This window comes from Hippoglossus hippoglossus, chromosome 13 (assembly GCF_009819705.1).
Source record: "Hippoglossus hippoglossus isolate fHipHip1 chromosome 13, fHipHip1.pri, whole genome shotgun sequence".
In the NCBI taxonomy this organism is placed as follows: Eukaryota; Metazoa; Chordata; class Actinopteri; order Pleuronectiformes; family Pleuronectidae; genus Hippoglossus; species Hippoglossus hippoglossus.
The window spans coordinates 15067724-15644439 of NC_047163.1; the positions used below are offsets into that span (position 1 = coordinate 15067724).

The following is a 576716-nucleotide window of genomic DNA, read 5'->3' on the forward strand; positions in this document are numbered from 1 at the left end:
GTGAAGTCGCTTAAATTAATAAATATCCTTTGGGATAATTGCAAGTCTCTAGCATGGTTTTTTAGGCGGTTGAGGGTAAACAAACAGTTGGAACCTGTGATATAGACTTTTTCGCCACCTACAGGCCAGGCATGCTCTCCTTGAGGATTTGTAGTAATTTGGCGTTCTCATCTGGACCGAAATATTTTGTAAAATGAAGGTGTGCTGACAGGGTATTAGAAAACACACTAGTTTAAGTGTTTGTAATTTAATGTTGAAGTGGCTCATGTTCACAGGTGGTCTGCAGAGAGTTTTCTTAATGTATCACGTTACCATTGTTGATATTTCCCAACACTATTTGGGAAGTGAAGTGAATCTACGATCCACTGCAAGAGTGTTTCTCCTACTGGGAACCTTGAGTGGTTTCGACAATAGAAGCCTGACGTGTGAGACTGCAGGATGCTTGTGTCTGTGCATGAGGAGTCAAGAGTTTTGATGATGCAAACAGGGAGCCATCGTCAGAAGTAGTAGGAAGAAACAATAGTCCTTGTGAATTTTTAAACGTGTAACATAAGTCATTAACAAGGGGTTCATTATGCCAACCCATGGTGTGTCTTTCTGTTGAAAATAAAACTATCAAAGTGAGAGGACTTTATAAACATGTTTTCTCTCCATCATGTCCTGGCCCCAGATGACACAGCAGTCGTGCTGCTAATACAAATGAACTCTCTTTTTATTCCTCTGTGTTGAAGAACTCGAAGCCCCCATGAACTAGCCAACAAATTGAATTGAATTTGAAGTTTGAAAATACTGTTGGCCCCCGTTTTAGTTTGAAAACTCCAGGTCGGAGTTGCAGCCCGGTAGCGAATCCAAAAACATTCTAAACACTCAGTATCAGTTCCACCTCATCGTTGCACAAAGAAAGGAAAATCCCTGCTTTTACTTTTTAACATTGCTGTTAGTTCGTAGTATTAACTTTAACTAAGAAATCAAGTGCAGAGTAACCAATCCACTCCCTGTTAACACCGGCACACAAATGCACAGTGTACGTGAATGGTCAAATGATATACATTATCAGGTGTGTTAGCATGAACGGGGACTATACACATTTGTGTATAACACATTGTGTTTCCCACTCCTCTGTCTTTCTCTGCATCTATTCCCTCCAATGTTTCTCTCCGTCTCTCTCTCTCTCTCCATTATAGACGCCAACTGGAAGAAAAACCAACAAACATTCATACAACTACACACACACACATCATCCCCAGCTCTTCCCTCGTGGGTGCACCCTCAGGTATTCTGTTATTCACACTGAACATTACGAGCCATTCTCCATGCATGGTAATAGAGACATCTATCCATGAAAATGAGACATCTGGAGCATCTGAGCGCTGAATTTCACTCTACACTGCATATACTGGGGTATTGTGTGCGGGGAAAGAGAATATATGCATATTTGAGAACAAGGGCACATGTCCATGCATTTGTGCCGGGCTACGTTAAGTGGAGAGGAAGACACTTGAGGGCTTACACAGTAGAATGAATGATTCATCCTTATCATGAGAAGACTCGTAACTAATTGAACTTCAGAGGAGAGAGTCTGTTGGAACTTTAACTTTTTAAAAATGTTTTTCAGGTAAAGATAAAGCAAAAGTAATTGCCGAGTGTAGCCTGTTCCCTAATACAACAGTCAACTACATTATTAGCTGTGCCTATACTGTATATTCTCTTTAATACAGACTATTGATGAAGAATGCTGCAGTTGAAGGAAAAACTTTCTTAGTCATATTAATGAATGGCTGAGTCTCTACGATTCCTCTTCTGAATCCATTTCAGGTGTTTCTTCTTCACCAGCGGGAGCTGCTCCTGCAGGAGGCGGGTCTTTTTCTTTTTTTCCCAGAAGTTACAGCTAAAGGAAATCCAAGATCTTTGTTTTAGACTTTTGATGAGATGTCCTCCAGACCTATCACAGAGGTCTGGCTATGGAAAATAACAGTATAACCGATACTATTATTTCATCACATCGGAAATATTGCAAATGAGATTTACTTAGTGAACCTGGACAGGAACCATTGAACTTTAGAAAATTATCTTTTCAGCAGAAATTTGCTCTTTCTCTACATTTATTTCCAAAGCCAGTGAAATCACACTTAGCCACTTAAAAAAAAAAGCAGTCAAACACCATTCCTCAGTAATAATGCTATACTTCATTAATTCCAACCAGGAACTTGTCTTGCCACGTTCCTCCCTACAGGGAGGTCAGAGCGAGGGGTCACAGCAGCGCACATGAAGATGGCAGGGATTTAGTGTTGCTCAAGGACACTTCAGAAACTCAGATGCTTTTTTGAGCAGCGACCCAGGTCTTCCATTGGAAATCCTGCTGCCTAAGACAAATTTGTAAGGCTTAATCACTGGCTTCAGAGTGGTGTGTGTGTGTGTGTGTGTGTGCGCACATTTGTTCTCTGGCCTGAATTAGTGTTGCAATATAATAATTATAATTTCACCTTACTCATACAGGCCTAGACACAGGAAGTGTAAAAAGTAAAAGCAAAGGCAGTGGTTAACCTGTCACCTGTGTTTTGAAAAGCCAAAAGGAGGATTAAAGGTGTTGAGCTTGGTAAAAGTCACTGGTAAATGCAAATGGAGATTGGTCAGACAAAAAATGCTTTGGCTGGACTTGGTGTGGAGGTGTGAACAGGAGCCTTGGGCCTGGTGCAAACCCACGGATCATCTGGTGGTGTAGAGTTGTAGAGGTCTAATGCAGGAGTAGTGCAGCATTTATAATAACTGGTAAAAAGATTTAATTTATACATTACATTACTTTACCCATTCACACAGCACCTCTATACGCAGCACTTTTGTCTATCACACTGTCTTCATAGCCATCGGGGCAATTTGGGGCTCTGTGTCTTGATGGGGATTTAACCACCAACCTTCTGGTTAATGGACAACCCTCTCTACCTCCTGAGCCCACATTCACCCACATATGAGAAAATGAGAGACACAGCTGTGCAGCAGCTTGTCCTGTTTTTATTTGAGGTCTGACTTATTTAACTTAATTCAAACCACTTTATTTATCCCTTCAGGGCAATTTAGTTTTGCAGTCTACCAATCAAAAAAACAAACAACAACTTGTGAGTAAGCAAGTTTTCAGTCCATGCACAGCCATAATTAAAGCTGGTTTTAGGCTTAGGTGACACAGTCGTAAAATTACGCAATTGATAAAACAGAAAGGTTAAAACAGAAAGATAAAAGTATTGGTTGTGGAATATTCATTAATACAGATCTAATAAAACGACGGCACATTTCAGGTAGAATCCTTGCGTGTTTGGACCGTGGAGGTAAACTGTGCTGGGAGCATAGCAGAGGGAGGTGACATCATAAAGGTACAAAAATCCTAACTGTTTAATATACAGTTGCTGAATATGGAGCTGTGTGAATTTCCCTATGGATTGAGCTTTTTGACATTTACACAGTATGTATATAAGTATTTATATAACACTCGCTTTGTATGCAATATGGGAAGAACAAAAATCCAGGAGAGGATTTGTGAAAGCACGGATACGTCTCCATATCTACTGTACATAAGCAGTATATTTATAATAATGGAAGTCATTTTACATTAATTTACAAATTAAGTAGTCAATCCTTCAGGAAAACAAAGGTCAGAAGCCCCTGCTCTCAACCTAAAGAGGTTCTGTTTTGTCGAAGGGGCCCTTAATCCCTCCAACATGATTAGTTTTGAGTGCTTGAGCTACTGTATGTATTTGTTCACATACTGTATGTTTGCATACGAATATGTTAATTTGTGCTCTGGTGCTTTGCACGGCTCTGTGAGACAACAGCATGTGCAGCGAACAAGAGCGAGGAATCAGTGAAGGTTGGTTAGTTAATGGAGGATGACCTGAGGACAGACCTATCATCGGGGAATACTCCGAGACAAACAAAGAGAGAAAGAAAAGAGAAGTCTGAGGACGGAGTGCGTGTCTCAGTAATATCTACAGCCTTGTAAAGAAACCAAGACATGCTGTTCAGTATGGAAAAAGCAAGGATACATTATGCAAACTCTCCTTTTCAGTGGTGCAACATTGTGTAAATGTCTGTGCATGTGCGTCTGTGGAAAAATGTGTGTGTGTGCGTGTCTCAAGGAGCAGCTCTGCGCGTCCTGGCGTATAGAAAGCAGCGGAAATCACAGCTTAAGTATGTATGGCTCCTCCTGTGGGAGCCCCTGTTTAATTTTGCATGCCTGCAGAGAGTGTCATAACACATTCACATCACACAGCTCAACAAGCTCATAGGGTCAGGCTGGAGAAGAAAACTGCTTCTGTGCGTCTGCCTGTTTCCCTGAATTCATGCACAGTTGCTCCATACATTAGCATGTGTGTGTGTGTGTGTGGCCATGTATTTGCTCTCATGCGTACATGTTTGCCTACTTGCTCATATGTATGTCTGTTTATGTTTATTCATGTACCAACACTTGTGCGTCTCCCTCGTAAAAGCCCGCCGTTACGTCGGCTAACATCATTTGCGCCGATCAGCCCACTTAACCTTAATTAGCACTTCATCTATACATCGTAAGGAGATAATAGAGAAACCAAACCAGACCTAACACATTTTAAAGGCTGTGTAAGTCCAAGCAAAAGCCCAAATCCACTTTCAATTTCCACTTTTAGTTTTGGAGAAACAGTTATTAGTCCCCGCTCTGAGATGTGAGAGCTTATTGATTTATTGTGACGCTGCAAAAGGCATCAATTGTAGCATACCAGCAATTATTGGAGCAAATCAGATGTTTACTTTGACCTTTGATGGAACAAGAAAGTATTAAGGTTTCAATATCGATTCCCAAAAAGCATGAAAGTAATGAAGAAAAACAACCTCAGTATCTTAAAAACATCAATTTTTGGACTTTGAAGGAAGAAAAAATCCATCAGTTTTGTATATTGTAATAATAAGAAAATAAGAAAAATCTTGCTAAGAAAACTCTTGTTAATGGGTCTAAAAGTGGGAGATTTCCACATAAATTCAAGTATTTCTATCCACTCGAGGATACAATTCATAAATAAACGCCACCTAAATTTTCTCATTTGATTTTTATGATCTATACATTATGTGCTCCCTTTGTTTTTGCTGCTTTTGGAAAGTGCTTAAAATTTTGATGTGGCACTGGACAGCCAGATGTCGATGAATAGATTCAACTCATTCAACTCATGTCTTTGTCTACACTCATGTATGTCAAGCTGTTCGGCAAAGATAAAGATTGTGCAAAGCCACACACACACACACACGTGCACATTTGAGGTCGCAAAGTCTACACACTTGGAGACAAAACACAGAGCAGTAGGATGCACACTGTAAGCACTTAGCACATCACTTTAACACTCCCACACAGGCTTTGTTTAATTCATTAACTCTTCCATGTGACATGACCATCTCTGCAACCACCACACACACGCACACACACACACACATATAGCACGTACATGCATTCACTCACAGGACGGAATGAGGCCAATCAACTCCAAAGGACTGCCAGACGATGATTAACATGTTTTATTCGCCACTCCCTTCAGCCCCCATTTTGCTCTCCCGATTTCTGACAGCCCTTTGCTCTTATTGTCATCCACACACATAGATAATGTGGGAAACAATGAGGTCTTCTCTTCTGTTCCCGTCCTGTCTCCCCTCCGATTGTCCGTGTGTTTGTGTCATGTTTTGTCGTGCCGGCAGCCTGTTCTCTAACTGGCTGTAAAAAAGTCCACGGGGGCTTCTAGCAGGTCTTGTTCTGATCCCCCCCCCCACTCTGTATCTCCAGCTCCATTGCCTCCCACTATTCCCTGCTCCCGCACAATGACAAGGTCGAGACCTGTGTTTGCTCGGCCCGAGAGCCACAGGGTGATGCACGTGTGCACAAACACACACACACACACACACACACAAACAAGTGCGAACAAAACACACACTCACGGACAGCGCACACTCCCTTGTAAACACTTTTTCACTCTGGAGTGTTTTCCCGAAGGAAAGAACTAATTTGCTCTTGCGGAGAGTTCAGAGGAGTCACGGTGGGTTTATTTGTCTGTCCATGGGTGTGTGTGTGTGTGTGTGTGTGTGTGTGTGTGTGTGTGTGTGTGTGTGTGTGTGTGCGTGCGCAGAGTTGACAGAATACAAATACTTGTTCAAAGTGGTGTGATTATTGCCCTTGACATGTTATAGGTGGTTTAGGGATTGGCAGCTTGACTCTTTATTTCTTTCTCCTCTCATTCTTATTCTGCACATGCTTTGCAGACTGTAATAACATTTCAGTCACATGTCAGTCTGCACAAGGCCCCAGGGATTAGTTTTAACATGCATTTGGGCCCAAACAAACATCACTCTATGTGCAAAGAAGAACCGGAAATAAATCAAATCAAATAAAAAAGAAGATTGATTATAAACTTCTTGGTTTCAGTGTGCTAGAGACGGACTAAGGTGAACTTTAGCCAATACCGTTCAGAGCGAGGGCAATTGGTCAGTTAGAAAGAGCCAATAGCAATGAGCATTACATTTAGTGGTTTGTTTAAGGTTCTATTGATTTCCTGTGTTGTAAAAGATGACTGTAAAACTGCAAAGTTCATTCTTTGGGCAAAAGACAAAAGGGTCCGTAACCCTGCGTTACCTTCTCGAAGACCCTGAGATCTCGAATGCTTAATTCTAAGTCATTTTCGGATTGATACAAGATCAATAACCCCTTCCCGTCACCTGTGAGGCCATTTGGATTAGCGTATACATTAATTATCCCCATCGAATCTTCTTCTACATCCACGAAAATCCCTCCCTCGAACTAAATATGTTGAGAGTCTTGAGCCTATATATGATGAATATCTTCTGCCCCTCCCATTCCCCCACAGGACCACTGACCCTGTGACTGAGGGGATGGCGCGGTATTATTTTAATCACAGCTATCATGTTGTATCAGTCTTGGAGACAACTTCACGGGAGACAAGAGAGGCTCTTAGGTGAAGAGGACGTGGAGAGGAAGGAAGCAAATGTGACAAGAGCTACGGCTGCAGCAAGACGTGCGCCGTTGAAATGAATCTCCCAGGTGCCAAATCCGCTAGACATATACTTGGTTGCACACAAACACGTTGCAAAGATAACATGCACAGACACACAATGACCCTGTCTGGGAGCCGTAGCTCTGCTTTTTTAGGGCAGGAGAGTCAATTAATCTCACATAAATGCGAAGAGAGAGCACTCATGTCACGCTTATTTCTGTGCAAACGCCTGATGTGTACATGAACGGAAATTAACAACAGCATTTCATATCCAATCAAACCACATTAGAGCGCGCCACACTGCTGCAGATTATTATAGTTATTACAAACAAACACACATGCATATAGCAACACGGAGATAGTCGCGCGAACACGTGCATCTTCAAAGCCTTCCCCGTCATTTCACAGGTCAGAGTGGATTATTTAGAATCACTTTGTCTCTCGTCATGGTGTACGAAACCTACATATCAGCACAAGCGGGATTTTTCACAAGCGTGAGGTTAGCTCTTCAAAAACACACACACACACACAGGCTTGGCTGGAAAAAACATACACACACAAGATATCTCAGAGGCATAAAGGCGCGTTATTAAATTAGATGGGGAAACATGCGCCCAGTGCCTCAAAGACAAGAGCCTTTCTCTTCTCACCTAATCCCAACAAAGGGATGCTTACGCCTTTGTTCTACACTCCCTCTCCTCTCAGTTCGGACAAGGAACGAGGGATCCAGGGAAGGGAGGAGTGCTTGCCAAGTCCAGGCAGCGAAGAAAAATCTCTCCCTTTCTTTGTTTGTTTGGTTTTCTGCGGAGTTAATCTCAGCGCTGCTGATTAGCGGGTGGTACAGTACGCGGCTGTCTTCTCTGAAAGAGAGGGAGAAAAAAAGGGGTGGTAAAAACAAAAAAAGGACTTCTTCCAATCTCCAACCATCTCCGGAGAGATAGGCCTACACACACAAGCACACTCGTGAACACACACATTTAGTGCCAGAAAGAATAGATAAAAACAAGAAAATGAACATCCACAGGATGAACAAAGTGTTCCACCTTCAGGATGTCCATCACCAGCAGAGGATTACTATTTCTAATCTGTTTACATGTTTCAACACCTCGATTATAAGGCTTAGTCAGCAGAAAACAACAGTTATGGAAACACGCTGTCTCGTGAAAAGGACAGCTCCAAACTTTTGCCGCAGGAATGTGTGAAAAAACATGTGAGTTGGATGAGATTTTCATTCATCACGGTGATACTTTTCAGAGTGTTGACGCTGAACAAAATGACAAAGAGCAGCAAAACCAGGAGGCGAGCTAGAAGTGGAAGAAGAGATGAGCAGGGGATTTTCAAGAATTAATGAAGGCTGGTAATAAACACTGTTTAAGACATGGGGGAAAACAAACCACCAGAATTGGAGTAAACTCCCTTACCCGTCCTCATCAATATTCATATATCAGACTCTCTTACAGAGTAGAAGAATTTAAATGGGACATGTTTGTTGGACATAGCTTTATTTAGCTAGGATGTCCTGTGTGTGACCTTGTAATCCAAAGCATTTAGCCAACAATCTGGATGCCAGTGCTGTCCATTGTTTCTCAGGCACTGGTTGGTGGACAGAGCAAGAATAAATAATCACTAAGCCATTGATTTGGATTCAGTGATGATTACTGTTACTTTTAGGACTCGCTAACCTGAGCCTTGTGGTAGCAGCGCTCAATGCTTCATGTTGATGCTTCACCCACATTCAAATTTAAGCTCATAACCTTTTCAAAAGTGAGATCGCAGTGTTGGGTGTGAATGCAATCTAATCTTAATTAATGATGTCATTCCAAATGGCCTTAAAATCATAACACAGATATAACGGAATAAAAATACATATATATGTATATGTACATAGTTCTGTTGCTGCTTTTTACATCAGTGCCAGCATTTGAACTCAGGTTTTCAGCTCTGCTTTGTGTTGCTTTTGAGAATGAAAATGTGCTTTACCAGACCTCTTTCATAGCTGACAAAGGTTGGTAATGGGTCATTCAACCGAAAGAATGACCCGCGCTCTTTTGTGTCTCTAACTGTGAAAAACGCACTTTTCCTTGAAGTGTTTACACTACATTTTGTCTTCCCTTCTTGTTGTCACCACCAAGCGGCATGCACAAGACTGAAGATTGCTCCGCAGCCTTGAACAAAATAAGATAAAGAGTGGAAATAGCACCATTCTATCTTATCTATGTTACCTATCTCATTGTGAAGAGCATCCAGTGTGCATGTGTGTGTGTGTGTGCGTCTATGTGGCCATGCACGATATACTCCAGAGTCAGCCAGGGTTACTGCTGCATGGTCCTCTTTACTGTCTGATAGGATCAAACGTCTCAAGGGGGAGCAGACATGGCTGCCTCTGATTGGTTACTGGCTCTAGAGGGTTCAGCTGTGGAGAAAACTACTTCGGCCCCAGTCTCACACATCCCATCCCTGCTGAGAGTGGTATCTGGAGGATCAAGAGTGTGAAAATAGCTCTGACTCGGTGCACACTTGTCCCTTCGTTATCTGTCGAGCAGACATCTGGCCTGGGAGCTGACGTCAGAGCGGTAAAATAAAAGCCTTGGAAGTTACAAACTCTCAGGGTATTTCTGCACAGTGCAACTCGAGGCAAGCCTTCATGTAATCTATTGCTTTGGTCTGCTATGTGCTTTTCATTTTCATTCTTCTGCTTTACTTGTATGACTCTTTGTTAAAGTCATCCAAGTATTATTTTTCGATCGTCTGTTTTGACTAAAATCAAAGGTCAGGCACATTGAACAAACTTCTGATCTCTCAATGATTTCTGTCTGCACCATAGGCTCTGTTCAGAGAGATCTGATTACAAGTGGACAGCTCTAAGTTTGTCTCTTCACACCTGGCATTAAAATACAACAGAATGTGTCTCCTGTGATCACTTGTGATCATAGATCATCATTGTCTTGCCCATAAAAAGCAGGAAGCAACCACCTGCGTGGTCTCTTCTGTGGTCCAGGAAATCTAGTGACTGTTTTAATAAAGCAATGCAGAGGTGATCAGTGTGCTACCTTTATTCTTCTTAAGCTTTAACTTTTCTCATTAAAATTCATGGTGATTTTGGCAATAAAGACTGACAGCATGACCCTATACTGTCTGGACACAGAGGTTGCTGCTGAAAAGTGAGTTTCATTTCTCGCTGGCACATAACGATGTGTGTTCATGCGCGACATGGTGATCTTTTCTGAGCTGTAGCCCATCAAATGTAATGATCATTTGTCATGCACAAAGGCCCAGAACAGCCCTGGAAGTAGCTGGAGAGCAAATCACAGGCAGACTACAAGATGCACTGCCCAGTTAGGTGAGCGAACACAGACACAAAAGAGACAGATGCACGTTCAGCTTCACATTTCAGTTATTTGCTAACATCAAACTTGGAGGGGAACCCTATGTAACTGGTGTACGTTGTTGGACCATTACGATGTCACGCTCGCTAGTTTACCATCCGAAGTCAGGTAAATCCGTTTCGATGTTTAGCCGGCAGGTTAGCCAAACGGTAGCCAGGCTCAGACCTCAACTCGTATTTACGACAGCGGATAATGCATCCAACCTGTAGGGGGAGCCAAAGTATAGCAGAGAGCAAATCTTACATCGTGTCACTTTAAAGAATTGAGTAGAGAATCATCCATGAATTAAGCCCCTTGCAAATCTGGTTTTGGTGTAGATGTATTCACGTAATCAAGGAGACATTTATCCAAGAGAACTACGCCATGACAGGAAGAACGCAGCCAGTCACCTGACTCCTCTTGCTGTCCTTTCACACTCACTTACGATTCAAAGAATTTACAGACGCTGACACAATAATGCACAGATTCAGACACAAACTACTCTCACACACACATCACACACTTGGAGCAGTATGAAGGCCTGCAGTCAGTTACACTTCAAAGGCCCAGTGCTTGATTGGGCCACCAGAGGTTTGGGGGTAACGACGGGACAAAGCGTCTCCGCAGAGAACGATCTGCTCACGCTCTCTGCTTCACTCATTACACTCACCATGTTTAGAGCAGTTTGAGGCTTCAGCAACAAATAACAAATATTAAAAACAATTTTTTGGAAATGTTATTAATTTAATCATGATTATTTCTCTCCCAGTTTCAGTACGTGATGTTCAGTTATAGACTTAAGGATTTAAGGGCAAAATGTTTATATAACATTCATAATCATGTTTCGATTAGTGTAGTGTAGTGTACTCCTGAACGTAGGAGCTGTTGTGTTTTCATTACCTGACAATGAGCCCTTTATATCTTCTAATGGACCCCACAATCCTACAAACCAAACATTGTCTCCAGAATAAAGAGGGCCTGTTGTTTTTTTTTACGTTAGCATTGCTTGGAAGGGAGTGGTGAGCTGAGGGGGTATTCAGTTTGTTGCAATATACAACTTCACTGCAAGATGCCACACAATCCTACACATTCCTTTTCAAAATTCTCCCTCTGAATTAGGATTCAGCCTCTAGGCTATTAGCTAACTCACTACAAAACTCACCTACATTACATTGAACCTGTTGCAGTCTTGTAAAAGCAGCCTCCTGAGCACACAAACTACCCCAATGATTATAAACTTGATTGAACCAACTCATCTACATCTTTTTAGCTGTATAAACGCTCTATGTCAGCCTTTTTTTTTAATCAGCATCCAAACGTCCCCACAAACGAGACACACTGGGGGTCGGTTATGGTTTTTCCATTTCTCTCGGAAAGTGTGACATCCCTTATCTACTTTGCTTGACAGTAACCATGATACTTGTCAGCGGTGACACATAACAGATGTGTGTCTGTGTGTGTGTGTGTTTATCTCACACAGACCGTGACCTGACAGACATTCAGCTAGAATGGACCACCCTAAAGGACACTATTCTTTTACATTATTTTCTTTCATCGCAGAAAAATGAATTGCTTCCTTGAGTTTATCTATCTTTTATGCTTCCAAGTTGCTTTTTTTCTGTTTATGAATCGCCTCACAGGCCGGATCAAATTGTCTTGTTGGCCGCATACGGCCCGAAGGTTCCACACCCCTGCTTTACTCACTGCTTTACTTGATGTCCTTCGAGGTGAAAAGGAGGTCAAAGAAATGTGAGTGAGCTAAACATTACTTGAGTCATTTTGATCTGGGACCTCATTAAAACAGTGATTAATCACCCACAGTCACCCTGGCCCCTCACTGTCATCAGGACTTTGTGTCAGCCTCTCCAAATGTCCATCTGATTTAATGAAAGGTAACGTTTGTGTGTGTGTGTGTGGACTCACTGATAAATTAGCGTGATGCCTCATGACTTCTTATGTCTGTTAGTGACAGATGTAGTGACACTCACATGACTGATCCGATTTGAGCACAGATAATTTTGGATGTATATCGTTAAGTAATAGATATATATATTTTTTTTTTAAACGGTCTGAAATTTAATTAGTAGTATTTGTTTCATACCGTATAAACTATGTGAATTCATATGAGCGTAAGTCGTTAGCTAAGGTTTGGTAGCAGGGCCACGCCTCAACCACACCTCTAATCACCTGTCAAGACTACTGTCCCCTATTTAACCCATCACACTCTGTTTGTCCAAGATTTCTTCACTCACCCTCATCCCTTCCTTCATCCATTCATCCTTCTACCTCATCCCTTCATCCTTCTACCTCATCCATTCATCCCTCTAACTCATCCCTTCATCCTTCTACCTCATCCCTTCCTTCATCCATTCATCCTTCTACCTCATCCATTCATCCTTCTACCTCATCCCTTCTGCTCATCCCGACCCACATCCCTTCTTATTCAGTTTGGTACATACATCTTGCATGTCTCTTTCTACTAGCTGGGAACCAACAAAAGGTTTGGGTGGAATGATGCCTGAGATGGAACGAGCAGTCTCCCTCCGCTTGGTCACCAGTGCATCCTCCCATACCAGCCACATCTTGACCTCAATCCCTCCCCTCTATGTCCATCCATTTTCAACATCCAATAAATTGATTTCCATTTAAACCCTCAAATTACAAATTGTTGTGGTGACCTAAATGTATATGATGTATAAGACTAGTGTTAATTATACTTACGTTGCATTTCCAAATATTTGATGTTTAAAGGTAAAATGCCAGAAGACATTAACTGAGAGTGAGAAAAGGTTTTTAAAAAACAGAGGTCAATTGACTGACCCTTTTTTCAATTCATATCTGCAGCAGAAATGGAACCAACACTGCTCCCTGCTAACATTGTTCATATACTATTGATTTCCAGTCAGGGGAAATTGTCAGTGCCAAGTGTGGAAACTGATCGAAAACATTAGCAGAAAACATTTTGGAAGAACATTTAATATGGATGCTCTGCCAGAAACTCCAATCCTGGCAGCAAACTAGTTTCTATTATTTATCCCAAGTCAAAATAGTTGCACATGAATGTAATTTGTAGCAGGAAATGTTGTGTCCACTGCTGCAGATACATTGGACTCTTCGTGATTGGTGTTTTGAAACTTGCATCTTGTCAGTTGGCTCATTGGTTTGGAACAAGCTGGGATAGTTTCTCCATTTGGGGAGAGGAGGAAAAAGATGAGGTTCTAATATGTAGCTGGTGAGGGGAAGAAAAGGCCAAGGCTGGATTTTACTGATGACACAATTCTCTCAACATGTGTAGAACCCAGGTCTCCTGAGGGTGAGGTTGCAAACATGCACACACCCAATCCTGAATTCGTTAAGGTGGTGCCAAATCTGTTGTGCATGTTTTGTTCATCTACACGACAAACATTTCAATTTACATTCTTGCTGTTGTTACCCAAATCCCGCTAACTTGAAATGTTTCGGAGGGTAATGTAAATGCAAACAGGCCAGATGCCACCGAGGTTATGAAGACAAATGAATTCATGGTTAGACTTTTAGAGACAGGTATTGGCCCTGAGTGGCCAATGAACGGAAACTCCTTGGTTAAGGCTGTGCCACACATCACTCACTGTCACTGCATGAAAGCACTTCCTGTACTGGCACTGAGGATACATACATACTGACATACTCACATTCATACAGATAGTTCCCACAGATTCCTTACGGATGGATTTTGTTTCCACATTGGCATTGTTGTAATTCATGTCTGTGACTAGTCAACTAGCAAAAAAAACATCATATCACTAAAGTAATTGATCAGCTTAGGTCTAACTGTCTAACTCTACAGTGGTTTTGTATCAGCACTTTGTAGAGGGTGATATAGTTTCAATTATAGAGACTTTTACTTCAGGTTTATTCCTCTCAATGTTGAGCTTAACTAACTGCAATGGCAAGGTAAAAACAAGCTACCATGAAAAAGACAAAAGACAAAAGTTGCAGTGTTGCTTTGGTTGGAGCCCAACCGCACGTCTGCATTAAGGGAGCAAACAACTGAAAGGGAAATTACAGAAAATTACAGGGAGTGTTCGAAAATCAATTTGTGTTGGGGGCCAAATGGGAAGAAACGTATACAGAAGCAGCGCAATCTAAAGAATAGAGAAGGTACAATGGGATGCTGCTGGAGAAGACATATTTTAGGCAGACAACATAATTAGAGCTGCAAGGCTAAAATGGCTGGTGGAATTTTCTTCAGCAAAAATCCGGCACAAAATGAGCTCCTCTATTGTGTGTTTACAGCAAAGTCATCCAAGCCTACTCATATTGAACCACTACACACACACACACACAAAAGAACATTTTACGCTTTGTTCTCAATGTTTGTGCGGGATGGGATTGTTTATTGATTCGTTGTTTCAATTATTTCATCCCACATAAAACATAAACAGGCAATGGTTGTGTTGGGGATTCACGTGTAGGGTAAAATGTCTTTTCTTCTATCTCATAATAGTTGCAAACAGTGTCTGTTTGTTTGGTTTGTGTGTGTGTTTGCTATACCCTACACCACTCATTTCCTCTTAGGACCCCACTGCCTCAGAGGCTCATATATGTTCTCTTTAAAGGGCCCACTTCCTCGCAACATTCATGATTAAGTATCCACTCTACCGCCCAACACTGCCGCAGATCTGCTTCCGCTTAATCTGACTTGCACAGTTCTCTATATACAGTGTATTCCCCGCAGGCAGAGGTTCATGTTCCCTCTCTCACCTACGTATGTAATCATCACAGGCATAAGTCAGCCGACGCATGTTCTTTTCACTGGTGTTATTTGTTGTTGTTATTAACTCCGCGAGAATTGTTCTAAATGACTGCGAGAGCTGATGCACCTGCACTGCTGTGTGTGCATTACAATGAGTGTACAACTGTGCCGATCTGCCTATATATAAGTGTGTGTGTGTGTGTGTGTGCCTGCCTCCTCGCCTGCATGGGTACTTGGGCTGTGAAGTTTTTAATGGGTCCAATATCTCCCTGCATGTTTATTAGCTAATTATGAAAAATGGTGAAACTATATTTCACCCGAAGCAACCCCCGACTGTCACAGTTTCGGCCGAGTCATATTCGCATACAAATACCAGAGTTCTGTTTTCTAATCTAAAAGTTAAGTTAAAAAATGATGCTCTGACTCCAGCAAACAATTTAAATTCAGCCCAGACTAGACCCAAAAGTATTTCTTGCCATTTATTTATTTCTTTATTTTTTAGTTTATAGTAGTTGCCTTCTCCTCTTTTCCTTCTCTCTCTTACAATCAGTCCGTTCAATTTACACTGCGATAGTCTGCAGGGTTGAAGCAGCCGAGCTGTCACAATGGATTTGTGTCCCCTAAACAAGATTAACTACTGCTATTTGTATCCCCATATCTGTGAAAGGGTAATCAACGCAGGTGGTTTGGCTTGCTAATTTTCACCATGGTAACCACTTACAAAAGCCCATCACAGCAAATAGCTTGGTTTTTGACAACACTTGTATTGAATGTGTGACTTGTGCACATGCGAGTGTGTGTCCCGTGTACCTGACTCAGATAACAATTTATCCAGAATAATTCCCCCCAGATTCGCTCCCCGAGCGAACGAGGGGACGAAGTCAGTGCTCATGTTTAGCAGAGTAATACCTGCAGTTTATAGATAGTATTTCCACTTCTTGGACTTCCTGCAGACAGGATTAGTGCAACAGTGGTATGAATATCATAGACTGTGCATAAAGATAGACAACGTCCCCAAAAAGTGTCAATGCATGTCAATAGCCTCCTCCGTCAGTCCATGCAACATGGACCAAAATAAATGTGTTCAGTAAAACCTTCTATAGCACTATCATTTTAGGTAGTTGTTATCACACTGGCATATGTCCAAGTGCTAATTGTTCAAGTAATTTTGTTTTTAATTTAAAATCAAATAAAGAATATTGGAGTTATGACACCAGTGAAGTGGAAATGTAGCCTTGAACGTAGCTCTGTCTGTGTGTGTGTGTGTGAGAGAGAGAGAGCTAGAAAAAACAACCTGATGGCATGTAGCTCCTGCTTTAAATGTAATTCATATAACATATTCATGATCTGAAAATGTTGCATCGTTGTGATTTTGTGTTCTTTCTGTCTTTTTTTACGTGAGTTCTCGTACGTCGTCTTCATGAGCAGATAATCAGTGAAATGTCTTGTGTGTGTGTGTGTGTGTGTGTGTGTGTGTGTGTGTGTGTGTGTGTGTGTGTGTGTGTGTGTGTGTGTGTGATGCAACCAGACTTTAAATCTGTGAGGATTTAAACCCCTTGTAAATTGGACCAATTTAAGTAAAGGTACACGTCTGGAGGAATTCAAACATTCATTACCCCTCTGAAGTGTTCGACATGGTACAAGTACAAGGTCTTTGAAACTTACTTAGGGTTTTAGAACTGAGTTATGGCATACAGACTGACAATGTCTCATACCGTCAACTACAAAAGACTTTCTAAAAGACTTCATGGTTTGGTTCATAGAACACACAACATGTCATGAACCTAGTATTAAACATATTTCATATAAAATGAAATAACGAAGATGACGCTTATTACACTGCAATACGTATATAAGTAAAAGGCCAATAAAGTTATCCTTGTTTATCGAGCCGCCTGGTCAACGAATGGGTAAAACTGATATTTTCAACTGCCAGCATCCAAGTGTGCAACCAGAAGTGTCACTTAAACGAATATTGAATCGTTATGGAGGACTTATAACAGAAGTCGTCTGTCTTTAGTCAAACGTTTATCGTATTCCATGAAGCTGACAAAATGTTGGATCCCAGCAGGAGGACAGGAGGGAGGACCGTCGTTTCTCCGTGCAGTTACTTTGAAAGAATGTAAATAGCACTGTGCTTCTCATGCAGTTACGTCTTTAAAATCATTAACTTACACTTTTATGTGTACATTCGTGTAACAGTGAGTGAATTTGACCACTAATTTCAAAGCCCTTGCAAGTAAACTGAATCATTTTTTAGACTGGGATGAAAAGTGGAAACTATTAGTACCATTAGTAACAGAGAGAGAGAGAGAGAGAGAGAGAGAGAGAGAGAGAGAGAGAGACTCCTATGGGTTTGCTCTCTGAAAACTCTCCATCTGATCAATGTGCCATCCACTGTGTGCTAAAAGCCCAGAATATGAGCTTGATTTTCTTTGATGTGGCTCCACTGCCGACATTTCCTTGAAAGGCTGTTTGCAGTTCATCCGTCTTTGACTTTGTGTCTCAATTGGTCAAGATAAATGTAGTCATTCCGAAATCCTTTTCTGGGAAGAGTATAGTTTGCTAGCGGATAAATTAGACGTCTCAATCTGCGGGAAATGGCTGTTTTTGTACCAAGATCTACCGAAACTCTGCTGTGGAGTTTGTCTGAACTCTGTGAGCGCTGGCGGCTATAAATGGTAAGATACACACTGCACACCTCTGAAAGCCACAGATTACTGCTTTCAGGCTTCATCTGATAGGTTTGTGAAATGGTATCATATTAATTGCAAATAACTGCGAGCTTTGAAAGTAATTTTTCAAACCTTACATGTTTAGGCTGGAATGTCAGGTGTCATTGGCTTTTCAGTAGGATTGTTGCCTTCTGTTTGTGTCGATGAGCCGCAGGTGAACAGATGTTTTACCCCATGAACGCTTTCATCACATACTGTACAAGCATGCATAGGCACACATACACGCTTTGTCCCGAAATACACAAGGAAATACAACCAAACACAATATTCACCAGCACACACAAATTGACGAGGATTATTAGTACACCCAGGGAAGATACGGTGAGAGTGAAGGTAGAAGATGGAAGGAGAGGTAGGAATACCATACATAAAGAAAAGGAACTGCACTTTGTTGAAAGAAATACATCTTTGTTTCAACTTTGCATCCTTCTGCCTACTGCCTACTGCCAACTTCCAATTATCCTATTCTATACAACCCTCCACCACTTGGAATTTTCTGTTTCTAACAAACTCCTCTGCTTTCTGTCTTCCTTCCCTTTTTTTTTACATCTTTGTTTTTAGATTTACATTTTTTTCTCTTCCAATCTTTGGCAATAAATAAACACATTTACACCAGCTGGCCAATTCAGTAAGCAAACAAACACAACAATATACAGTAACTGCAAGGGGGGTACTGAATGCTGGAATGGAAATGGCAATTGTGTGTTTGCTCACTAGGGAAACGTTGTTTCTCTAACCATTATTGTAAAGAATACAATCCAGACCAGGAAGAGTGCCCTGAGAAAGTGTCTGTTATAATTTGGTTATATCAGTTATATCAAACAGCAATGTAAGACTGAGCCCACTCGCTGAGTAAATTATATAATAGTGATCACATAGACATCCAGTAATTGTACGACACTATAATGGTAAATGGTATGTATTTAAATAGCGCTTTTGTAATCTTGATGACCACTAAAAGTGCTTTACAGCAGGGGTTTTTTTGCCATTTCCACACACATTCATTCAATTCATCTATGGGCAGCACCTTTTATATGAGAAAATTTGGGGTTCAATATCTTGCCCGAGGAGAGAGACCTTTTTCTTGTGTTTATTCAAGTCAACAATAGGAGCCATCAAGTTACAGTCCCAGCAACACCATGTTGCTCAAAAGCACTGAGTCATTAAATAAATGACCCTATGACCTCTATTGGGAAATTAGATTTCCATCATATTGCGCAGCGATTATAAATTGTATTCGGAAACTAAAAGAGCAGTCTTCAAACTACATCTGCAACTTTTCTCTCTTCTGCCTTATCTTGTGAGCTTTTTTTTTGTTTTTGAAAGGCAATGCCAGAGTCTCTCTTTTGGAAGGTCCCTTTCCTGTTTAGCATGCATGTCTTCCACTGAGAGACTCAACTGTGTCTATTTAATTCTGCAGCATGATGATGCAGTTTGAGTTGCTTTATTGTCTTTTCTTTATCCGTTAAACCCTGGATGCTGCTGCTACATATTTCCACCAGCAAAATGAACGCTTTCCTTAACAATGGTGATCCATTGTGCCAAATCAACGTGCGATAAAGGTCACAGACAGTTTCTCATTGACAGGTGTATGTTGCCTGGAAGCTAAGCTGCTTGTCTCATGGCTTCACCTCAACTGAACTGAGAGAGGGTTCGGTCTGTTGCTTCACAACCATTGTGAAGTCTTGTCCCAGCATACCCCCGTCACTCCGCTTTAATCATAGAACCAAGATATCTACAGTTAATCCTTTCTGGCCCTCCAGAGTTTACTTTGGTGCTCTGCTGCCTTAGTATTTCGATAATACATACAAGTAATGTCAAAGATAGCATGAGAAATTTAGTCTTCCTTGTAAAAACTGCAAAATCGGAGCTAAAAAAGACCACGTTGGAAAAACCAGTGAGCAATTAGTCATCATAGGTTTCTAGGCATTATTTTAGCGATAAGGAGAGGGAGTAGAAGAAGCTCCTTTAACTTGGCCACACCACACCGCCTCATATTTTTAGCTGTTTCCCTCCAACTGCGAAACTCCATCTGCATGTCTTCTTTTTATTTTCATTCAGCAGGATTTGGGATACGTAACAATGCAGAAAATAGAGCAATTGAAAACAGGAGCAGAAAGCAGAGGGGAGTGCAGAACAGACATTGTTTCTTCCCCTGCTTTTTGGGTTGCGTCACTCTGCTGAACTGCTCACGAAACACGGCTTTGATAGGAGCGAGAGTTACGGAGGTAGCGAGAGAGAAATTAGAAGAACCCGGCAAAATGGGACTCCTTTAAGTACACTTTTACACTTTTTAAAGCTCGTTACAGAAATCCATCCATCCACACCCAGCGGGGTTTTTTTTTCCACAGAGACTGTAGATTGATTACCTGATGAGAGACAGCGGGAGGAAAGAGCAATCCAATTAGGAAGAGTGAAGTGCCTCTAAAAACTCAACCCAGTGCCACAGCCAGTCAACTTTCAGAAGTCCAAATGACTTCCATGGCTGGTGGCAAGTGTTAGCAGAGGGAAATGAGACTGCTGATTTCTGTGTGATACAAATATGCTTTATAACAGGTGTGAGTTCATCTATTTATACAGGATCCAAAACAGGGAAGTGATGTATATCACCAATCTCTTATTGTGCTATCTCCATCAAAATATCACAGATTCTAGTCAAGGCTCTCTTGGCTTTAGAAGAAAGTATAAAGAACTAGAACCATTTATACAAAACTATTCAGAATCAAAGACACAAACAGTTACTTCTATTTCTGAGAGATGTATTCCCATCTTTCTTTTTAAAAGCAGGCCAGCAACTTTTGACTTGCATAAAAACAATAAATGCAATCAATAGAACAGAATAAAGATACGTTAGTTGTTGCACAGGGAAAATAAAGGACAAGTGATCAAAATGTGATTTTTGGGGGTTAAGTACTAATCTATGAAGTTAATTTTGAGTCATAAATTTAAATAGTTCACACCAAAATTGAAACTTTTGTTCAATAAAAAAATATAGTACCCAGCTTAAAAAATCGCCCTATGCACTTTAGGCCAAGATTCTATGGACAGGGTCAAGTGGTCAGAAACTTTCTTATCAGTGAAGACACAAGCACATGTGTACTTTTATCTTAGTGAGGACACTCATTGACATGATGCATATCCTAGCCCTTTACCCAAAGCTAAATGCCTAACCCATACCCTAACCTTAACCTAAACATAATCCTAACCTAACCCTTAAAGCAAGTATTAACCCTCAAACAGCCCCTTGAATGTGGGTCAGAAAGTGAGGACCGACCAAAGTATTCTCACTTTCCCAAAATGTCCTCACTCCGTAAGGTCTTGGCTCAAAACAGTCCTCACGAAGATAAATGTACAAGTACACACACACACACACAGGTAGGTGAGTTTTAAAGGGCTGACTAAGGAACATTCCAGGGAATGAGGTCAACTAACATGAATATCCTCCTTACAACAACAAAGTGCGCCAAAAATCCCCTGACCTTGAACTAAATTCTCGCTCCCGCCATCCATCTCTGTACTCTGGATGATTTGGCATGCGATTCCCCACTCTGATTAAAGCTTGTCAGGAGTGGCCACCACAAATTAACATGCACCCCTTCATTTATTTCTCCTTTCATCAGTAGTGAGGAGAGAGAGGAAGCTAAGGGCCTTGGGGAGAGCGGAGGGGGTGAGAGTGAAAGAGGCAAGAAAGAGCAGAGTGGGAAGGAGGGGTGTACGGAGCAAATAGAGAGAAAGCAGAGAGCTACCCGTGGCCTTAAGGGAAATTGAGAGATGGGGTTGGTGGTTGGAGGAGGTGTGAAAAGAAGATGCTGGCACGAGGAACAGGGAAAGATGATAAGAGCCACAGGGAGAAGGAGAATTGAGGCATAAGAGAGCTTGGGGGAGGGGATGTGGGGACTTTTGTTTGAAGCATACTTCACATCCACTTCATCCGCTTCTGAATTTTGATCAGAACTTGTTAGATGTCTGCAACTAGCCCCCTCCCTTCCCCTTCCCTTCCCCCTTGTTTGGCTCAACTCTCTTTTTCTCATTGTCATTTCTTTGCCAATGGATTGCTCCTTTGTTTCTGCTGTGTCACAATGGGACTGTTTTGAGCCCGAGAACAAAAAGTGAAAGAACGGGAGAGAGTGATCCAAAGAGAAATTTGACAGTGTTCGCCAGATAGAAAAAAAATAAGTAAGACAAAATGAGCTTAATGATATAATGTGAATACCAAGGTGAATATTGAACGCCGTGTCAAAAAGTGAATGTAACACGCCATAATATTTGTATATTATAAATCTTATAATATATTTTATATCATTTGTGCAGGGTGTACTTTATACAGTACAACCATAAAGGATTCGGCTAGGGTAATGGTTACTCTGGCAAATCAATAAAATGTATTCGGCCCAGAAAGACACCATTTAAACTCGGCAATGTAGTGAGGACTCCCCCCTTTCATGAAGTCTACTGAGGTCCTGTTCAGAACTGGTCTTACCATCTGTCTCTGGTTATCCGATTGCAAGTGGACAGCTCTGCGTACACAGTCCTCACGTGGCAACCAGTGTTCGGATCTCACTTTTCTGCTCTTTGTGCAAATGCACACAGCATGGGTCCCATCTGGTATCTGGTGGTTGTAAGAAAACAGATTCATTGTCATATTTTTTCATATATATTTTGTATACATGATATATGAAATATATTGTGTACACTGCACCCCTTGCTTTCTTTTAAATGTTTGTCCAGAATCTGAATTACCTTCTGTATATTTCTAATATACCTATTATAAAACTAGCAAAGCAAGGTAGGGGAGAAAGTTCTTTGAGGACTTGAGCCTCTAGATCAGTGGTTCCCAAATGGTGTGCCGCAGCACTCCGGTGTGCCACGAGGCAAGTCCAGGTGTGCCGTGGGATTTTGAGAGAAATGTACAATATTATTATTGCAATACTACTATACTACTACAGGGCTCCACAGTGCGTCCATTAAAGTCGGCGACTAAAATGTTTTCTTGGTTGCACCGGTGGGCCAAACATTAAGCTGGTCTGTTTCTGTATTTTAACACATTGTGACGCTTCCTCATCTCATCTCCTCTGCGGAGTTTCCAGTCACACACACAGGCCCCAGGCTGGCCCCGCCCCCACTCACACACTCTCTGACACACATGAAGCAGAGACGAGTGAGAAGAGGAGGTGAACGGGGCGATTTGTTTGTCGAACAGTGGAAACAAAAAGTGTGAATACAGTTTCCACTACAGACCAACGCTGTCAAATGATAAGCGCTGCTGCTTCAGGATCAGAGCAGAAGCAGCGGTTGGTTTGCACCCTGTCAGAGTCTCTGTCTGAGTGTCCTCCCTCCACACTCCTGCTGACCTGCGCTCACTTTACACTGTAACTATAAACACAGACACTCATCACAGGGTATTAGGACCTGAACAGTACTGACGTTTACCAAGTGTTTGTATGATCTGCTGGATAGTTTATGGGACACGTATTTAAACACACTGAAAATGTGACGAGCAGACACACACACCAATGCATATGGGAACTGTCAAGAAAAGGTATAATAGGTGCCAAAAGGCGCAGCGAACATTGTTTGGGTGCACTCACCTAAACAATGTGCTGTACCACCTAAATGAAAGGGTTTGGGCACTAGTGCGACCGATGTTAAAAGTAAGTCAGGTGCCCTGAAAGATTCGTTTTTTAATTTATTATATTAGTTATTTCATTCACTAATTTCTCAATACAGAGGTAAATTCTGTACCCTAAAAAAATCATTAAAAAAACCTTCGGAGACTGATTGACAGCCAGTGTGAAGGAGAGCAACTTAGAAAAAGAGAGAAAAGCGGGTAAAAATGGATGATAACAAGGGTTTTCCATGACTATGAATACAGGTGTGCCTCCGCTGGGCAGAAAAAGTTTCAATACCACTGCTCTAGATCAATCAGTCCTTCAGGATTCCTCCCTCTGGGGATATGTGGCACTCAACTCAGTTCTCAGTGGGGATTGGGTGTCTTTGTGTTGGAGACGATAGAAACAAGACAAATCACACAGAGATGAAGGTGCAGTACTTTGAGTCACAGAGCAAGAAAAGTTGAGTTCCAGTTCATGAGTAAATAAACCTCTTCCAACAAACTCCCCGTAGGTGTTACTTGACAAGACAAGTAATCTTGCTTCAGGACTGGACTCATGTGAACTGCTTGAAACTTTAGGACAAATGTATTGATTTGCAGGCCAGATTTTCCTGATCTTAGAAACAATAGTGATGTTTTTTTTCTGTCTTTGAGACATCAAGGCCATTTCACTTCAACAGTATTACCGGCTTTCATCCTGTGTCCCTTAGTCATGTTGTTCGATCCGTCATGTCATTGTAAAGTTTGAAAACATACCGCAGGCACTGGTATCTGAAACTCTCCCCCTCTTTGTTTCTTTCTCTCTTTTCTACTTTCTTATGATCCAAGGACATCCTGGAGTTGAGAAGCAAGTGGTAAGTAAAGCTGAGATAGTTACGTGATTAGTGTTCCGTGGCACAGAGAGTTTAAGTTTGACTAAAGCCACTCTTCCTCCTCTCTGTACTGCCTCCTCCGCTCCTGCTCTCCATCTCTCTCTCCCCATCTTTCCCAACAACTTGGCTGTCCCCTGGCTGAACCACTTCTGTTTAATATGAGTGCGTGTGTGAGAGTGAGAGAGTGAATGACTGTGTGTGAGAGTAGTGTGTGCGTACATGCTAAGCCATCAACTGATTCTCAGAGTGTAGCTGAGGCTACTGCTTAAACTCAGCAGCCTTACAAAGTTGCTTTACTTGAAACATCAGTGCACTGACTGGGAAATACCAGTGTCTATGCTTTTATTTATGTATTTTCTGGAAGAAAGTTTATGCTGAATGGTAAAAAAGATAATTTTATCAGCATGCCAAAAAGCAAGTAGGAGGCTATGTATTTCATATAGTGTCTGCAGCCTTCACTAATGAATATATATGCATAATTATTTGTTTCTTTATCTTTGCCTGTGTTTTTGCAGTAATGAGATCTTCTGTCAGAATATTTTTGAAATGTTTTCTGTTCAAGAAATCTGTAGCGTTAAACCAGCGATTGCAAGTTTTCAGCAGGTGGCACCAGCATTTTGACCACCATCACAGAAGCCATTCGGGCAGCCAGAGCTTTAGCTCATCCTTTTGGTTCTTCGGACTTATCAACAGCCTTTGATACAGTGAACTCTGACATCCTGTTTTCTATTCTCTCTGACATGGACGTCTCTAAGTGCTTTCATGGATTAAATCATCTCACCAGGACTTTCTTTTAAGATAACAAGGCCAAGACAAACATCCTTATCCCATTCCTTCTTTACAGGGGTGCCCCAAGGCTCAATGCTGGGACCCCTTGCAATATACACTACTTCCTTGGGTCCAGTTATGTACTTGTAAGCCTTCACATATCACTGCTATGCAGACAACAGACAGCTACACCTCTCATTCCCATCAGATGACCCTGCCGTCTTGGCTTGCTCCCAGACATATCCGCATGGATAACACCACTTATCGCTACTTATAGATCTCTAAGACTGAGCTCTAAGACCTCCTGACCAATAAATCTTTCTAGCACAATATCAATGTCAAAATTGCCTCTTGACTCTAAACCCAACCATGGTGACAAGATTCCGAGCTGCCAAGTTTGATGGCCAGCTATTCTTCTCAGACGTTTGGTCAAAATGTAGTTTTGAATGAGCTTTACAAATAAACTTGACTTAACTTGTCTGACCATGTCATCTGTCTCCCAGTAGTGCCGCTCTGCACTTTATAACATCATTAGGGCTTTTTGACATGGTACTCTCTTACCTTGACAACTACAGTACACTTGTAGTGGGCCTTCATTAATGCAGAGTGAAACCCTTACAGATGGTCCAGGATAAGGTGATGCATCTGGTCTTCAATCACCATTAAAGGGCACATGTCACTTGGCTGATCATCGACCCCTACTGGCGTCCTCTGGCAACCCAATTCAAATTCAGGTCACAAATGCCTGCATACAGAGAAATGTCTGGGTCTGCATCCATCTACTTGAAGTCAGCCATATCGGTCTTTGCTCCTTCTCAGCCACTGCCTACCTCCAAGAAATGTTGTTTGGCATTGTCATCACTGCACACAAGGCAATCACAGTCCAGACTGTTCTCGCTTGTTTCGCACTTGTGGGACACTAACAAATGCTATCAGAGCCGGGGCGACCCTCCGTATCTTCAAGAACCTATTGAAGACTCATCTCTTCTGAGAGCACCTCCTCTCCGAACAACTCTTCCAGCCTAACATGCCTAGCTGGAACTTAGTGTGCACTTCTCTACCTGATCTGAGACTTTCTCTTGTAATTACAGATATAACACTTAGTACTTACTTCAAGGTCCCCTGCTGTACTGAAGCGTTGCATCTCAAGTCTCTTTGAATAAAAACATCCGCTAAAAGAGAAAATGTTCATGTCGATGAAAGCTGATGAAATGAATAATGTGAGACGAGGGGTGTGGCCCTTTAAAGTCCATAATGACTCAGCTATCGAGTTGATGATGGGAAAGAATCAACAGCAACAACGGCAGCCTTCATTATAGGTAACACCTACACGTGTGTGGTGTCTGAAGACTATAATTGTCAAGAAGATTTAAAAATCAGAAATTAATTAATTTAATTTATGTAGCTTATATGTTACATATTTTCCTTTAGATGTAATTAAGCTTTGATAAAAAATATTTACAACCTGCTCTGCAGTTGCCACATGATCTCCGTTGAAAATACTGCAGCTGCGTCACTCTGTCCACTCATCTATAAATAAGACACAGGTTTTTAATAAGAATTGTCCTTCAATTAAAAGATGATTAAGTTTAATCAGAATTGCTAATAACTCCTGTGGACATTTTAAATTAACGTTTATCGCTGACAAAACTAAATACTAGTGAACTTGGAAATGTGATAATAGTTGCACGTGTTTTCCCCACATCTTCTATCGCTCTGATTTTGCAATCTTTCTCCGTAGCTCTCTTTGTTGACCAAGTGTAAACTGTGCTGTGATCTGAGGACAAACAAGATGATGCTCTGTTGCCAACAAATACATGCACGTCACTTTGTTTGGGCAAATCGGTGCGTGTAATGACCATCATGTTGACTGCATGTCCTCAAGTAGACACTTTTACAGCCTCTTACAGCCTCACTGTGTTACAATACACATACACAGCACAAAAACAGAGAAATGACACAGAGAAAGGATAAACATAAACTTGCTGGCTAGGTTATTTGTTGTGTAATGTAATCTCAGTCAGTGCTTCCTCATATTGACAAATCAATTTCCCCTCATTAAGTATTAAAGAGGTCACATGCACTCTTTCTGCAGAGGGGTTAACGTCCGGTCAATAAGCATTTATGTGTTCTTCGCTTCCATTGGATAGAATTTACAACATTATTAGAAACCTGAAATATTGATTACCACTGCCTTCGTAAACCCAGGGAGCTTCCACATGTTTAGTGGAGCACTTTGTCATTATTTTCAACATATTACTTTTTTGTTATTGCACTCATGTATCTTCTTTATAGGTTTAATATATTACAAATTGCCTGTAATTGATGCTTTACTTTTCATATCCCACATATTTAGTTAGTGAAATAACTTTTGGGGTTTTATCATTTTGACCACAGTAGCAGGCCATGGAGTATAACTGCTAAGATGTGTTTTTTGTTTCCTAAGGCTTTCAGGCACCAGATACCTTCTTTTTTTTAACTCCACTATCTGAGCATGCCCAAACCTTGGGTGCTATTGGCTCGTACCTCCAAGAAAAACTACTGTAACATCTCCAGGACTTTAGCACCTCAGAATCAAAATATCTGTAAGATGCTTCCTATCTCAATCAGGCTCAGAAAGACTTCCTGCATTTATTACTTGGAGACTATAGATTACTGTTATATATTGCTGGTGTTGTTAAAGAAAGAAACATGACCAGACAGAAATTAACTAAAAACCTAAAGTTTTGAGCATATTGCTCCTGTTTTGGTTTCTCTTCACTGACTTTCACTAAATCAAATTATTTATTTAGAAAAAAAATCAACTTTGGGGGAATGACCTGATAGCATATGGACGCATATTCTTTAAGCAGTTGGTCCAACCAGCTATTTACTGCTGACTATTCCCCTATTCTCGTATTTCCATTCCTTGTCTTCATGGTTCTATCTAATCAAGGCAAAAATAACATAAATATATACTTAAAGTACTGTGCTTTAACTCCTCTTTATGTTGTTGACATGCTTACTGAGTGCACCCTGGATCATCATTAAGCAAAGGTCTCCTCACTATACCTAGAATAAATAATAGATAGAGAGAATAAATGGCAGCTTTCAGTCAATATGACTCTGTGGAATTCTCTACCACAACCCATATCTTCTTTTACGAGCAAATTGAAAAACGTTTTTCTTATAAGCTTTTAGTTAGATCAAATGTGTGTTGTTAACAGACACAACTTTTATCTGTGTTATTATTATTGTAAGGGAATGGTGAGGTGGCAGTACTTGAAGGGAAACAAGGCGGGAGGAAATAGCAGGTCTGTTGGAGGAGACAGGAACCCAGAGACGAGTCTTTGCACAGTTAGTGTTTTTTAAATCGACCACGGAATAATTACAGGTAGAGGGGAAAGCTCACCCAGAAATGAAAATGAACTCATTATCTACTCCCCACTATGCCGATGGAGGGGCGGGTGAAGTGTCCAAAAAACACCTCAGGAGTTTCTGGTGCCACGTTTGCACATTGAACACAGTGTACATTTTGGCTAAAAACAAGGTGTAACTGACGCCATTTCAAGGCGAATTTTTTTATTGGATTTGGCTGCAACACTGTTTACCCCTGAAACTCCCTAAGTGTTTTGTGGACTCAAACACTTCACCCACCCCTCCATCGGCATAGTGGTAATTAGTTTTGGGTGAACTATCCCTTTAATTAATCTTTTTTTATTGCAACCACATGTGACTACACTGATGTAACTTGAATTGCGACAGGCCATTATCACAGCACACAATTTTGATGAGGTTAATGATGGTTCTGCCCAGTTCAAGTTTTCCCAAAGACATTTCAGTGTGACAGGGAGTCAGCATGAACTGTGCCGGGACCCTATAATAATAATTAATTTCATCATTTAAACATCTGTTTTTCCTACTGTGACATGTTGAAATGTCTGCTGTGAAAAGGTTCTATTACTTATTCCTCAACATTTGAATTAAATTGACAAGCGCCTTTATAGTTGCAATTTTTTTTTATGACATTATTAATTTGAAATTTGAGCGTTCAGCAATTGATTCAAAATGTAGCTGTAGTGTTTTGGTTGTGAGAGCTTTAGGTGTAAGTCAGGCGTCACCCACAGTCTGTTGGATCGCAGCAGACACCTCGGCAGAATGGCTGCAGGTTGTTTAAAGGTCTGCCTGTCTACTCTATGGAATACCTTTAACATTAAATGTGATTATCCAAACTACTTTTGCATTCGACGCGCTCCTCTCTGGGTGTACATAATACCTCTGGTGACAGTGATGGATTGTGTTTGTGATTGTGTTGGGATCTCACTCACAGATTTACAGAGATAGAATAAATTCTAAATCAGCTTTCAGTCACTATGGTCGTACTCTACGGAATTCTCCACCACCTGAGCTAAGGGCGGTACAACCCGATCTTATTTGAAAGCAAACATGAAGACATAAATCATTTGTGGAGGTTTTCAGTGAGATTGAAGGTAACAGATACAACTTTGATTATTATGAGTACAATATATTTTTGATTATTGACTGTTGCATTCCATGTGGAGTACCTCATGCCAAGTTGACACTTGGCAGTGGCTTTTCCACTTTCACCCTCACGCTTTTAATGTATTTAGCATTTTATGTATTGGATTCTGGATTGGATTTACACTCTATTTTACGTATTTTTTTCTTTTTCTTACTTTATATTTTTCTATTAAATTGCTGTTATTGATATGCTGACCTGTACTTCTTATCCAACACTTTTCATTGTAGCATTGACTCTGTGTTAACTTGCATACGACAAATACTCTTGGAGCCTTCAAATAATACCATCCTATAATTTTGCCCTTTTTTTTTGTAACTTCTCATGTCTTTTGTCATGTATGATTTTCGTCTATATTCTCTTTGCGTTAAATCTTGAAGCATATTGATTCTACACCTTTTGTATGATATGTTCTATATAAATAAAATTGACTTAACTTTAGTGATTATATGACCATTAATGTGCCGCAAAGGAAACACTTTTCCACAAAATAAATTGTATTTGTGACACTTGCATTTGACATGCTCCTCTCTGAGCTTTACCCAACACCTCTGGTGACAGTGATGGATTGTGTTTGTGATTATGTTGTGATCTCACTTCAACATTTACAAAGATAGCATCTTCCGTGTTTGTTTGCAAACGCGATTTGCGCTAAAAAAAAATATCAGCGCACCTACTTTATTCAAACACGGCTACGTTTTTTAGTTTCAGTAAACATTGGAACCGAAGCCTCAAATCAACGCAAAAATGACACATGAATTAATGTCAATATTCTGGGGGGTTAATTTAGTTTTTCAAATAAAACTTAAAATATACTCAATTTTATTTTGTCCTTACAATGACTAGAGGAATGAAACAGGTTTATGTGAGTTTTGAAATGATTTGTTTATTTTTCTTCTCAGAGCTCTGTTGTGACATATTTAATCTGATATTTGTTGTTTAAAGGTTTACCAAGTTGACAGATGCCCCCAGCGTGTTGTTATTTTTTGTTACATAAACATAAATAAATAAAACATATGTATAATAACTCCCCAAGGAGAATATAATGTGACGGCATTCACCCATGAATTGTAAGAGGATTAAGAACAATGGTCCAGTTTTGTGGATTCTCAAGGGGAATGAAAAACAATCACATCCGTTGGAACAAAGCACAGTGGAATGTATCAGACTGTAAAAGATGAGATTATATATCTACCTGCATGCAACTGCACACAACGCATGAACACACACACACATTGATGAACCACATGCACACTTTCAAAACTGTACACGTAAGCACTCAGACAGGAAATATCTCCTCTGAAATGATCTGTGGTTAAATGCCTCTTACACACATACACACAGCCAGATGGGTTTTTAGGTCATCGCTGTGCCTGCAGCAGAGCATGGAGAGTGATGTCATCGCAACCTGTTGGGATGATGACTCCCGGCATTCTTAAAAAAACCTGTTGACTGACCTTTACCGCCAATGTCCGCTGAACGGTGAAGTTCACAGACGGGATAACTCTGTGCATTCATTTGAAAGATGTACAACAATAAAAGATTCCAAAACAATAACATGTATTACAACGGATTTTAATCATCTGGACACAGACCAGAGTCAAAAGATGGATTTTGGAAATAATTATTAACAATTAAAAAAAATATGTATTTTCTCATCTGGATTGCCCCCTGGTGGTTGGCTGCAGTCAAGGTCAGAAAGGTTGCCTCCTCCATGTTATTGGATGGAACATGGACCAAAATAAAATGTCAAAATACAGATTGAATACATTCTAGTTTTAGTTATTTTAGTTAAGTTTTTATCACAAGTGCTTATTTTATTCAGTGTAGTCTCAACTACTTGTTTTGATGTTGTAAAACCAGGTTGAAATGCCATGACTGACAGCTGAGACTTACTTCGATTGGTTGGGAGCATGTGTCATTGGGGTCTTGATACCGTGGCTCTACGTCCAGATTACTACTGCACAGACTCTGGCAAACGACAAGATGACGACACTTGTACCCTGGATATTTTAAACTTGGCAGAATGGGAGGAATACCGTAGTCTGTGGTTTGTATTGATCAGGTCTACTGATAAACTGCTAGACCTGTCATGGTCCATACAAAACATAATATGTAGAGGTTCATTACAACTTATTACGTAAAATATATAATAATACATATTTACATTTATATTTACATCATAAATTATGAATTCTTGTTATATAGTTATATTTGAAACACTTTGATGTGATCATATAAACCGATTAGTCAGTGTAATGCTTTCTAAGTTGTACATTGTCTCATCATAATTCAAACTATGATGCAACAGTATCAGCTCTGTAAAGTTTTTCAGGCATTAAAAAAACATCTGAAAAACTACAAAATGCCAAAAGAAGTTTCAAGACGCTCCGGATTAAAGAGCTGAAGTGTCGGCCTGAGGCTGCAGCTTAATTATCATATGTGTCCTGCTGCCTTCATATGGCTGCAGGGATTCACTGACCTGAAGAAGCGTCTCACGCAGTGTAAAGCAGCTGTGGACAACAGATATGGTCTCAATCACTCCAAGTCCTTTACAGCTTCAACAACGTTAAACGTGTTTTTATGCTCACTTAAACACATCCGGAGTGTTTGATTAAATATAGGCTGCTCTCTTAAATCTCATGTGTTACTCCATCTGCGCATTAGCTGAAATAATTTTGAATTTAGTTGAGTGGCAGCAGAGTGGTTCTAAAACATCTATTCTCAGCACACAGGAGTGATGAGGGGGTCGATCCATAACCTGTGGGTTCTAACTTACAGAAACATTCCATGCAATAGGCTGTGCTAAAGTGGTTATAGACTTTCAACTATCGCTCTCTCCTCCCTCTCTCTCAATTAAATTTGAAGGTGATTTATTGAAATGGAAGTTTCATATACATATTTTCCACCATTGCTTCCTCTCATAATAGTTTCGAGGAGGGATCTATTTGTGGCCAGCGTGGACAGGAGGAACACTGACTGGGGTGAATTGTGCTTTCAATGTGCAGATAGTATGTGAATGTGATTGTTTTTTGAGGATAATGCTCATGAACTGTTTGTCCAATTTTATCTTCATCAGTGCATTGGCAGGTATTAGTCAGTAATCAGAAATGGGAGCATGTAATTAACATCATAGTGCAACTTTTCAGTCTTTTGTTGACATTCAATCGTTAAGTTTACAATAATGATATTCAATAGTACATCAAGCCTTTTCTCTTTAACCAATTTATCTCACTAAGTACTCACTTGGAATGTGTCTATAATGGTATATATAATGTACTATTGTGTTAGGACACAACGCAAAACTTAATTTGTTGACCATATTTAACATTATGATTTGGTTAAGACTTTAGAGACCTGTCACTATAAATAAAGTATAAACTAAGTATGGATTGTATTTACATTATTGGTTGTTATTAAATAATAATTGACATTAATTATGTTTGAAATAAAGAAATAATGTAGATGCTTTGATTGTTGCAGCCATCGGTACAAAATTAACACCATAGCTTTATCATCTATCAACTTTTAAATGATATTTACTTTTCTTCTTCCTCAATGTCCTGTTCTTACCTGTTAACCTGCTACTATCTCATGTTGGCATGGTAACAGAGCCGAGCATCTTTAGTGGTCAATCTTTTAATGGGGTTGACAAATAGTAATCAGCAGGATGGTGTGATCATTATATATTTAGGAAACTTCAAATATCAAAACAATAGAGTGGATGTAAATTAAAGGTAGTTGTGCAGAAAATGTTCCTGATTTCCCCCCTTCAAAAAAGAAAGCCTCTGTTCCTTCTTTGGCACATTTGCACCCTGCACCTCTCTATTTCATGATTTTAATGCCACACATAAATAACGTTTATTATCGTCTGTCCTTCAGTTGATGAGGGACTATTACATTAGAGCTGACTTGTCAGACTGGACTAAAAGCGGCTGATCTGGAGGTGAAATGACCTGCTTCACTCCTGGGAGGGGGCTGCACCCGCTGACCCCACCGAGTCTGAGAGAATGCAGGGAAGCATTCAGGCAGTGACCTTTGGCTCTTTACTGATTCCGTCCCATGTCACTTGAAACAAAGAATTGATTGCTCACAAATTGCATTTTTATTGCTCACGGGATAGAGATCAGAATGCAGAGTGGGAAAAGTATCAAGCAAGACAAAAGAGCTTTCATTGATCCTATTGACGCCTCTGTGCTAGTGGCAGCCTGTTGTAGCAGCTCCATGTGTCTTTGTCATTTTCAATTCTTTTATTTTGTAATGCAGTACCTGGTACTTGTCCTGTTCTAATAAGTTATTTTATGCTACTAGACATTACTCAACATCAAGATGCTTTAAAATGCTTTCACTACATTTTTATTAAACTCCTTTGTCCTCAGATCGCTTCCATTGACTGGAAGTCATGCCTGCTATACTCCATTGGACTTATCCACACATGCAAACAAGTGATCGCCTTACAGCAATCAACCACTACGGCCAGTGGAAAGCCCTCAATTCAAGAGGAGCTAAGTAGGAAACAGCAGGAGAGCAGAGCTGCTGTTGTGCAGAGAATGAGGAAAATAATATTTCATCCCTGCAGTCATTATGGGGAATGTAAGTTCCCTGGCAAATAAGATGGATGAACTGGGACCACTCGTGGTTCTCTGAGACGTGGCTACACAAACAGATACCTGACTCAGATGGGATGATCCTCAGATTCCACATGATTTGTACGGATAAGGATACCACCATGAGCAGTGACAAATCAAAACATGAGGATTTACGGTGCACAAACATCTGCAGCAACATCCTCTAGCGGTGATCCCTTTATTCTTAGTGGAAAATGTAATAGTTTCGGATCAAAAAAATGTCTTTGTAAAATAAGTTTCTTTTTTAAATCTCAATCTTCATGAAGTGAATGTATACCATCTTAAGTTTTTGAGTTACTGCATAGATTTTTCAGGGTTCTGTCATGTCTATGGTGGTTGCTATGGACGCCTATGTTGCTAGGTTGGCCTCTTTATCTTCCTGAACTTCTTGAAGACTCATAGAGCAACTCTTTTCCAAACACCTCAAACACCCAAACAAGATTGACTAGCACTTATTGTCCATCCATCCATCTATCTGCACTTGAGAGAAAAACAAACTGTTTACATTGTTTTACACCAGAAATCAAGGACAAGCGTTCGGTAAACAGCCTGGAAACAGGAATTACTTGTTTGGTCACAGATCTCCAAAGCTTATAGAGGCATGGAATAAAGCATCCAAGTGAGCAGAGTATAGTTAGTCACCAATACTTCATCCCACCCAGTGATTCATGTCACGATCATGAATCAATCTCCTGCAAACAACCTCAAAATTTCTGGTTTCTGATTGTTTCCAATCTCAGACCAAATTCTTCAGCAGCTAAATTTAAGATTTCAGCTCATAAAGATTTATTCTGCAGCCCGGAGCCTGACTGTAGACACACGTGCTTGCTCTCACAGAGAGATCCAAGGAGGCATGCACTATAAATCATGTGCTGAAATAAGAACACGAACAACCCCCCCAAACACCTACATGTGCACACGCGCACTCACACAGACCCGTGCACTCGCAGACCTCCCCCACGAGTATCCCCTGAGTTTAATTTTGGTGGGAGGTTTTGTGGACATTTATGGAAGGATCTATGCTGTAGGTGGCACCGAGGCAGGAGTGAGAGAAGAATACGAAAGAAAGAAAGAGGGAGGAGAGGGATTATTTCTGATGGAAAGATCGAGGTGCAGAAAAACAGAGGAGGTTGTTTGAAGAAGGAGGAAAGAGTTGGAGGGAGAGAGAAATGAAAACAGGGTGAATGGCATAGTGAGAATGAGAAGGCGAATGGTGGTAAATGCCGGCCCGTGCTGCTGAGATGCAGAGCGGGGCCGCAGCATAGGAGAGAGAGAGAGAGAGAGAGATAAGGAGATAGAGGGAGAGATGTGGGGGTGGAAGAGTGGTTGAGGAGAATTTTGCAGCCTCTGCATTGCAGGGCCAAGGTCAGAAATAAATAATAAAGTAAGTGAACAAAAGAGGGAAAGAGAATGAGTGAATGGAGGGATGCAGGAAAGTGAAGCTCAACCTCAGAAACGAGTGATTCTGACCAACAAGTAATGAGTTTTGACTAATCCATTGAACAGCACATTACATTTTACATATTAAAGATACAATCATCTTACCAGCAAATTTTAATTAAATGATGTTCCTCAGTGAAGGTGATACAGACAGAATCAGAAGTTAGATGTTTTCTATCCTTCAGCATATATTTCATACCTGAAGCTTTTCTGCCATCGGTGATGGATGCATATTATGTAATCATAAACCCTCAGGGAGCAATCCAATCAAAACAGATTAATAATGAGCTCATGAAGAGGTAATGAATTACACATTATAATCCATTAGGTGTCAATATTAAGTGGTAAATTAGTTTTTCAAAATAATTTAAGTTTTGCTTAGTTTTAATGTGTAAAATGTTTGGTATGTTTTGCAGATTCATGCAGATGGAAAAAAAAAACGTCTGTATAATTTTTTTTTTTACTTTTAACAGAGAACCCACATGGCGTAAAGCCATTAATCCTTATTCATTTAATAGGAAATATTTTAAACATTATTTTGACCATCTTGAGATGATTTACAGCCAAGTATTTGAGGTCACAAAAAAAGCTTTGTTCAGCATTTAATTCTTAGTAGAAAAGCTGTTGATGAGACACTGACAAAGGAAAAACACAGGAGCAGTTGATTTATGGTTCACATCGTCCATGAATAGCATTGTCACCGTTATACAATGTGACCTTTAGATGGTTCTGGGCTCTACTCTGTGTGTGTCACATTAATGTTAGAGGTTAAGATAAAACCTTTTTCAAGTTTTTTTGTATGTTTACCAAAAAAGTCATCACAGTCACTTGACTCTTCTGAACCTCTTACTGTCACTGTCCAAGGCGCTGAAGAGGATAATGACATCATATTATAGGTTAAAAGCCCAAATGAAAGTATTAGACTTAGAATTTAATACATTTTAGAATGAAATCCAGCTCAGAGTTGAAATAAATATGGCTCAACTCTGCATCAAGATGTATTTGCCTCTGATGTACCTTGTCCATTATTTATCTTAATGAGGCATCTAGTGAATCACATGAGTCATTCCCTTCTGAGGATACACATCACCATGCTACTCGGTCAGGGTCTCAGAAGCATTTGACCACAGGGGTCAGATTGAGGCCAGTTGTTTGTTCGCACAGGGCTTTAAATGAACTGTCAAACTACCACTTTTACCAGCTACATGCGTTCTAACCAAATATATCTTAAAAAGTAAATAGGACCCCTTCTTCACATGTAAAACAATATATATACCTACTTTAATTGTAGGTTTTAAGCTGCTTCCAGACATGCACTGAACTGAGCAGAGAATCTCTTGCTGCGTTGTTCATGTTTGAAAGGCAAACTCCAGAGAAAGTCTGGACCCAATTCTTTAAGTAAGCTGTGCAGGTCATGTCTGAACTGTACTAAATGATGCAGACAGACGGGCTTCAAACCCACAACCTTCCTGCCACCAAATCTGCTCCATAGCAGTGTGTGTGTCAAGGAGACACCTACTGTAGCAGTGTCAAACATAGAGACAGTTTTGGGTACTTCTGTCTGAATACTCAATTGATATTGTATTAATGACTATTGAAGACACATGTAATAAAATAGTAAAGACAACTGAGTATTCATGTAATAAAGTAGTAAAGACTACTGAGTATTCATGTAATAAAGTAGTAAAGACTACTGAGTATTCATGTAATAAAGTAGTAATGACTACTGAGTATTCATGTAATAAAGTAGTAAAGACTACTGAGTATTCATGTAATAAAGTAGTAATGACTACTGAGTACTCCTGCAATAAAGTAGTAAAGACTACTGAGTATTCATGTAATGAAGTAGTAATGAGGACCAAGTACTCTTGTAATAAAGTAGTAATGAGGACCAAGTACTCTTGTAATAAAGTAGTAGTGACTACTGAGTATTCATGTAATAAAGTAATAAAGACTACTGAGTATTCATGTAATGAAGTAGTAATGGCCTGTGAGTATTCTTATGTTGAAGGGTGTCACTGGTGTGATCCCATGGCAGCATGGTCTCTAGTTTCAACTCTTGTTCTTTTATTGCTTGTTCTCCCAGAAGAGTGGAGAGAACGGAGCTGAGCAGCTTGAAGCCGTTGCTTGCTCAGGATGTTTTTCGTTTGAAAAGGAGGCTTGAAAAGAAACACAATCACATGGAGGATGTTGTTACACAGCGAATCACCAGGGTAAACAGGAATGAGCTGCATTTAAATTAAACATCATAGCAAATTAATGAGGGGAATGTGCTGTGAATGCTGAGATGTCCACAGATTCATTAGGCTGAATTTTCTACCTCTTCTTCCACTCTGCTCTTCTTTCTCTCGATGGTTTCTTGTGTTTTTTCATCACTGCTGGAGATCGTCAGCTCAGGTACTCTGGAATCACGTCAGGAGATGGAAATGTGGAAACGTGGCACAGTCAGGTGGACAGCAACACAAGTTGATCAAAACATGAAGAAGAAGAAAAAACGCCTCCTAACCAAAGGATGGACAGAGACATTATGAATTTAAAATCAACAAATTTGTTGATTTTCAAAGTCAAGTAATGATCTAACATTGAATGACATAGTTCTTCTTACAAGTGAGTGTCAGGCACACTTTCACTCTTCTTGCTGGGTGAGTCTATTCATTTAGGCCATCGGAGCACCAGTATCTATTATGCACCACATGCAGAATATTATATATACTCTGTATACTTTTTGCTATTTTGGCGTCTAAAATTGAAGTAGGATTTCATATATCTAAGCATTTGGGGGCATTTTTAATATGTTAACTTCAGAACATGAAGCTGCTGTCTGCAGGTTTGTTGAAAACAGAGGAGAGACAGGAAGAGAATGTAACAATTTGAATAAGTGCAACTTCCAGGCCCCTTCTCACCTCACCTGCTGAGCTCAAACACCGTTGTTAACGCCCCTTCCTGCGCCACAGAGCACGGCTGTGGTGCAGGCACAGGATGGTAACCACAGCAACAAAAGAAGCCAGAAAAAACAACATGGAGACAGCCTGGGCTTTTCTCAGTGACATTTTCAGCAACTTTGCAATTCCAATAACATCAAGAGCTTTTTAATCGCCTGTAAAGCAGACATGTGGCTAACTAGTTGCTTTTATGTGTGTGTGTGTGTGTGTTTGTGTGTCATATGTGTCTGGCTGGTGTAATTGTTCAAACCTTTCAATGACATCCAGCTTTGACACTGTATTCACCTGTATTTAAATATTTGGAGGTTGGAAGCAGACAGTTCTTCTTCCTGCCTCTTCTTCCCCCACATGCTTTACTTCACCCATGTTAGCATCGCACCAGTGCCACCTTCTGTTTGCCTTTTACTTTCCATTTACGGCATCAGTTTCCATCTGTGTTCACCGTGTCTGACAGAATATGGAAGTAGTACATCGCACACACACACACACACGCAGACACACATTTCTCACGCCATCTCCATCCCTCGTTCTTTCAGTCTCATCCACTCTTCTCTTCTCCCGGTTAAGTATAAACACAAACTGCAAGCCCTCTCTGTGGCATCCATTTCTCCAGATGTGAGCTTAATGAGTCTGAACATGTCTTCAGCGGGTTATATGGTTTTTGTTTAATAACCCTCACTTACATTTACGAGCAGAATGCGGTATCAGGCTATAGGGTGTTGAAGTTATCTCTTTTGTCTTTTTTAACTTCTAAAGGTGCATTTTGAAAAAGGAACACCTTGACAAAGATTTACACCGACATCCTTGAGCCCTCGCACACATCTGCTTAAATTGAACATGTAAAGTGGACACACATCTTATACAGTAGAGATGTAAATAACACATAAACAAGCTGAAAAACAAGGTATAGGTTGCGAGATAAGTAAGTAAGATAAGCTGGAGTCATGGCTCGGAAAAAGAAGACACATGGGTTGGCAGAAGAGCAAGAAGAAGAATGGTTTGACTAGCAGGAGCAGTTCATTTAATGAATGGAGAAACTTATAAAAAGAAAAAAATGTCAGAGTCATGTTGAACCTCTGGGGTGTAGAGGGTATCTTTTTCTATTATGAATATGTCGAGAACGCATGCAAGCACACGTGCATGCCCACACACACACACAGACACAAGCACATACGCACACATTGGCCTGCAGATAGAAAACTCTATTAAAGGCCTTTATTAAACCATCAAAAGTCAGACTCCTCTCACAGTCATCTGACACTTAACGGAGTAAATTGATTCATCATATTTAAAGCACAAGAGTGACAGGTGTGGGTGACAGGTGGTTTTATCGACCTTCAGATAGGCGGGCGTGTGAAGGTGTGGGACAATGGGAAGAGAGAAAGAATTGGATCTTTTAAAGCGACGGCAGCTAAATGAAGCCATGGAGTGTGGTGCAGATGGAGAATGACTTCAGACACGAGGTAATTATTTCCTGGCTGGTGGAATGGAAGGAGCAAGGGCTCCTTCATTAACTGGCTGTTCATTACAGAGGGATAGAGGGATGCAAGCACGTACACACACACACACACACACAGACTTTCACAAGATGTATATGTATTCACAACTATTTAAATTCACCTCATCTTCTTTTTGGAATGCTGAGTACGTCTCACAGGCATGGAAAAATATGAGGGATATCATTTTCTGCCTGCAATGATGAAGATAAGATATATTTTGAGGTCCGAGTTCAGGTTATATAATCATGACAAATTAGAACAAGATAAGGATGAGTTGTTTTCTCGTTGTCTCCTTTCCTCCTCAACAACAACTTTATTTATGTAGCACTTAACACAACATTGTTGATCCAAACTGCTTAGCAACACAACAATAACAGTAAACATTTCACGGGGTGCAGACACTTGTGGGCCAGCACAGGTATATGTCATCATGTCGCTGTGTTTTCCTGCCGTACATAAACAACTAAGCTAACTTTAGCATTGAATTGGGCTAGCTCATAAATATATACACATTTTGACACCCATTACTCTGCCTACCGGGATCGTGTTAAACTTTTAAAGCAGTGTTATAGAGTTCGGGGAACTCAGAAACATAGATGATTATTTTTTCCTCCATCAAGTCTCTTCTGCCCGTTGCCTCAGACCACATCACATACAGCAGGTAACTCAGCAGCCACCAGGATCAATGTTGAACGCAGCGCTTGTTGACAATTTCAGGCGGTGCACCATGCCTGAGGGAAGGCCTCAGCCTGTTTCGGCGCCAATGCTTTTTGGCAGAGTTACCGCTGATCACGTGTGGGCGGCTTCACCTTAGCATAAAGACAGGAAGTATAGGATGAAACCTATCAGCACCTCTAAAAGCCACTGTTATAAAACAAGAAAATTCATTGTAGGTCATGGATGATGGTATTTCTCAACTGGGACCAGCCAAACAACCAGTGAAGACTCTTGGAAGTTACCAGTCCAACAACAACCGAACCCCTGTGAAAAACAGATTTTTATATTAACGCCTCAGTTTTTGAATGAATTGGTGACATCGATGGTTTATTGATTACATGTTGTGTCAGTCAGCTGTACATACTTGACAATATTGGGAGCACATCTCTCAGTAAATAATAACCTTCCAAGTACTCAGCCAAGCCATTGCATAAGTATTTGAAAAGGGTTTACATGACTCATGGGTCGTAGGAGGCCATGCTTTCATCTTTTCATCTCTCTGGCATCTTCGTCGCCTTGCTAACCCTCGAAAGGTTTGCAGGACTGTGTAATAGGAGGGTATCAGCATTCGAGATCTTCAACACATTTAGACGTTTGCGTAGAATCAGTGGGACTTAAAATTTCAGAAGGATAACGCCTACAAACAAGGTGAGAGAGTAATCTGAGTGATTTGAAGTGCGAGCCTCGCAGATAAGTGGGCACTCAGAGCGGAGCGGCATTAGAGTTTAAAAGGAGACTTGGTGCTTTAAGTTGAAAGGATGGAGAGTGAGCTGAAAAGGGGAGGGCGGGCGGGTGGCGGGGTGGGGTTAAGCAGCCTTGTTTATACCTCTCATAAAGGGCTTGTCAACTCTGTCAGCCCAGAGGAGAGAAACCAATTTGCAAGCTGACACCTTGTGACGTGTGTGCGCGCGTGTGTGCATGACAAATGCACAACCCGCACACCTGCAACTTCTCACCTTCGCACTTCCCGTATGCCACACACATGTGGCCGACACCTGCACATACACCAAGACAAGAAAACACACGGATACCTTGCACACCCACATAGATGGTGCCGACACTTTCTAAAACCCGCAGAAATATAGACTCAGTCACACACACACGCGCGCACACAAGCACATTTAGACAAACAAGTTATGAATTTGAATGCAGATGAGCGTTTTGGATGAAGGTTGCTGCAGGCTGTCCATTTAGGAGAGTCATCACCCTGTTTCCATCGGTGACACCTGGAGACACCGAAGTCACTTTTCATCTATCTCAGACACCTGAAGACAGGAAAGGAGAGGAGAGAGAGAGGGAGGGAGACATGGAAAAGAGAGCTTAGAAAGAAAGAAATAATCAGATACAAAAAGCTTTTAAAGTCTTATGCGTCTTACCTATTCATGTAGACATATTTGCAGGTGGGTTTCCATCTGTGTTGTGGTGTTTTTGTGCTGCCATTGTAGCATTGTCGGTCTTATTGTATGGAAATGCCAGGGGTGAAAGATCATCTCGTTATCACACCTACTGACAGCAATTTATTCAATGTGAGCGCTGGAATTTGTATTATAAGTGTGGGCTAGAGAGAGAAAGAGAGAATGAAAAAGATTATTTGTTTTAAGTTCTTCATTTCATTCCATTGCTCATTTGGCAGCTGTTACAAATGAAGCTTGACAGACTCCTCTACATTTTCTTTACTATGACACAAGGACTCATATCTCTGATGTTTTTGAATCTTATTACCATTGAATAAAAGCAAACTTTGAATTTTACTCATGCTTTTAATAATCTACAGATGAGACAGTTAATCTACACAGAATCACTGTCGTTTCTGCAAAAGTTAAAGATGATTGACTTGAGCTCAGGTACAACAATAAATAAAAGCATATATTCGTACCACTTCATATTTTCTGTTTAATAATGAATAATAACCATTTTGATATGAAACATCATTGAACACCACCATTTGCAGCCGTACTCCACAGTACATTACCACACAACCTGATGAAGTGATGCTGCAGTGCAAAGACAGAAACAGTCCCACATACAGTGGAGCCAACCTCAAATTAAATTAAAAAAAAGCTCCCGCATCAAACATCTCTTCATCAGAAGCAGTAAAGTATGTGAACCTTCCTCAAGCACGGTGTTAGTCAGCAGATAAGTGTTTTAAGAGCCTCTTCATTCTTTGACAAAATATCAGGAAAGGTGCCAGGGCGTGATGTGGGCGGCCAGGGGATCAGGGGACGAGGAGAAAACAAAACAGAAAACTTTTTTTTCAAAGTGATGGAATTCAAATGAGAGCCCAGACGAAGGTAAAAAGAAAAATCACTTCATCGTTAAGGGCATGGGGAGCCACTTAAGTCAAACCAGCGGCTTTGATCAGCACAGTTCCTGTCTTCGTCATTTCTGCTGGCACGCGGCGTAGAGAGCATGGAGATTCCCAGATGGCGGGAGATTGCAGAGACTATTGGTAAAGATGAGGCATTCTACAAGTAACTATAACTCTATTACTCTTCTTTGCCTTATCCTGCAGTGTGGTTGTGATTTTTCTATTTTTCTTCACCTAGCGTTTAGCGGAAGGCTGCAGCGAGGGATAACGCCTCATGTCACAACATCACAGCATATCAGAGGCTTAAATTGAGGACTGGGTTGTAGGTTTTAACTCGTGGTTTGAAGGTGCTGATCCCTCATTACTATAGGTTTTTATAAATGATATGAAGTGGATGTCAGCGGCACCTGAGAGCCTGATCAGAGTAGACCTGTGTGTGTGGGAGAGGGAGAGGGGGGGGTGTTTAGTGAGGTTAAAGATTAACTGTCTTAGCTGTCTTGATGAAGTGTGACTTTCGAAGGGCAGATGTGAGAAGGACCAGCCAGCAGGAAGTTGTAGTGTAGTCGAGAGCAGGAATTAAAGGAATTGCATGAATTGGTAAGGCAGGCTCTGATCTAGTGGAAGGTAGAAGCCATTCAGCACCGTCAATCTGTGACTGATGCATGAAAAGTATGAAGTGCTTTTCAAGGTTTATGGGCTTTTGGCAGATCGGGTTGGTGTTGCATTGTTTTGCCCGGCGGTGGAATACCCGGCTCTCCCTGCAGGAGCAGCTGTGTCTCTTCCAGGCTGAAAACTCAGGTGAGGCCAAAAAAAAAAAACGTGGAGTGTGGAAATGTCATCCTGGTCTGCTGAGAGCTTTTTTTCTGTATTTCTAGAACCAGCGCGTGTCAAAGGCCAGCGCGGTGAGTTACAGTTGAGTTGGTAAAAGAATTTGTGAGACATGATGAGAGAGCCAATGGACTTAGCGTGAAATGAGAGCAGAAAGGCTGGATGCAGCCTCCAAATCCTGATTCTGTGACCTCTGATATGATCTCGATTGGACTGCAGCTGACTGTAATGTAACCCCCCCCCACCCCCCCGACAGTCTGAAACCACGGTTCTCATTGCAGGTGGGAGAGAGGCGCTGACATAATTCAGGCATCTTGCAGTCTTATTCACAGGTGATAAGCGGCACTGTCACGGCGAACGAAGGTTAGAATCATTGCTGCAGTATTTCTGGCTTTATATCACACTGAGGGGTTAAAGAGGGGATATAAAGCACTGCTCTAAGTTTCCTGTTCATTTTTCCTTCCAACTATCTTCACTCACATGTGATCACAGGCTCTGAGTAAGAAATCAAAGGGCGAGACTGCAGTTAAATGTTCTCCTGTAGAGGAGGAGGAAACCATTGCACCTTATTCTGGGTTTTCAGAGCATGTTTAGCTTTAGACACATGGGAGGTGGGGGACCTGGCAGCTTCAATGATTTGGACGATCTCCCTAATGAGATGGTGGAGCTTTCCGGACCAGGACATGACTCAAATGGATAAAAAAGCCTTTTCAATTTCCCCATTTAGTCCTTCCCATCTGTGTTGATGGCAGTGGCGCCTTCCTTATTGCCTCAACATGTTTGTGAGATATCGTCTTGTTTCAAGTCTCAATGAAGTCATCACATTGGATATAAAAAGGGAAACTTTGAAATGGGACGCCCACAGTCATAGAGAAGGGCGCATTCACATCAAAGTCCTCTATGAACCGTTATTGTCTCTGCGGATGAAGCAGATTGACAGATAATGCATATCAGTAAACAGCCTTTAAGGCACACATAATATATCATTTTCTTTCTTTCTGTCTCTTTTCCTCTATATCTCTCAAAGACAAATACACACACACGCACAGACACACACACACACACTTGTATTTGTGTTTCCCTTTAAGCTTCAAAGAGGGACCTGGAGTGACAACAAGGACAGAAATTAGTCTGTAAAAGCATCAGAATGCTGTGTTATCCACCCGGATTACCACTCCTGCTGCTCCAGGGGCAAATGGATGTGTGTGTGTTTGTGCGTATGTGTGTACGTGTGCATGTGTGCATGTGTGTGTTTATGTGTACAAGAGTGTGTGGGCAAGGATGCATCCTCATGTGTACAGACACATTGTCTGCACTGAATTTTTGTACAGAAAGCTCGGAAGTAAACACAACCCTGTGTTTTAGTACAAAGTGAAGGATTTACAAGGAAACAGATACAAATCAAAATGGATTTTTTTTGAAAATTAATTTTCGCCCAAGGAAAGTTTGTTGCCGTTGAGCACATCAAAAAAAAATCTCATCCAGTAAACTTTTGAATCAAGGTGGGGGAAGTGACAGCAGTGAGAAAGCAACTTCTTCCAGTCTGAGAGAGCGAGAGAGAGAGAGAGAGAGAGGAGTATTATTTCAAAAAGGAAAATGGACTGTATTTACTTTGTGCTTTTCCAAACTTATCGACCACTCAAAGTTCTTTCCAGTACAAGTCTCCTTCCCCCGCTCACACACACAGTCATACAGCACTTCTATACACAGCGTTTGTTCTATCACACACCCGTACACGGTCGGCACAGCCATTGGGGGCAGTTTAGGGTTTAGTATCCTGCCCAAGGACACTTCAGAATGCAGACTGGAGGAGCCGGGGATCAAACCATAAACATTCTGGTCAGGGGATAACCGAGCCTGAGCCACTGCTGCCCAGTAAGTAATGTAAGAAACTGAAAAAGTAAGAAAGATTCAGACGGACACATTATTTTAGGATACAAGTAAGATTTTCCTTTTTTGAATACATGTCTCTTCTGTCTTTATTTGTTAATGACAGTCACATTATAATGATCAAATCCTTAATAGAGAAACCCTGTTTTACAGTGCTTTCCATTCTGTCCACAAGGGATGTGTAATGAGCAGTAAATGTACCGCATGTGTATTCATTTAATACTAATAATGGGTGAAGACAATTAAACATCCTTGACTGACACCGAAAGAGATCAATGATAGACATGTGATTGATGATGAGAACAATGAGACAAAACCTAATTAATATGATGGATGGTAGGGTGGGTGATTATGACAAATAAGGCCAGATAAAGAATTAGTTGTTGGGGGGGGGGGAGGGGGGTGGGACAGGGTTATGAAAGCATAGATGTTGGCGGGATGGGTGGATGAAGGAGAAGTGAAGGTGAAAGTTGGGTGGAGGTAGTAGAGACGGAGAGGAGACGTCGCAGTTATGGATATTACAATAATTCATTTCATTTTGTGTGTGGTGTACATGTGTGTTACTGTCTAGGAAAAAACATGTATCTCATGATCAGGTGGAGTACAACATTCTTAATGGCTGGAAAGAATATAGATAGTCAACATGCAACATTTCTTTTATTGAAATTTAATTACAATTGGTAATAAAATTTCAACAAGATCCATGTATTTATGCACTTGGAAATCTGTCCGTACATTTTTTATACCGCTTATCCTTTGAGGGTCGTGGGGACATTGGACGAGAGGCGGGACACACCCTGGACAGGTTGCCAGTGTATCACAGGTTCAACATACAGAGACAAACAACAATTCACACTCAAATACACACCTACGGACAATGTAGAGTCTCCAATCCACCTAATCCCAATCTGGATGTTTTGGTACTGTGGGAGGAAGCTGGGGTACCCGGAAGAAAACTAATGTAGACACGGGGAGAACATGGAAACTCAAAATGTCAAAAAACAAAACCAACAAAACCAACAAAAAAATCCTTTATCTGCCTCTTTGTGCAGAGACACGGCAAAATCCATGGATTTCTTTCCTGGCCCATGTTCCATCCTTCCACCAAGTTTCGTGGAAATCTGTAGTTTCTGTGGAGTCCGACTGATTAAACCAACCAACAAACCCACCAACAAACAAACAAGCCAACAGCCAGGGGTGGGGAACATAACTCTGGGGGTATATATAAGTCCTTCAATACACCCGGTGCAACATGAAAACTTGAAGAGATGTTCAAATTAAACATGTTTTAGCTCACATAAAGAACAGGAGAGTGCCTCACTGTTATGGTACCACACGATACTGTGGTCAGTGTGTGTGAGTGTTATTCTGAGAACAGGCTGTAGTTTGCCACAAACTACATAGAATAGGAAAGGGCGGTTATATTGAACCGATGGGGTCTTTCTTCACACACTCAGCCTTTACAGAGAAAAGTCAAGTGCCTCATCTGTTATTAAAGGCGCTTCACTCATCCTTTTTTAATGTGTAATTCCTTATTTATCCGTGTGAGGTTTGCTTCTCACAACACATATGTTGTATATCGCAGCGTGGCCGTATCTCATTCCAAATATGACCAGCGTGTTGCTCCGCTGGTCGACTGAACCTCAGCTCGGAGACGCCTCTGTAACCGCAAAGGCCGCTCACGTCTGATGATAACCCCCCCCTGCTACGCTGCTTTGTGTGTAGTGACTCGCTGCGAGAACCCAGCACCACTGCAGTGAAAACAGAAGTCGGAGTTAAAGCAAGGCCAGCAATAAGTTGTCTCATATCTCCGCTTCCTGTCCCGAGGTGCCCTCTGTCTACTTCACTCGCTTATTTTATTTTTCAGAGCCAGTCATCTTTCTCTGCCTCCTCCACGCTCTTTTTTCTGTTCAACTCATTTGGCAATGAGCACTGAAGCCCCCTCAGTGTGACAAACAATGCGTGTATGCATGCCCGTGCCGTATGGAGCGTGTTGTGACTAAACACATGTCCCCGCTCTCTCGCCAGGCCGTGAGCAATTCCTCATATTGTTGCACCGTGCGCAAAAGCTCCTGCGTCTGTGAGCAATCGTGGCCGTGGTGTAATCAGTCAGAATAAAGCCGACTCTGTGACTGCACCCCTCAACAACTTGTCATCTTCATTTTATCCACTTCTTGCTTTAATATTCATAAAAGAAACATTACGTCCACGTCTCCTTGTTGGGTGAATAAGATTTGTTTGTGTCAAGTGAGTGTGTGGCTCAGTGATCCATCCATTCAGCTGTCCTGGGGAGGAGAACATCATACACCATAATGGAATGGATCCCTCTGTTTGGGATCTCTTCATTCGGCCTGTGCTTTACCAAGTTTTCACAAGGCAGTATGAGGAAAAATGGTGTGTACTGCCCAAGGAAATGTAATGTAATGTAATGGTAAGTACAGAGGATGTTTTGACACCAGAAAAATAACGGATTAATGGATAATGTCAGTGTGGACGCTGGCTCTTACTCTTAAGGTTCATTCTGGTTTGACTTGGCAGAAGTAAACACTTGAGCCTTTTTTCCCTTCCTCTGCTGATCCTTCGCTCTGCTGCTTTCCCTCTCTTCTCTCCCGGTTCTCACACTACCTCCCTCCCGAGCCCAGATTTGTGTCTCTTCCCCTCCGGATAGTGTTCATTAGTATGATAAATCTCTGGGGCCCTCCTAAATATTCCACTCAGTTTCTAATGAGACACACACAGACACGAAATAAACACACCAAAAACAAATCTTGGGGCAATGGTGTAAAGCTCAAAGCTAGTTTGGGATAGGGTAGATAATGCAATCTCTCAACATCACCACAAGGCAGGGCCCCACAGATTTTGTACACAAAAGCCCACATTCTATGTGTGTAACAAGAACAATGTCAAAAAACAAGAACAGCGGATAACCATGGATAATACAACATACAAAGGACCTTGTTCTCTAATGTGCACACTACAGAATAGTGTATTCGCCCATCACGCTCATGGTTGCCGAACCCCTGCATGATGCTGAGATGCTTTTCACAGAGGTTACAGTAACATCCCCCCGTGTGCCCCTTTAACAGATTAGCCGATGTCAGACCATATGTCTCCACACAAATTCTCCCGCGGCTCCTACCCTGCTAAAAGCTCAGGCGAGTGAGTCATGTAGAGTTTGTCACCCTGTCATAACCAACTCCCCTTTGCAATGTACAATACCTGCTACGGCCCCATTACATTAAAGTGAATCCAGCTCCCAGACAAACTGTGTGGCAGCTCAAGGCCAGGGCCGTGGTGGCTTGAGGAAACGCTGGAGAGGCGAGCCTTGAGAAGAAAGCTAATATGCAGATGACCAAACTATCTACCTGTCTTTTATTTTAACTCTCCATATGAGTCACTAGACACGGGGGAAAAAAAGATGAATCCACTTCAAGTTTTATCCTTTGAAGGGCACCTGGTCTCATGGATGGTTTTATGCGGCCTCCAAGTGACCGTGAGTATTGCCTGTTATCCGAGAATATCTTAAGTGAGCGAAGGTAATGCCTGTCGGTGTGCGAGTTTCCTCTTCAGTGCCTCCTGCAGTCTGCGGGGAGACGCCTCTTCAGGGTCACCTCTTAATAAATAACTGAGCCAGAATATCTGTTTCTGTATCTCCTCCCTCGCTCCCCCACCTCTTGCCGTCCACCAATACTTACCTGCACATGGAGGATGACCCTAACCTGCCGCACACGTTCACACAAAATCTTAAAGGTACTCACTCTGCCAAAAAAATACGCCTAAACGCCCTTCCTGCCGACATACCCGGGGCTACCCAGGGACAGATTAGCTGTGACACAGTGTTGCCCTGCCACCTCTGACCTTCCAGAAAGTTCTGAAAGAGCAGGCCCCTCGCTCACCACTCAAATCCAATTATCCAACCAAGCAAGAGAGGGGGATGAAGGAGGGGATGGTAGCAAGGGAGGATGGGCAGAGAGGGAAAAAAAATTATACAGAGTTTGCCATTCTGTGGTTCTCCATCAAGCTTGCCCCATTTTGATCCCTCTTCCCCCTGCTGTTTACTCCCATTTGTTTCCTTTTACCGCCATTTACATCCCCCACCGCACCGTTATGCTATTTTTGTTCGACTGTATTCGTTTCATAATGCCTGCGGTAAAGGACAAGACAGAGGAGAAAAAAGATGCAGCGTGGCTGGGTGCAGTGAGCGCAGCAGAGCAATCTAATCCCCTTCATATTATTAGATACAAGCCACTGAAAGTTTCAAGGTAATCTGTGATTGCTGATGGTTCGCACCTAACAACAAAGGGGAAAAAACATCCTGTTGACTTTCTGTGAGCTTTAAAAACTTTCTGTTAACATTGCATTTTAATGAGTCATTGCTCCTGCAATCTCTAAAATCAGCCCTCTGAGGGTTAGAGGAATCTTTTATTTATCTTATCTTTGCACATCTGTATCGATTAACGAATCAGAGTTCAGGTCGCTTTCATCAAAAGGTGTGCAGCGATACTTTGATATACGCCTTGATGCCAGAGCCTCACATTTCCCCCCCACAGGCTCCAGAGAAGCCTGATAATCAGCGTGATCAGCAGTAAGATCAGCTCGCCTGGGATACAATATCAACTGCAATCCTGTTAATGCTGATGAAGGATCTACTGGTGCTACTTTGAAATTTATATGCAGCAGCTTAGCGAGGTAACACATCTGGATATTGGAGCAGTTGAAAAGTGAATGGGCCACAGGCTGCGCTCCACTGATACTGGGTGTGTGTGGATGCAAACACATTTGTAGGTCAGAGTCCTCAGGGTAAAAAGGTCGCAGGTGGGAGGAAGATAACAATGGAGCAAAAGAGCTGAGGGATTTTCCTCCCGTCTCCGTTTTCGCCGGCAGTACACACGTGAGTGAGTTAATGGACTGTATTTTGTATTGTGCTTTTCCAGTCACATTCATACAAGGCCTTCTATCTTTGTATCACACACCATCCATGGACCATCACCACAGCCGTCAGGGACAATCATCATCTTGCTCAAGGACACCAGACTTCTGAATAGTGAACAACCCACTATACCTCCTTAGCCATAGTCAGGTGTGTGGGTGAGTGATCTTTTGAAGTAATTTACTCATTTCCTCAAACTACAATTCTGTTGAATTTCATAACTGAACTATGACCAAGATGTCAACTTCATGTTGACTTGACACAAAGAAACAAACAATTAGATATTGTACTTTCATGGTCCAGCCAAAAGGTTTTTACCTATTTCCATTTATCTGCCACAGTGTTTATAGAAGCAGTGGCATCAATAGATGGGAGTAGTAGAGAAAATGTAACATGCCTTACTTTTCACTGCGCCTGTAAAAATAATAATACTGGGGGCTTAAGTCATTGTGACATGTGTTACACACCATCTTGGACCATCTTTTGGATATGCACGATTTTTAAAGCAACATTTGTACATCTGCTGTTGTTTTGATTGTTTCATTATTTAAAATGTAAATAGGCAAATTTGCCATCACTCACACACTGACACCTTGACACTCACACATTCATTTAAAGAATATGTAATAGTGATTATTGATTAAAGAAGCATGTAAGACAGCCATCAACCTTTTGTGACTTAGACTTTGTCCACTACAGATCAATTCATTCCTGCAGTGTGACATTGGCAATATATGTGATGAAAAACACACACCTGGGTGTTCAAGACTCCTATTCTATGCACAGTGACAACATTATGCAAGGCCACTATTGTAATTTCAGCCCAGCCCCTTATTTTCTTTCCAAAGTTTCACTCCGAAATGTTTCTTTCTTTTCCTTGTAAACTCGCCTTGTAAACTAATCCATCGCTCTGCTACCTGCCTGTCAAGGCTGTCAGTGTTTGTATGCACATAAGCAGACACAGGTCAGGAAACCTTGACAGGTTTTGTATCCGGAGGACATAATCTGACTTGAATTCCAATCAATTGCATGACTAGCTACATCGGCATGATTCCCTTCAGGACACACACGCACACACCCACACACACGCACACGTTCTAAAGATCAATTAATACTATTAAGGTTTTGAGTGCCTTTTCCATTTCTTTTGTTGAAATATGTGTTTTATTTGCATCCCTTCTAACTTCTTTCTTCTATTTCTTTGTGAGTTTTTTTCAGCCTCATTTTCATCCTCGGCTCTGCGCCGATCAATGTGAATATTGTAGCTTAAATGTGTCCTAACTGCTTTTGATGGCTAGCAAAGACGTGATGAACAGATAAAGTGGGAATTAAATCAGAGGACTTAAGGACAATGGCAGTTTTAAGTAACAAAAGTAAGGCTAGGTAAAAAATGACAGACTCAGAATGTGAACATCAATCATCCCAAGCACCGTAGTCGAGAATATAGATAAGATTTGAAGATAATTAATTTTGGCTTTTCAAAGAGGCAATGGCAGGGATGATAGATCAAAAGCCAGAAGAAGAACGTGTCAACTTGATTGTGAGATCTTGGTAATAAGCTCAATATGGACCGAAACTACAAAGAAGATGAAATGTGTACACGGAGCAGGATCCTGTTTGTTGAGCCGACTTTGTTGTTGAACACCACCTGACATTTATCATTCTCAAAATCAATATAAAAAGGATTTACAAAAACACCATCACCATATGGCATGAATGCAAAATCATGAAATCCACCACTTTCAAACAGCCGGCACCCAGGACAGTGTTATAAATGAGATTAAACTCCTCATAATCTAAATAATACAGTAAAAGAGGAACAAAGCTTGTCCCATTAGCTCATGTGTATAATTAGAGACTTGGGAGCCACAGCAGAGGGGAGACCATCCCCTCTCTTTCTCAGTAGAGGCTGAGTGATGAGATTGAGATGTGAGGTATGGGATTGCTTGTGACAACTCCTCGGAACAACACCTGCTACCTCGCTAACACGCTTAGCATAAAGTAATCAAACTTTTCTCATTATCTCAGCAATGCAAGCCAATTAGACATGATACATCAACAACTCTGCAATTATCTACAATTACAACTCATTAAGCTCTGATTTACTTATGTTTTAATTAGCTGGCACCGCACTTTGCGTTGCAGACAATGTCCTCGATCGCGCTGGTGTTGGTGGTTGCTGTCACCGCTGATGTGGTTTGTGGGATTGTTGCACTTGGCTGGGCATGGTGTACTCAAGAGGCCATCAATCACTTCTCCATTGCCTCACTGTTGACTCTCAACTCTCCAGTACACTCACTCATACACCAGCCTGACATTTTGAATGGCTGCGCAGGTTAAGTGTCTTTTGGTAAGATTTATCTACGATACTTTGGCCCAATCCCATTTCACCCGTTCTCCCTACCCCTACCCCTTGTTTTCGAGGTAATCTTGCCCCTTGAAACGGAGTCACAAGGGGTAGTGGTTTAAATCTTCCCCTACGAATTGGGACAGCCCTTCAAGAAGCCATTACATCATCAGTAGTCGTCGTGAAAACCTGTCACGTCATCAGTAGTCGTCGATGTAAACAGACGAGACAGTTTTGATGAGGATGTCATTGTAATAACATTGTTGAGCAGTAAAGTTTAGTAGCATCGCTGCTTTACGCGTGTTCAATCAAGTATCTATCAAAAATAGATCAAAGCTAGCATAAAGGCAGCATGCTAACGCTGGTGTGCTCGCTATCTTTTTCATTAAGGTTGTTGTGAAAAAAGTGATTAAGTAGGTAATGAAGTAATTTTTTCAATCCTTATTAATGGAGAAAATTCTACATTTGTGGATCTCTCTCCCAGCTTGCCGGTGATTCGCAAGGCATTCTGGGTACCCCTAGCTTTGAAGAGTGTCGAGGGCTATAAAGCCCTATGCCTTGGCCCTACTCCTCCGTCCCAACAGGTATTGGGACAGCCTACCCCTACACGTGAATGCACAAAATGAAGGGGAAGGGCTTAGGGGTAGAGCCAAGGGGTGAAATGGGATTGGGCCTTTATCTAGAGCACAGAAAAGGAGACTGATCTGTTTGTAGATAAACATGGGCTGGAAAAGCCTTATTTCCTGTTCATCCCACTCAGATTCACTGGCGTGTATTTCTGAAAATATATAATACATCCACAAAGGGAAATACAGCTTATTTTAATATATGTGGTATGTCTAATGCAGTAAATGGAGCACAGCATATCCCTACATCAGTGGTCAATGTGTCCTGGAAGCAAACCCATTATGTGGTGGATTTCCCTTTTCCAGGCATTTAGTATCTTTGCATGAATAAAGTAGTGACAGAAAGAGTTGAAGGCACAGAGGAGGGGTAAGAGATGGATTTAGAAAAGCTCTGTAATTGTTGGAGGGAGGGAATGGACTGGAGGAAGAGGCGAGAGAAGAGAATGGGAGTGACGCCACAGATTACCCTTTCACTGTTCCCCCGATCGAGGTCTGTGAACGAGTAATTTAGTTATTTCAGTTTAAGCTTCTTCTGATTTCTCCCCGGCAACATTTTAACCATTTCTAGTTTCAACTGTCTCTTCCCTTCATGACAGAAACAAACCAAACCAATTTTCTCCCTCTTGTTTTTGAAGAGGCAATCAGCAAAGTGTCCTTGGTGTGATTAGATTCCAAGCTGCTGTCTTCCTTCCCATCATTTACACATTTTCTCATGTTGTCTGTTTTTTTTTGCTTGTTTAAAAGGAAAGCACAACTAGGCTTCCTCCTAAACTCTGTGGAGACTCCTGCTGTGTTTACGGGTAAACCCACATGCAGAACAGGCTGTGTCCGTGTGTTGAATTGGAGGGGGGTGAGGGCTCCAGCAGGTGGACGTGCAGGGAAGAAGAGAAGATGAGGGTGGAGGAGCTGGCAGGTGAGAAAGGAGTTTGAGGGAAGCTGTAGCGCAGCAGGGGATGATGGCTGAGGTGCTGGCAGGCGAGGCAGGGGCTTGAGGGAGGCTTGAGGCCGATGGAGATGGGGGGTTTTGGGGATGGTGAGCTGAGCATTGAGCGCAGCAGGTGGAGATCCGAGCAGGCTGGCAGGTAAGCAGGGGGTGATCCTGAGGCACAAGGAAACAATGGTTAATTCAAGGAGACACAAGGGAAATGGCACTGACCATGTCAATTACCAAAAATGGAGAATCCTCCATAAATGCTCACCCGATATATGTTCATCCTTCTTCATTCCTCTGTGAGTTGTCTACCTTCCATCCAGTGTCTCTATCAGAAATCATATGACCATTTAGTGATCATGTCTGTTTATGAGTCCATTTACAGGACTGCCTTAAATACTTCGTCCCCTGGGGTGAGCTGGTAGCTGAGTGATTAGGGCTCCTGGCCCATTTCATTTGCCTCTTTGGTTTACCAGATAACCTGTTTCCTATCAACCAGTGCCCCTCTCATGGCACCAGTTGCTGTCGCCCCAGGTCGTGAGTGCAGCATCGGCATTTTAACATAAATTTGTACGAGTATGGCAAAATATTTCTCAAACAATAACATTCTAGCCATTTTCTGCTCTTTCTCTTTTTCGCTGGGGACAGCCTGTGGCTAGAGGCATTCGGTTTTGGGGTTTTCTGTCCATTCAATTATTGTGAACACAATATCTTAAGAAATGTCTTCAAATTTGATACAAACATTCAGTTGAATTAAAGGATGAACTGCTTATATTTTGGTGATCTATCGTCAAAGGTCACTGTGACCTCACAGAGCAAGTTTGTGAACACGATATATCAGAACACATTGAGATAATTTCTTCAGAATTGGTAAAAATGTTAATGAAGACTAATGGATGAACTGATAATAATTTGGTGGTCAAAAGTTAAAAGTCACTGTCGCCTCAAAAACATGTTTTGGGCCATTTGAGCAGGGTATCAGCAATTTGGGGAATTTGTTAAAATTTTGACCATTTGTCCGTTGGAATCAAAGATTAATTGATTAGATTTCAGTCGTCAAAAGTCAAGGTCATGCTTATGAGTCTGAAAAAAAATGCATGTAGACTGAAAATGTCCTGGTTGGCGGAGCCATACAACCACAGCACAGTAATTCTTGAGCTACAAAACATGTCTTACACTGTTGGGGTATTTATTTAGACACAGCTGTGCAGACTCTTTTTTTACTGAGGCCCTTTAAAGCTGTGCACATAAGGGTGGAGTTAAAGTAGGTACTAAACTTGAGATTGTGACGCAAACTTGGGCTGCTGTCTTTGAAACAACTTTGCTGTTGGTAACTTTACTGCTCTCTTCATGTTCTGCCTTGTTGATGTTCAACTGCAGACACCCTGGCAGTTTTTGAATTTGCATGTAACAATATTAGGACAATTAGCAAACATTAGAAGACTGAAGCTGTCCAGCCACAGTTAGTGGCATTCGATTACAGCTGCTCAGACTGACATGGCGCAGCAGGCCTGTGAAATTCCGATCGCTGTGATCCACTCTCATTTATTATTCAAATTTCAACCAAGGGTAAAAAACATTAAACCCAGGCTGCGATGCTGTTGCACACACATAAAACCGGGTCTGTATCTGCCTCACATTGGTCCGTTTTTTCTTTCTTCCTGCTCCATTTATTGCTTCACCCATCCTTTCCTCCTGCAAGTGAGGCATGAGCCGTTAGAATGATGAGTGGGACAGAGAGACAGGGATGAAACAATATAGAGACTACAAAGCTAGAGTTGACAGGGAGATGCACAGCAATTTTCTAGTTGAGACAAACACGTTGAGAATAGAACAGTATATCCTGCAATAGCTAATGAGACACCAAAGACAGAAAGTTGGAGGCTGAGGAGAGTTGATGATCTAAATTAATTGGCAACGGTACCCCTGTGGATATTTCAAAATGGCAAAAATAAGATTATCCTCAATTTATTCTCACCGAGGCTGAAAAAATGTCAAACATCTCATCTGTCAGCTCAGTGGGGGATTGGTGAAAGGCAAAATGGAGAAAATTACTTCTTATTAGGAATTAATATAGCAGAGGAGAGCTGGATATGGCAGCGAGTGACCCTGGACACTCCTGGTTTAAATAATTAGTCAAACACTCTCCTCACAGTAGAGAGGTGTGCTCAAACATTCACTTTGTGAGCTCCTGTGTGTGTAGTAGTTCCAGTTTAATAGTTTGATTATCTGGTTGGAGTAAAAGTGGTTGAGCGTGTGTGTGTGTGTGTGTCTGTCAGTTTGCTGTACATTCAGTATATGTGCAATTCAGATTTATCCATGTGCTCATAGCAGATGTGCTCAGTCTGCTTCCATTTCGTTTGTGTGTCTTTGTGCATGCAACAACCAACACAAATCTGAAATTGGCAGCAGAATATGCTGTAAGAGCTAATTAGGCGTGGAGCCGCTAGCATCCTAAAGTGAATAATCAGTAGGGAGGATGAATGGAAGAGACAAACAGGCTTGACGAGTGAGTACAGCCACCAATCCACGGTGGAGAGAATGAAGACGAAGATTTGTTGGACCTGCGTTTGATGGATTTAATTCCGGTTGATGGACTGATGGCTCAACTCAGAAGCATAATAAAGTCACGCTGCCTATGCTATTTGTTGGCTGAGGTCAGTGGAAGACTTACTGTGTCTGTTTCTGTTTAATGGTTCATTATTTTCTTCAGGGAAACGATTGCTCCAATGTCAAACTTCGTCTGATTTCTTTCTTTCTTTCCTCATGAATGAGTCACTCTGTAGTTGGGGTTTTTGCACCATAAAAGCAAGGTGAGTACTGCAAGGGGCCGTGCTTTTAGGAGCCTGGTGCTGTGTATGTGAGCAGAGTTCTGACAGAATGTGGATGTATTTTATTCACTAATGGTCATTTATATACGGACAATGTCACAGTTGTTGATGAGAGACAGAATTCCTAACAGCGGTGCAGCATCAAGGGCTGTGACTAATGATGAATGTCCTGTCTGGGTGAATTAGAGCCACGGACAGCGCCTCATACAATCTGCCTGGACGACTGCCCAGTGTGTGAGTGAGTGAAGGTGGAGAGACGAGGAGGAGAGAGGTGGGAACACTGCGGCACAGGGAAGGTTAAAAAGGTGGGGGTGAGAGATGTAGGGGGGGGGGGATGAGAACACATTCAGGAACGTCGAAGGATGAGCATCTAATGGAAAAATAAACATTGAGCGATTTGGTTATCATTCACTGGTTGTAATAAATAAAGCAAAGATTAAAAGAGCAATTCTAAATGCAAAAAAAAAAAAATCAATGAAATTACTCAGCGAAACAAAAGTTACAAATCATTAAGACAAAACTGAGCCAGAGCCAATTATGTGTCTACATTGCTGTAACTAAACTCAAGAAAATCAGTTCATTAAAGAATACAAAATTATCGACCATCCTGAAATTGGAGAAACGCGGGGAGATGTAGACACAGAAGTCATCAGTGGTTTCTGAACCAAACTAATGAGATTAACATTTCTTTAATCCACAAACCAAACTTTGCTTACTTCAAAAGTTTAAAACTACGAAAATATGTTTTCTTTAATGAGGTAACACTTTACTCTAACACAATATAATGCAGCTGTAAGCAAATATAATGTTAATAAAAAGCGGCTTGGATGTGTCTGTTTGGTTGACAAATACTGTAAATAAACACAATTCTCCTTATATGTTCTCACACCATAATATAGGTGATTATAAACACCTTTCAAAAATTATATGATGCTTATATTTAGATAGATTTTAGCGTGTCTATGTAGGGGAATAGTAATATATATCCACACACACACATATCTTCCCCCTTTCATTCTGCCTATAATACAACAATAGAATGCAGAGTTTTGAATATAAAGTAATAACTACTGTTGGCTACATTTTATTCAAGCAATTCCTCCAGAGAGAGAGAGAGAGAGAGGGGAGAAAAACAAAAACAAAAAAAAAGATACACAAACAGTGGACTATTAGATTTGAGGATCTCCTAACTTCGACCTTCTCTGTCACTCTCGTCTGTGGCAACAGAGGGATGAGTTTCCCAGTTTTTGACACATTTTGTGGAGTGTGACCAATTTATCACCCCATCTGTGCCCAAGCACACTTCTGTCAACATCTCAAGCAACAGATCAAAAATACAAATATACACACACTGAGCTCAGACACTGTGGAGTGTACAGTGCTTTTACACACATGCACACACTGAATGCACATTCATAAAGGCATTTGAATGTGGTGTTCAGTGGTGCTGTTAAAGTGCAGTTGAAATAGAGGATTTAGCATCTGCACTGTAAAGGCAAAATGTCAGTTCTTAGGTCCTGGTACGAGTAATATGTGAATTGTGGTCATAGGGTTAGGCATGAATTGGCCATGGTTAAGGTTAGGGATAGGCTTTTGGTTAGGCTATCCACAATGAATGGAAGTTAATGCAGTGTCCCTTATAAGGATATGTGTGTGGGTGTCTGTGTCCGAGAAGTTTACCACTGACAATCAGTCACACAAACCTGCTGATGTTGGTAAACCACTGAGTTGCAAAGGCTTAGGTACTTTTACTTTACAGTTTTTATTGTCCAGTGTGGTAACAAAACACCAAAACTGATGATGACAGATTCAAGACTCACAGTTTTGAGCTACCAAAGGCATTTACACAAACCAGAAACATTGTCTAAAGCAGCAGGAAGCTCCTGGTGTTGACCTTTGTAACAGAGAAGTGCCAAGATTACGTCACTCTTAAGTTATGCAATGTCTGCTTCTATAGCTTGAATATTACGGTGCAGTAGAGACATGTGCCAAAAGAAAATGCTACAGTTACAGGTGCCACCGTTGGCTCTGAAGCAGTAATGATGATTGTCTGAAAAAGAAAGACATAAAAAACATTACTACAACATCCAGATTGTCTTTAATAACTAAAATGTTTCTCTGGTGGAGCTTTTCAGTCTCTCAGGTTTGCCTAAATGAATGTTTTACTACATTTCAGTCAAATAACTTAATGATCTCACAGCATCTTACTGATAATGCTCTTTGTCTGTGTCCTTGGATAAAACATCAACAATACTAATTACATTTTTGACAGTTTTCCTCTTGAAACCGTTGTTTTATTGAGACTCAGTTTATTACTTGATATATTTTAAATAATCACCTTATATGTGACTTATTTAAATTTGTTCTAAAAAACATATTTTTCCATTAATTTTATTAAAATCTCACAAAGTGATCCATTTAGTTACAAAGCCAGATATAATGATCCTAATCATACCCAGAGTATATCAATGCATAACATGTGACTGATAGTTTAAAGAAGACATAATATGCTTTTTTTAGTATTTCTTGCCTCCAGTGTGTTATTTAGGTTATTTTTGTATATAAAAGGTTTGCAAAGTTAAAACACTGAAAGCTCCTCTCCCCTTCAGAAAATACTGCTCCTGAAGATCCTTAAACACCTCATCACTAGTCCAGCTGATACTTCTGGGGTATTGGGACGTCATGTTTTGCCCCTCTGTTGCATTGTGCACACCTAGTGGCAGACAGGAGCTAAAACATAGTGTTTTAGACAGAGGCTGAAAAGAGGAGCTGCAGCAATGGACAGCTGAGGAAAGTGATGTGTGTTCTGAACATTAGAGCATGCAAACCTTTTCAAATAATAACCCAAATTAAGATTATGAACCTCAACATAAGCATTGTATTTATCCTTTAAATAACCTGCAGTGTTATCGTGCAATAATTAAAAATACTAACATTTAAAGAAATTCACCCGAAGAGGTTCAAATGTGTGATTCAGTGCTACGCTGAAGAAAATGGGTCAAGCAATCATTTTGGTTTGGTTGTATAGAACTGATCCAGCGACAAATGTTCCTTTCACATCCTAATGACCTGATCCACATTTACATTTACATTACATTTCATTTAGCTGACGCGTTTATCCAAAGCGACTTACAATAAGTGCATTCAACCATGAGGGTACAAACCCAGAACAACAAGAATCAAGAAAGTACAATTTTCTTCAAGAAAGCCAAACTACAAAGTGCTATAGGTAAGTGCCATTTAAGTAATACAATATAATAATTTGTTATTTTTGTATTATTCCAGGTATAGTCGGAAGAGATGTGTTTATAGTTTTGCGGGGGAAGATGTATAGTCTTTCTGCTGTCCTGATGTCATTGGGGAGCTCGTTCCACCATTTAGGAGCCAGGACAGCAAACAGTCGTGATTTTGTTGAGTGTTTAGCTCGCAGTGAGAGAGCAGCAAACCGATTGGCCGATGCAGAGCGGAGTGAGAGGGCTTGGGTGTAAGGTTTGACCATGTCCCGGATGTAGACTGGACCCGATCCGTTCGCAGCACGGTACGCAAGTACTAATACTAATACTAATATCCACCCACAGTACAAGTGAGAAATACACTAAGACCTAACAGTGCAATGTTGGGTAGGCAATGCTTCGTACACTGGGGCCACATCAAGTCACTGATCATAAACTCATCATTTTGCTTGTGTGAATGTGCCAGATTTATCTCATTTGGAGACACTGTCAGGTGTCTGGTATTTGCTCATGTGAGGATATTCACGCTCAAAGAGGCATGAATAGATACAGTAGGGACTTTTTCAGCACTTCTTTTTAAAACTTGAACACTTTTTTTTTTCATAAGCTGTTTGGCATCGACGAGGCTCCTGGATTCCGGGATGAAGACACAGAAGATAGCAATAATAAACTTGCCTAGTGTGCGTGTGTGTGTGTGTGTCTGTCTGTGCGATGAGCTCAGCAGTTGTTGATTCAGCTAAATGTTTGATCCGAAGAACTCTCTTCAGACTCAATCATTAATGAGGCACTCACACACACATAAACACACACACGCACACACACACTCACAAACACACACTTACACACTCACAAACACACACTTACACACACATAAACACAAAAGCTGTGGAATCAGATGCCAAATTGCACCCCACTTCCCTGCCTGTCAATCATACCACAGAAAGGGTAACACCATCTTTTATAAAACGACCTGATGAGATGTCAAGGAGCAGACATGTCCACGTACACACACACTTCAGTCCACTCTCATGAAAGCCCCTTATGGTATAAAATATAGGGTCAAGCTATTAGAGTTCAACAGAGAGCCCTCTTGTTTCTAAAAGGACCTTGTTGGCCTCCTGCCTGTGACTCACCTCACAGCCAGTACTTCACTGTGAGTGGCCCACTGCTGCTCACTTCCCACAGCCTGCTCAGCAGGACACACAACAGCTGAGAAAGTGGAAAGCGCACATTTTAAGTTGGGCTTCATACAATGCTGCTTAGCAATGCATCCCACTGTGTAAAAACGATCGTGACAGTTTTACTCTTTCACCCTGATTGCATTCAAAATGTTGCACAGTGCTCATCCTTACAGTATAAACACTACCCAAGCACTTTGTTAGGGACAATAATGCAACTATCCCATAGGGGTGTAACTACATGTATCCGAACCGAAGATTTCCAGAATGGGCCTTTTGGTTCGGTACGCAGGTGTAAGAAAAGACAAGTGGAATCGTACAAAAGCCGTATGCCGGTATTGTGCAACTGCTATCGGATATGTAGCTGGTAGCACAAACGAACATGCATTACACTAACATTAGTGGGCCAAGGAAAAAGCGAGTTCTGTGCAAACCCAGCTCCTCGGGGCATTAGAGCAGCGGCTTGTAAATAATTCAGACTGTGTCAAAGCAATAATGACTGACATAGGTGTTCTTATAGCATCAGATATGCAACCGTTCTCTGTTGTTGAGAACGCAGGGTTCAAACACACGCTGAAAGTAATCGAGCCCCGTTACGAAGTTCACTCTCTTTCACAGCCCTTTAGAAAACCTCTGTCGCTGGAGTGAGAGTGTTCTCCACAGCGGAGACATTGTGAGTACCCGCAGGGCATCAAACCTTCTGCAAACAATGTGGACAAGTACAGTTTTCTGAAGAAAAAATAAAATAAATATATATATTTAATAATGTTAATTATAAATTACAGTAATGGTGCAGTTTAGATACAGTTAATTTTCTACATCCTGCACCTTAAAGGATATTTATTTTACTATTTTAAATTATTTATGAGTTTATTTTGTTATTTTACTTTTGTAAAAATTACTTAGGTAAGAAAGACACAGCCATGCTTAACCAGGATTGACTAAAAAGAAATAAAAAATGTTTAATGTTTTCTGTTCCTTGTATTACTGTACCGAAAACGTACCAAAGACTTACCGAACCATGACCTCAAAACCGGGGTACGTACCGAACCGTGATTTTTGTGTACTGTCACACCCCTGCTATCCAATCAATGCATAGAACAATGTAAATAGAGCTTCAGTTAATGTTAGCATTAAACATGATGACAATGTCCTGTTTGGTGGTGCCAGACTGCCTGGCTCAAGTGTTCCTGAAACTGCTGCACTCATCAGATTTTCAGACACAACAGTCTCTAGAGATTTTACTCCGATGGTATGAAAGAGAAACAAAAATGATCAAGGGAGGATCAGTTCTGCAGACAGAAACACTGTAATATTAAGAAACGTAGAATGGCAAGAGTGGTTGGAGCTGCCAGACAGGCTATAGTAACTCAGATAACCATTCTTCACAACAGTGGTGAGCTAATAAACCTTCCGGTGTTTGGGCTACAACAGCAGAAAATTACACAGAGATCCTGTCCGGTCAAACGAGAAAACAAGAACTCTGAGCCTGCAGTGGACACAGGTTCCCTGCAGGTGGTGGAACTATGTGGAAAATGTTTTCTTGGCACAATTTAGGCCCTTTCATATTAATTAGTGATGCTCTGAATGTTACAGCCTATCTGAATATTGTTGCTGGCCATGTGCATCCCTATGGCCACAATTTAGCAATAATGAACCATTTCACAAAGCAAATGGTGTCTCAAACTGGTTTTATGAACATGACAATGTGTTCAGTTTACTACAATGGCCCCTCCAGTTACCAGATCTGAATCCATTAGAGCATCTTTGGGGATCTCAAAGGGATGTTTTCATCATCATGTGGAATTCAGCACGTGAAGAATCAACTAAATTAAGAAGAGGATAAAGCAAACAACACCTGCAGGCTCCCATCCTGCTACTAAACAGGACCAACCCTGCTTAGATTCCAGGATTGAATGGGATAGGATGTGTGTTATCAGGGGAGAATGGTAGTGACGCATCATTTGGTTTAGGGAAAGAAGATTTGGCTACAATCTTTTTTAACTATTACCTCTCTGTAATGTGTTTTTGTTAAATTAAGCCTTTAGGGCATTAGGGCTTAAAGACTAAAATTACCAGAGAATGAAGCTAAGAAGCCTAGAAAATTGCTTGAAAAGTTCTGAAAATTACCTGAAAATGAATGAAAAATGACTGGACCAGGAAAATCACAATTTTTTTCCAAAAATACTGATGCAATTTTGGAATAGTACCAAAAGGAATGCTATAAAACGTTCAACGATAAAATTCTGATCCTGGAAAATTACTGGGAAATTATTGGGAAAAAAACTACAGTACAGTTTCAGTAAAATATTGAAAACATATTTAATAAATATAAAAAAATTATTCTGGAAAATTAACTGAAAAATGCCTGACACCTCTTGGAAAGACACTGGAAAGTATCATACAAATAACAAAAATACAAAAAAAACAAAAAAACAATATCGATAGAATACTCAAAAATACAGCAAAATTACTGTACAATTAAAATGATTACTACACTTACTAAACACACACATATACAGTGGAGGGGGGTTAGAGAGGGCATCATTAGGGCATGTGTGCTTACTTCGGAATTTATGTATTTATTTATGGGCTATATATCATCTGACCTTTTCTCCTCCTGATTTTATCCCTGTGTGTGTGCACAGGCTCCACTAACTTCTTACTTTCCTGTCAGATGCCTCTGTACAGACTTTTTGCAGCAGTGTGTAGGTCCCTTTTGTCCTCTTATGGATGAATGAGTATCAGCTCATAACATTCTGTCAAAGTCATCTCTCCGCACACAATGCAGTTCATTTTCTCCCCATAGTCCATATCAAAGAACTAATGAAATTACATAAGACAGTGGAAAGCGAACACTCCATTTAAGAGCAAAAGAAAAACCATTCCCCACTCAAAGATTACTCATTATTTCTTGTGTGTCAGTCAGTCTCTAGTCTGCCAGAGAAAGAATACTTTCTCCATAAAAAGAGAGTCCTGGGTCACAGAAGGAAGAAATGAGAGAAACAAAGAGGGAACTTTCTTGTGCCAGAGGTTTTGACAGTGCAATTTAATTTTGACTGATAAATGCTATTTTTTAGAAGTCTTAATCATTTTTTAACTTACTTCCATCTCCATAAATTTTGTTATCTCAAATGTCCTTTTTTTCTTTTTTCCATAAAACAATACAATGATAGATGCCTTCACATCCCAATCACTCCCGCTCTCCAGTCTTTCTCTCATTTTGTCCTACAGATTTGCTTATGCTCGTTTTGACATATCATATCAGAGGCAATACGATTTCATACAATCACATATTATATAATGTTCGCAATATTTTTTATTTCTGATTTGATCAAGTCAAAAGTCAATTTTGTTTATATAGCAGCAGATCATAACAGACGTTATCTCATGGCACTTTTCATTCAGCCATTATTAAAATCTAAATATAAAGCACGGAGCTGCAATATACTGAGCCACTTTATTCAGTTCATATTCTCGTCTATTTATACATTTGCAGATTTTCCCACAGTCAGAATTTAGTCAAACATTCCACAATGTAATCAGCACCGACAATTATGAATAGTTTTTTTTATTCAGAATTCCTCCTTCACTTTCCTGACACTTTTTAAACTTTTAGCTCTTCTGCTTTCTTAGTGTTTTATTTATGTGTTAACACAGCACAATGCTTCATGTGGGCTGATACTGATGGTAAAGAAACAAATAAAATAAAAAGGCTAATAATACTAAACGTGATCCGGCCAAGCCCAAGGGAGTTCAACCAGGCTGGGAGCAATCGTGTGAATACATTTATTCTGCTAAAGAATGTTGCACTAGTGTTCTGCTTGGACATTAGCCCTGGACACTGACCTCATTGGAAGCAGGCCTGGCAAAGAACGGTAGGAAACATTAAAGTATATCACATATACCATAATGACTGTCAACGAGAGGGAGAGACAAGCATCACAATATCACTTTCATCTCCGTCCCCATCTATTTTTATCCTCATCTTTATCATCGTCAGCATAATCAGCTGATGTCATTATTATCGCCGTTGCCAGCTCTGTCACCATGGTAACAAGTAGTTGCCAGGATGTAGAGATGCAGGGTGTCAGGCATCATGGCATGTTTTCTCAATCATCTCATGATGCCTCTAAAACACATTAGAATTTAATTTTATACCTAGACTCACTGATATTCATAGCCCTTAAACAATGTGATATAACTCTGAGCAATATTTACTATTTGAAGCATTTGTGATGTGATAATTCACAATGACCCTATTTGTACTTTCTTGATGCAGTGCACTGTGCATATATATGTACTTCAAAATACTAGCTTGCACTCATGGATGATGTCTAACTCAATGTACCACGTGCATGTTTTTGTGCAGGTGCAACCACATCTGAATCTACATTGTTGGTTAGCCAAAAAGAAAAAAGAAATGGGATAAACATTGTCAGGATGTTCTACACACTTAAACGACGGTGAAGCACGAATCTGGCAGCGGGAAGGGATAATGTCACTCTCGTCGAGTAGCCAAATTAACCAGAGTGGCAAATGGAAAAGTGTTCAGCCGGCCAGAAACCAAAGCGGGTTCCCATAATGACTGAGAGCTCATGAGGATATCAGCATGAAAAGTAGTTTTTCTAACGAGTGGGGAAACGTTCACGATCTCAATAAAGAAACCTGCATGTCAGCTCAGAGAGCAGAAATAGCTGTTCTCTCCAGTCATCTGGTCTCAGCTGTGGATTATATGAAGACTGTGGATGGTTTTACAGACTGCAGGAGTGAACACCAGTTTGAAGTTAACATGGCTCATACTGTCACTTAGGTTGTTTAATGATTTCATTGCTCTGTTCTAGAGCAATTTACAATCAGTGGTTGGTTATAATGCACATCTGATTTCCCCAAAACTATAAACATGTGCACCAAGTGTCTTCTCACGCGTTGATCACAGTGAAGCTCTCTGTGTTTACACTGCAATCTGTGATGGAAATCTGGAAATACAAGAGGCTGGAAACACCAAAGTTATCTACGTGTATTTTAATAGGAGCTTTCTGCAGAAAGGATCAACACAGAGAGTCACAAGGATCTCAGAGTGAAGATGCAGGACACTCAAATGCAAGGATCTTATATAGGAGGACTAAGGCTGTCTCTCAGAACCAGTTCAGACTGGTTCTGTAGGCGCAGGTTGAGAGAGGAATCTAAACACAGGGAACTGATTTACAAATGTTTCCTTTGGAGATAAGCAGACATACATTCAGTTATTTGGAGAGTAAATAAGTGATAAAAAGGGTCTGACAGTTTTCAGGTCAACACAGTTCAGACCATAAAACAGCTCAGGTCATAAAGTATTTGGACAGGTTGTATATGTATGTAGATACAAGTCATAAAAGTCTTTAGACAGGTCTGCAATAACTTACACTCAACTACAAAATAGTTTTCAACCACACTTAATTAATTTTTCCAATACAAATCGTACTGGGAATTTTTTGCATTAGCACATCTAGCACATATCTTGACATGCTAATGTTACACTTGCAATGACCGGAATGAGCTCTCATCTTGTGCATGAGGCTAAAAGCATGACAGTGAAAGCTTTTCTTTTTTTTAAGCTAACCCCTGCTGTCAGTTGATGGTTTTGGAAAAACACGGGTTGTTTCTCTACCTCTGGAGCTAACTCTGTGTATAATTTAGCATTATCCAAAGCTGCCTTTTGTCACTGGAGTGTGTTTTGCCAGCTGCCAGAGTTGTCTTTAGAAAGTTGAGCAATGGAAGTGTGTTGCATACGGTTTCATCTTCAGGGGTCTCCAGCTTTTTTGTTTGCAAAGTGAAAATGTCCATTATACGCTGTTATTACATTAGGGAAACCTGAGTTGTAACCCAAAGCTGCACAAATATCCTCAAATGTACACAGGAAACATACAAATAATGTTAAAAGAATAAGCATTTAACTGGATGTTTTTGAACTTTGGTAACAGGTTGGCACTGAAATGATGCTGACTTGGTGCCAGAGTCTCAGGTCAGTAGGGCTTATTCCTGTGCAGAAGCTGAATGCCCACTATATGTGTGTTTGTGAACGTGCACCAGAAACAGACGCTAAACAGTTCCTCTGGGCTGTCAAGGTTGAAAGCAATGAGGTAAAAAAAAACTTGACAAACACCTAACAGCAGTTTCAATAGCCGAGCAATCAAAACAGCTGGCTCAAACAGAGAGAGCAGAAGTATGACAGTTGTATGTTTGTGTGTGTGTGTGTGTGTGTGTGTGTGTGTGTGCGTGCCCACAGTGTGACGCAAAGCGGACTCTGGAATTTGTCATAGTTATTGCTTCAGTTCACTGCAAGAGCAGCAAGAAACTGAGCAGTGGAATCATTATTTTGACAGTTACAAACGCTCCTCAAGTGCACATACACACACAGACACACAGACACACACACACACACACACACACACCAACACACAAGCCCCAGAATATACACGAAGTAACATAGAATACTGCAGAATATGCCTCATGCATTTCCCACAGTAGCCATTAGAATAATTATTTCCAGTGCAGTATGTACACATAGAGTATATCCCACATACACACACAACAGCTGAGTTCACACACACACACACACACGCACACACACGCACACACAAATTCACATGCACCCAGAGGCCAGAGTTCCTAACCTTGTCACAGTCTGCTAGAGCAGCACATCGATCACTGTCTCCTGCGAAGACAATGAGGATGGGAAGGAGAGAGGAGGACAGGAGAATAAGACAGGGAGGATATTTGAGCTTTACAAATAACTGTAGAGACATACTGTATGTTTGACCTCCACCATGATCAGTAGGACCCCTCCTCTACAATATACTAATGTTTATGACAACATAGAATATGGACATTTTAGCTCCAGTATTGTCAGAGTGAGGGTGACACGGTGGTGCAGTGGGTAGCAGTGTTGCCTCACACCAAGAGGGTCAGGGTCATTTCTGTGTATACGATCTCCAGGTTCCAGCTTCCTCCCACAGTCCAAAGACATGCTGGGTTAGGTTAATTGAAGACTTATTGGTCGTAGGTGTGAATGAGAGAGCGACTGGTGGTTTGTCACTGTGTCAGCCCTGCGATACACTGGTGACCTGACCCAACATCATGGATGGATGGATGGATGGATTGTCAGACAGATTACGTTTATAGTTATGCAAGGTATAGTGTACTGTAGCACTGACCTAGATTTCCCAGTGATCTCTGGGTGGGAATGCAAGACTGGGGTGGCAGACACAGAAACAAACTTTTGGAGAGACAATGTTAAGTGACCAAAGGATGAAGGATGAAAACATTTTAACAATGATAGCGTGAGAAAGGACCCGAAATAGGAGAATACGGCAAAAGCAAATATAGACAGTAGAACCGAGAGAAAATGAAAATCTGTTGGGTTCAGTGGATTTATGTCTCTGAACTGGAGTATTTAAGAGGTCAAAAAGGAAAATGGACAGAGGGGGAGAACACATGGCCTTTAAAAGTGTGGGTGTTACCAAGCCTAAAATTTGAAGAAAATTGAGCTACTCTTTCCCTTAAATGGTGTTAAAACATGTGCACACTTTCACAGCTTTCCAGTTTCCACACACAGAGCGAACAAAGAGACCTATTTGTTCAAGTTTTTTGACACAGAAATTGGACTTTGAATTGGTCAGTGGGTATTGAGGAAATGTCAGCGAGCATGGAGAGTTTGTAAGGAAGGGAGGGTTAAAGAAGTAGAGTGAAAATAGAGGGAAAGGAAGTGGAGTCGGAGGAAGAAATCAAGTGGGTTCACAAGGTTTATTTGCTCGTAGTTTGAGGAAAAAAGCACGAGGGCACAGGTGGAGGAGAAGAATGAATAAAATAGTGAAAGAGGACAGATTGGTCATAAATACAGCAAAGGCAACTGGATGGAGAAAAGGCAAGTTGTTGGGTGCTTTAGAGGAGAATGAATTATTGGAAAAGAGATGCAAAGCGGATGTTGAAAAAGCTGCAAAGTGGCAAGAGAGTGAGAAGGAGTGAAAGGAACATGTCCCTGCAGGCATAGATGAACATGCCATCAAATTAGATTATCATTATCACACTCATTAAATTGTCATTATTAGCATCACAAATTGAGATGCCAGTTTACTTGTCTCCCTTATCTCCCGGTTCGACTACATTGTCTGCTGATCACGTTATTTCTGTAGGGAACTCAATTAGATGACCTCCTAGAAGTTGAAGCCCTTGAAGCTTCGAAGCTATTAGTGGCAAATTGTCTATTTGTAGACTCATCAATAGTTACTACAATAACTTGTGACAGCATGACAATGACTTGCAGAGGTGGAAAATGCGATAGAGTCAAGTGGGAGTAGCTCAGGAGTCGACGCAGATGACAGCGACAGAGAAGAGGGGACTTTAAGAAGCTCAGGAACCAAATGCCACAACCACAACAACACCAAACAACTTCCGACACCATACATTTGAATGATGGATGAACTGGACATATTGGACAGTGACTCCGAGGTACTTGATGCTAGAGAAGAAGAATTACAGAGCTCAGAGCAAAAAAGCCCCAAAAAATCATTAGATAGAGGAAACTGGTCTTGGCCAGAGCTCGACCCCCGAGAGCCTGCCGGAGCATTGAACTGAGAGTAACCAGCTTGGGCAAAGAACTGAGACTAACAGACTAGAGCAGCTACTGAGATAAATGCACTTCGGTGGAAAACTCAGGGACACCGTTTTAGGTGGAGGCTCAGGAGAGAGACAGAGAGGGCAGGATCAGGAGACTTTCCCGCCACAGAGTCACAGGTACAGTAAAAGCAAACACGAGGAAATCCCACACAGGGACGAAAGCCTTGTCCGCACTGACAAGATTATTTCGCAGAGGGGACATTTTCCTCTGTTTTGACCTCCCATCCACAAGCAAACAGTGTTTTCTTTTACAGTGGCACCTTAAGGGAAACCAGGAATAATGGGGTTTGGAGGAGGAGAGCCAGGGCAGCAATGAAGGGTGAGGTTACAGGATACCATTAGCCAGGTCACCACATGGAATGTGCGAAAATGAGTCAAAGCCAACTCTCGCTTGGGCATACCGCACACCACTTCGAAATATATATAAACGTCTTTAGAATCAATGAACACTTTATGTTCCTTCACAATGCAGGGTCTTCTGGATTCAGGTGACCTCTTGTCCCTTCCTAATTGGGCTGAGTTGCATTTTTAGATTGTAATTGACACTTATTGGCAAAATTTGCACCCAAAAGGACACATATGGGAGTTATTGTTACCAGGTAGAGACAGCAGGCTTACACTGGTGACAAGCAGGATCTGGCAAATGCTAATTAAACCTCCTATTAATGACATATCAGACAATACAAACTTATACTCCACAGTCAAACATTGCTCAAATTCACAGAATCTTAATTTGGGAAAGCTGAATGATTTACTGACACGATGAGTTATTCTATAGAGAATATTAATTCTGGAAGATCTTAAACGAAGGTGAATTTGAATGGGACCTTATTTTTATCTATATAAAAGGCAATGCAAACTAAAAACAGTTTTACTTATATTCCATTCCAAGTTCATTCATCTCAAAAGTTATTGAGGCGATTTCAGTTGTTTGTTACCTTTAAACAATTCTGATATTAGATCAGGTCATTTTTCCTTGGAAAATGGTTAGACAGTCAAAAAAGTGAAGAAAGTGAAGATGGATCTGCCTCTTTGACAGCATCCGCACCAAGATTTATTGGACTGTTTTTACACCGATGTCCAATCCATCCACCAGGTTACGTGGGTGTGTTCAGTAGTTTTTGTGTAATCCTCCTGACAAACAAACAAACTAGAAGGGCACTTGGAGAGTGCTTAAATTTGTCAAGGCTAACGCCTTATCTCGCTATTTTAAAGAAAGTGAAAAATAATTCATGGATCTGCATCCAAATGTCATGGGTTCATGCTTCTCCACCCCTCCACTAAATTTGTTTAGTAGTTTTTGAGTAATTCCGGGTAAATAACAAACAAACGCCAATGAAAACATACCTCTTTGTATGCATATAACTCATTGGATCTCATGCAAACCAAAACACAAAAGAGAACAGATTGTGCAGACATGTTAGGTAATAAAATGGCATTCAGCACTTTCCTAGATCTACAAACTCTTTGTTTCCTAGAAGTTGTTAATTCATCCAATACGTTACGTGCAGTGGGGAAGACAATGGACAGAGGAAAACAATCAGGGACTCCATCTGTCAGGAGCAGCATCTTCTCCACCTCCACTTACTGTCCTCCAACAGAAGCAAACATGCTAAGTACTCATGACAGCACTTATGCCCAGAAGGAGTGTTTTTCTCGTTCCACTGCTTTGACTGTATTGTAGATGAGGAGTTTGAGTCACTTCATATTATTAGTAAAGGAGTCCAGGGGGAGCGGCAGTGTAAAATGATCCCTCCCTCCCCACCGGCAGTGGAAGATTAGTTCCTACCCCCCGCCTGAGAAATGGGCCCGGGTTTAGCTCACTCTGCTGTTCTAAATCAATTATATTACCTGCTAAATCAGGCTCTTTACGCAACAACACACAGGTTTATTTGTCTCTAGCAATCTCTCCAGCTTTATTCCTTCCCTTTGCACCGTCTCTCGATGTGCTCCATGTGTCAGGTTTGCCATCGTTTTGCCTCTCCTCCTTCTTCTCTTCAGCTACCCACTCTTTCTCTCTGGCTGCTAACCAAAAGGCCAAGGTGTAGAGGCGTGGTGCTAGTGCCATCTTTTGACTGAACACAGGCTGTGATGGTGCCCAAGTCAGACGAGACCTTTCTCGACATCTCAAGAGCAAACACAAGAGGTTCATCACTCAAGATGCCTGCAACTGTATCATTTGTCCTCTTTTTTTCTTAGATTGACTAATCTTCAAAGAAACTGTTTAAGCAAACATTTCAGTCTTTTTTTTTTTACTTTACAGAAAACCAGAAGAAGAAAGAGATTCCAGCAGATGGGTGTCCATCCTCTACTTCTGTGTGTCATCTCTCTATTTGACTCTCCTCTCTCTTCCTCACTATTTCACTTTGTTTTTCTTTACTCATTCCTTCCGGGTTCCTTGTTTGCTCTGACGTAAAAAAGTCGCTTTTTGTTTTGTTGTGACATTGAATTTCTCCTCAGAAGACTCAGTGGTCTGCTCAGCTGCACATCAGTGGAGACAAGATACGTTACAAAAACATTTTCCCCTCACGGCAAAACTCATTGTGAGTCAACCTTGACGCGAAAAAAGAAGAATTTTCCACAAACTTTTAACCATAAACCTCCACAGACAGACGTGTGCACATACATACACACCCACTGTCTAAACAGAGGAGCAGAGTAATAGTAATAGTGCATTAAAGATGTTTGCATAAATTCTCCATTCATATTATGCCCACTAGTGCGGGTAATTGAGATTGTGTTGCGATGTGTGAGGTGGAATGCAACCACTGTTGTCCCTGTTTAGCTCAGTGATCTATATTCAGAGAAAATGCTGAGATGACTCTCATTTGCTTTAACGAATTCATACTAGAAAAGCTTGTGCGTACACACACACACACACCAAGAAAAACAAACATTAATTTGTTTTACTTTGCTTTCAAGGGTTTTGCATCCATTCATAGTCATTCCCAAAACCTCTGAGCTAAAGCTGAACCAACATTGTAAATCTCTCCCCAATATCTCGGATACAAACGTCGCCATTTTGATCATTTGGGGCTAGCGTCTGTGCTCTAGCGAATGATAGAGCAGCGAATCAAGGTCTTTCAGATAGACAAGCTCGATCAAACTTGAGTCAGACTCAGCTGTCAATTATCACGTTTCACCCCGTTTTCATTGCATCAAATAAATATGTAAAACCAAACTAACCAAGAAAACTTACACCAGTGTGATAAGAAGTACCTGAAATGACAGAAACCATCTTTGAGTAAAATGTATTGGAGTACTTTGAACTTTTATGTTTTTGTCAATGTCTTTTCCACTAACATGGAGGAGGCCGGATTTATGACCTATACTACAGCCAAGCACAAGGTGTCACATTTGGTTTCACTTAAGGTGATGAGCAGGCATGTTGTCCAGTATCATATACAGTCTATGGGAAAACCCTGTTTCTGAAATAGTAGCATATTGCTTCACCTTTTTAAAATGTCTATTTATCTCTCACAGTGTTCTTATTACAATAGCAGTAACTTTCTTACTCCAGGAAAAAGACAAACACACAACACATCATGTGGTGGCCCCCAAGTGCTTTTGCACAAAGACCTACATACAAGTTTAAGCAAAGAGGCCATTGTCAAACATTGAAGACTCTACAGTTGCTGCTGCTTCTTTCTCTATTAATCCTGTACAAATATTAGACAAAATAACAGGTTTATGTTAACTAGTGGTTGTTTTAAGCTAAATGCTAATGTCTGTGTACCAACATCCTTATGTTATCTCCTTCAGGAAGGACACGTGTAACCAGAACTTTTAAGAAGTTTTGCCACTAGGAAACCTAATTCTTTATTGTCTCTTCAAATAGTTAATCCAAGCTTTACGTGACATGATTGAGGATGTCACTGTACCTCTCTATATATTGTTCCTTGTTGCTCATGCATCCAGTCTCTTTGACTTTGGAGCCAAAGATGTGTCTTCCAAGACATTAGCAAGAGGGACTGTCCATGCCAGCCCTACATCATATTCATATTCACTGTCCAGTGCATCCTTGAACACTGAGTGCTTCAGGTGGTCATGTGCAGTGGAAAATGATGGGAGGAAGCCACACCTCCTCGCAGCTAAAGTGACGCTGCATCAATCCAAGAGATGCATCTGTCATCGCCATCACCCTTTGGCCGCTCAGTGTGATAAAGCGAGCTCTGCAGTCAGTCAGTCAACTTCGGACACAGTCCGCTGTCCATCGAAATGCTGCATTAATTTAGCATGATCCACTCACTCGAAAACCTTGGAAATGTCACCCCTCCCGAAAAATATTACATCTGTTGGCTTTCGTTCAGTTTCACTAATCCAGGTATGGATTGGCCTGTCCACTGCTGAAGTCATGTTGTCCAGAAGTAAATGGACGTCCATATTTTCACTCTCAGTGAGGACACAGGAAATGAGCCTTGCCTCTATAAATCTTTTCCTGGATGTTTCCAAAGCAGGAAGGTGAAGAGATGAATTACCGTTCATCAACAGAACCCCAATTCAGAACTTTTGAGGGTGACACATTTTTCTATTTCCAGATTTCAGTATATTTATCAAATGTGCAATGACAAGCACAATGTTCTCGGCACTTTCAAACTCAAAAGTCGACTTCTTGGATTTCAAAACAGACTCTTTGACACAAGGAGGGGTTCAGGTGGTGTATTAGTACGTGCGGTGGCCCTGAGAAGTCAACACAATGAAACTTCAGGGAAACACAAGCAGATTTTAAATCATCGTCATTAATTTGATAACAAAGGCTGTTTTGTCTATTTGGTTGTGAGTATATGCAGCACATGTGGTGTCAAATTTGATTCAATGTTTCTTTATATTTTGCTTATTTATCCCACGATGCCGGATCTCAATTTTGTACAGGATTAGATTCGGCTCTGTTACTGTCTTTTCTTCTGGCATTAAGGTAAATCTTACCTTTCTGTGTTCATACTGTTTATAAGGAATGGTGAGGTGGAATAAAAACACATTCCCACCTTGAACAGGCTGTGTAAAAGTAGCTTTTGTATCATCCTTGACTACATTTACATGGACACCAATGATATGACAACTGACCTTATTCTTAATAAGATATTACTTCATTCATGATGTTAACATGAGTTGCTAAGAGAGTTATCCAATTCATATTCCTGATTACATGCTTCAGAGCATAGTCCAATTATGATATTGATAATATATGAATATTTTTCCATCTTGTTTACTCACAAACCCAGTACAATCATTGTCAAGCAGTTGGTAACTCTCATATGTTGATGACACAAAATGCTGTGAAAGCTCCAATGGGACATTATACTGCGATTAAGACGTATAAATGTCCAAATAATGTCACTAAGGCAACGCAAGTTTATTTGTACAGCACATTTCAACAACAAGGCAATTGAAAGTGCTTAACATAAAATATAAAAGACATGATGACAAATTTTAGCATCAACATAAGACAAAAAAGATGAATTTAAAAAGAAATAACACAGAGAATGAAAGAAATATATGAATAAAATTAGGAAGAAAAGAATTAAAGTAACAGAGCAGTGTAAGATTTGAGTAATAATTTGACTATTGACCTTAACCAGAATACTCCAAATCTTAATTTGATTATTGCATATTCTAAGTATGACCTTATTTGAGTTAAGGTAATCAGAAAAAAGCTATTTATATGGCAGTGTCGTTTTCAGACTATTTTCTCAATCCGGTAAATGTCACTGTCCATGTAAAAGTATCTATTGTCAAATGCTTGTTTACCTGTATACCTATTTTTAATTAAAAGTTACACACAAATACATATGAACCCAAATACCTGTTGCATTAATAACATGATGGTACATTTCAGTTATTTTAGCTTAACATTATAAAGACTATCACAGCAGCCAGCCAACAACCTGTGAACCATTATAATGACTTATGGCGTCATGGTAAATTTATGGTGAAACAGTTTATTCAGTTGCCAGCAGCAACACAAACAGCACTCAATACAATGAAGAATACATGTTGTCAAGGCCATTTTGAAAAGTGTCTCCGTGAGGTATTAAAAAGAGTGAAATGTTACTCACAGTTTATTAGAGAATAAAGAGTCAAATTCACTCTAACCTCCGAATCCTTGTTTTGTCAAAGTGGGAGTAAGTGACAGTCATTCATTTCTGCAGGTGGGAAGACTTGTAATACCAGGTTTTTGTTCTAGCTCTGGTGATTGACTTGGTTTCCTTAATGGGTGGTCTGAGCCTGAAGACACACACACACACACACACACACACACACACACACACACCCACACACACAGAAGCAGAGATTAACCCTGTGTGTCAAGAGCGGAACAATCGATTTTGTCAACTCCCCAGTACTTCCCCATTCAGATCAACTTCACTGTCTGGGTCCATGGAGACATTAAACACTTGCAGGCTTCGCACATACTGTCACACAAAGGTAAACACACATACCTTAATGATGTAAACTATATAAGCACACAAACTGGTAAATGTCAACGCCCACTCCAGCACTTGGTCAGACATACATGACTGGGTTCCTGGTAATAATTGGTTTGCTGGGAAGGCTGTGGGTGTGTGAATCAATTACAGCTCGGAGCTGAGGGAACTGATTAAACTGCTTTTGTTTTTGTTCACTGGGAAGTTGCAGGGGAAAAAAGCTCCATCTTATGTATTTGTGTACGTCAAAGCTTGAATCGTTGTTCATAAATTCTCCTTTGCATCCATCCTACAATTCTTTTGGCAGTTAACTGCTCATTCCGGCCCCAGCTGGTTACAGCACTGACCAGCTGGACCGAAATTGGCAGCAGGCATCAGCATTAGCTTATAAATCCTGTTTCACCTTGGTTGGCAGCAAAATGCTGTAGATGGAGGCATTTCTTCATGACGTGTTATCCCTTGAAATATCTGTTAATAAATAGTGTGGCCCTTTCTGCTGCTCTCCAATGTTGTGCAGCCTAAAAATATCACCAATAACAGGAGCAACAGAGGGCAACTCCACTGGTTGCAAAACAAAAATCCATGAAATGACTCTACTTCTCAATCACTAGTTTTCCTCAACACAGTATGATGTTTATCAAGTAAACTGTCGACCCATTTAGAGTAAAATACACCATGTAGGTATGCACTGGGACATGGACACCATATGATTGACAGCTGGCACCATCCAATGGGTTCAAGTCCCAGGTGTCGATGAGAGTGTGTTGTCAGTGAGCTCTCAGTCAGGCTCACTGACTGCTCCTCTAATTATGGTTACTTCAGGGTTTCTAAAAACCAAGATGTCGATTGCCAACGTGTCAAGATTGAGGCTTCAAACGGCAGTTCACAAACCAGTGGGTGACGTCACTGGGGGTTTACACTTGCCTTGGTCTTTACAGACGGGATTTTAACCCCGCCCCTTTGGTCTGGCCTCCGAAATGGAACATGGGCTTTTGCTGACAATAATAATTGTAAAATCACAATATCATGTTATTAGTGTCACTGTGTCCATATAGTGAGGACATCGTCAATGTGATCTTTACTGACTACGCATTCTACATTTAGTCATACTCTGCAGTTGCATCAGTCATAGTCATCATTGCCCTCACTCTGCCCTCACATTGTTAACTTCATTAGTTTTGTTGTTGTTGTTACATCATGTCTGTTGTGTTTTACATAAACACGATGACTAAGTTTGTGGGTGTGTGTCTACAGACACTCAAGTCTCTTTTCAAGACTCCTGCCAGTGTTGTGCACAGAAACAAGATGATATTCACATGTTGGCACACCAGACACAACCCAGACTGAGGCCAAGTCTGGCAAAATTACCAAAGATTGTAGGATTTCTTGAAATACTTGTTTTATGTTACGCAATCAGAAAAACTGCTTTTGAACCATTTTAGTACAAAAAAAAAATCAGACAAAGATAATCTCTTCCCTGTAGTCAAATGGACGGTTAATGCAAAAAAGGCCTCTGCTTGACCCATATCTGAAGATGTATTAAGGAAACCAAGCCCTGATTTATGTTTGCTAGTGAACATCTGGAAAACAGAATTATTTTAATGCTCTGGCATTTTCTTTTTTTTAACACAGACAGTGAAATACAGTGAATGTGAGTATGACCTTTAATTATGTATCATGTAATGAATGACACAGCAAGTGAGTAAAAAACGGACAGGGACACAGATGTGGAACTTTAGCATGTTAAAAGTGAAGTGAATTCATAAGCATCACGTCATGGGTTTTCTCCACCTAGTTTTACCTATGGTTGGTTTTACAGATACAGTATGTCAAAAATATTCATCAGAATGTCTAAAAACTACTTGAACTATATATTTTGTTGACATGTTTCCAACCATGTTCAAAACCAGAGAAATCCCAAATCTTTTAATTACCTCATATCCGCTTTACCTGTGGCTTTGCTCATCTCTACGAACTTCCGGAACATACCACAGAAAGTATGACGACAGAAAAACACACCGCTAGCCAGTTAGCCTGTCAGTTGTTTTTTTTCCCTTCCACTGTTTGTAATGTTTGTAATGGTCCCACGCTGGTTTACGACATCGTCAAGCTAGGTCTTTTGTTATTATTTTGACCTCTAGGTAGTTTAACCAGTTTAGGCTAAACCGGGGCCCATGGTTCGAGGTGGTACCATCGTGGTCTCATCACATGTTGACCAACAGACTTCACGTCTTAACTGTCACTTACTGGTCATTTGCTTGCTGCTGCGTCATCCTGGAACTTGCTTTGAAGATTTTATTGCTGTTGTTTTCTCTGTTTTCTTTCCTCAAACTATTTCTGTTTTCATCACTCATCTGTTCTGAAATGCATATGCTCACATACACAGTATTTACGCACAAACGCAAGTGCACGCGCACTGATGACTGAACTGGGAACACGGAATTGGAACAGATCCGGAGGGGGCAAAGTTCCCCATTTTCTAACTGTCTGTTTTTAAATGTCGACAAAACAAAAACAACACAGACTCCGAGAAAACAGAACATGCGGAGTTGACATGAAAATATAGCTCTCCGCCAACAAATAGGATCGGTTTCATCTTTATCACCCAGTCATCGGGACACAAAAAAACTCCCCCCCCCCTGCAGACTGAGAGCTTGAGGATGGGGGCAATCAGAAGTAACCACAGAAAAAGTGTGCCACTTAATTGAGAGGAAGAACAATGCATCCTCTTTTAGGCCTCTCTCTGTTTCTTTGTTCTCCATCTCTCTGTCTTTCTTTATCACTCTCACTTGCGGGGGTGTATGTACAGACACAGGTGCTCTGTCATGCTCATCCTCTGCCCCGACCTAGTCTCTCTGCATTTGCCTCCATTTGTCTGCTTTCCTTCACCTCTCTCTCTCTCTCTCTCTCTCTCTCTCTCTGGGCCTCTGTTTCTTCCTCTCTTTCACTCCTGAACTACAAAACGGAGGCGACGTTCTCACAACCAATATCTTTTGTATTTCTTGATATAGGTTGGAGTGTGAATGTGGTTGTTTTTATGTGGATTGTGGCAAACATCGACTGAGGGACAGGGTATCCAGCATGTTTATATCATTAGACCTTCCAATGATAAAAACCAAGTGGTTGGGCCACACTGGATGCGTAGCGGCACATTTGCATTGCAGAACATCTTGTTTTTCATTGCGGAACTGGTCTGCTGGAGATTCAAGGTCTCGTCTAACAGTTTCAATGTCCATATCTGTCGAATATGTCACAAACTTAAAACGTCATGGACCTGTTTCAAAATAAAAGCACTCTGGCATTTCTGTTGACTGAATCCATTCCTTTGTTTTAACGAGGCTTTTATTGTTATATTTATTGTGAAATACATGCAGGACCGGAAAAGATGCACGGCCTCATACCATAGAGTCCTCGTATTTAGTTGAGTACAGGCCTACAGTACTTTTATTCTTAGCAATACAGTAGTCATACTTGAGATCTCATACTGAACAACAGATGCGTGCGAGACGCAGCAGATCTGTGAGGCAGTCGTCATGCGCTGCACACGCACCCAGTGTGGCCCAGGCATAAGGCCATGATATGGTATTGAAGAATTGATTAGTGTCGCTTCTTATAACTCGGTTTGCTTTATAACACTATTTGTGAGGATGTCTGTTTATATTTCAATGTGGTGTATCTGCACTCTTAGTGCTGGATCATTCATTGCGTAGTTGTTGTTTTTTTTTTTGTATTATACTTATGTCCTCGAATTTGAGTCACTTCCTGATATCTCGCAGGCGGATGTGTCTGGTTCTTTCATATTTCAGGTTAGTCATCCCGATGAAGGTCAGTGTGCAGCAACATATTTTTATCTCATACATTAGCCACACTAATAACGACTTCGTAATTTCTTTGTTTTTTGTATCAAAATCACCTCTGCACCGAACATATCTCTGAACAGACACTCTCTCTTTTTTTTTTACATATTTCCTTCTTCCTCAGCTCTCCTCTCACAGAGTCATGAACCGTGGAAAAGGCCTTTCTTTTTCGGAGGGGGATGTTTTTCTTACAGTGTTTATATTATATGTAGATTTCATTCTGCACTGGAGCTTCAACCTCGCCTACGCCTTTTAGCGTAGGCGAGGTTGAAGCACGTCAGGCTCAACTCCCCCATCACTCAGGTCACGTCCGCACACAAGGGTTAACAGTGCACGAGGTCAACGTCGGGCCACAAAGAGAGAGAGTGGTTGAGACAGTAGGATGTCAAACACGGAGAGGAGAGATGAAAGAAAGTGATAATACGTTATATGTGCCTCAGTGTCTTGTTTATTAACTTGAATCTTCCAGCCTCTTCCTCATTCAGTGTCAGTCCCAGGGCTCAACAATGAGTGATGTGCCCTTACCACTACTCTCTCTCTGTCACACACACACACACACATGCCTCTGCCTGCGCCTGATTCCATTAGTGCTCTTGGACCCCAGTCATTGTCCCTCCGCTGTCCTCTGAGGCAGCAGCCAAAATCACTGGAGGAGAGCAGCTACACAACACGTCTCAGACAGACTGTTAATCAGGCGGGGCTGCATGGAATTCTGTGGCCGGTTACCTCTCCGCTCCCTCGGCGAGTAATCACCTAACAGTGTTATGCTGATGTTGCACCGGGTCAGATGGAAAGAGAGCTGTTTGTCTCTGTGAAAGAGACGGAGAATGAGGAGAACAGAAAAAATGAGAGGGAGGGAAGGAAACGGGAGAAAGGAGAGGAGAGAAGATGATGATGATAATATGTATTTTTCACAAGCTCACATGCATCACTCATGTATCAGCTTTATTATATTAATGAATTTTGAATTTGCTGAATTTACAAAAGGGTCAGTTACTCATCTCTACATCAAACACACACACACACAGGTTTGCGTAGCTACCCTTGTTCAGACTTTGCATTGACTTCCATTCATTGTGGACAGACTAAACAAAACATTATTCCTATAACCTTCACCATGAGCAACACAAACACACGTCTATTTTATGAGGACTTGCTTTTTGTCTCCATAAGTAAGTCAAGTCCCTATAATGTGACTATGTAAAGAGATTTAGGTTCCCACAACTTGAGTAATACCTGGACCACACACACACACACACACACACACACACACACACACACACACACACACACACACACACACACGCTCACACACACTAACCTTAACCTTAACTACTCCTTGTATCCCTAACCCTCCTCCGAACCTTAAAGCACGTCTCCACTATAAAACTTAATCATTCATGTTATGGGAACTTAGTCCCCATAATGTGACCGTGTACTGTTAACAGTTTCAGGTCCCCACAACATTGGTAATATCCAGACCACAGTGCATATTGACGTGCTCCTGTGCTTTTAGTGCATCAGGCCATGAGAGATGAGGCGGCGGCAATTAATACCTCACTGACATTTTCTTTCGAGCTGTGGTGGAGGGAATAAGGGGAATGAATGCAATCCATCCGTGATCCCCACACCAAACCATTTCTGTGTGTGTGTGTGTGTGTGTGTGTGTTTGCATGTCCTAATTTCCCTCTGAGCTCTTAATGACATTTCATGTTTCATCTGTGTGTTACAAAAAGACTGTGCTTAGCAGGGGTGATTTAAAGTTCACTGTTTCAAAGTGGGAAATAACAGCATTCTTTTTTTTCCCCTCTCGCAGCAGTCTGAAGGAATAAAGCTGTGTGTTGTTCTGTAAAGTGGAGATGATAAATCAATCCTTATGAAATGTAGCGCTGAACTGTCAATATGGCGCCTGTTAGTGGGTGAGCAGAGAGGCCGAGCCAGGCTGCCCAGGCATCTGCTGCTCCGTCTCTGCTCGGTAAATAACATTTGAGATACCCATTCTGCCATAAACACACATTTTCTCATGAAGTTCACTGAAGCCGGTTCAGTAAAGTGACAGCTCTCGTTCTGCCGTGGTGTTCACTTGTCTATCTTGTGCGTCAGCCTGGTTTTCTCTCTTCTTTTTTTACCATTTCCCCCTCTTTGCTGTTGTTGTAGGAGGAGAAATCAATGCAGATTATTGTTGTTTGAGTTGAAAATAAGTTCAGCCATTCCCTCATTAAAAGAGACTTTGCTCTGAAAACAATTCCTCCTGTAACCTAACAAAATGTGCGCATCACCGGATTCAATCTGCATCAAATAGACAAACAGACTTGCTGCTGCTACAGTGTTAAAAGATGCACAACTATGATGGAACACTTCAAACCAGACTCGAGGGACCGAATCGCTTTTTAAAGGCACTTTGTGTAAACATTTTATGTGAGGACATTCAGTGGGGTCTAAAACACTGAGACCACTTTCCCACTCACTTAAATCAGGAAGTGGTCTCAATGGGAAATCTCAATGTTATACAGTAAACAGTGCAATTCTGTGTAATTCTGCACCATCTCCGAGGAGAAAAGTTTAAATGGTCACGTAATATCATTACTTATAGACTGTACATAGAGAGCTCCCCAAATCATCTCGATTGTCCCCTGGTGGCCGACTGCAGTACATGTCATAAATCCCGCCTTCCCCATGTTAGCAGATGGGATATGGACCAATCTAAGAAGCTAAAGTAAACGTTTAAAACATTTTTCTAACAAGTGTTTTTTGTGATTGAAGGTAGCACTTATGTACAAATGTCTGTTTAAGAGTTAACTTTTCTTGTGAGTTTGGTTTTAATTAGTTATTTGATTTGCTATATGAAAGGGGGGGCAGGGGGGGGTAACATCATGATTGACAGCTGAGACTGTCTTGGCGGGACCTCGATGCTGTGGCTCCACACCATTATCGTCACTGTGCAAACTCTGGCTCCTAAGGACTTCAGATCGCAAGGTTGCTGCACCGGTATCCAGGATATTATCTTCAACAAGAGGAAGAGGCATTTACAGAAACATTCTTGTGTGTCTATTTTCAGGAAATGAAAAAAAAACAACTGCATTTTTAAATAATTGAACCACAAGAGATTTAGCCATACGCGCCTGTTTACTTGACTTTTTTCAGTTGTTAAATTCAACAGACAGACGATATATGAAGAGGATATATGAAGAAGATATATAGAGTTTCCCATCCTACAGCAACGATATTTAATGTTTCACTAATGCAATCAGGTGCAGCAACAAATCACCAGGAGTACGAAGGTATTGAAGCAAAGCTGCGCTTGGTAAATAACTCTCTATTGACATCAGTGTGGTTAAAATGGGTCCAGTGGACATTAGCGGTTATATAACTACACATTGCCTACATTCAATGTGGATAAGACACCAAAAGAGTTTGAGGTTAACCAAAAGAAACAGAAACTTGGGATTTGTTTTTGAAGACTGCATCGAGAATATTTACAGGAGGACGCTCTGGGCTAATGGACTGGTGCTTATTCCTCTGAGAAGGAGGGGGAGAAAGAGAGAGAAATAAAATATATGGATGACGGTTGCAGTGACGGAAAAGAGAGAGATAGGGATGAATTGAGGGGTCACAGAGAAGAGGACTTATGGGACGGATAGAGGAGGAAAGAGGCTGCAGAGGAACGGATAGTGGTTTACTTGGCTACTACACATCTCACTGCGTCACCTCCACTCAATGTCACGCCCCTCTCCGTCTGACGAGATGCTAATGCACATGTCACCACGGAGACTTTTCCAACTCGGCCGTCCTCAGCATCCGCTCTCGGCGCTCCTCTCGCTCTGTCATTTCCATATCTCTGCCAACATGTCCCCGATCGCTCTCCTCCGCTCTTCAGCTGCTTCCCAACATACTTATCTGTCCCTCTCTCTAATCTAACTCCGTCCCTCCGTCACTCTCTGCCCACTGGCCTTCTCTCTCTCTCTCTCTCTCTCTCTCTCTCTCTCTCTCTCTCTCTCTCTCGCTCTCTCTCTCTCTCTCTCTCTCACACACACACCAACACGTAGAGTTTGTGGTCACTAGTTGACTAACAGGGGCCATTGGTGGCAGACAGGCTGTTACTCTATGTGTTTATATCTACGTCTGACGGGGTGTATTCACAGAGTCACACTGTTGCCATTTATAACACCACACTCACACCCCATATAGACTGTATATAAAGATGGACGACGCGTCTCCACGTCCTAACCAGAAATGGAGCCTAAATATCCGGAATATGAACGTGACCTTCTTGCTAATTTGGAGCCAGAGTCTGCGCAGTCTCCGCTGTCAGTCATGACGTTTCACCCCATTTTATAGCATCAAATAACTAATTGAAATAAAATTAACTGTAAAACTCAACACAAGTGTGATGAGAAGTACATAAAATGAAAGAAACCATCGTTAAGACCAATTTATTTGATGTGTACTTTGACTTTTTATTTTGGTCCACGTTCCATCCACTAACATGGAGGAGGCAGGGTTTGTGTCTTATACTACAGCCTGCCAACAGGTGGCGACCAAGATGCTTTGGCTTCACTTTTGGGGAGCTGTAATGTTGGCTCTCTTTATATACAGTCAATGTCAAACACAGTCATGTACATTATATACAATGTCTGTGTTCTCCTCCTTACCTTCTAGATTCCCTTAGGAGGGGATCATAATTATAATCCATTCACCCCCAGTGCTGGTGCTTCCCTGTGGGGAGTGATGAGGTCATAGCCTAGACGCCCATTCTTAAAGTTATACATATATAAAATATTCGGCATTCACTTAAAAATGCATTCTACCTGAGCGGGCTGGCTAAATAAGTGTTGTTATTTTTAACCAATGTTTGTAAATGGTGTTTATCAGCATAATGTGTGATGATAGAAGAAGCTCATTCTCTCACACACACACACACACACACACACACACACACAAGGACACTTAAACACCAAAAGCTTGTCTCCCCACACACAATAGCAAAAAGTACCCATTCACACAAACACAATCTCACGCTTCCTATGTCTCTTCATCCTGTTTTATGCGTCTCTCTCTCTCGCTCTCTCTCTCTCTCTCTCGCACTCTCTCTCTCTCTCTCTCTCTCTCTCTCTCTCTCTCTCTCTCTCTCTCTCCCGTGGCAGTTGGAAAAAAGAAGGAGGTGGTGCTTTAGTAAAAAGTACCTCACTGCCTGCACAAGATTTACCATCTCAACATTTCAACATTTGTGGACCATGACATTTAGCCGGAGACGCTAGAAGTCACACACGCTGTGGTGGCGGCCCTGAAACTCCGCACCCACCCACTGCCTCGCACATCCGACCACTGCCGCGGTACAACGGGGCCCTCTACAGGCCACGTGCGGAACAGCTCTCCGCAGCCGACACTGACGTCGGACTGAAGGCTGAATAACTCTTAAAGGCATTGCACTCAGTAACTGTCACTCTCTGTGTCTGTCAGGCAGCCTCTCGCTGTCTCACAGAGCCTCCCGCAGACACCCAGCCCAAAACACCCACACTGGTACACCGTCTCATTCACAAATACTGGAAACATGTATACAAATATAGATATGGTCTCCTCCTATGGATCCGTGAGTGAGTGTGGGGTCAGACATTAAATACCAAAGGTCGGACTTTGCAAATCAGTTGAGTTTTTTTTTTTTTTTTAGGTTTGTTTGTTGCACCAAATATAAATCAATGACTTATTAATTTGAAACAGACACACTTTCACACCAAAGTCAAAGTACTTGGGCCACATGATGATCAATAGCACTTATGTCAATATTAGGGAAGTTGTTTTCTCTCTCACCAATGGAAGAAGAGAGGGGGGGGATAAAAACAAGCTTTTTTCATTTGTCAGTGTTTGACTCTTTTTTTTATTCTGTAAAGCTGTTGTTCCCAGTCTGGGGGTTCCAAGAGGTTGAAAGCTTAACTTTGAAGGGTAGTAAAATTATAAATGGAATAGGAAAAACATTATTCAGTAATTTGTCTTTTTCTGGGTCTTTAAATATTACTCAAATGGCTCAATCTTAGAGGGGAAATTAGTCTCCGGTTGAGCCTCTCACAAGCAGCGTGGGACGAGTGAGTTTTTTTTTCAAGGCGTCACAAACCAGAAAAGGTTGAAACGTACTGCCATCATGGAAAGCAGTTCGCATTTACTTAAACTGCTGCCTTTGACAAATAATGGGGAAGATAAAGAGCCTATATTTATAACTCTGCACCAGAGAATAAGCTTTAAAGATGCTGCAGTGTCTCCAGACTTTAAACTGAAAACTGTAATAATATTCATTTTTCTGTGCCGTCAATTCAAAAGTGCAGCGATAGAAAAGAGAGGATTCTACAAAGGCATAAAAATATCACTAGTTTCTAGCATTTTGTTTTATTCAGCTCTCTCTGTCTATTGTGGGGTGTAATGAACGTCTTGGCCCCTGGTCCACAAGCAAAGAGCGTTTACGCTTGTTTTATGTGCAAATGTTCAAGAACAATGCAAGTAAAGTTTTCCAGGTTTGCCCCAACTTTTCAGAGTATTCTTGAGAGGTGTTTGATTAGTCTGCACTTGAATAGGAGACAGACAAAAGGCCATCATTGTGTTTTTTTCCCCATTGTTTTAATGAAACGCTCACTTTGAACTCAGAGGCATATGTTGATAACATAATTAGCGCACACTATTTGAATATGTTTGTGGAATTTATTACACCACATCTTTAGTCTGAGAAGATTTCCCTAGACTGTGTATGACATTTGCCTTTGTGGGTCCTTCTCCTCCGTTTTGATCTCTTCACCCTATTAAGAGGTTTCTTAATTTGAGTTTTTAGTAAACATACAAACAGTCTGAGTCTCTCTGCCTGGTTTGGTTGTTTGCTTCACGATGATGGAACGTATCAGTTATTTTAAATAAACCATGCGTGACGTGCACAAACTTCTTCTTCTGTGTACATTGTGGTTGTTTATTCATCTTTTTCCAGATGTAAAGCCATTGGATGATTATGTGCATGGTTTAAATGATGTTTTCAGTCTAATTGAATGCTCAGATCTTTTACAATCTTCGAGCCCATCGGCTATCGTCGCATGAAAAATTAGCCCCTGGGGGCAAGGGACAATATTTGGGCCTTCTGGTGTAGACAGTGGATATCTGGGCCAAGACTCGTTCACAGTTTACAGTCTGAACACTTTCATCTATCACCAGAGTTAAACGTTTCTCCACACAAAACAAAAACAGCGATACTTTTTTGTAGGTGTTTTAGATCCAGACGACATTTTGGCTCTATTAAAGACTACCTGCATATTAACGCGAGGATAAATTAAAACGCAGATAGTCAGTGAATTTTGGTCAATGTGTTTGTCCTCTTTTGCTCTCACACAGACTTTTTACCTGCGGGCAACCAAAACCTGCGCAAATGTGCTTGGTCAAACTAGAAACGGAAAGCAGAAGGCTTCCGGCCTAAATATCTTGTCTCTCGCCTAAAGATTCTGCAGATTTACATGCAGAATCTGTTTATAGAGATTAGCATCCTTGTTTACAAAAGGCTCTCCTTGAAAACCTTAAGTGCAAGTACAAAAGCAAAGAGGAGGCACAAAGGTTTTTTGGGAGGGAATTGGGGATTCTGTTCCTTCTACATCCTTATTTTTATTAGGCCAATTTTAATATACAAAATATGTAACAGGTACAAAACAAATCAACTTAATAGGCAAAATTAAGGAAAAAGGACAGAGTGTTGGTTTCTAACCACACATTCAGACCCAGTAACACAAACTGATTTACGCACAAAATGACAAGTCTGCTGTTGCAAACCGAAGCACGTGGCAACACACAGTTTGTCATCAATTATTGTAGGCATCTGTGTAGAGCCTATAACAGCAGTAAAAGCTGCTGACTTTTGTAGACACTTCCTCTCTGTGATCTTTAAGCTTGATGTTTTGCTGAAGTTATGCACTTAAAAAAGTGTGTGTGTGTGTGTGTGTGTGTGTTTGAGCTTGTATGCATGTCTATGTATGTTTGTTGTTCGACCACGTTACAAGGCCTTGCATCAGTTTTACGCCTTTGCAGTACTACAAAACAGAACGCTTGGATTCAACTCTCACTCCCGTATCTTTCCTGCCTTCAAAATATCGTTCTTTCAGCGTGTGTTGCCCCCACTGCTCTCCGTCTAAAGCACTTTCTCTCGCTCTTTTTTCTCATCTCCCCCCAAGTCCCACGCGTCTCTGCTTCAGTCCTTTTAAACTTTGCTCCACTGTTCTCGCAATACTAGTTTGATGCACTGACTCAAGGAATCACAATACCTGAGCTCAGCGATGTGATTCTGTTAAAACCGGGCACAAACGTTCCAGATGCCATTCACGGCAGCCTCAATGGATTAAAACCCACAACTCCTGTGTGTGACCGAACTTTCCTTTGTGCTGTGATGCTTCCAGTTGTTGACAAATTGAGTGATATCACCTATTTGTGATTATATCTAGTCTGTGACATAATGATCCTTTATAATAAAGAGTAGTTTCAAAAGCGCAAAAGATGCATTGAAAAGGAATTCCCCTTCAATAATTAGGCAAAAGACAAGACAGAGGCAGACGGAATTCAAATATGTGAACTATATATTATATAACCCATTTGCAATACAATCATGCAAGTCTTGTTAAAAATTGAATATCTCATAACAAAATACCGTCCGTCTTTCTGCTGTGCAGGAGCAAAGCGGGAACACCTTCTCTGCAGCTATACAGGCTCAGATGGGAGAGCCTGAGATCAAGGGGAGGAAACCACCACAGCTGAATCTGTTCTTTAGCGGCTCCAAATATTGCATGAGGAGGGTGAAAAAAGATCCAACCGAAGGAAAAAAAATCCTCTGAAGAAAGTCGTGCTTCAACAACCTCTTTATCTTTTTCAAAGTAGACTCAAAATCTGCCTTGTCATTTGACTGTAGTCATGAAGCAGCCGGATATGTCAAGCAGTGGTGGGATGTAATGAAGTACTTTTACTTTTTTTTCTGTACTATTTGAATGTATCTGTACATAAATAGATTTATTTTTGGATACTTTTCACTTTACTCCACTGTATATCAGCAGATATCTGTATTTTTTACTCCACTACATTTTTACAATGCATTGTGTCACATGTTCACATCGTTCTTTATATATTTAGAAATAATCAATTACAAGGTCGGGATCTCTGGGTCCCGACCTTGTAATTGATTATTTCTAAATATATAAAGAACAGGTTGCTATAAACCCCGCCTCCTTCAGTGAGAGCAAAGCCATACGACCGTTGCATTAGGGAATAGGCTACACTCGGCAAGTACATTACTTTTAATACTTTAAGTACATTCCAAAGCTAAGTTGTACTTTTACTTAAGTAAAATTTGCTCATGCCAACAGCGAACATATTCATGTACCTTAACACAAAAGACAGGATAAAAATACATTGGCTCGACTGAAGGTCATAGGTGTCGCTTTTAACAGGAACAAACAAACTATGTAACACAACTGCTATTAACTGAATCCTCATCTGTGATACAAGGACCAATATTTTGTTTGTTCTACCTTCTCCTTGTCATACTGATACAATGATAGAACCATGACTTCTTCCAGTGCACCAGCTCTGATGCAGATTCCACCAGTTAAAACCACAGTCCACTGCTCACTCAGCCCAACCGTGAGCTGCAATGAGACAGTACAATATTGAAAGGGTGAAGATGCTTTGAAAGAAAACCTGAACTTGAAGTGCAAACACCAGACCATGCATTTGCTGTGAACATATTCATTGTACATGTATGTGTTTGTGTTTGACTGTGCAGGCAAAAAAGAACGTGAGGCTGTTCTCACCATGAGGCTGTAACCTCAACTCCCCTTCTCCCGTGGTCCCTCCACGGCAAGTGCTTTTATTACCTATCAATATTTCAGGGAACTAATTTAAGCAGCTCTTGCTCCATTATGCAGTCTGGTCTAAGTGTTTAGGTTTTAACTCCGTGGAGAATGATCAGGTATGTTCTTAGTCTGCGACCGCGGTTGCATATGCAAAACTGGAGGCTCGGGGTTGCCAATTCTATCGTCATCCCTCTTTCTGGGGAATCCAGTGCTGCTCTAAGCCTGCCAGCAGCATGCATTATAGATCAATATGCAATACAGCATCGCCCACAGCCCAGTAAGGAAGTGCTGTGCTGTAATGGTTGTTATCTGTCTGCAGAGCGGCTGCCTGTTGAGACTGTAACCAACAGGTTCCAATAGTAAAAACTCACATTACTGCATAGTCGTTTCGAAAAAGAATACAGCACGATTTACTGTTGATGAAAAGCCTTTATTTGGCTTCTGTTTCTTGGTCGACAGAAAAATGATCAGAATGTGCATGTGAGTTTCTTCCCATACAGGAGCTTTTGGGTGAGTGTGTGCAGTTCTTTGCGAGTGTGTGAGGACACCAGAGTGCGCTTGTCTTGCTTTGACACCGTGTTTGTCTTTCCACTCCCTCTTCTGGAGATGCAGTTCCACGCGAGCCCTCCATTTGTCATGACCCTGCTGCAGAGGTTATCCTCCACCTTTAACACTTCTCCCACCTAAATCCCCGTCTGACATTTCTCTTCCATCCAAATCAGATCCGTGGCTTCGGCCTCCTCTCACCTGACCACCAGCTCCTGCAGTCTTCTTTGATTTCTATCAGCTTGCGTTCAGATGTAGGTCTGATCTTGTCGCTTTCCCTCTTTCCAGGACGGCGACCTTTCATTTATCTCCCTTAAGCAAGACGTTTCCCATCGGGAGATTTTCTTTTATTTGTCTTGATTTATCTCATTCTTTGACCTGTATTTGAAATTATTCTTGTTTGGATTCTTGGTCTTTCAAAGTCTCCTTCAACGTTTTGACATTTTATTTAGCCAAAGTTCACTAAAGTCTTTTATTTATTCTTTTACCGCTTTCTTTTGTCCATCCTCCCAGCTGAGTTTCCTAGCTGGCTGCTGATCTCCTCCCCGAGGGCTTCATTTGTTGAGATCAGTCCCTTATTTTTTGGCTTTAGTGGTTGTCTTAGTCTTTGCATGGCCGAGCTCTGATCTAGCCTTCGCCAAATTCCTGAAAGGTGCATGTAGTGTTAAACCAACAACAAAGCCCCATTTTAACACTGGATACACTTTTTTCTCCTTTATCTTAACACGGAAGGTTAAACCTGAGCTCACTTTTGACATCAGCTGGTCAGTGCTCCTTGCAGGCCTTCTCAACAATGCCCAACATGTTGTTACAGCCATTAACAAGTTGTTAACATTAACACTGTTGTCTGTCAACCATCTAAAGTATCAGTCTAAATCTTGAGACCGTTTCTGACCTGATTTTGGAGATGCACGTCTCATTCTAAAGTTGGTCCGAATTTCAGAATTGTTGTGCGTCATTTGTCGTGTATTGTGAGGGGGTAGCAAGGAGAGATCATAAGCAAACTTTGGATGAATTTCTTACAAATTTCACACTTCTGACATTTATGTCGACCGTCCTCAGGCTCTCACCAAGTTGAAGTATATTCATAAGTGGATTTGCCCAAACTCTTTTTTGTTTAGTCCTTTTGACAAATTTTTTACTTGCAGCGTTACTAGATTGGTAAGTAAACAGCTGTTAATGCTGTCATTAGCTACGTAGCAATTAGAAAACGTACAAATAGCCCTCTGAAAAGAGAGAGATGCAGAGAGAGAGGCAGAGAGAGGGAAAGAGAGAGAGGAATCAATACTTAACCCAGGGGCTGAACAGAAGGCCAGTCTGTTCTTCTTCTAAGTGAACAGCACAGCTCATGATGTTACACACATATCAAACCGTCAAGGGGAGTTTTGAGCTGAGTGAGTGTGTGTGTGTGTGTGTGTGTGTGTGTGTGTGCGTGTGCGTGTGCGTGTGCGTGTATGTGTGTGTGTGTGCGTGTGTGTGCGTGTGTGTGTGTGTGTGTTCGCTCTGTGATGCACCTGGTGGATGGACCAGGTGGCCATCCAGGTGTGTGGGCGGAAGCAAGACTTGGCAGACAGATACGATGGGCACAGTTTTCAAAGGGGACACACAGATACACAAACACACTTACATTACATGCACAGAATATCGCAGGTTGTTAATGAGGAGTGCAACTTCTCCCACCACTGTTTATCAGCAGGACCTTTAAAGGGTCATCGGAACCACAGAACTGTCATACTGTCTTACTTGTGTGAATCGGTGGACTTTTAAGAACCAAATCTAAGTACCCCAACACATTTCCTCACCATTGGTTGTGCACCATAGACTGTAAATAAAGATGGACGACGCATCTCCCAGACTTGGAATTATTCATTTTAATAACATGTGTCTGATGTATTTTTTTTCTCATCATCACCTGAGGATTGAGATAGGGAGATGAGTGGAGCTGTCCGAGCTGCGTGTGCAACTCCCCTTGTGATGCACATGCACAGCAAGGGCAGGTCTGTCTGTCGGCCTGCTGTATGCTTGTTGGGACAATGCATACAGTGAAGGTTGTATTGAGTTTATCAAGTTTATGCTGAACCCGGAGGATGGTAAAAACTTGACAAAGGAGCCTCAAACGTTGTGGGAAAAAGAAAGAGAGAGCGACAATAGAGCAAAGAATGCTGCACACATCTCTAGAGTATCGCAGGGACACAAAGGGTCACAATGGCTGTAGGGCACGCAATGATTCCCGTGGCATGTGGTACCCGACGTCTGCATTTCCTCCATTTTGATGTCATTCGGAACCAGAGTCTGCGCAGTAGCGATCTGATACACATGCTCGAACAACCGCGTGTCAGTCTCAGCTGTCAATCATGACATCTCACTGTGTTTTTATAACTTAATTGAAATCATATTTACACATGAAATGAACACTTGAAGAAACATTAGTGCGAAAAGAACTGGATTGACACAAAGCCCAAAATATCTCACCTTGTTAAATAAGATGAAATAAAAATTCCAGGTTTTGCCCTTTTTATCTTATCTTAGTCCGCTCCAAATTTCAAAGGGTTCTTCTTTGGATCGTGCCCCACCCCTCTGCAAAATATCATGGAAATCAGTTCAGTATTTATTTTTAGTAATCCTGCTGACAGACAGACAAACAAACAAACAAACGGCTCTGAAAACATAACCTCCTTGGTGGAGGTGAATATTGTCAGTCTTCTTTGAAATAAATATCTGTCATAATGCATTTATTTGTTCAATGAACACACACACACACCCACACACATTTTATAATGTGCTGATTTAGAAAATAATCATAATTTGAAAAGATAAAAAATAAGACTTGGTGACTGTGACTTCAACACTAACAAACGAAGGTGAATGTAAATACACACAGACTTACAGCACGTGTCTCTATGACAGATGAAAACACACACACACATACAGCACAGAGGGATCATACACTTCGCCCGGAGCAATGAAAGTACACGAAACACTTCTTCCCTCAGCATCTCCCCCCTCTCTCTCTCATGCGCTCAAAATATCTGCGAGGCTTCCTCTTCCACTATCAAACAATTGTTTGTTCTCATTATCATAACTCATTAATCCTGATCAGACTCAATCCCACTATCTTTTTCTCTGTCTATTTTCTCCCCTCTTTCTCGCTCCTTCGCACAAGCACTCACACACACACACACAAATACAAGCGTTTCTTCCTCTATTCATAATTCATAGGTTTTGATCAGACAGAATGTTTGATAAGGTTTAGAGTCGGCTTGCCCCGGCAGAGAGGGAGACAACAAAAATAAACAGTCATAAATAACACCCACTGGATGATGTAGGAGGCACAGTAAATGTAATGATACAGCTGAAGGGAGAGACACTGAATTTTCGAGTGAGTGAGACAATTGAATCGTGCATTGTGCTTCTGAAGGCCTTCGCTGCTCCAATTGCAGAGTGAGGTGGATTTTTTAAACTGTGAGAAAAGAAAATCTTAAGTTATGAGGGATGTATAAATACTTTAATGGATAGTGTTTAAAACAAATGTGTTGAGTAACACAGGGGGAATATATAAGCTAGATGGTCAAGTAATACAAGTTGACGTGAACCGGCTAAATGCAGGTCAGTCATAAAGAATGATGACAACAAAACCTGGACATCAATTCATCAAACAATCCTGAGGTAGTGATGGACAGCCCAAACCACACACACACACACACACACACACACACACACACACACACACACACACACACACACACAATTAGACTCATATTGTACTGTTACACAAATACACAGAGCGGTCAGGGGATTTATTGTAAAGCTAGCTTTTACATATGGAAATATTCTTCCTATAATATGAGACTGGGAGAGGGAGGCACGCTCAGACAGAGAGAGAGAGAGAGAGAGAGAGAGAGAGAGAGAGAGAGAGAGACATGCATGAGCGTGAGAAGGAGCGAGTCAGAGATTGATAGGAAAAGTAAATCCATCCCAGATATAAAGACTAATCCAAACTCAGTCTGATGGATAAGTTGTTAAATTGAGTAAACAAACTCACCCCTCTCTTCATAATGAGGTGCTGGGAACTGTTGTCATTCAAAATGGAATCCAAAACAAGTCAGTTTGGTTCAAATGGGGATAATGTTGGGTAAATATGTGCAACAGAGAAAGAGAGAAGAAAAATCCCAGAATGACAAGAAATCCCCCCAAGAAACAATGATCCCAACTCAATTTGGCAGACTTGTAGACATGTTGACAGCAAACACCAACTTTAAGTGTTTTTTTCGTTTGTTTTCATTCCAGATTAAGTACTAGGGGGAAATGTTAAGAATAGAAGGACAAAAGAAACTGAAGTGGCAGCGGACGGCAACAAGAGGGATGCCAATCACAAGACGGTGGTTATTGTTAGAGGGAGGTGTGATCATAGGTCTTTACCTGTAGAAAAACAGGATTCTGGTGGATCAACTCTGACGTCATACAGACCTGGTATTAACATCCGTCCTGGAGATCTGATCACAAGTGGCATTAGAATGCGTCCATTACTGTTTGTGAAGAACAAATGAGGTTGTTTTTTACCCAGACAGAGTTTACAGATGTGACGGTACAGGGGGGGGGGGGGGGCGGGAGGAGGGGCAGAATGAATGAGTGCGCTGTTGTGCTATGAATAAAGATTTTTACCAGTATAGAGATGTATCAGAGGTGCTCAGCGTTGACATCGTGGCCACAAACACATCAACATATGGGCACTGAAAAGCATTAAAATACGTTTTATTGTGAAACTGTAGCGGGTCAGAGACATCAGCTGAGTGGGGGGTCCTCTAAATATGGCCCATGGTCTTTTTCTCTGTCTAATTTCTCTCCTCTCTCTTGCTCTTTCACACACACACACACACACACATGAAGGGAGGCGCACACACACTTATATTTGAAGTATACAAACATTCCAGCTGAAAAAGTCTCATGCATCCAGTGTGAGTGAGGATCATTACTCTTGCCAAAGATCATCTGCCATATGGAAATCGGTTCCTTGAGAATAATATGAAAAAAGCTGTTTTGAAAAAACTGAGTGAGGGGAAAAAACGGTGTTTCTTATTTATTTATTTTCTTTCAAAACTGTTCTTTTCCCGACTGTGCTGGCGTTTGAACACAGGGGCACATTAGCAACAGAAAGCTGAGGAAAAATCTCTTGATTTTCACCGGGTGGCTTTCAGGCAAAGCTGAAAGGGAAGGGGACATGTGGCTGCGGCAGAGAGGAACATATGGCATCTGCTCTGGTGGAAAACCTTAATACGGGGAGAGCACTGGCACCCGTTGCCTCGCTAGCATTAACATGCTGTCAGAGTTGTTCTGGCAGAACAAAAAGTGGTGCACACTTGCCCAGCACTGTTCCCGAGATCATTGCAGTGTGTCCCTTCCCACTTGCCATCCATCCTGGACCATGTTATCAGCGGCGTTATGGAGAGGCGAGAACACACACACATGCTGGAGGAGCTGGGTTTATCAGATCTCCGGCCAAAGATCCAGTCATAAACACTGCTCTTGTTAACTTGCTGAGGAAGAGGAATGAAAAATGAAACGGACACTGGGAGTTTTCAGAGAGGGAAAGTGGGACCTGTGATATAAGCGTATGTAGGACAAATCACATTATATTAAAAGACTTGATATATACAGGAAAAATACATAGGGATAAGCCTATATAAAAATAAAAAAAACATAATTTAATATTCTGCTAAGAAAATGGGAAAAATTGTATGAGTGTGAAGCAGAATCAAAAGGAGCTAAGGATTTTCTACATTTGGTCATAGAATAAAAAATTACAGCACATCCTTAAAGGTTTAATGTGTCAGATTTAGGTGAAAGGGATCTATTGGTAGAATTTGTATAAAAAATAATCCTCATGATGTAATCATCTAAATTGTACATTTGTACATCTGAATTATTGTTTTCTTTACCCTAGAATGAGCCTTTTATATCTAAAAACTTAATATTTACATCAGGAGTGGGTCCTCTCTACGGAGGCCACAATGTTTTTAACAGTAGTCCACACTGGACAAACTAAACACCTTTCAGCTTTTATGATAACTGAAGGCTACCACAGGTTCTCTTTCATGTTCGGAAGGGGAGGGCGAGGTGAGGGGTATTCAGCTGCATCATTCAACTTCACCACTAGATGTCACTAAATTCTACTCACTGAACCTTTAACTACTGGCACTCAAGGGAGCGCTTATCTTCGCCAATTCTAAGGAGTTCCTTTGCAGGTTATGTCTGAAAACAGCTTTTGATTTACTGATCTATTTGAAAAACAATTACGTTTTACTCATGCAGATCACACATGCAATAAATGACCCACCCTTTAAAGAATGTTGGCGGGTAAATAATTTTGAGAAAGTCTTCAAATGATGCAGTTGATGGTCCTCTCTTTACTCCAGACTGTAGAGTTGACACAGCTGCTGTGTATACGTGACTTAAGAGGAGGGTTGGACCTCTCTGATATATTATACGTCACTGGGTCTGACCCGACCGCTAAACCAGCAGCTGGGTTACACAAACACAACCCAAGTCACTATAAATAACCCAGAAAAATGGCCCAACAGGTTCAACCCTGTGTTGGAATAGATTAAATAACCCTGTGATTTTCTGTGTATCCTCTGCCCTCAGATGTGGGGAAGTCAACCTCTCTGTTTAAATGAAAAGCTAAATGGATTTTCGATCCGGTTACTATGACTCCAGAGGGATTCACAGAGGAATGTGATCCACAGTATGTTGAGGTTTCCACGTAAACTATTACTTGTGTTTTGGGATTGTGGTTTGCTCTTATGGTCTCTTATCATTGCTGTCATTATCCTCATCATTATTGTTGCACTGCTGACATGATCTTTATCATTATATAAGTGTCTGTAAGTGATCTTTGAACAACAGGGAGAAAACAAGCAAGTATTAAAAAAGCTTGTTTGGAGCTGGTTAGAAAATGGCAGAGAATGATGAAGAGGATGCGGAACACTGAGCGCTGGTGAGAGGTATTTTTCTGTGAAATTTGGAAGATTGATGAAGGATGATGAGGTGTTTCACAGACTGTTGAAATACTAAAGACATGCGAAGGTAAGACTGCTGCTCTTTGACTACATCTTTGCTTCTCATTACGCATTTCTCAGGGTTTGAACGGAGCTGCGGGCTGATGGCAGGTTGTGTGTGTGTGTGTGTGTGTGTGTGTGTGTGTGTGTGTGTGTGTGTGTGTGTGTGTGTGTGTGTGTGTGTCTACATTTCCTTCTGAGCATTTGTGAGGTTATGACCACACCTGTCAGCATCTGTGCTTTCATCGTTGTGTGCACATCTGTCCGTGCATTTGTACATCTAAAATCTGTGTTAATGTTTCAGTATCAGACATGACTTAAGGCTGTTATTAACAAAGTTATTCAGCCAAACTCAAATCAAAAGATATCACCACCCAGATGATTACACCTTCTAACTGGTCTGCTCTGATTGGCCACCTGGCCCACTCTGTTGTGATAGGGTTAACACTTCCAACTTGTGTAGGAAATGTCGGCCTCGTCTCTTCGCTTAACCTGGCTTTATTTGAGGCATGCCAGACTAGCTGCTAGGTATGTATTATGCAAATGTGGTGCTATGTGATGTCACATGACATCATGATTCCCCAGAAGTATCGGCCCGACGAATGATGAGGCGTTTCAGGAGATTCAGGAGCCCAGATTTCTGTCTTTGCAGATCTTTAATATAGACAAACTAGAAAAAACGACCTGCAGTTGTACTCTTACATCAACCACTGCAGTGTCAGTTTACATCATTTTTTTTAGCAGACTCATATGAGGTCACATGACCTTTTAACTTGACCACTGAAATCTAATCAGTTAGCCTTTGAGTCCAAGTGACAACAGGTCAACATTTGAAGAAATTCTCTTGAGGCAGACTTGAGATATCCTGTTCAAAAGGCCCAAAACATGTTTTATGAGGCCATCATGACCCTGACCTATGACCACCTGCCTCCTCCATGTTAGTGGATAGGACATGGACCAAAGTTAACAAAAATGTAATGTTGGACTGTGCGATCTGCTTGATTTAACCTAATTGGTTAATCTGTGAGTCTAACTTAAACACTTGTGCCAAATTTGAATGGAATCTCATGAGGCGTTTTTAAGATTACACGTTCAAAACTCGAAAAACTGAAAACGCATAATATGCCTTCTTTGACAGCCAATTGCAGTATGAAATGTGGACAGGTCAGAATGGATTCAAAGCAGTCATAAGTGATATTGCTTGAGTTTAAAATCCATAGTGGTGTCAGAGTGATTGGTGTGAGCTGCTTGATCAGTTTGTGAATGTTGATTTGCTGAGGACCTTGTAACCCCCCCACAACAGCTGACTGATGCAGCTCCCCAGGAAAACAAATTGCATCTCTGCTCGTCATTATCATCTTAACTCTGCATCAGCTGTCAACAAAGGGCCACGGTATACGCATATGTGTTCACATACACACACGCTCATCATCTTCCGTCTCCTCGCCTAATCTCCAAACAAAGCTGGGAATGTTAGCCTCTAAACTCCTCTCACTTTGAATTTTGTTGGGGAAAAAATCCCCGGAGAAAAAAAAAGAAATAAAAGACGACGTCTGCAAAGAAAGAGATGAAGGAACGAGCACTGGCCAACTCCTGCTGAGAAGTCTTTGATAGATGTACAGTTTTTCAAAAGGGGAGTTTGGTTCATTCGCAGATTCTCTGCAGGGGCTGTGGGCATTGTTTGAGTGTCTCTTTGTGTGTAACTGTACGTGTTTGAATCTATTTTTTCATCACTTTATGTGTACAGAACAGATGCACACCAGGCCTGTGAGGGTCTTTCTTTGAATTCTGCCTATATTTTTGTGCGGGATAAGAGTTTTGTTTTTCCTCTTTTATTTGCTTATTTTGGGGTTGTCCTCATTATCTGAATGCTGGAGTCCTCATCTGTTTTGTATGCTTTAAAGAGCCATTAGATTACCTTGATGTTTTACAATACTGCAAATTAGGTTTACTGGAATCCGAGCATTAATAAGATTAAGCATCCCTTTGTGTTGTTAGGGGGGAAAAAGTAGTGTAGAAAATGTGCGATTGTCCGTTAAACTGACAAAGCTGGGGGAGTCCTTTTTACTGACTCTGCAAGAGAGAGCAGTGATTACATCCCTCTACTTTGTTGCAGGATTTAAAACGAATTGAGCAAACAGGGTGACCTCCATATTTGATTAGAACTGCAGCTATACCCTTTTCTACCCAGCAGAAGAGAAGAGATGAGAAGAGAACCAACACTTTTAATAAAGAAGCACCTGCATAATAGAAGTTTAAACAGGAGTAGTGAAAGACGCTACTGGGTTTTCACATGAGATAATACTTATTCTTTCACGTTCAGTCTCAGATGTGTTTTGATGTGAGGATGGTTTTATGTTGTAGATGGTGTGGTGAATATTTACCAATCCCCAAACACAGATCAAGTGAACCATGGTTGGGTTCGTTTGCAGAGCGAAAAACAATATTTGGATAGTTCAGACCTTTGGACCAATTGCACGAAGTTGACAGCATAACACAGTAGGAGAAAATATAGAAGAAGAAAAAGAGCAGAAGCGCCTCACATCATTGTTTGTAGTCTTCACCTCTGCCAATGTAATGTTTGATCGATGAGGACTTTTTGCTGGTAGTGATAAAATACCAATATCACTATGGCAACGAAATGAATGAAGTAAACCAGTTCATTCGTTTTCTCAATTCAAATGGAAAGACTTTTATTTTCCCTTTGCACTGTGATATAAGGTTTGAAAATGAATTCATTAGCATGTATAAGGAAATTTATAAGAAAATTTGTATCACTGATGTTTGTCCCTCACATGCACATGACAGTAGTCAAATTGATAACATTCTGACATCAGACACATGCCTGTCTACAAACCAATCAGTGTCCAGTATAGGTAGATTTAGCCAACAAATGGGACGATGTCAGGATGTACATTTATTATACAAAAGTCCTTAGTCCACTCTGAAATTTGACACCAAAACTCCCTGGATCAAATATAAACAATTTAACAAAGTCATGAATCTTGGTCTTGATTTTCAGGTGTGAAAAGACCCAAAATCAATATCTAAATTTAATGCAGGATACCTTAGCTTAGCTCTGTCTGCCTGAGATGTCAGAAGCTGCAGCCCACCCACTTCTTAGGTATCACCTTATTCTTTTATTAAGCCAGTTAAAACCCTTACAGTCAAATGTGACCAAACACCAAATGCAAATAACTTAATACCTAATGGAGCAAGTCTGTCTTTCCTGTCAAGTTACCTCGTTGCCACAGCAAATCCTGCTTGTTTAACAAGGTTTAGTTCTATTAATCTGTCACAGACGGAAAGTCACATGCATTTAAGCCTAGTGACGTCTCGGCACATAACAAGACCTGACATGAATAAACAGCCAGGATCATCTGGGCTCACTGTAAAGACATAGACGACATAAATTATAAGTAGTGTGACAGGCCCAGGTCTGATCACAAGGATGAAAAGCGCTTAAAATAAAGCTGACGAGACACAGGGAGGTCACGGCGACTATGAAGCATATAACAAAACAACATTGAAATCAAAATAATGCGAATAAGAATGATTTGACGTTGATTTAAAGTTGCTATGTGTGAGTTTCCTCTGCTGACAAATGTGTTTTCTTGCCAGGAGGTTGAAATACGCCCTCTGATCAGTGCTAAAGCTAAAGCTATTGTCGCCCCACACTGTAGACTGTATATAAAGTCCCGACTATCCAGAAATGAAGCCGAAATATCTCGGATACAAATGCTGCCATCTTGTGTAGTTGTAGCCAGAGTCTACGCAGTAGTGACACACGAGCTCCAGAGTGCGGCTCAGACGGCAATTTTCTGTCCAAACCTGACCAAGCTAGTGAGCCTGACCCGAACTCAACAGGCATTCTGTTCTTTGTTTGCAAAACCAATCCGAGTCCGATGTTTTCCACAAATACACTCACGTGTGCAGCAAAAAATCTAACAGCTAGCCCAGTCCAACATATATTTTTGTTCACTTTGGCCCACATCCTATCCATGAGCATGGAAGAGGCAGGATTTACTAACTATACTGCAGCAAGCCATCAGGTGGTGAACGAGACACTTTGGCTTCTCTTTTGGGGAGTCGTCAGGTCGTCTATTTTAATATACTGTCCGTGCCCCTCACCCACCACCACTCTGTATTTGCTGTGTCACTGCACTGTGGTGATGTTTTATTTCATGTTTAAAGGCCTCCAAAGCCTTGCCCCGGTAGGGAGGGGCCACAGCTCTACAGTTACCCCTGACATGAACTCAGGAACAGACAAAGTCAATAAATTAGTGGTATCCTCTGTAACGGAGAGTGGCAGCTGTACTTCTTGTCACCTTGAGAGATGAATAACACATCTCCTTGTTATCCCAATGAACATCTATACTTTTATGATTTCTATACCTCTGTCTTATCCCCTTTACCTCTGTTCTCATTTGTCTTTATATCTGTCTCTTGCACCGGCGCTCCCTTGTACACTTTGTCTGGCTCTAATGAATTCTTTCTTCTTGTACTTTTTGTAACTTTTTCCCCCCTCCCAACTGAATTTTCATTATTTAATTCCTCTATTTTTCTCTCTCTCTGTTGCTCTTCTTTTTCTTTGAGTTTTTGTCCTCACATCCTTTTGGTTATTTGAGGACATGGCACAGCATCATGTCTCAGGCCACTGGAGGACTTTTAGAAGTCAACAAGAGAGGGACTGTTGCACACACACACACACACACACACACACACACACACACACACACACACACACACACACACACACACACACACACACACACACACACCAGTGTTAAGTTCTCAAATCCCCCTCAAACAGCACCACTCCCACAAGGCGAGAAGCCTCAGAGAGAAAAGCAAAGAGTCAGAATGTTTTCTCTCCATCCTCCGTCTTCCTTTTCTTCCTCTTCTCTCACTGTAGCCTTCAGTAGCTCTGTGCAGTGCAGTACAAACATGAGTGATCAAAGAGTCTGTGGTGTCAGAAGCGAGGGACAAGACGAGTGTGGAAGACATGATGAGAGCGCGGGGGGGGGGGGGGGGGGGGGGGCAGGAGAACAGGGCTGTCAGTCACATATTCTATCAAACTTAGTGGAGCCTGTGTCCCAGTGGCGCGTCAGTGCACGTTTGAGTTTACCTGGAGGCTCATCAGCGAACTTTCCAACCACTTGATTCGTTGTCATTCCTTCCTCATTGATATATTCATGGATTTGTTCAATTTTTATTAGAAATAAATAACATCCTGTTTGTGCACGGCCTGCAGTGGCTGTCTATAAATAAATATATTACAAAATCAAAACAAAAACATGTCTTTTCTGTGTTAGTGTGGGCCTTTTCTGGTCAGACCTACAGTTGGGCTACCCCACCGAAAACGCACAGGGATTCTGTACTGGAGCTCGCTGCTCAATTGTGGAAAGCCCTGGTGATGTAAGATGTTGGGAGCATCAGAACTGTCACAGACTTTCCTTTTTTTGTCAAGAGGTTTCCTTTAAGACTGGCACATCTGCCAACCTCGGCCAGTCACTTGTCAGTCAGTCAGATTGATGGCAGCGAGTTAGGTGGATGGGGAGCGAGGGAGAAAAATACGTCGTAAATGAATGGAAATGACCTAGCTCACAGTCTTTGTAATGCCTTTCAATGGAACAAATCTTTGTTTGCGGTGGCTGTGGCCGAGGGGTAGAGCGGTCGTCCTCCAACCAGAAGGTCGGCAGATTGATACCAGTCTTTCCCATTTGTATGCTGAAGTGTCCTTGGGCAAGATACTGAACCCTGAATCGGCCCTAATAGTTATTAGAAGTTGCTATAAGATAAAAGCGTCAGCTAAATGATATGTAATGTAATTTAAGTTTAATGGCACTGATACGCTATTGTACTCATCTCTGAAACCCCAGAGACCCCAAACAAAACAAATCCAAGGGTTGTACATAAAGATGGACGACATGAAAGACTCCCAGAAGTGAAGCTAAAACATTCTCCTGATGGCTGCAGTGTAAATCATGAAACCCACTTCCTCCATGTTAGTGGATGGGACATGGACCAAACTGAAAAGGGAAAGTACACGTGAAATATGTTTTTTCCAAATGTTTTCTGTCATTGATGACCATGATGTACGTTCACATGTTCATGTTTCTGACGACATTGGTTTCATTTAGCTTTTTGATGATAAAAAGGGGATTGGTTGGATGGATGCATCAGCGGGACCTTTAATAATCCAGCTCCACTCCACCATCACTACCCCAAAAGACATCACATATGGGGATCATAGTTATGAAGAAAAAAGATGTGTATATCTTAGTTAAAATCCACCAGTGTTTCACACCTTATCTAAAGCTGTTGCTTTTTAGAATGGAGGCTTAAATACATGATGTCTGCCAAGCCTCTGTACAATTACAATAAACTCATTTGTTGGAACATGATCATAGTATCTTAGCCACACAATATCAGTGCCTCTCCTGTGGAGAGCTGGTTAGAGAGATATGCAGGCGAGAGGAGCCGCAGAGGAGGTGCATGTTTATCAGGAGTGTTGAGCTCAGCTTCTGCAGGTGAGGCTGTCAGTCAGAGGGCTAAAGGTTGGGCTGGTTACCGTGAGGAGAATTAACTGAAATACACTTGTAGCAGTATTTTAACCAGCCTCCGTCACGGGTTTGTTTTCAGCACATATATTTGAATATCCCTGTAATAGTGTCTCAAGTCATTTTAGGCATTTGTTTGTTTAAATATTTGCAAAAATGTGGGCCCATGTGTGAAAAAGTAAATAATTGTGATGACAATGACAATAATAACTAATAGTTTTTAGAGAAATAGTTACATTTTCTCCTTTCTTATTGTGAACAATAGGATGGACAGGTACATTAGGAATAAATCTGTGACAGCTCAAATAGCCAACCCTGCAAAAGCATTTTATTCTTGCTTTGAAACATAATGCGGATGCCTCCTACACTGAGGAAAACTTGGAGTTTGTTCAGGAAGGAGTAACAATGAAATAAATGATGGTGTTGCTGCGTCCACCGTGGAGTCACAGCACCCTCTTCTGGATCCATTGAGAAGTCAAGTTATTGTTCCCTTCATGCGGTTTTATGTTATCTCTGTTTGTGTGTGTGTGTGTGTGTGTGTGTGTGTGTGTGTGTGTGTGTGTGTGTGTGTGTGTGTGTGTGTGTGTGTGTGTGTGTGTGTGTGTGTGTGTGTGGCAATAATTTACAACAATACACAATTTTAGCAAACAATTGTTTTAATTCAGCACAATAAAATCACTTCCCTTCGAGTTTAAACTAGTAATGGATTCTAGATGATTTACTGTGCAGAGAGGTGGGTTTCACATTCAGCGATACAGTGTATCAGGACTTATCGCTCATACATTTAATTAGTCCCAGATAAGGTGCTGTATTGGCTGAAGGACTCTTCACTCCGTCTGTGGTTGGTTCAGTTGCGATGGTGGCCACACAAGTCATTTCCACATTTTAATTTTCATTCAAACAACCCAGAAACTGTAGATAATACCAGTGATACATGTGGGCATGGTTTGTGACACCTTTGTAGTACAGCTTGTGACATTTCAAAAAGACATGATGGGGTACTGGCAATAAATGTTGAAGGTTAATGTTCAATAATTCCATATAAATGTTATCTGTGCTGCCCTGTATGTCCAGGCAGGCCGTCAGGAGCAGAAAAGTGAAGGTTGCAGCTGGCTTCCATTATTGATACCTTGTAGTGTTTTTCATTGTTGACAAGTGAACACCCAAACATCCAATGGTCCCTTTTTTTCAACATTTTAAGAATTGACAAGGATCGACTGAAAGGTCAATTAAAAAGTTGACTGTCATGAAATATTAGATTCAGGTAGCAGTAGAGAATACACAGGGTTGTGTCCTTCAACATTTGAATAAAACTGCAGATCAGTGGACTTACCTGATTGGCAGTGGTTGATTAGCTTGGATAAACTGCTGATCTGATTACTGACTCACCTTATACAGCATACAGGGTCTGGAGATGCCCCTCTAACCTCGTGCTCTTCATTAACCTGCCCTTAAATTGAATTCTGTGACGTCATTATTAGAGGTTTAAGATGGTATGGAGGGTCTCATGGCTCACTGATAATTACCTTAAAGAGACAGTTCACCCAAATCTTGTTTTTTTCTATATAAGCCTTGAAAGAAATACTCAAACCACTGTAAGGACAAATAACCACAATTAGCTTTTTCGCAATGCTTTTATATGTGAAACTTGAAATGTACTTACTTTTGCACAGTTTATATCACCACTCTATCTGAGCCATGGTGAGTCTGTTACCTTAACAAACCTCTTACCTCTGATTGTCTGTATAAAAGTCAGTGACAGTCACTGGGATGCACTCTCGTACAATATCCCTGCTGCCTAGCAACAGAGGAGCCCTCTTCTCTCTGCTGAAAGACAGGGGAGACGGAGAGAAAAGAGAACCAAGTCCTGTGTTATTATATCGATCTGCTTTGCTCTAATGATTGCCAGTTAAGTTTTGATTTCAAATGTCAGTGGCTCAATTTTCATTTTCAGCAGTTAGGTTGGTGCTGTAGAGAACAAGGGCTGGGAAAGGCTCTCCACACTGAGAGGTGACATTCAGCGCCAGGGGGGCCGACACAGTCCTGAGAGATATCCAGCACCCTGGAGTGTGAGAGGGAGCGTCCTGCCAAACAGGATAAAAGAAACAGTTCTACTAAAGAGTGCAGTCCAGCATTCCACCATATCCTACAACATGTGCACTCTATACTCACTCAGACCTAAAATAACAAGATTGGTCTGATAATGTAGACACGGTATCATTTGTAAAAAAGTGTTTATTGTTTCTACTCTGGGGTGCACTGGTTCGCATTGTCACCTCACAGCAAGAAGGTCCCTGACTTAGATCTGGGGTCTTTCTGCGTCAATCATTCAATCAATTTTATTTGTATAGCCCATATTCCCAAATCACAATTTTTCTCATAGCTCGACAAGATGTGACATCCTCTGTCCTTAACCCTGAACAAGAATAAGTTAAAACTACCAAAAAAAACTATTAACCTAAGAGAGAGTCACATGGGAGGGATCCTGAGGTGCAATAGATGTCACATGTAGCAGAGAATGTCAGCAAAATAATAACATTTACAACATTGATTAGAAGAAACAGTATTTAACATAGTGGAAAGTTAAAAGTACTGGAAGAGTTATTGCCAGTAATGGTGGTATACGTGAGTAGGCATATTGTATATCTAAGCAATCTTGTTGTAATCATAATCCATGATCAGCTGCCACCACCATCACGATCCATAATGTGTGAAGTTTGCACACATTACCATAGAATGAGGCCTAAAATCTAGATCAGGAGCAAATTCTCTTCCATGGAGTCCGCCATGTTTCTACAGAAGCCCAGAGCAGTCAAAACAAAATTGGCAAGAGAAGAAAAGGGCTTTTAGGTTTTACCTCTTGGTAACCTATAGGTGGTCTTCAGAACCCATAGGTTCTCTATATATGATTGGAAGTGGAGGCTTTGGGTTGCAGTATGCACCCTCACCACTAGATGCCACTAACTCCTTCACACTGTTTGGATTACACCCTACTGCCATGTCCTTGTGTTTCCTGCCCTCTTTCATTCCCTTCCCTCTTGTGCGTTGTTTGTCCACGTTTGGTCTGTGTTTGTGTGCGTGCATTTCTAATTTCTTGTTTTCCCTCCAACTCACCTGCACAACTGAACCGCAGCTCTACAACCTGAAGCAGTATATAAGAACCAGGTCATGCCACCAGATCTTCAGATCCCCTCAGTGGGAAACACTCTGGATGCTTCTCTTTCTCCCAAATTGGAAGTTTGTTACTCTATAGACCTCATTTACTAACACCTGCTCCGTCCATTTGTAGGATCACCTGCCCCTCTGTAATACCTGCCACGCTCACTTCAATCTCTTTGTTTAGACACCTGCCTGCTCGACCACCAGCTTGACATGAACTCTAAACACACAGAGGGGGAATCAGTAGGGCAGCTGCTGATAATGATCAAACTACCCAGTGAAACACCCACACCCACACACACACACCCACACCCACACACACCCACCCACACACACACACACACACTATTATACTGCTGTGTGTTGGTGACAGCTTGTTAGCAGCTGATTCCCCATCTTGATGGATCATTACCCCCGAGCTGCACGATCATTGAGGTAATGTGAGAGGATAGAGATGATCTTTCCATTATTACTGTAAGAATCTCAGCACATAACAACTTCACAGTGAATATAATGTCAAAATAAAAATGGTCCAAGGCATGACGTCACTCAAGTGGCAGATCAGGATACTGAGGCTGAAAAAACAGAACATTATAACTCGCAGTCTTCTACAACGTTGAATAAGCAAATACAGACACTGGATGTTGTACTTTCACTGTGACTATGTGACTTTGTTTACATGGACACCAATATTCCGATATTAGCTCGATTAAGAAAAAAAGTCTGAATAAGACACGTAATTAAGACTTGTGTAGTATTCCAACCTAAGTCACATTATGTAGACATGTATACGTCTTGATCGCATTATAACATTCCTGTAGAAGTTTTTGAAGCATTTTGCGACATCGTCATAGAGCAGTTACCGACTGCTTGATGACACATGGCCTGGGTGTAGGAACAATGGGAAAACAAAAAGGACTTGTAGCTTTTGCAAAATTGGAAAGAGAACACCAAATATATATATATATATCAATCAATCAATCAATCAAATTTTATTTGTATAGTCCATATTCACAAATCACAATTTGTCTCATAGGGCTTTAACATGGTGTGACATCCTCTGCCCTTAACCCTCAACAAGAGTAAGGAAAAAATGCTAAAAAAAACTTTTAACAGGGTAAAAAGTACGTAGAAACCTCAGAGAGAGCCACATGTGAGGGATCCCTCTCCCAGGACGGACAGAAGTGCAATAGATGTCAAGTGTAAAGGAGAACATCATCAAGATAAAGGTTTTAGCAGCATTGATAAGGGTAAACATTTTGAAGCATAACTGAAGGTCAGTGAATTGGTGGATTATTGTCAGTAATGGTCAAGTATCTGAGGAGAAATACTATGTATCAAGCAGTCCTGCTGCAATCATAGTCTATGGTCAGCAGCCAGCAAGATCATGATCCACCATCAAGATCGGATGCCACTATAGTCCACAGTCATTGTCCACTGCCGCCATTAGGATCCATCATCAGCTGCCACCTCGGCCGTGGTCCACCACCATTGTCAGATGCCAACACGATAAAGGATCCGCCTTTATTATCACGATCAGCCAGCACGATACAGAATCCGTCATACTGGATCGACCATTACGATCTCTGATACGCGATCCACAGATCCTAATCCATGATGTGGCCACACAGCTGGAAAGAGAAGCTCTATCTATCTATCTATCTATCTATCTATCTATCTATCTATCTATCTATCTATCTATCTATCCATCTTTCTATCTATCTATCCATCCATATGAATGTACTGAATGCATGTTTAAGGTGTAAGTCACTGAATGACCCATAGCCCTGCTACAGGCCTGCCACTGCTGTTTTAGTAAATCTGAAAACCCTCTTTCTATGTGGATAGCAGCATCGTTATGCTAACCACATTCACACAAACCAGCCCAGTCTCCTCCTCTTCCTCCTCTTCTCTCCGAAAAGCTTAATGTCTTCAAACCACTCTCCTAACTCCCTCTTGCCTCATTGTGACTTTCCCTCTCTTCCTGTCTTGGCATGTTCTTTCATTTCCTGACGTCATCCCCTTATTCTGGAAGCAGAAATGTTCAGTCCAAAGGAATATCGAGTCTTCTCCTCTGGTCCCATCCGGTACCCCGTCACCCTGTACCCCATCTCATCAGCTCTGTGTTTATACTACACCATTGTTGGCATCTCCTCTTTGCAGAGGAGGGATGGAGAGACCATACCTGCTTGCCTCTTTCATTTCCCAGTATCCTCTCCTCCTCACTCCCACCCAGGAAGGGTGATGGAAGAATGCATAGAAGGAGGGGGTGTCTCTGTTTAATTTTTTGTTTGTCTGCACGGCAGCCTGGTTCTTCTCTGCAGGGTCTCCTCTCCAGTAGTGATATTCTATTATAGGAATATGTATGCCCATTTGGTGTTTCCCCCACTCATTTAGTGACTGGTTGATATTTGTGGGTTGTGTAACACATATTTCCAAAATCTTTCCTAGTTGTTTTGGGGACTTTGATGATGGCTATGCTACAAATATCTAAACTAATAATTCAACCATGGGAATATATTGGCAGATTTTAGTTTAGTGCAGATATTACTGGCTACGGTAGAGTAGAAGGGTCGGCTTAAGAAACAAAATGAGAAGAAGATTTTTTTTCATTTTGCAGGTCAAAATACCAAGAAAAAAGTCAAACAAACTCAGAGATTCTTTTCATTACATTTAGAATGAAGTTGAAATGTAAAGAACCTTGAAATAAAATAAGATGGTGCTAGTATAAATGACTTCCTCTTTTGATGGATTGGTGAAAGGAATTTCTTCTCAGTAGTACATAAACACAGTGTGGTAATCAGTATTAGATCTTTGAAGAGGTTTTGCTCAAATATTTCGACTTTATCATGTCAACAATTAAAATTAATTCACGATTAATATTAGATCTGTATTATTATTATTTGTCATCAGCTTTATTACTAGCCTCCTTCTTTTTATTCTTAAGTGTTGATATTTTTTTTTAATCTTCACAAATGTTTAGTCACAACTGGAATGTATATATATTTTTGCTTTGTTAATTAATGTCTTATTAAAGATTGGCAGATTATATAATAAAATTCTTCTCTCTGCTCATTTTCATTCAAGATTTGAGAGTTGGTGTAAACAAATTTGTTTGGTCGATGAATGAAATAAACTTATAAATATTGAATACAATATGAATATTATATATGTGTATATATATAAACTGCCATTGGAAATTATATACACACACACACATATATATATATATATATATATACCTTTCTTTTCTTTTAGTGCTGACTGTCCTGCCCTCCCTCCTCATCCATCACCACACTGACAACCATGAGATCAACCTCCAGACGGCTGAAGACACTGCCAGCCATGTTCTGCCTCTAAAACAAAAACACTGCCTTGTTTCAAAGCGTTTCTAACGCGCACATCTGGAGCACAGTCGCTGCTCTTTGCCTCCGCCCTCTTGTTTTCTCTACAGATCATTCTAAAGCCGTGTTTTGACTGAACCCAGGCGGAGGTAAGATGTCTTCCCCGGCGCAGGAGAGGAGCTCCGCCGCTCCGCTGCTCAGCGCTGTGCTGCTGCTCGTCTCGCTCTCCGGTAAGAAGCGCAACACCAGTCACACCGATCGATGCCCGGTTACACACATTGATGCACGGATCAACAGTTGGATAGGATGAGATCCCTCACACACACAACACATCACACACACACTCTGGGCCCTTCTCTGAGAGAGAGTGGATGTGAATGTGTGTCAGAGAGGGGGGGGGGGGGTGATAATGGGTGTGAGATGATGTCGGTTAATTGTTTCAGCACCCCCCCCCCCCCCCCCTTGATTCAAAGTCATTATGCCAACGTGATTTGTGATCCGTTGTGTTACTGGACTTGTTATTTTTCCTCCCATACACAGCCACCTGTGTTTAGCCTCTGACAGCAACACCAGTGGCCTGTTGTATCACAGCCTTCAAACAGGATTATGATGATGCTCTATGTGAAAAAAATAAACATTGGCTTATTAGTCCGTGTACAGCAGGTCCAGTAAGGATCTGTGACTCAGTGTGAGTGATGTGTAGAAACAGGCCCTGTGATAAGGTGCTAACAGGGAGAGACTCATATTTACAGGCCTTGTCACAAACCCGCATCTGTGTTCATGGGCAATATTAGCACATCAATGCAAGACGTAAGTGAGATGACCTGGCCCAGATGGGTTCATGAGCGATGAGGCCAATACGGAAGTACACAAAGCTGCAGTTCACTGGGTGGCCACTTGAGGCTGGCTCCAAGAAGGGGTCAATTCCCATTGACTCCCATGTTAAAAAGCCCGAGTTTAGAGCAGAATTAAACCTGTTTACAGCCTGGTTCAAAAAACGGTTTTAGTCTCAATCACGTTCTTCCTTCATGACAACTCTAAGGGGGGTGAATTTGTTTCTAACTCACTCGTTTAAATTATATAGAGGTTTGATATTATGAATAATTATCACTTGATGGACAGGTGACGTCACCGTTAGCTCGCGAGTCCAGCTCCTAGCCTGTTGCCTGCTCGGCTTCACCTGAGCTAACAGGCTAACAGGCTAACCCCCGTCACCGAGCAGGACCTGAGTCTGTGGAGAGGTTTCACTCACATATCGGATGAATAATACGGTTTGATGTTCGGCTTGTTCCCCGGACGGAGAAGTTAAAGACGTCTGCGCTCCCGTTTCTGTGGTAAGTAAAGTTTATTTTATGTACTGTATGTGTTAGTAGTGATGAGCAGGTATCGGTGTCTCTGTACCTGCCTTGTTAGTTTAGCTCCGCTAGCCTGCAGGCAAGATACCAGCAGTAATGGCGATGCTAACGGGACCGTACGGGAGTTATTGAACCGACATGAACCGGTCCACACAGCAGAGAGAAGCGTTATGAATCTTTTAAACTGAGACAGGAGACTCTGTGTGTTTAGAGAATAATAATATAAAGTTGTTTCACTCGCCAACCCATTTGACTTGACTACGTTACACAGATTATTATTCTGCAGAAACAGATTTACTGTGATCAACTGAAACGTGAGTATTTAAAGTCACATCTGCATTTTAAGAGCAGCTGTTTAAAGTAGCATTACGTCTCCTAAAGCTCTTTATTCAGAGTATTGATGTTGATGTGTTGCTGTGGATGTCCAACATGAGACACAACTGGACTCCAACCAGACTGAACACTGAGGGTCATCACTTCAACACTGACTCCAGGTACAGACCTGTTTTCATAATTTACAAACAATCAAAGCAAAGTATTGCACATAATACATTAAATTATAAATGCAATACTATTAATGTGGAAGAACTCCATACTGTACATTCATTGTCTTGGTAGTGCACTTTTTAATCCAAAACCATATTCAAATACATAGTTGAATATCCACAGAAAATAAGGATACAAACTTTGTTCATAAGTAACACTTCCTCTACAATAATGCCATACTTTTATGTTTCCTGTCATTTTATTAGGGACGGACGAGCCTGAAGGACACAGCTGTGCTGACCGTCTTCTGTCTCTTATGGCAAAGAAGAAAAATAAAACACTGGGTTTTTATCTAAAGTGTATCAAATCAGAAAGTAAAAGATAAACATTGTTCTGATAAGTGTTCATTTTTTTAACCAACCAACCAACCATAATGACTATAGAAATTAACTCTATTATCCATGACACTTAGCAATGACTCTAAACAGTTGTAGGCCATCTTTAGCTAAGGGAGGAAAACATGAAGTGTTGTGCAGATGAAGCTGGTGCAGGTCGTCCTCATGTTGACCAGCCTGAAGCTGCCGATCTCCACCATGTTGCTGCTGCAACATGGTGTCTCTCCACTTCTCTCAGTGTGAAAACATAATTATATAATAAATATGAGAACTGTTTACAACAGTGGTGTGTGGAGATTATAATCATATCTAAACTGTCTAATTCACTGTAAATTCCATAACAGGCTAAATAAACAAGGTGGCAATAGTAATGGTGGTTATACCAGCCTGTATCAGAACATTTGTGAAACATATAGTTACTATCACATGCAACTTACACATGTAGCGTATTGATATTAACTTACTAAAATTAAAATCAAGTCACAACCAAACACACAACTCTGTAGTAGTGTAGTTAATTTGCTTCAATCTGTTCATTACACGTGTTAAATAAACGGTAACTTTTATAACAATTAAATATTAAAAACCACTTGAGGCATGTAAGCATATGATTATGATAATAGATAAAGCAATAGGTTTTGTTGTTGTATAGTTTCAAGGTTACTTACCTCGAGTGAGTTCGTTGTACAGATCGCGACCATCCTGAAGCAACAACACTAGCCGCTAGCCGGTTAACAGCCGCGGATAGCATGTAGCCTAGCTCCTTAGCCTGAGCTAACCAGGTAACGTTGAACTCTGCGGGCGTGGCTCAGCTGTCAGTCTTCACTCGCGCTCCTCCTCTTTGCCCATTTATTGGTTAGCCAGGAACTAGGAGGAGTCAGCACCGGCAAGATGGCGCCGGGTGAACGCCTACTACTAGCCTCATTTTCACTCTTCAGAAACCACGGACGGGGGGGTGGGCCAAGACCATGTAGGGAGACTTCCAGTACCTTGTTACGACACAAAACCCAGGAAGCTCAATCGAGTCGCTCAAGCATGACGTTTCTGACTTAGAGGAACTATAACAAAACGCCCGAGTGTTTTTCCCCCAGAGTTTTTGGGTTGGTAGACATGCCAGATACCCACATTAACCTGTAGAAGCACTAACAAAGTGGAATTTGCATGCTATGTCCCCTTTAACATATGAAAAACAGGCTCCCACACTGTGTGACCCACATGTGATCAAACCCACAGCATCCCTCTACAAATTCAGAATGATCAAATGTGCCTTAAGGTAAAGTCGGTGCTCTCCATCACTAGCTTGTGAAACACAACTTCCTGCTGTAGCTGGAAACTTAAATTATCCTGTGAAGTCACCTCCAAATAGTTTCAAAAGTGCACTATAAAGTGTACAATCAGCTCCGCGCCCAGGAGACTACGTGCACCTTCTATACTGTATCTCACTCCGGCTTTCAAGTAATTTAACTCTGCAATATTCATTCTTTCAATATCATATATGTGCAATACTGTTACATTGTACATATTAAAATTTCTTATAGTTCCTTGTGTTTATATTGTGCCCTTGTACTTATTTATTACCTTTATTGAGAGTAGTGGGAAAAATAAAGGATTATCTTATCTTATCTTACCTTATATTATGTTATCTTACCTTATTTTATCTTAACACTCAGCTAATATGACATCTTTAATAAGGGAAGTTATTACGTCCTCGTGTCTTTTGCAGAGAATGATTAACACCTCTTTATTTCAACTTACTGGTCTTGTGCCTCTTCACTGCGTCTCATGCCCAAGCTGTGGCGAGGGTTATTAACCTGAGCAGGACACATGGCGTCAAGCACAGTCGTCATGCAGGGAGAGATCATTCAGTGGCTGAGCCAATAGTTCATTAGTCTGGGAGAGAAGAGTAGAGACAGAGGGGTGGGATCATTCCAAAGTCTGAATTTTTATGTAATTGATGTTTTTCATGCAATTTACACAAAAAGGAAATTGCTGAGGCCGGTTTTTAAAATCAAATTTTCATCCAATTTCATTGTCACTTTAAACCTGTTCCTTGAAGTGAGACTAAATGTTGAGTGCAGTGAGACTGTGAAGAAATACTTTGACCGGTTTGACACCATCCAACCTAATGGAGTTGGAGGAAATGGAGTTGAAGTTTGTCTTTGTCAATTTCAGTACAACAATGTTCACCCAGTATTTTTAGATGGTGTCGCCACCCGTTGCATTATGCCAACTGAAAACAGATACTGTTGCTGGGGAGCCTGTTGCTTGGTCATTCAGAAGAACACCAGTTCTATTCTAGGTTGAGGGGGGTCCAGCAGTGTAGTAATCGTACAGATTTTAATTTCTCATGCAGTTTCCCAGCAATATTCCTTCTGCCAATTGGTGTGTACTCAACCGCACAGCTGCAGTTACCACAGAGAGGCACTAGAGGGCAGCAGCACACAAACAGGAGGAGGCATGTACTGTAAATTCAGTGGCATGGACTTCGAACAGGTCAATGTACATTGTCTTATACCTTTGTACAGAAGCACCAAAATACCACAGGTCAGTCAAAATGTTATAATGTAATTGTAATTATGTTTGTGTTTTTATTAGGAAACAAATTAGATAGCTCGAACATATTTCTTTTAAAATGAATGGCAGTTGTCGGTGCTGTGGCTTAGTTGGTAAAGCGCCTGTCTAGTAAACAGGAGATCCTGGGTTCAAATCCCAGCAGTGCCTTTTCATTGTCTTCCAGCTGACTCATGTATAGGTCGTAAACCGCCTCCTCCAGGGTAGTGGATGGACCATTGACCAAAAATTACAAAGACGATTCATGTTATTTCAGGTAGTTCTTATCACAATGATACAGGTTTAATTTGGTATAAATTAGTTATTGGGGCCGCGATAGTTTATCTCCCTATCGCTACTGTCATTCTCGCTCCAAATGTACATAATGTCAACGATATTTTGGGTTTATTTCTGGATAGTGGGGAGAAGTGGAGACGTGTTGTCCAGCTTTATACAGTCTATGATCTCAAAATATTTTTTCTCATTATCATTGAATTACAACATGTCAATCACAAGTGAAATTTTATCTTGAAAATATTGATCCGAGCCCAAAATTTGACGTTCATATAAGTAAGGTAACATTGTTAAGACAGCCTCTCTGACCGTAGATCAACTGGTATTACAAGAAATGCTATATGCTAAGTACACAAACAAAAACAATTGTGATTTTCTATTGTGAGACCTGAAAAGGTAACATTAGTTCAATTAATGTCTTTTTCATTTTCAGATATCACAAAACTATTAATACTACCTGACAATAAACTTTTCAAGCACACAACTAATCTAAAGTAATTTTTCTGATGTGTTCAAAACTTAATCAGTCCAGATATCTGGCAAATTACAGAAATGTAGGAGAGCAACTGATGTTTCTTTATTTTTAGATGTTAATAGAACCAGGGTTTCTCTTACGATCAACTGAAACTGAACTGCTCGACACCTCAGCGTTTACTCTGCTGAAGAAGTTTAACACCGCCCCCCATCCAAAACCAGAGGCTGTAGTTTACCTTCAAGTCCATCTGTGTTTATTTGTGCATCTGCTATTGTCACCACTCAAAGCCTTTAAGTGCTTGAATGTTTACAATGCACTGTATCTTAAAGCAGTCAGACTTTGTGACTCTATTATAAGTAAATACATCTGTCAATAATGCATGAGAGTGGAAGGCCGTAGGGGTGATAAGGACAAGGAGCGGAAAGAACCTTTCAACTCTTACTCAGTCTGGTCAATATTCCCCTTTTGGTTTGGTATTTTCAATATTGATCATCAGTGAGATTTTAAAAGGAGTTTCAGCCTGTGCAGTTATTATGGCTGCAGTGAAATAAGGTCATGATACTGGATGATGCCTCTCTGTCTGTGCTACTGTGAAGTAGTGGTGTTCACTTTACACTTACTTTATAGCAGCAAAATGCGATGCTGCAGGCTCATTATCTTTTTCTATAACTATCTTTTCCCTTATCTCAGTTGTGTCACAAACATTTTGAACATCCTACATGATACCTGCAACTGCAGAATGAATCTCTGACAGACCTCATGCAGGGTGGATGTCTCCAAAGCAGGGGGCACTAATTAAGGAAACAAAATTCAGAATTGCACCAACAGAATATCCACTACAACCTGTGGCAGACTCTGGCCAGCTCGGATATCTGTCTCAGTCTGTAAATGGATCTTCTGCTAGGGGTGCTGTGGCTTAGTTGGTAAAGCGCCTGTCTAGTAAACAGGAGATCCTGGGTTCAAATCCCAGCAGTGCCTTTTCATTGTCTTTCAGCTGGCTCATGTAAAGGTCGTGATCCGCCTCCTCCATGTTAGTGGATCGAACATGGACCCAAAATTACAAAGACGATTCCTGTTATTTCAGGTAGTTCTTATCACAATGATACAGGTTTAATTTGGTATAAAGTAGTTATTGGGGCCGCGATAGTTTATCTCCCCATCCCTACCCTATCGGCAGACTCTGGCCAGCTCGGACATTTGTCTGTAAAATGATCTTCTTCCGTCGGTGCTGTGGCTTAGTTGGTAAAGCGCCTGTCTAGTAAACAGGAGATCCTGGGTTCAAATCCCAGCAGTGCCTTTTCTTTGACAGGAAATAGACTTTTAATTGTGTAACACAATATTATTTTCCATTTAAGGGACAAGATATTTTAACTAAGGTTTATATCGCAGCCAAAGACTATTTCAAGATAACAGAGATGACAGGGGGCACTAGAGCTAAACCCTACACAATCGCAATCAACTCTTCCTCTGCAGACCCTGACCACTACATGCAACATTCCTAAGATACCTGTAGATCAACTACTACCGCAAGACATGCTATATAAAAAAAATAGAGTATGCATCGAGATATTGATCTGATTACTGAAATAGAAACATTTTAGAAGCAATCTGAGATCATATCTGCTGTTACAGTCTTAACTCCTCGTGGCGCAATTATCATTAAGCTAAGATCGCCCTGGGGACATATATGTAATTTACAAGTGCTCCTTGTTAATGTGGGTTATACCGTAGAGGCATGCACTAAAGGAGGTGAAGGTCAGGGGAGAGAAGCAGCCACTGACTTTAGCTGATCACAGACATAGAATGATGCTGTACAGTTTCGTCAGTACCCTCCCTGTGGATGAACCTGCTGCATCCTGTTATACCGTATAAACCAGAGAAAAACACCTTCAGCACCAGAACAAGCAAGTGCTCCTACTATTAGGGATTTTACTGCTTAGTCTGTTTTGAAACATCCTCTAAATACTAAGCTGCATCCCTTTGTGCCCTTAATGCAGCTTTAAATCACTTTTAGAAGAGACCGTCACAAGATGGCGTCCGTGCTTTTGTCGAGTCAGCCTTCAGGGGATTCTCACTCTCAGAAGCTTCGTGCAAGCAAACCCACAGATGTCTCACTGGATTTGGACGTGTCAGTGGGGTAGCTTACACTGGGGAAATGTTACCGTGGTATGAAGAGAAGCTTCCCTGGACAATCGAAGAATTTGGAAACATCCTTCGTAGAAAGGATACCCTATAAATAATGTGTTATGGTGCCTTACATGAAGGGATTTCTTTGAATTTGGCGCTAACATTCACTCGGACTAAAAGATGAACTGATCAGCTTTTAGTGGTCAAAGGTCAAGGTGACTGAATTCATATGCTGACTGGAAGGGCATTCAAAGGACGCATACCTCCACCATGGTCAAACAGTCCCCCCTGGAAACCACACTTACATTCACCACATCTGGATTTTGATTTGGATCTACACCAAATTACCCAAACTCATTAATATCAGAACCCTAAACATGCCTGATTTTCTTCATCAACACCCATGAATTAGTCCCTGACAAATCAAAAAAAAAACGTCCTGTCTCAAATTCCAAATTTAATGGAAGTCTTTCCTTACCCATACCTTCCTTCCACTGAGTTTTGATTTAATCTGTTCTGTAGATTTTGTGCAATCCTGCTGAATATCAAACAAATGCAGATGAAAACACAATATACTTGGCGGAGGTGATTCTGATAAAAGGCCTTGTACAAAATTCCTACAAAAGTCTTCACTTTATATATAGATATGACAGGTGGATGTAAAAAAATTTAAAAGGCTTAGAACCATGGGCGGCAATTCAAGTTTAAATACAAGCTACAACATTGTATGTTTTGTTTAGTTTTTTAATTTCCATTCTTGTCAAAATATAAGCTGCACGTTCTTTCTTTCTACTTTCTTACACCTCAAAGATTTAACAAGTGGCTTCTTTTACCAATCACTGATTCCAGGCAGAAAGGCTTCATCCTCTTTACACCATTTCCACAAAAATGAAAACAGATATTTTTACTGCAATATACACTTCTGATGTGAATCGTACTTGAAATGTAATGAAACGGGGACCATGCAGAGTTGGAAAAGAGGAATGGAGGGAGCAGAGAGAAATTATGTAACAGACCTACTTTATTCCTGCATTGACCTTGTGAGAGGAGGGAACAATGGAGGGTAATGAGAGGGCGTAGAAGAGAGAAACGCTGGAGAGTGTTGTTGGGGAGGAACGGAAACTGTAATTTTGAGGGTAGTGGAAGGGTCAGATCGAAGAGGTGCTACGAAGGAGGCGTGAGAGGTGGCCAGAGATGGGAGAGGAAAAGAGGGAGGGGCAGAGAGAGGGAGGAGTGGCCCAAGGCTGCCTCACTGCAGTATTTCATCTGTTAGCAAGTCGTTGTCTCCCTCTGTCTCTGCATCCATCCCTAGGACTGCTGAGTCATCAGAAACACCAGCCTGTATCTGTCTATGACTTATAGTAACATATGCTGTGCTTGTGTGTGTGTGTGTGTGTGTGTGTGTGTGTGTGTGGGGGGGGGGGGGGGGGGGGGCAGACGGGGCTTGAATGTGACACACAGCTAACGCTGTGTGTGCAGGTAGGTCAGTTTGTGTGGGTGACATTGACACAGCACCGCTAGCATGCAATACACACCTTGTGGAGGATGTGCGTGTGTGTGGTGCAGAGAGGCAGGCATTCCTGTGGAGTGGTGCAGCAGCAGTGGGAAGGGAGCCAGAAACACCCGACTGCAGAGGAGAGAATGGTGCAGAGTCCCAACACGCACGCACGCACGCACGCACGCACACACACACAAGAGAGAACGAGAGAGGCAGAGCTTCTGTCTGGGGAGTGTGAGTCCATGCTGAGACATAAAATGCTCAGAGAAGAGGAGCAAACTTAAAGAAACTGAAGAATATATTAATCTAATTTCAAGTTACATTATACACAGGTTTGTGCATTTGACCTTTGGAATCCTTCCTAAAGGGGCTTCATTGCTCTTTCAATGTTCCAAATTCGAGGAATATGCGATGCTGCCAAACCTTCTGATAACCCAGTCAACTGCAGAGATTGTAATAACTTCTCAAAATTAATTAAACATAATCCTCCAATCAAGAAAAAAAATACTTTTAAAATGTGGATACCCACATTACACAAGTGACACCAACTAAATGCACTTAATTCAACTGTCAAAATTTCATTCCAACAAATGTTGTTTCCAAAAGTTATCATCTCCCCCATCGATGTTTCATTTAAATCAGTGATAACTATAATATTAAATTTGATTGCTGTCAGTCTCCTCTAATTGACTGTTTCTAAGACAGGATTTCAAAATGCCATAAGTAATACAACAAAGGAAATACGGAGTCACTATTCCCGACAAAGATTTAAACCTCCTTACAATGAAGGAGTGTAAAATATCAATACACCATGGCGTATGCTGTATGCAGGCAGTGTTCGTGCATTTTGGATGCGTAACTTTGAAGAGAGGGTTGATGGGAGGGGGTGGGATGTATTGGTTGCAGCATGCTCTTGCTAGTTTTTTAAGGATTACCAGCCCTCGCTTTAAGATCCAAGAAGATATAGGGACATTTTGTGTAAACTTGTGTGAAGGTGTGTTTTTGTTCTCTAGACCAGGGGTCTTCAACGTTTTTCAGGCCAAGGACCTCCAAACTGATGGCGCTATGGAGAGATATTCATGTTTTTATTTTAAACATGTGCAAGGTATAGGAGCTGCAGTGTGTGCATTGCTGACTGAAAGATAACATCTTCTGCCTCCATTTATCTGTTCGCTACAATATGTTGGATTCATGTTAATGTGTATTTAAAGACATTTAAATGTGTGGAAAAACATTTTTGGGAAAAAAGATTGTTTGGAAAAAAAAAAAATTGTCTAATCAACCAAAAATTTCGCGACCCCCCTGCAGTACCTCCGCGGACCCCCTGTTGAAGACCTCTGCTCTAGACTAAGGCATTGCTTGGAAAATGCAATCTGCAAATCCATCTATGACATATAGGCTGATACAGTAGATTTATATGGATTAAACACATGCTGTGAAACACCCCTTTCAATTTGGTGTTTCTCAGGAGACTTTCCTGGAATTCCTCCACATAGCAGGCACGTTGCTTGACTTACCAGTCACTTTGTGGGTCCACATTTAAAGCTGTGCTGCGACTTGAAAAAGTCACATCAAATGGCTTTCAGCCTGAAAGACAGCACTCTCTCAGCAGTTACTTGGAGAAACACGTCCTCACTACATATTGGCGAGTTGAAACTGCTGAGGAATTGCACTCTTCAGTTCTTCTCTTTAGGTTGTTTTGGAGTTTAGCAGAAAACACAAAGCCCTAAAATAATGCCCTTTTTGCATTTTCACATGAAATATTTCTTTGTACCGAAACTTGTGCGAATGAATTTCCTTTTTCATTATTTAGATTTACGTTCCTTATGAGATGTCTTAAACTATTATATTAATACATCCTATTTATCTGTTATTGATATGCATAATTTCAGTCAGCTTCAAATATTTCACAGTAAATCTAAGTCCTGGCAAACATCGATCCATGATCTATATTTATATCCATGATCTATGGATATATCTATGGATATTCTATGATCCATGATCTACTTATAGAGACAAACAACCATCCAGACTCACATTCACGCCTAAATTCACCAATTAGCCCTAACCCCAATCTGCATGTCTTTGGACTGTGGAAGGAATAGGGAGACACAGGCAGAACGTGCAAACTCCACAAAGGAAGGCTCCAGCCTAACTGGGATTCAAACCAAAAACCTTCTTGCTGTGACAGTGCTAACCACTGTACCACCGCCTGCAAGCATTTAACATGAAATTTTGTTTGAATCCCCTTGTTTTACCGCTCATGCATGTCACTGTTGTTGGTACTGGTGTTATTACCATTGTTGTTTTTGTTTTTCGTTATAGGTTGTGCAAGCATGGAAGTGCTCGTGCCCAGTTTCATAAATGCACTGAACGGAACAACAGTCAAAATCCCCTGCACGTTCACGTCCTGCTACAAGATGGATGTGAACACGTTTATCATGAACTGGACCTACCAAGAAACACTCAACGACACAAAGGAAATGGTAAAGTGGCTTGTATTTACATGTTTAATAAGCAGAATACTTCGGGCACCTATGTCCTAAATCTTTTAGCCAATTAAAAACTCTCTGCCTCTTTCTCCGTCCATAGTTTATGATTTTCTATAAGAGGAAAGGAATGGTGACTCTGAGGACAGACCGGTTCGGAGAGAGGGTCATGTTTGCTGGGAACCTGGATAAGAACGATCTGTCCATCAAACTGTCAGATATCCAGGTGGAGGATGTGGGGACTTACAACTGCTATGTGATGAATTCCCCAGACCGCACCCCGGGATATGGTCCCATACAACTTAATGTTGTCACTGAACGTAAGATACTGACCCTATACCTTCTCCATCCATTAATGATCTCTACCATTTATCCTATAAGGGTAAAAAAGGTGTGGTTAGAGCCAATCCCAGCTGACATTGGGCGAGAGGTGGGGTACTGGGGACTGGTCACTAGTGTATCACAGGGCTGACAGAAGGAGTTTTCAGACATGAACTATGGAGAATGTTTTGTCCCAATTTGCCGGAGATTTTCAAGAGTTTGCTTTTCACATATGAAGAACTAATCAGGAAATGGCCCACATTAGATGCATTGACAACAACAGGAAAGTTTCCGGAACATTCAGGCGAGAGGTGGCACCTGCGATGAACACGCAGGAGGCACGTACTGCGTTTTTGTTTACAGCACATTGACACTGCCAGCCCTTATCACCATAAGAACTTGTTGTCTTTCCAAAGTGACGTCTTTATCTGTGTTGTCTACTTGCATCTTTCCCCTTTTCCGTCCTGAGATATTTGTAGTCTCCAAGTTTAATGTCCACCATGTGTTATTCAGCACATTTTGCTCAGGCACTGGCAGGAAAAGTTCCGCTAAATGTCCGGAGCAAGTGACTCGCACATACAGCCAGTCCGGATAATTTCAGGAAAAGGTTTGGAGTTCTGTTCATGCTGAAAGCAGCGATACAGAACAAACATTTACACTACGGGCAAGTTGGAGTCTCCAATCAACTTAACCCCAATCTGCATGTCTTTGGACTGTGGGAGGAAGCTGAAGAAGACACAGGGTGAACAAGCAAACTCCACCCAAAACAACGCAACCCAACCTTCTGTTATTTTCTATAAATACTAGACGCTGCCTTGGAAATGCACTCTCAGGGCCATCACACGCTACTCAGCACTAAACCAAAATCTGGATGTGCAGTTTTGAGGGAGAGTGCCACTGAGAAAAACTTTGTATTAGTTTTCCATTTTAGCTGTACCCAAAATGGAGACAGGGCTTGTAGTGCAGGGAATCAAATAAGAAGGCTTCGAGTTTCTGTTTAAAGGTTTGCAAAAACAAAGAAACTTTGGTATCAAAAATGCCGCCAGCACAAATGTAAGCAAAACTCTGGATCATGGACAGAAAATACAAGGGCACACGACAGGAGCAGAACAGGAAAGGGAAAGTGATGGGGATCACTAAATTCGCAATGGGAGGCAGGGAAAACCCGGGCACATATTAAAAACGAGCAAACAGTCACTAAAGAAGCCACAAAGGCTTACTAACAGAGAGAAGCAAAATGGCCTGATTTAGATCCAGAATGGAAATAATAGGGGTCTTTGTGTCACAGCATTCAGTGGTCTACATTTTTGGGACACAAAGTCCCCTATTATTTCCATTCTGGATCTAAATCAGGCCATTTTGCTTCTCTCTGTTAGGGAATAGCCTTTGTGGCTCATGAATAATTCCCATAGTTGTGTGAAAATATGGCTCAAACCCTCAATTTGAGGTTTTCACCATTACTATAGGTATTTATACTGTTGCTGTTCATCACAAATAGATGCTACAAATGATTAAACATATATGGCCACATTTTGTGCAAGTATACGTTTTAACAACTTTTGTTTCAAATGTGACATAAATTAAGCAAAGTCGTGCGAAAGTTAACATCTATCTGTGCTCTGGAGTGCATGGATAAGTGTGTGTGTGTGTTTCCTGAAGTGTAAGGACCTACTGGTGCTGAGTCAGCTTTTTACTTATTAATGACCATCAAGAGGTTGAAGTCCCTCAGCATCTCGCTGGAACACTCGTCTTTATCCGTTGTCTACAACCCTCTCCTCTCCTCTCCTCAGTTCCCCCGCCGAGGGACTCCACCATTGCAGTAGCTATCGGGGCATCGGTGGGCGGAGCATTGGCTCTGCTGATCCTCTCCATGGTCGTGTTGAAATGCCTCCGTCGACACCAGAAACAGGAACTGATTTCGGAGGAAAAGATGGAGGAGGAGGTTAAACTGGACCCTGAGGGTGTTGCAGAGGAGGGAACCAAGTAAGAAATTTCACCTTGACGTCAACAAGACCAAGATCTAAAGTAGTGAATGATACGACACTTTTATTAAAGTGGAATGCATCAAACATTAAACCCATAAGGATGCAGCTGCTGTTGAACCGGCATCCGTCATTTTAGTTCTGGCAGATAACACCAGTAATAACCATGTAACTGCCATATTCCCCTGGTGGTTAGGATTTGCCTGCACTGTGTCGAAGGCAAACACATGTAACGTACCTTAACTTAAGTCCTTAGTAGTAGGAGGGGCCATAATGAAGAAAGAAAAATCTGAGATTTTGAGCATAAAGTGGCAATATTACAAGAATAAAGTCGTAAAAATTACAAGAATAAAGTTGCAATCTTACAAAAGTAAAGGAATAAAAAAAAACTTTTTTGGAAATAAGTGTTGAAGAAGATTTCTCATGAAGAAGACACAGAGGCAGAATTGTAGTGGAAAGGTCTGTTTATCCCTTACTGCAGCCAAGTTTGGTCAAAACAAGTTGCATAACAGCAGGTCATTTAGAGGTCGAGCTACACACGATATAAGCAGTAATTAGAATCGTTCCACTCCATCTGGATCCAAAATCTTGATGTCATTGCCTCTTGAGAAATTACGAAACCCCTTGAATAGTACGTAGATGTAAATAACAAGAATCACCCAGATGACCAAACATTTCCTCCTCCACAAAAGAGGCAATTTCTTCAGAATAGACACAATCTTTTCAAAGTCCTGATACTGTGGTAGATAATGTGGTGCTGATTATGTATTTTGTCATTTACCATAAACCCACACTAAATTATAACTTAACAAGATGCCCGACAGATGCTGATATTCCCCCTCAAAACATGACATGTGGCCTAAATTTACAACTTAATCATCGATTTATTTCCCTTTTAAGTCACTCTCCGACAACCTTATAGATAGAAAGCTAACCTGTTGTCATGCTGTTTGGCACCTCTTCTTGAACATTTACAGACAACCGTAGCCATGTCACCTGCTTGAACCCGCAGACTGTGGAGCTCTCATCCCCAACACGTCCTACGGTAAATACATATCCATGTCAACCAATCTAAAACTGACCAAAATACAACAAAGATCAATATCAAAGTTTCAGCCAAATTCAAACTGGGGAGACAGGGCATTGCTATATTTGCACATGGAACCAGAACCTGGATGAATTAATCACTAGACTGAAATGGAAATCCTCTGTCCTGAAAAAAAAAGAACTATGGATGTGCAGTGTCCTCAAACGTGGTCAAAATAAGTGTTACTCTAAATGTGAGCACATAGGTTCATGTTTTTTTCTATCTTTTGCCCTACATCTTGCCACCTGCTGGCTTTATCTAGACAGAGGTTTATTTATTGCTGCATCTACCAAGACATTTCCTAACAAACTTGTTTATCACCATTCTCTCTTTTTTTTCAGACCATCATCCTGAAGATCTATAGTAACCACTGCTTGAATCATTGTCTACTGATGCTCCCCTACCCCCTGCAGGGCTCCAGACTTACTTTTCTAACCTTGTCATTTAAGTGCACCAGCACATCCTTTAGGTGCACCCAAAATGTATCACTGTGCCCCTTGGCACCGCAATAATACACCTATTGTACCATTTCTTGACAGTTCCCATTTACACCGGTAATTTCTTAATTAGGGCTGGGGTTTGATTTGTTCAAATATCGATTCAGTTCAGGATATTTCACTGTACAATACCAATTTTGCCTAGATATGAAATCAATTCTCAGAGAACTAAAGCTGTAAACTGAACAAGGAAACCCCTAACTTGCTGCATTATTAAAAATATTAAGGTAGGCCTGTCACAATAACACATTTTGTTGGATGATTCTTTGTCCCAGAAATTATTTGAATATATGATATTATCATCATCTTGAAACCATTTTAAGCCACTGGTATAATGATCACTTAATTCTGAAGAATATTGAGTCTGACATTTGAATTCAATTTAAAAATAAATATTAATATTTAAAATATCCTAAATAAATAAAGAATAAACCACAGACAACCAAAACAATACATAAAATGGACTCTCTGGCTCTGTTAAAAAAAATTGCTCTTGATAAATATTAAACATTTGGCTCAGGATATATGTTACCTGCTCAGCAAACAGGAAGGGATGGTTATAATTTAGATGAGCTTTTAAGTTTCTATTGTATTGGGTTAGTGTTCCAGCGTTATACCTAGGACTTTGTTCATGTGTGGGTTCGATTTTTTGGGGGATTGTTTAAATGCGTGTCTCATAAACTCTCAAGTCAATCAAACAAACACAAAGTAAACGTCAGTGCGGTTCGGATCTTAATAACGTGTGATTAGTGTCGGTGTTTATTGTAAAAGTGTAAAGTGATCGCAGGTCAGCAGGAGTGTTGAGGGATCACATTCAGGTAGAGACTCTGACACGCTTCAAACCAACCGTTGCTTCTGCTGCAGCAGCGCTGATCAATTTGTATTAGTGGTCCGTCGCGGGAAACCCTGTATTCACACGTTTTGTCGCCACTGTTCGACATTTACTGCTTCACTCACCTCCTATTCGCCCTCATCTCTGCTTCTCTGTCTGTGTCTCAGTGTGTGAGTGAGTGAGTGGGGGCAGGGCCAGCCCGGGGCCTGTGTCTGTGAGTGTAAACTCTGCAGAGGAGATGAGATGAGGAGGCGACACGACTCGAACAAATACAGAGACACATCAGTTAAATGTCAGCGGTGTGACCAAGGACATTTGTTAGTCGCACTCTGGAGCCCTGCACTGCGTGAGCGAGCGAGTGAGTGAGTGAGTGACATTGAGAGAGAGAGAGTATATCTTTATGTCTGTGGGATGTGTTTCCTTGAAAAAGCCAGGGAACACTTTTCTCAACATAACCATTAAACATATTACTTTATTCATAGCTACAAGTCAATATCAATCACATTACAAGTGTCAAACATTTTAATGGCACACTATACGACAGGATGGGGCTGGGCGGTATCACCTACGCTTTATAGCATGGTATCAAAATACAATATTTTGAATATGGAGTGGTGTTAATATCACAACATACAACTTTACTCGCATGATTTTATGGGATGTTATTTCCAATTCAGTCTAGGGCTTTGGGACAAAAACAATTGATTCCCTGAAGTCTATCTTAAATTAATTAATAAATCCAAAAGTGGTTTGTGATGGAAGTTAAAAGCCTCTCACACAGCAGAGCAGATGAGCAGTGTGTGTGTGTGTGTGTGTGTGTGTGTGTGTGTGTGTGTGTGTGTGTGTGTGTGTGTGCGTGCGCGTGTGTGTGCGCGTGCATCTGTTGTGTGATGGGAAATTGTGCCGTATGCTCTTCTGTCTCACAGCAACTTTGGGATTTGGTTTTGGGTGAATTGTTTTAGGTTAACATATTGTGAATTCATTGCCTTAAAGCCATGTCTCTCAACTGTGCGTCTGGATACCATGTCTTAACATAGACAACAGAAGTAGTGCATGTGTGCATGTGCTGTGTCCTTCCACAGCTGAACTAAATGATGTCTACATGTCTCGAAGGTGTCAGCTTGTGTCTGAGCCAGAGAGCATTCTTAAACATTCCTGAAACGCGTCGAGGTTTTTCTAGCAAAAAACAGTCGCCCTGCATAGTGACTTGTCATAATAGAAACAGCACAGGTTCTGTTCATCAATTTAAAGCTGGCTCTGTTATAGACAAACGTCGTGACACACCCTCTCTCCAAAATCACTGCCTATTTAATATGCAGTGCAGATTTCGGAATAAGTCGCAGAAGTCAAAATTGCAAAAAATGTCCCAGATTCCCCCAATTCCCCCAATCAATATTCAGGACTTGAATTAGGAAAATAAACATTTAATTTGTATTTTGTTACTTTTTGGGGCTAAAATAAACTATGGAATATTTACAGTGTGTATTGAATAAATGAACATGGGCGTGGTTTCAGACAGAGCCAGTTTGACTGAGCCACCATGCACAACGACCAAGACCCTCAACCTGAAGCAGCTAAATATCATTCAGTCAGGATTCATTTGGATTGTTTCCCTACACCTTGTGCTTTTTCTACTGTGACACGTCACAAATGTCTGCTGTGGACAAAAGGGAGGTGGAGCAACATGTTTCCCAATAACCTCATGGTTCTGCCTTGGTCTTATATGTTCTTATTTAGTTTTTGTTGTTGTTTTTTTATTGTGTAAGAGCGGTATGCTTTCTGTCAGTGACACAAATGAACAACCGCACTGGTGAACATGTGACTGCCAATTTAAATACGAACACAAACAGCTTGCCCTAAACCTATTTTACAGGTTATACCATCCATCCCTATGGTGGGCCCTGGTCCATCCTGCCTGCAGCCTTGTATTAGGGTATTTAAGGATACAATAATTACAGTGTTTTTGACTGTAAGATTTCGCGATACATTGTACAACCATTTGCACGTTGTTTAGCCCCCTGGTTAATTCTTAAAAGAAAAATCAAAAGTAGAAAAACATTGCAGAAGTCTTTAGCAAAAGCACCTAAAAGGCGAAGAGAATTCAAATACATTTGTACAATACGCTGTGTGTTCATGCAAATTTGAAGCAGCGTTTACCACGAAGGTTTTGCTGGCAATATATTTCGTCGTATACATAACTGTGAATAGTATCTACTCTGTTTCTCAAACTGAAAAAAATATCATGTAGTAGACAGATGTATCATTGTATATAAACCACCTCTGATCGTGAGTTTGCCCTGAATAGTTGCTCTTGTATCACTTTAAATGTTAGTGGACACCAAACTAATGCTTGCACTGTGTTGCCTCTAAAAAGCACCTGTCGTTACATCAGGTATTTTAAATAAAGATGATTTAGGAAATATCACTTTTTTCTTGGAGTTTCTGCTTCTTCTCCTAACATCCATTTTTCTATTCCTGCTTATCCTGTTCGAGTTGGCAACGGGCTGGAGCCAATCCACAGCTCAGAAACAGACAACACCACTGTACGATCTGTCTGTCACAGGGCTGACAACCACCGTACAGCTGGCAACTGTTGTCTTTACACTGCAGAAGGAAAATCAAAAGAAGGCCCCAGCGTTCCCAAGCAGGGGCCCAGTCATGCAGGGTGTGGACTCAAACCCATCGTGTGCGTTAATGGAATGTGTCTTCCGCTGGTGTATGGCACACAAAATAAAACAATATGCTACGTAAGAGGACACGACGCATTAACCGGAATAACATTTCACAGAAATGCAAAATACAGCATAGGAACAGGAGTATAAATGTTAAATTAAGTAAAAGTTGACCTGTGGTAATTTAAAAAAGGGTAAATATTAAATTCTAAGTATAAAGTGCTGTGTGCAGCCTTCTCCCATCTTTCACCTCCCATAGTGTGTCATTTTAGTTTCACAAAAATGTCTCCAAGTGCATCACATGATCCCAACCATTGTTTCTTGACATTGCCATTGATATATTTGCTCTTTTTTTGCACACTGTATCAGTTCTGACTTTACACGTGCTGTATCTTTGACACTCACGACTCATATGTACAGTATATGAGCAGTAACCAGTCTCAAACCCATTAAACCGAGCTGTACTCTGCTCTCACACAGGGAGGACGACCTGGAGCCGCTCCACTGAGAATCAGTCAGAGGTGACTTTGGCAACGTAGCATGTGGAGTGTGTATTTTCAGCATTTACAGCCAAAAAGGATTCCTTTAGGTTCTGTGCTACCGCTCAGTCACATCAAAAACAACCAAACCAAATGCTGTTGCAGGGTGTGAATTGTTTTGGGAGATATGTGTAAAATAGGCCATTGTGCAGAATGTTAATTTGAGGCACAGAGTGTGAAAATAAAACGTCCCTCTCTATGTAAGAAATTATCTTTCAGGGCATTTTTTCAGCTTTTCCTGACGATTCAAGTCGGCCACTGGTCTCAATGAATCCTCAATTAATTCCACATTATTGACACATTTACCCCAATTAATTTATTCCTGCTTTTTTAATGGTGCAGGGTTCAGGATGTGCAATGAGATGAAGTGTCTCCATTACAGGTGATGGCTACATCACTGCTAACTGTTTAACATGTGTTTGTTATTACTTGAACACTTGAATTGTGGCAGTCATCCAAACAATATGTTATACGTAGGTCCCTCGTGTGAATTTTAAACTTGGACAAAAAAATGACTATGATCTACCTCTACTAACAATTTCAACATGTTGTAAATCACATCAGCACAGCTTCTTACATACGATGTTTTAAAATGCCTGTAAAAGTATTGTCTAAATTTCCAGGATTTCCAGGATGCATAGGAATCCTGAGGTTATTTGTAATATATGAAGAGTTGGAATTAAGCGTTTAGAAAAGTTTTCATCCTATATGCTTAAAATAATCATGGAAGTAACATGCATTGTTTAAAAAACTACAACAAAAAGGAACATTTAATTGCAGCTGGCAGAAAATGATGCCAGGAAAAGTAGTATGACATATTTCATTCACTTAAATTTACGTAAAATATTGACTAAGATTAGAAAATGAAATGAAAGTTTGCTGTGGATATGTTAAGCCTAATAAGCCACATAGTAATCATACACTTGGAGGAACAGGAAGACACAAAAGAGACCAGGTATAGTTGCAGTTCCATTGCATGCACAAACACATGCATGCACACACACATAGCCCACAGAGCTTGCAATGCAATGTTTTGACATTTTCCACACTTCAACAAATCATCACCAGGTTAAAAACTCCCTTCAAACGCATAACTTCAAATTACAAGGCTGCACAACAACACCTTATGAGGCTGCAAAACTGCGTGAGCTGCATGTTCTGCGTGAGTTCCCTTACACATCAGCTCTGATGTCTGGTACTTACAACTCACGCATACGTGCTGGTGTGTGAATCTGTTGGTGCTGCAGACCAGCTCTTAACTTTAGACAGGACTCACCTTTTTGACGGTCCCCGTTCCCCACTGAGAGAAGGATGGATGCACACTCAGAGCACAAACCGCGGGGATAGAAAAAAGGCAAAAAAGAGAGGACAGCCATGCAAACACAAGGACAGACAGTTGCAAGCATGCAACATTTTTAAAAAGGCAACAAAAAAAGAAGAACAGAGAAAATAGCACACATTGGGAAAGGGGCATAAAGGAAGAACAGATGAAAAGCATAGGTAGAGAGCGAGAGAGGCTCCACTCAGGATGTCCTCCACTCAGGATGCTTTCTAAAATCTGCTCACTCATCGGCTGGTGCAAAAAGAGGGAGAGGGCGAGAAAGGAGGGGAAGGAAAGGGGGAGGATGGAAGTGGGGGGGCTGGTAGAGCAGGTGGATGTGTAGGTTGAGAGGAAGGTTAATCAGAGTGGGAGTGAAAGTGGTGGGTGGGAGGAAGATGGAGGTATGAGATGAGGAGCGAGGTGGAAGGAAGGCGCTGCAGAATCTCTGAGTGTGGCTGTGTTCTGGACTGGTTCAGCTGTGTGGCTTCACTGCAGCATTTTCACTGCCGTGGCTGTCCCAGAAACAGATCCTCCACTCCCTCCCTCCCTCCATCCCTCCATCCCTCCATCCCTCCCTCCCTCTGCCTCTCCTCTCTCCTCCCTCCTTTGCCTCGTGTCGTCTCTCATCTCCTTGCTCCTGCTGTCCCTCCCCTCCCCTCCACCTCCTCTCCTCCTCCCCTGTCCACTCTAACCTCCACTGCCCATGCTTTTTTCCCCTTCCCTCTCAACCCTGCTGCTCCCCCACATTCTCCTCTCATCAGCGTAATGTCCCCTTTTGCTCCGCCTTCCTTTCACACACAGCATCCAAGGTCACCCTGTCCAGAGGCAGGTGTGTGTGTGCGCTCACATGTGGTGTTCATATGCATGTGTAGAATCCCTGTATGTTTGCATCTCAATCTCCACATCATCGCATATATGTGTGTATTTGCTTTTATTTTTTGATATTTATCTAAACATAACTTGCTGCATTAAGGTACTACATGTATCTCACTATCTGTCACTGCCCCCCACCACGTACTGACATATGGGTGTGTGTGTGTGACATGATGGATGATGGACCTCAAACCCACACACACAAATACACACACACACACACACACACACATTACCTTATATGGGGGAAATGGACAGAGATTACAAAAAAAAAAAAAACACAAATATACTTATTTGTCATTACAACAATTATTTTCTTTATATTATGTTATATTACATATCATATTTGATAAATATTGAATGCATCAAATGTATTTAAATTTTATTTTAATTCCAAGACGCACAATCAAACATAAATAATCGCTATATTGTAAGAAAAAAGATCACTCTGCTCATTAAGAAAACAGTACGATTACTGTATGGCTTGTAGAATACGCTGCAACCTACAATATGCCAAAACCCCAGGGAGGGTGAAGTGATGCCAAAAGATCACAGGTCTCCTTGTGATGCCACGTCCTCACAGAAATGAGTACTGCCAGTTCAGAGAGGGAATTAGGTGCAAAAAGAGAACGCATGAAAGAATACATGCGGAATGGTTTCTGCAGAGAATAGAATTAAGCATGTCCACTGTGTGTTGATCAAATGTCAGGTTACTCAACAACACCCAGTGACTCTTGCATCTATATTTAGCAGTAACCTCACTAAAGGTGAGCCGGGGAAGTAAAGGATGGAATATTCTGTAATGTAGTGGACTTGTCCTCTCACCCATTGGGTGAAATGAGAAGTTGTGTTGAATAGACAGAGAGGGACTTTGGACGTGACCTTGCGTGGCTCTGATATTTCCGATGACACTGTTAACGTGTCAGTTGATTGCTAAGGAAGCCATGAATCCTGTGGATGAGGTCAGGCTGCACATTCGGGGTTGTGGACTTTGGTGATCCTTCACTGCCACATGGGGCTGTGTTGAAGGCTGAGCTGAGATTGATGAGAGGTGTGCTGTAAATGTGTACTGTTGTGGCGGGGCCATATTTTGTAACACAGTGTGAAGGACACATCAATTTTACCTATGTGTCTTGCAAGCTAAATGTAAGGCGTGTAGGCTCGGATCAGTTTCTTGAGGGGAGTTTGTGACAGTTGTAAATCCAACTCACAGTTCAACACCATGTGTCTTCTTTGTATTCTATAGTGTAGACCTTTGCTCATTGTATAGTTTGTATGAACAGATGATGTAGGACAGGCTGAGCTCAAGTTGCCCTGTGCTCTGTTTGGCTTGCACCTACTAAGCCTGAGACAAAAGCCATTATTCAGGGGCTGTCATGTAGTGTCACATGAATTAACCATGTTGTGAGACACTATATGAAAAACAGCTAGGAAGCAGATACAGTTGTTGGACAATTGTTATACAAGAAAGTCTTATCCAGTCAAACATTCAACGGGTTCTTCGTTAGCATCCTATCACTGATTGTTTGGGCGATTAGTGGGCCTAAATTAGCCTAGAAATTGACAAAAATCTACAAATTGCCCTACCTCACAATAATAACTGAATTAAAAGAACATCCCTGGATCCACCCTTTGATCCAGATATGTTCCAAAATTGAATGGCTACTTCCCTTTGCCATCGCCTTAGCCTTCGTGAAAATCGGTTGAGTAGTTTTGCATAATCCTGCTTACTAAAGGCAAATTCAAGGTTTTCGGATTCGCAAGACCACCATGGTCTGCACTGACTGTACTGTGCATTCTCCAGGTACAATATATCGTGTCGCTGAACACTCTCCAGTCCAGTTGGGGGCGCACTCTTGGTTTTGTCACAAAGAAGAAGAACACGTAGAACATGGACGCTTGTTTTGAAGAGAGGCTGACGCAGACCCTCCTACCCTAGTATGAATGGAACCGTGCGCATGTATGTATGCACAAGTATGCAACTCTCAGTGGACATAGCGCGCTGAAAGGATGGTCAGCCCGTGACAAACAAACAACCCCACATGAAAATATAGTCTCCTTGGCAGAGGCAACAAACCCTGTAATAGGGTGACACAAGATATTGTATTACAAAACCATTTTCTGTACCAAATTCAGCAAGGCATGCTTTCCTTAAGACCAACCCATCCACATACACAGTCCAGAAAGAGAAGAGAGAGCATATGAGTCATTTGATAGAAGGCTTGACAGTGAGCAAGGTGTATTAGCCTCCCAACCCTGATGTGTATGAGAAGCATGAAACACGAGATGGAGGAAGGTGGAGACAGGAGTAAAGGCTGCAGTAAACAACCAGCCCGAGTCTGACTTGGAGACACTCATGAGTAAAGGCTGACTCAGCCCTACTGCACTGGGTGCATATGTGTTGGTGTGTGTGTATGTGGCAGCAGTGGACACACGCACACACATGCACACCCCTACCCCCCATCACCATTTCCCCTCCTCTCTCTCTCTCTCTCTCTCTCTATGTTACCCTCTACCTCTGCAGTACCTCTCTCGCTCATTCCTCCCTGCAGCTGACTGGGGAGACACACGCTCGCTGCTTTTCTGCCTGGCTGCTGGCTCTTCTCCAGCATCCTCCCCACCCCTCCGCCCTGTGCCTCTCGTGTGCTCTCCTCCTCCTCCTCCCCCTCTGGCCTATGTCTCCCCTTTTTGGAGTCGCTTGGCCAGCCTGCTTCCCTGGCCGTTGCCGCTGCTGCCATTGCTGCTGCTGCTTGAGCAGTGGAGCTGTCTGACACCACACTGCATGCTCTGCCTCGCCTCTTCGCTTTGCTGGATAATCACTGAGTCTGCAAGAGACTGCAACGGAGGACGGGAAGGGAGGGAGGCAGAGAGGGACAGAGAGAGCCTGCACTCTTCGTTCAGCTGCTGCATTCTCCAGCCTGCCTCTCCCGCTGCTTCCCTGCGCTGCTTGGAGCGCAGTGCTGGGGGTCAACTGGACGGGCTGAGAGCTCCTCGAAGGTCTTCATCCTCCTCTCTTTAGGGTTCCTCCCTCTGTTCATTCCGGGGGCAGGGTGCAGAAGAGAAGAGGGAGGGACTGGGAGCAGGACTTAAGACTCCTGCCTTCAGCTGCGCAGCTGTGTCCCACCTTGCTCCAGAGACACATGAGAGGAACACACGGGCATATTTGCATAGATTAGACACAGCTCAGGCTTTAGCAGACAGGAAGGAGTGGGGGACAGACTGACAAAGACACACATTATATAAATACAGAAGAACTGACAGACAGGGGGGTGTCATGGCGTCAATGGACAGCACCAGTGTGAGTGTCTCTGGTCGGCTGAGATCCGGGGATTTCCTTCACGCTGGCCTGGCAGTTGTGCTGCTGCTCGGTGAGTTCTACTTCTCTCTATGCCTTTAGCTGCCCGGCCATTCCTCACTCTTCCACCAGCACATTTCTGATCCTCTCTGAAAAAGCTTTTATTTGTGTTAGATAATCCCTGTGATTGTTCATACATTTCAACTTGTTTCCCTTCACACCCTCCTCGTTTGCTTGTGTTGTTCTGTGCCTGCCCGTCGGTCTTGTTCACCGCCATCACAATAAATCCATACCTCATAAAGTCCACACCTGAAGGCTAAAAAAAACAAACAGGAATGGTGATGTCACAGCTGGTGTTTACTTGTGGCTGAGGGCATGAAGGTCAATTACATCCAACCCTTCTCATCTGAACGTGGATACGTTCCATATCTGGCTGCTGGGCTGGAGGAATGATTTGTTAAATGACTCTTTATGGTCAAAGGAAAGATGATTAAGAGCCAAAATAATCAAATACAGTAAAAGTTGAGGTTCAAGAGTGTACACAAAAGTCTGCAGTCCACATATATACATGTTGTAGTATTACTGGCTGTGACGTAGTGGTGCATCGGTGGTCTGTGCTTTCACGCTCCCTGATCTTGTTGTGGCGCCGAATAGTGCCCCCACGTCAACATTTCCTCCTTGAGCTCAGCTGAGTCGCCACGCAGCACAGTTCTCAACAGCTGAGCTTTAAAGGCACTAATGCTAACATCAATGTGTGCATGTGAGGAACTCCGTCATTTTAGGACATTTTACTGATATAGAATTAAATTAGAAATAAAACTGGTTCCTGCTCTTTCTTTTCTTTTTCCCCCCACACAAATGGTGGAGCTGTGGTGTGTCAAATTTATTTTTTATATGATGTCCAACTGATAAATAAAAGATATGCATGTCCCACAAAAATTCAATTACTTTGATTAATATAAATAACAAGGTATTTAGCCTTTTCAAGAAAATCACTCATCACAGCATAATTTGTGAAAATAGCTTCTCTGAAATGAATTTGTCTGCAGCTTATCACACACTAAATACTTCTATAACTATCAGATGATTAAACATGTTTTGCTTTATGAATACAGGATGTGGGCATGAGTTCATATATAAATAAAATAGTTGCGAACAAGCAAAGTCCGTCACCATCTTGTCATTATTTGTGCCTTATCAAGGACAGACAAATCCATTGTGCTGAAAAGCCAGATTTGAAATGCCAGTTTATAAAATGTCCCACACACAAGTCTATGACGCGCTCTAGCTGACAAAAGCTTTTTATTTGATTTCGTATTCTCAGCATTGTGAGCTGTATTTACAGGAAACTCCTTAAGATATGGTCAACTCAGCACTTCTGTAGCCTAATGTATAATGTAAAACACCACGTTTGAGCCTGTCAGACTTCTTTTCTTCCGATTCTACAATATATGTACATTCCTCTTTACATGCAGTTACCCTGGATTACCTTGCAGATTTAAATGCAGAACAAGTCGATACAGTATATTGGTCCATATTCCAGATTTTAATATTTACTGTGTTTTACTCAGCAGATTTTTCCACACCACAATGCGTGATGTATTTTGAATATTGTGTGCCTTTAATATATGGGTTAGTAAACTGTGGAGTTGTCAATCTGTGATTTTAGTTGTGTCGTTGCCCCCTTGACGTAGTTGCTCTTAGTTAGTTCAGTGGGTCATCTTTTATTTTCTACTTCTGCTACAAGGTTTCTGATGCGTTGGATTCAACTGAGGCAAGTTACCACCATTTTATTCAAAAGAAAATATGACAAACACAAGATAAGGGTTAAACTAGGCCATGTTCCTGCAAAGTAATATAGGTTCATTTGCATTTGTCTTGCTGGTCAAATGGGGGCTTGAAGATATACGTAAACATAAAAAAAAACAGAGCTCTATAGTTCCATAAATTTGGATCCAAAAACGATCGAGGTGGGAACCTTACTGTCAATCAATTATAATGATTTATATTTATATTTGTATTGATTTCAAAAGACTTTTGACTGAAGTAATTCTGAAAATGATCGCGCATGTTAAGGCAGCAATCTTGTTGCATCAGTCGAACAACAACTTTATTTACATTGTACTAATTTATTGATATTGATTTATTGCCCTACTTGTTACTATACTACTAATCTTATGTTATACATGTAGAGATGCCTCTTGTGTTACAAACCCTCATCGTAAAACCTCAGAAAACAAAGATCTGTAATCCAAAGAGGTTAGAGACATCCCCGCACAGCACACACAGTCACTTCAACCCCGGCATTGTCCACTTCCATAAGCATCAATATCTGGTGCCACTTGTTAACATGTTATATTATGCAGCACCTTTTAAAAAGAGAATAAAAACAATCAACAGCAGACAAAGTAGGAGTTGTGGTTCAACAGGAAACGAGGCAAATAAGTGCAGAGCAGTCCAGTAACATGTTCATCAGTGGTCACTACGTACACATGGTAATTAAACCGTGTGTTGTTGCATGTTTGTGTGGCAAACCCATAACATGAGTGTCAATCCATGTGTGTACATACAGTGTAAACTGGACCCCACCCTCCACCCTCTGTTGATTGGGTTACTTAGCTGCTGCTGTAATTTTCTGCCCTTCTGTCACTCACTCACCTCGGAGCGGACATTACTCTTCCCTTACCTCCCCCTCTCCATCCCTCTGTTCGTCCCTATAGTGACCCCTTCCATCACTTCCCACACGCTGTACCTCCTCCATTACCCCTGCCCCCCCCCCCCCCCATTCATCTCCCTTCTCCCCTACCCATTCCATCACTTTTCTCTCCATCCCTCTCTCTCTATTTCTTCTTTTGCTCAAAGAGGTAATAGTGTCCTCGGTCAGTTCTCTATGGGTTCAACTCAAAAATACATTAACCCTTCTATCGCTGGCCTACTTTAAGGAAAAGAAATAAAGGAAAGAAAAAAAAACTCACCTTGAGAGTCAGCCAAGGACACGCACGCACACGCACACACACACACACACACACACACACACACACACACACACACACACACACACACACACACACACACACACAGTCAGTTGCCTTTCCTCCCATCAATGATTCAGATATTGATGTTTCCCAAATGGGACAAAGAGATATTTGATAGTGGAGCTAAAAATATCAGATATTCCAGCCTATTACTCATGTTCACATGCACACAAGCACATGCATACAACCACCCACATACAAAGACAACCACACTCACTCAACTAGCATGACACATTACTTGAGTCGGTGAATCCGTGGGCTTTGTCAGGACAAACTACAAAGGTGGGAGAGGAGTGGAGAAGAGGACGGGCGGAGAGCAAAATGGATTGTAGAGAGAAGAGGTGTAAAACAAGGGAGGTGTGAAATCTATTTCTAGACACGGGAGCTTGGCGCTGCTCTCAGATATGGAAAAGATCATCCTGCTCCCAGCGCACGTCAACCTTTCAGAGGGGAGATTCTCTCCTGTTTTACAGGCAGAAGATAATTCATCATTGTACTCAGAGTTCAAAAGGCAGTTAAAGGAGTCTAACCAGCAGCCAGCTATACAGAAACATGTCAACTCTCTAGTCTAGGCTATCAGACTCCACCACTGTCACAAAAAACACACAGTGGCTCCTCACATCTCTGCTGTGCTTATTTAGTTCCAGCGTCCCGGTGGACCAAGTTCTGAGAGCGAGCGAGCGAGAAGAAGACTGAGTTAAGAGAGAGAGAGAGAGAGAGAGAGAGAGAGAGAGAGAGAGAGAGAGAGAGAGAGTCCATTAAAGGAGAGCAAAACCAGAAACAGGAAAGAACAAGCAGAGCCCCGAGTGACCCGTGCTGCTACTGAAAGTAGAGGAGATAAGTCAGGATGACTACAGAGGAGAGGTAAAAATATCCGATTTGAGAAGAAGAGACGAGCAGGTGATACTAAGAGGACAGATGAGCAAAATCTGAAAACTGAACAGAGAAAAAAATACACTGATACACGTTTAATCATTTATCAACTTGACTTTTACGTGAAAAACTATTTTGGTGCGTTTATATGAGAAAAAAAACAGGATCAACAACACACGTATGTTCTCATTCAGTTGAGTGAGAATGAACGTTACTATAAATTATTTTCTATGGGGGTATGCACAAATCTTTCTTTTTTCTTGGACAGGGATTTGGAATTTGGTGACCAACTCAGTGACAGCTGCACTCACATATTTGAAATTACTAATTTGCATAGCCTACTGTGTTTTGGCGAGTCTGCATTTGAAACAAACATATTACTGTTGTAAACTGAGATTATGCAGAAGCAACTCACTGCTGTATATCATTCAGTTCAGCTCTACACGGCTAAGGACATATTTAGACAAAGAGAGACCAAGGAAAATACACTATTGACGCCATTTCTCCATCAGTTGCTTGCCTGTAAGTGGTCAAAGTATGTTTATTATCCTAACCTGGTCTTAATAAAGACTTTTATGTTGGCAGAACAACACAAGTCTGCTACACACTGCAGTAAATTGTGTATAACTACTTTTTGAAATAGCTTAGTGTGCTTGATCTCTGCTCCAACACACTTGACCATCTTGACCCTGGAAATGTTTTTATGCCTCCACACCAGCGACAGCTGGAGACAATATTTTCCTGAGCTAACTGAGTATGTTGGTAAATGGTCTGTAGTGATGTAGAGTCTTGATGAGCACTCAAAGCCCTTTACAGTCATGTTTTACCATTCACCCATTCACACACACATTCATACAGACGCATAGGCACACTCGTACGCCAGCGCTGTTTGCACCATGTCCAAGTGCAATGTGATCCTGAGCAGGTCACTGTGGACCAGAGCGTTTATAAATAGGCCCCAAGAGTGTGAGGGACACCAGATCAACAATCTGGGAATTACACCATCTGCACGGCAAGACCCAGATACCAATACAAGATGACGCTGCTTGTTTGGAAAGACTTACTCAGTGTTTCCTGCTTCACGTAGCATCACAGGACACCAGTAATACACTGTAAAGTGCTGGATTCATTTATTTTGTATTTGATCGAGGTGCATTTCTGTTGGTGTCTATGGGTAGCTTACATATAAATAGATCAGTTAGTGTTTGTCTTGTGCCAGACATTCTCAGTCAGCCAGTTACCTAAGTCTTAATGTCTGGTTTATAGGTCTGCGTAGAGAATGTATCAGATGTGTGAAATCAAGTAAAATACACCATATTGCAGGAAAATTCAATTATTGAGGTCAAACTATGAGTCCAGAGTCAAAACCTTGAATCACGTTAAGACCAGCAGGGGGCAGGTATTAATATTTATCACATTAAATTAGTAATTTATGACTTATCAGTTATGGTATATTCTAAATACAAATATTTGTTTTTTATAATATGATTTAATCCCCTCAAAATCCAGCGACGTTCTACTTTCGGCAACATGTTTTCCACATACTCCGTCTGCTTAACTCCTCTCCACAATCACTGGCTGGGTATAATCACTACGGCACCCTACGGGGAGACATGAGTGGGCCGTGGGGAGTCATCTGGTCAAATAGAGTTGAATAACTAAATCGAGTATACATTATATATTATATTTTGAACAGTATTTGTATTTTGATATTATAACTGCAGCAGCAGAACGACTTGATACTTTCCCAAAACCCGAAGCAAAATAAACTTAACTGGTGTCAGCAGCATCTATATCTCTGCTATAAAGTATTGGTAAATTGGATTTACACTGTTTCTGTGGCTGATGGTGTTACATTTTGGAAAATGCACTTGGTTTTAGATTCTCTTTGAACACATTGGAAATATATCCTGTTCCTTTCCCTTTTATTTTCTTCACCATGTCTGCTCTCTCTTGTTTCAGGGGTATGGAGTGTTAGTGGACTGGAGGTATCAACAGGTAAAGTGTCCACAATCGAAGCAATGAACGGCTCCACGGTTCTGCTGCCCTGCACATACTCCTCCTGCATCGGCATCAAAGACCTCTACTTCAACTGGCATTATAATGACAATGGAACCATGATCAAGGTAAAACCCGCAAACATGCACATGCACATGTTTGCAACATCGACTGTATGTAAAGATGGATGACACGTCTCCACCAAACAGAGTATATAACAGCTTAGAGTGTTGAAGTTCTGCTCCAACACACTGCTTCCTTAGTCCACTTCCTCTCACTATCCAGAAATCAAGCCTAAATAGCCTGGGATACGAACGCTGCCATGTTTTGCATTATAAGTCAGAGTCTATGCAGTAGCGATTAGGGGATGGAGCCACTATAGCGAGGTCCTGGCGATGACCACAGACGACCAATTCAACCCAGAAAATAATTGAACAAACATAACTGTGATAGGAACTACCTAAAATTGTACAAACCATCTTTGACTTTTTTATTTTGGTTCATGTCCCATCTGCTAACATGGAGGAGGTAGGGTATATGACCGACTCCACACCAGGGGGCGATCATGACGCTTTGGCTACACTTATTTAGTCCATCTTTATGTACACTCTATGGAAAAAACATACACACAAACACGATTGGAAAAATGGACATACTATGGATGTATTTTAGCAGACAACCAATCTACCTGTGTATGTGTATGTGTATGTGTGTGTGTGTGTGTGTGTGTGTGTGTGTGTGTGTGTGTGTGTGTGTGTGTGTGTGTGTGTGTGTGTGTGTGTGTGTGTGTGTGTGTGTGTGTGTGTGTGTGTGTGTGTGTGCGTGTGTGCGTGTAGCTGTGTGAAGCAGAGATCCCAATGGAAGGCGTGGAGCCCAGGGTCAGTGTGTACCATGAACGTGTGGACTTTGTCGGCTCCTCAAAGAGCAACAACATCTCCATCCTGCTGTGGAACATCACCTTTGAAGATCAAGGAGATTACATCTGTTTCGCCCGGAACCCGAAAGAGAAATACCGCAACCACAGCGCTATCTTCACTCTGATAGTGGTGGACCAAAGTATGTGACAGCTTTGTCTAACTCAACAACACTATAACAGTGTTTAGGCACTTAGAAAAAAGTTGTTCCTACAGCATGTGAACTTCCTCTGCATCGTTTACATCGTCTCCCTCTCCTCGTCTTTCTGCCTCTCAACTTCTCTCCCTCTTTTCAGTGAAGGAGGTTGACAACACTTTGACCGTCATCATCGTCTCTGTGCTGGGTGGAGTCATTGGCTTAGTTATCTTCATCATGGTGGTAAAGGGCTTGGTTGTTCACTTCCTGCTGAAGGATGATGAAAAAAAGTGAGTAAATCACAAATTATGGGCTAAATAAGAAACGTAATACATCATATATTTGATGTATTGATTGTTATATTAATTGAGACTTTTTACCAAATATACTTCTGCCAGTACTTATTGTATAAGCATCGTCATTTTTTCTAATACTTTTTTATTTTAAGAAATGTGATAATTTGAAGTCCTTGGCTGGGTTTCTATGTTAATCATTTTGTTACACTACTTGGACTGATGACAGTTAAAATTCAGCCAGAGGAAATATGGACAACAACTTTGTTATAACCTACGAAACCATCATTATAAATAACTATGAATAAAAAGAAAAACCCAAGTACAACTTAACATATAGAATTTTAATGGACACAATGTAAACATGACTGCATGTCTTTTCTGCATTGCTCATTCCACAAACTTGAATTATTCATATCTGCAAAACGTAAATGCAGATTTTTCTATGCCTGCCAATTTAATCGGCCAACCAATAAATCATTCAGGCTTCATCATTAACTTATAAAAGGACTAAAAAAGGTTTTAAAGCTGTTAAGGGCCACTATGGGAGTAGGTCTTAACCTTTGTTGACTCTGTCCCCTGCAGTAAAGAATGCCTGGTGAACTCAGGGAACGACAACACAGAAAATGGACTTTCAGGAGCCAAAGCCGACAACAAAGGGACACCAAAGGCATGAGCATAAAGCGACGTATGTCTGTATGTTTGTATATATGTTAGACAAATGTACATGCTCAGAGAACAGGCTGTTATCGGTGGACTGTTTTATCTTACTAGTGGCTATAACTAATAACAATATGTAAATGTTTATTTTAAATCATGCTTGAGATTTGGGGGGGTGTGAGATGTGCACAGGCCTGGATCACTCGCTCACTTATACGGCAGCCCAGTTGTTACACAGAGCCTCGGTTATCAAATGCTGCTCTGTGTCCTACTGAGCCTCACAGTGCTCTTCAGATCAGACTGAATTATTTCTGCTGCCAACTTTATATACATATGCTTCCTTGTATTCAAAGGATTTCTTAAAATAAAGATTTGTGTTACAAAAACGTAAAATAACTGCGATATCACTTTAGAGGAAGAATTTTGCACAAAGCAGATTCTAAATTGCCTTTTTTTGTTGTTGTTGCCTTTATTGATAACGTTTCTGGATTTCAGTGACCCCACTGAAATACAGTTAGTACTCTTAGTTGACAGTATCTTTGATTATCCATTTGGAATTCATGGTGTCAGTGTAATCCACAACTCTGAGTGAAATCAGGACCCAAACACACCCCCACAGTCAACTGAACAACAGCATAAAAAGGAAAAGAAAAGAAAAAACAAACAAACAGTTTTTCCCAACCCTCCCATGACACTGACGCATATTCACTTGTAAGCCGACACCAGATATTTTTTAAATAAACTTAAGCCAACATTGTTTGGTCATTATCAAATAAATGTATTCAAATTCAAACAAATAAATATACATATAGCTAGCTAGCATTAAACTAAACATTTATTTTCTGTCTATGAACCTATTTTTTAACAGCTAGTTTTACTGCCGGGTCCAGGTCCGTCACACTGCCAGGGTGTGCTTGGTTCATTGATGCTGAATCTGCAGATTTTGATTAACTCCTGGCTACAACTGGGCTTTCTGAAGTGACTAAAAGGATCCAGTCCTGCACTGGTTTTTATTGTTTCGCTTTAGATGAAACACAGGTGCCTGTTCTGCTTCTGCTCCCTCTGCTGGCGGGAGGTTAAAAACACAAAAAAATGTATAAAAAAAGACAAAAACAACCCTCATCAGAGACAATCCCTAGACCTGCCCAGCTCCCTATAGAAAGGAATGAACTTAATCATGCTGCTTCTGACTAATAACCAATGCATTTTTAGCATGTGTGCATTTTATATAACGTCATATAAGTATATGTTGTCTCGTACCACAGGACAGGAACATTTCTGTGCATCGCTGTATGGTCTCATTTAACCCTTCACATCAACTGAATGAAGCTGTGTAAATGCCAGACGAGCACCCTCCCCCCAAACACTGCTACAGCTATTCTCACCCCTTTAACCAGGTCAAGGTGATGACCCATCTTTTAGGGTCATGACCTGCAGGTATTTGTGGGAAAAGAAGGGTGACAGACAATTTAAACTTATTAAAACGTAAAAACTTGTTTAGGATCACTAAATTTGAATCACATATTTAAAAAAACTACAGAAGTTTAAGACGTTGGCACTTTGTTCAATGGCACATCAGCAGTATATACTGTGAGTGGGAAGGGCAACATGCGTACGCAGTTCTCCGGATACCAATTCACCTTTACATTTTCTCTATAGAAGAACCACAGACTGGCTTGGATAACCATAAATCAACACCCTTAAAATACAGTACACGTACATGCATTTGTGATTGTGCTGAAGCATCCAAACATGTCCACTGACACAGCGTCAATATTACAGGTAGCACAGCACTGGGACAGATCACTACAGAAGAATGTAACGACTCAGTCAGGGATGTTAAATATTGTCCAATGAGTATAGATATATTTTAATTCATTAGAAAAAGAATATCCAACGTGTTAGTGTTATTATAAAGTGAATCTGTGAATATTCTCAAAAGGCCAGAATATTTTATTTATGTTTTGTTCTGTACAACCTGTACAACCTGCCGATACTTTCACTGTTTCGAGTTCTGAGAGTTCAGATTAGACCACAACTACTTGCTGTGATTGTACCAACACACATACGACACTGAGGACTGTAAGTGTAGTATATACACATTTAAATTGTGGAAGATGCTCAAATTTAAGAACTTGTAATATTTAAGAGGTAATCACATTTTGTTTAAGTAACAACAAGGGTACTCAATAGAGTCCATTCCTCCGCCAAGGCCCAACATTCCTCTAAATTCACTAGATCCGCATTTGTTTTTTGTCTCTTTACCTAATCATGCACACTCATAAGTACATCAGTCCCCAAATCATGTCAGAGATCCATGAATTACACCCTGAGAAATCAATGAAAATGTTGGAAAACTATTCCTGGATCTGCTCCCTAATCCGAGCCATGATTCCATGGATTCTTTCTCTAACCCATACTACACCCTTCCACTAAATTTTGTGGTAATCCATCCAGGAGTTTTTTGCATAATCCTGTCAACTATCAAACAAAGGCAGACAGAAACATTACCTCCTATAGGTGGTAACTAAAGTGGCACTCAGTAGAGTGCATACCTCCGCCAAGGCCCAACAGTCCTCAGAAATTCAATCAAACCCCACCAAGCTAAATACACTTATAGATATCTGTCCACTAAATATGCCTGCCAGTTCAATAAATATGCCTCATTTTTTCATGAAGATTCTTGAATTTTTCCCCAGGAAAATGTTGAAAAGTGCCCTATCTTACAATGTTAAAAAAAGTGAAAATGTATTCCTGGATCTGCCCCCTGATCCTGATCCTGCACCAAACTTTAAAGGGTTCCTCCCTGACCCAAACCACATGCTTCCACTGAGTTTCATGGTAATGCATCCGGCATTTTTTTTTGCATAATCCTGCTAAATAACAAATGCAGATGAGAACATAACCTACTTGGCGGAGGTAAGGTAGCATGTGTAAAGTGTTAATGATGAATCTTCTCATCCGATGGGAAGTCAACATAACCGTAGTGCGAAGATGCTCATTGGAAACTAGAACCTCTCTTTGCGACCCTCAGTACGTGAGGTAGCTTCTGTGGAGCTGGCTGAGATGTGCCGTCACAGCCGCGTGCATAGCTCAAATAGCTATGACAGCTGAGAGCCACTCACAGACATCTGCTCACGTACTCACATACTAAAGAGACACTTTGATACCAGGGTGCGGTACACTGGCCTTGCATATAGACAATACGGCACTTTACCACTGATCAGAGTGGCTGCACAAAACAGGATATTATGGGAAAGACTTCAGTCTTCGTTCTTTATAAATTCACATTGAGTTATTCAGCTGACGACAGCATTGACTGTCTACATGTTGTCTCATTGGAACAGAGCTCTACGGCAAAGATTTGATCTTATTTTTCTAATCGCTCCCCCACTTCTGTTAGCCTGCTGCTCTCTGGCACTGCAGTGCATTTCCCTTCTTGCTTTCAATGGAAGCAAGAAGACGACAGACAGACCGATTATGCAATAAACAGTTTTAAGGCACTTTACAGATGTGTCTGGACCGGTTGCGATCGCAACTGCGTCTGTCCGAGCCACTGTTCATATGTAGCTTCACTCTACTAATGTATCTCAGTCAGACTAATGTATTGACATTAGGTTCATATATCTACATTAGACAGATTTAACTGCATTGGATCGATCTAGATTAGATCCCTTTTACACTTGGCATGAAATTCCCTGCGTAGATGGAATATCTTTCAAGACGAGCTCAGAGCTTCAGGCCACATTATGAAACCACCTCCGACCTCTCCCTTCGGTTGAGGAAAGCTCTGCAGCCGATTTCTGAAAACCCAAGTCTGCAATGTTGTGTTCATCCTAATCTGGAAAAAATGGTATGACCAGAGGTACGAAAAATCTTCATGAAAGTTGTATCTAGAGTGAATTCAGATATAGTGTGGTTTAACCAAACCTCATCACATTACAGCCTTTATACAGCGCTGTGTCGTAAGAATGGCCTGGCTGCATTCTGAGCTTGACCTTTCCAAAAAGAAAAAAATCAAGTAAGTTCCAACGAATTTGACATGACATGTAATTAGATCTCTTTCAAAATACAGATACCATGACAAACAACACATTTGGAGTATAAATGGGATCAAGGCTGATGTCCACAGACCCAAACTTGCTTCCTCATCCCACCATCTGTGTGCATATCCCTCTGTAAAGAGGGTCCATCGTGTTCCTGTGGGCAAACAACTACAACACTGTTGTTGTTTTCTCTTGATGTAACTTTTCTTCCTCCATACCTCGATCCTTGCTAAACAAATAGTCGGATTCATGTAGGGATTGTGATGCATTGCGTGTGTATTTGTGGCCACAGTTCTAGTGCTTGATTTGTTTTTCTGGGATCACTAACCAGATTTTCTGTTCTCTGGAGTGTAGCCCATTAACCCGGCCTCGCGGTTTCAGGAGATTTATTCTCTGCCGTTATGGATTTATTCATGTTCCTGACGAGAGTGAAAAACATCCACATCGATATTGGCCCAGTAAACTAGACACAGGCATGTGGGAAGACTGTAAGGATGATGGTCTGTTCCAATGAAGGCCAGGTACAGCATGTATGCGGCAAACAGGATAATAGGATTTCATGTATGAATGCAGACAGTGTAGATCTACTGTAGCTGTGGAGCTGCTGCTGTCATCACAACATGAAATTGTACTGGCTCATTTTCTCTCTATCACATTCTGACCTGTATGTATTTCTCCAAGAAACATCCTTACGTGGGTTGATGTCGGCTTAACAACTGCTTGCAGTGTTTGCTGCAGTACTGACTCTGCCCCGACTAGAGTAGGACGCTCCTCTGCAGTGGTGCAGTACACCACAGTCAGTACAACGTGACTGCCACCTGGTGGTACATGCCTAACACATCAGACAAGCTTGGGCAGAAGCTGATGAGACAAACAAACAGGCGCTTATTGCATTTCAATTCAGACCATGAACCAAAAAAAAAACTGTGTCAAGCAAAGCTAGAATTATAATTTCAGTGTTAAGATCATTCGTACAGCTGAGACAATTTATGAATATTAAATTTAATTGAACTGTTGCTAATTGCTTTACATAATGCTACTAGTTAGATTGCTAAAAAATATACATTACTTACATTATTGGGTGTTCTATCTACGTTTAATATGGGGGGACTCATCCTGTTCAAGTTTACACTAAATCTATTAGGAGAAGGATACATGACTCAATTTGTACAAACTTGGATTCTTTATCAAATTGCTCCCAGTTGACGGCTACATTGAGCATTAAAGTAGTTACAGATAGTCTCAGTGTTACCGACTGACCACTATGGTATTGCTCTTACTGCCAGGGCGGCTGAAACTCATACTGCCAGTCCAAGAGTCTCACGTCTGCTGTTGTTACGACACCATTTACACTGACACACAGTGACTCTATTTGTACACCACAAACACAGATAGTATTACGGTCTTCCACTCGTATCGACGGTACTCTCAGTGCTAAATCCTACGCGATATCGCTCTGGCACTACCGATGTATTTCTAGCGGCTGAAACTCACACTGCCAAGCCATGAGTCTGACGTCTGCTCTCCGCTTCCCACATTCCACTCGGATCAAAAGATCACACCACGGATCGAATGGTGGTTTAATGCAGCAAAGAAAATACATTGATTTTACTACAATCCCAATGCAAGGGGATGCTAGATACATGAGATGAATGTGAGCGCCATAGGTTCTTATTTACACAATCGTTTCCATTGTAGGAATTTTGAGATAGCAAACAAAATCATAAAAAGTAATTATTGTCAGCATATTGTGACATAGTGTGTGTCAATGTTTTATCACGTGTCTAGCAAACTGCCTTCCGTAACTCTTATAGACCACGGCTATAGCTAGAGATTTGAATTACAAGCACAGGCTGACACTCACTGCAGTCCTGCATTTTGAACTATTTCAACAATATTTTTGACACATTCTATCAATGTCCTAATTACAAACTTATATCTACACAGTGATCTAACTCCACTGACGCTACAGAAACAAAGACACTTTACAGTATGTCAAAATCTTGCAGCAAGTTCCACACACACAAACACGCTCACGGACAACAATTCTGCCACCCCAGGTTTCCTGAATCTACTTTTCTGTGATGTTCAGCTGTTTGTCTGTGTTTGTGACCATGTTGCTCATGCTCCCTTCATGACTATGCACCACAAACTCTTGTTAAAAAATACATCCTGAAAATAAAATGCTGATTGGAATTCCCGGAGTGTCGCTGTGTCGTTATTGAGGATGTTCCTTCAACCGTTTACTTTAACAGGTCATAAACAGTGCAGTAACTTAATCCATGATAGTTGTGAGTCTCTGTTTGTGTGTGTTATGGTGTATGTATAATGTGTTGGTGAACAGATAAAGAATATTACTGTAGGAAATACGCTACAGAGAAAGGAAAAGGACGATTGTTTTTTATTGATGATGCGATTTATGCCATAATGAGTCCTAATAGGGCAATAAACCTTTATTAAGATTGTATATTACACACAGCTTCTAAAGTCCAGACTAAAGTTATCCTGGTTTATCAATTGAATGGGATATAACTGAGTGTTCTTTGATTCCTGCAACAGCAACAAAAATCCACTGTGGTATAACAGTGCAAATATCTGAAATAAAAGCTTTTTTGCTGTGGTTTGTTTCGGCCATGTGCGAACCAAAATCCTAGTCACGCATCACTTACATCAAGCAAGATCTGCACCACTCTTTCCACATTCAACTGGAAAACCCCATATGTTGTTTGGAGGATGAGATCACATAGAAAAACAGCAAAATGATGAAGAGTAATGTGTTCTCCATTATCTCCAGACATCTCCATTTAATGCCAGAGAAGAAAGAAGTAACAGCTGCGCAAAACAGGAATAGCTTTTGTTCCAGTCGGCCTTCACCGTTTTCTTATTCAAAAACACAACAGCTTATCTATGTATAACTAAGGTGTCAAGTCGAAAGCTGATTTCCAAAATAAGACATCTCGTGCTACTATGATTGCATGTTGTATAAGGTAAAGCTTAGAGGAAATGACCAACATGCACAGGGACCGATTCTTACATCCTCTACCAGTAACGCACGTCTATTTTCTGAAACCACTCTCTGTAACACTGATTGAGTCTGCTTCTTAATTCTTAATCCTCTCCACTTGCCATGTCACTATCTGTCACACCATGTTCTGTCACCCATGGAAGGTGGCATACATGTGGATAATGAGTTAGATATGTGACCTTTATTGAATTTGCTTTAATGCTACTTATAAAAATAAAGAAAAAAAAGTTAGATAAATCCATTTATCAATGATGCCCACTGTCGGACTTAATGATGAGTCAAATCATCATTTAACATAAATACAAGACGAAGGAAGGCTCACATTTACTGTGTATTCAAAGTCAACTTTATTGTCAATTCTGCCATATGTACAGGACATAGACGAGATTGAAAAGCTGTTTCTCTCTGATCCCCAGTGTAAACGTATAGGTACACAGAACATATACTTACGCAAAAACAGAACATATAAGTATGCAACATAGTAAGTACTCAAAACATAGTACTCAGTACAACATAGAATACAGGCCTAAGGCACACGGTGGATAGGATGAGAGAGGTGCAAAACCTGAATGGTGCAAAAATGGATTTAGAATACAAAAATACATTCATGATTGTCACTGAATTACTGGTGAGCTTGCTGCACTGATGACTGCATGATTGCACTGATATCCCTGATTCCTACACTGAGGATCACGTGATTTTCATATTCTTGGTACTCGACACTTCCACCTTGTGGACGTTTCGCGGAAGTGCGCCACCTTTGCTTTCTGCACATGGAGTCTGCTCATTGTGTGTTGTTTATTGTCTGTTTACTGCAGTGCGAAAAACTAAATGCTGGTCTACACAGCCTGTGGTCCGGTGGTTTACACACTTTACGTGGTAATTTTGTTTTGTTGCACATACTATGGATTCACTTCTTTATATACATAATGAAACATAATGACAATAATGATATTGTCACTAAAAGATTCCACGATGAAAAGAGACTGATACACACAATGAGGTACATCTGTAGTTTCATTGTGGCAACATGTGAACGTTGAGGAAAAAACAAAACGGAAGTTCCCGCCCGGTTTCAAACCGAGGACCTTTCGATTGGGCGAACGTGATAATTACTACACTACGGGAACTGGTTGCCCCATGTCAAAGCATTTTGAATTTCCCCTTGGATCAACAACAGTTAGCTTCCGTATCTCCATTAAAGTACACTACAGTACACCATGGTACACTTCAGTTCAACAAAAGTATCATTACAATTATGTACAAATATGAACACGTCTTCACCGATTATGTGTGTGTACGTTTGTCGTCTTGATGTGTGGCTACGTTTAGAGAAGTGAGGATAATCAATAATATACAAAACAACAGTATAATACGCGTTTTTTATTTCTCCTCGAGGAGTTTCCCATTAAACGAAAACGTCTTTGATGCATAAAAATAGGGTTAGGGCCACAGAATGTTCTCCCTGAGGAAACTAAGAAGTAAACTCGAGGAAACACAGGCCTACCCCTGTACTCGTCGCTCTGCTGGTTCTCCTCCTCGTTCCTGGATGAAGAATAAACAGGTATGTTCCTGGTTCAATGCTAAACCTCATCATCATCATCTGTGTCTTGGATTGTTTTCACTCTTCACTGTTTTAACTCGTGAGCTGGTTTCACCAATTGGCTGCTACTGAATTGATTAATGACATGAGGATATTCACATGAAGCCCCTGTCTTCAAAACCCTTGACGCATGGTGGACTCAAAGATTAAATACACTCCACAACAGCAGAACTTTGACTTTAACATCTGCACACACAAAGGTGTAGCTTCTCGGATCAGGTGTGTTAGCGTTAAGGTGAAGAAGCTAGTTGAGGCAGCAGGGGCTGTAGCTCAAGTAGTGGCAGTGGCAGCTGTATAGTAATCTAGAGGTTGGAAAGTGTGCTGATCAATCCCACTTATTCATTATTGACTTGGATTTTCAATTGTAAATACTTTTTAATTGCTGCCATTTCTAATGTTTATCTTGGCAATCATGCCCATTGAAAGTGTGCAGAGGGAACTCCACTGATATCGTCGTATTTGAAAAGGGAGCTATAGGCCTGGTTAGAAGTATAATTCATCTGAAGCTGTTCACGTACAGTAAAAAATAAAGAAGAAATTAGTTAAAGTCAGATCGACTGCAGGTCTGCATCAGCTACTTTATGACATTGAATAAGATGTTCAGCCTCCTGATCTTTTACTTTGAAGGCAAGCCATTTCTTTTTCTGTCTCTGGATTTTCTCGATCAATTTTCATGGTACAAGTAGGATGAGGGAACAAGTTGTTTCGTGGTTGCGCTGAACTGTATTGTACGTCTTCATTTCAGTTTACCGCGTTTAGACAACACCCGCTATCGAACAATAAGCTCACACCCATCAACATTTATGTGCATACACCAAAGAATGAAATTAGCCAAACCATCCTAAAGTGACATTTTATATGCAGATGAATTATGCTTCATGCATCAGCTTACTGTAATTATCAGCTTACAATAATACCTGGAAAAGCAATTTGTAATTGTGTTGATAAAAAAATACACTTGCTGCACATGGTGTTTTGTTGACTCTATTTCCCTCTTCATTATCCTGAGCTAAACTGATTAAAGAGTTGCAGAGCTTTTTTATTTTGAAATGTTGTGAACTCGGGTCTGAAGATTGCGTCGATGGCTTAACAGACCTCTGAAATAGCCGACATGCAATTTGTCAAAAACTAGTAGTTCATAAAATCAGTCAAACACACATAGACACACACGTGAACAGTGATGAAGCAACTTCAGTTTTATTTTATGACAAAAATTAGACTGCAGATAAACCAGGTAGGATGATCACATGGTTTTCTAACTTCACTCTGCACAATCAACTGTTTATAAAATTGCTCTGCACACAAACAACACAAAAGTGACAGTATCATTGTAGAACTGTTTGAGGAGGACTCACTAATGACAAGGAATAATTCTGAAGTAGCTCCGGAGCATTAACACAGCCCGAGCTGTCAGCATATTCCAAGCATGCAGGTGTATAATGGGTACGGCACTAGCATGATACAATTCTTACACTTACAATAAATAAATACATGTGCATTATTTTCTGACAGTAAATAATTTTCTTTAATAGCTACTGAAGGGTGAACATATGGCCACGTCCCTGCCCACACCTCAGCTGACCATAAAAATACTGTCAACATAAAAATACAGATGTTGCCAATAACACTAATGGTGCAGCTCATGTCCAAAGTGTCCCAGGAGGCCGTATGATAATGTGACAGTGTGCATACTGGCGATGACTGATTTTGTCTTGGGTGTGCAGTCCCTATACAATATCATCTATTAGTTAAAGTGTTAGGCTCCCTTAATAATGCTAACAGGAATGAAAACTTTGGTGCTGGGGTTTTCTATTGACTATTTTGCTTTGTCTACATTTAAAATAAATACAGTGTCACTGGCGTCTGGAGAAAACGAGGCCCTCTGCTGCATTCCCTCTCCTGTGGACACTCTCCGTCTCGTCTTGTTGAGGTCAGGTAAGTAGGACTCACCCTGTGCATCGCAGATATCTCAGGAGACAGACGATGTTAAATATCATAGATCTTGTGGGAACCTCTCAATTCATAAAGTCACCGTCCATATTGTTCACACCGAGCCATTTATTGATTTTCTTTTTATCTTGTCTGTTTCAAGTTCAATCGAACAGTGTCCTAAGCACTCAGCCACCGTTGACTCGTTTTCTCTTAATATGTCCCGAGCATCCCATCCATCTGGGTTTTTTTAATTGCCCTGCAACCGGGAACCTGACGAGGATCCCACTGTCTGCTGTTACTGGAAACGGAGATAAATAAACTTGATCGACTGTCCCATTGATTACTTGTCACATCTCTCTGATACTGGTGCAAGGGGAGCATCAGTGGAAATTGATTGGGATGCGTTTGTATCTTTAGTCTACGTCTCGGGGTACACGCCCCTCTCATCAAGCACCCCTCAGAGATAAATATGTCTGTGGCCAACACCAGCCCTATCAATACTACTTCCACAAATTGTCTCAGGAGCGCATCGTAATCTGTCTCCCAGGCCGGGTACTGGGTCCAGAAGCTGTTGTTAAAATGCACTTTACTCCAGTAGGAACCAGAGCAGCTCATTAACCTGTCACATGTTACCTTGTGCTTTTGAATTCATTCACTTGATCCATACCAAGCCTTCAAATGATAAAACCCACTATTACTTAGACCTATTTTTTCTTATCTTTGCTGTTAGTCGAAATGTGGGGCTATACGATGTGGCTGCAGCATTTCCAAGAATATTTATAAATTATTCATTGTTATTTCAATCTGTTATTTTGCTTATATTTATTGCTAGACATCATATAATTATTTATTTTTAAAGGGAAGAAACCGATTCCTCACACTACATATTAAACACTACTGGATAGTACCCACTAGAGGTCGCAATAGTATAAGAAGTTTTAACAACGACGTCGACCATGTTTTCTCACCGCCTCTTCCTCATGTAGTAATATTTGGAACAAGCACTAATTCAGAGCCATATCGCATTTTGTGGTCACGGTGCTTCATGTTCGTGGTTCTTTATTGATTTTTGTTACTATATTATTTTGCAGGTTCAAATAACTGTTATAATCTGTTTGGTATTATAGCCATTGTGCGTCCTCCTGTTCAATCGCCAACAAATAACAGAAACATATATATTTTTAGAATGCTCACATTTTTTAGATGCAATTATTATTTTTTAAATTATCTTATTTTTTTTTATCGTAGTATTATTCAACCATATTTATGCTAAAGAACTAGCACTAGCATTGTTTATTGACAAAAATATCTTCTCTTGTTTGAAAATAAGTGTAAAATCGTTATTATGTGATGGTATAAAAAATTAAGGCATCATTGCATTGTATTAGTATAGTATAAATATGGGATAACACCACTTTAAAATAAACCAAAACACATTAATGCATGTAGACCTGTTTTTTTCTTGGGTTGTCTCAAGCTTTTATTGAAACATGATGGAGACGTTAGGTGGGTCAAATACATCTGTCTTTAATTTATTTGATATCTTTTGCCATCGCAGTGTCTTTTTCACTTTGCTCTTAAGGATTTTCCTTCACCTTGAAAATGACCAGGCTTTTAAAGCATGACTTTTATCCAACTTCCCCATGATGTCGCACTCATTTTCAATTCACAAAAATAAAACATACAAATAAAACAAATAATAAAAGTTAAAGGTGTGTGTTAAATCAAATTGGCTGTCATATATTATACCTCATCTTTTACTCTATAGCAATATCATTATCTTCTTCTTCTTTTTTTTTTATAATGGGAATAACAACACCTTGGCCCAGAGAGAATGAATTATTTTCTCCACCTAAGTATTTAATATTTTATTGCATTAGCTGGTGGAAGCTGCGTTTGATTGGGTCGATAATTCTCCACACAGGGGCAGCATGCACTGAGCCAAACACCTCGTTCTCACGCTGCACACATGTAACAACAATTTTTATAAAAGCAAGAAATCATTGCACTATTATATTCGCCGGGTCGGTGTAATAATGCACAGTAAAAAATCAAACACTCACTAAACACGTGCTCCTAACGTTACAGTCTGAAATGTAGCAGCTACAGGCCCATGGTATTCAAGGGCCAGGAAACAATGTGGGCCTCAAGTGATGAAATTTATATTTTCTATTAGTCATTTCATATATGTCTCTTTATGCCTATTATGGGCCACATTTTGTTATTATTAATAATGAGAAAATACGCGTTATATTTATTATTATATACATTTATAAAGTTTTAATTAAATACCTTATTTTTTGTTTTTAATAATTCGAAGACTACAAAGTCAATATTCCATTCATTTATTAGGTTTTTTGTTTCCAGGCTGCAGGTTCGCTTGGACAAAGCAGTGATAAATATCCCTGTTGATCACTTGATTGATTACCTTTCTTAAAGGTCACGCGGGCGCTGGTAATTTCCTTACGCCGGAGGCTCCCTTTTCACTTTTAGTCTGCGTCCGTGCGCAGCCCCAGTACGCACCGTGCTATTCCTTTAACCCCTTCACGGCTTCAGTCAAATCTACAACACATTCATTTAGTTGGAATGCAGATTATTAAAATACATGTGCGGTACAGAATGTGAGTCGTTCGTTAATAGCTGGTGTTTGTTTGCGAATTTGACCCTCAAGTGCAAAAGTGAGGCACTGTTGTTTTTTTAGTATATACCCACATCTGGGTCTCGAACCCAATTAATTTCTAATAATTACGCGGCACGGGGCTGCGGGGATGTGCGCGCCGCTCCGCCCTGCCACCGGGTTCAGCGTGTCATAATAAAATATGTAGAGGGTGGGGGGGTTGGGGGGGGTGGGGTGGGGGGGAAGAGAGAGAGGAGTGAGTTATTGTGGTGAATGAAAACTGTTTCCATTTAGTCTAATTGAGCGCGCCGCCCCAAGCTCTCTCTCTCTCTCTCTCTCTCTCTCTCTCTCTCTCTCTCTCTCTCTCTCTCTCTCTCTCCGTGTGTTCGTGCGCGCCACCCTCTCGGGCACGGCGCAGCTCATTTAATAGCAGCATTTATGTCATTACAGTGGAGGTAGGGTGAGGTACGAGCTATAATAAAGCGTCAGTATTAACCTCTCTTCACTCGAGACAGTTAAATGGGGAACATCAGCTCCGGGACGTCCCAAAGTTTAGTTTAGTTAAGTTTAGTTTAGGACGAAGTTGAAATAGGCCATAAAACTGGAAAATTTGAAATAGGCTATAAAATTCAGTGGAAAAAAATAAATTTGCCCTTTTACGCAATTGTGCGTAAAAGAGTTCGTTACAAGAGGTTATATTTTAATTTACCACTTTGCACTGAAACTGTCCTTTATTTTGAGATATGGTTGAAATCATTTCCATCAGAAATAATTGTCATCTGTATGTTTCCTTTTTGTGCACAACGCACAGGGCGTATCTGCGTTATTGAAACATTACACGATGACATGCTTCGCTTCTGGTCAGCGGTTCTACCTGTTTGTTTTCTTCTTGACATTGCATGATGTCACGACTTCAATCAGTTTCAACACACTTTGGAATCGATGGCTCGAGTTCACAAGCCATTAGAGAGTTCATCTGCAAGGTCAGGGTGACTTCATGCGGATCTAATTAATTGCCAATTACTTTAATTATACCCCGTCCCTATTTAAGGACGTATCAACAGACTGCACCTTTATGATTTCGTTTTCTTCATAAATGTTGCGATAGAATGAACTGTAAAAAAAAATCCAGATCTTCCGTTTCTGTATCTGACTGCTGCTCTACTTTGCTGATATGACTCAGTCTCTGAATATGCCTCTATAAAATGTTGATGTGATAACAGCAGACATGCAGTGGTTTTATTGACTTTTTGTGCCTTGGATGGCATTTATGAGTGTGGCCCCTTTTTCAGAAGAATCCAGCGTGAAGAAAAAAGAAATGTTGATGCAGACATTATTTCACCCACTGAGATGAAGGTTTTGGTCGAGTCCTTTTTTTCTTTCTTTCTTTCTTGTTTGATAGATCCTTCCTCCTTCCATGTGAAGTCAATTAAAACATTCTTATCGAGTCCTCAGCAATTACCAAGTGATGAAATTTACGCACTGCAACCGAGAAGTCTCAAACAGGCATTAATGCTATAAGCACTTAAACGTATTAATAATTGTCAGCACAGAAAGAGAAAGATGGAGAGAGAGAAATAGAGGGGGAGAAGAAAAAAAAAACGGGGCACTCTCATACTATAGCTGTCAGTCGGGTGCCCAAGAGAGAAAGAGGGAGGGAGGGAGGGAGGAAGGAAGGGAGGGGGGGGGGACGTTTTTCCTTCATTTTCTATGCAATGCTCTGCGTAATGGTGAAAATACAAATAAAATATGTAACATTTTTGGCATCGGTGTGATTTGTGTGAACGGTGATGAATTGGACCATTTAAGACAGAAAATGTGCGCAACAAGGAATGAGGGCTGTTATAATTAACGTCACCGGCGATGTGTGTAAAACATATCACATATGACAAAGTATTGCACTGAGGGATCGGTCTTTAACACTTTGTTTTATTTTTCAAGAAAATAATGAGCGTGCATCATTGTGGTTCACTTGATTTCAGATGCTAAGATATTTCTCTGCAGTTTCATTTATTTTACGAAACCTGCACTGGACGCGTCTCCATTGCAAAGTTCCCTCATGCGTCAAATCAACAAGAGCGCACGACCGAATCTGAGGCTGCACCATCGTTGATCTTTTTCTTCTTTTTTTTTTTTTTACAGTGCATGCTCCGCTTTCTCACTCTGATAGTTTGAAAAGTTGCAGCTAAAGGCAGATGCATCTCCTCGATCCGCACACGCAACGTCTCCAGGTTAAAACAGCACCAGTGATAAATCGTCCCCAAACTTTTTCTGGCACTTGCTGCCCGGCACATTTTTCAGGGGGGCTGTGCGCATGTGCGAAGGTGCCCGGGACTGACAATGCTGGAGAGATAGCGCGTTTGGTTTGGATTGAGAAACCCAGAGAAAAAAGGGGGAACCACAGAGAAAAAAAAAACAAAAAGGAGGAAAAAAGATCCGAGAAAAAATCCAAACAAACCCACGCCGAGAGACTGGGCAGCATGAGGTCCAAAGGCAGGGCACGGAAACTGGCCACGAGTAGGTGCAACATCCCTTTCTTTTTTTCCCCTTCTCCTTTTCAAACATGCCGTCTTAACATCTTACCTATCGCTGTTATCACCGCGTCTGCTTCTACTTTCTGTAACCGTTTCATTCTCCTCCAGGCAAATCCGCACTTTCACGCGCAAAGAGTGACAGAATGGTGATGTTGTCGCGAAAGGAGAAGTGAGTGGAGGAGTGTAAACTTTAAAGTTGAGCGGAGCGATGGAGGAACTTTTGTTGCGGGGCGTCCGCTCCTGTATATTGGAATCGCACGGTTGCATGTAGTGGGCGCTGTAGCTTAACGTAGTGGGTTAAAATCCCCGTGTCCTGTGCGTCGGCAGTTGCATCGTATTAGCTGCCCGGTGCTGCAGCGCGTGGTGCTGCTGGTCTCTTCAGTTTTTTTTTTTTGCCGGGGGAGCAAGTTGGATTTTTGAAATACAGAAAGAAAGAAATTTTAGAAAAACCGATTGATGGAGAGAAAAGGAGGATTTAGGCAGACGTGGTAAATGTTGCAGTGGAGGGGATCTTGTTTGTGAGGCATGCAGTTCGCTCCGAGCTCCCACGAATGCACCATGTGTGTCTGTAGTTAGATTTTATACCATTCTGGGAAAAAACAACCACAAATGCATATACTGTAATGTTTAAATTTATTTGTATGCTGCAGTGTTATATGTTGCTGCACGTGGTTTGTTTTTTTTGCAGGACGCAGCTCCTCGCTCTGTTTGCAAAAAAATATATATCATTCAGGATAAAACAATAACTTCAACTATCCAATTAGTTTTATCAAGTGAAGTGTAATATCGAAACACTCTCGTCATTAAATCGAGTTCATTATTTGGATCCACTATAATAAGTTATGCGAGATGATCGATAGAGCTGTTCATGCATTGATTTGCTGCAATAAATTATCAATAATTATATTGTGTTTTCTAAAGCTGCTCCAGTCTGCATGTTGTAGTTGTATTTTTCCTGTGATGGTTTGCATATATACATTTATCTGTTCTGTTGCCTTTCATTTGAATTTTGTCTAACACTAAAATGCACACTATATTAATCTGAAAAAAATTTGCAATTTTCTTTTTGAAAGAAATTATGCAGATATGTAAAAACAGAATAGCAACAATACAATGTAATGACCCAGGCCTGCAATATTTTAGTGTTTGGATAAAATGTTATTCAAAGCAGGTCAGGATTTTCACGAGTTTCAAAGACTTTCAGTTAGATCAGTGCTCAGTATTTACATTGTGCATGTAGTCCTGCATTTTATGCATTAAAAACAAAGACAAATAAAACAATATTTAAGAAAAACAGCAATGTGTGCAATAGCTGCAATGTAATGTCTGCACTTATTTGTGCAGTTGATGCCAGCAAGCAGCAGGTTATGGAGAAGTTGTTACATGTGTTTGAATTGGTTTGGCCTCACAGAGATATCCGAGCTATAATAAAGACGTATTGATGCAGTTTAATCAACATATAAAGTGAGTGCTTTAGTGTGATTCTATTGAATGTGGTAGAGACATGAACGTGCACGCGAAAACACACACGCACGCATCGTCATCATCATCATCATCATCATCATGAGGAAAGAAACCACTTGTTTTTCTTTCTGTCTGTGACTGTGAAACACAACACTTTGCCTCGGAATAAGACTTTTTATTACCGTGCACAGAAACGCACCCAGAGGAGAACAAGCAACAACTGCACCATTTTCTGCATATTTGACAACCATTAAAGTCCTTCTGTGAATATGGCAGCTAGAGCCTATTATTCGCTGTGTATTTAAAGATTATTATTCTCGGGATGGAGGGTCTCTACCTCTTGGGTCAGAATAGGGGGGGGGGGGGGTGTTGTGCGCCCCCCCCCCCCCCCCCCCGGAGGAGCGGGCTCGCCCTGGCCCCCAGCCAGGTCTGCACAGTGTCAACAGTGAATATTTAAATTCCCAGACCCCTCATATGGGCTCTGCTGGTAAATGTGTTCAGTGTGTGTCCGGAGAAGTCGTGTTAAAAACGGGCATGTGCGGGAGGGCCTCCTTGCAAAACGGTCGTGTGATTTCCCCCCCCCCCCCCCCCCCCCCCCCCCCAAAAAAGGAGAGAGGGTGCATGTAGACGAGGTGATGGAGAGGTGGTAAACGTGAGTGATTGATGGAGGCTGAGCTGATTAGTCCAGATGTAATGTGGTGCGGCCGCAGAACTCGCGTTTGCTTCCCCAACTAAGTTTAGCCGAGGCGCGCACATGCGGGCCGCACCCCGCGGTGAATGAGATGGAGGGAGAGGAGGTGGAGGAAGAGGAGAACTTGGACGAGTCAAACTCCAGCTCGGTGAACAGGCCCAATTAAAGAGCCACTTAGCATATTTGTGTCCCAATAAAAGCGCTTTGATTATAGTGTGTTCAGAGGGCTTTGATAAATTGTCAGGAGTCATCTCAATAGCGATTAATCTCGCACGAGCCACTGGGACTAATAACTGGGATTTACGCATCTATATGTGACATGTAAATCTGAAATTTGGGATAATTAAAGGAGAGGTTCCATGACACATATTTTGGAAGCTTAACAAGTGGCAGTAGCATTGAAATCACATGAGTGTGTGTCCACAGGCCTGCAGGGATACACACGTTCATCTGATACACATTTTGTCATGTCTCCAGAAATGTTGTCATAGATGCTTTACCTTTCAAATTGACGTCCCTGATTGGAAGGTGTTTGTGCATGTGTGCGCGTGCATGTGCGCGTATATGTGCGTGTGTGTGTGTGTGTGTGTGTGTGAGGCCTCCGGATCTCGCTGTCCGTCAGGGTCTCTCTCCTCCTCCTCTCCGCAGCCGAGGAGCGCGTCGTCCTCCTCACTTTGTGCAATGGGCCATGCATCCCGCGTTTGTCTGGCGGAGCTCATTAAAACGGTTAATAGATCGGCCCATTTAAAAGGTGAGAAGGAGCGGGCCGGCGCGAGGGAAGTGAAATAGAGACCCCCCCCCCCCCCCCCCCATTAAACAGCCCCTTGTTGTCCCGGAGCGGAGCTCTTTGCCTCCGCTGCGCTCGGTGCCAGAGCTCCGTGCGCAAATGCCCCAAATCTCCCTCAGTGCACAGGCGCATGGGGTCGAGAATCACTGGGGCCCACGACGGAGGTGACTCCTCTCTGTTCTGTTGGCTTATGTTAATGCTGCTTTGAGTTAGATTTTGAATGCAAATATAGAAAAAATATAGAGGCCCCTAATATATTTTTTCTTGCACTATAAGAGTGAAGTCTTAAATAGCAAACAAAAAAATCTATTGGTTTGATTGTTTATTGTTGGCTATCACCACTAGGGTAAATAAAGATTTTAGATTTAACATTTCAATGCAACATTCAATAACTTAATCCATTACTCCCCCCCCCCCCCCCTTTTTTTAGTTTGTGTGTTTGCTTTAGATGACAGATTGTGCATGAAATGCTCACTTAAACTTGAAGGAACGCCACTTGTACCGCTGACACAAATGCTTGTTGTGTAAAAGGTTTCTGTCAGTACCTTTTTTAGAGGAGTTACATTTTTCCACTTCAATGTCATGGCCGCGGAACAATTATAGGATCTGTCTGCAGAGGTTGTGGAAGTGAGCAAGCACACTTCCAAACATGCAGCGCAGCATTTCTGCTTGTTATAATGGGACGGCTGCTGAATGCTTGTCAAACCAGGTGTAAAGCATGTCACGGACACGTATGCACACAGAAGCACATGCAGCCTTTGTGGGTGTATTAACTGTGTTCCGAGGTACAAGCGTATGTCTGTGTGTGTCTGTATGTGTGTGTTGGTGGGTTTTGGGTGGCGGGGGCAGGTTCACTGTGACCCAGGCCCTCTCATCTATCAACGCCCCCATCTGTCTGACATGTCGTCCACTTTCCTCCTCTCTTTGGTGGGGAGAAGGGTTCTTCTCCCCCCCCCCCAAAAAAAAATGCCCCTTTTTCGGAAGGTCTCTGATGTTAATGAGTCGTCCAGGACTCGGTCTCAGGGCTGTAAACACAGAGCTGATGAGGTTAGTGGTTTGTTTATGCACTGTTGTCACCCACTTGAAGGATGGCCCCATGTCCCGAGCAACTGGGGAGCTTCCAGGCCCCGTCGAGGGTCCCCTCTCAGGCCCTGACACAGCAGCGGCCCTGCCCCAGGGGCTTCTCTCCCGTCTCCACTCCCCTCTTATCCAACTGCACTTCTCCATCTCAGCCCATCATTTATCCGAGGAATTTCATAATGCTCGAAAAAGCACACGCACAAGCATTATTTTTTGGAACGCTGCTCCGGTGGCAGGTACAGAAAAAGTGAGTCTCTATGTAATTGTGGTGTCACTGAGTGTTGCGCTGATGGGTGAGGCGATAGCGTGTTTGTGTGTTGCATGTGTGGGGTGGGGTGGAGGGGGTATGGTGCAGCGATCCAGACAGGGCAGTGTGGGAACACCAAGGGATGGATGGAGGCAGGGAGGGTGGGAGGTGGCTGTGCAGCAACATGTCAAGCCTGGGAACCGCTGTGTGTTTACCACAGGGAAACCGTACCAACACAGAACAATGAGTGCGCCGTACCCCTTCTAAATAAAAAAAAAGGCATTTCTGCTTTCTTCCCCCCCCCCTAAAGGTCATGGAGTTAGAGATAGGGAGTCCACACAAAAGCCTCCTGTCTGTCGGCAGTCTGGTCTGGCCCAGTGCGGTGCCAAGGCTGAGGTCATTATCAACAGAGCGGTCCCAAGCTAAGCATATTTTCATAGATTGTGCTTGTGTGTGTGAGTGTTTGCTGGAAAGGGAGGCGAGGCTGCGCATGTGCTCATGTGGCTGGGCCGAGTGTGGACGTGCGATTTTCAGAGCGTATTTCACAAAACAAAAGGCCCTCTGCGGAGCGTTCACATCCCCGGCATATGGCTGTCAAATTTGTGACGCGCTGCCATTTTCTCATCGCAAATTGGTCCGAGACAAATGACGTTTTTGCTGAGTTGAAAAGTTTACCCTCAACGTCAAACTGATTTGTGTCGTTATGATGTCTGAGAAGTTATAATGTCAACAGATTGCTGATGGTGCGGTTCGCCGGGGCTATTAATGGGCCGGTGCGAAGTTGGCGACTCCTTGGCGCGCTGTGAGAGGGGACGTCTGTTAGCTAATTAAAGAAACTCAATCATTTTATACTCCAATCAATTACCTGGTAGCAGGCGGTAGAAACAGGCCCGACACTCTGGCCTCATGTCTCACATCGGCTAACTACACTAAGTCACTTTACTACATTGTTTACTGCTTTTATGGGAACGAGGACTAAATAAGAGGCTTGATATGACTTCATGCTGACTGCCAATGTGCGTGTGTCCTACACTTCACACTAGACTGCAGATATAATGTCCGTTTTTCATGCAGTATGATCATTAACTTTTCAAATTCACCCCCCCCCCCACCAACAGAATGGCATTAAGTGGATTTATCACTTCCATCCCAGTTGTCCATATCTCAACGACCCTTCAGCCCCTTTTGGATAACACCAATGTTCCTTTGAATGAATGATGAATATCTTTGTTCTGGCAGGTTCGCTAGAGTCACGTGTGTTTGCTTGTGGACGTTGCTTTTTAATCTCTCTCCCGGAGGATTCAGAACAAGAACAGTGGGTTTTTTTTCTTTTCTTTTACTCTTACACACTGGAGGCACCACATAGCTATAAACAGGAATTACCCAACAATCGCTTTGTGAATGTGGTGATAACAGTCTGTTCCAGCACTGCTCGGGGATCTCCCTGGGCGGAGCAGGCTGGCCCATAGGGATGGAAGGAGTGAGTGAGTGAGGGAGGCATGGACATAAACGGGGGAGCAAAACAAGAACATCAGGTAATGCCCATAGCGGAAGAGGCCGGACAGAACAGGGCGTATATAGTCTGCGAGCATTTATGTTTTTATGTACTGCCAGTATTCCTGTACACCTTTTTTATCTCTGCTACAACAACCACATCCCACCTCCCACCCTGAAGCTCATCAAGTGGTGACCGCTTGAGGAGATGCGATCAAAGGTGGGGCTTTCCAGATGAAGTCCACCACATCCGCCTGATTGGATCTGATAGCAGCTGTCTTGCCCAGGTTGTAGTTACAATGGGAAACAAAACAGAGGTGAAAAGCCATGACAAGCTGTGAATTCATTATTGTAGGTAAGAGAGTCAAAGGGTCAGTAAAGCCAAACTAGCAAGGTCTACATATATTGCAGGTGGTATTTTATTGTGAAACATTTGCCCGCCGTTGACGCTCCGCTGATATGAGCATCGCACAGTTCTTGAGCTTTTTTGGGCCAGATAGAGATCTAGTTTTCCACCATTAGTGAGGCATGAATCATCAATGTTCACCTTACTGTCCCACTCCCAATCCCATGTCTGAGAAAAGGAAACATCCCGTCCCTGTCCTGCAGAGATCTGTTCTTGATGAATTCCCCTCTGTGCATGGTGTGGGCCCGTGTAAGCCGTGCACCTTCTGTGTGTGCACGTGTGTTGTTGGTCAGCCAGGGTCGCAGCAGAGGAAAGAATGTGGCTGTGGATAGGAATGCAGGGCTGATTAGCGCTGCTTACCTGTAAGTGAACTGGACGTGCCGGCGTGTGATGAGACCGAGGAAACGAGGGAACAATAGGACAGTAGAGATTCCTTTCCACGCCGCATTCCAGCGATCCTGCGGACAGGGCCCCCCGCTCAGAGCTTTGATGAACCCTTCTCGCAGCTTCCTGGGATTGTCGCTCCTCCACAAACACAAAAACATGAAGCGGTACGCGAGCGGGGCCAGGGAAGAGAGAGCACGGCCCTCCTCAGGATGTCCTGTTTTGATTAGCGTTAGCATCCTAAAAGCACCATAGAAATATTATTCTAACACGGAGAAGCGCTCAGTGGTGACACATCCACTTCTTTCCACTCTCTGACCCCGAGGGTCAGATACACTACAATGAGCCAGGAATCAAAGAGGTGCTCCTCACCCAGTTATATGACTGAGGAAATCATGTGAGGAAAACACGGTGATTAAACGATAGGGAGAGATTTCAAGGCCTGTCAACAGGTGGATGTTTTTGGGCCGATGCTTTTAGAAACTTTTCAAGAAACACCTGACAATTTCTGAAGTGATTATTCAAATTTTAAATAAATGGTGGCATCTTTAAAAATTGCAAGCGTGTTTTTAGTAGAGATGGAAAAGGTTTCTAGAAATGCCTGTCTATCCAAGAATGAGCAGATATTCCTCATCGAGAAGTGAGAATGAGAAGTGTGACTTTTAAGAGACAAAAATATTGAAGTGGCTCAAACACTGATGTAAATGATTATATGTTATAAATGTATTTAGTTCTTATTACCCTGTGAGATATTTTATTAAACTTAATTCCAGCGACTAACCTCTACTAACATACTAAGGCTTAACCCATACCCTAACCCAAGCTGTTATTCCCAAGTTATGTTAGACATTAAAATAACTTTTATTCTAAAGAAACGTGGTCGATATCAGTTGCTAGATTAACTGAGGGTAGTCTGAAAGTAAGTGCTGTAGCAGTGTATTTTAAGCAGCAGTGTCCTCTTTCCACAGCCCCACACTACATCTTTCCTGTCTCCTGTGGAATCAGAGAGCAGTGAAGCATTGCAGCATGGTTTGTTGTTCTGCTGTTGCTTGAGGGCTTTAGTTTGACAGGAGGGCACCACTTTGTTCACCTCAGTGTCCAGAAGGGACCCCTGGGGGCCTCTGGGCCTGGATGTCTCTGTCAGGGCTGTGGCAGGAGTGGGGCAATGGGGGCCCCCGCTGCTCAATGGGTCAGCGGACAAGCTAATCGATTTTATCTCCGTTTCACACACCACGCCAAACCCCTACTGGCCTGATATTCACATGTTCACTGTTCAGAGGATTATGCTCCTTCCGTCTTCTGTCTATCTTGTTTTTCTTTTTTTCTCTTTCAGTTTTTTCTTATTTCTCCCACCACATTTCTACTGCTTCTAATTTGTATTTCATTCGTTATGTTTTGTCTACAACCTCTCTTGCATTTTATCGCCCTCCCCCACTCTACCCCCACTTTTTTTTTTACTTTTGGAGGGAGCATTTTAAATTTAGCCTCCGTGCCCGTCTCCATGTTGGCGCTCCCCCTCGAGGGAGGCTGGTGGGCGGGCGGAGGAGCCCTTGTTTTCTCGGCCATTCCTCTGGATGAAGCGTTGGAACAAGGGAATGAAAGCTTTGGGAAAGGTCTGGAAACTTCCCATTCATCAGTGTAAGGAGATACTGCGCTGACAGTTAGCAGACGGCCGGCCAAGTACAACACGGGACAGCCGCGTGGGCCCGCAGCGCTCGGCTCAACAGACAGACAGAGCAAGACCAGACCAAACACCCCACTCATCTCTGCTCGAGGAAATAACATATGTTAGCATTTTAGGCATTTATTCTGATTCTCTTTGTCGGAGGGACTCAAGTGTGAACAGTAGAATAAGTGACTGATTATGGGGGCAATCATATCTAATATAGTAATAAAGAGGAGCAGGGGGCAACAATGTTTTAGTGCTGCAGACAAATAATGATCACATGCTGCCATTTAAGTAATGGAACAAACTGTGGTTAGGTTCAGTTTTTTTTCTGATTTGGCAAAATCAACAACTTTTTCTAGTTTGGGCCTAAAAAGGCATTGTAAGTTGTGTACTTACAAACCCTTTCACCATACACTTCCCATCAGCCACTGCAGCAAGACAGTTTGCATGCACGAATTCTGTAACCGCAACACACCTATGCTTGAATCTTTATCGATTCTGATACTCTGATACAAATGCGGACATGTACCTGTACAAAGGGTGAGCGGAGACGGGACAGAAGATTGGCTGGGCAGTGCATGGTGGGACATTGCAGGTGTGAGCCTGTGTCTCTCTGCCCAGCCATTAATCGCTGCCATCTGACAGTTCAATCTACGAGGGACGGAGCGGAGCAGCCGGCTGGTTACCAGGGCAGGTCATTACTGAGCATGGAGGCAGCCAATCGCATCAGCGATCAATGACAAAGGCAGCAGAGGAGAGGAGAGCAAAAAGTGAGGGAGAAGTGGAGAAAGGTGAGCGAGGCGATGGAGATGTAAGAATGAAGGGAGAGGAGAGGAGAGGTATGGCAGGATGAAGGCAGTTATGTTGCTGAAGGTCAGTTCTTGGTTGTGGAGTGGATGACAAACAGGCTGTCAGCCGCCAAGAAATGGAGATATTCATCCGATGCTGCACAACTTAAAATATGGGCCCCTCGCACGTGCACACACTTAAATGTGCACAGACACAGTCATTGCCATAGCAGCTTGATTGAGAATGCAGCAGGGGAATTTAGTGTGAGCCATTGTTTTATGAATTCCATATACAAGGTGTTGGCAGTCTGCGCTGCCCTTTTAGTGGTCGGTTTGGGCTGCGCTGTGGTAAAAGTAATGACTGACCGAATAAAAAAAAAAATTCAGTTCATGAAAACGCCACAACTCCCCTGTGGCTCCGCCTCCACTGCCCACCGCGTTACCACGGGAACAGCTGCCATGGCGAGGACCGTCCGGCAGTGTTTACCCAGCCCCAAGAAGTCAAACACAGCCCTCCCTCCGACAGAGGGAATTCCAAACGCTTTACGACATTTATCATATTTCATTACCCAGCGAATGTCATTTTCACCTTCTCACCCATGTTTTTCCTCAGACTCTCTCAAAGAAAAGAAAAAGAAATGATGACGATGGGATTAATTGACGTTGTGGGTGACAGTATTTGGCCAGGGCTCTGGTAAAACAACAGGGGGATCTTTCGTTTTCTCCCCAGAGGCCTAGAATAGCAGAACTGGTCGTTTATCCTGCACTATCTCTCAGCAGATCCACTGGCCCTCTCTCCCAGACACAGATTCTCTCACACACACACACGCACACGCACACGCACGCACACAAAACACACACACACACAGGCCATCCCGTGTAGACACCACTGAGTGATGATGAGTCATTATAGAGAGGATGCCCTTCGACCTCCTGCAGTCTTTATGGATCACTCTCTGGCAGAATCATATTCCCTAATGCCAAGTTGCTGTCCATCTGCCTGCCTGTCTGTCAGACGGTCAGGCCCCTAAGTCTCTCTCTTTCTCTTTCTCCCATACTCTCTCTCCCCTGAGTTTCACACACCAGTTCATCCCAGACATCTCCGTCTCTGTTTATTTTAATAACAAACAGGAAAAATATCTCCTTTTCCCATTACCAAATGTTTGAACGTGATAGTTTTCCTGTAGTCCGCGGTGAGAATAATGGGCGCAAGTGTTGATTTGTTCCAAGATCATTTTTAGATGAACTTGAGAACAGGCTTTCGAAAGTTGTCTGTTATCCAACGGTGCGGTATAGTTCAGATGAATTGCATGTATTCACCCTAACTTACCATGTACTGCAGTGTTGAGATTGGCATGCGCCATCACTTCAGTTGAATTCGCAGTAATCCAATCCACGTCTTTGCATGTAAGTGTTTTCTTCAACTCTATTTTCCTCGCTTGCATGCGATCATGGTAATTCATGCAGCGCAGCAAAGGGGAAGGCGGAGGAAAGGAGTCAGTTTGGATTTCTGCACGTCCTCTTCTCTTATTCGACGTTACTTTGTTAATCCAATACTACCACTATGCCAAAGGGTATTCTGTGCGGATCAGGCCGCTAATATGTTTGTTGTGGGCGCCAGCATTTGATCCTTCTCTCGACAAATGCAATTTGCTTGTCTTGATTTGATCAGCTACAGCAACATATTTCCGTGCAGGCGGGAGCATGTAAACCCTCCATACAAAAGGAGTTACAATGTCTTTTTTTGTGGGGGTTTTTTTGTGCATCTGCGAGAGAGGAAACTCTATTACAGGTGTCCTGGACCGCGGGGCCCTGCTGTCTCTGATGAAATGCTCTTTGGGTGTTAATGCAATTCTGATTTCGCCTAGTCTGGAGACAAGCCACCTCTGGGGTTTTAAAACTGGCTCTGAAAGGCAGAAAACAAAGTCTGGATCTGAACTGTGCAATTACAATGGTGGAAACTTTGAAGGGCACTTCCTGATGCAGCATAGTAATCTCCTTTGGGACACCAGAGAATGATGCTGTATAATTTTGGTGATGTTTTTGTGGAATAAGCTTTGTTATATGTATGCACAGAGCATGCGACTAAAGTGGCACTGTACACAGCCAGTGATATATGGTATGCCTTTGACATAGAATATACTGCAGGCAGGCTTTAGCTCTGGTGAGATGACAGCTGATGGAAAAAAAGGAAAACGTAGTTCTGAGGTAAGATACTTTACATTTACAGGTCTTTGTCTTTGAAATCATAACTACTTGAAACTTTTACAGTGGATGCTGCAAAAATTCACCAGTTACAAAACCATGCCTTCATCCCACAGCATACACCAGAGTTACTGTGCACGCAGAATAGGAGCAATATCAAACCAATGCTTTTCTCAAATGCAAAGCTGAGGTTATAACCAAAGTAATATCTGGGTCATAATGTGTATTAACTTTTGCTGTTAAATCACAGCAGTGAACGGCAGATGCCACAGCCACCAACTGTCGTCCATTTTCAACACCAGTCTGATGTAGAGCCCGATTATGATAATAAATAAAGTCTATGTAATAATATAAAAATCAATCAAATTGCACACACAGTTCCCTAAACATGCTTGATTTTTAAAACAATTTTTTATCAAGATCCAGGAATTTTTCTCTGGGAAATGTGTGAAAATGTCAAAAAGGTCCTATCTCAAAATGTTACGGAAATTAAAATTGAAGTCCTGGATTCACCCATTGATTCAGATCTGCAGGGAAATTTAACAGGTTCTTTCCATCCTGTAGTTTTTGTGTAACGCTGCTGACAAGCAAGATGAAGAAAACATAACCTCATTGGCGGAGGTAAAAACTATAAATTACGAATACACAGAACTTGAATAAAAAAAAACAAGCAACATTTTGAACAAAAAATGTAAATGCACATCTTTTCTGCATGGTTTATTGTTTAAAATAAAAGCTTTCATGTTGACAAATGCTAATATGTGAAAGGCTCATATCTGTCTTTTTATCAGCCAATGGATTAATAGGTCGGGCGCTCAGTATAACATCTATTTATTTCACGCCTAACATTAGACAATTGTGGTAATGGTTTTACCATTTGATAGTTCTAATGCACATTAAAGGGAAACCTCACCACAGCTGACCCCACATTTATATATCACTGAAAATACGACTGGCTCGCAAAACAAGTGACCCTTTTCAGCCCCTCAGGGTTCAGAGACATAGGCCCCATGCTACCTGTCACTCCGTCAGCCAGCCCAGGGCCCCACAGATCAAATACAGGTATGATTTATGTCCGCTGTCTCAGCCTTCACACTGCATGTTCTCCTGCACTGGAGCTGTTGGTCAAACCCAACTGCAGCAGTAATTTGTCTCCTTACATGTGTAGGAGGCGAAGGCCAAAGGTCAGTGAAATGAAAATGACCAGACCTGACTTAATTGTTGTATCTATTTGCAGTTTGCAGACAGGATGTCGGTCTGAAGGTCTATCTGTCTATTTGTCCATCTGTCTCGCTTCTCTCCCAGGCGCCATGTTTTGTGTCAGTGGGTCGAGACCCTCTGGCTGCAGTCGGCCATTATGGGCACTGATCTGATCCAGCAGGAGCACAGAGTTCACTGAGGGGGATCTCTTTTTGGCCAGATAGCATCACTTTCAGAACACACAGCCTAATTGAAAGGTTTTCTCTGGTTCCTCTGGACCTCTAATTGTGGTCCTGCAAATAAAGTTCCCTCAATAAAAAATTATTCGCTTCAGTTTGAATTATAATCAATATTTACCCATATTTTCCAAGTCTACCAAACCTACTTTTTCATCTATGACTTTTCAACACCATTATCCCTCCAATTTCCCTGCCAGCTTGGCACATGTGACAGGGTTAAGCCAGTAAATTGTGGAGAGAAATGCTTCCTGCGTGTAATTACATTTATCACATATAATTAGGAAGTTCTGCTCTGTCTACACGTGACGACCCTTGACCTTGAGTGGTGTTGCCAGACACCCAAACATGCGCGTCCAGAAGCTTCTCTGTGATGTGTCAGTTGTACCAGAATTTCAGATGAATCTGTCATAGTAAAACGCCATTTTATCCAGACGTACATTAGACTGGTCCCTTTGCCCGATTTTTATAACTTGACAAAGTTTTGGTCGGTTCATATTTGACCATTCACACCTGATTGGTGGACTATACAACGCAAAACGCCAAACCAACTTTATTGAAACTTTGTGTGGGGGTGGGACATGTGGCAGGAATGAATCCATAAAATATTTGCCACAGATCAAAGATAGTTGTGATAAGAAGTGATAAGGGGCCTGTTGGGCCTTGGCTTGGTTTTGTGCTCCAATGAGTATAAACAATGTCATATAGAACTGACTATATTTCTTAGCATTTTATAAGATTGTTATAAGGTTATAAGGATAAACAGGATTTTGTTTGAGAACTATTTTCTAAGTATCTTTACCATGGAGAAATGCTTCACTGCAGAAGAGGTTGTACATGCCTCTAGTTGTGTTACTATAGGTTTACTACAGTAACCCTTCAGTAAGTCTTAAGCTAACTTGGGCTCACACAGTGAAGCCCTCTCTATTTGTTGATTCTGTGTGAAATACAGCCGTACGGCTACACTCTGCTAAGTATTTAAGCCCTTCTCTAAATCTTGGTCTTTCTTTCTCCCTTTGTTTCCTTCCCTGCATCTTTCTCTCCTTCTGTCCATTGCTCTGTCATTTGTTCTTCCTTTTCCTTTGGCTTGTACCCTTTTTGTGTTATAATTCCCACCTATTATTTCTGTCCGGGGCCCTCATTAGTCATGTCCCTGTCAACCGCCAGCTGCAGACGTACACACACACACACACAGACGAAACCGCACAACCGCACACATTCTTGCACATGCACAGGTATGGAAGTCATCAAGGCAAGGTCAGAGGTCTGCCTCATTACCCAGCTCCAGTGAAAACTTGGTGTGTTTTATGCACTGGTATCAGAAAGCAGGAGGAGGGAAATGAGGGGAGGAAGAGGGGGGGGGGGTGACATGGGGAATAGAGAGAGCAAGATAATGAAGAGGACTGATGTGATTTTAGGAGAAGAGAGAAGGAGACATTTACGTGAAAAAACCCCTTTTCTGTCTTCGTATCACCTGTTGTACCGATCAGTGCAGCCACAAGAAGGCACATTCTTTGTTTAGGTGGAAGGTAGAATTGATTGATTGACACACACACACACACACACACACACACACACACACACACACACACACACACACACACACACACACACATAGTACATAGAATTGGAGCCTGCGTGGCATATGATACGCTGACATGTGACAGAAAGCAAACCAGGAGTATGTGTGCATGTTCAAGTTCAGAGAGGTCAGAGAGGTGTCTGTGTGTGTGTGTGTGTGTGTGTGTGCTAGAAGGAGTGTGGGGGGTGGGAGTGTCAGCTGGGACCAGTCAGGGGGACACTGGTGATGCAGACTGACGGGGGACATAAACACTCAGTCGTACGCTGAAGGGGCCCATTGTCTCAATCGCCGCCATGCCAGGCTCTCTGTGTAATGGAACGATCGCTCTCTGTATGTTTGTCTAATTGCCCAATCTGTCTCTCTGTCCCACCGCCTGTCTGTCTGTCTTCTGATATGTCTATCTCACTGTTTGACTGGGCCTTTTTGTCCCCCTCACACACTGCTTCATTTCTGCCCACACATGTGAGGCATGTCCGCTGGATGATCTGCCGGCTCCTGGGTCAATGTTTCTAGTTTTTTGTGCGGCAGCCAACCTGTGTTTTTCTGCTTCTCCTTGTCCAGTCAGTAATTCAACGTATAATGACACACTGCATGTCTCAGCACTTCTTAAATTAAAGGAGAATTCTGAAACGCACGAAAACAAAACACAACAATAGGCATTACACGTTAGCTTTTTCTGCTCCTCAGAATTGACAAAACTTTTGTGTTTTTATTACGAGCCTTGTTAGCGGCAGGTGGAACTGTTAGCAAGTCCGGTGGTACGGAGCATGCGAGGGAGTTATTAGCTGTGGGATTTGGGAGCCGCAGCTGAGAGCCCAGAAAGGAGGCAAAGGTGTGCGGAGGATATGAGATGTTTGGGGTCGAGGTGCAGGGACTGTGATGAGGTGTATGAGATTAATGGGAGTAAGAGAGGGGGGCAAGAATAAGGGGTGAGGTGCTGAGGACATGTCGAACGGTTGTTAGGGATTTGCATCTGTGTTTCTGTGTTTCTGTGTGTGTGCGTGTGTGCGTGTGTGTGTGTGTGTGTGTGTGTGTGTGTGTGTGTGTGTGTAAGTGTGTGTGTAAGAACGCACACACATTCGTACTGGCTGCACTAAAATTTTCCAGTCACGTTCTCACCTGGATTTCAGATCCTTAACCCGACGTCCTGCAAGATCAACTCAAAGCCAGACTGCTTTATTCATTCCCCAGTAAGATTTCCTTCAGCAGCAGAAACGTGTGTCAAACAAAGGAGAGGGACGCAGAGACAGAAAGTATTAGAACTTCTAGGTTCGCAAGTATGGAGGTGTTTAGAGGAGGCCAAAGTTCATCCATGTCTCTGGGCTGTTTTATGTGTCTGCTGCCACTCTCCATCTCAACGCCGAACGGCTTTCACCTTCTGTCTTCTCCCAGTTAAATACGTTTTTTAATAGAAAATTCGGCTAACCACACTTTATTAAAGTATGCATTTAAAAGTCTATATTTAAAGTATTTATTTAAAGCATGTAGGGCGTTGATAATTAACATTTTTAAGCAATTTTTAACAGGTTTAAAAGTGACCACATCCCTTGAAAAGTATATATATAGCCCCGTTTATGTTCTATACACTTTCAAATGCTTCCAGGTGCTTTTTCAGCAACACACACACACTTTTGCCCAAGCTCATTTTTCTTTCTCCTTCCTTCTTTCGTTTTCTTTTCTTCACACAGTCACCAGCTCGAGTTACTGGCACTGCCATGTTTAGAAACAGAGGCGCATACAGAGGGCTGAACTGTAGTAATAATCCAATTAGAATAATAAGTAGCCCTGTGATTGGCACTTCAGTCAAACACTGAAGGGGCTTTTACGGCCATGTCTCTTGAAGGACATGCTTCCGTATGCCGGCCTCCTGTTTGCACACATGAACACACACACACACACACTCACACAGATGTCTACTTCAGTGGCTTCTCTCTCTCTCTCTGTCCGTATAGTCTGCGCACAGTGTCTGTTTATTGTAGATGAGGTGTGGATGTTTATACACTCTGCGGAGCAAAGCAAACCAGTCCGAAGTGTGAGGTGATTCTCAAATAATCCTCCCCGTTCTCTGGCACATCCACACCGTGTCGTCCCTACTTGTGTTATTTGTTCATTTTGGCCCCATCAATTTACTCACTCCCGCAGAGAGAGAGATTCTAAATAGCTTACACATCTGGATTACCTGACTAATAGAATAAAGTTAGTATCTTGAAGGAATCTTGAACTTCATCTCTAAATTCACTAGTTGTCTCCTTTTTTCCTCCGGTTTAAATATGCATAATAAATTCAGAGCCAGTATAAAAGATGCAGTGAAATAGATATATGGTTTATATCTTTTTTTTTAAATGCATATGGAGCACTGACATATCGTTGACATATCTCACACAACCTCCCACTTTTAGAACGGCTCGGGCTCTGGAAGTAAATTTCACATTCATTTTCTCCATTAACTGTTCAGAAAATCTTTGAAAAAAAGTCTGGAAACGGGTCGACCAGCTACAAGTTGAATCGTGAGCATAAAACATTGGATTTTGAGCAAAAATACCACCAAAATAAATTGGAAAATGGAAAAAAGGTAAAGTTTCAAGACTGTACATAACTATTTTAAGAGTGAAGGAACCACGCATCCCATAAATCATTGCAAATGATGCCTCTCCAATGACTACTAGTGCTTCTTCTTGAATTTAACCTTGTAGTTATTTTCACTTCTTTGGACTTTCATCAAACATCTCTAAAAAACTGCAGCATGTTGGAAAAAGAAATGATGGTTATACATAATTAAACATAATGTTATGCTGAATGATCCCATCGACCATGGTATCAGCAAGATCCGCCTATCAGAGACGTCGCTATTACACCTGAGAATTGTGGGTAGGGTAGTACTTCTTGACACTGCAAATTAAAAGTTGAAATACAAACTTGTGGCTTTTACAGGAACATATATCATCGTTTCACAGTCACGTAGCTTGTGGTAAGTCTACCTTGTATGGTTACAGTATAATGGCTGAGAATCAAAAGCTTTATTCAGAAAATGCTTTCGCAACCACGCTGTTGAGGTCTATGATAATATCTATTCTTGTTTGTCACCACAATAAAGTATAATGATAATAAAATTTATACTTTTATTCGCATTTAAGTGACAATCAGTTGTTCTCAATTTCATAAAAGGTCTTTCAGCGCTTTGTGTCCTCACAGCACATCAGGGCCCAGGAGGTCACAGAGGCAACAGTGTATCATGAAATCAAAACAAATGATTTTGTGTAGATGTCTTTTCGCACCCTCGCTTCTTTTTTTTTTTTTCTTCCCTCCAGAAGCCTGCGTATTAGCGTTTGTATAAATACATCATAGAAACACACACAATGGCCAAGGAGGGATGGATGTCAGTGGTCAGAGCAGATAAGAATGACAAAGCTCTACACTAAGCCACGTCACCAGCAGGCCTCTCACCTGCCTGTCTGTCACACAGAGGCACTCAACCATCACCGACTGATTGTTTGTGCCCATGCATGTGTGTGTGTGTGTGTGTGTGATTGATGCGCTTTGCCTTCCGTCAACTTTACCCCCCTACCACCACCGTCCTCCCGCCTCGCTCTCTCTCTTTCTCTCTTGTCCCACCTCAGTCTGGACTGTCAGGGAAACGTGAGGCCTCGGGAGATAGCGGCGCTCTCTCCTGGCCGGCCCTCGGGCCGCTCTGTCTCTTTCTCTCTTCCCTGTGCCAGTCACCTACTGCTGTGGGAAAAGCAGAGGAGATGAGGCCTTAAAAAACAGATCATTGTCCGCCTTCTAGATTAAAGCCAGAGAATGTGAGCATTGTCCACTGAATGGCTAAACCTTCCTGCTGTCACTCAAACGCTGCTCTGAGCGCTACTTCATGTCTAAGAGGCTTATCTGCACTGAAAGGCCCCTAGCTGCTCTGGGGAGAGAGGACGTAATGAAGCGTGTTTTTTTTTCTCCCCTCTGTAGGGAGAAACCTGCTGCTGGGTGGTGTGTGGGTAGGGGTGATGGTGGTGGTGGGGGGGTGTTAGGGGATTCAGGGGGTGGATGTGGCCAGTGGGACAGCTGCAGCACCAGGCCCCTCTACCCCCCCCCAACCCAACCTCTTCCAATCCTTCTAACTGCCCCTCTCGAGAGAATTGTCATTTATCTAGTCTCACATGAGAGGGAGTGCTGTTTATATGCGGGGGCATACGGGCCCGAGCCCGGCGCAGGCAGGATAGGGGGGACGTGGGGACATTATGTGGGGACGTGCCGAGGGACCTGCCCGTTGTCCGCGCTCAGCCGTCTGTGGGGATGATCAGCAGGCCGCTGATGTGGTCCCCTCTTTGTGCTCCTCTGTTTGAAAAGGGGAAAGTTTAAGTGCTGCTCGCATTCAGGGCTGAGGGCCGGCAAGACAGGGAGGGTTAGCTAAGCTCCGAGGCCTGTGTGTGTGTGTGTGTGTGTGTGTGTGTGTGTGTGTGTGTGTGTGTGTGTGTGTGTGTGTGTGTGTGTGTGTGTGTGTGTGTGTGTGTGTGTGTGTGTGTGTGTGTGTGTGTGTGTGTGTGTGTGTGTGTGTGTGTGTGTTTACATTATCATAACCTGTATTAAGAAAAAACTCTACATTTCCTTTTCAGCATCATTTGAGTCATGTGGAGATTTATGGTTCTTCTCTGCTTATGTCATCACGTACTCATATCAGAATCACAATTATTGCCAAGCAGATTTTCACCTTTAAGGAATTTGCTTTGGGATTTAGGTCATAACAAACTTATTAAGTAGAGAAATAGAAGGAGAGATGGAACAAATCAAGGGGCAAGTGCTGTAGTTCAAGGTGAAAGATTAAGAGCAATAAGTAAGAAAACTATACAATACAAATTGAATATATACCTGTACAATACAGGATCACAGCTAGACTCCTGGCATACCCACTGAATAGATGTATGTTTGAATGAAATGATTTAAAAAGTGAAATCCCTTAAAAACGATAAAGCCCTCACATAATATTCTGAACCTTTATTTACATTCGTAACTAGTTCCTCACTCTCCTATAAGATTTTTCCTTTTTCTTGAGTGCTGTCTGAGTTAGAGACAAGATGACACAATGATTCACTTCATGAGCACAGGGATGATGCTCGCTCTCTCATCTTCTCATCAAACCACGAGCCGCGCATGCACTCTCCTAATGTGACCTCTGACCTGGGCATCTTGCGGGGTTAGCACTGCCTGCGCCTATTCTGCGCCGTGTCGGGAGGTCAAGTGGGCTGGAAAGCCTCATCATGGACCAGAGGGGTTGTCGGCCCGGACGAGGACGGGAGGGGGACGTTAAGTGGTGTGGCCCAGCTGTGATGGGTGGCCCAACGGTCCATTTAGAGTGTCAACCCCATGCTGGGAGATGGTACATCCCGACGAGCCGAGGGGGACTCCGTGGTACCAGCGTGCTCTTGACTCTGTCAAAATGTCAAAATATGAATGTCAAATTGTAGGAACATCACTTCTGCAGCATGTTCAGATGGAAGCTCCTGGCGTCCTGTGGAGCTCTGTCTTTCATTTGTGGCTTCAAGAGCTAAAGCAGAGGCAGAAAAACCAAGGTTTGAATTTAAAGAGCAGTTTCAGTCTGACTATGCTGCAGATGTCCCCTTAGTAAATAAAATGCAATCTGCCGTGTAACAGTAACAGTATTCAAATAACGTCCTTTATCTCACAAAATGCTTTTGTCCATCTCGAGAGGATGAAAAACGGATTCCTGAGAATCTGAATGTTAAATAGAAAATGATTCATGGGAATGATCGCTACATATCAATGATTCACATATTACAATGTGTCCATGCACCCAAGAGTGATAGGTGCCACATTGTGCGGGAGACGGAGAGTGGATTGGAAGGTTCTTTTTCAGTAAACATTTAAAAGAGTGGAGAAGTGAACAAAAGCGTTAAGAAGGAGCTGTTTTGTTGCCCCTTTTTTAACCTAAATAGGCGGTCTGTCCGACCGAGGCCTTGGCTTCAAAGTATTATCCCACACATGCAATTACCATTTCTATCAACTGGGGAGGAAGATTATGCTTTTTGGGTGTTCTTCTGCGTTTCTTCCAGTGGATTCACTTGGTGAATGTGACACGTTTTGTGTCTCCTACCCCCCATTGAATTTAAAAGTTCTCTATTCTCCGAGTGAGCTGAGGAGAGTCCTACACGCGGGCTGAATAGACACTAAATCTTTCAAGGTTAGGACTTAACCTTCTCCCACTCTAATTCATCTTCAAACTTTAGTCTGAAACCAATCAATATCAGATGATTGGTAAACAATGTGCAGTGTCTGATAGGCAGGTACCAAGGGCCCTCAATGGGATTGCAAATGCTTTGTGCGTCCCGAGTCGCTTTTGCTCTAAAGCACTGTCACAAAAAGTGAAATTACCATTCGCTTGGAATGATGCCATTCATCTTTGTCAGAGCGCCAAGCTCAGCACGCAAGCCGCTCCCCTCAAATTAATTCCTTGTTTTGCATCAGCTGAATTTGCCCAAATCCAGGAGGATGGCTCCGGCTGCACCTCGGCCGCCTTCTTTAATGTTGCAATTCCAGCTGATTTTTGCTGCGCGCGGGGCCCCATGCATTTTATTTGCTGCCTAATTCACAAAGAAAAGGAAATAGATATGAAAATAAGTTGAGGAAAACAAGATAAATCTGGTAGTGAAATTTCAGAGGCCGTGCATGTCCCAGCCAGGAGAGTTAGAGGAACATAATGCACACACATGGCTCCTGAGAGCCCAGTGTGATGCTATTTGTCATTTCATGTTGCAGGAGCTCCTGTACAAAGGTAATGTCCTCCCAGAGGCTCTTACCCATGTAATAAAAAAGGAAAACATCGTGGAATGAATGTCTGATTCATTTGCTGTCCTGCACAAGATATTCCACAACACGTCAGGACAGTTTAAGTGCAATTTAAAAAGACATTGCAAACAAATGTATTTATATATTCTACCTTTTTGACGTAAAACCCCAGAGTAAAGTGTGCAACGCTGCACAATTTGGAAAGAAAACACATTTAAAACATTTAGCATACAACTCTTTGATCAGATCTTAAAATAGTGGAATTCAATTTCTTTGAATGAGAGACCTACTTTTCCACTAGAGGGCTGTGACTTTGTTTGTTCTTTCTCTGCCCGCTCCACTGAAGTCGTTCCTGCCTGCGGGGTAACCCAGCCCTGCCATCGTGGGCCCTGCCAGCATTTTAGTGGTCGCTTCTTTGTTGTTCTCCCTCTCCAGCTCATGTACAGTCGATGTTATCCCAGTGTTGTTTCATGGTGCGGAGCCCACAGTGACAGCAATGATGAGATTTTAAAGAGCGGGTTTGTCCTCGTCCTTCACTGTCTTCTTCTCCCTGTCGGACTCAAATGCTAAAAATGGTTCCGAGGCTAATTTATGGTTTGTGGCAACTGCGACCGCTGATTTGTGAGCCCCTATGTTTGTGTTTATGGAACATGGCTTATTTTCCTCATCTTATCTGCCGGCAGATGGACAACATGGTTTGACAGGGTTTATTTAGATGTTTGCTTTTTCCGGCACAAAGTATGATGGAGTGCAATTACCAGGAATGGAGAATGAAGCCCTGGGGTCAAAGGCCTTTTCCTGTCTCCCTCCCTGGAATCAGACGACCAACGTCTCTGTACCCGATTCCACATGTAAGTTACACAGACTTATGTATGTAGAAGAGAAGAGAAGACTACTGGAGATAAGTGGGTCAGGCCTGAGAGACCGTTCTTCACCTCAGACACCTGCACCTCTCCACAGAGCCCCCATCAAGGGCCAACTTTGTCCCCCGGCTGCACCATTGTCAGCTGAAGGGCCCTCCAGACTTCACTCTGAATACCTCCCTGTGCTACCCCAAGTGGACTCAGCCCAGCTCTTCCGAGAGACAGACAAAACAGCGGATTCCAAAGCGCTGGCCCCTTGGCATTCCCCTGCCTCTGGGAGATAAAGCGGGGGAACATCGGCCTGATTCACTCCTCTACTCTTCATCCCTCTCCACAAAACTAAGAGATGAGGAAGAAGAGGAGAACAGGAGACTTGCGAGGACTAGCAGTGGGGTGGTCTTTGAGGTGGGGGGGGTCACTGAGTTATTAGTGAGCACTAGTGTAGTGCTGCCTTTCCCCTTTGGTCCTCTTCTCTGCGGTCCCTGATAAATGACTTCCACTGGGCTTACTGGGGAGTGTGGGTGGAGAGGGAAGTGGAGGAATTATTCCCTTCTGTCTGTCTGTCTGTCTGTCTGTCTGGACTATATTTAACCTGCCGCCTTGACAAGATGGATGTTTCCAAGGGACGGCTCCCCTCAGCATAAATGAAGCCATTATACTCTCCTCTCTTGTCCTCTCCGAAGCTTTTCATTAAAAACGTTGAAAGTCGGGCTGAAATAAAACCTGAGCACAAACGCAGACGTGCTGGGTCACCGCGGGCTCTGGTAGGACTGTTTACATTAGTGCTGCTAATTTTACTGCTTATTTTACCTGAGGCAAGTGAATATCTCACACTCATACACCCAGACTGATATAGGAGATGCTGGTTGGCCACAAAGCTTTTTCATACCAGTGCAGTGCCTGTTCTAAAACTGCCTGTTTGGGATGGGCTCATGATTTGGCCTGTGTTAATGCTCCATTCCTCCTCAAACAGTTCTACAATATACTGTTACTTTTATGTTGTTTGTGTGCAGAGCTTTTTACAACAGTTTTTTAACGGTCTGTAGTGCGGAGGGGGAAGTTTGTGTTCATCCTACCTGGTTTATCTGCAATGAAGATTTTATAGTCAAATGTTTTTCATAAAGTAAAACTGAATTTGCTTTGTAACTGTTCACGTGTGTGACTTTTATATAAGTTTAAATGGTTTACTAAACTTACTCAAGTTCAAAACTTTTCAAAATAAAAACTTCTGTAATTCAGCTCGATTAAAAAGCATTGCAGCAACAAAACAAACACTGTGAATATATTCATATTCACGACGATTTCGACCTGCGGTGTCACGCAGTTGCCGACCACTGTTTTATCTGAGGACGCAGAAGACGACACGCTCAACTCGGTCCACAGACTGACCACTAGCGCGATACCCCACCCCCACTGACTGATACTGAATGTATTGCGTGTCCAAATCACACTCAATTCTGCAACTCTTTACAATGGACATGTCAAGTGTGAAGCCGATTAGATGAATGGTTTGCGAGATATGCCCTCCACATACATACAGACAGAGGTTTGGTCGGTAGATTGCACAAGAAACAACACACTGCCACTTCTACATGCTCAAGCACAGACTCCATGCTTTATAGTGCTGGTGAGGCCGTGCCGGTGCAGGCCATACGCGGGGACTGGTGTGGAGGAGTTGGAAGTGATTAGGGAGAAATATGCCTGTCTCCCTGTAATGTCAGTAATAGGCAGGAGCACATCAAAGTCCGCGCCTGTCAAAATGATCCGGATCAAGCCGGCCCCCATCTGGAAGCCATAACTGACTTTTCACTCATTTAAACACTCTTAAAACACACTGAACAGACATGGAGCTCCCGTCTCTGCTCACCACTCACCACCACTCATATCAGCACCCTCTGCCCTCTGCATCCCCGCACATGTGTGTCTGTGTGTCATTACTCTCTCGCTGCCTGCATATTCTCCCGCCGCCTCTTTATGCTTTTCCACATTTAACGGCGGGCCCATATGTTTCACATTTGTGTATTAGGCTACTAATTTCTGATGATAAATGTTTTCAGTCACCCTTTCAGCCTCGTTATTGCAGACTACAGAGGATACAACATCCACGGAGCGCCCCTGAAATCCTGTTTTGCCAGTTAAACTGATCTCTACATATTAACTAATGGACACGCAGATTGTTTTTTTAAGGCAGCGTATACATCTGGTAAACCACGAAATCAAAGATAATATTATTGTCGGGAGGGGATTAAAAAATGCAATCAGGTGCAGGCCCATGTTTTTCTGCTTCAGCTTCAAGTCGAGATAAGTATCTTGTCAGCACGATAACCACGCAGCGCGTTCTGAGACAATGACAGAGAGTGCCTCCCTCTCACTCGCTCGCTCACACCGTGTTGACTGGACATATATTATCTTTCCAAACACAAGTCGGACACGACTCTAAGTGTATTTTAATTGGCTTCGAGCTGCCTTCCTAAAGCAAACAGCCCGTGGTGTAGCTGGTGGTGCGGTGCGCTCAGTAACTGACGTGTGGCCCGCAGTCGGGGTGGGGTTGATCGCCTGTCTGTCCACTCCACCGACAATCAGTGCAATACAGGACTCCATTGTTTTTGTGTGTGTGCCCATGTGTGAGTGTTTGTTTAATCGGACTGCATCTCTGTCTGGGTGAGACTTACGGGGAAAAACTTTGTGGGTGTTTCACATTTGAAGTAGCGCACACTTGCTACTGTTACACATTTTAACGCCTGGCAGATAGCATCTTGATTTAAATCGCAAGTGATTTAATACTAACAATTAAAGTAGGCATGTCAGCGGGCAGCCTGGGCCCCTGCTGCGGCCGGACAGGGAGTGGGCCCTCTCTCATATCTCCACCAGACAGGGAGACAGGAGGGCCTCTGGCTCCACCAACCACCGATGCTGCTAACGCACGCTACTTTTCATTCCCGACCTTCAGAGAAATAGTCTTCTTGCTTTCTTTTCTTCTGTTTTTTTTACCTTTTGTAAAAATACATCACCCATGGATCAGAAGTTCCCACTGACAAATGATGCAATATGTCTTTTGTTTTCTTTTAGTTTTAAACATTTATCCTAGCCCTCTGATTGGTTCAAAAGATCGACACAGGGGTACCCAGTTGCTGCCCGACCACTGTTGAACAATCATGTGTGTTGTTGATGTTGGCTGTGGAGTCAAAAACAGGACTTCTGTTGGATCCGTGAACTGGGAGCTGGTAGAAAATGTGTTTTGGAGAAAAGAAAGACATGGTGGCAAGCAGAAGAATAGAATAAAAAAAGTCTGAGCTCAGCATATGAAAAAAAAGCCCTAAAAATGATTCATTTTACAAGAACCAAGGATCTGACTCCTAACATGGCCAACCCCACTCTCATAAAATCTATAGACATCCATTATAAAACACCCAGGCCCTTATGAGATGCTTTGCTCGAGCCCAGCAACGGGGCCGACTGCCTCCAAATCCCTGCTGGAAGTGTTTGAAAAACAAAGCCAGTCTTTACTTCAACCTCATTAACTAGTTATAATAAACAAAACAATGTGTTTTTAATGGATGGCGAGTCCCGTCTCCCCTTCCAGTGCTGGTCCGGAGCGACTGGCCAGCGGTGGGTTTCCCAGGACCACAGCTTGCGGTGTCACGATGATGGATGAGCAAGGTTGGTGGGGGGGTGGGGGGGGTGCCTCTTACCCTTCTCCTCTGGGATGTCCCGTGGACTGACAGGCACATTGTGGCATGTGACCCGTGCTGACGTACTGCTCCGCCCACTGGCACAGCCACAGAGAGCCCCCCCTCTGGAAAATGCCCACTTTTCCACTTTCATATTGGCGTGTTTCGCTCGCCTCACAGGCAGATTCGGACACGGAGCAGTGCACGGAGGAGCGTGCGAGTGCATGAACACGAGCAGACACAATGTGACTGTGAAGGATTTAATTGTTCTCTGCTCAACAGTGAATGTAAAGTGTGTTGAAGGAGAATCCATATTATCCAATTTTTATGTATAACATTGCTTCACTAATGCTGCTTTCAGACATGCACTGAATGTTAATCTCCAGACATTATCAGGAGTTTCTCCTACCAGCCCCCTAGTTAAAGCTCCGCTTACTGTCTGAGTGAGACCATGTGAAAAAAACAGTAGGACATCCTCCGGAGGATTCAGTGGAGTCGAGTGTGCGATGACTGATGGCGTTTCGAAAGTGTGACAGATGCAAAACAAAAAGAATAGAAACATCTCTGGGTGAAAAAGCGGTGCCATACACGGAGAAGACACCGACGAAGATGTCAAGAGAGCTGTTGGTCCGACGCCGGTGTGTAACAATGTAAATATGTTACGTCCTGCCTCCGGCCTGCTGCGCCACCCCTCACCTGAGCGCTCCGGAGATCTGTGTGTTGTTGTGAACTCATCTAAGCAGAGAATATTCTCCTGCGTTGTTTGTGTGCGAGAGGCAAACGCTGGAGAAAATCAAGACCCTGTTCTGTGTTGAGTTCGCATCTGTAAACAGCATAAATTAGGTAGTGATGCCGGAAATTGTGCGGCATTTGATTAACTGAAAATAACACCCGTTTGAAAAGTTGAACTTCTTGCGATATTTACAAAGATAATGTTAAATATTTAGCAGCGCTGGTTTCATTGGTGTAGCCTTACAGCGTGAGGAGCCACCACCTGAGTACCTGAGGACCCCTGCTGGGCCTCAGCAGGGAGAGACATTAGCTTCCTGATGAGTAAACACCAACAGAAGCTCAGTAGCCACAACACACACACTCTCCTGATGTTGTTTTACAAGATTACAGTACCACACGTGTGTCTCTCTCTCTCTGCCTCTCTGTCCCTCTCTCCGTCTGACTCAGTCGAACACACTCCTCGCCACACAGAGCGCCTCTGGAATAAAACTCTCCAGGCTAGTGTAAAACAATCCAATAACAGCCAGCACCTCTCAAAATAAAACAATAGCTCAGCTCATGCTGGTGTTGTAAAACGGCTCAGCCTATTACATGCAAGTATGTGTAACTACACTGTAAATTTGCCCTTTGGGTAATAGCACATTTTTTCCTTCATTTGGTGATTTTGGGATTGGAGCAATCGTGATGCTTGTGAGTGTGTGCGTGCATATGCTTGTGTGTGCGTGCATATGCTTGTGTGTGCGTGTGTGTGCATGTATGTGTTTGTGTGTGTGTGTGTGTTCAAGGTTAGTTCAGGTGTGTGTGTGTATGTGAGTGTGCAAAGTGTTTTCCCACTTATTCTTGCATTGTGTTTTATGCACGTACATGCCTCTGTTTGCAGTTTGTTGTAGCTCAGCGTTGCCAAGTGAGCTACATCCTTTTGGAGTGTTCATATTGTTTTTTCCCAAGGGTAGTCCTGTCAAATGCTCCATTAGGCCAAAGGTCATTTGAATAGAAGGATAAGATATAAGACTCAGACAGACAGAACGTGAGGGTGTGAGCGACCATGACCCCTGCGACACCGCTCGACGTGTTTGTAAACAGGATGTCATTAACACTGGGAAATGGCCGGGCTCACAATGACTTTTGTCTCCCTCTGTGTGTGTGTGTGTGTGTGTGTGTGTTTGTGTTTGTGTGTGTGTGTGTGTGTGTGTGTTTTGTTTCTAGAGCGGGGCGAAGAGAGAAAGAGGGTGGGGAGAGGAGGGGGAGAGGTTGATAAAATTTCAAATAAAACACTTCACATACTTCCACTGATAAATCAGCGCCCTCACAGTTTTCTCAGAACTGCCCTCGCACTTTTTCTGTGCAAACAACATCCAGGTTAACTTTAGTCACATCAGATAAGCGGCGGCTAATGTGATGTACTAATACAGTGGTGAGATTGTGTGAAGCCGAGCTAAGTGCACTCAACTGTCAGCTCTTATTGTGGTGTCAGTCCTTCCTTCTAATTAGTGTCCTCAGCAGGCAGGAAGTGGGCCTAGGCTGGACTAATCTGTCAGTGAGGCCAGACCATCCTCGCCCCAGCGACTGTTTCCTTAGATAAACCCGGAGCCCTTTATCTAAAACACTTGCGACACTCGGGGGGATCTGGGAAGCCCCTAGCGATTCTGTTATTACTTATCGGATCTTAAATTTTTCCACATTTTATCCAGAACTGGACAAAATTGCATTGTCCTTTGTCGTTTTTGTTTATCTAAGAAGCAACAGCAATCACGAGGGATCTCTGAGTTTCTTTTGGATGTGCAGGAGCCTCTTCACGCAGTGCGTTCACATCGCCGCGGTGACAGGTGTTGATTGAGCATGAGAGGGAGGAAGTGGAGTGAAGGACACTTCCTGGCAGACAGTTTTATCAGCGAGGGAGCGGAGGGGTCAGAGAAAGGGTGGATGAGGTTATCGCACTCTGCTATAGTCATGTACTGTATGTGAGTGGTGCAGAGCTTTTGGAGGCCTGGCAGCGGCCCAGAGTTGCTGACCAAGGTAACTGTCTCTTTCATATAAACATTGTGTGAGTTATAGCCACATGCTGGGACTATCAAGTACATAAGATGTGTTCTTTTCTACTTTAGTTTATACTGTGCTGCCGCGGTTCAAAAGGTCGTGAAATAGGTGGAAGGGCTCTCTCCGGTATGTCCAAAAAGGACCTGAGGTTGTTTGTGTATTGTCTAAGGGCGCTGACACATCCTGGAGTGAGATATCTCACGCTTGTGCAGATTGCGAGGCCGTTTTTCTGTGACTAATGTGCAGAGAAAATGGCCGATTTTGAGAGGCGAGAGACGTATAGTTTAAGGACGTTTTTTTGGCTCGTTGTCGCACCGGTCACAAAACAAAGTCGAGTAACAGGCTCAGGAAAAGAGAAAGTGAGAGAAGAGGAAAGGCAGAGTGATGGGGGGTTGCTTTTCCTTCCCCGCTCCCTCATTTGCACCCTCCCTCCCTCCATTTTTCTCTCTCTCCTTCCCTCCTTTCCTCCGCTCACCACCAGCGGGGTCCAATTCCTCCACTTGAGCGCCCAGGGCCAGCAGTGGGCTGATTAGACCCGCACCCCCAGCCGCGCTGCGCTGAGGACTCTGCAGCGGGGCGACTTCAAATGCACCTCGCTCCTGCCACCCCAAATAAAACCTGACTGCTCCTAATGGACACATTTTAATCTCCCTGGGTTATTTGAAGATTTCTGCAGCCCACTGCTGGCCGCAGCAGAAACAAATTCCTCTCGCTTTGTTGATTAAACCGCAGCCTCTCCACCGTTGCTTATCGTCCAGCGACGAGCCAGCCGCTCTTTTTAATTAAAAGTGAGACACCACAAGTGTGCAATTAACAGCTGGTAATTATGGAGCTCTTCAGAAGTGCAACACTCCACCTTCATTTCAATTATATAATGGACAAGTGGCTGTTTGATCTCCAAATTAGTGAACTCTTGTAATATTTGTTTTGTGGCAGATTTGGAGGGTTAATAGTGGCCTATGGTGGCCTCCCTCCTCCGTGATTGATGTCGGAGCAGAAAGAGGGATATTAAAAACTGGAACAGTCCATCAGGAAATGCAAATCACACCTTCATGTTAATGAGCAGGCAGCGGGCCGGGCTGGCCAGCCGAGGCGTTTCATGTGGGAAAAACAAGCGCCCGCTCTGCCGCAAACTGATTAGTACATTTGAATTTGAAAGTTTAATTAAGTGCTTCTAATACGGATCATTTCGGAGAGTGACGCATAACATTAAATTGTTTGATACGCGATTTCGCCGCCGTTTGATTGCAAAGCGAGCACGGGTGAATTTGCAACGCGAGTGTGGAGGCATTGAGCGCCGTCCCAGAGGAGGCAGAAGCTGTGGACTTTAACTGATAACTGATGAAAATGTATTTAATGACCAATACACTCTTTGAGTGTATAAAGCGGAACACTTGTTCAGTTTTAATTACAATTGATTTCCATCTATGTACATGGCTGTGGCATTGTTAGTTTAGAGTTAGCGTTCCTCCACTCTTTGCAGTCCATCAATATGAAGAAAAAAAGTAGACCTTGATTGATTTTTTGGCTGCAGGAGTGCATGCAGCAGGTTAAAATGAGCCAGTTATTAATTGGCTGCAATGCTTTAATGTCTTTGGGGGATGCTTTCCATTCTGGCTCCTTATACTGGATTGTCGATGTATCAAGTGGCTCCAAAGAAGTTTAATCTTTGTGCTGTTGTGATTTGTAATTGCTTTATTTCCCTAGTCAATACAGTTCTTATGGAAAAAAAAGTTTTTTCTTCTTCTACAATGGAGGGTGCACTTGCATCACACTTAGCCACGTGCCTATTATTGCCTCTTTAGGATTTGATATTTGAAACTTTATACATCGTCATACATCATCATTCTGAAATTAAGTCGCACAGATCTGATGAGATGTCCGAGATAATCAAACGCTAGCTTTCAATCAATGAAGTTGTCAAATACAAAGAAATGCAGTTTCAGAAATATACAAACCATATTTAGACCGACCAATGATTATAATCCACTTGTAGAAATAATGTCAGATCAAATGCATCAGCACCAGAGGTCTCCTGATGATCTGTTTTACTTTAAGCACAACGTGTTCATGTTCAGGAAATCTGTCATTAATTCCGCAGACATGCCACTCCAAATATGTACAAAACAGGAAAACCGAAGGGAGAGAAAACGCATGAAGTCAACAGTCTCAAGTCACTCAAGCACTTTGGAATTTTGCATCGGTGAATATTGGCAGCTCATTGTGAAATAAACACCAACTATTTAAATTCAAACCAGGTCATTATGGACGGTTCTTAAACAACATGTCAGTCATTAGGGGAAGCCATGTGGCTCTGCTTAAAGACCCTGTTTGTTTGAATTAAGAAGAAGAAACAAGGGGGGGGGGGGATTTCTGTGATCCCTCTCATCGTTCTGAGTGACACTGAGCACTCCTTACAGGACCGCATTTCCCATCTACCCCACTGAGCACCGAGTAGGATCTGTGATATGCTTCGTATCGTGTGTGTGTGCGCGTGCGTGTGTGTGTGCACGTGTGTGCGATCTCTAATCTAATCTGAGTTGCTGTTACTGTCATGTTCCTTTCTGTCCCTCATTGTCCTTCGGCATTCCCACCTCAATCTCACTGTCATTTTGCAGTTGTCACTCTCAATTTGCGTCCAGCCGCTACACACACAGACACACACACACACACACTGGAATAAAAAAAAGCCTGCTGGTTTTCACTGTATCCTATACGAGAGATCAGTGTGAATAATGCTAAATAAAAGAACGATTTTAGATAAAGTGCGTTTGTCATCCGAAAAAGATTGTAAATGCATTAATTCATTAGTCTGCATAATTTTGCTCTTTCTCACCATTTCATGATATGCATTTCATATCATGAACTGTAATTGTAATGCAGTCTTGAATCACCAGGTTTTATCATTAAATGTAAAATACAAGCAGTTCTTGACAATGACCAACACGGTGTATGTCCAGACTTTCATGCCGAGTCGTGCAGTTCTGCAGAGGGAGGCAACAATCCCACATACAAGAGTGCAACCCCACTATATTGTCCAGTTAACCCACCCCCTAAAATAGAGGGAAATTGACATCCATAACAAATAACATAAACAGCTTCAGTGCTCCGAGGGGGATTTTGTTGCTTGGGGCGCGGGGCTTGAATGTTAGCCTTCCAACAATCATTAAACAAACATCCTCTCCGGGACCTCTCCGTGCCCGGGTCTATTCCACATGTCACACTGTGGTTTTGGAAAGTCTCCGCAGCCACGGACATTATTGTATGTAACAAGTTCTGTAACAAAGTTAAGGTGGAATTGGCCTGCTGCTGTGGTAGCGTTCGAGGCGAGCAGACCCCGAGAGTGGAAAAGCAACCCTCAGACAAAGTCCATTCATATCTGAGAGTATTAAATGGAAGATGTCAGGGTTGATAGTAGGTGGCCAGCTTGTCACAAATTCTCCTGCTTTCCAATAGTTAGTTGTTTTTCTTTCTTAAGCAAACACAGACATTGCTTCTGATTAAAATCAGCTTTTTAAAAGAGTATCAGCAGCTGCTCTCTTGAATCTTTATCAGGCAGCTTTTACAGAGTCTGTATTTGCTCATGAATTCAAACACGATAGGGGCGGTTTGTAAATCCATGTGGCCTATTGTGCATGAGACAAGGCCAAAATAGCAAAAATCAAGCGCACCTTTACGGCATCTGTTCAAGAGGCTGCTGAGAGGTGAGAGAAAAGATTAATTAAATGAAGTGAAGAAAGGGGATCCAACGCTTTTTAAAGGTCTAGAAGTTAATTTACAAAACGAAGCTTGTTAAAAGAGGTGGACAAAAGAAATGCACCATGATTGCACACTGGTGGGTTTTTTAATTGTCACATTCAGTGATTCCATATGTATCTCTCTCGCTGTGTGTGTGTGTGTGTGTGTGTGTGTGTGTGTGTGTGTGTGTGTGTGTGTGTGTGTGTGTGTGTGTGTGTGTGTGTGTGTGTGTGTGTGTGTGTGTGTGTGTGTGTGTGTGTGTGTGTGTGTGTGTGTGTGTGTCTAAGGGGCCCAAGTGATGAGTCTTGAGTTTGTCAGATGCCTCAACCCAGACTTGAGGGCCATTTGTCATTGGTGGGATTCATTACACGTGTCGCTCGCCCCCCTCAGCCGGGCGGTGTGATCACCACTGACCCCCTGTGACAACCACAGCACCTTCATTATGTCACCGCGGCCACCCTGTCACTACAGCAACTCTCTAACTGTCTGGGTGACACCCCTGGGTGGGACTTCAATCTCTCATCCTGAGGCCTGCTTGTCTCTGGGCTTGTCACTCCTTGTGTGTGTGTGTGAGTGTGTGAGTGTGCGAGTGTGTCTTTCAGGCATTTCTCTTTGGTTCCTGTTTTTTATTCTGTTCTCTATTTCATTTATTCCCTATTTCATACATTTACAATGCATTTCACAGTAAATCAATGTATAATCTCAAACACTTGCATAACTTTCTCAGTTCAGTTTAGTTTCCCGTGAATAACAGATTGTCTGGCTGAATTATTCTAATATATTCATCCACCTGGTTCCCTTAACAGGTACGGCCACTTTTCTATTCCAGCTTTTGCACCATCTCATCTGTTATCCCTTAAAAATAATGTCAGGCCAATAAACTGACCCTTAGATTAATGAAATCATTCCCCAGTAGGTGTTAGGTATAGTAGAAATATACATTTATTTGTTATCCGTTCCAGGGCAATATTATCATATTCCTCCTCCCAGTGGGATCATTTCAGATAACACACTGGACACTGTTTTACTATTAACTCTCCCCCTATATTGTAATCAGCAATTATTCAATTATGTCCCATTAGTTGGAGGGTGTTGCCAATGTCGCCGCCCTGGGCGTTTAGCCCCTGCTCTCTGTCAGGGGGAGACCCCAAGGGCCCCGCCGAACGCCTGTGATTAGTGTTGCATCTGCAGAGAGGTGACAGAATCCCTCTTCAAATATTTTGTCTTCATTTTACGGCTCTGAGATGCAATTATGGAGCAGCAGTTCATTACGGCAGCACGCCGCGCTTCATGTTTTATGCATGCCGCCTCATTTAGGGCCTTTATTAACGAGGCAGGTCTGACCAGGCTGCTTTACTGCAGGCTGCACTACGGCCACCTCCGCTTGTGTTTGTGTAGGTGTGTGTGTGTGAGTGTGTGTGTGTGTGCGCGTGCGTGTGTGTGTGTGTGTGCGCGTGTGTGTGTGTGTGTGTGTGTGTGTGCTGGCAATATGAGTACGCATGAACGAGAGGAGTGAGTGAGAATGAAAGCTAGATGGAAAATAAAAAAGAAAGAAAAATGTGATTGAGAGAAAACTGAATGAAGCAGGGAGTGTGTGTGGTCAGTGTAGTGGTCACTTCACCGCCGTGCCCCCTTTGTCCCAGCAGCCGGGCTCATAACGTGGCTCTTATATAGTGCGGAGACTGGCGCTGGGCCGGCTTGACTTTACGGCAGTAGATTGAAGAGGTGGGGGCAGCAGGGGTGACTAACTGCACCTCCCTCAGCAGAAGAAACTCCATCTGCATCCAACATTGAGACAGATGAGGCCAATTTGGCTCCTTAAATTTCTGGGCTGTGATGGATGTGGGCTGGCTGTGCACACTGAGAGGTTCGTAGAGAGGGTGCATGAGGGAGCGGGGGAGAGAGAGAGAGAGAGAGAGAGAGAGAGAGAGAGAGAGAGGGGAGACAGGTGAGAAAAGGGAGAGAGAGGGAGACATCCCATGTAAGGAAGAGAGAGAGCGAACCAGAGTGACGGAGACTCACCCCTGAGCGTGAGCGGTTTGAAATTATGACTTAAACAGATTCATTTATTATTGGCGTTGCTGCTTTACGTATTGATGTACAAAATAGATGCAGAAAGTTTGGACGAAATCATGACACAGTTGAAAAGTTTGGATCTGGACTTTAGTGCTGTGTGATAACTTGTGAGTGCACTAAACATATATGCTGGTCATATCATGTGTGATCTAACCCTACGTTTGGACAAATTAAGCTACAGGACTCATTTCGCCCGATGGCAGTAAACAGGGTGTCGACACTGACTTTCCAGCTTTCAACTGAGGCAGAGCTAAATCTAATGCGCCGTAGCCGGAAATTTGTGTAGCCAAAAATTGTCTTTGATGGAAACTTTTCAGTTGGGAACGCGGCCAACAGTACAACGCGCTCAATGCCCACCAGGCCTTTCTTTTCTGTCGTGCTCGATGTTTATTTAGTGCACAATGCAAACATGCGGGGACAAGGTTATTGATTCGCTGATATACAGTACGGCTTCCTGCATTTGATTTCAATCAGGTGCGCCTGATTATTCATGTCAAACACATGAATGTTTTCTGGGCTACATGACTTTGAAAATAACATTTTTTTATGTCGCAAACACACATCTCAAGTAGTCAGGTTTGTGTTTGCCTGCAGTTTTGCCCAGCTTTAACTGACTGATGGCCTTCCCGCTGCAGACCAGGGTCCCCATCTGTGCTGCAGATCCGCCTCCTTTGATAAGAACTACCATCCTCAGGCCTACATAAATATTTTATCAAGTATAATGGAAATTGTCAAATCAATCTAATTGTGTAATGCATTATGAAGACATCAAACTTAAACAAAGCACATATGCTATCATTTCTTTTAACGACCGGGCCAGGCTGGGCCGGGTTGAGCTGGCGGTTTGGTACCCAGGGGGCCCTCCACAGGGCTGATGGGTGGGGGGGGGGACTGGCAGCAACCACTCTGGATATATGTCTCTCTCTGCTCTGCCCAGACCTGCCTCGCTCACATTTCATCAAAGGAATCAATTTCTCAAATGTGCACAACTGTGAGCCATAATTATATTAGGGCCCAATGGCAGTTAGCCATGACATGAAAGAGGGCGAGAGAACAGAAGAGGGAGAGACTGCTCATCTATGCGTGTTTGTATTGACATGTATTGTTACAAGTTTAACTTTGCAAAAAACATTCGGTTTTACTTTTGTAGTTTTACTTCTTCTTTTTTTTTTTTTTTTGGGACGATAGTCAAATCTATTTTCCCGATTGATGTCTCACCTTTGAGCGGTACTGGTGTTTGTCGTTGCTGCCTGAAAAGATAGAGGAACAGGAAGGTGGATGGAAGGAATGGCACAGGTAACCAGAACAAACAAATCAAAACCCTTAGGATGTGTGACATGTCGGGGGGGTTGTTGGATCGGGATTTAATCGGAGGCAAAGACAGAAGAGATGATGGGATTGATGACCTTTCTCAGCACATTCTCTCCACACTTCACGTAATATATGAAAGCTGACAATTCAATACTTTCAAAGGTATGAGTAGCCTATATGCAGATGATACACACTCATGTTTCACTGAATCAAACATGTAATGCTACGACTAAGATTTTCCTTCTCAAAGGACGGACAGAATATTGAGAGGCTCACACAGACTCACACACAGTTGGTGTTCAGGATTACTACTTATCTCTTATTTTACCAGTGATCAAATCATTCTTGTGGTACCACTCTGATTTCACACATTTAAACTATTATTATCATATCACATCCGCTTCCATCTCTTAATCCCCCCTCTTCTTGCCCCTCTCATCTCCGATCCCCCTCTTTTTTCCCAACCCCTCCCCACTCTTTCCTCTCATCTTCTCTATCCCGGGGTCACTGTGTGATTCGGAGGGCCCTCCCTCCAAGCCCCCCTGGTTGATGTATAGCTTGTAGAAACAATGTGAGCGCCGGGTTGTTATTCTGTTTGCTTTGCAATTGACGGGTTTGAGTTAACGTCCGACTGGGATCCTATCTCATTAAGCCAAATGCGGGGCTAAAACAATCATAAAAATCGTTTGGCAACTGGCATCTCGCTACAACAACATACAGGCGGGAAATAAACTCTGCAAATTAGAGTCGGGGAGCGAGATGGAATCAGAGAGTGGGGCAGAGATGGAGGGAGGAGGCGGGAGGGAGAGAGAGTGAGAGAGAGAGACTGGCCCATATGCTTTATGTTGTTAGCGACTTAATGATATGAAGTGGTCGGGCTGATGTGGAGGCGTCCTCGTTGATGATATTGATTGTGGTTTTAGGATATAAATTGTGCGTTCATGTTTGTGTGTTGCACATCCATCTGTGTTCATCTGTGACGTCATTCATTTGTATTTCATTAAAAATAAATGCAGCTCGCTAATCTTTCATATTGATTATCACAATGAAAAGAAGTGGAAGCAGAATAGAAACAATGCAATTTGTCTTTTAATGCAAATGTATCGAGTGAATACAATTTTTCAATAATGTACTAAAGTGTGTGCGTGTGTCCCTCTCACAATCTGAATCAGTGCAAGTCCCCACTCACTCTATAACGTACTTATTTTTCTTCTTTTATGCAAACACACACATTCCCTTTCTCCCTCGAACACACCTCTCTCTCTCTCTCCCTCCGCGATATCTTCCCCTCCTCACCCTGTCCAAACATACATCTTTATCAAGCGGCTGTTGTCAGACAACATTAGATAATTAATAGGCCATTTGTCAGGCCTGTGAGAAACATGTTAAAATCCCCGAGCAGCTCCCCAGATAAATCCTGCCGCGCACACAGATGCCTTTGTTGTGTCAGCCTGCCATCGGAGCTGCAGATTTACCATTAAAGGACCCTCATTATTAATCACAACTAATGCTAATTAATTAGGTGTGAGTGTGTGTGAGTGTGTGTGTGTGTGTGTGAGAGGGAGAGAAAGGGACCGACTCTAAGTTTCAGTTTGTTGTGCAGTGTTAATTGGTACCTCGGCCCAGAGCCCTTAATGGAGTGTTTTCCATTTAAAATGGGGAGTAGTTGACTAAGAGGGGGGGTGAAAAAACATAGACAATGCTCTCATTAATTAAGGCTGTGTTAAGAGCTCGACTCGTGTTACCCTGTGGTCTCTGTGTGCTTTAACACTTTGTGCAATGAGGCCGCCTGTTTGTGAGCATATGCATGTGAATACAACTGCAAATATGGCTTTTTATACATACCTGCACTGGTGCCTGTTTTTATCTTTAATTCTAATGGGAGTTGATGCAATTTCTCAGCACTGCACATTTAAATCTAAGGACAAAGTGTTAGATATTCGAGGGTTCAATTAGCAACGGACAAATACTAAATATTAGAGCAGAAATATGTCTACATTTATACTTTTAAAATGATGTGATGGCTTTGTTAGCCAGGGTCATTTATCCATGACCTGAAGATAATTGTTACTGTGTCTGCTCTAATGGATGTTGCACAGTTTGAGAAAGACAAAATGAAAAAGACAACGACGTTGACAAACATGCAATTTTATGTGGGAATTTCACTGCTCACAATTTAATTCTTTTTGGTAGAAGAAACCAACATTTCGGGTTAAATTATGCATAATTGGCCAAATTCGCATCTATAGAGCCACCTAAGGCTATGGATGTTTGTAGTTTGTATCAGTCCCTTCCACAGCCAACCCAATGGACCCGTGCACCAAAAGACTCCCCAGAAGTGGCGCTAAGGCCTCCATTAAGCACAAAGACAGAGTTAATTAGGAAGCTTATTGCCTCTCCTGAGGGCTCGGGCCTCCAAACACTCGCCTATACACCCCTGCTGAGGGAATCTAAGGCACAAACTGATGCACTGTAATTAACATCGCTCGGCAAATCAACAGCAGCCATGTTCTGATTGGCAGCAGCATGTGAGAGTGTTAAAATTTAACCAAAATGAAAGATGATTATTTTTTATTTCCTCCTGAATGGAGTCACAATGAATTGTCTCTCCCAGATGTCTACGCCTATACGTCTCCCAGAGGGTGTTGTCATTTTTCAGTCAAACAACTAGACGACAACAACAACACACACACACACACACACACACACACACACACGCACACACACGTACACACATATTTTGAATTATCCAAACAATGCCTAAGTTGGAAGAGTGTAGTGGCCATGATAGAAAACATTTTTTAGAAAGCCGCTGGGAGAGCGCTTACCTCTGCCAAGGCTGATTGGCTACTTAACCACCATATTGCATATACACGTATTGCAATCAGATACCATGTTGACAGAAATTTACAATTACATATATTACACATGTTTGAAAGGTTCCTTACCTAAAAATACTTTTGACTCACAAAATCTGGATCCTGCACAACATTTCACCTGTTCATAGATATTAACACTCTACATCGGCCATTTTTTTCATTAAAAAAAAATCTTGATCTGTTTTAATTAATCTAATCAACTCGATAAGTGAATGGGTTCTTCCTTGTCCCATTCCCCCTCCTTCCTTCAAGTTTTAGAGGATCGGTTTGGTAGTAGTGTATAAACCCTCTAACAGACAGATAAACACCAATGACAAAATCACTACTGTGGTTCTGGTATTTTCAATGGATATCAACTGTTGGATATAACGTTTGTCGTTGGTCGGAACAGCACAAACACATACTCACGACTTCCTGCTGTGGAGATATAAATAGAAAGGTATGATGAACAGTGCACTTTCAGAATTGGGATGATGACTAATGGAGGGGATCATGTGTGATTATGTTTGACCCGTAATACAAGGGTATTACCACGCCTCCCTGTTCCATTCGTCCGTTATCACAGGCAACAAATGATGTCTAGAGATAAGCACGAGGGCCGCTCCTCGTGAGGTGAGGAGGTCATTTCCCTATTTCACCATGTGGGACCCCATCCGTCAGGTTTTCAGACCCCTCGATCTGATGAAGCGATCTGTGAATTGCGCCCGGGCTAAGTAGATGAATGATGTTCTTACTTTACACCTTACCGTGTTACAACCTGTCCAGCATCATACGCCATTATGCAGGAACATGAACATAAATAACACGTCAGTTCAGTCTTTGAAACGTAGTATTTTTAAATAGTACAAATGGTTCTTGGTTGTTTTTTGGACAATCATACTAATCTATGAACCACCACGACATAAAAAATCAAATACTTGAACTCAAATATGGCCAATCGTGAGTAAAAGGATTTAAATTTGATCTAAAATGTATTATCGCATAAAAATAGCAGGAAAGAAAAAAAAGGAACAATTTAGAAGAATTTAGGCAACCTGAATTGTAACATAAAAAATGATAAGGACAAAGTGTAAAATGGGGACAATGAGATAAGGATGGAGACATTGCACAGAAATGAGAGGGGCTGTGGTGGGGGGTTGGTTTGACTGTGTCCACAGGTAGGTTATTCCTCTCTGTAAACATATGTATCCATTTGTCCCGTGGGTGCGTCCCCATGGCGTTCGGTTGGCAGTGGCTGGGTCACACCTCCATTAGGGGCTTTGTCACAGTGATTAATAGCTCCTTCTATCATCTTTAATTCACTCCCTGATGATGGCGGCCCTGCTTGCTGCTCGGGGTAATCGTGTGATGTATGAGTCCGCCCAACACCTTGTGGCAGAGGTGAAAATCATTCCACCCATGCAGATAGCAGGCCTGGGAACAAATGTTTTCCCTCTTAATAAAAATTAATGAATTTGGCGTTAAGCGTGGGCTTTCGAATACATGGGACTTGATAAGTGTGTGTGCACGGCTCGGCCATGATGTATTTTCACATTATAATAACAGATTTTGATGAGGAGATAATATTGTTTTCCTTATTATTTTGCACTTAATCATTTGCGTTGTCTCTTCTTCTAGTTCTATCTTAGTCAAAATTGTGTTGTTCTTGTTTATTTTTTACATTTGCTTCCTCGTATTATCGTGAAATGCCATCTGTGTTATTAATGCAGTTTAAATCTTGATGCTGCTGCTCCCAGCTGGAGTTCCCCTCCTCGGCCCAGAAATCTTTTAGAGCTTTGATGAAGTAATGTCCATTGCTGAACAAACAAACAGGACTGTTTGCTTTGATAGGCTGAGGCACACCGAAATCCCCCCCCCCCCCCACACCCCCCACACACACACACACACGCACACACACACACACCACGATCCGATCATCTGTGTGCAGCGTCCCCACCGCCCCACATGTCTAAGCCGAGCTACGCTCTTTGACTTATCAATCATCTGCACATGAAAACCACAATTTTCAAAACGCTGAACGTAGCATATTTGCTTTCAGCTAACGTTTACCTTACAGAAACATATATGTTTATGAGCTGCACTGCTCTTGTTGAGTCCAGTGGACCGGGGGAATTTCTGGTCTAAATCAAATATAAACTTGGAGACCAGCGTGAGGGGGGAAATGTCAGAGGAGAAACGGCAACGGAGGGATACGGTTACCTTTAAAAGCTCTTGTCCCTCCACCATATGGCAAGCTTCACATCCAGGACTATAACTGGGTTACACAGTCTCTGTGCTGAAAATCATTACGTGGACTCCCAGAGCCACATTGGGTTTCATGCCCGGCCCGACTCAGCAGAGTTTCCCCCCTCGAACGCACGGGGCCCACACAGTGTGTGTGTCAAACACAATAGTTGCACAGACACTGTGATCAGGTATTGCTGCAGGGAGAGACTCTCAGAAATACTTAGGTTAGATCTGGTTCAATAAACACACACACAGTGTAGTGCAAAACACAGAAAACATAGATATCGGTAATAGACAGCTCAGTGTGTTCAAGCATGGGATTCTTTCCCCACAGCAAACACACAATTTGACGGAAATTATGATTCTTAAGTGGTAGAGGAAAACAGCTCATGTAGTGCTTATAGTGTAGCTGACAGTTTTGCATTCCTTTTCACCGGACATTGTGCTGTGACCTTGCCAAAGGGGAAGCTGCACATTCGAGGATATTTACATACAATGCCCTTGGCTTATCTTGTGCTTCAAGTAACGTCTCAAAAGTTTGCGACGGCTCGAGGGAGAGTGCACATTAAATAGTTCAGCGACTGTGTCCACGTCTTGAGTTAATCTCTCGGGTTAGTTTATGACCACCTGTGGCCAATCACGGTGACCGGTTCAGTCAATCAGAAGCACAGTTACTTCATGGCCAGTGAGCAAGACGTGTGTGTGTGTATCTTTGTGGATCAAAGGTTCCATGGCTGACAGCGCAGCGGTACAGTGTCACACAGGCAGCCCTTCAGGAATGTTAGTCAGTGCAGGGATGGGTTGTGGAGCCTCATTAGCGGAGACCCGTCTCCCCTTGGCCTGTCAGGCTGCGTTAGGCACAGCCCACCACAGATGCACGCTGGGGGAGCGGCGGTTTCCTGTGGATCATTTCCGGCTTTTAGCGTCCATCTGTCTCACCGTGTGACACCTGTTTGGCAGTCTATCATGTTAGCTGGCTTCTCCATTAGCTTCTTGTCTTTATTTGTCTGAAAGTTTGCTCGTGCGGTGACCTTTCGATTGTCTGTATATGAACTAACCAAGGCATTCATTTTCATTTCCGTTTCTTTGTCCGTCTGTTAGATTTCCATGAAATGTTGTCATCGGGTCATGACCCAAGCAGGAACCAATAAAGCAGTTATGGATAATCAGGCAGATTTTTTAAAAAGATATTTCTTCATTAAAATGTGTAAAAACAACTCAACCTTTCATTTTGTTGACTTGTGAACTTACATGAACCAAAATCTTTCGAAACAATGTTCAAACAGAGAAATCCCTAATCTTATTTAAGGCAACAGGATATTTCATTTTGGTCGCCTGAATTGCATCATATCCACTTTACCTGTGGCTTTGTCCGTCTCTACTATAATATTGACCTATAACGAAGGATAACACACTGTTAGCCAGTTAGTCAGTTGTTGTTTCCTTCAACTGTTGGTATTGATCAATTGTAATTGATCACAAAAATCTAATACATGAACTCATCCATGAACATGATTTGTCGCCTCAGCGAGATTTGAAATGGGGATGAAGGTGACAACTCCCCATGATCCCACGCTGCCTCAAGACATCATCTTCTTTGTTTTGGTTCAGACACCCAACATGGCGAGATAGGGTATTAGCGTTGGCGGTTGTAAATGCTCTCTCCTTGCACCTTTCTAGCTGCATTTCAGAGACAACATTTTTTTCAACCAATTCACCTTTGCTCTACATGTGCACCATGCCAACAGTAGGAATTATTCAATCCCTCTTCCACCATAAAGCCCCACCAGCCACGTGTGCCACTCTGAAGAAGCCCAGTGTGGGTTCAAGGGTCATACTTCTATGTCCTGTTTCACTCTATTCACAATTAACCCCAGAGTGCTTCCCTCTGTTTTCACTACAGTAGTGGAGAAAGAGTTCAGGAAAAGGAAATATAAAACAGTCAGAGCAGCACAATGCCGAGAAGACCATGCTCACCCACCTCAATCAGCAGCAGCTCAAACAAAACATGCCGTGTTGCTGCTGTAGGCTTGTTTTTTTTTTAACTCCAAAAGACTGTTTTTTGGCATTTATTTTAAATCTGATTTGAATTTAATTGTGTCTGTTGGGTGTTTCTCATGCCAGGAACAAATCCAGTGATTTGACATTAGAAACAAGTTCCGTCATGATCTCTGGCTCTTTACCGAGCTCAATCTAAACAGAATCGAGACTTTGTTACATATGACCCCGCTTTCTTCAAACCTGTAGGAACCTTCTGTCTTCTGCTGTTTATTTGAACGGATCAAGTTAATACATGCACGTGTATGTTTTACTCATTAGTCTTCCCTAGTTACAATAAACCTCTTGTTTTCTTTGGGGTTTCCATCCATTTATTATCTATAACTCTTATCCTCTAGTAGGAACTGGAGCAAATCCCAGCTGACACTAGGCAAGAAGCAGGAAACACCCTGGACAGGTTGTTCGTCGTATCAGAGACAACATCACTATTCCATCTCACATTTACACCTACCTCAATTTAGGATTTGAATCCCCAATCTGCATGTTTTTGGACTGTGGGAGGAAGCAGGAGTAGTTGAGAAAATCTAAATAGACAGACCATTCTAAGGCCTTTGCCAAGTTGGGATTCAAACTTGGAACCTTCTTGCTGAGAGGCAACAGTGCATCTGCATCACTGCATACTTACATTTTTTTGTCGGATACATAAATTGTTTTCTGCGTCAATTTGTGATAATCCAACAATGTCAAAGATGTTACTGAGCATCACCCTCACATAGAGACTCTTTCTGTGTCTTTCACAGGTGACGGCGATGATGAGTTTGCCCTATACTCGTCCGACCTCCTAGATGATGTGTGTGGCTCCGATGGCGATCCCACACCTTCCTCGGCCCTGGTGGAGGACCCAGTGTCCCCTCTGCTCTCTGATGATGAGTCTTCGCCTCAGGACCCCTTGTCATTCCAACACCCGAGCTTTTTATGCCAAGAAGATTTGACCATTCCCCTGGACTTTGAGCTGAGGGAGTCGGTGGTTCCAGGCGGAGGCCTGGGCATCTGGAGCCGCAGGAAGGTAAACGTCGGGGAGCGTCTTGGACCATACGAAGGAGAACACACGCCTTGTCTCCGAGACCCCACTCAAGGCTGGGAGGTAGGAACACGATAGATGAAGAGTTTGTGTGCTTGTTGTTAATGTTTTCTGAAATGATTGCTTCAGACTCAGTATACCTTCACAGAAGTTTATGTTTCTTTAAGTGTACTGCACTTGAATATCAATCAAAGATGTAATTTGTACAGTTGCTACCATATTATTCAATGGTTCGGGGATTTATTTTTTATGGCAGCTCGGGTAAAGAAATTTGCTCTACTTGTGACAGAGCAGTTTACACTTTGGTTCAAGTATAAACATGAAAATTGCAGTCACAATGTTTTTTTTCTGCACCAGTAGTAGTAGCACACGTTCTGACAAGGGGGGTTTTCCTTGGCGTACATACACTGTAGCATTCACATCAAGTCCTCTTTTTTATTTCCTCCCATGTCGTCATGTTCACATTTAGCCCAGTGACCACAAAGCTGTTGTTGTCGTCGGTTGCCCAGTGATGTAATGTTAGCTCAGTGCCACTGAAAGAAAGGCAGTCGAGGTTGTGCTCTTAACTCAATTAAAATGAAAAGCCATAAATCCCCTCTTCATCCTGGTTAGGGACCCAGTGCGGCCATTGGCAAATCACATATTGGTCAGGCGGCACAAAAAAATCGAAGGCAGGGTCACAGGACAAGGTCAAAGGTTAGATGTGGTCTCCGTCAGTGTCAGGCTGGTTGGGTTTTATAGAGCAGGAGGAAGGGCCTGGCATAGTATCAGCCTCATTTAGTCTCCCAAAATAGATCCTCTCTAATTTGGATGCGAAGATTTAGTACTTCATATCCAGACCTTTGTCCCTTTGTATGGCAGAACCAAGCTCTTGAAGAGTCGCTGACCATGCAGTTCACAGAGCGAAAAGTAACAGGTTTAAATAAAAAAAGACCATTCAAAACAGTGTTCACTCTCTTTCCCTGAGTCTCCCTAAGCCTTAAGTCCACTTTAATGCTGCACTTTTAAAGATGACTGGGAACGTGTTGGTAAAGTATCAACATTTTGGTCATATAAATAGTTTTGGATTTGGACTGGAGCTCGTTTGGTTTGCATCATAGAGCATTACTCCAGCCCGTCGGCTCTGAGTGGGTTTGGCTCAGGCCGAGTGAAAATAAATTTCTTTCTTTTTCACCCTGGACTACATTTCTCCAGGAAACGTCTCCCTCATTAACAAACTGCTGCTCGCGAGATGCAATATACGAATGTCTGTTAAATGGAAGTGAGAGAAAAACTCTTCATTTTGCCAGTTTTCATAACAGAGAGCCGTAATAAAATGTCTCTGTCTCTTCCAAAGAGATTTACAGCTAGTCCAACAAGCTCTCTTGGTTATTCTTTTTTTTCCTCCCAGGGTAAGAAATAAAGGATAAAGGGGGAAAAGGAGTTTTCATGAATTTTAATCTGGTGGTAATTAATGGGCAGCTTGAATAATAATATGGATTTAAAAAGCTGAGGAGCTGGGATGTAAGTGAGCGTGTGTGTGTGTTGGGGCAGGCGCGTTGGGAGGTGCGGGTGGTGGCAAGGGGGGGATCCAAGATGGGATCCTGGCGAGGCAGCACTGTATCACAATGTTTAATTACCATCCTGACAGCGAGCCATAACTCTTTCCATTAAGTAAATAAGTTGTAAAGAATTTATGATGAAATGCCACATTATTCAGAATGGATATTCAGTGATGACATCCCTCTGCATTAAATATGGTAAATGCCATTAAGCCCTCCTGACCCCACCCCCCTTCTCCCATGCCCACCCGTTTACCATCCCTCGCCCATCGCTCACACCCCCAGCCCCCGACTGCAAACCGTCAATATGCCAATAAGCCCGCGGAGGGTCTGTAAAAATAAAATTGATTTGGTAAATGTGAGTTAAGATAGATATGTTTGCTTTCATCATCAATTCTGTGCGGCGCAGCGAGGTGATGTCACCGACCGGGGGAACGATAAAGTGGTGCTCCCATCTGGAGCGTTTGATGGAGGGCCGTGAGCGGCTCAGGCCAGTGGTGACAGACTGGGGGAAGTTTGTCACCAGGGAGGCCACCGCTCCTCTGCACCATCACCATAAATTCGGGCGGCTTTATTCATAAAGGGGAAGAGTGACTTATGGCGTCCGTGATGTTTTATGAATAGAGGAATGGTGACTTATGGGAAAGATAGCTTTGGTAAATAAGAGGTAGGGAGGCAGCAGTGAGCGGCCTGTCAGGCTGAGACGCCCGCTAACACTGTCGTATGCAGACGTGAAGTGCTGACTGTGCCAGCAATCATATTCCCGCTGTGTGTGTGTGTTTAGTTTGGGTATGTGGAGAGAATGTGTTTGTGTGAAGGATTTGTTCATGAATGTAATTATTAACATCAGGTGTTTCAAACTCAAAACCAGTTTTGATAAGTTGTTTTTGAAACAGTTTTTACCTTCTCTGTTGAAATCCTCTGTCTGTAGTCAACGATAAATAAAATTGTCGGACCGATTGAAATGATTGGCTTGGGTACCTGTCCATCACTAACCGACCTGCCTGCCTGCTCGCACCCTGCCCCTGCTCTCTCTGCGCATGAGTCTTGAGCTGGAAAGACATAGAAATCTAAAGCAGAGACAATAGTCAGAAGTTGGTGAGCGAGTTACAGAAAAGTCGGCTTCTAGCAGTTGTCACTCAGTGCATGTTGATGTGTTCTGGGGGCGTAGCTTTGACGAGAGGGCTGAATGGATGTATCGGTTGAATATTTTAAAAGTGTAGCCTGCTCTTGCTATCTGGATTACCAACTCTAGCTTTGAGAAACTTTTTCATTCATATTTAAATGTTTGAAATAGAAGATTAATCAATATGTAATATAAAGAAATTTTTTTTATGAATCCAAATCATCTGAAATAACTGAATGGACAGTGAAGATGGTGAGGACCAGAACAAAGCTGATGATGGTCTGGAATTTAATTCATGTAACAGCTCAGGAAATGTTTAACAACACGAGGGAAAGTATGAAATATTTTACTCAAAATGTATTTGATCATTTCATGAACTGTGAAAAAATGATATTCGTAGTTTGGTGTGAAAGAATTAGGAGGATGTGTCCTGCAGTATCCTACAGTATATTTATTTCTCAAGGCTTTGCTTGAAACTACTTTTAATGCCTGGATGCCCTCCAGTCCACATTCTGCTGTCTCTCTCTCTGAGTCGTCAGGCGCATTGAAATTCAAACTCCATTTGTGTCTGTCCTCTTCTCAGCGGCAGCAACAATAAGACGGAGAGTTAGAGTCCGGGAGAGAGTTATCCAACACTCAATGAGCCTTTGGACTCGCCCAAACTCGCAGCCCCATGGGATTATGGGTCCTGGGCTTAGAAAGCTGGGTGCCTCCTGCTGTAGCGGCGATGGGCGGAGCAGGTTAGGGGTGCGGGAAGGGGTGGGATGGCGAGTGGGGCGGGACAGGGGCGCTTAGGGCCTTTGTGCACCTCTCGAGTGAGAGGCCGAGGTGGAGGTGGAGGCAATAGTGGTGGCGGTAGTGGTGATGGTGGGGAGGTGGTGAAGGAGATTAGCAGTGATGGTGAATAGGAGTAGAGGATTAGGTGGCTGGGCCGGGCCTTTCCTGGATCTGCCTGTCTCCTGAACCCTCCTGTTCATGAGAGGATGGGAGGATGGAGGGAAGAGAGGCAGATGCCTGACCTGGAGGAGTTCATCCTTTAAACTGTCAGCTGAAAACTTTTCATTTCTTAAGATCTAGTGATAAAAATGAATATGTTGGTGTGTTTATATTACTAAATATTATCTGATCAAAAACTTTTATGATTAACCTGTTGCTTATATAGAGCCTGTGTTTAGGATGTAGATGCATGATGGCTGATAAACAGCCGGAACAACAAAGAACATCCTCCAGGAAAGTTTTCAACCTGTCTGTTTGTGGTTGCTGCTTTCGCAGTTTGCACATGAACTCTAGGAAAGGTCAATTCTGGAATGAAGGTTTTGTGTGTTGCATGTGTGCGCACATACGCTCTTGTGCGTGCGAGGCAGAGTGTGAGAGTGTGGACGGAGGGCGTTTCGAGAGGGCGTTATTTTTTTGTGCACGGATAAGCTGCTGTCCTGAATGAATGCAGATGTCTCTGGCTGGCTGTCCGCCTGTCCCCTGTGCGCTGACGGCCTGTCACCTCTCTCTGTCACAGGGAGAAAGAGCCACTCTCAGTCCTGGCTAAAAGCCCCTTAATCCCCGAGCCCCCTACCACATCCCATCCACTGTCAGCGGAGATGGCCCTGCCCACAGCAGCGCTTAGAAAGGCAGGCGCTAGGGATGAACCTCTCTGTCACTCACACACCTCTCAATGGACACACATCTTCACGTTCTCACGGGCACGTACACATGCACATGTATCGTTTTTTGGGGAAATTCAAAGTGAAAAAAAGTCCCGCGGCTGCAGAGGCGAGGTGAATGGCGGATGTCAAACGCATTGTGCTGCAGGAACACAACGGCTGCGCTGACATCATTGTGGGACCTGCTTTCTCCTCTTGAGAAGAGCAGCGACCGGCCGCTGAGACACTGTGTGTAATAATGAAGGAACAGTTCACAGCATACTCTCGGGTCTCGTTGGCACTTAATGAATTGTAAAGAAGACAATAAGGACCATTAAAGTCTGTTGTGTGGGACCGGATAGTGCGAGGGGGGAAATGTGTCGCCGCGTAGACAGAGTGTTCTGAACAAGTGACTGTGTTTTTGTGTCTTACGAGAACTGTGCTGCCGAGGAAACATCTATCCTTTAATTATACCTTCTTTGATTGTGATTACAGCTATGCTCCTGAGCTCTTTGTGTAAGACTAGTAGTTTAGACAAGTAGAGTTGGAAAGACCTGAGGGTACGATAACTGCTGGGGGAGTTGGGGCTGAAAGTAGATATGGAGGTGGGGAAGATGGTTTTGCTGGATCTGAGCTAATACCAAGTTTTTCACCTGTCTTCAAAAGTGTAGCTTTCAAACCATGTTTCAGATGAGAGTCTGTTGCTACGGAGATTAGGAAGCTTGCAGTTTATGATCTCATTACTATGAAGTGTATACCTATAGAGGAATTTCATTCATATCAACCTAATCTTCACCTCATAATTTGTCTTAATGTTTATTGCAGAGTAGTCTGCACCATATGTAGCACAGGAGGCCGCATGTAAGGAATCCAATATTCATGCAGAAGACCCAGTTTGCATCCCATCAATAACCTATGAATTTGTTCTTTTTTAATCTCCACGATCTTGTCCGGAAATCCTTAATATTTGAGTTGCTTAACAATAACCATACCGCGTTTATTTGCCACATTAATCTAAATAATTTCATATTTTGCTCAAGTATAACACAGCAACCAGTCACAGTAGGTTTTTCGTAAAGACCCAAGCCTACCAAGTCTTAATCAACTCTGCCAAGGAGTTCATGTTTTTACCGTTGTCCATTTGTTTGTTGGTTTGGTTGTTTGTAAGCAAGATTTTGCATTACCCTAAAACTTGGTGAAAGGATGCAGGTCCAGGAAAAACCCATTGAATTTTGGTGCAGTTCCAGGAATGTTCTATCACTTTCTTTAGCATTGTGATATATGGCGTTTACTGACATTTTCACTGTTTTCTCAGGGAATAATTCATGGATCTTGATGAAAAAAAATCAAGATCCATGAATTATTCCCTGAGAAAACATATTTAGGGGACAGATTTCTATAAGTGTGAGCAATTTGGTGCAGCTTGATTGAATTTCAGTGGACTGTTGGGCCTTGGCCCAGATATGCGCTCTACTGAGTGCCATTCATTTTTTCAATTTTACAGTCATATGAAACGGTTTGACATTTTATATAGTTTTCCAAGCAATCAATTCATGCATTGATTGAATTTAATTGGCACCACTCGAGTGAAGACCATGTGACTTAAGGAGCTACTTCAACACCCCTGCATGGCCTCTTACCTCCTCCACATGGTGCAGAGTGTGTGCAGCCTCCCCTCCGTTAAAACAACCCCAGTAATTCCTTCAGCCGTGTTCGTCTGTGTCTGTCTTTGTCTCTCGTGGTGTCTGCGAGTGAGATGAGCTCTCCAGCCAGAGTAACTGAAGCTTGATTGTCTCGGACGGCAGTGATGTCCATTCAAAAACCAAGACAAAACAAGCTGGGGGTCCATCTCCCTGCCCCTGCAGTTGATTGGTAATCCCTTTCTTTGGGTTAATCTGTTGTTTGTTGGTGCTGGTTGAAGCCGGTGTGTGTCTGTTTGTGTGTGTTTGGGGTGGAGGGGGGTGTTATTGAAGTTTTAATCTAATCTGAGAGGAGCTAAAGTAGACGAAACACACTAATGTGGACAGTGTAATACTGAAAGTGTGAGAATCCATTCATTCCATGTGGAAGCTCTTCTTCATCAGTTAGAGAGAATGAAAAAAAAACTCAAAATTACAGATTTCCCTCTCATTCCTTAACTCTCACCCCTCCTCCACCTTCTCCTCCTCCTCCTCCTCCTCCTCCTCCCGCTTTCTCTGTCAGAGTTCCCAGCAGGGAGGGGAAGCTAGGTTAACTAACTGAACAAAGTCAGAGTGAATTGCAGTAGGACAAAGGCGGGCGCGAGTGGGGGCTATGCCAATCGGAAGGTGTAGCCGGCAGCACAATACCAGGTGAAGGAGGCTGTCGTCAGGGGTCCACCCGAGCAGGGCAAAGGTCACAGGCCTTATTAGATCTAAAGTGAATGGAAGGGACTTATTTAACGGGAAGAGGGAGGTCAGTAAAAAGGAGGGATGAGGAAGGAGTTCACCTGTTTGAAAAGCTCAGAGGGCGGCTGGTTTCTCCCCCTCATTATATCCAACCTGTCGGGAAGCAGACAAAAATCAGACCAGCTGATAGCTCACGGTGGGAGTCACAACACACACATAACACAGCCCTGAGCTGCAAAAGAAAAGGGGGAGGCTGATTTGATCGGAAACACACAGGGCAAACTCAATAACACAATGACAAACGTCTAGACATCCACAGATATAATAGACTTTATATGTAGGTGCATCGACTCGACGGCGCAATATAAATGCTACTGCCTTGTAACGCACATTTACATCATCCATCCTCGGCTGTTATGGCACTCTGAATGATCTGTGGTGGGGGCACACTGCTAAGACTGTTGGAGGAAGAACACTTCAAAGTCGCTGCCAAAGCCATAAGACATTTCTGCGTTAATGGATGATGTTCAGAGGAAAGTAAAAGGAGAAATGAGAATGGAGCATGGTATGTAGCAACGGTTACCCACTTGAATTTGGGTCACCACAAGAGTTAGACATTGATGTTGCCTTCCAAATATCCCAAAAGATATATTTTTAAAGGACATATATGTAAAACTCTGATTTAAGAATGCTAACCCAAACGAAATTTGAAAGGACGATGACCCGCGTGAAACCCGGTGAGCCAGCAACCGCACAACACTCTCCACCGAACACGAACACCGGTGACGGTATATCACTGTTTGACTGCTTCTCCAGGTGCCAACAAACTCAGTGTTCTGGTCGTTGAACGTGTAGTTTGTGTAAATACAAACGGTTGAGTTTGTCTACAGTTAAAACTCATGTCTGTAGTGGCTGATTCCAACTTTTTGCTATGAACAGGCAGGAATGAAGGCGGAGCCTCTGAGGAAGCAGTGAAACGAGGAGGTTTATTCGTTTTAAAATATCAACAGTCGTTCCCCAGAATCACTATCTGTACCTTTAATGTGATGATAGTAGTGAAGTGACATTGGAAGTGAGGGAATGTGCAAGAAGTATTGACTCCACCCATGTAAGGCATTCAAATCAAACGCACCTCATCAACTTTCTACAAGGCTCCCCAGGGTAGTGCTATTACACACACTACTCTTACTTATAGCTGCACACATACAGTTACCCACAAACGTGTGTAATACACCAACATAAAAAACCCTAAGTTTACACACACACACACACACACACACACACACACGTACACACACATGGGCAGACACACACAAGGTGGCCCCTGCACTCTGCAAAGATATAGGTGAAAATGAGGGGACCCCTAAACAGCGTACAGGAAACAGAGGTGATGAATTCCGTGTGCGGGGCCACAGAGCCAGGCTCATAGATACCTTATCTAGGGGGATTGATAGGGGAAAGGGCCTTCCCTTAAAACACACTACTGATTGTTTCCAAATGTCTTCCCAATGGGGAGGGTCAGGGAGAGGGAGAGACAGCGACTCGGGGGCAGAGCTTGCAAGACTTTTATTGGTCCAGTCCGGGGGAAACAGAGAGGGAACGGCAACTCTGTCCCGGCTTTCCTGCCCCAAGTTGCTGCTAGCGCTTAACTACCAGTCAGATCACATTACCCAGGCAGTAAATCTAAGTACCGGTTAACGCAAATAATCAAGAGCTAATACTGCACTACGAAACCACTTTCTCTGTGTCTGTGGTTGGAGCTGTGCAAACAGGCACAAGCCAAGGCCCTCTGTCCTCTTAGCCTCTGCCAGACTCTCCCTCAGTCTCTCATGGCTATTATAACCTACACACAGTCACAATCTCCATGGACTTATGTTTCCATGTATCCCTCGTGGAGTGTGTACCTCTGTGTGTGTGTGTGCGTGTGCGTGTGTGTGTAGTGTGTTTGTGTTCACTCGCATGTTTAAATCTCTCTCCTGTCACTGCAGTTCAAAGGGTAATGGGACAGTGCGGTCTAGTCTGAGAGCTTATTACTGGGTTAAGCGCTAAAAAACGCCGGCCCGGGCCACAGTCAGCACGGTAACACCGTACCCTTCTTCCAATTACTCCATATTGCTGCTCCAATTAGAGTGGAGCAGGTCCAAAACCAGAGCCGAGAGCTGCCAGGTTTAGAGAGAGAGAAAGCAGAGGCCCCGGGTGGCAGTAATGAGGTCTTAACCCCGACTTTGCTCTATTATGTCATAATGCTTTAATTCGAGCCATATGATAGGCTGCCGTGCACTCCTATGTTATTGGAAAGTCAATATTTGTGAGCTGGCCCTGTCTGCTCACCTCAGATGTGCCCTGGGAGTGAGTGCAAAAAGCCAAACATTTCTGAGGAGCAAATTATTGACAGAGGAGAAGGCCACACCAGGTTGTTCAGGGAGGGGATATGTTGTAGTCACTGCTTGCTCACACCACATATCTAATGAAAAGAGAAATAAATATGTGGTGTCTGCCTTGGGTGATCTACACAGCTCTATGTGGGATGGTGATAAACCATTGGCTGCATTATACCTCAACAGAATAGGTTATGTTTTCATTTTTTTTTTTTAAACTTAGTGGAAGGATGGGATGTGAGCCAACGGGGAACCCACTAAATCTTGGCTCGGATCAGAACAAAGGGCCTGATCCAGGAATTTTTGACATCACTTTCTTTACCATTTGATTTTTGGTCATTTTCCCAGGGAATAATTCATGGATCTTGATGGAAAAAAATCTGGTATATTTAGGGGACTGATTTGTATGCCTGTGTGAAATTTGGTGCAAATTGTCTGCTGGGCCTTGGCAGAGATATGCACTCTACTTAATGCTGTTCTAGATACTACTAGCAACAGTTTTTAAGTCATTTCTAAAAGGCATGTAAAATAACACGTATTTAAATAAAGTCACACTTCACAGCATCTAGGATATTCACTTATCCAGGGTGGAATATTATACAGCACATTTGTATGCCATTGAAGTACAATTCAGAGGTGTTTCATTTATTGTAAATGAGCATTTCATTTTTTTATGTTTTTATTTTATTTTAATTTCATCTCCACTAGGGGTCTTCTGACACTGTTCATTTACACCTTATATTACTTTGACTTTCACAAAGTGATTTTTAAGATTAGTATTCCCCATTGAAACATATGGTTTATAAAATATCATGCAATCTTGTAAATAATGCTAAACTACCCAACAGAAGTACCCATTTAGCTCCCCTTCAAATCCTGATTTTACCTTTATGTATCAGTAATCATAATCAATCATAATTTTGCTGGTAATATCTATTTACTGTTAGCATGGTGACATTTTTTTTCTTTCTTTTACTTTTAGATTTTACATCATAGTATAACTTTATTTGCTTAAAGTCTGAATATATATCCCCTGTTACATACATTAGCTCTATGTCCCACACACCGTAGAGCAGCTGCTCATCACGACATCACTTCACCACCAAACGCTGTTTTTTTTTTGTCCTGCTGTTGCACCGAGCATCAATTAACTAACAGTGTATTTGTTAATAGTTTGTACAGTGCTTGAAGGTCACATTTTAAACGAGTGCGGCTCTTGTATTTAATGGGGTTAATTACCATGGTAATAACCCAGGACCACATCCTGGTCAATAATTGTTTTGTAATTGGTTTCAGGTTGCACAATAAAAATACAGTCCATCAATTCCTGTCATTTCATAATTACAACAGGGGGCTGTTTAATCATATTCAGAATAAACATGCATTGCTTTTAAATAATGAGAAGCAAGTGGTAGATAATATCTCTTTAGAGAAGGGAAGTGTTTACTGTACCTACTCATACAACTCTATAAAAGTAATTTGTAACTTACAACTGTGTATAACAGCTACAAAACATAACAACTACTACTCTTCTGCAAGGGTTCTTGCAGTTTTGAGTTGATTCTGCACTACAGGCTGCATATGCTGCAAATCAGACTTAATTTGTGTTCTGCAGAGTTGGATTTCTTGTTTACACTCAGAGTGACTCCAGGAATGTTATTCTAACTGCATTACAGCAGCTTTTGCAGGGTATCTTTTTTCATACCCAGCATTGTCCATTGTTTGAAGACGTAAATTGGCCAATAAAAAGCCAATGCTTATTGGATATATTGGATTAGACATCCAGCGTACTGTACGCTCATGTGTTTTGCATTACACTTCTCTAAACTTGAGCGTGGGGCAAGGGATTGAGCTCTACACATGGCAGTCCCCCTTAAATCCAACAGATAAATGCAGCTCACTCATCCGAACACTGGTGAGGGGAAAACTGTAGATAGTGTTTCTCCTCCTGGGAGAGAGTGGAGGGGTGCAGGGGGATGAGAAAAGCAGTTAAAACATGGTTATGCACGGCGACCGGGTGGGGGGGGTAGTCCGTGCACAGATAGGATAGGCAAAAACCAGACAACTAGACTGGGTGAAAACAAGAGTGATAGATGAGGCAGAAGAAAAAGAGAGACACATAAAGGGGGAGAGAAGAGTGCAAGAGAGTGAGAAAATCAGTCAGAGTGAATGAAAGAGAGGCAGAATGAGCCGAGGAGGAGGAGGAGAGAGAACTCGATGTCCTGTCTCTGCTACGTGCCGAGGGAGACAGATTTCCCGGTGGAGTGTTCCCAAGTGTCCCCCTGCAGTCCATAATAGGATTTCCAGGCTACAGCAGGTAGTCTGTGAGGGAACTTTGTTCGCAGGCGCTCACAGATAAGGGTTAATGCAGCCCAAAGGTTCCTCCGCTAAACAGGGCGCTCTGGGAGTCTGTCGCTCCCTCCTCGTCGGCCTGCGTTGTCAGCACCAATCCGTCACAAAGGATTTCTTCCTGCAAAACTCAGTGGCCATTTCTGACATCTCTAACAAACTAATTGTTGTCTCCAGTGCTGGCAAGCCCTGTGAAGTCCTAACGAGTTAGCGTCTTCTGCACAGATGAGAAAAAGTCTCGCAAAATCAATTTACGCTTTGTCATCAGAGCCAAAATTGGCAGAGGAGGAGAGGAGAGGAGAGGAGAGGAGAGGAAAGGAAAGGAAAGGAAAGGAAAGGAAAGGAAAGGAAAGGAGAGGAGAGGATGCCAAGACGGACCATGCCAGAGTCTCTTAGAGCAGAGTTTGTGTCGTCCCTATTCTCTCCTCCAATTGTTCTCTTTACCCAGGCCGTTTTATGACCGCTTCCCTCCAAGCCACTTTATGACAGGCATTGTAATGTCTTTAGAGTTCGGAGCAGCCTCTGATTGGGCCATGCGGTGCTCCTCTCTGGCTCTGAGTGACAGTGGGACCGGGTCCAACCGCCACCCAGGACACAGAGCCATAAATCATCCTGCTGGCACCGGGCTCCACTTCCTGAACGACTACCAGTTCCTGCAGGGGACAAAAAGGGCTTTGTGGGCTTTAGGCAGCAAGAACCTCTCCTCTCTTTCAGGATTCTGAGGTTTTACGAGCGATGCTGAGAGAGATTGTGGGGAAAGAGAGAGAGAGAGCATACACACACACTCTCTTTCTCTTTTATTAAGTATGTTTAATAAGGCTATGACTAAGCTAGGCCTAATAGCTACTGAATGTGGACACCTGTTGAACAGCAGGCCCTGATCAGATCAGCCACTGTTTGTTTTCATCTGTCACTATGGAAACTTCCCATTGGCGTTACTTCACTGAGATAAAGTCATCAGCCCTCAGTTTCTGCAGGAGCCCAACTTGGCGATTTCATCACTGTTAATGTGAGGAATCAGACTGCCAGAGCTGCGGCGGCGGCCCACGCCAGAGGTGGCCTCCCTCCATCGCTCCCTCCCTCCTTTACATTCCTCATTTCCACCAGTCTCCGTCCTCCCTGTGTGTTTGGATGGCTCCACCTCACTGTCAGGCTGTGAGGGACGGCTGTTTTCCTTGCAGGCCAGATCAAGACAGGAGATTGGCCCCGGGGGGCCCGAGGATGTGAAGCTCCTGACACGTCCCGTAAATCTAGGGTGTCCCATCTCCACCGCTAGATCCGTGCGCAGCAATGAGAACGCCAATGAGGCGTGAGGATGAACATTCCTCTGGCCGTTCTCACACACGATAATACTTCGCTGCCCCTCTTTGCTGTCCACCTCAGCAAAAAAGACGTCTGTCTCTGTACCCCCTGGTGAAGTCCCCACAACCCTGAACCTTTAGGCATAAAGGTTTTTGCAGTAAGGCTGCTTGCTTACATGGCTTTGTGTTTTTGTTAAATGATGAATATGAAATGCTGTGTTATTCTAGAGTCCATGAGAGGCAGTTACAAACTGGTTATGTTGATATACTTAATTCCCATAATCCTCTGCCATGTCTGTCTGCAGTCCCACAGCATGGAGTTGGCAGAGCTCCGCGAACATAAGCAGACAAACTCGTATGCACACTCGTGCACACACACACCTTCTTACACACATCTAGGTGTCATGTAACTCTCATACATGGAGCTATGTGTGGGGCTTTCATGCATTCTAGACCTTTTTAACTCTTGTTGTATCAATGTAAAGTTTTACAAACTTACTGGGGCCTCTGCTATATCAACGTATTTCAAATGAGTACTTTCCACATGTCTCTGGTGAGAATTGTTTTTATTATCACCGTTATTTTATTTTCTTTGTTAAATGTTTCCACTCAATTTGCAGAACCCACAGACATAATCCATATGGACATATAAGGGGAAATTGAGGTGAAGGGTTAGACTGAAAAGTATACTGACCAAACAACAAGCAAACAGCAGACAGCCTGGGCCTAGGCCATGTGGCCCCCTTTCCCCCCTCACCCAGGCGGCCATGTTAGCCACGTTAGCCAGATTTTTCACCCAAATGGAAATGAAGCCTGTCACTTCCACGCAGCCTCCAACCGCTCTGTCTGTCCAATCCGTCACAGCGCGCCAGCGGCCGCACAAATAGGCCTGCCACTCTCACTGTCATCTGAGTAACGGATGTCCCATCGTTACCACAGGGTGCGAGCAGGCAGCACTCAGGTCCACTTTCACTCCTCCTCATTTTTCCTCCATCCTCCTCCCTCCTCTTCCTCTCCCTACCTCGTCCCGGTGATGAGCCTTTTGGACCTTTCGAGGAGTTCAAGGTGTGTGTGTGTTTGTGGGTGTGGGAGCACAGGCATGTGTATTTTTTTTCTGTGTGCAATGAATGCTTCCCCCAATCTCCCACCCTATGCCCCAATCTCCCATCAAGACTCAAAAGCAGTGGTATAATAGGAGCAGGGGTGGGGTGAAATAAATTGTGTCCTGGACTGGTAACCTAACAGCCATCATAAATAATGTAGACCTATTTGAAGGGGAAGATGGGGCATTAGAAGCTATTTACACTGCAGGAGCCGTGCTATCGATCAGCATGGGACGTCCCATAGATAAGAATGGGATGATGTCATGGTTATTTATGGTGATTCCCGATAGTAAGGCTACAAAAGGGATTCGAGGTGACAGCATCATCAGTTTTTTGGGGGGTCCAGGGGGAAAGGGGGCAGGGGGGGGGGTTTGATGCATTCGGTCATCAATGGAGAGATCAGCGGGGCGGTTGTGGGAGGCAGTGGGCGCATGCTTCTGACATACACACACATTCAAGCGTGGACCTACCGACATTCATGGACACAGACGACTCTACTCGCACACACAAACATTTAACATGCATGCAAACACCCACACGATGCAAAGATAAATGCCACTGGCGTGATCAGGGTCTATAAAGAGCGGTGAGAGGAGATGGCTGAGAGGAGAGACAGTACATCTCTGTCTCCCTGTTCCACATTCAGCAGCGTAACATATATATAAAGAGAGAGAGAGAGCAATAAAACACTGGTTCTCCTCTGGTGTTCTCTCCGAATTGAGCCAAAGGCCATATTCAATACGAGTCTGAGACAGAATTACCATTCAGGGATCACTGCTCGGGTCATATAAGTACATGAACCTCAGTTGTGTTAGATGAGAATTTAGGAACTGTGAGATATGGAGACTGGATAAGGTGCACCTTGGGATTTGTCATATATCCTGCAGAGGGAGGAGAAATAATGGGAGGACGTCTTGGAAAAGAACTCGGAGGTCCCTTAATTACAAATCCAGCTATTGGTCACCCATCGCCGACGTATCACGGTTAGTATTGTGACATGGGAATGTCTGAAGTAACATGAGACAATGAGAGCTGTTTTCAGACATGCACTTCAGCAAATCTCCACACAATGGGGATCAGACTTTGGCTCTCACGTATGAAGAACGCAGCAAGAGATTCTCCGGTCCGACGCGGTCACAACAAAAGAAAAAAACCCTCTCCGCACAGCATGCAGGACATAACGTATAACACCTATTTCTCATCAGGATATATTTGTATTCATTTTGTTTTGTTTTAAAGTTTTGTTCAGTCGTGTGTTCGAGACACAATCAATGTGCCCACTCGCTCCTCCGGAGAATATCCTGCTGTTTTCTTGGTTCACTCTGACATTTTAACAGTTCTTTAGCAATTCTTACAGTCTAGCTGGAGAAACATTTGCGTTCTTACATACAGCCACTCCCGATAACTTCAGGAGATTATTCAAAGTACAGTGCATGTCCACTGACAACAAATTATCTGCTCAAAAACTCTGGTCTATCAATTTTGAAGTATTCCAACACTCACTGTATCAGTGACAAGGAACGGTGGTCAAATCTAAAGTACATTTAACATGTAGATCCGTATGTGGGTCATGGAGCAGTGGGGTTGTAATGGAAATTTTCTCTGTTATTGTGTCAATGTAAGTAAACACATGTTGTGCAAGCCTAAAGTAATGCATGTATATTTCCATACAACAATAGAAAGCACCAATATTAACAAAATGTAGTATATTGTGGAATATTCTTTATCCTTCTATGAAAGATAGCATTTCTAAATAACCGCTGTCATTTCAGATATAATTCACAAGAACCAACCGTTTACACTGACCACATACAAACCCAACTGGACCAGCCATCGTGTACACACTTATGCTTTGAATGGTGCCATAAAAACAATGTCGTGCTGCAGCAAAGAGCCGCACAGAACACGTCAACAAACACTTTACTTCTTCCATAAGCTTTAAAAGATGGTCAAAGAGCGGGAGAGCGAGAATGGCAGGAGTACTAGAAAGCAAGACTCCCAGAGGTGAGGGAGGTGCGGCGGTGCGGTGGAAAGAGGAGAACGGGAGGGGAGTAAAAGTTGGCACGACTCCACAGTGTTTTTTGTCGCTGGCCCCTCGGAGCAGGAACATTATTGTGAATATTAGTTCAGAACTTCTGGCACCCATCCAGACACCGGCCTCTGCCTGTGCAGGGGGGGGGTTTAGCAGCAGGGTTCGAGCCCCATCGTACACACACACATCACTACTGCCATTAACCCCCCCCCCACACACACACATCTCCTCAGCACACGCAAGAACTAAAAAGGCTCCACAACAACAAGATGTGTGGAGCCGTAAGTCCTGCCCAGCCCTGATAACAAGTCCCAGCTTTTTAAAAAATAAGCAAACACATGTGGCCGTTTGATGTGCCCCCTTATCTCTGCGCAACTTTAAATCCTCAGAGTTTCTCCAGCGAGATCAAATTCAGTAATTAATCTTCCAGCTTTTTTTTATTGTGGAGCAAAAACTTTGGCTCAAACTCAAAAAGCTCACTGCTGCGTCCGTGCACCAGTGGAGTTTCCGGCAGTGCGTCTTTCACGCTGCTAATGAGAAAGTGGCGGAGAGGCCTGGGAAAAAAAAGTCTGCTGAACTCCATGAGGAGTGCTTCAGAAAGTTGTGCAGTTATTCTTGGATGAATGGTGAAAGTATGGTTACTTGTAGGTGTTTGTCTTCATTGGGCTGAACGCTCTTCAGGATTGTCTTCTTGACTCTTGGGCTTGAGGCTCAGATCAGACCATTTCCCATTATTTTTTAGTTTCACGAGACAGGTAGAGCTTACAAGGAAGGAAATGATCTTTGCTGCTTTTATTAATATAATTTATCATATTTTTCCAGTTTGTATGCTCTGTAATTCTTCTTAAACTCATGATTATGGTCATAAACTGTACATAAGAGGATAGCGCCTCAGGAGCCAGTAAGTTCAAAGCGGGGATGCCACTGGGCAGACTGATAGCTGCCTGGCACAGAGGTGAAACCGCACAAAGAGAGAAAAGCGTGGGGAGAGCACCTCCCAGTTCCAGGGAAGGAGGAGGGCGCATGCAGGGTCTATTGAAGGCGAACGAGGAGACACAATGCACAACAGGGTCAATGCTGGGTCAGCAAAGTCCATGAACTGCCGGGTACAAGTGATGGCAGGCAGGAGCGAGACGGCAGAGGACAGACAGGTGAGCTGTTAGCATTAGCCATTAGCTTTTTTCCCTTCTTTTAATGCCAGAAGAATGCGGTGCAGGAAGGTGCTCGTTCAAGGGCGGCGACATGCATGATTATAACCGCGCACAACAAAAACACTCTCCACATACGTGTGTGTGTGCATATGTGCTCGCGTACACGTGTGCACTTTAATGGAGTACTTTTTTTCAAAGGTTTTGTTAAAGGCTTTTTCGACAAAGCCATCACAAAGGTCATGTATCTATAAGTATCTCTTTGACCTTTCACCCTTGACCCCTCAGCCAGCCAAGACAACGAGGGGCTCAGAGAGGCGTTACCATGGATACAATACCAGTGGGTCAGTGAGGGGACACATGGGATATTTATACACTTAACTGTTGTGTGAATGTGCGTATACACCTGCATGCATGCATCAAAGGGTGCTTCCAGGTACAGTGCATGTGCTTTTTACTCCATTAACCAAAGTGTGCACCTAAGAGAGGATACATCGAGGTCCCCACTGAAGTTTAACTGTAAAAAAACAAGCACCCACCCCCCTCTATCTCCAAACAAGCCCGATGAGGATGAGTCGATGGGCTCCCAGGTCTCTATCTCAGCCTGCCTTGGGGGCCAAAGAGGAGGAGGGAGTCAGGGTTTTGTCCCTCGCTCCCCCCCGCTTTTGTTAGAGTACCCCTCGTAATAAATCTGGATCTGGTAAATAGCCCATGAATAAAGGGAGATTTTATCCTCAGTGGCACAGGGAAGATTTAGTGGGCAGAGGCAGCGTCGCCTCTCTTCTGAACAACTACAAAGTGGTCACTCAGCGAGCCTTAAGAGGCATAAAAAGCCTGCGGTAGTTCATTAAATCTCCAGCATGAAGATGGGACCGCTGTGGCCGTGATTTACGGCAGTCAGGTGCATATATCGGCGGTGGCACCCAGCCCCACCTCTCATTCTCTGTCTGTCCCAATGAGGAAATAACTAAGCATGCTGCGCTATTTATCGGCTGCATAGTTGGGAGACACACAGGGAGCGGGGGACAGGGACGCTGGGAGCGCCGGAGAGGAAGGGGTGGAGGGGGGGACGGATGGTGTTTTTCCAACTCTTGTTTCTTTTAATCCTGCTCTGAATAGGAGCAAGAAACGATACCTGTGTCTCTCACATCGATCAGAGACCATCTTGAGTGTGGTTCCAGGTGGATGTGTTTGACCTCATGAGGAGGCAGTGGAGGGCACGAAGGGTAAAGGAGGGGTCAGGGGTCAGTTTATGAGAGTTAAGCTGGGAACCCCCACTTAACCCCCCACACACACAAGTATTCTGAAATTCAGAGAATAAAGTAATAAAATATGTTAATACATTTTCTCAATTACAACTTTATTCTTGTTAAATTACAACATTATTTGCAAAATCTCAAGAACTGTTTTCATCCTGAGACGTGGAAATGGGAGTCTGGCTACTTTTCCTGCTCTGATGATTTTTAATGATCTAAAACAATTTATTTTAATAACTTTTAGTATTAAACATTTCTGGCAATGAAATACATTACCTTTATAAATGCTCTGTTGCATAATATATGAACAAGACACATAAATGTCTCCTGAAAACATTAGGTCCCTAACATATCACCTATTACAATAATATCCTACATTTCATGTTATGCTCACAAATCCCTGGCTCCTTCACTGACTTGACTTTGACCTTGCTGTAATCACTAAACCTTTAATATTCCCCAGATTAAATAACAAGTCACTCTCTCTCTCACCTTGAAGCTGAGCCACTTAACATGGAGGAACATTAAATATTTGTTTTCAGATTCTTCGTGCTTTCAGTCAGCGATAGGAGCTTCACTTACGCAGCGTTGGATTTGCCCTGTTCAAACATTCACGGCCCAATACAGAGTTCGGTGTGTGTCATCATAATCTCAGTCACAAAAGTTTTTTGATAAAGAAATGAGTGATGATTTTATTTGTGTGTGAACGTTTGCCAGTCGACGTTTACAGTAGTGACGTTGCTTTCACTCTGGTTTAACTCTCAGCCGTTGGAGATCTCGATAAAATACTTCCCGATAAATTTACTTACGTGTGAACTCCCAAGCAAACTTTTCCTGTGCACACTCTAGCCCTTCTCTGCGCTGATTCAGAAGGTCAAGTTCCCGCAGACAATCTGCAAATCTGTTAATCTCCTCACTGAAGGACAGCATAAGGGCAGATAAATGCCATTTACCACAGTACGACTCCCCAAATAGGATGATTTAGACTTGCATTAATCACATTCAGAAATGTCAAGTTTCCCTTTTCCTTTATAGAGTTCCTCTCTCGTTTCCCTTCTCCCTCTCTGTCATTCCTCTCCTCCTCTCCTCCCTTTACCCTTCATCCACCTCTCTTCCTCTCTGTGATGTCGGCATAAAGATGTAGGGCCCGATCAGTGGAAGCTGATGTCCTAATAGAGAAGTAATGAGAATAGATCTGCTGGCTGCCGGGCTGTCTGCGTGTCCCGGCCGCGCCGCTGTGTTCAACCACTTATGAAAGACACGAGGGGGGAGAGCGCGATGTGCTCTGGCCCTTAGCGCAAAGATAATATTCACTGTTTTATCCACCTCTGCCTGACAAATGACTGTCATTAATCAGCAGCCAGAAAGTCTGCCCTGTGTGTGTGTGTGTGTGTGTGTGTGTGTGTGTGTGTGTGTGTGTGTGTGTGTGTGTGTGTGTGTGTGTGTGTGTGTGTGTGTGTGTGTGTGTGTGTGTGTGTGTGTGTGTGTGTGTGTGTGTGTGTGTGTGCGTGCACAAAAAAATGGTCCCTGCTTGGTATTTGTGCAAGGAAGAAATGCAAATATCCACACACGTGAAGACATACACATCTTAAAGATCTTGCTGCGGAAGGACATTCACTTTTTTCTCTTTAAACCAAAAGTAACGGGCCTATGCAGGTATTTTAAACACAGGTAAACGATTTTGTGCATCAGAAAGAGACAAAGATTATAGTAATAAATAACATTTCAAAAAGGAGTGCAGACAAAAGCCAGATGTTAGTGAGCTTTTAAATCAGAGGGTTTTATTGCTCGATGGGGTTTTTACCTCAAAGAAATTTGTATTGCACGTTCAAGGTGTGTAATACAAGAGAACAAAACAAAATCCACGAAACGAGAGGGAAAATGGAAAAAATCAAGCATTTACAAAGAGGGATCGAAAGAAAGTGAAAGAGGCACAAGTGGGAGGATAAATAAATGTGGAGGTTAACAGGCACAAAGTGCCAGAGCGAGGGCCGGTTGTTGGCCCTCACACTAGATGAGGTGGCAGAAAGAGAGAGAGGGCCCGAGGAGGGCCTTTGTGTGAATGAATGCGTCTCACCCTCCAATGTTATGATGGTAAGTCATTAATCACAATCCTGACAAAATACACAGTGACCAAGAATCACACACTTGGCAGCCAAGCGTACACGCGCACACACACACACACACACACAAATATGCACGCGGGCACATTATATACAAGGACATATAAGCACCCAGTCTGAAGTCACACAAAATGTGTTTGCGTGTGTGTGCACATGTTAGTGTGCATGCTTGTATTGCTCTCTAATTCACCTCTCTTGCTTAGAGACATACTTCACATCTCCTGTGGACCACAGCAGCGATTCCTAGATAACAACTAGTATAACCATGAGACGGAGGAAAGACAAAGAGCTGCTGGAAAAAGGCCCAGCTTTGGGGGAAATGCACTTATTCTTATTTATTTTCCGTTTAGTTTTTATTAAATGTCGCAGATTTCTTTTTACGTAGCCGCCATGAAACATCTCACCTTTACAAAGTAACCAGCTTCATAAAAATGAAATTGCTGTAAGGGAGGTCTAAGTAGCTTGCTATATGATAGCACTTGGCAGCTGAGAGCTGAGAGCTGTTGGCCTACAGCGCTGGTATCCTACACAGAGGCTCCACTCTCTGAGTTGGCTCCTGGCCCTGGTCCTTCCCCCTGGCCTCAGTCTGGCCTTGGTCTGGGCCTGCTTGTCCCCGGCCCTGCCAAACCTCCACCGCACCCCCCCCACCCCTCCCAGGAGCATCACTGCATCTCTAATCTGCACCACTCTGCTTTTCCAAGTACACACTCCAGCTGCCCAACCGAATGCAGGGATGACCTGACAGGCACACTGCCCTGACTGTGAGCCGGGGCACCTCGCTGACACAAACACAACCTTCCTCCTCCAGTGATCGTCTGTTTGAGCCCCTCACTCATATTCATGTATTCCTCTGCATCTGCTGCTGTTTCTGTCTGAAGGTGTTGCACTCTTACGCACGCACACACACACACACACACACACACACACACACACACACACACACACACACACACACACACACACACACACACACACACACACACACATTCAGTCCAAAGTCGTTTGACACTGGAAGCCCTCTCATATGCAGCGATGCCAATAACTGAACAAATGACTTTATGTTGTGTTGCATGTTGTCATAGTGAACTCTCTTACACTCCTCATTTACAACTCTCTCAGACTATTTTTTTTCTTGCTGTCCCAGTAAATGAAGAGAACCCTTTCATTTGCTTTTTTCTCAGCTCAGGCAAAGGTCCCACCTTTCCCATATTTAATTTCTCCTCCTTTTTCTCTTCTCTCCAGAAACAAAATAATATCTAAATGATACAAAAATATTCCTTGTGTCTCATGTTTTTCAAGTTTGTTTCTTTCCATCCATCAACTGTACCCCTTTGAGGGTCGTGGAGGGAGCTAGATCCACCCGGGGGTACACCCTGGACAGGTCGCCATTCCATTACAGGGCCAGAATCAGTGACAAACAACCATTCACACTCATACATATCAAATCAGTGTCTCCAATCAACCAAACCCCAATCTTCATTTCTTTGGACTGTGGGAGGAAGCCAGAGAACCTGGAGAAAACCCACCCAGACACGGGGAGAGCATGCAAACTGCACACAGAAAGACTCTTTCACTGGTGTGTGGCAAACAAAAGCATGCAAGACAGTACATAAGAAGACAGGAGTAAAAATGGCAATTGCTGTGTGCACTTTAGCATTCTACAATTGTCATATCACTCAAATAAAATCGTAAAGTCCCTTTGACTTCATTTAACTGTAAACGTCTGCTGTACAGAGAATTCAGTCTATTTTTGTCCATCGTCTTTCTACATCCAGCTGTTTAAGATGTTTGCAGAAGTTGCTGATGAAGATCACAAGTTAATGAATGTGACAATTTGAATCCGTCTTTCACTTATACGTCTTTTGATACCTCTGTGAATGACATATGTTATGCCTGACCAAAAATGTGTTTCACAGATTGTTGACCTAGGTCTGGAGGCCTCTGCAGGAGTGCTTTAGATTAGATGTTTTATGTTTTGTGTTAAAAGTTGCATGTTCCTTATCATCCTCAGAACTCGGGGGAAGGTGGAAAGAATAAATGGTACAAGAAAAGCGAACAAAAACCATACTAACCACATGTATAAGTCACGAATTCCCTGACGTTTTGGTTGAGCAGAAGTCTAAGTCAGGTAGGCTTTAACAAATCCAACCATCTGGTCAGTCAGTTGTGTTAGAAGCACCATCTTCCGATTGTCCTGTGAGATCACAGAAGTAACAGTAGAAGCACAGAGTGGGTATAAGCCCCAGCTGAGATGTGCCCACCAGGGAGCAGCCTGCTGCTGGAGCAGCTGAGCTGTTTTAACTTCAGGAGACCGCTAAGTTACTGTGGTCACTCACAGGAGGGATCCTGGTCCCTGCTCAGAGAGAAGCAGGCCAGAATATACTGCAGAGGAAGCCATTCAGAAAGAGAGGAGGAAGAAAAGAGGTGAAGCAGAACATCAGAGAGAAATGAGAGCAGAGTTGTGAAAGGGATGTGGCTCTGTACAATAGCTGTTGTGCATGAGCAGTGTGAACCTTTGCATAATGCAGCTCACCCTACACTGAACCGCTCGTGGTGTTTTCCAGTGACCTGCTGCTTGTCTGGCTTGTTTCTCTGAGCCGTCTCTTCGTCTCCGTTCGCCAGGGCTCAGTATCTGTCACCAACTTTTTGTTCGTTAGCCCATGTTTGTGTCCGTCTTTTAGCCGTTGTCCCGAGAGAAATGTGCGGCCTCCACATATGAGAGCGTTTAACAAGGCTGTAGCCGTTGTGTTTAATAGTTCTGGTGATGATAATTGTGGGCTGAGCGATGGCTCGTAAAAGCCGCTGCAGTAAGAATGAATTTCAGGCCTGTAATTGCAGCTCGTTAGAATAATGCCAATCAGGAGCTTTGGCCCGCGGTTCCTGAGGGCCCTCATGGAGGCCCTCTGTAGCTCAGCAGCAGCGTCTATTAAACGAAAACGTACCATTGACACGATTTATCCAGCAGGATTTGATTCTGTCATGTGGACTTCATAAGAACCATTTTTTGAGGTTTTAGTAATATTTAGTATTATTTTCACTTGCTTGTTTTTATTTCCCACTTGTGAGCGGTTTCTCTGAATTCTCCTTTATACAGCCACTTAGCAAAATACCTCAATTTCTATCAAGTATTAAACCGTCAAAGAGAGGATTTTATATATTTGTTTGATTTACTTATACAGCTAAATAAAATACACATATTTATTTCACGCTGAGACAAAATGTGGCATTCTTTGATACATTTTTTTATATTCAAGATTGCTTCTCTGTTTATTGTCATATAAAATTTGCATTTGTTCTCCCATTGTTTTTACCCAGTGTGTCATGTTTTTAGAGCTTGAGTCAGAGCCAGGCTCAGTCAGGCCTGGAAGTGGGAGCTCTGATGTGGCCTCTGTCCCCTGCGCGGGGGTGCGCACACTGCCACACATGGCTAGTGTATAATTTAAGATTTCTGGTGAGCTAAATAGCACTCTAGCTCAATAGCCATCAATATGGCCGCTTGTAAAAATGTGTCTGGGACCAGTCGGGAGGCTGGCTGGCTTGTTAGGTGCTGGGAATGTTTGAGGCAGGTGGTGGAGGGCCAAGGCCAAGGTCCATATGGATCTGATCACTGAACAGTAGTGGCAGCTTATGGGGTTTTCTTGCTTTATTCCAGCACACGGTGTCTCTGTGGTTCCTTCAGTCTGCAGCTCTGTTTCTCTGCAAGTCTGGATGTGTCGTTTTGTCGGCCTTTTGTGTTATGTCTCACTGCATGTGTGTGTGTGTGTCTGTGTGTGTGTGTGTGTGTGTTGTACTTACTTTTCTCTCCTCCCTCTCTCCATGTTCTCATCTTATAATTTGAATCTTTATTTTTAGCTACTTTGCTTTTACATGTTATTTAATGTCTGCATCAAAATGTCATGTTGTCAGTTCCATTTGTGTCACACGGCCTTGATTAGTTGTTTTGCAGACTCGTGTTTAATGTTCGGCAGCACATCTGCAGCTTCTCCGGGCGGCATCTCGAGTGAAGAATGAAATCCCCGCGCGTTCCAGACCGCGCGACTTTTAATCACAATGTCATGTTTTCAAATGAACTAAATGAATCCCTTCTCCCCTCTTTGTCTCCAACCTCAAATATTTACTGTTGGCGTTGTCTGTTGGCGGCGGAGCGAGGGAGCGGGCGGGTGCGCTGTGCGCCGCAGTGTGCCTTGGCCAAACAGAAAAGCAGAAATGTGGGCCCGGCTCAATCCAGCCCTGAGGCCCCGTGTGTGCAGCCGAACTGCTTAATTGAGATCTCAACGTGACACTGAGCGCTTGTAAATTACAATGTGCTCGCCAGACAAGCTAGAGAGGCCTTCATCTCAGCAGCAGCCCCACAAACATATGGGACGCGTGTTTTTTGTGTGTGCGCGTCTTTGCCCTTGTCCATGTGTACAGTTGGCTGGTCTTACTTTTGTCAGGGCTCCTATTTGCTTCATTATTACCTCTGCATCTTTATTCCTTATTGTAAAAAGTCACTTACATTTTGTATTTATTTCCATCATGTTAGTTCCTGCCCTCTTTCCTTGACGACCAATTCGCTCTTTCCAGTCAAACTTCCCTCAGCGAAGTCATCCAATCACTACACCCATTTTCTTGTTCGGGCTCCTCCCCTTTCCCAGACTTTTGTTAACGCTCGCCACATGATTTAAAAGATAGCACGGCGTTGCAACTTTTTAATTACCTGGGCACATTACTTACAAGGTTACAGACATCAACAGGTGCTGTCTTTATATTGTTAAATGCCCTATTAGCAGCTGCGATAATATATTAGAAATATAATAAAAAAATAAATAAAAACAGAAAAATAATCGAGGTACAATTTGCTCAATAACACACAGATCGAGGATTATTTTTGCCAGTCTGGAAGTTACAGAGTTTTTGCAGTGTATCCAATGTCACATGTATTGTATGTGGTCATTGAATTAGCACACACACACACACATGCTTTCACACACATACAGGAGAAGCACACACAAACACTGACTCACACACATGGTTTCATACACAAGAGAAGCACACACTCACCCCACACACACATACACACATGCTTTCATGTTTGCTTTCACACTCATACAGGAGAAGTTCACACACACTCACACACACACATAAATGCATGTATACAGACTTGTCAGTCAAGCGGTGCGACTGTTTATATTTAGAAGTTGTAATGAGTGTGATGTCATTTCTCCATGCTCCTGAGAACAATCTGGCAATCTGGATACTGTCAATCACTCTGTGCCTGCAGGCCTTAGCAGACTGAGGTGAGTGTGTGTGTGTGTATGTAGAGGGGGGGGGGGGGGGGGGGGGGGTAAATTTGGAGAGAGTGTGTGTAGAGGTTCTGATGAGCAATTCTTTAACAAAGACCCAACATATGAGCTGCACATGGTGCCTTATTTGAGGAATGGACTCCATCATTCTCACCTCATTGCCGTACAGCGGCTGCACTCCCGCACACGCCTGAACACACACCAACACGTACCCACTCTCAGACACACACCCTCACACGTCCACACTGCACACAAGCAGAGGTCTGCCTGGTCATTCATGCACACAGATGCTGTACGCTTACAACACCCACATTCACCTATACCCACTAACACCCGCAGTGCCCCCCGTGCCTGGAAAAGGTGGGAATTTGTTTACTTTTAAAAAATGTATTGAAATGTGTGAAGGAGTCTGAATGCACGCGGTGTGAATTTCCTCTATGAGATTTATCAATTAATTCAATGTGGTAGGAAAGAGTAGGTAATAGGAGACGTTATTAATTTAGTCTGGCACCTAGAAACTTCGCACCTTTAGTTTGAAACACTCAAAGAACAGTTGCTGCTTATACTCACATACTTCCATACTCACCCTGGATATTGATAGTACGATAACATGCAGTGCGCTGTACCTGAATAACGGACACAACCAGGTCAAACATTTGAATGTAAAACAATAGAAACTGTGAGTATTTTCGAATTTGTGAAAGGAAAGAGTACAAGTTGTTGGCAATGAACGTGGCTTTGATTCCATGACACATGACACAGAGGGCACACACATGAAAGTTAATGTCCCTTTTTTTCGTCAAGTGAGCAAAACAACTTGTATTTTGGCAGGTGACCATTACCGTCACATGTCACAGTTGTCATCGCCAGTGTATGCACTTGCAGTGACACTACCCTGTGCCAGTGACTGTGTACTGCTTTGGGAGCATATACTTACTGAATTGTCCAATTTCAGGCACAGCAAGTGTCTCATGCAGGGCTCATTAGCATAATGTAAAAGTAATTACTGATGACTTTCCTAGAACTTGCTTTGCGGAGCTGGGGGTAGGACAGGAGGAGGAAGACGTGGAGCAGTGGAGCAGGCAAAGCGGGCAAGACAAGCAGGAGACTACAAAGTGACCAGCCAAGCGACCGCCACTGTGTCTGTGTCCTTGCTCTTTTTTGTCAAGTGCATGTTAATGTTTTAATGAAATGCAAAAGAGGAGGAGGGGAGGGGGGGGGGGCATCCATATAAACGGCTAATTAAAATAATGAGGAAGGAAAAAGAATGTAGTGCAGTGTCACTATTGATTAATTCATTCATAAAGAATGGGGCGGGCACAGCGGGCGTATCCCCGCCACTTCACAGCGTTCCCAGAACTGCTAGAAGAAAAGGGAGACAGGCGGGAAACTGAGGCAGACAGACAGGTACATTGTACGGTGCTCAACTGTAAATACTCACCTAATCACTGAGGCCACCAAACTCACAATGAATTGTGGGCAAATTGTGGAGACCAACAGGTCAAAGATCTGGCAGGACTCCAGACGTGGGTCTTAAGTCAAATTTAACAAAGCACCAACACACTGTTTAATTTTTTAACATATTCGTACCAATATAGAGTAAAAGCAATATTTTCATCATTTAAAGTTTCAACTGACAAAGTATTGTAATTGATAGTTCATGGTCACAAGAACATGAGGTCATTGTGACCTTGACCTTTGACCACCAAACTCTAATCAGTTCATCTTTGTGTCCAAGTAAACATATTATCTAAAATTTGAAGCAATCCCCTCAACGTATTCCTGAAATGTTGCGTTCACAAGACCAAAACCTTGATAAGTAATGTCACTGTGAACTTGACCTTTGACCTTCAACCAACAAACTAATGCCATGCATGAGTCAGAGTTAATGTTTACACCAAATTTGAAAGAGTTCCCTGAAGGTGTTTTTGAGACATCGCGTTCACAAGGCAAAAGAAAATTAGTTTATGTGGTCACAGCAACTGTAACCTTTGACTTTTGACCAACAAAATCGAATCAGTTCATCCTTTAACTTAATATTTGCCCCAAATTTGAAGAAATTTGACTGAAAACCAAAAAAAACATTGCCTCTGGCCACTGGCTGTTTCTGGTCCAGACGCATAAAAACTAAAGATAGTAACATGTGAAACACATATATATGACTTTCTTGTCACATATTTCTCACATGCTGCCTGGTGTGCACATCAAATATGTGGTGTGACCCATTCTTTTAAAGTGAAAACATTTCTATTGCCGCCCTCCACTTAAGGTGACTTTGGCTGTTGAACATCTGGGTGATGTTATCAGGTCATGTGTGTGTATCCTCGTTCTTTGATTCCTCCCGGAGACAGATTAGATTCTGGTTGCTCCCTCGGCGTTCCCTGTGTCACGTCCCCGCTCCGAACAATGTCAGACCTTACTTCCTTGTTTGGTTCTCAAACATGTGAACGCTGCTCATGTTTTCTGCCCGTATCGGTTCACTCTCGCTGTTATTTAATGCCTTTTCTCATGCTTCTCCAATAGCAGTTTGTCCACTGTTGTTTAGGTGCTACGTGGTTGTGTAATAAATGTGTAAAAGACAACGTTTTCACCTGTGTCTGAACTGTAGAGAAGAAGCCAGAAATTATGTTCAATCTCTAACACATATGGAGCCAGGTCTACTTTTTTTTAGGTTTCCAGTCTGACATGTTTCATATTTCCATTTCCTCCTCTGTGTGTGTCTCATTCCCTGAACCTCTCTTTGTGTGTCAGTGTGTGTGTGCAGGCAGCAGCGGGGCAGCTTGAGTGCAGACAGACGTTCGCAGCTCCCTGCAGAATCAAGGCCCATCAATCATGTTAACATGTTAATTAGTAGGATTTATTTTATTCAGCAGAAATAACAGTGAGGATCCCATTACCGAGACTGGCCTGAGGCTAAGTGTGTATGAATGTGTGTGTATGTGAAGGTGTAAATGTATGAGTTGGGGGGAGGTCCTCTGGGGAAGACCCCCTTCTCTTCCTGTGTAACACCCAATCTCTCTCAATGGCACACTGTGAGAAATAACGATAAAGCTGCAATCAATCAAAAAAGTGAATCAATTTTTTTAGAAAATCAAACATCATGTATGGTGTGATTTGTGTGGTCAGGACGCAAAACCCTACAGCACGTATCCGATACGTCAGGCTCGATTCAGTGATAGAAAGCAAACGGAAATGCAAATCGCCAGCTCCGTTTTATTGGGCAAACTTAACGTGTTAGCAACAACACTCTTATGTGGGAAGTGGAGGCCTGCCCAGATACAATTAATGATTTACACTCTGCTGCTCACTTTCACTGTGCAAATAAGATTAGGAAATAATACGTAGCGTTCGAGTTACCCCACCTGACAGTCTATGATAGGTTTCGTGTTGCAGGGAAACAAGAGGCATGGACTGTATTACAGCTGGGCTGCTTGTTCTCTGAGTCTATACAGAGGTGAGGGGGATGCCAATAAATGTCATATTATGTTGATATAAGGATAAGTACCTGCAGACATAGACATGCAGTGTGTGTGTGCGTGTGTGTGTTTTATGGTTATGGATAATCAACAAGGAGAGCTCATCGTCTTTTTTATGCTCACCTGTGTGCTGCTCATCAGTTTTTATTGAGCTAAATTATTAGGAGCAATGAAAAGCATCAGACGGGTGATGCATACCCTACACATGCACTGTTTATACAATATTTAGTCAATACTTTATATATTGTAATAACACCATTTCATAATGAGGTCATCGTGACGTCATATTAATCTAAATAAGGTCGAAATCGTGTCTCTAATCTTATTGGTTGCAAACGTTAACCGATTACTTTCCTATAGGACATAACTTTCTGATTCCATAGTGATGTCACAGTGATGTCATTCCTACCATATGATTATAAATAATTTGTCCATTTATATTTGCTTTAGTTCATGTCTATATCATATAATGCAGAATAATTTAAATATATATTTTTGCTGACTTTTCGTTTGACTTTTGTTGACAAAGGAGGAAGTACAGAGAAGCAGGTACATTTTTTGAAGCCGTGAGACAATGGAGAAGTACTTTCTACAAAAGGAGCAGAAACTCGATATCTGGGAAATTGTCCTAAATAGCGATTATTTTCAGTGCACTTCCTCTATCAGCCTTCTGACAATGCAACTCATCCACAATGAATGAACCACATGCAGTTTCACTCATTTCCTCTGTTTATAGGTCACATTTTATTCAGAATGTCCACAGCTGACTTCCAAACTGTTAAGTCTCTATGTGACACAACCTTTATTTACAGACTGGGTTCAGAGAAGTAATGAGGTTAAAGTCACGTCTTAACCGTGACTCATTATCCAGTTTTAAATTATCTTTAGTTCAGTTCTGCTTTAACGGATGAACAGGAAAGCTGAGAAGAGGCCATGCAATCACGGTGTGTTAAAACGTGTGACACAGCTGTTTAAAACACCTGGAGACCCCTTGAGAGTGGGATGTTCCCCCCCTTTTGGATATATGACTAGGTGCTTTTTTCAATCAGTGAGGCAGGGCGTGTGCCACTGACACATAAAAAGGAAGGTGAAAAGCAGGAGAAGGAAACAGGAGCCGGGAATCTGATCCACCTTGTCTTTATCTGGCTCAGTAAAACAACACCACGCTCCATAGCAATTCAGCCGGCTGTGGACATGCACGTGTGTGCTTCTGTGAGTTCCTTGTCTCTGTGTGTGTGTGTGTGTGTGTGTGTGTGTGTGTGTGTGTGTGTGTGTGTGTGTGTGTGTGTGTGTGTGTGTGTGTGTGTGTGTGTGTGTGTGTGTGTGCAAAGGTGTTTCCTCATATTTAAATGCACATATTTGTGCATTTACGGCCATGAAAGTGTTGCTATATAAACAGCTCTGCTTGTTACCATTTTTGTTTGCATGCCTAAGTATTTTTGTGTGTGTGTGTGTGTGAGGCTGTTTGATTGTTTCACCACCTGTGCCCGCCATGTCCACAGATTAGTGCCTCCCACCCTGACACTCAAATCAAACACAGCTCAAGTTTCTCAGCTGTCTTTTGTGTCGAGCGTGTTAAGCGATTTTTAAAGTGGCCCTATCCGGTTTCTCCTCCGGGCCAAGGGGGCAAACTTTCACTGCCTATCTCTAACTTTCTCCAATTTGTTTTATTTTTGGTCCCCCGTTTTTGGTCAATTCTATCCTCTCTTTTTCTTCTGATTTATTGCGAGCAATTAAAATCGTGAAATGGTGAAAGGAAGAAAGTGACATTTAAGAGCGAATTTAAATTAAAAGTTGCTTCATCGGGGGCCAGAAGCGATGCATTGGCCCATCTGCCGTCTGTCCCGTCCACTCCGCAGATGAGTGGGAAGCTCATATCTCACTCGTCGCTCAGCATTTTATAGGCATCCTATTTGCATAGCTGAGAACAGTGGAGGGAGAGGTGGGCTATGGGAGATGTGTATGCGGTGGCTAACGAAGTGGCCTGGAGAGTGCATGGATGGACACTTGCCAAGCAGCCCCCTCCTTGCACCCGGAGCTTACTCCCAGTCACTGTCACCCCCCCACCCCTCGCCACCCGCAGCACATCGATGAGTGCACCCACTCTAAAAGCTCACAAATTCTGCTCCCCGCGACAATGGTTAGGTCAGCCTAGATAAAGCACGTCCATTAGAGGCAATTGAGCCCGGGGACAGAGAGACAGAGACAGACCGGAGGGCAGAGAAGGAGGGGATGGAGTGAGGAGTGGGGTGTGAGGGGGGGGCTTTGATAAATACCAAAGGTGGCCATAACTCTTCTGGGAAATTTTTGCTTTTTTGTTTTTTTCTTAGAGGCCGATAAGTGTCTTTGAATCAAATGGGTTTTAATTAGCAGTTCCTAAGTGGCAAGTTCATTAGGAGGCTCATTAGCATATTACCCGGGTGTTTGGCTATTTGCATGAGGATGGTGGTGCTGCTCCCTGGGACTCGCTCTGTCTTCTCTGTGTTTTTGTGGGTGTGTGTGTATGTAAAGGAGGCAAAAAGGGAGAGATCGAAATAGGGATTGAATGAGAGTCAATTGAAAATTAAGAAATTGAGATCAAGAGACAATATGTTAGAAACTAGCTTCTCTACCTCTTCTTCCCTGTCTTTTATTCCTGTCCCCCATGGTTGTTCTGTTACAGTCCTTTTCTCCGCCTCTTTTTTCTTCTTCTATCTTTGTCATCCCTCCTCCCCAGTTTCCCTCTCTCCCTCACTTTAAGTGGTTAGCTTGTGGTTATGTGGTGATGGAAGTTGATGGCTGGCGGTCGGTGGCTGTTCTGCAGGGGCTTTGGAGGAATCCATCTGTGACCGAGTGCGTTGTGGTTTTTGGTCAGACGTTGCAGACCAGCCTGCTGCGGTGGCGTTACATAGTGATGTACTCAAGATGACAACGTGGGGGACAGGGGGTCGTCCTCCGACATCAGCCCAGATCCTGATGTCTAGCGTGATTCTGGTGTGGATGAAATTTCATGGAGAATAGAAGTTGCACTGGGCGAAATGACACATGACTTGTTTCTAATGCTTACAAGAAAAAAAGTTCAGTCAAAAGTTATTGAAAAATTGTCAAATTCCTTAAAATGTATCGATGAAGAATCTTCAGTTTGCTTTATAGATTGTATTCCTTCATTTCTTAGCTTATAGCTCAAGTCCATCAGTTTTTCTCTAGATTGTATCTACACCTGCTTAATAATATATTCCAAATGATGTGCAAAGTTAAGTTATCAAATAATAATAAAATGAACTAATCTTAAAGGGTACTAAGGAGAGCAGATACCTCCGCTTAGGTCCAACAGTCCCTCACTGAAACCATATTTAAATTCACCAGATCTGGATTTTTATTTGGATCTACATCAAATTGCACAAACTCATAAACATCAGGCCTCTCCATGTCCGATTTTTTCAGCAAGATCCTTTTTTGCAATGATAAAGAAATAGAAGAAAAAAAAAACATTCTTGGATCTGCACCAACATGTAATGGCTTCATACCTGGGTCTTACCCCACCCCTCCACAAAATTTGTTGGACATCAGTTGACTAATTTTTGAAAAATCCTATTAACAAACAAACAAATAAACAAAGACGGTGGTAATAAGAGTGAAAGTAAAACTCGTGTTGGATACTTTCCTTGCCTGCATTTTATCAGCCGTGTATTGATGGAGTTTCTTGGCCCGTTAGTGGTCATGTTTTCATTAAAATGAGCCTTGAGGTCAATGACCTCGCCTTGACAAAAGCTTTGACCTCATTCTCAGGCTAACGGCCAATAGTATTGACAGATGTATCAGCATGTGTCGATACGTTTAACGGAAACATTACAGTTCACCAACAGCGTAAGGAGACCGAACGCAATCCCACATGCAAATGTGAGACGCGCATTTGAAAGGACACTACATTCTTGCACAAACACACCCGCCCAACCTCTCCGTATCGCACTCCTGCACACGCACACGCACGCGCACACCCACACACACACACACACACACACACACACACACACACACACACACACACACACACACACACACACACAGAGTAAGATAAGTTGTACTGAAGGAATATATTTGCAGTGATTTGAATTGCGTATGTGAGTACTGTGAGAGATCAATAGCTCTATATGGAATGGCGGGGGATGTCAATGCCATAGCGACAAGGACTGAGTAATGAGCAAGGGGTCTAATGGCAAAGAGAAGGGAGGGGGGGGGGGCAGAGTATTACCTATACCTTGTCCCCTGCCTCCTTCCTTCTTTCTGTCCCAGCCTTCTTCCCCTCCTTGTGCCTTCCCTTTCCCTCCCTTCATACTGACATCACTCCCCCTCCCTGTGTGGTAATGTGTAATGTTCTAAAGTTGGCCAGGCCCGTCGCAGACTGCGGCCGATACAGACTGATTAGCTATAAATCTGGCTGCAGTGGCCAGTTACCTCATAGTGGGGTCAGACAGACAGAAGGACAGACATGAGAGGGAACTGAGCGAGCAAGAATATTTGTGTTAGTCTGTGTGTGTGTGGACACAGCAGAGGCGCATAGAACTGTCTGACTTACCCGGCCTTATTAATACAACGATGACTGATAACACTCACTTTGGGTCCATGTAGCTCCCAGTTTAAATATTAAGCCATAACCAAAAGCCAGGGTGGTGACCTGAGCTTTTCCAGGGATCTGCTGTCAAGCCTGTTTGAATGGGAAACACTTGATAAAATGCTCATAGTCCTTTTGACTAATCCCACAGGAATGTGTGTGTGTGTGTGTGTGGGTGTGTGTGTGTGTGTGTGTTCTCTCTCGCTTCTCTGTCACCTTCTCTCACAGAATCAGAACCATCAACATACTTAACTCAAGAATATTTCTCTAGGTTATACCAGTCCAACATGTATGTCATCTATAAGATTCAATAATAATCATAATTCAATTTTAAACATACTGCTCTTTCCATTTATCCATTTTCTCTGCACAAATTCACATTTATTCTTGTAGACATTGTACACACTTGTATATACAGTAGTTGGCTCACAAGAATATACAACTGTAAGGGCATTGCATATTGCAAGATACTTCCCATTGAACTATGGACATTTTTCACAGAATACCAGTGATGTGACTCACATGTAAAGATGTGGAAATGATCTTAGAGCTTTCAAATAATATAGATGTATGATTATGTGATTGAATCATTATATATGATTCAATCACTGCATTTTGATAAGTTAATCGTACCTCCCAAATTTTCCTCTGGATCAATAAAGTATCCATCCATCTATCTATCTATCTATCTATCTATCTATCTATCTATCAGTCTTAAGTTGAGTTTACTTTATATCTGCTTGTCAATTTCACTTAAAAAATGCAATAAAAGATATCTAAAAGTACTACTTACTTAATTTTGTCAAATGAAATGAACTTGTTATTTTGCTAAGATCTCGTTCACTCCAGGAACACAAGTCCAGTTTACTCATATGAACAAACAGTATTTTGTATCTGTTTTTGGAAAAGCAAGCACATAACTCACATCACATGAGTCGAATCAACTGGATCGTGACAAATAAGTGAAGAACACTAATGTAACACTAATGTTATGGTAAACCTTTTACTGTGTAAATGCATTGAACAAACAGAATTCCTCGAATTAACATTTGACAAGATGGAAACAGTCATCTTGAAGCTCTGATAACTTGCCACCAGTGCTTATTTTGATGACATTCTATAGATTAAGTGATTATTCAAACAACCGAAGAAAATGAATGGGCCGATTAATCAATAATCCTTTCCTCTGAACCACACTCACATTCATTACAATGCACGATTTTGAAATAGATCTTGATTGACATTACTTTGGACGGTGGGAGGAAAGTGGAGCACCCAGAGGGGGAAGCCCTGTGAAATTGGGGAGAGCGTCCAAACTCCACACAGAAAGGGCCAGTGTTCAAATTATGTGCAATTGTGGATTGACCCATATGGAAGATTTCCCTAAGTAGCTCCGCAAATTTGCAAGAGGGTTCAGGTACTTGCAGCCTATTTCAGCAACCTGTTGACAGTGGTGCTCCTGGCTCCTGGCTCCCGGCTCTTGGCTCCTAGCTCTTCATTTTAAACACATTAATAGATGTACTTTTTTGTTGACAGAAGGGAGGCGGTGATGAGGTCGGTGAACAGGCAGTTTGACCTTGGCACTCTGACTCTGACTCCTTGCTCCGGTGAGCCCAGAGAATAGCCCGAAGCGGCTCCCACAAACTGTTCACCACATGTCAGTCAGACGGCCCTGGACTCTGCATTCATCTGTGCTTTTATCACCATTTAAACTACTGCTGATTATTCTGAGAATATTTGGCCTGTCTGCATTTGTCTGCACATTGACGCCAGGTTTGAGTTTGCAGGCTCAGACAATCAGGTGGAAGAGGGATGTCTCCTCTCTATCTTACACTTTGATGGTAAAAGTTGTACAACTTCCTGTTAACACACACCTTCAAGCAATTAATCAGCATAAGCTGCTGATTAATTGTCTGACACTGTTCATAAACAGAACAAATCCCTATTCTAGCCGCTAGTACTTTTACTCCACTTGACCTTTTTTTAACTTTTAAGCTGAACCACTTTCAATTGAGAGCACACCAGACACTGAGTTAAAAAAAAAAAGAATAACGACACTTGGAGCAGCATGTGAACATTTCAAGTTCAAGTAGAATGGCTCTCAGTAGAGTGCATACCAAGGCCCAACAGTCTCCGTATGCAACCACATTTAAGTCCACCTTCGACTTTTTGATTCACACCATATTGCACACATTCATAGATATCAGTTCCCTAAATATATGGTTGATGGTAAAAGGAAAGTATTTCTAAAGCACTTATCAAGCAATCAAAACGCTGTAACAGTACAAGTCCCATTCAACAATTCATACAATATAGACTGGAGGAGCTGGGGATCGAACCATCTATCCTCTGGTTTGTGCACAGCTGCCCTTTTCATCAAGATTCATTCATAAGTATGAAAATGTCATAATAATAAAAATCCTGGATCGACACCTTTGTCTGGATCTGCACCAACATTTCGGTTATTGCCGGGCACATCCAGCCTGCATCCTTCGCCCAAATTTCATGGAAAAGGTAATAAAAAGGACAGAGAAGTGTACAGCTATTTATGTTTATTAGTATTTGCGGTGTAATTTTGTCCTACAATAACTACCAAATAATATGAAGCTTCATTACATTGTAAAGCCAATGCAATTGTAAGGCCAGACCAATATAAACTGTATCGATAGCTAACAGTTTAAAACCTTGTGGTGAAGTGACGATCCACGAGGAGCGGCTGTCTCAGGGAATCCAGTCTTGCACGAGTTGGGCTGGAAGCACGTCTGGACTGTGAGAGCATGTTGTTCCACTCAACACAGACGAGCCCCTCTTCACCCCGTGTGTCTCCGTGTCTGTTTCTTTTTCAAATTGCATTAATATTAACACATGATAATGAAGGTCCAGACACAGACAGAGGGGCCTTTTCTCTCTCTCACTCACACTCACTCTTTCCCCTCTGTACGTCTCTGTCTCTCTCTTCCTGTGACAATCTAAACCAGATGCGGGTCACGGAGTTAAGGAAGAGGGTGATGGTGGTAGTGATGTGTGTGTGTATGTGTGTGTGTGTGTGTGAGAGTGTGTGTCAGTGTGTCAATGTCCAGATATGCGTGTCTGTGCATGCGTGAGTTGGAGGGGATCAAAAGTCAGGACAGGAGGGGATGGAGGGAGGAGAGGAGGGGAGTTAGGGTCGGGACGTGCCTCGCCAGGAGTCAGTTGTCAGAGGTTGTGGGTGGGTGGGGGGGGCGTGTGTGTGTGTGGGGTAGGGGGGTGGGGGAGGGGGTACGGGTCATTAATTTGCTGTCCTTTGTTTTGTCAGTTTGTTTTCATGAGGCCCTGGTCGGGCCGAAAGTAAAAGCAGTCAGCCTGAAAATTGTCTGCCTGCTCTGCAGCATGTTCTCCCCTCAGGGCTGACCAAGCCACCCATGGGATGAAGGGGGGGGTGGGGTGCTGGGACAAGAGAGGAGGTGGAGAGGGTGATGGCGAGAGGGGGGGGGGGCACAGGGGTCGACCCCACTTCCCTCTCACACCAGCCACTTCGGCCAAGATTGATCACAGATTACGGATAGCAAATCCTGCCCCACTCCAGCGACTCGTCTGTCTCACCCTGCCGCTCATGTCTCTCCGCTTCGCTCTGCCTCCAGACGACGGGCGATCAGCCAGAGATAAGACCTCGACTCACCAATTAATATCAGGAAACGAGTGCAAGCAGTAAAGCGCTAATCAATGCACACTCATGAACAGGCAAAGTTCTGTTGCTCGTTCAGCCAAGGAAACCGTTTTTTATGTTGTCTTTGTATTGCAACGTCTAGATCTCACAGGGTTTTAGGACTTGTGCAAAATGACACGTTGATTTACGTGATACATTTTAACAATGGCTGCTGTAAGTTATTTTTTTTTCCAGACAGTGATGATACCAATTATAGCCGGTTAATAAATTTAAAGTGCTGAAAAGTGACTTACGTTCAAATAAAAGTTGCCATGATTGGTCATAATCACTGACCAACATCATGTATTAGAGTTTCTCCATTAGTAATGATTGTGCATATTTAGGTTAATACAGTTACAATTTTTTGATATAAATATACATAAGTTTTCGATCCATTCATCCATTATCTATTCCGCTTATCCTTTATAAGGGTTTGAGGGTTGGGGGGGAGCAAACCATCCAGACTCACAATTTAGAGTCTCTATTTCATCTAATGTTAGTCTGCAGTCTTTATTCTCTTGGAGGAAGCCTGAGTACTCGGAGACAACTCACAAAAACACAGGGATTACATGCAAACCCCGTACAGAGGTCCCGCAGCTGAACCGGGATTTGAACCTAGGACCTTCTTGCTGTGAAGCCTACCGCACCACCATGCTGCCCAACACAAGTTTTGCAAGTTTGAAATGAGACGTAACTAAAAAGCAATAACTTTCCTCCACAAACGTTTCCCTTCACATTGGCTTGAACACACAAGGCCAAAGATCAGATTAGCACCTTGGTGCCGCAGCAGTACCTACAAACCACATACTGCAACATACAGGATAATGGCTCATTAAAACCAACAACATAATCACTACATTTGAGAAAACATATGTGAAAAAGTAACACTGAAGTATGTGAGTCCTGAAGAAGACAGAAACAAAATAGGTTAAATATTGTTTAGGTGCAAAAAAAACTGTGTGTGTGTGTGTGTGTGTGTGTGTGTGTGTGTGTGTGTGTGTGTGTGTGTGTGTGTGTGTGTGTGTGTGTGTGTGTGTGTGTGTGTGTGTGTGTGTGTGTGTGTGTGTGTGAGCGCATGCCTGCTGCACACTGAACCAATAAAACTGAAAATCTGTGGAGTAAAACACTTTTCTTCTCTTGTTACACCCCCCATGGTTTTCTGCTGCGTGCTGGAATTCCCACCTCTGCACCCTGGGGTCCACCTACATTTCCCATAATGCATTGCTCGGGGGGTAGGGGGGGGGGGGGTTGAGGGGTGGAATCCCCTGACACTCTATCAGGGTAAAAATAGAGAGAAAAGTAGAAAGGAGAGGAGAGAGGTGAGGGGATAAAAGAGTGAATGTGGAGAGACAGAAGGAGATTTAGAAGGTGTTGGCACCGCTGCCACAGGGGGACTGAGGGTTTTGGGAAAGGTAGATTCAGCCGGGGCAGCTAGTGTGTGGGTGATGAGGATGGAGGCGGGGCAAGCCAAGGGCAGGCACAGACAGACACACACGCACACAAACACGTGTTCGCATACCATCCGCAAACCCACATTCGCCTCAGAATGAGTCAGCACCTACAGAACTGTGAAATTCACCTATGCATGATCTCTGTGTGGAGAGCGTGTGTTTGAAACGTGTCAAGGCTCAGGTTTGCAGGCCTTGTTTGATGCTAAAGAAGGTGTGTGTGTGTGTGTGTGTGTGTGTGTGTGTGTGTGTGTGTGTGTGTGTGTGTGTGTGTGTGTGTGTGTGTGTGTGTGTGTGTGTGTGTGTGTGTGTGTGTGTGTGTGTGTGTGTGTGTGTGTGTGTGGTTTGGGGAGGTTGCGGGTTCAAGTCTAGTAGATTGTGCATGGAGGATATTAGGAGAAAGAGGGGGAGGGTGCGGAGGGGCATATTTCACTGTGGCACCCCCCGCTGGGCGCTGTGTACCCACATTGTTATGAGCACACAGATCTTTTAGGCCTGTAAAAATACCAGTGCTGCGCTCAGCAGCGGCGCACAAAGGAGAAGCCCTCGCGCTTTGTTGCTCTCGCTCAAAAAACGCCAAGTGACATCAGCCTCCCTTCCTTCTCTGTCCCTCACACTCTACTTCGGTTTCCCTCCCTCCCCACACCTCTGTCCCCCCTGTCTCATCCTCTCTCTCTCTCTCTCTGCCTCTCTCGGTTTCTGTCTGTCTTTAAAGTGTGTGTAATGGTGTTGTAATTTCTCTGTCTGTCTGTGCTGCGGGAGGCCCAATGCAGCCAGATGACTGTGAGTCGACTAAAGTTTCACAACATGTAATTAGGGCCTAAGTAGCAAGGTCAGTGCTGCGTGGCCCTGCAGCCGGGCCCTCTCGCCCCCCCCCCCCCCGCCCTGTCCGGCTGAACTTATGTCTCTCTCCTCCTCTCCGAATTCTCCGTTTCCATTCACTTTTTAACTACATCTCTTTTTCCCCTCCCTTGCTCCTCCTCCTTCCCTCTGGCCGGCTGCATCCATACTTTAGTTTGAAAACAGCCTTTTCAGACTAAAAGGATCTCCACCACACAAATGTTTTGGCTCCGTTTCCATTTGAATCCTGGTCCATACTAACACACCTGTAATCATGTGACTGCTTAAAGATTTGTCCATGTTGCATTCTACAATCCAAGGCCAATGCCGGTTGTTTTCTTCCAAAATGGATGTGATAGGAACCTGACGAATGAGCTACGTTGAAAAGACCCAATCAGTAATTTGTTGTGAGTGTCTCAAAACGCAGCCCTGGAGTTCAAACTAAAAATGTTCTGCAGCATTTCCAAACTTCTCAGTTTTAGCGGCTCTTAAACTCGGCAGTAGTGTGGAAGCCAGACGTATCCGTAGCAGCGTTGATGTATTTTCAAATTAAAAGTTTAGATGTAGCCTATATGCCTCCTTTGTTGCATCTTTTTCTCCTCATACTTCCCCCTTTTTTTTTTACCTCTTTCTTCCTCTCCCCTCAAATTAGGCACCCCTCTCCAGCTGTTTCACATATCCACACCATCTTATTTAGATAAAGCCTGCCATCTTCCAAAGCAGAATGGGAATGATGTGACGGCCTCTTTATAGAAAACTTTTTAATTTAATTGTAGTTTCTTCTCTTATAAATGGTTAATTGAAATGCCAGAGGGTAGCCTGCTTCGAAAGTCAATAAAAAGTCCTCAGAATAGAAGTTTATAGGGGTTGTCTATGTACATAATTAAACCCTTCAGGCGCTTTAGAGAAGAAAAAAAAAAGAAAACTCTGTAAAATAAATGGTTACGCAAGACCGGCCTGCTGAGAGAGGGGATTGAGAGAGACAGAGGGAGACAGATAAAGAGAGAACGAGAGACGGAGGCTATTAGGACAGTGGAGCACACAAATCAGTGGCCCTACCGACACCTCGGGGATGCCTTCACGGTGGCTGACAAGAGCAATACTCCACAGCGCTCTGCCTCCCCGAAAAAACAACAAGGGAGGAAAGGAGAAAGAACCCATTGACATTTTTTAACCAAAAGGGTGAAGAAGAGAACTCAAAGAGGGGGCTCTTTCATGAGAAGTTGCTTTTGAATTCTCGTTAAAGTTGTTGGTTTAAGTCGGTCGGTTAGTTCATGTTTTACTAAGAAAGACTAGATCCGGACGACAGGAAGTGCAAAAAATATTCTCCTTAGCAATGCTGTCATATGATGTAGTGTGCGAGGTTCTGGATCTCTGAGGTTAATTGGTTGAAACGGTGTGCGCTACATAGGCAGTGGGGTGCAGAGACAGGTTTAGGGTTACACACACACACACACAACCAAAAATCACAACTTATAGTTTTACAGTTACAGCATACTACAGGGAACAAGAGAACCCGTTAAGACGCCGCTGGGCTGTCGGGCCGTCGCAGGGAGGTCCTGACGATCACGACATTGTTTGCATGTGCTCGCAACCCTATATTTCATTCCACATGGGTTTTTATGACTTCTTCGTGTGTCTCTTTTCATCCACCTCGTTCGTTTTACACCCGCACATCTGCGGTCGCACATCTGTACGTGTGCTCTCCCACACATCTGTTTGTGTGTGTGTGTGTGTGTGTGTGTGTGTGTGTGTGTGTGTGTGTGTGTGTGTGTGTGTGTGTGTGTGTGTGTGTGTGTGTGTGTGTGTGTGTGTGTGTGTGTGTGTGTGTGTGTGTGTGTGAGTCTTGTGTCTCGACTGCACCGGCCAGAGAGGTGGCTCGGCTTTTTCCTGACTGATGATAAATGGCAGCGCCAGGAGCAGATAACCCTTCAGGAGTTTTCGCTCCTGAGAACAGCGGTGGAGAACATTCTGAAACTCCCCGCTGACCTGACACACACACTGCAGCCTCTGTCCTGTTTGTTTTCTCTGCCTGGTTCTCTCTCTCTCTCTCTCTCTCTCTCTCTCTCTCTCTCTCTCTCTCTCTCTCTCTTTCTAGCATCTCCGCAATTGCTCCCTCTCCCCCTCTCTCTCCCTTCTCGCTCTCTCTCTGCTCTGGTCAGTGATAGAGGAAGGGCCCAGAGCGACCTGCTCACTGTGGGCAGCACACCGTTCTTGGCGCCAGCCAGTCGCAGGAGCCCCCCTTCGCTGGAGATTTGGAGGAGTGGAGGGGGGGGGGGGTGGTGGCTTCTGCTGCCTCTCTTTCGCCAGTGTCTTGTACACAGGGGAGAGGAAAAACCTAAAAAAAGAGGAGATGATCTGTTATCAGGTTGCTGTGGCGTGTGTTGTGCCAGAGGTCCTGTCGTCCGGCCGTACATTGGGGTCTTTGTTCATGGATGTGTGTGTGTGTGTGTGTGTGTGTGTGTGTGTGTGTGTGTGTGTGTGTGTGTGTGTGTGTGTGTGTGTGTGTGTGTGTGTGTGTGTGTGTGTGTGAGAGCCTGTGTGTGTGTGTGAGCCTGTGTGTGTGTGTGTGTGTGTGTGTGTGATTACAGCAGCAGATTGGTGTTTTTTTATTGGAAGCTGTGGGTGGATACATGCACAGTAGCCTAAAGCCGGAGACCAACAATGATCCCATCGCTTGTTAAATCAAATGCTTAAATACATCTATTGGGGAATGAGGACGAGTGTGGAGGGCTGCAGGCCTGGGGTATAAAGGGGGGTGTTGAGGTTGAGGAGGGGGAGATGGATGAGAGGAGGACGAAGAAGAGGAGGAAGAGGAGGGGAGGTGGGCTACTTTTACAGCCGGGCAGCAGCAGCAGGCTCTGTTTAATATGAAGTAAAGAACAGATCCAACTGCATCATTAACTCTCAATTACAGCCATGAGGCTAGCAGGCCGGGCTGAGCTGAGCAGGGCCCTGTGTAATCTGTGTGTGTGTAGGTGTGTGTAGGTGTGTGTAGGTGTGTGTGTGTGTGTGTGTGTGCGTGTGTGCATGTGTGCGTGTGTGTGCATGTGCGTGTGCGTGTATGGAGAACAAACTGCCTAGTTTGGTGTTAAATCTGAATACACAGACAGCAAGTATATTATATTCTGCTTTATGTGCATTTGTGCACAGTAAATATGTGCCATGTTTGTGTGTGTAAAAGGTTCAGTTCCTGTAAAATGCCTTTAAATACATTGCGCCATAATGTTTAATATTCCATTGACATGACAACTGTGTTTTTTGTATAAATTATCATCTAAAAACTCACTTTTTACTTGCAACACTTTCCGCGACACATAAGATGCACGACACGCTATACCTCAGAATTAACTGGAAAATGGAAGACTCAAAATTGCCACTAAGCCCTCCAGCTGCACAGCCGGGGCGACTGGCACAGGACAGAAGTCACAGGAAGTGCTGAGGAGACAATTGCAAAATCTATAAATCTGAGACAGTCTGAATAAAGTGGAAATGGATTTCCCACACGCAATAAAGGCAAACGCAAGTGCGGGGGGAAACACAGCTGTAGTCTGTTAGGATCATTTTGCTTAATTAAATGTTTCTATTAAAACAAAAAGCAGCTTATGTTTCCTCAGAAGGCCGTCATCTAAAAAAGCCGCGGCAGAAACACTCACACTTAACTACTCATTTCTCTCTCTCTCTCTCTATCGTTTTCTTCATTCTTTCCTTCCCCTGCTTTCCCTTTCTTGGAGATGAGTAAATGCAATAAAACTGGCTGATCCAAATGAGACCCATTGCATCATGGGAATGAGATATGTGCGTCTGTCTGTGTGGTTTTATATGGAGACTTTTTCCCACTTTGCAATAAACATATAGTGGCAGCAGGTTCACATAGAGGAGCTCTGAAAGGTTTCATTTAGCTTTTGAAAATGCATACTGACGGACAGGTATACATAGACAGACAAGCAGATGGATAAATAGACAAAATGACAGGAAACACATGTTGCTCATCGAGGGTATTTTTGGATTATCTTTGCATGCACTGTAAACTATCTATTATTCTGTCATGGGTATATGTATACACTACAAAGTGGATTTTAAGTCTTTCCTGAACCGTCCGCTCTCTGGGATGCCACAATGACAGTCTTGTTTTATTGGTTTTCTTTGAGGACATTCACATTCGGACTGGCTCCCTGTCAGTGTTTTGGGTTACACGGAGTTCTTCTTGGCACCCAAAAGAGAGGTTGGACCTGACTCACATTATGCTCTCCGCCGGCGTGCCAGGAAGGGTTACAACGCGGGCAGTTCTTGGCTTTGGCAGAGAGCAGCTTGGCTTGGCGCCGTTCAGATTGGCATTTCCATCAATACTGAATTTTAATGAATGGCAGCTACATGAGCCGTGCTCATCGGTGCTACAGTGATGATGACGATGATGATCTCCGAGCAGACGAAAAGCGTCCACAGAATAAACTTCTCACAGTTTGACTCAGAGACGAAGACGAGGAGGTGGAAGACGAGAACCTCTAACTAAAGTCTGCTTGACGAACACAACACACCAGTTTTTAAAGTTGCATCCCTCAAACCCATTGAACTACAAGTACAGCAGCTGCCATGACCATTATCATCCAGGGACAACAGACGCTCTCTCAGCACAATGACCAAAGTATTTAGTGTCTCATGTTTTCTCATTTTCACACTGTCCTTCAGAGCTTCTCTCTCCTTCCTCTATTGTAGTCCTCCCCTGTCCCATCCTCTCATCCTCCCACTGTGTTTGTGTGAAGAAGCTTGTCCCCCCGCTGGGCCAGGGTGCCGGGATGCCAGGCTGAAAGACCCCAGGGGAGAGCGCTTTTTGAACCCCTCTTGTCCCCCTGGTTTGATGCAGTGCATCTCTCTGTTGTTGGGTGTCTTTGTCGAGCACTCCAGGAGGTCCATTACTTCAGACCCCTCCAACGACAATCTTCATGCCTCCCACCCTCCTTAAAAATCCCCTCATCCTCTGAGCGCTGCTATACTGTCCTCATTGAGTGTCCCAAAGCATCTTCTGTCTGTGATCAGAGACAACTGGCATGCATCCTCGTTCTGTGTTCAGCCACATCAGAGCAAACACAAGACAGCGTGATCCCGTTGAAACAGAACATTAAAGTGAGCATCTTCAAAACGATTGAGCAACTGAAGTATTATGATAAAATCCCTGAAAAAACACCTCAGAATAAAATAATCTCAGATCGCTCCTTCAACCCTAACCCTAACCCTATAGGATCTGAGCTCTTACATAGACAGGATGCACAAGAAGAAATAACAAAAAACATACATACTCTGCATTACTTTGTTATTTGCCCCTCTAGCATTTCAAAATGACAGCATCGAATGTGGATTGATCCCACATCTATTCCAAAAAGGACATTCAGTCAGTAGTGAAAATGCCAGAGGCAGTGTGTGTGTGTAGTGTATGTGTGTGTGTGTGTGTAGGTTTCACAGGGATGGCGCAGGCCAAAGACCCTGGGCGGCAGGGGAGCGGTGAGCTGTGCGGAGCTTCTCCCAGGGTATTTACCGGGGGATCTGACTGTTTGGATTGGTGATTTAGGATGTTCTCCGGGTCACAGGGCATAATTATACACTGAGGCCGGGGTCAGCAGTGGATTGCCCTTCTGCCAGCTCTTCTCAGTTTACCAAAGACGCCAGGCCCCCACCACTATACCCTCTCAGTCACACCTCCCACAACCGACAGTACCACTGACTATCACAGACCATCCTTTTAATGTGCCAACCTCCTAAAGAAATGAACTCACTAAAGGATAGCCAATAATGTTAACAATTACATCTTTATATGCATACATTGTAATTTCAGGATTTAGTGTTGGTTTTCTAATGTCTAACAACAAGGCAGACTAGAATGACACTCAGTGGGAGCATTCCTCTGCCTGACAGACCCCTTACATTCAATCAAGCTGCATCAGATTGCACACACTTACAGATATCAGTTACCTAAATATGCCTTGTGTTTTTCATCAAGATCAATGCTTTATTTCCCGGGAAAAACCATCAACAAATACCTTATCTTGCAATGAAAAATTAAAAAAACATTCCTAGATCCGCCCATTTGTCTGCAATCATGCAAAACTTTGATAGGTTCTTTCTCTGCCCATGTCCTATGCCCCCACTAAGTTTTGTGAAAATCCATTCAGTTCTGTTGCACTTTATTTACATTTCTTAAATTAATTTGACTGCTTGCACGCAATGTCAAAGTGTGTCACAACAGAAATTACCTGATGAAAATTGTTTACCTCCCATTTCAGTCATGTACCATGGTTCTTTTTCTAAAGCCATGCCTCAGGAGTTGTGGGTCTTCCCCTGTGTGACCACTGACAGGCCTTTACGGTAAAGAGCTGGAGAAGCTGAAAGGACGTGTGTGTGCAAGAACACCCTGACTCCCCTGCCCTCTCCGTGTGAATACATTAATTCATTTACCACTTCGAGGTCGCCAAACCCAAATATTTGCCTCTGCACATATTTAATATTTATGATGACGAAAGCAAATATTGCCCGCTGGATTGAGTGACACAGAGAGGTCAAGCTCTGGACTTGGCCAAAGGGGGCAAGCAGAAATGTTATTGGTTTGTGCGGGTGCGAATGTGTGTGTGTGCTCTCCTGAGAGAGCCAGTCCACATCACAGGGGCAGTGCAGGCCGTAACACACGTGCAAATATGACACAGTTCAGCAAACAATTTACATGAATTTGTGTATTATGGATTCATGAGCTTAAATCTCCGCTCGTCTTCTAAGAAGGACAACTGTGTTTTTAGTCATGTGCCCGTTCCCAGGTGTATGTGTATTCACTTATACATCTGTGTGAGTCTTTGCACGCATGTACATGCTCTGCTTTTGAGTGTGCGCTTCCAGTGAGGTGATCCATTAGGGGGGACAGTTTTACGAGCCAGTCTCAGATCTGGATCAGCTCAGATGAGATCCTGTTTCCTTTGGACTGATCTCCTTCACCTCTGATTCCGGCTCAAGAGCTGCATGACTAAATGGTGAATGCCTAATCTCTTTTGAACTGCAACCCAATAGACGCAGCTTTAAATTGTAATATCAAGTTTTCTGACAAGCTCTACTTTCAGATTGAGTTTCATGTCGCTTTTGTGAATTTATAGCCCTTTGCTTCGGGGGAGAATCTGTGAGTCGAACAAGTTAGGAATAAAGACATCAGGTGCCTCTTATATTTGTCCGTACACAAAGGGTAAATATGAACACATATATGCATTTATGTGTCTTATCGACATGGATACACACAACAAGTCTGTTATTCTGCATCCCACCCACCATTCAAGCAACCTTGCCATGACCTCCAAGACTGAGAGGGTTTGAGGAAGCAAACTAAGATCTCTTAAACACACAGATCACCTCTTCACCTCCCTGCCCCTATCTCCCAACGTTTTCTGCCTTTTATCCTTTCTTTCATATGAGCTATCTTTCTCTTTGCCCTTCCTCCTTTCACCTCTGATAAGTTATTGTGCAAGTTTGTGGAATGTACACAGGCCAAGGATCTCGTTGAAGTGTCATTGTTCTGTTTGTTGAAAGGCACGTCGCCCTCTTTCTTCTGCTCCTTCGGATGTGAGAGAACGGGGGGAGAAAAGGCCTTCATGGCAGAGTGATAAAGAGTCTTTCAATGAAAGAGCCGCAAAAAAAGATGAGGGAAAAAAGGGAGAAAATCCTGAGACAATATTTGTCAGTGATTCACCTACAGTTCATGCCATCGAGGAGCGATATGGACTTAGTGACCTAGTCAAGGGGAAAGCAGGTGTGAGTGTGTGAAAGAGATAGAGTTTTTTTCAGTTGGCGATAATTCCAACACACTTACCTCTCTTGTGTGCAATTTAAGCGCAAATGCATGCAGCTTATACGACTAAAGCATAAAAGGAAAACAACGGCACACTTTCCACATGTCAGTGAGAGCAAGTTATTCACAAGGAGGAAACATCGTCCCAGCCAGGCAAATAAAGTCTCTCTGGAGCCGCTGTGACATCCCAGGGGACCAATAGCTAAGAATGATGGGGGAAGAGACAGCGTTTCACGACTCCAAGGCTTCTTCGCAGTAAAGCCATGTTGTTGTGTCGGTGAAAATGGATGGACAGATGAAGAAGTGAGTTGATGGATGAATGGATGGATGGATGGGTTGAGCTCAGGAGGAAGGCAGGCAGAACGTGAGAGAGGAGCAGGACAGTGGCAGAGGAAATTGTATACTCATCATGACATCCACCATTAACTGTGCTGCAAAACTGAGGTGTAACGAAATGAGGCGAGAGATACAAGAAAGATGAAATGACTCATATATTTGATGTTATTGTACATGGTTATGGTACATTCTTGTAGGGAATTTACTCAAACAAGTAGGTAACACAAAAACAAAGAACACTGCAGAAGCTCCACTGTTTTATGGGACAATTTTCCTCAATATTTAAAAAAAGATTTTTGCTTTTCGTGTGTCAAATCAAAATGGTGTAAAATGTGTTAATTTTTGTTCTTATGTTTGATTCCTAAATCCCAGCAGAATTTTTTTGTCATACTTGTTTTTCAAAAGAACATTCGTCTGAGATTTTGAAAGGGTCAAGAAATGTTCATTTATATGAATTAGAAAAATGAAAGGCTCTATGAATGAGCCTTGTGGAACTCCTTAGGAAATCGTTCTGTAGCCATGAGGAAGCGTGTTTCCCAATTTCACAAATGTTTGCCTCATATCCAAATAACCTTAACCATCTTTTTTTTTTTAAATGAGGGTATTCATCTATTTTTAAAAAAACTAATTGGTGAGAATGGAAAATATTTGAAGAAATTGATATATTAACACTTTCAAGTTTATTTCATTGTTGGACTTTCTATTTACACAGCGAACACTTTTCTGGCAGTTTCAAAATTAGATAAGGTCAAAAAATGAAAAGAAAATCATAATTACATAGCTGTAGCTTTTATCAACAAGGTATTTCTGTGTTGAGTAAATGAGGGAGGAAGATAAAAAGGCAGAGAACCTTCGGTACATAAGTGAGAAGTAACAAAGTACCAATGTGGTCCTATATATATTCCGTCTTGGTGTTCGTATTGTATTTCTATTGGTGGGAACAGAAGACAGTGATCTCCAAGGTACATTGAGAAGGCTCCAAACCCCATCGTGCTTTACGGATGAAGGCAGATGAAGTGCATGTCTTTGGACGTGTCTAGTTGGCAATTGTAAAAAGACAACTGGAGTTACTTTGTGAAAATAAGTAGAATAAAGTAATGGCTGTGAAAGGGATAGGGTCAAGGCCATGTCCATGGTAGTGCGGTGAAAGTAAGAGGCTGTGTGGGAATGACCTCACTGGGGCAGCTGGCAGCACTCCCTCACTTCTTTTGTCAACTCCAACCATTTGATGCCATTGAATCAGAGCAAGGCAGAGAGATTGAGAGAGCAAAGGCGAGTGCTAGTGTGAAGGTGCAGAGCAGCGTGATGCAATGTGAGATAGCAGCTGAGTGAGCGCTCTCTGTGTGTAAGTGAGTGTGTGTGTGTACTTGTACAAGCATGCAGTGTGTGGAGAAATGGCTAAATTTCCTCTAATCGCACCAGCAGGTCTATTATACCCTCAATCTCTCCATTATTAGCTCTCGCTCATCTCTCACCCTCATCCTCCTCATCATCACTCGATCCTTCAACCCTATTCTTTTATGTTGCCAGAAAGCAGAGGAGGAGGAGGTGACGGTGGTGGCGGTGTAGGGCGGGGGACTATAGGTGATGTTTTGAAGGCTTTGCAAGTTCCACACCTGTGGGTGTAAGGACAGTTTGTAACCTTATCTCCTATGCTTTGTGTGTCTGCTTTTTCTTTGGCGCTGGATATGAACAAATTGAGCATTGTGTTTAGGCAGGGGCCAGGAGGATTTCGAAGGAAGGAAGCCAGCGAGTCCAGGCTCTGCACAGCAGTAGCCTGAGACGGGAGATCAGGAGTGATTCCATGTGTAAGATTCCTTCCTTCTCACGGACAGTGCTAATGAAGTGTGTGCACCCTTTGTTAGACAGGCTCCTCACGCAGGGCCCGTTCTCTTACAGACACTCTAGACAAGACTCTCACAAACATCTTTTCAGCCTGTATTTTTTTTAACATCCGTAGGGGTAGAGCAAACAGATACTGCACTGAAAGTATGCCAGAAAGTTGAAGTAGGTTAAAATATGCGATTTAGGACGTATTGAAATAAGCTGTCTAATAGGTTTCACTGTAAAAACCAATCACCAACATTATTAAAATCTAATGTATCCATTAAAAAGTTGTTGCTTTTGTTGATAGATAATGCACAAAGAGACAGAAAGAAGGGATGAACCAAAGCTCAGGCCATGAATCACATCTGATCCTGTCATGGAGTATACTCGTGGCTTTTTTAACCTCTTACAACGACATGTTTCCAAATCTCCCAGTGTTGACGCAATTTCAGAATATACCTCCTAAGTGCAATTTCTTGTGTGCGTACAGCGGAGGGTTATGCCGGAGTCCATATCCACTGTCACGCTCTCTTGTCTCCGCTCTGTTGAATGCAGATGAGGGGGGAAATTAGCCAGTGTGGGAATATCAGAGGAGACAGATACCCGTGTCACCATGCATCCTAACAGAAAGACTCCTGTTTCCAATTATAGCCAGCTGTAAAGATAAAGCGGTGTGAGCAGCAAGACAATGGTAAAACCGCCCGTCTACGAAGTCCCGGTCTAGTGTTGAAGAGGGGGGGGTGAGTGGGGTGAGAGGAGGGAGCAAAGCTGGGAGGAGGTGATGAGCTGAGGAGTGAAGGAGGAGGCAGGATGATGGAAAGAGATGAGCCGGGGGAGTAAAGCAGTAAAGGAAGACAGTTAACAGGAGAGGAGGAATTCTGTCTGTATTTTTAGGCTTATCCTTTCTAAGGATGTTCACACACTGTCATGTGGGAAGATGTAGGGGCACAAACCACCATAAAATAAACACATGGGTCCAAATGAAAACTGAAAGTATTTATAATGTGCTGTGGCTATACTTCACTAGACAGAACTTGGGCAGATCAGGTCGATAAATCAGGCACTCCAGCTGTTGCTTTCTGTTTTCTTATTTCAAACGTTAACCTCCACTTCTATTATTACCACTGCCAAAGTCCTCATCCTGGTTCTCCCTGGGACTGGAGAAGCTACCGAGAAACTTCCAGGACCACAACTTGCGCTCCCTCGACCATTTTTACTCCTACTCCACACTCTATCTGTCTTGCTCACCCTAGCGTGACCCAAACATGCGGCCAGTGAATGCAATGTGTTTTCTGTGGACATACAGGGAAGGTATAGAGGCTCCAAACCAAACCTCAGCCATGCCAGGCCTTTGAGGGAAGGAGGGGCCCCTTTTTTGAGGAAGTCATCACAGAGTCCAAATAACAGGGCCGTCCCCGCCTGGGGCCCGCTGTCAGGCCAATGATCGATGGTCATAGTCTCAGATGCCTTCCCCAACTGGCCAGTGGTGAACAAAGAGGGGCAAATATAGAGACAGAGAAGGGGTCATCCCTGCCATGGAGGGTATGATACTCAGCCAGGGAGGAGGATGGAGGGAGGAAGAGAGCGAGGGAGGGAGGGAGGGAGGGAGGTAGTGTAAACCCCAGCATGTTGATTGCTAGTCTCTTCTTTGATTCAAAAAACAGACATGTCGTGCTGTTTTATTTCGTTTGTAACGTGTCCAGAAATTGTCAGCATTGAGGCAGCGCTACATTTTAGTGATTGCAGCTCCCGCAGCTGTGGCCACAGGAATGCAGCCTGCCTTCCTTGCCCTCTTCCTCTCCTCTCCTTCTTCCTGTCTATCTCTCATTCACGTCTTCTCTGGTTTCCTCACCTCTGTGCCTACCCCTCTTTCTCTCACTCTCTCTCTCTGCCCAGAGGCGATGACTCCGGCTCTTCTGGGAAATCTCTGATTAACACTGAGGCCTTTTTTTTCTTTTTTTACCAAGAAGGCCGTCTCTTTTCCCCCGTTTTCCGCTTAACTCCTCTTTCTAGCATTCAACACGCTCCTGATGTTTAGCCAACATCAGTCAGGCCTCTAGAGGAAGCTCTGCTTGGCTCAAGACAGAGAAAGACCCTGTGTTGTACCAAACCTGGGTGGTGATGTATGGTAACTCAAAAGACACAGTTTGTGAACAATCAATTAAATGAATGATGTGCCTTTGAAGTTTATGCTGCAAAAATAAAAATTTTGACCAAGCGATTTTTCTGATTCATTTTTTTTTACTTATTCAGGCAGATCCAGTAAGTTTTTTTTTTTTACCTGAGTGTTTTCATTGGCCAGCTCTAAAACCAACAAATGTGAATGGTCCTCTCTTAAAATCTGTGAATGGGCAAAAACAACCCAGGCTGCCAGTCTTGCTGTTATCTATTCCAAGCAACTGAGCTGAAAGCAGACAACTTATTTTAAAGGAGTTGCACAATAGTAATTTTCCCATAACTGCGCCAAGTACAACCTTGAACAACTACAGCCAATTCCAGATGTTTATAATAGGAAATCAACAGTGTTATCATTTGACCAAAGTATATATTTTTTCTTCTTTTCTCAGACAAATCATGAAGAGTGTGAACGAAATATAGTTTTAAGAGAAACTCAGGGTGATGTTTGTGGGTGAGTTCAGGCCAGGCCATGCTCGGCCCTGGAGTGGGAAGGTGGCCATTGTGAGAGCAGAGGAGCTGCACTGCCTTCAAGGCCCCTGACACACAAGCACTTATTGTTGTCTGCCCTCTCCATATAAGTCAAACTAAGCTGACTGAATGTACTTGACCCTTCACCCACTCCCTCTTTTCTCTCACACTCCTCCACTCTTCCTCTTATCCACTTCTCTCCTCCTCTGCGTGTGGTCTTGCTTTAACCACCTGTCTCCTTTACTGTCGGATTGTCCCATATCTCGACGGACATATAATTGAATCTGGTTTCTTGTACTTGAACCAGCTCAAGTGCGTTTCTCAGCCAAGAATCCAGAATTACTCTAGCTATTTTTTAGGCCTGTGAGATAGTTACCCAGGGCATCTTGACACTCCTCATCTTCATCATGAATACAACCCTCTCTCCCCAACACCTGGTGTTGGCCTATTACTGACCCAGGCTACTACTGGCCTCATCCTTTTGGAGAGGAGAGGAAGGGGCGCCAAGAACAAAAGCAGGAAAGAAAGGTTTGTAAGATTGGAAGAAATACACATAAATCACATATAAACCAATGAAAAGGGGGGAAATAAAACCTTGTATGAGACTGACACTATTTCAGAGAGTGTACATTTCATGGTCGCCTATTAATTGCGTCATATCCACTTTAAACGTGGTTCTGCCTGTCTGTAATATAACTTACGGGACAAACAACATATGAGGAAGGAAAAACACCCATTTAGCCAGTTAGCTGTTTCTTCTTCTCCCTGTTTGTATTGGTCACCAGTAATTGATCACGATTATTCATTACCATTTATAAGTAACATGAATAAAAGTTTAATACCTCAACCATGAACATGATTTGCATGTCGCATCAGGAAGAGTTTCATCTGCAATTGTGGTAGAGACAACAAGTCCCATGATCCCATGCTGCTTCACAATGCCATCACACCATAAGCCTTTGTTTTGATTGCGGTCGAAGTTACATATTGTACGTTTAAATAATTTCTTTGCTGTTTTATTATTAATTTCACTTCAGCTTAATTCAATTTCACATCAAACATTAAATTGAATAAATTGAATCCATTGAAATCAATCCCTAATTATTCTATTCTCCTTGGCTTAATTCAGCCAAACTTAATTGAGGTCGTAATTTAATTGAGTTCTGCCAGGAGGGATTAAAAACATACAACAAATCTACTGGCTATAGAACTCGTGCAGTCAAGCATCATGAAAATGGCATTTGATAAGCCCAAAGAGGGAGTCAGCTAAAAAAACAAATCACTCATCAGTGTAAAGTACATAATGATAAATGAATCAATCACTGGTTCTTTGACTCTTCAGTTTAGACACTCTGAAGTGGCACTGTAATAACTCTGGCTTTAATTGTTCTCTAGAGGGGTGACCAGGGCAGCAAATAATGGCAGCTGCTTTCCTCCCTGTGTGTCCGACAAAGATTTCAATCAGCTGTGCCCTGCTCATGCCAGCAACCGTACATACTGTTTCCCCCAAGCTCTGTTGTACTTGGTTCTTTTCTTACGTAGGGTTTGCTGCCAAGTCATGCTGTAGTACAGTCACTACAAAACAGATTCAGTGAAACTTAGCTGTAATTTCGCCAGGCAACAGATTTGACTTTTTCCTACCACAGATCGCACAGCATTGCTGCCATGCTGCTTTTAGACATTCTCTGAAGTCTGGACATATTCCTGAAATTTTCTGGAGGGGCTGTCCGTGAAAACGCAAATGATCAAGTCAGTTGCTCACAGACATTTGCTCTGTCAGAGTGAGCTCGTGTAAGAAGGACAATTGGATGGATCAGGATGAAAACATGGTGCCATACACATATATAGACAATGTTGATGAAAATGTCAACTTAAGATGGTGAGATTCAAGAGATCCTCCCTCGCCTGAATGTTCAGGAACATGTTCTGTTGTTGTGAACACGTCTGAATCGCACAATCTCCTGCTGCGATCTTCATATGTGAAAAGGCAAACTCCAGAAAAGGCCCGGAAAACTCTGCCCTGTCCCGTCCGGCTTCATTGTAGTATATTTATATAAGTGAGAAGCTGTGTGCGTATTTGGGCAAGTGTGTGTGTAATTGTGTAAAAACCTATCATGGTCTATCTGTGGAGTATGACTCTTATTGCAGTGGGTCATCTTCCACTCCGAGGGCCAGACAGCTAATTACCAGCCAGGAAATGAGTCTCTGTAGTGAGGATGATGTTTAGAGGAAATGACCACAGATGACCAACTGAAGAAGAGAAATGAGTGTGTGTGAGTGTGTACGTGTTTGTGATCCATGCTTGGCAAAATGGAAACTTCAGTGTGGAGCCTGCCCCCCCCCCCCCCCCCCCTTCTTAGAAATGTGATACTGCTGTCATGACTGAGTCTAAACTTCAAGTCTGAAGTGAGTCAGAGAAATATGTGATGCCCACATGAACAAAGAGGACAACTGAGAAAAGTTGAGTGAGTTGAGTGGCTGTGAGGGACGGCAGACCTCAGCTGCAATTTGTACTGTACTGCACCACTGGGACTTTAAGAAAAGACGTCTACTGTTGAACCAGTTCAGCAGCCAAAACTTCAAAATCAATGCTCAAGTGTTAAACTATTACATGCTGTACTTTACTTTCACTGAAAATCTAATATTGATGTCATACAGTGACACAGCTTACTAACATGTTTCTTGAAAACGTGTTAAGCATATTTGTCTTCCAATGTATTTTGAGGGCATTATCACACCTGAGAGTATGAACCAACCACAGTATTTAAATTCAGGTCTGACATTGTTATTTAGAGAGTGCACTAAAGACTTTTTTATGACATACGAACGTCCTCTTAACCTATGGGCTGCAGCTATCTATACTTGTTATTGATTGGTTTATAGACGGGCGTGCATCTGACATCAGCGTTTTGTCAATTCGGCGGATCGTAATCTGTCCGTTTGAATAGTGAAATTAATGAACCGGCCACTGTAATATCATTATGGTATTACTACCAGTATCGCCAAACTATGGTTCAGTTTGAGCCGGACAGAGACCAACTCTTTTTTTCAGACAAAATTTGGTCCATTGGTCCAGACCATGGGCTGAGGCACCTTTCACATCTGTTATTTTGGTTTGAACTAACCTGAAAAGTTCAAAGTGGAAACACCTCAGATAATGTTAGATTTTTCCGAAAGCACTTGCAAATCAGTTCCACTACACAAGCCACACAGTTGTTTTAGTCCTGTTGTTTTCCAGCTTTGTCAGTGCATTGTGTAGCAGGTTTGCAGGCGGGCAGCATTAGAGCTGAAGGAGTAATGCTGATCAGATGAGATATAGTAGGACTGTGCATGCATCAGTATGTGAGCATGTGTGTGTTATTCCTAATGTGAGGCCCATCATTTGGTCTGCTGCTTTAAAACAAAGGGGCTTTGGTCCAGTTTACTCCCATGGGGAGGCTACCTTTGGCCAGGAGAGAAGGCGAGGGAGAATGAAACCACGCAGCTTGTTGTGCTCTCCGCAGTCACTCCTCCACTACTTTATGGGAGGGTCAAGGTAGTTAACTAGTGGCAGGCGTTCAGATGGGTTCTGCTCTGACTTCAAACGGGGAACATTATGGCCGTGCGCGCTCACAGGATATTGCAATGTAAGGCCACTGAGCACGGCTGGGTTAGAGAGGGGAGGCTTTGTATCGAGGCCATTAGAGCCCTAAACCGGTACTAATGAAGCCGTTTCCTGTACAAACGGAGCTGCTCAGGGGAAACTGGCTCTAGCTTTTAATAAGGCCCTCTCCAATCCCAGTTAAGATGTTGGTACTTTTTTATCTGGGTACTGAGTGGGTTACCGCTGGTTCCAAGCAGAACCTCCCTTTGGAAAAGTTAATTACGCATGATTAATGGAGAGTTTTCCTTCCAATGATATCTGTGACAGCACAAAGCTGTCGTAAGGCTTGTCAGGCCCAATTCGAGCTGAATAAGTATTTATGTGATCGCATGTGATGGGCCTCCTCTCACCAGCACCAGCCCTCATCAATCAAGCCCTGCTGCTCGCAGTAGTGGGAAATTGGTCTATCAGCGCGGCTGCCTCTACCCCCCCCACACACACACACCCCACACCCCACACTGCTGCCACCACCGCCGCCACATCCCTCCCTCCCCATTCAATCAGGCCCGGGGCTACAATGCTTCTTTAGCTCTTACTTCTGACCAACGCAGGGGTCATGTGGGGGAAAGTGGGAGCCAGAGCTGAGCCCATCCATTACAGCTCTTGTTTCTCTCGGTGGCAGCCGGACGACGGGATTCTATTAAGAGCTCCGTCTATTCAGCACTGAGATTACACCAGGGCCCTCTCTCCGAGCACACCTCGCCGCCAACCCCCAAACCCTCACCAAAACCCTATACCCACCCTGGGGGCCTTATAGTCCCCCCCGCCCCCCCACCACCACCTCCGCCACCGCTGCAGCCACCGACAGCCCGCTGCAGCTCAGTCATGCGTCCCCCTCCCCTCCTCCCCCACCCTTTTTTTTTACACTTCCCAGTAGTAGTGTTGTTGTTTTTTTTCAGTAGCCAGAATGACAATAATCAGGGAGAGAAAGACAGAAAGAGAGAGTGAGACAGAAAGACAGAACAAGAAGCTTGGACAAGAATGAAAGCAGACACTCTAACCTGAACCTGTTCCTTGTTGGGCTGGGGACACACACACACACACACACACACACACACACACACACACACACACACTGACACACACTGTTCACCTGCCTGGGCAGCATTTGACTTGTAAGCACTGCCACACATACACACAGGCCTGCTGCAAACGAACACACACACACTCACACTCCAAACCCATATGCTCCCTCTCAAACAGAGGACATGGAGCTTCGGCACCTGGCTAAGAGACTGGGGGCCATCTCCACCACAGTATAAACACACTTAGATGGGTAACATCACAAACACGACTCCGCCGCAGTTACGTCGTAAACACCCCCGCCGACACCAGATCAAACCGCCACCCCTCCAAAGTTTAAGAAGCTCGTTTGTCTCCTGCCGGCCTGAAGAGACTCTTCATTTACTTGATATGTGTTAGCACTTGAGAGAGAGAAGGAGAGGGGAGTGCTGCTGGGGTCACGCCCCCTGCGTGGATGGATGGGGGTCTTCCTGTCAAGGAGAAGGAGAGAGACAGCTCTCCTGTCAAACAAACAGAAATTTAATACGTTGCCTTCTATCAGGACGTCCACAGTGTGTACATACTCGCTTTGGCTTGATTATGAATAACCCCCTCTGTGGTATAAACAAGTGGAGTGAAGGCATTCATCAGGGATAGAGAGGTAAGGGTGTGAAGACGGTGGAATGTTCTCTCCTCCGTTGAGAGACTGAGGAGAGGAGAGGAGACGAGGAAGGATGTAAAAGAGGATCTAGGAAGCCAAGAGTGTGATTAAAGAATAGAAAGCCAATAAGACAAGAGACAAAGCAATAACAGAAAGCAGAGGAAACAAAGAGAGGGCCTTGGCAGGGAGAGGGCACTCAGGGTGGGGCAGTGTGAGGTTTACTCTCGCAGCACTTCGCTTCATGGCCTGGAGTTGGCAGCCAGCGTGCGGGTTAACAGGATCGGAATGCTTCTACAGGGGCAGCATAATCAGCACCAACTTCCTCTGATTCAGAAACCGTAGGCCTTGTTCTCCGCCTCCTTTGTTTCGGCCGGGCTCCGCTGACAGCACGGAGGAAGCAGCCGTCTGACGGTCAGGGGAGATGTTGAATGCGTGTAAACACCGTATCCACGGAGGCAGAGAAAGAAACTGACAAACTTCGGTGCGGCTAATGCGTCTGTGCACCGATTGGCCGCCCGTGCCATCTGCGCGCATAGATGCACACACTTGTTTGTGTGTCTTGGCTGTGTTTTTTAAACCCACATTGCCGGCCTCTCCCAGTGAAAAACACGCAAGACGTGAGTAGAGGCGGTTGTGTGAGGGATACTCTGCTCATAAGCTCCATACTCCGTCAGGCCAGTCATCTCCAGCTGCCCGCATGAGACTTTTGTCTTTGTTAAATGTTGTGTGACAATGAGATTTTCCAAAGTGCCATCTAGATAAAGAAGTGGATTGAGAGAAAGAGGGGGAAAGAGAGGAGGGGGCGACTCCGATAAGAGCCGAGATGGTCTGGTCATAGTCCAGCAGCCCTTCATCACCGCTGCAGCCCCAGATATATCTCCCCTCTGTCTATGAAGCACTCACATGCACACCTTCATCACTTTGTCTCTCTCGCTCTCGCCTTCACAAACTAATACACACGCGCACAAACACACCTCTATTCCATCACTGCAGCTCTAGATCCTCAATCGATCCTCGCGTGCACCCCAGCCCCCAGCAGCAGACACCTGCAGGTGATTGATCCCCAAATCAGTCCCTCACAACCCCAGTGCAGTAAAAACCATAACAACCCATCATAAAAGCTGATTTATCTTCACCTAGCCCTGGGCCCCACTGTTAGAATATTAACCCAAAAGTGTATGACACCAGAATGATTGGTTTGGAATTGAATAAACCTGGGGAGTATTGACGCACATGTCTGATGGTTCATATCAAGTCTGAGTGCTGAAATGTGCCAAGTGAGATTGCATTATCTCAGAACACTGGTGCAGACACACACCCACGCATCAGAGAACTTTAGTTGTTTGCATCTGGTCTTGTATGTACAACGCTGCGTGCAGGAGATCTGTAGGATTCAATGTTGTCTTTGAAATACGTGTTGCTAGATTCATGATTGCTGCATGTACAAGCTCTTATTAAAAGTATACACATTTGGATTATTGTTTAAGTCACACAGGGATTTTTGTCTAATCTCTAATGTAATGCATAACAGCATCCTGCATTTTGAACATTGTATGTGATTTCTTATATCTTTGCAATGTTGCGATACAGTATCCTTAAATATATTTATGACAATGGCAAGATAAGATAAGATAAGATAATTGATCCAACGGCAGGTCAATTTATACATTACAGCAGCAGATAGTCAGAATGAGGAAGACAAGACAACATATAAAGGTATAAAAAAAGAATAAATGGGGCAATACAATAGAAAATATAATTAAATATATGTACATAAACCTTTCACTACAGATGAAAATATTTGGAGCGATATGCACTTGAGAAAAAAGTGCAGTGACACAGGATGATTGCAAGAAGATGTATAGTGTATTTATTTTTTAGTTTATGCCTGTATCAAGCATGCACAGCAAGTATGAGATATATATATATAAAACATATATGCAATATACATCACTAAATATAACTAAGAGTTTGAAATATTACGCAGCTCCTCTAGAGTCGTTAATGTTCAGTTTGAAATCAAACAAAAATACCATATGTCAATTTTTGAATTTTGTTTTCAGGGTGTTTATATGTTTGCATGTGTCGGTGCATTACTCCATGTGTGTGTTCCTGTAGGAAAACGGTGCCCAAGCCACATTTTAATGAGAGCGTTGGCCTGGATGCCAGAGGCATGGTGCACTGGCAGCGGCGGCAGCGTGTGCCCTGTACTCAGCGGTGCAACAAGCTTGCAGGTTAAATATAATCCCAGCCTAACTCAGGGGCCTCTTTGATGCTACTGAAAGCCAGTGAAGCCTTTAATGGGAGCCACTCTGTGTCCCTGTATGTTATGAGCAGGCCGCCTCGGCGTTCCTTCACTTCAGGTTTGCTGCAACTGATTTGTTGTTTTTCGAGTTAATTCTGACTTTAATCATGGCTACATACACTGAGCTGAGCAGGGTAACAAGTGTGTGTGTGTGTGTGTGTGTGCGTGTGTGTGTGTGTGTGTGTGTGTGTGTGTGTGTGTGTGTGTGTGTGTGTGTGTGTGTGTGTGTGTGTGTGTGTGTGTGTGTGTGTGTGCTCTCACAAATTGCTTATGCTTTGCACTTACTCAAGAACATTTTCTCACTTTCTCACATTGCAGTTTTGACCACTTGTAAATTTTGGCTAAGAAATACCCATTAGTCCCATTTGTCATGTTTCACTATGTTTTTCTCCCGCAGTACAACAACATGAGCCTTTCTTTTCTTTTCTTTGCAAAAAAAAAAGGGAAAATACCCAAAACTAGCAAGTATATGAAACGGTCTGTGTATCCATGAATTTCTCCACCTGCCCTGCTTTTAAAAATAATATATTTTTCACCAAATTAAGTAATCTCTCTGACAAATATGAACAGGTTTTCAGTTGTAAACGCTAATAGAGAGGTTGTATGAGAAATCTCGATTTCATTAGCTTCATTGAATCATTTTTATCTTGTTTCTAAAGTTGGCTTACACCCTACATTTCTCCAGTGCCCCCTGACTCCCTTTTCTTTTTAATCTCGTATGACATGTTGTAAGTACCAGCACTTCACTTAATCTCCAAGGACAGGTCAGAACAAGACAAGATAACTTGGCCTGTCTTGCAACCATACACCATTTCCTCCTGTCACTGAGCCCAACTAAAAGTATAGCCTATCGTCTGATATCCGCCAACATTAAAATATTAGCCTTGCAATTAGACACGGCGTATGAAAAGCAGATCATCGCGGCGCTGCAGCGAGAGCCCCGACTTTAAAACGTGAGACGAGAGCTCAATAAACGTAATGAATGTGTGACACTTGAACATCTGAAGTGCCGTGTTCAGTTCCACACGGCTTTTTACCTCTGGTACATAAAAAGGGTCTTTTAAAGATGATATCTATGAGCGTTTTAGAGCCAATTTGTTCACCCTGCGGCGACCGGCAACATACTCTAATTACCTCCACCCACCAACCCACTCACCCCCCCCCACCCCCTTCCTCTTTTACTTCACTGGACTGGAGTGGGACGGAGGGGCGGTGGGGGTTGTTTAAGTTTCCAGCCTGTCTCGTGCGCATAAGAGCCATGCGCCCGCTGAATTTATGCTCGGAAAACGTGACCTCTGACCCCCTGCGCGGCTTTATCGCACCCCGTAGCCCACATACAGTGTGGCCCTGTGTGCATGAGGCTAGGCGAAGGAAGTGTCTGTGATTACCACAGCCTGTGCTACTTTCTATACATCACCCCCACCCTTTTCGAAGACCCCCAACTGCAGCCACATTCCAGGTACTGCTCCTCAAGGAACAACAGCACACGTTTGGTTGCCAATCATCGTTAAACGGAAATTTGAAAGTTGCATTTCCCACAAGCTTCATCTTTGCATCCACGCCTTCCGCCGGGATGCTCAAAGCATTTTTTAACAGTAGCTTTGCTTTGCTTTGCTGCTCTTTATAATTGACTGAGCATGTCCTGTTGCAGTGCCTGGTCACGTCCCGACATTCCTGCTGTCAGTGTTGATTTTAGCACAAGCAACGATATATCTCATTCCCATCGAGGGGCCGCTAAACATCACATTTATTCTAGTTAAACATCCATGATACAGAGATGAGTGTATTTGCACCATTTAATCCAGCACTTCTGCATCTGCACTTCAGATTACAACGCTCACTGGGTGGATATTATTGTTTTTTTTTGGTTGATGTTTTTCATGGAATGGATATAATTCCAAATCCTTTCTCTATTTTCTCTTTCTCTTTATTGATCTGCAGCTATAGCTCCACAATATGCAGTATCCCTGTGTAAAAGGCCCCTGTCACTCCTGCTCTGAAGCTGCTAAATGAGATTAGATAGTTTATGTCTTCTCATAAATCCTCTCAAGCGAGCATCATGTCCTGTGATGTTCCGCCTTGTTCCAATATTGACACTTGTCTTCATAAACTTGACGGAAGGAATACAAATGCCCTCGTGGATACAAATGGGCTCCTTCACACCACGAGAAGAAAGCCCCCTATTGATAAGATAAAAAGTGTAATCTTTTAGGGTATGACTGAAATAAATGATATATGGAAATCTCTACGCAATGCTCTGGTTGAGCTGTCACTGCAGCTAGATGTGGAGAACAGACAAAACCGAACAAGCTGCTGCTCGGGGGCTTGTTCCTCCGCAGGCCGCAGAATTTGTCAAGAAATCATCCCTCTCTCTTTTTCTCTTTCTCCCTCTCTGTCGGAATGCCTGGCTGACCCCCGGCAAATGAAAATAATCCAAAGTAATTAGAAGTGAGCTGGTCTGGTCCTGAGAGCCCCCTGACGGCCGGGTAAACATGGCGGAGGAGGAGGGCCGGGAGGGGGCCCCGGCCCAGCAACTAGAGGCAGGAGGGAAGGAGGGAGGTGGTGGTGGGCTTGGGGGGGGGGGGGGGGGGGGGGGGGGGTCTGACCTTGTCCACATAAAGCAGTGATTTATGAAGTGCAGGGCACAGCAGCAGGGCTTCTGTCTTCTCCCGCAAAACCAAATTACTGAGGTGGAGATTAACACGCCGCGCTCACAACGGGCCTACTTCCAGAGCCGAGGAAATTTTTTATTTACATTTTTCCCCTTTCATTTCCTCTGGTCCTGTTTTAATGGTAATTGGGCTGTATGTGGACACACCATGTCTGTCCCCTGAATATATGTGGAACTCCAGGCCACACACTTATTGTATTGTATTGCGTCTAATCTTGGCTGAGGGGTTGTGGTAATTGAAGGAGAAGCAGAAGAAAAAAAGTTGCGCAAAACTGTAGGTTAACTGTTCTGTTTGAGCTGCAAATGAGCTTTTTACCACTTGATTGAATCGGCCCACATTAAAAGCACAAAAATTAAATGTGCATGCAGCAAGGGGGGCGCGTGTATACAGAGGCATGATGGAGACTTAATGCAGCTTTGCGCCGGTGTCAATGGGAGGTCTCGGCCGTGAATGGTGGAACTATTTCATGTGGATTTGGCTGCGATATTTTTCTTTCTCTCCTCTCTTTTTTTGGGTGCTTTTTTCTCTTTTTCTTTCCGCTCTCCTGGAGGATGTGCTGGAATGCACCACCACACAGGCCTGTGCGCCCTGTTTCCATGTGGCCCCCTCTCAGAGCTCTGCAGCGGGCACACGGCTCTGCAGCAGCTCGATGCATGGATGGAGTCAGTTTGCAACCCACTCGGGGATCCCCCCTCTTCTTCTTCTTCTTCTTCTTTTTCTTCTCCTCCTCCAGCATGCATGGTCTGATCTGACATTACATGCATGGTGCTAAAGGAAATCTTATTTTCTGTACCAGAAAAAAATTAATATTGCTGCAAAGTTATTCAAAGCTGAACCTCAGAACAAATGAGATGCTATTGATCATAAAAATTATTTGTGTATGAATCGTTTTGTGTGTGTATGTGTGTGTGTGTGTGTGTGACTGATCTCCTAAAAACAAACAAGAAAGCCTGCAAGCAAAATAAGCCACGGGCCCATTATAAGCAATTGAACCTCCTTTTAAAAAAATTTCACAGCACTTTAAAGCCTCGGCACTAAACATTATCCGGATGCTGTACGTTTTAAGAGCCATTTAAATAAGTATGAAATGCTGTGTGGTATATGATACAGTCGGAACTAACATACCCTGCAGCCTGCATGTGTTTGTCTTTGTAATTTGTTGATAAACAGCTTTTTCTCTCCAGCAGCATGTCAAAATCATTATGATAAAGGCGTGGTATAATTCACATTAAATAGATCTGTTTCATCTCACAACATCAGAACAGTGTTTATGGCAGATTGCTGGAATAAATAATAATAATAAAAAGAGCCATGCCTCCTCGAACATCATTCATTTATTAACAAATGAACAAAGTGTTTTAAATTCCCCTCCATCCAGCTTTTATAGCCGCTCACTTCAGGTGATTATATATTCAAAGCTCCCCCCCCCCCCCCCTGTGCAGCTGAATCCTTCATGGCACCGTCCAGCTAACCTGACACATTAATGTAGATGTTTGGTGCTGCAATTCACAGAGAAATTACAGACCCCCCCCCCCCATCCCAATATAGTAAGTCAGAAAGCTGAACAAGTCAGATTCACAGCTCAAAAGTGATCCACTTAGAAAGTTAGATTTGGCTATGGCTGCCAATTTTCTTAAATCTGAAACCTATGACCCTTAAAACTCACAAACCTGCTTGTGGGGATGAAAAATAGTGCAACTGCTTATTATAGCGTCATAAATAGACATATTCAAATAATCAAACTTTATTTCTTAGATGCACGCAGTTTTTCCTGAAATGCACAGATTATGTTTAGCGGTGTTCACTACATGACAAAAGCAAATGCAATCATGATTAACTGTGGTTTTTGTCAACTTAAATGTTCAACTATGAATTCAAATATTTTAGTTTAAAAAAAGTTTCATTTCAGTTGAGCCCGCCATCTCCTGGCAGGGGGAAATAACTGCAAGCATGTCTTCATATTAGTGGGCCATGCAGGCTCAGGGGGTCCCGCCACAGTTACCCCCAATTTACCCCCACGTGAAGCCACAAAACCCCTGCGTACTTATCCTCTTTTTTCAGACATTTTCTCCGTATTTAGAAGAGAGAAAAAAAAAGAAAGCAAGTAAAAAGAGCTCGAACCCCTCTCTCCTCTCTCCTTCTCTCTCTATCAGGGCCAGAGAAGCCATGGAGCAATCACTTTCCCAGATTACTTGTATTTAATACACAATGCATCATAAAACAAATCCCTCATCCTGACAGGAAGAAAATAGAACAGCTCATTCGACTTGAGCTTTCCCAATTTATGGCTAAATTAAAAAGGCTTCCAACAATGGACAAGTCGAAGGGAGGCAGGAAATCAATGACCGGGGCGGACCGGGGTCCCTCCTCGATTCTCAAGAAGCTGAGCGAGACGATGGGAATCGGTGGCGGGGTCCCTGCCATATTTACACGTAATTTTTTTTTCCTGTCCTTCCTGCACATTTGCGCCGCGATTTTTACCTAAAACAATGGACATTATCTGGGATGGAAGGTCAATGTCACATGAGCGAGGCGCGTTATCCATCATCATCTGCTCCCATCAGCCAAAGTCCTGTCCCCTCTCTGTGGCTTTATGAGCTGCCATAATACAGTCCTTCTGCGCACTGACGACCGGCACGTTTCTTTCTTATTCTTCATACCAGAACATCCAGGTTTAATCCGTGTTTCTTCACAGTTTCAGGCTCAGCTTTTAGCCCAGAAATGTAATTTAAACTGCACCAGATTCTGCTTTTCTTCGGGCCGCTGCAGGTGCACGCTCACAGGCCAGAGCTGAGAGGAAAGTAAAGATAAATAAAATCAAGACTGATGCAAACACCAACAAATTCAACATTTCCGTTTTTTTCATTTATTTTTATTTTTATGATCATTAAAAATAAAAAATCCTAGTTCGTTTATTGTAGATTTGGGGGAGGGGGTGCACGAGTATCATTTACCTTATTTTAACAACCTGCAGCATTTGTTGTGCGCGTCACAGATAAGCAGGTGATTAGGTCAGTGTTTCCAAAAATGTGGCTGAGGGACTCCTAAATGGTCCTTGTGGAGTTTCCTTGGGGTCTGCGGGAAACTCCCAAGTGTAGTTGTTACATGACACGAACACAATTAGAGAATACGGAGAATTTTCTATAATTAATATTAGATTTATTTATCGTCTCATTCTGTTCCTAAAATGCATCTCAGCTGCGCATCATTGGATCCTGATAACAAATACTAGAAAAGCGTTTTTTTATTTTTTTCAGTTGGGATGTTCAGGTTAATAATGTCATAAAACGGTCCGTGAACCCGCGCCGGCATGTTGTGTAAAAAGTTTTGGGAACACGTGGATAACGATTTGCCTTTGATGCTTGTGTCGGTTCATTAAAACGTGCCGCCTGTCTTTGTGCGTGTGTGAGTGTGTGTGAGTGTGTGTGTGTGTGTGCAGTTCATCCCTTCAGAAGCCCCATCCCGACCTCTCCCTGACCCCGCTCACCCTCTCCAACCCCGGACCCCTGTCACTTTAAAATTTACTGCGGAGAGGAGTCGCTTCCGACCCGGGGAGGACAGGGGAGCAAAGGACGGTCCCCGGTGCTCCTCAGAGTCGCCTCTCTCGGAGGGACGAACGTGCCTTATTATTATTATTATTATTATTATTATTATTATTATTATTATTATTATTATTATTCCTTTATACCGAGACAAAACATGACAGAGAAACATCACACAATCTGTCCGGGACGCGCAAAGTAGAGTGGGGGGGCGATACTTGAAATCTCCCCCCTCCCTCCCTCCCTGTCCTCCCCCACCACCGCCGCCCGAATCTGTCCGCTATCATCCGAGGAGAGAGAGGGGGGGTGGGGGTGGGGGGGGGAGGAAGAGAGGAAGAGAAAAGTTGAATGGCTACTAGAGGACACCTGGGTGCGTCAGGACAGGAGGGGTGACACGAGAGGAGCGGACGAGCCGAGCGAGGCGCAGCCACAATGAAAAGTTGGGAGCTGGGTGTTGATGCACCGGAGGGGATTTAGTTGCGACCCCGCGGATGTCTGCGTGACAGTGAGGGGGAAGATCGACCGAGTCTGCGGTGTCTCCGAGACAATACTGCGCGAGAGCGTGAGAGAGAGAGAGAGAGAGAGAGAGAGAGAGAGACGGGGGATCTACTTTTACGCACGGCGCGGTGTCCGAGGGACGGTGAAGCGTGCGCGCACCGGCGAGGAGTCGACTCGTCCCGCGGAGTGAGGACGCGAAGAGACACCGAAACAAAAACACAGCCACACGCTGGTGCTTTCTTTTTTTTTTTACTTTTTAAAAAACTGGAGAAGGAGCCATAGAAGAGACGATTTTTAGTTTTATTGTTTATCCTCCGCGTTTTTTTTGAATCACTTTTCCTCTCGGTGAACGACGCGCTTATTATCCCAGGAGGTTTTTAAGTGTGACACGCCGGTGCACAAGAGTTTCAACGGTAAGAGGAAACCACACGAAGAGGCTCCGTTTGTTTTATGAAGCGATTTGCACCGAGAGCAAATAACAAGACAAGTAAAGCTGCTGTTCTCTGTTCGTGTCTTTGTAAACTTAAGTTAATTTCATGAAAAGACCTGCAGCTCGTTTATTTGTATAGATCCAGTGTTCCTCTGCACAAAGGACTTTCTACAACCCAAATATTTATTCAGTGCCAGGTTATAGATGACACAGTGGTGATTCAGTTTTCTGCTTCCCAACATGATCGGCTGTGTCTCCCGTCTATTTCTTATCACTCGCGGTTTCCCTGCAGTTGATTTGTTTCCCTGTAAAGTTTACAGCTGCTGTGTGATGAATATGAACATGTTAAAAAAATGACGTCAAGCTGTTTACAATCCATCCAGAGAAATGTCGCGTAAATATTTCGTAAATCCACTGACCTCACGATTTGCATAATAATTCACTTCATTGTGTTTATTGTTGTTTTGCTCTTGACGTGTTTTCAATTGTGTTTTGGATCACAGCAATGCAACAGACTCATTCCTTTATTATTATTGTCTTTGTTATTATTTATAGCATTGATTATTATTGATGCTATTATTATTATTGTTGTTATCATTCTTATTTTAATTAGTATGAGTACTAGTAGAATTATTATTATTGTTAAGATCCTTCTAATTTGTATATCCCTTAGGCCCATAAGAACAGATATTATAGGTAGTTTTGAGAATTTATTCGTTAAATCTGCATTTTCAAAAACGAATTCAAACAAGCAACTATAAAATCTTTTAGCTGCACCTTTTTCTAAATTTTTTCGTTTTTTTTCGTTTATTAGTATGATAATACAATAATTATTAACCAGAGCTGATAGTGAACTTAAATTAGCTTTTATTTGTTGCATTCCATATATTTATTTCCAAACATATAAATACATTTGCTTTACAGGGGTTTTACCTTCTGATTTTGGTGCTGATTTATTATTGTCACTCAGAATCATGAAAAACACAATAAAATTTACATAGTTTTATTGCTGTAATGGAAATGACACAATTCATTGAAAGCTTATCCAGGTTTTTCTTTTTTTAAGTAAAAGATGCCCACATATTTATTGCACATTTTATTTAGTTTTCTTACATTTATTGTTATTATTTTGTGGTTTTAAGAGTTACAGTAATTTCCTTTATAAATTAATAATAATAAAATACATATATCTATATAGGCCTATACTGGAGATCATTTTTGCCAACAGTCTCTAATACACATGATTATTTTCTATATTATATAGCAATTACATTGCCTTTTTTCCCTCTATCCAAACCTGTGTGTGTGTGTGTGTGTGTGTGTGTGTGTGTGTGTGTGTGTGTGTGTGTGTGTGTGTGTGTGTGTGTGTGTGTGTGTGTGTGTGTGTGTGTGTTGCTGCATGCCACAGACCAACTCCTAACATTTGAGTCTTATTTCTCAGTGGGAGGTATGTGGTTAGTCAGTGTTTGGACACAGTAACCTGGACTGATACTGATCAAAGTCTGATCTCTCTCTCCCTCCCTCCTTCCATCTCTCTTCCTCCCTCTCTCTCCCTCTCTCTCTGCAGATCTTGGATGGTTCAGGCCATGTGAAATTTTGTGTGGATGCCAGCAAGCCAGATATCGGGAGCTGGCTGAAGCACATCCAGTTTGCCCCTGTGGCCACGCAGCACAACCTGACAGCGTGCCAGATAGATGATCAGGTACGTGGAGACACTTGCAGCGCGCCGCCTGGCAGACCAACAACTTCAGCGAACACACACGAGTCGAATATGATCTGAAGACACACATGTGGATGACTTGATGTCCCCTCATGGTGCCGTGTCCTCCTCTGAAGCTACACGCTGCTTTTATTCAAACACAGCTCCGGTGCCAGAAGGCTTCCCTGTATTTTCCGACGGCTGTCCCTGTCTGCGCGCTGCTGTGTTAAAAGGTGTTATTGTGATCTGAATCAGATTGTCCCATGAGCGGCTGGCCCACCCTGCCTTCACCTCACTTCACACACCCACACACCCACACACCCACAGCCCTCTCTGCGCTGCACCACCAGAGACTCCTCACTATCTGTGCGTGTGTTTTCCTTCTGTAATTGTGCGCTGGCTTCTGCCCGTGCAAGGACCACAGGGCAGGATCAGAGGAGGACCGCTCCACAACACTTCCCCAGTACCACTTGCGATATAAACTCTCAGATATGCCAGGAATGTCGCAGTGCCTTTTGCTGCTGCTCACCTGGTCTGTGCAGGGGAGGTGTGTGCTGAACGCACGTGTGGGCCCGTTCGCCCCAGTAATCCCAGCGCCAACAGTGGCTAAACTTTATTTGACACGTGTGTTCGAGCAAAGCGTGGCTTGACCCGAATGAAAAAACATAATCTGGGTTGCGTGTTTGTCGTCACTTCTCACTGGTGGTCTGCTTGAGTGTCACCCGATGAAATACAAGCAGAACAAAGTACACGTTTATTACAATAATCCAAATACAGTGGTGGCCTTTTGGAAATGCAATTACACTTTAAAAGTCAACTTCATTGTCAATTCTGCCACCTACCCAGTGTAAACATATAAGTACACAAGCTACGTATAAGTACACAACATATAAGTGAGCAGGCAAAAGGGCACAGGGTAGATTGGATATTTCCCAGATGATGATTTTGGTTTCGTTGGTCATGAAATACTTTTTACCCAACAAGTAAAAGTGAACAAATCTCCTGCTCCTCCTTCACACGTCTCTGTTCCTCTCACCTTCCCTGTGCTCTCTGTAAAGCACTGAAGGGAGCACATAGCCCACAATGGGAGGGGAGAAGAAAAGATGCTTCCCAGTAGTACTTACCCACTCTCGTTTAAAAAGAAAAAGAGACAATCAGGCAGAGGGAGCTTTCCCCCGAGCTGCCCTCTCCTCGAGGTGTGACTCGCTGTCAACACTGCGGTTCTGCTCGGGTGCCCGTGTAAGGCTCAGACAGGTCACGGACATGGCTATGATGAGGTGATTGTTAAGTATTACACACTGTCACAACACGGCACAATGTGGTGTCTTTAAGCCTTCCGGGCCGACATTGGTGTTTTTGAAAACACACTGTAGCGTCTCACAATGGCTGTCTGTAGGTGCAAAATGAATAGACCAAGTGGGGGTGGTCTTGTAAACCTGCTGTCAGTTTGCAGGGCGTCTGTGTGTGTGTGTGTGTGTGTGTGTGTGTGTGTGTGTGTGTGTGTGTGTGTGTGTGTGTGTGTGCGTGTGTGCGTGTGTGTGCCTGTGTACATGTTTATGTGCTCGGACTTGTTAGTGTGTGAAGTGTTTCATTATGTATTTGAAGTGTGTGTGTACACACCTGTAAGTGCCTGTGTTTCTACATGTATGCATGTGCGAAGTCTTGCATTTGTGTGTGTGTGTGTGTGTGTGTGTGTGTGTGTGTGTGTGTGTGTGTGTGTGTGTGTGTGTGTGTGTGTGTGTGTGTGTGTGTGTGTCTGTGTGTGTGCATTTAGTTTGGATGGTTAAAGTTAGGGTAAGAGGTTAGGGAATGTATTATGTCAGTAAGCGTGCTCACTAAGAGAGAAGTACAAACGTGTGTGTGTATAAATGCTGTAGGACTGTGTTTTTTGTTCACTGTGGTTCAGATGACTCCCCGAGCTGGAAATGTTTAAACACACAGTACCTGATTCCAACAGGTTTTTACTGCCACAGTGAAATTCTGAGTCGCAACCACACATTACACACTGGCCACACATATGTGCACCGTCACCAGCTTTCCACTGAGGGGCCTGACGGAGCAACCTCACACGATCTGCTAAATCTTCCCTCAGAACCAATTCTAAATCTCCTCACATAGTGTCATCCGGCCGAGATGATTTGTTGTGCGATTTATTACGAGAGGGCGCCGCACGACGGCCGCAATTTCCAGGTGTGTTGGTCATTATTTAGTCCTCGTTCCTCTCAAGCACCAATTTTAGGCCTGCCAGTGTGAGAGAGTAAAGCTGGCCTCTGTCCTCTTATTTCTGACCCAGTTCTGTTTATCATAAAACTTTATGAGCAATCTCTGGTAGGTGAGGGGTGGGGGGGGGGGAGAGAGAGGAATGAATGAGTGAGGAGAGAGGGAGGAAAAAAGGCCTGTTTTGTCTTGACTGGAGGAAATGTTGGGGATAAGACTTTGCTTTTCTCCTCTGGTTCTCCCTCTCAGTTTATTTTTTCTGCCAGATCTAGTAGATTGCATAGCGCAGTATAAAAGATCTATGTTTTGAAACCACCTGCAGAAATATTGTAGAAAAATTATAGATTATATTTGTTTCTCTGTGATGCCGACTTTCGCTGTAAATTCAGTATATTTAAGTGCATTTAAATTTGTTGGCTTGAGTTTAATGCCTTTTCTATTTTATTGCTTTATATATTGGACATTGCAGAGTGGACAGAAACAGGAAAGACTGGAGAGGAAGGAGATGGCAGGTGCTGCAGTTAGTGAAATCTGTAGTTAATTCAACGCGCTATAAATCGTGTTTAATTCATTCTTTTACAAATAGAAAACAGCTTTCTGAAGAGAATGGGATATTTTGCACATTTGGCTTTTAATTAGAAACTTGCATTTCTTAAAATGCAGGAAATAACAAGGAAACTTGGACAAGATCATTTGTAACAGTTAAATCTTTCATCTGTGGCCTGCAACCTGCTGCTTCGACACAGAGCTCCACTTCCCCTGATATCCTCATGTGATTGGATACACTACAGCCTGAGCATTGCTTTACATAGATTCCCTCCATGATCCCCTGTGCTTTTGTCGTTAAGATAATTACAGCAATTAGTGGTTTAAAAACCCTTTACTGCGCTGTGGACTCTACTGATTCAGTTGAAAGAAAAATGGATTAAAAGTGTAATTACCATCATCCAACGAGGCCCTGAAGAGCCTCTCATAAGACAGTGCAGAGGGATATGAGCGTTAATCTCATCCGCTCTATTGATTCTCACTCGCTGTTGAGTGGAATGAAGTGACGGAGGGGCAAATTAGCAAACCCCCCCCCCCCCCCCCCCCCCCCCCCCGACGGTCATTCGCTATGTAAACACACTGAAGGTGAAAGCGTGACGTGAACATAACTCACTGAGCTTATTCACGTTTCGGGAAAAGAATCTGGAATTCATGGTTTTGAAAAAAAGAGGTGGCTTGTATATAGATTGCAACAAAGTACATTTTCATATTTTTGGCTTGGAACGGTAAACATTGATGATTCATCCTTTATGAGATACCAGAACGTTTCTGCTTCTTCAAAAGGTCACTTTCCCACAGCTCAGTCCAACGTGAGCAGAACGACGTTGGCTTCTTCACACGTTCGTCCAGTTTGCTGGAACCAGCTGTGCATTGTGTGCTGCGGCTCTTCACTGCTATCGAGGATTCATTTAGATGCCAAGTGATGGGGACTGCCAAACGCACTGTACATGTTGCACGACCCTGTCAGCAGCAGGGAGGTCACAACACATGTGGACATGCAACGTCATGCAAACAGTGTTATTGGATTACTTGTCTAAGCCTTTTTGAAGCATATTGTTGTATCTAATGCTTTTTTTTAATGCTAGAAATGTGAAGCTATACTTTACGTTCTTTTCCAAGACATTGAGTTTTTGCTCCAAGGGCAGTGCCCAGATTCAAGAGTTCATCTTGGCAGGGCAGCGTCAGTGAATGGCATACCTGTCCAATGAGCTCTGTGTGAGCGAGGAGTCGGCCAACAGGGTGCGACCGGGGGAAAATGTGACTGTGTTTACTTTGCTAATGACTAATGGTGTCAAGGTAACAAAGCAGTACGATTGTGGCCTCTGATCCTCTCGTGGTTATAACCTTTGACAGAGTGTGTGTGTGTGTGTGAGTGAGTGAGTGAGTGAGTGAGTGAGTGAGGGAGATAAGTGGTCAAAACATGAAGTTATATAAAGTGAAATCATAATTTTGATGTTGCTTTTGGTTGCAGTGAGAATAAGTAATGACCTTTACGTTGTGGCAGCTGCCATCCACAGCTGGAACCAAGACGACCAGTATACAGAGTAACCTGCTATTTTAAGCCACTGTGTGTGTGTCTGTGTCTGTGTGTGTGTGTGTGTGTGTTTAGTTGTTGTTGGCATATCCATGACCTGCTTTAAGGAGGACCTCTTTATGATCAAGCAGAGTATGACTCGCTGTGTGTTTGTTTATCTATGTGTGTGTTTTCACTGTTTATCCATAGCGACCCCTCGTGGGAAGGGCTAGAGCTTTTTTGGGTAATTCCCGTCATATTTGTAATTACCCTCCCGTTTCTGGTCAGTCACTTACTCTATGCCAAAATACGTCTCCTCATGTAGACAGAGAAACAGAGCTACAGATGTTTATTGATCACTTAAAGAGAGCAATCAAAGGTCAAACTCAGGTTCTCGCTGATGCTCTTCTCCACTACTTCGACATATGTTTCTTAATTACCCCCCGTTATTTCTGAAACGTACAGAAATTATAGACTTATAGTTGCGTTCTACCTTGAACTCGTGCTCTTGTGTTTATGAACAAAGTGGTTTTGACAGCATCCATTAAGTTTTATGTTCCGAGGCCTCAGTCCACGCCCTGGTAGCTTTCCAAAGAGCCTCCCTCCTCCAGCCTCGGTATCAGTCTCTCCGAGCGGAATCCCTGCAGACGCTCGTGTCTGTTTGAGCCGCTGCCTGATTGTCTCTGAATCACAATATTTTTGTGGCCTTACAGAGGTGACAGACACAGGAAAGAGAATGTGTCTGTTTGCATATGTGTGCTTCATGAATGTTTGCTCATTTGTGTGTCTGCGGTGGAGACAGACGTAGGAGTTGGGTTTGTCAGTGACTAAAGCTGCTGTTAAGAACCTCACTGCTCAGTTCTCTTTATATTTATACTAATGCGATTGACACTTCTGTATCTGACCAGAACAAGAAAACAGCGAAGAGTTTAATGACTGCGACCCTTCTGTTGGTCCACAGAGACCTCCAAAGGCAGATTAAAAAGAAGAATATTTTTTAGGATTAAGTCAATTAGTTGTTAATAATTTACATGCAACATGTCTCTCCAGGTTTAGATGCGTTTATGCTTCCATCAAATCAGTTGCAGTGCATCCATTCATCCTCCGTTATTGATATCCAAGCGATCTGCCTTGGCCAGACTCTGCTTACTATTGACTTCTGCTCCCTTTACCCCAGTGACTCCCAAGTCTATGAAACTTCCTGTGCCTCAGTGAATCACAAAAAAATGATATATAATATATCATTTGCCAGAAGCTAGAACAATGTCACAGACATTTATAGAATAGTCGACAGAATACATCACGATCTTTTATTGTGACCGAGATATTTATCAAAACCCTCTGTGGAGCCACTGTGGCTCTAGTGGTCTAGCTGTGCTACGGCCAGGAATTCCCTTAATGAGCGGTGTACCTGCGACCCATGCCTTCCCAAAAGCCCCCAGGAAGGGTAGGGGGTGGGGGGGTCCCTTCCTATTGCATTTCTAATGAATTCCTCTGTCATCATTGTAACATCTATGTGGCAGAGGAAACTAATATGTTAAACTTCCAAAAGCATGCCAAAAATAACGCCATGTCTGATTGTTTCACAGAGAAAGGCTATTGTGTGTCCATGGGAAGTGCGCCGCAATCCCAGGGTCTTTCAGCTGATTCTTTAAAATGACTGACCCTGTCTGCATGCAGCCAAATATTTAGCAGCAGCGTGATTCCATAATCTGTATGCAATCTATTCTGGTTTTCTAATCTGTCTTTATGTAGAAATGCAGACTTTTTAACGTAGGAGCATTCCGTGGAGTTGTGCTGTATTTAATGAGCACATAGAAGTGATGTTAGTTCTTAAAATGATCTCACTGTGAGTTTCATCCATCATCGAAATACTCACTTAACGCAGTGCATTTTTTTCAACAGCTTGTTTATTTTTGCAGTTTATCACCATTCTTGCTCTCCACACATTTCTTGGCGGCTTCCTGACAACTACATGCATTATGGGAGAGTCCAGTTAGCGTGTGTGTGTGCTTGTGTGTGTGTGTATTCTACTTATAAGACGGTATATTTATTCTGCAGTATGGCTGTTCGCGCTTCCACTTTGTTTCCGTGTAGATGGATGTTTTACGTGATGATTAATTACAAGTTAATGAGCGTGGGGATTTTCACGTGTATGTTTTCTGTGCGTGTGTGTGTGTGTGTGTGTGTGTGTAGTTGTAGTGGTGCAAGTATAACAATCATACCCAACACAACTGTATAGTCAATTTGCATGTGTGTGTATTTTAATGGTACCAAGAGCTACCCAAAGTGACCTCCGCTGGTTTAGAGATTTGATTGCTAAGCCCACATTGCAAAAGACGAAAAACCCTACAACATCGAAGACAAATGGCAAAATGGCAAATTCTGCACATATTAAAATGTTGACCTCTACACTTTTGTTTGACCTTTAACTTTAAATCATAATCCCTGTGTGTGTGTGTGTGTGTTGCAGATCTTCTACAAAGTCACCAGAGAGATTTTCCCCGGTGAGGAGCTGCTACTTTTCATGAAGGCTGAAGAGTATTCATGTGATACCATGGCTCCTGATATTCACGGTACGCACCACACAAATACACATTTCTGTTCAAATCTAAAGCAACACATACTTCATTACACAGCTATTGTCCCCCCCTCCCTGTCACCTTGCAGAGGAGAGGCAGTACCGCTGTGAGGACTGTGACCAGCTCTTTGAGTCCCGCAACCAGCTGCTGGACCACCAGAAGCAGCCGTGTGGGATGCCCCCCTCCTCCTTCCTTAACCCAGGTTTGACTTCTTATTCTTTTGAAAAGAGGGACTATTTTCATGTCATTGTAAACAGTGGGTATAGTGAAGAGTGACAAGAAGGATGTTTAGAATCTGGCTGGGAGAACATGACACTAATGATGTAAGCCTCTGAAAAGGAGATCACAGTAATACACTGTGGAAAGAAGAGTAAAAAAACTGGCATTAAGAGCATTTAGATTTAAGTAAGTGTAGAGTGAAAGAAAACTGCATGTGAAAAACGTTAAAAACCAAAATATTGGTAGATGATTCCATTGAAACCATTACGACCACTGTGCTACACAGGTAATGCATTGATGTAAAACTCTGCATGTTGTAGCAGATTTACTGTATGATTCACACTCACAGCATGAGTGTGAATCATATTTACCTACATCATCTATGTAATGATATAGACAATTATTAAAGACAGCAAACATGCACCCAAACAGCTCATTCTTATATCATTTGCATTTTTAAGTTAACTTGCACCACCTGCAGGCTGCATGAATTTTGAAATACATCTGATACATAAGCTTAACCCAAAGAAAGATCCAGATTTCTTCTGCAGTATAGGGTATATATACGTTTAAAGAGTGGTCCTGCTTGGATTAACCTTTTTCTGATGAATCTAGGAGGGGACAGTGACCTGAATGCAGAGGAACCTCAAGACTTGCGACCGCTCCACCTGTCCCACGGTCTGCACGAGTGTAAGGAGTGTGACCAGGTCTTCCCTGATGCTCAGACGTGAGTGAGCAGCTGACGCGCTCAAATAATTTATTAATTTTGAGAGAAATTTTGCAACTTTCATTTCCAGATGCATGCGGAGAGCTGATAGGAAAGAAACTTCTCCATATACTGATAAATCCATATTTTCTGTCCCTTGCAGCCTTGAGGGCCACATTCTGTCCCACTCTGATGAGAGGGAGTATAAGTGTGACCAGTGCCCCAAGGCCTTCAACTGGAAATCAAACCTGATCCGACATCAGATGTCACATGACAGTGGCAAGCACTACGAATGTGAAAACTGCTCAAAGGTAAAGTGATGACTTTTGAAGGGGCTACGTTTTTTGTGTATTTGTCTACAGGTCTGTTTAGTTTGTATAGTAGGTGTGAATTATTTCTTAACGCTTTAAGAAGCAGATAATAACTCCGCCCGATGTCTGTGTGGTTCCTTCCCTCAGCAGGTGTTCACAGACCCCAGTAACCTGCAGAGGCACATCCGCTCGCAGCACGTCGGGGCTCGGGCCCACGCCTGCTCTGACTGTGGCAAGACGTTCGCTACGTCTTCTGGCCTCAAGCAGCATAAGCACATCCACAGCAGTGTCAAGCCCTTCATGTGTAAGTCACTAAGACCCTACCTATGTAAGTCTCCTCAGTACGTTATAACAATAATAATAACAATGATTGCTTGTGACGTGCCTTTAATAGAACACAATGTTATATTTTTTTGCAAAACTATATTGTCTATCCTTCCTCAGCTGACGTGTTGGTCATGTAATGCTCTGCAGGGATTACACGTGGTCGATAGAGTAGCTGTGTTTAGAGTGGCAGCACCATTTCTTTAGAGTCAAGAGTCACCCAGTTACATCTGCATCAGCACTCTCACACACTGCTGCTATGGGGATGGCAGCATTTAAACATTTGAATCAATCCCATTTGGTTTAACCTCACAGTGACCCAGCTTGACTGGCTGTTAATGCTGCAGCTAACACACACACACACACACACACACACACACACACACGCACACACACACACACACACACACACACACACACACACACACACACACACACACACACACACACACACACAATCCTCAGCTAACTCCTGCAAGACCCAAACACATTTTGACCTTTCACACTTTCAACACCTCAGACCACCGATCTCATCTCCTTCCCCTAAAGCATTATGACCTTCACCCTTTGCCCCTTTCGTTCTCTCCTTCCCCGACACTACACACCAGCACACACACATGCAAGCTCACACACAAAATACACGCACTCTCCAAACACACACGTACACACACACACATGTGTATGCATAGGTCGTAGTGACTGCATCTCCGCTGCAGACCTCTGACTCTCCTCTCCCGTTCCGCCACATCCACCATTCCTCACAAATAGCAACCACATGTACGGCCCTCTTCCCTGTGCTCCCTCTGAATAGGAGTCCATTTGCTGTAATCAGCAGAAAATATGCAGGTTCGAAAACAGCTAATGTGCTGTGTAAAAAAATAGAGACTACGACATGCCGGCTGCCTGGGAGAAACCATGTGTGTGTCTGAGATGTTTGTTTGTGCGAGTGCTCTTTAAGGGCACGAATGTGTGTACGTATGTTTTGAGACAGTATTACACTGTATGCATGCGTCATTCTGTTTGCATGTTAGTCTGCACGGTGTGTTTAATTTGTGTGAGTGTGTGTGTATCTCAGAACTTTCACCATTATAGAGGAGCTCCTGCTGGGTTATTAATTCAGACACTCAGCTAGCCGCTACATAGCCACCACTCCACTCCCAGGAATGTGTTTATAATATTTTCTTACAGTTTATTAACAGCTGATGAATGCACATGTGTCGTGAGTCAGGTCTCACACTCAGTGTGTTATGCAGTTGCGTTGTTGGTCTGTAAATGTCACAAGTACATGATTTATGGTGCAGGGCCTTTTTTTCTTGCAGTTTTTCCCTTCCCATTTGGCTGTACACACACACATAGAGAGAGAGAGAGAGAGAGAGAGAGAGAGAGAGAGAGAGAGAGAGAGAGCGATACAGCTACACCCTGCAACACACACTTTTAATTATTATTTGTATTCCGTTAGAATCATTATTTGTGTTGCCAAACTGTGATACAGTTTTTCAAAACCTAACTTGCCTAAGTTGCTTTGATCAGTGTAAAAGTACTAATATAATTCCTTCATCTGCTTTGCAAGACAGAAACTTCCTGAGAAGAAAATCAAAAGAATCCACCAAAAAAGAAAAGAAATAAGATGACATTAACTCCTGGCCCAAACTATCCTGTTTAGCTTTTCTCTGGGGTGTTTTATGTAAATCTGTTTCCACAATACTTTTCCCCTGCTCTTCCTGTCGATCTCCTTAAATTGCCTCTTGTGCACCTTGAGATTGGAAGGCATCCAAAGTATGCAGAGGTGTAATCACAGTGTGAGCCTAACCACTTCCTTATCCTCATACTGAAGATCTAATAACATTGTGAAGCAAAATCAATCATCCAGAGCGGCTTCTCGCTGCTTTCTGAAATAGTAGGTTTACGTCTATTTGAAATGTCTCATGTAGAGTTTCTGATCTGTAAAATATCCTATATTATAGAAGGGGGGCAAACAAAGACCCGTGGCCTTTTTCATTAACTATATTCTTGGCTTTTACAAGAGAAGCAATAGGAAAGGGCATGTGAAAACAATACTTGTGCAGATACCAGTGCTTCGCTATCACCCCTCTTTGTAAATTCAAACAAATCCTCATTTGGTTGTAGATCATTTTGACAGATTAATAATGGCGACAGATAACTTGAGGCCGGGTATTGTCACTGTACGTCTTCCAGGGTCAGACTGACATAGTGACGGAATACAGGGGTGGACTGTGGGAAGGTCACTTAGCTCAGGACAACAGGGACCTAGCTATGGGGACAAGGTGAGGGGGCTGAGGGGGTGACAGGAGTGGCCCGGAGGGGGAAGAGGGAAGAGGGGCAGTAGAGGACGTGAGACCTGTCCCTGGGAACCGGACTGCAGGATAGGATTCATTCAACTCCGCTTCCTTCACAAACTTAAAATAGAGCCATTGTACTTCATGCGGCCGAGAATGTGTGCGAGTGTGTGTGTATCTGTTTGTCTGCATGCCTGTGTGTGTGATTCAGTTTCTCTGTGTTATGTGAATATTTTGTGAATGTGCCTGCTTATGTGTGTGATTGTTTACTGACTCCCTGGGAGCGTCCCTGGGAGGACAATGGGCCTGGAGATGCCTGGGAATTCAGTTTGATGTGCAGGTGATGAGTGGCAGCAACTGACTCACACCATCAACCAAACAGATTCACTTACAATGCCAGGATCTGGACACACCTCTCCTCCTTATTGTGCTGGAAATCCATTGTCAGAGTATTGATGGGAACACAGGAATATCATTCATACTCTATTTCCTCTGCCTCAGCTTCAACCAGCCTGAATCATGTTAACAAGAGATGTCATATCATGTGATGTTATTGTGCTTTTGTGTCTGTTTTTTGTTGCATACCAATACGTTCTATGTCTGTCTCCGTCTCCCTGCAGGCGAGGTATGCCACAAGTCCTACACCCAGTTCTCTAACCTGTGCCGCCACAAACGCATGCATGCTGACTGTCGCACACAAATCAAGTGCAAGGACTGTGGGCAGATGTTCAGCACCACATCCTCCCTCAACAAGCATCGGCGCTTCTGTGAAGGAAAGAACCATTTCACTGCAGGGGGATTGTTTGCCCAGGGTATGTCACTCCCTGGCGCCCCTGGCTTGGACAAATCAGCTCTGGCGATGGGCCATGGCGGTGTTGGATTGGCTGATTACTTCGGGGCCAGTCGTCACCTTACCTTCCCTGCTGCCCCAGCATTTCCTTTTAGCTTCCCCGGTCTCTTCCCCTCTGGACTCTACCACCGGCCACAGCTCATTCCTGCCACCACCTCTTCTATCAGGCAACCAACACATGCATCTATTGTCGGGCCTGGTGTAGAGCTAAGTAAGAGTCCACTGCTGCCTCCGAGCCCTGGCTGTCAGGAGTCCCGAGAGCTCCTCAAAGCTCTCCGTAAGGATGGCAGTTCACCTGGCAGTCAGATGACGGCCTCAGAGCTCCATACTCAGAGCTCATCCTCCACAAAGCAGCGAATCAAACAGAGTGACCAGTCCGAGAGCAGCGACCTGGACGATGTCAGCACGCCCAGCGGAAGTGATCTGGAGAGCACATCAGGCTCCGAGCTGGAGAGTGACATGGACAGTGACAGGGAGAGGGGGGCTGCTCGAGAAAATGGAAAAGGCCCCAAAAGGAAGGCCAGTGAGGGAGGCCCCCAGAGCCCCAGCTTGACAGGCAGCAGTGCTGCCAAAGACTTTGCAGGCCCTTCCCTCATCCCACCCTCGCTGGACGAGCACACAGCTGTAACTGGGGCTGTGAATGACTCTATTAAGGCCATTGCCTCAATTGCTGAGAAGTACTTTGGCTCCACAGGGCTGGTTGGCCTGCAGGACAAGAAGGTTGGGACTCTGCCCTACCCCTCCATGTTCCCTCTGCCTTTCTTCCCAGCTTTCTCTCCTCCAGTTTACCCTTTCCCAGACAGGGACCTCAGACCTCCAGCCCTAAAGGTCGAGCCCCAGTCTCCGGCAGATGAAGGCAAGAAGGCCCAGAGCAAATCTTCATCCGAGTCACCATTTGACCTTACTACCAAGAGAAAGGAGGAAAAGTCAGCTCCATTCGCTCCCTCCAAACCAGAGGCCTCCAACTCTCGTGGTCAGGATCAGCCGCTGGACCTGAGTCTGGGGAGCAGGGGCCGCGGACGGAATCCAAGAGAGGAGGAGACAAAGAAGAGCCTCGGTTATAAAGAAGAGAAGGGAGCGGTGGAGATCCCAAAGGCAGACACCTCCTTACAGCATGCCAGGCCCACCCCATTCTTCATGGACCCCATCTACAGGTATTGTTATTCCCAGTAGCTTAATGTAAACTCCACAACAAACTACTGTTAACCATTTGTGCTATGAAAAAGCATGAAAAAGATAACATACTTTAAATGGTGTCATTTACTATCATATAATTGCCAACTGTAATATTTTGAACTACTGAATGTAAGTGTACATTGTGTATTTGCTGCTGTGCTTGCGATAATAACTGATAGAAATCTACTATTAGCAGGGTTGAGAAGAGGAGAATGAGCGATCCGTTTGAGACTCTGAAAGACAAGTACATGCGGCCAGCACCTGGCTTCCTCTTCCATCCACAGGTACGTTCTGATTGTAACATTGATTAAACAGACAGCAACAGACCTTATTTCAATGGGTATTTCTTGGTAAGTCGTGCCCATTCGAGTTCACAGTGGCTGTAAATTGATGATTTGTGTCATCTCACCTTGGCGACATCACTGTTATGACTGTTAGCTTTCTATAGCTGCAGATGTAACAACAGCCTGACAGTAAATCAGTCAATATATATTATCATTCTGTGGGTTTTATGGTCGTCCCGGACTGACCAAACTGGATTAATGAGTATTAGTATGTGGCTCCAGCCGTATCCAAGCTACTGCCTGCTAAGCCCATTGTTGGCTATCTGAAACAGATGTGGCAGAAAGAAAGGGCACCCTGTGACACGTCTTCCCATAACGTGTCTTTGATTACAATATGAAAAACGATATGCTCTTAAAGCAATGATTTCTGCCCCTGGGTTCTCTGTGCCAGTGTTTCCAGTGTGCGACTCCATAAATATATATATATGTATATGTGCGTGCGTGCATGTGGATGCGTGTGTCCATGACATGTTGCGTTGACATTCATTTGTTCAATCTTCCCCTGCGGGTGAGAACGGTCCATCGGAAAGTGAAAACACCACTTTCTCAGGCGTATGATTTTTTTTTCTTCTTTTCTGGACGTTTCAGGTCTGGTTTTTACAGGCTGTTTCATTTGTCTGATTTATGTCCCCTGTCCAGACTGCTGCATGGGCCCAGGCTGCAGCAGCCACATGGCCGTCCAACACGCCTTAATGAGGTGTCCTATCAGTAGAAACACTAACAGAGTGCTTAAGCCATCTTTATGACTTTATGATGTCTGGACACACAAATCATTCCCAGAAACACCAGACCTGGGTAAAAGGCCTAAACCAGACCAGGCGTGGGGCCCTTCTGTATACTTTTGAGGGGGTTTGTTTTCAGTCACCTGACTCACTTTTGAGCCATATATCAAATAAAAGAGGTTGCAAAGCTGTGGGGACTGGAACTTTTTTCAACCTTTGGTGATTCAGCTTTTTATTTCCTGGCAGGAAATTTTTACTGCTAACCAGTTCTGGCTTAGATTACATACTGGAATTGTATTTGTAGCTGGCTATAATGAGCTTATTGAACACCAGGAAGTGTTGGGAACTGTTAAAGCCTCCTATAATTCCAGCGCCATAACTTTACCAATCATTTCTCTTTCAAAGTTAATCACTTTGAGATCCATCATCCCCTCTATGTCCACATGTGTCCAATCAAAACCTGTTGATTCATGCGCCACTTCCTGGTTCTGACTGCTGTCTCTCTCCCTTCTGTTCCGCCTCCCTCAGTTTCGTTTGCCAGATCAGAGAACTTGGGTAAGTTCCTCCGTAACGTACAGTAGTGCTATGTGTCTGTGCCTCTGCCAAACAGACCCCATCCCCTAATTAATGCATGGGCTGCATAGCAGTTTACAACTGACATCACCCAGCAATGCATGGCTTCAGCCAATCACCACCACGCACTGGCTAGACTTGTGTCTGTTTCTGTGTCACTTTTAGGACATTTTCCTAAGTATTTGTGCGTTGCTTTTTGATCTGTTTACATCTCACATCTACATCAAGATGTATCCGCTGTCTGATTCACATGAAAGGGTTGAAGCGGGGATTTCCATTCAACTCGTCTGAATATGTGTTTGCTTGTTTGGGGACTAGTGGGCTCTCGCAAATGGGCATGGGCTGGATGAGTGGATGAGTGGTGGGGTGGAGGGTGGTGTTTAGGGGGGCTGCTTTACATCAGTGCAAGGGTAACAGTCTCTGTGGGACACATTTGTGTCAGAAGGGGGGGGGGGGGCTGGTTCCTCCCTCCAAACATCTGGTTCCCGATTAACATCAACAATTGAGAGCTGAGAATGCATCTCGCTAATTAAGGCCCTCACAGCATCACTGACATCTGAAGATAGCCAATCAACTGCTGGTCCCAGAGCGACGCTACAGCAACAAGCAAGTTCACAGAGGCTCACACACTGCCTGGGGGGGGGGGGTGGGGGGGGTGGGTCTGGAGGTTTGTGTATATGTGTGTGTGTGTGTGTGTGTGTGTGTGTGTGTGGGGGGGGGTCTCTTTTACAAAGTAGTGGGGGGGGATGTACGAAACCTTTGAAAAATCACTTTAGAGCTAAATGTGCAGCTGTTTATCCTCCTGTCGTTTAATTCCAACATTTCACACACATGGCATCGTCAGACAGTGGCCTAATGACACTGACTCACCATCCATAAAACCAGAGCAGTGGCAGAAGGGCTCTTTTTGAAGTGTGATCTGTGGCAGACTGTTACTTTACTTTCAATCACTAATACAGCTAATCCGTGGGATTGGACACGTGATCCATTTACCACTCCACATCAAAAGCGTTTGAGGGGTTTAGAGAAACTTCCCAAATACTTCCCGAAAATGTGACGTATAATAAAACATTGCAGAAAAAGTTAAAAGCATTATTTGGTTTCCGTAAACAATTTCTGACAATACAGCAGTGGGTTCAAAAATATTTCCAAACAGGAAAAATATGAATATATCACAATATATTATTGTTATGTACAAATCCTTGTTCTTCACCTAAAATTAACAATATAATAATAACAGCTAGAGGGCCACATGCCTCTGTCAGGGGGCCAACAGTCCCCTTATGAAACCACATTTAAATTCACTAGATCCACATTTTAATTCTGCAGGGTTAGGTTAAAATGAAATGTTGAAAACGGAAACATGGAACAGAAATCTTGGAAATTGGTTTCGTGGTTTTTGCTGAGACTTAAAAACAACATCCTTGGTGGAGGTATTTGCCAAAACCCTGTAACCATGTTAAGTAACAGTAATAATAATAATAACTCTATTTATACTGCACCTTTTAAAACATCCATAAGGAGGAAAAAATTTAAAGCTGGAATACAGATATCAAAGACAAGAAGAAAATTAATATAATTTTGTTCAATTCAAAGACAGCAAATGATATAATACAAAATGAAAAACATGACATCAAATAATACAACATCATTTAAAAGTAAAGGACAAACGAAACATAGGATACACTGAGGATGCATTCCATGACATAGAGGCATACAAATATCTCTAAATGTAAAGGATTCAGAGGTAAATGTTGACCAGAGGTGTGAGTTTAAACTCTTAATAGAGTGCAGCAGCACGAGTGGGCTGAGCTGGGATCAGAAATCCCCCAGTGGAGGGAATGGAGTCGTTTGAACTCTAAAAAAGTGTCTTATCAGACGGGCTCGATACTGTCGACAGCTTTAGGGGCCTTAATGTTCCCAAGAGTTATGGCTTCTCATTGACTAAGGCAGACAAACTGAGCATTCACTCCGGTGCCTGAAAAAGAGCCCAATGAAATACACAGAGCACATTCAAAAGAAATATGAAAGCAGTTCACCTCCCTCTTTCCCTGCAAACCCCTCGCCTATCTTTCAATCCAATCCCCTCCGTCTCTCTCTCTCTCTCTCTCTCTCTCTCTCTCTCTCTCCCCCTCACTCTGTTCTCCCTCCTCTCGCCTTTGATTCATGGCGTGCAGCATTGGCATATTCATAATCAAACGGACCTGACACTCCACATCCTCCCTCAGTGGGAACGTCGACGGCTGCGGCAGGAACTTTACACTCGGCCGTCACTCCTAATCAGCCACTCCCAACGCCAGGCCCCGCCGCCATCCATCAGCCCTCCTCTCCTCTCCCCAGACTCTCTTCTTTCTTTCTTTCTCCCTCTCTTTCTTTCTTTCTTTCTTTCACTCCCCTATCGTCTCGTCCTTCATCACTCTTCTTCTCTGATTCTCTTCCTCCTCTCTGTGCTTTTCCCCTCGGTGCGCTCCATCTTGGCGTGCAGCCTGAGAGTGACAGGGGGTGAAAGCAGGAGATGGAATGTCAGAGTCGGAGCAGGGCTCTGGTGGAGGACCCGAATCACCATTGATTTGCTGCCTTATTGAAATAAGAATAAGAAACAGGCTGAAAATTCAATACACGCAAAATAATGCAAATTTGTGTGGCCCCTTAAGAAAACGAAGGGGGTGAAACTCCTCTGTGTGTGTGTGTGTGTGTGTGTGTGTGTGTGTGTGTGTGTGTGTGTGTGAGATGGGCTGACAGGCCCCGCGGCCTACTGGGACCCCCTCGCCCCCGCCCCTCCCTCCAGTTCTCCCTTCACTCCCCCCCTCCAGCCCCCCGCTCCTCCCCCATCCCGCCCCTCTCAGCACAGCGATATCATTATTACCCATGTCTGGCCCTTGATCAGTAATGTCAACATCTTTCATATTGACGAATGTGCTGTCTGCCCACATTGTGCACAGAATGGTTTACAGCCCAGCAGTGGACATGAATCACTCCTCTATCCCACACACACACACACACAAACACACACACAGAAACACAGACATGTATCTGACAACACACACACACAGATACACACTAAGCACGTACAATCGCACGCGCGCGCACAAAATTCCCGTGCCTGCACACACTACACACACATGCATTACGAATACATTCTTCTCTTTCACACATATATTTTCTCTTTCACATACATCGATGGTAATTAATCAGCGACCACCATGCGGCACATAGTTTCTCATTCGTACACACACACACACATACGTGCGCAGACCAACTGACAAGTATACATATCTCCTCAGAGAGTATCGTGATGAAAGCAAACGTTCAGCTTCATTAGTAGATTGGCTGCGGTCCTTAATCCTATATGTGTGTGTATGTGTGTGTTTATGTGCCCACTGTACGTGTGTACATTAGAAACAAGAGTTGGATGAAGTACACGAATAAAGTTTTACACCTGCTTTCTAGACAACAGATGAATAGTGTGTTTTTTTGTTTTATATCAAAGTTATGAATCAGTGTCACACATGCTCACGTACACCGGGGATTCGACCTTGTGATGGATGAATCATTGATGAAAGTCACCGATACCTGTATCACTTCATTTCACCTGGTAGCGTGCCTGTAAACAAGGCTCGTCTTTCAAACCAAATTATACATCAAAGGTTTTAATTATATCTTCGATTTAATAGTCAATCAGAATCAAATGATAAGGTATCCACAGCAAATGTAAAATATATGGAAACATCCATCTCTAATGATATATTTTGCCTAAATTACATTTTCTGCATCCTGCAACCAGGAACCACCGCGAGTTTACATTGATATCCTCCAACATAACTGCATGGCACTGATAAAACTCTATTTAAAAATCAGCCTCTTTGCTTTGCATGACGGACTTTGCCATGAGCTTCGAGTGTGTTTTTAGCCACAGCACTAACCCGTCCCTCCGTCCTCCCTCTCCTGTTGTCTCCTCAGATGTCGGCCATCGAGAACATGGCAGAGAAGCTGGAGACGTTTGGCTCGTTGAAGCCGGAGTCTGGTGACCTGCTGCGCTCCGTCCCCTCCATGTTTGATTTCAGAGCTCCGCCCTCTGCACTCCCAGAAACGCTGCTGCGCAAGGGCAAGGAGCGCTACACGTGCAGGTAACTACCGCAAATGATTTGGTATATTTTGTTTTATTTTTATTTTCCGTATTGTAGAAATATTCATAGTGCTTTCATATGAATCCTCAAAGAGTGTTTTTGTGGCTATTTTGTTTTGTATGTGGACATTTGTTAGAGGACAAGTCATTGTCAGAATTGCTGTTTCTTTATTTTTTTTTATTATTGTAGATAATATAGTTTTTATATCACTATAGTAACACAGGTAAACCCTACTTACAAATCTTTATTTTTTTTTAGATATTGTGGGAAAATATTCCCGCGCTCTGCCAACCTGACCCGCCACCTCAGGACTCACACAGGAGAGCAACCATATAGGTAAGATTATTACTATACACATGCACACACACACACTCTCACACACACACACACACACACACACACACACACCCACACTTGGAGCCGTGTGTTATGTTGAATTGGTGTGTGGGTGTTTAGTTTTGGTTCTGGTGTCACTGAGCTGTTACAAGGAAGAAGACAGTCCAACATAAACATGTCAGCTGAGTATCATCCTCCTCTCATGCTTCTCTCCAGCGACGCGCCAAAGATCCTCCTCACTTCCAGGAACAGAAAAACACAACACAATACGATATAGGCACATTATCATATAGTCAAGTATCAGATTTGCGCAATAGCACAATAACTCCCTCCATGAAGAACCGCGTCTCTCTCCCCACAAATATGAAGCGAATGCAGCAAAACGCGCTTTTTACAAAACAAACTCTCGAGCAGACAGAAAGACACATTGAGGTTTTCCCAGGAAACACTTGTCTACAGTCAGAGCGGAGTTTAATAGCGTTTTCTTTATGCCGTAGAAAGCTTGGAATAATTATCCTACCGCCAAATAATTTTCCTGATGAAAGATGGTGTCCGTTGTCTGGGTGACAGGACGAAGGGAGGAGGGAGGGGGGGGGGGGGGGCTGGGCAGATGAGAGGGGAAGTGAGGAGGTTCGGAGAAAAATTGGGGAGACGATGGAGCGCGGGCAAACGTCCAGGCCCGGCAGCTTAGGTCATTTCTCTTGTGTGTATGAGGCCAGACTCATCTGCGAGCCCACTGGCTATTTGCTGCTCAAAGTGAGGCTTTCAGTCCAAATAAAAAAGATCACAAGCTTAAGCTCTTCAGAAATCACTACTAATAATAGTAATCATAATAATTGAGATTTTTTTGTCAAGGCAACCTTGCTAATTGTTAACAAAGTCCTCCCCCTCCGACGCTGCAGAGTTTTTCAGGTGCTGCTGAGGCAGAAGGAACAATGCAGCAGCACTTCAGTGTACATGTAAAAATTAATCTTGCACATTTACTACATTTGGATAATGAGTAAGCCCTGGCCAGCGCTGCTCGGCTTTGTAGTTACTAAGGTGGAGGAATGTTGGCCCAGAGCTCGGAGGAGGCCTGCTGACCACAGGGGAGAGAGAAACGCAGACGCAGGCCTCTGCTGCCCCAGCCTGATAGCCTGCACTCGGCACGCTGGCACGCCATTAAAGATCGCCGCTGTTTATTGTAATTCATTTTTTTTTTGTGGAGATAACCGGGGGGTTCCTGAGGGACAGCCAATCGAGCGAGCTAATTCCACAAGAAGAAAAGATGTAATCTTCTCGTATAATTTTGCATGAAGAAACTTGGCAAGGGGCTCTAATTTTGCAGGGTTAGGATCAAATCTGTTGCATGCTTATTTTGTGAGAGAAGAATGCAATTTTATTGCGCTGGCTGGAGATAAGAGACGGAGCTGTTTCACCTTAAACAAGCTCCTCCATCATGTCGGGGGCTGTGGGACTGCTGGGACTGTCTGTCTGTGTGTGTGTGTGTGTGTGTGTGTGTGTGTGTGTGTGTGTGTGCGTGTGTGCGTGTGTCTGTGTGTGTGTGTGTGTGTCCTACATAATGTATCTCATTATGTTTCCCACAGAAAAAAACAGCATTTCCTGGTTCATTGGGTAGCACAGCTGTACTTTCCCTGTTGCCGCTTGTGTATCTTTTTCAGTTTTTGTCATTTATTGGTTGTTTAAGTGAAATGTGTCCACTCTGTCCTGCAGGTGTAAATACTGTGACCGCTCCTTCAGCATCTCCTCCAACCTGCAGCGTCACATCCGCAACATCCACAACAAGGAGAAGCCCTTCAAGTGCCACCTGTGTGACCGCTGCTTCGGCCAGCAGACCAACCTGGACCGTCACCTCAAGAAGCACGAGAACGGCAACTTGTCAGGTGAGAAGAATTTTTTTTTGTATATAATAGAATAGAATAGAATAATAGATGATCAATTTTAAGTTTTCTCTGCTGTTTCAATTTTTCTTTGAAGTTTTTCTTTATTCCACACACAAGACAGATGGAGATATATACATAATCATAGTATAATCATAATCAGCAGTTGATAACACTTGTGTAAATAAGATAGAAAAGACACATAAAGAGAGGAGCTCAGGGCTCTGTCATTGCTGCTGCTATTGGTGTCCATCTTTTAACTTATCAATTAAAATTGATACCCCAAACTTTTTTTGATTTCTTTTTTTACACATTTGTAGATGTTCATTTTTTGAGGCAATCCCAGAATAAATTGGTAAAATATCCCATCATCACAAAGTCCTTTTTCATATTTTATCAGAGAAAACAAGAGCTGTTTTTCTACTTTTTGAGATTTACAAACACTTTGGCTGATTAATATAAATCATAATCAACTTTAGAATCACTTTTAGAAGCAGAACAAATAAATAATTAAAATCTGTCATGCAACTGCAGGAATTTTTTTTTTTTGAATGAGCAGCAGAGCTCATGGGATTGATAAGTGGCATCAGCCCGACTCTGAATCAGCAGAATGAGCAGTGACACTTGGCCAGTCGCCGACGGCAACAGTGCAACAGCACATCTGAGTGTGGATTGAGTCTGAAGAGACTTACAAGACAACAGACTGAAAGTATTAGCAGGAGACGCTTTCTTCCCACAGTTAAAATAATAGCAGCGTAGCCTCTTGAACTTACAGCACTTTGGCAGGTCTGTCATTACGAATGCATTTTGTGTGGCCAAATCTTAAACCCTTTAAATTGTTGTCAACGATCTCAAGTCTCCAAAGACACCAAATATTTCACGAAGAATTCAGAGGAAATGTGTTTAACGTGATGCATGGCTCGGTTATTCCCACTGATGTCATGGCTCCAGCATTACATCAGTGGGAAGAAATTGGATTTGAACATTTCTATCACTTCATTAAAGTGTTGTAAACAGCAGACGCAGACAATGCACCAGCACACAGTGTGAAGAGAGCGTGTTTCTATTTAAATATACAGACTGAGAAAAATGGTTTAACCTCACAGTTTCATTTTAGACGATGACAGAATCATTTAAAAATGTTTTACAGCAGCGAAATTAAATATCCAAACACCTTTAGAGATGAAACTGTAATACATTGTTTCTTCCTGCAGGCACTGCAATGTCGTCTCCTCAGTCTGAACTGGACAGCAGCAGCGCCATACTGGACGACAAAGAAGACTCGTATTTCAACGAAATAAGAAATTTTATCAGCAACACTGGGCAGAACCAGACGTCCCCGGACCCCTCAGAGGAAGGGTGAGCACATTGTTTGTTTCTGAGGATGACGAAGATGATTACAGACAAACGTTAGGGAACCAGGGCCTGATCCAGGGGCCGGGTCAGGGGGGTTACAGGCCCCAGTTGAAATCAGATTGGCCCTTGAAGTGCCCCTGTCCGGTCTTTTTTTTTTTTTTTTAAATGAACTAGTCACTTATTGACAATACTTATTTTTTCAACTTTTTTGAAATACACAATGTGCTTGGACAAGAATTTTTTTTTAAATTTCATAGTCTATGGTGTGTGGCTTTGAATCAAGCTATAGAGCTAACAGTAAACATGGAATTACTTAAATGTGCACCTTACTGAATCAGGAATGGTGCATAGATGTTGGACATGATTTGCCCCTCTGTGTAAATTCGGGCCAATTTATGGCCCTTGGTTTAGAAAAATTCGAGATCCGCCCCTGTAGCTCACTACTCTTCACAGCAGGTACAAATGGAACCAGATATACGCTAACTTTTATTTATCTGAAACTGTGCAGGACCTGATAGTCTGACCTACGTTAGTGCATACTGAACTCTTGCAGTAATTGTGGCTTCATTACCGCTGTTGGACTCCAAAGGCTTGAATAAGAATGAATAATGGGTCAGCTGCTATCAGCCCATTTTAGACGTGCGTTTTTTATACCACCCAGCCAGCTATCGTTCATAATCACATCATGTTCAGGGTCTGGAGTGGAGAGCAATCATCTGCGATGACATTTAACATAATCACCGGTTTTTGAAACGTGCAGGAGCTCTTTATATCAATTGCCTGTTTGGCCACACGTACGAACAGATATCTGCGCGCACGCAACTCTCCCTGCAGCGATATGCAAATAAATTCTTGGAGCTGCGATCGGGGGGCGGATAGCGGCTGAGAGGTCCGCTCAGGTCTCGGAGAGTTTGTTTTCACGTGCCTCGCGTTGGTGTGATCACAGGGGCAGATTGTGAGGCCAGATACGGATCTCACAGTCGCAGTGTGTGATTGTGCAGGAGGCCTGTGAGAGCAGGGCCGGGCGGGAAGAGTGTCAGAGGGCCAGGGGGAGGGGCAGGAGGACGGAGGAGGGAGGGGGGGTGCAGCACATCTGGAACCAACATGTCTGCCTACAGGAAGAGGGTAGAGGGGGTGGGGTCACAGGGTCGGCCCGTGTTTCCTTTCAAAGTGCTTCTCTCCTGACTGCTTCTGATAGATACTTTATCCTCAGCAAATTACCACGTTTGAAAGCGTAATTAGCGAATCTGTTTTCTTAATCACAGAGCTCTCTCTCACTCTCGCTCTAGTAGAGCTTGGTCCCTCTTCTCAGCGCCGCGAGCTCGACACAGCACGAGTACCGTCTGTACGGGGGGAGCTCTGTCGAAAGCACAATGTCATCAGCTGCCAATAAAGGCGGAAAGATGATGTCGATCCTAAAATCTGCAAAAACTCCCCCGTTCTAAAGTAACTCAAATGCATCCCTTTCAAACCCAGTGCAGGTATCCTGTTTATAAGTACCCTGTAATTATGTGGTGATGTACTTTTTTTTCTATCTGTCTACTTCTCCTCGTCCAGCTCTCGGTTCTCATCCCCGAATCCTTTGTGAGAGAAATGGCATTTTTGGGAGATGACGAAAGACGTCCCAGAGTGTAATTAGTGAATCAGTCTTAATGTGGTTCCAGATGATTTACCAAATGGTGGTTTCCTGTGGTGCTGAGACAGAGGGACAGATTAAGACTCAGGCAGTTTGGATAGCTGGCTCTCGCTCCCTCCACGGGGAAAGAGGAATGGGCCGGTTGGCATCGCTCTCATAACTCTCTCACCAAATGGGGCTGTCAGCTAAATATTTTGCCTATTAGATGAATACGAGATAGCAGAGAAAATAAACAGGGAGAGGGGCAGAGCACTCCAGTTAAGTACTGCAACGATCAGCCCGGTGCTGCCGTGGCCGAAGGGGCCCCCGAGCCTCGATGACAAACGGGATTCTGGCTCTGCTCTATCCCAGCTGCCATGTCTTGCTTCAGATTCATCTCCTTCTGCTGGTTATTCGATGCACGCCATTGTTTTTGTACTGAACATAGAGAAAACCCATTAGTTTAAGAAGCACCAGATTTCAATTCTTCATTTGTTTCAACATTTTTCTCTGTTTTCCTAAACATAGAGTATTTATAAAAACGTAGCAGTTTTAGTTATTAATGGAGATTCCACTGTAATTTTTTTAAATTCAATCAATCTGTATTGATCTAATCAATGTCTCTGGTCCGCAGGTTAAATGGCGGCCAATTTGAAGAGGAGAAGCCACTGATGGCCAGCCATGGGTCACGTGACCTGGAAGACGAGGAAGCAGAGGAGCTCGGTGCTGATGAAGAAGAAGGAGACGAGCCTAGCAACGCCTCTGGGAAACCGGAAGGGGAGGTGCTCCCGAGCAACCTCAGTGATGATGTCACACAAGAGGAAATGGACTTCACTGGGCCCAACGACTTGAACCTCAACTGCAAAACCTCTCCCAGGGGGTAAATTTCACACAGAGGCACACGATTAAAACATCATGTTATATATTGTGAATGATGACATGCTGTCAAAAAGCATCTTGAAAATGTTTCATTTGAGTTTTCTGCTTGCCCACCAGGTATGAGGATGAGGAGGAGCAGAGCAGCTACTCAGCCCTGGATCATATTCGCCACTTTTCAGACATGCGCAAGCTGGAGGAGAGTGAAGTGAGCGATGGTGACGGAGACGAGGACGATGGATCATTCGGCTCTCCTTCTCTGACTGAGGCAGTCAAACAGCCACTCTTTAGAAAATCTAAGTCTCAGGTAAGAGAGACACTGACAGTTCATGTGCATGTTTGCCTCATAGACTGTAAGTAAAGATGGACGACGCGTGTCCACTTCCTCCCACTATCCAAAAATGAAGCCAAAATACCAATATCAACATCTTGCACATTTGGAGCCAGAGTCTGCGCTTGGCTTCACTTTTGTGGAGCTGTCATGTCGTCCATCTTTATATACAGTTTATCCAGGGTTCACCTCCACAGTATAGATATATATTTGAATTAATGATAACATGATAATTAAACGTAATCCCTCTCACCCTCTCTCTCAGGCGTACGCCATGATGCTGTCTCTGGCTGAAAAGGACTCTCTCCACCCAGCCACCCACACCCCCGCCACCATGTGGCACAGTCTGGCACGGGCCGCCGCCGAGTCCAGCGCCATCCAGTCCCTCAGCCACGTATGATGACACCCCTCTGCGCTTTTCCCTTTCACCTTTCGACCCCTCAAAACCTGGCCGATGGCACTGGGAGCCCAATACAGTGGGGCTATCTGCGGGGGGGCCCCCATGATCATCCACAGAGTGACTGCTGAGCAGAACCACAGCCCATCTGACTGCTGAGCGGAGCGCCTCACACGACGCAGGGTTACTGTGCGTGCAGAACCCAGCCCCGTCCCAGCCCAAGAAAGACCCCCAACAGATAGAGAGCAAAAAAATGTGTCCGCCTGAGACCCTAAAAATTGATTTCTTGCATTAACACCAAACTGGATGTGGTGAAAATAATAATGCTAAAATAATAATAGCTGTATTTATTCTGCTGAATTTCTATGTTTTGCACAGCAAAGGCAGCTGGTGGACATGGAAGATGGATGTGCTGATGTATCATTGCTTAGACTCCATTCATTGGCCAGCACATACAGAGCGAGGAGAACATTTCACGCTGCGAGGGTGGGGTGGTTGTGTCTCTAAGACGGACGGCCTCAGCTACACTGTGCGTAAAAGAATAGGACCCCCTCTAATCTGGATAAAATATATATCACAAGAAATCCCTCTAAACCCGAGACATCCACAGTTGTTTCCCATAAATCCATGTACTTGATGTTAAAAATCAAAGGTTGTGATTACAGCGACCTCAGTTCAGATGGAAACCGCTCCATGTAAGGACAGCGCTAACATCGCTTTGATATCACTGAAGAGATGAAAAAAAGTAATTGTTCAACTGAAATCAGGCCAGTTTCCCGTCTGAGTTTCCATGGCTGCGTGTGTCCGTACAATCACAGCACTGTGTCTACCAACTGTTCTCCACTGCACTCCATCCCGCCCGCCTGCGCTATCTGTGAAAGGATTTAAATAGATTGTCTTTTTAGTGGAAGAGAAGAAAACACCTTTTTTTTGTTTTTACTGAGATAAGTAGCCAGTGCTGAAGTTAATTGTTGTTCTGTAAAAGGGCATATGTCTGTTTTATTTTGAAAAAAAATCCCTTGAATCCATCCTAGTCAGTCAACAATACCACTAAATAGCCTGAATGCTAGTCGTTAGCTACTCCATGCTTGTGTGTCTTTCATTTTTAGACAATCATGATTTTTGTTCTGTTTTGGGGTTTTGTTTGTTTCCTTGTTTTTATTTTGGGTGTCGTTGTTGTTATTTGCTGTTGTATGTTGAGAATTGTATTTATTTCTTGGCAAACTGTAGTTTGTTTACTGAATAGCACTGCTCTTAGCCCACAGGTGACGAGGACGTTTCCTCGCCGGGCTATCCCAGAGTTCCAAGGGGTTTGTAGATTACATTCGAGTGCCGGATAGTATTAAACATACGATTCACTCCTTATTCTTCTAATGAAACCGGTCGATGAATAGATATTACTTAGGTTTTTTTTTATTCTATGACAATTTAATGATTCAGTTGTAAAAAATGGAAAAAAACATAAAGAATGAATAATAAAAAAAAAATGAAGCCAGGTATAATTTCTTCATAAGCGCATGATTGGTCTTGGTAAGATCTGTATCTGACATTTTCTACGGTTGTCTGCAAGCTTGTGTGACGTTCGGTTCATGTTAATCCCTTGTGCCAAACTTATGATAAATAACAGATTACTTTTCATTTATTCTCCCGTTTTGAGGGACCAGTTTTTTTTGTTTGTTCGTTTGTTTTTGTCGTTGTTTTGTTTATAATCGATTTTAAAAAGTAATCAAGCAAGTTGAGGTACTTTGTTTTAATGCTTTCTACAATGTAACTGTTATGCATTTCAATTCAATACTGTGGGAGGAACAACTAAGAAATAAAGGACTACAATGTGGACTGACATGTCTTCCGGTTGTTTCTCATTAAACATCTTTTTACTCACTTCTTTGTCTCCCTTTATGCTCACACCCTCACCCTCCATAATAGTCCTTCTGGCTGCCCATCACTTGGGCCTGAACAGAGATTTATACAGAGAGACATGAGTCAGAAAACCACCTGGTGCTGTTTTCTGGCGCTCTCATGGCCTCCGAGTGTGAGGCAGAGCTTGAACTCTGGTCCGCTCCTTTTTTTTCCTCCAGGCTTTGGCTCACATAGAGCGAGGGGAGCATAGAAAAGGCTGGAGAGCGCCTGAATGTGGTAGTGGGAGCGCAGGCAGGAATGTGTCCTCTTTATTTGTGTCCGTTTGTGGGGCATGATGGATGAGGTGGGTAGATGTGATGACCTGGCTCATCGCTCAAACGCTCAATAAGAGTCCCATCCTGCAGCAGGCCTCCCCGTCCGGCGCCCCCCTCTGTCACATGCTGCCAGCCGACGTGGGCGGACATTGTGGCTGCGAGGGTTGGAGGTTCAGCGACTCCATTGTCCGGCAAGTGGGGGGTTGCAGAATTGGGCATGACAGTGAAGATGGCTGGCGCTGACACTCCACATTTACAGTGCTCTTGGCACCCTAATGGATGGGGTGTTTTCTTAGGGCCTGTTGTCGGCCCTCGGGGCTCCGTGGGGCGTCCAGCTTTGATGAGGTCACAGGGGGTCACGCAGTGCTGATGAGGTCAGCGTGGGTCGTCCAGCTTTGATGAGGTCAGTTGCGATGATGGTAGCGTTGGCGCAGGCCAGGACCATAATAGAGTGGCAGTGATAATGGCCCTTTGTATGAGTTTGGCCACCTGTACTATTGTGGACTAATTCAAGCCTTTAAGCCTCATCCGTTCTTTAAGATTTGTAACAATCTTTTTTAATATCTGCTCATTACAGTTATTGAACATGCATATGGTGAACATGCATATTTACAAGTGCAACATATTCGGAACAACATTTGCGTTAATTTCTCTTCTTCCGTATATGATTTGGCAAATGGACTTCACTCTCTTAAGTAGCTTTGATTTTGGTCTCCATTTACTCCTGTTGGAAATACCTGACTCTTTTTGAGCCAAATGTTGTCAAATACAGTTTGTCTGTAGTTTGTTGTTGAGCAGCTATTGAGTGTGGGTTGTCAATGCTTTTCTGCCAAAAACAGCTGCCTGCTACGGCCAAAAATGACGCTGTGAGAGCAGTGAGAGTGAACCAAAAGATTACATTTGAAGGCCGCTTTCATGAATCTGCCCCATGAATTCTTGTGAACAACATTTTAGATCGTGGACCGCGTTTTCCTTGTGTTTGGAATTGGGTGGTTTACACTCTGAGTTCTCAGATTCCTGTTTTATTTTGAAACTTCATTCATCATATGTCTCTTTTGCTTAACTTCCTGTCTTTGTCCTGTTTCCTGCCCTTGGGATCGGCTGCACCTGTCTGATGTGTTTCACCTGTGTTCAATCATCCCTTGTGTATATAGTCTCTGTGTTTCCCTTTGTCTTTGTCAGTTTTATTTTTATTTAAGGGTTAGGGTTAACTGTTGTTTTTTTTGTATTGATTGTCTGTTTTGTTTTGTTCTATTTATATTAAACTGTGGTTCATCAACCAAACTGTGGTGCCTGGGTCCTCTCAGGCGAAACCTTGACAGCCACAAATAATGACTTGAAAGACTGTAAAACTAGCTGAGTTGTGTGCAAATTTCCTTTTGTTTTGTTGCTTAAAACCACCCATCTCATAATGCACACAGTCATTTGATCATTTCTTTAACCAATATCATGACATTATCTCACCAGACAAACAAAATAAAAGTAAACAATTTAATGATAAGATAATATTAGAAATAAAAAGGTATAATGTAATAAAATATTAACTGAAAAACATAAAATCCCAAAGATGAAAAATGAACAATTAACAAACAGAAAAATATAGCATGTTGGAAAAAAATGTGCAACACATTGCAGTTTTAAAGTGGCTCCAATAAAAGTTTCCACACAGTTGAAAATACTCCTCCCCTTCCCCCCATCATGTAAGTAAGATTTTCCAGTGCAACACAACATGCCCTCTCCTTCATAAGTATTTATGACACATCTATTGTTCGAGCATATCCTCCTGACCTGAGTCCAGAGTCAGTTAAAGTTTGCAGTTTTTAACTATCAAAAAAAACTTTTGGGATGTTTACCTATTATGCACATTCTTGCTTGCACATGCACCTTCACTCCCACAAATGATCCATTGTTATTGTCAAATTATTGATAATTGATTTAACTGGTATTCCTAGTGAATGTCCCTGTTTCATCATATTGAAACAATGTATTTCTTGCCTGATATTCATTTGTAATTAAGCCAGGTATTGCGTGAGAGAGAGCACTAAAGCAACCATGGTTCAACTGTAAGTTAAATTATCTGTAACTGGAAGAAATAACGAGAACATTTTAATCACCTTGCGTTGCTGCAGAGCGATTATCCAGACGAAAAATTCTGCATCATTCTGCAGATGTAATAAAACTGTCAAAAATTTCAACTGTTCAACGAGCTTTTAACAAACAGGGATTATACCTCGACTACATCTGGGAACCAACTTGGCGGCGGGACTTTTGCCACTACCCCTCGCTGACCACTGCACCCCCGCTGCAGTTCAAATTGCCCATGTAATTACATCACCTACATAAAGAACTTCCCCCAGACAAAAAGTCCAAAGGCACTGGCTCTGGAAAGAACACCAAAATATTATGAATAGAGAGCAGTGTGTATAATGCCATTGTGTGTGGGCAGTGAAGTGGTGCGAGGAGGGCACCCGAGTGAGTTTGGCAGCTTAGCGCTTTTACTGCTGTGCATGCGTCGGTTTGATCAGCGTTGATTAGCGCATGCCAATGTCACCCATGTATCCTCTCACACTTAATCAACACGTTGGGACGAGTTATTGCCGTCATTAACCCACAGCGTCTCATAAAGGGCCTCAGTGTGTATTGAAGTGTGGCTGGCAGGGCCTAGTGTGTGAGGAGGTGCTGGATCCCCAAGCTGCCGTGTCCCCACTGTGTGTGTGTGTGTGTGTACGTGGTCGGGTGGGCACACCGTGGGCAGCACTCGGTGGGCCTTGGAGCCACTCAGCTAATGGTGCAGCTGGCACAGCCTCAGAATCCATCAGGCCTCATTACAGCTCCTGTTCAGCCACTGTCCGTTTCTCTTTTTTTCTTCTTTCCTCCCCTCCTTCTCTCTGTCCTCACCACAACCCTCCCTTCCTTTCCTCTGCCACTCGTCCACGCAGCCGGCCCTGTGTGGCATGTAACTGCCCCGCTCCCCTCGCTCGAACATACATCAAGCCCCCAGAGAGGGGGAGCTATCACAGCTGGCAGCTCTCACGCAGATTGACTTGGCACCCGTGCTGACTCAGACGCCAGGGGAAACATTTTCGGAGAGGGAGGCATGGATGGGTGTGGGAGTGTATGGCTTTCAAGGAGGGATGGGGAGGTGGAGGGGGGTGGTATGGAGGGGTACTTGCAAACAGCTGGCTCAAGTGTGTTGCTCTGTGTGTGTGTGTGTGTGTGTGTGTGTGTGTGTGTGTGTGTGTGTGTGTGTGTGTGTGTGTTTGGGTGGGGATATTCCACAAATCATAACATCAAGTTTTTGTTGTGTTTACAATAATGGTAGCACCTCCTCTGTCTGCATGTGTGTGTGCACCCTCATTTTTATTACCTCTTCCAGCATAATCATTGAAATTGTCAGGACCAGTAGACCTCATGGGGACCAAAGCCTTGGCTGTCTACAATGGCAGTCAATGCCCTAATAATAAGTCCTACTAATGGATGGCCAAGGTATTACTCATGTATATTACTCACATTATGGGGATTTGTCATTTTTATGGGGACCAAAAAGCAAATTTCCATAATGTAAATCAAAGAAATTTAAAGGTGAAGACATGGTTTAAGGTTGGGTTTAGGGTTAGGGTTAGGGTTAGGTTTGCATCTAGCCATGGCGCCCCAAATGAGTGCTCTGAGTGGCTTGGGCACAGGGGGACTGAATGTGTTAAAGACACTTAAAATGTTCCTTATTCAGGCCATAGTTGGTTAATTAAGATCCCACGACAGCGGGATGGGTCAGTGCTTATTATAATTGCTCCAAGCCTCCTTGATCTCTTTCCAGAGTCAATAGAGTCAATAGAGCCAAACGATATTGAGGAATGTTAATATAAACATTTATGAGTCATAGTTTAAAAAATATATATATCTATCAAAATAATGATAATGTAAATCATCACAATTGAAGGGGAAGAAATGTTTTGAGGTTAGAGTCAGGTTTAGGGTTAGGGTTGTCTCCAGGAAATCTATGTAAGTCGATGTAACGTCCTCTGAAGTCATGGAGATACGTGTGTGTGTGTGTGTGTGTGTGTGTGTGTGTGTGTGTGTGTGTGTGTGTGTGTGTGTGTGTGTGTGTGTGTGTGCGCGCAGCCATTCAGACTCTCTCTTCTTCTTCTTTTTCTTCTTTCTCTTGTCTTTCCTCCACGCCTGCCTTCTCTCCTAGAAAGCACCAGAGCTAAAGGTTTTTGCGGCCTCATTACACTGTTTGCTTTTCCCCCTGCAGGCTACAGCTCATTAGAGTTATTGATGGACACTCCAGTCTCAGTCCCAGGGAACAGACCGGGACAGAGCCGAGCAGCCGTACACATGGTTTTAATATGACGAGTCTAATCAGGACAGGCGTGGTGGCAGAAACATTTGAAGTCATCTCATTCTTTGCTCATGGAGTATAGATTAGAAAGCAGCTAATCAGGCCTTTAGCTCCATGTTAGAGGGGGTGGGTGTAGCAGTGTCGGGTTGTGACACTGTAACCTATAAATATAGGTCTCATTATCAGACAGTGGGAAATCTATGTACCTTTAACATAAGCCTGCGTAATTATCCCACTGGATCCTCACAGTTTCACTCTGTTTTCCATTATGAGCACCATCCAGTGGTGGAAACAGCAATGTACACCTACCTACAGCTTCACATTTAGACTTAGATTAACACTTCACAATTTGAATAAACATGAAATTTGTACTTTACTTTATAGACAAAGTTGCAAGATGTCAATCTGCTCAAAGACACATGCAACTTATTCAAAAAAAGCTGACACGTCTAAAACCAAAGATACCTTCAGATTGCAGAGTGTGGGAGAGTTCAACGATACAAATCTGTTTTTTTGCAGCCTCGACATTCAACATTTATTTTTCCAGGCAACAGCCAAACAAATGGTGCAGGACGGGTTGAAATGATTTCCCCCCTCGTTCCTTTATCTGAGCCGACAGCTTTGTCAGCCCGAGTTCAAAACGCCGCGGCCTTCTGGGAGATCTGGTTCAACACAGAGGGGCAGAAATTATCTCTGGGACGTGAAGTGAAGCCACGGCGGTGAAGCGATAGAATCTCCTTTGCAAAGAGTGGCGTATGCATAATTACAGCGAAAAAGTACCCGTGATGCGATCTTACCTTTTACGGGCTATTTCATCGCCAGTTTCCTGCCCCCCTTTCTCTCTCTTACTCACTCCTGATAAGCCAGCGTGCAGGCAGGACAACAGTAGGAAATTTCACTGCAAAAACGTTTAAGCACAAACTTTTTTGTGTGCAATTGTAATAAAACAAATGAAGCTTAGAGGTCATTTAAATGAGCCGATGAAGTCTGAAATTAATTATGCCTGAATAAGGGTTTTGTTTTTTCGAGCATCTGAGGGCGCTTTCACACCTTCCTCGTTTGTTCTGAACCCTCTGACTCTTCAGTTTGGTCCAAACCAAATTAACAGAAGATGTGGTCTCAGTGAGAATCAAACTGAACCATGGTTTGTTACACGTGAAAACGTTGAGAAAACATCAAATAATAGAAGAAGAAAAAGAAGTGGATGTGGCTCAGGGGATTGCTTGTTGTCTTTCAAATCCAACAGTATAATGTTTGAAGAAAGGAAGTTCATTTGGCGATCAGGAAAACCATAATGATATTTCACTTCACAGTTCAAGGAACTACAACGTTGGGTCAAGGTCAAGTATAGATACAGGTAATGATGAGAGAATGTACATATGTCCGACAAAAGTCTTAAATAAAAATATGAAACCAAAACTAACCAGATCAAACATAAACAATGTCGACAACACATGAGCCTTGGTTCAGACTTCAATTATAAGAAAACTGTGCAGCAGTGTTTTAAGTTTACATTGAAAAATTTGAAATAAATATTTTAGAGTTGCATTTACTGAAGATATTTGAGTTGACTTAATCAAATTTAACATGTAACATTTACGCCAAATATTTGAGCCCTGACATACGGAAACAGTGTACGAACCCCCCCAAAAATGTTGGACCCTTTGTGGCACTGCTCTTTGCCGTGGCACCCTTCGCTGTGTGTGGAGGGCAGATCCGGCAGTGCAGTGGCCACCCATGAGCGCCGGGGATGAATGGCCTCTCTGGGCCTGTTTGACTGGAAACAGGTGTGTGTCATCCGAAGATGAAGGCCCGGCCGATAAACATTATTGGAGAACATCTGCTGCCTGTCACAACACGGGGCGAGCCGGAGCGGTCCCCCATCCATCAGCCACACCGGTGAGTGGGTGGTGGCGGTGGTGGTGGTGGAGGGCTCCATCTCCATCCTTTTGCTGTCGGACCCGTTCACCCATCACTCACCTCGGTGGATGCTGGATACCGGGTGCATGTTTGGTCCAGGCACCTGCCTGCCTCTGCCGGACCACGGCCGCTTCTGGCCGATGGAAGACAAAATGCTCCAGCGCACATGAAAAATGTCTGAGGAATAGCACTCTCTCTTCCTCTGACACGACACACACACACACACACACACACACACACACACACACACACACACACACACACACCACTATTGTACCTCAGGTGCCTCTCACAACCCCCCCACCCTCTTTAGACTACTGTCAGGGAGGGATGGCCTTAATGCTTGACCCTTCTCGGGCTGATGAGCGATGCCTGGTAGTACCCACAAAAACACCCCCCCGACACATCCACTCACACAGGATCACATAGGTCTCTGTGACAGCTGGACCCTCTCTCCCCCTCTTTCTACCTCCGCACCTCACCGTGCCCTCTCAACCCACTACAGGATCACACAAATCAGCAGCACGCAAGGCTGCAGTCACAGCTCACTGGTCAAACAACAATAAAAACAGCAACATTTCGCAGTGTGTTTTTTGGTGTTTATTTGGTTCATGGCTCTTTGTAAAGATCATGGAAGAAAACAAAAAGACAACAGGATAATACAGTAAAAACGTAATTCATTAACTCAATCAAAATGGATCAATGTAGCACCACACACCATCAGAAAAACAAGCACATTCGGTTATCTCTGATAAATGACCTGAGATAAAATACACACAGTCTTTGTACACGTTTAACCCTCAAATCAAACACACATAATTGTTGATCGCAGTAGTGATATTGGACATGTAATCTTATCTTGTGTAAAAAAAAATGTCCACAAACTGCAGCAAAAGTGTTCACATATCAACTTTCAGACTTTTCTACAAAACTCCCAAACTCGGTATCAGCTGCTGATTCAGCAGACATGTGCAACAAGTGCAACTCCAATGCAGGATTTGCCTGCAGTATATTTCGCGACCAGCACACTGCACAACACTGAGAAATTCTACAATCAATGGCAATAAATGAAGTGTTCTTAATGCAGGTAAATGATGCATGATTATGTCATATACAGAATTAAGGAATTACATGTACGTTGATGATATTTTTGCAGACATCTGTAGGTAAGTGTACACACAATTAAATAAGCTAAGATGAGAGTTCATCCATTATTTTAAAACTGTCAGGTAGGTAGAATGAATCTCTTTAGAATAATCTGTAAACCAAGAAGCCAAAACTGTGACTTTTTTTAAGGAAATGATGCAGTTTGACAAAGATCACAGGGAGAATGTGTAAAAATTCAAATATTTGTATCAAGAAACACACAGACACTTTTTTTGTGAGTCACCATGATGAACGCAAACTACATAATAGTTTCCTGTTGGGGATTCACATAAATACAAATATCAGCATTTCAAATTGTGGATGGCACGGTGGAAAGGGGTTTGCAAGAAGGTTCTCAGTTCGAGTCCTCGTTCGACTGGGGTCTTTCTATGTGGCATTTGCATGTTCTCTCCGTGTTTACAGGGTTTTATCCAGGTACTCAGGTTTCCTCCCACAGTCCAAAGACATGTTTGATTTAAAAAAACGGAGATTTTGTTTGATTACTTCAATTAAACTCTTCCTCTAGTCAAACATGTTTTGCTTATTGACCTTGCACTTATTGCACACACCATCTTTGTGCAGAACAATGTACGTGCAGTTTCAGGGCCATGTTCATAATCTGCTGAAAGGGAAAGTTCCTCTGTGCTCACCTTTCAAGCTGACTTTAAAACATGAAGGTACAATCTGGTCAGGACTGGGTGATAAAACAATTTCAATAATTATCGCAATATACTTTCTATGAAAAGCAATACAACAGAGGTTGAAATCGATATATAGCTTGTGCATTGTGGAAAAACTGGGAGGAGGTATAACACCTCAGATTTGTAAAATGTTTTGCTGTTTATGAAGTTTTTGTGATTCTCTGCTCAAGAAGTTAAAAATCAGTCTTCAAAGTTAAAAGAAATAATAAAGAGACATTTATCATTTATTATCTTCAAATTTTTTGAGCCATATTGCTCAGAATTCTCAGCTAATCATGCTCCAATATGCAACATACAGAAGTGTGATATGGAAACTGCATAACAAATATACTGAGTATGGACATTTCAGTAAAAAAGGATATATCTACCGTGTGTACTTACACTTTTTAAATGAAGCATCTTTGCACACTTATAGATTCGGGGATTGTGGAGAAAGCGTAGTTGTACTTTTAATATACGTAACCAGGTAGCTGAACTCTACTGTGGAAAAAAAATATATCAAACATAAATTATTACTCAAACATTTTTATACATCTTAAAATATGTATGGAGATAATTTCTCCCATAAACCAAAATCCTCTGCTTGAACATTCATTGGACCACATGTTTGGAGCTCACATGCCTGCAGTCCCTGTATGTGCGGATCCTGGTGTTTTACTCCTCAGAATAAGTATATACATGACCCATATATTTCTAAATCCGTTTTAGCTGCTGTTAATCTTCACCCAAAATATGCTCGGCATTCTGCTGTACTAACCACCAAGTTTTTTTTATGAGCAGAGTTGTAGGGGATGTAAAGTCTCTCTGGTTACAAGAAAGTCTCGGATTCAGTCACGTGTCTCGTCCAAACGGCCCGAAGAAAGAAACTGAACTCTTAACAACTCATTAAACGTCAAACTGGAGAAAGTAACTTAAACGCTTTCATTCAGCAGATGTGATGCAGGTATTAGTGTGTATTGCTAAGGAGTCTGTGTAACCCTGGACTATAATCTTACACAGTTTGGGGTCAGTGTGGAGTTCCTGGTCCTCCGAGGGCCCTTCACATGTCAGGTTCACTGGTGGATTGGCTTGAGCGGCGTGCTCGGTGATGAGTGCGGTGCAGCGTGAGTATGATGTAGCGTCACTTTCTGACAGCTGTTTCACAAAAAAAACATCACCTTTACAGAGACAGGCTCCTTAAACGCTCCGCACAAGCCAAGTCCTGTCTGTGATTGTCCAGTCAGGAGTTTGCACCTTCTGCTACGGGTTATGTGATTCTGCTGCCCGTTCTTCTCTTTCTTTGGGACATGGAGACATTCAGCAGTCCTGAGGTTTGGTGCTGCAGTGCTGAAAGACGAAAAAAAAAAAAGGCAAGAAGACATCAGCACTATTTGAAAATCAAAAGCAAATGTTCTGGGGTTTGTGGAGGAGAAGTAACTGGTGCGTAGTCTCCCGTGTGCTCGGCTTTGAGGAGGTGAAACGAAGACAGCCTTGAGCCGGGCGCCACGCTGGGTGCAGATTAAAATAACTGTCAGGAGACAGGAGCGGCGATTGAGGGAGACAGGGTGACACACAGAGTGATGGGGCTCAGCCTCTCACACTTCATGACATAGTATTTCACTAAAGCTGGTTCAGCTTTACAGCCTGTGACCCTGCGTGTGTGTGTGTGTGTGTGTGTGTGTGTGTGTGTGTGTGTGTGTGTGTGTGTGTGTGTGTGTGTGTGTGTGTGTGTGTGTGTGTGTGTGTGTGTGCGTGTGTGTGTGTGTGTGTGTGTGTGTGAATGGCAACAGGAGCCGAGCAGTACCTTCCCTACATGTGGGGCCCAGCCAGGTGAGCGGACACAGACATCGGCCAGTCAGCCCATCACAGCGGGCCCTGTGGGAGCACTTGCACGGCAGGGAGCAGTCGGGGCCAAAATGCTCCCCACCACAGTCTGAGAGAGCGCAGAGGAGGGAGAGGTTGAATAAACACAACAGACACACACAGTTAAAGTGTATTAAAGTGCATCTTCTAAATGTCTGATCGTTTAATTCTAACATCTACTTGTTAACAGAAGTGCTCCCTTATGGTGACGTCTACCTTTTTCACATCTCCCTCCTGTCCTTCCTGGGGGACAGAGACACCGTCCTGTCGCCGGGTCACATGGGGCCTCACCAGCACAGTTGCATGACTCTGCACAGCTCAGTCCAAAGCTGCCGGCTTCACAGCCTAAAGACGAGAAACGCCAGGGTTGCCAGATGAACGATAATTATCGTATTTGTACGATAATTCTTCCCTCTGTACAATGTAAGATCAATAATGCCAACATTTCCATGATGTATGATAATTTGATCCTTTTGTGACACTTAGTATTATCAGTTGTAATCTGGATAATAAAATATGGATCCTGTTTGTATTCAGGCATCTCTTCTCACGTGACGTCTCTCCAGTCAATCATGCTTGAGCAGCCTCAGCTCATCTTGCGCTCACCCTGATTCGATATAGGTCAAACGTCTGCTCTCAGATTTCTTTCCTGCTCTTGGATTTTTTTGTGTGTGCAATAAGTGTGTTGAAATTCCCCAACCAAGAGAATGCCTGGTGGAGTGTTGACAAATAAAATTGGCAACTAGCAACCGCAACTAGCAACCGCAACTAGCTGTGCCTAACGTGTCACTACCTTTCTATAATCCTGAGTGATGTCATTGTTTTGTAGAAGGATTCATTAACTAACTGGACAAACGTCTTTTTTCCAAGAACGTTACATTTAGACCTTTAAAATGTGATGTGCAATAATAAACCATCACTTTTCTATACTTATGGACAATTAGAGGTGAAAATGCAAGACCACACACATGTGACTGCACAATCACATAAAAATAAATATACGAGCAAAAACAGACACACTTAAAAAACAGATTTCCTCACATTTGTAAGAGCATTTAGTGATAAAATAAAAGGTGCATTCACATTTCCTCAGACAGACACACACACACAGAGTCAGCTCTGTCTCTGGCTGCCTTACAGCTGCTCTGTAATGCTCAGCCATATCTCCTGCTGGGACTGAAGTGGCCATTTAGGCGCTCACACTGCGGCTGAGAGCCCAGCGAGCAGGCGGGAGGGCACAGGGATGTAACAGGAACGCATTAAGCAGGAAACACCTGTCTCTCATCAAATAACCAGCCTGCCTGCCCACCTACCTACCAACCTGTCTGTCTGTCTGCCAGAACACACACGCACACACACACACCTTTTCTTCTCTGGAATCTCTTATTCATTCATGCTCATATCTGCACATGCACAACTGTAGGATCCAAACGGTTGCTTGTTAATGAGTGCCGGCCTGTGATTGTGAGCATGACAGGGTTTCTGCTGTCATGATGTTGCTGGAGTGTAAGTATCTCAAAAACATAAAATATTGGAAATCCGATATCTATATGTCTTTATCAGTTTTTCTGCAGGGTTTTACAAAGTTTAAATTTCAATCATCTGAATTTGAGGCCTTTAAAAAGTCTTAAACATGTTAAAATATTGTGTACTTAAATAGACTTTAAATACTCTAAGGTAGTTCTTTAGTTTTGGCTGCATGCATAGCTTGTAATGTCTCTGTGTGCTGTAGTCATAGACCGCATATGAAAAGGTTTTAGTTCTTTCTTAATATTAGCAGATATACAGTAAGTTATTCTGGGACACTGACCTAGTTCTTGAATTTCCTTCATTATGGCATCGGTTATTTAAAAGTTACTGTTTCACAAAATCAAATTCATTCTTTTTAAAATTTTACATTTAATCCTCAGCCTATTGCATTGGCTAAAATGTAATGTTGTGTTTTTCTGGATGTTCATTTGTACTCACGTCTTTGGCATTGTGACCCATAGTAGCCTGGTGGACATGCACATCGGCCTGTTACGTGGTCACATGACTGACCCACTTTACAGTCACATGTTTGGGCACAGTTCACTCCGAAAAACCCTGAAGGGCATCCTGGGAGAAACAGGGGAAACAGAAAAACAGTTTATGGTTAAAAATGGCCAGAAAATCATGTTGTATTTCATTTCATAGTATTTCATAGACTATTAAACGTTTCACAAAGGCAGAAAAATCCTATCTATTTTAAAGTGTATGTGAGGCCAGAAGATGTGATGAATTGTTAGTTAAGGTTTACGTACTGTGTTGACAGGAGTGGCCGTAGTATCCGGCAGTACAGCTACAGGTGCCAGTAAAACGGTGGCACGTCCCATTGTTGGAACATGGACAGTCCTGTGCACAGTCAAGACCATATTTTCCCTGTGAACAGGCTGAACACACACACACACACACACACACACACACACACACACACACACACACACACACACACACACACACACACACACACACACACACACACACACGATCTGGACTGCATTAGAGGCACTAATGAAGAAACAGTGATCATAAACAACATGATTGGTCATAAATGGCAACATTTGTTAATACCACTAAAATCAAAGGAGGGTATAAAGATAATGGCAATTATTAGTATTTATTAGCTATAAAAAAAAAGGTCTGTTGATCTGTTAGTAAAACAAAGGCAGGACTGGCCCATAGTAACAGGAACAATATTGCAAAACAAGTTTTTCAATGGAAATCTGAAAAATGACTCAGGTTTATTGTTTGTTTTGAAGTTTTCGATTTCCCCATGAGCACAATAGGATTTTGTTTCGTTCTGATGTGTTCTGTTGTACCTGTGTCACAGCGTGGTCCAGTCCAGCCCAGTCCGCACCTGCATGACCCAGCGACAGGGTCACACAGACCCCCGTTCTGACAGCTGCATGTATTTCTGCACTGCGAGCCATAGCGCCCTCTGGGACATCCTGAAGAAACAGTCAGGAAACACCCAAAAACTTCAGGCCCTTTTGCATGTTCTTCTTTCACACACACAAAAATTGCACTAACCACATTGATGTTTATTTAAGCAATAGTTCATTAAAGAGATGGCAAAGTAGTCTAATTTGGCGCTGATATAAAAGAATAATCATGTTTCTCTGGGTAATTTAGATCAGGAACACAATAAGCAGACCGTCTTTGATTTCCCTGTTTATTTATTTGCTTCCTTGCCAGATCCATCGACACGGAAGACAGAGAACAAGCTACTTATAGGTTTCTGTAAACATTCAACAAGAGCAACTTAAGAGGTGGTATGTCCGAGTGAATGCAGGAGGAGAAAGAAGAGAACATTTGTTGACGAGCAGTGCTGGAAAGCCCCTCTCGCAATCCAGCTGAGTTGCTGATAAAGGGGGAGATTAAGAAAAACTCTGCCTCTGTTTCTCGCGAAAAAGAATCCCTGTGATCATCGGAGGCCTCGCACTGAGGAAATGGAGAATTTATTATGTAAATATACAGTGAGAGAGATGTTGAAAAACACGCCCGAATCTGTGCGGCGGCTTCTCAGTTTCTAGTTAGGTCGTCTATTTCTGAAGAACTCATTAGGGCCGATGGTTCTCACTGATGCATGTCAGCGGACCTGGTTACTCATTTTATGCTCATGAGAATGGTAAGAAAAAGAGATATACCAGATATCCATCTCAAAGCCAAACATTTGTTTACTGCATGATAGTCTTTAACTCTATGATAAAAAAGTAATATACTTAATACTTCTCTTTTACTCATTGGCTAATCCTTATCTTTTCTGCAAAAACATTGCCTCTGAAATTCTTCTCTAGTGAAATTGTATTAAAATAATTCACAGTGGAATAATACGCATGAGGTTTACTTAGATATTGTCATATACATAAGGACTATGTGTATTCACCTTGTTGGCAGGACTGTCCCATCCTGCCCGGGGCACAGATACACCTCCCTGTTACCGGGTGGCACTGCCCTCCTTCCCCACAGGAGCACGGCTTAGCACAGTCCTTCCCATAGTACCCATTCACACAACCTGCAGAGAAAATCACGCTTTAATTCATGCAAAACTACAAATCAACAAAGTTAAGGAGATGTCATAGGCCTTGCGGTTCACCTCGGCCGTGGTTGACCAGAATTCTCCAGTGTGGCAAAGATACCGTGATGATGATGATCATCCCTAAAACACCAGCTCCAAGCACGAATCATAAAGCTGGTGCAGTGGAGAACAAACAGGTGCCAGGATTCAAAACTTACTTGAGCTGCAGTCGGCTCCAATGAAGCCCGGAGGACAGTAGCAAGTTCCAGTCCTGAAGTCACAGCGACCGCCGTTGACGCAGCTGCATCTGGATTTACAGTTCGGCCCAAAGGTTCCTGCTCGACATCCTGAACACGAACCGTGATGACAAGAGGGACAAAGATGACGGAAGGTGACTGTTGTGTCGTTTTGTATCTGATCCAGCTTTACTATCGTGCCGAGTTTGCATAACAACCAGTTTGGATTTGTTTTTGATGGACTTTAGATGTAAAAATATGTAAACATTTTAATTGGTTAAAACTGTAACATCTTAAAACAATTGCAGATGAACAAAAGTTTTGAATGTTAGAATTACATGTAAATATTTAGTTCAATGGCAATCTACAAATTGGGTCAATGCGCCCACATTTTCCTCCAGACTCCCCGTTTAATTAAAGACAAAAAACCTCCATGTTAGTGGATGGGACATGGACCAAACTAAAAAGTCAAAGTAATTTTATTCTCAAAAAGAAGGAAGTGTAAATCCGTCATCCATCATTCTATACAGTTGATGATAAGCACAAGCCCAATATCAGTCGGTATACTTACGTAGCCCACAGTTTGCCCCGTAGTACCCAGGTAAGCAGCTACATTTTCCCGTCACAGGATGGCACTGCTCCTGATCACCTGAACACTGGCACAGCTGACTGCACATCTGGCCGAACATGCCAGCAGGACACGCTGCGAGAACACAGTCAGAAACATATCACAAACTCTAGGTGTTACGTAGAGGAACTTCAAAAGGATCCAAAATTCGTATAATGCACATCATTGCATTACAGCACATGGTTTTAATTATGACAGTTGACAGGACTTTCAGTAGTTAGTGGGAACAAATACAAATTCCACTTCACTTTCCTTCTCCAGATTCCTGTGTGAACACACTGGGACCTTCAGTACTGACTGGTAACCAAACAAAAAAAACACTTTCCCTGGTGCCCGGACCCAGATGGACGCATAGGGACATTCTTTCACACACTTTTTTTTCCCATACATGCGTATATACGCTCATCACAATAATGAATGGGGTCCGCAGACACTCGGTCATAGCGAACAAGATGAATCTGTGAACCGAACATGTTTTCGGGTGAGACCGCAGCACTCGGCTACTCAATCAGACAGCGGCAGGCAGCGCGGGGGACAGATAAGAAAGGACTCCAGACTAAAGAGGCAATTACGGCGCTGTCATTATGCATGTCTGCCTTCCAAAAGCCCTTATCCGCCGCGGAGGAGACAAAAACAATGCCTTCTGTTTTACTTGGCAACCGGTGTGTAACATTTATCAGATGTCTGGGGAGTGTGTGAGGAGAGGAAGGGAGCTGAGGCGGAGGGGAGGTGGCGGTGTAGACGGAGTGGTGAGGGGCTGAGTATAGTGAAGGCGCTCGTATACAGTTCTAAAGGGTATAGTCTAAATAATGAAACATTAGCATAAAGTCCTGTGACAGTGAGGCTTTAGTGCTGTGTGTAGAATACATTTCCTGGAATGTAATAAATGGTAATTTTCCCCTTGAGGACACGGTGGAAAAAAGGAAATTTTAATTAGTATTAGCAGAAGGATTCTTGGTGATCGCTTCCATCCCATGATGCCTTTTCTTCCTGATGGAAGTGGTGCATTGTGGGGGGGGAGTGTTTCTATCAAAAGGGAACGGATGTCGGCCAAATGGTTTTATATGCATGACAGTGATATTAGCCATGTGTCAGGGCTTCCTCCATGAACACTAACACATAAAAGACATGAGATACACAATTTTCACTGCAAGTATTTAAGATTCGAGAAGCTGCTTCTCACCTTACCATTAAAATACAAACTAAACCAGAGGGAAAAAATCATATATTTGTGTAACTCTCTCAGAGAGCTCAGACCTAAAGGCCACATTTAAATTCACGAGATATGGAATTGGATCTGCACCATATTGCTCCCATTTATAAATACCAGTCCCTTAAACACGACTGTTTTTTATTCCTATCTCACCTATCTAGTTAAAGCTAAAAAAATAAAATAAAATCAGAATCCACCCCCTCATCACCATTGCGGCTAAAATTGTATGGGTTCTTTCCTGACCCATACCGCATCCTTCCACAAAGTTTCATGATAATCCGTCCAGTAGTTTTCTTGCATAATCGTGCTAGTCGAATGCAGAACCTTGCTGGAGGTATTAAAGTTTTGTTTTACGATGGATGTATTATTCTTACTTTTCTCACAGCCAGTCCCTGTGAGTCCAGCTGGGCAGCCACAACTCCCAGTCTCATGGTGACAGGACACCCCAGCCGGGCACTGACACCGCCGGGCACAGGAAGCACCGAAGGACCCCGGCAGGCACGCTGAGGGGAGTCAAACAAATGCGGGGCACACAGTCAGTTTCCCCCTTGTTTAAAGCTGCTCCATTGTGAGCTTCATTCAATTGCAATTTCCTCAGTCCCACACACACACTCACGTTTGTCACACCTGGCTCCTCTCCAGCCTGGCTCGCACTCACAGCGGCCCGTCACATGGTGGCAACTCGTACCGTGGACGCAGTCGCACCGCTGCTCGCAGGCCTCTCCAAAGAATCCCTCTGAACAGGCTTCAGACGAAACACACGAGCATTGACGTACAGCAGGAAACATTAGAACCAGAAAACAAAGGTTTTCAACATGGCAGAAAAGAGTGTTTGTGCTCATTAGGACTAAATGCACAAAAAGTTTTGACACAACAAGTTTAATAAATTCAGGAGTACGTAAACCTTCTCTTAGGATTTGTTGTTGCTGCATAGAAATGCAGCAAATGTGTATGGTGAGAGAAAAGTTACACTTCTTCAAGGTTATATAGACACAAGCTGGAAACTACTGGATGGCATTTAAGCTATATATCTATCTCTTAATGGGATAGGTGAAAAACAGATAAGATAATACTGTATACTAATACTATACCGATAGATGCAGTCGATATAAATATAAATTCAGATTCCTATGAGGTCACAATTGACCTTGGACCTTTCATCACCCCAATCCAATCATTTAATCTGTAAATCTAGAGTGAGTGCCAAATTTGAAAGGATTCAACTGCAGCATTCTATGGTGAACATGACCTTTGACCTTCAAATTCTAATCACATCATCTTTGAGTCAAGTCAATGTTTATGCCAGATGTAATGAAATATGTGTGTTCCCGGTATATTACGATCACAAGGACGTGACCTTCGAAAACAAAAGTCAATTGCTTTCATCTTTGAGTCCAAGTGAATGTTTGAACCAAATTTGAAGTCATTCTTGAGATATGGTGTTCACAATGGGAATGGAATGGACGGACAAATGGACCTGAAAACATAATGCCTCCGGCCTCTGGCTCCCACCAGCACGGAGGCATAAAACTGCTAAATGAAAACGAATATGCTGTAATATGACAGTGCTGATGTAAAGCTCGGGAAGTCACCTGACTGACACAGCTCTCCTGTCCAGCCGGGCTGACACACACACTTTCCAGTGATCTTGTCACACCTCCCTCCGTTCGCACAACCACAGACCTGGATGCAGCTCGCTCCATAACGTCCTTCCTCACACTCTAGGAGAGAAGAGAAGGAACCCTCAGATTGAAGTTACACTCAAGAAATGATGTATTGCACAAACTCAAAACGTTTTTTAACAATGTCAAAATGTTTGATGAAGAGGAGTTTGGAATGGGCAGCATGGTGATGAAGTGTCTACCAGTTCTCAGTGGGTTCAAACCTATGGGCTGCCTGGGAATTTTTTTCTGTAGGGAATCAGACATTTCTCCTCATGTCCACTAGGGTTTCCTCCTGTTTTCTCCCCCCGATCCAAAGACATGCACGAGACTCGAAGTTATGTGGATGAGTGTGAATAGTTGTCTGGTGTAAAGCTCCTCTCACCTAAGGTCAGCTGTGATTGGCTCTGTCTTTCCCCATGACCCTGAAAGTTTAGCTTAAGGACAAATTGGAAGAAGGACTCACCTAACTCACAAGCGTCTCCAGTCCAGCCGGGTGGGCAGGAGCACTGGCCTGTCACGCTGTCACAAGGGCCCCCGTTTTGACACAGACACTGGCCAGAGCAGTGTTCCCCATATTGTCCTGCAGGACAGGCTGAAACACACACACTCACACACACACACACACACACACACACACACACACACACACACACACACACACACACACACACAAACACACAGTACAGACAGTTAATGAATGAAATCTAAATGAACACATATTGAAGAGATAAAAGAATGCACATTTTGAGTAGAGAAATTTATATACCAATAACAATTGATGATTCTAGCAAATATTGATAATGAAAATAATATATTATCCATGTCACTATCTTAGATTCCATGTTTTATATCAGAATCAGCTTTATTGGCCATGTATGCGAACACATACAAGGAATTTGACTTTTTGAATTTGGTTTTTTCCATTGCTCTCAACATGCATACACAGAAATAGACAAATAAACAAAAAACAAGGCCTACATCTGTTTGCTGTCATTATTTGTAGTGAATCCCTACTGTGAATAAAATATACAGGAAATATTCAAATTGTCTCATGAAGAGGAGCAGATCTCAACAGTGAAGGTTGATTTTTTTAACCAGTCTTTGTGTGTTTAGCTGTTCTAGAGACAGGTGCCTACACTGGATATTAAAGTTGACTTGAGAAGAAGCAGCCCTGCAATTAAAACATGTTTTCAAATGAGGGAGGTGGATTCACATGGACGAGCTGACTTCTGGACTTGTGATGAGGTAGTGCGTTTTAAGGACTATACAGGGGTGTGTGCAATAACATCTGTTTTTACATTTTCACGTACCAATTCCTCCAGTTCAGGTTCGATTTTAATTTAGCTTTTGTTTAGATGCTTTTTGATTTGCAGCTGTTTTCTTTCAATCATGTACTTTTGAACAGTATGAAAATCAATTACCGTGTTTGCGTCCATGACATTTTATCGAGAGGTGCAGAATGACCAAAAGAAAAACCCATTAAATTTAGGTGCGGATCAAGAATATATATTTTTTCACTTTAACATTACTAGAGAGGGCATTGTCTGACCTTTTCACTGATTTCCCAGGGAATAATTCATGTATCTTAATGAAAACAAAGCAGGTAACTTATATCCCTCAATGTGTGAGATTTGATGCAGCTTGACTGAATTGAAGGCAACTGTTGGGCCTTGATGGAGGTACTGTGCTCTACTGAGTCTAGTTTGAACAGTGTCAGTGATGCAGTTAAGAAACAGGTTGTTTTAAAGAGGCAACTCTGCATCACCTCTTCACAATAATGTCACAGAAAACTGATACAGACTTAATGTTCACTGTCATTTGCCAAAAAACATCTAGCATGTTAAAATGATCTCCTGATTTTCATCTAAATGAATGAAACCAAAAGGTTAATTTTGATGTAAAAATGTAAAATGACTAAGTTCCACCAGTAAAATCATTTAAAACTTTAAATATAAAATATATTTGACAGCTTCATTCATCGTCATTCTGTAGGTAAGTCATATATGTATGTGATATATCATTCTGTGAGACTGAGCGATGAGCTACTCACACAGTTGGCAGCTCCCGCCGGTCCACCCGGCCGTGCAGCTGCATCGCCCGGTGACGTGGTCACACCTGGCTCCGTTCTGACACTCACAGGTCTGACTGCACTGCTCTCCAAAGTGACCCCCCGGGCATTCTACCCACACACACACACACACACACACACACACACACACACACACACACACACACACACACACACACACACACACACACACACACACACACACACACACACACACACACATGAATACCTTCAAATGAGCTGCAGCTACATGCACTGGAAACGTACAAGGGGCGTGAGGGTTTTCAGCACCCATATTGTAAACGTACTGATGATCAAAGTCCCACAGTGACATTTGGAATCTAAGGAAGAGGAAAATGCGCTAATGACAGAGATGCATCATTAAGTCATGCTCTTAGCTTTGTGCTGACTCTGGTTCTGGTGTAGTTAGGACCACAAAATGACTGTGGCGAGAGGAAAAGTCTTGAATAAGACTGCAGAATGACAGGCTAAGAAGTTTAGTGGGCATTTCACTGGATTCATTAAAACAACGGCTTGAAATCCTCAAGAAACTTCAGTATGAGAACGACGATTGGTTCGCCGCTAAAAGTTGTATTCTTCCTCTACTATATTGTTGATCACTATAAACACGTGGGTGCATTTATCCAGAATAGACCTCAATTAAACCTCGTATGCCGGAGGGCACTCTCGTCCTCCTTCCTTTCTCCTCTCTCCGCCCTTACCCATCCCTAAAAAAGTCATTGGCAATGTCTCATTATAGAGATAATTGTTCACAAACACATCTTAGTCGTGTTTAAGGAGAGGATGTCGTGATGGGCTGCAGCGAGGGCCTCCCTCACACCCCGTTTTAATGATGTGGCTTCCATTACCCAGAATGCAGTGTGGTCCTGCCCAGCCGGCGGTGCATAGGCAGGCTCCTGTGATGTGGTGGCAGCGGGCACCGTTCCTGCACTCGCACATCTGGCCACAGTCAAGACCGTAAAAGCCGTCCGGGCACACTGTGGGCCGAGATAAAACATCCGACTGGTTAGAACTGGCAGCTTCACAAAAAAAAAAAAAAAAAAGGGGAGAGGAAAAGGTTTAGATGCCAACTTTTTTTTTTCTTATTTAGTTCCTTCTCTTCCCTCCGCCATCTCTGACTCTCTTCTCCTCCCGCTACTTTCCCTCTCTGTCTTACCACCTACTGAAAATACCAATATCAAATGGCAGCACCACGCTGCGGCTGTTCATTTGCAGAGCGTCTGCGTTCGTTAAGTGAGCTCATGTCCCACATATGCGGTGGATCTGGGCCACATCAAAGTCGACGGCGGCTCGGAGGCTGTTCCCCTTTCGGGGGTGGATGGGGCACAGAGAGCCGGTAATTAGAGCACCTGCTGAGTCCACAGGCCCCACCAATACATTGCAAAACAAAGCCAGGTTACTGTTCCCCGCTAACACACACACACTGTTACGGTATCGCCGCCGATGCAAAGAGATGCCAGTGTGAGAATCTGTTTCCCATTCTCAAGGAGAGATTGTTTAAGTGTGTGTAGAGTCAATTGACACTCAAGAGAGTTTGGTAAACACAGTGCCTCCTATCCACAAGAACCTGGCCAGAGGCTGAGGGATGAATGGGCCGCTCCAGCACTCACATGTAAATATTGTCTGTAAGCACGACTCTGCCAGAGCAGGAAAGAATGACTCTGTTTATTTCACGGCTTTTTTTTTTATGGCTCAATTTCTCACCCAGGAGATCATGGCCTAACTCGTGCATTATAGTTGTGTTTTGCAATAATGGGATGCAAAAGTGTACATTTACATCGTTACTGTACTTTTCATGTATGTGTTATTTATTTAAAGGTTCAGTGTGTAGAATTTAGTGACATCTAGTGGTGAAGTTGCATGTTGCAGCTGAATACCCCTCACCTCAGCCTCCCCTTCCAAACACGAAAGAGAACCTGTGGTAGCCTTCAGTTGTCATAAAAACTCAAAAGGTTTAATTTGTCCAGTTTGGACGACTGTAAAAAACATGGCGGCCTCCGTAGAGAGGACCCGCTCCCAATGTAAATATTAAGTATTTCAATATAAAGGGCCCATTCTAGGGTAAAGAAAACAACAATTTGTACAATTTAGATGAAACACACAAGTGATAAGATCACTAGGATTATTTTATATTCAGTTTCTACCAATAGATCCCTTTCACCTGAATCTTACACACTGATTTTCAGGTATATTTCACTTTTACTCCAATATGTATACAAGCAAATATCTGTACTGTTTACTCCTACATTTTTAAAATGCATTGCGTGGCATGTAGATATAGTTTTCAATAAATCAATACAAGAGGGGAATTGGTTCAATGACCCGATCAGAGAGGTCAGGTAACATTAGACCCCGCCTCCAGCAGCAGCATTAGGGCACGGTCACACATGTGCGTATATATCACTGGCGAACCTTCTCCTCCCGTTCTCTTTCTATTTGTGCGAGCTAGGAGGCAAATAAAACATTCACTTCCTGCATTGGGGCAAACTGCGGCGTTACATGGGGTTTAACTTTGGTGAACTTTGACCTGCAATATTTGCTTTGCATTCACAAATGTGTGACCGGGCCCTCACTGGCAAAGAAACACCCCAAATGGATTCAGAAGATGTCGCTTTCCGAGACTTTAATATGACAATGACAGTGTTTTCATCATCTGCAGCGTTTTTTATATATATGACAGAGTCTTCATTATTCTTATATTAAGCAAAATATACAGTGGGCACAGTTAATGATGTGATAGACGTCAGGGAACAGGTTACAATCTGCAAATACTTTTACTTTAAGTATGTGTAAAAGAAAGTACTTACTTTTTTACTCAAGTAGTAAAGGTAATATGGTACTTTTACTTGAGTCCATGTTTGTCTATTTGTTTGTACTTTTACTTAAATAGAATATAAGCCTGGTGATGGTTTCCCAATTATCTCAGTGTTGTTTTTTTAATTTAATTGACCACCTCTTCTATCTGTACAAGAAAAGCAGTGTCACTATGTCAAAAGATGAAAACCCAAATTGGGACTGCTACAGAGGCGGAGCCAGTGGGGGGGGGGGGGGGGGGGGGGGGGGGGGGGGGGGGGGGGGGGGGGGGGGGGGGGGGGGGGGGGCAGGGGGGCACTGGCTCCCACTGAAATCTGATTGGGCCCTGAAGTGCCCCTGTTATTTCAATGGTCTTAAAAAAACATAAGTCACCTACTAACAAAACTAACAATAAATATGACTTTTTAAAATATATTCAATGATGTGTGGCTTTGCTCAAAGCAATAGAGCCGACAGTTACTTAAATTACTTGTGCATCTCATTGAATCAGGAACAGTGTATGGACATATAATTGGCCCCTCTGTGAAAATTGTGACCCCTTCACGGCCCCTGATTTAGACAAATCCTCGATCCGTCACTGTACAGAAATGTGCTTTTAATGTGTTCTAAATGCCACAGCGCTGCACTCAGGGTGTTTCCCTCTTTGCAATCTATACATCATAGCTTCCTTCTCCTGCTCCAATTGATGATGCTGTCCCCACTTCTACTTTTTTTCTGCCTCAAGGCCTCAAACTGGGAAAAAAAAAACCGTATCTTTCCTCGCTCAGCAGTTACTGGCATGGCCATCGTCTTGTTCCCACGCTGACAGCATGACGTCTTCGCCTGCCTCTGTAGTGGTTAAGCTGCGACGTTATTAAAACTAGCCCACTGAGGATGCTGTCATCTTAGCCCAGCTGTACATTAGATCTGTAGTAACGCTTAGGCCCCAAAAAAGAAAACATGGGTTTATTGTCTGTTGTTTATTATTATGATAGCAGTTGCTGACACCATGGCAACAAGCTGTCGCTCTGATTAATCATGTATTTAGCGATGAAACAGAGGCTCAACACGTCTCTGATGTTAGAATATAAACATGAAACATCTCACAGGAGGGATGTTCCCTGTAATTGTGTCTTTACACCAAGCGCACTAATGAAATCAACATGTTAAAGCACTTTCCGTCTTTTTTTTTGGTGCTGCGGCAAACACACTCTACGTTAGATCTTCAGGGACGATCCTGACACATCCGAATTGCAAAGTTTATTATTTGTTTAAGCCAGCAGGGGGCGAAGGGTTTCCATATTAACCACAAAGCATCAATCTGTCATCTGATATTAGCACCGTGTCTGCTAGTGTTTGTAAATGTGGACTCTTCCCTCCAATTTTGTTTATAGGTAGGCACAGATGAGACGTTCCAACACACACACAAGCGCGTACACACACATGTTCACACACAGACATACATACACACATGCACAAACACCCCCCCCCCCCCCCCCCCACACACACACACACACACACACACACACACACACTGTGCCATCGTTGAAAGACTCTCCAGACTAAATGAGCTCTTTAAGACAGGAGGATTATTTCCAGATCTCTGGTTGTGTAAGAGCCACTGCTGTCAGCCCATAAAGCAGGACCACACAGCCGGAGAGCGCAGACCACAGAAACACAGCGGATAGAGAGAACACAGAATAGCACATCCTGGTGCTATTCAGGGCCTGCAATGAAAGAGGTCAACACAACAACAACAACAACAAAACAATAAGCCAGCTTCCTCGTCAATAACGCAGCTGTTGGATGACGGTCGAACCCCGGTTTTTGTTTTTTTTACTGCTGTTTTCATGCAAACATCAAAGTTGTGGATCAGAACTGCAGCAACAATCCAACGCTATTCGAACAAGAGGTCTGTTGTGCATGGACACATTTCGGCACAATAACGACTCGACGGAAATGTTCAGCATCAGCCGCAGCGAAACAAGGCTTTTTTTCACTATAGCAACGAGCTCTGCGAGTCCTGCAGTGGCGGTGATTTTCATGAGCGATGAGATATAAGCCAGAGTGGGGATGAAAATTGCCCACGTAGGAGCAAACATTGAAAAGTCATTTGAATTCTGCGAAAACAGATGAAGTGGAGAGATCTGGTCCTTCTCACGGCGCAGGCCTCTTCCTGACTTCTCCTGAAGGAAGAGGCCCCAGCAGAAGACTGAGAAACGGGACACCTCTGTTTGAGGGGGAAAGGCCTTCAGCAAAACAGAATCTGGTCGAACCGATAGCCAGTACTTCCACAGCAATGACCAATCAGAGTGACGTCTGCGTCTGAGGCCATTAGAGTGTTATGACTAGGGATGTGAAGCCCTGTTCTAGAGTGACACGGCCGTGATTTACGATGCCCCACGCGTTACAGAGGTGGTATGAATTTTCTGGGCCTGGTCGTACACTTCCAGTAAATCTTACACTTTGTAATAACAGGAGGCCACTCTGAGTCAAAAGACTATAATCAAGAACAAATCTATTATACTGTTAGGACTCTCTCACTGTTGCCGTGTCTCAGTGCTCAGGACAAATATCGTAATGATGAGAGGAATATTGGTGACATGAAGGGGTTTGCTATGTGGGGGCACATGAAAGGACTCTGCTTCCTGTGAAATACTGTTCATCTATCCCAGGACGACTATCACAATTTATATCTGGGGATTTGTGTGGTTTTTTAAATGTTTTTTGCCCGTGACGTTACACGGACAATCAGATGATTCATTGAATCTGTGTTAGGATTCAATCAAACTTGGGCAGATGAAGACAATCAGAAAAACATCCTGCAGTGCCCTCTAGTGTATCAAAACGATATTGTGTCGAGCAGCAGCGTTGCCTTGACTGGGAATGTGGTTAAATAAGTTAAGTTAAGTTCAGTATGGATAACTTAACACAAAAATATACTTATATAATAAACCGTTTTTTGTATTTTGTGACATCCAATGACATAATACCCTAAAACACTAAGTTCACTACCTGCAGCAAATCCTCCAAACTGACAACCTGGAATGTTCAATATTTTTTCTTAAAAAATGGCACTTAAGCACCAACTGATTATCAGAACACTTGCTTATAGTAAAAGATAGAAAGTATTTCAGCTCTGACAAAATGCAAAACTAAATGAAACTGTAAAAAAAATGCTCAAGTCATCTGAAGAATCATCAATGTTCATGTGAGGTTTCTCTCCTGAAACCCAAACTATCAAAACGCACCACTTCACTCCCTGAATAACACAACTGGGAGTTCTGCTCCAAAAATTAAATGTTTACAAATGGACAGACAGACAGACTGAGATACTGTATCCCTCTGCGTTATATGCCATATCTATCCATCCATCCATCTATCCATCCATTCATCCATCCATACCGCTTATCGCAGGAGGGCTGGAGCCAATCCCAGCTGATATTGGGTGTGACGGTGTGAACCCTGGACCGGTCGCCAGTGTATCGCAGGGCCAACATATAGAGACAAACAACCATTCACCGACCATTCTCACATTCACACCTACGATCCAGTTAACTAGCCTCTCTATGGACTGTGGGAGGAAGCTAGAGTACCTAGAGAAAACCCACACAGACACAGGGAGAACATGTAAACTCAACACAGAAAGACTCTGTCCTGGACCTGGAATTCAAACCAGAAACCTTTTTGCCGCACAGAAAATGTAAAATTAAATAGAAAATGCAGCAATGTCAAAGACTTCTTGCATTACATGAACAGCTTCTAATCATTGTTGTATATCGGGTTCATTTCATGTGAACTGCAGCTGTGGATTATTGAGAAATCCTTTAATCCAGTGCTAATGATAACAAGTAAATCCCTTAATATCCACACCCTGTAAACACAACTGTGTGGTGTCTTTCTGTTGCTTACTGGTATAAAGTTCTGAGTTGAGAGCCATTCCTCAGTTTGCCATCGATTGACAGAAAAACAAACATTTCTTAAAATCTAAAATATCAGAGGGCACCAATTCCCTATCTGGTTAACATAACTGTGAAGTTCCATACACAGATTACTATATCCCCCTCACTTTATATACTGGGTGGATTATTAGCAGAACTATACTTCCTACATTTGAGGTTTTTATAAATAAATAAAGGATGGCTTCACTTTTCTAAGAAATGATGCTGGCAGGAAAGCCAGTAACTCAAACAAAGGAAATCTTACTTTTTTCACAAGACGTGCCGGCGTATCCAGGAGAACATGTGCAGGCTCCACTCACATGGTCACAGTGGGCTCCATTGTGACACTGACACTGCTGAGTACAGCCCTGCCCATAACTGCCATTCACACACTCTGTGGACGACAGTGATGTGAACATTACAACACAGAAAACTTATGATGGACGGTTATCAAGATTATATTGTATCAGAATGATTTTTGTCTTGAATTTTTTAACCAAAGTGCAGCCTGTTAGAAACCATATATACAGTCTGTGGTGTTAAGCTGTGGTGCTAAATATCATGTTGTTCATCCCACTTATTAAGTACATCACAGTCCCAGGATCAACTGCAATATTTTCTAAAAGTAAACATAATATGATCTAATTAAAGATCCAGGGAATTACTTTCCGTGAACTCAAAGGATGCTATACCTGCAAACACCCGATGGTGGCAGCATTCATCAAAAATATATGGAAGAGGTCAACTTACTCTCTTCACAGTGGTCTCCGGTGAAGCCCGTCTCACACACACACTGACCGGTGACCGGGTCACAGCCCACAGATCTGTCCTGGCACTGACATCTAGTGGTGCACCCCTGGCCCCAGTAGCCAGACTCACAGGCTGTGAAAGTCAAAAAGTGTTGCAGTGGAAGTCATACACAACGTATGAATGATAGTTCAGTATATTTTAAGGGTAAGTGCAGTTCTCACGTGCTGCACAGTCGTGGCCTGTTTTGCCAGGAGGGCAGACGCAGTGTCCAGTGTGTGGGTCACAGCCGGCATCAGGGTGGCATGAACAGTGCATGAAGCAGCCGGCTCCATGGTAACCTGGAGGACACTCTGGACACAACAGACATCCACAGGACACACGCTTTAGTAACAAAGTGAAAGTAAAAAATATCTTCACAAAGCGGACACGGAAAATTAACATCTGGATCCATTCACTTATTCAAATAAAGTTAAATTAACATCTTTACTTGAAGCATACAGATGTGAATAATTGGCTAAAACTATAGACTATATATACAGATGGACAACATGTTTCAACTTCCTCCCACTATCCAGAAATGAAGCTAAAATATCCTGGATACAAACAGTGCACTTTAACACATTTGGAGCCAGAGTCTGCTCAGTTGCAATGTGGGGACGGAGCCGTAGTAGCGAGGACCCCTCGATACACATGCCCCATCAAGGCTCAGCTGTCAATCATGATGTTTCACCTTGGTTTAATAGCGTCAAATAACAATTGAACAGAGAACGACCTAAAACCATCTTTGAGAAAATCTCATGTGATGTGATCTTATTATTGGTCACCTGTCCGATTCCATTAAGAAGGAGGAGGCGGGACCTATGACCTATATTGTAGCCAGCCACCAGGTGCCAATCCAGACGCTTTGGCTTCCCTTTTGGGGAGCAGTCATGTCGTTCATCTTAACAAACAGTCTATGGTTAAAACTAAACCTAAAATGACAGAAATCCCATGCTTTTTGTCTCAAACCTCAGTAGAAACTCACTGTTCTGACAGAGGTCTCCTGTGAAGCCCGGCGAACAGTCACAGCCTCCAGTCTGCTTGTTGCAGGAGCCTCCGTTCTGACAGCCAGGACAAGACGACTGGCATTTTAACCCCCAGAATCCATCAGGGCAGTCTGGGGAGCATCAAGTGTCTTTCAGATTAACTGAGCAGTAATCCACTTATGTTAGTAACGTCGCTGTAAAGCCCTAAAGCTTCTTATACCTAAATAATTTGGGAGAGGAATGCTTTAAAAAGGTCTGTGAAAGGGGTAAAATGTGACACTGGGCAAGTGAGCTTTAAAGCAAAGGACAAGTTTCTGATTGGTTTGGTTAAGAGAAGGACAAGGGACACAAACACAATGGTGTCTTTGTGGCTAGAGATAAAACTGCAAGCTGGAAGTGAGTCAGTGAGTTCAAACTTTCCCTCAACACATTGCTTCCTCCTATAATCTGCAACACGATCAGGCTAAAATGACCCAAAGCTCTGGAGACGTATTATGCTTTTATAGTTATTCCCTTTGAGGCACATGGAGTTTTCTTTTTCATGTAAAAGGTCTACAAGGTTAGCCCAAAGTCAAAAGTAAGGCTTTCAGTTTTTATTTGAATTGTTAACATTTGAACTGTATTGACCTGTTTGACTTCAAAATAAACAAATCTAGAAGCACATCAGACCATCTGTGGTAGTTTGCTTCGTGATTCAGCAGAGGGCGCTCACTGTCACCTCCACATGCCTTTTGGACCAGTAAAGTAAGCCAGTAATGTTAAATTGAGGCACCATAGACTAGCAGAGCAATGTCAAATGCTCAACCTCGTCTGACTGCATGCACGTGGGGCGGGGGGGTTGCAGGTATGCAGTATATACTAATTGTGTCATGATAAACAAATTTAAAGGTGACAGGCCATGTCCTCTACATTTGCACACCTAGTGGATATTCTGACACACCCCCTAACAAAGTTAGGTAAATCCAGAGTGGAGGCCAATTTTTTCTACATGCGCTGGAACTGGTTGACCAATCACAACAGAGTGGCCAAAAGGAGCAGACTGGGCTTTATCAGGAGGGGGGAGGCCTTAAAGAGAGTTTCAGACAGAGGCTGAAAAGAGGAGCTGCAGCGTTGGACAGTGTGAGGAAAGTGATGTGTTTACTTAACAATCAAGCATTAGAACCTTTTCAAGTAATAACCCAAACTGAAATCATGATACTGAATATGAGCAGACTATTTTTCCTTTAAAGGACAATGAATTAAACATACCTTCCTGACAGGAGGGTCCTGTCTTCCCAGGGGGACAGATGCACTCTCCGGTTATGGGATCACAGAGCGTTCCTCCACAGTCACAAGTCAGATGACAGTTTTGTCCATAGCTCCCAGCTTTGCAAGCTGGTAACAATACACAATAAAAACATAGAATAAAAAAAGTGGAAAACACAACCGTCCAGTGTAAAACCAGAAAAACCACAAGACACGATTACACAATATTGCACAATGGGCTAAGGGAGAAAACTACAGTAGAGAAATGCTCACTCGTTTTCTGTTTATTTATTCAGCCTCTGCAGTAGTAACTCAAGTAAATCACCCCTGTCATGACCTGGCCACCAACTGAAGATCAGTAAAAGTCAGAACATTTGGAAGACTCCTGTTTTATATTTGGCATCGGCAAACTCTGCAAGCCTGGGCCTGGGCCGTGCATTAGCGCTGACACACTGTAACTCAGTCATGTTGTCTTAATCCACTCCACGGGGCACAAAGTCACATTTTATACCAGAGGCTCCCGAACAATATTCAGTATCACTTTAGATCAAAACACAGAGGGTTGAACTTTCCTTCAACCGGCAGAGCAAACAGCCGGAGGACGCCCTGCTGCTGAGGAATAACTCTTAATAACAGGAACACCTGCATTGACCAGGTGAACTTTTTTTATTTCAAGTACTAAATCCACTCAATCCATCAAAGGTAACAGAGAGTGAATAGAAGGAGAAAATAAAGGAGGATTTATTGGCGTTACGGTTGTGACAAAGGGGGAGAAATTGCAGGAACTCATCAATAACAATTTGTGTTGTCAGTTTATCAAAAACATCTACACAAGCATGAAGTTTGCAAACAAAAACCAGACATGCAGACACCTGTATGCACCAGTATGCAGGGTTATACTGTATGTATTCACAGTGGTGCTCTACTATATAACCACAAGAGAGCGCTGTGGAGTCAAGGTTGATGGAGGACTTCTTACTGTCCCTCAACACTGTGTCGGAAACATTTGAAAAGAAAAAGATGACCTATGGATGAACGCCAGATGAACATAAATTAGACCTAAAATAACTTGACTCTGCACTTCCCCTACACAGCACTTGTATAGTTTGATGCACACAATGTTATTTAAACTGCAATGCAGCAGCTTTTAGTCTCACCGAGCTGACATCTATCTCCATGAAGTCCCGCAGGACATCGCTGGCTGCACTCTCCGCTCCTGGGGTCACATGGTCCCCCACCTGGACAGTCACATGGCCGCTCACAGCCTGCACCGAAGAAGCCAGGATCGCATTCTACAATAAGGGAACGGAAACACACACACACACATAGAGAGCAAAAGAAGATTAATACAACATCGAATCTCAAACCAAACGTTTTGCAAAACCATGGAGAGTAGTCAGGCACTTGGGTTGTTCAAACCAGGGATGATTCTGAAATCTCTGTGGATGATCTCAAGCTGCTCCTCTATATATTAAATAGAGACCTATAGCCCTTGACTGCATTAAGCAGCATACCACCAGGTTTATTTCCCACCAGCCAAGGAGATTAACTAGGATCTTAATAAAGTTTGAAGCTGTGAAATGGTCATTACAGCAATATGTCTACATCAGTTTTGGGCTGAAAGGTGCATGTTAGGCAGTTGACCTGAAATTGTTTACTCTATTTAACTAGACCCAAATCTTAACCATTTCATTCCTGAGGCCTTGGATACTGATGAACACATTGGTGTCCTGGTTAAGTGTTCCTACCTTTCTCACACTGTGGGCCGTGGTGTGCAGCTTTACAGGAACAGCTCCCCGTTTTGGGGTCACAGCCAGAGGAATGTTCTTGAACACAGTCGCATTCCTTGGAACAGCCTGCGCCGTGCGTCCACCTGGGACAAGCTGAGGGGCGGATGGGATGGATCGGTTTGAAAGCGGAAAACAAAAGAAAAGCACAGTTAGGTCGATGTACAGTGGCGAATGGTGTCAATAGGTTCTCACACAAATGCTCATCAAACGGCACGACTGACATTGTTGCTGCATGAAAACGACTTCATATACGTTTCTTTACAGTCACGCAAAAACAATACATTTTTGCTTGTTGGAGTGAGTTCATTGAGAAAAAATGTTGAAATATCGGATTGCATTTATTAAAACAAACACACCCGACCACCGTGTTATCACAGCGCCAGACCTCTGCTAGTCTAAGTCATGTGACCGCAGACTCCTGTTTCACATGAACATCATGCACAATTACGGTGCATCATTCATCCCTACTATATCAGTATAATCACAAATCTAACTTGAGTGCGGGCCGGCTGCTTGTGCAAATGCTTTCCTGCAAAGTTTGAGCTGTAAAAATCATGATGGTGGCAGCTTGGTGGCCACTGTTGTTGGAGATTACAGCAACTACATCACATAAACAGACACGTTGAACAAATATACGTAGAGGGTAACGTAAGGCATTGGAAACTTAAACACTGCCATGTCCTCATTAAGTGCTTCAAACAATCACATTTTGCCAAGACTGTCTCTACTCAGCAACAAAAAGCTGAACTCCACTCCACCCTGTTCCTCTCCACATTGGCTTTATGTTAGATGCAGCTGCAGGCTCTGGTTACACCCTCTCCACCCTCTCTATGTCCCGCTGCAGGATGGAGCAGACAGCTGTGAGAATCTGATAATGTTCCTCGTGCACATTCCTCCGTCATTCGGTTTTTGGTCTTAGAAGGGTGAGCAGCCTCCACACTGAGACGATCGAGAGCAAAACAAAAATCAAGATGTCCATCCGGAGGCTCAGGAGCAGCCCTAAAATGCTGGGAGATGTCAATATGGTGACAGAGGAGCTGAAGAATCTTTATTACAAGAGGCTGCTGCCGATAGAGAAATATTACGCCTTCCATCACTTCCACACGCCGAGCTATGAGGACGCAGACTTTGACAGCAAGCCAATGGTGCTGGTGATGGGCCAGTACTCAACAGGAAAGACAACTTTCATCAGGTAAGATTGTGGCCTCCCATTCTTCAGCCATTAAAAATATGCAGATTCCTTGCACAAAGGATGATGACAGTGGTGCTCTACGTTGTGTGTGTCTTCAGGTATCTCATAGAACAAGATTTTCCTGGTAGCAGAGTTGGGCCAGAGCCGACCACTGACTGCTTCAGCGCCGTCATGTACGGAGACGTGGAGGGAATCATCCCTGGGAATGCCCTCACGGTGGACCCGAAGAAACCCTTCCGCAACCTTGGCCCTTTTGGAAATTCTTTTCTGAACAGGTGACTCAAAAAGACACAAAAGCAGAAAATGAAAAAGGGGGAGAATAAGAGGAGTTTATCTTATTTCTTCCAAAAGTCACCGATTAAACTTTTTTTCCCTTTCTGTTATTTACAAATATTTTTTCGATGCAGGTTTCAGTGTGTTCAGATGCCAAATCAGGTGCTTGAAAGCATCAGCATAATCGACACACCGGGGATATTAACTGCAGCTAAGAGAAAGCTGAGCCGAGGTGAGATACTTTGCTAATTTCCTTTTCAGTGGCAGAAGCTATTAGTGGGCCTTAATGTCCACGTATTCAAGTTTAAGACAGAGCTGGAAAGCATCGTTGTTGTCAGGGGGATTTAAATTCCTGAAAAGAGGAGTCATAGTAGATGCAATAAAATAACAGGATTTCAGTCCAACACATGAAGTCAGAAGCACAGCAGACAAAGGTAATGTGACATTATAGTTGGGAGGAGATGAGCAGCAAGTTAAGGAGCTGCCATTGCTTTGTTTTATGGGTGTGTTAATCTATGGGTGTAACTGAAATGCCTCGAAACCAGTGAGAGCCTGAGTCCCCCTTACAGTCAGTGTTGATGAAAACCCTGTGTTTTCTTGCTCCATCCCCAGGCTACGACTACCCGGCAGTGCTGCGCTGGTTTGCAGAGCGTGTGGATCGAATCATCCTGCTCTTCGACGCACACAAACTGGAGTTCTCCGACGAGCTCACCCGGGCCTTTGGGTCTCTGTGCGGCTACGAGGACAAGCTGCGCGTGGTGCTCAACAAGGCCGACAGGGTCGACTCGCAGCAGCTCATGCGAGTGTACGGCGCCCTCATGTGGTCACTGGGGAAAGTGTTTCAGACCCCGGAGATACTGCGGGTATACATAGGGTCGTTCTGGTCCGAGCCCAGGCAGACGTGCGACCACTACCAGCTGATAGAGCTGGAGGAGGAGGATCTTCTGACTGACATACGGAACCTGCCGCGGAATGCTGCAGTACGAAAGCTGAATGACCTGGTGAAGAGGGCACGCTTAGTACGGGTAAGAGATTGTGTCCATCGCAGTTAGCAAAAAAAGTTTTGGCTCCGATTTGGCCCACATCCCACATGCGGCCCACATGCCACGTCGAATGACGGCACTTGGAAGGTCCGCTCCTCTTTGCTTGCTTGGGCCACAAGTCAACCATAGCAATACCGCATCTCAAACAAGGTGCCAAAGGTGCACCCGAATTTGATTTGTGCTATTTGGGCCATATTCACCATTTAAAACACTTCACAACCAGATTACACCTCGCCTAGAGCAGCGCATGTTTGCCAAAAAAGGACAACATGTGTTTTGGGCTATTTTGTTCCACGTTTGCTATTTTACAAGTTGACTTCTTTAGGCCCACATCCATTTTGTACAGGCCACCAGAGGATCAGAAGTGTTGCATCATTGCCTGAAGTGGCCCACATCTGTATTCTATCTGGGATAAATATTAAAAAATCCAGCTGCAGATTTGATGATCTTGTGTCTCATTGGAGTTTTGCTCCCTTCCCAGGCTCATGCACATATTATCAGCTATCTAAAGCAGGAGATGCCGACCATTTTCTGCAAAGAAAGCAAGAAGCACAACCTGATTTATCAGCTTCCTGTGATTTTCAAAAAGATCCAGCAACAGCATCGGGTTCCAGCTGGTGACTTCCCCGACTGCACCAAGATGCAGGTCAAACACCACGTTTCAATTGCTATATTAATAACATATATGTTTTAACTTGAACTAAATATGTTCTGTGTGTCTTACATGTAACTGCGTTCATTTACAGGAGAAACTTATGGGTCATGATTTCTCAAAGTTCAAGACCCTGAAACCAAGTCTGATGGCCTCCCTGGATAAACTCCTGACCACCGACATAGCGAAGCTGGTGCCTTTACTTCAACAACAAGAAGTGAAGATGAAGAAATCCCTCCCCGGCATGTTGGACGGGGACTTTTTGGGAACGTTCCGGCCCGAGCATTACAGGAGAGATCCTTTCAAGGAGCTCCCCAGAGACGATGACGGCAGTGAGGCAGATTTCGACGAGTGGATCGTGGAGAAGTACAAGCCCAAGTACGATGAGATTTTCTACAACCTCAGTCCGAACGCGGGCAAACTGAGTGGCAGCAAAGTCAAACAGTGGATGACGACCACGCTTCTGCCGAACTCTGTGCTCGCTCACGTCTGGAGGCTGTCTGATGTGGATGGAGACGGCATGTTGGACAATGAGGAGTTCGCTTTAGCGGTCCACCTTATTGAGGGGAAACTGGAAGGCCACTGGCTGCCCAGAGAGCTGCCCTCTCACCTGGTGCCACCGTCAAAGCGCCTAAGTACAGCCAGCGAAGAAGAGTAAACATGACATCGAGAGGAAGTGGAAGACGGAGGACATGTCTCCATTATATGTAAAATATGTAAATCATTTTTCTAAATATAATCTAATCAGAGGATACGTTAATCAGCACGACACCAAAACATTAAGTTCATGTTTGATGGTTCTGATCACTGAAAACTTTTTTTCATCTCACATTTCACTTCGGAATTTTGCACAACATCAATACAGCAGTATTGATGTTGTGCATTCATTTAGGTTATATATATATATATATATATATATATATATATATTTACTCTTACATAATAATAATGTATCTATTTGTATTGCCATTAAACTTATAAAGATGATTAGCCAGCATTATTATTTATTGTTTGTGATAGCATCATCATCATCATCATCATCATCATCATCATCATCATGTCGGTACTCACGCAGGTGGCAGAAACGACCATATAACCCTGGAGAACACAGACAGGCTCCATACAGACGATGACAGTGTCCGTTGTTTGGGCAGTTACACTTTCTTCTACATTGCTCCCCGAAATAACCTCTTGGGCAACCTGTGAAAATGAATAATGACAGGAAACATAGTCATAGTTCTGGTAGGATGCCTGCTTCAGTAAAACAAGCTCCACTGGAATAAAACCACAGAATGACAGTTTAACAGAGTTTGGTAAAAGAAAATAAAAATAGACATGGGCTTAATTATATGACAGAGTATAAGGGCCTCTAAAAAGAGAAGAGAAATCTTAGATTTCGAGCTTAAAGTCACAATATTTCAAGTAAAACTCATACATTTATAAAAATAAAGTCATAATATTATAATAACAATGAAGTCATCAACCCTGTGTCATTATAAGGAATGAGGAGCATCTTCTTAAGTTATACTTTTCATATAGGTTTCACAAATACTTAATCTTTTGGCACATCAGCGCCATATTATGTCTCAGTCTCCTGATTTTCTGTTTCTGAAGAAAGAACCAAACAGACTTGGAAGAAGTTGCCTCTATTGCGGTGGAGGAAATGTTTGGTAGTGGTCGACTGTACATCTGCGTGCTATTCAAAGGGGTTTCGTAGTTTCTGCAGAAACAGTGAGATAGGTAATCAAGATGGAGTGGGAAGCACCACTTCTCCCTGCTGCTTATTTCCTAAAAATATATATATTTTTCTTTTTAAGTATTTATTTTTTGTAATATTAGGCCAATTACTTTTTTCTGATTAAATTGTGACTTCATATTCATAATATTCTTACTCTTAAACCAAAAAAAAAACGTAAATTCGAATTGTGTGTGTGTGTGTGTACGTGTGCATGTGTCTGCTTAAAGTGTGTGTCTATAGAGAAAAAAGTGTACAAACCATCCTCGCAGAGCAGGCCCTGTACCCCTGGGGGACACAAACACTTCCCAGTCACAGGGTCACACAGGCCTCCATTCTGACAACGGCACAGACTGTTGCAGGCCTGACCGTAGGTCCCCTGTGGACAAGCTGCAGAGAGCAAGAGGAGGTGGGATCATATGAGAAAAAAAGCACTGGCATATCAGAATCAATTGCTGGATCAAACTGTGGGAAATTCAAGGTCTAAGCACTGGTGGTAAGAAGTCAGTCAACACTTCCTCCTTATCCTGTCTCTCTCCATGTGCGTGCTCTCCTCACACTCCTAATCCCTGTGGCCTTGTTGCACATTATAACATGAACCATCTGGCTGTTGAAGACGTGTTACAATCCCTCACGTTAATGTGTGCTGAAATTCCATGTCACATAGCAGCTTTATGTCACTCCCTGGAAAGATAAGCCAGCTGTAATAATTTGTGGGGGTAACTGCATCATGCAACCGCAAATAGACAGAAAGTGAAAATAATGATGACTACAGAAATGTTTGGTCCTTGGACTTACATCAGTTTGATGAGAACTACCTAAAATTGAAAGTTACTTTGCATCTATTTAGACTTTTTAGTTTGGTCAACGTCCCATCATCTAACATGGAGAAGGTGGGGCTTATGACCTGCACTGCAGCCAGACATCAGGGGGTGGTTGAGACGCTTTGGCTTCCCTTTTAGGAAGAAGTTACAGAAAACTTTTTTAAGAGATTAACTTGGAAGCAGATTGTAGAAAGAGGGGCTACAACTTAACTTGCTGTATTGCCAGTACATGAACTTTCAGTGTAAACTAATTTCTTGTGTTTCTTGTGGCTATAACTTCATAAAATAAGGTGGTGAAGTGACATCAGTCAAATCGTGTGAGACAAAGTGGTAGAATATTTTATTTCATTTTTAATGGCCATTGAAGGTCCGAAGCTGTCGCCATGTTTTGAGCAGTTCACAGTTCTTTATAGATCGCTATGTTATTACTCTACAGTGGCAATTCCCATATCTGTGCTTCAGGCAGTAAAATTGGACATCTACTCCGCTCCACCTGAAACTGCTGCCCATGTCCAGACACTTCACCTTCAGGGTGTGCATCTGAATACCACCACCTGAGGTGCGTGTTTCTAAAAGTGACAGATTGCTTCTAACGGACTTCATCCCAAGTGGCTCTCCTCACATGATTACGAGCCTGACTCCTGTTCGGAGCAAAGACAGCCATTAATCATGGAGCCTGATGGGAACAATGGAGCTCTGCTTTAGTAGTGGACATCCTTGGCCTCAGGCATGTGCTCTCGCTGTGGGCCCTGCTCGGCCTCGCTCCAGTAGCAGACAGATTGATTCACCTGGTGCTCTTGTGTTCAGGAGCCCGTAAACAAGCCAGCCTCCCACGCAGAGGAGCAGACAGGTTTTGATACATGGCCCTGGATCGATGCACAGTGGGAGCACTCACATCTCCACAACTTCACCACATCATAGCTCAAATAGACCTAAAGAAGAGGTTATATTCTGTGGGGAAAACCAGCAATACTGTGTGTGTGTGTGGGGGGGGGACCTAAATTATTTATTTTGGCCTCCTATCCATGCATAAGTCTTAGCCAGTCATTTATTTTATACGTTCTAAAAAATGAAATATTGTTGTAAACTTTTACAGAAATAGTTTAGTAGTTTTTGTAAAAAGCACAAAGTGTTGCTTTTGCACATTGTTTTTCGTAAAAAACAAATAATAAAAAATCGTAGAAGGTAAAGATTTTGAGTTTTCAGAGCGAGCTGTATCAATCTTCACATCTAACCATTTGAGAGATAGTAAAAAAGTGTATTTCTCCTTAAATGAATGCAGTCAGCTTATTGTGACCCCTACTTGTGTTTTATTGTACAGCAACATCTAGTGGTCATGTGAGACAGCATCCGTCTTTTGTACAAATGCCCCAAAACGATATTTTTATATTCAAGTGGTAAAGCTTTCAATCGGCCGCAGTTATTATGAGGCAGGTGTTGCAACTGAGTCCATGTAAGAAGGAGGCCAGAGTGGAGGGTGGGAGTTAAACATGGGAGAGACTGCTGTTCATTACAGATCCAAACAAACAACCACCATTTTCTCATTTCAGCATGTTTTTTATATTAAACCAAGACAATGAACATCCTCTATCTGAAAACAAATCCAAACTATGACCTTTCCCTTAACCTGACCACAGAGTTATTTACTTTTTGATTTTTAAGAGTTTACATGTAGCACATCTCCCTAACCCTAACCCTTATGCAAGTAACACTGCTGTGCTTCAAATCTGAGGTTAGCGACAAATGACCAATGTGATCATTTAAGCTGGAGGATGTGTTGATTCCTTGAGGGAAATATATCTTAACCAACTGTAGCACTTGTCAAGAATCAGATAAACAAAGTTACACACACACAATGCACAGGAATGTAGAACGTCTTTGTATAAACAGGACTTACTCATGTTGCAGATGATCCCAGTCCATCCAGGTGAACACTGACACCTGTCTCTGTTTTCACTGCACTCTCCGTTCACACAGTCTTCACAGCTCGCACTGCAGTCATCCCCAAATGAGCCGTCTAGACACACTGAAAAAACATATGTATATATAATATGAAAACAATCAAATAACGTCCATCTGATTTCTCATCTTAGTCTCGTCACTTGCATGTTTTACTGCACCTATGTGGCTGTCCAGCCTGAGTTCTCCCCTGCGATCTCTCTGCATCTGTGATCCTTTTTCATTGTCTCCAGCATCACTACCATCATCATCATCATCGTCGTCATCACTGTGATAACGGGAGTGTAAGGCTGCTGTGTACTGCAGGAGCTGAGGAGCGTTGCGGAAGAGCAGATCTGGTAATCTGTGGACCTCCAGCTGCTCTTCATCTTCTTCCTCCTCGTCCTCCTCTTCTTCCAGTTCTCTGCCATACAGAGCTAAAGACACCCAGCACAAGGTTAGGGTCGGGATTAAGTCATATGAGACAAAGTGGGATTTCTTAATATGAAACATTTTATATTTATCTTAACTTATTAAGTTAAGATATGGCTTTTCTATCCAGGAATAACTACAGTCCAAACGTTACTCACAGATACAGGAGTGCTGGTCGTGATCCAAGCGGAAGCCGAGTCGACAAAAGCATTCGTATGTTCCCACGGTGTTGACGCAGTAGTGTTCGCAGCCTGAAGTTTCTGCCAGGCACTCATCAATGTCTGTCAGAGGAATTCACAAACATCATACCGCTGAAGAAATGACAGAGTAATAATAGCTCAGTTCAAGTGTAAGTGAGTCTCTGGTTGGTTTGATTTAAGTTTATCCAGGTTGCACACAACTGTTTTTTACTGGTGACGCATAAGTTCTTTAGAAGACAGGTTGAGCAGAGCTGCGTTCAGCCCAGATAAAATGTAATAAAATGTTTATTTAACAGTCCTTTGTGATCATAGACTGTATGTAAGGTGGATTTTTTGTCTCAGAGGGATTAAATATGCATTTAATACTTCAAAATATGCTCAATGTTACAGTTTCTAGTTTAAGCTGCTTTCAACATCTTCAATGATGTGACAGCATGCAGCTGCTTTCACATTGATAGAGGACATCGGGAATCCATTGTGTGCACTGCCTTTTTATTACAGCAGGGTTTTTATATATGTCGCTGCTGCTTGGGCAACACCTCTGACACACCCACCAAACAAGAGAAAACATAACTCGAAGTCGGTTGCACACCTTTTTTTGAGCAAACATGTCTTTCAAAATGTTTTGAGATTGAACGCACCCTGTTCAAGCTCAGGTCGGCCTTGTCATTTCTCTCCATCCAGATGAAGATATGACAGTTTCACTTCAGAGCATTTATTTGATCTAAATTCTTCCAGATGCAGATTATGATTTTTGCTGTGTTACTAATCTGGCAGTTGCTCTCGATTGTGCAAAATCTGCTCTGCAGTAAACAAATGTGTTTTTAGTTTTCTGCACTGAGACGGCTTGAAAAGGCTCAATATCGGAGTAATTAGGTTGTATATGCGCTTTGGGACTTTGTGTCCTGCGCAGCTGTGTCACAACATAGTAAACACTTACAAAAGCACCAGACCAGGCAATCTGCTAACAATCCAACGGCCTCTTACCATCGCAGCCGCAGCCGTCTGGGTTGAGTCTGTGGCCGGCTCTGCAGCTGCACTCGTAGCCGCCCGGGTAGTTCCTGCAGAAGTGACTACAGCACGACTCCCCACTGGCACACTCATCACTATCTGAGGACGGCACACAGTGGTACAGGGTTTCAGGAGACAGACGGACAAATAAAGAAACCAAAATAGAGTGAATATCAAAGAAGAGTGAAAGAAAAAACAATACATAAACAACGGTGGAGAAAACAAGACCCAGAGGAATAAGAAGATGAGAAATTCGTACCCACACACGTCTTCCTGTCTCGGTCCAGCTGGTAACCGTGGTTGCAGGAACAGAGCGGGCCGTTGGTGGTGTGCTCACAGTGATGAGAGCAACCTCCATTGTTCTTCTCACAACTGTTGACGATCTCCATCTCAATGCCTGGAGGACACACGACCACAACCATGACTACAGTGAGGACAATGTTGGGGGCATTTCAAGGACTATTTTGTTTGTCCCAGTCTTTTAACTGCTGGGTAAAGATGATCTAAAGAACTAAACTTAACCTTTCCAATTTCCTGGCAATGTAAATCATATATGTGCTGAATAAATATTTGTTACTTTCTAAGCTTATCTTTTATTGGTATTGTCTGCCAAACACCACTGTCATGAAATCTGAATTCAGAATTGATATTCTGTGTTTTATCAGGTGGGTTTTAATGAGGTCCGTATGTCTGAGAAAAGATAATTGAGTTACTGCTCCCTATCCATTTTGCATTGTATGTATATATATATATGTTTTTGTTGTATTCAGAAGATGAATAATATTTTGGATAAAAATGTTGAGGTTGAGAAAGGACATTGTCATTTGCCATTGGAATTTGTGGATTTGAATTTGCACTTACGGTAGCACTGTTTGCCATCAGCACCGAGTTCAAAACCTGGGTGACACACGCAGCTGAAAGAGCCCAACGTGTTGACACACCCATGGGAACACTTGGCACGGCCTGAGCTGCACTCGTCAATGTCTATAGGAGAAAATTAATACAAGGCATGAATGCACGTATTTACACAGCAGTTCTGGGACTTCAGAGAGAATAGGACCTGGGTTACTATGATTCATACAGACACAGAAACATGTACATTGACATTTCTGCCATAAACACACACACACACATACACACACAAATAGATTACACACATATCTTTTTCCTTGATATTGATTTCTCTTTCATGGATAGTTTGATTGTAAACCAGATGTACTGCATAAGAAAAATAACAAAGACTCATTAAGACTTCTTAATTATGAGCAGATTCAATTAAAGACATTTCATTGGAATGTTCCTTCTCCATTTTTTCCTCATTTCATTCTCTTCTTCCTCCTCTCTAACTCAAGCTGGTAATCCTCACTGAGTTTGTGATTGTGTTCTGTGTGTGTGTGTGTGTGTGTGTGTGTGTGTGTGTGTGTGTGTACGTGCATTTATCCACATGATCATAAATGAACTGATGGGAATGTGTGTGTGTGCAATTCCTCACCTTCGCAATTCTTGGCATCTCCATCCAGTGTAAAACCGCGTCGGCAGCTGCAGTGAACCCGGCCGTCCTCAAACAGACACAGCTGGGCGCAGCCTCCATTCCTCTCCTCACAGGGGTCCATCACTGACACAAACATAAACACACAATTACAAAACTTAAAGACAGGTCAACCCAGCAGGTGACACCGTGACCCTACTGGTTACCTCCTAAGAACAGTTTTCATTTTTGACACCAGACTGACATCTGAATTTGCCACATGCATCATTTTACAGGTTTTCCATACTTTGTCAATGGGTGAGAACTGGGGTTGTGATATTTGATCTGAAGATCCACTGCAGGAGGACAAATCTGAATTCCTTTTCTTGACTCTTTCCAAAGCTGCTTGTTACATTCTTTCCTTTTCCTACCTTGCACACTGTCAGTAACCACAAGCGTGCCGTGCGCTGTATTATGGTCCAATATACAACAGCAGAAGCCCCTAAAGAGTAATCTGCTGTCCTGCAGCTCCATACTTGTTTGATATATTCATGCGTCTGTTGGTAAAAATGACTTACATTCACAGTGTCTCCCATCCCTCTTCAGCTGGTAGTCCTTCCGACACTCACACTTGTAATGATTGCTCCCCATGTCCACACACTTGTGCTCACATCCGCCGTTCAACACTGAGCAAGAAGTCACAGCTTAAAGGCAAAACACACACACACACACAGAAAGTGTAAATAAAGACAAGCTGTACAGCTTTTAAAACCTGAACTCAGATATATTTGACATTGTTGTCAGCCTAAAACCGCTTTTTCACCTCCAACTCTGCCGCCGTGTAATTATTGAAAACCCCAGGGTAAAGACTGGAATGTGTAAAATGATTTTCGAGCTGGGTCCAGTGGGTACTGCTGGTTACTTCCTAATGACCTTTCCATCTCATTTCTCCTGTGATTTAATGATGTGCCAAATATGAATATCAGCCGTGTGTCTTGTGGGTGCTCTAAACATAGACACGATGACACAGATGGGCTGTAAAAGTGAGAGAGGGACTGGTTTTAAACCCTGATGACTTCTGCAGACACAATTAACTATCCCTTTAACTCCACTCCTATCCCTCCATCCCTACCTCCTTTACATCGAGTATTAAGACATTAAACCAAAAGGTAACAGAAGGCGAACGGATTATCAGCAAATAACAATTTGCTTCAGAACTTACTTATTTCATGGTGCTAAATATTTAGATCAATCCTAATGAAATAAATCTGAAATTTCCCACTTGACACTGGGGTTAATCAATGATGCTCAGCACTGCAACTCATTGGAGTTTTATCGTGCTAATCCACATTTGGGGATATTCTTCTGTATGTTCTCTCACAAAATACACAAGGTGTGAGTCAAGTCTCCTGAGGGCAAACAGGGACCAGATGTTCACTCCAGATGTGAGCAGGTCATTAGCAAATCTCAAATGCTCACCATCAAAGTTGGAAGTTGTGAAAATACACAAATAGCCTGTAATCTCAAAGGACTGTAGACTTGTAAAAAGGGGACATAGTGGATGTCCAATTTGTGAGTTGTATGCAGTGTTTAGCTAAAGCAATAAAATACAAAATAGTAAACATAAATATGTCTGATTTGATTACTGGTTATATTGAATAAATAGTTCAAGGAAACCAGCAGAGACTTCATGTTGAACACGCAAAAAAAACGCATGTTATGTCGAATTATGTTTCACAGTCAAGATGTGCTTCCCCAATTTTGTCTCCCATCCCGCAACCCCTCAGTGGTTAGCGTTAGGACAAGGTTGGCTTCAGGTTAAAGTAAAGGGAAACAGAATTCAACACAACAAAGAACATATCTCAAAATGAAACTAAACTTATTCCTCTATGTTACTGAGGGAATGTTGGAAATATCCTACAATATTACTGTGAGATATAATTGGAATATAAACTTACGGATGCAGGTCCGACCGTCAGAGTGCATGCGGAAGCCTTCGCTGCACTCACAGTGGTGAGAGCCCGGTGTGTTGACACACATCTGCTGGCATCCTCCATTGAGCTCCTCGCACTCATTTACATCTGAACAAACAGATATGTACAGTTTATTTAGTCAAAAAAGTGGTTTGTTCGTATGCCTGTCATGAATGTGGCATAATTAAAAACCCATATAAAAGGTGTCTTGCCCTTTTTGTGTTAAAAATTGGAGCATTGCTTTGGTCAATTCTGGGCAAAAAATGATTATATCAATAGAAGGTTCAAATGAGCTGGAGTTTCGAAACAAGAAATGTGTCACATCCTTTATAAAACAGTGTATTCAATTTTGAGTCGGCCTGATAAAAAATTCCCTCAAATAAAAGAAAATGAAAAACACATTTTAGTATTACAGATTTATAGAGCTGTAACTGAATGATTGCATTTGCTATCCTTGAGTGTGTGAGATTTGGTGCAGATTCATGTACAAGCCTCAGTATTTAATAGTGAAGGACAAAAGAAAATGCTAATATTGAAAAGTTTCTGTACATTCTATCCTTTTCTTCTTCTGGCAGCCAATGTGTCAGAGTGCCTTTGAATCCCCACTTGCTGCAGAAGCCCACTGAAACACAACACTGACCCTTTGCTCTGCAGACCTCTCTTGGGAATAATACACATGTTGGGTGTCTTCGTTGGAGAATGATGAATGGCTTATCACTCTCTCGTACAGTATGCGTGCATCGATTTGTTTTCTTACACAGGGGAGAGTTCCTCCGCAGAGGTATGTCTGTGCGTGTGTCAGACTGAAGCGCATGTTCCCGCAGAGACAGAGGCTATAGTTGAGAAGACACGCTACCTGGGGCAGCTAATTCAAGGGTAATCAGACTTTACTACACATCTGGACAACACATCACACGTCCTCCGGAGCTTCTTCTCTCCCAGGTGATGAGAGAAAGGCCGCGTGAGAGGACCAAATGAAGCAGTTTTCTTTTTTAAATTTTAAGAACATGTGGTTCGGTTTATTTCTGTGTGAAGCGCTACCATCGTTAAGGTCAAAGCTCTTCCCACGTAAAGTGCATATACTAGAAATCGTTTTCTGATAGTTTATGCATGTGTGTGTGTGTGTGTTCTTTCCCTGAACTCGAAAGTCTCTGGCAGACCCATGGGAACAGGCATCTTCAAAATGACCTCAAGACTATTTTTAATTCGTTTGTGTAGGAACTAAAGGGAGGGGAGGGACAAAGTTAAGGCCCTTCACCATAAAAATAATCCTTTTCATATCCTGCACATAGATTAGTGTGATCAGGTTAAAGGTCATTACCTTATCAGACTGAAACAGATATTCAGGTTTGTTTTTGGAAAGTTATGAACTTGGGTCCGAAGATTGTGTCGGCTGCTTAACAGACCTCTTAAATAGCCGAAATGCAATGTATGAAAAATTACACCAATTGAGTAAATCACTCACACTTATAAATAAACCACACACATGAGTGATAAAGCAAATTCAGTTTCATTTTATGAAAAACACTTACTATGAAATCTTCATTGCAGATGAACCAGGCAGGATGAGCACATGGACACATGTATTTTAAAAGCACTGCACACAACGTCCAGCACACAAACAATAAAAAGTGACGGTATAATTGTAGAACAGTTTGAGGAGGACTCAATAATGACAAGGAATAATTCTGAAGTAGCTCCGGAGCATTAACACGGGTTAAGCAAACATTCCAAACATGCAGGGTTAGAGCAGGCACCGTTTATTTAGATATCTCTGAATTTTTAAACAAATATTCACAACACAACCAGCTCTGAATAATGATAAACTCATGAGCGATCCTGTCATTATAGGCTATTTTCTACTTTAACACATTGGCAGCTGTGGTAGAGGAACCCTGGTATACAAAACAACAGACGCAAGGGGAGGTTTGTCAAGGTTAATATACTTATTGGGCTCCTCGCGTGAAAGGATTTCAGTGGGAGACACACAATGGCTGCTTTTTACCACAGGGTGAAGTGGTGTGTGTGTGGCAGCGGGGGTAGGAGGGGCGGCGGCGGTGTCGGAGGTCGAGGGCCATGAGCTCTGAATGGTATCGTGTGACACCGCCTGGCTCGGAGCGGAGCTGCTGAGCGAGCATCCCACAAGACAAAGCAGCAGATGAAACGTACGGGAGCGCAGCTTTGGTGGCGGAACAAAACAAACAGGTGGTCTTCCAAAGAAACGCAACAGGGGCTGAATTTACTCAACACCAAAGGAGGATCCGAGGCACTGGAGCAAATGTTTAAATGTGTGTAAATAGCACCATTGTGGCTGTCAGCTTAAGTGGTCTCACTCATCTTTCAGTTTCCAGGATGTGATGCTGGCTTTAAAAGTTCCTAAAACACCTTCTAAAAAGGTGTTTTCTGCCACAGTCTAAACCCACAGTTAACCGTCTTTCCCCATAAATACGACCACACGCACTATTCACACAAAACACTGTGAAATAAGAAGTTCACAGCTGTCGTTTGACTTCTGTAGAGGTGACGACTCAGACTTAAATTATCACAGAGTGACAGTATCCTGTCTTAAAGGCTAAAAGGTGAGGGGCGAGCATTTACACCTGTATCTTTCAGTAACAAATGGTGCTAAGTTTTCAACACTGACTCTGCATATTCACGTCAGATGAGACAGATGGACTGAGAAAGCATGAGGTCTGAGAAGGTTATTAAAAACCTGTGAGCTGCGTGTGTGTGTGTGTGTGTGTGTGTGTGTGTGTGTGTGTGTGTGTGTGTGTGTGTGTGTGTGTGTGTGTGTGTGTGTGTGTGTGTGTGTGTGTGTGTGTGTGTGTGGGTGTGTGTGTGTGTGTGGGTGTGTGTGTGTGTGTGTGTGTGTGTGTGTGGCTGGTTCAGCTCTTTACAGCCTGGAGTCTAGACAGTTAAGTCGGCCCTCAGTAGGTCAACCTTGGCTTTTTGGTTCAAATTGAATGACCTAAATATTTCTCTAACATCATGGAGGACATATGTATTAATATGTATCTAGAATGTAGATGGTAATCAATCAGAATCAGGGTTTATTGCCAATTAGGTTTACACATACAAGAAATTTGCTGTGGTGTGTTTGTGCAAGTATGAATATAAAATATATAAAAATAGGAAACAAATTTTAATATAAAAAGTGTATAAGCACCAGTGAAGAGATTATGCAATACGTGCACACTAATGTTATCAATCTTTTGGTAATATGTGTTTTAAATTTATCAGTTGTGCATCAGTGTGCTTTACAATTAGTAAATTAACTAAATGCAACTCTTTACTCATTAAACATTAGCAAATACTTTTTTAAGGTGATCAGGATTTGATTACATCCACTATAGCTTGAAATGTTGATATTGCCTTTGCTGGCATATTAGTCTGATATTCTTATCTAAACCAATCAGCCAATGAAAGCAACTAGTAATAGCCAATCAAAGGCAGGTTAGGGACAGGGACACGGACCCTAACCCTAACACGGACGACACGATAGCTCCCCAAAAGTGAAGCCAAAGTGTTTAGATTGCCTCCATGTTCGTGAGGAGATGCACGGTATTTTTGGTAGTTCTTATCACACTGTGGATTAACATCATGATTAACAGCAGAGAGTAATGGGAGCTTGCTACCATGACTCCATCCCCGGTCGCTAGGTGCAGACTCTGGCTCCAAATATGCACCATGGCAGCATTCTTATCTGTTTTTTTGGGGATTCATTTCTGGATAGTGGAAGGAAGTGGAGACACACCGTCCATATTTATATAAGGTCTATAGGGTAAACAATAATAAAGCTCAAACATACCAGAGAGCGCCCTCTAGGCATGTTATAGTATGCATTACATTAGGTATGTTGTGCTGGTTTGGAAAAACAACAGGCATCTTTAACATCAAGTAAATTCATTCACATTTTTGACTGAAAAATACTTGTCCATTCATAAAACAGTACAGGACGCCCCGGCCGGGCGGAGAGCCTGCTACCGTCTGTCTGTACACTAGCTACATCCAGATGTCCGTCTTACCGTGACATGTCTTGCCATCTGGCTCCAGTCTGCTGCCTTCGGGACACTTGCAGTAGTAGCTGCCGATAGTGTTGCAGCAGTAACCCTCACAGCCGTCTTCATCCACTTCACATTCGTTAACATCTGAAAGAAGAGGATAAAAAGGCCAGTTTTACTTACATACAGCAATACACGATATTCAAAACACTGCTGCTAAATCGATTGTGTGGACAGACAGGCTTTTGGCCCTTTCAGCTAAATTTTCTTCTCTTCTCTCTTTGCGGGGTTCCTTCCTGTTTTCTTTAGTTCTTTCCCTTATCATCAGAAACTTTTACAGTTTATTTTCCGTGTAGATCATGACCCTCCTGACTTTCTGCCACAGAAATACTTTGATGTTGCTAAACTAACAGGCAGTTGATAGTGAGTGTGTTGCCAATCTTTTAGGACCGGTGCACTCCCGGAGGCACGTAAACGAATCAGCAGAATCTTGTAATGATTTTTTTTCTCCCTTGGAACTTTCACCTGATTCAATTGATTAAACTGCTGCTATTGCCCCTGTGGTTCTAGTCCATGTGGCAGAGTCACAGCCGAACCTTTCACAAATGATACAGTGTCGGAAAAATGAGACTGTGAAAGATAAATGCATTGCACTTCAACGAACACCCCCTGTGAAGGAAGAAGGAAGGAAGAAGGCAACAGAGGAGAAAGGAAAAGTTATTTAGTGTTTTGTCCCCATCTGGTACAATATTTAATGGAAGCACTGAGCCGTTATAGTTTGTTTGTCTTTGAATAACAGGAAATTTCAGAAACACAACTTGGAAAACTAAACTGGAAAGACAGAAAGAGACAGAAGGCAGAGGGAGATGGGATTAAGTTTGTCAGCTTGTTTGTGTAGATTGAGAGCACATGACAACTCAAGGTCTGCCTTTAGAATCACAGTGTATCAAATGCCACTGCGTGCCTATGGCTTTTTTGCAATAGACAAGGATGTGCATCTGATCATTACCGAGCTTCTCATTAAAGTTTTTACAATTTGTTGAGGCTTTGTGGACACAATGTGTCCTTTTCCTTTAATCCCCTGGTGTTTAGGTATGCAAATGTTAATCTAAAGCATACACAGGTAAATGTAATGCCAATAATGAATAGTAAGTGTAGATGCACATGCACCCAAAGGCCCCTCTGGTAAAAAACCTGAAAACAATTTCTGGTTTAGATTTTAACATGTTAAATGAGCAGACTCAGAGCATTACAATCCCCCTGTCGGTCTATTCTTTGACTTTTCATGTAACGTCTACACTGAATTTTAAAGGTTTTTTGTCTGATCTGTAGGAAAATAAGTGTTGCTCAAAAGCATTTGATAATGTCTCTGTGTATATATGTGCACATGAATAAACCATGATAAACCAAACTATGTGATTATCTACTACTGCTTGATAATTGTACCAAACCCTGGCATTGAGTCAATTAGGAGAAAATTGTCCACCGCTGACTGTGTGAGAGGGATTATCGATTATCTACTCAGATCATTTTAATAGATGAGAAGTATAGTACAGTAGTTTAGAACAGTGATGCTAAAGTTATTACAACCATAATAATTCCCCACATATATTTTCCATGAAGACAGAGAGATACAGATGTATTTTTCTTATAGAGGATGAACAAAAGAAAGAAAAGCAACTGAAGTAACAGGACAAATGTTTCTCTCCTACAGTGGCAATTAAAGGGAAATTATACTATGTTTCCAGATCTATTGGTAGTGATTAGTAGAACTATGGTGGTTTGGCTTCTGCAGAATTCTACAGGACCTCAGAAACTAAGGATGGGTCGCCATATTTATTTGTTTCAGGCCACACCCACACTTGGTTTCTAAGGGCAGGCAGAGTTATCTGGGTCATCACACTTTGTTTCAGGGATTTTGCTTCAGGTTTAGCTTCTGGTCTTTCTCTTTCTTTGCTTTATTTGAAAAATGAGGAGTAATTGACAGGTTAGGATTGTGTCCATTCCTCCTAATGCTTTTTGTTTACTTCAGCAGAGGATAAATAACTGGCAGAGTGGTCTCCAGGTCTGCGTTGCCCTGATGTCTGGACTTTTACAAGCCATTACTAATGTAGAAGTTCAGCATTCAGCACATTCTCTTTCACTAGGGGGGGCTCTAAGAAACTATCACACACACACAGTTGCACACAGAGAAACAATCCTGTTCTGCATTTTTCATGAACTCATAGGGAGGTGACACGGGCCCTTAACCTCAGGACCCTGCCGCCTTACACATCCCCACTTTGATCCCACGGCTCCTGAGAGCCCTAATGAGCTCTCCATGTCAGCTCAGGGTCATTTACCATCACTGGCAAATGGCAACTAGACAGACAAAACAAATTTGAAGAAACATTCACTTCAGAACATCTGGATAACATGATGCTTAAAAGGCAGAAAGTCATACGTTACTCAAAGAAAGATATATTTGTTATCATGTCTTTTTATTTCAGACTAAACTTAAATTATGACCTGAACCTAAACTGTAACCTCAAATAAAACTGTTACTGTTACCTAAAGTACACACAGAAATCCATTTACAGATTTCTCATTTTGTGGTTTGGCCTTTCCTGAAAGTCATCAGTCACGCTCTGTGTCTCTGGTCTAACCAGACCATCATCAAGTGAACATCGTGCTAAACAAAAAAGAATGGAAAGAGCTGACTTGTTAGTACAAAGTCTTGTGCCAAACCTTCACCAAAAGGATATAAGATATAATCATTTTAGATACTCCAGGGCTTGTGCTATGAAGATACAAGGAAATATAAGTAGATTTATGCATTAACAATTGCCATAGTGGTTTGTCAGCAATCAGTGTGAGGGAGGTGAAGAGCATAGATTATAAAATGGATTTATACCACAGCAATCATCACATACATCACTCTGGTAGATTTTAAAAGAACATATCAGTAAAATATGCAGAACTACGGGGGTTTTACACAGCTGAATGAGTTTAGCTAGAAAGGTTTGCTTTGAAGAGAAAGCTTGGAAGACTCCACGTGGTAACTGCACATGACATGAGGACATGCAATGACATTTTCAGACCAAGGAAAAAATATTTCCTTGGCAAAAAGGGATGAAGAACGATTTCCAATTGTTTCCTGTTGCTAAATTAACCACTTTCTTCTAAGTTCTGTTAGCGTATCAACTAGGGTGAAGTAAGACTTAAACACAAAGGAATAACATTAGAGGAGATGTGTATACTTGTGTATAATTTTTTGGGGTGTTATATTTGACAAAGATGGTGGCAAGGACTAAAACCTTATTTTAAGAAACCTTTAAGTGAAGTCACCAACACTCAAACTGTTTTGTTTTTCTACCGTCAATGGTTTCTGCTTTTGTATCCTGAGCTTTGGACTACTTATCTCACTGTTGTACATGAGCGACATTTGTAGAGTAGAAAAGAAATCATAAATACTTCCAGATGGGGCACAGTGGTAAAGCTTCTCCGCATGCATAACAGCACCTCTCAGATGCTCACTGTGTACCATGACCTCGAGTGGTTAATTACTTTGGTAACACAGCACATCTCAACACACGCATGTACATGTAAACAAGCCCGCTCGCTATCTCTCAGAGCCCAGACGTAATCCGATTAGACTGTGACCTGCACAGCACCGGAGGATTTCATTCACGGAAACCGTCCTATTTTACTTTTCTGAGCAACGTTAACTCCTGGAGCATGTTGGCATTAAGATCTCTGCCTTGGTTCAGCTGTGGGGCATTTGGATGTATTACATGGGCCACCCGCAAGTTACACACATGAATACACACATGCATGCATGTATTTATATAAACGATTCCATCGACCTCACCAATGTCTTGAGGGGATCATTCATCTTCCAAGATAAAAAGGCCTCAATAGTCAAAATATGGCAGTTTCAAAACAAGTCCGTTGTTTTTTTTTCTCTCTAACAGCTTGACACCCTCTATAGCTGCTTTCAGTCATGCACTAAAGTCCGGAGGGGCTGTATGTGAGAACGTTAATTTACAAATCAGTTCATCCAGACATTTTCCGGAACTTCTCCTGTCCGCAAAATGTCTGAGTGAGCCAATGTGAGAATACAGCAGGAAAAATGTCCGGAAATTTCCCAGCGAGCGAATGGGCGTGTTGATGATGTTTTGAACAGAATACAAATATGTCAGGATGAAGAAGAGGAACCATACACGTAGAGGATGCAGACAAAGACGTCAAGTAGGAAAGACAACAAGATTCTGGAATGTTTTTGCGATAGGGAACAACGTCTGTGTCAATGTGCTGTAAACAAAAAACGCTGAGTGCTAGGCACCAAGGCACCACCTCTCATCTGAAACATTTTCCAGACATTTTCCTGTTTTTGTGAATGCACCTCCTGCTGACCCAATTTTCTGGAGTTCATGTCTTAAAACACGTCACGTGTCTTACACACTAAACACTCATCCTTATAGGTTTTTTGGGGGGAAAACTTCACATTATTCTGTTACGTCAACTATATATGTTCCATATATGATGATAACATGGAAACCTGACATGCTGTCAACCAGCATTGTTGAGGTATGCAAGCACATAGTTTATCAAAATGTAATATCGTGCTGTGACTCTCCCCTTTAGCTCCAAATCCCCTGATACCCAAACACCTGCAGCCTTTTGCTTGATGTTCTCCATGTGCACCAGCGCTGACTCCCTCATGTGGCCTGTGAGTCTCATACCTACAAATCTGCATCATCAATCTTCATTTCACTGATGGACTGACCCGATGGACCACATGTACCCCTTACCTCAACGCAGAGTCATTCTTTTATAAATCTTCTGGAAAACCAGAACCCTCCTGGTATATTGGACAATCCATAACTTTTTAACCCATTTTCTCCTACACCCACTTTATTTGCATTGTCTTATAATGTCTTACATGCCAATCTTGAAAACTATCATATGTTTTGAATGAATTACATGAGCTCATTGATAGCTCAGGAATGGAAAGTGTTGGTCTCCTCTTGGTTTATGAATAGGGGTGATAATGGTTTCCCATCAATAGAGAGAGGACAGCTGCTCGAGTGCTCTGATGTTCTCAGACATCAGCCACCGAGATCCAGTACCTGTTAATCTCATTAGGTGTTATTAACATTACTTGTCCTCCACAGAACAGTACTGCCCCTTTCCAGTCTCTCCAAGGACCAATGCTCTTCCTCTCTAGAAAAAAAGATGGAAGTACAAGGACATTACATAAATCAACATATGTCCAACTAAGTATCCAATCCGCTGATGTTAAAGATATTAGACAAAGAAAAGTCAAGATCAATAACTGAATCAGCAGACCTCAGTTGCATGGTGTATTTCTCAACTCTGTTCAATAGACGTGGAGGCTTTAGATCTTGGACCTCAGTGGTTGTAAGTGATACGCAGAGCTTGAGTGATTTACTGTTTCTTCCTCACTAGGTGGAATTTGAATCTCTGGCATAAGTCACTTGAATTTCCTACATTCTCCAAGTCCCCGTTCCCACATTTCTACTGTAACAAAACGACACAGAAAAGGAACGCAGCTTACCAAACTAACATTAACTTGTCTATTTCTATTATCGCAGCCTTCCACCCTCATAAACCATTCTTTCCATTGTTTTTCATTTAACCGAAAATGACACATGACCAAAAGTGGACAACACATTTGATATTGCAACATGAGGTCCACAAAGTTGGACAAAATAAAACTGTCAGGAACAGGAAACGTTCTTTCCTTGATTCTTCTGAACTTCAGAGGGATTGTTGCAGGAGAGCCAGATAATAAAGCTGTAAAAACACTGCTGCAATAACTCAACACAGAGATGTTACACCTGATGGTTTGATTGGTTCACATCCATCCAACGATTCATTCATTATTCTAATTTGGAAGATGTAATGTGAGGCAAAACAAACTTTTGTCTATTATGATTTTTTATTATTCATAGGCTCTGTATATTGCGGCAACTGCATTCCTTACTGTGATGTGCCTAATTACTGTTTTGTGCACAAGGCTCGATGTCACGTGTGATTGGTTTGGATCTAATCATCTAATCAACCACTGCTCTCGGTTCAGGGCCCCGTCACTCACGTCAATGTGAATGTGAATCAGCGTGGGAGAGGCACCATTATTTTTTGGGTCGGTCGGTCAAGCAGTTCACCACTTTGGTCCAGACTTTTTCAGCAACAGTAAGATAGATCATAACATACATTTTAGAGACATTCGGGATCCCAAGAGGATGAATCTAACTGAATTTGGTGATCTCCTGACTTCTCCTCTTGGGGATGTACAGTTCATATCAACCATGCTCATTCCTATATCTATCATTTAAACCAGTAACACCGGATACATATATTTGTACTGCATTTGTCTTGGGACAGTAAGTAACTGCTGATCACTTTATGCTTATAAATAGCAGAGCAAACAAAGGTGCATTGAGTGCTGATAGGGAAAACACAAGGTTCCATGAGACTGAGGTCAAAGGTAATTTATGGACAGCTGAGGAGCTTAAGGAACCTGTCACACAGAGGAAAGAGAGCTTCAACAATAAGCTCAGTAGGAAATAGAGCGGAGACAAAAGTGGGACTGTTTTCAAACTGTTGCACTGAATGAAATGGACAGAAAGAGACACCAATCAATCATGGCTTTTCAACTTGGAGGAAGAATGGAAGTCGTCATTCGGTCATCAATCAAGTACACGATGAAAGAGTAAAGAATCCCAGAGCTTGTGTTTGATGGTGCAGAGCCACATTTTGCGTGTTTTATTATATTCTAAGTGACGTAGGTGGGATCTAACACTGTGAGAAACTACCTGCATTTCTCTGTTTCTTCTCACTGCAGTGTCTATGTGAGGAACCATTTATCCTACATGTTTTGGATCCTATGGTCGCACGCTTTTACCAGCTCCCTCACTCCAGCAGCTCACATGGTTCCCATTTGTCCTCTCAACACAGAAATTATGCTCTGACATTATAAGGATTTTCAGAGACTGCCTTCAGCTCACTGTGCACATATTTTTCTTCTCTTTCTTGTTGTTGTGTTGCATGAATATAGTACAGCTAATCTGGGATTCTTAAACAACATATTCAAAAATAAAACACAAGTTAATTACAATATCTTCTTCATCTGGAGTAAAATAGCTGGAACACCTGCCCTGAAAGTCCTGTTTTAACTTTCTCTCCTATGTCTCCATTAAAGCCTCTGTCAAACTTGGTCCCTGTACATCTGGAAAAGCCATCCCTGTTTAGATCCCCAACAGATAGGACAGAAAATGTCTTGCACAGACAGGATGAAACGTGGCTGTGAATTTGTATTCCTTATGTTCAACCTGGCATCGCAAAGCAAAAGAAAAAAACAAAACGAAACAAGATTAGGTTTGATTTCACAGACATGAATTCAGCAGGATTTGTGTCTATAATGATTCTTCTGTAAAAACTGCCCGCGTCGTTCATCTTCATATACAGTCTGTGGGTAAGGACTGTATGTCTACATGACTCACATGGTTAGCTAACCATGTTAGCTAGTTCACATGGTTAGCTAGCTCAGCTATGATAGCTTTTTAAAAACAACAGAAGGATGACAATAAAACTACAAAGAGCTCATACAAAAATGTACTGTTGATGAATGTCTCTATTATCAGAAATCTTTAGTAAAGTGAAGAAGCTTCTACTTTGCCCATTAAAGGATCCCAACAGTGACCTCATGTTCTCGAACTTATTTACCCAAATCTAATACTAATACCATAGCCGACCCGAGTTCAAAGAGGAAGAACTGAGAATGCTCTGCTGCTACTGTAGGAGTCTCACAGTGAGTCTTGGGAACACATGGTCAATCACACAGACCATTAGCTCCGACCCATTCAGCATTAACCTGGTAAACAATGGTGCCTTAATGCATTTGGGGAGACCAGGGTCTGCTTGTTTAGTGTGTGAGAACTTCCCTGCCATATGGCAGCCATTAGGGCTCTAATGAGCTTCTTCCTCTGATAGCAATGCTTAGCATGAAGCACCGCTGCTTGTGTCCTCCTGTCAGCAGGCCAGCAGCCTGCAAGTCTGTCTTGGCACCAGGATTCCAAAATCCAAACCCATAATGGCAGACTTGAGAAATGAAAACAGGAAGAGGAGTTACACGGGGTAAATGACAAGCAAATAGTGCCATCTCAGTCTCACTGCTTTTTAGACCGACCTTTGTTTCTCTATGGGGAGAGTCACACAAAATGTCTACCGTTCAGATGCTTTGTTTTTATCCTTATTCATCCTGTCCTTTTGCACTTAGGATGTCTTCATCCTGACTGTGTGATGGATTCACTATTTGTCACGAGACTTCAATGTCGGTTATAAAACGATAACCCTGAACAGCTGTGGCTGAAGTTGCATGTGGACAAAATATGTTATTGCAATTCATCGCAGCCACCTGGCCTTTTTAAATCCTCACGGAGGAACAGTATAAAGTTATCTATGCAATTTCCAGTAGGAATGATGCTTATTCAAATCTGGTGAGAGGAAACATTTGACTAACTTTCTTTGCATTCAGTTTTCTCTTTCGAATTTTTTTAAGTAACTTTGGATGCTAGGGGTGTCTCAATCAAAACAATAGGAAAAGACCTACTTTGATGATGTTGTGAATCACCGTGGGACTATGGGAGCTATTGTCTTCAACTCCATTGTGGATAAAAAACCTTGAATTTATGAGTTCATGTATTATATATATAAATATCAAGTTTTATTCACGTTACGTGGAAAATGGCAATGAATAATCGTGATTCCATTACGAGTGACCAAAACAAGCCAAAGAGCCAAAGCCCCCGGGGCTGATATAACACAATAAAAGGTGATGAAAGAAACCTTAAATAAAAATTGGGGATTTCTCTGCGTTTGAACATTGTTGAAAAACATTTCTGATGACTTGTTAGTAAACAAGTCAACAAAATATATAACATAGGTCTGGTCGTTTCAGATTTTTTAAATTTAGCTTCAACGGCTTTACATTGACAAAAGAAATTTGTTTACCAGCTTAAAAAAGGAAATTGTGTTTGAAATTGTGTATAAATTGTGTTAATACTGTATGACTTTCACTTGAACAAACTTAATTATTTGTGTTTCAGTTTTAAGTATTCATATGACTATACACACTTATAACTTATCATATACAGGAATATCTTCAAAATACATTTATCTTAATGTTTTCACTCAAGGAATAAAAATACAGACGACTGGTGATTAAGTTCATATTATGCCAGAATAGAAAACCTTAAAGGGATCTGTTCAGGTCTGCAGGCTTACACTGTAAATCTAGTTTTCAGTGAACCTTTTCACTAACCTCAGATTCAAAAGAGCACAAGAGCAGCTGTAGCCAAAGCAAAGAGCAAGCTGTCAAAGGTAATCATGAGGTCTGCTCTGCAGCTCTTACTGAAAACAAAGAATGTCATGACACCCGCACCTCCAAACACTCAGCACCTTAGTGTCTAGCAACTAAAATTTGGTCGAATAAATCTTTGAAACTTGACCAAGACAAACAGTAAAAGTCTTGCCTTCATTACAACCACATGGTTCCCATCATATGTTAACTCCGTTGCACACTTCTGACACGGTTCAAGCCCTTTAATCTGTAAACTGGACATTTACATTGTAGGGTGCAGTATCCTGTATCACCAAGTAAAACCATGAGAGTGCGGTGCATAAATGAGATTATGTCCTCACCTCGTTTGTTGACTAAGACATAGCCTGGAAATAAAGCAGCCCTAAAAATTGGTCTTTTTCCCTCATAGCCAAAGAAATACGAGGGGAAATAGACGTTCAAGAGGTTCGTGTTACTCAGGAGCCAAAACAAAATGCTTTATAATTCACATGGAGTTTCACAGTGGACCTAAGTGCATGGTCAGACTGGGAGAGGATGAACTCAGAGTATGGTATGTTAGTTAGCAGAAGGGGGGAGGATTCACTCCAAACCTGTAAAAGACATCACTGTTCCCTGAGAAAAACCACAGCAGCTACCAGGACATGATTTTTTATACAACTCGTTTTTCACAAAGGAATCCGGCTTTACACCACCATTTTTTACCAAATTAAATCTAGCTCTAGATTTATTAACTTTCCTTCAGCTATATTTTTGTTGTAACCACACCTTGAAATTTTGACTCGACAGCATCTTTGAGCCTAATTACTTCCAGAAATCTGTAAGAAAATACAGTTTCTTTCCATTTTGAAAGACAAATTCTTTCACCGGCTCTGAGGACCAGCCATGCTAGTAAAATCCTTTTTTTCTATCCGACAGAAAGTCACAGGGATGTATGATATTACTGCCAAAGACATGTGGAAGAGAGGAGATCAATCTCTGGCTAAGGAAATCAGATCTATAATATAAAAGACCAAGTGAGGACAGAGTTTTCCCAAGATGCAAATGTTTCTGAGCCACATAAAAACCACATGCATGGTGTCTTCAAGTGGAATTCAGATAATCCAATTGAAAAGTTACAGCAGAAGAGAACAGTGCACAATGTGTAAAATCCCAATAGAGACATCAGAGGGTAACGCACAAGCTGAGCCCATGGTAGTATAAATAACAAGAACACCTTTCTGATATGAACACTGTTCCGTTTTAGTGACAAAAATGCAGATATAACACAAGAGACTGTGAGGAAGAAAGCCTGGTGGTTTTAAATCTGAAGCACTGTGTCAGCATTTCTATTTATTCACCTCCCTCCCTCTGAATATCAACAACCCTGTGGAAAGAAACCACATGTGGCTCTGACTCCTCACTGAATTTTAGTCTACTATAGTCTACTATAGACTTCAATACAGTCAGAGATTAGCTGCTGTTGTAATACAAATATTACATATAGAGAGCAAATATTTAATGGCATTTCACTGAGGGCTAATTTCAATATTTTACTTAACAATGCCAATCATACAGCAGTAATATGTGGACAGGAGTGGTAATATTTATTGCTATAATTACACAAAATCTGTAATCATGTCTAGGCCTCCATAGTCACCTCTCCTCTTTCTATTGTTGTACTCCATGGGAGAGGTATGTGACATTTTGGGTGTTCACATTTTATTCAAAGTTACAATGTAATATACTTACAAATTTCAGTAATTAGTGTAATTGTGGCTCCACTTTTGTACAAAACTGGCCGTTAGAATTATTGTTGTTTGGCTGGTTTTGTCAGGTACATTTTAATTTCATGTCGGCCCCCTTTCTATTGTTGTACTATATGAGAGGAGCTACACATTTACACAAAACTGACTGATTTAAACATACTCAAATTCAAGCTGAGAATTGGCACTTCAATGATACATCTATTATTTTATGTCAGATTGAATGTGCTGAATATAAAACATATAATGTCAAAACTGTCAAAATACTTATGGTAGGGAGTGGTTTACATGAACATACACCGAGAACGTTTGTTTAATTTAGTAGAGAGTTGGACCAGTCTTGTCCAGACATGAGTGTTTGAGGAGAGAACTGAGACTCTGGGAGACAGACCATGGTCTTTGGGGATTAAACCCGAGTGTCATATGAAAAACGATGATTACCATATGAGAAATCGGGATTTACATTGCTTTCTGCAAAGTGTCATAAAGGAAAGGACTGACAACAGTCCACAGCCCTTTTACTGGTAAACATAATTTCTTAAAGGTCCGACATCTGTGTATTTTTTATTATAAAGCAGATTTAGGTGTTATATAAATATTGTGAAAGTATCAAAACACTAACCTATTAGAAAACAATGCCTTAAAAAAAATAGCTGTCAAGGTGTTTGTATTTTGTGAGATGTCAAAGCTATTCCGTCACTACCCTGAATCATGCCCCCAACACGGCCCACCCAGACCAAGCGACTATTCTCATTTGTTTTAACTTTATTATCAACACAACACGAAGAGGTCATCCTGTTGCCGAGTTCACAAGCTGCAAGAAAAATGTCCACAGAAATGTTGCAAAGGTGTTAAATGTCAGGAGGCCAATAAATCATTGAACAGCCTTCCCCAGGATAAAACTATGATAAACTGATGCCTAAAGTTTTTTTTTGTCAAACTGGAGCATTTTATTTAGACTTAACTGTTTGTTCAGCTTTCCAGCACTGACTGACCATTACAATTCAGATTTACCAAACTACAGTAGATGCTGAACCCCGAATGGAAGTTGAACACACTAATTGGAAGTCGCTTTAGATAGAAGCGTCGGCTAAATGACATGTAATGTAATGTAATGTAATGTAAATGCTTCACTCAGACAACAGCCAGCCAATCAGAAGAGAGGCTCAGAGATGAGCTAGCTCTCCAGAGAGAAGTGTCAAAGAGGATATGTCAAATTACACTGTGATGGTTTTTGGTACATGAAATCACAAATATATCATATTTCTATGAAGATCAAAACTTCAAACAAACTATCACAAAATTGTAAAACACGGGCCCTTTAAACCAAATAAACTCTTAATGGTGTGAATGCATGAGCGTGTTCACTACTGGAATTTCCTCCTTTTTTCTTAAACGCGAGAAAATTCCTATTAACCGCTGACGTCATTAGCTGTCTTATTACATTGCTACAACCTCCAGTAGAACAGGATCCAGTCTCAGGCAGTGTCCATAATCACTCTGCTATAATGTGCTTTGAAAACAACCAGGCTTCTTTAGTGAGGACCAGATGGTTTCTGTCCTCACACTGTTATGTGCCTGCACACTCTTAATTTCAAGCAGACCCGTGCACCAATTCAACCAAAGCAAAGTCTAATCTGAGGCTTAATAGAGTGAGACAGAGTGGCATTCACAAGCCGGGGTAAATGTTACTATTACAGAGCAGGCTCCAGTGTCGAAGCACATGCTTGGGCTGTGTTCAGGCTGTTAATTACCTCAAAGTGTCAACACCAGAGCCTTAGTGTCAGTGGCTGACACACATTTCAATGGATGGTGCCTTGTGTCTCATATCAGAGATTGGAAGCAGGTGGCCGGCTGGCCCCCACACAACACAGTGTGAGTGGGCTCTACCACCGCAACTTGGCAGAAACACCAATGAGAGTAATGTACAAAAAGCCAGTTGCCGATGAGTGCTGAAAGGGGGTAGTAGCATGGGAAGGGACTCCTGCTTGAACTATTACCAGACCCGGATTGTTCTTTAAAGATTCCGATGGAAATTCCGTTTTCATCCCTGTTAACATGTCCATATGGTGTTTTTAATATGGTGCAAAACATGAGCAGTAATTTCCATCTTGGTACTGCAGTGACCCAATGACAGTCTCAAAAGGAATACAACCAGAAATAAGTTTTTTGCACTTTGGATTCCAAAAGGTGATGGGTTTTCTGAATGGATAAACACACAAGCTCAAAATGTTTTCATGATTTATTCTATGACATGAAATACATCAATACCCCCCTCAAAGATGTTACGTCTTTTAAAAGAGGTGGTTGTCAACTGGTGGCTAAATGGGACTGCTGAGGTTGTCAGAGACAATAAATGTCATCATGCCAAAGACAAAAACCAATGAACCAACTGGTCTGCCTTTGACACTTTGTGTTCATACTCATGTTCTTCCAAACTAGTATTATGAGGCTTCTCTAGAAGAGGTAAGTACATACACAAACTCATTTAATGTCTTCATTCAGTTCAGGTCAAGCCTATTGTACCTTCAAAAGAAAGGTAGGTATGTTTTAAAGCTGCAGTAGTTGAATTATAAACCACTAGGGGGCAGATAGGCCTTGTTCACACCTGGAATTAACATGTGCCCTGGGGGATCCAATCACACACGGACAAGTTGTTGTGAGTTGGTAACTTAACATGTGGCTCCAGTTAAAGTGCACCTCCACTTGTGTCTCGACAATAAACAGATTTGGAGCAAAAAACGCATTCACCTGGCCTCTGGTTACCATCAACCTGGCAATCGTAGCTGCAATAGCCACCAAAGTCCACCATTTTACCTTTGTTTTTGGTCTCCACCATCTCCTGAGGGAAGTATCTGGTTCTTTAGCTGCTAAATGCTCCACTATGTTCATCAGTAAGTTGCTACATCTCTGTGCATGCCATGTGGTGCTGAGCAGGTATAGTTTGACAGTTTTCCATTTTCTTTGGCTGGAAACAAGTCTGATGAGAGCAGGGAGAGTGAAACAAAACGGTGAAGTTGCAGACAACCACAACAATGAGCTAAAAGTCAAGTAATAATTCTTTGAGAATCTAACACAATGAACCACCTTCTTCACATCCAGGTAGTCACGTGTTCAGACAGAAAAAAAAAGACTAAAAAGCCAAATACTTTCACGCTACAATACAAGAGACATTATATGGGAAAGGGTAGGAACATACAGGAAACATATAATAAATCTGAAAATATCTTCATGACCAAACAGCAAACGTCAAGTTGCTTTAACATATTACTCCAAGATAAATCTACAGAGGTCAATTCCTGCTTCTCTGTTGTATCTGCTCTTTTTCCATCATACATGGATCACGACCAGGTTAGTGATAAATCTGTCATTGTGGAATGTAAACGCTCGCAACATAAATTCAATAGTGTACAGTGTTCCCTGGTGAAATCCTGGTGGCTCAGTGTGCAAATACAGTTATCCAGGTTTGTAGGTCTCTCTTGGTAATCGTGTCAAGCTGGAATGTGCCATACATGCCTCATGTGCGGAACAAATAGTTTCCTGACCTTGTTGATCACTCTGTCTATCAAGGAATAAATGAAGGTTTGGGGTCATTGCTTAGTTTACGGGTCAGGTGATGAAGCACATTTATGGAAGGTGGGTATCTGACTGATATAGTCAGTTAAAATGTAGAGCCATTCAAAAGACTTAGAAGTCATTAAAAACCTGGGATTATCTCTGATATTCAGCGAGGAAACGTTAAACATATCAAGAATACTGAACAGAGTTCTGTGCATTTGTTACAGCAGCAGCTCTTCTGGTTTATGGAGCCGAGGATTGTAGACAATGGCCACAGTTCAGTGAGTTGGGCCACACAGTCAGGACTCCACTCAACACACTGATAACAGGCTTTGTTTTTACACGAAAACCTCTTAATCGCTCGGAAATGGAGCCCAACAGAAATAATCAACCACTTGTGTCTGCAGAGGGCGCTGTTGCTAAGAGTTACATAGCATTGCTTTACTGTAATATTGTGGCTGATTGGTGCATATCCATGATCGCCTGTTTTGAAAGCTTCAGGAAATTGTTCAGAAAATTCTCTCACAACCATCTTCACTGATAAGTCTCACTTTCTCGCCTTCCCTCATGGTATACAAATAACAGCATGTTATTTCTCTCATATTTATTGTGATTTTTGCAAGTAACTTGGCTTTCAGTGTCATTATAGATATGTACTGCCTAACTTAAGAGCAGCCACAAGTTATTATGTTCTAATTTTGAGATGATGCCAGTGGCCTGAAATCTCTCATGTCACCAGGGATACTACCAAGGAGGATTTTCACATCAATGCTCCCTTCGTTTAATGAATGAGTTTTCAAGATTTTCTGAATGCTCCTAGTATTCCTTTAGCAGTTGGAGAACACATTTCCACAGTAGTAGAGACAGGGAAGCTTTCTTGTTACTACTACACTTTGTGGTACACTAAAGTCTTACTGTGAAAAGTATGCAGTATTATGTGTTATTGTTGGCAAATTTCCCTTAAACGTTTCTGGATTGACTTACAATTTTAGGTTAAATCAGTTTGAATTGAAGAAATATAGGGGGGGAAAGTAAGCTTTTATAGTTCCTATCACTTAGGTTGCAAGATTTTGCAAGGATTGTGGATATTTATCTTTTCAAAATAGTGTAGCTGTCAAAATATCCTTGATACATGCTAAAACCTTCACAACACAGAATTATTAGTGCAAATTATCAATGCCTATATTTGCCTCTGCATTTATCAAAGGTGCAGTTTTAGGAAACTGGCTGAAAACGGGAGGTTGGCTGTTTCCTCATATAATGACTCTGGCAGAAGAGCGAGGATAAATCTGTCTCGGGAGAAGAGCGAAGGAAAAACGTTTTGCAAAAAGAGCAAAATGTGAGTTCTCTGCGCTGAGGTGGAGCCAAGTACAGGATGTAAAAGAGTGAAAGCAAAAACCTGTAACTCTGATCAGATCTAATATCCTTATCCGCTCTCAATCTGTCACTGTGAGGTGTGAAATCCAAAGAGGCCATGTCAAAACAAACGGATAGCAGTGCTGCCTCTGACAAACAATGACGCTTTCCTGTGAAAAGTCTTAGCGAGAGCGAGGACTGTTTACAACCTGCAGTCGGCAGGTCCTTCCTCCTGGGAAAGTCAAGGAACCCAATGGGAAATCCTTTGCATTGTGTGTGTGTGTGTGTGTGTGTGTGTGTGAGAGTGTGTGTGTGTGTATGTGTTTGTATGTTAGCAAGCATGTGGGGGGTAGGAACCAAATAGTCTCAGTTCCCCATTTTATCTCTGCAGGAGTCTTCCAAAACACTAACCACTGTCTTCTTGTTTGCGGGTTAAAGTAGACTACAGGGGTTTGAACAGTAGAAGGAACGCACTGACAGAGACATGAGTAGGATCTGTGTATATACATGTCCCGTTTTGAAAGAGATCATCCTGAAGCATCAGTAATGTGATATAAAACTTATTTCGTAATGCAAAAGCAGAGCGAATATTGTGGGTCAAAGTTCACCAAAGTTGAACTCAATGCAACGCCAGGCTGTAATATGTCTCGCCGCAGGAAGCAAATGTTAAATTGGATAGTGTATAAATAGGTGTATTATTATTAATATTAGTGACTAGGAATCTGTTCTTTTTCTCTCTGTACCAAATGAAAGCCAAACTGCAGATATAACCTTATTAACATGCACTTCTTACAGAGTGAAGGCTCAGCTGGGTTAGCCACAGCACTCCAGGCTGTAGCCTTCAAAGCAAACCAATCCTCCCGGGGACTCTGACCACTTCTTCTGCCTTTAACTAGCCAGAGACCCCCGCAGAGCAGCCTCGCCCAATCAGAGCCGCAATACAGGCTCATTCTTGCTTTTACAAACTGAAAGCAGAAGGCCTAAACCGGGCCTATTAAAGCTTTAGAGGACATGTGTCAGTTCAATGACTAATAAAGCTGCGCTCAACTCTCGCTCCGTATCGTACATGAACTCCTGCAAAGTGAATGGAGCATGCAGGTTTGTAAACATTTTAATCGTGGTAAAATATGTAGATTTTGGTGGAGGAGTTAAGGGGAATTAAAACTCACCGTACTGGCATCTTGTCCCTTTGAAGCCCGGTGAACACTGACATATCTGGTCTTCAGTCTCTGAGCATCGGCCTCCATTGAAACATGTGTTGGCAGCACACACCCCTGCAGACATCACATATCATACTGTGCATACCATAACGCTGCTGATGATATAAAGATGTATGAAGCCTGTGTTTCCATATCTCCATCCAGTCAGTGGTTTGGCCTCCTCTCTTAAATGTAACTGACATTGTTCCAGTTCAATCATTATCCTAATTATCTAATTGGCTATATATATATATATATATCAGCTTCTTGGCAACATCAGAACTAGGCCTATGTGATCTATATGTGTAAAATACTCACTATGCAGACAGCCAATCTCTTCCCCCCTCTGAGTCCAACCTGGGCAGCACTTGTAGACTGTGTGGATGTCCATGCTGTACCTCTGCCTATATGCTGTGTAGTATGTTGTCCTGAGGAGGAGAGGTGATATTATTGTAGTCACATAATATCATTACCTGGCAGTTACATTATAGGTCAATACAAGAAAATAATCCAATGTGTCAACATAAGCCAATTTCAGACATAAACTCAACTGGGGCCGGACATTCTCCAGACTTTTCCTTTCACCAATGAGAGATTGAGACTGAGATTGTCCGAGTCGGGCGCGTTCACAACAACAGGAAAATGTTCGGATTATACAGGTGAGGGGTGAAGGCAGGATAAAACATATAAATTCCACTGTGGAGATGACGTGTTTTTGTTTACAGCACATCGACACCAGCGTGTCGTTTTTGTTCTCATCACCAAAAGCTCTCAAATCTCATTGTCTTTCAAAGTTGTCAACTTCTTCAGTGTCTTCCTCCAGTATGACAACTCTTATCCATCCAGAGACATTTCTATTCTCTTTTTTTTTTCTCAGTTTCTCAGTTTCACCTCCTGCTGTATTCTCACATCTCACATCAAATCTCTTATCAGTCAGAGGTCATCCTGACATTTTACTAGGGGGCTGGCAGGAAACACTTCAGACAATATCCACAAAAACGGACTTGGACATTTACATTCTCACGTACAGCCGCTTCAGATAATTTCAGGAGAATGTCAGTGCAGGTCTGAAAGCCTTATATCTAGCGAATCACAAAAGAAAGATATGTTGTTGTACTCAGATAATGCATTGTCAGTGGTATAGAACTATACATTTTATATCAGTGGTTTTAGCTTTATCACTACAAGGTTATGATCTCTGATTTCAGTGAGCAGATAAATAAAATAGGGATGTTCTCTTCCTTGATCCATCAGTCATTCACAAAGAGGCTGAGCTCCATTCATTCCAGTGGAGCTTATTAATGTCAAGGACAAATGCATTTGAACAAGGGAGACTCAATGTTGGAATTCCATCCATATGTGTAATATGTGTAATATCCATCACCACTCACTGCAGTGTTGCTCATGGATGATGATCCATAATAAACTGTTGGAATATGTTTGCTCTTACCTCCTCTCGTATCCCATACACCATCTGTGGTTGGTGCAGCCCTGTTTCCAAACCTTCACCATGCGGGTAAAAGCCTGGACACACGGCTGAGGGGCCCCCAGCATGGACATCTCCTGATCCGCACAAACATTTGGCCTGTGCGTGAAGAAATATAAAAAGAAAGAGCGAGGGAAAGTGATGGGCAGAGAAATAAAAAAATACTCTTGTATAATAAAAAATCACCAATAAATTGAGAAAAAAAACTTTGTACACTGTTATGACTTTCAAAACAAGCGTGTCAGTACCTAATTTGTCTTTACTATAAATAAGATTGAGTTGAGAGCTTCCAAATGTTCTACACATGTTCAGTTGTATGAACATCACCTCATCAAACACAGTGTTTGTCAGATAATTACACAGCTTCCTGTTTGGTGTAATGTGCTTGATTAAGATGCTGGGGGGGGGGGGGGGAAACAGTCCAAGGTTTTTGGACACTGCCCACAGCACCCAATAAACAACCAATGAAATCCTGTGGGAAATTAAGTCTGTGTTCTCCAGAACTGTTTGCATGTTCACGTGCATGTTCATTAAAGAGCCTGGAGGTTTGTCCTGCAGGTACATGAGTCAGTTATAAGTAGCCTGTGTCCATCTGTGTTGTGAGTGCAGGTAAACTGTCCAGAAGTGTGTCCTCCTCCACAAAACCATCTGGCTTTAATACACAGCAGCCTGAAGTTAATTAGAGGAAGTATTCGGCTCCTCCGCTGATGAAAACGACTTCTTCCATCCTGTCCAACACGCTCTATTTATATGTGGAAACCTCTGCTAGAGTAATAGGCTATTCATAAAAAAATACATTCCATTGGAAGCTATTAAGCAGAAGCATGTAACATCAGCGCTGCAAAATACACATTCAACCTAATGGGGGGCCTGAAAGAGCGACTCCTAGTGGGCGTTAGACAGAATAAAATGTAAAGTAGCTTAAATGTTACACAAAAAAGTAGAATCATTAGTTCAACTTGAGCTTTATGTGAATATTAGTTATTTTGAATACAGACTATGACAGGTTGCTTTTGTCTTATTTCAAAGCATGTAAAAGCAAGAAACTAAAACTTTCTCATTCACCACCTCAATACAATATTTTAAAGTGCAAATAAAAACGGTGGAAACCAAATTAAAACCCATTACTTACATGTCAGGTTGCAGCTGCAGAGATGATGCGACGTGCACGGTGCTGAGTGATATCACACACAGGATGATGGTATGTGGGAGCATGATTTCAGCCTGTTAGAGACGCGGGGAGAAGAGAAGTGCTCGGTCACAGTCGGTGCAGCCTCTGAGTCCAGCATCAGATGAAGCGCAGCATCCTGACGTTTACACGAGTTCCTCCTGCGACATGACTAAGTTCAGACTCTACGGTTGTGTTTGGAGGTTTCCAGAGATCCGGGCGTGATTTCCCTGAGCACCGGTGGAAGCAGACTTGTCTCATGTCAATCGCAGCCTTTGAATGGCTCCGTCTGAAACGCACCACCCACTATCACTGCGGGGGCCAGCTCCTGAAACCCCCGGCCACAGCAACCTGTGCTCGCACTACTCACATATTAACACAGGCAGCAAGAATAAACATGACGTGTGATAACATGTTAAATAGTAGGAGCCTGTTTGTCAAAAGTTTTCCTATAAATTTGTGGTATTGAAGAATTTAAAAAAGGAAAGGAAACCGAAATACATTTGCAGTTTGCATTATTGAAGTAACGGCAGGACTATGATTTTGTTGCATATGTTTTATTGTCAATGTTTATTAAAGTCTGTCTATCTTTATATCTATCAATCTATCTATCCATCCATCCATCCATCCATCCATCTATCTTTTTCAAATTGAGTATTAGTTTATTTCAACTTTTTGTTGTAAAACAAATAGAACACGTTATAATACATATATTATATATGCATTATAAGTCTTGTCAAATACATAAAATAAAAGTTTTAAAAATATATGATATACACTACACAAATGAAAAAACATAATTATGAAGAAGCATCCACATCTAGTATTTCTGCACTTTTCAATTTAGAAAAAACAACAAAATGTATACAGAGAAATTAGGTTTAACATTTGAAGCAAATTTAAAGCATTGTAAGTCACATAGAGTAGAGCAGTGACATACAGAGGAGATTTATATGTACAGAAATAAATTGAAGACAAAAAGTGCTGCTGCTTGAATCGCAACATCTAAGACATCAAAGGAATCATTCCTGGCTAAACACGCTGGAAAAGAGAAAGCTACACTCTAGCAAAGCCCTCGAACAACGTGCGATTATTCGCGAGAGCGAGGGTAGTTTACGCAAAGTAGCGGAAAATCTGTCCTGCTCCACTCTCGCTCTAAATGGGCGAGAGACCTTGACCCCCATTTATTTTTTCCCCCTCTGTTTTTGGTGATTTTCGAGCGAACCGTTTGGCGAATGTCTTAGAAGAGGGATAGCACACCATTCCCGACCGAGCCACACGTTTTGTATGTTTTGTGCGTGTACGAAGAAAACTGCGGGAGGAGTAGCAGGACGAAATTTTATACGGAAGACGAATAAGAAGTCAAATAATAAGTATACAGAATAGTAATATATGGCCAATGCATTGTATGCATAGGCACACATTGTAATGATAAAATGGAATGAAACTAATTAATTATACCAACGATAGATAAATAAATGACATTTCTGCTTTTAATTTCAGCGCTTGGTGCCAGTGACGTAACTTCCTCCAAAGCTTGGCTACTTCCTGTTTGGAGTCCGGGCAGAGGAAGAAGACGAAGAAGAAGAAGGAAGAGAGGAGCCTCCTCTCTCACATCAACACAAGGTGATGCTCGACAGATTCGTCGTCTGCGACACTCACACTTAACCAGGCCCCGCGGAGTATTTACACTGATCTTCAGTCTCTTAAGGAGCCGATAAATAAACTGCTACTCGGAGAGGTCGCTGTCCTCAGCAACAAGGTAAGAAACCGAAGCTAACGCGTTAGCTTGAAATGGCGCTAATGTGATGCGAAACCCAAAAGAACCAGAGATTTGGGGGTTTGTTAGATCACCTGACAGTCATTTAAACCACAGAGATGGTCAACAGTAGTTTGTTGATACTTATAACAATACCGATATTGGGTAATGTGGCGTCACAGTCTAAATTAACCTTAATATCAATCAATATCAATGTCCTCTAGTACGAGCACCAGGCTCACATCTGCTGTCATCAAGACTGATGCTAAGCTGGTGCCTGTAGCCTCATTTTGCTTTCATCCATCATGAGACACTACATTGGTGTCATATGATGTGTTTTCATTTTCTACCTCCTCCCTGAGGCTCATCAGCTGCATCAGTAATAATCATTTCCTGACTAGATCCTTGTTTTGTGTGTCAGGAGATTATCATAGCAGTTTATTAAGCTGGATCAGCAGATACGCAGCACAAAGCATCAGAATGAAACTATTAGAACACCTATTGTGATCATTTCCCGACAAATGTCAAACTCTGTGTTGCTGTGATTATTCCTCAGAGCCAAATGAACGGAGCAGCATTCCCTTCCCCCACGGCAGAGATGGCGGAGATGAACCGTATCCAGTATGAGCTGGACTACACAGAGGGGATCAGCCAGAGGATGCGCATCCCTGAGATGCTCAAAGTGGCCAACGAGGACCCTAATTTTGGATCCCAAGAGGTCCCCCGCAGCGTCTTAATGCAAGTCCCAGAGAGAATCGTGATTTCAGGTTGGTATACTATGATATCGGTATCAAATGATGTGTGGTTCAAAGTCCTTTTATTGCAAACAAGTCATTGGTGCCTGTCCGCTGGCTGTAATCTAGCTGTTATTTGGCTTAGTCACAGCTTAGTCACACTGGCAGATACTAGATAACCCTCTACCAGTGGCTCAGGAGTTTGTCCATCCTGCTCTTAGAGGCACATGACACGCATAAGTATTATGAATCATATTTAAGACTTGAAATGAAACAAAGACGCTCTAAAGGCTGCTTTCCAATCAGCTGTATCAGTCTGTCAACTCCAGTTTACTCTTTTACTTCTACCTCCACCAGGAGACAGTAGTGATTCCCAGTACTCCAGACCTAGAGATCTTGACCTTATCCAGTCAACACCACTTGAAGCCCTTTCACTGAAGACACCACCCAGAGTCCTCACCCTCAATGACCGACCCCTGGACTTCATGGAAGAGGAGCAGCGGGGAGCTCCGGACAATGAGGAGTTGGTAGGTGATAAAACAACAAAGTATTTCTCTATTAGTAAGAAACATAGCCTGGTTAAACCAGTTGTCAATTTTGCATCTAGTTGCGGCCCCAAGGACGAGTGCGACGAGAACGCTCAGCCAGTGAGAACACACCCGTCCGTCAGAACAGTCAGCCGATGAAAAATGAATCAGCGTGAGTATTGGCCTGGACATAGCACTATTACACCTGCGCTAGCTCCCTCTTATCTCCTTCATGCATGCACCAGCATGCTGCTTCTTTCTTTTGGTTTTGTGCTCTGTCCCTTTGTCTGTGTGACACAGCTGGTTGTTTGCTGTCACTAGTGTTGTAAGCTGCTTTGTTTTTCAGCAATTTTTCTGCTTTGAGTGTCAATGCAGCTGTTTTTGTCAATGACACTATTCCATTAGCTCATAATTTAAAAGTAGTCTCCTCACTTTTCATTTCATAGTATTCACATTTGTAATTGTTCTAAATAACTAGAATTTTCGGGCAAAAAGGGTCAATTTTGCTATTTAATGTATAAACACACAAGACCACACTTCCTTCTTAGAAATACTGGAGAACATGAAAAGAAACATTTTCAAGACAGAAGCTGTTCAGATGTCAATCACACCTGGAATAGTTTTGTTTATTTGAATGTTGTCCTACTCTTAGTCCTAGCTTTATTGTTTAGGTTGATATTTTAAAGATATCCAAGTGGGTCTTGGTTTTTGTCCTAATTAAGAATTATAGAATTCGGCTTTCCTTCCAACTTGACATTTTTAGCTGCAGATTTCAAATTTGTTTGTCGATGCCTTTAGTTCGTGTCCCCTCTTCCATTTCTGTTTTGTGTCCGCGTTGTATTTTATGTTAGTAAAGCTCTGTCAGTTGTGGGCAGGTTTGATCTCTTGCTGATGTTGCAACATTGATTTTAGTTCATTTCCCTCAGTTGCGATGTTTACAAAGTCAGTAAACAGTTTCTTAGGAAAGTTTCTTTTCCTTATTTCTCTTCCCCCCCTCCTTCCCTCCCCTCTTTCCTCTATTATTCCTCTTTTTCTTCCCTGTTTCCTCTGAATTGGCTGCTCTTAATGGTGGGCACTGAGCAGTGCGGCCCCGTCCCCCCCAGCCACTATCCACCCTTGTCCCCCTCTCACCGTGACCGAGGAAGAGCACAACCTGTACAGCACTAGCGGCGTATTATCTTTCCTCCAGTCCACCACACGTCGGGCCTACCAGCAGGTCCTGGAGGTCTTGGATGAGAACCCTCGCAGGTGACCTCCCAATAATCCGGTCATATTTTACTTTAAAGGGGGGTGTGGAATGGTCCTACCAGATATTAGAGGACAGTGCAGACTTTTATACGACAGACTCTTGAGCTCCCGATGTTTAGAGGGTTTCACGTGGTGTTTCTGTTATGTAGCTTGGCACTTAATCCTTTTACAAGTTTGGGAGTGTTTGTGTGAAAGCCTCAGGCATAATATGATCATTTTGAACAATTTCTAACTCTCAGTAACAATATTAATACAGCATCTATTATCACATGATCTGTAGATGTTTCCTCGTCACCAGCTTGTTTCAGTTTTGCCTGGACTTTTCGAACTCTTAAATTTAGATTCGTCATCAGAAATAACAAACAAAAAACTGGCCCATTTAACGCGAAATGGCACAGCCCACTTTTGCTTAAAGCTTTTAAAGTGCTCATGGGTCAGGATAAGTCAAAATAAATAAAACAGTGGAAAATAAACTAAGACAGTCTGTAGAACATAGGCGTTCATTTCCAAGCAAAAAGAACCTCAAAATGCTCACATACGCATTCCTCAGAGTTCTGCAGCTCAATGAACTTTTGACTGTTTGCCCTCCTGGGGCCTGGATAAGGTGAAAGCTGAAAGAAAACTCCTCACCATGTGTATTCACACCTTCTGGACAATTTCCATTATTAGCCTCTTATTTTGTAGGAGTTTGATTTCTTCAACTGGAAAGTGCTGTTAGAATTTTTGTAACCTTGAAAAGGATTACAAAACAAAAATTAGTCTGTTGATTTCCAGGATAACACAACGTTTGCATGAACGCGAAAGACGAGGCAGGTCGTTTCTTTGTGTGTGCAGCACTGTACCATGTGTGTTTCTCTACCTCTCTTATTTTTCCCTCTCCCAATCCTGTCTTTCCCGACCTTTTCAGCAAACCATCTCTGCGAGGGGGGTCAGCTTCAAGCTCCAACCCCCTGCATGAAACCAGGTAACCTCACCTGGCATCTTCAATCTGTTCCCTTCTCATCTGCCTCATCTTACACTCTCATTTCAAGATCAAACCCTGGTAGAAAAGCAGTCTATGAAAAATTTGTTGCGTGTGTAAATGTGCTTTTTAAGAAATACACTCTGCTGCGAATGGTTGAATCATGTTTATCTCAAATTATTTTCCCAAGGCTTGCACTATCATCTTATGAAGCTTCACTGGACGCAGGGCCTGATGATATGACTGTGGTTGATGCAACAACACTTCGACGTCAGGTTAGTTCATTAGAAATTCATTATCTCTGTGTGTGGGAGCTAATCACAAAACCCATCTGAATGATTTCTTTATCCTGATTAATCCTTAGCTCATCAAGTTAAACCGGAGACTCCAGCATCTGGAAGAGGAGAACAAGGAGCGAGCAAAGCGAGAGATGATCCTGTACTCGGTCTCCGTAGCTTTCTGGCTCGTCAACACTTGGGTGTGGCTGCGACGTTAGAGCCGCTCTGTGTTTCTGCAATCACCTTGACAAGAGAACGTACATATCCTTATTCTATGTGTCAAACTTTAGCTGCCCGCTGCACTCCGGCCCTGTGCGTCGAAGACCTTGACGCGTGTTCAAGGCCTTGTTGGGCACAGGGCTGATATTTTTGATTTTTGTTTATTTAATACATGTACAGTTTTATTTTTTTACTCTTGGCTTGTTCTTGTCTTTTCTGTTTTCATGTGCTTTGTTTTTATTAGAGATCTTACTTCTCAATGCTAAGCATGACTTGTTGTAAATAGTTGTTCATGTCACTCAGCTTTGGAGAGGAGTGATCCAGAGCTACGGCGTAGTTTACCAAAATAGGGAAGTGGAGCTTCAATGTGGAGGTGTAAAATGTTGAATATATTTAATGCGAGTGAGAGTCGTACGTGACTTGAACCTTAAATAAAGCCATATACATGATGTGCCGTCCTGTTCTTTTATTGAAGCATGAGATGCACATAATTATGATTCTGCAACTATGTGTCTCTCTCAGATTCGCAGGTTGTTATCTGAAGTGTAACCTCTTTCTTTTATGTTTTTTTGTTGAGTCTGACCAATGCATCCATTGGGCGATAATATTGGCTGATATGAGCCTTTCATGGGCTTATTGGTATCTGCTTTTAAGTTTGCTGTATGAAAACCTCTTTTGAACCAGAAAGGCACTCAGTAAGGCATACCTCAGCCACCACATTTATATTCACTTGATCCAGCTTTTTATTTGGATCTGCACCAAATTCTACACATTCATAAATATCAGTCCCTTGAACATGCCCGATTTCTTTTCATCGTGATTCATTAATTATTCAAATCACTGGAAAGGTTGACTAAACAAAAGATAAGAAAGTGCATTTATGTTTATTTGTTTTTACTTTGCATAAAAAATATCTTAAGTTCTAAATATTTGGTTTTATTTTATTTTTATGCAGTTCATAATAAGTTTATGGTTAAATTACACATATATATTATAAATATTTGATAACAATTTTGTTTTTCTTTAGACGCACTGACAACTGACAGGAAGTAATTTTAGCAAGTCTATATGTGTCCATTCATAATCTAGTTATTAACATTTGTGTTGTTTTACTAAGCTATAATTTGCCCCTCCGAAGTAAAACAAAGGAAAACTGACCAAATTAAGTACATTTTATTCTGTTGTCACACAGTTTTACAGTGAGATTCTGTAGTTTCAAACTTGAAAGTATCAGTCGAGCTCCTCAATCAGGCAGCGTGGTGGAGAGGAGGCTTGGTTTGTCTCTGACTTCCCCACCGCCTCAAATATCGGTAGCTCGAGGTCATCTTGATCCCCCGGATACCACAGTGATGAAGAATCTTCAGAGACTTCAGTGAATGTTGAACTTGCGTCTGGACTTATGGTGGTGATGCTCTCGCTCTGGTTTCCGCTCGGCTCATCCTCATCACTGCCTCCTGATATGACCTCTATCATCGGTTTGAACAGCTGCTGTGAGGAGAACGTTGCAGTGAAGTCTGCATCGTCCACGTCCTCCAGATCAGGCAGGTCGTCGATGTGTAGTGAGCGATGCAGTGGGAGGAGGATGGTTTCTAGCTGCTCTTCATCCTGAAGCTCTGTAACCAACGGACCTGGACCATGTGCTGGTGCAACTTCCTCTGCTCCAGGAGGAGCTGCCCTGACCAGAGGAGGCTGCTCCTTCTCTCCATTCTCTCTCATGTTTGCCTGCTGGACTACATGTGACTGGTTTTGTTGTTGTTTGTGATCATCTGCTTTCTCTGTCTCCAGCACAATCTCTGCAGCACCGTCTTGCTCTTGCTCTTCTTCCTCTTCTCTCAGCGGCTGCTTCATGTTTGATTTGTACTGATTATCTATCTCTAGTTGCTTGCTTTCCAATCCTTCACTTGTCTGATCTGCCTCTTCATGCTCACTTTCTGGTTTGTGTGTGTGTGTTGCTTGGCCCTGCAAGAACTCCTCATGTGCATCCAGGCTGTCCTGCACAAAGGCCTGGATCTTCATTTGAGATGAAGTCCAAATCTGGGGGTCGTTTTCCTCAGAAGGAGCGGTGGAAACCTCAGTCTCCCCTGAAATGAAACAAGACAGACACTTTTAATCATGTTAATCCACATTCAGACTATATCTGGAAAATTTGAGATGACTGTTTACCATTCTCCTGCAGCTCTCGCAGCCGCCGTCTCTCCTGAGCTTTCTCCCGAATCACCGCTATGCCATCCAAGCTGTCCTGAATCTTCCTCCTCTCTCGTGTTTCCCATAGCTCCCTCTCTTTGCGCTCCCCGTCCAGCCCTCCCGCCACCCATGCCACTGCACATGCCCTGTCTTTGGGAAACACTGGGCGATCGTCCAGGAAGGTGAGCTGCTTGAGGCGGATGATCACCATCTTCCTGTAGTTTGGGATTTTCCTCACCACCTCGTTCCCCATCAGATTCAACACTCGCAGCTCAGGCATGGCCTCGAGCACGTGGATGATCTCTGGGTCATTCAACAGGTTGTTAGACAGATCCAACACACTGATCGCCAAACACTGACTCAGGTGCTCCACGTCCAACACGGTCTCCAGCTTGTTGTGGGCGATCTGCAGAGTGGTGAGGCCTCGGAGGCCGGAGATGTTCTCTATTTTCTGGATGTAGTTGTTGGAGACGTTCAAGGTGCAGAGTTTCTTCAGGGTCTCAAGGTTCTCCAGTTTGAATAAGAGGTTCTGCTGAAGGAACAGGCAGCGCAGATCAGTCTGGGCGTCCAGGTTCTTGATGCGCCGGAGGCCGTTGCTCTCCAGCCAGAGACACTTGAGTCCTGTGTACTCCTCCAGGTTCTCGATGGTCGAGAAGCCTTTGAAATGCAGATACAGTGTGTCATTGAGGCGAGGCGTCGAGTAAAGTTTGTTCTGCTTGCAGTGATCCTTCAGGAACTTCTTAGTCATTTGCGGCCATGAATGTTTTGGTTCATTTTCCTTGTTCTCTTGACCTCCATCCTCCATCATGGCATCAACTCCTTTCTTAGAAGAAGTCAGTTCAGGATTTCCTCCCTCCGTTTGAGCTGCATCTTTATCTCCCGTCATTGTTTTTTAATTCAGCAAAAGAAACAGAAGTAATCTCTACTTTGTATTAATGTCAGTTTGTAAGTTGTCTATAAGATAAACTCCACCGATCATCCGCTCGTGTAGCTAAAGTTTGTGTTTGTTTCCATGGTGACGCTAGGACCGGTACGTCTGACAGGCCGGATGTTGTTCCCTCGTTGCCCATCGGACACTTTTAGCCGTTGCACTCCGCTGTCATTGAACCTACATGGCGTCAGTGTTCGTACTGCGTCGTGGTGCGCTGACATTAGGGACTCACTGTCAGCGTGTGTGCAGAAACGTGTCGTTGACACAGGTCCGTTTTTTGTCGAGTCTGACCGATATATAGATCGGGCGATAATATTGGCTGATATGAGCCTTTTTATGCAGTTATTTCTAATAAAGTTATGGCTAAATTAAATGTCTATATTATAAAGATTTGATAACAATTTTGTTTTTCTTTAGACGCACTGATAACTGACAGGAAGTAATTGTAGCTATTGTATATGTGTTCGTTCATAATGTAGTTATTAACATTTGTGTTGCTTTACTGTGACGGTATAAAGCTATAATTGGCACCTCAGAAGTAAAACACAAGAAAACTGACCAGATTAAGTGCATTTTATTTTGTTGTCACACAGTTTTACAGTGAGATTCTGTAGTTTCAAACTTGAAAGTATCAGTCGACCTCCTCAATCAGGCAGCGTGGTGGAGAGGAGGCTTGGTTTGTCTCTGACTTCCCCACCAGCTCAAATATCAGTGGCTCGAGGTCATCTTGATCCCCCGGATACCACAGTGATGAAGAATCTTCAGAGACTTCAGTGAATGTTGAACTTGCGTCTGGACTTATGGTGGTGATGCTCTCGCTCTGGTTTCCGCTCGGCTCATCCTCATCACTGCCTCCTGATATGACCTCTATCATCGGTTTGAACAGCTGCTGTGAGGAGAACGTTGCAGTGAAGTCTGCATCGTCCACGTCCTCCAGATCGGGCAGGTCGTCGATGTGTAGTGAGCGATGCAGTGGGAGGAGGATGGTTTCTAGCTGCTCTTCATCCTGAAGCTCTGTAACCAACGGACCTGGACCATGTGCTGGTGCAACTTCCTCTGCTCCAGGAGGAGCTGCCCTGACCAGAGGAGGCTGCTCCTTCTCTCCATTCTCTCTCATGTTTGTCTGCTGGACTACATGTGACTGGTTTTGTTGCTGTTTGTGATCATCTGCTTTCTCTGTCTCCAGCACAATCTCTGCAGCACCGTCTTGCTCTTGCTCTTCTTTCTCTTCTCTCAGCGGCTGCTTCATGTTTGATTTGTACTGATTATCTATCTCTAGTTGCTCGCTTTCCAATCCTTCACTTGTCTGATCTGCCTCTACATGCTCACTTTCTGGTTTGTGTGTGTGTGTTGCTTGGCCCTGCAAGAACTCCTCATGTGCATCCAGGCTGTCCTGCACAAAGGCCTGGATCTTCATTTGAGATGAAGTCCAAATCTGTGGGTCGTTTTCCTCAGAAGGAGCGGTGGAAACCTCAGTCTCCCCTGAAATGAAACAAGACAGACACTTTTAATCATCTTAATCCACATTCACACTATTTCTGGAAAATTTGAGATGACTGTTTACCATTCTCCTGCAGCTTTCGCAGCCGCTGCCTCTCCTGAGCTTTCTCCCGAATCATCGCTATGCCATCCAAGCTGTCCTGAATCTTCCTCCTCTCTCGTGTTTCCCATAGCTCCCTCTCTTTGCGCTCCCCGTCCAGCCCTCCCACCACCCATGCCACTGCACATGCCCTGTCTTTGGGAAACACTGGGCGATCATCAAGGAAGGTGAGCTGCTTGAGGCGGATGATCATAATCTTCCTGTAGTTTGGGATTTTCCTCACCACCTCGTTCCCCATCAGATTCAACACTCGCAGCTCAGGCATGGCCTCGAGCACGTGGATGATCTCTGGGTCATTCAACAGGTTGTGAGACAGATCCAACACACTGATCGCCAAACACTGACTCAGGTGCTCCACGTCCAACACGGTCTCCAGCTTGTTGTGGGCGATGTGCAGGGTGGTGAGGCCTCGGAGGCCGGAGATGTTCTCTATTTTCTGGATGTAGTTGTTGGAGACGTTCAAGGTGCAGAGTTTCTTCAGGTTCTCAAGGTTCTCCAGTTTGAATAAGAGGTTCTGCTGGAGAAAAAGGCAGCGCAGATCAGTCTGGGCATCCAGGTTCTTGATGCGCCGGAGGCCGTTGCTCTCCAGCCAGAGACACTTGAGTCCTGTGTACTCCTCCAGGTTCTCGATGGTCGAGAAGCCTTTGAAATGCAGATACAGTGTGTCATTGAGGCGAGGCGTCGAGTAAAGTTTGTTCTGCTTGCAGTGATCCTTCAGGAACTTCTTAGTCATCCGCGGCCATGACAGTATTTGTTCACTTTCCTTGTTCTCTTGACCTCCATCCTCCATCATGGCATCAGCTCCTTTATTAGCAAAAGTTAGTTCAGGATTTCCCCCCTCCATTTGAGCTGCCTCTTTCAGTAAGAGCAAGCTCAAATCGTTGCAGCAGAAGATTGTAGAGGCACTTCCGGTGTCAACAGAAACCGCCACTGATATGTAAAGGCGGCTGCCGTTGTTGCCACACTATTTGGAGGCAGTTGCCTTTGTTGCCAAACTGTTTCGAGGCTGCTGCCTTTGATGTCACACTGCTTCAAGGCAGCTGCGCTCAACGACAGTGTTTACTTTCTAATTGCATATAAACCATTTACAGTTTTACTATCATAAGTTGACTTTGGCCCAAATGATTTCCTTATGACGGGATCTTTTAGGCATTCTCCAAGGACTCGTATACACTAAAATCCATAAGAACATTTGAAATAGACTTATTGTTACTCCTTCAATTTCTAAATATTTTTTATGGGTTATGAACTTATATGGTGTAAAAGCATCAGTGCATATACTAGACAAATGACAAACGAAGCTGTGCAAAACAAACAGCTACTGACCTACTACTTTTTAACCATGTTTTATTCTCATGTCTTCAGTATTTATATGAATTGAGTTAACTGACAATGACTCCATGGACAGCAATAGTGATCCAGGCTGGCTTATCCTGTTAAAATAAAGTGCAATGTACTGATATTGAATCAAACTGTTATTTATACTTTCCTGGCTAACCAGTAATTTCAAGTACAACTTGAAAAACAAAAATAATGTTTTGCTTTTGATGACTGACAGACATTCAAAATGTGTAAATAATCGCCTTTTATTTTTTTATGTTTGAGTCTTTTGTACAAATGGAGATCAAAGTAACAAAATTAAAGTACTAAATTATAGCATTGTCTATTGTAATGACATATTGTGTCAGTGATGGTAAATGTTAATAATGGAACCTTATAAAGGGCCACAGAGCTGCAACAACAGACACAAACAGCAGGTTTTACATGTGTCACTGATAGCAAAGGTATTGTAGTAAGGACTGGGTTAAAGTGACTTTAATATTAAAAAATCTTTGAAGTTCACAAGGCACGGACATTATTTGGCTAATGATACATTAATAACAGCTTCTCACCATCATCATTTCAGACAGAGCAGTAAAGTCACAGCAAATTTGAGTCTTTTTATGTAACTCATTGAAAAGAAAGCAGTGTTCCAGTTTCAGTCATTAAGTATCATGTTCCACTGAACAAGACTACATAAATATACATATGGAAATACCAGTACAGATGCTAAAGCAGTGAAGTGTCCACTTGTCACATGTTGCACATTGTTGCAGTGCAAATTAATAATGGTGTCCCTCAAACGTTTTTGACATGTAATTTAGCCTACACATATCCAATAGTAATATCACTTAATTTTTAAATGCAATTCAAAAAACACAATTACTAATCAATATGAGGACACACACAATACTTAAGAGGAAAAAAGAACATCTTTACCTTGTTCTCCTTGATCTTTAGGGAAACCCAGTGTGGGTAGCCAAAGCGGTCGTCTATATTATGTGCTGACTAGTCAACTTCTTTTTCCATGGAGACTGGATTTCTTTAACTTTGAACAAAATATTATTATGTTATTTGTTACCTGTGTCACTGTGAGGAGTCTGAAGTGTGACACAGGCTGCACATCTTATAAATGATCAGTAGACAAAAATAAAAGAATTAACATGGCATGGATCCATAAAATGCTTAATACATTTTATTATTCAAATTTTTTCTGAAGAAAACCAATATATCTGGATATTTAGAACAGAAAATATTTATTTTTGAATTCGGCTGTATTAAAATACAGTACATACGAGCACAGAAAGTAGAAAGGAATAAAACAGATGTGAAGGGGTGACACCATAACTGTACGCAGCGTCTCAACCGTCCATGGCCCGGAACAATAACAAGTAAGTAAACGTTCACAAACTAGTCCAGATGTTCCTGAATACGTCACAAACAGCTGTGGCAACTGAGAGCTGCCTCAAATTGCGGCAACTGCCTCTACAAATCAGTGGCAGTTTCTGTTGCCACCGGAAGTGGCTGCCGATGCCACGATTTGAGTTTGCTGTCTCTCGGATTTCCTCGCTCCATTTGAGCTGCGTCTTTATCTCCCGTCGTTGTTTTTAAATTCTTCAGAAGAAACTGAAGTAATCTCTACTTTGTATTAATGTCAGTTTGTAAGTTGTCTATAAGATAAACTTCACCGATCATCCGCTCGTGTGGCTAACGCTTATGTTGGTTTCCATGGTGACGCTAGGACCGGTACGTCTGACAGGCCGGATGTTGTTCCTCGTTGCCCATCGGACCATTAGAGCCGTTGCACTCCGCCGTCAGGGAACAGACATGGCGTCAGGGTTCATACTGAGTCGTGGTGCGCTGACATTAGGGACTCACTGTCAGCGTGTGTGCAGAAACGTGTCGTTGACACAGGTCCGAGAGAAGAAGCGATGGATGAAGGCCCACACGTATCTCATGGCGAAGAAGCTGAAGCTGGAGGGGCCGCCGCCACCGAAGCCACGGTAACAATAACCGGAGAGTTCACCAGAGAGCGTTTCAAGGCCATTCATGGATTTGACATGTGTCAGGTTGTTTGTGTATAGGATCGATCTGCACAACATTATAGTTGCATTACACACGTTTTCTCCGCAGACTTGTTCAGCAGCACGTGAGTTGTTACTACGTCCACTGCTTTTATAGTGAAGCCAGGGGCGTCGTTAGCAATCATGGCGCCTTCACTCATGGGGAGGAAAAACCTGGGTCCCCCCCTCTACCCCTCAATTTTTTATTGAAGAGCTTTGCATCGATAACATTTCAGTCATAACATTTTTTCTTTTCCTTATTTCTTAAAATATATATATATAAATCATTGAGACCTGTCCAATATGTGTTGACCAATAAAAATGGCCAGTATGAGCCTTTTACAGATATATTGGTATCAGCATTCGTGTTTGGCTGTATGCACTGATATGAAAACTTTTATTTGAGTCTAAACAAGAGACGGCAACTGCAGCCGCAGATTTGTCTGTGGCACCATTTGAGCCCACCCCTGCTGGGATCATGGCACCTTTAGATAGGTGGGGGGGGGTGGGGGGGGGGAATTCGGGTCCCCCCTCTAGCCTGCAGTTTTGTCTTGAAGAGTTTTGAGTTGATTATCCTCGAAACACTTTATTTTGTTTTTGTTTCTTTATTTGCTTATTTATATATTTACTTTTCCCAAAAATGTGAAGAGTTAAGTTCTATATATTGGGTTGTATTTGTGTTTTAGTTTTTATGATATGATTAAACTGTAAAATATCAAACCTTCTTTGTAAGGGCTTGATGATGGCGTCATAGGAAACATTAAACCAACTTTTTAAATATTTACATATTGGACACTTTTTGCAGAAGAAGACCGTTGACTCCATGTCTGACTTTCTTTCAGCTCCCAACAGCCTCTGTGGGATTACCATGCCGAGGTTCAGGCTTTCAGCACCCGCCTCCATGAGAACTTCTCCCCGGAGCTACTGAAGACGGCATTCGTCAACCCATGTTACTTGCAGGCGGAGCAAGAGAGGAGACAGGGGTTGGGTGTGGACTCAGACACCATCGCTTTGGTTCTGAAAGATAACATTCAGCTGAGTGCAAAGGGGGTGAGCTTCACCCAGAGCCTTCTGACAGACTGGTGCAGGGCCAGCTTCCCGAGCCTGCCGAGCGAGGGGGTGGAGAGCATCGTCGGGCACCTCACCAGTTCAGCGGTTGTGACCTATGTCGCTAGAAATCTCGGCATTGAAGAGTTAACCATGAGCGCAGAATTCCCTGTTCCTGATGACGTGCTCCATTCGACGTTCATGGCCGTGATCGGTGCACTACAGGAGAGCAGTGGAGCCGAGCGAGCAGGATTCTTCCTCAGGGTAAGAGGCTTGGTGTACAGTATCACAAACACTCCACAGTAAAAACATTTGTCTTCTTTAACTCGCTCACCTTTTACCTTCTGTCCACTCTGTAGGATTTCATGGTGACTCAGCTGATAGGAAAGGACCTGTTTGATATGTGGAGAGTGGTTGACCCGATGGGACTATTGGTGGAGGAGCTTACAAAGAGGAATGTAGCTTTGCCAGAGCCTCGCCTCATCAGGTCGGCTGGAGCCAGCACTGTCCTGCCACTGTACTTTGTCGGCTTGTACAGGTATGTATGCTGCTGTGGAGGCCGTTACCCAAAGTATATTAGTAAATACAGTTTTTAAATAAAACATGTTGGTAATTAGTGCTGGCGTGTGTTAAAAATCAAGTTACATTACAAGTTGCGCTTTTGAGGTTTATTATCTGCCGATGTTACTGATTTTGTTTGTTTCTGCTCACCTGTGTATTCAGCGATAAGAAGCTTCTGGCTCAGGGTCCAGGAGAGACGCTTGTAGCAGCAGAAGAGGAAGCAGCTCGCGTGGCCCTCCGAAAACTCTACGGCTACAACGAGAACCGCAGACCCTTTGACTTCTCGCCTCAGCAGCAGCAGCATCAGCAGCCGTTAATTGAGTCTGTCAGCAGCAATTAATAAAGTCACAACTGTTGCGGGAAATCATTTAAAAGGATAAAGTCAAGCAGAAAATGTGGCTTGAATCTACTAAAGAAATCCTTTAAGATGCAGTATGTCTTGTTTGAGGAATCCAAACTCCTTTTGTGGATTCTGAGGAAGAAACAAAGGAAACAAGGTTTGCATCTAACTTGGTGAACATCAGTCCAACGGCGCACCACAATGATTCTGTTGGTTATTTAAACGTCAGTTCCTCCAGACAGAAAAACAAATGTCCAAAAAGGTGTGACTATGCTGTATGATCCAAATGAACTGCACAGTAATCTGAGCATTCTTGAATACATTGTACAACATAATCAAAACTTTACTCCACCGCCCTGGTTAGTAACCTATTGGTTCAGCTGTCCGTCACATAAAAAAGTCCTGATATCTGGTTGCCCTTGTAAATAATACAATTGCCATGGGTTTATTTGGTATTCTGTTATAATATGTTGCTCAATAAAAAGTATGTGTACATCAAAACCAATTGTGTATGTTTGGGTTGATTGTTTATATGCATCATTATAAGTTGTGTTATATTATTTCAAATCATAATTATGCTCTTACAGGGCAGTGAATGTGTGAACATACTGCAGATATCTACACATGTTTTAAGCAGAAGTCATCTGTTTAAATTTCCACTAACCTTAAAACACTTATTAGGGCCCGAGCACCTCCGGTGGGAGACCCTATTGTATTTCGAAGGATTTGTATTTCCCTTTTGGGGGTTTTTCAGGGCCTAGACATGCTCAAATTGTTACCAAAGTTTGCAGGGAATTCAAAAGCCCAAAAAGTAATTGTATGCTGGAGTAATTTGAAGTGGGCGTGGAAAAATGGCTCAACAGCGCCATCTAAGGAAAAGCCCCTCAGTTAGCTTTCACCGATCTTCACAAAAATCGTAGCCCAGGTGTATCATGACAAGACAAACAAAAATGGTCAGAGGTGCAATTGGAAAAAAAGCAACAGGAAGCCCGCCATTTTGACTTTAGTGGCCATATTGGCCATTTTCCACATTTTTACTTTGACGAACTTGTCGTAGGGCTTTCATCAGATCAACTTCATATTGAGATGAGTGTCATTTAAACAAGATGGAAATAAAAACTAACTCAAAGATCGATTTTTCATCACACGGTGTGACCGTGGCGTGGTGTCAAAGTTTGATTACACGCCATCAAAACATGAGGTTCTGTATCTCTGACATATTTGTTCCAATTGAGTTCCAAACTAGACATGTAAGACAAGAGTCCCAGCCTGATGACATCTACACAGAAATCTTGACTTAAAATCACAGCGCCACCTGCTGGCTACAGGAAGTGACATGTTTTTACTTTGATGAACTGCTCCTGGCTGCTTTACAATATACAGCTCAAAAGAGCTCAGTCAAGTCATTGGATCATGGTCAGAATTGTGACATTTCCTCAAACCGTGTAAACATTGAGGTGCGGCGAAGGTTCATCCTTCGCCAAAGGAGACGATGTTGTCATAACTCCAGTGTGCATTGTCCTATCACCGCCAAACTGATGTCTCATGATCAGAGACCAAGCCTGAACAGCTCTATGTGTCAATATTTCCACAGTGTCATAGCGCCACCTACTGATTCGCCATGAAACAGGAAGTACTTTGTAAATCCACTCTGCATTATCCAACCGGCTCCGAACTACTGACCTATGATCACAATCCTGACCTGAACACATCCATATATTAATATTAGTTCAGGGTCATAGCGCCACCTACGTTACGTTACTTTTCGTTACTTTTCGTTACTTTGTAACTTTTCGTTACTTTTAGTTACTTTGTAACTTTTCGTTACTTTTCGTTACTTTGTTACTTTTAGTTACTTTTTGTGACTTTCGTACTTTTAGTTACTTTTCGTTACTTTCGTTCCTTTTCGTTACTTTTGTTACTTTTCGTTACTTTCGTACTTTTAGTTACTGTCGGTACTTTTAGTTACTTTCGTACTTTGTTACTTTCGTACTTTTAGTTACTTTTTAGTTACTTTCGTACTTTTAGTTACTTTTTAGTTACTTTTGTACTTTTAGTTACTTTTTAGTTACTTTTGTACTTTTAGTTACTTTTGTACTTTTAGTTACTTTTTAGTTACTTTCGTACTTTTAGTTACTTTTTAGTTACTGTGGTGTATTTAGTTAACATGGATCATTTTGACACGTGTGTAAAACATAATGACAGGTTAAAAGCTAGCGGCGCCTGATTTCTGGACTCTCAGACTCCCTAAGTGTTATTACAATATGTTACTTGTTAGTTATCTCTTCCTGAGAATGCTCTTTGACCTGTTAGGTGGAGAGGTTCCCATCGTCAAGTAGGAAGCATGTTTCGAACTAGATGCCCCTATGTATGATGTCATTTTATCTCAAGTTTTGGGCGTAAACAAGTTCCCTATATGAATGCTTGTCCGGCACCGGCGACTCAGACTTCTGAATTGGCCGAGAACGTCTCCGGGTGTGCCGGTACCCGTCCTGACCTGTAACTTCTGTGTAATAAACCTTATTATACAAGCAAGAACGGTGTCCGCGGAGATTCCTTCATCATCATCTTCAACATCACTGCTGCTTAAATATACGACATTACTTTTGTAGTTTTAGTTACTTTTGTAGTTTTAGTTACTTTTGTAGTTTTAGTTACTTTTGTAGTTTTAGTTACTTTTTAGTTTTGTTTTATGGCATCAGCTGACTAAGACCAAACTTAAAGGAAAAAATGAACATTCGAAGATACATCAGTGGGATAAGAAATACCCAAAATTATGATCTTTGAGAAAAAAGAATTTTAACGTTTAATTTGACCTTTTAGTTTGGCCCATGTCCCATCCACTAACATGGAGGAGACAGTGTTTATCCCCTATTCTGCTGCTAGCCACCAGATGGCGGTTGAGATAATTTGGCTTCACTCTTGGAGAGCCGTCATGTCGTCCATGTTTATTTACAGTCTGTACTTTAGGCACAGTGGAATTCAGCATCATTAGTGATTAAAGCTGGAGCTGTCTGGTTTTATTCTGTGTTTCAGGAGAGAAGTGGCTGGGACCTGTGCCTCACAAGTCTGCTGCCAAGCTGTGAGATGGAAACTGTCTTCAAACATGTGCTCGAAGATTCTTGAATTCTATCTGTCTTTAATGATGCCTTTAAACTTAAAAATTCACATTTTGTAAGCGGTGCCTTTTTAAACCAATCAGCAGATTTCCAATAACCAATAAATAGTGTGAATGATGTAACACACCATTGTGCTGCTTAATATGTGACAGTTAAAAAAGGGTGACTTCTCCTGGTGTTCTTCTCGCTGTGACCCTTCAGGGGCTCCGTACGTGAATGGGTTGTGTGGCTGAACACACACAAGAAACAAAACTCCCCATAGGTATGAATGTTCGTGTGTGTTTGGTTTTCAGCTTGTCTGCCGGCCGGCCCCCTGGTCACTGTTATTTATTTTGCCCAGAGGTGACGGATCCGTCCACAGTCGTCAAAGTCGACCTCCAGGGGAGCACAAACATATCGTTTTTGCGGCAAGATTGCTTTTTTTGATTTGCACATTTTTGTTGCTATTCTCCAACACTATTAACACACAAGGATTTCTTATTATTTTATATTATATATTATAAATGGTTAACAATGCAGTATGAATAAAATATGTGTTGTAATATTACAAATTATGTCTTTAAAGGAGAATTTAAAATTGTTGACAAATATGAGCACTTAAAATAGCTTTACAACGGCATCATAGCTTGACATAAACCATTTATAAATTTTTCTTATAAAGGATAAATATGGTGAATAGAATTAAACTAATTAGGGCCCGAGCACCGACAGTGGGAGGCCCTATTGAAATTGTAAGGATTATTAGGGCCCGAGCACCGACGGTGGGAGGCCCTATTGAAATTGTAAGGATTATTCTTTTTTATTTTACTTTTTTTTTTTTTTTCAGGCAAATGAATTGGCTTTTTGAGGGCTTTAACATGCTCAAATCGTTACCAAAGTTTGCAAAAAATTAGAAAGTGGTGAAAATTTAAGTATTCTGGAGTAATTTTAAATTTTACGTTGTTACTTTTGTTTGTCCACGTTTTTACCCCTCTATTTTGAATGTAATAGTTTTAATAGATTAAAGTAGGCTTACCTTATGCTGCCACCAAATCAATCAATCAATCAATCAAATTGTATTTGTATAGCCCATATTCACAAATCACAATTTGTCTCATAGGGCTTTAACATGGTGTGACATCCTCTGCCCTTAACCCAGATGGCAGTCATAAACACCTCTTGACTCCATAAATAACTATGTTTCTCAACCATTGGGTTCAGACCCTCCAGAGGGTCACATGGTCAATCTGAGGGTCTGTGATATGAGACATTGAAACATATTTTCTGTGTTTGCAAATGAAGTATGAGGAGATGGTGTTAATTGGTAAATTTCAAGATATCTGATGTGTTACATTTAGGATCAAAATACTGTTTGTGTTTAGTGAAATGCAGTTTTGCATTGTGTTGTAGTGTTTTTCCATGTTGCTCTTTGTTGCTGCATATTGAAAAGCCAACTCACAGTGTGTGCTTGTCACCTGGAGTCAGAGCTTTCACTGTGGGCTCAAGTGTTTGTGGTAAGATTGATTAAAGAAATGCTTTATTAGTTGAATGGCAGATCTCTGTAAATGGCTATTTCAGTTGATCAGTTGAGTCGTCCTTGGCTTTGGCCCCAGCTGTTAAAAGGGACGGGCGATTCATTGCATTTCAATTACTGCTTCAAACGATTATGAAAACAAAGTAGTCAACATAAAACATTCTTTTATTTCCAGCAGGGGAATATCTTCCAACTCACTCTCCCTTCCCCCTCCTCCTTCTCCTCCTTCTCCTTCTTCTTTCTCTCCATTTGCTCTTTCTTTTCCTGCTTATTCTTCTCTTTCTTCTCCCTTTTCTTCAGTTCTTTGCTCTCCTTCTTCTCCTTCTCTCTCTCCAGTTGCTCTTTCTTTTCCTGCTTCTTCTTCTCTTTCTTCTCCTTTTTCTCCTTTTTGACCTTCACCTTGTCCGAGTCGGTCTCAAAGGTGAGTTCCTGAAAAGACAGAGACAACATAAGTGTCAACACTTTCTTCCTCAAAGTCTAAACATGAAACAAACTTACAATCCATATAATTCAAATCTAAAATGATCTGATTTAACGTACCTGAAGCTCAATGTTCTTCAGTATCAGGGCCTCATGCTCCTTTACAACTACGTTCTCAGCAGCCAGCTTCTTCAGTGCAGTGTTTTCTTTGGCCAGAGCTGAGTTTTCCGCAGTCAGCTGCCTCTCTAGATCACCTTTCACTGCAGCCAGAGCAGCGTTTTCTGCAGCCACGGCAATGTTTTCGGCAGCCTGCTTCTTGAGAGCTGTATTCTCTTTGGCCAGAGCTGAGTTTTCCGCAGTCAGCTGCCTCTCTAGATCACCTTTCACTGCAGCCAGAGCAGTGTTTTCTGCAGCCACAGCAGTGTTTTCGGCAGCCTGCTTCTTGAGAACTGTATTCTCTTTGGCCAGAGCTGAGTTTTCCGCAGTCAGCTGCCTCTCTAGATCACCTTTCACTGCAGCCAGAGCAGCGTTTTCTGCAGCCACAGCAGTGTTTTCGGCAGCCTGCTTCTTGAGAGCTGTATTCTCTTTGGCCAGAGCTGAGTTTTCCGCAGTCAGCTGCCTCTCTAGATCACTTTTCACTGCATCTTTTTCAGAGATGATGTGCTCCATCTTCTTGTCAAAGGAAAGCTCCATCGCCTTGACCTGGTTGCACTTGTCGCTCAGCTCCCTTTTCACCCTCTCGATCTGATCGTTTCTAGGACGAGAACTCAATTTGTAGATGTACTTTTCTTTGTCCTTCAACACCAGCTTCAACTCCTTGAGCTCGTCCTCCAACTCTGTCTGCATGGCTCTTCCAGAGTCAAAGGCCTGCCCCTGTTTGGCGGAATCAATCTGATCCTGCATGGCCTGTTTGTCCCTCTTCCACCTAGCATCATTTGTGGACATCATGCACTTCAGTGCCGCATTTTCCTGAGCTAGCTCCAGTCCCTCAAATTCCATTTGCTTGATCTCTCCATGGAGGAACTCAATCGTTTTTGTGGGAGATTCCACATGATGTACAACGGACTGAAAGACACAAACATACATATAACAGGTAAATACACAGTCCCATCATAAGTTTGGATACACAGAAAAAGACAAGAGGTCTTTCATCTTCATCTCTAATGATCCACACTGCTGAATGTAACTTTAACAGTTACATCACTTTCATCAATTCAGACGATTTCTCATCCATCCATTCATTATCTCTCTTAAAACATTGATCATCACATGAAATTGTTACGAGTTATTTTAAATGCAGTTTCTGCATTTCTCTTAAGTACAGTATCTCAACACTAAAGTGAAAGTGAATTATCCTAAACAGAAGCTGCATAATATCCACAGAGACTCATTTCATGGAAAGTATTGTAACACACAGACCGCAACTGTCAGTTCAGACTGAATGTCAGGTGACTGATGTGACGGGTTTATTGAAAATTCACAGACAAAACATGAAATAATGAAATAAAATGTAAGGTGGTCTGAATATGTGTAACACTAAAAGTGTCTCCTGATTAGAAAATCTTACCTCGTTTCTTAAGTTGTGTCCCTTCTTCATCTTGGCTGAACACAGGTACAGGGTAAGTGTTGTCGAGAAAAATGATCCGTTGTCTTCTAATAGTCTTGATGTTTCTTGGAGCTGTTGTCTTCTCCCTGTCTTGGACTGGTAGCACTGTTGAATATGAAGGGTCAGGTTGGAGCTGTTATCCTGTCGCCGTCTCAAACTCAACTGACAAATTTCTCCTCCAGAGTTCAATAAATAGGGTTTCATAGGTGACATCAAAGGAACAGTTGGCTATAATACAGGCCCTCATGCCTGTGTTCAATAGGGCCTCCCACTGTCTCCTACTGTTCGGTGCTCGGGCCCTAACTAGAAATAAGGCATGAGGGTTTCAAATGTGACATCAAAGGAACAGTTGGCTACATAAAAACAACATTGAATAAAATATCCGTAGGTCTTGAATTTCCTGCAAAGTTTCATGATCTTTTGAGCATGTCTAGTTAGGGCCCGAGCACCTCCGGTGGGAGGCCCTATTGTATTTCGAAGGATTTGTATTTCCCTTTTGGGGGTTTTTCAGGGCCTAGACATGCTCAAATTGTTACCAAAGTTTGCAGGGAATTGGAGGTTCTGTATCTCTGACATATTTGTTCCAATCGAGTTCCAAACTAGACATGTAAGACAAGAGTCCCAGCCTGATGACATCTACACAGAAATCTTGACTTAAAATCACAGCGCCACCTGCTGGCTACAGGAAGTGACATGTTTTTACTTTGATGAACTGCTCCTGGCTGCTTTACAATATACAGCTCAAAAGAGCTCAGTCAAGTCATTGGATCATGGTCAGAATTGTGACATTTCCTCAAACCGTGTAAACATTGAGGTGCGGCGAAGGTTCATCCTTCGCCAAAGGAGACGATGTTGTCATAACTCCAGTGTGCATTGTCCTATCACCGCCAAACTGATGTCTCATGATCAGAGACCAAGCCTGAACAGCTCTATGTGTCAATTTTACTTTTAGTTACTTTTTAGTTACTTTTGTACTTTTAGTTACTTTTTAGTTACTTTCGTACTTTTAGTTACTTTTTAGTTACTTTTGTACTTTTAGTTACTTTTGTACTTTTAGTTACGTCACGTCACTGTACGTTATGTTACGTTACGTTACGTTACGTCACGTCACGTCACGTCACGTCACGTCGCGTTGCGTTGCGTTACTTTACATTACTTTACGTTACTTTACATAACGTAACGTAACGTAACGTAACGTAACGTAACATAAAGTAACGTAACGTAACATGAAGTAACGTAACGTAACGTAACGTAAAGTAACGTAACGCAACGCGACGTGACATAACTAAAAGTACAAAAGTAACTAAAACTACAAAAGTAACTAAAAAGTAACTAAAAGTACAAAAGTAACGAAAAAGTAACTAAAAGTACGAAAGTAACAAAAAGCAACTAAAACTACAAAAGTAACTAAAAAGTAACTAAAAGTACAAAAGTAACTAAAAGTACGAAAGTAACGAAAAAGTAACTAAAAGTACAAAAGTAACGAAAAGTACGAAAGTCAGTAAAAAGTAACTAAAAGTACGAAAGTCACTAAAAAGTAACTAAAAGTACCAAAGTAACTAAAAAGTAACTAAAAGTACCAAAGTAACTAAAAAGTAACTAAAAGTACAAAAGTAACTAAAAAGTAACTAAAAGTACGAAAGTCACTAAAAAGTAACTAAAAGTACCAAAGTAACTAAAAAGTAACTAAAAGTACCAAAGTAACTAAAAAGTAACTAAAAGTACAAAAGTAACTAAAAAGTAACTAAAAGTACCAAAGTAACTAAAAGTACCAAAGTAACTAAAAAATAACTAAAAGTACGAAAGTAACTAAAAGTACAAAAGTAACTAAAAGTACCAAAGTAACTAAAAAGTAACTAAAAGTACCAAAGTAACTAAAAAGTAACTAAAAGTACCAAAGTAACTAAAAGTACAAAAGTAACTAAAAAGTAACTAAAAGTACAAAAGTAACTAAAAAGTAACTAAAAGTACGAAAGTAACTAAAAAGTAACTAAAAGTACAAAAGTAACTAAAAGTACGAAAGTAACTAAAAAGTAACTAAAAGTACAAAAGTAACTAAAAAGTACGAACGTAACTAAAAAGTAACTAAAAGTACAAAAGTAACTAAAAAGTAACTAAAAGTACCTACAAGTACGACAGTAACTAAAAGTACCGAAAGTAACTAAAAGTACGAAAGTAACGAAAAGGAACGAAAGTAACGAAAAGGAACGAAAGTAACGAAAAGTAACTAAAAGTACGAAAGTAACGAAAAGTAACTAAAAGTAACAAAGTAACGAAAAGTTACAAAGTAACTAAAAGTAACCAAAAGTTACAAAGTAACGACAAGTAACGAAAAGTACAAAAGTAACTAAAAGGGAAACGTAACGTAACGTAATGTAATGTAACGTAACTAAAAGTTACTTGACTTGACAGTATTTTAACAAAGACACAAGTTGAAAATATGTGTTTTGAGTTAATTGTATTTTTTGACAGCCGTTCCAAAGGCTCTGACTTGTTTCAAATTAAATTGCCTCAAAACATGGACAACATTTAAATAAGTAGTCAAAAATGTCCAAATAGAATCTTCTTTTAACTGTTTCCCACAATCAAATACTGATGACTCTAATACATCAATGTATCAAAGATGAGGCAGTAGAATATATGTCCTTACAAATTCTACTAATATCATCATATCATACCTATTATCTAATAGCAACAAGTAAAGTCAATTTTTGTGATGTAGTTGTTGGGATGAGACAGAAGATATGATACATAAACATGTATTTATGATATATAGAGTGCTGGACTGGCTGTAGACACCGGGGCAGTAGAAGAGAGCCGTCATGACATACTGCCGAGGACAGATGCTGCAAAGCACCAAACTGATCCCATACAGAGAGGTCAGCACGAACACCAAGAGGGTCAGCAGGAAACTGCGGTGGTTTGCCTGTCCGACACAGCTGTTTATCCTGCAACACCTCAACACAAACACACAAACACACAAACACAACACAGACCCACAAGACAAAGATCTGTGAGACCCAAGCTGACCTGGATATGTTGGCTCCATATACCTGCTGTATTTAAAATAACTCAGTAGATGTAGTATTTGAAGTTTACATTTGAAAGACTATTGAATATTTCCTGGTCAGACTATCATGTGGGTTATTCTAGTTTGGTGGTAATAGATTCAGTATACTCACAGTATATCATGGTTGGTTCTGGAGTTTCTATCTATATAGTAAATGTGAATAATAAACAGGAAGATTAACATCATATATACATTTTATTCTTTTGTCTTTGAGGTTGTAAGTCTATTGCAGACAATGAAACAATTCAGAAACTGTGCATGAGGTATAAAGAGATTTATAAAACTGACGTCATCATCTTTAATGTTCTTGGCAGTGTGCAGTTCAGGAAAGTGTCTGATAAAGCTCACAAACAAATAGACACCCTGTCTTCCTGGTTGGCCTGAGACAGATCCCAGTTTACCAGTTTTCTAGTTCAAGTTTACATTTCAAGACATTTTTGCTGGGAGCAGTTTCCATTTAAAAATCAATCTTTGGATGCAAAGAGTTTTTCACTTGAGCCCCCGCTCCCCAAAATGTCTGTACACGGCCCTGAGGAAACCAGTGGGTACAGTAGGAGTCTTTGCTTAAGACATGAACGTTGTTGTGTAATTACAGGGCAGTTATCTAATCTGTCATAATTCAATATTCACTTTCATGATGTGGTGTGAATGTACAATTCAAAGAAGTATGAAGATGTTATAATATCAAATCCAACCCACCAGACACAGTGGTGGTCCAGACGCTGGACGCAGGATCGACAGTGTCCGGCCCGCGGGGGTCGCATTGTTTTGCACACAGAGCATCTGCTCCACTTTTCTGTCAGGGCAGGAGGAGAGGAGGAGGAGGCCGCTGATTGGATGGATCCATTAAGATGTGTAGAGTCCTTGTTAACCTCCTCACTCTGGCTGTGATAGGAGGTGGTGTGAAACCCTGGGCCTCTCTTGGTGTGAATGAGAGATCCGATGGTGAGGATCATCCCAGCAGTCACAGTGCACAGCTGCAGATGGCTGACGTCCCCACGCGGTAGAATCTCTGTGATGAAGAGGTAATACATGTAGGCCAGAGAGAACAGCGCCAGAGTGAGGAAGAAGAGGGTGCGTCTCCTCTTGCGGTGCGTGGCGTAGTAGTACCAGAGGACCAGGCTGGGCAGAGCTGTCAGGATGATGATGCCCAGCAGGTGGTGCAGCGCTGCGGCCCGGAGCAGCAGAGGCAGCAGCACCAGGGCCGGGATCATGGAGATCTCCAGGTTGTCAATCAGGGCCCCGAGAACAGGAGAGTGACATCCGCTGTGAGGGGGTTTGTGTCTCAGCCACCTGCAGCGCACACATTCAGGCAGAGTTACAAACACTTGAAAATAAAAAAACTTAATTAGGAATGATGCTAATACACTTTCATTGATCAAACTAATAAGATGATATGAGAAAAAATCACATGTTGTTTTCTTATTAGAAGGGTCAGACCCTGTAATTTTAATATTGTGCTTTGGTGTGATGTCACACGTGTTTGGTTTTAAATATACTGTAAAAAGATAAATAAATTGATAAATTAAATTACCTCAAAGGATATTTTAGCTGAGCTTGTTCACAAAAAATCTCCCATGTGCAATGTTTCCTGTGGTGCTGTAAACTGACATGCTGCAACTGATGCTGTCACTCATCTGTCATAATCACCATGCATGGTTATTTCCATGGTTTTATTCGAACAAATACTTTTTTTTAGCTTTTGGAACAATTATGGCAAAAATATGATATTGAGAATTGCATCTAAATTGTATTTGATGTCTGTAAATCACCATGTGACCCTTTTGTGTCTCATTAAAGGTCATACTTCTTCTAACCTGTTAAAGGCCTCGTCCAGATCTTCACAGTCACAGCAGCATCCGTACTGGTAGATATCACACTCGCAGCAGCACATGGGATCATCTGGCTCCGGAGGCTTTAACTTCTCCCATTTCATTATGGCTTCCTGAAGTTCACAGGGCAACTTCGTTCTCTGGAGCGATGCACAAATGAACTACACCATTAAAACAAACTATTAGTGCAGGGAACATATCTATGGAAATGTACTGACAGAATCTATAACACAAAAACACACACACACGATCTATAACTTTGAAAAAAGCACATATATACATACATATCAACATATATATATATAGGAGCAATTATCGTAATTATAGAGGGTTTACTTTACATCTGAATTGGCAGCAATATTTCATCTATCTTACTGTCTATAATGATATAAAACCACTTATCAATTAAAAGCAACTAATTAGGGCCCGAGCACCGAACGGTGGGAGGCCCTATTGATCGCTCTCTCCACTAACCGCAACAGGCTTCAAAATGCCTGTGCTCGGGCCCGTTAGTGCTACAACGTAGCCCTAGTTTTAGATATTATTAAATTAAAATGCTCAGACACACTAAACCCCAGAGCACCCCACCCATCCCATTGACAGTGATAATCCGCACGGTGGCGCTGGTGAACTAAAGACGAGTGGTGGACTGTCAGAACAACCAAAGAGGATTCGTCTTTTTGGAAAGAAGATGGTTCACGCCCCTTTCTGCTCTTTTACACACGACTCCACGTACAAAACGCCTCACGCGGTCTTTATTCACAGACACGTTTTCAATATACTGCAGTAATCGATAATTACAGTTAAAGTAACGTACGAAATTAGCAATCGCATGAATATAGATCAAAATCCGCTGTCGACACCTATTAAAATGCGCAGGATGAAATAAATTTACGGAATTTGAGCAACGTTATTGTCGGCCACAACATTTTAATAATGTATGTAATGCATGGTTAACACAACATATTTATCTTATAATGTGTTTGCTGTAAACATCCGGGGGGGGAGGATTTTAATGCAAAATATCCTATTTCTGGCTCTCGCCCAAAAAGAAGCGGCGCAGTCTGCATAACGGGATTTGAGCGAAGGCGGAAGTAGGGGGCGGTAACTCTCTAGTTCCGTTAGCGGCCGTTGATACCAACGCCTCCTTGTTCGAGGAGACTCGAGGCCGCCGCGACCACGGAGCGACCTGCGCGACCCCCGGTCCCCCCGTCTGCAGCAGCCCAACCCGGCCACCGGCAGCAAGCACAGCCCTTTGTTGTAGTCGGAGCTCCCCCGCTGTCTCCCCGCGGCTTTTACTCAACCGTGCTGTGTGTAGAGTCCTCACCATGGCGGCGAGCGCGAAGAGAAAACAGGAGGAGAAACACCTGAAGATGCTGCGAGAGATGACGAGTTTGCCCCCCAACAGAAAGTGCTTCGACTGCGACCAGCGCGGCCCGACCTACGCCAACATGACCGTGGGCTCCTTCGTGTGCACCTCCTGCTCCGGCATCCTGTGAGTATTAAGTCGCCGGGTGACCTTAGCTCAGTCGTGGCGCACACGGTTTTTAAACGATGCAGCGGCCACGCAGGGTGACGATGTGAACCAGTTAGCCCGAGCAGCGCTAGCTAAACGTAGAGACGGTGGTTCCCAGTGTCAGTGGGAGCGGAGCCGCCGTGACATTGTCTCGCTGGGGCTCCGGTGTTGGGCGGGGTGCGCTCCAGTGCCAGAGCTCTGGCCACAGCATGCTAGCAAAGCAGCCGGGGTGCTAGCTGACTCCAGCTTCTAATGCTAACCAGGGAACTTATCTGACTCATGACAGCCAGGTCTGTGGATCTGCCAGGAGCCAAGTGCACCACGAGTTTCTGGCAACGTTTGCAAGTAACAAGTAGTAACCTGGTTGTCTGACAGCTGGTTCTGGTTAATAGGGCTGGCTGACAAAATGGCCAAATGTATTCAGATATATAAAGTACCATACCAGTCGAAATGGATTATTATCATGATGAATGACAACGTTTCAAGGTGGATCTTTTTGCTCCTGACTGAAGATTGTGGTTTTAAACTGTCGTGAACAGAGAATGACAAACACTTTATAAACTGCAAAACATTTGACCAATCTGATGTAGATCCATTATGTGAAATACGTCTTCACTGGGCCTGCACAATGAATCAATTTATGTTGTCCCTTTAGTTATATGGCTTTTGATGGAAATTATACTGCAATAACTATTGATATTGTTTAAGCGCCCAGCCCTACTCCCAATAAATCATTTATTCTCTCATTTAATGAGACAGGGCTTCAATTTGTTTAGTCTTCCTCAGACCTTTTCTGGAATTGATCAGATCCATCAGCCAACACATAAAGCTGATGTCATTTGAAAAATAAGATCACTACTACATCTTTTTCTTTCTATTACTTAGTTAAGTAGCACATCTTTCCAATTTTATTTTCTTAACAATAAATACTAATTATTTTTGGATTTGCTGTGTTCTAATTATTGATATTGCCCAGCCCTATTATATGTCCAACATCCATGCACAATTACTGAAGTAATTCCATGTTCCCTGTTTAGCTTTATAACTTCGAGCAAAGCCACACATCATTGAATATATTTGACAAATTGTTCCTTGTTCAAGCAAATAATGTAGTTAAAAAAGTTAGAAAAATAAACATTCTTCATATTTATTGTTAGTTTTGTTAGTAAGTGACTTATATATATATATATATATATGCAGTTAATTGACCAAATAAAATTTCAAACCGGCCCTGCCCCTGGATCTGCCCCTGGTTGTGTTTTAATATTATATTCCGTTTAATATAGAAGTTATTATATGTAATAGAACCTTAAGAAATCTATTTGGTTTCAATAACAATCTGTTTTGCAAAATGTTACATGGTGGTACTTAGGCTTGTGAAAGTCGCATCATTTTGTGATTGGACTGATAAATGCATTGTCTGTTTTCATGCCATCATCAGTTGCATTTAGTCCAGTCATCTACTGTAAGTGTTGCACTTAAAAAAAATACCAGAATTGCTTTCTCTCTTTTCTCTACAGATTCTCTCATATCAGTAGTTTACCTCAAACAGCGACTCATACCCAAAACCTACCCACTGCATTGATGTTTCCAGTGTAGCTGGGGGTTTGACTTTAGATCGGGTTTGCCTGACTTAAATCTTTGCTCTGCAGTTGTGTAACCAAGCATCTGTAGCTTGGGATTTGGGATTAGTGAAGCATTCCGTTTGTTCTTAATAAGTATTCCACCTCAATTCAGCTGTCAAATGTGGCACTTTAAAAAAGGTCACTGTTGATATATGTGAGTTTAGCTCAGATGTAGAGAGATTTCCAGCCTGTTGTAATACAATAATGACAATTATTTGCATCAAAAAAATATTCCATGACAGACTGACATGGTGGAAATGTTTGTGTTATATTATCCATATTTCATAACTACTTTCCCCCTAAAGACATTTTGGAATTATTCTGCTTTCTCTTCTAACTGCTTTGACATAATGTCTCACCTGTTTGTTCATCAGTCTCGAGAAGGCATTTAATGCATATGCTTTCATTCCTAGATCACGGTTACAGACATGGCATCATAGGTGTGGTGTTTTAAAAATAACATAGAATAAAAAAAAATAGTTTATCTTGTTTGTGTAAACATATCAAAATATCTTTGCTTATCACACGCCTTTGTAATCGAAAACATTCAAGTGGTGGTTGGCTATTAGCAGGTAACTTGATAAGCTGCTCATCTGCCCATCCTGTCCTGGTCATCCTGCCAGTAGCCTGCACTGGAGCCTCTTAATGCTTTATGGAAATCACCCTGCCATTCTCTGTTTGAGAAATCATAATTCTAATGATTTTGCACAGTCAGCAATTCCCTATAGATGACTTTAGTTTTATTAGTCGACACAGGAACAATGTCTGCTTTGACACATTTGAAAACCCCCTGTCCCTCAGACTTTACCTAACTTCCAGACCTTGTTTGACTTGGGCTTGAGACCTTAATCTGTGCAAACAGTTGTAGCTCTGTCATATTTGAAGGTTTTTTTTTACTATAGAGCTGAAAAGAATGAGATTAGTTGTGTGCTTGCTGATGGGCAGAGCTTGGCCTCCATTTCACTTCACCATTGGGTCTGTAGGGGGTCCACTGTGAATTTCCCATCTGCTCACCCTGGGGTGTTGAAGTCTGTAATGTGAGTTAATTGACTTCTTTTATAGCTCAAGATCACCATTCCTCCTGTGTTCTCGTCTTCTGTAGATCTCACACCCTTTTTTTATTTAGACAAAACATGTTTAGGGGAGGGGGGTGTTAGTAAAACAATCTTCCGAGCAGAGGAGTGTGGGTTTGACAGGATTGGTGTCTGTGAGATGTATGCAGGAAGCCTTAGTTTGTAGGCTCAGGAAGTGGTATGTCCTTGCTGTGCTGCTACATCAGCAGCATGTGATTTTTTGGTTTTAATATGTGCAACAGGAAGTGGCAGAGAGTTCATTGTCTGCCGCTCACTTTCCTTTCGATTCTCGAGACGCATAGATGACGGCACTGTGAGAGAGCACAGGTAGAGATTCATGCTCAGACATGATGAATAGTTCCGACTGTTTTAGGAACAAGGCAGTGTTGATTTATTTTTTAATATCCAAAGAAAGCAATGCAAAACCCCTTAACACTGATATCCATCCTTGTAAACATTTCATTTGTCATGAAATATTTTGTTAGTGATTCAAACAATGTCTTTTGAATCTTACAAGTATTTTCTTTTATTTATAGAATTTGCATTTGGTGCAGTAACATTGTTTGGGGGTGATAAGCAGGGGCACAATCACTTATTCTCAGAACACACTTCTCACCCTATATGGTTGTTGAAAGGGTGGAGTTGGAATCTGCTATGTAAACACATTCCTTATGAAGGTGGAGACCTTCCCAGGAGGTATACCACTTACAATGTCTGTTTTTCTGGAGAACTGCCCATGGCAGGAAGTAACCCCACTTGGCCTATCTGCTCCTGAGTAAGCAGGGCTGCAACAGAGGTTGAAGGCCATGGCAGAGATCATGACTGACACCAAATGTTCACAACAATAATAATCAATGGCAAGTTAGCAGACATGACTTGAACTTTGTCTTTGACATTTGACGTCTTAAAAAGGTGTCATCAGTTTAACATTTTATGGGTGGCAAATTACGGATGCTGTCACTAGGTGTAAATGCTGATTAGATAGTGAACCATGAAAAATTATGAATAGAGAAGGTGTAAAAGATCTTTTTTTAAGTAACTAAGAGCAGCAAAGTGAAGCCTGGTATGTAGCCTCTCTTTTCTTTTGAGGTTTGTCATTGCCAGTTTCTCTCGCCCTGGAGCTTAGCTGGTCTGATATAAACTAGTGAGTAGGTCATAATTATTTTATTGTGCAATATGTGATTATGTTCTTTGATGCACTATGCTATCTAGTAGAAAGGATATAAAAGTTGACTTAGCTAAGTTAAACAATGGTTTGATTAAATTGCTAATCTCTTGCGTTCAATCACTTGTCAACAAACCTCCAAAAAAGATAAATACGGAACATTTAAAAGTTGATCATAAAATAGACTATTGAAAAAAATATCACACCCCGGCTCCTGGGTGTCGGCGTCGCCTTTCTGTTTGTAACCTCTGACTTACAGAAAAACACTGACCTCAAGCTGACACCTTTTAATAACCACACACACACACACACACACACAATTTCCCCTGCTTGAGGGCTGATATAAGTCTGCTAGAAAGAAAGAAAGAGACAGAGAGTGAAACTGTTTTGATCATTTTGAGCTCTCGCGATCGTATTTCTCACTGTTATTAGAATTTGTACAAATGCAATAATCTAACAATTTAATCTGTTGTAGTATAACACTCACCCTGACTAGTGCTGAATACTATTACACTGTATATCTACTTTGTCCAGCAGAAATAAGTGTGGGTCTGTAGGGCTATAACATTGTGTTGCTAGGCTCATTACCAGACTGGAATCCAGAGCATGGGAATGGCCGGACAGTTATATTGTGTGTCACAGTCACTGGATATAAAAAGACCCAGAATATATCCAGTTTCTGGATAAGTTGAGAAAGACTTTGAACTAAACAAGACAGGAATACATTGTGTATTTGATGCACAGTACAGTAAACTACAGTATCTGTCTACAGTAATTGGACAACTGGTTAGAGATACTACCATCATATTTTAGGCCTTAGGGGCCATGGGACTTTCACCATGTCTGACCTAGTTTCATCTTTATGAGACTAGGATCTGATCTGCCTTCCTCAGGGCACTGAACAACACATTAAAGCACAAATACACTCAGACTTACTCACACATTCTGTCTTCTGATTTTCGGTAGATGTTTGTGTTTTGCGTTAATTAATAGTAACTTAAACTGCTATTTTTTTGTCTACATTGATTTGGCAATGAAGCCACTTCAATTTCCATGTCAGATCCTTCAAATGTTGAAAAGAGTTTCATTAAGAGGGTTTCTTTTTGGTTTGTGTCATTTCTTTGCCCTCATCTGTCCTCTCAAATTGACACCACCATGACATAACCGTGGCCACATCATCATAAAGACATTACCCCAGAAATAGCCCCAGTAGATCCCATGGAGCTACTCCATATTAAGTATTTTAAGTAGACACATCTTTGGGTGTTAATTGACATAGATACCTGGATGTTAACATCCAGGTATCTATGCTCCTGTCCGAGCTAATTATTAAAAGTAGAGTTTGTACAGTCGGCTGATTAGCGGATGTGTAAAGAATGGGTGGAGAGAAGAACAAGTTTGTGTAAGGGGTGACAGCAGTGAATAATTTAGCAGTGTTGGCTAGTATTTCACTTTAGACTCCTCCTATGTGTATAACATTGTGTTTGTAATTGTGACACTGTCGATCTAATTCCCCGGAGAACTGTATGACCCCCTTACAAAAATGAGCAACTAAATATTGAATGGTATCAGCTGTAAGCAAATATTAGTTTATAAATTCAACTTAATCTATGTTAATACAGCATTTACTTTATTTGTGTTAAATAATTTGTCCACCAAATACTGTAGAATCTAATAAGGTTACATATCCCCAAATGATAAGTTATGCTAGGCAGAGTAAGTACCTAACCCCAATTAGTATTCCCATTAAATTAATCTTTGTAAGTTCTGTGTTCTGTCTGTTTGTAGACGAGTAACATTTTAAGTCAGCGCTAGGCCACTGATTGATATCAGCCGATTTTTGTTTTAAATAGTTTCATTGGTGGTCTCTGTAAAGGCCGAGTTCAGAATAACCATTCAGATAACACAATGGAGCAACTGTACTGTGGACCAGTTACCTTTCGGGGATCAGTGAAGTATTTCTGAAAATAAGATTGGTAGTTGGTATCGACTTAGACTGCTTCCAGCGTTCAGTTTGTGGCCCCAAAAATCCTAATCAGAACACATTTAATTTTTGAGGAAATGTGTTACCTTTTAACAAATTCAGGACCAAAGTTCTTTAACCTGTAAGCCCACTCAAGCCTCAGGAAAATGCAAGTGAGACATAACAGGTTGTGTGAGGAAAAACAGGCATTTAAGAGTAGGGAAAGAGCAGCTGCTGCTCAGACATCTTGGCAAAAAAGTTGAATAGTTTAGAAAAAAGTTTTCTAAAAGAGAAAAGTTTGGAGAAACAGTGGATTTCTTGATTTCCAGCTGTATCCTCCTTGTTCCATAAAAGAACAGGGAGGATAAGAGAAAAGTTATTAAGAATGTGTCAATAACACCTAGTCTGCAATCATTTAGACATACAGCAGCTCATTTGAAATGAAAATAAGTTCAACCGTTGTTTATATGGCAGGAGTAAATATTGGAGCAGTTGCTGTTATATTAAGATGTTAGTACGAGTAATTATTTCTCAGCCAATTAGAGCTGAATGATAGACTTGTGTTATCATGTGATTAACATTTTGGAATTCAAGAACAATTTGAGGTTTATAAGGCCTATGTTAGAGATTTATCATCTACTTTCTTTTAACCTTACATGTAAACAGGTGGAATGTTTCATTGGACTGTGAGTGCTCCTCAAATGCTCCTCGGTACACTTCAATACTGTGGATAAAAATAAGAATGAATTCAGTTCATTTAGATATCCTTTCTGCTTGTTGGTCAGATTCTCATGAACATTTCCTGATAGTATGTGAGGGTCCATATTATGTAAATGTTGCTTTGGAGGGTGTACACCAGGCTCTGTGCAGACGTTCGCACATCCACTATTGTACAAGTCTGTCTGTCATCTATATTGGATGAGAGAATATTTATACAGCTTTCCATTTCATTAATGGTTTCCTTATTCAAAGAACAATACTGCTATGCCAGCCTACTCTCAGTCACTGATGTGCTGCTCAGTTGGGATGGCGGCTGCCTACTTCAAATTACCATTTTACAGCCCTATAGTGTTTTTCCACAGGTTGAAAATTTACTTGTGGAAGTGGCTGGTGTGCTGTGTGAACAATTTACACGTAGAGACCAGTAGCCTTTTACCCTAAGGCTACTGTTGGACTCTATTATCTAGCTGCTGTGCACTAGTGTTACTTTTAGTGGTCCACTTAAATGTAATACATTTTATGTAGTGATTTAATCCAAGCTAAGCAAGCGTTTGACCACCTTCTTTGTATGTGGATGAAAGAATCATCTCCAGATATAGGCTTTCTTCATTAAAACATGAAAGTGCTTGTTTAATAATGAAAAATGTAACTTTTGATTGGTGCCATGTATATGACGTTCCTTACATAATCTCGTTCAAAAATCAGAATCTTCGATAACATAAGTAGTAAAACCAAATATAACATAATTTTATGTAAATCCAAGGAACTGCTGTAAAATGCTTCAACATACTTATAGCAGGAAGCATCTGCATTTTCACATGTGTACAACAAATCTGGTTTCTGGTACAAAGTGGACTGTTTCTTCCTCCTCGCCATGAACCCTTCTTGTTGAAAGTTTCCAGCAGCGTAGAGTTTGATATCACTGTAACTGTCGCATGCCACTGTCAGAGAAACATACCGGCATTGACCAAACGAAATCAGGGTTAATATAGTAAACATCCAGAATTCCAAATATGATTCTTGTTTTAAACTGTATGGCAATAAGTTGTCTTTTCATCATTCTCATGGCTGCTGTGCTCAGCCGTTACACTCTGGTAGCTGTAAAAGCAGTGTGCGTGCATTCTAAATGCTGATTGGTCACCCTAGCAGACAAAATAGGTGGCGACCTTGAAGCCAGGACAACATTAGTTTTCACTTTGCTGGTGGGTCCAGGAAAAATACTCAGGCCTGGAGCTTAATATAACAGCCTAATGATGGCTCTTTTCAACTACTACAGTTGGGAGGTATTTTTAATTTGAGCTGTGACCTGCTCAGGAAAATGAGCAGAGCTTGTGTGAGCTAATGGGTGTTACTCCATAATGGAAGTTTCTATATTAAGGGAGATCGCTCAGTCTTTTACTGCGCTGACAACTTCAGTTCTGTCATTGACAGTTAGGAGAAAGTTTCACCCAATTCCTTTGTTCTGCTCAATTTTTTCACCAACATTTCTCTCTGTCACTATTTGTCTAATAGTGTTATTATTTGCTATTTGTTATTTCCATCTGCACTGCTGTCTCCCTCTCCCCAGCAAGTCAGATTGTTGCTAATTAAATGGCCCCATCCTGAGAGGGGGCATCTTGTCTATGTCCAGATGAGGTTTTATGTACAGTGTCTTCAGATTAAATTGACCCCTGTTTTCATGTCTTCACCTACAGACGAGGACTGAATCCACCCCACAGAGTCAAGTCCATCTCTATGACAACCTTCACGCAACAGGAAATCGAGTTCCTACAGAAACATGGGAATGAGGTAACAACTTTCTGCCCTGTCACTTTCCTTCTGCTTTGGCAGGTGTTCTTTACAGGCTGTTTGTCAACTTCTGACTTCCGTTTTATCGTCAATGTTTTATCATACATTTACATTTGCTATTTTAACTATATGAAACTCCTCCTTCCTTTAAATCTGGACATACAGTTTTACAGTACAGTGCGCTTAACTGTACAGTTTTGCCATTCTCACACACACACACACACACACACACACACACACACATCCGTACAGCCAGTTGTTTTTAAATGTCCGATGCAATGTTATCCGTTTGTGTGTAAGGTTTGTAGAAATCTTTTTTGTTCTCTTGTGTAATTATATGGACGTCTTTGAGACAAATTTGAGAAGAGATTCTGACAATAAAATCTAATCTAATCTAGTGCATTTATGTGCAGCATCTTTTGTAACACACATCACCCATACGCTGTCGGCACAGCCATCAGGGGAAATTTGGGTTCAGTTTCTCGTGTAAAAGCATTTATTTCAAGGCTGTTTTATTAATTGCACCGCCCAACACAAAACACAAAAGCACGGCTAGTGAAGAACGCTGAACAAGACCCAGCTCTCAAGAGTTGGTGAAAAACAAATCAGCCCTGAAAGCCCATTTAGTTTTGTGGCCAGATAGAGGACATCACTGGGATGATTACATATTTCTGTGTCTATTGAATGTGGAGATTCAGTGGAGTTGTGAGTCTGCGGGTGCAGTGACCCAATTACACCTTGACACAGGTATTTCATGAACTGTATTGAAACTTGTCTTGAAAAGTACCTCCCTGCCTTTTAAATTATATAGCTCTCACTTATCCATCAAAACCACACAGAGTAACAGCATGTATTTGTTGCACAGAAGTGCATCATCATTCAAAAGCCATTTCTGGTAAAGGGGGTATGAAATAGAGCAATGCCACCTGGGAAGCACAGTCTATTAAAAGCTGTAGCAAAGTGGCAGTGCAGGCAGACATGCAGGAGACTCAAGGTTGGAGCTGATGCATACATCCTCAAGGTTGCTTGACTGTTGAGGAATTTTGGAGAATAGTGCTTGTCTAATTCCTAACATACTCCCTTCTCTCTCCAAACAGCACCCAAGGTCAGGTTATAGATAAAGGGCCAACCAACAGTAAATTGTAGTGTCTACGCTTAGGGACTTTCATATCTAACCCAGATGCGCCAGACAGAGAGGCACCAACTTCCACTCTTTTGCATATTTCACCAGTGGCAAGACGTAAGGACACAATGTGATTTAGGAATGCATACTTTAGCCTTAACTATCCAATAGGATGTGAATACCTACATGTAACATAGAGAGTGACAGCAATTCTAGCCATTCATGGATGTGCAATTGAAAAGCTTGATGCAAGTAGAGGGAGATATATGGGGATGCTTTGGGAGACATCTTCAGAATTGGTGGTGACAATTGCTCATGTTACTCTGTTAGCGTTTGTATATTGTTTCACCTTCTGGTCTCCTTGGTGCATCAAGTCTACATTCAAATCTTCTGCATAAGACATCAGCTGCTGCCCGAGTTCTCCTTTCACCAGCTTCCAGAAAACTTCCATAACAAACACTACTGTTTTCTCTCGACTGAGAGCACTCAATTCTAGATTCTAGTGAGCATAACATCTAGTAACAGTGATCTTGAAAGTAGCCTGTGAGTATGTTCATGTGAACCAAAGCCATCTGAGAATAATCAGCAGCAGAAGCATATGAACAATAAAAGAGCCATGCTGGCTCTTGCAGCACAATCACTTCATCTACAAAGCAGCAGCCTATACTGAGTGCACACATGCATGAAACATGTAAAGCTCTCTTTACTGGATTAGGCAAATACTTTAGGAATGCTATCCAAAACCTAAGGCCAAGGTGAGACAGATTTTGTTTTACACTGAGCCAGTGTAACAAGAAAGTCAGGCACCATTAAAATATGGCAAAACACTATATCAATCAATCAATCATTCACATTTTATTTGTATAGAACTTTTCGTACCAAGCATGTGACACAATGTGCTTTGTAGAATAAAAGCAATTTAAGAAAGTGAAAATGATAAAATAATAACATACTAAGGGAGATCAGGATAAGATAAAGAGAAATACTAGAAGTGAGTAAGGAGCTGTGTGTGCTACAAAAATGCTGTACCTAAAGTCACATGTTCTGTTGCTCTGTGTGTTCCAGGTATGTAAACAGATCTGGCTCGGCATTTTTGATGACAGAATCTCCTCAGTACCAGACTTCAGAGAACCACAGAAAGTCAAGGAGTTCCTTCAAGACAAATACGAGAAGAAGCGATGGTAAGTGTCTGTTTTACAAGCTGGCAATGAAAAGACACAAAGAATCCCCCAACAATGTGCACTGTGGAGACATGTAGGTTTTCTTTGTGTTTGTCTTCTCCGAGCCTTGGAATGTCTCTCAAGCAGCTCATAGCAGTTTCCCTCAAGCAAGCAACCAGATACCCTTCTTTAAATGCACACAATGTAGGTCAACACAGTCGAGCTGGTGTATGTACAAGATGTAGTTGCTCCATGACGTTATAGGTTTAATTTTTATTCAGATGAGGTTTAGCATAGTTCCAAGTGGTGCATAGTAACTGTTGAGTAACATAGCTAACGAGAGCAGTTATTTTAAACAAATAGAAGTAATGAAAGACTGAACCGACAAGTGCCTGTCAAGTTATAGTTGGTCATTAACAGTAAATATTGATTTAGTTAGACTGTTGGTTTATGCAGTTTCACTGTTTCCACAAAAGACTGAGACGTATCGCAGAAGATGTTCTTTTTCTGGGTATTCAGGTAATCGTTCAGGCTATGTACCATATAGTTAATCATTAGTTTAATCCACCTATTAGTTTAGGTAGTAGTGCTTTTTCATCTTAGTGGTTTGCCTCTTAGTTCTGTCTAAAATGAGAGCAATGAGCAGTGCATGTCTCAACATGTCTCCATTTACTGCAGACAGGCATTCTCACTCACAAAGGCCTCTCTTCTCTAACACAAAAACACACAAATAGACACACCAGTCATTTTTCTGTACCATGTGATAACTGTTAGTTTAAAGGACTCATGGTTCCTCCTCAGGATATGAATCGCATTTGCTTTCAAATAAACATTTCCTGTTTGGATTTGCATAGTGATTGTTATTCAAATGCAAATTATGTGCCATTATTTTGAAAACCCTTGATTATGTCAGTTTATCTTAAATATTATCTCATTAACCCAAAGTATATTTTAGGAGAATTGAAATCAATTATTCTTTTCTGTATATTAATCATATTTTTTTTTCTATTTTGATGGTGTATTTCTTATAAGGTTTGATGCCATGATAACTGTTTTCCAGGTACGTATCTGCTGAACAAGCCAAAGTAGTGGCATCAGTCCATGCTTCCATCTCTGGCTCGTCAAACAGCAGCACCAGCAGCACTCCAGAGGTTAGACCACTCAAATCCCTGCTTGGGGAGTCGGCCCCCTCCCTACACCTCAACAAGAACACCCCACCAAATCAGGTGAGATTTATGTTGTGCACACACACACAAATCAGGTGAGATTTATGTTGTGCACACACACACACATGCACACACGCTGAATCTGTAATTATCCCCCAGACATTTTTGCTCATCCTGCAAGGGCTACTAGGGTTCAACATATTACTTTAACAATATTTAAAGGTACTAAATTAGAATTCGCTTGTTGAACATCTTATGCGAGCTGTAGAAGAAAACTAAAACATCAGCAATATATAATTTGCAAGATATATTACACGCTCTATCTCAGCAATAAATTTCCATTTATAGCTTAAATGCTATTACAAAAATTCTGTTCCACTTTGTGTTTTGGCATCACACCAATGTTGGTTGGTAGTTTAGATGTTACCACTTTGGGTAGTGAACTCAGCAGACGGCTAAATGACTGTCTCACACTCAGAAAGTGCACAGTGACTGACTTGTCTGCTGAATAAATAAATCCCTTGTCTTTGATACTTCTAACAAGAACGAAGCTGAGATTCCAGGAATTGTGTATTCTGTATTGGTACAATTGACCCTCCATCATATTTGATACTGCACACATGTACCATTCTATATAATCATTGTGTAAATAGTAATTTACACATGGTGCCAGATCAATAGTGTGAAAATATTTATTATATTTGTGTTATATTTTGACAAACTGAAAAAGAATGATGGTAGCCTGCTAAACCCATGAGCACAACGCATCATTCCTCATGTTGTTATTATTACTCTGTCAGCTCTTCTCTCTCTCTCTCTTCCTTCCTCCTCTTCTTCCATTTACATTTTAATGTCAGACTACAGCACTTGCAGTTTTATTATGCTCTCCTCACCAATCCTGGAAGTATCACATCTTTATCCATGGTACTGTCGAGGGGAAAATAAAAGTACCGTCACATTTTCAGACGTTTGGTATCAAGTTGACATTGGGTTTTGTGACATCCCTAGTAAGGGTTTATATCAGTCATTCAATCTAGAATATTTTTATAATACTGTCAGTTAATGCACATTTAGGTATGAATCACGCAGTGGAATTCTTTCCAAACCAATTTCCAAACCAGTGATAGATTGCAGCTTTTCTTATAAATGCTTACTATAGACCGCCAGATACATATTACCTGTTAGTCTCCTTTTCAAAAGGCCTCTGTCTTGTCTTGTTTAGTTTTCAGGTAAACGCTGTTCATTAACATTCTCACCAACACATACCTGCACTTTCTCTAACCTGTCTCTTGTCTCCACCAGTCTCCAGTGGTGAGCCGTGGACAAATCCATCAGCAGCAGTTCCATGACAAGAAGTTTGACCTCCTCAGTGACTTGGGTGGAGACATCTTCGCTGCCCCGCCTAACATGAACGCAGGCGCCAGCTCCAGTTTTGCCAACTTTGCACATTTCAACAGCCACACAAGTAAGGAACAGACCAACTGCTTCACTGTACAACAAAACAAAAGAGTCATTATATGTCAATCGAAAGGCAGTGAAGCATTGAAACAGGAAAGTCTACAAGGACCAAAACCGAAAGGGCGATCCCGTAAAATCAATCAATTTGATCTGAATCATAATAAAACGTTTATTTGTCCGTAGGCATTTGGAGAACATTAGCAGATAATGTGACTGCTACACTTCGACCATTACTGTTGCAGCCATTTAAAATGTCTCAGGTGCTTAAAGAGACGGTCACATCCTAAATGATGCTGTATTATATTCAACAGCTCTTATAGATTGTGGCTGTATCTGTTGAACGTCGTACCCACAAAACAGCAAAACATCTCCGTATGTGTAAAGGATAATACCTGACAAGTTGAACATTCCAGAATTGTAATGGATTACGCAGGAGCATCCCCCCACTGTAATTCATTACAGCAGTGGAATGTACATATTTGTTAGATATTCTCCTGCTTATACAAAGGCCACTTGTAAACAAAATGCTAAATGTGATCAAACTAAAAATATCCATCATCAATTTACATATTTAACCAGTTAACTGTAATCTCATTTCAGCATTTTAAAAACCAAATAGTCCCCCAGAACTTTTTTAGGCAACCTTTAGTGTGGTATGAATGGGTTTATCAGACTCAGCCAAGAGTTTTACAGACCTGGCAAAGTGGGAAAGATAAATTGAATTGATTGCTATCAATCTCAAGAGCAGAGAGCAGTGATGCGATCTGCTACATGACATTATTGAATCTGTCTGTGGAGATAACGAGCGCTCTGTCTTTTCCCTTTCACTGTCACTAACACACCCACTCACTGCACCCTCATGGTCTCTCTCTCATTCCCTCACTTCCACCTGTGAGAAATGGAGCTTGTAAGTTGGAATACCAACTTCACTGTTAAGTCTTCTTTTCTCTTTAATTTGTATGCAAATATGATACACATTTGAAATTACATTAAAATGGTTGTCAATGGGAAGCCTATTTCCCTTCATTGGTGCTTGTTGGTTGTTCCACTAATACCTCTAACTGAAGCTTAGCTGTGGCGGTCTCTACGTACAGTTACATATTGGCGCTTCAATTTAGAATCGCAAATAAACTCCTCTGTCATTGGTGCCCTCGCATACCATCTGGTTACTGAAAGTTTATCCATACTTCCAGCCACTCAGACTCTAGAATCTTTAGTGGCCATGGTATAAGGAAGCGCATCAGAGGTGCTATGGACAGACACATCTCCATGGTTACTAATGTCTTTAACATTGGGCTGTTAGTGTTTTCTTGCCATGGAGAAAAATGTCATTACCCCCTCAAAGAGCCATCAACTTAATGTAGCAACCTAAGTGGCATGCACACATCTCCACATCGCAAACATTAGCACAGATGAATGATTTGTGTATATTGCGTGTGCTCAACAAGGAGTCCATACAGTATCTCATGGGAGAGGATGAATGTCGGCCCATCCTGCCTGTGTTTAAAGCTGTTGTGCATATTATTGTTATGTTAAACCACTCCATGATTACATCTCACATTAAGCACCTAATCCATCGTATTTGCTTTAGCAATCTGTTATCCATGCATTTGCCTGTCATTTTTATGTATTCATTCTATTGTTGTCTCATCCATTGTTATCCTCTCATTGTCTTTTGTTGCTCTTGTCTGAACCTCATCCTGACACCACCTCCAGCAGCACAAAATGCCAACGCAAATGCCGACTTTGCAAATTTTGATGCATTTGGGAGCACTTCTGCGACATCAGGTGGTTTCCCCTCCGCACCCCAAGCCCCATTCCAACCCTCAAATACAGGTAGTTCTCCTCACTGGACAAGCACACACATCCAAATCCATCTTGCATATATATTACATTTGTATGCACAGGCATTGAGAACATTTACATCCTCTGTCAATACAGCACATTGTCAGTAAAGTTTTTTGTCAAGTCATCGATGTTTTGTGTGTTTTAACTGCTGTAGGTATTTTCTCTGCTTTACACACATTCAATATCCATTCTTTCAATGTATAATATAAAAGACCTGTCTGCACCAGTTTTACAACCAGCGGTGCAACTTTACTTCATAGATTTTCTTACGGTAAAGAAAGAGCCTTTGACGGAAACGGAACAAATGACAATATGTTTACATTGCATGTGCCTGAGGCGTAGAGCATAACAATGTGCTTTAGAGTTCCTCTTATCGTATCATATCTCTCTTTCGACCTACTTTAAAAGTCTAATTTGTCTCTGATAGGTTGACACAAGTTACCCACTTTTGAATAATCAACAACAAACTCATCCTTGAAAATGAAAGGGATGGTTGTACACTACAACAGTGGACACTGACCACACTAAAGCATTCAGACTTATCTCTTGAATATGCAGTATAATATATAAATGATATATTTATTGGATACAAGTGACCAAGTATATAACGATCAATGTGCAGCTATTAGGTAGACAGTTATATATATTTAGTTAGTTATATATTAGACATTATGGTCTAAAAATATATCATGAAGGAGTAATGTTGTACTTATCATCATGCTGTTATACTACACACATCATGAGTATTTCCTCACCAGTAACAGTTCCTTCCTGCCCTTAACGGAGCACCTTTCCTTCTCATGGGTGGCCCAGTGGTGCAGTGTTTGGTGCTGACCTCTCATAGCCGAACCCCAGTTTACCCGGGGCCTTTATAAGTGGAGGTGTGGCTTTTTTCTTGGTACTCTCTCTTTGCTTCGTCCTACAGTCCAAAGACCATTGTGAGAGGTAGTTTGTCTACCCACCCCATGACCCTCAAATAATAAGCACTATCTGTAATGGAGGGATGGACTTTGCCTTCTATATTCTCACACAAAAACAGTGACTCATATCAAACACCTAAGCCTCCACCTACTAGTCTCTGGAAAATGCTGTGTACTACTGCGCCCTCTGCTGGAGGTCTATATAGGTAGCCTTCTCATTGTGGATCTCCACAGTGATCTCTTCAGCATGCCCACTGCCTGATAGATAAATCTCCCCTCTCTATTGTGGCTTTGGTCGGATAATCCCCTTCTCACAGACACTGACTAATTATCTGGCCTCAGCTGTTCATTCTGTCTCATGTGCGTTTTCATCCTTTGCTTCTGCACCACTGGATTTGCTTTGGCTTTCATGCTTTAATTTTTTTCTTCCTCCTATGGTTTGTCTGATGTCTTTTCTTTGTTTCTCCGCCCTGTCTAACGTTGCTCATTGCCCCATTTCTCCATCCCACCCTCCCCTCTTTGATTTTCGGCTGCCAGCATTCACTGTGCTCTCATCCAGCCGCAGTATGGGTGAGTTTGCCACTGCTCTGCCTCTCCAGGGTGCACACAGTAAGTCTCTCTCTGGGCTTGTTCCCCTAGCAGCTTCCCCTCTTCCCACCACCTCGAATGTGTCTTCTGATGCTCTTCTCTAGATGTAATGTGTGTCGCAGCATGTTAGTCTTTTTGTGTCTGCATCACAGTTGACAATCTCGCTGGTTAATAACAGGAGTAATAAGCTCTGACGGTTGCTGCCATACGTTGTGAAAAAGATCAGTTACTTCAAAAAAGCACAGATACATAGATGTTAATTTCAAGGTTTTGACTTTACTAAAACCATCATTAGGAGTTGGTAACATGAGGAAACAACAGTCAACAGCAGGTGTACCTGATTTTCTCAGGCTGCTAATGGTAAAAACTTCTTTATTTGCCTCTTAAATAAATATCTATTCACTCGTAGGATTTTCCACTGTTTTTAACTATCCTTGTTCTTAAAGTTTTTATCATTAGAACATATAGACTTTGTCTGAACAGGTTTGTTTTATCCTGAGCTAAATGTTGCTACACAGCAAATATTGCATGGAATGAACCACTGGTTCAGATTGAACTGGCCGTTTTAATTTTCTTACTAAAACCTACCTATTTTCCCCTTTATCTCTGCTTTACGATCACATAGACCAATCTGTGTTGACTCTGTTTTACCTCAGTATCCAAAGTCTTTTAATGGTCTCTTAAACAATTAATATTAATGAGGTACATTCATATTATTATTATTAGTCCCTGATTTCACATGATTGTTGAACATAAGTATATATGTGAAACAAATTGAAACTACAGTGGAAAAGCTCTCAGTATTTCTTGAATAGGCTGGGGATTTCTTTACACCTTTTGATTAATGTGTGATATTTTTGTTTGCCAACAATCTTGGGTCTGGTTGAAAGTAATGTCTACTCATTACAGAGTTCAGTTAATCTTACAGGGTGACAGACTAACAATTTAATTGTTTATCAAGTTGTTGTTCGGGTCTTATTTAATACATTTTGTTTGGTTTTGTCTGTGACTGCCTTGATCCACAGTATGGCGCTGAACTGAGGTGTAACTGAGCCGGTGCTGCTCTGTACATCAACTGACTCTTACACAAATAAATGATAATTTCATACATTTCTCAGGTTCATAGGCTCATGGAGAGCCAGCATAGCACAGTGTGGAATAAGTCATTTAGAAGTTTGTTGCTATCTATCCAATAGATGATGAAAGTATCTCAGCCCGAGTCGGACTCGCCCCAACTTAACCCTCCATGCAGCTTCCTCTGTCCTTTTCCACCATGTTAATGCTGTCACTCAAAACCAACAATCAAGGTCCCCCTTATGACTCTTGAATCTCTCTCTTTCATACAGGTAGTGCTTCAGGGGGACTAGCAAATGCCAATTTTGCTAAATTTGACAACTTCCACAATTCGTGTAGTGCTGACTTTGGAGCCTTCAGTTCCTCTTCCCAGAGTAACTCAACAGGAGCTGGCAAAGCTGCTGTACAGAGTACTAGCGTCCCTGCTGATAGATACGCAGTCCTGGCTGACCTGGATAACGTGTTTAGCTCTGCCATAACAGAGCAAGGTAAACTTCTCCTGCCTAGCCTGTTTCATAGATCTCATTTGTAGCGGTAGAAGTTGACTAATAAAGGAAGTTGACACAACTAAAAACAGTATGTAATCAAGTGTATATCGATTTAAATCCCTCTCAGTCTTCTTCTACAGGCGAAGTCTCTTATCAAACAGGGCTGATTTACATTTTCAAGCAAAAATCTTATTCTGTGTCGCCTAATGTCTGGCTTGGCCAAGGCTTGGTTGTATTCTGGGATGGCCAAACCATTTAGTTTTTTTCTAAATGTATCTCATGGCCTCAGTGTTATGCAACCAGCCTGTATCAAAGCACATGCACACGTGGAACTAGCTTCTTGTTCTAGGAATGACTCATGAATTGGTTTCATTGGACATTTTTTATGCCACTGGCTCTCAAGCATCTGTGAATTGTTCTGGGCTGCTACTAGTTTATTTTGTTTCTGGTCTAGAAAATGCAAATTTTCTAATGATTGAACATTTATTCCCCATTGTTTTTTTAATAGGTTGAAAATGGCAGCTATCCCTGGACCTTTTTGTTTGTGTGTTTTTAAAATTGGAATTTTCTTCCTGGATTAGTTAAGCTGTCATAGACTGAACCAATCTCTGCTATTTGTTTGCTTGGTTTGCAGGGGGTATCCCGATAGTGGCAAGCTCAACCACAGCAGCTGGAGTGGGGGGTTTTCCTCAGAAGCAGCCAGCGGTGCCAACAGGGGGGGATCGCTATGCTGCTCTCGCTGAGCTTGATACTGTCTTTGGTTCCCCAGTCCCTACCACCAGTGTTTACAACACCACCACTGCACATGGGTGAGATTACGCAAAGCACACACACACACACACACACACACACCTCAGCAAAAAATTCCAGTAATTGATGAATTAAAAGTTGATGCTTCTTATTCAAACAGTTTAGTTTATTTAGGCGTGCAGTATCTCTTTGAGACCAAATTTTTTAAAACATAAGCTTATAATAGCTGATAGACGTGAACCAATGGGCTGAAATACAGTTTACATAATGTCAGGGAATTTGTGCATCTTTTATTTTGCATGCAGGATTGTCATTATCTGTGTGAGAGTGAAAACTCTCAAGGTTCATCTTTCCCCAATGTCACAGACAGGATGGCAACTCCTAACACTAGAAAACATCCAGAAAACACTACCTTCTGTGAAAAAACACTTTAGTCAGACATGATAAAAATCACAACATCCCTGACACATACAGTCACAGCTGTATTTTCTGGCAAAGTTACTTCTATCCAAAGCACCATGCCATGCAGACGTACAGTGCAAACATTATCTGTCATATAGCATTATGGAGGTTCTATGATCTTCTCTTCTTGCTGGCTTCTCTGATGACTCCATGTGTTGATGTTGTTTCACTGCAGGAGTGTGTTTGGCTCAGAGACTGGGGTGTCAACAGCACAAGCACAGCAGGCCCTGCCTGGCATGGCTCATGGTTTCGGCGGTGAGTGAACCTTCAGGCTCTTTTCTGTTTTCTTATTTTGCTCCCTAACGGAAATCAGTAATGATGCAGAACTTCTAAATGGTGAGTTACAGTGAGTCATAGGTAATTCCAGCTTGATTTGGCTTTAGGTGTTTTGCAATTTACAGCATTTAAACCTTTGGACCATCCTGGTTGAGATATCAAGACTAGTTTGCAGATGTGATCAGAGAATGTGGCAGAAAGTTCTCATCATGTCAGACATCGATAGGCTTTACTTCCTCTTTCGGGAATTATTGTTTTGTTTTATAGTCAATCTACCTCACACGTCATTACAGCTGTTTCTGGGCATTTTATCATCTCACTGCTTTGGATTTAAGACATGGCACCCTTTCTGATTCAGTGTTTTTGGCTTTACTATACAGAGCTCATGGTGTTAACTGATCTGTTTCATATTCTGTACTCATGTTTGGTGACTCAATGCCTCTCTCCAGCACATCCTTCAACTAATCCGTTCGTAGCTGCTGGAGTGGCCCCTGCGGGACCTCCCACCAACCCGTTCCAGAGCAACGGCAGAGTGGCTCATGTGGCGGCAGCAGCAGGTGTGTATGCTTGTGTGAATGTGTCAGCCATGTGAACACCCGATCAAATAAGTTAGTTCAAGAGTGCAGATTAATATTATTTAATTTTAAAAGACACTGCAGGTATGGTACATTATGATACAATATTTGTGTTATTTGTTTGATTTCCTTTCACACCAAAACTGGCAACTGGGTTTCTATGATGCTGAATATTCCTGAGACATCAGTGTCAAATACAAGTAAAAGAGGAAAATTATTAAATCTGGATATTTCAGAAAAGCTCTGACGAACTGCTGTGCACAAGAAGGATAAAAGAAGTAGTCAAGTGTAGAAATTAAGATTCCATTGTTTTTGATTGCTCTTGCCATGCTGGACAGGCTTGATGAGGGTTCTTCATGGGCAGGGTTACCCCCCCACCTTTGGTAGGTTCCCCTGTGCTCTCTGTCACTTTGCTCTCCTTCACATCACTCTGGAAGTGCCTTTCTTTTTTCCAGGAAAATGTTGGGAGAGGTAAGCCTAGTGTCATGATACCATAGAAGAGAATGGGTTATGTTGAGCCTGAGTTTAAAATACAAAGTATGAGGAAATCCTCTTAGCACCTTGTAGGCCTTAGTCTGTTGAACAAAACAGTTTATTAAATCAGACTCTACTCACTAAGCAAAATATTAATACACAATACAATATGTTACTCCCCTTGAAGGATTTAAAATAATACTCTAAGAAGTGTACAGAAGGACATGAATTCACCTTTGGTTTTGAGCACTATGCTCTGCTTTCTTAAAAAGTAAATAGAAGTATTGATTGCTCATCTTACATCTCATTGATTATGGCTTCCTCAACATTTTCCTCTTAGCAGTTGGAAAAAAAAGTATTGTCTCCCTTTTTGGAGATTATTGAAACTAACTTTGCTTTCAAATGTACATACATTTATTTAATTATTCGGTAGGATGTCAGCCACCGGTGCTACACTACACGTGTGGCAGCTTCATGTCGGACTTTATAGCTTCTCTGCAGACAACCAAATTAAGAAGTTGCATGTGTTTAAACTGTAAGAAAATATTATTTTATGTTTTTATGATGGAATCGTACTATGCATGACAGAGTCACATGTGCAGTGGACCAACCCACTGAAAATTTGTATATTTCTGCTCCCTAATTTTTTGTTGTAGTTTTTGTTTTGTTTTTTCTACATTGATGACTGCTCTGTAATCCCCAGTTCATCATCTCACTCATTTAAGTTTACAACAATACTACAGTATATTGCTTTCTAACAAACTGCAGATATCAGTAGCCTCTCAGTATTTAAATAAGTTTATTTTACTGCTGATATGTGCCAGCTCCTGTATAATCTAACATATTTCAAGTGTGTGTGTGTGTGTGTGGGCTATATTGTGTGTGGGCTATATTGTGTGTTTCAAAAACTTCTACACCACTTTTTATGTTGTAGAGTCTTTTGTCATCATCATTCACTTGATTTCTTGCTGTGTTACAGCAGCATTCGGCACAGGCTCCATGAGTATGCCTTCTGGATTTGGGAATAATGCAGGCTTCAACCTGCCCACCAGCTTTAGTGGAACTTTCCAGCAACAATTTCCTGGGCAGGCTCCCTTCCCTCAGCCTCCTGCATATCCCCAACAACCCAACGGTGTGTATGCCTCAGTGGAGAACATATAATTTAGACTTATCAGCATCAGTAAGTAAACTGCATCTGACTTAGTAGTTGTTGCACTTAAATGTCTTTTAAAAGTAGTCCTACTTGTATTGTTGGTGATGTACAGTAATTGATTTTCGGGTTGTGTGTTTTATTGTACGTTCTAAATGACGATGTACGTGTCTTTCAGGTGGAGGATATCATCCAGCCTTTGGCCAGGCCAAGCCTGTTGGGACTCCTTTCGGCCAGGCTATGGCTGGACCTATGGTCTCAAGCAACCCTTTCCTGGTTAGTAAGGAGCTTCAGGGCATGATATCCTGTATGAGATTAAAATTAATGTTTGATAGAGATAAAGTCCTCAACCTATTCCTCTTTTATACCACTGACTACATTGCCACAGTTTCAGTTCCAAAAGTTTTTGCTTGTCACGTTTCATTAATGGATACTGGATTTATTCTGTCCTCCTCAACCCTTTTCCTCTGACGGTTTGTTTGTATGTCCCTGTTTCCTTCCAGGGCGCGGCTCCACCTGCACAGTATCCAACAGGAGGCTCCTCTACAAATCCCTTCTTATAGCGATCCATTCAATCAGCTGCACTACAGGGTCAACAACTGGCGCGCTTGCACCTATTGCACTGTTTTGTTTCACAAGTAGCTTTAAAAACACAATGTTTGTAAGGATTCGTATTTTCTATCGCAGTTTGTCCCTGATGGAATGAAACGACAGACGGTCGTGCCGCCACCGTCTACGGCTACAACACAAAGTGATGGTGTGTGCAGAGGGAGAGGTTGATCCCCTCGTCTCTATTTAACCTGTGAACTGGCCTGGCCTCCACTGAGCCACAATGTATAATCAAACTGGCTGAAAAACTAAGTTATTGCATTCAATATATTCCATTGGTTATGCTGCATTTCTGTACATATTGTTTTCTTTTAAGAAATTAGCTCTTTTTGCATATCAGTATTTGTATCTAACACAAGATTTGTGAAGACAGAGCTGTTGCTTGGAAAAGCTGATGGGTACTGCCGGTTACCGTCATTTGTAAAGAGCCTGTCTATTCGCACAGGATCCTTTTAAGGTAAACTGTTCTCACTTATGAAAAAAAGAATGCATATTCTGTTGTTGAGATAAGGGGGGAAGAAAGAGTGAATGTTGCATCACGGATGAGTAGGAGACTTATTTCTCTGCCATCTCCTGCCCTGCTGACCCAGGTCATAATACTGTTGTGAACCACATCCACGTGTGAGTAATGAACTGAAAACCACTTACGTTGGGTATGAGCGGATTTTAAGTTAATATGTAAATATATACAGTATATATATATTAAAATGAATTTTAAGTAAGAAGAAATGACCAAACCATTCATTTATATGGATGTACGGAAATCTTGTATATTTGTTTTGTATAAAGAAAAGATCTATATTCCCGGTGTTGCAGTCAGTAATTTGAAGCCTTTCTTTTCTTCTTGTTTTAAACTGACATGTGGTCACAGTGGGGACCTGGAGTGATTATCACAGCCTGCAGGTAAACCTCCTGCGTTCAGAGCCTGTGTTCGATGGAGTCTGGAGGTTCGTTTTTGTCAGGAGGCGTTGTCTCTGTTTGGTTTCTCTGTGCTGTCCAAACGGTAAACAGTCCACGAAGGGAAAAAACGACAGCGATGAGGGAGAAGTAGCTGGCGTATATGGTGAACTGCAAAAGAGAACATGATTTAAAAGTAATATGTACACGTGTAAACTACAGAAGCATATTGCAATCACTTGAGAAAAAATCTCTGCACCATTTTCAGAATGATTTTTTTCTTCATGAAAACGTCCGAAATACAGCAGTTTTTTTTCCCCTCAAGTGAATGCAATACACTGCATCTTCTCATCAGACCACTCACCTGTGGAATGATGGCCAGGCCCAGCCCTCCACTGTCGACCACCACAGCAGTGATGATGGTCTGCAGAGCCAGTGATCCAAAGTTGTTCATCCCAAACACCAGCGCATATCTTTCCATCGTCAGGTCGGCTGCTATCTGGTACCTGAGGGACATATTGTGCTTTTTTTCTCTTTTCTTCAACCATGGGGGTAAAATATAAAACAAAATTTCTTTCTTACATGGCTATTGTTATCAGCAGCATGTACATGCACTTGAAAATGATGTAACCCACGTAGCAGACCCATATGTTGCCGATGAAGGTCATGAGGAAAAGTGCAGCTGCCCCGAGTCCAGAGAATCCGCCCAGTGTGAGCTCTCCCCACTTCTCCCATCGCACCTCAGTGAAGCCAACACTGTAGGCTGCACCTGCACCTGCAGAACACATTGGTGTTGGATCATTGTAGAAGAAATTAGTGAAATAGACGCAGGGAGCATGGATGTGATATCTCACCAAAAGTAACTTCCCTTTTGCAAACAAATATAGTACAGTTTTGATATGGCTTAGTAGAAGCAAAAACGCTAAGGTTCTCTCTTCTGGAACCCTGTAGTTAATGTTTCTTACTCAGCAGGCTGGACACGGCCTCCACTCCTCCATTATAGATGCTGAAGTTCTGGCTAGGCTGCACATGATCCCACAGCACCTGCGGGGTACATTGTGGATGTGTGTCAGGCGGTGGATTTCTTGCATTTGAACATTTCCAACCCTAGAATATCCTTTGCTTAATCTCCAGTATACAATTCAAACAGGGAGGATTGGCACAATTTAATCTGCTGCAGCCTGACTTGGTGACTTGTGATTGGTCCAATGGTTGTATGTCACATTTCCATGATGGTATGGCCATTTTCATTTCACTTTCTCTCGTTTATGTCGGCTTCTTGACTGACCTGTACATAGTTGGTAGTCTGGTTATAACCACATGTGGCCATCGCCCACCACACAGACCAGTAGAGCAGCTGTCTGGAGGAGTAGCATTGCCTGAAATCCCTCCACAGCTGGAGGAGAACTTGGCCGCAGCTCTGTGAACCTACTGACTCCTTCAAGTCCTCATCTTTAGGCCCTTCTTCTTCCTTAGCCCTGATAGTATCTTCCACCGATTCTATGCTCTTGTCCATCTTTTCCTCTTTAATTTCCTCCAGGGATTTCATTGATGTACTTGCATGTTCTGCTACATCTGTTGTTCCATCTCCATTGCTCTTTGTGTTCTGTCTGCGGTGAAAGAACATGCTCTGCCGTGGCATAGGCAGGAGGCAGGACACAAGGAGAGCGATGGCGGTGAGCACCAGGGTCAACACCATGATGTTGTTGTTGGACATTAGGTGGAAGCTGACGAGCAGCTGACCCAGGACAGAGCCCACCGTGTAGCCCAGGAGCTGCACGCTGCGGCAGTAAGAGGTGGCTTTCCGGTATCTCTTCTGATCCACCACACTGAAACAAACCACATTTAACATGTCAGGTCTACACCAACACTCCAACATTTACTTATTCACCCTTGAGTACGCGACCTGTAGATGTAGGAGAAATAGGCCACGTCACAGGCTGTCACCAAACTGTAGAAGAACTCCATGGCCTGCAGGGCGGGAACACTTCGAGTCCACAGCAGCATAGCTGTGGTGATGAAGAGCATCACACACTGGAACACCACCACAGGCTTGTACCGCAACCAGTCGGTCAGCAAGAACACCGGCACCAGCACAGCCAGGTAGGAGTACGTCCACACCGGTAAAATCTGATTATTCACCTGACAGAGAAACACCAGGGTGAGAGTGATGAGTGTAAAAGTATTGTATGTAAGATGGGAACTTCATTGCTTCATAGCTCGGTTTTATAATCATGACTGGATTTTAACCACCACTTATTAACTGGTATTAACATTATATTACACCCTTAACTCTGACTTTTGTAGCACTACAACATATAAACATATTTGTGAGTATGAAATATTTGGCATTGCAGGGTTTTCATACCTCCTCTGTTGTCAGGTTCTTGTCGGGCCCTGTCATGTATAAGATGATGAAAGGTTCCATCGGCTTAACTGTGCTGAAGAACCCATAGATGCACAGCAGAGTGGTGGGGTACCTCCACTCCGACCTCCACCTCTTCACTGCCTCCATCCTCTGCCTGTTTTCCTTCTGCTTCAGGCGAGGTGCTGTGATCCTCGAGTGCGACTCTCTCCGTCTTTGCCTCCTTGTAGGAAGCGCCTGAGGTTGTCTCGAGTGTTGAGCTTAGTTTGTCAATCAACAACCAAAGAGTCAAAGAGCAACACAACCTTGGTGACGGTCCAGCTCCAGCCAAGATACATGTGTTGCAAAGAGGTAAACATTATCAGGGCATTATCTTCAATTAACTATTAATAATGTCAGCTTTACTGTGCTTTATGAGCTCCTCGATAGTAGAGATAATATGAAAAACTAATTAGTTCAACACTCGACTTTTGTATGGTGCCATTTTTGAGGCGATATGATAGTTTTGCACACGTTAGAGAACACTGATGAAAAACTGCAGAAATCCTCAATGTTTTTATTTCAGCCATGCCAAGGATCCATATACAGTACATCTTATCTATCTACCTGCAACTGTTGATGGTGACCACCAGGTGGCACTCTGTCCTCACATTTTAGTGTTCGTCATCCAGAGGGAAATTGAAGCTGTATACATTCATAATTAAGTAATTAATTCAGCATGAGTTCATCTCACTGTCAAATATCCACGCTTTTCCCAAAACAGAATAGAAGTAAGACATGCATAGAAGTGTACAAACAGTGTTCAGCCACAGTGCAACTTCATCAACAGCAATGATGGTCTGCAGTGAGAGGGCTGCCAAACATGAGGTCAGATATAATCTAAAACTTAAAGGACAAAGAGGGTATGAGAGTTTACAATATGACTTGTCAATGACTGACAGATAATAAAGATAATCCAAAATAAAGAGTTGAGATTATCTGTTGATTAGTCAATTGATAAGAAAATAATCAGAAAATAATCAAATAGTATAAAAATGCCAAATAGCTTCTTAAATTAGTATTTTCTAGTTTTTCACTGTTTGGAATGAGCAATGCATGTGTCACTTTCAGATATTTTACTATGTTGTATGGACAAATTGATTACGTAATGTAAAGATTAAAGGGAAAATACCTGGCAGATTATATGTTGTTGCAACTCTAAACCATTTTTTTGTGTGAAGGATGTTTCGCAGAAGGATCTTCTTATTTAGGCATTCATGCTTTAATTGATATAGGACAACGTAAGCTTGAAATATGGAGAGAGAGAGTGGAGACATGCAGCAAAGGGCCGGGTCGGACATGAACCTGCAGCCGCTGCAGGAGGAATCCAGCTTCCGTAAACCCACAAACTCACCTGGTAGAGAGATGTGTTTCAGTCTCTTCATCTTCAGAGAGGAGCTCCTTAAAAAGCTCCAGTCAAACTGCAGATAAAAAATTTGGAATACTACAATGAATTTAGGATGTAATGGCAATGAGAAGTATATAGCAGGATTTGAATATGATATAACCAGCATAGCATGCACAGACCCAGCTGGTGAGCGCCATCAGAAAGACAGCCCCTGCCCCTTCAGCTGAGAACATCGACCCAGGTCACCTTCATGCGGGCCCCAGACGGCTGCTGCAGCATCTGGCCCAGTCGAAAAGAAAAGTGAAGTGATTAATCATTAGTCATTCCTGTGGACATCATCCCTGCCTGTGTTTTCTTGTTTTGATTCATTCATTCGTTAATCATAACGACAACATTTCTTTCCTTGACGTTGGTATAAAGGGTGAAATAACCTCTAAACAAACCCTTTTTTTTTTTAGAGGTTATACCGTCATGCAGCCGCATGCCTGTGCTGGCCTCCACATCAGCCATTTATGATGAACCACTTTCACCCGACTCCTGGAATCTGCAATAATCAGAAGACCCATTACCTTCTGACTCTATCTCCTTAATTGAAGCAATTACTCTTCTTCTTCTTCCTGTGCTGAGCCGGGCTGAACGTAAGCCAACATGGTGCCGCTACTCCTCTTCAAAATCGATACACATTTTCCATTTAAGCAGGTATCCTATATAACCCAGGATGGCATGGTTGTTTTTTTTTAATGGAAGTTTTTATAGGTCTGTGCCTTTCTCTTTCTGTTAATTGAACTCCTGTTTCAAGGTCTCAGTGTGGTGAAAGTCAGGGATCTCCTGCTTCTATCAAACTGTCTGTTCGACTGTGAGATTAGTGTTCAAAAGCAACTTCAATAAACTTCAACATTTTGTGTATTCTGCATTAATGCTAATAATTTGGATGATAATATTGTAAATACATGGTGATACTGAATCAGACTAAAACAGTCCAGGACCAGTGAACAACCAGTCTTATTCCTGTAAGAGCTTGCAGTGGCCATGCCTCTGTTGTAGATGGTTGAACATCGTCCCACATCAGCTGGATGGAGTTGAGGGTGGTCACATATCCAGCCAAAACCCAATACAATGATATATTGGTATATGCCTGCATGGTCATTATGAAAAAGATTATGATTGTATAGGAACATATTATGAAATTGTTTATTTGCTACAGTAAAATGTAAAATACAATCGTATGTGACAAAATATGCTAAATGTGTTTTCAGATCTGAAGTCCAAGTGTCGCCTAAATCTGTAAAATGAAAAATACCTGGAAGAGAGTGAATCTCTAAGTAGATGGCTCACAGTGGCCACAGCTCCCCTGATGTGCCAGCCAGGGCGGCTGCCATGCTCCATTTTCTTTTTCCCTGAGCCAGCTCCTTCCGCAGACCTGTGTACTCCCGGCGGTCCCTCCTGCTGGGACTGAGAGTGCACAGCTGCACAGCTGCAGCCTTCCTCCCCTTGAAGATCATCCTCCTCCGGGGCTCGGACATCCAGGAGGAGACGAGAAAAGCCAGGCTCACAATCCCCAGAGTGAAATAGCACTGATCACACGTTGTCAGCGCTTATTAGCATTTTTACTTGTTATCCAGGCAAGAGTAATTCACTGTGGAAAAAAAGGCAGAGGTACAATATGCATCTAATATTTCCTATATTATGTATTGTTCACACTTGGATGCCCTAGTCCTGCAAGGGGGAGAAGCACCTGGCCAGTGCCGGCTCCAAATGTACAGCACATTATATTGAGCCAGCAGGGCACTGCTTGTATCCAATGGGAACTGTAGGAAAAGTAGACCAACTCTGTGGAGGTCTCTACTTTAAAGTTGACCTGTTGATGGGACAAAACTGTTTGAGAGAGATCACAGACGATACGATGAAGTCCCCCTGTACCAGTAATGTATAGAATAATACTCTATCTTTACAACTTCTGCTTGTGTAATATGCAGCAGTGCAGCAGCACCACATTGTGCATTTGAACAGCAGGATTGAAGTCTTTTGCATTTCATAAAATACCTTTTTGTTTTTTAATTAACTTGCAGCAACACTTGCATTTCTGAGTAATGAGTCCTGCAGCTTTGACTGCTCTGACTAAAACTTAATGTGGCATCAGAAACACTGTTGCTATTTGACTGTTTCTAATAAGATTGATCAGAGTTTCATAATGAGGGGCTGGCACCTCTGTTGTTTTCAGACATGAGGTTTGGAAAATGTTTGGAAAATTGGTTCCAGACATTTCAGTCAGTCTGGAGGACGATGAGGATAAGGACTCCCAAGTAGAAGTAGATCCTTATAGGGAATGTTTCCTACAGGGGACAACCAGCATAAAGTGTGAATCTACAGTAGTTTCTGTCTGGTGTCCATATCATCGTCACTCCTAAAGAGCTTCAGATATGAGATCTCAATAAAAGATCATTGATGAATACAGGCTGTAGTCTGTAAGTAGATGGAAGTCAGGATGTGGGTCTGTCATCCTGACCTCTTCTCCAGAGATTGTCCTGTGTGGTTCAATTGCATATGTTAGAGGAGGAAGAGCTCTGTGGTTATTAAAAAACCCAGAGTGACAGGTCAACGGGGAGATGATGAGCCAGACGTCTTCAGTTTTGATGTCTTTGCTTTTTTAATTTCCTACAGCACAGCCTCAGTCCAGTCTGAGTACCTGGATTATCCCCTTTCTGCGTTGAGCTTTCATGAAGCCATCAGTACTAATCAGTAGCTGGAATTTGCAGACACAATCTTTATGATCTGCACGTGTCTGAGTCACAGTTTATGAGCCGCAGACTTTGACCTGGTATAGGAAACATAGGGCATAGTTGAAATGGGATGAAATGAGACTGTTTGGCTATCAGCACAAGACTTTGGTCTGTGATCGATGGAATCAGACAGGACACAAAGACAATTTAACAGAGAGAAATGAAACCTTCTGCTGCTCGGCAGGAATATTTGCGTTCAGCCTGAGAATAAAGACATGAGTACGTAGTGTGGAGTGAAACAATGATATGGAAGAGCAGTAACAGATACAAAGCAGTGATGCAACATTTATTGTTTAATTCTAAAAACAATCCGATTAAAACAAGTTGTGAGGGAGTTTGGATTCAAAGTGTTGCCTGAACTCTTCCAATACATTAAGCCACTGCTCCATGAAAGATTTATACAGAAAAATACTGTTTCTTACTTACCCGGACAAAAAGTAAAAATAAACTAACTATAGCTACTACAAAAAATAAATAAAACAAAATACTAAAGCTTAGAGCATAACAATACATCACCTTGTGTAATGTCCCTAAGAAAAGTACTATGTAAATAACAAATATTTGTATTATTATTTAATTTTATTGTTATTGAACAATTTTCAAATACACAAACAATATGGATCATTACTCAGATCCAAATACTGTATTGCAAGTAAAGGGCATGTGTAGCCGTGTTTATAAATGAGTGGGAGAGACTTAACAGACATGATATTACAATATCTTATGATGTAAGACAGTAGAAATTAATTCTAAATAAAATAAAAATAATATTTAAATAAACAGTTGAAAGGGTTAGGACTCTTACACTACATTACTTTATAGTGTATTTTTCTTTTTCATGAGTTTCAGTGCTTTGATGAAAAGAGAAATTCAACATATAATTAAAGTCTTCGTAATTGTCCCTGACGAGTCCTCACATAATAATGTTCTTTAGGCAGAAGTTATAAAATGGGTGAAACCGTTCACGATTCACTGCGCATGCGTGGTGGGTGCACGCGGGTGAGAGCAGCGGCTGTGTCGCCATGGCAACTCTTTGTTGATGAAGGTGAAGCCGCTTCAACAAAAGACGAAATGAAGCTCAAGCGGTTTCTTCTGCGGTATTTCCCTCCAGGTAACGAACACACGTCTGGACGTTACTTTGTCCTGTTTGTTAGGTAGTTAGTTGTTGTTGTTGTGAATATAATGAGAAAAGTTTTAAACTTTGACAACAACTAGCTTTAGCATAACGTTAGCTTCTCTAATGTTGGTAACCGGACTCGTTAGCATCGTTTACCTCTGTTAAAGCTGCATTCAAACATGTTTACAGCTGCTTCTATCTGGATAGAACAGTCATGACTTAGACACACACTCAACTCTCTGTCTCTAGTGATAGTCAAGGTTTATATTTATGAAAGTTTAACTTTACTGTTAACCAGATAATCACATTTGTGGCTCAGGAAGTGTTTGGAGTTTAATCAGGCTTCACATTCAGACTACTAGCAAAACGATTATTTCCGATGTGTGTATGTGCGCAGTCACATGTCTAGTACTCTTGTTGTATGAACTATAATATATTATATCCTTGTTAATTATTACTGTAATATTAAGATGATTTGCTGATGAAGAAATGAAAAAAATGAAGAAATGATCTTATGGCTAATTTCTTCCCAGTTCAAAGATGTTAAATATGTTTATTTAAGGAAACACTACAGCTCATTAAAGTTTTCCATAGAGTTCCACCACACCAGCAGCCTTTAACTCTGCTTCTCTCCATGATCAGGTATAATCCTTGAATATGAGAAAGGAGGAGATTTGAGGACCAAATCGATCGACCTGCTGGATTTGACTCCAGAGTACGTGAATGTTTGTGATAACAACACTGTGGCTAACGTAACCATCTCGTAAACAGCTGTCATTTTATTACTGAACTAGTTTGACATATTTTTAAAAACGTGTATGTGATCAGTTTCATGATGTAGCTGATTTTAAACACTTAAATCAGCTGACGCGCTTTACAACCTGCTGTATGGGTGAAGTTAAACTGTAAGTTGAACTAGTTGTAACACACATGTACAGTAGTCCCTTGGCTCCTTGATGTGATTGTGACATTTTTATTTAGGACTTGTTGAAATTACAATCCTCATAAATTCAATCAAGCTGCACAAAATTTCACACACTCATAGATATCAGTCTCCTAAATACACTAGATTTTTTTTTTCATCAAGATCCCTTGAATCTCTCCAGTAGTTTATTTTAATATAATCTTGTTTACAAATAAACAAATAATAAATTACAACAATTACAATAATAACAAACAACAAACGGATGAAACCTTTAGTCCCTCACCATAAGAAGAGAAGCTTGTACTTTACATTTCTACATTTTAGACTTTCTAAAACCACCATTTGTATGATTATGATTATTATTGCATGTATTTTTCGTGATTAGCAGCCCATAGCAGCCCATAGAAGTGGAATAATATGTAATGCTTGCATTTCCCCACCACTCAGGACAAACCCAGATGAGCTGGTGGCAGAGATCAGACGGTCAGAGGCTCTGATCACAGAGTCCCGGGCTGATCAGGTCAAAGAGCTGATCCTTCGACTGCAGCAGAAGCAGGGTCAGCAGGGCCACCACAGGTTCTGCTTCTTCAAGGTCAGTGGACTCATCACTGTCCCATAAACAAATCAACACACTGACCTGTCATCTCAGTTTTCAGGTTATTCCTTTAATTTGTCACCTGTCTGCTGTTTACTGAGTAAAGAAACAGGTTGACAATGCCCCATCCATAGGGCGCAATGGGTTCCTGAATGTTTTTAGCACATCTAGATTTCATATCATTGATTGTCTAAATGTTAGACTCTAAAATGAATGTGGTTTATATGTTTGACTCAGTTCCACATAGGGATTTGAATTTTTTGTGCATGATGACATCTTAATCAATATCAGCTAATCCCAGCAGTATATTAGCTTCCTGATTTTTTGCTCTTTATTCCTGCTTGTTTTATCTGTTGATATTTAGTTGTTTGAGTTATGGAATCAGCAGTCACTTCTCCAAAGACGCACTAGAGAGCAGCAGTGGTTAGGTTACATAGTCTTACAGTTGGCAACAAGCAGGATGCTGAAGACGTGTGTGGTTTAGTGCATTATGGAATAAATAGCACAACTGCTTGTGGGAGCGGTCCTCACATTAATACATTGAATGCAGATTAATAATATGTATGCATGGATATTATGTGGTTAAATCAGAAATTTAAAAATGCTTCCTTGGAGGTTATATATCAAATCTTTCCGTGGTCTCTTTTTTGCAGGAACTCAAGGCACACATACTGCCACTGACAAATGTAGCCTTTGACAAATCAGGATCAAGGTACGTTTATCAAACACACAAAGTCCTGACACAATGCACTTTGCTCCTTTTCAAGATTCAAGCCTCTCTGTCACTGTGCAGGTTTATAACTGGGAGCTATGACAGGACGTGCAGGGTTTGGGACACGGCCTCAGGCACAGAGCTGCACACACTCCAGGGTCACAGAAACGTGGTGTACGCAATTGCTTTCAACAACCCCTATGGGTAATGAACGGTTTCTGCAAAACTTCCATAGTATCTGCATTTCTCTCTGTTGATGTATTTATACATTCAGTAAACGTGCCGTTGTGACATCTTTTAATTTACAGCTTCTTTCCTCTTTATTGAACTTAGAGATAAGATCGCCACCGGCTCCTTTGATAAAACCTGCAAACTGTGGTGTTCTGAGACGGGCAAATGTTTTCACACCTTCCGCGGACACATGGCTGAGATAGTACGTATATAACAGTCTGCTATATTTGAAAATTATTCAAATACTGTTTATTTATAGTCAGTCATTACTCCTGCACACGGACAGAAGTACTGCACAATTTCACACTGCAGGACCGAGCGCCTTCGGTTGAGCCTGCGGCGCCAACTGAGCATTTAAACTGCATCGATAAACATTTTTATGTAATGTTTAGCACTTGGATAATATATGGTCTCTCTGCCAAATACTGTTTGGGTTTGTAGCAGGATCCAACACTATTAAGTGTAAAAGAGAGTTGTGTGTTGCGTAGGTGTGCCTGGCATTCAACCCCCAGAGTACACTGGTGGCCACAGGCAGCATGGATGCCACTGCCAAGCTGTGGGATGTGGAGACTGGGGAGGAGGTGGCCACTCTGACTGTGAGTTGTTCTTTTTTCACTTACTATATCCAAACGCTGCTCTCCCTCTCTTCTCTGCTATCAACGCTCACATCTATTAATTAATAATGCACTCATTAAATTTTCATCAACGTCTTAGGGTAATTACTGCTGACGTGAGTGTTGCAGCTCCTGCTGATGGCCAGCATCTTCTACTCCCTCATACAGAACAAACACCCATGGCCTGATGGAGGATGTTTTTAATAAGGCCCTAAAAACCCACTCCGATGGGAGTAGGGATTCTTCTTCATGTGCAGACTGCACGTGGGTCCGTGGTGTGACTGGTTGGGCGGCGGGATCTGTTTCTCTTTGCACCTCCGTCTTTTAGCACTTCACACCATGAAGAATCAATCATACTGACAGCAGTCAATGGCGCGCAGAATCCTATTTATTTATTCCTAGTCCTGATAAACTCTGTATAATGAAGAGACTGTGGCTTAGACAGCAGAGGGTGTTGCCTGTGAACTAGTAGGATGGTAGTTTGATTCCCTGGCTCGTCCACTCTACAAGGGTCCTTGGGTGAGATACTGAACCCATATTGCCCCTCATAGCCCCTGAATGATGTGCGATAGAAAAAGTGCTGCATACACATACGCTGCATGAATGTGTGCGTGACTTGTACCGTAAAACCCTTTGAATGGTCAAAAAGACTGGAAAAGTTACATAAATTCAGTTAATTTACCATATACTGATTAATATGTTCATCCATTCGTCCGCCCGTCTGTAATCATTTCACTTTCAGAGCACAAATCTACAACAACAATTTTGAAACTTAACATTTAGTGATGTTGGTGATGCCTTTTTTTTTTTTACTTTGGTTTTCAGAAATATTACGACTTTAGCACCAAATGATCTGCTCCTCTATGGCTGTTGGGGAGATATGTCATGTCCTGATGATGCATTTTTTTTTAATGAATACAATTACCTTTCCTTGTTGTGATGTGTATTTTCACACGTAACGGGAGACGGACGAAGAGAGGAAGTGAGACGATGAGGAATAACGCTCTTCCTTTGATTCCATCCAGGGTCACACTGCAGAGGTCCTCTCTTTGTGCTTTGACACGGTGGGAAATCAACTCGTCACCGGCTCCTTTGACCACACAGTCGCCATATGGGACGTGACTTCAGGAAGGTGAGGCGTCATCCATGTGAATCTGTGTGTGGCCTGTTCGTACATGTCACCATTTACACACCGTACAACACGTGCATGACGCCTATAGATTCTGCATACGAGTGCACAACTGACTTGATGCTGCTCTCTGTTCCCTCTCAGACGCGTCCACACATTGATTGGTCACAGTGGAGAAATCAGCAATGTTCAGTTTAACTGGGACTGCTCCCTCATAGTTACAGGCTCCATGGACAAAACCTGCAAGGTCAGCAATTTCTTTCATCTGTTCATTTATGTGATAGGGACAATGCTCATTAATCAAGAAATGAAATACTGTGAATGAGCCAGAGTTAGCTGTATAAGCACACTTCCCTTTTATGTCCCTACAGCCAGTTTCTTTAAAAGGCAACCTGAAATAAAATAAAATTACATTTCTTACATAAATGCTAATATCTACGGATAATTCATGTGTATTATATATATATATATACTATTCAAACTAACTGTACAACAAACCCATGATTAAAACACTACAACTACAAGCAAATAGCCCATTATTCAAAATCAAACAATACAAAGAAACAACTAAAAACCTGCACCTGTGTTTTTGGCTCATTGAATATTTTGACAAAAGCTCTTTACAGCCCAAAATAAACATTTATTTCCCACTGAAATAGTCTCATAGTAATGTTCATATAATTAGCATTATAAACTACTGCCATAGATTAGTGTTTGATGTGGCTGAGTCTTCTTCTCATTCATATTCACTCTCCTCCACTCCACATCTCTCGCAGCCTCCCGTCTCTGAGGCCTCCATCATTTAAAGGGGAAAAATGCAATCCTAATTCCTTAATTATGCTAAGATGAGTCATGCTCACAAGAACGAATTATCCACCTCGCTGCATTCCTCCCGGGGAGATGGTTTAAATAAAGCCACCCGAGATAACTTACAGCTACACGCGAGCATGTTTCACGAGACTATCGATGTGTATGTTCACATGTCTCTGTGTGTGTTTGTGTGTTACAGTTTTGTCGTAATGTGTTATATGTATACTATGAATATGTGTTTGCAGTTGTGGGAAGCAGGCAGTGGCCAGTGTGTGGCCACCCTGGTTGGACATAAAGAAGAGGTGCTGGACGTGTGTTTTGATTTGAGGGGTCACCTCATCGCTACTGCCTCTGCTGATGGTGAGATGGAACATTTAGTTAAAATTTTTAAACCTTTTACTCTCTCTGTGTTTTCATCACATGCCTGAGGTTTAGTTTAAATATTTTTCTAAAGCCATAAATCCTCCAGATGACAATATTCTGGTTCCCTGCGTTAAAACCCACATTTTAAGATGTTAAAGTACAGTGTATAGACTTTAAACTACCTTGTCTGTCCCTGTCTCTGTCAGGTACAGCGCGGGTGTTTAGTGCGATCACACATCAGTGTCTCGTGACTCTAGAGGGCCATGACGGAGAGATCTCCAAGGTAAACCACTGCCTCCAGAATAGCTATTTATCCACATCCCGTGAAAATATTATTTCACCAAACATACCAGCACCAAATGTTGCATCCATTCAAACACTTGTAATCACACATCCCCAAAGAGATGTTTTAACCTAGAGTGACAAGCAAAGGCAACTTTATTTGTACAGCACATGATCACACACAGAGGTCATTCAATGGGCTTTAAAGAGACAAAAGATATTTGAAAATATTTAAGAATATTTTAAGGACATTCTGAAAATATAGAAACACTTTAAAACCATAAATGAATACAACTAAATTGCAGGATTTAGTGATTAAGTGAAAATACAGTAATGTTTTACTTCTTAATATCCATTGGGAGCTGGTTCTAGCAGTGGGCATCATAGCGGCTAAACTTCACCCTGTTTTGTTTTAATAGGCTCCTGCTGATCTGAGAGACTCTTAGGTCCATAAACATCAAACATTTCAGAAATATAGTATTTCTGGAGTACTATGAGTAATATGCTGTTTTCTGAGTTTAAGTTAGTTCTATAGCAGCAGCATTCTGAATCAGTCGTTGCTGGATGTGTGTGTTTGTCCAGAAGTTAGACAAACACATCCTCTGGCATCAGTGAGGTCAGAATGGGAGAGATTTGACCCTTCTGCTGTTTGCCAGGTTTCTTTGTCTGCCTGAGTGAGTGCTTCCTGAAAGGTTGTGGCTCCTGAGGTGTTGAGGAGCTGCCTCTGTGTCCTGTACCACATCACACACACACAGGCCGGCAGTAAGAAATAACCTGGATGGAGGATGATTCCAGAACATTATGACACTAATATCTCTCAAACAGGACAGCCCCCCTTCTCCCCTCCAGGCTTCTTAGCTATCATCATGTTTTTTGTTTTTTATTTTTAATTGGTCCTTCCTCTCTTTTAGCGTCTTGCCCTTTAACTGCCCTGTTTTTCATTACGTCTCAGTCGCTCTTCTTCTTCTTTCACCTCGTGGCCTCCTCCTGTTTTAAATTCTGGAAATATAATTGCTGCATTTTTCAAGGAATGGCTGATTCTAAAGACTTTTGTGGATTCTGGTATTTGATGACAGGAATTCACCAGACCTTTTGTTTTTTTAAATGCTTTATCCCTGCAAGTGACAGGAATCCTTCCAATGTTGATGCTCCATTAGCTTGATGAGCACATTTACAATTAGTTTTTGTACAAAAATTGTTACCAATAGACCAAACCTACCCTGTTGCATAAACAGATTTCAACCTTTTATCTTACCACAAAACTGGGATAAATATCTTGCCATATTCCTAAACTTAAATTAAAAAGGTTTTGCAAACTATCTTTTGAGGTCAATGTTACATAGGCTTCAAACATTATTTTGTATCTGAGTTTTCCTTCCTATAACCTGTAGTATTCTTTTGACAGTGTTTCTCCAACACATTTACAGAGTTTATAATTGTGTCACTGCTCTCTCAGAGCATCAGTTTGCATCTTTTGAAAGCGTGTGAGTCACATGATGTTTGGCAGCGTTGCCCCGCAGCTCTGATCTGACACTCTGAAGCTGATGGTCTGAAAAGAAGATCCTTGAGGCGGGGGCCTTTGCTGCTAACTTATCGTTTGCTCTCTGTAGAGGTGCAGTCCAATCACATGTTGTGTACTGGCTTATTTGGGATTGACATATTTTGGTTATTTGGGATGAATAATTTTTTAGATTTCAACTTTCAAACACAGTTTCAACCTTTCAAAGGCTTTTCCGTCAGTGTCAGAATATGGCATGCTATTTATGGCAGATGAAAGTAGAAACCCTCTTCTCTAGAGCTGCTTGTTGTTGCTCTTACACAGTGTTCATCAACAACACATTCAAAAACCAGCCAGTTTGAACATGTCTGCAGGCAACTTTGAGGAAGCATCACTTGGTAATTTTAGAATTGTGGAAACCCACATTTAGGAAATTAGTTTGGACATGTAGTGAACTGAAATAAGGGCCCAGCGTTAATGTTGTTTGTTTGTATCGTTGATGCTTTTCTCCTCCAACCATTTCTTTTTCTCTCCCTTCCTCTCAGCTTCCACTCATCTAGTCTCTCTTCGCTCTTCCATCTTTGTCAGCTTCTGCCCCAGTCAGTTCCCACTTGCCTGGGGGAGATGCTCCTTGGTGCTTGGTTTGGAGTTATGATAAAAACATACTTTACTTTCATGGACATCTAGAGCCGGCGCCATTTAATCATCCCTTCCTTCAGCTCACACTGTGGGGATATGAGACCATTCAGGGGGACAATAAGCCCCGGCTCTAACACAATCAGCTTCGGGCAGGATCTTCATAATACTCTGCTGGAAAAAAAAATTCTTACTATGCAGTGCTGCTGCTTCCTTAATCCTCCTTAAGCATTTAAAGTTGAATGACCTCGGTGGAGTCATGCTGCTGACGTGATGAAAAAGTGATGAACTTCCCCCCTACCTTTTGTCATTTAAAATATTTCTGGCACAATCTTGTTACTCAGCACCCTGTCATGCTCGCTCCTTCGCTCGTGTAGCACACTTCCGAATCAAACTGTCTCTCCTGACTCTGACACCGTCTTGGCAGATCTGGTTCAGCCCGCAGGGCAGCAGGGTCCTAACTGCCAGCTCCGACAAGACAGCTCGTCTGTGGGACGTTCAGTCTGGGGTCTGTCTTCAAGTCCTGGAGGGGCACACCGACGAGATCTTTTCCTGTGTCTTCAACTACGAGGGCGACACCATCATTACAGGTATACACTCTCATCACACACACACCCACACACACACACACATGCACCCGCTTTATGTGACAGTCCCACATCCTCATCTGACATCTACAGTGCAGCCACAAGCAGTGAATACACTTCTCACCAGCCCTCATCCTTGTTTTTATACTTATTTTTTTTTACATTTTATTATATTTCTCCCTCTACTCTCAATTTTACTTGAACCCTGATGTCTTTTTCTGTGAAGTCAAATTCTTGTGTACATTTTACATTTGGCGAACAAAGCAATTCTGATTCAGATTTTTGATTGTGTCCTTCTGTGCAACCACCTGTTTGTGTCTGTGCTGTCCTGCAGGCAGTAAGGATAACACATGCCGGATCTGGTACTGATCTGTCCCTTCACCCACCGGAGGCTCAGACGGACATATACACTAACACAGCTTGAGCTCGTCCTAAACTGCACGACCCACTGTGAATTCTTTTTTAATTGTGCATTAGCAACTGAAACATCTGCAGCAATGAGGAGGTACAATAACAGCCTTGTTTACAGCATCTGTGTGAGGTGAGAAATGTTATTTCAAATCACATAATTGTCTCGCTAATGTTCCTGCAGTACTGAGTCTGTGTGTGTGATGCTTCACTGGTTCCCTGACTGTACTAACCTGATCTCAGATCTCAGTTTCTATATTTGAATATACAGAATCTGCAGGCGAGGGACACAATTTTGGGGCTGAAAGTCCTCTGGTTTTGGTTTCTAGTTTGACCAATCATGTGTGAGCAATTGTATGTGTATGTTTGTAGAGCAAAAGAGGCCAAAACACATTGACAGAAATGCATCGGCTATTGGCTTTTTAATTTATCTGCACTCATACTGTATGCAGATCGTTGTTAAAAGAGATTATCCCAAATGTCGTCTGGACCTAAAAAACCTACCAAAAGTACGAGTATTTGTGTTTTGTGTGGTAAAAATTCCACTCGTGGGATAAAAGCAACTAGTATTTGACTGTAAACACTGAACAGCTAACAGAGTCTTGGCCCAAATATCAGATGTCTACACCATAGCCCCCAAAATATTGGTCATTGACCCCAGAGGCTAATTCCTCATCAGACGATAGCCAATAGGTGCCAGGATTGGTGCCGACCTGACCAGCAGTTCAAGCTTTTCATTGACTGTGGCTTTACCAGTATGGTAACTTCACTCATGAAATATCATCTCAAGGACATTGAATCCTTCAACATCTTTTGAACAGCGTTTGGAATCCAGCTAAGTGGAGAATCTATGCAAAGTGGATCCAGACTCAGTTGTCTGAAATATTGTTATTGTTCAATACAACATGTTTCAGCATGAAAAGCTTTAGATTTCACTGTAGTAATAAATGGGCACTAAAGAATATGCTTTGTATATGTTTCACCTTCATGAACCCATTCTCAGCCAATAGAAGTGATCTGTTTTTGTTCCCACTGCCTTGTATTTCTCTGTGACTTGTACTAAGCAGTAATTTCAGGGAGCACAACACAATGATTAATGTTCTCAGTAGCTTCCTAGTTGGATTTCAACTGTAACCAAAAAAATCAGTAGAGCACAAACCTCCTCCCAGGCCCAGCATCAACAAATTACACACACTGATAAATATCAGTTCCTGAAATGTGAAAGAGTTTTTTCATCAAGATCCATTAATTAGTCTGTGGGAAGTCTGTTTTCTTTTAGTGTCGCACTGCATCTGTGAGAACTTGGCAATACAATGTGATACTGATACTGATACTGACCAGTGTTCATTGCCTTTCTGCTGAATGTTTAGTGAGAATCGAGGCGGCTTGTATTTCACATCACAGAAATTTATTGATGTCAAAAGATAAATACATTCAGTTCTACCGTGACAGAGTTTACAGCTGAATCATGTGCTTCTTTTTTGTTCCTGTTGCTGATGTAACACTAGAGTACCACTAAGTAGAGAAAGAAACAGACTAAGTTCACATACAAATTAGACATTACAAACCTCACTCTGTCTGTCGGACATAGTGAAAGCTAAAGAGAGCAGTCCACCACTCCAAGGTGCAGCAGTTCCAAATCTACAATATGTACAGTGCAGCTATCCAAAATAATCAGTTCTCAAGCAACGTGAACAAGATAACACACTCAGAACTGAACTCCAAGGTCACAACAGAGGTGGGATGTTGGCCGATGAACACAACAAAGACATGAAGATTTTGCTCATGTAAAGCAAATGTGCTATCAGAGGAAAGTGGGCTTATAACAGCCTCTTTTACTTTTTGAAATAAAAAGGTTCGAGCATGTGGAGCTGTGGGGAGAACTGAACCTGATTTTCCTATTTTCTATTGGTACTCTGCTTCACTTGTGTTCATTCAGAATAAATAAATAAACACTTAATTTGGTCGTTAGAATCTGTAAATATATTTTATATATATAGAATCTCGAGCAGTTAAAACCTGCCGACTATAATCTCTTGAAGGACACTTCATTCCCCAGAGGAACCTCCAACCTGTCGTTTACCTATAGTAAAGGCAGACTGGTCCATTCACGGCTGTGGACAGACAGAGAAAAATAAAAAAAATCCATGGAAAGAGTGAGTAGTGTGAAATTCTCAAGTATGCTGTTCGCGTTGTGCTTTCAGCTCGCAGCAGGCGGCGCGTACGCGTGTGGCGACACAGGGTCGGGCAACAGACAGGAAGTGTGAGTGTGCATTTGTGAGTTTTTTTTGCAGTAACGGGTGAAGCTCGTCTGGTCTACACGGTCTCCAGAAGCCAATCAAAAAGGCTGGACAGAGACCTGCCCTCCTCTTCCTCTTTCTCGTGCAGTTGACAGAAGCGAACCACGGCACTGAACAGGTCTGCGACCCGCCACGCCTTCTGACACATGAGGTGGACCACCCTCTGGAACTGAGAGAACACATGATGAATAATACATTTCAATATTTTCCACTGAAAAAAGCAATATATGATTGTTAAAATTGTACCTATAAGGCAGTAATCAAATTATATATCATTTAAAGTGAATTGAAAATGGAATAGTCTGTTACACAAGAGGTTATATAGTGTAACAATTCATCTGGAGCAATACTGTATCAAAGAATATCAACAAGATGGGAGGTTAAGGAAATGGCCAGCAACAGAGGATAATAATTAGAGCCCAACTGATCCGGATTTCTGGGGATTTCTGGGGGTTCGTCCAGATACTGATATCATGGAGTAAAAAATGTCAATCGATCAGTATCAGGAATCAGTTTCAGTTCAATTGATCAGTATCCATCTGTGTGTGTGTGTGTGTGTAAATAGAATTGTCAGTGATTCAGTCGGCCGTTATCAAACTCAAAATGTAAATGAAGTTTAATGTTTACAGTTTAAACATAAACTTTATTATGAATAAATATAAATAAAAAGGAAACACAAACACAACCTAATTTATATAACTTTTTTTCCTAAAACATAAATTAACATCTGTTAAACCTGTAAAATGAAAGTCTTCATATCGGCAGACATGAATATACCAATGATACAGATATATTTGTGAATGGTCATATGGGCCTGATTTTTATTAGCCGACCGCTCAATCTGTCAGGCTGTAATAACCAAGTAATGTGAATAACTACCAGTCCAAGTGTATGTTTTTAATTTGACTTGCTCTGTTTACCTTTGCAACTCTCTTCTCTTTGGACTTGATGAAGTAGAGCGCAGGAAGGCCGAGCTCAGAGGCAGCGATCCACTGCAGGGCCACCCTCAGCTCAGAGTCCAGGCCCTCCAGCTCGAGGTCACAGTTTACCACCAACATCTCCCTGAGGTTTCCACCGCCGCCGGCCCCCCTCGCTGATCCGCCCTCTGTAAGATCACAGGTGACATGCTGTAGTAGGAGGGTAACCCTGCACAACACACCTTGAACTTTAACCACGTCGTTCTCCCCATCACAAGTCCACCTGCCGAATCTACAGCTTCATAAATATCCTGAGCTCGGTGCTGCTTTGAGATCATCGTCGGCGTGTAAGTCATGAAACAAAGATGAAGTGTGTGCTGAGACACTTTTGGAACTTTGGGCCCTTTTCAATTATTGACGAACATCCTCAACTCGGAGAGAAGAATCGACTGTTTTCGAGCGTATACTGTACGTTTGATGGATAATCGCACGGGCTCAGCACAAGCTCGTACCTCCAGTCCCTCAAGAGTTTTTGATTTGTAGAGACGTTACAGCTGAGATGATAAATAAATAACAAGCTGAAAACATTGAGATGACATGAGAATCCATCACTCACCAAATACATTCTCCCTGGTTCCTGCCACACGGCCTTTCTCCGTCTCCTCGCTGTGGAGGAAAAACAAATCCAACTGAAAGTTATAATACAACAAAATCCCACTTTTTTATTTCAACATTTTGAGACATACACTAATTCCCTGTTTGGTGGAGAGTTACTGTGGACAAGGCATTTGATACAGGCTTTCCACAGGGTCAAATGTAGGTTTCTTTTTTAATCAGGTTTTTCACTTTCTGTCCCATCCACTAACATGGAGGAAATAGGGTTTATGACATATACTACTGGTTTTAAGGAGGGATGTTAAAGAAACAAAATATCAAAAAACGCTCTCAACGTTAAAGAGATCCCCAAAAAAATTTAACCTGGATCTGCCCCTTTGTCTTTATCCATCATAAACTTTAACAAGTTCTTCCTTGGACTATGTTCCAAAATCAGTTCAGTAGTTTCTGCGTATTCCTGCTAACAAACAGACTACGCCTTGGCGGAGGTTATTATCCATAAACTAATGTCATGTGCATGTGTTATTCCAGCAGCCTCTCATAGTCACGTCACCTGATTGCTCTGCTCTGGGAGATTACGTGAGAACAAGCAATATACTTTGTCGTATTAAATAATATATAGTTTATTGGGGGGGGTGACACATTAGTGAAGCTGTTCCAGCACATGAATGTGACAGTTACCTGATCACTGTGCTCTGAGAGGGCACATCAGAAAAAGTATCCAGGTCTGCCAGGCCTAGGCTGGATGCGCTGCTGGTCCCGGTCCTGTAAACCAATAAAAAAAACAAAAAAAAAAACAAGGGATGGCGTCGTCATGTTCTCTCATGACACCCGACACAATCGCTGAGTTGTGAAGAGAACAATAACCAGGCGCAGCGATGCAGGTCATGTTGTTCGTTAGCTGGCGATTTACATTTAAATAGCAGCTGCAGCAGAATCGGACGCTCGAGGAAGGAGAGCTGATGATTTTCTTTTGTCTGAATATGGCGATGAGCAGAGCTGGAGGCAGTTTGTGGGGGGGGGGGGGGTGGGCAGGCAGGGCGAGCAGCCAGACCCTCGTTTGTGTCACAACATGGATCAGGGATGAGGTGGAGTTTCAGTAAGCAGGTAGATGGAGAGTTTGCGAGGAGCATCAAGTGTTATAATGGTGGTGCAGACGAATAACTTCACAGCTGATTAAGCAACAAGTATTTTATATCATTGCAACACTGAACACATGGAGTCCTCCAGCCTCCGCATTCCTCTTAAATCTACACCTTTCCAAATGAATTAATTTAAACATTTAACCTTATTTAGTATTAGTAATAATATTTTGTCCATTCAGACTTTATATGAAGCGGTCTCCACTTCCTTCCACTATCCAGAAATGAAGCCAAAATGTGAAGTAATTTGAAGTCTTTGCAGTAGCGATTGAGGTATGAAGTATTGAGGTCCCACGTGACCAATCGTGAGACTGTCTCAGCTGTCTCATTTTTATAGCATCAAATAACTAATTTAAACCAATTTTACTGGAGAAAAAAATTAGCATTTGAACAAACATCAGCTTGATAAGAACTACCTAAAATGACAGAAAACATGTTTTAGAAAGATTTCATTTTTTAACTTGTTTTTAGATTTTTTTTTGTTTGGTCCATGTCCAATCCACCAACATGAAGAAGATAGGTTTTATGACCTATACTGCAGCCAGACACCAGGGGGCAACCATCACTATTAACGAGCTGTCATGTCATCTTTCTTTGCACACACTCAATGGGTCCGTTATCATGGTACCTGTTTTTTAAGGCAGAGAGAAAGCAGGGCGTCCTCTACGATTATTTCAAATAGTGAACACAAAGCAGTGACTCCACACTATTTGGGAAAGGTTGCTTGAAACAATGAGAACTAGATGAAGCAGAAAATGGTGGCAGCAAACTAGAGGGTATTTGATGTGCGCGATCATGGCCCCTTTCCACTGCAGCCCACTACTGCAGGTAGTGGTGCATGGAGTACGGGCAGAGTGTGGCCCTGTATGTGAGCTATGGAGAGAGGGACCTACGGAGTGACATCTCTGCCTGAGCAGGCGTGGATATTTGCAGCAGCTGGGAGTAAATTGGCACAAAAGAGCACAAGTCTCAGCAATGAGGGGGGTGAGGGTGGGGGGTGGCAGCGTTTGGAGCAGTATCAAGGAGCAACGGTTACTGACCCCTCGCTCAGCTGGATAAAACTACTCGTCTCCTCGTGGGGGTCATCCTCTGGGGTTATATGGGACCAGCTCCCCATGCTCTCTTCACTGCTAGCACTCATTGAACGCTTGTCCCTCTTCACTACTGCAGACACCGCCGCAGCTGGCCTGTCCCTCTCACTGCTGGGGAGAGCAAACCGCAAGATGGTGGGAGTGACCCATCGACGAGATGTGCACAACATCTGCTGATATGTGTGGTTCACATTGGATGTGTTTTTTCTCCTTGTTTTCAATTTGAGTTCAAACTAAAATACAGTATCAAAGTTTTAAAGTATTGTGACAGTCAGTGATCTAACAATGACACAAACGAAAAGCATTTGAAATTTCAAATAACTGCACTACATAAAAAGAAAGCAATTTTCATTTCAATATTTGTTATGCATCAGTAAAACTCCATTCCCCAGAGGCACTGCTGGATTTTCTTTTTCTTTTTCTTCAGGAAACTGATTAATTTAATTCACAATCAGATGATTGAAGGCTGCCATCCTCGACAATTCCAGAGGGAAATCAGGTTTTATTGACTCGTTGAGTGATTGAGTTCCACTCTTACACAAGGAACAAATAGATGCACGCCACTTGTTTCAGGATTAAATGTCACTGTCTAGCTCAAACGTAAGTTTGGTTTGAATATCACATGTAAACTGACTTTGTCTAATAATGCAATACCAGAAGGATAAAACACAAATAACAAGTTAATCGACTTTATATAAACTGTTATACAGCTCAAGCAAACACTAATACAACACCCATAGTCCTTGTCTTAGTAGTGTCAGCACAATCTAGAAAGAAATAAGTGTCTGCTGGTGTTAGTGTGTTAGCCAAGGGTGATTGCATCTTGTACTGATCAAGGAGAGCTCAACAGCCCCACAGTGGATAAAACATCGAGCCACTAAAAGCTTTCTACACACAGTACATCACCCAGACAGACAGTGTGAGTCACAGCCTAGCCAAGTTTCTCAAGCCTCACACACTGCTAAAATAGATTAGTTTTCTCCAAAAATAGATCTGTGTGCCTGCCACTCTCTGATCTACCCTTAAAATAGCTCGGACAGTTGTGGGGCCAGGAATTTATTTGTTTAGTGGTGATTTTCTTTTAAGTTTAATGATTTATCCTAAAATAACCGTGTGATTCTTAATTTCTTGTCATAATCATCTATACTTGCTCTGATCAATCAGGATGATCTACAGGATGCTGGCCAATACAAATTCTTTGATTTTGGTCTGACTCTGACACAGGACTGTGAGCAGTGTAATACCTGCCGCTGATGGCTGCAGCTCTCTCCGTATGCTTGGCAGTAGACTGGTCTGGTGGGGTTTCCTGACGTCGAAGCCTTTCAGGGTTTGAAAGAGCCTCCTCTTGCCTATGATCTCCCTCAATGTGGATCAGTGGCACATCTCTGGGGCCCCTCATGCGGGTTGCGCTGATGTCACTAGCCCCGGATCCTACTCCAGTACCAGCTTGGTCCTGGCTGGACCTACTCCGACTACAACTGAGATGAGATTGTTTGAACCCCCTTCTTCTTTCACCAACAGGCATATATGGCTGTTGGTGCGACCCAGACGTGCTCCCAGCTGCATCTTGCTGGCCTACGAGTGCAGACTTGCCAATATCCACTATGTCAGCTGCCAGGCGATTGGCAAACTCCTGCACGTGGGGCTGGGAGTCAACTGAAGCCTCCAGCTCAATACTGTCTTCTGGATCAGCAATGATCTTGTTCTTTCTCATCAAGGACTCAATCGAGCTCGACCAGGTCTCATGAATCAGCATATCAGTAATCTGGTCAGTCTTACCCCTTTGATAGAGGCAAGAGTCTGACTTACACAGTCCCATGGCTGACACAGAGTTGGCGGGGTAGGTATTCAGCGTGTCTCCATGCATGTTGCGGGCAAATCCATCAAAAGAGTTTGCTTTAATGGGTGAGTTGACAGTCAGCCGTGAGTCTGAGGAGCGCCGGTCTGGGACAGATGATTGTCGTATGCAGAACGGTGTCCTAACAGAAGGGGGAAACAGGCTGTTGCTCCATTCTTTAGTCTTGGCAATGCCATACTCTCTGTTCTCCTTATCCATGTCCCGAAGCATAAACCTGTAGAACTCCTCTGTGATGCTCTCTGTGCTCGACTGTTTGGACAGACAGGATGAGGCCCTGATATTAAGGTGACCATTTTTCTTTGATGCAGCCTGTTGCACAGCTGCAGACAGAATGCTGCTGGCATTTTTCCCTGCGTAGTAGTCCAACAGAAGGTCAAAGCCCCTGCCCTCAGTCTCCATCTGGTTTACCATGAACCGTGAGAACTCATCTGTGATACTCTCACAGCTGGACTGCTTAGAGATTGAGCTACCACGACTCAAGTTCTGACCTAAACGACTGCCAGGCCCGAGTGTGTTGGGTGTGCCTGAGGGATCTGCGTCTTCTTCTGGTATACTCTCATAACTAGATGCCTTCCCACGGCTCCACCTTTCACACTGCAGCCTGCTGCGTGGCTGGCCTGTTTTGGAAGTATCTACCACATTAAGCTCAGGGCAGTTCATGATCCTAGCTGTGACTTCTGAGGCAAAGAGGGCAAATGGGTCCTGTGGTTCATCGAGGTTGACTGACTCGTCCACCACTCGGTTCACAAGCCGCTCCATTAGTTCTGGCTGCTCCTCTGTTTTTCTTTTGATCTCACTGAGGCGTGGTGCCCGGTGTTTCTTGGAAGCGGCATTGCTGCTCTGACCCTCTTTCCTCCTGAGCACTGTGCGACAAGCAGGAATCAAGTAGGCTTCTGGCCCTTCAGGAGACGACCCTTTTAATGCACAGAACCAGGGTTGTTTGCCATTGGAGTTCTCCAGGCAGATAGCCGCTAGTTCTGTGGCCATAGACACCACTGTAGCAGCCAAATCATCAGCATAGCAGGTAATAGGTGTCCTGGATTCTGAGTCCATTCTGAAGGACAGTAGAGAACTGCAAGAGTTGAGGGAGGACTGTGGGGTGAGGGAGGCCTGTCTGCTATCCCTTCCTGTGACCAGTCGTCCCCTCCTCTCTGTGTTGTAAACTGGGATTTCACTCAAAGGTTCTCTTATGGCACCGCTGCCCGGCTGGTAGTCATGGGCAGGCAAGGAGGCGGATTTAAACAGACTTTGTCTGCACAATGACTGTTGCTCTTTGTTGTTTGTTGTGGAGGACAATGCATCCGATTCCTCAGACAAATATTTTTCCTTTAGCCCAGAAACCATGGTAAGCTTGTCTGTGCAGTGCAGTGTGCCACTGTGGTTGTCGCTATTAGTGGATTGGTTATGGTGAGCTAAGCACTGTAATTGACTTAACACATCCTTGTTCTCCTTCGTAGTTGCAGACTCCCTAACACATGTATCACACTCTTGTGTCTCAAATGATCCTTGGTTGCTTTGAGAGATGTGACTGATTTTCTTCTGCGTCAGGCAAAGGATATCAAACAGCAAGTTGTTGACACTGTCCTGCAGACAAACCTGGAGGCTTGGTGCATCTTTTCCAGTCCCCTCCAGCTCTTTCTTTTTCTTTGCTTTCTCTATTGCATGCTTAAATAGGCTGTCTGCAACTTCATTTATTAAGTCATCCACCTCCCTTTCATCCATGCAGGATTTTTGTGGACAAGTAATGCCGTCTACTATCTTGTTATGTGTAGCTTCCAGCAAGTGAGCTACACTTTTGTATCCTTGTGGCTGAGTCAGCACCTCCGCAGCTTCCCTGTGCAGGACCTCAGCAATGTTAGCGCGAAACGCTTCAACACTGGTACCCCCTGCCACACTGCAGTGCAATGTGAAGGCTGCAGTGGCCTCGGCGACAGACATCAGACCCCGGGATGCTGTGAAGATTTCAGTGGAATCTGCATCAGAATCGCAGCCCTCCCCTGACTCCTCTGCTATCTCCACAGCTGCTACAGCGCCAGCTACCTGAGCCATGCCACACATGGCTGAGGAGACAGAGTAGTCACCTTTCTTCTCTGGGTCCTGCAGCGCCTCCTCTGTGTTTTCTTCCGAAGCAGTGTGCATGGCGAGCTGTTCTGTCAACTGTGGGGTAGTAATGGTGCCAATGACACTGGCAGCACAGGCCAAAGCCAGCTCGACATGTTTTGAGGCGTGTCCTCCATTGTGGTGTGGAATATGAACCTGTGTCTCATTTTCTGTCGTCTCTCTGGCTTTAGCTGTGATATCCTGGTTGGGCGCATGGGACACCTGTGTCTCTGGCCATTCTGCAGACCCATCAGAATTGTCTGGGCTTTGAACTATAACAATCTTGGGGAGTTCAAAAGAGCAGGTGCGTTGTTGGGAAGGCTCTTTCGCCTTTGAAGGACCAGTGAAGTTGGACAGCTGACTTGCAAGAGACACACTGACAGCCGCCTCAGAGACAAAGGAGGTTTCATCTTGAGAGAGGCGTATGAAGGCATCTTGCAATACTGACTCGGCCAGATTGGTGGCGTAGTGACCAGCTGATTCCTTGGCATGGAGACAAGTTGCAAGTTGATGCCCTTCCCTTTTCCCCTCAGTATCCTCCTTGCCCTGGTGACGGGCCAGCTGTCCCCTCTGACATGCAAGTCTGACACAGTGTTTCTGTGCAACCTCCACCAAGCTCTCTGCCAGATCACCACTCTCGGGCTCTGTGAAAAGTAAAGCGGGAAACAGAAAGAGACAGGGAGTGAAAAATGTCTGCTCTGATTAAAAGGTAGCTCCATTAGTTCCCAGTGTGTCACAGCAGGAGCAGGATAATAACCTGTTTTACCCTTCACTGAGCTGGGTTATGTCTCTTTTGTCGGATTCAATTTCCACTTGGACAAAATTTCAGATTATTATTTGGCATTTCATCACTGGGGTAAAACCATGGCAATAGATACAGTATATGCTGCACTTTTCTCATGTTAAACAGCTGAGAAATAAACCACAGGATGACAATACAGGATTATTCGTTTATTAAACTTGATGTTTCCTCCATAAAACAAAACATAACAATAAAAGTGTTCACAAATTGAATAGTGAGATCTAGTTTGATGTGTGAACAGTGTCAGAATAGCTGACATATTCGTGAATAGTGTCAAGGTGGATTTTTTACTGTATTTTTTTACGATGCAATTGAAGTACTTTGCCATCCTGAGAATTTTAAGTATCAGGGAAAGACAAAATCACTACCACTGTTATTACCATTTGAAAGACTAAGACAAAACAGTAAATATGTGTCACTACACCCTCCATACACAGTAGTGTAATTGTCTAAATATGAGCATTACATTGACTCTGAGCAGTGTTGACTGTGTTGCATTTTATGTTTGACTCTGGCCTTCACATGTTAACATTACAGCTATAGGGACTGAAAATAATTCTATCCACATAGGTGGAGGCACTCGATGGACTTGGACAAGCTTTTAACATTGACTTAAAAAGCCTGATTAAACTTCTAATTTAATGGTTTCCCTTGTCTTTTAGTTGCTGTAGAAAGATGCCATCACATCAAAATAAATGATGGTGCAGTCGCTTCACGCTGCACAGTATGTGTTCAAAATTGAATCAGAGATTTTGAATGGACAGGATGCTGACTCAAGCTGTCAGTTATGCAAAAGTATCACAGGAATCCTGTGAGGCTTTTCAGGATGATGTATACGTGATGTGCAGATGTAGGATTCAATCTTTGGTATTAAATATTCAACCCCTGTGTTGTTTCACACTGGGTTACACAAACTGTAGAAAAAAATCTAAAAGTAAACATAATTAATTCAGCTATATGACAGTTTAAAGCAATGCAAAACTACGTGCATAAATCTCAGCATTTTTCTTTGGAATAATCACACTTCACAATATTCATACAGATTAATTTACATTACTTTTTGTTAATACGAATACATGGCTGGATCTTAAAATGTATCCAACAAAACAGTAAGAATCATGTGTCACATCTGTAATTTTCTTTTCATTTAAGCTCAGTAGTTCAAGAGAAAATAGTCAAAGTACAGTACGTTAAAATGCAGAAACCCATTTGAGATTTCCTGCCAACAAGATCTCTACAGTGGAGGTAATGAGGCTCACCATTTCTGAAGCCATCATCCTCGCTGTCATCTCCCAGGTGTTCTGAAGCGGTCGTGAAGTCTTCCTCTATGGACGAGATGGAGCGATTGGTGTCGTCGTCAACCCGCTGCCCTGCCGCTCGGCCGTGCTGGTGCTGCCGCTCTTTTCCCCACTGCAAACCGATCAGGAACTTGTTGATCTCGAAGATGATGCCTCCGGGTTTGGTGCATCGTCTCTGCCCCGAACACTGAACCAGGCACACGCCCGTGCTTCTCTGCTGCCGGCCCTGAATGAAACATGTACACAGAGACTTATATTTCTTGCATGCAAACACCAAGAGACATAAATACAAACACACATCATATTTCTATAATGTTCTTCCTTCACACATGAACACCTTTAGTTAGTTTATGCAGCTGAGATTCTCTATATATATTAATATATGATTGACTCACTGGACTTGCTCATGCAAGTTTAATTGTCTGTGCAGGCTCCTCAGGCTGTGTATTGATTTAAAAAGTTGTTTTACACAGAGATGTTTTTACTGACCTTCAAGTGAGAGGGTAAGTGGCTGGAATGTAAAGATAAATTCCAATAAAATTATAAAGAGATTTGTTAGCTGTAATAATTATAAGTGATAGTTCTTGTTCATGCAAATGTTGGTTTTCTGTGTAACATGAGGTTCTATGCTACAGAATCAGAGATGTTTTTATTGGAGTGAAAATGGAGAGAATGAGTATAGATAAAATGAATGCACATTCGTCTGTGCCAAGCACAAAAGAGTCAGATCTAATCACACTAGATTTCTGCGCAAGAGTAAGGAACAGCTTGCACACTCTGCCCTGCACTGCGGGACAGTTAATTCAAAAGGCTGAAAACTGGTTGCAAGGATCCAAAGACGTCACTGCGGACTCACCTGAGAGGGGGGGTGTGGGTGTGTTTGGCAGGCGTCTGAAGCTTCTAGGCCGCCAAACAGTAGAATCTCATTTTCCTTCGGCTGGTGGACAGTAAGTAATTCAATGAGCTTTGGCAGATCTGGGGACACGGATGCCAGTTTCTGTAGGAGACATGACGAGCACAGAGACAATGCAAGAATGAAACAGCAAAGAAAATCTTCAAAATTGAACATAATGTTCTCTGTGCTTCCAACTCAAAGACAGACGCCTTCCTGCGAGAACTCTTGAACTATGTGGAATGATAATTGATCGCACACTGCTGCCACCAGCAGCTGCATAAACTGGGCTGCGAAATCTGCATATTATCTAAAACTAATCAACCCTCTAATTCTGGGTAATGATCCTGAATCCATGGCAACTGAGCCAATGTTTATATGTGAAATACGATCAACTCCTACGAGATGAAAAGAGGGCGGAAAAGCAGGAGGGGGAAAAAATAAATGGATGAGGAATTAGCTCACCTTCATGTTTTTGTCATCACGACAGTCCGTTTTCTGAGGGTCGAGATTTACAAAACAGATCTGAGAGAGAAAGAGAAAGACTGCATTATAGTGATGGGCAGATCATACCACAAAAGCTGAGGGAGAGTAGAATAAAAAGTGCCACTTCTTTGTCACAAATCCTACAAATGAGACCGAGTGGTAGCTTTCCTCCACATGACTCACTGTTTAAAAGCCAGCAGCTGTCTGTCGCTTCTCAATAACCACTGTAAGTCAATGTCTCTCATTTCTCAGAACAATTTCCTGTTTGTCAGCGGCTGCCAACAGCAGGTGTAAACCAGCAATGAGTTTTCTTTCCGTCTACTTCTCTTTTTCCACCTTTCCTTTGCCTTTCTCTCTCTGCCCCTGTCACACTCTGCGCGCCCTCGCTCCTGCCTGCAGGTGTATTGGTCTGTGATGGAGCCTTTGTGTCAGTGCTGGGAGTCTGGGACTATCCGACGGCTGCAGTTGGATTCCGCAGCACACATCCTCTGATCTGAGTTGGCGTTGCCAGAGAGAGGCCTGCACGGCTAAAAGGATAAAGCGCGGCACCGACAGCGATTGAGGGGGAGGGGCTTAGTTCCAGCCCGAGCGGCCATAATCACCATGTGTCTTGCGTGCAGATGTTCTCTGATGTGCTTTGGTGTGACGTGACAGTTTTGTGTCTCAGTCACGAAGATACACTTTTCTATATTTAAATCTATATAGGTCTAACATCTAAATGCTTCCATGCTTGTCATCGCTAATCAAACCTCATTGTAATGTGAGTCACCGAGGCAGACGAGTCTCTTCAATACAAAACATGCACAAGTATCCTGCTGTCTCTCTGTCTCTTTTACCTCTTGACATCTCCATATTCGCTCTACCTGGTGCTATCATCCCCCTTCCTCTCCTCTGCAAAAATATATATATAGTTTCAAATAATCACATCATGACACGTATCACCATTAGAGACAATTTCCCTCAAACCACCTGAGCTGCACTCGGTTCATCCTGCCAGGCTTATTACTACACAGCCTCAGAGGTTATGTGAGATAGCATGTTTTTCATCTATCTCTTTTTCCCCCCCTGTCTTTGTTGTATTCAACGAGGTCTATTTCCAGAAATTCATGTCGAGGTATGCACGCCGCAATAGATCCAGCGTCAAGGTCTATGCATATTCTTTACTATACATATTCCCCCTTTTAAAATCACGTCATGTCTGTTTTCAGCAGCAGCTGCAGATTGGAAAGTGAAGCAAACTGCTGCTGCAATATATAGGTCGATACGCCCATGAGTTTCTGTAATTCTGCAGTACTTGGCATACACCAATACCCTTCCTTCAAAATACAGTCTGGGGTTTTCTTCATCAGAATAAAAGCTATGATTAAAAAAGAACAATAGCGGGGAAAAACAAAAAACGCCTGCAAAGCTTGATGAGCCCGAAATGTCCTTCATTTGAGGCAGTAATGCGGCACTGTCAGAACAAACCAATTTGCCCCCCACCTCCAATCTGGTATCCTCCAGTCAAACACAATATTTTCCAAACTATCACATTTAATGCGATGAAAATTGCTGCTTGAAAATGGAGCCATACAAGTAACAAAATGTGAAGTCAATGTCAGCTGACAATGACAGAATATTTGAAAAGGTTTTCCTGTGTCACCCGGATCAAACCAAGCGTGTGCCTGTGCGTGCGTTTGTGTGCGTGAGTGTGACTGAGCATGTATTCGTGCGTGTGTGTTTTTCCTCCCCTGCCCTTCATTGACTGCATATGTCACCTGTAACATCTGAATACCAAGAGGCTTCCTCCTTTGTTGCCTCTGCCTCAAAATAACACAAACACTTTGCTCATTTGCTTGTCTGTTGTTCAGATCGGTTTAGTGAATGTGTCACGAGGGCCTTTTTGTCAGAAAAGCTGTTAAATGTCAATGACACACACGTGGGACCATTTACTGAAAACAAAGACAATGGCCTGGCCATTTTTTTGAAGGCTTTTAAATTCTACTGCTATTTATTCGACGGTGAACGTACATGCAAGTCTTTTTTTTTGTTCTATGAATGTAGACTGTATATAAAGATGGATGACACATCTTCACTTCCAGAGTCTGTGCAGAAGAGATCTGGGACTGACCGAAGGATCATGGTCCTTCCATTACATGATATGAACTACACAAAATGAAAGAATGATTTTATTTAACATGTACTTTGACTTTTTAGTTTGGTCCATGTCCCATGCACTAATATGGAGGAGGCAGGGTTTATAACGTATACTGTAGCCAGCCACGAGGGGGCAATTGAGACAATATGGCTTCACTTTTGGGGATCAGTCATGCTTCATATACAGTCTGGGATGTACAGTGGCTACAGGGCACTTCATTTCTGTCTATACCACAACATGAGAATAGGAGATATGAAACCTTTGCTTAAGAGAACCTCAGCAGTATCCACCAAACTCTAAATCATTCCAACAAAGTGGCCAGATTATCTTCCTCCTGCCAACTCCTCGCTTTCAGATAACACATAGTTTGAGAAAAAAGCGAGGTGAGTGATTCATGATTTTGACCTTGAGAGGGGTTGAAGCAATTTAACCCCATCAGACGGCGAGAGCCGAGAGGCAGTGGTTCTAACTTTGGGACACAGACAATCATTTAGTCATCTCTGTGTCCATGTGTCAGATTAGCCCGAGGTAACACTCTGAGTCTATCACTTTTTCACAGACACACAAGACAAAAGACAAAAGAATGCGTCGGCCTGTCTCTGAAGGACTGACCGCGTAAACATCGGTGGAGGCATAAAAAGACAGCGGGAGGAAAAAGACAGAAAGGGTGAAAGTAATAGCTTGATACGGGGCTAAATTGATATCGTTAAAACAAAGTGATACACTCAAGGGCTTGGGAAGTGCTCCAGATGAGAGAGACGGGCAGTCATAACACTGTTAGGAGAACAAGTGATGACTGTAAGTTTAAGGGCAACAAAAACTTGATGGTTAAATCTCCCCTAACTGAGATTTTTGGCCACTAAAAACAATACGTAAACACAATACTGACCAACTTACATATTATAATGGTTTAATTTGATCTAGCAACCATTATTTTTACATATTCAGAAGATACACAGCATAAGAGCATTCACTTGAAGTTGTGTATCTGACCATTTTAATAATCAAATCTCAAATCTTTATTTGCCATTATATTATATTGTGTCCAAACCACAGCTGTGGCAGATGTTTTGGTGTCTCTCCGAGCGTCCTCGCATCACTAGGTGCTCACCTCATGTAAATCCACGGCTGCGCTCAGTGTTGGCCCAGCCAGAAGCTCAGGGTGACCACCTGCGCTGATGGAGCGCTACGACCAAACTGGACAGCAGAGATGGTGATCAGAAAACAGCCTCAGAGGCGGCTGACGGCAACAAGGCACGTTTTAGTTTTCACCTTCAGACAAATGGGAACGCTTGTAACATAATGGTCATCTTAGTGTTTCTTTTTCAAAGGTAAAACCATGTATGTCACTCTTAGGGCTCTATCTTACACCCAAAGCAATGCGGCACCAGGCCAGAGGTGGGAAGTAACGAAGTACAAATACTATTTTTCAGGTATCCATACTTTACTTGAGTATTTATTTTCCTGAAGACTTTTTACTTTTACTCCCTACATTTGAACACAAATATCTGTACTTTCTTCTCCTTGCATTCTCAAAACTGGCTCGTTACTTGTTTCAACCTCCACGGATGACAACACAACGTAAAAGACAACACAGAGAGGGAAAGTCAACCGCGGAGAGAAGGCGTTGAGTGAGTTTACAGTTTGCGATACAGAGAAAAATACCAGCAGCGAAGACACAATTCAATTTTGTCATTTTCCCGTCCAGTGCACACACTTTTTAAACAGCAAGTGCACCGAGCCCCCCCGTGGATGTGTTGGTCTTAAAATGAAGTGTGGTTAGGGGCATTGTTGAATCTTTGCTATCTTAAGACAGTGAAAAGCAAATGTACGATTAACCCACAAATATATGGTCTTAAGTAAGTGTCAGTATTTCATTCCAGTCAGTATTACAATTGTTATTTTAAGTAGTAGTAATATGCACCTACATAGAACTCCTCTGCAGTTTCCTCTGCAGAGAAACGTTCTCTCCTCCCTGGTAAATCTCTCACTACAACAGCAACTCACCAAGATGCAATCACACCTGTCTTTGTAAGGGAATGGGAGATGACACTCTCATTAGTTTATTTATTAAGTCCAATGCTTTTGAATTATGCACCTCAGCAAGAAACCTTTTTTCCCCCACAGTTAAATTAGCAAAAGTGGATTTGGACCAGTGGCTTTCTAAATCAGGGGCCATGATCTACACAGAGGGACTAAGTATATGTCCTACATCCATTCCTGATTCAGTAAGGTGCACATTTAAGTCATTCATTGTTTAAAAAGCCAAACATTGAATATATTTGAAAATATGCAAGACCGCCAAAGGGAACAGAACAGAGTGGGCATCAATGACAACAGAAATGACACTGAATAAATCAAACACAGTATGAAAAAAGGGTGGAGCCGGGGTGGAGGTGGGTTGCAAAGGCCAGAAGAGGACGCAGCAGGGGTCAGCCGGCTGAAGCAGCTTGAATAAGGTGCCATGTTTGAGCTCTGCCAATGAATGCATGGAAGGGAGTCAGTTGAGCCATCAGCTGATGTGGGCTGGCTTTGAGATCAGCTGCTGTAGCTGAGCTGAGCTGGACTTGGTGGCCTGTCTGAACTAACGCTATCAATCCTTGACCTTGAAAACAACTTAATCTCAATTCAAGATCAATTTACTAACTTCAGCCGTCTACTTTAACCAGCGTACGAGGTTTGCCCTGTGGCCATAACAATACAGTGGTTCTGCTGCCACATACGAGCTCAGTAGTGGTTTCTTTCTGAAACGGACAGATTCAGCTACAGTGTGTTATTACTTGAGGTACAGTGTGCGTGTGTGTGTGTCTGAGGCAATAACAATGGAGACTCGTGCTAACACACACTCACACACACACACACACACACACACACACACAGGGTTCAATTGTCCCGATTTATTTATGCATTAAATCGTATTTGGCGGTGGACATAAAAAAACTGTCAGCCAGGCATTTTTCTTTCGTTCCTCCACACACACACACACACACACACACACACACACACACACACACACACACACACACACACACACACACACACACACACACACACACACACACACACACACACACAACCTTTAAAACACAGCTTAAACAGATACTTATCCACAATTTCAATACAATACTATGTGTAGAGACGTGTCAGCATAAGAAAGCATTACAAACATTCAGTGTCTTTGTCCATCAAAGCTTCACTCCTCCTCAGAATGTCGTCCCTCTCCCTCACTATGATCCTCCCACACACAGCTGCTGCTCTCACTCCTTCTGTCTCCCTTTTTTCCTTAACACTGGCTTTTTTTGTGGTAGCTCTTTTTCATGATTCGAAGGACAGAACTCTTTAAAATTTACTCCCTCGGTTTATTGTTCACTCAGTTTGTGTTTCTTTGCATAAGCAACAATAAAATGTGGATCGCTTTGGTTTTTGCTGCAAGATGAAAGAAATCGGAGGAGGACAGAGACAGTGTACAGGCTTCTACCGATCATACAATCATAGTTAATTCCTTTGCCCCCGCATTAGCACCGTCATTGTCTGTGAGTGTCCTAAATTAACAAATCCGATAAGTTGCCGTTTCCCACACCCCTGTGAAGCCGCTGCTGCATGAAAAATGTCTCTGCCACAATCCCTGAACTCGACATAGCTCTCTGAGTTTTGACTCATCTCAGCAGCTGACAACTTTAATTACACCCCGTTTTAAGTTGAATCTGATTCACATGAAGTTTAGGAGGGAAACAAGAGTCGGGCTCAGTGACTCTGCCATGTTCAACCCACAAGATCCACAGTTCTGGTGCAGGGACCAGACAGGCACGCTGAGCTCACACACTGGTGGCTATAAACGGCCTTATTACGTGGTCATTAATTTAAGTGCGTGCTGATAAAATGTGTAACACGATGAAACCCCACATGCTGCACATTCAGGCTGACAGAGCTGCTTTTTTTATCGGCCATTTTGCTTCAAGTATTTTAGTAGTAAAAGAAAAAATATGGTTGAACGTACCATCCCTGAATACAGATGTGAAAACGCTGTGCACTTAATCAACTGTGCCTTTCTACAGCTTAAAGAAATATGCAGTATTGTGAGTGCAGAATATCAAACGCACACACACTTTTACTCACATTTAGCGTTTTGGCTGCGAGTTGCTCAGCTTGCAGCCTTGGGCTAAGACGTACATCAATAAGCTTGATGCTGTCCTGGTTCTTCTCAAGACATGAAAAATATGGATATGTAATGGGAACTCTTGAAAACAGCGGATGTGTAATGTCTCTGGGGAGTGTCACATTCACCAGAGAATCATACCTGTATCAGTAAATATGGACAGAAACATGTTAAAATGCTCATACAAGAGAACAGAAACACTCTAAAGGGCTGCTAATGGCAGGTTGCGTGTGGAGGCTCAGTGGATGCTGAGATGCTTCTGTCGTCTGTGAAATGCATACATTTGAATGCGATGTTGTCACATTTGGTGAGGGGCTAAGTTGTGTTTTCATCAAAAAAACATTTCACAGGTTTTTATAAGTTTCACAGTAGGAATAATCTTAAGGTTTTTCCAGAAAAAGAGAGCAAATGAGATAAGATGTTTTAGTTTGGAAATGAACTAAACTCTAATTCGACTTTGAGTAAGTAAATGATGAGTACCGTCACTCTATTAAGAAATCTACTGATGCAGGTACCATGCTATAGTGTTCAGTAAAACCTTCCATTATCTATACCACTTCTCCTTTCAAGGGTCATGACGGGGGGCTAGAGCCAAACCTATACTGACTATAGAGCGAGAGGCGGAGTACACGTCAAATAGGTCGCCAGTGTATTGCAGGAGCAACACAAGGCATTTTCAGGCATGAATTCTGGGTGCGTTCTAAACAACACAGACATCGTTCAGGTTAGGTCACATGGTTTTGTTTACAGCACATCAACATTGGCATTGGCCCTTATCACCAAAAGCTCTCTTGACGCCTTTGTTGGTGTCTTCTATGTGAGTGGCTCTGCTTTTGCATCCTGAAGTAATTGTATTCTTTTTGTTTTTGTTTTGTTTTTCATCTTTGTATCCATCACATGTTAGAAAAGTCATCAATACATCCATTCGCTCGCGGTGAATCCTACAGACAATCTGCTGTTTTCTCACTTATCCAGAGATTTTAGGAGGGGGCTGGCAGGAGAAACTCCAGAGAATGTTCAGAGTTCAGGGCATGTCTGAAACAAAACACCCACACTCACAACTACGTTCAATTTAGAGTCTTTAATTAACTTAACCCCAATCTGCATTTCTTTGGGCTGTGGTAGAAAGTTGGAAAGAAAACCCACGCAAACAGGAGGTGGAAATGCAAACTCAAAACTGGGATTACAAATTTTGTCCAGAGGCTTTTGATGATAGATAATCGGCCTCAACTTTTAAGAAAAGAAAACGCTGCAGCAAAGACTGCTCATTGTCATTATGTCAGGTGGAGAAGTAAAAGGGGTAAAGGAGAGGTTTACTTTTTGGAGAGAGGAGAGGATTTGTCTTCCTGCTGTAAGTCAGCGCTCCTGTCACGGCTGATGGCATATTTATTCTGTTTCCCCTCTTTCTGGGAAGTGTTTGAATCCGGTGATGAATGGATCGCTGTCCTCCAGGGACTGCAGGTTCAATGCAGGGTGGCAGAAAGCAGAGAGGAATGGAAGGGACACTGGAGGCTGACTTATACTTCACTGGAAAGGTCTGGTGAAAAAAAACTAAAAACATTTCCCGCAGTTGAAATATATGGGTTTATTTTCTTGCAGAAATAACTTAGATAATTTTTTTATTCTGACCCATAGACTGTATATGAAGATGAACAACCAGGGGCGGTGCCAGGGGGGCACTGGCCCCAGCTGAAATCTGATTGGCCCCTGAAGTGCCCCTGTCCCGTCACTAGTCTTTTTTGATACAGCAAAAATAAAAAGTCTCAGCTGTCAATCCTGATGTTTCACCCTGTTTTTATAGCATCAAATAACTAATTAAAACCAACTTACAGGTAATAATAATACTGATAAGAACTATTTAAAATAACGGAGACCATATTTGAGGGTTTTAGTCCATGTCCCATCCACGAACATGGAGGAGGTGGGACTTGTGACTCATACTCGAGACACTTTGGCTTCACTTTTGGGGAGCTGTCATCCTTCACATGCATGTATTAGTTTCCCCTCTTTTTTGTTCTTTATTCTTCATTTTCAATGCACAAAAGATAAATGAATACATGAATAAAGGGAAAAAACTAAATGGTAATCAGATGCAGAGATTAGGTAACTATTTATTTACCTTGAAAAAAATACAAGGTGCCATCCTGCTGCGGAAAAACACTCACCCTGTGAAATCTCTCAAGGGTGTGAGGAAATTCAGTCTGACTGTCACCGCGACATGACACTTCTGTGACCTCATGCATTAAAACATGAGTGAGTGATCAAAGGGGACAACACGATGCAGCCAGAGGTGGATGATGGAGCGAAACTCAGAAAAAACCAACCACTTTTTATATCTTTTTAGTTTTTTGGCCTTCATGCAGTGAGTATTCGGGACTATTATTGTATACAATACAAGGATGTTTTAACTCAGTTCTAAGAGAACTCAATCCAATGTGCTAATTTCGGTTCATTTGGATGAAAGACAATCTATAAATAGTCAGTTTCTTATGAAATCAGCGGTTTTTAACTTTTTGCCAAACCCTAATAATTTGATTAAGTTCTACAACTGCTTTGATTGGTTCATCAAAAGTCAACAGATTGAAAATTTCATATTGCTCTCTTCATGAGCGAGTAACCACTGTTTCCTGTGTGATTTTGTGATCGTCATTTTCACATGCTCTTTTTGCCTTCTCTTGTTTTCCTCTCTCTACTCATCTTTTCACCTACCCGTACAGTTCAGACCAGGACAGAAGAAATAATTCTTTCGCCCAGCGTCATCAGTCGTAATCGAAGATTGATTGGCTGTGTAAACCACGGAAAAGCCGAGCGGAGAAGAACAATTTGTCACGTCCAAGTCCAAGAGCGATGCTGCGGGAGGACGGGCTGCGTCTGCAGGCACTCACATTAAATTTCCCCCCTGATTCATAGAGAACAGGCCCAAATTGTCTTGTTTAAACAAAAATTATGAAAACGTTTTTTATTTTACATGCCTAATCCCAAAATCAGACAGGAGCTTGGGACATGAACGGCACAGGGGATGTCTTTGTTTTATGAGTAACTACTCGTCAGAAACAGAATTTCCAGTGAAGAAGGATGAAATGTAAAATCTTTGAAGGTATAATGCATAAATCTAGTGTATGGGAGTCTGTGTTTGGTCAGTAGGCAGCTGGGCTGATGTACAGACTGTTTGCCCTCCAGAATCCCACTAAACTTTAATGACCGAGAACTGTACTTGAACAAAACCATGAGGAGCTGTATCCAAAAAGGAAATCTCTGAAAATCTCCTGCAGAGAAGTCACACACAGTTGTTCTTCATGTCCAAGATAATACAGCTGGTGTCTGGGGGTTTCGGGAACATTTAATTCAGCATGTGGCTGCTCACACTTATGAGGTGCGAGGTGAGCGTGTGAGATTTGATGCTCTTTGCTAAAACATCAATGTTGTTACCTTGGTAATGATAATCAAATATTTGAGGCATGTTTTAGAAAAAAACCTATTTGTGTTATTTTGTAAAGGACAAAGCAGCTTCACTAGGAATCACATTTTTAAAAAAGTAACTGTAGTAATGATTTTGTGGTGAGGACAAACTGCAGGAACTTCAAAAGGCTTGAAAACCCTGTTTCGTGTTTTGTTATTTGTAATTCTTGATGGTGGCGGCTGATTGTGGATAATGATTACAACTAGATTGCTTGGATATACAATATGTCTACTTACACACATACTACTATTATTGGCAATACCTCTATTAATAAATCACTAAGTGTCATTACTGCTCCCTTCATCTCTCTCAGACTTTTTAGTTTGGACAAATCCTTTAAACATTGACGTACCTCGCCATTTATGTCAGACGCTGTCTTTTCTCATGAATGTTGTAAATGTTATCTGGTGCTCTGCTACACACAACGCATATTGCACTTCTGTCCGTCCTGAAAGAGGGATCCCTGACATGCGGCTCCCTCTGAGTTTTTCCTCACTCTTGTAGCGAGTTAAGTGCAGACGATGACGTACCTTGTTAAGCCCTATTAGGTAAAATGTAATTTGTGAGCACAGAATATACAAATAAAATTTGTTTTGCTCTATTAAGGTTGTCCTGCTATTAAGTCTGTGCTATGGCTTGGAGGAACTATAAGTAGCACTAAAACAAGACTCTGAAGTCTAAAGCCTATTTCACACTAAACAATTTTTATCCTGATTCAAGTGATTAACAATTTTTGGGAGTTGCAAACAGCCGATCGCATTGTGTGAACTCCTCGTATACATGATTTGAGAGTTTGCACCCAGATTTATGCATATTGCTTTTATGCGATGCAATAAAGAAATTAATTTATTAGTAGGCTAGGTTTGAGTATGAAGACATGTGGTGATGCTCAATTGGTTTGTTGACATTTCTTGTCTTCTGGTTTTTGTCGCTTCTGTCCAAGTTTGGATTGAATAAGTTTGAGTAAGAGACACCGGCATCTGCCCTTATCCCAACAAACTCTCTCGACATCTTCCGTCAGTGTCTTCTACATGTGTGACACTTTTTTCACCCTGACATATTTGTTCTGCACTTCAGTATCTCTGTGTTGGAAAGATTTTCTTAAGGACGACACATAGGCTAGAAATGTGAGATTGGTAATCAAACACAGAGTCAAGGATCTGATCAGCGAAGTGTAGGTCGGGGCTCAGAGACAGACGGACAAACCAAAGAAATGGCAAAGAGGAAGGAACAGAGATTTTTTACAGTGAAAGGTGAGAAAACTGACTTCACCCCCTGAGGAAATGATATTCAGACTTATTATCAGGCCATCGCTGAGGTGCGGGTGAGAAAGTCATTCTTATTGAGAGATGACATTTCAGATGATGCTATTACAGAGAAGCGATTATGCATTTCAGACTGGTTCTTTAATGAGGTCAAACAACAACAGGGACTCTGAGCCAAAATGTCATCTTCGATAAAAAAATAAACACACCACATGAACCACTCCTTTTGTAAATCTGTCCTCATACATTCGCCTGTTACTCCTCTTCACAAACAACGAATACAAGTAAAGCCCCGAAAGCAATTCATGCTTAACTTGCTTTTTAGGATGAACGAGTGACCGAAGGTGACACATCAGAATTGGTTGACAGAGAGGATAAAGCATGTTTGTCCTCTGCAGCTAAAAGCCTCTTTCTCTCTTCATCTCTCTTTCTCTCTGTTGACATATTTTATAAATCCCCACATCCACAGTGACCAGAGTACCCTCTAAATGTCAAAGTCTATAAAAAATGTTTTAGAGAACTACGACGGAGTAATTTGTGTTGACAATAATCACCTTTATTCTAAACTCCAATGTCACTTTTCATGTTTGTCTGTTTTATTGCGGTGTCATTTGACACATATTGCCTCAAAATCACCAACCAGTGGCCCCTGATGCCAAACATGACAGCATGTTAAATTGATGCTGCAGGCCTGGATGGAGTTTTGGTGTAATGGTGTAAATGTGCCACAGTTAAAAACTATATATCATATAGTGACTTAATAGTTAAAGAAATGAGTTTATTGCCGAAAGCTCAGTACTTAAATCATAAAATCGAATGAGTCTGCCTCTCTATGTCAGCTCAAATAACCATTATAAATGTCATCATGATCTAACCCAGCATGCACTGAACAGAAGGTGTGGAGAGTCTGAGAACTGCTCATTAATACCATTATGTACCGGGTTAAACTTAGTGTTTATGTTTTATCAGCAGCTGTTTTAAACTTTATATGCACAGAGTTCTCATTCCGAACATCCAGACTTAGCTAATAAATAGGCCAAACTATAGTACACTGACTAATGTGCATAGGCTGCTGTATAATGGTTGATGTATTTTCAAATGTGTGCTGCTGATTGTGATTAATTCGCTCAGTGTTAGTCACTGTGATAATGAAGCAGAGGATGGTGATTACAGTGATTAAAACACTGTAGATACAGTTTAAGAGTCAGATTACAACAAACACTTTTACATTAAGTAATTTGATCAAGGATTGAAGAGCTTTAAATAAGTGAATGTTGAGAGGAAGCACAGCGAGACACACTAGCTCTAGGTACAGTGCATAACTGTATACTGATAAATGTGATTAAAATATGTCTACTAAACAAATGTGAACAGTTTTGTAGTATTCCCATCGTCAGGCAAACCTAATGGCATTAACTTAATGTCACCTGAGTTGAGTTGGCATGTCAGGACTGATGTTGTCATTCTGAGAGTCCAGAGGCAGGTAGAAGATGTTTGTCTAGCAAGAGTGAGGTTCTCCTAATCTAAGGAGAAAGTCAAACTATACGGAAATCCTTGATATGCTGTGGTATAGTAGAGATGAAATATAAAGAACCCTCTGTTACAATCTTTTCATTTTGTCATAAAATGAACACAACAGATGCATCTATAAAGAAATCCATTTATCTGTCCATATATTATCCAAACTGCTTATACGTTCGAGGGTCGAAGGGGTGGGGGGGTTCGAGCCCAACCATTCACTCTCTCATTCTCACCAACAAACAAACCTAAGCTCAATCTGTCTTGGGACTGTGGGAGGAAGCAGGAATACCCAGTGAAATCCCACGCAGATACAGGGAGAACATGCAAACTCCACACAGAAAGACCCCAGCCAAACTGGGAACCTTTTTGTTGTGAGGCAACAGTTATTACACCCGCACCGCAACCCCCCCCAGGTGTGGTTCTGCTGATCCAAGGAGAGAGCCAAACTACTGAAATCCCAGAGTTTGTGTGTTACAACAGAGACGAACAATGAAAATCCTTCTGTTTTCAGTCGCATGTCAGGTGTGATAAAATTAACGCAACAGAGATGCATCTATAAACCCATCCATACATTTTCTAAACCACTTGTGCTTTTGGAGCCAATCCAGGTGATATTGGGCGAGAGGTACACTCTCTCGCCCAATATCAGGACAGATCACCAGTATCTCAGGACTCACATATGGAGACAAACAACCTTTCGCTCTCTCGTTCACACCAACGGGCAATTTGAGAGTTTCCTAACCTGCATGTCTTTGGACTGTGGAACCCACACAGACACGGGAAGAACATGCAAATTCCACACAGAAATGCCCAACCTGAGTTCAAGCCCAGAACCTTCTCGCTGTGAAGCGCTAATGCTAACCACTGGACCGCCGTGCCACCCTATATATAGCGCCATCTTCCTAATAATAGTCTATTTACCAAGGTGCTGCTGAGATTTCAATGAGCTTCTTTTCTGCAGAATGTAATTGTGTAGTTTACAACATCCGCGCAAAGAAAATCTTTGGGTGTATTTTGAGCAGCAACATTGTTATGAGACCTTGGTTGTCATTAGCAGATGGAAAAATGAATGTTCTTTTCCAACCTTTATTCAAGAATGGAAAACACCAGCCTAATCCAGTGTTCCTTCACAGAAATGGCTACGATGCAGATGAATGCAAGTGCAAAAGCATTGACTTACAACAGGAGAAATATCTTTGGTTATACATTTGTCATTTGTGAATAGTCATAATTTTCCCCTTCCAACAGGCACACAAAGCCCATGAGCAAGGCACACACACTCTACATCACTGCAGCAGAACAGGAAGTTAAACTAGCAGGATTGTGATCTGCTGTTATGTCGCTCTTTAAACACAAACAGCCCCGATCGAGCTGTGATTTGGCCATCTGGGATGTTCAGGTGAATTTATGTGTAACAACAACTCTGCTCGCACAAGCTGTTACTGTTTATGAAGTGAAATTGATATATTATTCAATATACTATAAAAAATATTAGTATAGAAAAACTACAGAAGAAGTAGAATAAGTATTTCTCCATTTTTAGAGAAGTGGTAGAAGAAAGTAATATCATAGTAATGTGACCGCAGACTTAACATTGAACTTAATCCAGTCTATTTTACCAACACATTCTCTCAACACAATAAAAGACACATTAAACCTTATGAGCAAAACATGGCAGCTCAATAGGAAGAGGCGCCAACAACCTGCTGCAACACAAAACATTATTTACTTCCTGTCAACAAACCACTCAGGTGAAGCAACTGAAGGGCACAGAGTGAAGAGTGTGTGGTTTTCAGAAGTTATCTCACATCATTTCCGATACCTGACTGTCGTCTGGTGCCACCAACACACCTCCTGCACCTTCAAGACCCGACACTGGAGACGACCATCTCTGTGTCTTTGTTGCTGGAAGTTTGTGCATGTTTCATCACCCGCGGCGCGGCTATACTCACCATGGTGCAGCTTCCCTCGGCGTCATCGTCCAGCAGGCCCAGTCTACACAGAGTCTTCTCGTTCCTCAGCCAGTAGTCGGACGAGTCCAGCACGCTGTTACTGCACAACACCTGCAGCACAAACACACACACACAGATATATAAACACAGATCAGGTGGAGTAGTGCTGAAGTCACACCACACAGGGACACACATGGAGCACACACTGACCACACACACACACACACACACACACACACTGACCACACACACACACACACACACACGTTATCTGAGTCACCTATTCACTTTCATCTGCCTGCAGCCTCTGTGCCTCCCCCTTTGGTTGATGGGATCAATTGACCTTTCTCCAGAACCTTTACTTCAGGATAAGTGTCCAAGACACAAGATCAATAATGTGTCAGCTAACCAGACACGGCACATAATACACACACACACACACACACACACACACACACACACACACACACACACACACACACACACACACACACACACACACACACACACACACACACACACACACACACACACACACACACACACACACACACCTCCTCCTCCTCCTCCTCCTCCCTGGAGAGATGCTGTAATGGAGCCTTTTGTAGGAAAGCTGCAGCTACAGAGATGCTGCTGTCAATGACAAGCAAGTGTGTTTTTTTGGCTTAATTAATTTGTCACTATTGACTCTTCGACTTTAATAATCCCACAGCTACAAAGCCAGAGTATTTACCAGGATGGATCCCAACATTCCCTTTGATGCTTATCTCAATTACAGGATTTGGCCATATGGTTTATTTATTTTTATCAATACATGAGACATTCGTTTGTGCTGCTGTAGGCTGAATATTAAAAATAGTCCTTATGTAATTACTTTAAATATGACGGATATAACGTGTGCACTGTCCTCTCATCTCAGTGTTTATTTTTAGTGACAAATCACTCCCCCCCTCATGCTTGCAACCTCAGGACAGGGCCATCTGCGTGGGCCCTTGTCCAGGTAAAGGTGACGTAGACTCAGCTGATCTCGCCGTGAGCGATCGTAGCAAAAGGCTGCCGCCACAGGACAGCCGAACCCGATGCTCAATTATAACAAAGTCGTCACCTCGTGTCTCTACAGGACGCTGTGGAGTGGAGGTCGGTTGAGATCATGGGCGGATGGCTAAATAGGAAGCACACACCAGTGAGTCCAAATGCACAAACACACACGTATAGTAAAGGACACCCACACACACACACACAAACAGACTCACACACACTTTGAAAGGAAATTCAATCTAGCCTCCACCTCAGCCCACTGATCTGTACCATTTCCCCTCCTGTCTCTGTGGCACCTGGAGATGATAAATCTACTGGGCTCACCCGAGGGCCGTGGCTTTTCCCCTTATTACAGAACCCCTGGGTGTCACTGGCACCCCGGAGGAGGAAATGAAAGTCACTCGCACTGCTGGAAATTCAAAGTGATGAGGGGTCGGATATGACGGACAAGTGCACATGCACATACATACAGTACATACATGCACAGACAGAGGGACACATGTGGGTAGATGCACACACAAGCACCCAGCTCTGTTTTTCTTACCTTCTTGCAGGCGCTGATGGACGAGGCCACGGTGCTGTCTGCGCTGCCTCCCTCCACCTCGACAGACTCAGAGCCTTCAAACATGGCTGACGACTGGAAGTTACTGCAAGGCAGAAAAGGGCACGGAGTCGACTTTGTCAGAGCAAGTTCTTGTCAAATGCTCAACACTTCCCTTTTTAAGAAGTCTGTGATCAGCGAGAATGGGTTGTATCTCCACTCTGACTGGAGCAGCCCTGTTACATGTCACGTTTGTTCTCACTGTACAGCATGTGGCCGTATCAGCATGTGAATTAACCAGACAGTCCTAGTCAGAGAAGGGTATTATTTCAATATTCTGAGCTAAATATAAAATTCTTTCACCTCTGTCATTCAGAGACTATAAAGTCAGAGAAAGGACAGCTTCTAATACTCCGATTTGAAATGTAACAGTTCATGGCCAAGCAAAGTGATATTTACTTTTATTTATTGAAGAGTTCAGGTGTGGATCTTTGGCTGCAAAGATGTTTAATCACATTATTATTTACGGGAAGCCATTTATAGGTCATACGTTGCTTCAGTGTGAAGTCTTCTCTCTCTGCAGGAAATTGCACAAACACGCTCATGAAACCGACTCTCCCTGACATGAAGCCAAAGCTGCATGTTGGCCCCATCAGAGAACTGCAGCTTTTTGCTGGAGTGAGTTCAAGAGATCCTGTGTGACAAAATAAACTAATATCTTAGCATTAAATTGTCGAAAAATAAAGCACCACCTTGCCAAATCATGCAATTTGACTTTGACAGTAATGGCGGCAGAGGATTAGAGCGCAGGACATACAGGGACGAAACATGTGACCTTCATTTGATGCACAACATTGCAACGATGAGATGGGAATGTCTGCATTGAGCCTAAAAGGCAAAGTAGCAAACTCAAACAACCAAAGGAAGGCTTCTCTTTCCACCATGCATGCTTTCACTGAGATAAGCCAAATCGAAGCTTATCTTGGAATGGCATTAATGAGGATCAATTTGGAAAATAAAGAGGCTGGGGATGCATATTTAAATAGGAGCAGTTGTGTTTTTTTTTCCTGTTTTACACATATTTCAAAGCAAATTAAAGGTAGTCCATGTTGACAGCCCCTGAGGGATCACACTATCTATTTGCAGTTAATAAATATGCCTGATGTAAACAAACCCAGGGAAAGTGAGTTTGCGGTGAAATGCTACTGGAGAGAATTGGATGTGATGCGGTTTAAATGGGGAGCTGCATGAGGCACACACATCAAAACACCCATGCAACACGCGCGCGCGCGCACACACACACACACACACCGATTCTGCAGCGAATGTTGGAGGCATGCAGAAAATTGGAAGCTCCGAACTCTGTAAAAAAATGAAAAGGCAACACTGTAAAAGATGAATAGAAAACCTGGTGGGTTCATGCACATGATGAGAGGTTTTCTATTTAAATTTGAAGATAGAGCTGTCACGCACGACCCCTTTTCTTATCCGTGCGCTTATAACGACCTTTGCATCACGACACAGTGGATGACTGACAGGTTGCTGCGCTCCCGTGCGCCCTGAGGTACAAACCTGACCCAAGGACACAATTAACCCCAGAAACATCTGTATTTCAAGGACGATCGACCGCTGTAGTTCACCATGGACGCTTGTGTGGATAAGGATTTCGCCAAAGGATACATTTGTGAACAAAGGTGCAACTTTTGTGCCAGAGCCTTGATAACTGCTTTGGAAACGCGTTCAATCGGGCCAAATAATCAGCGTGGAAAGTTTGGCTCTTGAAAGATGCAGAACTTTCATTTGTGAAAATCAGGACTTGATCCTATTAAATAATGTCCGATCATCTGTATGTGACTGCTGTCCACTCGTTTCCATCAGTCAGCCCATGCAGGCTGAAATAGACTGTCTGTTGTTTACCGCACAAACAATGAGCGCTTTTTTCCACCCTGATCACAAACTGAAACAGTTTGTACAGTCACACAAAAACCACTACGCTTTGAGTCAATGCAACATAAAAGATGCGCTGCACTGCCACCTTACACTTAGGCTGCTTCATCCCAAAGCTGCTTTAATAAAACATCTCAAATTCTACATTTTAAAGGCTGCAACAAATATCACATCAGATTGAATAGTGAGCGCGGATATTAAAGTGACACCATAGATGCAACACAACACTATAAAGTAGATTTTTACTGCTGAATAAATTCAGAGCCAACAGGGATTATATGTTGATTTCGTTCTGAAATATGCGACAATGCACATCGGCATTTTCTTTCTATACCAGGGAAATAAGCAGTCTCTTACCTCGGTGTCTTCAGAAGGCACTTTGCGCCCGCCATGCTGTCAACAATTTAAAAAAGGTAAATTGTCCTCAGCCGGTGCGGTTATTCCCGGTGTGGGGGCAGGGGCTCAGGTACAGCCACGCGTAATTGTTCCGGGACGCTCTCCGCGGTCCAGATGCGCCTCCCCGAACCAGCGCTGAAGGAATTCCAGACTGGACTGCTTCAACCAGACTGAAGGAGGACTGGTGGAGTGAGCCTGAGGAATCAGCAGCAGCAGCAGACCACTGTCTGCCCTGCGCGTCTGTCAGCCAAGTGCGCTGAGTGCAGGCGCAGGATCAAGCCCGCATGGATCAAACGTAATGAGCTGCACGACGCAGGCAAGGGCATGGATATGGACAGTGCGCGCGCATTTTGACGCACACTAGTGTGTACAAACAGTGGCACGCGCACAAGTGCGTAGTTGTTTTTCTATCAATGCGCCTCATATACCAACTCCATTTAACCACTTACACTCCAGGGGCCGTTAGTTAAGATGTGACTGAGGGGATAATAAACGTATTGATCACTGAAGAATGCTGAGACAGCAATATAGCTCTGACAGTATAACAGCCCCAGTAGTGAAGTGGGGGATGAACATAGGCTTAATAATTTAGAAAAATAAAGATGTATAGATTGAGATAAATCCAAGCTTGGATGTAACAAACACCTGCCATCATGTCTAACTTTCACCTGCATGTGAATTTCACTCCTATTGTTTCCTCTGTTCAGGCAGGTGCTGCACCTCCTTTCACAGGACTGTAAGTCAGTGCAATAAATTATATGGTTGACCCGCCTTTTGCTCCTTTACCCTCAAAGAGCTCACAGAATCATCCATCAACACATCTCAAGCGCTTCTTTACCAGCGAAGCAGAAGCAGACCTGTCCATGTATTATTATATTATTAAGATCAAGTTTTAGAGGATTATGTTAGACTCTGTCATGGAGCTGTCTATCTACTTAGGCTGTGTCTACTTATTCTTGACATTGATTGGTTTGTAGATGGATGTGAGTCTGACCTCTGTGTTGTTTGAATAGAGTAAATTAATGAACTGGTTCATTATATTAGTTTCATTACCTCAGCAATATCATCATGGTATTAGTGCCAGCATCACCAGCTTTGGGTGCAGTACTTGATTAGTTTGAATGCACCAAATTAACTTCCTTTTCATTAAAACACTATTTTGTCGGAGGCAAACATTGGAAGCAATCCCACAAGTCGCTTCCACATCTTCTTCCTCTATTGTTTAATGCTGTCTCAACTTCCTGTAATTGGTCAGAATGTCAGAATGATTCAAAAAATGTTTTCACACTACAAACAAATCGAACCGTGTTTCAGTTTGATCCGGATTAAGACCACCACTTTTGGTCTACCTAAATTTTGGTCTGTTGGTCCATATCCTAGTCTCAGGCACCTTTTACACCTGTTATCCCCCCCCCCAAAGGCCTTTGATAGTTAGAATCTTAAGGTCAGTGAATGAAAAACTTTCACAAATAACCTATCAAAAAATTCTGTTCTTTGATACCCTAAAAACAAAAGCTCCCTTCCTTTCAATGACAAAACTGAACTCTGATGACCAAAGCAGAAGATGAGGAATACAAAAAACACACACAAACACAACTCCCCCACCCTCTTCCTTACTCCCAATTGCCACTTGAGATATCCCATCTCCCTCATCTTAAGCAGTAAGTGAACCGATACAGAGAGCAATATCTACAATCTCTGTATCTGATGGTGACACTAAAGAATTCCCTCCTTGGTCCATTAAGAAAGTCACGAAAAACTAAAATAAATTCAAGAAGAAGTCGTGACCTGCAGTTCTCCATCATCCCACTGAGACTGTCGGGGGGGAGAAGTGAACTGGTGGGCAGAGAATGAGGGATGTGGTGGATATTCAGGAGAAGAAAGCAGGGGTCCTGATGAGATCTGTTTGTGTGGCCGTGAGCGTGCATGAGAGACAGACAGATTATGGACAGATTATGTTTTTGTGCACGGGGGCTAAAGTGGAGCTATCACTTCACTCGTCTAAAAGGATCATTTCTGCCAAAGGGAATGCTTATTTTCAGTGTGCACTTTATCTCAAAGAAAATAGATTTTTACATGCTGTTATCAGCAGCCATGTGATTTCTCCCCCTCGAGATGCCATTTGCTTTCAGTCGGCTCCTAACAATATCAAAACCCAACGTCTGTGATGGCAATCTCTGTGTAGCATTGCAGCCCTCAGAGGACCCATGTTTAAAAACAAACAAAACACTTGCTAGGGCTCACCACCCTGTTCCAAATCATATATATTTGAGTAAAACATTCACAAGATTCTCATTGAGTGTAATAAACTTCAGCAAGTTTCAACCAAATCAAAATGTTATGCTTCTCCGCTCTTTTTCCAGTTGAGTATTTTTCTGAAAACGATTACAATGAGGTGTTAAGAAAGACTAATTAAGCTGTCTTCCTGCAAATGACTCCAAAGTCACCAGCTAATTATTTTTTATCCAATCACAACCTGACACACGTGCAGTGACACACTTAATAAAAAAAATGCTCTCTCTTTCTGTTCACTTGTGCACGTCTTCTGAAAGCTTACGGAAATGGAAAACCCAGACTAAACGGAGACGTACCATCAGAATCTGGAGGGGGGGGCAGTGTAGCCAATAGTCCATCGAGATCAAAACAGGACATGAAGACAATATTTCAACGACGGTGGAACCTTTTTAAGAGACAGTTTTGTTAATTTGTAGGAAACTACCAACACCCATTCGATCTTTCCTGTGGTATGAATTAGCATTTTAAAATAGAAGACTGTCTGACAACAATTAGCTTGATGTGCTGAGCTGTGACAGGAGGCAAACTTTCTCTCATCAGCATCTTGAGAAGAGAAAAACGTGCATCGTTATAATTTGTAAAATTAATATCTCTGCTTGATGATGAGAGACATTTATCAGCATCTTTGAGAGGTGCCACTTAGGGCAAGAATTGATACTTTTATTAAAGAGTTTGGAAAACACGTTGTGCAAACTAGCTCAAATTAAGCCTATGAGGTAGTTTTTCTTGTTTCAGTTTGAATCACTTGCTGCATTTACACTTCATATGTGCACTCCTTTTTGAACATATGATCTAAGCAATGACATCGAATCCACTGGCCTCTCATTTGCACCTCATGTTAATAAGCGTTCACTCCGTTTGACTTGTGGTCAATTCTCAATGTGTTAATTAGCTACACAGGGCATATGGCATGTCACAGGTCAAGGGAAGTGATGTCAAGGTATCTGTGAAGGTTCTAAGTCATCCAGGTCACGGTATCTTCAGGAGTGGTACATGGGTTTTCAAAGACCTGCATGTTTGACATAGTGACTCTCAACATAGGTAAATGGCCACAGAGGTTAAAAACCTGAAACATATTACTAGTTTGTTAGAATTGGAGAAGCCTCTTGGATGAAATGTCTGCAAGAAACAGAAGCAGGTCCATTTGACTATATGTATACACACTTGTCCAACTCCTGAAGACAATGTCAAGGACGGGCGCCACTCATTTTTAAATCCTTTTTTGTGGAGAAAGAGTCACTAGATATGACTAGCCAACTAATTTTGAAGCGCTAGCAGGAAGATCTTTTTTTCTTATACATGGTCATACTGTATACATTTAATTACATTCACCTGAGATCTGAGCTTGGCCCAATTCAGGAGCTGCATTCTTCAGAGGACAAAACCGTTTGACAGATGAGACTACAAAGGCTGAATCGAAATGAGACGGTTGGACTTTGAACTGGGGGCCTGTCATGTGTTGCAGAACAGCACAGTAGAGCTCAACTTCACATGTGGCAATGGAAGCACCAGTTATCATGTTAAAACAAACACTAAGCACTGAGGCTAGCCAATCAAATCAAGTTAATGCAAAAGAAAAGACAAAGGCAGCTGGTGTACCTAGTGTGTGTTCATGTGGTTGTGGATATTATATCCATCGACATCACTTTAGCACTTTAGCCGGCTGTGTTTTGTATCCTAAGCATGAAACTGTGATTGCTGTCATTATGATGATCCCGCTGGCACCAAGCATCGGACACGCCCACGGTCAAGCGTTTACACAAAGCATATGTGTGAGTCCATTGTTATCATTGCATCAATAGCTACGTTGAGCAACTGTATTTACTGCAGCTCAGCCACATCACAGATAGCTCGTTAGCTCTGTTGCTGGTGTACAATGAAACCTGGGATGGGTTTGTCCGAAAACAGATCCAATCATTGGATCCTTTGTTGCTCGGGAATGAAAGGGGTTCATTTTTCAGTCCTATTTAAAAGAGCTGTTGAAATAAGACAGCAAAGTTGTGCCGTATTGGCGCAGTCTGTCTTCAAATGCACGGCTAGAATTACCCCCAAAATGACTTGGCAATGTGATCACATTTTGATGACAACGTTTTATGAGAACAATCAAAATTTTATTTTTCAAGTTACATTTAAATTGTGAACGCCAGTTCTAAATGACTATCTTATGTCACCAGACGTGAATGACAGTCATACAAAGGAGTTCCCTCCATACTAGTGACTTCTTCTTCTTGCCTTTGTTTGTGATACAAAGTGAACGTCTCCTCACAGCTCTGTATGGTTTTCATGCATGTAGCATTCAGACTCAGCATGCAGGATGCTGATGGTTTTGAAGATTCCAACAGTGAATCATTCCGGATAAAGATCGCAGGGCTTCAAGCTGGTTTGAAACAGTTTTTAACAGTCGCATAGCAACAGTGGATGACTTTTTGTGATTTTCAAAGGAGCCAATAGACTGATAATAAACAATCAGTAACAGCAAACCACGAGAAAATCACACACTTTGGCGCATGAAGATGTTAGAAACCCCAAAAACCAACAGTAGTCAAACTACACTGATGTTAAGTCTGACACACACACACACACACACACACACACACACACACACACACACCCACACACACACACACACACACACACACACACACAGACACACACACACACACACACACACACACACACACACACACACACACATATTATTAAATAGGATGTGCTCTTATCCTCCTTTGACTCCTTTTGTGATTCCCCCTTTAACTCTTCCCTTACTTTCTTTTCCTTATCTTTCCCTCTTCCTCTGTCTTCTCTGCCTCCTCTTCTTTTTCATCATCCTCTCTCTCCCCCTCCACACATCCTAATCCCAAGGCTTTTCTGGAGGGGGGAGCGGGCGAACTAATCCACTGCACACTTTTAAAAATGAAAGATGGAAGGAGAACTAAAGTGGAGATGAAAGCGTAGACTGACTGCTCTCATCAGCAGAGCAGACATCTGATGGAGCTGCGAGTGAAAAAACAAATTGAGAGAGAATCTGCTAGAGAACAGACTCTCAGTCAAAAACTCAGTGACAGTGGGACTATTTTTAATTTAAGACAGAATCAAGTCACATGACGAGAAGAAGAAAGTGAGGGAGAGGAGAAGATGCGATGTTGAATGTGAGTGGTCGTGAAGTGAAAAGGTATTTATAGAACATCAGGAGGCCAAAGGGTTCAGGCTTGCACTTGGGGGGGCGTGTGAGTTCACAGCGGAGCTTCAGTCAGTAAATAAGCAAAGGTCTTATCAAAATGAAAATATGTCGGCGAGCTCGGAACCAGCATTTGATTCCACCTGCAGATACTGTGCTCAGTTCATGAAGCCCGGCTTTGGTGTCTATCACTGCAGTTCAGATACAGTAGTCGTCTCTGAAAATATAAACAGACCTGCTGTATATCTGACCCATGTCTGGTTGTGTTGTCAGTATGTACAGTACTCTTATAGAACTATGAGACCAATACTTAAATAAGGCTGCATTTTAGAACTTAACAAACTGTAGAAAATATAACTAAATTTACTGTTGAACATTAAATATTTAAAGATAATTGTGTTCATACCACAGTGTTTGGATTTGCCCATGCTCCAAACCCCGACAGTATCCTCTGAAACAAGCCAGACAAGGTCAAATTCTCCAAACTGAGGTTTCAAAGTTTTTCAACAAAATCTGAAAAGTTTTGTGCTTGAGGATAAAAATGACAGAGTATTAACTTATGAAACAGTGAAGTCAATCCTGTCTTCTGGCTGGCATTAGGTGAAGGTATCAACGGGGCTGATGATAAGCCACAATTGGTTTCAGTCAGAAGGAGCAGCGGGGGAAAAAGTCCCGTAATCACTCCACTCATTTCTATTTAATATGAATGAAATACATTCGATTTAAATTTTAAGTGAAACCAAACTGAGTGATATTAAAAAAAGTAGGACTTGTTATAATATTTAAGATTTGAATTAATTCAATCTCTGATTTTTGTTTCAGTGTTGAAAATTGACACCCAAGTTCATGGCTGCTACTACTGATGTGCTTGGAAGAAGTTAAGGGTAGACATGATATATTAGGTTATCAGTAAAATTACCGATAGACAACACTGGCATCAACTGATTGAAAACAGAGGATGGTTGTCAGCATAACATATTTGAAAATTAGTTTTCATTCAGTTTTCTTACAAAATCCTTCAGTTGTTTTCTTGTCATAACTCTTTCTCTCTCCTTTTCTTTTACTTCATCAAACTATTGCAACAGAAACAGCCCTGACCCTTGCAATTCCGCATCTATCTGTTTGTAGTTACTTAATGTAAATGTGATTATATATATTATATATGTGTGTGTGTGTGTGTGTGTGTGTGTGTGTGTGTGTGTGTGTGTGTGTGTGTGGCTGTGTGTGTGGCTGTGTGTGTGTGTGTGTGCGTGCGTGTGTGCAATTGCTAATTCAATGAAATGGTCACGATGTCATATTATATTTTTGTGATTATTTTTCAACATGACTCGTAAAGAATTAAAATGGAGGTTTGGGGGTTTCACAAACCCTTTGTTTCTAAAATGTTAAGAGTGGAGCACAGGGCTTAGTAATAAGGACATAGAATGATCATGATACATTGATGGTTTGAGGATACGACAGCGGAGCTGGAGAAATAAGGATTGTATAGGAAGGATTAATAAATGGCTGTGGAAAGATGCAGCGTGTCAGGAGAGGTGATGATAGCAGCACGAGCTGTACTGTACTACAGTAGGAGCTGGTGGTGGTGACAGATTGTGTTTCCTGTCTGCTGCTGGGAGGATGCCTGCAGGTTTAGGCCAGAAGCCGCCAGTGGCCTTGTTCGAGCCAAGTCAGTGACAAACCTGCTGGGGAATGATACTATGAGATGTATTTAATGCAGAGAATATCACGTATGTGGAAAAACTCCTTGAGATGACCTTGATGTGGGATTAGTGGAGACATTATCTGAATTCAGTAGTATTGCAAAAGATGACACACTCCTTGTGGTTTTATAACAGGTACTCTGCTGCAAAAGCACAGTAGAGTCGGTCAAGACTTTACTTTCAGATCACTAAGCAGCAAAAGTCATTGAAAAGCTGAGCAGCAGCAGGTTGAATTGATTTCTTAAAGACTGGGTATAATCTCTCCCTCTCTATCTCGATCTCTCTCCCTCTATAATCCCGGCTCCACTCTTCCTCCTCTTTCACCTATTCTGAATGTAAAGCCCTGTTTCATTCTCTGTGTCCATCACGTTGGTCCAACTTGGCAGCTGATTATCATCTGTCCACCCTAATCTTCCCCACATGGCAGTGAAATGGCCTGAGTGACCATTTAATTTAGCAGGAAGAAAAACAAAGAAATGCACACATATAATTAAGACATGCTAGTAGATGTGTGCAATGTGTGACATATCGGCCCCAATTTGGCTTAAATATCATCTGCCAGTCGTGTGATTGGAGGTTAATAGGAGTGAGAATCCCATAATTAGGAGCTGATATGCAACTTTAAACACAGCTAAAAACGTTTAAAGATTGTATGATTGATTATAAATTAACCGTTTGATCATAAAAAGACATTACTCTTTGTATTTTTTTCTGACTGAAGTGAATTAAGGCAAAAAAAATGAAGGCAACAATTTGAATGGAACTTTGAGAGGAGTTGAGTAGAATGGAAATATATAAAGAAGGTAGAAAATCTTTAATAATGTAATTTTACCATATTACCACGCCTTTTTTATTTAAATTAATTTGGTTCAACTTATTTTTGTAGAGGGAACAATTCAATACAAAGGCATTGTGGGATTTACTCAAATAATGGTTGGAACCAATAATGGAGTTGGAACTACTGTAAAAGATCCATTTCATGATTGTTGCCTTCATTTTTGAAGTGTTAAAAAAAGTCTATTTAACCTGCAATGGATGTTAATAAATGAATGTTTCCTAAAACAAATGTATTCAATAATGTGATAATTATTTTATTATCTTTCAAATTATATAAATAATAGTGCAGTAATAATATCCTCCTTGGCTGTTCCTAACTCTCCCTATTTCCATTTTACTTTTAGAAAATATGAATACATGTCGACTAGGCATGAATGTGCTGTTACACTATAGTTGTTTCCTAAAAACCCTACACAACTGAAGAGTGACATTGTTGCTGTTCATTATATGTTCCACCTTTATCTCAAAAAATCTAGTTCAACCCACAAAGAGCAGACTGAAAAAGATTGAATCAACACTTCTCTGTCTCAGTGTAAAAAACTGAAAACAAGTTAGAAAGCCCCTGATTTTTTTGTCCCTTTTTAATCAGTCAGCGTCAGGAGGTCAATGAGGGTGTAAACTGGCACCGGTCATTGTTGGTCAGACTTTGCTGTGAGGCACATGCGTCAGCAGCAGTTGGCTGAACGGATACAAACAAAAGAGGAAACACTGCCAACACTAAAATAAATCTAAATTGACTCACAATCACACTTTACATGGAGAACAATTGGACTACCAGGTGCTTTGACTCCACAATTCAATTATTGGTTCTCACTGACAAGAGACGCAGTGAAGGTCAAGGACGTGGCCGAGCACGATGAGCGCGGAGGATTACTGAAAAGCCACAGGGCTCTCTTTAAAAGCTTAACTGTGTCTGCGTCTGTGGGCAGCGTTTGTCTAATTAAGAGAGTATTAAACGTCAGCAGCTAAACATTAAATGTGGCACTGATGGAGATAATTACTGTGAAGCACAAGATCACTGTGAACTAACATTATGAGAAGCAAAAGTCGTAGTGATCCTATTGTCTGTGTTACACAGTATCTCAAACATCACCGATTGTGCAGCACACATTTAGCCACTCATCACAACCCAAATTTGTGGTTGGTGCTAATCTTAAGGCCTTTGCACATCAACTGCGACATGGAATAACTGCATGAAATAGATAATTCAGAGGTGAACTTCAATGCACTTGACTCACATCACATGAAAACACACTTGTGGAAAAGAAGGAACCAACGTCAAACGATAATGATTTGGTGCTTTTACTTAATAAAAACAATAAATAATAAATACCAGGATACACCCAAGAACTTGAGCTAGGTGAGTTTCACTCTTTGGTTCGGGAGCTTAAACTGTATCACAGTCGCTTCAGGACATATATTTCATATCAGTCAGTTTGGAGAACGACTGAAACATCTGGCAGCAACATATAAGTATTTTCCTCAGTATTTAATTTGAGAAAGGTCCAGTTTGTTAGTAAACAGTTCCAGCTGTGCGCATTAGGGGAAATGTGTGTCAAATGAAAGTGTACATCACATATTATGACCTTATCGACAACACACATTATGATTTGTTCAATGTGCAAATGACAGAAGTGAAACCTTGGAAAAACTTACTTGATCCGAAAAATGTAAATTGCAATCTCCCACAGATTCCTTCGCTGAAGTGAAAAGTTGCATTGACTGGATACAGGTTTGAAAAATATTATTAACATGCAAATTAATCAGGCAAAATGAATCATGTCTGGTGTGCAAAGGCCTCAAGATTGTGAACATTATACCTATTTGAAATCTGCTGGTTAGCATTGTAAGAATTTCAGCATGCTGGTGTTAACATTATGATCAAACCACCACTAGACCATGCAGACGTACAGCCTAAACTCATGTTTACACTTTAACTCTTACCTCAGATACAAACATGAAGCAGATCAGTGTGAATTATTCTCAAGGTGTTTTTATGTCTATCAAACATCTCAACACTTCTCACTGTGTAAAATATATAAATAATATAATCCAAATTCTGTTGACTGATGCTGATATCCTTGGCACTGATGTTAAATTGCAGTTCAATTTCTCAGTAAAAATAGCTCCAGAACGCGATGCTGTTCAGCTGCCGACTTTTGTTAGTGGAGGTAATTAGGTGAAATTAAAAACTCAAACCTGGTGAAAACAGAGGTTGGCAGAATACAAATTTGGTGAGGGAATTAAAAGAAGAATCAGACACAGGACAAATGATTTGTGGGTAAAGTTAATGTTGTGGCGAAGGTGAGAGCAAGAACCACACAAGGCGACCCATTCACTGACCCATCTCAAAGGACAATGGCTAGTTTTCCACGTTCGCACACACACACACACACACACACACACACACACACACACACACACACACACACACACACACACACACACACACACACACACACACACACAAACAAAAACGTCAACATGAGTGTGCACACAAGACTGAAATCTGATCAGCCGTTCTCAGGTTAGGAAATGACCTCCAGCAGATCAATATAACAGACTCATACCTCATTTCTAAAGCCCACTCAATTACCTGGGGTCCGAGAAAAAATAAAAGGACACAGAAATCCACCTTCAGACGTCGGTGGAAACGGTGATCCATTATTCAGTGTAACCTATCAAATCCATGATCAATTAAGACCACAGCGAGTGGGAGCTGCTGCGTTGCTGCAGCCTTTAGTGCGGAACAACTGGCTGTGAGTAAATTACGATTAGTCCGACAGAGGCGTTAGCGGTAAAGATTTCCACACTTTAAAACATTCATGAAGAAATGGAAAAGCTATGAATGGCGCGGGAAGGGCACAAACAGAAATCAATTCTCGCTCCTTGTCAGGCTAAATTTAGCCCTGCCTTACACCCCGCCCCCACCAGCCCTGCTTTATCAGTATCATTTATTAAAATCTGTGACAGTGTTGGACATGGCGGCTGCAGGGGAAAAAAAGAAAAAGCCTTTTTGGCTGCTCAGGAGGCATGAAATCACCTGGTGAGAGTGAGGATAACACAGATGAATAAACTCTGAGTGGGAATATTAATCTCAGGGAAACATCTGTCCTTAGAAAGGGAGAACGTGAAAGCTGCTGCTGACTCATTCTCTCTCTCTCCCCCTCCTCAGTTCTTCATCACACATCCACCTCAGCTCTATTTGTTTTTGCCCCATTCTTTTCCCTTTTGTTGCAATCTCATATGGTTTGGTAATGTGTTTTTCTTATTTCCATAAACACCTGCTAGGTATACAATATTCTTCATCCCTGCCACAGATTTAGGGTGAGAGAAAATCTCGGAGACCTTTTAGCAAATTATTATTATTATTATTATTATTATTATTATTATTATTATTATTATTATTATTATTATTATTATTATTATTATTATGATAACACTCCTTCTGCTTTGTTTGTGAAGTCATAACTTGAAAACCAAAGTAGTCATCCATCAGAATTCGCCTGTTTCACACTCCCGCAACGATTTCTTTCGCAGACGAACAATGTGTCAGATCTTCTGTGGCTAAAAATGGCTGCCTTAAGCAGAGGAGGAAATAACTAGGATGAAAAAGCCTCATCCGACATGGAGTAATTCTGAGTGTCATTATTTTGTCTGTCATATAATTGCCTTTAACTCAGATTATTTAAAACAGAGGTACAACACACACACACACACACACACACACACACACACACACACACACACACACACACACACACACACACACACACACACACACACACACACACACACACACACACACACACACTGTGTGACTTCAGAGGACATTACATTGACTTACATTGATTACCTTAGTTTACCAAACCCTAACCTCAACCTAACCTTAAAACGTGTGTTCACCTTAAGGTCTAATGATTTTTTGTTATGGGGATTGGCTTTTTGTCTCCATAAGGAAGACAAGTCCCTGTTTCATGATTGTGTGAATAGATTTAGGTCCCTACGACATGACTCATATGGACCAGACACACAAACTATTTTGCAAATTGTTTGTGGATTACAGATTGAAAGTTTGAACCTAACTTTTGGATTAGTTACTCACTCTTTAACAGATGGACACCATAGGTCAGGTATCACTAACAGGTAGACTGCAGTCTGGATCAGGACCCAGAGGCCGATGCCAAATTTGGATAGAGCGTTTCTATTTTAACCAGCGCAGCTTTTCTAGACTTTATGGCACTGGTTTAGTGGTCAAGACAAATTGCATTTGTTGTAAATCCTCTCCTGCGATGCCACTCCGTCAATCAACTCTGTGCTTTCAGATGACCATTCAGACCCAGATGAGACAAAGGAGAATAGATGTGATAAGTGGTGAGAGAAAAATATCTTCACATGGCGGAAGAGACAGCAGAAACAGATTTTTTTTACAAAAAGAAAAGGTGAAACTGCATTTACACTTTTTTTAAATCTAGCACTTTAAGATGCATTTTTTTTCTTAAGTACTTAAAATATGAAAACTTTCAATAGATATTGTTGGAACATGATAGCAGTCTTTGATTTGACATGGAAATGTTCTCTATCTCGACCTCTGCTTTTTATGGAATACCCCTGTTATTGGTATTTGAATCTAATGTAAAAAAGAAATCATGAATAAAAGTTGAAGCCTTCTCGACACCCTCATGTTTACTGCTTGTTGCAGTGACATATTTCATACTACATTATAGTCCAAATGACCTTCATGTTTATGAACAAGCACCATACAAGTTCCATATATACATGGATGTCAAATATATTATGCAACCAGAGGATCATGTTGAATGAATAATTCATGTGGACCAAAGCTTGATGGGCCCTGGCACACATTAGGGATTATAGATAATGTCATGCTGTGTTCAAGGGGCAAGAATTTACACTATGGCCGCAGCTCTACATGATCATATTTTCAGTGATATTTGATTTGCACCATGCAAAGACATTTTAATAGACTCCAGCCTCACATAATCCAACCTTGTCTTCTAAAAATGCATTTATATACTAAATTGCAGCTGCAGCTACATTTGGGAAACATTAAAACCACCAATATATGAATATAAATATTTTTTTTAAAAGATATGAGTGAAGTTAAAATATTTTAGATTTGAGTTCATTGGATTACTGACAAACCGTATAAAATTCGATGGGATCATTTTTCATGATGTGTGAAACAGTCCGTGTTTGCTGAAGAGACACTTTAGTCTCCTGAGTGACTGATGCTCTCTCTATTATCAGCCTGTGTTCAGCCAAAACAGTCTGTGTTTCAGCCCAGTGGAGGGACTGCAAACATACTGAATGAAAACACTAACAGCACACACTGTTGTTTAGAAAGGATGACCCTCCTCCACCTCTCCTCTGCTCTCCCTGCTTCCCTCTCCTCCTCGCCCCGAGGCAGCTGAGTGCTCCTAATCAGCAATCATTGGAAAGGTCATGAATGAGATGCCTGTGGAAGAGGCTGCTGGCTGTAAGCTAACAGTTTGTCTCCGTCAACTGGTGCACTGAGCTGGCACTTCCTCAGCTATAGTTTAAATAAATTGGCTTGAGACTCCCCTCACTGTACTGGTACTGTTTTTTCTTCTCCTTGTGTCATGACCGCTTTTGAAACGTTTCCAATAAATGTTAGGGGGGGGGGGGGACCATTTGTCTAATTCTTTCATCATAACAGGTCTTCACATCATAATTAATATCCAATTTAATGAGATCTTTTCCTTGAAGACATGCTGACATGTCACAGAGGGAAAAGCAGAGCCGTAAATACTAAAATGAAAGAGGGCTGAATCCCATTTAGCTGCCTGCGTTTCAGGGTTCTGGTATCATTCATGCTGCTTCACTGTCACACTGTCATGTCTTACTGGGACATATTAACAGAATGAAGCCACTGTGATTTTTTTATATTATGACAAGTCAACATGTCTGATGGAAGAAAATCTAACAAACCTGTGTCTCACATATTGTGAATTTTCAATGGTACTATCTAAACAAGTTGGCCAAACAAGGTCCACATGTTACCGCTTAAAAGAATGGGATTCTCTTGAAGGACTGGTTGAACTATTCAGGAAACATATTTATTCATCTATGAGTTAAAAGAAATGACAGATGACCGCTGCTAAATATGGAAGCTTAGCTTAGCGCGAAGAGTGGAAACAAGAGGGAAGCAGCACCTGGATATCTTCAAACCACAGACTGTATAGCTGTTTTCAGACATTACCTGTGGGTAAAGTCCGGAGAACTGGGTCCGGACTTTACCTCCACATCATTCAGGCGAGAGGGGGAGCAGCCTTTTTCACCCGGAGATATTTTTTATATTTTTGCATCTCTCTCATGTTGGATCCTTATAAACCCCCCCTACACTCCCTCACTGTGATTTCAGGGGGGGATCCCCTGCTGTGTTCTCACATTGAATTCTCCCGACTTTCTGCTGACTAAGGGGCCAGGTGGAGAAAGTCTGCAGATAATCGGGAGGCTCTCACTCGGACATAAGCGCTCACAAATGTATGTCCTCCAGAGAAAGTGCAGAGAATCTTTGGAGTTCAGTGCATGTCTGAAAGCAGCTTATGTAAAAAATGTACAACCTGATGACTCCCCATAAGTGAAGCCAAAGCATTTCAATCGCCCCCTAGTGGATGGATGCAGTATATGTCGTAAACCCTCCATTTTACTGAATGAGACATGGAACAAAAAATGTAAAATCTCCAAATGCACAAGATAGCAGCGTTCGTATCCATATTATTTTGGCTTCATTTCTGGACAGTGGGAGGAAGTCAAGACACGTTGTCAATCTTTATATACAATGTATGGTTGTGTTATATCTTGTTTCTTTCATTTCTATAAAAATAAAAATAACTGCTGCTTGACTGCCAGTTTATATTCATGTCTGCCTTACACAGACCGGAGAGTAGTATCAAACTTCTTGTCTAACTCTTCAGCTCCAATGAAGCTGCTCCATTTGTTGGATCACTCTCAAACCTTTACACAATTATCAGACTTTGTTGACGCTGCATTTTTCAGAATGCTCTACACTTGTAAAATCAAACATCCATAATAAGTGCTGAATGGTCTCAGAGCCAGTCAGAGAGATGCTGGGACAGATGGCTGAAGGCAGATTTACTCAGGCGTCGCACTGTCTACAACCAAAACTCTGTCTCCTTTGGTACCGATACAGTGTCCATCTGTCCCTACAACCACACAGCATCTGCTGGAGCATTCTGGGATGTGTGAGTTTTTTTGTGGGGTCATTCCCATTCACCTTAATGGAAAAAATTGTCTCTCTCGATTTTGGACACAACTGCATATCCTATATAGGTTTATGTGGTGAATCCCCATGTAAGTTTTCATTCAGAGTTTCCTTACACTATGTGAAGTATACCAGGCTTTGTGAATACATGTGCATATATTCCTTCCTGCTCTCCTTGTTAAAAGCCTTATGCTATCACTAGTGGGGCCTAACATGCAGATACATTTTACCCCAAATGTCAATCTCTAGTCAGTGACAGCAAACCTATTTTTACTATACTATTAAATAACAACAACACAATAATATATTTTGCTCAACCCCAAACACAGCATCTCATTCCCCTCTCATACACTCTAAGCTGCCAGTAGTTTGTAAGAAAAATACTGGCAGCCACCAATGTTACACACACTCTGCCTCTAATGACCCTCAGTCTTCTCATCGTATCAGCTTCTCATTATCCCTGCTCTTCCATGTGGGAAGCCTGGTCTGCCTCTCATCACACAGTCCTTTATGTGCTACTGTGACGCAGGTTTTCCCATATACGTAACACTGTGCAAATGGTATAGATCTCTATTCAGAATTTCACTCTCCTTTCAGTAAAATGCAGTATTGTGATCTAACACAGTTCGTTTAGACGGTGCAACATTGGTGTTGAGATCAACATTTTCTTTTAGGCCTAATGTGTTATATGTAAAATCAAAGCATTTTACTATATACAATATTATCTTGACCGTCAGTGGATGAAGAGAAAGGTCCTCTGGCATCTAGTGGGTGAGTCCAGGATGCAGGGATTAAAAGCACCTTTGAAGTTAAACTTTTGGTTGTATTGGTAAGGATTGGTAGGTATAGGTAAGATCACTCATTATTTCTGTAGTGACACAATGGACGCCTTTAACTGAGGACACTTGATAACCCAAAGATTTGCCACCCCTCACTTGGCCGAGTCTATGCAGTATCCATTTCTTGGAAAACTTTAAAGGGTTAGTATTTCTGTCCTTCTCATTTTGAACAGTGGATGTCATCAGTAATTGAATCCAACACGTTACATCATGTGGGCCTGTCAGGGAAACATCGCAGAAATGGGGAATCCAAATCTTGCCACCACTCGCTTGACCAACCCACAGAGTCTAGGCAGTATCTCTTTCGGAGGTGTACGTTTAGGGAGATTAACATCTAATCCTACATCAAAAAACAAGGAATGTAAGCCTGCATGCGTTGGCCAACTGGATGACTTTGCATTGGATTGTGGGAAAAGGTTAAACTTCTTTTGTAAGACATCCCGGGATCACCCTACACTGGCAAACCAAGATGGCTGTGTCCATGCAAGCTGAAGTCAGTCTGATCATAGCCAGAGTGCAGTCTCAAATCTTTGTAAAACAAAACCAAAATATAATGATATTAAGGTATAACGTCCTTTGCCATAAAAAGGATCAAGCAGCAGTGTCTATAATGTACTATTTCTGATTTCCCACTTACAGAGACTGGTAAATGTAGAAATGCTTACCCTCGTCACATAAACTGGCGTAAGAGACCCTTTCACGGGTTTCTGTGCCAGTCAATTAGACTGTTTGCCCAGCCTGGTTCTCCATCAGATAAGCTGATTTCAAGCCTTTTGCTTTTACAATTTCACTCTGGTGACCATTGCTTCTCTCAAACAAGTGCCCACAGGCAATTTGTTACAGTGTACTGCAAGGGAGGACTCTGACATGAGGGCAGTTGTCACCGCCACTCCATTGACCTGACAAGACCCTTGGTAATACAAAATGAAATACAATCTCAACATAACTTCCTTCACCCACCCTGTGAAAATGTTGCCAACTCCTGTTTTGTGCCCTGCAAGACTCTGCATCATGTCATTTCTACAGACAAACAAATCACAATCTGATCAGCAGTTTCCTGGACCCTGGTGGCTATGGAGAGGTGTGATGTTGGCACAACACTCATAACTGAGCCTTTCTCACCTCCAACCATCGGCTTGAAAGGTCAAAGCAACTCTTTTGGTCCGTCTCCTAAAAATCTGTTATTTTCCATCAAAGAAGAAACACATTTTAAAGTAGGGAAGACATGAGAGCAGGTACACAGCTTGTAAAACTAAGAATCAAAAGAAAACTACCAAGTGTCAACATTGACACACACTATCAACATCTACCTTGCACTGATCCTTTATCTGGAGATAAATGCAGAATGCATCCCTTTCATATACTCGGAGAAAAGTGTGAGAGTCAAGAGTGGAGATGGAGATAGTACATTGAAGGAGAGCAACAAAGAAGCCAGAAAAAGCCAGAGCCATCAAAGCCATTAGGGTTGGAAGGCACAGGGCTATTAGGATGGTTCTGCTTAACGGTGAGCTTATTCAGCCGTAAAGAGAAAGAGAGAAGGGCTGGGAAAAGAGGCTGGGAGAAAATCACTGCAAGTTTACACCCCATGTTACAGACCCCATCTTCTCTCTGATTAGTGTACTTCAGAAGAAGCCCTCTGAGCACTGATTATATGTTGACAACATCTGCGCACCAAGCAATAACTATAGCCCAGCCAACCATACATGCATGAGGAGCACTTGATTTGAGGCTATTTTGTGTTTCCGACAAGGTAAAGCAAGCACACTGCTTTTAATACAGGTAGCCAACTCTTACAGATCCAAGAACACCAACCAAGTGTGTCATGCAATATTGGATCATTGTGGAGTGCAACTTTATTTTGTTCACTTGAGTTTGTGATATGAATGTGCTCAAAGATTGTTTGGCAAATGCTGAACTCAGGATTTCAAAGTGCATATATGCAAAAGGAGTGCTGATGTTCGTAAATGTGTACACCAGACAGATACTCATGTTTTACTCTGGGAATATTACCTTGTGCTGTCTTATCAACAGTTTAACGTCCCTTAAAAAAACAGGCTAGAAATAAAAGGCAGTTACTCAGAAAATGCAAATTAATGGTTCAAATTTTTAAAGACCAGTGCATCACAGCTCAGTGAAATGGTTACCTTACTGCCATTATCTTTATGTATAATGTCTTGTTATATCTGAATTCAATGTGTATTTGTAGCCATGCTAACGCCATGCTCTAGGGTAATGTTGGTCTGTTGGTCAGTCCACTATTGGTGCAAACAATATCTTAGCAACTATTGGATGGATCATAAACTTGGCAGAGAGATATTCCCCTTAAGATGAATTATAGATGATCTCAGCTTTTTGTCTAGTGCTATATAAACTTAAGCAAACTTGCATTGTAATTGTGAGCATGCTAACATGATGACATTAGCTTTTATCTCAAACCCTTGCTGAACCAACATCCTTAACTACTAACATGGTTAGCATGTGTCTACACTCCTACACTTCTGTGGTACAGTATTGAGCTTTAGGTCAACCATCTTTTCAAGCACTCAGAGCGGAACACAGAATCACATAAAAGATTCTTATAAATCAGCATTCATAATCTATTACTGCAGGTTTTTGTGCTCTTGTTAGTGTGCTCAACACATGTCCACACTTTAAATGACCAGTGACAACTGAACCTTATTCAAGCAGCTGCTCACTTGTACATATCCAAGTTGTTCTTCTCTCAGAGTACATGTTGACCTACAATTATTTCCCGCCCTACTTCAATCTGTCTCAGGTCGTTCAACCAGATAATCTCAGAGAATCCTAAAGGGATAGGATAGTGAAACACTTTACCCACCCCTCCATCGGCATAGTGGTGAGTTTAATTCTTTGGTGAACTATCCCTTTAAGCAGGTGTTTCTGATGCCCTTTGCAGCACACTAAAGTGTGATTCCAACATCTGCATGATGCTGCTTCATGCTGACATTTGCTCATATTTCCAAGGGTTTTACAGGTCAAGTTTATCTCAAGATTGACATAGGACCAACTTGAGTAATCTGTCTTTCCATGGATGTATTAAATACTGAACGACAGTCGATTCATGTGTAAGCTGTTCATCCCAATGCTCAGTGACAAATGTTATATTCCTCTCTTCTTTACCAGACTTGCACACATTATAGTCTTTTGTAACTTTTTCCTTTGCAACTGCTGGCTTAAATGAATGACACAAAAACCTGAAAAAATGGACATTGCTATTTCCCATGAAAGTGAAAACAAATTACCAACAGCAGCACAACCAACAGCCCATAATTTCAACCTCAGCTGCTGCCAATGTTAAGCAACCAACAACAAAACATTCCTTCCTGCTTCCTCGCCTTCCCTCTAATATAACATAAAACACACAATTCTCCCACTCATTTCAGCATCTGTCCCATTTATTTTTCTTAGTGACTCGGGTGCTGTGGCACCTGTTATGTAGCCTGTTCTGCTGTTGCTGATGATGAGGTGTCTCTCAGAGGCCTGTGCTCTCTCAGCAGCATGGCATCCATTAGTGCTTTATGACCAGCTCACTGCCTGAGCAGTCCCAGGGCATGCACAAGTGCTTGGCTTTTCATTTATCTCACTTTCTTTACCCAACCTGAGTCCCTGGAGGACACAAGCTCACACCCTGATGATAAATTAAGCATTGTAATCACCCCCAGATTGGAGACAGATGTTAATGGGGTGGAGAAATATAGAGGGCCCCCATGTGGAGGGGATGGAAAGTACTCTAGTAAAACAGAGGGGTGCTATTTTAAAATGAGTAGCTTAGGGCAAGGGAGCCTCCAATATCCAGGCTGTATAGCACGGAAATCGAATCCAGCTCATTAGACATTTTATACAAAAGAAGCAACTCAGCAGTATAAAAAAAGTATTATGACAGCAATTTTTTTTCTGGGATAAAATACAATAAAATAGCATAGTTAGTAAACTAACATCCTATTCAATGTGAACACTTTAGGCTGTATGCCTGTCAGGCCCTGTTACTGACACAATTAAAACCATCCAACTAGCAGGTTTCATGAGTGGGATCTTATGAGGGAGGAATTGTTGTCTGTGAAAGCTTTGTATGGAACTAGCAAAGAGAATATTTTTAGGAAAGTTGTTTTGCTAAAACCAGCTGTAAGTACAATCATCATCATCAATACCATCTGACATCAGATGTTTCATCAGAGCAAGGCAGCCATTAGAGGTCAGGGTGATATGTGTTCAATAATTAGGTATATGGCTTGCAATGAATATGAAAAAAAGACCTAGCAGGAATGTCGAATCAAATCCACTTCACAATCTGGTTTGACCAAGATTGATGCTGGATTTCGCTATTGGTCAATCTCTTGGTTTAATTGTTTGCTCCTCCAAACAAAATGACTACTGTATAAGGTATTTTTTTAATCAAGAAGAAGAAAGTAAGTAATCACTGGCAGTAATCAGTTTACTTTGGCTGAGTCCCTTGTAATGACCCATGGCTCTTAGTTTTGACAAATAAAAGCCCGGCTGCTGGTCCCTGTATAAACTAGGTCACAAAATTGTTTGCAGATGCCATGAAAGCACCAATGATTTCTGTCACTCAAGAAAATCAACTCCTCTTTCCTGGTCAGTCAACTCTGCAGACTCGTTAAGCCTGAAGTATCTAGCATAAGTATTTATTTATATTTTCTGTGTTTACTTCTTTCCTTTTTAACATTCAGTGTGACATGTAATGAATATAAAGCGTACAAAGTGCTAAATAAATCATTATCACTCCACCACCTCTCTTGACAACAGGGCACAGAGTGAGTTGGAGGCAGGGGCAGAAAGCAGTGACAGCAAGTGATGACAGTGATAAATTGTGATGCAGAACATCTTCTCAGAGCAGCAGTGTGGAGATCGAATAGGAAACATTTTAGTCAAAGTCCAGCGTATGACTGGTATAAACAGGGGAGCATCATCTATTGGAAAAAGTGTTAACTCAATGTTATACCATTCGCAGGTTAACCATTCTAGGCAATGCTCACTTTCACGTTGTGAATCTACACCTTCAAGTTACTGCTTTTTATTTCAAAAGCAGTTAGACTTGACTTTTTAGGGAGCAACTTTTGGAAATTGTCCAATCCATTGTTATCATTTTCAAAGGCATAAACCACTAAAAGATCGAAGTTTTCCACTAATTTTCTGACCTGTAGTTTACATAACTCCAAAGAAGGAGTGCATCCATATGCCATCGCAGCAATACAAACATGGAAGCATGAAGAGATGTCCACTCAAGTTTTAATAACAACGAGAGGTCATTATTTATTAGTATTAACCCTGTCTATTTGTTGGTTTATTAGTTGGGTTGTTGGTTGGTGGGTTTGATTTCAGCAGCATTACACAGAAAGTACAGAGTGGATTTGGCAGAGGTACTATGTGTTCTGCTGAGTGCCAGTTAGAGCTGGACTCGCAAAAGGTGAGATGATATGAGTGACACATTTTGTAGCTCTTTCCTAATCTGGAATGATAACACAATCTTTTGCGGAAGCTCCATGAGGAAACTTGGTCAATATACAGACAACAGAAAAAAATCATTGGTCTTACAGCTCAGTGAAGGTCTGCAGCGCAGTGAACAGCGACGGCAGCATCTTCAGTCTGATTCTCCGTCCTAATTTATCTGCCCAGGTTTTTCTACCTGAAACACATAAAGACAGGTGAGTGGTTAAATCACACACACACACACAAACACACAAAAACACATAAACACACACACACACCCGCCTACACACAAAGTAGTTCACACATGCAGCATATAGAGTGATAATGACATAATAGGATCCTGCTAAGTGTTGCTGATGCGGATAGTAGAATAGAACTTTATTTTATTTTATTTGACTGTTTATTATGAATACTGAATATTTTCCATAGACAAGTACAACTGAACAGAACTGAATTAGAGTGACATCCTGTATAAACAGAAGCTATTTACACTATAAGATGCAATTAGCCTTCAGGTGCAGCTAAAGATTTAGAAGGCACATGACAGAAATCCTGTGGTTGACGAGAACCCTAAAGCTTCTTTCCCACTGGTCATGTAAACCCTCTAACTCCTGCAAACATCTGGGTTTTGTCTGCAATGGGAATGGATACAATTGGCATCAACTCCCAGGGTCAAATGACTCTGCAGTATACACAGGTTTTTATCAGCTCCAGCTCTGAACAATGCTCCAGCATTGTTGCTGCATCTTTTACAGCGATATGACGATGCATTGAACATCTGGCCGTTGTTGCATAAATAGCCAAGAATGTGTCTGTGCTTATTGGGAACAATGTGCAACAGTTAACTTTTTTTTCTTAGTGTAGTCCCAAATGCTTCCGACGCCTTGGTTTCCAATGCATTCGTGATGTCGAACATGACACACTGGGGGGAAATAGAAAGGTAAGCTCGTCTATTGGCAATGGGAAAGGAGTCAGTGGTCTTATTTTAGCAGGTTTAAGAAAAATCAGCATAAAACTGTAAATTTAGGTGTAGAAAAGGTATAATGTTCCTGCTGTCTATAACTTGAATATGTGCTTTAGTTCCTGTAGAGTTGTTGCTCCTCACCACACTGGAAAATCAAAATATGTTTTTTTGTTTCCTGACACTCTCAATGATGCTCCATATCATTGTTATATTGATTGCCTGAAATATTCAGTCAGAGACGTTCTAAGCACATTCAATATTTAACTTAAAACTGCACCCAATCTCTCGGAAGGACTTCTCCTACAACTACATGTAGAAAGAATATACTTTATATTACCATCTATTTTGTTGAATATGGTTTTTATACAGTATATATCAGCATGAACCATAGCCCAGATATCTACTGTAGTTTTTGCTGCATGAAATGTGACAGAAATACTTTTAATGTGAGAAATAAAGTGATGATTCTGCTGGTTTTAGTCTTGAGCTGTCACAGTGGGTTTATTTGTACTGTAAGTTAATGCCATTGAGATGAATAGTAAAAGGTTTTGAACATATGAGAGTCACAGTGTGCATAAAAAAGCGAATATGGTTAACAATTTCATTCACTACTGCACGTACTTGTGTTATTTATTCTGGCCTGGAGTTGATGTTGTAAACGCCTTTGGCAATGTTGCCAAGTCTGAGTGTAAAGCAAAGAGGCTCTTAGACATTATAGAAACTGCTCAATATCAGCAATCCCACTAAAACCTCTAATGCATTAAAAACACCTATACAAGCTATAGCATAATACCTTACAGTCAAGTGGACATGTGGCATATTTAAACTCCGATAATAAGGGTAGTTTGAAGTTTAAGTTGAAATAAAACTACACCTAACTATAGGTGAATAGATAAACTTCTCTCTCACACTTTGTTAGTGTGTTTGCAGAGGGTATAGGTGCACGGCTCGGTTGTCACCGTGCTATGATGAGGTCATGGAGAATGGTCATGAGGTTGCTGCACATACTAATTACATTATTTGGACATTTTAATGAGGTCAGAGCCCACAATGATGAAGTCATTTCACTTGTGTTGATGCTTAAGTTAATTTCATACATGCACCTTAATTGCTTCCTGTAACACAACAAGGACACATCCTCTTGATGATTGCTGGAGATGGATGCAAACTTGATTAATTCTCATTAATGCGTCTTATGCAATTGCAAAGTGTATTAGCATATAACACACGTCAGGGTTTCAATAGAGTCAGAAAACATCTGTTCAGTCAATTACAATGAGTGAAGAGGAAGGAGAGGTTTAGACAAACAGTCATTAGTTCGTGCTCCACTGTTTTTATGTACCTATGAGACAAGGGGCTGAGGCAGGATTAGCAGTTATTGAGGTAGCTTCAGGTTCATCTTCTGAGTATCAAAGCTTGTTCCCCTCTTAACGGGATAAATCCCCATGGTAACCTACGCTGCACCCCTAATCTGCTCTGGAGAAAGTTAATTTACTGATAACAGATCACAGCCCAACTATTGACCCATCAGATCACTGGAAAACTAGAGTCATCGATCAACAGGATTCCGACAAGGACAATCTTTGTCACTTCCTTATAAACCCTTTTAAAGGTTCAGTGTGTAAGATTTAGATAAAAGGGATCTATTGGCAGAAATTGAAAATGTAATAATCCTAGTGATGTTGAGACTGGTGTGTTTCATCTAATTTGTACAAATGGTGGTTTTCTTTGCCCTAGAATTGAAAGAACCTGTGGTAGACAGGTTCTTTCATAACTGAAAGGGGAGGGTGAGGTGAGGGGTATTTAGCAGTAACATGCAACGTCACTAAAGTCTACACACTGAACCTTTAAGAACAATTAGTATTTTTATAAATCAATGGAATAATTTTGCTGCTCCAGATTTTTATTTATCACCTTACTGTGAACTTTTTTCCCCCTGTTAGGATCCTGTGAAACTTCTTGATAACACTGATAACAGTTGAACCTTAAGTTACCTCGCTAATCCTGCAACGCAGCACCGGCTCCCTGTCCTGGGGACACCATTGTTTGTTTATTGTTTCTTACCAACATGATCATTCTCTAATCTTCTAACAAGTGGTAATTATTGATGATGAATCAATCAAATGTTATTTGTACAGCTCATATTCACAAATTGCAATGTGCCTCATAGGGTTTAATAAGGTGTGACATCCTCAACTATGAGCCCCCTTAACCTTAAAGAAGTACAAATGTAAATCAAGAGAATGTTTTTCTGGCGTAACTATTTATTTATCTCCAACCATCATCATTAGCATTAACTGTGTATATAAGTCCTCTGGTGTTTACTAGTGATTTGAAATGATGTTGAGGGCACAGACAAATGATGATGTCCTGTTAATTGGGGAAATAGACCAGAACACAGCATGCTGTGTCTAACGTCCTGGGGAGCCTTTAGAAAAGACTACATCTGACAGTATATAATGTGGTTTAATTTAAAGGTTACAGTATATGTTGAATTTATTATCTTATGTTATATAATCTCATCGTCATCTTTCCACCTCACTGGTGTAGAAAGTGAAATACACAGAGCAGTATGTGCATTACATGAAACCAGGCTGAACACAACAAAGTCAGTCCTAGCAGTTGAAAAGTGCATAGTGTAGGATGCGTTTTATTTTGGATTAAAAGCACCTTGTTGTGACTCCTCTCAAATGTCTAAATCAGATTATAAACCGTGCAAAACATGCACATCCCTAGGGCACTCCAAGGGCACAGCTCTTGGTTTATTCAGTGTCCACTGAACTGTGCTAGTTTAATTGAATTTTTCTTGGTAGGTTATAAATAAACATCACTAAAGCACTATATGAACTGATGATTCCTGTTTTGAAAAAGAATGCTCTAAGTTTTAAGATCTTTTTCATTCTTAGAGATGAGTTTTAACGTTGTATATTTGGGACATAATCAGTTTCCATGAACATACACAATAATTCATAAACACAATACAAAATGTATCGAAAAAGAAGCTCAACGAGACACTTCAAAGCTTTGAACATTCAGAAACATACATGTTACAAGAGTCTACTATTGAAAACACACTGCTTTCTTTCTTCTTGTTTCTTTAAAGATTGTTTGCAACTTGACAATACTGGGTGATGGCTTGACAACTCATCTATATGGTCTCAGCAGCCTCCAACACACATCTCAGCGTCAACAGACAAGACAATCGGCCCATATGCAGACAGACAGACGTAGTGATTGCTATTCCCATGCACAGCAACAAAGAAAGTAATTGTGTACCTGTGTTTAGTCTATTGATCGCTGGGGGACATTTTTCATATTAAAGCGTCTTGCACCCAGAACGATGAGGCCCCTACTGAATGTGGCCCCAGGGTGATTTTCACTGAGTCGCCTACAGCAGTGAAAAATGTTTATTAAATGTTACGCAGGCCGATGTTGGTACAGTAGCATTGTGATACCTCTTTATAATCTACTTACTCTGAACTCCATCTTGACCAACAAATAAAGAGTAAGAAACAGACAGAAATATGAAGCAGTTTGATCCTGATGTCTTATTGATTTGAAAGATTAAATCTCATCAACTCTCATCCTGACATCACCTGGTTGACTGCAGCCTTTCCTCTTCTATTGATGGAAAGAAAGAGACAGGCTCCTAACAAACTACAAAAGATTCAAAGCTGTAGAGCAGACACACGCGCACACACACACATACACAAAGCAAGAGAGAGAGGGACTCTCTTATGAGGGATGTACGAGGTCCCAAGGCACAGGGTTTGGGGTAATTTGTAATGCTTCTTGTAAGGGTGGAGATAAACATCGGGGGGAAAGTAGACTCGCTTTGATGGATCCACTTTGATCTTAACCAGTGTCCACAAGCACTTAATAGGTTTGTGGAGGAAGATAGAGAAATGTTCAAAACAGAAAAAAACACATTTCAAGATAATCTCATTACCCTCGCCCTCTCTCTTCCTTTCCCTCCCCATCAATTTGATCCATCATATCAGATCCACGCTGGAAGGTCATTTCGCGTTGAGACAGGCTGATTAAACAAGCAGCCCAACAGATACAGTGAGGGACAGTGAGTCCGTCTCTCTGAAGGCATCGTTAGAGGCAGAAAGGCCGACATGGTTAAATGATGTAATGTTCGCAGCTTCCATTTAATATGACTGACAGCTTTAGTTTAGCATCATTGGGTCAGTAGCTCTGTCATTATGTGATCTGTGAACAATGTTTTTGTTATTTTTTGTGTCTTTTTTTTTAAATATGCAGTTAAAAGCCTAGGGAACAACATTCTTAACTGAAGGAAACAAATCAGTGGTACCTTATTGAGCCGAGAGTGTTGGACAAATTCCTTGCTGAATAGGCCTGCAGTATAATTTTGTTTTCTGAATAACTTCCAGCACTTCTATGGAGCTAGATTCTTACGAAAACTGTTTTTTAATGGTGTTTTTTATTTGCAAACCATGCTGTGTTTGCAAGTGAATTTGTAAAACATTAATCCACCACAAATCACTTTCATCTGAAGCCATCTCCCACAATATTGATGCATGTTCTTTTTCACGTTGGGTTTTCACACATCACAGCTGTGACAAGCTCAATGTGTGGCAGGTGTTATATTGCAGTGGATATCTGCACCACACTGAGAAAAAATAAAATGTGAATAACACTTAACATTTGCTTTTACATGCTTGAAGAACTAAATGGACAAGTTAATCCAAAGTTAATAGTAAATGTTCATTATTATTTAATGTTTTGCTGTTGATCACTTATTATTACTGTTGATATTTAAGAGGTGAATAGAGCAGTACTAAAAAACTAGGTGATGCTTCTGTCAGGCCTGCAGAGTAAGAAGCGCAGGGGTTTAGGTTTTCATTAAGTGCAATAAAATCAGGATGGCAGCTCAGAGTTACTGAATCAGCCACTCAGCCCTTCTGGCAGTGTCTGTGCTAGTTGGACTTCAGTGTGGCACCAGGTCTCTCTTCATTACCTGTCAGCAAACTGCTCTAACTGACGGAAACAAGGAGAGACAGGGGAAGAGGAGAAAATGGGAAATGTTCCGGCATGTGTTTGTTCAAGTACCTGATACTGACAGTATGAAGATGATGCTCCCCTTCTCTCTGTGTAACCTCTGTTGATCAAATTCTCCATCTTGTTAAGGTTTGATACCCTTCATCCTGCCTCCTTTCTTCTCCTTGCAGACATATCCATATGCAGCTCCATCTGGGGGCTGTCTCACTTGTTCGTGTTTCACTTCACATTCACGTGTGGCTGCTTTTCTTTTACTGGTTTGTACTCAGAACACAACTGTGCATCTCTACACACAGACAGAGCCGCTGTTTGAATATCTTTAATCAAATCACAGCACCACTTGAACCAGCGTTCACGGTTTTAATCAGTTATTTTTTCTGGCTGATTAATACTGATGCCTCTTTAATCTCAGCATGTGTGCACTCTAACCCTAACCCCTTAACTTTTACCCTAACCCACAACACCCTTACCCTAACCCATAACACCCTTACCCTTAACATCCTTACCTTAACCATGATGCTAACACCCTGGACCTAACACTGCACACCCAACCCCTTTACCTCTGTCCGTCCATCAGTTGATTTGTTTCCTTTGTCAGCAGGATAATGTTAAGACTACAGAACAGATTGGGCCAAGACATGGGCCAAGAAAGAACCCATTACATTTTTGGCCTGGTTTTAGATAAAGGGGCAGACTGAGTTTAAGGGGACTGCTGGGCCGTGGCGGAGTTATGCGCTCCACTGTGTGCTATTATATTTAATTACTGTGCTTTAATCATCTGAGCCCTCAACTGCTATTCAACAAATAAACTACTGATCCTTAGTTGTATTCATTTTTCGCAGAAAGGAAAATAACCTGGAATTCTGTTGATTTTCTTTTTAATTTCACATGAGCAATTAAGCTTAAATTAAAAAGTGATGCATAACTTATCCCATTGTTTTACCTTTACCAAAAATTAATGTAAATACAATTGAGGTTTGGTACAAAGGTCATACTCACCTTTACTCACAAATACCCTCGTTTTGATCCCTTATGGGTTCATAAAAATGTATCTTCTGCAAAAAAAATTATATTTTAGATGCACAGAAGCAGTGAAACCACCCTTATCGATCCTATAAAATATGTCTTAGATCTTTGAATATGATGTCTCTTGATATTTTGTTGTTTTTCCTTGACTTCTTTCTCTTTTTATTTGTTTTCATCGCTGTATTCTTCCTACATGTCCCGTCTCTAGCACAATGTCAGCTGGGATCGCCTCAAGCTCCCCCCTAACCCTAACCCTCAAAAGGATAGGCAACATAGCTAACAGATTCATGGAAGAATGGATGAATGGATGGATGGATGGATGGATGGATGGATGGATGGATGGACAGACGGACGGACGGCCTGTATGAATTTGATCTCAGTGCGTTAATGCTCATTTTCTCTGAATAAACCAACAATAAACAATAAATTATAAATATCTATAATTCATGCTCAGGTCAGGTCATGCTTCAAGCTGTCTGCAACTAACCTGCTCAGCAGGATTATCTGTGGGGCACAAGCTAAAATCAGCTCTGTATTTTCTCAGGTTGTCAGTAAGGGACAAAGCGGCTCCCGGATGGAGGGACGGAGCGAGGAGGGGAGGTGAGGTGGTGACAAGCAAATGACTCATCAAGAGGAATAACCTGCACAGGGAGCCTTGGAGCCTGTCGGTTTGAAAGAAAATATCAGTGTGTGTGTCTCGTCATAGTTCAGTGTGCATCAGTGTGAGTGACAGAGCAGCAGAGAGAGAGATGTTAGTTCTGCACAAAGCTGCTTGTTGTTGCCCGGGAGTACTGAGCACTGTTTCGCCCTTATGTTTAGATAATGGCTCATTATTTGCTCGAAGGTGCAGAGCTACTGTTGGAGTCTCATCGGTGAGAGTCACTGCCTGCTGACAGACTGGATCCACGTTGCTGCTGCTGAACTCAAATACAGAATGCAAACTAAGAGAGAGAGCACCGGCTTCCCACCAGTAGACAACAAACAGAAAGTATTCTTCAGCCTCACAAATTGCTTTTATAGCTATAGTTCAGTCAGACAACTCACGTTCCAACGTTTATTGCAGCAGTAGAACATGTTTAGTGTTTGGCGTCTAGGCTCCAACTTAATCACTGATTACACAGGAATGATGGGAGTGATGAGGAAATACTTGTAACCCCCCATTGGAGCCTACAGGTGGATGCTGGGGTGGTGGAGGGGCTGAAGCAACTGGTAGCAATACTGCAGCAGCAGTGCGAGCAAAGGGGATGATGGGAAATGTCTCTCTGCTTAAATAGACCAACTGATAAGGTGGGTGTGTATTACAGATTGTTGTGGAGAGTGAGGTATGTCACATGATGTATGTCACATGATTGGAGCAGCGCAGCTCGAGTTAGCTGCCTGAACTAGCTCGCAGGCGTGTGCAAAAATATGTACAATAACATAAACATGAGTAAAAATCTGATTATGCGGTGGAAAAAACAAAATAAGGCAAAAATCGAACATGAAAAGTCAGCTCTGGTCTGTGAATCCATCTTTGGTGTTAGCGAACAGCTACAGTAAGCCTCCAAAAGCTAGAAGAAGAGGAGGACGAAAAATTATACTGGAGGGATGGAAAGGTAGAGGGCAGGGACAGATGCACTGACATTTCCCACCAATTACCATGGTCCACAGAGTGCATGCTTGCTCTGCCCACAGACGCTGCTGCTCCTAGCTGGCGTGTGCATCGATGTGGAATATGGACAGGCTGCAAATGGGCACATGTTTCCAGAAAAACTTAAGGCAACAAGACCTAGACCAAGTTTTGAAGAAATGGATGCACCAAATTGCATGATCACTTTGTTCTGCATTAATATAGCAATGTGTCAACACTTTGCATGACCACACCTCATTTAAAGACAAACAAGCCCAGATGGGCTCAAGTGTATTTGCTATTTGAACAATGTGGGCGCTGAATGGCAAAATTAAAACTGCATTAGGCCAGAAATAATCATAGACTGTAAATAAAGATGGATGACACGTCTCCAGGAATTGAGCCGATCAGTCATTGCCAAACATCAGTGTGATAATAACTACCTTAAATGATCATCTTTGAGAAAATTGTATTTGACGCATACTTTTAAATTGGGTCCTTATCCCATCCACTAACAAGGAGGAGGCAGGGCTTAGGGAGTCATCCGCTTTATACAGTCAATACAACACAGGTTCAATACAGGTTCTTATAGCACCAATATATAGTTAGCGTTTGGAGGATAATATAAGTGAAACATAGTTAGAATCACAGAACTGGTTCTTGCTTTGATAGTCGCTTTCTTTGTTGAATTTTCTCTCAAACCGAGGTTGCTCCTTACCGCTGCTTATCATTTCATTACCCCCCCCCCTCTCTCTTTCCTTCTTCATCCAATCCCTCTTCTTTCCTCCCCCCCTGCTGTATATATACTGCATATTTGATAACCGTGGTGTGTTTGATTTCACATGCCCAGCCCGCCTGTCTGGTACTTAATTGAATAGAGAGATTTCTTAAACGGCCACTGATATTGTGTCTGCCTTGAAGGATTTATCTGTTTAGTTTCAGCTTTAATGAGTAAAAAATACTCCTAGAATGTTTTTGTTTCTTTTGCCTTTTTGTTTTACATAGTAACAATGCTGCGTGCTCTTTTCACTTCCAATAGCAGCTTGTTTGAATGTGGATCATGTCAGTGTTGAAGAGAAAATTTGAGAGAATGAAAATAGAGAATATATATTAGACACAATGTAGACTAGTTAATTATAACTGCAATTAATTTTAATCATCAATCAGTTTGTCAGTTGCGTAACAAATAGATCAATAAACAAGTGCAGGTTTCATTTCTTGCAAGGGCAAAAGCAGTTAAATGGCTGAATGCTTGTTGGAGGGCAATGCAAGTGCACATTTGTTTTTGATTACCAAACAACGTAAATGCTGTAATTTGACACTGAGGACAAATTAATTGTCTCTGTGACAACTGAATTAACTCAGGCCTCATCTCATTCTCAGTTATGGTCCAATTTTTGCAGTATATGATCCTCTGATACCACTGAATAGCACAGACATATTTATATTTGCACTGAGAGATCAAATATATTACTCTCTCTTTCGCCTTTATATTACATAAGTGTGAGCCTCCTCTAAGCCAAGTTTGTAGGGAAAAGTGACTTTTATTCCTCTGCTTCTTTTCTATTATATCACCACTGCATGTCCCTTACATTTTCCAGATTCCAGATTGTGGATCCCTCTGGCACATTATCACCCAGGGTCCACTCCTCCACAAAAGACTGAGACCCACTGTTTTAAAGAACGACCAAAAGCAGCCACCGAACTGCTGCATCATCTATTCAGACTGCTGGTTCTACCTTGTGTCTGACACAGTTATGTCGTCCTCTGTATCGGGGGCAAATGCTAACTGAATGACAAATGATGCCTTCAGCCCTCAGACAAAGGACCAAACACAGGGTTTGTGTGAGTCAGTTTTTTTCTGTGTTGCTCTGCTTCTTCTGTATCTCCTCTCCCACTCGTGTTTCACTCCCGGCCCACTCTCTCAGTGGGGAGGAGGGAAAAACGCTGCTTAGCTAACGCTCCTGCTGGCTCGGCGTTAGCGTTAGTGTCAATTCTTACTTGTGACTGCAAGTCAACTAACAAACAGTTGTTATGAAAGAGGCAAGCAGATCTCAGCACATCGCCGGCTCGCAGTGGGATGGCTGGAGGATTTGACACAGCGTAACTCAACAGTTGGTCTGGAAAAGACGCCGATGCTTCAGGATTTATAATAACTACTTTACTCTTGTGCACAGAGCCACTTGTGACCAGTAAGTTTCTTTGGAGATGATGTGTATAAATCAGGTAGGAGAGATGGCTTTCCTCTTTGTTAAGTGCCCTCGCCCCAGTTTCTGCAGCTTGACACAAGTCAAATGTGTCTGACACAAGCTTAAGAAAACCATCACCTCATAATAACTTTGTCTTGTCAGTGAAGAAGAGGAACAGTTAACAAAAACAGTTTTGTTTACATACCACATTAACACACTTGCTTGTGCATATATTTAGGATTTAGCAAAGGAAAACATTTTCCTATCTCATGAAACATTTGCTTATACTTGTTTGCCTTGGGGTGCTTTATTCCTTATTTTCAACCGCTTCCAGCGCGTGTAGGAAATGCTCTCACTTTACCTGGCTTTGTCAGGGGGCTATGCAAGACTAGCCACTAGTCATGCATTATGCAAATGTCGGGCATCGTCACATGTCATCACACTGATGCAGAAATATCGGCTGGATTTCTGACGAGAGATTTCAGGAGCAGTGTTTTCTGTGGGTGAGAGGAGCTCCTTCTATCACGGGTTTATGTGTACAAAAAACACACGAGAGGAAAGGGAATAACTGAAAAAGCATAAATGTCTCCTTTAAATAACAGAAATAATCAAAAAAACATTTTACCCATACAATTTTCTTGTATCTCTTTGTGAAGGAATAATAGATGTGAAAATGGTCATTGTTCCCCCAAAAGTCTAAATGAACTTCTAGTTTTTTTTATTTCATTATTATTATCATTAAATGTGCTCTTTGAGAAAAAAGTGAGTGTACAAATGTTACAGTGACAATAGAAGTGTATGAAAGGGAAATTACCCACACGTAAAATAGGAATATGTGAGAGACCCAGAATAGAGTATGCCCTGTAGAGCTCATAAATGGCTGCACATTGTGCAAAAATCCCACTTCCTTTTTTAATGCTAGTAGCCTAATGTGCCGGGAGGTCTAAATATTATTCTAAAGGTCAGAGCCCTACTGAGTAGGTAAATGCACATGTGTGTCATTAAAGGACACACTGGTGTGAAGGGTGCCAGTCTCAGAGGGGAGAGGGAAGGTGATTGACAGTCACCTTTGAGCAGTAGAAGTGACTCAGATAAAGCATTTGTACAGACATAGAGACATACAGTGGATACACGGTGTAAAGGGAAATGTTTAAAGTTGAAATAAAGAAACTAATCACACACAGAACCTGCAATGTGAATATTTTTGACTGATAAATATACTGTTAAAGTATTACAATACTGACGGCCAAGTTAGGGCTGTGTGATGTGGTGAAATATACACAGATGACAGAAAAACATCAACTTTTTCTTTCATAGGCTTTATTTTCTAAGATTTTCTTTTTTTTTTTACTTAACATTTTTCTAAAATTCTGTTTTTCTTTTGTTTATGAGTGTAAACTTAATGAGGTACATAATACATATATGTGAAAGTTAGAATGCTCATATGTGAAAGTGGAATAAAATATCAGGACCAGCACAGCCCCTCATAGTCACTTACATCATTCACAATACACTTGAAACGAGACAGTACAGCCGTTGCCTGATGATTCCACATCATGGTGATTTGTGGTGTACAACATATTAAGTTGTTTTTTTTAACCCTATTTTTCACAAAAAACAACCTAATGTCTCAACTAGAATCAGTCAAGCACATACTGTATCTCCACCAAGGCCCAACATTCAATCAAGCTGCACACTCATAGTTTTTCAGTCCTTTAAATATGCCCGATTTCATCAAGAACCATGAATTATTCTCTGGGAAATCTGGGAAATTTTAGAAAAAATGCCCAGTCTCACAATTTTGAAAGAAAGCAAACAGAAATCCACCCTCTGATCCAAAGCCATATGAGTTTACATCATGAGTTCTTCCCTGACCCACACCACATCCTGCCTCCTAGTTTCATGGGAATTCATCCAGTAGTTTTGCGTAATATTTCTACATAACAAACAAACTATGCAGATGTAAACATAACCACCTGGGCAGATGTAATTATACATGGCTGTTACTGATCTGTGCAAAGCAGAGTAGAAATGACACTTTACACTGAACACTTCACGTTGGCTAAGTGAATGATGGCACATCTGTTCATTGAGCCACAGTTTGACTGGGATGATGCCGCTGACAGAGATGTGAACGGCTCATCACTGAAACAAAAACTGATCTGTTTTTCTCACTTGAAGGGTGAGATGTGTGGACACCAATCTGATGATCGAGGGGGGAGTGCAGGGGGGGGGCTTCCATTTCTTACGTTTGAAAAGATTAAATCTTACACCTAGGGCCCTTTCCCTTCTATCTTGTTTGTTCTAGACCTTTGGACATTTTTTATAGAGTCTTAACCAAAGTAGCAGGTGTGAGAGATGCCTCTGTCTGCACCAACAGACCCAAATTTACTCCGACAAGATGTGGTGGCCTTGATCCGCTTCCAGTGGCAACCAAATTGACGAAATGAACCTGTACTTTAATTGTCTCCATTCAAATGGAAAGATTACGACCCACCACATTGACATCACACTGACATTTGGACTTAATGCTGTGTTTCATATATCTTAAATATTCTAAATCCACCATAACTCTGGAAACTCAGTTGACCCTGTCAGAGAGCATTTACGTCTGTGTCAATCTTTCTGAGTCACCTCATTTGACAAGACACTTGTATGCAAGCACACGTGCGTTTGCTACGTCACACACACACGTTTTCTTGTTTTAGAAGATATGGTCTAATGGTTTTATGGTTTTGTGTGTGTTTGTGTGTGTGTGAGTGTCCCTCTGTCTGATGTGGGCTGTCAGGTGCGACCATGCAGTGCCCAGTGGGAGACGATTGAGGTGACTCAGAAGGACACTGTAGACTTGTTTCTACCTCTGGAAAATGGAAGGGTGTGGATGAGGGAGAGCTTGAGAGACAAATGATTGAAATGGTACGTGTGTGTGTGTGTGTGTGTGTGTGTGTGTGTGTGTGTGTGTGTGTGTGTGTGTGTGTGTGTGTGTGTGTGTGTGTGTGTGTGTGTGTTTATGTAGAACCGGAGGGCCGCCACCCCCACACTCAAAGAGTTCCTCTAGTCATTGAGCTGCTGCATCCACACTAATACAAAGTAACTGACACTGTTTGAATCTACTGACAGAAGTACAGGTACCGTTTGACCCTCTGTGTTTCAGCCTCTGAATGGTTAAACTGTAATGTGTGAATGTGTTTGGCAGCAGCTATCAAGATGCTTTGTAGTTGTGTGAAACTGTACGCGTGTGTGTTTCTGTGTGCAGCAGTGGGTCTATTTTTAGCCCAACCTGATGATGTATTTATGTGCCTGTCATGGGGCTGGAGCCGTACAGGTTTGTCAGGCACTTAGTGATGAACAAAGCCTCAGCACAATGTTCCAATCAGGGGAGGAATCAACAAAACAAAACGATTGAGGGGCATTTCTCTACGTCGATGCGTCATGAGTTTAATGGGTGTTTTTCAGCTTTTCCGTGTCCATCTGACAGAACACACACATTCTTACTTTAATCAGTGTGACCAGACACAATAGATAGATCTAACAAATGCATCTGTCTATACCAGCTATATGACAGAGAGGAGAGGAGAGGAGAGGAGAGGAGAGGAGAGCTCTCTTATCTTTTTACAAAAATGAACGTTATATTTGATTATTTTTGTTATGGATGCCTCATATCCAGATCAACTCACAAAACTATCAGTAAAGTATATTAACAAGAACAGTTCTGAAACTTCAATATCGTTCAGTATCTTTCCAGCAAAAACTCTCATTTGATAGGAATGTGAAAGGAAACACATCTATTAATTCAACTATAATTTCAAGGTCCATCTTGATACCGAGACACTCAGTAATCCACATGCACTTAGCGTTCCACCTCCTGGAGGCGAGCCCTACAATGAGCTAGGGCCCCTGTTCCACATGAAAGCTAATAACTGGTACATTCCAACATAAAGATTTTTACATATAATTATTTTTAGTCAACAGGATTGAAAAACCAGGTCAGAAATGTGTAATAATAGCAATTTGTCATTGTGAAAAAATGTCATAACATTTATGGAAATGAACACGATTGACAACAATATTTAATAACCGTGGTGATGCAAGTTCATTCTGTCAAAATGTGAGGTTCAGAATGAAGAGTTGAAAGAAATGCGTGAAAGCTGCTGGCTGTAATTTATACTTTTGTTCATTAAATGTCAATACATGTACTTCAATAAAAGTGTTTTCTTCAAAATCTTAAGACAGACATTTACCCTTCTAATTACTGTGCACATATGAACGTAAATACTAGGTCTGAGGATCCCTTCTGGTTACAGGAGATACAAACCTCCTGACAGGGTTTGGTCTGCGAGTGCATTAAGAGAGGAATTACACAAGTGCCAAAAAAAAAAGTCAAAAAAAACAATACATTTCTGTGACACTACACTACATTAAGGTAATTGAGTGTCCATTCTAAACATGACTGTTTGGAATGGGCCAGTTGCTTGGACCCAGAGCCATTTACCTGTTGATTCAATGTTTGATGAATCTTGAATCGATCGGCAGAACCATGAACTGGAGAATCTGTATTTTTGATTTTTGAAACTCACCGCAAAATGATCGACCTGAAGTCACAGAGTGATCAAATGCTGCCTTGTTGAAACTGGATAATGAGCACAAATCGTATATGCATATCGAATTTGGACAGATAGCAAACAGATAAAAAAATGTATTTTGGGGATATAACCACTGTTCCCTGAAGGAAGGACACCAATGGTTTGCCCTTTTCCAGCCTGTCTTGTTCTCAGTGTACAGCAGCTGTTTAGAAGAGCCCCAGCAGGTCTGAGCCTCCAAACCTGCCACGAGTCATCAGTGTTTCATCCATGACAGCAATGATCTGAATAATGAGTCAGGGAACTGAGTCTATAACCTTTTGTCTTATCTTTTAGTAATTGTTCAGTGAACGTTTTAAAACATTTCTCTTTATTTGAGCCTTTAACTAGATCTTTCACTTGCTCGCACTCACTTTCTTTCTTTTCTGTTTCTATGCAATTTTTTTTAATTTAATTTATTTAAATTTTTTCTTTCCTTTTCTTTTAAATGTTATTTTTTTTAAATGTTCTTATCTTAAGCTGCATTTCTTGTATGAAAGGTGCTTTAGAAATAAAAGTTAATGATCATATTATTATCTTGTATTGCGATATAAAACATTTGATTTGATCGCTCTTTCAACGAACAAAATCTTTAAGATCATTAGAAGCAGCTTTTATTCATTTATTCCGTGTAATCTTTTTATACAGCGAGTCATCATTTTAAACAGCGACAAATGCTAATCTAATCACACGAACATTGACTCCCAATTTTTCTTTCATTCATTCACACCTGTCACCATCCATCCTGTCGATCTCCTTCTCCTCCCTCCCTCCTTTTTGTTTTAGCCTTCCAATGGCCTCGCTGCATTATTAACATCACGGGGCTATTTTCAGGCACCCTGAATTACGTACATACAGTTTCTAAACGAGCCTGTCGAGCGACCGTGTTTGGTTGCTTGACTGATCCCTTGCATGTGTGTTCGGGGTTCTCCCCGCACGTTCTGTCTCTGGGCAGACGTGTGAGGCTGGATGCGTGAATAAATAGTGATGGAGAGGAAGTTGATTTAAGAGTACTCTTTATGTACAGTATGTAAATATCTGTAAGTGTGTGTGTGTGTGTGTGTGTGTGTGTGTATGTGTGTATTATTTAGCCTAATGCCATGTGTTCCAGTAATACAGTAGAGATCAATTGTCTCAGTGTCCATTAGTGAAGCGTTCTGACCCTGTGGGAAAAGCATGGAACCGGATGCCTGCACTACAGCAGCCTGGCATAACGTGCGCTCTCATCCATTTAATCCCTGTCTGCCCTTTTGTCTCTCTCCCTCTCTCCCACTGTTTCAGTCTTTCCTCACCTTTTTACAATCTACATCACGATACATCCTCTTCCAAGATTAGCTTCCCTCAGTCACACTGATGAAATGACTCCACAGCTTTGAACTTATACATGAATACAGTACAATACACAATGAATGAGCAGAGTATAAGGTCTTGGCAGTATTCACAAAGCATGAACCACATCATTGGGTGATCTGCTGTGGCAGTGAGGCTGACAAACTGACACTGTGACACAGGGAAGCTGAAGTGGGCTTTTTTTCAAACATCACAGGACAAATGTATCTTGGATCACGCTTGTTGTTGTTTAGTACCAATAGTGCACAAATAAGAAAATCTAAATCTTGATTATTAGTATTACTCTCCAATTTTTGGCTGGACCAAAACTGTCCATGACTGTGAGTGATGAAGATACAGCATTGGTCTGCAGGCTGAGAGTTTACCCATTGGCGATTGCTCTATAGAAATGAATTGGCGAGAATAGCTTCATAAGTTGTCATCAGGCTGGTGTGTAAAGGCAGTGTTGTCAACTTAGCACTTTTGTCGCTACATTTAAAAAAAACTCTAGATATAGAGGTGAGTACGTTTTTAAGTTTTTCTCAGATTTATCGTTTTGCATGTGAATATTACAATAAACAGCACAACTGTTGAAACTACGCAGAATGAAAAAAGCAATGCAATGTTATGAATATAATGATCATATCATATTCTTGTGACATTTTGCAGGTTTCTGAGCTATAGCTACTATGGCCTCAATCTCGCACATTGACCATACATGGTCCAATCCTATACTAGGTTTTGACCTTGTGCTGTTTATGAAATAATACTTTTGATTTGCTTGTATCTCGGGAAAAAAAACAAAGTTGTCATCATCATCCTGTTCTGTGTCATCTTCAGTGTCCTTCGTGTTCATGTGTTGCCTTCATGTTGTTTCCTGTCCTCATCCGTCACACCCTAGTTATGTCTTTATATGCTGCTGGAAGAGTTCATTCTAATCATCAGATAAGTGTTGTCTAAGTGAGTAAACGTTATTTTTTTTTAACATCTGGGCTTGAAGGGGAAAAGTTTGATTCATAACTCACAAACCCATAGTAAAACTTGCAAGTATACACAGCACTTTACTCTCAACATACTTTAATGATAAAGTCAATTGTTTAATTTCCATCTGAATCATTCACAAATTTTAGATTGAAAAATTATTTTGGACTTGATGTAGAAATCTCTACACAGACTTCAGTCAACTTGTGCTGCATTTGCCAACATCTGGACATTTCAAGATTCTCGAGCTTAAATGAGGTGAACACGACGACCACTTCACATATAATCATGGTGCATTAAATTGGGTGAGTGATAAAGAGGAGAGACGTCCTGTAAGAATGTGTCTCGATAACGACTGACTGTAGGTAAGAGAGACGCAAAGAGACAGGAAACAACAGATGGCGTTCTTTGTTTGTGTGCAAAAAGCAGCCCACTGCTGACTAACAGGTCAAACGGATCCACACTAATCTATAATATAACATCACGTAAAAACCCTGGTGAGGAAAGAGGAGAATAAAAATGATTAGATTTGTCTCCATCTAATCATTTTTATGCTCTCCTGTGACTGGAGCTGGTCCAACTCAACTGCTTCAGCTGTCCCTCCACCAAAAACTAAATAATGCCACTGTACTAAATGCTGTGTGTTTATTTTGATCTCACATGATGTTGAACTGCTATCCCAGGTGATATAGCAGACACATGTTACCAAACGTGACTGTTGTCCTCATTATGAACAGTCCCTTTCTGAAGAAGAAGCCAACATGTTTTTTTTTTACTTCTGTTTGGCTGCCAGAGGAAAAATAAACAGGATGGCTCCAACTCAACGTCATGAAAAAATAAACTAAATAAAAAAAAAAAACCTCCTCAGTGTAATTTCAAAAGGCTCGACTCCCTTCTTCTGTGTCCTCCTCAAAGAGATTAATTGATTACATACTGTAGATTTGGCTCATTAGCGGACGACTTGCCCACACATGAGGTTTAACGAGCTCGGCGGCGGGGGAGCGCTGCCAAGAGCTCGTTATAGTTTGTCGAGGCCTGTGTTAATTGCTCCATCACGCTGTTTGTCCAGTTTCAGTGGTGACGTGCTGATTCATTGACTCTGCCAGGTATCACACCAGACGCTGCCTCTGTGGTTTAGCCCTCTCTCGCCCTCTCTCACTCTCTCTCACTCTCTCTCTCTATCCATATTCATGAACGACACATAGGCATTTATGAATACATCTGCATATATGGGTGTTATGACACACATGAATGCATCCTCAGAGCCGTAAACGTTTTTGTTGTTTTTTTGCGGTCAACCATGGAGCTGCAAATTAAAGAGGAGGGATTGTAGAAGAAAATTTCTACTGGGTAGAAAAACTGTAAGAAGCCAAGTTAAGTAATATTCAAGCCAAAACAGACAGTAACTATGTCACATGCAAACATCTACCAATGCATGACAAGTTAATATGTAATTTATGGTTTACCCAACTTGTGGGTGTGTTAATGCTGAACACAGTGAATACAGAGCCGTTAAGGAGACCTGGCTAAAAAAAAAGCAGAGAAAAACAATCATCCAGTGGCAGAGAGCCCAGGCCTGGCTCACCATCGACATATAATCAATAGGATTTTTTAAGCAATGGGGATCTATCTTTCAAATCTCAGCAGGGGCTGTTGGGAGGTCTTAAGTTTTAAAACAGATTCATATTTTGAGCAACTGATTTTCTTTAGAAAAACTGCCGTGGTTACAACGATTGAACCCATCCATTTTCTGGGTGTCTTTCTGTCCTCCCCCGTTCTCTCTCCACGTTTCAAACTAACTGTTCTGACAGTGAAGGTGAAATGCAAAACAAAAAAAACATTGGGAGTTTGGGGCGTTTGTCTCGGCAGAGGTAGGCTCTCGAGGCACCCGTCTATTTATTCTTCTTATGGCAATTTAGTACTGAATGTCAAATTTCCTTAAAATAAATTATATTTGATAAAAAAGCATGTACCCAATCGTACCCAATGTTTTTTGACATTTTCAGATATGGTCATGACATGAAAACCATGATAAAACGTGCCAGTTATGTAATGTTGCTGGTGTAATGTCGATATGACTCAACAGCTATTTTCAGTGGCTATTTTTGCTGAAAAACATGTCACAGATGTGTATGTCACACAGGCTGTGTGGCTGCTCAAAGCTGTTAATGAGGATGCTACAATGAAAAGCAAGAGGTTCAGCGGCCATCATGCACAGGTCACGTAAGCGGTGTGGCACAGGCCCGAGGCCGCAGCTCTTTTTATAGCATGTTTTGACTTGTATGAAAGTCACAGGTAATATAATAACATTAGCACTGACTCTCTTCCAACAAGTCGGACAAAGAAGCAGCTAAATGGATCAACACCTGTGTTTTTCTGCTATCATGTCAAAATGTCTGCTGGAAAATGTAAAACCTGAGGTAACAAGAGTCCAAAAGGTTTTCATGTTTTGTGATGAACTAAAAGGTTTGAACTGTCATTCAAAGCTGTGGACAACTTGGGATTTGAGACACTGATGCACATGCCCATTCTTTAAAAAAAAACAGGCATATTGTGTTTTAAATGGTGCAAAGAGATACGTTCATGAAGTTAATGTTGTCCACGGAACATTTTAATATTGGAGCGATAGTGTAGTATTCAAATTGTGGGTTATGATTGTCTGTTAAAAAGATTGTAATGTGATTTTTAGTGGCCAGATCGTCCACCCTATGTTAGTGGAGATTTAAAGTCAGGACTCTGTCAGAACTCTGTTTGATTGGATCTATTGACCTTGTTAAGTATCAATAAAGTCAAGTTTATTTTTCTTTAACATATCTTCAATAATCGCAAGATTACACATGCCTAAGGAATCATGACATCATGAGCCTTTATTTTAGTTCCTGATAAGCTTGGCTTTCACTGCACACGTCTGTGCAACATCAGGCACAACATTTAGCAGAAAACATTACCTCTTGATATATGGCACATCACCACTGAAGGGGAAAGTGCTTCTGTTATGTCCTGCAGCAATCAGTATATTTTACCAGGTAGCGAGAGCAGCGAATACAGCAATACTACCTGGAAACACTAGGGGGAAAAGACTATTCCTCCGTGTAACACAGTGCTGTAGGGATGCAGGATTAAGCACATTCAAACTGTGACTTTTATTCATTCCTCTCTGCAGTCTCATTTGTAAATAACTCCCACATTTGCATTAGCAGAGAGATCTGATGAATCAAAGCAAGAGCAGCTAATTTGTGCCCAAAGCTGCATCAACAACTGACAAAATCCCACATGAGGAATTGAGAACAGGCAGGACTAACACTGTGAGAGGAGCTGCTTTGGACAAACAACAATGTTTTTCAACCTTTCTTTAATCTGTAACTACGTAGCTTGCTGTTACACCACACTGCGAGATCACAAACTAGGCCTTAATATACTACATCCCTCCGGAAATTGTTGTGAAGGACTACAAATTAGGGGGAAATTAAATCATAAAAGTGTAAATACTTCCCAAAGTAAAGCTTATGGGAGTGGAAGAGTGTGTGTGTGTGTGTGTGTGTGTGTGTGTGTGTGTGTGTGTGTGTGTGTGTGTGTGTGTGTGTGTGTACGTACGTGTGTACGTGTGTACGTGTGTGTGTGTGTTTGCGCTGCAGGAGGAAAAGAGAAAACACTGGGGAGGAAGAGAGTGGAATTAAGGCTTCAGAAATGTTACATCCCTTATTTCATACACATCACTGGGACACAACCACACAAGGGCACGCATGCATGCACGCACCCACGCACACACACACACACACACACACACACACACACACACACACACACACACACACACACACACACACACACACACAGAGTCACAGTGATAAACAGTCTTAAATCTATAGCAAGGTTATTTTTATACATAAAAACAAAAACAGACATAGCAGATGTCTCGTTGGTTCGCCTTGAGGCTGGGGCTGCTTCGGCAGTGAGGCAGGCCAGCAAACACTAGGAACACAAGCAACTGAAATCATGATGAGCTAAGTTTGTGGAGTGTGGTTCAACCACAGGTTATCATGAACAAAATTTGTCAGACTGATTTATCAGTAAAATGACAAATATTGGCTCTTCACAGAGAAATTGTGACTAAAAGATTTTATGTTTGCAGTTATGAAAACTTACATTTTACTGATTAAACAATGCAGAAAAGGTGTGTATTCATGTTTACATTTCACAGAAAAGAAATATGTTAATGTTATCCTGCTTTAAAGGGTATAATGTTAAAATTCATTTCCATGGCACATCAACTCTGAATAAATGTACTCATTCAAATGTGATGTAACACTGAAGTGATGACAAGATTAGCCATAACTCACATAGGGCATACTTCACAAATCCTAGCTTTTATACTTCAGTTACTTTTGTAACTTGCATTGAGCCAGCTCCAAAGATACAATACTGATAGTGAGAATAAATGTTCTGACTTGAACCAACTGAAAACATAAAAGACATAGAATAATGTGTATATATATTGCATGTGATGTCTCCTAGGTACAAGCATAAAACCATACAAGTTACACACACACACACACACACACAGTGGAGCATACAGTTTTTTGACTGAAAATGAAATAGACTGGTCTTGTGTAAGGTCCTTCCATTTGAACCTACACAACATTTTTTTATTTAATTTGTCCTCCAGTCATAAAGTGTCTTGGCATTGGCACTACAAAGACGGTCAGAGCACAGAGCATGTCGGCTGCTCTCTGAAAATTGGTGTGATCCTCTTATAACCAGCTTCTCGCTACACAAGCCCCCTGCACCTAATTATATTTTGGACATAGCTCTGGTAATGTGCGTTTGATAGTGCACAGCACACTGCACCTCGGTCTCGCTGCTAAAGCTATAAATTGATTTAGCACACTCACGATCAGCCCAAATTGTCACTTAACAGCCTCCGAGCTCAAAGCTTTTGATCTGCCACTTGATCAATTTTCTGCCCTGTCAAAACCCATTAGCCAGTCACAGTCTCTTACAGTGGTGTGAGGAAGCAGAGAGGAACACTGACAGTATCACTGAACACAGATCACACGCCGGTGTAAACACATGGACGAGAAAGACGTGGCATGACCAACATTCTGTCACAGAAGGAGAGAGCAGCACAGAGAGGAATCTTTTTTCCCCTTTGATATTTGACTAAATATCGCAGAGTCCAATTATTAAGTTATTTGTCTGACCTAGTTTTAACTCATGTTTGGGCTCATTTTGGCTACAGTTGTTGTTATTGCTTTTTGCGCACAAAATACTTAAAATGTTTTGAAATAAAGGTAAATATTATGACCTTAGGTGGCAGAAATCGCATTTACCAGAAAGCTTTAAAGCTCATTAATGCTGCCTTTACCTATGAAATAGGGACATGTCTGTTTCAAACAAAGTATCTATCACTGTCTACATACCTATACTTCCATGCGTCCTTTAAGTTGGCATGGTTGATAAGCAATATACTGTATACACTGGAGGGCAGTGCAAAGTCAAGAGTTTCTGTCAACAACAAACTTGTTGATGGTGGAGGTTAAGAAAGAGGCAGATGTGGCTGTTTGTCCCTGTTCCCAGACGAAGTAACATTATATAGATGTTAGTGCAAATTTCATGTCCTTTGGTCGTCCGGCTTGAACTATTGGCTACACTGCCACCCCCCCCCCCCCCAGACTTCCGATGGTACTGCTCCATTTCGTTTGTTTCGTTCAGAAGACGTGTACAAATATGAATCAAGTGAACGCAGTGTGAACCAAAGGCTCCTTATGTTTTAATGAACGTATCTAAGCTTGAGCTGGATGAGCCTTTAGATTTAGTTGACTTGGATAAAATGTTTCTCTGATACTACTCTTGTGCTGAGTAAATATTATGGCCATATATCTACGCATATCCTTCCACAATAAATTCAGCCACTCTTTTTGTCAGAATGTCCTTTACTCACACTAATGGTCACAAATAATGACTGTATCATATTCCAATACTGCAATGCTGCAAATAGTCTTCTGCTATTTCAATTGAATTTTTTCATCAGCTTTATTTGTTCCCCAAAAAACAATACAGTTGAGCTCCAGGCAGCTCTGCTCCAGACAATACCAGAAGTAAACAGCACCACACACACACACACACACACACACACACACAGACACACAGGTTTGTACATCTATCATAGTTAGGACCCTAATTGGCGTAATGCATTCCCTAGCCCCTTACCCTAACCTCAACCATCAAAACTAAATGCCTAACCCTAACCTAATTCTAACCCTAAACCTAAAACCAAGTCTTAACCCCGAAACAGCCCATTTAAAGTGGGTCAGAAAGTGAGGACCGGCCACTCACTTTCCCAAAAATATCTCACTCTTATAGGTTGTAAGCTCAAAATGGTCCTCACAAAGATATCTGTACAAGTAAACACATACACACTTCCCAGCTTCGCTACTTGTGTACAGTATGACACGTCAAGCGTGTGATACAGGTGTCCATTAATGTACATATGCAACAACATTGTGGCTGCCACGAGAAAGAAGTCTTGGGAAATGGAGGGAAATTCCTCATGTTCCTGATCATACAGAGACGTCCCGTATGGTCCAGCGGTAGGATTCCTGAGGTGACCCCTGTTTGACTCCTGGTATGGGAGCTATTGATTTAGTATCTCATCAACCAATCTTAGGATTAAATATTCACATCCACATTCACATACATCACATATAGTTTTAAGGTAATGTATTTGACTTTTTACTTTTTTAAATTCAATACTGGCACTTATTGCATGGCTGAGCTGACATGTCCTTCTTATCTAACACTTTCCATTGTACTGAGCTTGGGTCTGGTTCCAACACAATGATGAGAATGCCTGTCGGGTTCGGGCCGGTCTAGATTTCTCTCTGGCTCGGTTGAGTTTGGACAGAAAATTGCAGCCCGAGTCACACTCTAATGCCTAAGGCCCGAGACACAACACTTACACGACCTGTGCATAACGGTCACTGAACCTCGTGCCTTTCATATCAGTGCCCAGGCTGTGACGTGACTGCACCGTCCATGATTCGTTTCTAGCTATAGACTTTTGTCCGTGTCATTCTCCTCGTCTTGCCCCCTTGTTTCCTGGCCAAGCTATATTTCACACAGATGATGTTGAGTAATGGTGATCTGAAGTGTGAGATCAATTCAACATTAGTACATTTTGGTGGGAAAAGGTGTCAAAATAAAGCAAACATTGAAATTCCATTAAGTCCCACTGCCATTACCAAACTGAAATAGTGGTACGTTTTATGTCACTTTTATTTATTTTCCTTTTACAGCAGATGAGTTGAAATCCTTTTTAGTGGGAGGAAGATAGACAGTGCACCTAATGACGTACCTATTCAGAGTAATGAGCTGAGATCACTTAAGCCCTAGATGGCAGTTTAATTGCCCGGTCGACCTTAAAGAGACATGATGGAGTAACTTGATGAGGGATGAAGACGTACTGGAGCGTTAAGGGGAAATCACCAATAACAAGGTTAGAGAAGTAAAGTGGAAGACGTGTCATCCTTTGCTTCATGACACAGACTACAGAATTTAATGTAGATTTACGCTGCAATGAATCTAATCGAATCCAGGTTTTCTGTTTTGGTTACTCAGACGCTTCTCTTTGATCCGCTGTGTAGCGAGAATTGAATTCCATGCAACAGACGTCACGTCAGTAAAATGTTATGAGGCCTTTTCACTTTTGAATCTATTCAAATGTTGATGAGTTTCCTCTTTCTCCCTCACAGGTAATACATGATGAGCCAGCAGCAGCTTCATAATAAATTAATCACATCTTTCAGTCTGACTCAAGGCACAATGTGTCTTTTAAGTGAAAGGTCAGACTTTCTAATCAGTTACTTTAGGAATCTTAACACTCATGTCTGATGTCACCAATGTTCAGCTTTCTTGTTGAATTTCTTTATTGGTCAGTCTTTGATAATAGATTGGGTAACAGAGGGCAGAGACTCAATTCATGAATAGTTACAATCAAAGAGGTGGTCCCCAAATTAATGAGCGGAAATAATGTAGTGCCTGAAATAACCTAGTGCACCAATTGATTTACATGGGGCTTCACACGTGGAAACAAAAGCTGTCAAAACTTTGGGTAACAATGTGGTAATGTAGGAAAACTTTATTTTTTACGGCCAACACAACCAATTGAACCACACAATGGAATCGGTTGGTCTGTTTGTAAGCAACATTAGGCTGCACAAAATCTACCCGACAGATTAACACGAAACTTGGTGGAAGGATGCAGTTTGGGTCAAAGAAGAACTCTTTACATTTTGGTGCAGATTTTTTTTTACTTTCAACATTATAAGAATGGGCAAGGCGGTAGAAGAGCATTTTCAACATTTTCTTTAGGTTGAACTGATCTCTGAATGTGTGAAATTTGGTGCAGCTTGACTGAATTAAGGCCTTGGCCGTGTTTTGTGCTCCACTGATGTGCAATTATTGTAATATATTTACGAAAGCTAAATTGCATTGATAGTGACAGATTTAGCTAATTTCTTTGTAATCTTTGTATAATTGAACATTTAGATTTTTCAGCAATCAAGTTGTTTGGGTTTTGGCAACGTCTGATGTGCGTTCTATTTGAAATTTTCTTTTTAAGTTTCATAATATGAAATGAGTTGCAGCCATAAATGTTTTACAATTTGTTTCTCAGTTTATAATTTAAACCTGTTTACATCAGTCATGAGCTTTGGAGCCTCTGAACAGATCTGGAATTAATAGAGATGTGTTTTTACCTAGGAATTCATGTTATGCAAACCTTTTTTTATTTATTTACTTATTCATAATGATGCAGAATTTCTGTTGTAAACCTACAGCTGAAACCCTGAGTGAGGTCTGTGTTACAGCTGAACCTCTATGGCATCGTGTGAAGACAGTCTTGTATCTTGTTTCATGAAAAGAATACAACCCGTCTGATATTTGTTCTAGAAACGGCTTGGCTGCAGTCTGGTGTATATGAATCTGCATACATTGTTTGTGCATGTGTGTGTTACATCAGACGGGAGCCAGTCAGAGCCATACATTAGCATCACCCACAAATCAATAGGCCTGTGTCTCGTGTTGCGAGGCGATTGAAGTCCTGATACAGTATTACTCATAGCAGAGTCTCCCCTGAAAAGTGACCCCTGTGGCACACACCTGTGGTTTTTATGAGAAGACTACACACGCAGACAGACAATGTGTGTGTGCGTGTGTGTGTGTGTGTGTTTTGTACCTGCACATCTTGTCATTTGAGTGCATGTCAGGCAGTCGGGCTTGTGGTGTATATTTTGTATGCAGCGATGTTACAAAGGGAGCTTCTGTCTCATTATTGGCTGATGGTATCTGAACTGATGCTGCAGCCTCACGCGTTTCCTTCGGATCCTGTTCGCATGTTTACAGAAGAAAATCCTGTCAGCCTGCATCACGCCTGACTGCGATCACCTACAGGTACATTTGCACTCCAGCTGCATTATGTACTGTATATGTTGAGTGTCTGCTCAAAGCGCTGAGTGCAATGTCACGTTCATACGTTTCAATGCACGACCAAACAGATGGGTCTCTATTGTAGAGAAACACTACAGCAGCCAGCACAGAAAACAGATTTTCCCCTTGGTCTTCTGACACAAGTAATGCGAGGTCAATGCAGATCAAATCTATTCGGTCTCTGGAAATACTGTGTAATTAACTACCATAATTAGGGATGGCACAGATGACAGGTTGTTGGCTGAAAGGGAAGGGGGGCAATGTGGGCGTGAGGAGAGAAAGAGCCACTGAGAGAAGCAGCATATAGAAAAGAGAGTGAGTGTAAGGAAGGAAGACAAACAGAAATGTGAATAGAAGCAAGATTTGGTGAGACAGTCATGCATCATTTATGCCGCTTTAGTCTAAAAGCTCTAGCAGTAAAATGTAACCGAGGCTCTAGACCCAAGAATGCTCCTGAAAAACAATAGTGACCGTCCTGAAGTAAATGTAGATCGTCCCAATGTCAAAAATATGATGATTTACTTTGTTATTATCATCTACAGTCATAAGGGTTATCATAAAAAAACATTAAAATAAGTAATAAATAATAATATTCTTTTTGTACTTTCCATATTACTCTGTTTTACAATGAAACAGAAAATGTATCAGTACAGATTAGAGATGCTGCTTTCAGCAAATATTCACATTTCTGATCACGACTGTGCTCACGACAAGCACTCCAGGGCCTTGAAGTCCTGCCTTGCTGCTGCAGAGCAGATCGCTTGTTTATTCGAGGTTTATCAAACCAAACATGTTGCGTGTCCCAGTTTTTGACCAAACACACTTTCTTAAGGTCCCCAGCATTACACACACATTTATACAGAGATTCTTGCTTTATAGTCATTAGTTTGTTTGAACTGATTAGATTAGATTGCTTAATGTATCCTGCTTGCTGTGGTTACATTTTTGCTCCCAGTGATTAACAAGTATCAGTAGCCTGTTGTTTGCTTTGTTGTGACTCAGTAATTAGCCTGTCCGCTGCAGAGCTGTCCTCTCCACTGTTGCTTTGCTCAAATGTTAGAGAATGTAATTCATATTTTTTCTACAGTGGCCCTGAGAACTTAAGGCACCTCAATTAAGAATTAAGAAAACAATTCCATCATGTGCTGCAATATATACAACACAACCAAATACACTGCAAGATGGGAACACAAATATTTACAGTGGAAAAATGGATAACCCCGTCTGGTCTGTCCACATTTTAGCTCATTTTCCAACATTCAGCTTGAACATTTTCAGACTTTAACACAGACAGATTAAAATTGACGCATCCTCCCCTCCCCCTGTGTGTGTGTGTGTGTGTGTGTGTGTGTGTGTGTGTGTGTGTGTGTGTGTGTGTGTGTGTGTGTGTGTGTGTGTGTGTGTGTCTCTCTTTCTCTCTTTCCCCCCAGCCGTTATTTGATACTGCAAGTCCCATCAATAAAAGATAGGTGATGTGGGAAAGGTGACCCTAATGGAAAATCAAAATGCTGCCACTTAATCTAATTAGTTCTCTCTGGCCCTGATGATTGATGGCTGGAGTGATGTGTGTTTCTTTTTTCACCCTGATAATTGTATTACAATAACTGAGTGATACAGAGAGGAGAAAAAACTAGAAGCAGAACTAGAAAAACTTTTAGAAGAGCTTTTACCTCCCTATCCAAAGATTATGTCATCATCATCAGAGCCATTATGCTCACAGTGCCATGCTTTACTGTGCATCTGTTTTCTATAACAGCCCAATAAACTCAGCTCAGATATGGTCAGTTTCATTAAATTTGCATGGTTACATCACACTAATGCAAAGAAACAACAGTATGTGCTGTGATGGAGCTCTGTGATATTGGACAACCTATTTTCTCTACCTCAGTTTATCTTCTACAGGACTTTGATTTTGCTCACTATAAAAAGGTAAAGCAAAGGCAGAAATTATCCAAACAAGATGCTGATCGAGAAATGTATCATTTGGTTTTCATGAAAAACTGTATTGCAGTCCAAAATTACCATACAAAAAATAATTCATGGATATTAAGTTGTTCAGTTATACAGATGTGTTGATTGTAAAGGCTAGGCATAGTTGTTAAGAAATTAATCCAGTTAAGAGTTTCTAACAACAACAAAGATGGCAATGGTGGAGGAGGTTGTGATTATAGACTGTATTATAAAGATGGACGACAAGACAGATCCCCAAAAGTGAAGCCAAAGCATCTCAATCGCCACCTGGTGGCTTGCTGCAGAATAGGTTATACATTCCACCTCCATGATAGTGGGTGGGAGATGGACCAAACTAAAAAGTTAAAGAAGAGTAACTATGTTTTTTCTCATTTTAGGTAGTTCTCATCATAAGTTTATTTACGTGTTAATTTTAATGGTATGTTTGGTTTTAATTGGTCACTTGATACTATAAAAAAAGGATGAAACGTAATGGCAGCTGAAGTATACAGATCAATAGATGCCTGTGGTTTCTCACCAACTCCCTAGTCTCCTTTAAAAGTTTGTTGTATGCTTTTCTAATGTTGAGCATTTATGAGCCCTGAGGCAGCAAGTAACTGATATTTCAAGTATTGATTCTTCAATGATTATTTTCTTAATCAAACTTCAGTTTCAGAGACAGAATCCTTTCTTTAATACAGTGTAGTGAAGTGGAGCTCCCACTAGTTAAAGTTCACTATCAGATTTATTTTTTATAGCTACAGGGCCCTAGACATTAGCATGTAAAGACTACAGTCATTGGTTTTCTCTCTATCCAGTGCCTCCATCTGCAGCATGCAATAGCATTATATCAAGGTTAAATTACACTGTGTTTACAGCTGAGAACTGTAAAGGCCTGATTACAGAATTAAGCTATATCACATAAGTTGTCTTGATTAAAACCTCTATACTATGAAATGTACATTAGGTTAGGTAAAGTCTCCTCATTCTCTCTTGTGAGGACAGTGGCTCATTCTGTGTATCGCTTGCAACGTGCACAGCATGTATCCAAGATGTGTGACACAAAGACAGAAGAAAAAAGGACATGAAAAATGCCCTATTTCTGTATCTTGGCTGACTCATCAACTGTGGGAGGCTTTAGCTGGGGAGAGGAAACTGTCAGAGAGATGGGGGAAGGGGATGAGGGGGAGGGCTGGGTTCTGTGTGATGGTTTCTTGAAACGATGCGATCACACTCAGTGTCTGATCTGCAAACCTGACTTTCTGTGTCAATGCTGACACACACACGCGCGCAAATGAAGAAGAAAGCGTCGCTGCATAAATGAGGCATGTTGAGTGTGCCAACATTTGCGTGTAAGCATGTCTCCTTTTATAGGTTCAACTTACGTTTCACCTCTAACATGCTCCGGGGCAGTTTCACGTCAGAGGATCGGATCAAAACATGCCAATAGCCCAACTGACTAATCAGATCATTCTACAGGATCCTAATAGGGACAAAATAGTCTCCAGTGATGAGACAAATAATAAAAATTGATATTTTTATAGATCAGTCAATCCAGTGTACTGCTCTAAACTTTTAAAACCGAGGGAAGGTTTATCAAAATAAAGAAAGTTACAAAATACATTTTGTATCTTGATTTTGATTAAACAAAGATTCTTTGATTCCTGACAAAATTTCTTGACAGTGTTGATGTTTTTATTCTCTGATTCTATCACTGCAGCTCAGAGTAACATGGGTCCTCATAAGAATAACTGGAAATGAAAGCTGAACCCTCTGATATCTTATCAGAGATATCATTCAGACAATAAATATTTCAGTCAATTCTGGGAAGTACAGTTAGCCTTTTGCTTCTTGGCAAGACTGAGATGATTGTCTCAGTTAAAAGGCTTTAATTCATAATAATAACCAATTATCAAAATAGTTGAATCATTTTATTGGGGCTAATCCGATTTTTTTCATAACCCTGACCAAGCGCTTAGATTCACTAATACATAATCATAAATATGATTATCATGCTGAGCTGATATTGTATGTTGAAGATGTGGAGCAGTGTGGAGATAAATTAAGTGTTAACTATTTGCATAAGCAGTGAACAGTTATATAGATATGATCAATATAAATGTTTCCTCATTACATTGTTTTTCTAAAAACGAACTTAATCAGTGTGGCATTTTGTTTCCCTCAAAACATATTAGTTGTTTAAGTACATGACCTTAAGATGGGGTCACTGTGTGAGCAGAATCAGTGTTTCGTATACTAATAGAATAACACAGGGAGACAGGATGGCTTCTCTCATAACTGTAGTCTGGACTGCCTGCTATTAATTTGACTTGTTCCAATTAATATTAATAGAGAGTCAACATTCATGTATACAGCAATGAGCTCCTGCTCAGGAACAAAGGCCATAATGCATCAGATAACTTGACACAGAGAACAACACAATTCAAATCTTAATCTCACAGTCTGGCAAAAGATCTACTTCACAGACTGGATTATCACCACTGGTTCCAGCGCAGTCTATGATCTGCTCCATTTGTTATCATCATGCTGTAAAGAACGCTTCGCTTAACAAGACGTAGAAAGCAGGGAGTGAGACGGGCAGAGAGAAAGACACGAGGGGATCACAGTGAGCAGATATCGGCAGATGCAGAAGGAAAAAGAGCGACCGAGAGCATCTGTCTACTTTGCTCCCGGCGGAAGAATGTTTGTCACCACAAGCTGCTCAATATGAAACTAGGAGCCAATTACAGTTAATGCTAAAATGATGCATATGCTTGGATTACATTGCTGTTGAACTTCTCTCTAAAGCAGCGGCTGAAGCGGAAATGAATAATTTTACGGTCCGATTGACCCATGCATCCACACGTGGCTCTTAAAGTTACAGCACGGGTCACTTGGTTCACTTGGTATTTTTGGCTTAAAAACTCTTCAATACATTGAACCAGGAAGCTTAATGATTACGTATATCACTGCCTACAGGTAGAAGTACATTGACTGGATTTATTGAACTCTTCAACAGCTGAAAATTATTCAGTATTCAATTTGTTAAAGTCATATTGTTAGCTGGTAAAAAAAAAGCTTCATTGTGGTGTGGTTGTGAGTACCAGACAATAAGTTTCATTAGATCGATAGACTGCATAAAGACACCAACCATTAAGGAATCCATTTACAAAGCAGTCATTGTCCATCAGATACAGCCACTAGAAAGCACAACAATACCTCAGGACAAACAATCTCAAAACACACAAAAAAACAAAACATGCAGGGAGTCACTCAAATTAAGAGAGTCAGAGTTTTTAGAGGCAGACTGAGAAATTATGTAAAAACTTGAGATTCTGGTATTTTATGCATTTTACTGTCACTGTTCAGGCTGTGGATGGTTGTGACAGAGGGTGGATACAGCTGTAGAGGTTTCAGTGACTGTCTGTTAAAAAGAAGAAAAAACAGGTCGCCTCTTTTATTTTACATCCCTGAAATCAGGATTTCAGAATCAGCTATAACACGCATTACATTCAAACAGGGAAAACTGAAATTGCACAAGCATCAATAAGTAAAAAGGTTACAAGCTTGCAAGTACACGAGTCATTTCCTTCGTTCACCCCATGTACCCATGTGACAAGACAGCCCAAAGAAAAATGATTTAAAAAATATTCAGGATTCAGTGAAAATTATAGAATTTGAGTGACTTCACTTCAGTTAAAGTCTTTGTAGTCTAAGCAAATTCAATGAATGCAATGCACACAGCCAACACTCAATATGCTGCTTTGTGAGTGACACACTACAAGTCACAAAGACAGCAAACAGCTTTACCTTTATTCACAAGTTTTCCACATTTAGTGTCTAATTCATTACTACCCCCACCACTGTAATATTATATAATTATGCATTGTTGATGCATTACAATTACAAGCAGAAAGAGATTGCATGATTGACCAATAAATACCTGTAGTGAAATTAATGGTGTAGTAATTTCATGTTCATTTTATAGCACCTACAGGCAGGTGTGATGCACACAGAGATCTGCTCGTGCAAAAAGTGAGTATCCTCTGCAGAGAAGGGTTTCTCTCTTACTATCGGGCAAATCCACTATTATAAGACCAGTTCTTACTCCTTATCCACTGACTAATTCAACGTGACTAAAAAGCTGTTTTGATCACAAACTTATTTTAGAGAAAAGCAGCCTGTAGTTGTCTCATTGACGGGCGGGCTGACATTGTTTCACAGCGACTCTGATGCCTGCTGACAGATTCTCAACACGTCACACTGTGATTGGTCATGATGAGCCAGCCAATTAATGTGTGAATGAGGTTAAAAGAGCATAAAGAACTATTGCAATCAAGAGAGTGAATCTGGTTTTGAAACGGCTGCTGATGAGGGTCTGATAGCGAGGCAGGTGTTCCTGAAGGAGACGGTGACACTGGCTGCTATAATAGCACTGACCTTTAACCCTGTAGAAAAGGCTGTGTTTAGTGGGGGAAATAATTTAAGAATAAAATTACATGAACAAGAATATATTTTAATGAAAACAGAGCGTAGTATGAAGTTAAATTCTTTATCTGCTCTGCTTACATACCCGCAAAAGTATTATTCTGAAGGCTTCTCGTTCTTAAAAGGAAAAAATAAAACTATGTATTTGGTAACATATTTCCCCTGTTGGCTGTGCTGGGTTTACTTTTTGCTCTCTCTCTTTCTTGTTCACTCACTCTTAATCACCACTTCTTTATTCTCTTTGAGCTTCCTCACTTTATGTCTCCTGCCTCATCTACTTTCTGTTCCTTTCTCGCCTGATATCGCTCGCTTCCTTTCTTCTGTCTTTTTTTAATTCCCCCCTTTTTTTTTGTGCTGTTTTTGAGTTTTGTCACCTAAATGTTGCATTCACTGTCTCCAAACGTTCCCTCATCGGCTATATTGCACTGATCCTCCAGTCTCTGAGTGTATATGTGGGTCAGTGTCCAGCCTCTGCTTCAGTGTGTGTGTGTGTGTGTGCAACCCCAAACAGTGCTGCAATGAATTCACAATTATTCTGCGAGTAACTACTCACTTAACTTGCCGTGCCATGTGTAATCCTCCCAACATTCTTTGCTGCTCTGGAGCATTTGACTTTCACTGCGCTCTATCTCTCTCTCTCTTTGAAGTTTTTCCAGTCACTTCCTACAGAAAAATAAAGTCCCCAGCTCCAGCTTTAATGCTGGATGCAAGGTGCCATTCAATTGTTTGTGAATTTCTGCCTTCTGCAGCACCTCTATTCCAGCAGTCTTTATGTCCATTTGTGTTACCAGCCTCTGAATTTATAATACGTCTATTTAAGGATATACATAAGAGCATATGAATTGACTTTATTGCTGGAGCTTTCTTGAGTCTGCTCTTCTTCTTAGTTCACCCAAAAATGAAAATTCCATGATTATACTGACCACTTTGCCCATGGAGGTGTGGGTGAAGTGCTTGAGTCCACAAAACACTTTTGGAGTTTCAGGGGTAAACAGTGTTGCAGCCAAATCCAATACAATTGAACTTAACTTAAACGTAAAAAAAAAAAAAGAACAGAAACAAACATTCCACTCCATAATGCTTGACTCGAAAACGCATCATTTACATCAAATTTTTAGCCTAAACGTCCTCTAATCCTCCAATGTCCTGCTCCGGAGCCATGTTCGCGAGTGGATCACAGCGGATATTTAGGCTAAAATTCGAGTGTAAATGACGCTATTTCGAGTAGAATTTGAATGTCGAGGCTAACAGACACTTAGAGACACCACAGGAGTGGTATGGAGGGATGTTATGGTTTTTTCAGTAGTTTTTTTTACGTTTGAAGAATCGGTCACCATTAACTTCAATTGTATTGGATTTGGCTGCAACGCTGTTTACCCCTGAGACTCCTAAATTGTTTTGTGGACTCAAACACTTCACTCATCCATCGGCATAGGGGTGAGTAGATAATGAGTACATTTATATTTTTGGGTGAACTATCCCTTTAAGTCTTTTTTTATCTAATGGGCAAAGACAAGCTTGAAATAACTTCAGAGGTTCTTTTCACTTATTTCCCCCCTAAAAAACTCAGTAGGTGTGAGCAGGGAAGTGTTTGAATCTCTTCTAAAGCATTTTTAACCATTGATCTAATGCTTTTGATTCCAACACCTTTAACTGTTGGAGCTAATAATAGTGTGGGCAGCATCAGCAGAGGATGGAGGCAACAGCAGTGTTTTACATTATAGCCTCCACTCCTGAGGGCCTCTGTCAAATCATACACATGGGCCGTGAAATAAGCAATCTGCAGGGGATCATGGGCCAGGATAGGCTGAAATGATATTATGCTGTTTTATGTATTAGATCGCTTACATGGCTACCAGTGTTTTGCCATTAATAATCTAGACTGTGGCGGCCTGCCATATTCTAATTCGTTGCGCTACACTTTCATTATGAACATTACTTTTTTTTACACTTCTCATAATATCAAGGAATCTCTAACGTGTTTTGCTCCGTCACTGCGTTGTATAGCTGTGATGTAGTGCTATTTGCAGTGCTTTAGTACATTTTTACCATCCATGGAGACAGTCACACCCACAAGTGGTATGCAAGGCAGTTCTCTCTCTCATGAGAACTTCTCTTTCACTCTTTAGCCTGTGTACCTGTCACCTGGAATCTGTTGTGCGTCAGAGCCACTTTCGTGTGCATGCATGTGCTCCCCCGCTACCGCCATGAATTTAATGAGTACTTTGGGAAACCCTGGTTACCAAGGTTAGGTGTATTTACTGACATACCACTTAGCCTTAAAACGTAAGCATATCACTCTGAAGGTAAATTTATGCTCAACGTTAGATTATTACATGGAAACAGACAGAGCCCTCTGTTCATGCCCTGTGTTCATTTTGTCCGTTATTGTGTATGTCTTCTTAAAGCGTATGGATACAGAAAATGGAGCAGTACCACCAAAAATCATGGGGGGGCAATTAAGCCAATAGTTCAAGCGAGAAGACCATGGGACACAAGGAAGAAATTTCAAGAATGGCAGAACCTTTTGAGCTGGTAAGAAACTACAGGCCTCTATATGACATGTTTTATGTTGTCAGAAGGTTTTGACTCTTAGCTGCCCTCCAGTGTATGTGTATTGCTGAACCACAATGCCCACGTAAAGGGCAAATGAAAGTATGTAGGCGGTAATGGTTACTTTTCTTTTCACATGTAAGTGCTGCTTAAATGAGCCTTTAGATATAAAAAGACTCCTGTGCTGCCTGTAATGACATTGATTACTTTCACATGGACAGCAATATTCTGACTATTGATCCTATTCTGAATAAGACATTAGCACAATTATGATGTTTACATGAGTTATTAATAGAACACAGAACATAGTCTGATTATTACTCTCATCATTATGTCCCACTTCTAGTTCAAACTTGAACCCAGGGAATGCATGTGGTGTGTCGAATTTGCAATCTGCCACGAAAACCCATTAAAAAAGCACATTATTATCCAATTAAGACCTAAAACTAAGGTCGGAATACTCCAGGTCTTAATTTGATTATTGGTAATTCTAAGTCTAAGCATATCAGTGCTTCTTCGGGAGACTCTGTTTACATGGAAGTGTCTTATTCTCTTAATATCGGAATATTGGTGTCGATGAAAACATCCCACTTTTTATGAATAATACACTTGAAGAAATAATGGTAAGCAGCAGGGTTTCCTCACAGTGGATAAATATAACCCATGATATTACCCACATACTGTATCTGTGGCTCCCTGCACCCACATTAGATGATAGTCTCATCAATGGCTCCTGATGCTGCATCATCAGTGTGTGAATGGGTGAATGAGACCTAAATTGTAAAGCACTCCGAGAGGTCGACGGACTATATAAATGCAGTCCATTTACACAAGACAATGTCCCCGATCTGCAGGGAGATAGCACCATTACTTCCCTACTGGGTAGAGGGAGGGGAGGAAGGACGACGGGAGGGAAAGAAACAGGCATTTAATCTCCTTTTAAAGCCTGGTGAGTGTTTGTTGTTTTCTTTACTCCTGAGTGAGATGGAGAATCCACTGGGAGCAAGAAAAGCCTATTCTGACCTTTCACTAAAAAGACATGGCTTTCGGTTTTCCTTTTTTCCTCTGATGCGTGTACATAGGCAAAATAGACCCACGCCCCTCAAGTCAACTTCTGCCTGCTCCTTAGAAAAACAAAATGTTTCATAAAATACACAAGACAATAAAGAAATAGCATTTCTTTGCCAGTTGACTGCTGTGACAGGTGGGAGTTTTTTTCTCTTTACTGCTGCATGCTAATATTAGACACGCGGGGAGAACATGAAAGCTGAAGAGCTGGTGTTAAGGTTTCACAAAAATAAAACAAATTTTACAGGACAAAAATATCTCAGAGTAAAACAGAGTATACTGAGGACTTAAAAAATTCTGTCATTTGTGGCTTTCAAGTGACTGAATAATGTACATCACAAAGCACTGATTAGTTATTGTCCATCAAGTTCTCCAGCCAATCAAAGAGTCTGTTTAGCGTTTCATTTTTCGCCTGGGTGTTTACGGCTGTGTGTGTGTTTGTGTGTGTGTGTGTGTGTGTGTGTGTGTGTGTGTGTGTGTGTGTGTGATGGATTAAGACTACATGAGTCGACCTCTGCTCTTGACCCATGCCGCAGGCAAGGTGGCTTATCTGCAGCATGGAGGAGCAGCTCCAGTGATATACTGCATTGTTTGCTCCCCATATCAATTTAATTAAATGCCATTGATTCCACACATTCACTCTGTCTGGCTCTCTTTTGTGTTCAAGTCCCATCTGAGGCAGCCAAGTCCTTTTCAAACTGCATGTAACTCAGCACACAATGCAGAAGCTTCTCGTCAGTGTCCTTTAGCCAGTTATCCTCTATAGTTCTGTGCAAATCGTCAAAAGTGGGTTGGCTTTTATAAATATATATTTTATTTCGAATTATATTTTGAAACAAGAAAAGTAAAGTGACTACCTCTGCCAAGGTCCAACAGTCCCCTTAAGAATTTACATATAAATTCACAAGATGCAAATTAAAATCTAAACATGCCTGATGTTTTTCATCAAGATCCATGAAATATTCCCTGAGAGATCTGGGCAATGTTGAAAAATGCCCCTCGTAATGTTAAAGACAGTGATAAGAAAAAACCTACTTGCCCACACCCCTCGACAAAATGTTTCCATAATCCTGCAAACAAACCCAACTTGGTGGAGATAAAAAAGGATGAAATTTGTTGTGTGTGATGTGCTCCACTCAAGACAGCTGTCACTTTTGGTGATCTTTTAAATTTGGTGTCATTTGATGACGTTTCCCATGGACACGCTTAAACTAGTCAGAACTCAACATGGTGTAATGTTGACCAAGAAATCAAAGTCTAACTGGTGAGGATTTTAGTCCATTGAGTGTCGTCTTGTTGATAGTGAATTTAAAGTCGGCTGAATCTTTGAGGTATCTAATAAAGCTGCTGAAAGGAAACCCCAAAAACCTTGTGAATTTAGTAATTTGGAGGTGCTAGGAGTTAGATGAGAAGATCCATATACAATCATTCTGACGATTAGATGTTGTTAGCCTAGTCACAGAAAAAGATTGGAAACTGGGAAAATAACCATCCTCAAAGGTACAAGAGAGCACCTTTAAACAACGGTCTTATTTATTTGGCAAGCGAGTCACATCCAAGAATTACATGGATTTTTTTAAAAGCACAAAGCCTGTGATTCTACGATGAGTGCAGGACTCGTGCGGAATTGGGCGCAAACACCCGGAACAGTTGCACTTAAAAAGCTGCTGTTGAGGGAATGGTTTGACATTTTGGGAAATTAGATAATAGATTTCTTGCTTATTGTTAGAGGACTATTATTGCTCTAATCTGAAATCAGTACACAGGCTTACGTCAGATTTTGGAGATGTCGAAAGGCATCTTTGATGGAGCCAGGCTAGTGGTTTTCCTACAAGCATATCCATCCATTCATTTATACTGCTTATCCTTTAAGGGGTTCCAAGGGTTGCTGGAGCCAATCCCAGCTGCCATGGGGACAAACCTGACCTATGCTCACTCTATGTTTTGCAACCATAAACTTTATTTCATTCCATATCAGTGTCCAAATCAGCAGCTGCATTTACCAACCGTGGGAGAAATTAAACATGTAGAGCTAATGCTCTGCAGCTCTTGTTCTTGCCAGAACGATGCCAGCGGGGGGGACGATCTCCCCAATCGAAGGGATTACAGAGATTGAGTACACACTGAAGGGGAAATCATGTATTCATGACATTTTATAATTTCAGCATTGCTGTCTCGATTCTGCTTTTTAACTGGTGTCAAGTCAGCAAGTCAATCATACCACTTTCTCCCTCCAAATGCAATTCAGACTGAGTCGTGGTTGGAGGGCATTTGAAATGAACTCCTCAGAGGCCCTGCTTAGGAAATGAAATTGCCTTGGCTATGGCCTTTTGTCACATAACTCCTCAGTGCATATTAATGATCAGCGGGACATGGTGTAGTATTGCACTGCAGGACTTGCACAGCAGCACCAGCACAATCAGGCTCCGCATTTCACTGTCACCGTCTGTTACTTGTCACCTCCATCTCTCTTCTGCTTGTTTTCTTATTAACCTGCCGGAGTTCTCTAGCAATGTGATTAATATGGCTGTTACATTGGTTTCACTTCAATAAAAGTATGTGAGTGTCACAATTATTAGAAATAAAAGGAAAATGTACGATTCATGGTATTTTACGGACACTTGCCTTCAAAGGGATTCTTTAACTCTGCTCTACTGAGAATAAAAAGCTTCAAAATGTACAATTTCTTTAATAAAAACAGTAAATCACTTGTGGTACATGCCACTGGCTGCAAGTTGCAACTTTAAAAGTAGAGAATGTGACACTCACTGTGGAGGACGTTCATTCACTGCTAACATGGCTTGAAACAGTCCACTTTACTGCAGCAATCCACACTGGACCCAGCGTTGACTTTATACCGACACGACTGGACCAAGGTCTGAACTAAGATTCATGTCATGAAATATGTTATATGAAATAGCCGCAACCTGTCATTCCCAGCTACGTGGGCTGTGTCATATTCTTGACATTGATTGCTTTGTGGACTAAATTGCACCTGCGGTTCATGTGTTGTCACTTCATTGAGTAATAATCTTTCCGTTTGAATGGATAAATAAAAAAAAAAAACAGTTTTTCTTGTCACCACTGTGACATTATGATATACTCTTTTAAAAAGCGTCACTAAAGCTAAAGAGAAACACAAACATTAACATACATCCAAACCACGAATTGTATAAGTCCTACGTGTCCTGTGAGAGAGGTATGAAGATTACTCTGCAAATCTGTCTCTTTTAATGTCATTTAAGTTGTTTCTCAGCTAAAACCTATTATCTACCAAATCTACATGGGAAATCAGAGCCAAGGAGAAAAGAAAAGGAGGGGAACACACTCTTCGTGTTACTAACCATCTTTCACTGCTCTGGAAAACCATGACTGCGTACATCTACAGAACAGAAATTCTTTTGCTGCCACACATGCAGGAGCAGTGTCACTGAGCGACGACCTGACCGAGAGCTCGAGGACACTGCACATACAGTCACACCTGTGACCTGCACTGCATCTCCTCACTGATCCGTCCCATATGGTTAAGAGGTTAGGATTTTTGGTTTTCACCCAAGCTGTATGGGAAGTCAGGAATTTCTATAAACCTTGTAAAAATGTCCAGGATGGAAACAGACTCTGGAAATGTCAGGTGAAGATGGCACAAAGATATTTCATATTGTGAACACGCATACATGAGCAATGTATTTTATCCTTTTATATCCATCATCATGGTGAAATTCAGTTAGAAATGTATATATTTACTTTAAATTTATATCACTTAAAAAACTACAAAATAGCACATATAATAGGCTAGTTTGTACAGTACCTATATTCCAGTTTTAATCTTGTTTTCATATTATTTCATATTATACATAAATACTGTGTATTTCTAATAAATTATTACATTTATAAATAGAGAAATAAATAATTTCATATATAAATATGAAAACCCTTTTTCATCACCGAATTATATATTTATATTATTTATGTACTTTTTTTTATTTAATTATACTTTGTCCTTAATAATGCTATGGATTGCAGACATGGTAAAAAAAACAAGGTAATTATGAATTATAATGTATCTACTTGTAATGTGTGTATATGAGTCGTAATGTAATGAGTCGAGATGAGTCAATTGAGAGAAAATGTATTGGTGGTTTGTGTCAGGCTGAGCTTATTCATATGGATGGTGATGAGTTAATAAACATAGCAAGACCACAGACATGTCAGTGAAAAAACATATATGATTCCCTCTGACAGACAGGTGTCTCCCAGGCATAAAGAACTTCAGTCCAAAGATAGAGGAAAGGTGACAGTGTGAGTGCTTCAGAGAGTCCAGGGTTGACAGACAAGAGTGAGAACAGCATAGAGTTGTGGCGTGAGACACCCCACCCAACAACAATTTGGTGTCCACCCAGAGGCCGTGACTTTTCCTAATGCAATATGTTGAGAAGCAGCCAGCCATGAGAAAACCGACCACACTCCATAGAAAAAGATGAAAAATCCAATTCCACACAGTTGAAAAGTGAGGAACAGAGATGAAGTCCGCGGATGTGAAAGAGGAAGACAAAAGGAAGACTGAGTAGTAGAGAGTAGAGAATAAATTGTTTCATTTATCACCAAGTGATGGGAAAAAACAGCCCATTCATCTATAATCCATTAATCTAGGACACTTGTGAGAGCCTCAGTCGTGTCTCTCTCTCACTGTCTTCTGACAAACGGAGCTAATCACTCAGAGCAGAGAGGAGCTGGCACAGGCAGCTCAGCCCACACTGTAAAAAATACTGTCCTGCTTTGTACTGATATGCAGGAGTACATCACAAATTCCCACAACAAATGTTTCATTGTCCAAAATATGAAAGTATTAAATTAACAGGAACAAATTTAAAGCCGCAATTTTGCACACTCAGCAAATATTCTCCATTATTAAATGATATCTTTAATATTATCATAACATTTGTTGGGGATTCTGATATGTTCATTGCAGCACAAAAACAAGAATAAAATACTATTCAACTCCCGAGTAGATGTAAAATGTAATTTCTAATGGACTGTCAGGTGCATGAACAAACAGCTAGCAGTTGCAGTGAACATGTCAATACTTACAGTGGTGCACCAAGCAAAGAAGCATGGCTTGGAGGCTGTTGTCAAAAGGAACGTCAACAACATCAATTTGTTGAAATTAGTAAAAATGAGCACCTCACAAGTAGAAGGTTAGTGGTACAAATCCCAGTTCGGCCGGGGTCTTTCTGTGTGGAGTTTTCATGTTCTCCCTGTGGGTTTTCTGCAGGCGCTCAGGCTTCCTTTAACAGTCCAACAACATGCAGATTGGGGTTAGGATGATCAGAGACTCTAAATTGTCCGTAGGTGTGGATGGTTGTTTGTCTCTGTATGTTGGGCCTGAGATACACTAACGATCTTCCAGGGTGTAACCGGCCTGTAACCCAATGGCAGCTGGGATTGGCTCCTACGGACCCCGCAACCCCCAAAGGATAACGGGTATAGATAATGCATGGATGAACTTAAAAGGACCAAACATTTAACTACAGGTAAATTATGCTTCTTTTGACATTGTTCATGTCTCTGGTGTTACAATGATGTATTATCTTTCAATACATCCATGTTTTTATCATCTTTAAAAATTAAATCATCATTTAACCATATTTGGAGAGGATGAAGCTGGGGAGAAGAGAGGGCCTGAATGAGAGTTCAAAGACTGTGCACATCCACCCACACTTGCAACCTGAAATGCAAAAGGAGTTGAAGCTAACAAAGTAAATACATTTTACCCTATTCACCTGTAGTGTCTCAACTTAATAATCCATAATAACACTGATGTTGTATTGATGGATCGATAGCGGCACTAAAGCTAAAGAGAAACACAAACATACATACAAACCACTTACCTTAAAGTCCTACGTGTCCTGTGAGACACGTATAAAAAAAATTACTGTGCATATCTGTCTCTTTTAATGGAGTTGTTTCTCAGCTTAAACATATTATATATTCCACATGGGAAATCAGGGTAGAGGAGAAAGTAAAACGAGGGGAACATAACTGATAGAACCAGAGGTTAGTGCTACAAAAATGAAACTCAAATTTCAATTTAACATGGGTTTCACACTGTCATTATACTTTTTTCATTGAAAAAAAGGCAAAAGACATCAAATATGAAGGCTGATTAATTTATAGTTAACATTCCTTGTGTGTTCCTGTGGAATACCCAAGACCAGACATTTGTCTTGACTTTAGTTTGTCATTCTGACCAAGCTCTCCTGTTGCCCCATCAGTTACATCTGTGGGAGCAAGTCACACACACACAGATATATGCTCATCATTTTAGAAACATTCACCAACACTGTGTAGAGTCCTACAGTGGGGACACTACCAGGCTCTGGAGTATACGAGAAAATTCTGGATATTGGTCTGTTGTTCAATTTACAGGTCCCATATGGTCTAGCGGTTAGGATTCCTGGTTTTCACCCAGGCGGCCCGGGTTCAACTCCCGGTATGGGAATTATGGCTTTTCTGTCTGACTTTATCCTGAAAGGATTGTGAGATATTATCTGAAAATCCATTCTAAATGAATCTGGCTTGACGACCTGTATCATGGTGGATGAACATATGGGTCAAAAAAGCCATTATGATAAAGAATAGATTTCTATTCCCATCACTTGTCAAACTTTCAACGCTTGATTTACGCTCGGTAAGATTGCAGGTCTTCTTTTAAACATGGTCAGGTTCAATGACCATCATTCCAATGTTATCTTCCCAAAGCTGCAAGACCACGACGAACAACCTCCTGTTTGTAACAAAATGTATATTTGCTCTACGGATTTTAGGTTTACTTTAGGCTGAGATGTAACTGTACTATCATGAAAATATAGATTTTATATTGGGACTTGGTAATGGCAGATGCTCGTCATTAATTGTAGATAGGCAACGCTTTGATGAAAGTCTGTATACAGCATATTGTATCGATCTATATGGGTAAAAAGGCCTTTATTTATAACTGACACTCCACAGATTACTGATCTGTCTCCCAACAAATAACTCAACTCTAAAGACCACAACCTTACAGTGTGCTCTGTACAATGCAGATGTTTTACACAGAGAATTTCCATCACTTTTATCAGTTCTGGCTCCTGTGTAATGTAAAAACCAATGAAGGGATTCAGGTGTAGGGTAATCAGCTGCTGGGTGATGAGCCAGGGGATCCAGGGGCTCCTTGGCCAGCTATGATAAAGTCACAGTCATCCCACAACATTCACTGCTGCAGTTCAGCTTCATTCATTGGCTGACATCGGAAAAAACATTTGTTTCCACACATAGAGTTCTGGTCCAGGCCCTGGTCATCTCACGCCTAGACTATTGTAACTCCCTCCTGGCAGGTCTACCTGCTAGTGCCATCCGACCTCTGCAGCTCATTCAGAATGCAGCAGCTCGACTGGTTTTTAACCTACCTAAATTCACTCAAACTACTCCGCTCCTCCGCTCCCTTCACTGGTTACCAGTGGCTGCCCGCATCCGTTTCAAAACATTAGTACTTGCGTACCGTGCTGCGAACGGATCGGGTCCAGTCTACATCCAGGACATGGTCAAACGTTACACCCCAGCCCGTTCACTCCGCTCTGTTTCAGCCAATCGGCTTGTTGCTCCCTCACTGCGAGCTAACCACTCATCAAAATCACGACTGTTTGCTGTCCTGGCTCCTAAATGGTGGAATGAGCTCCCCATGGACATCCGGACATCAGAAAGTTGACACATCTCCCGCCGCAAACTAAAAACACACCTCATTTCCGACTATACCTTGAATACAATTTTTAAACGAACAATTTAGTAGCACTTAAATGGCACTTACTTATAGCACTTTGTAGTTTTGTTTTTTTGAAGAAATTGTACTTTCTCGATTCTTGTTGTTCTAGGTTTGTACCCTCATGGTTGAATGCACTTATTGTAAGTCGCTTTGGATAAAAGCGTCAGCTAAATAAAATGAAATGAAAAAGAAAAACATAGGGAACAAAATCCTAATTTTCACAGGAACATTCCTTAAGGCAGAGTCTGACCTACAATCACACAAGCATAAGAATTGTGAAATACTGTGACACCACGAAACCATGATATTATCTGAAACATTTCTCAGGATGTGAAAATTTCAAACCCTTAAAAGCCAAAAGGAAAAAGTGCTGTTGGCAGCAAAAGATGAAAATATCTATAAAACTGATAAAACACAAGTTTACAATTAGGTTTACAAAATTAGAAACTATACTGCAACTAACTCAGAGTTAGTTATCAAAGTCTCTGGAACGGATTAACAAACTAAGAAATAATTCACTGAATTTTACCTACATGTCCGTCAAAAGAAATGATTTAATATGTTAGCTGTTCCCTATCCCCATACCCCTGTTTCTCCTCTTGTCATGCCTCCACTTCTCTCTCCTGCTTCCTCAGACACTCTTCTCCTTATCATCGATCTCTCTTATCACCCTCTCTCCCAGACATTCCTTTCCTCCCATGCAGTCCTCTTCACTTATCTCCCCCCCCCCCCCCCTTTTCTCACTCTTACACTCTCGTCAACATATTTCCTGTCACCTCCTGATACCAAGTCCGAGGCAGCTGATACGAAGTCGGAGGCGGACGAAGGGACAGGAGCAGTGACCCCTGTTTATGCAACAATAATGCACAACAGAAAATAGCAAAACTAGTGTCTGACTACATATGTGCTGGGTGTGACTGGGTCCCTTAAGGATTTGGGATGTAGAAAATTATAAACAGAAAACAAGCATTTCCTCTTTACAGAATTACAAAATATAAACATGAAAAGGTCTTGAGGTACTAAGAGTTTATAATTAAAGTAACATCAGCTGCCCAATCACCTCTGGTACCTAAGGTGTGTTCTTCCTCAAGACATATCAGGTAACCAATAATAACGGGGGCAGATAGTATCAGAAAATCAAGTCAATTTTGAATCGATGGGTCCTTGATTGCTACAGTGAGTTTTGCATCAGCATTTGATGTTTTTAATGATTTAATGTTTCAAGGTGACTCATATATAACAAGTCGTCCACTTGACGGCTACCTACATAATATATGCTAAAAAAAAAAAAGGTGTTGGGCCATGGTTTTGTGTGAAACCACACTTCGGCCTACATGTGCCATCAAAGCCGGAAGCAGCATGTCCCTCCAGGACTCCGTCTCCCAGGGGCCATTAAAAACCAGCGCAAGGAACTCAATGTCCCAGAGGGCATCAACTTCACACAGAGGGGTGGAAACCCCCTCCAGGGACACAGGTCTCAACTCCCATTGGTCACTCTGGACCCCATGACCTGTGAGGTCACCGGGCCAATATAAGCTAAGTTCTCCAGCTTCTGGATCTCTCGCTCGATCTCTCTCTCTCTAAACTCCCTCAACGGAGAGAAGGCTGTCGAGCCTCTCCTGCCTCTTCCTACGATCCTTCCACAGGAGGGAAGGCTGTGGAGCCTCTTCTCCAGCTCACATCTTCTCTTCCCATCCAACTCTTCGAGAGGAGCACAAAGGTGCAGCTTCCAGCTCATCTCAGCAAGGAAACCTCCTCGCCCTCCAAGCTCTACCAACGTCCTAGCAGCGATGCGATGTCCTGCAGGAAAACTTCAGCCAGCAACTGAGCTATACCGCTCAACCGAAACCAGCAAGACGACACAAAACTGCGAACTGCACAGCAACTTCCTTTTTCCCCTTTCTACGGACGGGTAACACATCTGGGCTTAATAATTATACTAGGCTAAGCAAGACTGTTTATTCGATTCTGTGTGAGGTGTATAAGTTTGATTTGTGGTATTGTGATATTTTGGGTACAAGTTATTGAGAAAGTAATGTTAGTCTGTTATGCTCTTCACAGTCTTTCGTTGCATCCAATCTAGTAACTTCCTCTAATTTGGCACACACACAGACACACGCATAACTCTTCACCTCATTAGCTCTACAGGTCGTAAACATTCCAATAGGTGGGGGAAGGGTGTTATCTCTTTGGCCAGCCACCATCTTGAAAGCACGCTGACTCACACAGACACACACACATGTATACACACATACCTATCTTTGTTTAGCAATTAGACCGTTAGTAATTTGTGTTTTTATACTTTATTATATTCATAATAAATGTTTTTCTTTCACAAATGTTTTTTATTAATGTTGCATAAGTGAATTTCGCCAACCTCTACACTGTCAAGAACCCCATATCTTTCAACTTAGCTAACTATCTATATGGTAATTTTGGTTATAGTTATTAATTTAATTGTTAATCAGAGTTCCAAAATTTGTAGTTAGAACCTTAATCTATGAGACTTAATCAATAAATTGGCTATCTTTTCCCTTCCTTTGAAGGGTGGTGCCCCGAGGTAACTTTAATCAATTAAAGCTATTATTTAATATTAATAATAAAATATTAATATCTAATATTTTATTTTGATAACCAAATTTATTGAATGCCGAAAGGCACACCATTTTATGGTATCACGTTTGATGCATTATGGCACAACAAAGGTAATAGAAAAGGAAATAGTAGTATTAGTTATTTTAGCATAAAACATAAGCATAAGACCCAACTTTAGGGCTGAAAGGGCTGTTTGACTGCTTAGTATACAAAGGCTACTTGAAATAAAGGATGCTGCAGTGAGTTAATCATCATCAATATCATGCATTGTTCCTTTTAGAGCTCACAGAATAAACGATATTTCTCCTTGAACAACATTGGAGTTTTCATGTCAACAAATTGATTCAATTACATTATTGCATCAATTAAATAGTCTGGATCCGGTTTCAGCAAATCACCTCTCATAGTTACACCTATCTTCAGCTCATGTTACAGCTCATTACAGCTTATCAGTAATTGTGTAGTAGACGTTGAAGTGAGTTTTATTTTTTTGCTTGACAAAGTGTGAGAGATCTTTTGTGAACAAACACTGAATTAATGATTCTCAAACAACAAGTGTTGAACAAAGTGTTACTTAAGGGATGCTGAACACTAGAGGACTTTCAACTCATGAACGATTTTAAAACAGTGGGAGACCACAGATGTAAAGACAGATTTGACCGATTTTTAATCTTATAATCCTCAGAACACTGGACGATTTGGAAAGAATATCAGACCACACACTTGCCCTTTGTAGGAAAAAATTTCACAGTGGCGATTCCAGAGATTTGAAATCCCACAGAAACTCGTGATATCTTCTTCTTCTTCTTCTTCAGTTTTTTTATGGCGGTTGGTTAACAACTTTTAGGCGCATTACCGCCACCTTCTGATCTGGAGTGTGGAACACTTGCGTAATTAATTGTGACTTCAGAAGAAAAACAAACATGAAGAGGGACCGTTGGTGTGTGTTCTGTTTTGCAGCGAAAAATCTATGGATGTAGTTATGGCTGAGGAGGCGTATACATTTTGCAGTGCGAGATGGAGGTCTGTTGGATCGATTGTTGGTTTTAGTCACAGCTGTACTAGTACGCAACATCCGGTAAGCTCGCTCTCTCAGTCTCGCTCTCTCAGTCTCGCTGTCTCTAGCTATTGTGGGTTTCTGTCGGAGGCGATTATTTATTTACGATTTAAGATCGTGGAGGCTGCAACTCAATTGGTAGCATTAAGATTATTTTGTAAACCCCCCACACTTCAGGATTATTTGCGCAGATAATCGGCACAGAGTGCCCTACAGTCTGGAACACCCCCGATTGTCGGAAGGGTCAAATCGGTCTAAAATCATCCCTATTATTTTAAGACAGAGGTTTAGCAAGCAATAATTAAGTATAAGACACATTTCCACAGCATCAATTCCAGTCTGGGTTTTATTTTTAACACTTGCTTTATTTATATAATAATAATAAATATATTATATCATTTCATGTGACCTGATGAAACTTAAAATTATTATTTCAATCAATCCTTGAATTCATAATTATTAACCTCTTAGTTATTTGGTATCTTGGTGCAATTATTCCACATTACCCAGCTCACACACACACATTAACAATGCACAATGTTGATCTAAACAGAATTAAGGCTCGTGCCTCATCAGCATGCTTTGGCTAGTATCTTGTTTTTCCTGCTCTCCAGTCAGCTGCACTCTGGAGAATGTCTGCTGTCAAACTGCTGCTCAAATGGTAGATCCTCATCACTGTCTTGACAGCATCCTGCTCAACCCCACTCCCCTCTGTAGGCTGCGGTGTCCCCCAGGCAGGCACTCACACAAATTCACACTGTGACACACACTGCAAAAAAAAAAAAACATATGGTGCTGACACAAATGTGAAAAGTCAAAAAAACACGCTGTCCGCCTATCTGTAGTTGAACACATGATGGATGGTGCTGTGAGGAACCTTTTCACCTCTAAACACACTTTTCTCCTCCCACACTGCCATTCAGACGAGATTACTGTGTTTAGAAACAAAACAATAGGTGACATATGACATTAATAACAATTTTTCAGGCACCAAGGAGATTTTGGTCAAATTCAATGAGCGTGAGTGACATGGAATCTTATTTCGCTTTGGCAATAGGCGAGTAGATTAACTGATACGTATCAGAAAATCGATACAGCACTCAGGGCGTCAGTGGATCGTACATCCAAACCAAATTCAAGAGAGAAATTTGTCAAAGAAAATCGATACGGCTGTCAAGAATTCTCTCTGCTCCTTTGGCTCATTTATTGCTACCATTGACATCTAAATTCAAGAAGCTTGCATGTTACTGCAACACAGCTATCAAGTTATCAAAAAAGCTAGCTTTAGCATCTATAGGAACTACCCCTAAAGCCCATTTGCTATTCAATCTTATCAAAAAATAAAAATATAATAAGTAACAAGCCTTTCATTCATATGAGCAGCACAGACATTTTTTAAGACAGCTGGATTCATACAGGTTATACTGATATCGAATCCTGGCATAGAGTGGCAGCATGTAAACTGTATCCTTTGTGAAGACAGCCAAAAAGATGCCCTGTGTATCACTGCCTATAGTTTACTACTGTTGCATCAGTCTGATAATGGGCACTGTATTATTTAAATGGTATCTTCTCATCCATCATCAATATGAGCAAAATAGTTCTCTTTAAAAAAATCTGCTAGACTGTCACCAGACAATATGGTGAGTTTGCACAACTAGAATTATTCTGTAGTCAAATCACAGAAGTGATAATAAAATGTTGGAATCAGTCAGTTTAAGAAATATTATTGGGACACATCAGTCTGGCATGCGAGTTCTCTTCTGGCTGTGGCAACAGTACCTTCTGGCATCAATGTTTCTGTAATCTCATGTTGGTTTGGCCCTTCCTATCACTAGGTGCTTTAGCACACAAAGACAATCAAAGGCAGAGTCGTCAAAGTTGTACAGCAGAATGGATTTGTTTTTGTTCGTTGGCGAAATTAACCTGAGAGAATCCATCAGACAAATGAAAATGTCCTCTGTTCATAAGGAGCGTGACATCCGAGAGAGATACAAATAAAATCTCAGCTTTCTTCTCTTTTAATGGGAGAGAGTTCAAGGGGAAGAGTGAGTGTGGTGAACATACTGCTGTCAGTGGTTGTAAATGAAAAGATGACCTTTGGCTGCTTGCAAAAAATATTGACTCAAAGAAAAGAGTTTGTTTTCAGTCAGAGGTTTGACTGGAAAGACCTGTATCATAAAACGAGGTTTGTACGATTGAATAAATAACATTTTGCACCGTTTAATACTTTTTAAGAAGATTTACCACTGCTTGGTTGTCTCAGAATCTCCTTTTCTTCCCATCATCCCAGCAAAATATAAACTGCCATCATCTTGGGCTTTTGACGTATTTTGGAGCAAGAGTCTGCAGAGAGGCGTAGAGCTGACTAATCGCGGCTTAGTCTCACTTCTTATCGTGACCTTTCACGCCTTTGTTATAGCATGAAAACACAAATTTTAACCGAACCAGAACAGAAACCATCTTTGGGAAAAAAAATATTTAATTTGGAATTTGACTTTTTAGTTCCATGTGCTATCAACTAACATGGAGAGGCATGGTTTATGGTCCATTTTCTAGCCAGCCACCATGGGGAGATCACAATTATTTAGCTTCACTTTTGGGGAGCCGTCATGTCGTCAATCTTTATATATACAGTCTATGTTTTTTACTTATACTAGCTCCATTACAATCCATATCGTAACATGATAACACATATTGTCAATATAACCCGCAGAAAGCAGCTCACGGTGTTAGCATGTGGTTTTTGTGATCCGATTTCAAGCAGACAGTACAGGTGTGGCGTTTCGATCACGCCAGACTACATTCGGGGGTGGTCTGGGCGACGTGTCCACATTCTTTTCCACATGCTTATCCTTCCTGGGCCACATATGAACGACCTCTTACTCAGCTGATTTCCTCTGAGCAGCTGCAGTTTCCCTATGAATCAAACATATTTTTGTCTCTTCTCGTTGATTAGTTTTTAACCACCGTCACAACATCAACACTGATCACCACATAATGATTAAATTGGTAAAATCTTTCTTCACAGCTGCACAAGATTCATTCAGACTCTCCTGACACATCTCTCTTCAGCTCGCTCATGGTGACACACACACAGCGACATCAGACACATCTCTAAACTCAGACTGCCTCAAAACAACATTGTTTGGTCTCAACTAATACAAATGACGAACGTGTAAATTTGCTTGTAGAGTGGGGAGGTGAGATCCAATCAGAGGGGACACATTCAGGATGCATTTTAATGTGCCACTTCTGATCGGATCTCTCAGGACGGATGTTAATAGTAGGTGAGTAAGGGCCTTAGGCACTGTAATCCCCAATCTGCCACAGTAGACCAAAAAGTTTTCCAGGTGAACTTCCATCTGATAAATAAGTGGTCATCACAAGTTGAAGTGGTGTTCCGCCTCTCAGAAGGGTACAGCTAAGATTTGTGAAGCACCTGGGAAAGTCAGTGCTGATATAGCCTTGGTTATGTCCACTACCAACATCACCTCATAGCATTGATCTTTACGAATTCTAAGGGATTCCTGAAGATTTCTACTCAGCATTAGAACTTTCTATTGACATGTTGACAGAGGCCAGAAAAGGATCCAAGTGATTGATGGTGACACCTTCTGCCAGGAGTTTGAATAATTTAATACCCCGCATTCCCCCACCAGGCTCGTGGTGTGTAGGTGTTGTGTGAGGGAAAGTGATAGCGATAAGAATCCGGAAAGCGAGGTGAGAAAGAAATCAGATGAGAGCGTCGGCGAGCTTCTGACACGAAAACAGTCGGAGACAAAGTGGGACAGAGATGAAGAGAGTCCTGTGTTGTTGTGCTCTCTTGTCATTATCCTCCATTGCTACGAAAAATACAAAAGCACAGCAGCAGGGAGCAGAAAATGGGTTGGACTGGGGATGTAGATGTCATTGTTTCCTAACCATTAATAACTCATTGTCCAGAGGGGACATACTATTACCCTGTGAAGTAGCATATTATTGCCTTACTTAGTAATTTCCTTACTCTATAATTGTGCCAGAGTGTTCATTAAGCTACCTGCACAGCTAGCTGCTGCTCTAATCCACACTACAGTAGTGCTAGTTATTTAGACAAGGGAGATAAAGAAGAGAGAGAGAAGGGAGTAGTCGGACAGTGAAGTATAAGGATTTTTGAAACTGTGGGAATCATTGTGAGAATGACTGAAAGTAGGTCACACATGTTCTGCCAGTGAGTGATAATACATTCTACAAAATTGAGCTCAGTCAACTGGGTAATCAATACCACATATTATTTTGTACACATAGGATTTGAAGTAATGATAATAGGATAATGCTGAATAAATACAGAAAAACAATGGGTCATAAGGAAAATATTGTGAGTAAGGGCAAAGTTGACTGCACTTTGATGATCAAACAAATCTCAGTTCAACAAATCTCAACAACCAGTGATGTTGGTTTGTGGTAAAGTCAAAGTATCTTTTGTTGGGAAATAGAAACTAGAATCAAATATGAATAAATGTTTTAACATTAGGTGTATATGTGAGTGTGATTTTGTAATAAACTGTATAAGATAGATGATGCATCTCCATTATCCAGAAATGAAGCCAAAATATCTTGGATATGAGTCTGCACAGTAGCGATCAGGGTATGAAACTGCAGTAGCAAAGTACTGTTGATTCATGTGCTTGAATCATGAGTCAGTCTTAGCTGTCAATTATGACGTTTCAACTTGTTTTTATAACAAATAAACGTCGACCTAATATGACTGAAACTATTTGGCCCATATCTAATCTGCTAACATGGGGGTGGTGTGGTTCCTGACCTATATTGTAACCAGCCACCAGTGGGCGACTGAGACACTTTGGCTTCACTTTGGGTCGTGTCATGGCGTTGATTTACAGTCTGGATTGTGTATGTTCACATTTCAGGCTTGTGTCAACAGCTTGAGAGTAAGCTTGGGCTGTGTTTGATTTCCCTTTCATTTGTCAGATTTCATGTGTCTGCATGTCTATGTTTCTGTCTGCGATGCAGCCAATCCTGCAATCCACACTTGGACAAAGATAAAAGCAACCATTTTGGAAATCTGAAGTGAACAAGCTGAACTTTTGTCCATTTGGATCTTAGAGTATAATAAATCTTTGTCCACTTTACTTTGCCATGTTGTTGATGTGTTGTGTACTGCAGAGTTGAACAATTGCCAATCATGGCCTTTTTCTTGCTTTCCCCCAAAAAGTAATTATCTCTTATTCCTTTATATTTTTCCCCATTGACGACATGACTGTAATTCATAATTTTTCTCTTTACAGACATTGCACCTCTAATGAGGAGAGTCAAAATATTTAATACTGTTAATATTATAACCTTTTATTCTCAGGCCAGTGCAGTTTGTTTTGCTGTAGCCTTGTCTTTCTTAATCTTTCTCTCTATTATTCCTCTCTATAATCACATTCTTTGTATGATAAATATTTATTTTAGAGATGCAACAGTAGATATTTTGAATAAAAGTTTCCTGCAGAAGATTTTTACCCTCAATGGCTCAAATATTTTTTGAAGTGAAAAATAAGACAGCACATGAGGCGCTCCTCCTCTGAAGCTGCAGGAAGCCTGCTAAACCGCCTTACACTAATCCAGTTAGCTCCAGCATAATTCCTCTTTGTGTTATTCAGTTACAGCAGTCATCAGCCATACAAACATTAAATTCAGTCTCTGTTAAGGTCATACATATGCACTGACAAGGTCCCTGACAACAGGAGAGATGTTCCGTACGCGGCGTCCCAACTCCATACTACGCAATAACACACGTCATTAAAATCCATTTGGCTGCACCTATTATGCAGTATGTGTCAGTCAAATTTTAACTCAGAAAAGCACTGCCATATAAATTAAAGAGAAAGAAAAATGCTGTCCACACACTGACTTTTTTTTTTGCCACACTACATACTTTTTAATGCTTATACTGTTTAATACTAATTGGTAAATGTTAGCATGCTAAGGGACCTATGAAGGGCGCTACAACAGGTCAAGTGACAAAAAGCATATACGAAAGACTAAAAATGAATATCTTCTCTAAACATGCATTTAAATGCTTGGCCTGAAATGTCAAAGCACAGCCTACAGGCTAAAAAATACAATCAACGTACGCATAATATGTATTATGGCATTGTGGTGAAAACCAATGAAACACGGGGCCTTCTGAAAACAATGTGAAAGATTACTGAAAAATATGAATATCCGAGATATGCATTGGTGAACTGAAGATGCAACAGCCCTGTTCAAGTCTGTAACATGGGAGATTAAATAATTTATCCTAGGCATGGTTGGAAATGTGTCGGGATTTTTTCATGTCTTATACAAGAGCCACTCCATCCCTTGATCACTGCCACACACCCACATTCATCAGTTTAAAAACAAAGACAGAAGGTGAGAGAGAGAGTGTGAACTTTCAGCGTGACTGATGGCTGTTCATCTGTCTCACAAGCTCCAAGTCAACAAACTAAACTTGGCACTGATATAGAAGGCGCTGTACTGTTACACAGCACTACAACCTGACAGAAAATATAACACTCTGACAAACAAATAAAGCAATCAAGCTGCACTGTGGCAGGTGCACTAAGGAACAATACAACCGGGTTGAACCAAAAGGTTTCAGTGTTACAAATGCCAACACAACACCTTTGTTGTGCGATATGGATCTCAATGATTTCAAGCTGCATTGCGTTTCCCTCAGTATTTCAAATTAAACTGTGCAAGGAGCCACTGTTGCAAGAAGAAACAAGTATTGCAGCGCTGTTCGCAAAGACCTTTGACACACACACACACACACACACAAACAAATATAAAAGGCACATGCACCCACCCACCATCCACATATTGTTGACATCCACAGAGGAGGTACATCAAACAGCAACAGGTATTATTACAACACGCCCAAAAGCACTCACCACACTCATGAGGGTCGATCACATTGCCTTTGTAGAGAGGTTAGACTGCTCTCTCTCTTTCTTTGTAAACAGTTGTTTTTTTAGTCTCCGCTCTCCTGCTGCTTCTATCGCTTCAACCGCTCACTGAGGCTCAGGATAGAGAGTATTTGGTGTGTGTGTGTGTGTGTGTGTGTGTGTGTGTGTGTGTGTGTGTGTGTGTGTGTGTGTGTGTGTGTGTGTGTCTAAGAGTACCTAATCCCTGCTGAGTAGAGTGGGTGCTAGGCAGCAAATGTTCACGGGAGAGTTAGACACACAACAGGGGTTATATTGGGATTTGTTATGTGGTAGGGACCTGTTTTATTATGGTGGTTTATTAGGGTCATCATTGCTCGTTAGCATTACAAAATCGTCATGTTTTACATAGTTAGGTCATTTACCCATATTATCAAGAAATGCATCTTTTCTGTAGCTGTATATTCCACAACTGACATAGTAAAATCAGTTGATGTAAACTGAGACCTTCTCAAGAGTATGAATAATCAATAATCACAGTATCACACAAATTTTACAGGCAAATGCATGCTCACACTTAAACGCATCACTGGGGAGAGTGGGTGGTGAAGACTGACTGTCAGTCCTGTTAAGGTAAATACAGTCTAGACAAGTATGCATCCATTTTCATCTTACCATGTAAGTGATATTCCCACAATCTCAAAAGAAAAATATTCAGTTAATTTCATAACTGATCGCACATATATCAGGGTCTGGTTCTGCCTCATGATATTTTAGGTTGTGCAGGAACCAAGATAACCCTGGTAATGTCTTAAGCCTACATTTCTATTTTGAAGACCCAGATCTATTAGTGCTAATGTCAGTGTTGTAAACTAGTAATTGTTAGGAGATACAACATCTCATCAACCAGAAGTCAGTTGACACTCTCCAGCTGTATTCCTACTATTTTCTGAAACCTGCTTAATGTGCTACTTTTGCAATTAGTAGCAAGCACCTTAAGTTTTGTCAAAGTGTTGTCTTCACTAAGCACATGATTGGACAGTAGAGACACCATGACATCAGACACATGTACTTCTTATGAAGATAATTAGATGCATTTGTATTTTTCACTAAAAAGACGACTGCTGATGACAGTCCAGCTCCATCAGCCTATTCTCTACGTGTGAATGACATCAAGCTACAGTTATTCTTTCTTCCAGCACTCCAGGTTAAGCCACTCATAATGAATACAAATCTCTTTCACACACACACACACACACACACACACACAACATGAACGTTTAAATAGATTAATGGGCCATATGATGAGCTCTTAACAGGACTAGTCCTTGACACAGTCAGGCAGCACAGGACAACACGCCTAAAACTTGACAAGGTGCCAAACTCTTCTAATGCTTTTATGGTTGGTTATAACCTAAAGCAGTGGTCGCCAACCCGTCGATCGCGATCTACCGGTCGATCTCCCAGTCTTCACTGTCGATCTCCGAACTCTCTGAACTCACTGTCTGCTGTTGCGCCGCAGATCAGCTGTGTGTCGGTTGTCAGTTGTTCACACGGCAGGGTGTCCGCTACTGGCGGCGGAGCTGCTGGTTTATTTACTGCTTTGCCTTCGAAACAAGTCGTATCATGTACTAAACTAAACACCAGGACTCTCTACGGTATGACGACACGCACCTCCCGGTCGGTCGATAACAATCAAAGCCCCGTGAGATCAAATTAATGGATTCAGAAAGTGAAACGCTGGAGTGCTTTTACTTTGAAACGGGTTCGGTTGTAAATACATTTGTGTCATAGACATATAAACATTGTGTTTCACAGCAGAATAAACAGAGAAAATGATATTTCACATGAGTTTAATGTTTATCTGTTGAAATTATGTCACAAACGTGCATTTTAAAATGTTATAACCACTTTCTGTGTGCGTTTCAAAATAAAAGCACTCCAGCGTTTCTGTTGATGGAATCCATTCTTTTGTATAGTATAGTACTGGTATTAATTTGAGTACAAGGGACTTCTTTCATTCAAGGAAAGGGTCATATTTATGGCCATATTCAAGGCAAAGCCTATATGTAAAAACATTGTGCTGCAGTAGCAGCTCCTCTGCAGAACATATTGTTGAACTGAAGCTAAATATTGTGCACTGAACAGATGCGGTAAATATGAATTGATAATAATGTGAATATTGTGCATTGAATAGATAAAGTTAAACAACTGCCTTTCTTTGTGTATATCATACATTCAGCCTTTACAGAAATTGCAAAAACTAATAAATATGACCCTCCTAAGTGGGTTTCTTGGAAGATATCAGGGTGGTAGATTTCAGTTTACGTTTGAAATTAAAAAGTGATCTTGGGCTCGAAAAGGTTGGTGAACACTGACCTAACGGGACAGGACAGAAACGTTACCTGCCTGGAAAAATCCGGAAACATGTGTCCTTAAATAAGGCATTTGACCTCCACATGCTTCAGCCGCACTGACCTGTAGACTGCAACAACACTGGGGTTGTATGAAAAGATCAAACGATAGGAAAAAACTCTATACAAATTAAAAAGGGAAAGAAAATCTGAATCGACAGTTCTCGATATGAAGTGTGGAAACTAAAGAACAAAATCAAAGGGATCATTTCCCTTTTTCCACATTTTCATAGTTTGCTTTTTTTTGTTAGGGCATCAATCATATTTACCAAGAGAGAAAAGCCACACACACCCAGTGGCTACCAGTGTCACATATGCTCCGCCTGTGAGCAACTGAGTTTATTGTTGGCATTCGAGAAATTCAGCTGCTGCCAACAAAACTGCTTCATTTACTAGATTTACGAGTGCAATCAAAAACCTTAAGTGTCCTGCTCATTTTGTATTGTTAATGCTAATTACAGAGTTGATCAAGCAGATGCTCTGAAACTTCAACTGACCAAGACTAAAAAAATATTGATTTTAATATTGAATGTGCAGCTTGGATTTAAGTAAGCCTTCGTAGATAGATAGATTCACTCACACATACACACACATAAAATATAGCCAGTGGCAAATAAAACAAATGCAGTTTCTCTTGCTGTTTTAATGGTAGTACAACATTCAGCGATCAAGCATGAATAAATTTAGGGTCATAAAGTGTCAACACTATAATTTCTCTATCTATTGAAAGAAAACCCCAAACACATTAAACTGTTATTGATGAAAACATACTACAATTCCTCCTTTTATTGATGAGTCAGAAAATGTGCAGGGAGAGTTTTCCTTGCTGTGGAAAAGATACAACAACATAACCTTGTTCATGTCTCAGTTAAGAGGCTAAATTCCCCAGCATCCTCTAAAACACACAGATGTGAGGTGAGTAACTGGGCATAAAACCATCTTGTACAATTGCGATTATGCCATGTTTGACCAAAGGGACTGCTCTCTACACATCTTGACCGACAACATCTAGGCCACTGGCGTGCTACACTGACTGTCACTGTGACCACTTCAGCCTAAGGACACCTTTATTACCATTTTAACAGACACTATGATTTATCTGTAGGCCCACAACAGATTATGATACACTGGGACTTTAAAAGGGATACACTGATATTTGATAACTGAAGGGTGCACTTCTCGTCTGCATTTGTAGACAGAATTCTGCAATTGGTCACCAGGCCATGTTGACCCATTATGGTTCATTAAGTACGGAATCTAAACTTAGTTCCAACTCTCATTAGACACAAATGATCAAACCAAAATTACCAAAAAGACCATTCCCCTCAATAACCTCCCAATCCTGCAGTCTCCTCTCAGAAAGTGATACATGTGCAGACAGAGAAATAGTGTGTGCATGCAGGTGAGCATCCTATACTTAATGCTGGTAGATAAAGGGATCATAATTTTAATTTTATTTAAACACAATGATTGTATAAGGAACAGGAGGAGACCACTCTTTGCCTCCCTGTCTCTCCCACTCAATCACACTGACCCCCAGTCACATTGACCATCAGCAGCAAAGGGAGAAATCCTACCAGCATCAGTGGCCATTAAAACATCCACAAAGATTGTACAGTCTTCAGCAGGCAGTCAGTATTCAGCATAAACCCTGTGACCGGTGACCACCTCCCTGGTAAAATATAATAAATCACCTAGGTTATTAAAATATGGTAAAATAAAACAAATCACCTAGGTTATTAGTTACCTTGTTTGGTTAATTTTTCAATGACGTTAGATATTTTGATAAACAATATCGTAACAGCTATGACCAGAAACTGCACACTACCTTCAAGGACCTGTCCCTGATGTGAAAGTGCCAGTTCTAAGATTAAAGACAGCCATGGTGACTCTGGGTGGATTATTAACTGAATCATCTTTACTCAAAGTGACGACCTCAGACAAAAGATCATCTCCCTGAAATCTGGCCTCATCTGAAACTGCAGAGAGGTTCACTCAGAAAGCTTTGTTTCTCCCAAAACAGATATCGCTAAAGGCGTTCTTATCTGGAAATCCAAATAAGAGCATGTGTCAACACTTGTGTTTTCTTTTCCTTTTGTTCAACCTTTATCTCACCAGACAGGGCATTACGATTTTTTTATATGTAATCGATCACGTCACACTAAAGATATTCAAGTTAGAAGATGGGCTCTTTTGTCTCCTTTCTTTCCTATAAAATGAATTGAGTTTTGTCAATCTGGAAGGAGGAAACCGCTGAAAGCAGCCACACTCCGACCAAAACACTGCTTGACCCCAGAATACAATTCATCTGCTCCAGCCATCGCCTGCAGTCTTTTTCTGTAAAAAAGGAACCTACCAGACATCTGTCTCCTGCCTGCAGGGATAAAACAAACACATACACACAGGAATAAAAGTTAGGAGAGTGGCCATTGGGGAAATGGGGTGAAGAGAGGGAAGGAGCAAGAGAGGAGAGAAAATTGAAAACTAAGGGAAGAGCAACCGCTCAACACACACACACACACACACACACATACTGGTTGTGTTTAGTGCATCATCATTTAGCAGGAAAAAGCAAAGATTGACAATTCGAAGACAGTTCTTTGAAAGCCGTTTTTTCAGATTTTTGTAACAAATGTCCTCAATGAGCATTTCCAATATTGTGGCGAAGACACTTTTTCTTTTGCATCCTTATTGATTTCAGAGCAATTTGCCCTTCCATTTATTCCCAGTAAATCCTTGTTATTGCTGTCAACTGATGCATGTAGGATTTCTTGGAAAGAAAATCCAACATCCAAAATTTCTCCCTGAACTCAATAAAGCACATACCCATCCGTCTATCCAGCCAACATGCATGCTGTTCTTCTTCTGCAATGTTTTAATGGCACTGGACAGTAGAATTAACACCATCAAGGATTTCACGATGTGCGAAAATGTAGTATTTACATAACCGTAGTGGATGTATACAGACATTAAAAAAACCTTCACATTTTCTTTTGAAAATAGGCTACAGATAACATTTGTGCTGTTTGGATGAATCTTGACTTGTGTCTCCTCTCTGCCAGCATGTAGGACTCACTAGTTCAACAACGAGGACATGAACCCACATCAGCTAACAAACTGCCAATTGTGTTTGATGGAGCACCAAGACAGGCCGCAAGCACTGCTGCCAAAGATTGAAACAGGATCTCAGCAGTGGTGGGCGAGTGTGTTTTTTCTTTTACACCATCCGGGCACCTCTGGTTTTATTATTTTATTGTGTACAGAAATTCTCATACACAATCTTCATCTAGGAAAGAGCTATGACAAATCTGTTCTAGTTTAACTGCCATTAGATGTAAGATGAATCACCAATTGTAGATTTTTACTCAAAATGGGGCAAAACAGGATTAACACATTGTGGTCAAACTGAGAAAGAAACAGGAAACAAAAGAAATACCATGAAAAAAAGGAGTCAAAAGCAAATGAGTGGGAAAGTAAGACACAAGAGAGTGACTCAAAGCAGCATCTCTGAAACCAGGGGTGAAACAAAGGTAAACAGAGAAACAGAAAGTATATGAGAGGAATCAGGGAGAAGGAGTGTGTAACAAAGAGAAAGGTCATGGCCATAATTGGGGCCATTCATCATGGGACAGTTTTAGGAGTAGATGTTATGTGCCAACCACCCATAGAGCCACTGGTTCTCTGAGTGGCTGTTGATAAGACTGTCTGGAGCTGGTCCAGCCAGTTAACGGCTTCTGTCCACTTACTGCTGCATAAGGCTTCAAAAAGCTGCTCATACAGCCTCACAGTGCATTTCAGCATGTGCAGTGTTGGGCTCCATTTACACTTGTCATTTCGAGTGTCTCGTATCTGCATAAAATCCAGATGAGAGATCATTTTTATGCTTCGCCACATATGAGTCCATGTTGGGCAGATCACAAACCTGACAGCAATCTGTTATGGTTTTAAGGCTATGTACTTTTAGTGTGCAAGGCCACATGGTCTACTGAACATTTTCAGTATGGATAGTATGAAAATCATGGAATGAAAACTAACAGCACTGTTAGTTGTAAAGCTGACTGTGCCAAAACTGTCAAATAATTATTATTGAATGTATTGTTTTAATATCAGTTAAGCATTTATCAACAATAGTAAACTGCAGGTGAAAGCTTGTAACCATATAGCATTGGGAAACCATATTTTGTGGACTATTAAAATCATAAAGTGCAATTTCCCTTTTCCTTTCTTTGTAGAACCTTGAAAACAGAGGGAGGAGAAGCCACTGCTGAGTCCCAGGGGTGGTGCCAGTTAATAAATGAAGTTCTGAATTGCAAACATCACATCAATCGTTCATCCGTGCTCGAGTCAGCTCAGGACACAGCAGTGAATTCTCCTCCACCTCAGCCATACCCAGTAAGAGAGTAGAGAGTAACAGAAGCCTCAGAAGAGCACAAGCCAAAAGGTAAAAGAAACCAGGGTATTGTTTTGGAGAGAGAGAAGTGGATTAAAAGAAGAGGACAGAAACTGGAATGTGAAAGAAAAAGAGCAAAATGCGTATGAAAGGAGAAGGGAAGAGTGACTGGAGGAAGAGATGAAAAAAAATAGTTTGCAGTTACAATTTACTTTGTGTGAATGACTTAATGGTCACATAGGATTTCTATAATAGATGTTTATATTGATATACAGTATTTATTTTATATGTATATACATGAATGAATTATGTACATTTTTGATAATGTAAATTTTGGGAAGATGTGGCAATCTAGAATATGGCAACGACGGACGACCTTGGAGGATATAATAGCAAATACTATTACACCTGTAACTAATATGCATTTAAATGCACCACAGTGCAGTTTAATCCACTGGTCTGCTCTCATAGTTTAGCCATTAAGTTAGTGGTTTGTATAAAGTGCCTATCTTCTTTAAATATTAACAAATATCAACATTGCTGATTTAACAGCATACAAATAGCTTGGTCATTCAATTTTTATTATTGCACTTTTAACCACGTTTGAGCATTACTATCTTGACTGGTATTGTTCCTTGCCTCACCAAACTGAAGACGTACGACATTTTCTCTTTATTTTGGGAAAAAAATATTCCTATAAATGGGGGTGATGATGAGGGTATTATGAACCTATATTATATATATATATATAAATTTATATATAATTTTGTAACAATATTTAAGCTTTCTGCCATCAATAGTGAAGAAGATATAATACATCAAACAACGCGTAACATATGTCGCAAATTTTCATTGGACCCAAATGGTATGTGGGTTAGCAAGAAACACAAATATGTTCCTGGAAATTGCTCAGTGTATGTTTAATAAAAGGTATAAAGTGCCAATGTCCTCGTTGCATACATAAATACTAAAAATATGTTTTACCTATGGCTGAAAAACATCCATTTCAGGAGTGCATGTTTTAGTGTCTCCATGATTATTGAATTCCTGTGAAATTGTAAAAAGCAAAAGGATAATAAACATGTTTTTAGTGTGTTCATTGGAACCGAGGGTATTTGAGATTAGAACTGTGTCTTTTGTATATTGAAGATAAGTGGATGAAACAGCTGGTATAAGGAGGAATAAGTGGAATCATAAATGGCCCTCAAGCTCCAGGTGTATAGGGTCTAAATGTGTTGGATACAAGTCATTTGACAGTGTGCATGTTAGAAAGCTATATATGGAAACTGTACAGACATGCATGGTTCACAAAGTTCAGCTTTAAAGGGAGATGTATGAAATTTAACCACTCCATGAAAAAAAACGTTGGTAGGGCTGTGTGATATGACCAGAATCTTCCATCCTGATAGAGGTCATTTCATATCCAGATAATGTTACATATCTATACTCGTTGCAACGTTGAAACAGCAGCTGCAATCTCCTCCCATCTTTGGGAGTCTGTGCCATATGGTGTGCCGCAGGCTAAAGTCTCTTGCTTCATAGTTTGGGGTATGTTTTAAGCACTCGCCCTAATGTGTAGGCTCTCTTTGTACTGTGCTGCATGATTCTTGCACAGGTGCTAAAGGAGACTAGTGGTGTTTTAGTATTGTGGAGACAAGCTAAGCCACGTCTATCTGCAACAGAGCTAGCTCCTCTCTTACCTACGAGCTCCTTGTTTTTTTCTTGGCTGGTCTGAGTCATTCTCCTGTTCTGTGTTACTTTCCTCATGTTTGTTTGTGTTGCCTTAACAGAATTCCTTGCCTGCACCCGTGTTGTGTGTAAGAAAGCACCATCAGAATGATGAAAAGTATTTCACTAAAGAAGAGTAGAGACACAACAAAATAAATGACAGAGTCGATGCCGGCCGAGCATATGGTGATGTTTGACCTTGGCAGTGGCCCTCAGTCGGTTCATGTATGTTCAGTCGAGGCCTCCAAAGTGCTGTGATGTGTCACACCCTTGAGGAAAGTGACACAGTACATGGTAAGGGGAGGGCTGTGAAGTCAGATTAGGAACTATCCATTATGGACAAAAATACACACAGTGAGGCCTCATGTATTATTCATAAGCAACTTCATTTACCCCCCAAAAAACTGAAATATATGACATTTTTAGGATCTTTGTACAGAAAAATATATCAGTCAACTTTTCTAATTTCTGGATGTCAATTCAGTATTGTGTAACCATTCTGAGTTTTCCTCTGACTTTGAGGGCCCCTCTTAACCTTGCCGTCAGCGGTCCCTGTGGGGCTGCAGTTCCAGAGGCCTTTTCACAGCAAGTCCACACTGGTCTCAGAAGAGTCAACCTAATAAAGTTTTGTAACACCGGGTCAGACAAACCACTGGTGTGCACAGCAGAGAGAGCAAGACAAGTCCTGCTGTTTTTGTCCTTTTAGTTCCTTTTTATATTGGAGTGGTAAAAGTGACGAATCATGCATTTTATTCAACTCAAAGAGCAAATACAAAGCAGTATATCAGTAATGTCTTTGTATGCAGATTGGAAACACAAGTTAAAACATTGGAATTATAAGATTAATAATAAATGAAATAACTTTGTACTGGGTTAGATTTTGCCAATATTAATCAGCCAGACCTGCAATGTCCCAAGTATTAATCAATTTTTTTGTTTGCTTCTCAATTATCCATAAAATCGTTCTTTTTATGTCCATTCTGGGATGTTTCTGATTTCACACAGTTTAACTCATGGTGCTAAAATGCATCTTCTCCTACAACATCTGCAACAATATAAACACAATGAATAAAGATAAGAACTGTTAAGAAAATTACAAATCATTACATACCAAGTAACATCGGTCTCACAATACAACTAAATGTAACGACAACATTGTCTCAGAGAATGTTAGGAGGCTTCAATGAAAAGCAATTAAAGCAAGGTCAACATTTAGATATGTTTCCTCAAGTATGCATCTTCTTTAGAAAACTGTAAAAACAGCCAAACTGTGACAATCCTCTTCTTCTACTTTTGAAAATAAATCCATGTCTGAGCACCTTCGGCATGATGTCCAACACTACACTGTAACTCAGCCGGCTGCCTCTAATATAATGGAGTTGTAACAGCTTGGACATGGCATGGATTAAAATTGAGGTCAGACTTTAAAGACCTGAGGAAAATCTGAAGTACAATGCGCTTACAGACAACAGCAAAAAATATGGACCTGTTGGCTTGTAAACACAATAAACCAAAACAGATTGAAAACTGTGTATGAGACATCCTGTACATGCAGGACAAATTAAAAACAATAACAGCAGGATGACATCAAGACCACAAAAGTGTAAGCAGATGCTAGCAAAGACGGCCAAATGATAAACATTGCAGCAACTTCCTCCTCACACCACAGTGTCAGCTCAGTCAAGGGCGAAAGACCCAAGTCATTCGACATCCAGCTGGTCGAGTAAACTGGCTACAGGCTGTTGATGTCAACTGTGGATCTCACAATGCAAGGAGGATTTCATCACAAGTCAATCGCCAGGAGACTACGCCAGACAGAAATACAAAGGACTGGAGTTGAGTGTGATGGCTGCAGTGAGTCCTGAAGGAAACACAAAGCATCAGTTAAATGGCTTGAATACTAGTTTCACTACTGGTGCTATCTCCAACGAGGGTCGTCTCTGGATCTCTTTTGAGAAAGAGCTCTGGCAATAATGGCACCACAATAATGTGTCATGAACAAACACAGAGCCACCATTCGTCTAGGGAAGAATCATGAAAGGAGGAAAAACATAAAATGTATTGAAACACATTTTGAAAACACAGTTTCTTAAGAAAAGCTGAAGTAAAGCCAGGGATGTGTCACAGTTCAAAACCAGCGGAAATTAGTTTCTTATAAGCGACTTATTCCCACCATGCCCCTGAAATGCACAGACCTTTCCAGGGAGGCTCTGATGTATAGAATTTCTCCACTGCTGCAGCACACGCGTATGAAACACACAACTTTTTAAATGGTCATGTTTGCAAAATGTCATTCCAAATATTTATTGTATATATATTCAATATTATAAAAATAATCTATTTGACTGTAGCAGAGCAACACACACCATGAATAAGTCTCTCGTACTGAAGCTCCTTTTGGGTCAAACCAAGACAAAATTACTTTCTACCAAACCAAAATAAGGCCTCGACTGCTGAGGCATAGCACCATCTGAACAGTGCACACTATAAATCCACTTTGGTATTTCAATTGTATGTATCCAATATATTACACATCACAAGTGTTGTGCATTAACATATGTATAAACCATTGACTGTATATAAAGATAGACGACATGACAGCCCCCACAATTGAAGTCAAATTCTTTATCGCACCGTGGTAGCTGCAGTATAACTCAAACCCTGCCTTCTCCATATTAGCAGATGGGACATGGATCAAACTACATAGTTTTTTTCAAAGATGGTTTCTGTCATTTTTGTTAGTTCCTATCACTCTGATGTTTGTTTGTTTTTTACTGTTATTTGATGCTATGCACATCATGATTTACAGCTGCGACAAGTGACTTGTGATTGACTCTCAATTTCAAATAATGTCACCAGCACAAGATGGTGGCACCTGTATCCAGAATATTTTGGCTTTGTTTTTGTGAAGTGGGAGGAAGTGGAGACACATTGACAATTGTTATTTATGGTGTCTGGTATTGACAAATTAAACTGCATGTGTGTTTGGTTGTGTTCTTGTTTCTTTCTTGTGAAAATATCAGAAGGGATAAGCAAATAAGGCAAAGGTCTCCCTGTGTGAAATGCCCTGTTTTATTTGTGAGTGAAAACATAAAAGGTTAAACTTTCAATTCTTCTGGTGGTGAAAGCTGTGCCATTGTGAGAGTTTTGCTTTGTGCAGTGCAAAGCTGTGGCAGGAAAGGAATAAATAAAACTGCAATTTTCTTGTATAGATAGGCCTGATATGGTCTATGACAGCTAGAATAAGCATATTCTCTTCAGGCAACATTTTACAGTTTACAGAAGCAAAAACATGCGAAATTGATGCAACATTGTTTTGTGGTGAATAAATAACAACAACATCTATTTTTTTCTGGCAACAGATTTTTGTCAAAATAGTGCAATAGCAGATATTCATATGTCATGTGGGTGACCTCTGCCAAGACAACAAACTAAATAGCAGCCACCGGATTCTGTTCATGTCTGGTCTTGCAATGACGGCTTTGGAATCTGCCATTTCAGGGCCAGGCTCCTGCCACCATGTGGCCACTTCCCAAGGATGCACCTCAAAACATTGTGGGGATATTGTCTAGTGAACTGAGATAGTAACCAGCAGCAGGTTAGATACTGTAGCACCTCAGATACAGATCATATAAACGTTACAGATCAACAATGAAACATTTGAAACGTTCGACAGCTTCAAATAGCTTTGACTCACACTAGACAATAAACTCTGCTTTGAACAGCACACAACATCCTCTCTGTCAGAAAATGGAACAAAACTAACACATCTATCTTAAACTGCTGCCAAGATACTCCGTCTTAACACCCCCAAACTCTTTGAATTCCACTTTAAGGCCGTCACTCACATTAGCTCACCTCAATAGCACAGGAAGTCCCTCATTCACTCAACTGTCCCTTTTTCGATATTGTAATTTGCGCACAGGTTCAGGTCAATAAGATACAACCGGCAAAAGTCTGGTACCTGCAGCCATAACAGCACTGACGCAGGACTCACACGTTAAGCATTCGAGCCTTCAACCTTCAATTTGAATTGAGTGATTTCATGTGATGTTGAACTGCATTGGGGTTCTGTTGGGTCGTATTGCTAGTGCTGCATGTAGCAAAGGTCAACTTTTCATGCAGCAACGGAGGCACCAGCCAATCAAATTATGATATGATATACACTCAACCACACATGCTACCCAATTGAATCACATTCATGTGAAAGAGGAGGCACAGTTGGCTGCCAAACCTGGTGTGTGCTCATATGGTTGTGGATTTTATTTTCCTGGGTACCTTTCTGTATAATTGCACTGAGAGATAGCATGGCAGATTAGCAAGAAATCTGGCTATGTTGCATGTCCGGAGCAGGAAGTTGTGATTGTTGTCATTATGAGCACGCCCACGGTCAAGAGGTTAGTAGGGGTAGTGGGTAAGATTTACATGAAAGGGATCTATTGGCATAAATTAAATATCAAATAATCCCAGTGATCTTATTACTAGTGTGTAATCATCTAAATTGTACAAATTGTTGTTTTCTTTACCCTAGTAAAGTTTTCATCCCTTTATATTTAAATACATTATATTTACCTCGGGAGCAGGTCCTCTCTACAGAGGCTGCCATGTTTTTTACAGTACTGGACGAACTAAACACCTTTTAATTTTTGGAGGCTACCACAGGTTCTGTTTCATGTATAGAAGGGGAAGGTGAGGTGAGGGGTATTCAGCTGCAACATGCAACTTCACCACTAGATGTCACTAAATTCTACACACTGAACCTTTAAAGTGCAGTATTGTGAAACTGAATTTCACCTTCTGGCACAACCATCTAACCGACTAACTTATTCAGCCAGTTTCATAGGCAGGTTACAGGCCTGTCACCACAGGAAATACACGGGTGTCATTTGTAACATTAACAATGGCTGCATGCCACATCTTATACTAATGGAGCTAAGTTCAGAGAATAAATTCCACCTGTGTGTAAATGGCTGCTGGGTCTTTTATGCTCTAAGTGTGAGACAATACTGAATAAGCCAAAACTGACATCACCCTGTCACAATACAACCTGCTAGCAATGAGTCAACAAAACAATGGGAACAAGCTAAAGTAAAAAAACACATAAATCACACTAGCGCACATGTCAGCCGACAGAGTGAACGACAAAGAGAAGACAAGCAGCACAATTAGCAGCTAGCAACAGCAGCTAGGCTCAAACTAGCTAGCTAACATTTTAAAAGCACAAAAACACAACAGAGCTACAACATTCAGTCCCTGTGCACAAGCAGCAGATACTCACTGTGTTTAAGTACAGCTGAATCTGACAGAAAACTCCAGCTTCTGGTTTGAAGCCCACCGTTGATATGTATTTTTATATGTGTGTTTATAAGGAGCAGCATGGAAACAGAATTATTCCTACATAAAGCTACAGAATTAGCAGGAAGCTACAAGAGCAGCAGCAGCTTTAGTCAAATCAGAGAAGGGGGCGGGGTTTAAATAGCCCGCCTCACTTACAAAGGGAGCGCTTGTTTTATAACTGTGTGTAATTTGTTGTAGATACATTTGAATTTAATGGAACTGTTGGGCCTTAGCAGAGAGATATGTGCACTACTGAGTGCTATTCTAGTTTATTGGTTTGTTTGGTTTAAGCAAGATTACGCATAACCTGCGGGACAGATTTACACAAAGCTAGGTGGAAAGATTTATTATAATTTATAATTTTTTATTTATATAATGTTTATTTTATTTATAATACTTATTTTCTTTTCTTTAACATTATGAGCTTATTGACATTTTCACTGTTTTCATATGATTAATGGATCTTGAAAGTCATCCATATCTAGGGGAACTGATTTGTGTGGTAATTTGTTGCTGCCTGATTGAATTTAATGGGACTGTTCGACCTTGGTGGAGGTATGAGCTCTACTGAGTGTCACTCTAGTTTTGAATATGCAGATCTATGTTATGCAGGATTGTCATAAACTGTAAAATAATGTAAGAATAAATAGCTTAACAAATTGTTGGGTGGCAGGAGCACCTTAACACACTGTTCGATTAGACATAATCAACTCACTTTACTGGGATTCAGGGCTCAGCACAGTAATGTTCATAAACCTCTCCACTTTCTGCAAAGTTCATCCAAAGCTCTGTAATACCTGAAGGAAATGCAACCTGGAATGACTTAGACACATCAGGCTTCTCTGCACAGCCTCACCATGTAGCTGGGTGCCTCTACTGAATCCTCACTGGCAGTGCGAGTTTCCAGACTTTTCTCATGCACGTGGAGTTTTGACAAAATGCAGAAAGACAGGGTACCTGGGGCTGCAAAACCAGACACAGTAATCAGTTGTGATTGGTGGTAGTGAGATTCCACAGGAGAGGAGGGGTGGTGATAGAGGGGTGGTGAGGATGATGGAGCAATCATGTCCAGAGATGAGTAATCTGCCCTAGAGTATTTCTAGATTTCATTAACCCTTCAGCTGAGATCTCTCCTCTCCTGCTTTCTCTGTCTCTCTCCTCCTAGCTCTCTGCACTCAGCCTCTCTCTCCAACCATGTGGATGACTGGCCTGTCAGAAGGCTAACTGCACCACTCAGCTGGAAAATGAATGGCTTTTCATGTGGCGTGTTGGCTGCAGTTGGTAAGGCACGCTGGCTCTTTCAATATTCACTGTTTGCAACATAAAGAATGCTGCACACAATGGAAAATCCACCTGTCTTTATTGTAGAGATTAATATATACCAGTCTTTGTATTTTAATCAGAATATTTAATTAAGCCTTATACTACCCCACAGTTGGACTAACGTATTTATTTTTGTCTAATGTATTTATTTTTGTTTTCAGTATTTGCTACATCAGATCAGGAAAGTCTTATAAAGTAGTAATCTGTGTTCAGACAGAGGGCAGAGCTCATTTACAGGCAGTACAGCATACAAACATCAAATTGATGTAATGATTCCAAAAATCCAAACTCCCTAGAGGTGAGGCGAGCTGATGTTAAGATGTGACCGCATGACTTTAAAATGTTCAGCTTGACTGAAAAATTGCGTAATTCTTCGTATCCCAGGACTTCATCAATCTGCTTCATAAATGCTTGTAGATTAGAAGAGGACTGGTGAGGTCTGAGTTAAGTCTGAGGTTTAGCTTGACAAAAACACACATGTAACATCCCACATGCAAGGCTAGTGTGTCCGTTCTTAGCTAGTTTAGAGGCAATGTACAATGTGTTGGTTGTTTGAGGCGAATAAACACTGACTGCACAAACAGTCAAGAGGCCAAACCGTGCAAATGGTGCTCTTTGCTTCTCTGTCTGAATACTGTGTTTATGCAGGTGCATCGTGGAGGAGTTCCACATGTTGTAGAGGCTTCCTCACTGACGTCATCGAGAAGTGTGAGTTGATCTCCTGTTTTTCATGTTGAGTTGCATCCAGCACAAACCTCATCATCACTATGCCTGAGTCCTGCTGCTCTCAGTGAACTGTTTAGCCACACCAGCAGAAAAAGCAGATGTCTCATCAATCATTGGATGGGTAGCCATTTTATTTGGACGACACGTCTCCACTTTTTCCCACTATCAAAATACAAAGCGAAAATATATAAAAGTAGCGATCAGGGGGTGAAGCTGTGGTAACACGTTGCTGTGGATACACAACCTGTCACGAGTCAGTCACAGTTGACAATCCTGCAGGTTTCACCCTGTGTTTATAATATCAGGTATCAAGTAAGACAAATGAGCACCTAGAAATGACAGAAACCATTTTTGAGAAATATTTATTTGACGTCTTTAGACCCTTTAATTTGGTCCATTTCCCATCCACCAACATGGAGGAGGCAGGGTTTATCACCTTTACTGCAGCTAGCCACCAAGGGGTAAGCGAGACACTATACGCAAACAGAATTTTATTTTACTAAAACTGAATTTTTTACAAATTTTCACCACAGGCGTCTGCCTCTGGTGACTTTATTGCCACCTACTGGCCCGGCATGCTTTTGTGATCAATATGTAAAACAAAGGTCATGTGGACGAGAATTTGAATGTTTGGACAAAATAAAAGTAAGCTAATGGGTTAAACATCCGTCACATATAACAAAAGCTAGTGAGTTCCAGATGTAAATATGACATGAAAATATTCAATCTGACTCTGTTCCTCCATGTGTCTGTGCTTATTATAACAGTGGCACCGAATATTGCTTGGAAACACCATCATAAACTAAACCTCCTTATGTGATCTGACCTGTACCATGTGTTTGTTGTGCTTCCACATAGATGGATATGTCTTAAATCATCCAGGAACACCTCTCCATTATTAAAATTTTATGAATACTAATCCTAAAGTGGTTTTATGCCCGTGGCTCTTTCAATATGTCTCCTCCTTATCACTACGCCTACCAATCTTTTCATTAGCAGCCAGCAGCAGTGCATGATTGCTCTCTGGTCTATCATGGAGGATGAGTGAATGACCCTTGACACGGAGACACTGAAGACTGGCCGTGAATCCGGCACTTTACAGCCTGATCTTCTCAAGATAGAACAACTGAGCTGCAATGTATGCATTTTGAATCTGTGTGAGTTTGAGAGACAGATAATGAAACAGCAAGCGAGAGAAAGAGGAGTGTGAGGGATTTTTGGAGCTTGTGTTTTTCTCCTGTAGACGTGCCTCACATTCCATCAGCTCTTCCATTTCTTACTCTTATCACGACCTCATAGGGCCTAAAATATAAGCCTGGCTTCAGGTACAGAATCTTCGGTGCCAAGTCTTTGCACAAAACTGTTAAGCATTCGAAATAAACATCGGGGTGTTTTTTTCTCTTCCACAGATTCCAAGTGCATGTGAGGGCAGTAACACCCTGTGGGTATACTGTGAATAAAATGCCACCCTGTTCATTTACATTTTCAGCTGCACATAGGAGTCAAATCATCAGTGTATTCATCAGAGATTGTAATTTAATATCATGATTTGGTGTTAAGCCTTCATCTCATAAACAGATATTCAATTATGTTATTGTGAGATAACCTGCTTCCATTAAGCAACTGCATTCGAGCTTAGTCACACATGCGTCGGATTAAAGTTCACCATATTTGAACTCCACGCTGCGATTTGCTTCGCCACAAGAAGCAAATGTTTTATTCGCCCCCTCATTTGCAGGGATTGCAAGTGAACAGGTGGCGAAGGGTCTGATACAATCACCTATGTATGGCCCTTATACTTGAAAGTGTGAGGGTGGATGTGGTGGCATCCAGCTGCAGGACAGAGGCGTGGAGGTGACGGTCACCAGTTGACTAACAACTCCCTCTAAAATGCAGCAGTGGGCTGGACCTGGGGGAAGCTGCTACCAGCAAAGACGGACACGCCACATCTAAGCTGCTTTCACGCATTCACTGAACTCTGGAGATTCTTCGCATTTACCCCAGAGCATGTGTATTTATGAACGCAAATGTCCAAGTGAGAGCCTCCAGACTTTAGGTGCACTTTCTCCACCCAGCCCCCTAGTATGAAGTCAGCAGAAAGTCCGGAGAAGACGACCTCAGTTCACCATCCCAGATACACTTTGAAACGTTCTTATTCAACCAAACCTCTTAAATTACCAAGTTTTTGGCAAAAAGCTAGTGGCATGAGGCGTCATTAACTGTCTTCTGTAAGTAGCTGATCATGAAATTTAAGGTGGTTCTCAAAAAATTGTGACTAATCAGCTATTCTCGAGCCCCCCCCCACCCCCCTTAGCTCAGGGCCTCAGGCAATTAACAGCTGCACCCTGTTGTAACAGCCCTGGATGTAACTCTGTGCTATCCTTACAGTTACTGACAGTAGTTAAGAGAGACTCAAATAAGATCACCAGTGAGGTTACATGGCTGCATGATGTGCTCAGATTATTGTTATTATTATTATTATTATTATTATTATTATTATTATTATTATTATTATTATTATTATTATTATTATTATTGGCTCAAAATTCATATACATGTATATTGTATTCATCTAAATCTAACAGAAACCCTGGATCAGTGTAATGGCTTTCACAGCTGAGGATTTTCCCAACAGGCCGTGAAAACATGTGTCAGGATTATGCATGAATCTGTATAGTATTTCATTTGGCTGACTTAGTTTATTGCATTGAATATGTCAGGGAACGGGTCAATGAACGGAGAGATGAAGCGTGATCATATGACACATGATTTGTCATAAAAAATACATTTGCTATTCATCTAGAAAGCAGCCTGCCCTTTTTGTAATATATCAAAAACTCATCAGCCGAATGTTGAATCATCACCTCTTCACCGACGCTGCCCCCTCATTCAAGTTGTCAACATCCTCATCTGGTTTTTTTGAGGCTGTATGAGAGAGACCTTGAGAGGCGCAGTGTATTTCGGTTCTGTAGAGCGTCACCACTGAAAGTAATTTTTTTTCCTGAGAAAGTTACAACACAAAATGTTTCGAGGCCTTCTGAGTAATAAAATAGATACTGTCATTTTCTTACTGTTGACAGTGTACATCATTTCATCATAACCACGTGAACTCAATCAGTCATGCACAGCTCAGTGGGACGCAGGCAAGGAATACAATTATGCTAGTGAAGTTTGGAGATGTCTTAACTCAATATTTCAAAGCCAGGATAATTAAATTGTTAGTATATTACTCTGTGTAGTGCAGTATTTTAAAAGACTCAAGCCATCTTTTAAATGTGGTCGCTAGAGAACTAGCTAGCCTCTAGAGAAGGCTCATTAACTGCACCAGGAAGTTTACCTTTTCGCCAGTGGCGGCTTGTCAATCGGGGGCACTGCAGCCCCAGATTGAAAGTTCCCACAGTCATGTAGACAACACAATGAGGCTACATTTTTGCAGCAGGTTGAGCATTGCTCAGCAGCTCGATGAAGGCTACAGGATTTGCATGTTGTGTGTTGTGTGTTTTTGTTTGTCTGGCCTCAGTTTGTTTGTCCCCCCCAACACTGCGCCCCCCCCCCCCCCCCCCCCCCCCCAATCAATTTTATCACCAGCCGCTATTGGTTTTCGTCCCCGTCCACTTGTATGTTTGCTACTGAACAAGATGCGGTTTGGCCTTTAACTTTTGGTGTGGATTCACATCAGGGGGCAGATCCAGGATTTATTTTTTAACATTGCATTTTTCTATATTTTCCTCGATTTCTCAGAAAATAATTCATGGATATTGAAAATATAATCCATGTTTAAGTGACAGTCAGTGAAATATGTTGCAGATCCAAATAAAAATCTGGCTTGAATCTTAAGGGGTATGTTGGGCCTTAGGGGAGGTATGCAATCTACTGAGTGTCATTCTAGTTTGTTTGTCTGTGAGCAGGATTATGTAAACACTGCTGAGTGGATTTCCACGAAAGTTGGTGAGTAAACCAAAACTCCAGCAGTGACATGCATATTGGATCATTTATCTTCGATGAAAATCATTTTGTGTTACATTGGATGTAAAAATGTATAGATCTAGAAGTAAATCTCTGTATAAACTGAATCACTTTGACACGTAATGTGGACATGCTGTTTTCAAACACAGTGGTCTTTGTCCCTCTGGCTGTCGTCTTGTGTCCTCCCATCCACTGAGGTCACGGACATCACAGAGCTTCTCAGACCCGGGCAGTCAAACGGATGTTCCCTTCTCCTTCACCGGTGCCAACCACAGTTTGAACATGGGCCAACCGCTTGCTTAGGCCCCTGAACTCCCCGGCCTTGTTGTGTGCTCCCGTAAGGCCTATAATGAACACAGAGGGTAGGCAAGGAAATGTCAGAGCACTGATGGGGAATTGTGATGCGATCACAGGGAAAGGTCAGGAGGGAGGAGGAGGGAGGCTAGGACTCCAATATGATTAAATAAGGATAGTGAGACTGAGAAGTGGAGATTGGCTGTCAACAGTTAAACTGAGGAGGGGATCACACAGATGTTCTAGTTAAAGGTTATGTGATTATATTTGACTAGAACTGCAACCTATCACCATTTCTTTTATTTCACTTGTCTTTTTTTTTTTTAATACCGTACATACACAAATGAAATTGATGCATAGCATGAGAACGTAGAAACCACGCGCGCGACCAATCACAAGTCACTCTCAGCTGTCAGGTATTCGACGTGCACTGTAACCTTAGTTACTATAGACATTGTTTTTTTGTTTATACTATATTATATAGTTATATTCATACTACGTTATTTTTCATATTCAATTAATTAAGTTTATTATAGAGTAAATTGTTACATTATTAAATATAATTGTTACATATATTTTATATCACATGTGAATTATTTAATGATTTTATACATATATTAATATGTGTATTTAGTTTTCTTATTTACGTTCCTTATGCTTTTGGTTTCTACCTGCCTGGTGTTTCCGGGGCAACAGTTAAAAATGTGTGGTTGACAAAATTTGGGTTTTCAACTGTCAGTGATAATTAATGAAACTGTGCAAGAGAAAATATAACCTGCGTGTTAAACACAATCCAGCCAGAAATCATGTTACATGTACTTTGACTGTTTTCAGTTTGTCCCACCTCCCATTCAGTCACATGGAGGAAGTGGGATTTTGGACATAGTGCAGCCAGCCACCAGGGGGCTTTGGCTGCACTTTTGGGGAACTGTCTTTTAACCTGTGAAACCAAACATATACATGCACCACATAATTGTATGAATTTTTGACACATTATCACATTTTTTTATTTATAGATATATGTGTATATTCAATGGAGATTAATTTATTAATTGGAAAACAATTTTATCGTAAAATTTGTTTCCAGACAGACACTGACACTGAGTTAGCTTCCTTTCAAGTTTCTGAAATCTTAACGTACCACCAGAGGTGAAGAAAGTCACCTCATCTGATGGGGGATTTGTCTTTTCTCTCTATAACCTAAATTATCCACAAAGACATATTATTATTCATGAGCAAAAAAAATGTCCATTTGGTTCAAGTGCTTCCTCTATATTTTGTTATAATTGTCGACTCTGCCTGAAGCGGTTGCCGTGCCTTAATTATTCAAGTGTTGAGCGAGCAGTGACACCTGGGGACGAGTCCAAGGACAATGTCTGGTTTAATAGTCATATGGAACGTCAAGAGGACCAACTGCAACTCCTCAAGGACTCAAGGACATTTTAGCGCAAGACTCTATCAATACAATCTGTTGATGCACGACAAAGCTGTGAAATTTGAAGATACATGTGTCAGTAGTTGCACATGGACTTGGCACAGTGTCCTGACCTAGTTGGAAGTATTTGTTGGTCTCAGAGTGGGTCAAAGAACAGCAGCTACTGTCACTGCCCTTAAAGAGTATTTTAAACCACTGTCACATGTTGAAGTAAACACACCAGCACAGATCTTTAGCATAGGACAAAAAACATATCTGTAATTCTTAATTTGTATATTACAGACTGGGATTTGAATATATATTTTTTGATTGTTCATTTATTATTCCAGTCACAGACATATTCAAACACACACCTCATCCCTTCGCAGCAGCCTGCAGCCCTGCCTCTCTAAGAACAGAGGTGTGGTAGGATATGACATGTTGACAGGCAGGACAACATAACCCAGAGGAGGACATTCCAGGAACTACTTAGACATATGCCAGCACAAATACACACACATACACACATGCACACACTAACACACACACACACACACACACACACACAAGTCCTTGAATTAAGGATAAAGACAACTGATAAGGTGTCTAGTTACAGAGCAGCAGAATGCTCTTTCTGGTGACGGTTCATACAGTCGTACAAGCCTTTGACATTCTCAGTTACTTTTTCTTTAAAAAAAGATATTCTCTTTTGAGACCAACTTTTTTAAACATCCAGAGGTTTATAGAATTTAACATTTTCAAGCTATTTCTGGCTATGACGTGGTACTTCATGGTGCTGAGACTTTAGCGAACCCCAAAACCTTCCTAACTAAACAATATTAAAGTCAAGGTAGATATAGACATGATAGCATTGGGATGGCACACGGCCACTATGGTTGATTAATTGATCCAAGGATCAAAAAATGTTGTCGTGTTTATCTGGACAAGCTGAAAATAAGTAAGGAAGCCGAGGTGAGTGGGCACGTGTCAAGTGGGAATAAAGATGAGGCATGGTGTTTTAGTTAAAATAATGACTAAATGTTATAAGCATTTATTTTACAAGACTAAGTAATTATTCTACAAAATCTCAACTTCTAAAGAAAGCACACGCCATGCAATTTTAAGACTCCTTTAGGGAAAAGACAGACTGAGCTAATGAAAAAACTAAATCAATACCTTGACCAGTAACAAATTAATAAGATCAATCAGTGTCATCACAATACTGTGTTTGCCCCCATCAAGTAAATTAGCTCTGATTTGTGTAAAATAATACAAAATTCAATCTTTAAAAACACCCAAAATGATTTATGATATAGTGTGTAGTGCATACATTATTCTTACTAGAAAGAGAAGAAATTACAGTTGTAGAGTTGAAAGGTATTTTACATATTGATTTTAAATTTTTTCTTATGCCACAATTATGTGACCCACCCTGGTTATGTGGAGAAATGATGATATAAAAAATACTTCATGTCTTACTTCAATGATCAGACATTTTATTTGATCAATACCTTAATAATCATCGATTGGAATTCAGTAAATGAACTGAAACCATAAAGATCAAAAACACTGTAACTTAGTCTGGTGCAGTTTGAGCGATTGCCTCAGATGTCTTAGGTTTCAGTGTTATCACCTTTGACTGATTCATTGCAGTTGCACAAAGATTAGTCCAAGCTGGTTACGTGTCTCTGTCACTGGCTAATGGGTTCTGGGTTTGAATTACACAGGTTTTTCATCAATGTCAGTCAGTCAGTTGGTTGGTTGGTTGGTTGGTTGTTTTGCTGGCAGTTTTGTTGGTTAGTTGGTTAGTTGGTTAGTTGGTTAGTTGGCCGCTTGGTCGGTCGGCCAGTTGGTCAGGCTTTTGGTTGGTTTGTTCGTTCGTTGGTCAGTCATCTGGTTGGTTGATCGGTCTGTTGGTTGGTTGATTTGTTGGTTGTTTGTTTGTTTTGTTGGTTGGTCGGTCAGTTGGTCAGTCTGTTGGTTGATTGGTTGGTTCCCATACAGGAAGTGGGGGACGTTGCCAGGAGCACCAGGAAAGGATATGGTTTTTTACCAGAGCATAAAGAGAGAAGCTGCAGGATGAACGCATGTATCTTTGCCTTTAAACTGGAAAATAAATCAACCAAAAACGTGAATTTTGCCAATCTTCTTCTTCTTTTTCTTAGTTCGGTTTATTGGTGGGTGGCAACCAACACCAAGGTGCATTACGGCCTTATACTGGATCTGCTTCGTCTTTATTTAGTTTATTGGCGGGTGGCAAGCAACATCAAGGTGCATTACCGCCACCCACTGGATGCTCATTACCGCAATTCTTTAATATTTTTTTTCCTTTAAAGCTATTTTCCTAACCCATGCATTTCATGAAGAAGCAGAAGATCGGCTCTCGGCAGTGTGTCACCTGAGAAATCTAAAAAATATTCACAGTCTTAACTAATGCCATGGAAAAATGACAGAATGTGTCTGCTAAAGAAGGAATGCCGTAGAGCTGAGAGAATGTGCAGAAAAAGAAAATTAACAATCCACAGAGAGATTTTTACAAGATCTTTCAACAAAATTAGTGAAACGGAGCTTCATAAAACTATGGTGCAACTGAAGTCTTCCACATGCTCACTGGATGCAATCCTGACTAGATTTTTTAAAGAGATTTTAGACAGTTTTATCCTCGATCTTTTAGATATTTTATATTGCTCACTAGAAACAGGTATCTTTCCAGATGCACTTAAAACACCTCTGGAAAAGCCCCTTCTTAAAAAATCTAATCTTGATTACTCTCTGCTGAACGAATACAGACCCATTTCCAACCTGTCTTTCCTTAGTAGAGCCATATCTAAACAGTTGGATGAGTTCCCATATGAACCATATACACGACCGATTTCCATCTGGTTTTAGAAAGGGACTGTGGAGGTAGCTGGGAGAGCACCTTCACTTGTACCAGAGGATCAATCAGTGCAGGTAAGAGCTGTTAGCTGATTGATCCTCAGGTTTAAAAGGCAGCAGCGGAACTGCCTCAGAAAGACACTCAGAACTGAGACACGGGACATGAGCGAAGCTCACAGAGACACCTTGGGGAGACACGGAGCTGGGAAGCCAGTTTATGTGTGATGGATGTTAGCTCACCTATGTGGTGGATAATAAAGATGCTGCAAAGCAACAATACTGTCTCTGGCTGTGTGTGGGGAGCCCCGTGGCATGGTCATTTGCCACAGGGACAGAGCACAGAAACAGCACTGGTGAGAATAATAAATCACCTTCAAGTGAGCGCAGATAAGAAAAATGCATCCATCCTAATGCTCCTCAACCTATCTGCTGCATTTAAGTCTGGCGAATCAAAACAGATCAAAAGTAAAGAACCTGGGTGTCACACTTGATTAAGAACAAGATTTAAATTCACACATAAAAATGTCACAAAGATTGCCTTTTATCATTTAAGAAACATTCCAAGATGCCAAAAATTTTACTCATGCTTTTATACTTTCTCGCCCGGACTACTGTAATGCACCATATCCAGGATTACCAAAAAAATCTATTGATCGGCTGCAGCTTGTACAAAATTAAGCAGGCAGGGTTTTAACGAGAAATAGGAAAAGATATCACATTACTCCGGTTTTAGCGTCTTTAAACTGGCTTCCAGTATCACTGAGGATTGATTTGTGGCGGATGTGGCGATGTTGTGTTTATGTGTTCTTCTGTTGTTTTATTACGTCTGAAGAAGTGGTCGCAATTGACTTCAATTGTATTGGATTCGGCTGCAACGCTGTTTACCCCTGAGACTCCAGGACTGTTTTGTGGACTCAAACACTTCACCCACCTCTCCATCGGCATATAGTGGTGAGTGGATAATGAGTACATTTTAATTTTTCTGTGAACTATCCCTTTAATAATGACAGCCGTGAGGGTCCTGAGGTTGTAAATCTTCCTGTTTCAGTAGCACAGAGCACCCCCCCCCCCCCTCATCTGGAAAGAACGACCTGTGACCTTTTCATTCCCCATGATGCCAACTGAAGAGATAGGGTAATTATCCTCCATAAAGTGTGCAGACAGACGATGGATAACATTATTACATCTGACAGCGCTTCGCTGCCCGGCCGCATGTTCTGACAGCAGACATCCTGTACCTGATTACTCAGGAGTCAGGACGCATTTCGCTGTACTCTGGTTCACTGTGGACCAGATGGCTGTAGAGTGAATGTCTCTGATGCGCTGGGTCGACTCGTGTCCACAGTTGGTAACAAACCGACCAATCACCGGAATAGTTTTGTTACACAAGTTAAAAATAGTCACACAAAAATCTCATCAAAGTGGATGAGTGCAGTGAAGACTTGAGCTCAGTCACCTGGTGCAGGCGTCAATGTCACTCACCACGATCAACAGTGAATCTTGACGGCAACTTGTCACCTTGTTATACTGAGACTTCAGAGCCAACACCTATTTATGCACAGCGGTCCTAATTGAAAATGACACGATGGATTGTGCTGCTCAGATAATTAGATTTCAGTGGCAAAAATGAGAGAGAGAGAAACACGACGACGAAACCTTCAATTCTGTCTTTGCAATCAAATGTACTGGTGATCAGGGGATCCTGCTCAGAAATAACATCTTCTACTATTAAAACTGACTCTTCTTTTGTAGTCAGAGTTTACATGTTCTGATCTTAATCTGATAAGAGAATACTTTGAATGAGACACTGCCATGTAAATAGCATTTTGTGATTCCCTTAACCTGAACGAGGTCATACTCAGAATAAGCAATAATCAGGGGCGGATCTAGGGGGACAAGGACCCCAGCTGAAAATCTGATTGGCTCCATCTCGTGACTTAGAAACAATAAGTGAATTATTTATCAACAATACTAACAATAAATGCATCTTTTTGTTTTTTAAACCGTGTTTGATGTGAACATTAGCTAAATCCTGATCATATACTGTATAAACATGGACAATGTGACAGCCCCATTAAAGTGAAGCCAAAGTGTCTCTGTCACCCCTTGGTGGCTGGCTGCTATAGGTCATTAACCCCACCTCCTCGATGTTAGTGGGTAGAACATGGTCCAAACTAAATAGTCAGAATACATATCAAATAAAAAAAAATCCCGGCTCCATAACGCAGCTTTTTACCGTGATATCTACTGGGCAGACTCTGGCTCCAAATCACATCATTGGTGAGAGATGGGGGCATTTGTATAAAGATGTTTTGGCTTCATTTCTGGGTAGTGGGAAAAAAGTTGATACTTGTCATCCATCTTTAGATATCGTCTATGACACTCACCTATATATCTGCATTAGTTTAGGCACTGCACTGCTGCCATTTGATTGACTGATGTGATAATTGCATTGGGTAGGTGACGGTGTTCCTAATAAAGTGCTTGGTTAATGTATTTCTCAGACCAGCCTACGTGCATGTGCACACATTTTTGCAGCAGTTGGCATGCACTGTAATCTTACTAATGATGAGTGTGGGTATACATTTGTGGTATGATAATATTTTATGTGTGTCAATGCTGAAGAAGGCCTCGGGCAGATTTTGCTTGTCTCTCCCTGCTTCTGTGCATTAACCTATTAAAAGTCTTTATACTTATCTGTGAGAATTGACGACTTCTTCTGTTTTTCTGCTGTGGCTTTGCTCCCATTATAGACATTAGCATTGAGCGCTCCAGTTCTGAGAGTGAGCAAGTTGCACTGCAGCAGCCAACTGAGCGTCGCGCCTCAGGGGGAGAGAGAATTCCTCATGAGAAAAAAATGTCTGTCAGTGGTTTTGTCGACATGTAACACAATTTAACTGGCTGATAGAGAGAATATTTTTAGGTCGGCTCCCAGTCTGCTGCAGTAGCTCATTGCCTCTAATGTGTTCTCACAACAGTGTTTTCCTGAAAAGCTGAATCACGTCACTGTTCATATTCACTGGTATCTACATCTCTACTGGACAGTAATATTTTAGTATCATGTCATTTTAGGCTAAAATTGTTGTAATCTTGTTGGCATGCAACAACTAAAACATGTCTGTGTCAGTTTTCAAAGCAACCAAAACAATTGGCAGATGATACAGTTGAGCACCAGAGTGCCAGTAATTTGTAAATCCTTTGTATGCCTCCGTATTGGAACACAATATCTCAAGGTCAAAGGTCAAGATTGTTGTGACCTTACAAGTCACATTTTTGGTCTTGTGAACAAAACATCTCTGGAACACTGTTAGGAACTTTCTTCAAATTTGGTACAAAATTTCAATTGGACTCAAGGATGAATTGATTTTGGAGGTTGAAGGTCAAAGGTTAAGGTCTACGTGACCTTGCAAACCCATTTTCGCATTGTGGATGCTTTATTTTATGTTCAGCTCAATGAAAAACACAATGCTGTGTGCATTTAAAATGTGGATCCTCATGACATCATAAAATCCATTTCCCATCACGGATTAAGGTTATGAATCTTTTCCACACACACTGGGGACACGGTGCTGTGAAATCTGTCAGGGATCATTTGAAGACGTGCTATGAGCTCCATCTCCCTCCTTCCCAGCAGCCTGCGGAGCTTCTGGGCCTCAGGATCAAACATGTGAGCCACACAGGTAGGTCTCCGCTTCACATGACAGAGCTGAAAAACTCTTCCCTCACCTTAGGGAGCTGCACAAACACAAATCCATTGCCCTTTTTTCACTTGACTGAAAACCTAGTTTATCTTATGTATGTTTACATCTTTGTATTCAAGACCATGGGGCCGCAGGCGGAATTCTTGGGTTAAAAATAGCCTCATGTGAGGTATTCTGAGCTGCAGCTTTGACACGCGTTCAATGCTCAGTGATCTCATCTTTGTCCTCCTCTCATTGGCTTTGACATGCGGGAAGAGAAGCAAATGAGAAGGAGCATCCATCCAGAAATCATGACATTTTTCAATAAAGAGACCCCGCAGTGGCTGAGAAGGAGACTGAAACATTTCAAATATCCTGTCGGCACCGGAGTCATTTAGGGCAAACATTCCAGGGATGCTATTCAAACAGGCTTTATTTATCTTACCTGGGTGATTTAGAAAATGTTTACCAATGTCATATTAAAATTCCCCCTGTCAGGTTAATCATAAATGGGTCACACTGTCATGAGAGATAAGGGGGATGAGAAATGCTTGGGTTTTTTTTCTGGGTAAATTTCACTCTGATTAAAGACCAAGTTGTCAGCTATGATTAATTCAACAATCAATATTTTTATAGATGCTGCTATCTCACTGAAGACAGACCCTGCAAAGTGTGAGGCTCGGTTATCTAAAAGTTGAGCTATGATGACCCCAAGTGGACAAAGTGGGTAACATCAGCTGCACGTTGTGTAGTCTAGAGCTCAATTTGGACCTTCTTCACATCTTTACAAAGGAAAAGCTTATTTTTTTTGTCATCTGTCTATTTGCGTCTGTGATCTCACCCGCAGCCGATGAGACGGTCTGGTCAGTTGTTTACTTTGAGAGCGGTTATTCTGGCCCGGCCTGCAGGATGTGACAGACCTGGACTACTCTTCCCTCAACATCTGGGTGCAAGATGCCCGGCCATATAAGCCATGTCTTCAGTCCTGTCAACAATTCATCTAGTTTTTTTCCTCCTCCTCATGCATTCCTTTCCCGGACATCTAGTCCCTGCTTCTTCCCTGCCATGACTCCTGCTGCAGTGAGCTGTCCGAATCTGTGATGAAGGCAGAGTACTAATTAAACAGCTTAGTTAAATTGAATAACTACTATGCAAACATACTTTTCACGTTTCACATTTTTGGGGAATTATTTACTATCCTTCTGAGAGTGAGAAAATAAAATTGATTCAACTTTCAGGTGTATGTGACTGTATATAAAGATGGACAACATGTCAGCTCTCCCAAATTGAAGCCAAATCATCTTGATCACCACCTTCCAAGATGTCAATTTATTCTTTTAATGTGAAAACCAACCATAAAACCTTAAATGTGTATTTCTTTTCGTGCTTTTATTCCTAAATTGAATATACATGTAATAATTGATATTAATCCTTTTTAAAAGTTGGATATGTTACCATGTAAAATACATATATAGGGTAATTTACTGTCACTATATCTGACTAGTTTTTATTGTTCAGTGATGTTAGTGGTGTTGAACAGTAGCAGGTGATTGACCAACATGAAAATAGTGCACAGAAGGACTCTGAAGACAGAGCCACTGACATTCTCCCAGGATCACTTTGAGTTTGTTGTTCTCTCAGACTTTGATCCCTTGTTCCTGACGGAGCAGCTCCTCCTGGATCACAGTCCAGACATTTCCTGTCGGGGCCCCGAGCTCATCTCTATGTGACTGCGAGTGTATTACAATGGTGCCGTGCGCTGAATCCTCGGGGCTCAGGTTAACAGAGAGGATGAGAGGATCTGTGGTCTCAGGTTGAGACGGACATGCGCACGCAGAGCACCCCCCACTGTCATTCCAGTCCACATTTCATAACGACAGGAATCCTAAATCATACAGAGGCTTCAGGGAGCAGGCCAACGGGGGGATGAGAGGGGTCTGGACATGATCGGAGGAAATGCTTTGCATGTCACAAAATAATGAATCAAACTGAGGCTGTCATCTTCATCATTCATCCTCAGCTCTGGACGATACATTACCCCCAGATCTAGTTTTCTTTCCATTGTGTTTAGGCTTTATTTAATCTATCATGATTTCCCATGTCGTTGAGGTCTCCTGAAAAAAACTAAGTCATTTCTTTTTTACTAATCACTAGCACAGTAGAAACAGAAACCATGTGCATTATGTAAAACCAAACGTAGAATTCATCGTTTAATAATAATGGTTGGATGCATTGTGTTTATTTATATAATTGTCAATGATAAATGAATAATGAATAAGTATTTTCTTAGATTCAGCAGCTGTTTCAAGGGAACTACTATTTTCCTCCTACCTAGAACAATAACACTCAGTTCTTGCCAGGAAATAATTGTGAAATTACTAGAAAACGATGCACCCATAAAACAAAACGTTCCCTGCATGACATTTATCAAATTAACTTTTTGTTGGAACATGTTTTCTTCTTTTAGAAGCTGTTTTTTAAATTGTGGTTGAAATTTGCTCATGCCAAAGTCATTCTGAGCACAGAATTGGATGTAATGCCTGCACTGAATTAGCAGTGGTTATTTATAGATCTATAACAATCACTCTTAATTGAAAACTTGTGCTTATTGGCTCCACATAGTTTTTTAATGTTTGAACCCTGTTGAACTATTTGCATCTTTTGAAATGCAACGTGTGCTTTTATCAGTCGAGCCAGGAGCAGAAAGAATGTCTACAGTTCCTGGTCCATTTCACACATATGTTACACACAC

At 41.9% G+C, this 576716-nt stretch overlaps 14 protein-coding genes and 4 non-coding genes across 42 annotated transcripts; 12 read left to right on the forward strand and 6 right to left on the reverse strand.

Moving 5' to 3' along the window:
* The first annotated feature begins 111385 nt into the window (after positions 1–111385).
* Positions 111386–126832, forward strand: scn2b (sodium channel, voltage-gated, type II, beta). Its single transcript, XM_034603964.1, has 6 exons — positions 111386–111640; positions 122916–123076; positions 123183–123399; positions 125191–125383; positions 126360–126427; positions 126811–126832. The coding sequence occupies exons 1-5, from the start codon at positions 111565–111567 to the stop codon at positions 126367–126369; spliced, it is 657 nt and encodes a 218-aa protein (XP_034459855.1). The 5' UTR covers positions 111386–111564; the 3' UTR covers positions 126370–126427; positions 126811–126832.
* trnat-agu lies at positions 116295–116367 on the forward strand. The gene has a single exon. It is a non-coding gene; the product is annotated as a tRNA-Thr (tRNA).
* On the forward strand, positions 117871–117943 carry trnat-agu. The gene has a single exon. It is a non-coding gene; the product is annotated as a tRNA-Thr (tRNA).
* trnat-agu lies at positions 118190–118262 on the forward strand. Its single transcript has one exon. It is a non-coding gene; the product is annotated as a tRNA-Thr (tRNA).
* An 8909-nt stretch (positions 126833–135741) lies between the features above and the next one.
* Positions 135742–145025, forward strand: scn4ba (sodium channel, voltage-gated, type IV, beta a). 2 transcript variants are annotated; one of them, XM_034603963.1, is made up of 5 exons: positions 135742–136571; positions 142369–142532; positions 143241–143460; positions 143615–143748; positions 144333–144453. In XM_034603963.1, exons 1-4 carry the CDS (start codon positions 136478–136480, stop codon positions 143746–143748), a joined length of 612 nt encoding a protein of 203 aa, XP_034459854.1. In that variant the 5' UTR covers positions 135742–136477; the 3' UTR covers positions 144333–144453. The 2 variants fall into 2 exon arrangements, with proteins under 2 accessions (XP_034459854.1, XP_034459853.1); XM_034603962.1 differs by having other exon boundaries at positions 135743–136571; positions 143615–143744; positions 144333–145025.
* Positions 145026–159859: 14834 nt separating this feature from the next.
* mecom (MDS1 and EVI1 complex locus) lies at positions 159860–299707 on the forward strand. 8 transcript variants are annotated; one of them, XM_034604520.1, is made up of 18 exons: positions 159860–160147; positions 203524–203867; positions 272438–272572; positions 279319–279421; positions 279516–279629; positions 280262–280373; positions 280516–280663; positions 280814–280991; positions 283905–285288; positions 285504–285594; positions 286905–286931; positions 290910–291076; positions 291335–291412; positions 293126–293295; positions 294507–294651; positions 296898–297143; positions 297260–297446; positions 297736–299707. In XM_034604520.1, the coding sequence occupies exons 1-18, from the start codon at positions 160111–160113 to the stop codon at positions 297868–297870; spliced, it is 3801 nt and encodes a 1266-aa protein (XP_034460411.1). In that variant the 5' UTR covers positions 159860–160110; the 3' UTR covers positions 297871–299707. The 8 variants fall into 8 exon arrangements, with proteins under 8 accessions (XP_034460411.1, XP_034460409.1, XP_034460410.1 ...); XM_034604518.1 differs by having other exon boundaries at positions 159861–160147; positions 280811–280991; XM_034604519.1 differs by having other exon boundaries at positions 159861–160147; positions 280811–280991; positions 285507–285594.
* A 9360-nt stretch (positions 299708–309067) lies between these two features.
* zgc:158328 (uncharacterized protein LOC567225 homolog) lies at positions 309068–368298 on the reverse strand. The gene is made up of 38 exons (XM_034604872.1): positions 367985–368298; positions 366817–366951; positions 365685–365794; positions 365337–365441; positions 348169–348291; positions 344129–344251; positions 342749–342874; positions 342195–342317; positions 341564–341686; positions 340962–341099; positions 340679–340801; positions 339650–339772; positions 339242–339496; positions 339019–339147; positions 336559–336687; positions 335634–335762; positions 331361–331495; positions 330770–330904; positions 329616–329741; positions 328367–328498; positions 327564–327692; positions 327343–327474; positions 326858–326986; positions 320707–320835; positions 319820–319948; positions 318233–318361; positions 317698–317826; positions 316722–316850; positions 316480–316608; positions 314836–314967; positions 314247–314375; positions 313897–314025; positions 312830–312958; positions 312272–312400; positions 311958–312086; positions 310206–310334; positions 309931–310059; positions 309068–309473 (listed from the first exon to the last, which is right to left on the reverse strand). Exons 1-38 carry the CDS (start codon positions 368065–368067, stop codon positions 309394–309396), a joined length of 4884 nt encoding a protein of 1627 aa, XP_034460763.1. The 5' UTR covers positions 368068–368298; the 3' UTR covers positions 309068–309393.
* On the forward strand, positions 331998–335630 carry LOC117773166 (EH domain-containing protein 2-like). The gene is made up of 6 exons (XM_034604873.1): positions 331998–332594; positions 332693–332869; positions 333002–333099; positions 333480–333892; positions 334392–334556; positions 334657–335630. The coding sequence occupies exons 1-6, from the start codon at positions 332374–332376 to the stop codon at positions 335218–335220; spliced, it is 1638 nt and encodes a 545-aa protein (XP_034460764.1). The 5' UTR covers positions 331998–332373; the 3' UTR covers positions 335221–335630.
* A 1268-nt stretch (positions 368299–369566) lies between the features above and the next one.
* mffa (mitochondrial fission factor a) lies at positions 369567–374195 on the forward strand. 6 transcript variants are annotated; one of them, XM_034604566.1, is made up of 8 exons: positions 369567–369782; positions 370336–370546; positions 370871–371040; positions 371121–371212; positions 372124–372288; positions 373196–373252; positions 373440–373524; positions 373614–374195. In XM_034604566.1, exons 2-8 carry the CDS (start codon positions 370342–370344, stop codon positions 373743–373745), a joined length of 906 nt encoding a protein of 301 aa, XP_034460457.1. In that variant the 5' UTR covers positions 369567–369782; positions 370336–370341; the 3' UTR covers positions 373746–374195. The 6 variants fall into 6 exon arrangements, with proteins under 6 accessions (XP_034460457.1, XP_034460459.1, XP_034460460.1 ...); XM_034604568.1 differs by having other exon boundaries at positions 370871–371037; XM_034604569.1 differs by lacking the exon at positions 372124–372288.
* Positions 374196–374904: 709 nt separating this feature from the next.
* On the reverse strand, positions 374905–376981 carry LOC117772953 (dynein assembly factor 1, axonemal-like). Its single transcript, XM_034604564.1, has 2 exons — positions 375910–376981; positions 374905–375827 (listed from the first exon to the last, which is right to left on the reverse strand). The coding sequence occupies exons 1-2, from the start codon at positions 376814–376816 to the stop codon at positions 374977–374979; spliced, it is 1758 nt and encodes a 585-aa protein (XP_034460455.1). The 5' UTR covers positions 376817–376981; the 3' UTR covers positions 374905–374976.
* A 385-nt stretch (positions 376982–377366) lies between these two features.
* LOC117772954 (dynein assembly factor 1, axonemal-like) lies at positions 377367–379439 on the reverse strand. Its single transcript, XM_034604565.1, has 2 exons — positions 378426–379439; positions 377367–378343 (listed from the first exon to the last, which is right to left on the reverse strand). The coding sequence occupies exons 1-2, from the start codon at positions 379303–379305 to the stop codon at positions 377493–377495; spliced, it is 1731 nt and encodes a 576-aa protein (XP_034460456.1). The 5' UTR covers positions 379306–379439; the 3' UTR covers positions 377367–377492.
* Positions 379440–381566: 2127 nt separating this feature from the next.
* mrpl44 (mitochondrial ribosomal protein L44) lies at positions 381567–384009 on the forward strand. Its single transcript, XM_034604897.1, has 4 exons — positions 381567–381784; positions 382687–383155; positions 383251–383429; positions 383615–384009. The coding sequence occupies exons 1-4, from the start codon at positions 381609–381611 to the stop codon at positions 383790–383792; spliced, it is 1002 nt and encodes a 333-aa protein (XP_034460788.1). The 5' UTR covers positions 381567–381608; the 3' UTR covers positions 383793–384009.
* Positions 384010–392846: 8837 nt separating this feature from the next.
* On the reverse strand, positions 392847–395456 carry LOC117773125 (palmitoyltransferase ZDHHC23-like). Its single transcript, XM_034604824.1, has 4 exons — positions 395338–395456; positions 394220–394813; positions 393232–393398; positions 392847–392854 (listed from the first exon to the last, which is right to left on the reverse strand). The coding sequence occupies exons 1-4, from the start codon at positions 395454–395456 to the stop codon at positions 392847–392849; spliced, it is 888 nt and encodes a 295-aa protein (XP_034460715.1).
* Positions 395457–396441: 985 nt separating this feature from the next.
* agfg1a (ArfGAP with FG repeats 1a) lies at positions 396442–420124 on the forward strand. Of its 7 annotated transcripts, none has more exons than XM_034604573.1 (14): positions 396442–396847; positions 405109–405202; positions 407391–407506; positions 408546–408711; positions 409954–410116; positions 411826–411945; positions 414812–415027; positions 415662–415836; positions 416415–416494; positions 416965–417072; positions 417429–417473; positions 418544–418696; positions 418893–418990; positions 419218–420124. In XM_034604573.1, the coding sequence occupies exons 1-14, from the start codon at positions 396681–396683 to the stop codon at positions 419275–419277; spliced, it is 1761 nt and encodes a 586-aa protein (XP_034460464.1). In that variant the 5' UTR covers positions 396442–396680; the 3' UTR covers positions 419278–420124. The 7 variants fall into 7 exon arrangements, with proteins under 7 accessions (XP_034460464.1, XP_034460465.1, XP_034460466.1 ...); XM_034604574.1 differs by having other exon boundaries at positions 396681–396847; positions 411829–411945; XM_034604575.1 differs by lacking the exon at positions 417429–417473 and having other exon boundaries at positions 396681–396847.
* Positions 420125–420215: 91 nt separating this feature from the next.
* slc19a3a (solute carrier family 19 member 3a) lies at positions 420216–422767 on the reverse strand. The gene is made up of 7 exons (XM_034604581.1): positions 422589–422767; positions 422127–422362; positions 421509–422049; positions 421186–421264; positions 420803–420995; positions 420585–420726; positions 420216–420391 (listed from the first exon to the last, which is right to left on the reverse strand). The coding sequence occupies exons 1-7, from the start codon at positions 422733–422735 to the stop codon at positions 420242–420244; spliced, it is 1488 nt and encodes a 495-aa protein (XP_034460472.1). The 5' UTR covers positions 422736–422767; the 3' UTR covers positions 420216–420241.
* A 4985-nt stretch (positions 422768–427752) lies between these two features.
* daw1 (dynein assembly factor with WDR repeat domains 1) lies at positions 427753–436990 on the forward strand. The gene is made up of 13 exons (XM_034604416.1): positions 427753–427863; positions 428512–428584; positions 429242–429386; positions 430043–430101; positions 430183–430305; positions 430435–430534; positions 430821–430928; positions 431972–432078; positions 432220–432322; positions 433131–433245; positions 433455–433531; positions 436092–436254; positions 436586–436990. The coding sequence occupies exons 1-13, from the start codon at positions 427824–427826 to the stop codon at positions 436618–436620; spliced, it is 1248 nt and encodes a 415-aa protein (XP_034460307.1). The 5' UTR covers positions 427753–427823; the 3' UTR covers positions 436621–436990.
* Positions 436991–437938: 948 nt separating this feature from the next.
* sphkap (SPHK1 interactor, AKAP domain containing) lies at positions 437939–545933 on the reverse strand. 6 transcript variants are annotated; one of them, XM_034604408.1, is made up of 13 exons: positions 545825–545928; positions 490270–490360; positions 466234–466336; positions 464652–464762; positions 450140–450199; positions 449639–449779; positions 448744–449008; positions 443969–447326; positions 442674–442835; positions 441173–441256; positions 440493–440542; positions 439880–440064; positions 437939–439128 (listed from the first exon to the last, which is right to left on the reverse strand). In XM_034604408.1, the coding sequence occupies exons 2-13, from the start codon at positions 490311–490313 to the stop codon at positions 438976–438978; spliced, it is 4716 nt and encodes a 1571-aa protein (XP_034460299.1). In that variant the 5' UTR covers positions 490314–490360; positions 545825–545928; the 3' UTR covers positions 437939–438975. The 6 variants fall into 6 exon arrangements, with proteins under 6 accessions (XP_034460299.1, XP_034460301.1, XP_034460303.1 ...); XM_034604411.1 differs by lacking the exon at positions 437939–439128 and adding an exon at positions 439662–439780 and having other exon boundaries at positions 439840–440064; positions 545825–545929; XM_034604410.1 differs by lacking the exon at positions 490270–490360 and having other exon boundaries at positions 545825–545933.
* Positions 533879–533950, forward strand: trnae-uuc. Its single transcript has one exon. It is a non-coding gene; the product is annotated as a tRNA-Glu (tRNA).
* Positions 545934–576716: the final 30783 nt, after the last annotated feature.

What these genes read in the sequence shown, in the direction of transcription:
- scn2b (XM_034603964.1), top strand. Translation starts at nt 111,565, where the DNA reads ATGTCTTCCCCGGCGCAGGAGAGGAGCTCCGCCGCTCCGCTGCTCAGC. An exon ending in GCTGCTCGTCTCGCTCTCCG is followed by an intron (nt 111,641 to 122,915) that starts GTAAGAAGCGCA and finishes TTTTCGTTATAG; the next exon opens with GTTGTGCAAGCATGGAAGTG. An exon ending in TCAACGACACAAAGGAAATG is followed by an intron (nt 123,077 to 123,182) that starts GTAAAGTGGCTT and finishes CTCCGTCCATAG; the next exon opens with TTTATGATTTTCTATAAGAG.
- scn4ba (XM_034603962.1), top strand. Translation starts at nt 136,478, where the DNA reads ATGGCGTCAATGGACAGCACCAGTGTGAGTGTCTCTGGTCGGCTGAGA. An exon ending in GGCAGTTGTGCTGCTGCTCG is followed by an intron (nt 136,572 to 142,368) that starts GTGAGTTCTACT and finishes CTCTTGTTTCAG; the next exon opens with GGGTATGGAGTGTTAGTGGA. An exon ending in TCTGATAGTGGTGGACCAAA is followed by an intron (nt 143,461 to 143,614) that starts GTATGTGACAGC and finishes CCCTCTTTTCAG; the next exon opens with TGAAGGAGGTTGACAACACT.
- mecom (XM_034604518.1), top strand. Translation starts at nt 160,111, where the DNA reads ATGAGGTCCAAAGGCAGGGCACGGAAACTGGCCACGA. An exon ending in CATGGCTCCTGATATTCACG is followed by an intron (nt 279,422 to 279,515) that starts GTACGCACCACA and finishes GTCACCTTGCAG; the next exon opens with AGGAGAGGCAGTACCGCTGT. An exon ending in CCGGACCCCTCAGAGGAAGG is followed by an intron (nt 294,652 to 296,897) that starts GTGAGCACATTG and finishes TCTGGTCCGCAG; the next exon opens with GTTAAATGGCGGCCAATTTG.
- LOC117773166 (XM_034604873.1), top strand. Translation starts at nt 332,374, where the DNA reads ATGTCCATCCGGAGGCTCAGGAGCAGCCCTAAAATGCTGGGAGATGTC. An exon ending in GGAAAGACAACTTTCATCAG is followed by an intron (nt 332,595 to 332,692) that starts GTAAGATTGTGG and finishes GTGTGTCTTCAG; the next exon opens with GTATCTCATAGAACAAGATT. An exon ending in GGAAATTCTTTTCTGAACAG is followed by an intron (nt 332,870 to 333,001) that starts GTGACTCAAAAA and finishes TTTTCGATGCAG; the next exon opens with GTTTCAGTGTGTTCAGATGC.
- zgc:158328 (XM_034604872.1), bottom strand. Translation starts at nt 368,067, where the DNA reads ATGCTCCCACATACCATCATCCTGTGTGTGATATCACTCAGCACCGTG. An exon ending in CGGCCCACAGTGTGAGAAAG is followed by an intron (nt 330,905 to 331,360) that starts GTAGGAACACTT and finishes CCCTTATTGTAG; the next exon opens with AATGCGATCCTGGCTTCTTC. An exon ending in TGGAGCCGACTGCAGCTCAA is followed by an intron (nt 314,026 to 314,246) that starts GTAAGTTTTGAA and finishes TTTTCTCTGCAG; the next exon opens with GTTGTGTGAATGGGTACTAT.
- mffa (XM_034604566.1), top strand. Translation starts at nt 370,342, where the DNA reads ATGAACGGAGCAGCATTCCCTTCCCCCACGGCAGAGATGGCGGAGATG. An exon ending in CCGATGAAAAATGAATCAGC is followed by an intron (nt 371,213 to 372,123) that starts GTGAGTATTGGC and finishes GGCACTGAGCAG; the next exon opens with TGCGGCCCCGTCCCCCCCAG. An exon ending in AACCCCCTGCATGAAACCAG is followed by an intron (nt 373,253 to 373,439) that starts GTAACCTCACCT and finishes TATTTTCCCAAG; the next exon opens with GCTTGCACTATCATCTTATG.
- LOC117772953 (XM_034604564.1), bottom strand. Translation starts at nt 376,816, where the DNA reads ATGACGGGAGATAAAGATGCAGCTCAAACGGAGGGAGGAAATCCTGAA. An exon ending in GCGAGAGCTGCAGGAGAATG is followed by an intron (nt 375,828 to 375,909) that starts GTAAACAGTCAT and finishes GTTTCATTTCAG; the next exon opens with GGGAGACTGAGGTTTCCACC.
- LOC117772954 (XM_034604565.1), bottom strand. Translation starts at nt 379,305, where the DNA reads ATGGAGGGGGGAAATCCTGAACTAACTTTTGCTAATAAAGGAGCTGAT. An exon ending in GCGAAAGCTGCAGGAGAATG is followed by an intron (nt 378,344 to 378,425) that starts GTAAACAGTCAT and finishes GTTTCATTTCAG; the next exon opens with GGGAGACTGAGGTTTCCACC.
- mrpl44 (XM_034604897.1), top strand. Translation starts at nt 381,609, where the DNA reads ATGGCGTCAGGGTTCATACTGAGTCGTGGTGCGCTGACATTAGGGACT. An exon ending in GAGCAGGATTCTTCCTCAGG is followed by an intron (nt 383,156 to 383,250) that starts GTAAGAGGCTTG and finishes TCCACTCTGTAG; the next exon opens with GATTTCATGGTGACTCAGCT. An exon ending in TACTTTGTCGGCTTGTACAG is followed by an intron (nt 383,430 to 383,614) that starts GTATGTATGCTG and finishes CTGTGTATTCAG; the next exon opens with CGATAAGAAGCTTCTGGCTC.
- LOC117773125 (XM_034604824.1), bottom strand. Translation starts at nt 395,456, where the DNA reads ATGAAATGGGAGAAGTTAAAGCCTCCGGAGCCAGATGATCCCATGTGC. An exon ending in CTGGACGAGGCCTTTAACAG is followed by an intron (nt 394,814 to 395,337) that starts GTTAGAAGAAGT and finishes TGTGCGCTGCAG; the next exon opens with GTGGCTGAGACACAAACCCC. An exon ending in CTGGACCACCACTGTGTCTG is followed by an intron (nt 393,399 to 394,219) that starts GTGGGTTGGATT and finishes GAGGTGTTGCAG; the next exon opens with GATAAACAGCTGTGTCGGAC.
- agfg1a (XM_034604573.1), top strand. Translation starts at nt 396,681, where the DNA reads ATGGCGGCGAGCGCGAAGAGAAAACAGGAGGAGAAACACCTGAAGATG. An exon ending in AAATACGAGAAGAAGCGATG is followed by an intron (nt 407,507 to 408,545) that starts GTAAGTGTCTGT and finishes ACTGTTTTCCAG; the next exon opens with GTACGTATCTGCTGAACAAG. An exon ending in ACATTTCAACAGCCACACAA is followed by an intron (nt 410,117 to 411,825) that starts GTAAGGAACAGA and finishes CACCACCTCCAG; the next exon opens with CAGCACAAAATGCCAACGCA.
- slc19a3a (XM_034604581.1), bottom strand. Translation starts at nt 422,735, where the DNA reads ATGGAGGCAGTGAAGAGGTGGAGGTCGGAGTGGAGGTACCCCACCACT. An exon ending in AGAACCTGACAACAGAGGAG is followed by an intron (nt 422,363 to 422,588) that starts GTATGAAAACCC and finishes TTTCTCTGTCAG; the next exon opens with GTGAATAATCAGATTTTACC. An exon ending in AGACTACCAACTATGTACAG is followed by an intron (nt 421,265 to 421,508) that starts GTCAGTCAAGAA and finishes TGTACCCCGCAG; the next exon opens with GTGCTGTGGGATCATGTGCA.
- daw1 (XM_034604416.1), top strand. Translation starts at nt 427,824, where the DNA reads ATGAAGCTCAAGCGGTTTCTTCTGCGGTATTTCCCTCCAG. An exon ending in ACAGGTTCTGCTTCTTCAAG is followed by an intron (nt 429,387 to 430,042) that starts GTCAGTGGACTC and finishes TCTTTTTTGCAG; the next exon opens with GAACTCAAGGCACACATACT. An exon ending in GGGCGACACCATCATTACAG is followed by an intron (nt 436,255 to 436,585) that starts GTATACACTCTC and finishes GCTGTCCTGCAG; the next exon opens with GCAGTAAGGATAACACATGC.
- sphkap (XM_034604408.1), bottom strand. Translation starts at nt 490,313, where the DNA reads ATGCTGCCGTCGCTGTTCACTGCGCTGCAGACCTTCACTGAGCT. An exon ending in CTGCAGACCTTCACTGAGCT is followed by an intron (nt 466,337 to 490,269) that starts GTAAGACCAATG and finishes TCTGCCTTGCAG; the next exon opens with TAACTTCCAGTCGTCAGCCA. An exon ending in AACCAGGGAGAATGTATTTG is followed by an intron (nt 440,065 to 440,492) that starts GTGAGTGATGGA and finishes GTGATCTTACAG; the next exon opens with AGGGCGGATCAGCGAGGGGG.